Raw genomic sequence first — 427,500 nt, 5'->3', positions numbered from 1 at the left:
GGATTTTAACACTTTCACTGCTGGATTCCCCCCATCCTAATATACCTCCGCCTGACTGCCCATATGTCACTCCTCTACCCCATCTTCTCTTCTCTTCTCTTCTCTTCTCTTCTCTTCTCTTCTCTTCTCTTCTCTTCTATGTGATTGAGTTTTCTGTTTTTATTTGCATGTGTGCCTGCACGGCAAGTATTGGATTTGTGTTTGTGAAGTCTTCCTGTCACTTATATCATGTGTATTTTTATTCTTGTGTTCTTTTATATATTGTTTTCATATTTTATAATTGATTTTTGAATATATGAATGCATGCATAGGTTAGCTGGTTTGGCTTTTGGTCTCAGTTGTTGGCTTTGACTGACCCCTGTACTGTGGATATTCAAAGCTTCACACCTACACAAATGAAAGGAGACTGACGCACGCACACACATACGCATGCAAACACACAAATATATACAATACAATATATACATTCAAAACAGCTTTTTCTTCACTGTTCATTCTGTTCTGTTCTGTTCTGTTCTGTGCTGTTAGAAACATCAGATCAGTGTTACAAGTTACCCTCTTGTGTATACACACACACTAAATGGCTGATGATGGAAGGCATCCCAAGAAATAAGCAGTGGTGTGTGTGTGTCTGTGTGTGTGTGTGTGTGTGTGTGTGTGTGTGTGTATGTGTGTGTATGTGTGTGTGTGTGTACATTTCTGCATGTGTACCCACCCATTAAAGTGAGTGTAATAATAAAATAATTGCATGTCTTCCCACTATAAGTGTGTGTGTTTAATCAGAAGACAAAGTTTCCACTTCCTCCAGGGAGCCAATTAAAGCTCAGTAAAGAACCTGGCAGAGAGACACAGAGCGAGAGAGAGACGGGGAGAGAGAGGATGAGTGTAAAGAACAGAAAGAAAAGCAAGAGCAGAAGGAAGTGGTAGAAGGGCAGAAAGCAGTTGAGAGGAAGCAAACAAGATGGATGGATGGAGTCTATGATACAGAGAGCGAGAGAACGAAGCAGGGAGGTAGAGATGGGAACAATGGGAAGGGAGATGAATAGAACGTGTCAGAAATAGTAGATGATTGGAAGGTAGAAAGAGACAAATGGATAGTGTGGCTGTATGTGTGTGTGTGTGTGTTCATGACAGTTTTAGGAATGTGCTGCAACAGTGTAGAACTTCTATATAGGTCATTGTAGGTGGAGCAGGGTGCTAACTCTGCCAATTTGTGTTGTCAAAATACCAGATTGTTACTGTTACTAAGTTTAGTAATGTCTTTGTGAGTACTTACTTAGGTACATTATGATTTAGTTTAGTAAGCAAACTATAATATGTATGTTTCTCATTTGTGCCTGACTTCATTGGAACTAGGTTGTTTATAACATGACATTATTAATCTGAACGCTGCATTAATTGATTTGTTTGCCACTAGGGGGCAGCAAGCAGATAGACATGAAGCGCTGACATATTAACATGATTAATACGGATGGCTATGTGTCTGGTCATTATACACTCTAATTTTCAACTCTGGTTTGGTCTCCACTGAATCTGGCTCTCTTTAGCTGCTAAGTTTACCAGCTAGTTGTTAACTTTGTCTGCTGTGCTGGGCATATGTAGTTGTTTTATTCGACTGGACTCTTTTTTGAAAACAAATGAAAAACCTTTGTATTTGTTGTAAATATGAAAAATATTTATCAGCAGACCTAAGTCTCGGTGAGAAGGATGAATGCAAACAAAACCTTTGACACATTTTAAAATTCACAGGGTAACTTTAAGCGAGGTGTTTCATTTCAGAGCAGCTAAACCTGTTTTTCTATCATCACTCTCCCTAGGTGGCACTGACATAGTGTCGTGTTTCATGGGTCAGAACCCAACAGTTCCAGTGTATCGGGGCGAGATCCAAACAAGAAACCTCGGCATGGCTGTGGAGGCCTGGAGCCCTGACGGTAAGAGTGTGTGTGTGTTCAGAGTGGCTGAACTGCTTTGGGATCACATACTGTAGTGGTTGTAAGGGAGCTGTTTGTTTGAATCCAAGGAGGGAATGGATAAATATTAAACCCAAGCATGTTTAAAAACCGCTGGATTGCCCTTGAGCAAACTTCCCATCTGCTTCTGGAGCAGCTTAGTAGCTAACAGAACAAGACTGTGGTTATACTTGGTTGCTCCCATATGTGGATGTGGATGTGTTGACTTTAGCCATCACTTAAAAATTGTGACAGTAATTAGTGAACTTTCCCTGGGTAAATAAAGGTCAAAACTGAAGGAACAATAGGAGTCTTAAACAGCCTGTTTTTCTTATTGATTTTAGTCCCTTGTTCTCCAGCTCCCAATCCCTACTGCAGGCAGTACTGCTGTGTCTCCACCACCTCAAAGGACAGGGGATTGAGGGATAATTTGAAGGCAGTTTTGTAGGCAGAGTTTGGGATTATTTTAGTCTTTCTCTAAGCCTATAACACTGTCCTGTGGGAGGAGGTGAGGTCTGTGTGAAACCACACACTAAAGTGTATCAGTTTCTCTGAGGGAGTGAGATATATTTCCAGGTGATTTATTTTTTTAACTGAGAATTATTTATCTGTGTGTGTCTGTGTCTGTGTCTGTGTGTGTGTGTGTGTCATAGCAAAGTACATCTAAAAGCCTCTAACTTTATGTTTTGTTACTGTGAAATCTCTTTGTGTGTTTGTGTGTGTGTGTGGACAGGTAAGCCTGTTTGGGGAGAGAGTGGGGAGCTTGTCTGCTTGAAGCCAATCCCCTGCCAGCCTACACACTTCTGGAACGACGAGAACGGGAGCAAATATCACAAAGCATACTTTTCCTCATATCCTGGTAAGTACACAAACGTGGTATATGAATACAAATCTACATACTGTATACATAAACTGTACACAGAGAACCCAGGAAAATATCAACACTTGATATATGGTATGATGTGATATAATGCAGTACTATATAATAGCTCCAATAAATATGGCTGCATGTAACTTTGTAGCATCTTTTAGATTATTATTATTATTATTATTATTATTATTATTATTGTATTTGAATCATATGTTTTTGCTGTTGATTTTATTTTTTTGGCATTATTATCTATTAATACAAATTTCACTGAACTAAAACCTTGTATTAAATTCAGTAATGTTCCTTCTCTCTAGGGGTGTGGGCCCATGGTGACTACTGTAAAATCAACCCAAAGACGGGAGGCCTCGTCATGCTGGGCAGAAGGTCAGCCATTATCCGTTCTACTCGGGGCAGTGCAACTGAATGTTGAAAGAAGAATGGTTTATTTAAAGTTTATTTTAAAAAAAAAATTCAAGCCATGGTTTGATTCATAACTAGCCGACAAGTATGCTACAGCTGATAGACGACACTGCCAAAAACGTTCCAGGTAAAACTTGCACTTGAAAATTTCTGTTCCATGTATGCACGTATGTGTGTATATGTACTAAACGCAGTCAGTTTCAGAACTTTATACTCCTAGTAAGCGGACAGGTTTAAATATAAACTATGCATATTTCTTCTGTTTTTGAGGAGATTTACATTTAAAATGGTCTTCTTCTCTGAGATTTGGTGCAGCAAAACATCTTATTGTTCAGAAGGATCTTATGGTTGCTTTATGTCAAAAAACAATCTTTCAGATTCAATATATAAATGGATCGTATGGAAATATATTTATAGGGAAACAAATAAAAATAATTAAAGAAAAAATCACTAGCGTACAGAAACTGAGTTTGTTTCTGTAAGCTGGTGGAATATTTCCCTTCATTGCAATGTGTTGTATGATGTGAGCCATACAGCTTCCCAGTGACAGACACCAGAGTTTTAAATCTTGAACATGTGTTTGTTCTGCAGTGACGGGACACTGAACCCCAATGGAGTCAGATTTGGCAGCTCAGAGATCTACAACATTGGTGAGTCTTGAACATTACAGGGGGAGCAGGCTGGGCATAAGAAAGGAAAGACTAAAGTTATTTTGTGAGCTTTAATTGAGTCATGGTCCTCTTTATGTTGGTGGGGAAAAAAGATATTTTCCATCCTTTCATTCATTTTTAAGTGTCGATTGTCATTATGTGTTCAACAAAAAGTGTCACAAAAGCACAGTTTCTTCTTCTTATTGACAGCAGGAATGCAGCGTTCCTGTGCTTAGTTTTGAAGTTTTAAGTGGTGAATTTCCTCAAACTCTTCCAAAGCTCCATCTTTTCCACTTCTGTTCTTCTGATCTTTGCTCCCTTACTCTCTATACCACTCACTTCCTTGTGTCTTGATGCCTCTCATCTGCTCTCATTTTTTGTTTTATCTCCTTGTCCTCTACTCTGCCCCCTCCTTTCCTGTCCTCTCTACAGTGGAGGCGTTCGAAGAAGTGTCAGACAGTCTTTGCGTTCCTCAGTACAACTCCGACGGAGAAGAAAGAGTTATTTTATTCTTAAAGATGGCACCTGGTAAACCCTTTTGCCCGGACTTGGTGGCGAAGATTAGAGGAGCCATTAGAAAAGCCCTGTCTGCCCGACACGTCCCTGCTCTGCTACTGGAGACCAGAGACATTCCTGTAAGAACACTATAAATATCAGTCAGATATAAATAGAATATATGGATTATCCTTTCACAATGATTACAACTGTAAAAGTAAGTCCTAGCTTTAATGACAACCCTTTTCTTCATCCCTCTGCAGTACACAATCAGCGGTAAGAAGGTGGAAGTGGCTGTGAAACAGGTCATTGCTGGCCGGGAGGTGATGCAAAGAGGAGCTTTCTCCAACCCTGATTCACTAGACCTCTACAAGAACATTCCTGAACTCCAAAACTATTAGACGAGGCTTCATGGAGCTAGAGAGATGATCTCCAAAAGTGAACCAAGAATTCAGCCTAGTTTAAATTAACTTAATTCAAATTTGCAGATACAGGGGGACATGCAAAGTGCATTGCACGGGTAGTTTACAAAGCCACCTTGAGCTGTTCAGGGCATACAAGAGGAAAAAGTACATACATCAAAAAAATACGAAAAGGGTACAAATAATCTGTGTACGTATATAAAGTCCACTGTATCTGATGAAAGACTTTAAAAACATTAGGTGTACTTCTCCATACCTTGTTAAGTGATCAAGCAGCTGCTCTTAGTGTACCATCTTGAGTATCTCTTTGGATGTAACATGATGTGCACAGCAGCGCTTGTGAATACCACCAACAACAGAGAAGTGAAATTCAGCATTAAGCACTTTGGCTTCACTGTCTGATTGCTATCAGCCAGTTGAAGAATCATATCTCTCTGTGTCACCTGCTTTAACCCCCCGTCGTTGGTTCTGAGTGAGTCCCAGACTGGAAAAATCATGGAAGTGTGCAGATAAACACACACACACACACACACACACACACACCTGGGATTAACACCTCAGCTCATATCACCATATCATTATGTGGTGTGTATTGCTTTATTAAATGTGTGTATATATATATATGAATATATATTTTTTGGACTGTGAAATTATGTAAACATTATAATTATGCATTTAAAGATAGTGACTCGAACCTGTTAACCAAAGTGAGTCTGAGATTTAGACGGTTATTAGATGTCAGGAGTTATAGTTTGAATAAATGCACCAGAAACGCTCAAATCCTAACTTTCATTTGACTTTGTATCCCTTAGTTCTATTTCATTCCACCTAAGACATCAAGGCATTAACTGATGAAGCTTAAGTGTGATCTAAAAGCGAGAAAATGTTAATTTCACCACAAAAGCCTGTATTTTATAGTCAACAATTAATGCATCATGTTTGTCATAACTCTAAGAAAATGTGTTCTCTTCAAATACAGTAGAGCCTGTTTTAAATTTGTCGTGGGAAAGCAGAATGATTCATTCAAAATGTCAAAATTCTGTGTGGCAAAGCCAAAAAGGCTGGGTAAATCTATTAAAGATGAACAGCAGTGGTTTTGGTGATAAATAGCACTACTGAGCGAATTGTTGAGAAATCGCAGATAAAATAAATGAAAAATTAAGATAAATGAAGTGTTTCATACTGACACGGAGGTAGCACTTTTCTTATTACCTTTTGTGGTTTTTAAGGATTCTTCTTTGGTTTTTGATTCTGTCTTTTTAAGTTGTTTCAGGATTATTTTAAACATGTTTAACATTATGGGCATAAATAAATAAACTAAAAACTGTGCAGTTCATCTTTAATGTTACTGCTTAGATTGAAAACATTTCCTTTTTATAAAGCTACTCTGTGGAGTTTTTGATCACTAGGAGTGCTAAGGAGCAATGTATTGATGCGTTGGTCTCCATTTTGTTTGTATCTGGTGTGCATGCACGAGAATGTGGGTGATGGGATACATATTCCTGCCAATGACGTCATGCTCTTCCACTGACTGATAGGTGGCAGCGGAATGTGCCAAGAAAAGTAGCAATGTACTAGCAAAATGCAGGGAAGAGGACTGCAAGCTAGAAACATGAACAAAATATTTATTTTCAAATATTTTGAGATTTTTTAGGCCTCAAGGGCACACAATACTATTTAACATTTGTTTTAGAAGAAAACTCCACAGGGTATCTTTTTCTCCAAGATGTGCAGGTTCTCTCTAATGGAGACAGGGATCATAATTAGATAACTGTATACTTTGCACTTTAGTACTGTATATACAAATTTGTTCATGGTGAACTCTGGTGAAACATGGCTTATATACTGTTCCGTTGTGTCGCATGCATGCAGGTTATGCAGTTTTCTTTCTGCACCAAATGTTTCTTATAATAGACCAAGAGTAACAATGCAATGTCACAATGCAAGCTGATTGTATTTGGTTCTTCCATGTCAACCTTTAGTGAATTTACAATGTAAGTTTTACTTATTTCGGTGTTGCAAGAAATTTTACTGAATCAGATGTGACAAGTGTCTTTTGTCTTTCTCTTTCTTCACAACCACATGACAACTAGGGTCACTATGTAGGTCTAGTGTATGTTAGAAGTCGACAAAGCCATAAGTCTTCTCATTGGCAGTCATTGAGCAATGTTCTGTCAAAGTTTTTGAGAGTATTAGATACCACTTAAGTCCTACTACTACTACCTACTAAAAGAGATCTTGACTCTTGTAAGCACGGGTGCATTTCCTGTCAGCAGCCCAATAAACTAAAGCCAGTCTGAAAGCAAAAGCTCAAACATACAATTTTTTATTCCAAATCTTAAGCCTTTAATACCCACTGCAGATTTACAGCATCCACATAAGATAAGATTCTTAGGATAAACTGTGAGACCTTTTATCCCATGCTTGCTGGACACAGCACATGTGTGACACACAGGAGCTTTTTAGTCAACATAATGTTTTTTTAAAAGATTTACTGAAATATTTATTTCTGGTTTCTGACACAAAACCACCAGCAACTCAAAGGTAGTTGCCAAAAGTCTATACATTTATAATGTGTGTATGTATATGTATATACACACACAGGAACATTATGACTGATATTTGTCTGTGGTGTATGGCATCACATTTGGGTTTCATTGGTGCTACAGTTAGCAGCTTGTGATGTCTTGATCGCCTAAGCGATGTGAACATTCGCAGTCGGGTGTAAAATAAACAACTATCATACTGGTGGAATAACAGCAAAGATTTGTGTATGAGTAATTTTCTGTCTATGTGTGTATATTTTAGTGAGTATGTGAAGAAGCCAGTCATTTTGACTGACGTCAACTTTAGAAATAAACTTGGCAGTTTTAAAACTCCCTGTAACCTTTATTAGTGTGAACGCTCAGACCTGCCAGTCAGCCAAACTTCAAAACGTAACAGAGAGAAACATATAAAAATAGAAAAAGTGAGAATTGGTGAGAGTCCAGTTTGTCAGTGTAGAAAGTCTCACCAATCTGGTGTTCTATCATTGTATTTATTCTTACCTTCAGTCATTAAAACATGAGAAAATGTTTTGTTGTTTCTGTCCGTCTATAGAAGATATGAGTTTGAAGAGAGAGAAGTGAGGGCTGAGCATGTAGGAATGTTGATAAATGAAAAGCTGAAGTGTTTACCAAATTCACAAATAATACCCATCTGATGAGCATGAATGGTAAGTGCCATGCAGTTCCCCAGAGAGGCTGTCTGTAGTTGTATGATTCAGCCCAGTAGTCTCATAACAGAGGACATCACAAACCAGAAAATGACTATGTTAACAGCTTGATTGTACACTCTGTGCTTACAGAGGTTGGTGGTTAATTTACTTTCTGTGCAATTAATTTAAAATGTAAATTGAAACTGCACAAACTAATGATATATGTTTATTTTGAGTTACCTGTGGTGCTTACATAAGACAATTTCCTGCCATACCGAGGAAAATGACATCTGCCCACAGTTCAATGTGTTGTGTAAGTAACAAGTTAGTCTTAAAGGTGACTTACAAACAGTGCAAGTATGTCAGTTGTTAGTTTGAACAGAATACAGACACATTAGAAAACCCTTGGACATAGTGTCTGTTTCTCTGTTTTGTCATCAATATGTTTCTGATGGGGGAGGAACTGAGTGTAGCTGAAGTGGCTTGCAGAAAGCAACCAGGATGTGTTATCCTGCCAAACAAGGCTAACATTCCCAAGGCCCATTTCCAAGGCTGTAATTAATGATTTTCATTATCGAGTTATCTCTCAAATGTTGTATTAATCAATCAATTAATCATTTACCCTTTACAAAGGCTAGAACACAGTGTGAAATGCAGATTGTGATTCTCCAGAGCACAACACCTTGTTGTCTTCAAATCGCCTGTTTTGTCGACCTATGGAAAAATGTTCAGTTTGACAAAACAGTTTCAAAAAATCGCTGAATCCTTTAGTCAGTTCTCATGGCCTTTTATAAGCAGATGGAGTAGTGCAATTCTCATGGTGATATTTTTATTTGTTATCACATGACCTTCCTATGGAATTTTGGTTGCATGTAAACAGGTGGTTGCACATGGGGTGAGATCACTGTTTGATGTAAATTACCATCTGCTGGAAATCCTTAGAATTAGAAAGTGAATGTTGGCATTTTGCTCGATAAACGAGGGATTATGTCCTGGACTATTTCTTGCCTGGCAAGACCCTAAGAAGTTATTAGCCAAAAAATGGTGGGGTGTTGATTTTGTTACCTTGGACAGAGCTAGGTTAGCAGTTTCCCCCTGTTTTTTTTTTTAATCTATATGCTAAGCTAAGATAACTAGACTACATATTTAATGTGTGGCATTTAAATTGTTATCTAATAGTTTTTCAAGGCGACTCTCTAGAGGCCATTAGACGAACTGCATATGTAGACACCTCTACATTTGTTTCAACATTTACCTGTGGTTGATGCTTGCTTCCTTATAAACACAACATGTATTAGAATGAATACATGGATGTTTAGGTAGACAAACATTTCATAGATTCCCCAATGGTTACATAATGAAAATCCCAGAAAGCATCTTTTGAATCATTTTACTAGAGGGTAGAGCATATGGAAATTACCAAGCCTCACTTCAAGTTCCAAAGGATTCTTTCATTTATTCCCCTATCTCGGAAGTTGGAAACTTTCCTACTTTCCAGATCTGTGGAATGTGCTATTGTTCCCTCCTACTGTATCTTACATGTCCCCAATTATCCCCAGGTGATGGTGTATTCGCTGAAACCTCCCTCCACTCATCTTCCCTATAGGAGACTTGTTAAATCTAAATTGGTTCCCAAAGAGACTTCCTCCAGAAAGGCTGATCACAACGTTAATAAAGAGCTTCCATATGCTTCACTTCTTCTGTGTGGATGTCTTGCTGACAGAAGTGTAGCACAAACGTGTTTAATCTTGATGTGAAAATGAAGCATGTCACCCACACACTCATACAACTCGGAAATGGTAAGAAGTCTCCTTTTTAGTCCGGTCAAAGGATCACCTCAGGGACTTGAGGAGAACTGAAGAGACACACTTTTACTGTAATTCAGTAGATATCAACCGTGCAGGGGTCAGCTGTCTTTTTGTTGTTGTTGGATTCAGGGTATCCCATAGCACTGGGCCAGTTTTCCTTCAATCCATTATTGGTGCCAAATCATGAAGTGTCTGTCCATGTAAGATGGCAACAAAAAAATTACACTGGTTGCATATTTTGCCACCTCTCGCCTTATTACGTGCAGCAACAGCAATGGCAGGCGTTGTCCTCATCCTGTAAGAACACAGTGTTGACAGTGCCCTGCTTCCCCCGCCTGAGCCGGTGGATGGTGGTCCAGAACCTCCTCGAAGCTGTTCGAAAGTCGCTCTCCATGGCCTCACCCAACTCCTCCCACGCCCGAGTTTTTGCCTCCGCAACCGCTTGGCATGTCGATACCCATCAGCTGCTTCAGGACTCCCACAGGCCAAAAAGGTTCTGTAGGCCTCCTTCTTTAGCTTGACGGCATCCCTCACCGGCGGTGTCCACCAGCGGGTTCGGGGGCCGCTGCCACGACAGGCACCGAGCACCTTACGGCCACAGCTCCGGTTGGCCGCCTCGACAATGGAGAAACAGAACAAGGTCCACTCGGACTCGATGTCCCCCACCTCCCCCGGGACATGAGCAAAGCTCTCCCGGAGGTGGGAGTTGAAACTCTTTCTGACAGGAGATTCAGCCCGACGTTCCCAGCAAACCCGCACAGAACGTTTGGGCCTGCCAGTTCTGACCGCCTGCCAGGTCTGACCGCCATCCTCCAACTCACCACCAGGTGGTGATCAGTTGACAGCTCCGCCCCTCTCTTCACCCGAGTGTCCAAAACATGTGGCCGCAAGTCCGACGACACGGCCACAAAGTCGATCATTGAACTGTGGCCGAGGGCGTCCTGGTGCCAAGTGCACATATGGACACCCTTATGCTTGAACATGGTGTTCGTTATGGACAATCCATGACGAGCACAGAAGTCCAATAACAGAACACCGCTCGGGTTCAGATCAGGGGGGCCATTCCTCCCAATCACGCCCCTCCAGGTCTCACTGTCGCCGCCCATGTGAGCGTTGAAGTCCCCCAGGAGGACAAGGGAGTCCCCAGAGGGGGCCGCTCTCCAGCACCCCCTCTAAAGACTCCAAAAAGGGTGGGTACTCTGAACTGCCATTTGGTACATGAGCACAGACGACAGTCAGGACCCGTCCCCCCACCCGAAGGCGAAGGGAGGCTACCCTCTCGTCCACCGGGGTGAACCCCAACGTATAGGCGCCGAGCCGGGGGGAAACAAGCAGTCCCACCCTCGCTCTGCGCCTGAGCGTCCAGCCCCTCTCAAGGAAACTGGTTCCAGAACCCACGCTGTGTGTCGAGGCGAGCCCGACTATATCTACCTCGTGCACCAGCTCAGGCTCCTTCCCCGCCAGAGAGGTGACGTTCCACGTCCCCAGAGCCAGCTTCTGCAACCGCCCATCTCTCTCCGCACCTGTCCCCCCCTGAGACCCCTCCCATGGGTGGTGGGCCCATGGGAAGGGGGGCCCATGTCGCCTTTTCGGGCTGTGCCTGGCCGGGCCCCATGGGTAAGGACCCAACCACCAGGCGCTCGCCAACGAGCCCCACCCCCTAGGCCTGGCTCCTGGGGGGGACCTGCGTCCAGGCAAGGGAAACTTGGTTCTGTCAGTTGTCATTTCATCAGGGGATATTGAGCTGCACTTTATCTGGACCCTCACCTAGGACCTGTTTGCCTTGGGTGACCCTACCAGGGGCATAAAGCCCCCGACAACATAGCTCCTAGGATCATTGGAACACGCAAACCCCTCCATGGTGGTAAGGTGGCAGCTCCAGGAGGGGTATATGAGATGTATACTGTATATAACTGCTCAGTAGATATTTGGCGATCAGAATAAAGTGGCATTAACAACCAACCTGCTCTTTGTTTCCTTTTCAATTTGATCCTCACAGGAACACAGTGGCTTTTATTTCATATTCACTGTCAACAATTTGTTTGAGATAACTCCCTCTTCCCCCCACTCCTGTATCTCTAATAGTAATTCTTTCATATCCCCCCTAAAGCAAATGAATTTCAATTTGTTTTATGTGGTCATTCAATTGAATTTGACACGAAAAGCAGCTAAATGGAAAAGAATCTCTACCGAGACTCATGTCTGTGTAGAGTGGCCCAAATTGAGTAGAGCAGATGTGCAAATTGTTCCCGTATTTTTTTAATTCCTCTATCGCTGCAGAGGGAAACAATGTTTTTGTGTCCTCTCAAATGGCAATTGTGAGTTTATAAAACATTAAAGCTCTGCTGTGTAAATGAGTTATTATCTGGGAAACTTTATGCAGAGTCATTTGTTTAAAAAATTAGTGCTTAACTGGAGAAATCGACTTGAGAGCTGCCCAATGCAACTGCAGTCTTCTGAATTGGACAACTGAGCTGGTGCACGTTTTTAAACATACGACACAGGCTTGCTTCTCCAACCTAAAACGTTTCTCTGCGTCATTGTCCTGTTTACTTACAATGTTGAAATATATATAGAGAAATCATACATAATATTTATATTTGCCTTTTGTATCCTTACATGATTATTCTCTGCTGATTTGGGGAACTGTTCATTTGGTTTGTGTCTTATTGTTATTTATTCTCTGTGTATTGTGCTAAATTATGTTGGATTTCTGGTGGTTTATGTTTCGATTTAGTACTTTTTTACCTTTCTTGTAAGCTGAATGTAAGTGGAGGTCTGTATAAGTCTAAGGCCTCTCGAGTGGCATATTTCTTTTGTTGATATTTCTGTTAATCTGGTTGTGTGCTGTTGTATATGTGTCTAAGCCTCTATAAAAGTATTGAAAAGATGGAGGTTTTTGGAGCGTGAATGCAAAATGAAATACCTGATTTTCAAAGTAGCTCAATTGCACATTTGTAGTACTGCAAACATGGGTTTCATGAGTTATCATTTCTTTGTTTCTAGAGTCTGTTATAAAAATTAGGATTGTACCGGGCTGCAGATGTTTTAACTCTTAGAGGGAGTGTGTGTGTGTTTTGTCTTTTGCGTATCTCGTGTACTTCCCTTATCTAGCATGTGTTTGTTGAAGTTGCCAGGGAAAGGTAATTAAAAAATGTTCAAGGACAAGAAAGACAGACTAAGGGAAGTGTCATTTTGGACAAGAAACATAATGTTCATTACTAAGGGGAAAACCAAAAAAGGAAATTGTTAGTGGGAAGATGTCCGAGACAGCCCATTTTGAGAAAGAATTGTATAAGAAACACCTGACAGAGCTCCTCGGGGGAGCCTTTTCTCTGTAACACTCTTGTGTGTTGGACTGTTAAATGCTCCTTCTTGTACAACAATATTAAATTCAACTTAAACTTTGATTCTCTGAGTCCAGTCCTCCTTATTCAAAGGTTCTTCTTAAAAAATTCTCGTAACAGAGTCTATGTGGAGTTTTGTCTCTGACCCCAAACTGTTCAAAAGTCTGATAGACAATATTTATTGTGTATCAGAGAACTCCCAGATGTGACTACGTATAACAGAGTATGTGGTGAAAGAAGTAAGTGAAAACGTTCTACATCAAGCTACAATGAAGAAGTCTGCTTCCACATAGCATGTGGTTTAACCCTCTTTACATGTCACAGTTGCTTCAACCATGTGTTCAGAATATCAATGTGAGATATACATAAATGTAAAGAGTAGCATAAAAAGATTTAAAAAGACAAGAAGGGAAAATGCAGATGAAAAGCTTAGCAGACAATAAATGCCAAATTTTGATGGAGTGATACCTGTGGAGTGATATGCTGTGTCTGGCCGTCATGATGGATCAGTGTGACAGTGTGGAACATTCCCGAGACATACAATGAATCAATATCTTTAAATGTTGTACGTGACAGCAGAGGGGATGGGAAACAGTTGGTGACAATCCAGTATTCACCTGATATACATTTTGATGGTCTGCGGCATTTGAAGCTACTTCTATTTTGTAAGTTCATGTCACATTGTTATTTTTGTCAAAAACAAAAAAAGAAATTCAAATTAATTTTTGTAGTGATGCACAACTGAATTAGTAGACCATCAAGCATCACTAACACAACTAATTAGGCTGAAGCATGACATAGTGTGAATGACTAAGAATAGAGTTTGGAAATATGTTTCAGATTGTTTTTGTGCCAGTTTACTTTAGGTTTAAGCTTATGTAATTTTACTGCTCAACACATAAAAGATTACAGAAATCTTAAGAACTGATAAGCTTAAAGGTAATTGATTTTTGTTTCTCTGATGCAGAGATGCATGGTCACACATAAGGTTAGATCACAGTTGAAACAGCAGAGAGAGAATACTAATCTGTGGTTGTGTTAAGCAGCTCAGCATGCTGCTACTGTATGTGAAAACCTTAAATATATATGTGTGATGTGTTAAGACATAATTGAATTTAATGTATAAATTCCAGCACATCTAAACATGTACAAGCACATCAGTTCTTGGAAGACATTTTCCCTTTATGCCCTGCAGTTATCCTCCTTTCTGCCTTTCATCACTACCTAACCCTAATTTATCCACATCAGCCTCATTCATCTGACTGAAACTGAAAAGTTATGAAAATAAAAAATGAAGATAAGTCAAACAGTGTCCTTTTGACAATTATAGAAATTTCAGCAGCTTTTAGTGCAACTGAAGTTTTTTCTCACTGTCACCTGAGAAGTGCCTGACAGAGAAAAAGTATTTAATTAAATTAAAAAAAAGAAAAAGAACACTCTCTGAGAAATAAGACTCCCTGGTGTTTCATTACAGTTTTCATGAGTTTCAGCTCTTTTAAGATGCGATGAGAAGAGGAAGACTGCATCACCTTTATTATTATAGTTGCCTGTGGAACGATGTTATGATTCTTTGAGTCTTTGCAATTTTTATCTGTCACTTTTAGTACCACCCACATCCATGCACAGTGTTGTGTTTTGTGCAAATGATCAACGCTGAATGCTCTAATATAAAGTCACATTTCAACTTCCTAACTAAAATAACCTTCAGTCATTTGTTAGTATAATATTCTATTGATTTACCCTCATGTACTGATGATTTAAATGTCCAGCGCAGATTGCAACCAACTGAATATCACTCATCTCACCCTCCCCTAACAATTTTGGAATAACACTAATATGAACTACGTATGAAAATCATCTTCCATTTGTGCCATATTCTGCCATGATCGCCCTAAATCTTACAGTTCTGCACTTTTAGATGTAACTTTTGCAGGTAAAGAAGCAAGCACATGGAAACAACACTTTCTGATGTACCTAAATTCTCCTCCATGTCTCTGTCTGCTTTCATCAAACTGCCACGGTGAGAGAGCAGGAGACATGGAAGGAAAAAGAAAATCAGAGGAAACAGCTAAAATTGAGGGTGAGAAAGAGAGAAAAGAAACTTGATGATCAGTTGTAGATAGGTGAGACAAGATGGCGCGGGTGGGAAACAACAAGGCAAACCAAACAGTTGGAGAAAGTAAAGGCAGAGAAATGAGAGAGGAAGAGATGAATCATATCTGAAGTCACAAATAAGCCAGACGGGCTGAGCGCCATGAACATTTTGATTTTTCTCCAATTCCACCCGTCAATCTTGTTGCCTTTTTTTGCGGGATTGTTCAGCTGTAGGTGGCTCCCTGCTTTGTAGAGACAACAGATGTACACTCACTTGCTGTCACTGCTTGATTTGTGTTATATGAGTGTACTGTGTGTGTGTGTGTGTGTAGTGAGTTTTCTCTCCAGCTCCTGAAGACATCATTGACTTTCTGAGAGCGTCAGTTTAACTCCTTGAAAAATCCTGGCTCTTATAAGTGACAGCAGAATCGGAGTGTGAGTATAAAGTGAAAGACCGATGTGTCGAAAGAAGGTATTCATACTTTTTTTGTCTCACGTTTGGATTAGTTCTCTGAAAAATACTTAATGAGTGGGATGCATTTTAGCAGTTTTACTAGGCAAAGAATAACACCTTCAGTGCTGAGTTTGTACAGTACAATAATGCAGTAGATACAGGACAAATGCATGCTTGGTACAGTATGTTCAATGCTTTTTGAATAGTTACTCAAAACACAGTTAATATTGGCCCAGGGTTTGGTTCTAACCTCCAGTCCTTTGCTGCATGTCATTCCCCTTTCTCCCTAACTCCCTGTCATTTTTCAGCTGTCACTTTTAAATAAAGATCCAAAGAAATCTTAAAAAATATTGTTCAATATCATGCAACAAACCAAAAACCAAGATGCAAAAATTCTGCAGATTCCATTTGGGCTCATGAAAACATCTTGAACATGTGGTAGAGATTACATCAAATCAAAATATCTGCAGAACGTGTCAAGGCTTACATTCTTGAAAATGTTAAGACCATATGCAGCATACATATACAGGAAATGGATGGACATACTGTCTACTATACATTCACTGCTGTGTGGGACAGATCTATAAATATATAAATCATTCTTCATCCGATACTTTTGACAGAGACTTTTTTAATGTTTGAGCTGCCGTCAACTAGTTTGATTGGCAGTTATTTCCACTGATCCGTGTGCTAAAGTTAATTTGGCAAAACTGTTTTATGTGGAATACAGTACAATCAATATATACAATATATTGTTGATGTGACCAACTGTGTCCGTATCCACCTCACCAGCTGTCTAGAGTACATTTTACACCTGGAATTGTACCACAGGAGTATGGCGCCCTTCGAGTTTTGCTGAAAACAGATCAGTGGCTTCTGAGATTTCACATTTGATTGACAGACAGATACAGCTGGATCCATCCAAGGGAGACAGACGGAAACAGACAGACAGATGGATGGATGGATGGATGAATGACATGGGAGAAGACACAAACAGGAGTGGTAAGGAAAGAGAGAAGGCAGTGCTGAAGAATACACTTTGAAAGTATAGCTTTCTAAGCTGCCAGCTAGCAATGGAAGAAGTTAAACTACAGGAAAAGCTACAATTCCCCTGGAGAGAAATATAGTGAACAAAAGTTACCCAAAGTAGTTCACAGTTAATTTTTAAAAATAATCACAGAAAATGTTGTATAAATCATAGTTTTTAGAGACCGGAGGTCAAGATGAGCTGCTTTTTTTCCCACTTTGGACTTTTCCTGATGGAAAACACCAGCTGTTTTTTAAATTAATTTTTCATTTCATTTTGTTTTAACAGAAAAATCTCACTGAGATTAAACATTTCTCATTGTGGATTTCAACAACCCATGAGCTACCTAAAATCACAAAAACAACCAAGCCAGACCAACCCAAATCCAAAATAATAACTTAATGGATCAGTGAGTAGGATTTAGTGGCATGTTATTGCATCAATTAGAGTTGCTAAATTCAACCAATCCTCTCCTTCCTTTGTGTGAAAGAGAAACTACGGCGGCCATGAAGCACATGAAAATGTGAAAGGCTCTCTCTAGAGCCAGTGTTTAGTTTGTTTATTCTGGGCTACTGTAGCATTATGGTGGTTCAACATGGCGTACTCTGTGGAAAAGGACCTGTGCTCTCTGTAGATATGAAAAGCTTATTCTACGGGAATTTTTGAGATGATTACACATTAATGAAAACATAGTTATGCATATTATATTCCATATTCAATGGCCCCTGAATCTAGGACAATGGACATTTTAAGTGATCAAGATTTAAGATTCTAAAATACACCAAAATATTGGCAGCTAAATGATAAAGCACCCAAAAATACACCAAAATATTGGCAGCTAAATGATAAAGCACCCAGTTTCTTCAGAAATTATTCAAATTTTCTTGAATTTCTATTAATGTCTGTGGGGTGTTGATTAGCTCAATTGGTAGAGCATCCGCCCCATGTACGAAGGCTCAGCTTGAAGAGGTCAAAAAATAAATAAAAAAAGAGTGACGTTCATGGAGAGAATCAGGATTCCCACGGTTTAGTCCATTAGTCAACATCTGCATTGATCTGTGTCCTTGATTGTGCGATCACATTCACAACCAGAAAAAAAAAACACACAGAAAAGAATTCATAGCGCACAGATCCCTATTTGAGATATTGCTTTCCATTTCTGTTTATCAGGGTCAGTGGATTACACAGGGATAAAGTGTACTGTATGTCCTTTACACACGTGGGTACACACACTTTCACATGCATACACATACACACAGGAAAACACCTTTATCAGGGTAGCTGGATTACACAGGGATAAGACTTGACTCTTGATATTGACCCACTGACTAAACACAAACACACACACACACCTACACACGCACACACACAAAAACCCAGGCCAGGTTATTCTTTCAGCATGGACACACATGTGAGTTATAATTGATTAGATTCTGGTCTAGTCTTATCTACTCTGTCCTTTTCTGTCGTTGACTGTGTCTGGTTTGTTCTGACCTGGTCAAGTTTAAAGTCATAGCAAAGTATTTATAAAAGTTGTTTAACTGAAATGATCTAAAGGCTTAATAATACTTAAGACAATAAATCCTCATGTTCACTTGCTTGTCTGATGAAGTATGCTGCTTTGGTTTGAGCAATAAAACAGTGACGTCTTGAGCCAAATTAGTGTCACACAACTATTATGCCCCTATATCATCTAATAAACACACCATTCCTTAATTTTGCCATTCCATACTTCTTCAGCAAGTAAAATTGGTACATTATGCAGAGCAAAATTACTGTTGTAACGTCAAGCCATGCGCATGTGTTGGCATATATTGTCTTTTTTCTGTCTGTTAGTGTAGTGTATGTGGATTTGCATCACATAAAAGTTCTATTCACATTTGGTCACATACTGAGCTGAACAGAATGTGCATATTCGCATGAAATTGAAGGGGAGGGAGCAGCAGCAATGAGAAACATGATTTTTCACAGGCTTACTTCTGCTTGAAACAGCATGCAAAATGCAGATATGGCAAAAAACATATTACCCATTGAGGCATGAAATTCATATTAGCATGCATTTTGTGTTTTTATATGGAAATGTATGAGAATATACTTTTAACTTGTTCTCTGTCTTTTTCCATTTGGTTTTTCATTATTATTTGACTTATTTTATCATACATATATTTCAGATGACTTTTGTCAGAAATACACACTGACTTTGTGCACACAGACACAGACATACTGTATGTACACGGTTTGCCATGTATTATTGTTATTATTCTTTTTCTGTCTTCACATACTTCTACTACTACTTAATTTCACTTGCAGAAACACATACAGACATCACAGACAGACAAACTTTATACTAATGTAGCAACTGAGCACATTTAGTGCAGCATTGAGGAGCTTGTAAATTAGGTTGAGAAATTATTGTTGGAAGTCTAAATGTGGCCCTGATATTAATCTGCTTTATATAACACGTCTAGTCTCACTGTGGGAAGATCCTCACCTCAGCACTCCGAGTGGGATTGTGGATCGATTGCATCTCCATCTAAGATATTAAAGAGGGCTAAAGAATTACCACCCGGGAGTGTTTCCCTGTCTTAGTCAGTCTCAGGAACCTGGAAATCTTTATGGACCTCTAATATCTTGGCTGATACTAATAAGTGCAGCTGACAGAAACTTATTAAAGGCTCAGCAAATAGTCATCTAACGACAGCTCTGGTGTCAATTCAGTGCCTGTTTTTGTGAGATGGCACCATTGTCACTTGTAAATTCTATACTCTATTACAAGGTTTTAGTCTGAGGACAGGTATAAAGAAATATGTAATAATAAAATATAATATAAAATGTAATACTAATACATTTTGTTGCATGCTCTAGGGAAACAGGTTCCACCATGCATTATGGCAACCGGTACACCAATATTTTATTAATCACAAGGAATTTATCTGAGTATTTTATTTTAGCTTCAGCTACCATGTAGAAAGCAATACAACTAATCATGTCAGATGAATGTGAAATGTGTAGTTGGTGAACTCTAGGGAACCAGTGGTGGAGGGCGTATTCAAATTATTTATGTAAAGTAAAGGTAGCAATACCACAGTGTGGAAATACTCTGTTACAAGTAGAAGTCATTCGTTATGCATTCAAAATGTTCATAGAAAAGTATCAGCATCAAAATATACTTATATACTATACGATCACCAAAAGTCAAAGTAATAATGATACAGCGTGACCCATTTCAGAATAATATATATTATATTATTGGATTATAAGTAGAGTGTAAATCACTTTAATGTCGCAGTTGATAAAAGTGGAGCTGAATTTAATTACTTTATATACTGCTGGGTAGCTTGTGAATTTCCCCCCAGGGATCAATAATGTTTTTAGCTTAACCTATAATAAAAAATAGATCATAATTTGTTCATTACATTTTGTATCTGCAAAGTAACTAGTAACTAAAATAATAAAATAAAGTTAGCGGAGTGACTGAAGTACAATATTTGCCTGTGAAATGTATTATAGGTAAGTATGTATCTAAGTACCTCAGAGTTGTTCTTTAAATTTGAGTTAAAGTGTCTAAGTGGTGCCTCAAAAAAACTATTAAATCAAATGAATCTCTCTCACTTGAGATTTTGCACAGTCCAATATTTCCAGACTGGATTTAGGTATATGTTCAAACTTCAGCATTTATGTCGATCATGATATTAACTGTATGCTGATGCTGATTCAAAACTTCTATTATTAAAATAATATATTTAGAAGAGTCCGACTGAGTGCTGACTCTTTCCCTGTCTCCACCTCCCTCACTCACACAGTCTACCTCACATGTTTCCCCCTCTTTTCCTCGATGACCTGCTGTGAATTTATCCTTACCCTCCTCTCTCAAGGATTATATTGAAGGCCATCCACTCCGTTCGGCCATCCGAATACTGGGCAAAGGAACATCTTTAATTGGCCCAGAAATAGCCAAGAAGACTAGGCTGGATCTAGAGGGGCAAGGAAAGGAGGAGGGGCACTGGGGAAGCATGAAGGGAAGGTTTAAGGTTTTTCCAGGATTTTAATGTTTTAACACTGATGTTTCCATGCCTGAAGGAGAGAATGGACTCTGTCTGTCTCGCTTGCCCCTCTGTTGTCATGAATTATATGTATCAATAGTATTAGAGATGTAGATGTGCATTACTAATGTACTAGTATATTATTAAACAAGGGCACCAAATTCATTTGCATATTTCTTTAGGTGAGTCCAGGCTTTGTTTTGCATTTTAATTTCTTCAGCATTAAATCTCTAAATGATAAGTAGTTAAAAAACAAAGGTGTTTCTTTGACTTTGAATGTTCATAAGGGAGAATTAGGTCATTTTCAGTTATTAGGCTTTAATTTAAATGTATTTTGTTTTCACAATAGATACTAACCTGTAGATACACAGAATCATGGTCCATGTGCCTGCTTGGTACCATTAAGCATGCAAAGTTAAATTAAATATGTGGTTGGGTCCATTGGGCATGGTTTCCACTCTGTTTCAATTTAACAGCACATGATGCTTAGGCTAACTTTAACTAACGGCTCATTAAAGCAAGTAAATATAATACCAGGTGAAAAAACACCGGAGTCCAAATGTGTGGTGACAGAAAACACACCTTGAGATGAGAGTACTTTGACAACATCAATATGCATACTCATTGTATATCTGTATACGACAAAAATACCAAAGAAAACAAGAAACAATTTATTCAGCTTATGTAGAATGAAGATAGAAATATGTTGCTACTGAGTATTTAACCCCAATAATAAAAACCATGATGGATATGGTTTATATAAAAAATGACGCCTCGTCTCTTCAGAGGTTGCAATGTTTTTTCTCCACCCAACCCACTGTTGGAGAGTCTGTTCCATCTGTGGTCAATCAGTAACAATCAAAACTATCAAACAGAGAGGTCATTTTGAATTGAATGGCTTTGGTGAACTTTAAAAGTAGAAAAAAGACAACCATGTGACTGCAACATCTTGACTTATGGCTCAGTACTACATACATCTGACAACTAATGTCAGTTTATTTCAGTAAACCTCTGTAGGGGACAGACTAAATGAAGAGTGACTGGTTGGGTGAAAAATCAACTGGCTGTTTCATTCATTGACAATCTTGGACTCAATGACTGAGTGAATAACAGACTGGCCGATTAACTAGCTGGATGATAAAATGATCACACATTATCCTGCTGTCAATTTAGCCAATCACGTCTCATCACCTCATTAATCAACAATTTGTTATCTGCTCCAAACAAGCTCAGAAACTACGCACATCTAATTAGACACACAAATGATACCTGAGGCTTCTTAATAAAGACTGATGAACACTTCATCTCATAATGCACGCTTGCATGCATACAGTCTGTCTGTCTGTCTGTCTGTCTGTCTGTCTGTCTGTCTATGTTTCTTTAAACTGAAAATTTTAAAAAAAAACATGGTGTATTTGGCAAAGGGATTCTTTTGTTTACCCATGACTTACTGTGTGTTAGAGATCCATCTAGTTCATAATAAAGGTTCAAAACATGTAATTGTTCCCTAATATGTGGAAACTGACTTGCAGCAAAGCACACAACACAGTTCATAATTACAAAAAAAAAGGCACACAAAGCAGGAATGTTCACAACAGCTTGAATGAAAAATGAAAGGAGCCAAGAGCTGTGTGTGTGTGTGTGTGTGTGTGTGTGTGTGTTCCGAACCTAACCTTTTGTGTTTCTGTTTACTATTTTCCTTCCTAACTCAGAAACACAAGTGCCCCCTGTGTCCCCGAGGTACTTCATTGGGAAAGAGTGCACAGACGCACTAACACACCCCAACACACTAGACAAAATGTCCTGTCCCAGGAGTATATGTTTCCTGTTGAGTGGGATTACACAAGGCAGTAACCATATCCCTCTCTCTCTCTCTCTCTCTCTCTGTCTCTCTCTCTCTCTCTCTCTGTCTATCCCTCACACACACAGACACACACACGCACACACACACAATGATTATTCATAGCAAGCTGGTGCACTCCTGGTCTTGGTTCAAGTCTATATGAGTGTGTGTGTGTGCATGTGACATAAAATATAAACAGGTAAGTCCCTTTTTTCCCCTACTGTAACCTCTCCACCCCTTTATTTTTCTTTCATTCTCTCTGTTTTTAAACCATCCACATACATATGTCTGTACATTTAAACATATAAACTTGGAGACACATGCACACACACAATTAGGACAGAGAATGAGTTCCCTCATGTGTGTTTTTATCACACAAACACAACAAAAAAATAAACTGAACTCTGTTCTGCTCTAGTTCGCTCTCTCTTTCTGTCACAAACACACACACACACACACACACACACACAAACACACGCTGAATGCAGTAATAGGAGACAGGGAATGAGAGTGAAAGTTTAGTGAACTTATTTGTCTTTTTATATGATTTATATGATGATTTCTGAGGATGTGTGTATGTGTGTGTGTGTGTGTATGTGTGCGTCTTTCCATGTGTGTGACATGAGACAGTCCAGTTGGCTTCAGGTGGCAGCTTGCCTGCCACAGCTGTGGTGGTTTAACGGCTCTTACTGAAGGATTACTGGCTCAGTCTGAGCCAAGCTAGCGGACTTGTCAGCGGCGAGCATGTCGCGACGTCAGACAGATGACAGAACGGTCTGTCTTACTCCAGTACACATTCACTAAAAAACAAAAACAAATAATAACGACGAATAAGTTCCACTGTGCATTGGCAGAAAACTTTTACCATAACCAACTTCTTTAAAGGAGAAATTTAGGGAAAAAGAACTGGAACCATTAAAATAAATATGTTGCTTTATTGTTATACATAACAACAAATACTATTTATTACATCGGAAAAATTCCGTTTCAGTTTTTGTTGGCTGTTTTTGCTGATTGCATTGCATAAATGTGTGTGCTGTAATTTGACCTAAGATGTTTGCCATAGTGCTTTCTGGTGTGGTTACATTTGATTTTCTCATTTGAATTCAACATGTTTGATGGTTTCTTGCCTTTTCATTTTATTGTTGCTGCTGTTTTCCTAGATCTCAGCAATGGCCACATGAATTGTAATAAAGCAGAATTTTATTGTAGAGCCAGGTACTCTCTGTACTAGGAGTATCTCAGTAGACCAAAATACAATACAGCCATAATGTACAATATGATTTGTGTTGAGGAGCTTAATTCAGAATTTTCTCAGCTGGAAATGTTCCTGAATACTAGATTTACCCAAAAGCAGTACATCACAGAAATGTTTTTGAGGTTATTAAGTTAAGTACAAATACATACAAAAGTCAAAGAACAATACTTGTGATTTTATGTTTTAACCTAAATTTCAATTATCTACATTCCAGGTGAAAAAAGAGAAGAAAAAAAAATGAAACGTAACCGAACATCTGGTGCCTGGCACCTTGTTTCTATGGCTGCCTGACGAGGTGTGACCAGGCGCCACGGTAACAACAGACACCGACACCTCGTTAGGTCCTCGTTAAGCTTGTTAACTCCCCCCTCGTTATGTTTTCTGCTAATGAGGCTGCTTGGAGGTGACTGAGCCGTGGAGGGATGTGGGAATGTGTCGTATGGCTTGCAAACGCAACAAGCTTGGCCTTGATGGGATAGGAGGAGGAATAAGAAAAGGAGAACCAAGGAGGGAGAGAGAAAAAGTGAGAGGAAAGATAAGTGGCTGAAAAAGAGAGGAGACAGAAAATGCTATTTGCATGTTTTTGGGCCCCAAACAACAGAGCTCTGTCTTTTTGAAGCGATGTTACCAAAAAAAAAGAATCAAATGAATCAATTAACCTCTAACTTCTTCTTTTGACCATACGCAGTCAGATTCCTCCTCTTCAAATCCTCAGCATAGCTCCAATAGGTTTAATTAATGATAACTAAAAAGACCTGTGGCGTTGAACCAGGGGTGGACAGCTTATTAACAGCTTAAAGAAAAACAGGAAGGACCCAGTTTTTATTTGAAAGGAAACACCAACAGCAAAGTAGGAGCTGTCAATCATTTTCACAGCCTTTTCAGACAGATATGGTTCTTCATCTTCATGGGATGACTCACAATCTGGTGGAATATCCATGCTGTCTGACATAAGCTGCAAGGGAGTAAGTGTGATCTTATTTTTTCTGCCATAAATGTTATAGTGATGTTTGATGTGGCATGTTTAAAGGAAATCGAGTTCGTATAGCCATGGCCAAGTGGCCAAAGGATAATATAACACTGATACAGGCAATCAGTGGTAGGCTTTGGAATGGGTTACAGTTTTTAGCTGTGACCAGCTCTGTGGGTAGCTTTGCACCCTGCCCTTTGACCATAATGTTACATGGAAGTCAAGTGTGTGTGTGTGTAAAGGTGTATGTTTGTGTTCATGGCAATTGGCTAAAATTGGTTGTGGCAATGGGAGTAGTCTATTGCAAAAGGTGCATAACTTCTAAACAGATTCACATGTGGTTGTGTAGTACAAGTGTGATTCCCAATAACACATGTATGCATCCATGTATTTTAGGGTTAGGGTTAGGGTTAACCCTATATCAACGCCTACTGTTGACATTATTAAAGTCATTTGTTACATCAGTGTTCTCCTTGCTATAGGTCAAAATGTCTGAATGAAAGGTGGAAAGGGGCTGGATAATATGGTTAAGTGAGAGGAGACTAAAAACTTTCTACAATGGGCTCTCACCATATATACACCAAGCGATATGTCTTATCTATGCACAGACCACTTTACCAAAGTCTAATAGATTCATTAAATCATAGAGAAGAAACATTAAGGGACAAAATCAAGGTCAACGAAATAACATTTCCATACCTTAGTGACTACAAAGACACGACAGTATATCAGTGATTTAACCCAGCAGCACATCTAAATGGGACAAACTGAACAGATGCCCTCTTCTAGGACCGTCCACTGACTATACATGCCTCAGCAAGTGTTTTGTCTGTCTTTGTATTTACTATAAGAAGACGAGGCTTGAAGCTGGTCTCATTTGGACGTTTATTCACTACTAGTGCATCAGCCATCAAATCCGCATGCCGTACCTGTTAGCATGTCCTACAACTACCTGTGGTGTCTACTGAGCATGCTCAATACTCCCTAGGCATGCTGGGTAATGGAGTCCTGTCACATTACTCATTACAACACAGCAAGGACGACTGTTTGAAGGGAGGGGTATCATCTCCTTGTGCCTCTATATTTCGTTCTGTTTCTGAAAGCCCTGACGGCTCCTTTTCTGGAGCAGCAAACAGAGCTGAGACCAGCTCAGCAGATATTTGAGCGAATGAATGCCAATGCATGTTTAATATATTCATATGTCAATGAACATTTTGAAAATATTGTTTTCCTTGAATAATTGCTGCACAATGTATTTGCTGCTAACAAGATTCAGCAGGGTGAGCACGGATTTATAAGGCGATGCTGAATTGACTGACTCGTCTTGTCAGTCTTGGAAAGCAGTTCTCAGATGTATCAGACATTTCTATTATTAGACACTGCAGTTAGCATATATTTTAAGAGAAGTGTTAAACTCTTGTGACACGTCTAAGGAGATGATACTTTCAAGGAGATGACATTGCTTAAATAGTGTGCACATATTGAACAAATCTGGTATAAAGTTGAGATGTTCAGAGCAGCAACATGCATCTTGATTATTGATTCATCTTGAGCAAATTCTCACAATTAAAGAAAGAAGTAGAATATCTGTCATTTCACTGCATAAATGACGATAGATTAACAAAAGTAGCTACTTATTAATTTGCTGATGACCAAATAAATGAGTAATGAATTAGTCACCTCAGCATGAGGTTTAAGTGACTGGACTTTTCCTGGGACATGGTATTTTATTTTTAGGATGTCTCAAAGTGTGTGTTCAATCTATGTAGTATGCTGTGAATGGTACATTTGGTTCTGAAGTCTCTGTGTTGGAGGTGCGACATCCTTTGGAGGTTGGCAATGAATGTGTCATATTCTGATTGGACAGTTGACAAGACTTCAGTGTTAAATAAAAAAAGCTGATGCTTCCAGTAAGTCACTTGGTGCCGCCAAGTTGTCTTTTCCCAGTATGCAGATGAAATGGATCGTAACCTCTACAGTATCAGGGGTTAAGAGGAGATGAGTAGGAGATGTGAACGTGGATGATTTAATGCCATTCAAAACTTCACTTGAAAACGATGTGTTTTGCTGGAAAAATTAAAGAGGTCTGTGTGATCTGGTTGCCCTCCAGAATTTGTGCCAAGTATGGCTATTCATTTGTATTGTGCATTTTTGATAAGCTTGTGCATACATGGAGAGTTGCCTCTTTGCAGGCCCCGTTGTGTGAATAATTGTGTGTTTCTGTGTCTGTTTGCTCATGCCTCTTTGTGGCAATGGCAAACTGTTTTCTTTGGTGTTTGGTGTGTGTGTGTGTGTGTGTGTGTCTCTTTTTGTGTGTGCGCGCGCCTATGTGTGGGTGAAGCTGAACAAATAAAGCTAGTTTCCTCTTTGATTGTGTTCACAGTGTCAAGCACTCAGTCTGTAATTAGCACACAGACAGCCATCTGTCCAAACAACCAGCTCAAAACAACTCCTGTCCTGCTCACTTTCACTGCTATCACAGCATCCATCCATTGCTAACTCTCTTATTTGCTCACTCTTCTCTCCATCTGCCTGTCTGCCTCTCTCTCTATCCATATACCTCCATTTCTCTCTGTCTCCTTGTCCATCTACCTTTTTCATTGTTTGCACACTTTCTAACTCCATCTGTCTTTCTTCTTCTTCTCCTTTCCTATTATCCGTCTTTCTGTCTTTCATTTTGTGTAATGAAGTGGAAAGTAAGTGTGTGGATGTTGGGTTGGTGAATAGGTGTGTATTGCGTACACACATGGCGACATAACCATGATCTTTCCCTGTTTTATTTATGTCATGGTGCGTTTAGCACATAAATAATGATTTGCTGTTACTGGGATAATTAACATTAAGCCTTTTGATTATACTACTACAAGGCCACAATGTACTGTATTCTGAGTACTAATTAAGCAATATTGCATGAGAGGGTGTGCTTTAACGTTATTATTGGCGCGACAGTGATGAGGTCAACCGAAGTACTTGCGCCGAGGTCCGTTAGCGGTAATGAAGCAAAAATTCTTCATGTTCTCGGCTTGTGTGGACACAGAGTAACAGAGCCAGGTGTGGTCACAAGTTAACCTGGTTAACCGTTTCATGTTTAAGGGTTATCAGTCAATGTCCATCACACTACTGTGCAGCACACCAACTTTCTTTCCCTTCCTCCACCCTCCCTCTCTTACTTCTTCTTGGTGTCTGCCCTCTGATGGGGTCATATACTGTAAGATTAGACGCTTGGCAACTACTCATTAGGACAAATTACCACCATGTGACATGCGCCTAGCTTGACTATACCGTAGTGATTAGAGCAGGGCCATGTATGGGCAAATGTTTTTTACCCTAACATTTCCATAAACAGGATTTTCCCTTGACTAAGCATTACTGTAGTTGTAATGCACAGAGGTTGTAGAAAGAAACAATTTTAAAAATGTTTCAGTGGACATTAAAAAAGGTGTCCAACTGTGACTCAGATGGAAATAATAATCCAGTAGAAGACTTGGACTAGTATTTGATGTTGAAATGATCATTTTTAAACAGAACTTAAAGGGAATGTAAGTCAAACTAGCAATGAACTAATTGGCGCTGGAATTGAATACAAGTAGAAAGCAGTTTTCCTGCAATCTTCCATGCCACCGTTCTATAATTACTTTAAATTAAAGCTTTCTAAGTCTTTTTCATTTTTTGGGGGGGTTCCAGATTCTCAGTTATATGGTATGTTATCATTCTATGATTGCTGCATTTAGTACATCTCTTGTCAGTGAGTTAATGTACAACATTGCAGAGGAACGTATTACTTAAATATGCAAAATGTGACATGAATTACTGCAAATGGGACAAAAAAAAAATCTGTTAGAATAACACTGTTGCTGCAGATACTAATCACAGCCTTTAGTTCCTGTCACACAAAGGAACACAAACACACGCTGACACACACACAGACACACAGGGGAAATGATCCAGTATGACAATATCCTTAATTCAGAGTGTTAGGGCCAAATTGTCTTAGCTCAGTATGTGTGTGTGTTAGTGTGTGTTTTTGTGCTCCTGTGGGGGACAATCACAGTGAAATGAGAGTAATTAAGTTGCCAGTCGCAGAGGGTTTCTGTTGAGAATTAACATTTACCGGCAGTGTGTGTGTGTGTGTGTTTGTGTGTGTGTAAAATTGATATTAGCATCTTCCTGATGAGTCACCTCCCATCCTCTCTCAGGTGGCAAACAGCGAGGCCCCCTGGGTAATCTGCCCAGTAAATTGGATGTTTGTTTGAATTGCTATCCAGCTCAGGACACTGCATTTGTGTGTGTGTGTGGAAGCTATCTAGCTGAATGTGTACATCTGTGATATGTTGTAATGTGTGATATGTCTCTCTATTCTCTGTTTGCCCCTCAATCCCTTTTACAAATGTGTGATTTGATTAGATTTTTTTTTTTTAACTGTGTGCGTAAAAAAGTATTATTAAGCATTACTCAGAAGAAGATATCATCATTACAATTATTTTTATTGTACCACCTTCCTTTTATTTATCCTTTATCAAGCAGAACAGGATCACAGTGCAGTTTTATGCTGTTATTGATGATTTAACTCCAGTGTCCTTGCACATCTAGAGTTCAAGATAAGGTTTCACTCTGAAATTTTAATCTAGAAACAACTTCAGAGAATCAGTTTGAACTCATTCAGACACAACATCCAGCAAACAACCAAGCAATCACATGACTCACTACCTCTAAACTCCATAAGCTCATTAACAGGGATTAAAAACTGATGTTATAAATACAGTGCAATGAAGCCTCATTCTGCAAGTGCGTGGCTTATTACAGCCACGATTCCCAGTTGAAGAATCACCAGTAGACAACTCTGACGTCTTGGTCCAGTCACATGTACAAGGAGTGCACGCTGATGCCTCAATGATGAATTATCATGAATGAATTATCAAGTGTACTATCTATTTAAAATGACATGTGTCCAAAGCTGATTCTTCCATTCTTTTGAGAGACACCAACTTGTGAAACAAAAACTGACTGAAGCTGTCCTGGACAATAGTTGAGTTGGATTTTGAACAAATATTGGATATTTGTTGAAGTCACTACTTGTTGAATCAGATAACGTCAGACTTTAAGCAGTGATGGTGATTTTTTTTTTCTTTTTTTGGCGTCAAGTTGGACAAGTTTTGTATATTTGCAGATGAGGAAGCCAACTTTTAAATGACTGTTTCTGCAGTGGAGAGTGGTGTTAGGGGTTTCTATTATTCCAACAATAAACAAGATTCAAGAAGGACACACACTGGGAATATCTCTTTATATCCCTCTCATTGTTAGTTTGAGTAGTGTCTGTGTACTCTGTGAGTGCATATTATGTTAGAAACCGAAACATGGTGGGAGATAGTGTGTGAAGAATGTTTGAGTAATCATCAGGAACCTTATCTACGATGTGCACTGAAACATTTCTCCAACAATGGAACTTTCTTCAGTGTCAGACAGACAGACAAACGCAGATATCAACATTTGCTGACAGCGGGGCCCATGAGCATTTTACAATTCTTTAAGCATAGAAATATCTGTGAAATGACATAATGAATCTGGAGGGATTGTTTATTGAAATTGTGAAAAGCACACCCATGTTCAAATCACCACTGATCTTTTTTACATATATATATTTTTCCTTTGAGAGAGACCTTTTCTCAACACTTTATAGGAGTGTACACACTACCCATGAGTGACATGTTAGTTATTTTTCTAACAATTTATTCAGGTTGGATTTGCATCAGGCACCTACAGAACTAATACCACACTGTGAAAATACTACTGCTACCCTACTACAAGTAAAAGCCCTGCATTCAAAACCGCATCTAAGTACAATTATACAAGTATTATCAGCTAAATTCACTTAAGGCCTCTGGAAATGCGATCATGTCGCATTGTCTTTAGTAAAAATACCTGCGGGCTACAGGTGTCACGTGCATGCTGTTCAACCAATCATGTGAGGATTGACAAGGATCATACCACCTGGCAGGGAGGGGCGAGGGGTAGCAGCGCTCAGACGGTGACAGGAGACAAGAGGAGGGAGACGCGCTGAAGGAGAGACAGGAGTGCGGTGCAAAGACGAGTGACAAAAAGAAGTAGTATTTGGATGCATTTTGACAGTTCAACAACATGAAGGCACAATGCAGAACCTGTAAAGTCAAGCTCTCATATCGAGCAGGGTCCTACACGGACACTGTGCAGAGAACTGTGCATCCAGCAGTTCAGCTGGAAGAAAAAAGACAGGCCAGCATGCCTGCTTCTGCCAGGGCCACTACTCCACCTGTTGCTGCTGCTGCTGCTACACCCATGCATCAGGTACACATCAACAACACAGAGCTCTATAAGCCAATGTATGTCAAAGGCAACAACCTCAGCGAGACAGAATTGATGAAGAATTGGCTAAAATGATTGCAAGTGATTTCTAACCCTTCTTGTTTCTGGTTCTTCAAGCAAGTTAGTGCAATCATTGGGTGGTTTCAGGGAGTTACAAGGGATTTTACAACTTTAAACTGTAATGCAATTGGTTACAGTAATTTATTGAAATTGAAGTGAAGTGTTAAAATACAAATCACAAGTCAAAACAGTGCTAAATTTGCCTGAATTATAAAAGGTATAAGTGGTAAATGAAGAGCCGTTTGGGGGCCGAAAGAGCCGGATCTTCTTGGTGAGCTGAGCCAAATGATGGACAGGGGAGCAGCAAAACTTTGGCTACCTTTTAATAAAAAATATTTTCACTGTTTCACGTTGCAGACAGCTCTTGGAGACCCAGGCCATTATCTATACTATTTTAAAAAGCCACCAGACCAGACTACTTGTACAAAAACAGTAATTTTACCAAGTTCAACATGAATCGAGGATTTATATCGACCAAACCAGAGTTGGTGATTGTTGGAACAGCGGAAGACTACGCAGGACATTTTTGGTGAGTTTTATTTTGTTTCTGTCGCGTTTAAATTAAGTGTGTTTTCAGGCAATTAAGCTAATCTTGGGTAAAAGAGATAAATCTGAAAGATGTACGCTGTGTGTGTGTGTGTATATATATATATATCATTGTAGTTCTTATGATATTGAAATTTCATATTGAATATCTCTATGGTTCTGCATAGGTGTACTGAAAGGCTGACACATTTGCAAACACACATTGTTAAAGTCCCCATGAAGTAAAATTTGATATGTTATCACATACATCTGGCACTATGTGTCACATCGGTATCTGACTCAACAATGACAAAAAGTACACTTTCTCGCTTATGGTGCATCCAGAGTAGAAGGATTCCTGTTTTATTCAGTCTATGGGTGTATCCCAAGTCTTACTCTGATATTTCCTCAATTCTTGGTCCTTGCTTGAACTGGAAGTCATTCTGGTCTGCCATCTTGCCAGCCATCATGAGGAGGGATCTTTGGGGAACCATGAATGAGGATGCATGAAAGCAGCCTTCACAGAAGTCTTTTACCAGCTAACATGCTTTTTATTGGATATCAATTATTGATTGGAGGCTGCAGCTGTTCAAACCCATCTGATATATCACACCATCACTGACGTTTTAACCAGGGTTCTGCCGCTAGTTTCAGAGGCTGTGTTCGGGCCTTGGGTCTAGCCATACTCATGGGAGGGTAGATGCTTACACTCGGTCATATCACTACCTGCAATGCATAGGTTGGGGCTACTGCAAATGACAGTGTCAAGTCTCTCACTATCTGCCTACTTTTACATAAATTTACGTGGAAGCTAATAGTAAAAACAAAAAAACTCCTCACCCAAGGTGCTGATAGTCGCCTCTGTGTGTTGGTGCACGTTGTTTCATTTTGTTTTGTTTTGTTTTGTGTTTTAACTGTTTTTTGCGATGGTACCCGGAGCTCTTTCACCAGAGAAGAGCTCATGAACATCCGGGAAACAACACCAGAGAACTAATTCTGGTCAAAGGTGTGCTCACCTTTGCTCACACAGTGAAATGCCGCATGAGAGGCAAAGGGGCCGGAGCCAGCGTGGATTACGCACACCGTTACCAGGAATATTTCTCTCCAACATGCGTTTACTGCCCAATAACCTGGAGGAATTACAACTGCCGTGAAAACAGAGACTTTTCTTCATCTGCTGCTGCATTTGCGCTTCATGGAGACGTGGCTGTGTGGATTGATACTGGACTCTGCGTTGCAGCTGGCAGGCTTCCATCTCTTCAGAGCAGACAGAACTTTTGTGGAAAGTTCCGTGTTTCCGCAAAACTAAAGGTGGAGGAATCTACTTTCACATCAGCAGTGGTTGGTGCAATGACGTGACAGTGATCCAGCAGCACTGTTCTCCTTATCTGGAGTCATTCATCATAAACTGTAAGCCTTTTTATTCACCCCGTGAGTTTGTTTTATTCATTCTGGTTGGCGTTACATCTAGCCGCATGCCAACATGCAGGACATACAGCGCATGCTCGCTGACCAGACACTGTGTGTGGAGCGGACCAACCCGGACTCTTTAGTTATTGTCCTTGGTGACTTTAACAAAGGAAATCTCACCCACAAGCTCCCTAAGTACAGACAGTTTATTAAATGCCCGACCAGAGAGGAGATGCTTAGGGATGCTTATCACGCCGTGCCCCATGCTACACTGGGCCACTCTGATCATGTCTTGGTCCACCTGATTCCTGCGTACAGGCAAAAACTATTCTCTTGCAAACCTGTAGTGAGTACCTTAAGGAAGTGGACCACCTCCCCTATCTCCTGGGCACCTGCAAAAATGCCCACCTTAAAGGTCCCTCCCTCCACCTCCTCACCCACCTCAGTGAGGGACCCCAAGTGGGAGCTTGAGATCGCCTGAGGTTGTGGCTGATCCCTCCCACCCCAGTCACAAACTCATTGAGACACTCCCCTCTGGCGGGAGGCTGCTGTCCATCAGGACCAAAACCTCACGCCACAAGAACAGTTTCTTCCCATCCGCTACTAGCCTTATCAACAAGGCCCAGAGCCCCCCTTGACGCCGACTCGCTCCCTCTCCCCGTCCAGACCTAAATGCTACATTAAAGTAGCATCTTCAGACCTTCTGCGTTACATTAATGCACACTCTTTATTTATTTGGGACCACGTCACCCTGTCGTTTATAGCATTCTGTAGCATGTGTTTTTGCATACTTGTTAAATGAGCACCTTGTGTGGTTTTCTGCCAATCAGTTCGAAAAATAACTTGAGCTTTATACTCCAGCATGTGCTCTCTCCTCTGGATGATGAGTTGACCTATCACTCTTACAAGCCAGTGTTCATCTCTTTAAAAATTCTTATCTGCCCCGGCCCCATAGCTGTGGAATGAACTCCCCACTGAAGTCAGGACAGCAGTATTACTGCCCATCTTCTGCCAGAGGTCGAAAACCTATCTTTGTGCTATTGCACTCGACATCCTGTTAGTTGTTTTTGTGTTTTGGAGGGACACACTTTATTTGGATGACATATAGCTTTTGCTCCTACGGAGTTTGAATGCTTGTAATAAAATGTTTGGACAAAAGTGTTTGGACTGTAAATGTAAAGCAAAGTTCTGCTGCTCTACTCCATTGTTCACCAAGATGCTGAGATAAACGAGGCATTTTGCCATTAGCAAAACATTGACTAGATAGAAATATTGAATCTTCTATTTATATTTTTGCTTTGATTATTTTGGTGGTGGGGTTGGTGATAAGGTTGTCACAATATCAGAATTTTCAACTTCAATACAATACTAGTATTACAAAACATTACAAAATAGCTTTGACAGCTCTGTGTGGAAGCTATCCTTTTGTTTATATATATACATATATACATTTCTAAAATTCTGAAAAAGTTGGGAAAGAAAAAATATTTTCATAATGCACATTATTTGTACCATGCTGCCTGACTTTGTCTCTACCCGTCTCAGATTTGACAACATCCCTGGCATATAGTACACTGTGTGTCTCTGTGTGTGTGTATGTGCGAGCTTGAATGATTGTTTTGGCGACTTTTGTGCTCTCGGCTGAATAGATTCCAGACCTTGGTTCACAGACCTTGGTCAGAACAGAGATAACTTGGACTCAGTTTTGGCCACTTACGCACAGAAAATAAATCCATCCCTCACTCTGGCTCTGTTCTTCCATTTCCCTCCTCCCTCCACCTCCTTGCTGTCCCACCTCTCGATCTTTCTCCTCCCTTACCAGCCTCCCTTTCACTGTTTCTTAATCGTCTACACCCTCTCCTACCCCCCCTCTCTCACAGTAATTGATAGTGCCCAGTGCTGTTATTTCATCCAAAGGGCCCTGTAAACAAAATAATCTCTGACAGAACCAATATGGAAATCTCAGGCAGTGGAGCTACGAGTTATGGCTTGCATCATGGTGTGTGTCTGGTAGTGTATGCGTGAAACGAGTGCTTTTGCGCATGTATGTTCATGAGTGTGAGTCTGTGTGTGTGTGTGTGTGTGTGTTTGCTTGCCATTGAGACTGAGAGGTTGTTCTCAGTTCTGCGTAATAAACTCCAGTGCAGCTAGTCATTAAGTGGAGTGCGGGTGTGTGAGTTGGTGAGTTTGTGTGTGTGATAGGGAGGGGTCAAGGCCAAATTGACATCAAATGGTCTAAATTAGCCCCACTTGTCTCCATTGATTTACGGTGGGCGAGTAAATTGCATCTGTACAGGGAGAGGAGAAGTGGGGAGGGGCTCGAGGTTTCTCTGTAATTGATCTCAGGCTGCTGTTGGTGTGCTCACAGTGACGGAAGCTGTACAGGAAAGACCATGCTGTCATCATGGCTGCAACACTTAAGTCTAACCTTTTGCTCAAATGACTGCTTGGACAGAGGAAGGGTCAGGGGACCTTGGAAGCCGTTCAACTTATTATTAGTCTTTTAAAACTGATTTCAGAGGTTGAGAGACATTTGAGAAGAAGTTGGACAAGATAAAGAGAGGTGACTAACATAGAAACCACGGTCTGTGAACCATTTGTACAGCATTGCCTCATATTTCTAGATAAAAGAAACTTTAACTGGCTACTTTTGGTTGTCAGTTTGTCTGCACAGGTAAAATGAATTAGAAATCATCTTCACATCTTCCTCCCTCCCTGCAAATTATTTCAACGTACTGCAATTTGCTCAGTAGCCATGTAGACTATTATTGCATTGGACATTCATGTGTATATATCTAGCCTTATGTGACACATATTTTGTCACTATAACGTCATGCAGTCAGCTTCGAGTTCTTGGTCTACATATAACAATGGTGAATCCATTAAAACTTTTACATTTTCTTAAACATTAACTCACTACAAATGAAGTCCATTGTAGAAAATGAACTCCTATCATGACCTACCCATAAAAGAGGCTAGTTAGGGGAATATTGCTGGCTGAGAGAATGATGAGAGGAGAAGGCAGGTGAAGGGGAAATTAGATAAAAGGAAGAGGGTAAAGCAGGCCAGAGAAGAATAGAATAGTGAACGTATCTGGGTGTGTTCATGTGTGTTTCTGTGGCAGCCTGAACTGACAATGACACTTAACATGATCTATATGTGTCACAGTAAGTGCTCGTGGTTATGGATGGTGCAGGCAAGGTGTGTGTGTGCTTTGTTGTGTTATCCCTCCAGCTTTGTGTATTTATCTGTGATATCTTCAGAAGTGGTCAGTTTCTAAAGTATTGGTGTGTGTGTGTGTGTGTGTGTGTGTGTGTGTGTGTGTGTGTGAGCGAATGCAGCTTTGTGTCTGTCCCCAATTTCAAACTAAACAATGGCAGTGCGTAAGGCAACACAGAGTTATTGATTCCTTTACACATGCTGGTGCGTGCATGCACGTACACACACACCAACAGCTTCTCTGATTTACCGTGCCTGACAGTGGTCTTGGTCCTGTGTGTTAATACGACAACAGAAACCAGAGTGAGACAAAAAGGCATCCTTTGCCACTGACTGACTCAATGCACTATGACGAGACATGTTACGGCAACACACACATACACAAAGATGCACATGTACAGTTTGGTTTTTATGAAGCACAAGGCTTTGTTAAAAAAAACACAAAAAAAACAGGCACCCTTCTTCACACATCGGTTGGACACAAGCTGTAATGTATAGTCAACACACATGAGCTTACACACACACATGTTTTCACTCTAAGCCTGAGCAGTTCTCTTAACCAGTCTTAATTGGATTGTAATGTATTCAGTTTGCTCCTCTGAGCTAAGAGATGACTATAGTTTTCCGACTGGAGAGAGAGATACACAGAGAGGTTGAATTAAATAGGGAGTTTTCTTCAGTGGCGGTCATCTTCCTCTAGCCTCTGAATGGAGTGTATCTTCTGAACAAGTTGTCGACAGAATTTCTATAAGAGCCATTTGACCTGAGTGAGAGGAGCGCTACCCGTATCACTCTCCTCTCTTTCATCCTCATATTCAAGTGCTGAGATAGAGAGAAGATGAGAGCTGTATCTACTGCAGCAAACAAACCACTTTCCCTCATGCGCTTAGTACACAGGTCCCACTTTGACCCAAGATCACTATCTAAGGATCACAATATGAGTATCTTCTCTTAGTCTCAACACTTCTCTCTGTCCTTTGAGTGCTTAGAAATGAATGTACTGTGTACTGCTAAATATGACATATGTCATAAAGCTTCACATTTACTTTTCTAGTTTACTTTTCTGTTACATTTCAGTTTCATGATATTTGTTTAGACTTGCACAAAATAGCACACAAATTATTTCACAACTATATTTGATCTTTAATTAATACACTGCTGTCAAAGTTTGGGCTCAGCTGACAAACTTGTTAAGTGGTGGATACTTTTATCCTGATTCTGCGCCAAGTTAGCCAATTAATTCCATCTGCAGTATGTTCCAGTTTAGTACATACATATCTAACACATAAAGATGAACATTTACTCAACAAGTGAAGTTAATATTTAACGTTTGTAAGCATAGATTGTTCACCATTTGATCTTTATGGAAGATGAGATAAACAGCTACTTTAACAATTAAGCCTGCTGTATATTAAATGCAAACAAATGTAAACTGTGATGTCTCTAAGAAATGTCTACAACCCAATCAGCATATAACATATTACGGTATTTAAACTAAATGGACAAACTGTGACATAGCGACAACAGCATATTTTAGACTGTGCTACAGTTTTCTGTGTCTTGTTGGAAAACACATCTGCCGTTATTGATGTAACTACAATGCCAACCCAGTTGTTTTAAGTGTTGGACTCTAAACGTGTAGATTAGTACTTTTCAGTTTTTAGCTTCCATAAAAATGTGTGTGCTTAACATGTTTTAAAAAAACTGCTGAACTGTAAATCTGCATTGGTAAGCGTTTTCCGCACTGTGGAACTGTCCACTTGGCAGCACATATAGTAATCTGCAATGTCAGGCATCTTAAAGATCCAGTGCAGTGATTTTCAGCTGAAAAAAGCTTCATGTGTAATTCTAATTTATTTTTAGTGAGTTTGAAGGGCACGGTCCTGTCCACATGCTGACGAACCACCTGGTATTAGCGCTGTTTGCACTCTGAGTAAATGATTTTGTCTTGTAGGAGAGAGCACTATTCCTTTCTTGACAATCAAATTGACTGTGAAAGGCACTGCCTCTCTTCAAAAAACAAGAAGCACTCTGCACACACAACAAAAGTTAAGTGCGAAAATGAGTGCCAATTAGCCTTTGACTGAGTTCCATGAGATTCTGTTTGCATCAAAAAATGTGTTATTGATTGACAAAATTATTCGGTGAGAATTAAAGATATTTTCAGTAATTACCAGAGGATAGATTGAGACAGCTTGTACATGAACTTGCTCAAGTGACCTCTCTTCAAATAGATCCCCTGTAGCCTTTCAACATGACTTATCACATGAAGAAACCACATTTCTTCCACTGGATACCCAATATTTTTTCTCTGAGTATATATTTTATGCTGGAACCTTAACAACACCCACAATATCTGACAATGTCAGCAATTGAGGCTGTCATTATTTCTGCTATGCTTATTAAAGGCCTAAAAAAAATGATCCATGAATACTGTTAACTGGTGAGATCATTCAAATCTGTAATTCCAAGATAATATTAGATCTGAAATGGAGTTTGAGAGAACTTCATGTGGCAATGCCCTTTGTTAAACAATACAGTGAAATTAAAAATGTGATACTCAATAGGCTGGACCTTTGTCAGTAGACTTAAATTTGATTGTGTCCCTTGGTAGGAGTTTTGCCAGCCAGAACATCTGGACATTTTTAGTAACCTATAATTATGTTTAGAAAGGTTTGTGAGCCTTGGTATAAAAAAAAATGGTTCTCAATCTTTCTAGCCCAGGGCACTCACAAAGAAATGCCCATGTTGAAACATTTTGGCAATTATTCAACTTCATGTCATCCTGGCCTCTGACTTTCCAAATGAAAAGAGGGACTATGAATCCCTGCATGATGAGATATGTCATATAATTATTTTTGTTAGTAACAAAAGGGATAATTTTTTGAGGAATTCTAAGATGATTTTGGAAAGAATGTTCCTCTATTTTAAGAGCATTGAAAAGAAACATATATATAGCAGTGCATGTTGACAGAGATGTGTCATTCGGCAGGCAAAGAGTGATGGAGTAACTTCAATCTGAAGTATCTTCTTTTAAAAAGAAGAGTTTTCAGCCTGTGACAGAAGATGTGGAGTGACTTGCAGTGCAAAGGTCATCTCACCACTGGGGAGAGAAGCAGACGGGTGCAGTGATGACCACTATGACCTCAGGGTGGCCACAGCTCAGCAGCAGACTGACAGTGATGGGGGAAAAAGGGCTTCTTACACTTGTGATGGGTTTCTGCTCATGGTTGCAGTGTGCATCTGAAGAGAGCTCAGCATGTTTCAAGGTGAGGAGTTTTGTCTCCCCAGTGTTTTGTTCTTCCTTCTGTCGCTCATACTCAGATCTGCCTGACCTCTCATTTCATATTTGCAATCATCTTTTTGGTCATGTGGATTTTGAAGTTCGATTTAATTTTCTGAATTATTGTCTCAGCACATCCTGAGGAAGGCACGGTGTGCAGTTAATTCATAAAGTTATAAATAAAAAAGACAATACTCTTAATATCTGAGTTCAACAAATATTTTCTCACACTAATGGTGTGACTGTTGCAGCTCCACATCAGAAAATATGACTCTCCAATCCACAGCTTTTCTTCTCACATTCTGTCAAAAAGCTTTTAAACAGACCTTTAAAATGAGAGCAACACTTTTGAATAGTTTCCCTTGGGAATAGACACAACGTGCAGTAAAAGTCCAGCAACTATGCGGTAAAAAGTGGGACTTCTATAATTAAGGAATTGAGCTGCATAGAGCTCATCCTGACTGAAGTGCAAAAGTAGAACAGGTCAGTGTCTTTGGTCAGTCTGGCAGTGAATAAGCACAGCAACCAGGCCATATGACACTGAGAACCAGTTTTAGAAAGCATATTCTTCTTCATTTATCACATAACATCTATTACAGACTGTGTTTGAAGAGTTACTGACAATGCAATCTTTGTGATGAATGCCTTCCTTTTTGTGATATAATGAATATTTGCTGCCTCCAGGCTTCCTCTAATAGTGACAAGTGAAATAACCTTAAAGGGGGAGAACAAAAATAATAGTTTGCTATCAAATTGTCTTGAGTAAAAGGGCTGGGTCCTGGCATCTTTTCTTTTAGGGGGTCATAAGCTCGAAGAATAAATGACTAGATGAGCCAGCAGACTTTTTTTTTACTTATACTTTGGAAGATGTAGTCTTTTTATCCCTGGATATATGGGGAATTATCTGCTATTCTTTTTATTCTGTGTCAAATTTCTTCCAACCAGCCAGTGGGGCCTCATTGGTATACAGACTATACAGACACTGTATTTGTACAAATATTACTTTTTACCGCGTGCTTGCTGAACTAATGCCTTGCTTCGGTTGTACCCCCAAGAGGAATAGTTCAGTTAAAAACAGATCTTTCAAGCTTAAGTCACAGGGAATGCTGCGAGTGGCTGAGGGAGAAGTCATTGAGGGAAAATTAGAATAATATTTTAAAATGCACTGATTTGGTTCTGCTCCATAACACGGAGGGATGGCGGTCGCCTAGAAGTTATAGGAGCATTGAAGCAGTCATCTTGTGACTTGGGAGGCCAGAAAAAATGTGTTTGGAGAAAGTGAGTGAGCAACGGAACAGGACAAGTGGAAAAAGAGTGTGCAGGCCCGAGTCGACTTCCCCTTGATGGGATCACAGCGAAGAGAACAGCGAGAAGTGACAGAAGAATAATGAAGCGTACATCACAGATAAAAGCAGCAAGGCGAGGGCAACGACAATCACATATACTGCTAACTCAGGACAGATGAAGGATGAAGGGGGTCTTCTTCTGTGAACGCCACCACTTAGTGCCTCTTGTTGAAGTGACACTAGGGGGGGCTGTCGCTCCTTCTTTGCCTCTTACACAGGCCGTGAAGTCAGATAGACAGACAGACAGACAGGCAGACAGACAGGGAGGCTCACGTACCTCCATCTCCGGAAATCCTCCATCCCTCCACCGACGGACTGATTTGCAATTCAATAAGTCACAATGTCATCTCTTTAGCTTTTACACATTTAGCTGACAAAGGGAACCAGCACACTGCCTTATGAAATATCGTCTCAGACCCAAAGAAGACCTTAATGTTCTCTCTCTTCTGGCTTGTTCAAACCCCCTCCTCTCCTCTCCTCTCCTCTACACACACACACACACACACACACACACACACACACACACACACACACACACACACACTCCCGTCCCATCAATAGAAAGTGAATGAGTTTTATTACAAGGTGCTCGGTGTATCACATTTTGTTGTACAAGCCGTCACCCCGCTGCTGGGAGCGGATGCGGTGTGCGCGTGCGTTTTCACGCGAGTGCTCGTGGCGAAGTTGGCGTCTATCGATTACAGAGAGAACAGGTGTAGCGTGTGTCTTTGAATGAATTATGCAGAGAGAGGCTTTGAAAGCATAAACAACACGTGGACGCGCGCGCACACACTCACACGCGCACACACTCGCGCAGTCACGCAGAGTGGAGCCTCATCTGATGGGATATCTTTAAACTGTCATATCCAAACTTCTGTTTTAGTTTTGCAGGAGAGTCACTTAAACCTGTTTCCTACACACTGATCTCTGAGCTGTTTTGTATTTACTTTTTCATGCCTTTACTCTTGTGTATTTTAGATTTTCCCTCTTTTTCTTTTATTTTGAAAAATCACGTCCCTCTGGTCGTGGTATGTGGATGTCTTTGTTCTCCAAAAAAAATGAAAAATGAAAATAGTAAAGAATAAAGCACGTTAAGACATCTTAAATGATAAAAAAGAAATGAAAATACTAAATCCCAACTAAATTCCTGCACCCTTCATTGGCTGCTTAACTGTCATTCAACTCCCCAAATCCCGCCCTCACACCCCCCCGCACCCTCAGCTGGCCCTCGTCCTCCTCCTCCCTCTCCTCTGCCGGCTGGTGGAAGCGTCAGACCTCCTCCTCTTCTGTCCTCTCCTCCCTCCATCCCGCGGACGAGTGTATACAGCCTCTCAAGTTGAGCCCAGACGCACACACACACACATAACACACACACAGCAAGAGGAGGATAGTCGGAGGATAGACACGGGGACGACGGAGCTGCTGCAGGGCGAGCGGAATTTAATTTGGATTTGATTTAATTATATGAGCCTTAAGTGACAGAGTTATCTTTTGGTTTGGTTGTTTGAAACCCGCAAACGAAGTCGTGGACTTTTTAATTCGTTGCGGGAGGTCCACTCTGCTGGTCTGTTTGAACTTTTGAAAAAGAGAAAAGTATGAGAAAGGAAGAGACGTTGAGGTTTCCTCAGCTTTAGCTGTCCCGTTTGGATAAATAAAGCGGAGGAGCGCACCGGTGGAAGAAGCTCATCACGGGGGGGAAACGGGTTCAGTGCTCGGTTCTGGTTTGAAGCAGACACACCGCAGACTTTTTTGGTTTTGGGGGGTAGGATTAAAAAAAAGAAGTCAGCCTGCATCGGAGGTGCCCATCGGAGGTTTTTCTCTTTTTTTTTTATTACTGACTCCAGAAGGATTTATAGTTTACTCCACACCTCATCTGTGCGGTGTTTTAGGTCAAGCACAGCGGGATTATTAAGAACCGAGATTACCAATGACACCGATGCGGTGGTGATCTGTCTCGGCGAAAAAAGGAAAGAGATAAAAAAATAAAAGATCCCTTTTTGTCCGTATTGTGAACAGTTCCGGAGGTTTTTTTTTTTTTAACCTACAGGAGAGATGGAGACTGTGTGGAGAAAGGGTGGCGCGCCGGTGGGTTGTTGCCTCTGGAAGACAGCGCTTCTTCTTTTCCTGTGGAAAGGTAAGAGATGCATATGTAGGCTAAAACTTGTTGCCAGTTTGAAAGATTGTTTTATTGAAAGAGTAGAAAAATGTGACACACCATCAAAGCAAGCATTGCAGGTGGAGCTTTCCAAATAATCACAATATCATCTCTGATGAGTTCCAGCCAAGAAATGCGCTTGTCTTATTGTTTTGGGCTGGAAATCGGAGATGTCACACCCACTCAGGTTTTCATTTTCTTTCTTTCATTTTCTGTTTTACCGTCCTATCGTAGAATGCTGTAACTTTTTGTAGTCACAAAGACACCCTGGATTTGTAACCACTGCGTATGTGTTATGTTTTGTCTTTTATGGTGCGCCTTGGAGAGGGGTGATCTTAGAAACTAGTCTGCAAAGAGGATGATAAAGGGGAATCCAACTCTAAACTCAATGTGCACACCCCTCCATCCTCGCAGTATTCATCACCAAAGTATCAAACTGGCGCAAGTTGCACGAAGTCATGAAATTACAAGAGACTTGTGTTTGCCATATGTCGCTCACAGAATGTCTGCCAACATTTTAACACCGCTCTGGAAATCTTAATGAAGCAATTTTCTTTTTTTTCTTTTTTTTTGCCAAATGACGATCGATTAGCCCATATTCACCTTGACACCTCCTGTATCCATGCGTGTGTGTGGAATAATAAGTAATTGACTAAGCCGAAGCGTCAGATGACAGATGCGTACTAACCGGTGCCATCTGAGACACCCGAACCCTGGCTAGTCGGCGGCTGACCGGCCCGTGTGTTTGTCAGACAGTCTCGGAGAGGACTGACCTGACCAGTAGCGTTTTTCTACAAGCATGGAATTAAAACTTGCTTTTTGAATTTGGAAAGGAAATACGAGAATGGCTCGTTGCCCACGACATCTTCTGCGCTCCTGGAATCCGGTTTAGAAATGAGTGGCCCTTGTCAGAGGTGATCTGAAGGGGTTTCCTATGATTCGCTTTTTAAACCCAGCTGTCCCTGCTAGAAAACCGATGTATGGTAGCCACACTTCTCTCCAGTTGCCAAGCAATTGAAGTGAAATTATGCTAAAACTTAACAAAAGCTCACATTATAGAAAAAAACAGAAAGAAAGAGGAGAGGTCAGGATCTCCTCTACTTGTGCGCGCATGAAAAGCACTGGCTTCAACACAGAAGTGTTTAAAGGGCTTTTGATGGTCTTACTTGTGCTGCGTGACTTATAATAACCACAGAATACAGCGTAACCGGTCATATAAGATCAGATACATCAGAACATCATTTTATTCAAAGCCTGTTACAGTGTGCGCAGATGGCGGTCCACTGTCTTGAACTCTTAAGGGGCGAGATATTCTGAATTCAGGTCGGGTAACACCACCCACCCACTTACTCCCGGGAATAAAGACGAAGAAGCATAAGATAAAGAAGGCTGACTGCTATTTTGGGTTTGGAGCCATGTGAGTGCGCGATTGTCCGCCTCCGTTTTCCGCACAAATGACAGTCCTCAGCATTAGTATCACATTCCCGTGAGAGTATTTTGTGTATGTGGTGTGCGCGCTTGTACGCGTGTGTATGTTTTAATCAGCTCCGATCACTCACAGCTCACTGAACAGATAACAGTCGCTTCGTTGTGCGCTCCGGAGCGCAATGGTCGCCGTTGCCGTGGCCGTGGCAGCGCACGGCACACAGACAGGAGACCGGAGAGGAAACTGGCGAGCAGAGGCAACGCGCCGGAAAACAGCTGTGCTCGACAAAACGGCTGAGTAACCAAAAGATGAATTCAACCAAACATTCTCTTCTCTTGAAATACAGACCAATGATCTTCATGCCCCAGGACTGTACCTTTTTGTTAAAGAGCATGTTGCTCTTTGACTACTGTGTAGTAGCTCCCTTGGTAGTTAGGATGGCCAGTAGTGTCTCTTTCAGGAGAACCCTTGACACAATCAACAAAGACGAAAACACATAGGAAAAGGTCTATTTCGACTTGGCTCTGGTTTAACAGTTTTTATGTGGGTAGCCTGGCTCTAATGCTGTAATGACCACCTAAGGCTGTTTAAAAAAGCAAAACACCAACTCTCTCTCTGTATTATTGTGTGTGTATCATTGCTTTTGTGTTTTAATTTACGGTAGGTGTGTTTCAGATGAGTCACAAAGGCCTTGAGTCACCCGTGTGTGAAAGTGTTGTGTGTTTGTGTGCATGTTGCTCTATGTAACCATACTGAAGCTGTCATCTGTAATACTTCAGATTTTTTCCACCCCCATGTCTGACTGCAGCCGCAGAAACACACCACCGTTCAAAAACACATTTTGCTCAGTTTCAGTGTGGATCGTTTCTGGCAATTTTTTGATTAGAGGGGCTGTGACATGTAGTGCCTCTAACCAAAGTTATTTATTGGCATTTTATCTCCCCACTTAACCCTATTTGTGTCATTGTCTCGTTATAACCTGAGTGGCATTTCCATTTTCATGTCACTCCATTTCATTGTAATTACATCACTCCGTTATTTCATCATCCAGGTCGCCTCCAGGTTGTCATTGCCGTTTTTTTTTTTCAGAAGCTGAGCATCAGAGAGACCCTTGTTCAGAGGCAAACAGTTAGTTTGGTCTTGAATGTTCAGAGGCTGAATAGTCTCCGCGGGGGTCATGACTCTGTTCTGTGTTCCCAGCAGGAGATGTGTTGAGGGCGGGTGGACGGGGGAATTCCTGCCACACGATCATGCAAATCAGAAATGAAGTCAATACATGAATGATTTTTCTATTTATCATCATAGTTTGTAAAATTTAGCTGCAGGCGTTGTTGACGTTTGAAGGTTAAATTGTCTTAAAGTGACAGGTGGCATCTTTACTGTCTATTGCTGTTATACTGTATCATCAACCAGTGATGTTAAATGTATTGACAGACAGTTCAGATAATATTTTCTTAGCGCAGATACATGAGTATCGGCTTGCATGTCTGAAAAAAGAAAAAGAGATTGCAGTGCATAAATGCCAACAACATAGATTTACACAGCTTGTCCACTAGAGAGCACAGACAATTGCTGCACTGACAGTAACACTTAAGTCAAACAAACTCTTAAATATAAATATGTATGGGACCCTTTGGCTCTTATAGCATATCCAAGGAAAATGCTTTTTTCTGATTGGCTGGCTGGTGTCATTTAAAATCTGTCTGAGTAAACAGTCTCATTCATTGGCTTTCTAAATCAGAGCATAAGTGTTTACATCATTTAAAACACATTACCTCAGTGTTCAGTAGCTCACTCCAGTACCTTCACTTTTGTTGAGGTCGCCTTTTTAAATGCTCTGTGAGTGTGTGGAATAAGCTATGTGGCAGATTGTACACTACAAGTCAAACGCTGGAGGAAATCCTGCACTATTCAAAGTGTGTGTGTGTGTGTGCGTGTGCGTGCGCCTGTGTGTTTGAGAGCTACGCTTTGCACTACGCTGTTAACCTGTAGCAGAATGTCAGCAGTATGCACCATTACTCAAGCAATACAGAGCATTAATAATTACCGACGTAAAATCACTGACACACACACTCTGATTGTTTCTCACTCTGCCCTTGTCCTTTCTATACTATACCCTGTCTCTCTTCCCCTGTGTGTGTGTGTGTGTGTGTGTGTGTGTGTGTGTGTGTTTGTGTCTTTCTTTGGGTCTCATTGTTTGTTTCATTCACTGGTTTGCTGACTCACTGACACACACATATGCGCATGCGGGTGCACGCGCACACACACGCACACACACACACACACACACACACACACACACACACACACACACACACACACACAGAGGAAGCTCTGAAGAATAAGTAACAGAGGATTTTAAATTGGACAAGAGACATTTCAGAGATGGTAAATGTGAACTTTTAACATTTACTCATGAGTGCATGGGGGCTGGAAGTGTGTGAGACTGCTAAACACCATGATGATAGAAAATCATACCCTTTCATTTTGAGCCTTTTTCTTTCTGCCACTGTGACACATGACCTTTTTGTCATGGTGACAGTGAGAGGACAGAACAGAGAGCAGAGAGTGAGGGTCTGGGAAGAGTAACAAGTTGCTGCTAAATTCAAATACACAAACTGTACAATACCCATTATATGTGCAATCTCAAGGTTTATTGAATTTCTGAGTTGTCAGCAGAGCCACTACTATCCACATGTGTTTCACTTTTCATCAGCTGTAAGTATCTCTTTCATTTCAGTGGGCCAATCATTTCCAACACCATGCTAAAAAAATAGATAGATTTTGTGCCAGCTGGCATTTGTGTGCATATTTCATGCTGTCTTTTTCCCCATTGTGAAATTTAAAAAACACAGTTAGTCTATAGTATATATAGTGTATAGTATTACTAATATACAGTTGGAACACAGGTTTGGTCTGGTAAATTGTGGTTTTCATGTCCTTTCAATTTTATTTTTATATTCTTTAATGAATCCCTTTAGGATACACCTTTAGGGGAAAAAAATATATATATACACACACAGACTCAAGAACCTGGATGATAAGGGAAGTAATTGGCTCTTATCGTCATAAAGAGACCAACTTTTCATCACACAGAAGAAGTGGAAGTGACAGAGATGGAGAGATCGAAGAGAGATACTTTCCTCTTTCCTTGAGAGTGTATTCATCCCCTGACCCTTCCTTCTATATCAGTAAAACTCATCAGGAAGGACACTCTGTTTGCTGTAGGGTTTGGGTGTATTTACACTGACACACACACACACACACACACACACACACACACACACACAGACAAACACACACACACACACACACACACACATTTTCTCTCTTTGGTGTATATTTGACAGATGCAACAGAAGATTGTTATTAGGGATTATTATTATTAGGGAATCACAATGTGAAATCATAGACTCACAATATTGGTGACAAAGTAAAATGCCTAGAATACAGCTGATATTATATTATATTCATAACGATGAATCATAACTGCAGTAGTAACTCAGAACATGTTTTTCTTTAATGCTATTTAGCTATATGTTATAAATGGAGTGCTATTGCAGCTTTTCCCCAATTATGCTGCCATGATTTAAATCCTTGTTATTTTATTTCATGGACACATTTTTATCCATTTCAGTGTGTCATTAGTTTCAAGACACCCCCCACACACGTTTCTCTCTTTGTTGGTATATTTAACTTGGCAACTTTCTCAAGATTGAGTATAATTAGACTTTAGGCAAAGCCTTTCCAAAGACTCTTTTGAAATAATAATAAATCAAGAATCATTTCAGACTGCCAGGTAGAGGACGTTTTTATAGTGAGGTCAGTTTGGCCATCTTTTCATAAAAGGAGTAATTAAGAGTTAGAGCTTTAGGATTAAAGGTTCAGCGTGCTTAAATAAACCACGTCCCTGGATCTTAAACTATGGTACCACTGGTGGTACGCATCATCCCTCTAGTGGTACATGGAGGAATCTCTGAAGTGAACTGAAATGAAATACATTATTTAAAAAACATATTAGATATATCAAAGCGCTTTTTGACTGTTTTTAATGTGAAGCGAGTCCTTTAAGGTTAGGATTTTGGATTAGGGTAAGGGTTGAGATCAAGCATGCGGTGATGGTAGCTGAGATAAGGTAAAGTAGGTTTAAGGTTTGAGGCAGAGAGTTGGAGTGTGTATGAATGTTTTTAGTATAAACAGAAGCTTGTCATACTTCCCCTCTAGTTTTTACTTACTTTTGTGGATATATTGCATTGAATATACAGTATATATATATTTTAAGTTTTAGGCATCATCTTTATGTTTATCTGTGGACTTTTTATCCTCATTAGTGTATTATGCTCTGCTGTTTACATTTCTGCTATTAATAGAATCTACAGGCATTTACTGAAAGTCAACTTACTAGTCTGAACACTTCTGAATAGTCCAACTTCCTCTGCACAAGCCTCTGTGTGTGTGTGTGTGTGTGTGTGTGTCTGAGCCTGCATTTCTCTGTATACTCTCTTTGACCACGAGACGGCTAAATTTCAAAGGCCTGTCGAGAGGTTTAAGGGTCTTGCTAATGAGCAAGTCATTTTCCTTCAGATTAGCATGAATAGCTGGACTAATTTTGGGTGTGCGGGTCTGTTTGTGTGTGTGTGTGTGTGTATGACTGCTACTCTAGGTCTAGAAGTCATCTCTGGGGGTTTAAGGTTGAGCTAATCAGCAACACATTTCCCCCTACATTAGCTTCACTTGGCTGATTAGCCAGTGTGCTTGTGGGTGGCAGAGAGAGAGAGAGACTGAGTGAGAAGAGACTAACAACGGATTATCATTAGCTTTCATTTTCTTATTGAATTTTGATTGAATGTAATTTATTGCCATGAAGTGTGCGTGTCTGTTCCTGAATGCGTAAGAGTGTAAAGGATAAAATGCAACATCATCCTATTGCCTGCGAGTAGTTGGACAGGTCACCTTTTTATTATGATGTGATGTGTAATGTTAATGACATGTTCAGAATACAAATACTGCATGCGCCCTCACAAAATGTTTGCGTGATTTGTCTGTGACCTGTTGGCTTTTCATATTTTAACTGTGACGATAAACATCTTTTTCTACGAATCCCTGCTTCATTTATCAAAACGAGTCAAACCCTGCAAATGTTGAAAGTCTAAAATCAAGTAGCAGTACAACTTTGTCTACAAATACTACTACGGTAATAAAAAGTACTACTTAAGATGGAAACCGTTTGATCAGTGAATAAGAAGATTTTATTTGTTGGTTCTTGACAGTTTTCAATACTTGGTGCCAAGGCCAGATTATGATCACTGTCAAAAAAGTTTGTGTGGTTGCTTTTTAACCTGTAGCTGTGATGCAGGTATATTTGCCCTCCTCAGTGCAATCAGTTAATCTACCATTCTTTTCAAGCATCTCTATATTTTTCAGATTTCCTCTTCGCCGCTGTATTCCTCTCCTCCATCTCTGACTGATTTGCTGTTTTTCTTCATATGTCATAATATTTAGCTGGTGATCTGCTGTCTTGCTGAGTTTTTTGATGGCTAATAGTTTATTTATGTTCTTTCAACACAACACTATTTTTCTCTGACAAACATCTGTGGAGCAATAACAGGGGTTTAATGGGCCAGTGCTTAGCTGACACCCAAAAGGAAGAGACAAATTCCCCTGTCCTCTTTCCTCTTCTTCTTTGCATCCTGTTTCTTCTCTGATATTTTTGCTCATTTAATCATTCTCACAGGTCATCAGTCATTCTTATATTTAATCTTTTCTGTTTCTTTCTGTCCTTTTCCTCCTCCCACTCCCATTCTTTCTCCTTTGTCACATACTTCTTTTTCACACTCTCTCTTAAAAAGCATTTGCTATGCCCATTTCTTTTCTCTACCTCTTACCTTTCTCACTCCATCACCTTATCTCCTGCCATTGTGGCTCAGACTTCGTCTCTCCCTCTTTCTCTTCTTTTATCTAAAATGCAATATGTCTCCTCTTGTCATCTCTTCCCTCGTTCTAAACACTTCTCTTTCCCCCATCTTTCTCACATTTTGTCTCCTCTTTTTCTCACTGTCTCTCATCGATATATCCCCACTTGTCATCCTCTTTTTCTCTCCCCCCCACCACCACCACACACTTTCAATGTCTCCCTCTCTGAGCAGCTCTTAACCAGTCCTTTGAGAGTGTGTGAGCTGCTCGGCCTAAATGATTTTCTATTACCGCTGCCTGTTAACAGTGCTCCATTTGATCAAGCTAATGAAATTGAAAACTTTCATCTCAGCCAAATTGATTTCAAACCTGAAACTCCACGCGGCCAAAAAAGAAAAAAAAAGAGAAAAAATCCGGCCCGTTGTGTTAGTGGAGCGTTACATTCACTTTAGACACGCACAGAAATCAATTAGCATCTATGTCGTTTTACTCTTGTCCGTGGGAGATTGAAGGAGCAAAATGCCTTGTCTTGGACTGTGTGTTCTTGTGTGTGAGAACATCTAACCGAGTAAAAGTGTATGTGCATATTGACTGAGACTGAGTATGTTACCATCCAGACATTTGATCCAGAAGCCTTTGGATCAGTGGTATAAAACTATCACAGCCAAGCATAGATGTAAAGTAGAGGCAATACAATTGTGGCCAATTTGGGCTTGATGACTTATAATGGTTGGCTAAAAGTTGGACCAAGACCATTACAGTCTGGGTTAGGTGTTGGTGTCGGAGAATTCCTCTTTTCCCTCTGATCAGTTCCCATTTTAACATCTGGAATCAGAAACACTGATATCACTGATCACTGATATAGAGGAAATAATATTTAAACAAGTGGAAAACCAACTGGCCAGTAATTGATTTAATACATGCTCCTTTCTAATTTTCAATCTTGAAATTCTAGCTTAAGTTGGATTGTAAAGCAAATGAGAATCTGCAACAAGGGTGTGTTAAAGGACTTAACTGCACAAAACAAAAGCAAAGGACAACACATACTACATGAAGGGTCAGGTGAGGCATCTTTATTACGTTTGCTAGGCATGTCTGTAAATAGTCACAGCAAGCAAATCGAAAATACATGTTTTATTTATTCAGTTTCCTTGTTACATTCCTTATATGAATGATTTATTTTTTTTTTCTTTGTGTCTCATTGTTTGTGGCCTGGTTTGTTATCTGTCTTGTCAGTTTTGAGTTTTTGATAAAGGGATATAACAAGTAACCGTCATATTGTTCAGGAGTTCAGTTTCTTGATTGAAATGCACGAGAAGAAAAATAAACAAAAGTATTGAGATGGCCGATCATTTAGAATAAACCTCCATCCCGGTTGATGTGAGGCTCATTCATAACTGAGGTAAACAACAAAAGAAATCACTCGGAGGCAAAAAACACAAACAAAGTAAGACAGGTTTGTGCTGCTTTGCACTGGTCCTCACATTGATGATTGTGCCCTTGCAAAATAGTGTTGAGTGGTAAATTGTTTTAGTGAAACAGAGCAACAAAACATGTATGAATTGTGATTTCGATTAAGCATAATGACTGTATTTAATGTAGATTTAACATAATTTAAGGGCTTTAAATGTAGATTTTTTATTTTTCAAGCTTCCCACATCATGGCAAAATAAGCTGAGAAGGATAAAAAAAAAAAAAGACGTGCAGAGGAGGCCTCAAAGTAAACGCAAGATAAAAAAAGACAACATGTCATTGTTAATAGTGGAACAATTTGTATGCTTTAGTATGTATGTGTTTATGCATGTCACTCATAGACTGAGTAATAAATAGTGGGCAGAGCCTCTGGGTCTGAAAAGTGAAACCCACATTCTTCCTAATGTCCCTAGTTTTAAGTCTTCTTTGATACAGCATGATGTTTTGTAGATTTTGGTCCGACTTAAAGTCAGATTGACAGTGAAACAGGGTTTGCTTTAAGGCGGGGCTACCTTGTAAATGACAAGTCATTCTAAGTAAGTGTGCTCACAAAGCTCAGATCAAACTGTAAAACAAGGCAATGCTGATTAAAGATTGTGGTTCTGCATTACCTATTTGCCACCTCTACTGTTTTTAGGAACATTTTTGAACTGTTTACCTGTAATACAAGACAGTTTCTGACCATGCAGGCTGCCATTTTTTTCCTGTGAAAAACCAAGTACAGCCAATGAGCGAAGCCCAACTCACATTAAATCAGGTTCTGGTGGTCTTAATGTCAACTCCTTCAAACTTCAAAGTGGTAATAGACAAACCAATAAAAACCCAATACATAATGTATGTCTATATATAGGTGTATATAAAAGTGTTTTTATTTCATATTCTGACATGTGCTTATGCCGTTTGAATGTTTGGCCCAAGACTGCACGTGATGGCAATAGCTACAGTCTGAGTGAGAACTAGTAGGAGAGAGTGGAAACAGTTAAGAGGAGAGAGAAGCAGAGGGAAACATTAAAAGGCCAGACCAGGCTACGATCTGGGCACTGTGAAAAAATGAGAGAGAGAGAGAGAGAGAGAGAGAGAGAGAGATGAGACTTTGGGCAGTCAAGGGAAGAAGGGAAGATTGGAAAAAGATGAGAGAGCAAAACTGAGAAGGAGAAAAAAGGTAGCGAAGGAAGGAGGGAGAGGCAAAGAGAAAATTACAGACAAAGAGACAGAAAAGACAGAACAAGATGATTAGATTCTGAAAACAGAGGAATGGGAGGGACGGGTACTGCTGGAGAGTGAGGGTTAGGGACAGCGAGAGATTTAGCATTTCATTCTGTGTTTTTCTTAGCCTGTAGGCCATAGTGAAGATTTCCACTATTTACAAAGCTCCCAGTGCCTTCAGGACTCCATCTACATAATGTTTAACATGCTCAACTCGGCTGTGCTCTGCCCGTCAAAGGAAGACTGTCCCTGAGGCCTGCCAGGAGGCCAGTGAAGGGGAGGCCCAGATGCTTTAATGGCAGCAAAACACAGTAATTGCTTGATTGCTTGGGACTTGATCAAGCAAACTGCTTGTAATCGGATGTCTAAATTAAACTGTGATCTAAGTTGTGCTTGTTGAAACTGTAATGATGTGATTGTATCAAGTCTGGCATAAGTGCACGGTGACTTTGTATGTTGCCTGCAGTGTTAAGTTGACTGACTCGCTCAGGGTCTACCGACTCTTACGCAGTGACTGTGAGACCCACGCAGCCGTCCTGGCACACGTCCATTAACCTACAGATTCATATTTCTCACTTTACTCCTCTGAAGAGCTCACTGCTGCACGGTGCTGCTTGTCTGCCTCTCTGCTGTCAACATCCTCCATTTCTGTCATAGTTTTTTTGCCCATTTGGGACTCGATTTGGAAAGTTTTTCCCAACATGTGAGAACATTTTTGACACAGAGAATCTCCTGTTGTGGGCTACATGTGTGAAATAACGACTCCGGTCTGGATTTTGTCTGACTGATTTGTGAAAACAGCTTCATTCAGTGGCTTTTCTGGCAGCGTCTCTCCCTCCCTTCTGGCACTATGAACTGCCACTCAGGTGTAACAATGGGTTACTATGAATATGGGGACTCTTTCCTCACGATTCTCTATAAAAACCTAATTCTAATCAAGAGGTTTTTATACCTCAATGCTGAAGTTTTCAGTAAATATTCAGTAGCCTCATATGATATAAGATTTTACACTCTCATACTTTGAAGTTGAGCAGTGGATTTTTCCCAGGTGTGAATTATCTGCAAGTACATTATTTCTGATTATTAGAGCTAATTGGAGGCTTTTATCACTGCACAAGAAATACCTTAACTCCTGTCACTTCTCTTTACAATTTCATGGTTCACGAACTCGAAGATGCACATTAGGAAAAAGAAACGTAGCTGCTCTTAGAGGCTGAGAGACAATTTAAGAAGCATCCTGAAATACATTAGATTTCCTGTACAAAAACACGCATCTGCCTTTTAGAGGAGCTGAACTTGACCTTTTTCTTGCTATTTCTTACTGAAGGTTTAAAAGCACTTTTGCATTACCTCTGATCGATAGAACAGACTCCATGCTCTTGGAGATGCAAAACATGCCTGTGATGTGGCTGAAAGAAGCAGCACTTAAATAACTGACTGGGAACACTGACATCTCAGTGAGATTTGGCATCACTCTGTGCTTAAAAAAAAATGAACAACTGAAGCTGCATCTGTTGTAGATCAGAGTGGCAGCCTTGTGATTACAGACAGTGACTCACTGAAAGAGACTATACTCAGTGATTACCACACAATCTCAGAGACCGGCTTGTTCAGCCTTTGTGGCGGAAACTTGAACCGGTAATTTGACCTTTTCCTATTTGTTGTGAGTAATGGTCTTATTATTTCAGCTTCCGCAATGCCTTACATGAATATCAGAATACTAACGATGTGAATGTGTACATAATCCAAATACGGTCCTCATAAATGTATTCAGGTCCAATAAATTGATTACTCTCATTCATTTTCATGTTAAACAAACATTGAGTTCCCAGACTAAGGTGGAGATTTGAGCAACTCCTTTCAGACTGTAGGTGTTGATGCTTGGGTACTCAAACTCATTGAATTTAAACTTGTGTATGTACAAAGTGTATTTGACATTTCACTCGTTTGCATCTTTCTTTTCCCTCCAAGTGTTTCTGCCTTTTTTCCATGGTTGTCCCCGTTCTCGGCGTAGTCCTCCATCTGTTAAGTGTGATATCTCAGACACCAATGTGCAGTTTTTACCTCAACTTTGGGGATTAATGTTTTTTTTTAAATAATTAAACAGATTGGCTTATGGGTAATGCCACATTGCTTTTATGTACAACCAACTGTCACATGTGACAGTTGGTTGGATGACAACTTTGAAGAGAAAACTTCAATATTCAAACCCTTTCCAGTATATTACATTTATAGACGCTCTTTCTGCTTCAAATCAATCATGATCTTTTCCTTACCTTAACAAGTTGCTTTGAGTACTTAAACATATCTATAAAAAAGAAAGAAATTCTTACTGTCACAAACATTTTAAGGATACAAGATGTATTCAGTATCAGCATTTTGAGACGTGCTTGAATTTCATTTCTTCATTATGGTAACAACAAATTAAATCTGGGAGGCATTATGTTTCCTTCTTAACTTATTTGTTGATGCATATTAGTTGTATACAGATGTAATTTTGATGATACGGCTTTGCAGTGTTAAGCATAACAAGATGAAGTAATTGCAACTGGCTATAAGTCAGACAGCATAGTGCAACTCATGTTATAAATGGATTTGGTTTTATCTATTTTGAATTGTTTCATAATCTAAAAGTAACAGCCCAAAACAAAAACAACTGTCACACTCCCACACTCTGCTGTTTTGTTTGCGCTCTAATATAAGAATAGAATATTGGAAGACCTGAGCAGGCATGATTTCCTCGAGCAACTCTTCATTTTACATCCCTGTGCCTTCCTTTTAAACGCACACTACGACCTCATGAAACACACACCTGAGTTGTCTGCAGGCTGTGTGCAAAATAAATAAATACAAAGTTTCTAATTATATTGTGTGTAACATAACAAATGGGTGGCCTACATGCAATGATACTGCTGAGAGTGTGCCTCAAGCCATGTGTGAACAGCCTCAGTTTCATTAAAGGTCAGGTAAAGTAATTATAACGGATTAATTTAATGTTGTCGTGTTTCCTGTTTTAGAGCCAAACCAAATGGTTGAGTAAATACAGAGAGTAATAACTTCTGCATAATACCATATCATTTTCTAAATATAGTAGTCTTATTGACAGACTTTGATATAGAGATTACCAATAAAAATGATTCTTGACCTCTTCTTTTAGAAACACAGTGAATATCTGTAAGATTGATTGCTTTTAGTTGATCAGAAACAGTACAGCTGTTTTTCCCTCAATACAACAGAGTCATCTTCAGCTACCAAGGCCTTGACTTTCTGTTTTTCCCAGAACAAACTTGTAGTGTGTAAAGGAAATGTCTTCAATACATTGACCAGCTCTATTATCCTTACAGAGCAAGTGTGTGTGTGTGTGTACTATGTTTGCTTGCCAAATCAGTGTGTGCCTCTGTATTCATGTGTATCTACTTTAAACCAACATCGCTGTGTACTTAGTGCCTTGTCTTTTCAGGACTTTCAAGCTCCACTATTTGTTAAGGAGGGAGGCAGCGATTAGCTGCCTGTTAACAAACCTCTTAACGAACCCCACTAATGAACCCTGAGGGCAGCTCTGGGACGGCCTCGGCATGCCACCATAATTAGACTGGCAAATAAGAGCTCGTTATGCAAACGAGTTAGAGTTAATCTGCATATCTTTACCTGAGACACTCGCGTTACACTGACAAATGTTTACCCAAAGGCAGCGAGGAGGAAAAGAGGAGGGTGAGGCGAGAGGATGGAGAGAGAAAGGGTGGATGAGGGGATGAAAATTCAACAGCCAATTTACTTATCGCTTGAATAATTTGCGCAGATTCCCAAAATAGCAGTTGTGCTCATATTTTACTTCATGGTTGATTTTTTTTTTTTTTTTTTTAACCCTTGTGGAAATGTTGATTGGTTATTGCCAGTTTCATGATTGAAATGATTTTCTTTTTTAGGTTTAGCTTTTGTTCTCTACACTCAGGGTTAGTAAATGCTATATTGGTATCCAATATAGCATGGACTAGTTCTCTTGTGGTTTGTATAGTATACAGTGGTCCCTCGTTTATCGCGGGGGAGATGTTCTAAAAATAACCCGCAATAAACAAAATCCGCAAAGTAAGTTTTACAATTATTATACATGTTTTAAGGCCGTAAAACCCCTGACCACACACTTTTATACAGCTTTTTACACGCATTTTGTACAGTACTCCCTTAAACAGGACGCAGAACACATGTGCGGTTCTCCCTTAGCCAATTTAGGACGCAGAACACAATGCGCATTCATACTGTACAGTACGCTGTAAAAAAAAAAGCATGCAAAATTACACAAAAAAAATCCGCAAAACAGCGAGTCCGCGAAAAGTGAACCGCGATATAGCGAGGGACGACTGTAGTATAATACTAAAGCAAACTGTGCAACCGTGCTAGCAGCTCTGTGAGGCAGGCACAATGTTATGTATTGTGTTCACAATCTTAGTGTAGTGTGTTAACATGGTAACATTTGTTAACAAGACACTTTTGGCCTAATGGTTAAGGTGGTTCAAGGTTAATTTAGAGTTGCGCATTGAAATGCAATGGTGGAGTGCAGAGGATGAGCCTGAGGTAAGAAGCTGCTCTGTAGTCTGGTTCTATGGCAGCGGCTACTTCTGTATTACTTGCCAGGCGGCAGCAGGGTGAACAGGCTGTGGCTGGGGTGTGTATTGTGTTTTAATTTCCTTTGGGCTCTGTGCAGGCACCTCACCTCAACGATATCACTGATGCTCGATAGATGGGCACCAATAATATTCTGGGCGGTTTTTAATCACCTGCTGCAGGGCCCTCCTGTCCATGCACAAACCATGCCAACCCTAATTTTTTCCAGTCAGGATGCTTTCTATTGCAAACATTTTGCAGGGCCTCCTGTTTAAATGTAAAGAAGCCACTGCAAGTTTGTTGATTTTCTTCCTGATGTGCATTCTTATCATTGCTTGTAATCTATCCAATGATGCTTGTGTCAGCTGCTAACTTCACAACAAATTTGGAGATTCAGTCATGGATATACAAACTGAGCAGTGGAAAAGAAAGAAGAAGAAGAACTGTTGTGGACAAAAAAAGCATAGTGAAAAACCTAGTTGTTAAAATATCAGATGAAAAACATGAAGTTTCTTACTGCCAAATATATTTTACCCCACTAATGGTTAAGGTCTAACACTAGAAAAGTTGTCCCAGTACATTTGGGATTGTATTTGTCATCCTCTTGGAATCTGAACATGTACAGCAGGAGCTGCTTGACACTCGAGCTATCCTGCAGCACTGTCTTTTATGAGGCTGCACTGAAATATTCACTTTTTCTATAGAATTGAACATGTTATGTCCAAACTCCACCTTGTGCTGGCATGACCTATGGTGTGCTGTGAAGCATGAGAGACTTGTTGTGATTGGTTCTTGGCTGAAGTGTGAATCGTCCTGGCAACGGTCTCTGGGGTTGATGGGTTTGACCTCTGTGTGGCAGCGGGGGTTCCTGATGGATCACTTGCTACAGCCAACACGCACCCAGTGGTCTGCTGCAGATATAGATACTGTATATACTGTTCCATGAGTGGTGTGTTCTGCGTGTGTGCAGGAAACTCTCAGACATCTGTGTGAGCCCAGTGTGTGCTGTGTGTCATCTGATACTAGAAGTAAGTAGAAGAAAGAAACACTTTTAAGGACCAGTGTAGGATAGCAGGTATGTGTGAATGTACAGTAGGTGTGTTTGGGATAGTGAGTTGCTGAGTGTGTGTATATGTGTGTGTGTTTGGCTCATTAGTGCAGTGGTTCAGAGACGATTATTTATCGTCATGCTGAGTTGTGGCACAGTCAGCAGCCATCTTTATTCCACACACACACACACACACACACACCAAGCTACAGGAATTGTAGAAGTTATTACATGTCCCCCTGTGCTTTGTACATGCACACACCGAGGCATGCGGACACACACACACCTGTATACCTTATCTTAAACCCCTTATGCCGTAACACAAACATACTCCCGCGAACACACCTCCTCATTGCACACGCTTTCTCTTTGCAGCACACCCATACACTCCCTGGCTCTCTCCCTCCTCTACCCCTGACTTTGTCCCTGTGACCTTGGGCAAGTGTTGCCAGTGGCTGCTGCTGAGATTTCTGTGTAGGGGGTTGGAGGGCGGATGGAGAAAGGCTTGGCCAGGGATCACACGACTTCCATCCCTCTATCCATCCGTTCGTCCGGCTGATGAATGAGAGAAAAGTTTTCTCCCCTCTGTTGACAGATGGCTGTGGAGTTTTGGGGGGACTCATGAGGAGTTCATTTATAATGAAGCTCCATTTCCATCAACAACATCATTTATTTTCAAATTGTGCGTAGCTGCACTTTTGAAAAAAAAATGACTATGACTGATCAGAGACAAAGCAATTGTCGGACTTCCAATTTTTTACTGCACTCCTGCTGCGTTTAAGCCCTGTCCGTAACAATAATTGAAAAACTCTCTCACTTTTTAAGTTGTTTGATGTGACAAGGAATAGCCTGGTGACTGGATGGTCATCATTATCATCTACAAAACTAAGAAACAGAGAATACTGGGGAAAAAACTGAAACATGAAAAGGTGAGCTGTTCCTGCCTACATGTAAATCCACTAATCATAAAGACTGCATGCATAAAGAATGCATAAATATTCTGCAGTAGTTTGCATCATCAGTTAGTTAATCAGCTGAACCACAGGAGGTAATGGAACACCTTATAATGATGCCTTAGTCAGGCCTTTGTGTTTGTATGTATAGTCATTTACATACTGTCAAATCTGTGTTGGATTTTAAACAGACTGTAAATACCACAGTATATATTTACATAGCCACTGTTTTTCTTTTAGTCACTGGATTAATTCATTTAAATGCTTTGGTGTTATCCCGGGAGACCAGTTTGAGTAATTTAGATTTTTAAGACTTTGATGCTTAAACACTACACAGTGGTTTATATAACCAAGGATTTTTTAAATTATCACAGCAGCAATCATTTATTCTCAAGTTGTTACAAGTTACAGAGTTATCTTACACGTATTTGATTAGCCAGGTACACATGAGAGTAAGGTTATCATAATCAAAAACAAAAACAAACAAAAAATACTCTTTTGATACACAGCAAATGGAAAGAGATGTGTTAGGCACACACAATAGGGGATTCTTTTTTCTTTTTTTAACAACCTGCTACAGAAAAAAAGGCACTAAACACATATTGAGGACCAGCTGCAGTGTTTCCCACAGAATGACAGTGGGGTGACTATTATGTTTTAATGTAATACATTACCCTATTTCTTGTAAATTATTTCTCATGTCACTATTTTAATTCTACTTAATGCTTCACCTCATTTTAGCATTTACTCACAAACTACTTAAATCTGCTCACCTTGCTTTTCCTTCTTATCCCCACGCGCACACCTCCACCTTAGTACACACGCACCTGCTTGCCCCGCCTCTCTCTGTTTCTCTCTGTTTCAACATAATACTGGATTATATCTCTCTATCTCCAGCACAGCAGCAGTTGTCTGCACGGGAAGACGAGGGCAAGGCAAAGATTGTCCACTAGTTAATTGATCGCGGATAGTGTCACTATGATTGCAGGTCTGTTTTTTAATAGGTTTGGTACTTTAGATCAGATTGCGGTGGGATCGAAAAAGCATCAATGCATCGAGACCTTTGTCAATCCCACATGAGAGGCCACATTTTTTCATGCAGTGCTCTTGTTAGTCACCTTAAGTGCTCCACAACCATCAAGCACCAAATTTTCTGTGTTATGAGAATATTTTGGCATAAAAAGAATTCAAAGTCATTTTTGTGAAAGCTTCAGCTGAGAAAGATATTGCAAAATAATTGGTGCTGTGAAGCGGTAAATCAGATTTTATTGCAGTTTAGAAGCCACCAACCTCACAATATTTTGTTATTTTTGTGCCAGATTGAATATGTTCAACGATTTATTGATGTACATATGTAATGCTACACATGCATCAGCTGAACAGATATGCTGTCTATGTGTCTGGCAGTGGCAGTCCACAGTCACAGCCAACACAGCTGCCGGCTGCCATTTTGAGGAACAGCTGACATTTGCCTTCTCTCTCAATCAGATACATTACTGGGCATGGGCCTCTGACATTTCTGACTGTGTGTGTGTGTGTGTGTGGGTGTATGCTTGTGTGTTTGTGTGTGTATGCTTGTGTGTATGTGTGTGTGATGAGTTACTTGGGCATGCCCCCCTGACATTTTATCGGATGCTAATGGTATTCATTGCCATAGCAGCTGGAGGGGAGGCGGGCATCGCTGTCTGTGTTTAAATGGCGCCTGTCGCTCACCTGTATGTGTGTGTGTGTATGTTGTTCAGTAACACAAGGTCTCTGTAACACAGACAACGTTGTGTAGAGTCACGGTGTTGGATGTGTGTGTGAGAGTGTGTGGACGTTTTGTTTGTTGACAGGGGATCGCGTGTGTGTGTGCGCTTTGCTGGTGTTTGTATCTTTAGGTGTGTAACTGAGTGTGCATATGTGTGCATCGGTGTGTATGTGTGGGCAGTCTGTGGTCTTCTGTCCTCGTGCACGTGTGTGTGTGTGTGTGTCTGGAGGGCAGGGAGATAAAGGGGCCTGCTTTTTTCTGATAAGGACTCCCACCTCCACCTCTCTATCACTCTACTGTTCTACCTCTCTCCTGCATCCTTCGACCATTTATTCTCTATCTCCACCTGTAGTGACACCACTGTCTCTCTTTCTTTCTCTCCTTGTGTAACTCTCTCTACTAGTGGACTTGACATTTTTCTGATAAGCTTGCTTAAACAATAAAGCAAATGTATAGCAGTCATTGTTTGTCAAACAAATCGGCTGTTTCTGGTTTAATAATCATTTGGTCAGCTGAGCTGTAAGACAGCTTATTTCAAAGATTATGCATAGGTTTTATGAAACGGCTATTTAAGTGGTAACCATCTTAAAAAGTACCTGCCACGCTGAAGTGCTTCACCATCTGGATTTGCTCCGCTGTTAAAAGACAGAAAATGGCTCTCATTACAATATTGTCACACTTTGCTGATCTCCATAAGGAAGATGCTTCTCTTTTTTCCCCCCTCCTGTAGTAACAGCTGATGAGGATTCAGTTAGAGATCTCAGCCAGGCAGGTGGGCTTGAACCAAGGCCCTCCACTTTACAGAAAGGTCCTTCCGCTCGCCTTTCCATCCGGCTAATAACTATAAATCTGACGTACATATAGATAGACCAGCGAGGGATTAGCGTGTAAGTGGTGCTCAGCAGGAAACCAGACAGAGCCTGTGGCGCTATGCTCTGATCTCACTCTTTGTACAACCTCCCCGCTCGTTCTCGCTGCTTTCCTTAGGTTTCAAGTAAAGAAAAACAAACAGTGGCTGAAGCCTGTGCGAAAAACAAGTTGTTAGCCATGATTAAATCAAAACTATCAAATTTCTTACACTTTTCTCGTTCACCCTCTCTAACTTCAGTTCACTGCCTCCTTTTTATACTTCTTCCCCTCTCTCCTCTGTTGGACATCTGTTCATTCTGCACTCATCGCTGGAGGAGAAGAGGATCCCTCCATATGTACCTTCCCTCTTCTCCCCTCTGTCTCTTGCCCTACATACAGTATTCTTTATTTTCTTCTCTCTCAGCTTGCTCACTGTTTGAACTTTTATTCCTCCTCACTTATATACCATCCCTCACCTCGACCTTGGCTTTTTTCTCTTCCAATTTCTGCCCATTTCTCTTTTGATTCCATCATCTTATCGATCGGGTTTACACCTGTTTTCTCCTCCTCTGTCCCTCTTTACAGCTTCTCTTTTTTCCTCTTCTCTCTCCTCATTGCTTCATTCCTTTCTTTTTCTACCGTTTATATCTCTCTACCCCTTCCTCCGTATCTCCATCTCTCTCCCAGCTGGCTGTTTAAGAGCTGTTTGCCATCTGATGTTCCTATGAGAGGTAATTAAAGCCTGAATCACAGACTGTGTGTGTGTGTGTGTACGTGTGTATGTGTGTATGTGCATGTCTGTTTCTGTTTGTGGGTATAAATGTATTAATTTCATAACAGTTTTCTCTAGGTTAGCAAGAAAACTTTTGGGACCGCCATCACAGACCTATTTCACCATGGAGTTTTCAGGTGTCATATTACAGCTGAACTAATTTTTTCCTATCAAATTAAGATCTAGTCTACTTATTTTAGCACACTGTGTAGCTGTATAGTTAGACATTATTAAGGTTGGCAGCAGACAAATTGTTTCCATAAGATGCTGTTGATATGAAGCTTTCATTCAGGCTGTATCAGCTCTCACACTGAGAATAATAAATCATGTTTAGATGTAGCTACGTGAACCTCCATGTGAAGTCATTTACCATGGTCATAAATGTAGCCAGCTCTACATGTGCATTTGATATGATTACATTTCTTTTTTTGTTATTTCACTTTGCTAACAACTAACCATCAAGCAAGTGTAACAACCCAAGTCAAAGTTACTAGTTAATTAACTAGTCCGATAGCAAGAAGCCAAGCTCTGTGTTTGTCTTTCAGCCCTTTATTTCACAAAGCGCTTGTCAATGAGTCGGGTGGTTTGATGTGTCATTTGGCCAGGTCATCAATCTTTCTCCTGAGATGCCATGGTTGCTTTATTTGTGTTTTTTCTTCTCTTAGTTTCCCCTGTTTGTTTTATTAGTCTAATTTGGCCAAACAGGACAGTTCTCTTACTTCTTTTTTACCATGAACCTATAATAAAATGTTTTTGTGCAGTTAAATGTTGGAATTATATGTTCATGTCATCCAGTAACATCCAGTCCAAAGAAACTTGTTCCTCTCATGGTCCAAAGCACCTGTACTGCTCAAACTCTCCCCGACTGCTCCGAGCACCCAGGCCCAGGCAATACAGCTAACTGAGTAGAGGTAACACATTTTGTATTAGGTCACTGTCCATCAAGGATATAAAGCAGAGAGAGTTGAGGTGAAGCAGCTGGAGGACATCAGAGGGAAAACCAGAAAACATTTTAAAATATGATTCAGTTCCACCAGAATCTGTGAAATAGTTGATGTTGCGTGACTTAGTAAAGTGTTACTTCGTAAGGTTCTTCTCCTAACCCAAGTTGTGCAAGAACAGGCGTACAGGCGAGTGGGAATGACAGATGTCAATCAGTGTGTACCATCAAAATGACATGATGCTGTGAGTTTAAGGTAGAAATATTAGATAATGTTGTTTCAAGCCAAGACTGCCTCTTGTAGCATTACATTTATACCTGGACTACGAACAACTGTTTCAATATCTCTAAATAATAGAGCTGACTCCAAACCATAAACACCCCAAAATACTATCAGTGTAACAGCAATACAGCAAAATGGCTCCAATAACTCAGCTGTACTTATGAAAATTGGCTTCAGGCTTCACATAAGGAACAAACATCAGAGACTTCAATGGCTTCCTATCAGCTATTCTTCTCTGTGGGGCTGTTTCCATTCATCTCTGCCTCTCCTTGTCTTTATATCTCTGTTGCACTCTCTTGTCTCCCACTTGTTTTCTTGTTTTCTCACTAGCTTGTCTTTCTGTCATTAGTTCCATTTCAGCCACACCCACGCAGCTCCTCTCCTCATCCATCACTTCTCAGCACTGGTTTTCGTGTGTGTGTGTGAGAGACAGGGAGTCAGAAGAAGATAGAGTGAGACAATGTGTGTCTGTGTTTTTGTTGTTTTGGTGTTTCATCTGTCTTATGGGCGTTTTATGTTTACTTTGAGATGAGAGTCAGTGAGGGAGGAAGAAAAACCGAGAAGTGTGGGTTTCCCCCCAGAAGGCTGCCTGATAGACTCAAAATGTAAAATTTATTTCACTTCTTCATTATTCACTACAAGTTGATTCAAGTTAAACACAAGTTAACAAGCTAATAAATGAGAGTTTGGCACCCTGCCCTAGCTCTCATTTCTATATTTATTCATGTAATGGATGAGTGAACATTTTCAGCAACACTGCACTTACAATTAATATGTTCACACCTGGGAACTTCCCAGTACAACCACAGTCTTTTACTGTTTACCGCACAGCAGCTCCAGTGGAGCAACTGGGGGTTAATTGCTCTGCTGAAGAATTCATCACTGGTAATTGTAGAGGGAGGTAAAGGGTGTGCTACTTGATGAGTTTTTTTTTTTAACATTCAGGTATTTTTTATTTTTTTTAATATAAATTAGAAACTAACTTAAAACCTAAATTGGATGGTTAAAGGTTTTTAGGATTTTTTTTTTTACAATTTCACCCTCACACTATAGAAATACAACTACAATTTGATGTGTGTTCTCTTTCAGACACAGACTTATCAAATCAGGGATTATAGTTTGATCCATTTACTATTTAAGTTGACCTTTTACCTAAACTGATCTATTTTTTGTAGTTGGTACTTAAACTAAAGCACTATATCAATTTCCCATGTTGATGTTGAAGTGTGGCAAATTAAATGTTTCAGACATCAAAAATAAGATCACTTAGTATGCTGGAGTAATGATTGGAGTATTTTATTTTTTATTTTTATTTTGCAGTAGTAGTATTGTAGGAGGTAGTTCAGCAGGTTTCCTGGTAATTTTGTCCATATTAGGCGTTTGTGCACCTCACAATTTAGAAGGGTGTGCAATAACATTTGAATTTTGGAATAATGGTAGACATTTTCAGACAGTCTGTCCGGAAACACATGTTGTCACATTGGAGTTGTTAATTCCAAAAGTGCCAGAAATAGTTATGTCAAATCGTTGCTGCTTTCTCATCTCTGCACAGCATGGCCAAACACAGTGTAAAGAGGGTGTGAATGTTGGATCAGTGTTTTTGTAACGTTGCAGAAATGGCTGGACACAGATTCCCCCCTAATCTGGCACTGGAAAGGTGTCAGATGGAGGGGGTTTCCAAAGCTATTTGAGCATCCAACTAGCATTTCTAATGAAGTATCTATCCGTTCATCCATCTTCCGTAACTGCTTATCCTTATCATCGTGTTGGGCTGGAGCAGATCCCAGCTCACATTGGGCTAGAGGCAGGGTACACCCTGGACAAGTCACCAGGTCATCACAGGACTGACACATAGAGACAAACAACCATTCACAATCTGAACACTGGCTCTTAACCTTATCCATACCTCAACATATTTTGCTATAATCAGGGGTTTTAACCTAACTTTAACCACAGCATAGTTGCAATTAATGTAACTGAGCCATCAGCTGACATACCTGGTTATTCATTACCTCTACCTGTTCGTGACGGTGGTTGAAACAACAAACCTTTATAATATAACTACTCATGTGTTTTAAATATTAAGAGCTCCGCTAATATTGAGAGTCTGTCCAATGAAAATGGACAGACTCTCAGAATGTTTTTTCATTTACTTTGACTATGAGCCAAGAATGCTATTTCAAAGAAAGATGGGAAATATCACTACTGTCGTGTTATTGTGCAGTGTCTGGAAAAAAAGTGTCCATTGTGGTGTAGAGCAGAGCAGAGTCCAAGATTTGTTTTGCCAAGACAATAATGTGCTACTCAGCCACAACTATAATACAGAACCTAGTGCCCAGTGTTTTCTTCTCTATACAAGAAACCTAAACTACACAAACTAAAACAACTATGCAGATACCAGAGACCCAGGATGTGTAGGGAAAGTACCTGCAATAAAGGGGGCACACAGGCGAGAGGGTTACACTTGTATTGCAACATTTTGATTGGGCTTGAGTATGCATGATGAGAATGATGCTGCTAGAGGCTTTTCCTCATTGCAGAGAGTAAAATTCTAGGTTGAAACACACAATCCTCGTGAGATTTTGGTATATAAGTGTTAAAGTTTTTAAAAATGCACAAACTAGTGGCAACTGTCAGCTGCAATTTGTCAAGCCCCAGTTGGAAACAGTTTACGATTGGCATGCATGGAGGGAGGAAAAGAAGAGACTAAGGCAGGGAGGGAAACAGACAAGCAGGAAAGAAAAAAAGGGAAGGGCTGGAAAGAATATTTGGATGTGAAAAGAAAGTGCAGGTTTGAATAAAGAAGTGTCACAGACAGAGGAAAGCAGGAGATGAGAGAGGAGGAGAGGCGAACAGCAAAGATTGCAGTTTATCGATTGAAGGTTATTTGTTGGCGATGTTTGAGGATTAAAATGCCTTTGTATCTACAAGAGGAGAGGGAGATAAAACTGCCAACATCATGAGCTGACACTGGGAGAGAGAAGACAGTGAGAAACAGAGATACAGAAACATATGAGATATGAGCGGAAAGAGTGTAGGTACAAAGTGGAGAAAAATAGAAGTATCGTAAAATAGAGGAGGGGAGGAAAAGGGGAGCAGATGATAAGTCAGTCTCAACTGTGACTTAAACAAATGCGGAATAAACAGATTGAAAAAAAAACAAGGCAAAGGTGAACAAACTTAAAGTGACAGTAAAAGAGTAAACTCTTTCTAAAATGATGAGAGGCAGACTTGACTGAAGTGATGTTAATTAACAAGGTGGTGTTGAGACTGAGCCACAGGAACAGATGGTAACAATAACAGAGGAAAATTAACTACAGTTTCCTGTTGGCCATCAGACTGCACCAGCAGGGATCCTGCCCATCAGTGTGAACAGCGGTGAGAACCATGGACAGCTCCTGCATCCCTGGCGGTCCCAGGTTCAGCACCTTGGACAGCGGTCGTGACACACTTTACTGCAGAGTGTTATAAATGATTCACCTGAGCCGTGCAGGGAAGTTTCTAATGGAAACTTTAGGCTCATGACATGAAATCAAATACAACTTTTCATATTAAACATAGTATTTTAGATTAGCAATGTTTAATTTACGACGTCCAGTAGCCCCAGGTGGGGCTCCTTTACAGCCTGTTTCAAATGAATTATGTATTTACTGTTTTTTCAGGAACACTGATTAATTGTGGAGTTCCTTTTTTTAGTACATTGTGGTCTGGAAGTGTCTGTAAAACAAGTGATCAAGCGATCATAACCCCGATTCCAAAAAAATTGGAACACTGAAAGATGTAACTAAAAACAGAATGCTATGATTTGCAGCCCTGATTTGCAAATCCTTCTGCCTATGTTAAATTGAATGCTGTACAGACAAAAGACGAAATCAAACTGGTAAGCTTAAATTTTTTTGCTAAAATATACTCTCATTTTGAATTTGATGCCTACAACATGTTTAAAGAAGGGGATAGAGGGAACAAAAGACGTGGAAAGTAACCTGTAGTAAGTAACCAAGCAAGGGCGGAGCGAAGTTTGCCACTTTGACCAAGAACTGCATGGGACAGACATTTAGAGATTTCACCACATATAGTCCATAATACCCTCAAAAGATTCAGATAATCTGGAGAATTCTTTTCTCAACTCCTCAGGCAGCATTGCATTAAAAACCGACATTGTATAAAATACTACATGGGCTCTGGATCACTTCAGGAAACTGTTGTCAGCAAACACAGTTTAGTATTTTTTTATTTATTTTTTAACAATTTACACTTTACTTAAATCGAAGCTGTATGATTGTAGACATATTGCAGTGAAAACAAAATAGGTCATGGTTGGGGGTGGTTTTGTTCACTGGTTGCATAATATACAGAATCCTTCAGATTGCTTGATGGTGTGGAGCCCTGCAACGTTTAATCCTGGGTACATTTCTGTTATACACTTATTAATTGTGACATTTGCAGCTACAACAGCATGAATCAACAGGCTTTTAGCTCTAAGATTTCTAGCTGTGTTTCTGTTTTTATGATTCAGCAACACTTTGACTTAAGAGGTACGCCTACATGCTTTACCTTGCCTTGTTTTCTTACTGAACTGAGATCAAAAGCTTGCTTTTCACTGGTAAAATTGCAATGAACTCTTCTCTAAACTGTGTTATTTTATTTGTCATTCCATATGCAAAGTGGGCTGTTGCATATGAGCAAAAATTGTAGCCTTTAGTCACACCATCATAGTATCATTGTATTTCACTCAAAGTGTTTAGACTATGAAGCTGAAAACTATGAATGAGTGTCAGTTTTGATGCTTTTGTAGAAATTCTGTAATTTTGCCTAATGTATCCGGAACTGCAGGAGGAAGTGATTCAGATCGGGGAAATGAAGAGAGGAGAGCGAGCTAAAGGGAAGAAGGAATGCGAGGAACAGAAGGAAGGGAGAATCAGATTAAATGAGAGAGAAAGAAATCTAGAGACAAACTGAAGAATCTTGCGAATGATATTAGCCAGGGTGAAAACGAGGACAAGTACTTTTTCTTTCTACCCTTCTGTCGTTTACTTGGCAGAGCAGCTTCTCTGATTGTTCCAGTTTGGCAGTATCACTTTGTACTCAACCTCTCTTTTTCACTCTCTCCAAGTTAATGTGGAAAAATAAAGGAGCACTTAGTGGCTGAAATTTATGACCAGACAAGAAAACACCACATTTTTTAAGGTTGAATTCTGTTTCTGTGCATAGGAAGACACTGATGCCACGAGGAATGGTATTACATAATACGTTTTGTGTGTTTGTAGAATTTCGCTTTAGTTTAAGATGTTATTTCTTCAGCTGACACAGATTATATTTCCCGAGGATCGGCTCGAAGGCATACTATAGCGCCGTAATTCAGTTTAACGCACATGAAATAAGAAAGTTTAATTAAACCCACTTTTAATCTGGACTTTTACTGTGAAATGGTTCAGGATGAGCTTGACATTTAAAAACAAAAAAGCAGAATAATTCAAGAGAGACATGAACCAGAACACACCACAATGACCGTGACACTCTTGCCCTGGTTACTTCCCGGTCTATCATGTCCCATCAATTTACTGATTCATGTCACACCATTCACACTGCATTGCATTGATAAAACTCATGGAGGTAACACAAGGTGAATTGTTACACTCTGCAGTTGTAGAGTAGGGTGGCTGCAGAATAGGAGGCTATTTTTTTATTGTTATCACTGCAGGCGCACCACCTGTTTTTTTTCTTCTTTTTTTTTGCTGGATGTTATACATTTTTTTTGTAGATGTATACAGTAACTACAGTATGGTGTGTGTGTGTGTGTGTGTGTGTGTGTGTGTGTGTGTACTTTTGACCTCTCTAGTGATTAACATGTTGTGCCTGTACTCTCAGAGGGGTGGTGAGATTTTGTGTGTCTGTGTGTGCGTAGTGGAGTAGCATCGCAGGGCATGCTGCTGAGGGAACAGCTGTCAAGGGAGGGGTGCCGGTAATGATGGCCATGCATCACTGTGCGTGTTTGTGTGTGTGTGTGTGTGTGTGATGGTTTGGAAACGATGTCTACTCATACGTCAGTCTCCCATGTCTGTCTGTAAGCTGCTGGGTGCCTCCAGATATGTGTGTACTGTGTGTGTGTGTGTGTGTGTGTGTGTGCGTGTGTGTGTGTGTGTGTGTGTGCTAGCCTTGGGTCTGACAGTCTGTCAGAAAAGCTTTCTAATTGTGGTTAAAAGATGGCAGGCCAGAGTCAGCCTAATTTATCATTCACCTAGTACACACAGAGACACTGACACACACACACAGCAAAGTGGGTTATACGATTTGGAAGGTTTTGTAGATGTTATCAGACACCACACTGGTGTCTGGGGGTGACTGACTTATACAAAAACACGGTATATGTATGTAAATGAATATATATGAATACAATTTGAGCAGGTGTCTATTTTTTCTACATAGAAAAGAAAAACAATGAGGGGATGAAGAGCAGGCCTGGATAAAGACAGCTAAAGGAAAGGATGTAGTAAAGAGAAAAGATGAAGATGAAGAAAAGATGAGTGAAAAAAGCAAGGAAGGATACGTAGGAGAGATATGAAAGGCGCAAAATAAGAAAGAGATGGACAGAAAGGGTGGGTGGGTCAGTTGTGATAAAAGATGAGCGTGCAATGAGAAGCATAGACTGAAGAAAACAAAATAATGAAAATGGGGTAGAGGAAAGGAAGCAGAAGGAGAGAGAGAGTGCATTAATCTGAGCTGGCAGCTTGGCATCCCACAGAATAAAAAGACCCTTTCTAAACCTTTCTTGCACTCCTTTGTTCCCCCAATCCGTCTCCCGTTTCACTGATTTGTTCTTTTATTTGCCCTCTGCTCTGATTTGGTTTATACATTCATGTCTGTTTATTTCGGACCAGTTCGTGTGTATTTGAATTTTCATTATGTTTTATGCATGGGTGTCTTCTCTTCTCTGTGTATAGCGACACAATTGCATTTCAGCATCGTAATCTCGCACGCAAACACCCTCACGCCTGAAAAGATGCATAAGCTCACAGTTACAGAGATATCCAGTTTGTGTCTGTGGGTCATCACTTCACCATGGGTCAAGATTAAAGGATTTTCTGACAGGAGACTTGCTCATCCCCTGGCAGGGAGGAGGAGAGAGACAGAGAGGTTTATGAAAGAGTTACTTTAAAGTTCAGACAGTGGAGAGCTCCACAGTCCTGTCTGGATGCCTGCTTGGAGCAGCAAAGTAATGATGCTATCTGTCTGTCTTTATCCCTGTTAACAAGTTACAAGTTGCCACAGAGATAGGTATATGTCCTTAGGTAATGTCACTGCACAATGGAGCCTGCGGGCTGTGTAATACATCGTGGTGGTTCTGTGTTTTCAACACGTTCTTCTTTCGAAGTGAAACTAGCACTAATGCATCTGCAATGTGTGCTTACACTTTCAAAATAAAGCTCGCTGAGGTCACAGTTTGATCAGGTTTAGAGAAGCTTAGATTAAATTACATACCTGATGTAAGTTAAGTGTTTTTACGTTAAGTCAGTGCTGACTTTTCGTTTCATACGGGACTCAACAGTTAGTTTGTTTGACCCATCCATCCAACTCAGCCTCCCCAATATGTGGTCTGCACCTTCATACACGTGTACTTTTCTCAACAAGTCGAAACATGACACCGACACGGTATCCTCTAGTGGACCAGCAGCTGTATTGCCTTTTCCTTTTTTAGGTTGCATCATTGAAGGATAATGAAAAATACATCAAAGTGTAAATTAGATTTTCTTTAAAGGTTCAGTTTGTAGAAATTCCAAAACTGATATTTTAATATCAAGCAGACAATTTGTCCAGGTTTAAGATATTTATATTTTCTTATGCCTCCTTACTCAATACAACCTCAATATAATGGAGGTGAATAGACAAATTACACTTAAAGATAGACTAGTAGCATCTTTTCTGTATAATTAACATACTTAAGTATCAACAGTTTTTTATTGCCACTTAATAGTGAAGTGTATGAATTATAAAGTAGAACCAGGGCATTGTTTAAGAAACACATTGCTGTTTAGCTTTTTTATTGCATGTTGTAAGATCTAACAAAGAAATAGTAATGATGTAATACACCACTTAATGAGATTGATTCAGAGAACAGCATTCCCCATTTGCCTCAATTAAATAGGTGTCAAATGGACAGAAAACCTAAATGTCTCTGAAGCAGCTTTAAGATGATGTAGCTAACAAGACAGAAAATTTTAGAGAATATTCTCGTCCCGCATCATAATCTGATTCTTACAGCTGTTGAGGGATTTACCTGGCAACCCCTTCTCTTCATCTGCCTGTCACCGTGTTGTGGATTAAGAGTAAACGATTAAATATGTGCACATATAAACGGTAAAAGATGTGCACTGAGAAAGTGGGAACCTGCCCAGGGGAAATGGTGCAAGAGAGGGAATATGACAACAGAAGGCGAACAAGGAGGAGGAGAAGAGAAGTAAAGTGAACTGAGACAGAAGAGGAAATGTGGGCATGTCAGTTATAGAGGGAATGCCCCGAGGTTGAAAAAAGAGTGGGTAGACAGGGAATGAGGTATGAATGTTTGTGTTGGGCACATGGGCTGAAAATGTCTGTCAGAATGTTTTTTCCGTGTGTGGGTATATATGTGTGTGTGTGTGTGTGTGTACGTGTGTTAGAGGTTTGCAGTGCTGGGCACCTCTACGGTCTCTGGTTGTATATGTGAGTCTCCACATGTGTGTATTCGTCTGTGCTTGTGTGTGCAGTTTTGCTGCTAGTCCAGGAGCTGCTGGACACGCCGGTGGACTGTTGTACTTTGCCACCGGAGGAGGTTAACTAATCCCCTGAGAGAGAGAGAGAGAGTGTGTGTGTGTGTGTGTGTGTGTGTGTGTGTGTGTGTGTGTGTGTGTGTGTGTGTGTGTAAGACAGGCAGCACTGTGGGGCATCACCTTGGCAGAGGTATTAAATCTTTTTCATCCTCTCCACAGGCTGTAGGGAAGAACCAGGAGACAGATTTACTCACAAAGACACACACACACACACACACACACACACATACACACACTGCGTTGTAGAATATACGCTCCCATGCTGAAATAGACAGGAACATTTTGTATACTATGAGACACACGCGCACGCACACACACACTTTTTCACTTGCTCAATCACATTATTACAGTCAGTCACACACAGATGATGTCTAACCGTCCACTGGTTTCTAACTTAACATGCTGCCCTAGCTGCCACTATGTCAGTGAATCATCCCCTCTGACTCACACAGCCACTCAGTAGAATCCAACCTGGCATATGCTACATATGCAGCATAAGCTGAGACATCGCTATCTGGTAGAAAAATGTCTCAGTCAAAATTTTATTTGGTTCTCCTTCAGATTTTATCTAGCTGCCCCCTGGTTATTTGTGCTCATCAGTGTTGTAATAAACTGATCCACAGATGTAGCCGTTGTAGAAATCCCACATTTTACTGAATGCTGGCTGGAGTTTTACAACGGCAATAATTATGTTGTTGTTTTCATCCTTTATTCAGTTGTGAAACATAACAAGGGCTTGTCTGGTAGAGACAGCGGTTTTAAAAAATTGTATTTAGCTGTTGTTTTTCTATATTACTCAAATGTATACCAGTGGTGTGCTCTGGCCCACAAATAATAACGGGGATGTTTGTTTCACAATGCCCAAATATGAGTTGTCACTCAACATGAGTGAACGTTGCATAGGTTTGACGAGGATCACATGAATTCTCCAATAAACAGCTGACAAATACAGTGCTTACTGTGCATTACGCATCAATCATGTCTTTCAGATTTAGACAAAAGAAGGCTGCATTTTTTTGGCCACATTTGAGGGAACATTGCCAGGTCGAATCAGCCTATTGTGATGTATCCAGTTTGGAGCACATAGATTTTCACTCCATAATTTCACCATTTTCAAGTCATTGAAAATCAGATGTGACACACAATGCTCTACCAAAAGGTTCCAGTCAAGTGCATAGGCTGGCCTTGACAATATAAAATCTAACATCAAAACAAAATGAATGCAGTGTCATTCAACTTCTGTCTTGATTTTATTTTCAGCAGCAGGAGCAGTAAAACTGTCTTGAGTCTTGACGTTGATGAAGCAGTCCTATGTCGTTCAGTTTTGGAAATTGCAGAGCCCTGGTCTCAGCTTTTGCATGTGTGATAAGGGCTCCTTTTGAGCTGTGTTAAATCTGTCTTATCTCTCTACCTCTCCTCTTCTTCACTTCTCCAGTGGCTCTTTTGGGGACTCATCTATCTGCAGCTCTCCTCATCTCCTCTGAGCTCTCTTCCTGTTCTCTTCTTGTCCCTTCTGTCCTGGTTATATAAGGATGCAATCAGCTTGTGCCTTGTGACAAAAACGCTTAAGAACCACTGAGCTACACTAGCTACCTGAGCTAAAGAGCCCTCTTCTTTACCAATCTGAGTTTGTAGATGAGGCAGTGTTATGTCCTGACTCATCTGCTGCCACAGCAACAGGAGATAACTCTTTTTCCACCTCCTCTTGTCTTGTCGGCACCTTCTTCTTCTTCTTCTTTCTTTTTCTTTGTGAAGAAGCTTCTTATATCCATAACCTTCAAGTCTTACCTTAAAGAATTAGCTAGAAAACCATCAGATGCCAACAATGACAATCCCCACACAAAGTGTGGATAAAGTAGAACTGCTGCTGCTGCTGCTTAAATGACACACAGAGGACCCAAAATGTACTTTTTAATGTTTTTAAGGATATATTATTTTCAGGGGCTTTAATGCATGATCGGAATGACAGATGAATAGCATTGAGAGATGAATAAAGTTTCTTTTTTTTTTCTTCCCTTGACTTATAAAACATTCAGTAGTTTAAGGACGCCACTATTAACACACCCTGTCTTAGATTTATTTACGTATGAATTGAAATAACTTTCACTCTGGGAGGTTTTCATTATTTTACCAATGAAAACACATGCACATGCTACAAACTCATCCATTTATTGCTTATGCATCATTTATTGTACCACTTTAGCGTACACTATGGCAGCCGGTACAGTAACTAATATGATATCACAAGGAAGAAAATTGTTGCACCTGTGAAAGTAGATCTCAAATCATTTTAAATGCAAGTGGAGTCTGGCGGTTTTGTGTAAGTGAAATAAACTTGAAATATGTTACACCTTTCACTTTCACCAAAAAAAAAAAAGCCTTGGGATTAAATTCATATTGGCTTTGCTTTATTTCTACAAGAAATATTAATGATGAGGGAGTGTGTGAAGCACACTGGTTTGAGTCTATTTGAACCAAACACGGCCTTGAAGGGGAAGATGAGTCCGGTGCTTAAAGCCAATTGAGCCTTGATGGTCAACAAAGTTAGACATGAAGGACGTGAATGTGTATAATCAGATGTTTGTAACCTGTGTTACTGGAAAAAACAAGGCTAACATGCTCCTCCAAATCCTGTTGCCTTGATGTTGTATCACTTCTTGGATTACTGCTGAAGATCTGTGTGTGAGTGACTGTAAGATTACATGACACCGCAAAGAAGCTTAGTGTCATTCACAGATATCAAGATTATTCCCAGATATTCAAAGTCATGTTATCTCTCGCTACTGGCAGATCATTTTGCAAGCACATTTTGCTATCAGACAACTTCAAAACAAGTTTATGTATTCTCCTCGTTTGAGTTTTTATCATTTATCATAACATGTTTACTGCAAGTACACTAAATCAGGTTTCTCCTCTGTCAGCCTGGTTGTCAATAAGGCAAAAACTGATCTCTGCTCAGCTGTTATCAGCTATTGTAGGAAAAAGCATTGAAACAGTGTTTTAGATACAAATTGATATGTCCTAAAACGCTTTCCAGGTGTAGAAGGACATTTAAAAACATCCTAAAATGCTTTAACACTGTGAAAACAAAAACAAAAGAGGCTGTGTGATTAAAAAAAGAACTGTTTCACTAAAGATCAGTCCGGGTTATCAAGGTTTGAACTGCTCTGATTCTGATCATATATCCAGATAAGACCAACGTGACTTCGATTGAGCATGGATTACCAAAACTCTCAACTTGCCTGAATTCTTCTCAGAGTTTCACCATGCACATGAAATTATGTTTGAAGAGGAAGACATTAAAACTGTCAACTGTGCTAATAAATGCTGGATTAAGGCTTCGGATTTAAAAGTTTACTGAGGATTCGTGACGTCTTTGGAAAATGTTCTGTAAAACTGAGATAAAAGTGCTCATTGTTGAACAATAACACATGTATTTAATTATGTTAATTTCTAAAGATTGTTTATTTATTTGCATCCTCACTAGTTACCACCAGAGTAACGGTATTTAATAAAACATTTTACTGAATGCGAATACGTTTGAACGTGCTCACGCGCACACACAAGCACAGCCTCATGAGCCAAAACACTGATGATGCTGCTGTGTTTGTGTGTTTGTGTGAAGCTTGACAGTTTGTTGGTATTATTTACACAGCGACTCAGTTCCAGTACTGCTCCACGGTCCCTTAGGACTGCATGTCCTTACCTGCAGACACACACACACACACACACACACACACAAAGCCCCATCAGGTGAAATCAAACTGAGATGTCCATCTTAAAGGAATACTTGTATATTTTGGCTAATATACTTTCTTGCTGAGAAATAGTCATTGATACCACTCTCATGTCTGCATGCTAAATTAAACTGTTAGGCTTGAGGCAGGAGACAGTTACCTTAGCTTATGAAGACAGGCAACAGGAGGAACCAGGTAGCATGACAAGGGTACAGAGGGTAACAAAATCCATCTACCAGCACACCTAATTGTTTGTGCATTTATTCTGTACAAAAACTGAATTATAAAAACGACCAGTTGTGGTTCTGTGGGGATGTTGCTGGACTGTTTCTTGGCCCGGCACAGTGACATCTCACAGCGATGACAAGACTTCCAAAAGTCTTTGCCCTTAACTGATCTAGCACATAAACCACAACTTAGTTTTACATTTAGATTTTTGTACAGATTCATCATCTTTGGCCCAAACCAGACTAGCTGCTTCACTCTGTTTCCAGTCTTTATTCTAAACTAACCAGCTGCTGTATGTAGTTTAATATTTAGCGTACATATATAAGAGTTGTTGATCTTCTACTCAGCAAGAAAGCAAATGCGTCTATTTACATCTCTGACTCAGTAACATGTAAATGTATTTTCTTTGGCACATTTCTACTTCTAAATGTTGAGATGGATACCAACATCCATAATGGTCATGTTGAGGAGACACATTTACAGTAAAAATTACATGATACGCTACCTGGCTGTGAGGTAATTGCTTATTTAGCTGGCAATCGCTTGTGGAAAGCACAGAGACTCTCTTGTTCTCTCCGACATTGTTCGGCCTCCTCCTGTGTCTGTGCTTTGCATCTTGATCTAATTTTCTCTCCCTATTTTGCTGAAATGTCCCTCCTCTTTCTCTCTTCCTCTCTCCTTATCGTAATACCATTTTCTCTCAGTCCAAGTTTCGGCATGCTAACAAGTGGGGAAGGTGGGGAAGGATTAAAAGGTGATTAAGACAACATTGGAGGTAGTTTCTACCTGCTGGGCCTCCTGCTGTGTTATCAAAGCTGGCCTTCTTGTCTCCTCCTTTCTTCTCTGTTGCTTTTTTTTCTCCTTTTTCTTCTCATCTCCTTTGTTGCCTTCTGTCATCCTCTCCTCTTTTCTCATTTCCTTTCATCTCCCCTTCCCTTCAGTCCCTCTTTTCATTTCATCTCATTTCCTCTTCTCTTGTTGCCTCCTACCCTCTGCCTTTCTCCCATCTCTCTTTCTCTCCTCTCCTCTCCTTTATTCTCCCCCTCTTCCGTGATTTCAGCAGCTACAAAAAAAAGTGAGGAGGCACTGCCTGTGTGTGTCTCAGCATGTTGGGCTACTGCTGATACTCCTACTCCTTGTGTTTCTTTCGTTCGTGTGACTGCAGAAATAATGTGTAGATTGACACAAGGTAATGGATACTCAGCTGGGGTCGTTGAACAGCAGTAGAACCCATTGTGCGGAAAAAACAGATGGGACTGTTTGATTTGAAACCACTAATCATTGTTGTCTTAGACAGTGCCAAACCCTTGACACTGCCATGGCACCCGTCCAAAAACAACGTTGTTGAGAAGTGCTCCATTGAAACTATCAACTGAATGAATTGTACACACTTTGAATGGGGTTTATTATTTTTTTTTTAGCTTTTTTTCCATCATAAATGTGGTAGTGTTCTGCCGTTCTGCAATTTTGCTGTGATTGTAGCAGAATTTTTAGAGGGGTAACAAAGCACAGTGTCGAAGAGAGGGGGAAGCCAGCCAAAAAACTGAGAGCCAATAGGAGAATAATCTCAGGAAGGCATCATGGAGTCATCATTCTTACTTTTACTCTAAATGCCACAGTTTGGTGCGTTAATCCTAAACAAAAGGCCAGAAATGTTTCAAATATCATCAAGTATGTGATCAAGATCAACGGGATTTAGTTGGCCATCGTCATTGATACATTTTTAGGGTTTTGCTCTATTAGTTGGACAAAACAAGTCCTTTGTCATCTTGACTACTAGGTTATTCTGCATCTTATCTATTCATTTTGATCTGTTTTCTGATATTTTATAGGCTGTGTTTAGAAGTTACTTGGTAATGAAGCTAATCAATTGTTGAAGCCGTGCTTGTTAAAACATGAGAGTGAAATAAAACGGCGAGCAAAGAAAGCTGCAGAGAACACTGACTGACAAAGTCAACGAGATGTTGGGGAGAGATTGCGGGTGAAAAGGGAACGAGGTCTTGAGAGAGACAGATATGTGAATGCAAACACTGAACAACTTATCTCCAAAAGAGAGATAGAGACTGAAAGACAGACAGTGGGAGAGAGACAGAATCAGATAGGTGAAGAAAAAAAAAAGAAAGAGGCGAGACGGACCCAGATGAGAGCAGCGAGAGCGACATAAAACAGTTTAAAAAAAAAATACAAAAGTATAAGAGCCTGTGTGATAAGTGTAGACAGAGAGCTAATCAGTGAGGCATGTTTTTAATGTGTCCTGTGTTTACAGTGTATGTGGGTGTCCTTATGTCTGTGTGTGCACATGTATATTTTTAGCTGTGATGATGTAGCTCAGTACATCTGGTACCCCCAGCCCTAGGGAAGCCAGAGCAGACACACACACACACACACACACACACACACACACACACACTGTCTAACTTTATTTTTTCGCTCACTCCTAATCTCACACTGTCATAAACACACACACATGCATACACCCACAAATGTGTACTCTACATATATACTACACACTTAGATGGATAAAATCACACAGGCGCAAACAATACGATCACTTGTGCAAGGCATGCATGATCACTCGTGTATGTACACACACACACACACACCCACAGCGGGTTGACAGAGACAAAGCCCTCTAACATCTCTTTCTTTCGACCCTTTTGTTTTCTTTCTTTCTTTCTTGCTCTGTCTGTCTCTCCCTCTTCATGAAAGTCTCAAAAGAATCCCTTAAAAACTTTTAGAGGTTGGCTTCAAGGTCAGTTTCACTGTTAAGTGAGTCATGCATAGTGGTACTCTAATTTATGCCCACCGATTTTTTTTTTTATAGCTGCCTGTACCGCAAAGGATAAACACTCTGTGTTATAAACAGTGACATTTAAGACTACACTTGCATACTTAGCTCACCCGCCAAATGTCTCAGTACTATTTGCACATTGTCACTTTTACCTCTGCTGCTTGACTTCAGTGGCTGACCCACAGCTGTGTGAGACAACTACATGATTATGCATTTTGAGTTAAGTATTAAAGTTACTGAATGATGCACATCAGAGGGGATTTAGAAGTGTGTATACCCCATGCCGACTGAAAAATATGTAGGTATGCTTTATCTCTAATCAGATTATCCACACTAACTAATTTTGTGTTAATTCAACATTGGTAATTTTCACCATTAAATCACCTATACATTCAGAATACAAATAAACCAACAAATAAAGATACAAGTAGAACTGAAAATCTTGTTGCTTTTTTCAAAAACATGCTGGAGTTGTCTGGCGCTGGTTGTTTCACAGTTTTTCACTGTAGGGATAATGTAACCGATTGTTGGCAAGTGGCTGTCATCAAAGCTGAATATGATAGGCTGCAACAAAAGGCTCCAAATATATCCCTGTTAAATGCAATGTCTTCTTGAGGAAGAAAAATCATTCAGAATCACCACTGTTATTAGATAGTAGCTATTGAAACACAAATTTAATCTGACAAACATTTAAAGGATAAGTTTAGTATTTCAGTAAAAGCAGATTGTTTGTGGCGCCAACATCAACCGTTCTTTGCTTTAAGGAACGGCTTCAGCATGCAACTATGGTGTATGCAGCTTGGATAAAGCTAGTCACTCTCTTCTCAGGATGTTTTATGAAATGTTGACATAAAGCACCAGAGAAAAGTGAACAAGTCCACCAGGTACAAATGGATGTCATCTGTATTCATCATGACATGGAACAGAAAAAGCTAAGGTTTTCCCAGAAACTGGTGTATTGATTCCTAAATGGACCTGCCAAGCAGAAAGTCTTTGTGATACAAAAATCTCGTCCTCGTCTTCCATGGTAGTCTTTCTTTCTCTGTTTGTCTGTTTGTTTCTTTTCTTTTTTTCCCTGGGCAATTCACATAAAGAATGTGTACAGTACTGCCTTCACTCCTACAGTACATTGCCAACATATCGAAAAGAAAGGATCATAAACACCTCATTGTTCTACAGGATACTAACATACTGTGTAGGAGCTGAACTCTCTGGCAATGATAAACCAGCACTCTCCATCTACTTTACAGCATATCTAAGCAGAAAAGAAACATTGTGTACACCATGTCTCCTTCCCTTTCTCTCTTCCACTATCCTTCTGTCCCTGGTTGTCCCTCCTTACCCTCAGCTTTTCTCAGTTTTGTCTGTTCGCAGCATTCCAATCCCAAAGGGGGTCGAGTCGAGAGAGAGAGAGGGTTGCTGGTGGTTTGGGAGGCAGGGGGTGTAAAAAGCAAACTGTCCCTGAGTGGTCTGCACAGATACACACATACGCGTTTGCTGATCACACTCTTTCCCCATTGTGCTATGGAGTCGCTTGGTGTTTGAATGGTGCACTGTTATGACCTTCACACCACAGCTCTCTATCTAAAAGTTACAATGGCACCTCAAGCTAGTGAACTTTTGTAACCCAGCAGCTCAGAACAGAGTAAAGTAGAGATGTGCTACCGAGAAAGACGTTTATGTCTGCAACAGTGAAGAATAACAATCATATTATAACATATCAAACAACAGATGAACAATACGAAATCTATTGTAAATACGTTAGGTACTATATAACACTGCGTTCAATTGCTGCTGACAATGAGATGATAGATTTGGTCCAAGCCTTATGTGGTGATGTGACAAATTTACGGATGATTCATTTGAAACTTTATAAAACGTATTTACCTGAACTGTAGCTTCACCACTTCTGTATTTATCTGTTCTCCCTCCATCCATCCATCCTACTAGTTTTGGCTTATTCACTACGCAACCAGGAGATTCAACAACAACAACGGTCTGTGGGGCTTCAGTGATCCACTTTCAGTGAAGTGCATTTTGTTGCTCAGCCAACAAACCACCTACAGACTGTGGTTTGGCAATGCAAGCTCATTAAACTCTCTCAGTTCTGTGGCACAGAATTAACTCTCTGGGACTGGTAGCTCTGCTTCTCCTAACCAATGCAGGATGGCTGTAAAAATCCATCCATCCATCCATCCATCCATCCATCCATCCATCCATCCATCCATACCTATTTCATACAACCATCTTTGTATTCATAGATACATTTCTGGGTTCACTTTATTATTTATATATTTATAGGTCCTTTGGAGCACGTGTATGCAATTCCAGACACCAGTGTGTGTTCATCTGTATTTAGCTGGTTTGCATTTCTGAGTGCCTGAATGGCTGAAAGCGCTCTTTAGACTGAGCCTTGTTAAGAAGCAAGTTGTAGATCAGTAGAAGTTACACAGACATGAGTCGTCACTACATTGGTGCACATTTTATTCAAATGTATACATTTCTATCGTCAACCTATAGTTTGGTTTAGCAGACCTTATTTACCCCAGCCTACCATTTTCACACCTCATCTTGAGCTCTGTAAAAAGTGTAACCACATTTGTTTAAGCAAATCTTGATTACTATATTGTGTTGGCAGAAATCCCGTGTGGGCATTAATAAAACAGATTTGGATTAAAAGAAGAAAAAAAAAACACAACTGGAAAGCACAATAAAAGGATGTAAACGGAATCGATGGCTAAATGTGTCACTATTGTGCTCAAAGACAGCTATGCTTTCTTTAGTATTGATCCAAGAAAATCTTTTTCCACCCACATTTTCCCACCTGGAAGTCACACTCTGACCTCCACTTTTCACACTCTGGAATAAATGCTGTTCAATAAAGTGCAACCGGCTTTAAGCATCTCAAATCGCCTGAAGTACAATATGTATTTAAATATGCATGATGAGTGCATGTATGTGTGTATGCTCAAACATGCAAATGCTCTTAATATATAATACAATTTCATCAATCCATCACAAAGTGGGCGCACGTGAGTGCAAACTTCAAGTTTTTCTTTGCCCGGGTCTCTATTGGCTTCACGTCTGTGTGTTCGTGTTTGTCTGTTTGGATGGATGTCTCAGCTGGCAGAGCAGAGCAGCATCACAGATGAGTCAGACAGGGCTGAGCTCGTTGTGACAGAAAGATAGAGGGGGTGGAAAGTTAGCTGAACCGGATGCAGCCCAGTCATCAGCGATTTTCCTATTTGGGTGTGTTTTTGAAAGGTAATAATGAGGTCTCATATTAGCCAAAAAACATAGTCCTGAGAGATATTTAAGATACTATTCATTACAATTCTTCAGGTGCTACCAAATTTGTAGTCATTTCCATTACACACTTTCCCAGCAGCCATAGAAATCCTCATTTTGACTGTGTGCTTACTCAACTGCTCTGCATTTGGCCTAATCCCTCAGAGACTTTGCATGGAAAAGTAATTTTGCTTCTTCTTAGTTGTCAGAAGTTAGAAAAATATTCAGGTAACTAGTTCAGTGATATGAGGATTTCTTTTTAAAATACACCAACTTGCTCCTGCATTTAAAAACAGTCTTGTCTGCTGCACTAATGGAGGGCCGACGCAGCATACCTGACCTCTAGAGCGATGAGCACAAAGATTAAAAGAACATGCATAAAGAACATTGTAATTAAAATTGTGAGTATTTGCTTACAGAGGACAAAACTTTGCAGAGATCCTATATTTAGCAGTCTTCCATGTAAGTAATGATTATTATGCAACCGAAAACTGTAACCAAAAAAGCACTTCAAAGAAAAATGCTTGAGAGTGAAGGACACAAAAAGCTTTGTCTTGTTCCCTGAGCTCACAGGGGACTTCATACATTAACCTCCCAAAACACACACATACTGGATCTAATTTTTGCAAATATACATGTGAATTCTGCCTCCGAGCTCCACCTTCATTTTCCCAGCCTCAGCCATACATTACATCAGCTCTGCGTGGAGTGTTTCTTTGCAGGAAGTTGAAATAATGTATAGGAAACCCTATGAATTCATATGTTTGTTTTTTTATTAATAAACTGGATTGGAATGCTGTGTGTGTGTGAGTGTGTGTGTTTGCAGAGTTGGAGATATGCTATAATTGGATGAAGTGTTTGATTCATGGTGGCTGGATGTTTCAGAGGAAGTCCCTTTCATCTTTTTATCACTCATCTAGCGCATCTCTCTCCTCTTTTATTTTCTCTGTCATTCTTTTGTCTTCTCTCACTTTGTTTCTCCCTTCACCCCCCCCCCTCCCCTATCATCCCCTTCACTCTCTCCCCATCTGCTTCTTCTCTCTCGCTCTGTCCTTTGTGCTTTTTGTGGTTTCTCTCTCTTTCTTTTCTTGTTATTCCTTCGATTCTTTCCTCTCCTCATTCCACCACCTCCATCTCTCTCTGTTTGCAGCTTGCCTATCTGCATGTCTGTGTTTTGGCTGTGTGGGCGCAATCCTGTCAAAACCTGCTGTGTGTGTGTGTGTGTGTGTGTGTGTGTATGTATGTGTGTGTGTGTGTGCGTGTGTGTGTGTGTGTGTGTGTGTGTGTGTGTCTCAACAAATGTGCCAGTGTGCTTTGCGAGTGCATTTGTGTGTTTGTTGGTTGTGTTTGTCTGGGTTATGGTATGTGTGTGTTTTTGGTGATATTTGTGTTTTTTCTCTCTAAGTATGTCAGTTGCTTTTCGTGTGTTTTCATTTCTATCTGCATGTCTGTACCATGTAAGTGTATGTTCTTGTTTGCACATTTTCCAGTGTCTATGTTTTTCATGTGTGTTTTTCCATTGTGCGTGTGTGTGATTCTTCCCTTTTCAGTACCTTTGGTCTATCAGGCTTGAAAAACATTCATTTTTCTAAAATAACCTGCATTTTCCTTCCTCTGGATGAGAGGGAGAAAAAAGGAGTAGAAAAAAAGTCGGCTTGTTTGATCGATTGCTAACCCAAAGCTCAGCTTTGATTTTACCACGCCTAATCAATGCATCCTTACATGCGCGTGCACACTCACACATACGCACGCATACACAAAGAAAACAGCTTTGAGATTTTCTTAGCTGCGGGTTCAGATTTTCAAACAGAGACGAGTCAAGAGTGTGGCGCCAAGTGCCTCTCACTCAGCTCCCTACTGTTTCCTCCTCCTCTCGGTGGTGGAAAACTTTCTAAGAAGCACTTTTCACTTGGCAATGGAGTGCTTTGCCCTTGTGAAAAGGCTTTGTAAGAAGTTATTTTATTATTGATATTTATGCATGATTTTTCAGCAGGGTGTCTCTTGTATTTTAAATGGTGCTCCCTCAACTTTTATGGCCTCTAAAAATGAATGGATGACTACTTAAACTGCCTTATTGTTTGGGCAGAATGGGCACAGCAGTCTTACATCACATAATTTATGTTTAAGATATTTCACTATACCAGCTTGTTTTTATCCTTTAAATCTAAATTGATCAGTCATTCTGCAAGGTAGTGGTTGCAACAAGTAGTGATTTAATGGGGAATAGTAGAAGTTTATGTAGACAATATTTGACTTGATGTGTGCATGTCGCAGTTTGCTTAGAATTAAGCAGACTGGGGTGACAACCAGCCTTTTCTCAAAAAAAAAAAAGTGATTTGTGTGTGAGTGTGTTTTCACATATTGAATAATTGGGTCAGAGTTGTTTCCATAAACCCTGACTCCTCTTGCAGTGAGGTGGCACAACATAGCTGACACACTTGACCCTGACAGCCCTCTCTAAGCATATTCTAACCAAACCCAGCCATTTGCCACTGTCTGCCATGACATCTCTCTAAATCTATGACAGCCATGTTCTGCTCTCAGCTGCCATCTTTAATAAGGGCTGTAGTCGTTCATACGTATCTGCCTGTCAGTAGCACTCAGGGTAGGTGGATACATGCAGTCAGCACAGCATATATAACCACTAACACTTAGGTAACTGTTTGAAGTTAAGATGTTTTTGCTCCGGTCCTTATTGTCCCTATATGTCAAGATAAATGAGTAGACCTTTACCATGGCAACTGAGTTTATGCAGTCTTGTAATCACACAAGTGGGATGAGACCTGTGCACTCCTTAGTAGACAATATGATGTTATAGGTAGAGATTCAGCTGTTGGAAGAAATGCTTTTATTTACTGCACTTTAGCCTCACCACACAGCTTCAGGAGGAATTGAATTTTTTTCTTTTTTAACCAGAACCGGAACATAGCTGGAACATTTGAGGAAACATGTGGACACACAGATTTGCTGTTTCAATAAGACATTATAACTCTACACTCAGTGAAGTGTTAGTATGTACTAATATGCCCCTTACTTACAGTCTGTCTATTGCTTTCTTTATGACCTCCGGCTGCAGTTGCGGACAACTGCAGTCAATACTAGGAAATAGCACCGCAGAGTACCTAAAATTTTGTATTTGTGAACTTTTTCTGGAAACATTTCTCAGACATATTAATTAATTCTACCTAGGGGCAGAGTGGATTAAAGTAAAAAATATTTTTTGTTGTTGAAAAGTACAGTGTTCTCCCATGATGCTTTGCTTGCTTAATAAGGTGTAAGGGTCTTTTTGTAGCATCTATTTTTGAGAAAAACCAAGGGGACAGCAAGATATATATTTATTTTTTTCCCCTTTTCTTTGCTATGTGCCAACTTAGTTCAAACTCTTTAAAATCCACACTGATGAAAAAGAAGAGTATGTGATTCATACTCTGAGTGACCAGAAAAACAAACAATAAAACATTGTTGTTTTGAATGCTATGTCAGAATATAAGAAACTCCATGAACCTTATTTGTTACAGTCATGCTTCATTTAAATGAATGTTTTAACCCAGTATATTGCGTAATGCTACAGCTTCACACAGTTGCGAAGAAAAGTTGAAGGCAGAGCAGAAGCTGACACAGGAGAGAAGCTCTGGTGGGATGTGATTCTAGTCCAGTGGGGATACCAACGCATGGGACTTTAGTTACTATCTTTAGACACAGAAGTCCCATTTTTAACAGTGTGCTGGTTGAACAGCTGCTACACCCTGGTCACATCCCGAGGAACGGTTGTTTGGAAAGCTCCGGTTGTACAGAAGCTACGTACGAGAACCAGTCTGATAACAAGACACACTGTTTAGTGCTACCTTATTTAGTTCTGCTCTGTAAAGCCCAAATTGTTTAGAGTGTAGTGTAGATTAGTACAACTTGTACAGAGGTTAGCACCGTGCATTTAGTGGAGCAATGCATGAAGTATGTCCTGAAATTATAATTACTTAGCTCTCCTCTCCTCTCCTGGCTGAACAAGTGGCTGAGCTCTCACATCAAAGCAGGCAGTGAGAGGATGCATTTCGCAAACAACAAGCCTCGTGACCTTCTCTCCACCTCTCACTGTGCCTTTCTCTGTCACTCTCCACCATTAAAGCTCTCATCCCTCCTTTTCCTCTCTTGCTCTCATCTGGCTCTCATGTCCTCTACCCATCTCGCTCTCTTCCTTGTTTTCTGTTCTTTGATATTGTCCCTTAACCTCTTGTCCTTTCCTAATCCTCCTTGTCCTTGTCTGAAGCTGTCATCTTTCTTTCACTCAACTCTGTCTGTCTGTCTGTCTGTCTGTCTGTCTGTCTGTCTGTCCTTATCACTTCTTCTGTCTGGCTCTCTTATTCCTAAGATTTTGCCACTGAGAGAAACTCATTCTTAAGAACATTTGAGGACTCACAATACCCACAAGTCATATTCAGACAACCCAGTCTTTTATCTCTTTGTACAATTATGATCTGACGTGTTTAACAGAAAGGGGAAAGTTGCGGCCATGTCCGATTTTTAGATAAAAGCCAGGAGTGAATATAGAGAGAAAAAGAGAGGCAGGATCAGGTAAAATGTGATGAGAGGAGACAAAAAATTCTGATGGAACAGAAAGCCTTGTTTGCTCTTTTTCTGTAAATGTCTGAGATAATTGTGTTCAGACCTATTAGCATACCAGAGTCTGACTTTGCAACACCAGGGTTTAAAGACAGAGGAAGGAGGAGACGATATGTAGAAGGTGGCAATTGCAAGAGATAAGAAAAAGAAAGTGACAAAGATGCAATGGTAAACTGGGAGGCGGGAAATGGTGGGAAGAAAAGAGAATATTAATTTTGAGATCAGGAAAAAAAGAAATATAGAGGTGTGAGACAGGTGTCTGATATGAGACATTTGAAAGGAGACAGAACGAGGAAGAATAGGAAGCATGGAAGAGGTGACACAAAGAAATGGGAATGGATGCAATTAAGAATGAGAGTGGGTTTGTTAAATCAAAGCCCTGCTTCAGTTGGACCGAGAAGTGCTGAGCTGGTGGTTTGCGCTCAGAGATGGATAGTGAGGAAGACGAAGTGGAAGAGAGAGAATGAAAAGTGTGAAAAGGGGAAGGATGAGAGTCAGTCACTGCAAGTGGAAACAGTGAGAGTGGATATGGAAAGAAAGTTAAGGAGAGAAGCAGCTGAAATTGAGGCTGGAGTAGACGGATGGGATGCTGAGAGGAGCAAAAGTGAAAAGAGAAAGTCAAGAAAAAGTAAGGAGAAAGGGACAGAAAAAGAAACCCCCTCGCCCCCACACTTTTTGGATGTTGGAATATCTGAACTTTTCGAAACCCACAATCTTGCAAACTATGATTAGCCAAGTACTTATGTCACTTTTAGTGTGTACAACAGTGTGAGTGCACCAAGAAAGTCTTTGAAAAGAGACTGTCCTAAAGTGTGTGCCATTATCCCCATCTGAATGATCCCTCTCACCTTGTCCCACTCTATAATTGCGGTCTTTTTGCCCCACATTCGAGTTAGGCCATTTGGAAAGGCTAGTAAGACTTGCCTCGTGCAAACTAGTTATTATCAAAAACAACATAAGCTTTATTATAAAAGTAGCTTTACTAAAAGGTTTAAAGAATGATCAACATTGAAGGAGAATGTTTGGGCAGGTCTCAGTTTTGGACAGAAATGTAAATTGGTTTTAGTTTTATTTGTTGTTAGTTTAGTTTTAGACAACAACAACAACTCAAGACAATGTGTTTGCTGCTCTGTTGCTGTCTGTGCCAGAAGCTGGATTTGCTTACCTGTATTTACTGTGTGGGTTTAGCTTGACTTTTAGGTCATGCTTTAATTTAGGCCATGAAAGCATGACCTGAAATGAACAATAACAGTCATATTTCTTTAGGGAGATTTACGTAGGTGTTTCACCTTCGCCGTTAATCCTGGAACTAAGTCACACATAGGACAAAGACTGAACAAGAGGATACTGGTTTACTGATCAGTGAACCAGAATTGGACGATAATGAGTCATTCTACAGATGCATGCAGGTTAGTAAATAAAACTTTGCATAAAACAAATTAATTTAATTTGTCCATTCTTCAGGTTTTTTTTAAAAACGTAATTAGTTTTTATTTGTTGACTATCAATATAATACATTTCACAGTTCTCCTTGTTTTCAAAAGGTATTTTTTAAAAATGTTGTTTCAGTCTGATTTCCATTGTGAACATTTATATGTTTTGTTATAGTTTTCAGGTGAAAGAGTTAACATGACAGACCCAAACCCAACCCAGTCAGTGACTATGAAAAAGGAAGTAACTGTACAATTGTACAATGTTAAACGGCACAATATTTTAGATGCAACATTGACATGAAACCCTTAAAAGTAACATAAGATGAAAAGCCTGCAATGACGTGTTAAAGGAAGAGTAAATAAATGATGTGTTGATGTAATTCATGGAAGTAGCTTAAATGACAGATTGGAAGCAGCAGTGAAGTACCATGATTTACAAAGACAACGGACATATTACTGTTCTAAATTGATTATGTAATCCTTTTATACACTGCGGTTATTATTCTTACATGAAAGTAGTTCATAGAAACACAGCACTGATTCACACCTTCTTTTGCCATCTGGTTGAAAATTTGCTTAAATCTCTACAGGTTTGGCAATGAAACGAAACCCAGCAGAGGTGAGAGACAGAAAGAGAATTAAAGTCAGTAACAGAGAGGTGACGTGGGAGGTAATTCTGTCCAAATCTACTCTTGCCGAAAAAGAGAGTTCCATCAACAAAAAAAAGAGGGAATAGAATACTGATTATACCCGTCTGAGAAAGAAAGAAAGACACTGTGACAAGCAGTCTGTCTGGGAAATACAAGAACCTGACACAAGAATGTGTTGAGAGAGGCCACTTACATTGATCTGTGAAGAAAAAACGAGAGACGGACAGGTTGGGTGTAAAGACCATGTAATGTGTGGAAGGCATGGACAAGGTGATCATTCAAGCATTGCTCTAGACATTATTGGATAACTGGATTTCTTAACAAGTAATAAGGCAGCTGAACCTAGAGAGAAATGGAGCAGAGAGGCCAACAGAGAGATTTTCACACTTTGCTTTGGGCAGGTCATTATAAAGGTCCATGATGTAGTGAAGATAGGGGGTATTTTCTCTCTTAAGCCTCAGTGAATGCAAAATATAGTTGGCAAGCAGAAAACATACCAAATATAATGTTGGTAAAACTGTTAAGGATAAATATATTATAGCACATTACACATTTTGCAGTCTTCTCATTTGTTTTTTAACATTTGTGCTTGAAGATTGGGGTGTTTATATCTTAGAAGAAGAGCCCTTTTCTTGTCAGATTATATCACAACCATGAACATGTTTGCTTCCTTCACTTTTGGTTGAGCAAGAGATCTACAGGGTTTATGGGAAACTGCTTTGTGTAGACGTGGAAGTAACACAAATTAGCAATTTCTTTGCTAAATCCTCAGCTCAACAGCACTTCAGTGGTCAAGATGAATCACTGTTGTGGCATTTACGACTGCTTTTGGCTCATGAGACAGCATTGAAAAGACAGCGTTTTTGGCTGGAGCATATTGTATAATTTAGTCGTGTTTGCCTCTAATTAAATCTTTGACCAAACCAGCTGAAGTGGTATTGACTTTGGTGTACATTACATCTGACTGGTGGAGTTGGCTGCAAGCTGATGCTGCATTACTTCTGACTGTAAGCTAGAGGCAAGTGTTACGTGTAATTGGTATAGACGACTACAGGCTCTTGATTCATTTTGTTTCCAATTATCGTACCCCAGATGTTACAGCAGGGTCAGTATACAGTAGGTCGGCAACATAGTGATAGTGAACGGCAGTGATAAAGACTGTTTTCAGGTTATGCTCAAAACAGTCTACAATAAGCCAGGTGTGTTTGATTCCAAATGAGTCAGTGGTGATTAGTGTCTGGTCAAATATCTGAAACCTCTCCTCTCCTTCTTGTTACAGCGGTAAGATGTAAGACCGGCTGTTGATCTTACAGTATATAGGACAGTGTCCATTTTGTCACGGTGTGTTAATCAGCTTATTTTCTGCTATCCAAAAGGGAGACTACAGGCCTTTTCACACCAGATATCACTTTTCCTCTCATTGGGACTTTTCTCTTTCAAATTCAGGTTCTCTTATCTCATCTCTCTTGCCATATGAAACAGTATGGATGGACAATAGATGAGTAATAATAATAGGAACAGAGAGGAATAAGAAGTAAAGAGAACAAGTGGTAAAGAAAAAAATGGGATGAAAAGGTAACGAGAGGGTAAGCCTCCAGTGTGTGTGTGTGTGTGTGTGTGTGTGTGTGTAATTATGAGTATGAAGATAGACTTATTTGTTTATAGGAGTGCATGCAACTGTGTGTGTGTGTGTGTGTGTGTGTGTGTGTGTGTGTAAATGTGTAAAGAGTGCAGGCACAGAGAGATGAGAAGCCTTTAAAAGCCATATTACGGAGTGCATTGAAAGCCAAGTGGCAGCTTCTATACTCCATAACCACACGCACACACAAACACAAGACACTACCCCGACACACTCATACACATTAAGCATTAAGTCAGCTTTAATCATACGACATCATTTTGGGTGTGTGCTTATGCAAGGCTGCTTAATGTTGATAATGACATACCCCCCCCACACACAGTAATAGATCTGTCATTCAGCACAGTTAAAGGAAAACACACACATGTACGTACACTTTGAAGAATCTTCTTTTGTCTGCCTCTCCCACCACACACACACACATTGAAAAGCCACATCAATGTGCTATTATCAAGTCATCACATTTCTGAATTGAGGAGTGTGTTTGCCAGGCTGTCACATTTCTTTTAATTGGCATAGACACACACACACACACACACACACACACACACACACACACACACACACACACACACACACATTCACAGTCTCACATGTACGTTCTCATTTTGAATTGTGAAAATGTAATACTTGTATTAAGGATTAGGTCACAAGCTGTCACATTTCTTCCCCAGTTATAATTAAGGGTTATGTAATACAATACTGCTAGGCTCACACATTCGGAGACATAGACACACACACACACACTTTGACACACAAGCATGCACCCGCCTCACACATATAGACACATACACTTGAAAGGAGACGTGCATGTAGAAGTACACTCATGTTGAATAGAGAGAGCGGATGTAAGGCACGCTGCCTCCGGGCAAAAGAAGCTTGTGAATTATTGAGATGACGCCCTGAAACAAGTGGTCACACACACCCTTGCACACAAACACTAGCAAAACACACACACACACACACTCTCACACACACATTGTAATAGTATTGATGTGTGTTCTGGCCTTTTAACACCAGTAAAATAAACCTTCAGGTAGCAGAGAAAGGAGAGAGCCGTTGAAGCTGGAATTACACATGCATATACTGTCCATATGACACCAGGCCTAGAAGTTGGACATTGGCAAGCATGATCCATTAGCAAGAGTAGCTTTCTGCGTAATGGCAGCACTTACCATAGCCTTGTTACACTGGAACCACATGCTAAAGGATAACATAAGGATTTTTTTTCATGTTTAATTAGCATGGAGCCACAAAACCCATCATAACAAAAAGTTATTTCATGACACTTTCCATACAGAGCAGAGAAAAACCTCCCTTTAACAGACAGACACCTCGAGCAGAACCTAGCACATTGGTGGGCGTCCATCAACCGCGACCAGTTGAGTTAAAGAGAGAGAGGGAGGTGGATAGATATATAGAGAGAATGAGAGATTATATCTGTGTGTAATAATACAACAATATAAAGAAGTGTGTCTTTTTTTAAACATCATAAACAGCTGAAAATCTTTAAAATGGCATCTAATCTGAGGCAACTCGATTTAATAAAACAGTAAAATTCAGTCAGCTTTGATTCACTCTTCTACACATCATACCACATCTATTAGATAAAAGTACTGTAAGATTTAAAAGTAGTTTTTAAATTGTTCATGCTTGTTCACATAGGACACGTAAGTAGTTTTTAAATTGTTCATGCTTGTTCACATAGGACACGTGCAATTTATGCTGAGAGCTCAAACTGCTGACACTGGTGGTGGATTTCCTTCTAATTTCCTTTCGTTTTCTTTGGCTTTTATATATGTAAAAAAAAAAAACAGAATTGTGAATCATCATTGCGTTTGAAATGATAACTCACCTTTAGTTCATTTTTGTACATTTTTATGGTTGGTATCGTTTTTTTTGATGATCAGAGTAATGATTGTAACCACGCTGCAAAGATGTAACATTCAACATTTCCCTGAAATCAGCTAACATATAACGTTTGATGCGAGGTATAGATAACCCCCATCCCTTTCCCTACCCTTTTTTCATCACCCTGAGGACTATGAAAAAGGATGAGAAGAGATGGATAGAAAGATGGACGTGAAGATAAATAGATAACTTGGCTTTCAGCCATCTGGTGAAGGAGTCAGAAATGGCGGGGGGAATAGTCTCGGGTTGGGATAGATGGATGAATAAATGGGATTTCAGTCTAGTTCCAAGCCATGGGAATATGAAGGAAAGAAAGAAAAAAAAGATGGGACAGACATTGAAATAAAAAGAGACATGGGTAGATGATAGATAGATGGTAATGGGGTTTTTGCATAGTTCAAAACCATGGCAGAGAGAGAGAGAGACGAAGAGAGAGATGGAAATGGATAGATAGATGATAATGGGATTTCTGTCTGCTTGTAAGCTTTGGGACTAAGCTTCATGTTTGTTGTGTACTGACTGACTGAAAGCTGCTTATAGTGCATACAGTGCACTAAGCTGAATGTTACATTAGTTATTTACAGTAAGCCTGCACATTACTGTGCCCCTGCACACTAATAAGGTGTCTTTTTTGAAGGAATGTGAATGACTCCCTTATATCTGATGAAACACTGATTAGCTTTGAACAGTTTTCATCTTTCTACTGCTGTTGCTAATATGAAACATATCTGCATTAAACATATCTTTAAACTTAGCATATCTAGGGTGTAAATACATAGTTAAACAAAAATATTGCAGGTAATTTAATGGTACAGCCTCTACCTTTTATTCCTTTGCAACTTTGCAACTTAAAGGCTGGCTTATATGAGTCACTAGTAAGAAGCAAGTGAAAGATTAAATACATTGTCTATTGCTATAGCAACTATCCATTTCTCCTGCCGTCAGTTATATATTGTCACTTCAGCTCTGATCATGGAGCAGGTTACAGCAGATCTTGGGGGCTGGTAGACATTTGTTTATCAAAACTCTGGACACAAACTTGCCAGACCCTCTTTCTGAAATGAAAAATAAGACAAGACTAAATTTACTCACAAAACTTCCAATTTCCCCGGTAAATACACAACAGAAATACACACAACTTTCATTTATGAAACTAATAAGTCTAGATATGTATCACAGTCGGAAAAATTTAGGCAACACAAATCTATTACAGTCTCATTCTTTTCTCTGTGCTGTCCTGTTATTTAAGGTGAAAGTAGGAATAAAACCTTTTTTTTATTGTCAGTCACCTTCTAGCTGCTCCACATTCAAACTTTCCCTCCCCATATGTTTAGGGTCAGACAGTAGAGCTTATAATATACAGCAGGAAATTAAGGATCTTAAATAATTATAATGTGGAGAAAGTGCGATACGTCATTTGTTCATAAATCTTGTCAAATAGCTAATCGTTGAATGTCTGTGTCCTCTATTCCTGAGGGTCCATAGATCTTGGAAGAGTGTGTATGTGCATGCATGTGTGTGTCCTGCCAGCCCTCATCTGTGAGGTCATTGGCAAGGCAAAAGTGTGTTTTACACACACACATAAACACACACACACACACAAACACATAGAAAGACAGAAGCGAGGTTTGTGCATGTATGCTTGTGTGTGGATGCGATCTGTCGAGGTTAGAAGTTAGAGGACAGCCAATAACAACACTCCAGGAGGCCAGAGCAACCACTGATCCAGCGATGGTGAGACAGGGGAGTTGAGACAATTTACAAACCTTTGTTGTATGATGACGGAGCACATTTTTGCAGCTTTCATGAGGCTTCTAAGACAAAGATGAAACAGTACTCTTAACACCATGGTAAAAACACAAATAGTTTCACAGCTGTAGCCACTAAAGGCCTTCCTTTACACATTCATTAACATTTTATGAGTTATTTCAGCATAAGCACAGCTTTAAAAGGCAAATGCGAGCTCACCAGTCGCTTCACTTTCACGCGCGCTTACAGTACACATGGTATAGTTCTTTAGTTCTTAAATCAGTTTTTCAGTTCATGTGAAGGACAGTAAAAAAGAACGAGACAAATGTCCATGTCTCCGTCTTCCTCTCTCTCTACAAAAGAGAAATAAATTGCCTTTGAATCATTTAGCAGAAACAATGGCTAACCTTCCTTTTCTCTCCCTCTTCGTACAGATCCTCAGTGTTAATAATTTAGAACTATGTGTGTGTAAAGGGCGATATCTGCGGCTCAGTGTGTGTGTATCATTCTTTTGAAGAGCTCTCTTACTGTCAGCGATGTAGTTATAAAGCAGATTTCAAGTTAATAATATGTTATGTTGCAGTGTGTCTGTATGGTTAGTGGGAATAAATTGATAGATATTCTGCGATTACTAGCAACAACGTTCTTACTTTCCTGAGAGGATTTGTTTTGATAAATTAAAAATTAAAATTTTCCCATATAAGCCATTAGATAAACTGATTTTATAGTCTTTCTACTGCTCCCAAAAAATTTATGAGAATAGTTTTTATCTTCTCACCTAGCTCTTAACAAGAATGCTAATAGAGAACTCCATAATGAACTGAAATAATAATATAATCAAATATTAGATATATTTCAGAAGTGAATATAATACAATTGTACGATTTTGGTCTAATATGTAGATTAAATATTGTTGCTGAAACATTTGGGTCATGGCGTGACATCGTCAGGCTTTGCATGAGCTAAAACTGGTACAAATAACTCTAAGTAAAGTCTGTGTCAAGTGTACAAGTGCAGAAGCTAAAAGGTTTGCACTCAGAAGCTGAGTAGGTCGGTGGCCTAATTATTTTAAACAAGGGGAAAGATATCCGAGGTGTGTTGAGTTCTATCACTTCATACACACACATAGGCTTTTATTAGCGGCTGGCATTCTCCAATTACCTTAATTACTGATCGCTAGTTTCCTGTATCTGAGTCCACGAGTCTCTAAGCCAATCAGAAATTGTGTTGTTTCTTCATAATATCTGATACCTTGACAACACAAACACTGTGTGTATGTGTGTGTGTTTGTGTGGTCGGATCTTTGTGTCAGTGAATGCGCACTGTGTGTCTACCTGTATTTGTGACTTTGTACGTAGGTGTGATTGTGCGTGTTGTTGTGACAGTATCTGCCTGTGAATTTGTCTTGGTTTGCACCTGCGTGCAAGGATGTGTTCCTCTGCATGCGTTCGTATCCTTTTGTGCCATGTGTGTCCCTTTGTGTGTGCATGAACGTGCGTGAAAGGAAAGGTAGGATTACCAGCTTGTTGTTGCGAGATAGGGTAGGATTACCAGCAGAAACAGGGGAAGGAGAGAGCGAAGGCAGGAGGTGTGACAGGAGCTGAAACAAAGAGATGGATGATGTGACAGTGAGGAGGAGGAAGTAAAAGGAAGTAAAAAAAAAGAGAGGTAGGGAGGCAGTTTGAAATGAAAGAACCAAGAGGAGCTGTTGAGGAAAAGGGAGAAAGAGACAGGTTGAGAGAGGCACAGGTACGTTGGTGGTATGTGGTTATTGCAGGTATCCTCTCAGGAGATGCTTTAGCTGTGCTAATGCAGGAAAGATGCCGGATGAGAGCATGAAAAGAGACTAAAGTAGAGATAACCACTTCCAAAAAAGACTGACAGTTACACAAAGGAAAAGGAGGAGTTCCTTTTGTTTTCTTAGGCTGATATGATCTGGAGGTAGTGTGTAATTTCTAGCGTGGCTCTTATTTAATGAGCTCTATGTAACAAACACGGATCGCTAGCATTGGATTAGATTATCAGTGATTACACAGGCTCTATAATGCACATTCAAAGTCACATTTGGGCCAACTTTAATCAGTAAGAGTGTCCAACAAAAATGGAGTGTAGCATTACTACCTCCTTCTTCCTCATGAAACAAAACAGGGAAAGAGGGAGTGCATGGTTCAGAGACTCTGTGCTTGTACACCAACCCTGGGCACCCACAAAACAGTGGGTGCACATTAAACAAGTGAACCATGGTGTGCTAAAAAAGACAGGAGTCACAATGTTCTTTCAAGTGTAGTTGAAAGTGGTTTGTTGATTTAAAGAACAGTTTATAAAAGGTCTGAACAATCACTATTATCCTGAACAAATCTGAGGTATAGCCAAATAAAAATAATAACCAGAAGTTAAATAATGAATCATACACAATAGACAATATCCACCAGATAATAGCCCAACCCGAAATATATATTATCATAGTGGATGGCAGCCAATGTTGCATCAAAAGACATGTTAGAAATCTTTTTTTACTGTCCACGACAGTGTTCCCAACATTGACCAACAGGAACACAAAAAGCAGCTGTAAACAAGGTGACGTGTGAGAGAAATTATGTTGCTGGTACTGCGAGAAGGAACTGTGAATCAGGGGAAAGGTATCTGTTCAGTTGCTTTCTGAACGCAAGACAGCTAGCATCCTACATACCTCCATTGTTTGTTTACATAATTGTTCCCAAAAGTTGGTCCCTAACACTTCTTCCCCGGTGACAACATGCATATTGTGAAAGACAGCAAGCTACAATTGGTCGAGAACCAACAAATCTGTCATGTCTCTTCCAAGACAGGACAAGTAATCATAACAGACAAAATATCGTGTGGCCATATTAAGACCTATCACCTTTGAAAATCATACTCTCTGGAGTTTTGTAACTCAGAAATATGTCTTGGAGTAACAGAAGAGACAGAAGGGAAAAATCTATACCCTGGGTGTGTTGACAGTTGTCTGTGAGTTCTGCAAAAGGTTAATCTTGTTGTAAAGATATATTAAATAGATAGAAGCTCTGCTCTAAAGAAAAAATATGGGTAACACAATCATATATGACATATCGACCAGTCTGCTTGTCTTTTTTTTTTTTTTTTTTTTTTTGGATGGATTTTTAATGGGTACATTGTTCTTCTCTTCTCTTGCAGCACAGTTAGGTTATACATATTGGAGGTAGACTTTGAGTGGAATGATGTTACTTGTAATGTTATTAGCATGGCATATATAAAGAGCGCTGATGTGGACCTGGCAAATACTGTAGCAATAATAATCTTTTTGCAGTCTGGTTAAGAATGGTTTTTGTAATTTTTCTCAGTCCAGCATGTTGCAAAAAATGCAAAGAAATGCCTCAAAGCGATCAAAAGATCAAAGAGATCAACACATTTTAAGCATCTAATGTGATTTAGGCAATCCAAAACCTACCTGTGGATTTAGATCAATAACATGCTGCAGGGTGACTGGTCAGATTGTACTTTACGGTTTAAAAGAAAATCAAGAAGACAATAAAAGAGAGAAACCCAATGACAAGCAGCAAAACTTGACATGTTGATATTCAGCATCACCCTATTTTACATTAATTCATCATTTTATGGAAAGACAGCGTCAGGCAGGGTTGGAGTGCTCCCTGTTATTAGCTGGAGGTTACAGCAGTTGGGGGGTATTTGCATTGCCCAAGGCCCCGTTGATGGTCAAAGTTTGTTAGAGTGCAGCCAATGTTTTTTTTTTTTTTTTTTTTAGGGTTTTACAATTTAGACATGTTGCCCTTCCCCCATCTCAACTCCCCAGTCATGAAATTTGCAGTTTTCAGTCATGCTCACTCTTCCCAAGTATAAATATTGTTGGAAAGAATAACAGAGCATTATTAAAATAAGGTGGGAAAAAGCCTTTGGGTTATTAATGTTTGTTTATGTTTGGCTGCGAACTGGCAACTGTCGAAGTGAAATGAATGCAGAGTGAAGCAATAAAGGTGGAGACGGCTGGTTTCCTGAGCTTTATGCTAATCAGCCATCACTTATACATTCATCCCACTGCAACTGTCTGCTCAATGTCACCCCCCAATACACACACGTGCACACAAAAACACATACACAGTCAAGCAGACATACAAACAGCATAAGCACGTAATGTAAATGTGCACACTGTCTACTCTACCTTCATCTCAATCTGTCTCTATTGATGTTTGTTTATTTATGATGATAAAATGTTTTGGAATTTTAATCTATTGAATTTTATCAGTCAGTCTCCAGACCATGATTTGTCTTTTCCTCGATTTTCAGAAAGGCTGAAAAGCATTAGCTTCAGGAGTAAAAACATCTGCGTGCACAACTGTGGTGTGATCTCAAGTTTGTGTCACTTCTTCTTCAGTCATCACAGCAGTGCAACATCTGGCAGTCAGAGTGGCCATGACACACACACACATTCACAGAGTTACACTTAATATCAAACAGGTGTTACTTCTACGTGACATCATCACACCTGCAGGTGAGACAGAGAGGAGACAAGTGAGAGTGATCTTTGGCACACACCAGCAAAAGGTTAGCTCTTAGAATGAGCAACGTGTGATTGAAATGTGTGCATGTGCACGTGCACACACCAGTCACGCGTTTTCACATTGATCTGTGATTGTGCGTCTTTCTAAGTGCGAGTTAACCTTTCTTAAGATGAAGAGTTATAAGATAGATGTGTATGGCATGCTGTCAGCTAGTTCTCATATTTAAAGTACATTAGGGGGTTATATCAGTTACTTGTAATATGAAGATTTCCATGAAACAGTTCAAACATTTCAATCAGAAATGATTGGTGAAGGCGTAACACATCACTTATATGTCAGTAGTTTATAGAAATAGCACTATTATAATGTACTCAACAACTTTGTACAATTATTGTCACTGAAACTTTTAATAGTCTGTGTTGTTGGTGCATTAAGAAGCAGAGTAAGGGTGCTTGATGACACAGTAGTGTGATGTGGGAGTAGCTGCAAAGTGAAAAGAGAATAATAAAGAAAGATGAAGTGCTAAGGTGTGTGGCATGTAAGGTATAATGTACAACGAGTCAAATAAACCCTGACGCGGTGATCCAGGAAGGTCTTGAGTCACCCTGATGAGGTTTGCATGCAACAATGACCTGCTCACTTGTATTTTTACTAACTAAATGATTTGATACAACTTATTGATTAAAAAATGTGTCCTCCAAAGTCTATAGCAAAGGTCAGAAATCATAGACAGAAATCATAGACTGCAGAATGCTTCAATTGACTTGAATCAGGTATTCAACAAGGCTGTGTACTAAGTCTGATTAATTCATGTTTCTCCTTCTCACACTTTAGGTTTCATCTTCAAACATTTGGACCAATACTCTGTTATTGACATCCATTATCCATAATCACTCTATAACTTAAGAGTCACAATACATTTGTAAAAACATCAAAGCTGCATTAAAGAATTCATGTTATTTTCGCTTAAAGGGTTATTGCACTTTCTTAGAACATTCTCATTCATCATAGTGTTTGAACAAAACTACTTAATGATCAGAACAGTGTTGAGGTCAAATGTGGCTCAGACACTGTCTCACTGGTGTAACCTTACAACAGTGAATCAACCCTGTTTGTGTTTGTGAGCTTGTTTGGTTGTTTTGTTAGTGTATGGGACTATACACATTAATGTGAATGTGTCTGTGTGTGTGCTGACTACAGTAAAGTGCAAGTGGCACCCCATCCTTCACACTGGACCCCATCTACCCCCCCAGCACACACACACGCTCACACCTCTGTGTAAGCACCAACTGTCCCTATAATGAAGTTTAATGACTGTAATGCTGGGGCCAACACAGAGTGAGAAGGAGGAGGTGTTGGAAAAAGGTACAACAACATTACCTGCCTGAGACTCAGGAATGGTTGTGTATATAGGAAATAATAATGTTTACAAACTACAGGATCTGATGTAACTACTGCTCTCCGCCTACACTTATGTACCAGTGGATGTCAGCATAAGGAAGTTACAAATTGAAGTAGAAGTAGATGAGATCAGCTGAAGGAACAGCTACAAAAAGTTACCTACAGCACTTTATGTAACAAAACTAACTGATTTTTTTTTTACCATGGTAAGTCCATGCAGTCAAAATGTTTTTCTAACTCATGTACATCTAAATTATCTTGTGCTCTCACCAGTTGGGTTTATGATTAGTTTGTTACACCTCTTCCGATAATTTCTAACTTTGCCATCAATCTCAGCAGTGGGCTAAAAAGTCCCCCCTGGCTTGACGCTGCACAGTCAGCAGCAGCAGAAACCAAAGTGCACCAACAACCAATATGTTATCGCTATTAATGTGTATGTGCAGAGTGGACAGGAGAGGAGGAGCAGGAACATTTGCAACTGGCAGTCATGCTAATTAAATGAGCATCAATTAGCAAGTTAATCACTTGGGTTGTAATGTGAATCCTGAGTGTAATATATAGGGTTGATTGTACTCAAAGCTTTATGTTCAGTTCAGTAATAATAAACACATTTATATTAGGAGCAAATGTGGGTTATTGCTTGCTTTGCAAAATTGAAAATGTAGGTGAGAGAAAAACCACAGCAATAAATAATAAGGAAAGGAGAACCAGCCACAAAAGTGCAGATACATGCAGTGATTAAAACTAGCCTCAACATAGACCAACTGACTTTGTTAATACATTACTTTAGATGATCAAGGATGAGTCTAAAATGCCACCAGTGTGGCAGCAACCAGCTCCAGCTGAGTAGATGAAAAACATGGAAAATAGTGAAATTGGCTCCAGGCTCTGCTTTAGAGAAGGAATGGCAAAGACTGCATCTATTTCTTATGTATCAGCCGATGACAAGCAACAAGGGTCAAGATTTGTATTCCAGTCATGGTTTCCTGAATATATGCATAGGTATGACTTTATAAGTGTGTGTGTGTGTGTGTGTGTGTGTGTGTGTGTGTACGCATAGGTCAATCCCTCAAAATGATTGAGATGTGACGACAGGTAGAAGCGATGATGATGGATGAATTAGCTGACTGTTAACTAATTTCTGTCAAACTGAACAACCTCAGAAATTAGAGGAGATAAGAGTAGATTAAAATAGAACATATCACGATGCAAAATATGCTTCAGTAAAAGACCCATTTGAGAGAATTCCCTCTTGTTACAGGGAGGTTGAAGAAAAAAAAATGCTTTCAGAGTTTGGCAAAGCTCTGATTTGATCAGTATGTGTCGGTGTGTCATTGCCTGAAAGATAGGGACAATGACAGAGTGTCCTGACTTTGTACGAAGCACTGCTGTTTTAATCATTAATGATTATGATAATTATTTAACCCATTTTCTGCCACATTTAATCATTTGTTCATGTTATTTTGATATATTCAGTGGATGGTGTGTAGACTGTACACTTCATCATTTGAGGAGGTGAAAACTGGTGTCATGGACAAAAAGCAAAAGCAGATGGAGAGAAGAGGGTAAAAAGAGTCTTCTGCCACTTCTTTCTCCTGTCCCAGTTGCAAAAGGAGAAGGCTTATGTGGGGTACAACCTTTTATGAAGAGGCTAGGTTGAACAGTGAGTCCCACTGGAAGCAGTGCGGGTGTGTACTGTTAAAAGCAGTCTATTATCTATGCAGAACACCTTTTTCCCCTTTGTTTAATTTTTGTTTTTCATGCTTACCATCACACAGGAAAGTTATTTCCCTCAAAAAGCATCATTCACTACCTAATGCTGCCATCTTCTTTGACTCTTTTCTCTGTCTACTTCTCTTCATCTGTATTAATTCAATTGACATCTGTCACTGGTCAAACAAGGAACTTGCGTTTTTGTCTACACCAGTGGTTCTTAACCTTGTTGGAGGTACCGAACCCCACCAGTTTCATATGCTCATTCACCGAACCCTTCTTTAGTAAAAAATAAAATATGATTTTTTTTACTGGTGCACAAAATGAACCGTGCATTAACATCACCTTGTTCAAATAACAAAACCAACACAGTGCATGAACTCACAACAACTTACCTCAGTGTGACTTCTGCTGTTGCCTTTGAGAGACCAGTTCAGATATGCGTGGCTTCTCCTTGGCAAGTGCCAGTCTCATGTCATTTTCACAGCAAAGTCTGTTCCTTTTCTTAGTTTTTATGTCCAGCATCCTCGAAAACGATTGCTCACAAAGATATGTTGTAACAAATGGTATAAAAAATTCCAGGGCGGAGGCTCCACCGAACCCCTGAGACCGACTCACCGAACCCCTAGGGTTCGATCGAACCCAGGTTAAGAACCACTGGTCTACACACTGCTGTGGCTAGTCAAACCCGTGTTTTTAACCAGCCATGACTTACGACTTCATCTCCACACACACTCATACATACACACACTACCTTCAAATGATGTTTGGCCGCCTGCCAAAGTCACTAGTTGAGTAGGCAGACTTATTTACAGCCGCATCTCACCGGCATCTGGTGGGTGTTCGCTCCCAACCTCGATGGCTGATTAACATCGCAAATATGCTGCAGTACCCACCAAAACTTGTATAATAATTTAAAGCGTGTCATATTTGCTTGTTTCACGTAATATTTTATCTAATTAGAGGCTTATGAGCTTCTTTGTATTCATTATATCAAAACCTCTCATGCTGAGAGAGAAATTACTTTTTCAGCCTGGGTTTAGTTGGATCACACAAGACAGCACAAGAAATGGAAAAACAAAGCCACGTTATAATCGCTTAACAAATAAAAACACCATGTGAACATGAATCAGTTCTTGAGACCAGAAACAGAGTTGAGAGCTTGTTGATATAGAGGAATGCCAAAATAGTTGCTCATTAGTGAAACAGTTATCATGGCATAAGATATTTATATTATATTATTATTATATTATGTACAAATGAGAAATATAAATGCAGTGTCTTCTGCTTGTTCTTCGCTGATGCATTATATCAGCCGATATATATCAGGCCCATTTTTGTAAGTCACATTTTATATACCATATAGTTTTAGAGTGAGTGGGATACATTTTTTGACAATACAGACAGCATCTGGTTTCAGTTAATATCAGTCCAGTATTAAAACCAACTTGCAGACTTATAACTTGTTTGAGATAGAAAATCTATCACATTTGGAAGATAAAAATACATTGTTCATTGATAAAAATGCTAAAAACTCTTCAAGGTGAAAAATTAGACTGAGCTGAACTGCACCATTTTCTTCCTGGGAAATGCTACAAAATATTACTGTAGGTACATTATCATTATCATTCATGTAGAACGACTTTCAAACGTCAGATTGGCTTAAAGGCTGAAAAAAAGACAAGAGTTTGTTGTACAGTAAAGAGGTTAAAACATGCCATTCATGAGTACGGCCCCTTACATCCTCCTCTCTGTCTTGTAAAGCTCACTATGTGACCGACCCACTCTAATAGTTCTCCTCCCACTACAATTGTTCTGTCTCTTATTTAAATGTTTGACCTTAGAATTTAAATCTGATGTTCATTTTTATGGTTTCTGCTTTATGGGAAATGAAAAGAAAAAGAGTGGAGACGGTGGGAGAGAGCGGGTGGTTGATGAGGGAGAGGGTTGAGGGATTAATTGAAAGTCGACTGGTGGTGTGGAGGACACAGCATGCCCCAATTTGACTGCACTCGTAAAAATAAGCTGTCTTTAATTCACAATTGGATCACGACACTGCTTCCTTTTCTAATGGTTTTAATTTTGTTTTGACACAAGTGATCTGTGGCAAGAGATGGAGAAAGACTGTTATCTCTGCTTATGTTGTGCCACTGTGTCTCTAGTACATGCTACATGGCTGTACATGTTCAAAAATGGCACTTAAACTGTTACTGCTTTTTCAGTGTTGTGAGAGCGTCAGTCACTTAATTTTACTAGAATGAGATTGTAACATAAGAACAAACTATAACTGAAAAGTTAGACTGAAGTCAAGAAGTGAAGAAATGTCCTTATTTAAGTGCTATAGTATTTTATATGGTGCGCTCAATAATATTGGTTACATAGGAAGGTGTGCCTTTCTGCTGTCTTTTCGATTTATGATTATATAAGTGACCTTTCTCAGACTGAGTAATCATTAATACAAACCTCCCAAAGCTGACACTCATAGCTTGTTACTTTCACACTTACACACATTCACATAAACACACGTGTACACTGTCAATCACTTAGCTAATTATAATTGTAATCTGTCATGTGCACATGCACACACAGCTGCAAACACACACGCAAACAAAAAATCCCAAGGAGACATAAAACAGAAATTTGGGCAAAGGGAGAATGGAATAAATAAACATAAAAGTGAGAAAATTGAACATTTGAACAATGGACCTTGACTTGAAAATGTCTTCAGAATAGAAGACAGAAAGGGAGAGACAGAGGATCGGCGTGAGACAGGCTGATATGAAATGTTAGTTCACACCTCTGCATAAAGAACTCTTGACTGACACAGCTGTGACCTTAGGGAAGTCGATGATGAAGATGTGCATGTGTCTGTGTGTGACCTCACAAACATGAAAAGGTGAAGACAGTGTAACTGAGGATATTTATTAGTCATCACCACCTTAAATGATCATTTAAGGGTTAAGGTTAATGCCGGTTGAAGGTTGAATGTAATGGCGCTCAAGGGCAGGGAATGGTGTGAATGGAACGTCTAGAACTACGGATATACATGTGTTTGTTTGTGTGCTGTATATGGGCTTAATATGACCTGACATTCACAGACACCCTCCCATTGTACACACTTACTTAATGTCAAAGTTGAACAAGGACACAATTAGCACAAATGATTTTCATCTAAAAGTCAATCAAAAGCAATGAGAGGTTTGTATTTGTGTGAGTGTGTCTAGTGTGGAAGGATTCATATGTTTCTGGTATGCTTGCATTGGGTACGAGTGGGTGCATTTGGAGGTGCGGCGATAAAAATACCTGTGCTTGTCAGACTTAATTAAGTTTGTGCTCATGTGGCTTCTGTAGCGATCGATGCCAATAAGACAGAGAAAGACTGATAAACGGGGAGCGAAAGACTGATGACAGCAGAGGGGAGTGAGACGGAGAGGGACGAGTGCAGATAGTGAGCGGAAGACAGATAAAGAGTCTCCGATAAACAGTGCTAAAAGATGCCAGCAAAACGGAGAATAAATGAGATAAAGAAGTGACGCAGATACACAGAATAGAAAAGAGAGACGGAGAGAAAGAGAGAGAGAGAGAGGTGTCTGTCAACTCTGTGATAATCCTTCTCTCATTAGTACATCAATCAGATTGCTCGCACCATATTCCAGTAATTAACACTTGAACATTAATCAGATTGGCCTAACCAGATTAGAGTTGTAAACAGATTAGAGATGGATTACAAGGGCATACTGTACAATGGAAGGAAGATGTCACTTTTTGCAGACTGTACTCTATTGAGCTGCAGTTTCTGGTCTAATGAGACTAGTGAAAGTACATTTACTCTTTATCTTTAATCATTTTGATTTAGGTCTACACTTTTTTTACATTGTATTACTTGCAACAGCAAATAGTCAAAAACAAAGTGATGTAGATATTCTTTATTGCATATTCCATATATATAATAACTTGGGTAATATAATTTATGTAATAAATAAAGATATCTAGATCTTAATTATAAATTGTGTCCATTCTTACTTGATTTAAGTTGACAGTTTTGGAACAAAATAACGAAGGTTACGATATTGTAACCCTAGTTATATTAGCTCAGGCAGAGCCCTCTACTGGACTCTATGGGTATAACTCTCCTCCAATCTCGTACACATGATGGCCCACTGAAAGTGAGCATGCACGTAGCTGACCCGAGGGGCGTGGCTACTTTTCCCGCCCTTTTCAGCGGGTATATAAGCAGGTGCATCACCAACTACCCTCAGTCCACCAAACTTAAGCGTAAGGTGAAAGAGCGGCAGGGTTTTATGTAGAGGGCCCCGCCTGTGCTAATATAACTACAATACAATATCGTAACCTTCGTAATATCGTAATATCTCACACAGGCTTCGCCCTCTACTGGACTCTATGGGTACAGTAGGCGAAGCCCGATCTATGTACTCCCTGCCGCGGGAGAGGCTCCACAGTGACCAATCCAGCTACTGGTTAGGTACCAAGACCCAGTCACCACTTTATTGATCTTAGCCACCCTGCACACCTGGTTAGACTGGGTGAGACTGTGGTCTAACCTCTCATGAGTCTCCATCCTTAGACCTCCTGCACACCTCATCGACCGAGTCCTAGCAGAACACGGCCCAGTGCAGGTGCATGATGGCCCATGGGAGTCAAGCATAAAACACCTGACACAATCCTCCTCTCACAGGTCCTGTGTCCCTACAGTGAGCAGGAAGGAACCCGACACATCCAAGAGATAGAACCTTATAAACAGGCAGGGTGTAGACCATGATGTCCTCAACACTCGCACCACTGAACATGGCCGTAGACGCTGCCACACCTCGTGTGGAGTGCGCCCGGACCACAGTGGGGGGCTCCCGGCCTGCTTGACTGTAGGCTGAGAAGATACACTCACACAGCCACCTCGCCAATTGCTTCTTGGACAGGGCTCTGCCAGCCGTCCCGTCACCATAACACCGTGCGGTCAACATAGCAATGCATGCACAGGGCTGCTGACTGTCCCTCCCGCTTCTCCTCGTCACTAGCATTGGGGGACAAGGCGAGTAGAGTTTGGCTGGAGAAGTCGGCTCACTGCTGGCGACAGACACGGGGGATGTCTCTGCAGCACGGGCAGGCCGTGCGGTGCTCTAGCCCGGCGATGCTGTGCTCCATTCCGAGGCACTTGAAGCAGAGTAGATGCAGATTGTCGGAGCAATAATACCGCTGGGACAGGCCGGACAGTTGTTCTTGTAGCGGCGACTCCATCCTAGGAGATGTTGTATCAGTGGGCACTCGCCAAAGCTGAAAGTAAGAATGAGGGCAAATGGCGATGTACGCAAAAGTAGGCATGCCCCTTGGGTCGGCTATGTACATGCTAATTTTCAGTGGGACATCGTGTGTACGTGATTAGAGGAGAGTTATACCCATAGAGCCCAGTAGAGGGCGAAGCCTGTGTGAGATATAACAGCAGATTGTTGTTGGAACATAAAAAGAATTTTGTCATTGTAAAGTTAGTGTAGCTACAAACATGTTAACACAACAATTACCGTAAATGTCTCTCAACCTTTAAAAAAAGCCTCATAATAACAGCCTTAAGGAATGGTGGCATTTAGTTTGAGTGGAAATCAATCAGCTGCATCCAGATAGTCGATGATAAATGTTCCCCGGTGTAACAGGATGCATTTCTGTTAAGGGTAGCGTGTAGCTTTCATTAGGATTATTAAGTTTTTCAGGAAATCACATTGTGTGTATCATCAAGGCACAACAACAACAAAGCTCAATGAATATGTGTTAAACAGTTCAAGAGTTCCTGAATGTTTTGAAACTGTCCCTGCTTACATTGAATTACAGTCTTCTTCTTTGAGTGACACTTTGACATACATTTTTTACTGTTTTTTTTTTTTTTTTCAAATTTTTCATAATTTCCACCTTGCATCTCAATACTTACTCATTCGCTTTTTCAAAACTCTTCATGCAGTCTTCACAAAACTCACTTGACTAACCACTTGTCATTGCTTTGACACAAAAGCTGACATCTTTGAAAATTATGAATCGCTTTCTCTGCCACAGTGAACCGCCACCAATTCTGTGTATTTAAACTCCATTTTGGATATGTTTACATACTATCAAAGAGTAAAAAGAATATTTTCCAGTTGTAAATCTGCTCTATACAAGCACAGTGTGTATTGTGAATAGTTTTGTATTGCATTTGTGGAATTTATTTAATTTAGCCAAAAAACTATACTGTGGATAGCACAATGCACAGGATAAAGAAATGCCCTTCTTTTTGTCGGGTCTTCTTTTATGCTAGATAAATAAATTAATAAATAAAAGATACTTCAAAGACAGTAGTTATAAATATTCTAATGCTACCGGTTGTTGTTTTAGTCCGTTGTGTGTAATGCAACTGCTAGCTCTTGTGAATCATTCTGAAGAGTTCAGAAAATGCTCAGTAAAGAGAAATATGTGTGTAAAAATATTATTAATATAGTTATTATGGATAATCACTCAGAATACTAATCAAAGATTGCTTTACTGCACCAATAGTGGTCAAAACCACAGGGTACCTTTGACATTGGTTATCCACTGTAATGGACTTCTCTGAATATTGTGTGTTTCTGTTCTTTTTTCTTCTTTAACTATAAGTCTGTTTGTGCTTCAGTTATAGACCATTATGTCCATTTTGTGTGTTTGATAAAGATCAAACACACACAATGGAGTTCATATATATAATGTTTTCCTCTGTTTTCACTTTGACTTGCACTCACCCACTCTCTCCTTTGCCGCTTCATCTTTCCTCAGCTTATCCACATTTATCTCCATTAACTCTTGTCTTGTCTTGGTCTTTTATGTGCTCTTCTAACTCATCCTCCTTTACCCTCCTCCTCTTCCTCCACCTCCTTCACCTCACCTACCCTACTCACTTCTTGTCTGTCCTCTTCCTGTCAAGCTTGTCCTTCACTTTTCCCTTTCCCCATTCTTCAGTTCCCTGCTTCTTCTCTCTCTGACTTTCCTTTTCACCTCCCTTCTTTGATGGACCTATTCTCCTCTAAAGAAACTCATCTTATCCCTAGTTTCCTCCATCGTTTTTTCCTCCTCCTCTCCTCTCCTTAGCTACTTAGTTCCTATTGGTCCATTAAGTCGGTTGAGGCTGCAAGTGCTTTAGCCCCTTTATAAGCAGCTTTTACAAGTCGACTGCCTGGCTGTGGACCACTGAAGGATAGAATTGAATGGCACCAAGGCCCAATGGATTTATCCCTTCCTCATATTCATAGCCAGGAGATCCTGGCACACACAGGGGCTTTTCTTCACAACTGTGTTTGAATTGAAAGAACTTCTACTCTGTTTGTTTATCACTCTTTTTGGCTGACATGTTTGGGGTGAAACACAGCAGGTGATAATGCTGGCTCAATTTCCGAATATTTCTGATATTATTCTACCAAAATGAACAGTTTACATATTTATTTTTTTACCAGCTACATCAAATATAGGTCCAATTTCAAGATTATTTCAACAATAAATCATTGCCCAATCATTTTTTCAGTTTTTTTAGTTTTTATTCTGTTTTGCAATGTCTGATATAGGAAAACATATATTTATACATAGTACATAGTAAAATTACCCAATACATACCCTATTGTTTAACCCCCAATTTTTTTTAATTTTTTTTTTTTTACCAGAAAACATGGTTGATTCCAAAAGCATTTTCACTGTCTAAGTATTTTAAAATAAACAAGCTCAATACCCCCTACCTACCAATAAGTCAACTATGTTTAAAAGTAATATTCATCATGCCACTTTTGTTTATTTATCATTTTATGCATCCATGATCCATCAAGAGGCAGGTGATCAGCTGGTCTGGTCCCAGGTCTGCTGGGGCTTTGTTATCCTGCTGTGCCTCCACATGACTCTATTCAAAGCAATCTTACTTTGGTGTATTAAACTAGTCTGATAAAGAGAGACAAGAAGAAGAAAAGTAGAGACCAAATTACACATGGAAAATAAAGAAACTACTTTTATTTATCTGGACATGACAGATATAACGTTTTTTGGTCTATTGGTCTTCCTCAGGTAAAAGTGAATAAGTAAGCACACTTGTATTTACCAGGCAGTTCAGGATGAAGTAGCATCGCAGCATTATCTCTTCATTAGCCCAAATGATACCTGACATATCCTGTATGAGACATTTTCAGAAAGACAAGACACTGATTTGGTTACTTCTCTAATCTCATTGTCTTCATGTGTTTGGAGAAATGTGGATGTAGGGGGCTCAGACCTGATCTGTCGGTGCCTGTAATGGGAACTGGGACTGGGATGCTGTAAAATGTTGAAACTTAATATTTACTTTTTAACAGACACAGCCTATTATGCACATGATTTACTGTTTTATTTATCAAATGTTAATGTGCCCAAAAATGTAAAATACTCAAGAATATTTCTGACATTTGCTTCATTTATAATACATCTATTGTTTTAGGCAATTGTGGTTTGTTCAGGGGTGTAACCTGGGATCCGTGTGCATGTGTGTGTGTGTGTGTGAACAAGTATGAGATTAGCATTTCCTGCACGCTGCGCCTGCATTTCCGTCCGTGCTGCTCGACTTCCTTTCTGAGAGGTCTTTCCTTTCTTCCCTCTGTCTCTGTCTCTCTTGGTGACCATTTGAAATTGTTCTTCACACTTCCTTGCATGTGCTGCTACAAACACACACACACACACCCTGAGAGACCAAGTGCAATGACCTCTACAGCCGCCCAGCCCCACATGCACACACACATTCTGACGTGAATCACAGTCATATAATTCACATCTCCAACACCACTCTCCCTGCCCTCCAAGCCAACATCTTATCCTTTCTTCATTCGTCTTTTGTTCAGTCCATCGCACTTCCTTTTTCTCAACTCCTCAAGGAGAGACTGGAAATGCAATGAATGGACAAAGTGATAAGAAAATAGAAGAGAGTTGAGTCTGGATGATGGAAATGGGAAAATATTGAAAGAGGGACAAACTATAATAGCAATAGAAGGTGGAATGGTAAACAGTATTATTCATTCATTGACTTACAACACAGTAAAGGTGGTCATCTGTCATCTCCAAAAAAAAAAAAAAATATTATTATTTTGTTACTGTTAATTAATGTTAATTAAATAAATAAATCTTAGTTGACCTACGACAGTGATAGTTTTTGACAATTTCTACAAAAATAAGAATTGATTGTGATGTTTGTGTTCCACTTTCTCCTATCGTCTGTCTTTTTCCAAAAGTGTAAGAGCGTTCGCGACACATAACTGATGAAGACAGATGATTTATATGAAACTACTAGCTATTGCACGTCTTCTTGTCTTCCCGTTAAATCACACCTATGGAGAAGTGTAAGGACAAAGACAGGGGCAAACTGAACAGGAGGGACAGAGAGGTCAAAGACAAACAGAGGGAATGAAAGCTAATATATGGAGTTATAGAGGGAGAAATTGAGAAAAAGAGGCAGACAGATAGAAAGAGATGGGTCATATTGGGTCCATGCATGTGGGATGAGGGGTAGGGGTTAGCGGCAAAGGAGAAAGATGGTAGTCGGACCATATCAGGGGAAATGTGACTCCACTGACCCAGCGACAGGGACATCAATCAACAAGTGGTGTGTGTATGTGTGTGTGGGAGTATTGGGGATTATTCTACCAGGGGTAGACAAAATTCTGTGAACACTCCATGGACAAGGACAAACTCAAAAATAACTTAAATCACAATTACAAGAACAGATACAAAGGTTGGTCTTGTTCGGATAAATTCCAATTAGCAGCCATCATTAGTCAGCGAATTAAGGGGTCTGGCAGTCAGCACTTTGATATGTGTGTGTTTTAAAGCAGCTTGAAACAACAAAGACACCTTGAAAGAGGATAAATCTTCTAAACTGTTGGGGGAAAATGGTCCATAAAGGTTACAAAACAGACATGCACAGTTTTTTGGCCACATTATAATGTCTCAGAACACCTGAACACCTCTCTGAGACAGTGTCAATAAACATATCCATGGCAGATTTTCTTGTACAGTAGCAAGTTTCTTGCAGGGCTATTGCACTGGGTTTCATAATATTGTAAGGTGGTGTGCCTACTCTCTCCAGCCCCTGTACCACTAATTGGCATCCATCTCTCTATCTGTAAATTGTTATGTGTTACACCAGAAATACAGTAAGCTGCTAGGGCGACTGGCTCAGTTGTCTACCCAAAATTGTTTACCCAAAATGTCTTGAATCATACCACAGATCATGGTTGACAGTGTGTAGGCCCATTTGGAGTCACTGTAATGAAATCAGGCAGTATACATCTGAATTACATATACATACATAGTAGATTTTACAAATATACAGAATATTTGTTACTTTGTAACTATCGACCTTAATGGCAGTCAATCAAAACAGGAGATCAGAAAATACCTATAGTCAACAAAGCACATTTCGTCGATAAATACTACAGTATTAAAGTCCCCCAATTTGTTTTCAAAATAAATATACATAAAGCAGGAATTTTGTCTGTTTACAGCATAAAGATTTGTATCGATTTCTCCTAATGCACTGCAATCAAACAACCAGATCAGGGCCAAATCGGTCTCTCTGCAAATCTTCAGTTCCTAGATTACTCCCAACTCTCACCAAACCTGTGCCTGCTGCTACATTTATTTTTTGCTGTTGTTCATGGATGGTCCACAATGGTGTACAGTGATTTCTCTTGCCAGATTAACTTCTGGACTGCAAAAAAATAGATCAGCCAGTGAAATTAGATCATGCGCCAGCTGCAAGAACCATGTCGTACCATGCAAACCTGTCTGAGCAGCCCGATTGGTTATCATGGGCACCAAAAGAAAACAGTTTTGCCTTTGTGCATACTTGGCATGACTACAGATTCAGATGAAACATTTGGATATAATTCAAATTGTAGGCCTAATCAGTATCAAGTTATGATTTTAAAAGTAATGAAAAACATTACACATTGTAATGCATACTCAAGTAATCAATGCAGCAGGTTACTTGTGCAACCCAAAAACTAAGGAACTGAAACAGAAAACTTAAGGACATACATCTTACTATTCTAAGAAACAATAGCACTTTCTCATTAGAGCCTTTGGTCTTGGGCCATGTATTTCAAACACAATATCCCCATTTTTGTAAAGTAGTCTTTTAGTTATAACTCTGTAGTTTCCAAGCTCAATCCCATCACTTTCACCAAGTGTGTTTTTTTTCCAGCCTTAAAGTTCCTTCAGAGCCACAGAGGACTTTATACAACTGTTTTAACAGGCTGAGCAGTAATAATAAAGTGACCTTTATGTGGAGAATCATTGGAGTTCCCCTTTAACATTTTTAAAAATTTAACACTAACACCAGTAAAGAGAGGTTGTGCAGGGTAAGAGACAGAGACAGACAGAGAAGGGCAAGACAAGAAAACGAGAGACAGAGAGACCACCAAAATAAACTCTATGCTTATGATGAATGCTCTGCTCAGAAATAGAAACCTCATCCCTCTCTCATCCTCTTCATCCTCTTTCACCCTATTATCTCTCCTTCCCACCACGCTGTCCTTCCTTTCTTCCACATCTCACACATCTCCGTCTATATATCTCCCTGTATCTGTCTGTATCTCTCGCTCTCCCCTCTCATTTCTTTCCGTCTCTCTCTCAGATAGCATGCCATCTGTGTGATCAATGGAGTTCATTCTTTTCAGGAAAATCTCCCATGATGGATTTTTCTTCGCTGTACTGTGCCTGTGCCGTATTATATACTTTTTAAGGGGTTTGGTGGCAATTTGTTTCTGTGGATAAAAAAACTGATGTTTTGATGCTTTTCATCAAGCACTTGTACATTTTGGACACTTTGTTGTACTGTCACGGTTGACAGATGTAGAAAAGCAGTTGCAGAAATATTTTACTTGCATGCTTGGTGGAATTTTGCTCAATAGTCAGACCAAAGAATTTACAGGGAATAGTTGTTCAAGTCAAGCACAAAAAAGCCAGAAGCAGGAAAAATAGGACTGGCAAAGAGAACCAAACAGATGGATGGGAGCAGAGAGTAGAGAGAAAAGTATTTTGTTGACGCTTGTCATACATTACGGAAAATTGGGAGCAACAGTACATCAAGAATAACATTCTGGAGAATTTTGGCACACTCTGTTTTGGCATTGCATGGCAACCCTGGACCATGCCAATGCAGCACCTGCTGGAAATGAAAGTGATAGTATGCATGCAGAAAAGTTGAACTTTGGATTGTGTGTGTGTCAACATGTTCATATTCCAGTTCACGGTTCTGTTTGTGTTGTTGCAACAAGTCTGGTCGTTCATTGAATTTATCTTACTGAACACAGACACATGAACAGACTTACAGACTGTTCAAACCAGGATGATATGAAAGATAGCCCTCATCATGTGTGTATGTGTTTCTGTGCCTGTCTCTTATTAAATGAGACGATATTTAACCAACACAATATCAAGCAGCACTGATACCATTATCAAATCATGGTATCTCTTCTTCTTCTCTCTCGGAACCCATCTCGCTTTTCTTCTCTCTGTCTTTCTTCATTTCTATTTCTTCCTGTCCTACACGCTCCACTGTGTTTTGATTATTGCCTGTGCGCGCGTGTGTGTGTGTGTGTGCACACACTTGGAAATAGAGCAGGGGTGGGCACTTTTTTGGGGAAGAAGGATCACAGATGGGCCTTGTCAAATCTCTGTACATCTGGCTTTATTCCTGTCCAATTTTCCACAGACACACATGCACACACACACGCACGCACACACACACACACACACACACACACACACACACACACACACACACACACACACACACACACACACACATACGTGAGGATATATATAAAGTATGCGTTGTCCCCTTCTTGATCATATACAAAAGTATGCTTACATGTCGTACAAACACATACACTTATTTGCATGCACATACACACACACACACAAACATAAAACATTTGTATATACACACACACACACACACACACACACAGACGCACAGTGCAGCAGGACACAGCGGGTATGGACTCCTGTTGTGGCTGATGGTTGCCAAAATAATGATGCCAGGGAATCTGGACTATGCCAGGTTTAATGGTAGCCAATGGCATACCAGCGTTTGGATGCCAGATTTCAAACGGCCAGCCCTGACTTGTGGTTTAGCGTCGCCTATTGAGTTGAGATTGGTCTGCCTCTCGTGTCTGATAATTATATTTCTAATAACAGAAGATAGCAGTGATGTCATCCAGTAGAAGGAAAGTGCAGTCGATTTTCAAATTAGTAAAATAATAAGTGACCAAGGGTAACAGCAAATTGATGTAAGAAAACTATTTTATTGATCTTATTAAAAACAATGAGAATGGATGAATAAAGAAGCAAAATATTGCCTGAGATAAATGTCCTATTTGCTGCTTGTGTGTGTCAGCTGTTCAAGATTGGGACATATGCTGCATGAGACTCCTGTGGACACACACACACACACACACACACACACATGCACACATGCGCACACATGCAGGCCTCTGCACCTCAAGGACACCCATAATAATAAGGAAAGAAGCTAATGTGCTGATGTGTTTTGACCACCTGACCCATGCGTCAGTCAGCAGTGGATGATTACAAACTAAAATTGAAAATTGACTCTGACTACATTTCAACCAACCTCTTTTGCATGTGACTCTCAACCTCTCAATTTTATGCTCCAAAACCTAGCCAATTCCGTGACCTCCCATGCTACGGGCATAAATGTGCATAATGTCGACCTCCAGTGCTCCATAAATCATTTTTATATCATCCTTAGTGGAGTTTTTTATTTTACTAAAGTGTTAATTAAAGCAAAGCAGCTTGGCTTCTATTAATATGAAAGAAATGTGTTTTCCTGACATCTTCTCATGACCCAAAAAAGTTTGCCTCACCACCATCTGAGGACCAATACTACTCAGGATAAAAATAGATTTTAACATAGCAAGTGTAATTTTTCTTTTCTTTTTCTTAAACTTTGACTCCAAAGCTTCATTGACACTGTACAGTACACAGTGTTAGTGCTGGAGGAAATATTCATCTATTCCAAAAGTTTGCTTGGATTCTTTAAGGACAAAGATTCGACTGGAGACAAGTTGATGTCATTCATAGTGATGTGCATGCAGTCATCCCGTGTAGCATTAAACATGCCAGCATCTCCAATCTGTCAGACTGCACTATGTGTGCACTTTTTTCCGTCTTCTCCGCTTGTTTTTCCCTTTTCGTCTCTCCTTTTAGTTTCTCCTCTTCTTTTCTGTATTCTATTGTCTCTCTGTTTCTCTCTGTTTCTCTCTCTCTCTCTCTCTCTCTCTCTCCTCTGCCTGTCTTTCTTACTCTAAACGTATCCTTGCATGCCCACGCACCATAACCAAACCAGCCTGCTTATTCATGTTGCACTGAGGTATCACTTTATTTCTCTGCTATTATTTTTTTTTTGTGAAGTTGCCTCGGTTTGACTTGCCCCAGACAGCGCTACACTGTCCCACCCTCATTATATTTTCACACTCTGCTACCCTAGGACACAAGGACATACACAACACACACACACACACACACACACACATTTCTACACTAAACTGTGTCTGTGTGTGTGTGTGTTTTGTTTGTGCCAGCACTGGGTCCTTGGTGTGTGAAAATGGAAATCCGTCTGTCTTATTGTTGTATAGAAAAATGCACCATTTTATACGTTTTCTCTATGGGGTTTTTACAGCAGTAGCCATTTACGTCCCGTAAATGTTTTTCTACACTATATTTATTTCTTTTGTTGGTGGGCACCATGCCAATACAAAGTTCAACACACTGCACTACACATGTCAAACCCCCATAAATGTTTGAAAAAAATAAAAAGGTGGCTAGCCTGTTATCCACTTTTCATAACTCACAGACTGTAGAAACGGATCCTTCATTAGCTGTATGGCTGTCTGTATCTGTATGCTATTCTCAGAAGTTTAGTTTTTGGCCAAACACATCAAACTTAACTTCTTCTTCTGCTTAGCAATGGAATGGATTCAATCAAAGTACCAATAAATAAATAAGTAAACAAGCATCCTAACTTACTCGTAGCAGCCAAACAACCCCTCAACTGTTATATATCGCTAAATCAATCAATTGCACAGAAGGAGGTGACATCACAGTTTTTCACCTGAGCCCCACCCACTTCAAACCACTGAGAAAAGCACAGAGATCTGTATGAAAATCTGAAAATACTGCGTTTATGTAGGAACCTTTCACTTATACTAAGAGGCTTTAAGTGGAAACTTATGGCAATTTTTATAGTAACTGAACCCCAACCCCTGGATGTAAAAGTTCTTCCTGATCATTAGTAAACTTCAGTATAATTAATTGCGCCTAGTGTTAACATTCAGTTAAGGGTACAAGAAGTTGCTCTGTGCCTTGCACAATATACTGCTGACAAGCCAAACAGCAGATGAATAACAAATACTGAGTGATGGGGGATAATCAAAACTCCCTTCCATCGCAGCACAGTCACTGAAACTCACCTCTCGTCCTCTTTGGAAATTAAATACTGCACCAAAACCTCTGTAATCCCAGACTGCAATTTTCCCATCTTTGTGAAACGCCTAGCAAATACAACAGGAAGTGAATAAAAACTGAATATAAATATATGGAAATAAACTGCTAAAGAGCAATATGTCATTTTTGATATATGCCGGTGTAATGCTTTTCGAATGGGGATCAAAAAATGTTCTGCATTAATGTAGAGCCCTGTGTGGTGCTGAGTATATCACTCTTGTCTACAAATCTGAGAGCTAATGTGTTTATGCTCATTTCTCCTTAAGGAACACCATGTACTCTGGTGTATGTTGTGTCAGCGTATTGTGATGCATCTGTGAGTTCATGTGGATAATCTGATAGATGTGTGCACCCAATAAAAATGCATTTCACAGGTCAATGAGTCTTTGATTTACACACTGTTTGTTGACTTGAGGATTAGTTTTGGATTTCAGTTACAAATGACACTATGCGCATTACAAGTTTAGGCACTGCATCTGTTATACATATAAAATGGATGTCTGATGATTATATTGCATATTTTCTTCTCTTTTTCTCTATTCTTCTCTGTCATCTACCTGCTGCTTTTTTCTACACTGCTTTCCTCCTTTCCGGCTTTCCGGCTTTCCTCTCTTCCTAGTGTCTGACAGCCAAGCAGGAACAGCAGGAGTTGGACCAGGAGGAGGGCCGGACTCCTCCCAGCCCCGTTTCTCCTCCTCCCTCCCCACCTACCTCCCTGTCCAATGCCAGCTAAGTGGTGCTGACTCCGCGTTCTTCTTGCGGGAAGCCAATCAGGAGGTTATGCGAAACGGCAGCCTATCATTGCGGACCGAGCCCTTCTTCCTCCACCAACTGGAACCAGGCGTTGCTGCCCCACAATCCCTGCCGAGCGTCAATTGCAGCTATGGAAACCTGAGCATTGAGCAGCCAATCCCAGTGGATCTGCTTCAGAGTCCACCACCGCATCTGTTGCTAACCACCAACCAGGTGACTCTGAACTGGAAAGTCAAAGGTCAAGTGGTGGTGCCAAAAGTGGGTTCAACACGTCCCTGGATACAGGTATTGGAAGTTTATTGTTGGATTTTTAATTCATAAATCTTCTAATGCAGCTTATACACACAAGGTTTTAGGCTTCACATATACATAATATGCAAATCCCATACAAAAAGAATAATCCATCCATCTATCAGTTCATACATTTGTCTATTTGTTCATGTATTATTCAGTATATGATCGTTATTAAACTACTTAAACCTTGTTAGCCACTGTCAGAAAAGCTATTAACTAATCCAAACTATTAAAAAGACTCTACAGAGCTGAGAGGTTTCAGAGTCAGTTGATAATGCTCTTTGCGTTTATCACTATGAGCAACAGCTTTCACATTATGCACAGTAATTTGATGCTTTGTTATTGATTAGTGCAGCTGTAAAGAATATATTAATCCGTTTAAATACAGAAATCTGTCTGTACAAATTAAATTTGTTTTAGAGCATTATTTCTTTGCTATCCTCCACCATTTTTGTCATTTAGCAAGGTGTTTAAACATGATTAATCATTTCTGCTGACTTTTGTGGCACTGGCATTGTAAAAAAGGAATGTGTAGTTAAATTTAGTTTTATTATCTTGATGACTAGCTGTCCATCCACTAATTTATCTATTATGATATTATATCTGTTTTGTCGTCAGGTACTTTTTTATCTAGTAGGGCGGCGTTGGGACGAGCCTGATCCACCTCCGCCAGGCCTCCTCCCATGTGTCAGAGCCTTGGCCATCCGGGACACCAGTGAAACAGCACCCTCGGCAGGCTGCCGCCTCATGGGCCCATCTGGCATCTGTGTTGTCCGTCTGGAGATTCCCCCAGCTTGGTTTACACCACCACAAGTGAGAAAAAGACCTCCTGAAGTGACTCTGCCATCAGTGGATGTGTATTACTCAATTATACCAGTGGAAGGGGCTGGTCAAGAGTGTCCCCCCATTGTTAATGAGCCATGGAGAGCTCAGAGTGCAAATGTCGGGCCTCTTGGAGGCTTGGGTATGGGCCTTGGAGGACAGTGGAGCCCTCTCCTAGATGGGGGTCTTCAGGACATGCTAAAAGCTGGGTCTGTGGTAATGACTATGGGCCCAGTTTCTCCCAAAGGAGAAAGATTGAGACTGGATGAAAATGTGGAGGTTCTGGTGCCACCCAGCCCGGTTCGTCTCGGCAAGACAGTAGCGTTTGGTATCTACATGAAGACAGACTCAAACACGGAACAGTTTACATTGAGGTAGGAATGCAAATGCTTTCATAAAACATTTTTTGTCTCATTTCACTTTCACTTTTTCTTCGGTTTCTTTCTGATTCCTTTTTTTTATCATCTCCACTTATTCCTTTCCTCTTCATCTGCTCCCTCTCATCTCTCAACACCGCCGCATCCCGAGGTTGATGGCTGTCACCTTTGTGTACTCAGCCTCTTTCAGGAGCCAGCAATGCAAATAACAACCTCATGAATATTCATGACTGATCCAAGGAGAAAACACAGAAAATATGAAGCAGGAGAGGCAAAGGGTGACTGAGAGGGACTGAAGGTTGGGTAGACAGGGAAATGAAAGAAGAGGCATAAAATTAGAGGTACCGGTTTCTCAAACTGAAGGGGGGTGCCTAAAATGGCTCTCAGGTGTGCTTTAAGAGGTCACCTACATGCTTCCCCACAAAAGAAGCAATGTGTTTTTTTAATGCACTTGCATCGCAGGAAACAAATTTCTTTCATCGTTCACTGGCTAGAAAGTAAGTTTACAACCGCTGATCTAGACTAAGCATGCCTTTCTGCATCCCATCTCTGCCTCATCATTTCACCGACTTTAGGGATTTCAGGCTGACAAATGATGAATGTGCAAATTTATCATTCTATCCAAAGAACATCCCAGCACACAACACATTGCTGGATAGAGCATTACTATAACAATATGCTCCTATGAGGGTAAAAAGTTGCTCAAAGTTGCTCTCAATAGTTTTACTTATTGAGAACAACTTTTGGATACGTTTTTTTAGTATTTCAGTCATTCCCGTTCATTCAAACCTGGAACCCACTGAACACAACTGACACACGTCAAATGACCTTTTCAAAGAAGGCTTGCATCAAAATGTAGGATCAAAATGGTTTGAGATTACTCAGTAGCTACAACATGAGGAGGGTGCTAACATTATTTTGTAGTTACAGAGTAAGAATATCCTAAAGTATTTTATGTTTTTGTATTGCTGGTAGTTGTCTGTCATAATCATGGCTAATCGATCAAAGCTTGTTAATTGATCATTTTTTTCTTAGTTTTTTTCTCAGCAGGCCTGAGCTCTCATACTGTATTATATACATAACTCTATAATGCATTTGTAAATTTGTAGGAATATTTTTGCTAGCAAAAATAAAAAATCAAGGTTGATGGTGAGTTACATGCCATAAACCCTTTATTGATTTAGCTGGTCTCTGTTAATTCAGATGTGTTGTATGAAAAAATATTCTCATGATTTTTTGTCGTTTGTCTGTTTGTTTGTTTTAATACTACATTCAGTTTTAACACAAGACTGAGGGCTAAACAGCCACACAGTTGTATTCACTTATTTTGGCTGATTATACCTCTACTTGATTTGAAAGTAGGTAGAACTTGGACTTTATATACTAATGTGATGTAAGTTGTCCCATTGTGGTCAGACCATATTTTACCTGACATGGAGTGGCATTGGTTGGGTTGTAAGCATAAACTGTGAGAGCTAACATGGCCAGCATGGTCAACACCAGCAGTCCAAAAAATTGGACATTATACAGCTTTTTATCAAACACACCTACTGTTAGTAACATCTGTCACTGTCCTTGTACTGCCACCTGGATGAGCGGTCAAAATCACCCCCTCTCGTAAACCTGCTGGACATTAGAAAACCTGATGATTTCAAAGATGCTGTGTACTTTTACTACTTTTACTGCACATTTGCATTGCACTGTAAAGTAAATCCATAGCATCAGCATAAGTTTTGGACCACTACATGGCAGCAAAACACTCACACTTATGCAACTGATGAGTGATTTGATTTTGTGTTGTATTGCACTCAGGATATTTGAAACGCCAGTAGGACTACAAAGCAAAGCTAATGCATGAATACACAGTAAACGCTTTTATGGAAGATGATCCTTGGCAATGGGAGTTTAAATACAATCACGAAACTGATCCAAGGCACTATTCACAGCTTTATTTTTCTAATTTCATTTTAAGAAACTGTTTTCATTTGTTAAAAGGTGCTGGAAACAGACACAACGAAAAGGAGCGCACTTGTGTATTGCTTTTACACACAATCACTCAAAAAGGTCATCTGAGGACACTGGAGAAAAAGAACAAGTGGCTAGACTGCACTACACCTTGTCCCACTAACTGGCAAAATTCACACATAGACACACACACACACGCACACACACACACACACAGACAGGGAGGGAAATAAATGCTTCACCGTCATCATGTGCACACTATTTCTCTCTGCCATACACACACAGACACATACTTCTTCACCGTTCATGCACGCACACATACACCGTACACCATTGCTTACTGTGTGTGTGTGTGTGTGTGTGTGTGTGTGTGTTTGACTGTGTGTGTGAAACACAAATACACACACATAAAATGATGAGGTGGCCTCTTTGGTTACCCCTACAGACACTTGTCTCTGTCTTTGTTGTACAACACCCCTGCTGTGTGAGTGTGTCTGTGTGTGCATGTGTATGTGTGTGGTACTGCTACAGAATCATAGAGGAGGAAAAAGAAACCTTATACCTTTATTTTAATGTATCATATGTTCTTCTCCCCCTGGCTTCTATTATATTCTACTCTGACATCATATTCTATCTATCTCTAAGCACATTATCCTGCTGATTTTTTCTATTTAGAGAGTTGTGTGTGTGTGTGTGTGTGTGTGCGTGTGCCCCTCCCACTTGCAACTCTTGCCCTGTGCCCTAGCATACAGTCCCATGGATAATCTCCCATGTTAGAAGCACAGTCAGACATGTAATAAGGCTTAAGTGGGTCTCATTCCTGTGTGTGTGAGTATGTGTGACATATAATAAGCCTTAAGTGTGCTCCATCACACTGAGGTGATGTGATTATGATAAACTGCTGAGGAGATGGAGGGACACGGAGAGAGGACGGACGGAAGACAGGCAAAGACGGTAAGGAAAGGAGAGAGAGGGAATGGAAAAAAAAAAGATAAAGGAGAAAATGGGGAGGCTGTAGCCAGAGAATGGGTAAAAGAATCTCCTCTTCTCTCTATAGCTCTTCCAAGATGCAAGGATGAGATGTAATGATGGACGACTTGAGGCACATTTGCCAAATTGGATTGGGCATCCTTGCTGTATCACCTGTCACTTGCCTTGTAGTCTCATATAACCAGATGATGTGGACAACTAGCTGAAATCGTGGTTGCACTGATTAGGTTAATCCACCAAGTCTTCTTCTCCTAATTCAGTTACAGTTTGTATTTGAGTCACGTCATCGACATTGTATTAATTTTATCCCACTATTTTTTTAACACAGTTGATGATGATACCTCAAAATGTGTAGGAAAACTTTAGTGACTGGTAAAAACCACAAGGAGAAAATATAAAATGGAAATTTCAATGCTAAAGTGAATACCAGATGCACAGTATTTGCAGTCTGCTGCTCAAAGACCTGTTATAGATCTACTGCCAGTGTCATAGACTGTGACTGAATGAAAATGATACAGATAGACAATTAAACATGTTTATGGTTGAAAGAACACAACCGACAGGGGAGACATGTGCTAGATGAGTCTGTAATTGGGTTTTGACACTCGCACTCAAGCTTAGATATTAATAAGAACCCCAAGATAATGGGTTTAACTTAAATGGACTCCCCTGCTCTTTGTGGGATTGTGAATTGGAGAGGCCTTTTAGTTGATAAAGAAATACTCAAAAAATGGTGTTATATACTCATCATGTTATTATTAAAGATTTTAATTAGAAAAGGGTTATTTGTCAAAAAGAGCTTATTTGTCCAGCTGGTTATATCATGCTTTTAGGGCAGCATCATATTAGCAGTTTTTCGTGTTATGCAACAATGAACAATGTATATTATTGTGTCAGATTTTCTACTAAAAGACATAAGGGACACATTCCTCACTGCGGCCTCATTACGTCTCTCTTCCAAGATGCATTTCACTGACTGCAACATCCTTTAAGATGACAGAAACAGGGGAATTTCAGATCAGATGGTTGGTTGTTTTTGGCCAAGCAGACCTGCACTGTGGTGTGTGTTTTTTTTTTACAGTAAACTACATTTTTTTTCCCTTTCTGTTCAGGAAAAGTAGCTGTTACCCCTTGTTCTGCTACTGCTTATTCAACTTCCTCCATCAATTTTATAGACATAGGTAAGGATAAGGATAGACTCACAACCAAATGTCTACAAAAATGCTTTTATGGACTTGCTTTGGGCTGATTCACCACTGGATTTTAGTGAAAAGTGTTCTTTCATTCTTTAGAAATTATGCCAAGCTCTAACATCTCTAATGATAGGCCTGCCCCATAAATGTTTATGATTAATCTGTTGATGGAGCTCCTGGTTCGAACTTTGTGTTGTGAGTCAAAGCACAAGAGATTTTTCTGCTCTATCATTGTACACAGAACAACACGGGGTGACACCATACAAACTTTTACGAGCCTAGTCTTTCTTCCAAATTACCTGCCAAACTAAATATGAATAGATAAAAGGCTGACCACATTCCAGCAAAACTGACTGCTGTCAGTAAAGAATTAATTTAATGTCCTGCCTGGCCCACACTGCCAAAACAGATCTATGTTTAATTCAGGCCCTGCTTGCTTTTTTTTTTTTTTACCATTGTAAGTTTTTCTACCGTCCATATTATGGCAATTACCACAAGGTCTCATCCACCTCATGCATTATTTCCGAATCAGTAAACCCAAGACACAAATAAATTGGCGTATCTTAGCACACCGTAGAACAGAAGGCGGAGCTTGATGATGAATTCATGCTCTGTGCAGCTCTAGTTCAGTGAGCATTCAACCAGACGTGTTTAATACGGTGCTGCCATAGACATTTGATGCTTTGAATCTATGTTCAGTTGAGCATTTCAGCATTGTTCAGCAGTGGGAGTGTTGACAGACTGAGGGTCAAAGTGATTAGTATCTCCATCATTAAAAAGCTGTTGTCTTGAACCGTGCGTTATCGCTGTTTGGTTAGTTAATTAGCAGAATGATTACTGATGAGGCGATAGATGCTATGTTTGTGTGTGTGTATATGTATATATGTAAGTGTGTGAGATAGAGAACAATTATCAAAAAGCACATAGCTTTTTCTGTCTGCTTGTGTTCTCTCACATTTTCTCTGTTCTCTCTTGCTCTGTCTTTTTTATGGGACTAGCATTATAGTCGTCATTTGTTTTTGTTTTGGTCTTGGTCTCGTCACTTTGTATGCAGCCTGTATTTATTGTCTTATTCTTTCTTTCTGTGTGCGTTCGCCTGTGTGTGTGAGTAGGGATTAGTGGACTTTTCCTAGGATCAGAGGGGAGATGTACTTCTAAGGACTAGCTAGTCCTCTCTGGTGGTTACACCTTGCACACACACACTCTTTACCCTTTGTGTCGACACATACAAACACATAATATAGCCAGGATGCCTTTATTCCACAAAACTCCACCATTGATTTCACCTCAAATGCCCTTTTTCCAACAAGGAGGCAGAATCAATTGTTGTGTTTAGGACTCTTTGTGTGTGAGTGTGTGTGGTCTTAGGTAAACACATTTCTATCCTATCATATTTAGGGCCCGAGTACGGCATGCTGGGGCGAGGCCCTATTGGATTTCGAACACTGAATGACGTTTAAAAGTAAATCGCATTTTGGACGGCTCATATCCCCTCGAAAACTCACGAAAATTACTAATTTCGGGGGTGTCGCACATACATACACAGATGTACGCATATGGCTCGATGTGTGTGTTTTGGGAGGGGCCCCTCGCCACGGTTTTCATCCACGTGTACGAAATTTGGAGGGAGTATGTAACAAACCGAGACACACATAAAAGTCTCTTGGTGACCCGGGCTACAGTGAAGCAATTTTTTGTCAAATTTGGACTTTCATGTTTTTGGGGTCATTTCCAGGGGTCGCATTTGAATGAACTTCTCCTAGGGATTTTATCCGATGCATTTGAAACTTGGCGTGTGTGTTCTTCAGGCCTCGACAATGAAATGTTATCAAAATCACAACTTTTCACCAGAGGGCATGGCCGTGACGGCGCGTCAAAGTCAACGTTGCCAATTTTTTCGAAAAAAAAATGAGACTCCATTTACTTTTGGGCTGATTTTCGGGCAAAAGTGTCGGGCTGTCATACATTTCCTCAGAGCTGTCTGAAACTTCACGTGGTTGTTAAGACCAATATTATGCACAATTTGGCTGGCCTTGAACTTTTCTTTGAGGCAGCGCCGCCACAGTTTCGAACACAGAGTTATCAAACCTCAGCCCAATTGTAGAACATGGCAAGACCTACAAAAAAGTCTCTTGCAGCAATAGGCTACGATGAACACGAAACAAGATATTTAAGAATGAAAATCACCATTATTAGGGCCCGAGCACAGCACGCTGGGGCGAGGCCCTATTGGATTTCGAATGCTGAACGACGTTTAAAAGTAAATCGCATTTTCGACGGCCCATATCCCCTCGAAAACTCACGAAAATTTGCCTTACCCCCCCAATGTCAGGTGGTATTTAAGAATGAAAATCACCATTTTTGCGGTTTCGGCCTGGTTGACAAGGGGTCATGTTTGAACTCCTCCTCCTAGGGATTTCATCCAAATGCCTTCAAACTTGGTATGTGTGTTCATATAGACTTCCACAGTAAAAGTTATCAAAATGATGAATTTTGGGGAAACTGTGTGGGCGTGGCCATCCATAAAAAAATTCAAAGAAGAAATCGGCAGGAAGCACCTTCTCAGAGCTGTCTGAAACTTCTTGCGGTTATCAAGACTGATATTATAAAGACCGATGTTATGCACATTTTGACATGCGCACATATATTTTTGGTGGAAATTTGTTCTAAATACATATCAAATTGAAGCTCTTGCTGAGCTCTTTCTACTGCTAAAAGGGAACATGAATTCTTAACCATTAAGATTTAATCATAAAAAACCATCAAAAAGACCTAACCCTGAATACACTGGACTATTTGGGGCTGTGCACTTACAGTAAAAGATAGAAAAATACTTGTTCATTCACATGTTTTATAAGTTTTAATATTGAAGGCTGAATTCAGTGAACAAATTTACGATCAGTATGGTCTTCTTTTGGTTTGGCTCTCCTGCAAAGTTGGTCAAATGTCACTTATGCCCCTCTGGTTCTTACGCCTGTCTTCTGATAATGTGAGTCCCGTTTTTTGTGTATACTGGTATGGTCTCTTCTCTTATGTGTGTTTGTGTGTCAGTGTCCTTTGTGTTTCTGTGCTGCTCTTTGTGTTAAAACCTTCCAACTGACCAATGCATTTATGCAATCTTGAAAAGGCACACAAGATAAAATGAGAATTAGATGCATTTCTTACAGCTGCAATGAAGCCAATAAATAAAGTAGGCTTCCCTCTATCAAATTCTATTCATGAAGTGACTGATAGTGTTGGGTTGTTGAGTTGTTTTAGTTTTATAGTATTGCTACTCTTTGTCTTACAATATGTGCTTCTTTTATCTGCAAATCAAATATTTGTCTTGTTTGTTTGTGTTGTCTTATATTATAAACATTGACTTGTTGAAGAAAAAGCATTTTCTATATGCATTTTTTGATTTCTTCCTTCCAAGAGTGCATTAAGGAGATTCCCCCAGTAATCTTGGTCAGTGAAGTAATGAACACGTACTGTAACCCTCCCAAAATCAACCATATGTCAGTAGTGTTTCATGTTACACTTTGGCATCCACTGTTTACTTCATCTGCTAGATCTTGAGCTAACTGATAAATGATATTAAAATCACACATGACACAAGTCTGAAAGTTTTAGATTGCTGAAACTTCTAAGCACCTACATTTGCCCTTTAGAAAAGAAATCTGGAGTAAGAAGAATTACTGCACAGTGGATGATGAATGAGATAGTTAACCTGATTACCACAAAACAAACCTAACAACTACTGAGTAAATTATGTTTTGAAAATGTATCTATTTTAAAAACAAATTAATCTTCATGTAATTCCAGTTTGAAAACTTCAGTGCATGTATAAAGTACTACAGAAACAATCTGGGAAAACATGGATGATTTGTAGTGTCTGTGTTTTCATGACATGTGAGTGCAAAAGGCCCATTTCTGCAAAAACGAGTAAAATTCATTTTAGATTTTCTTCTTCAATATCATATCCTCTAAAGGAAATCTTTTACGTCCATTGGATCAGAGATAATTATGTTGTCAATTCTCTCCTCGCCAATAAATAGCCAATAAATTGGACTCAACACAGCACTTGGACTCTCACATATATATATACTGTATAGCCTCATGTGCTCTACGCACCTCCATTATTCTCATAAAATTGCTACTTACCTGTAGCTTTAACATTCTTGAGTAAGAATATGGTTATATTATTCAAACTAAAGTAAGAAAAATGCAGTACAATGGGCGTTGGCAGGACAACTGTCTAAAACTTATATTCTTGTCAAGTTCACATCATGTAATAATCTTTTCTTCTACATAAACAAATAGGCAACAAGAGACTAAATGCTCAGTAAGCAAGAAAAAAAAGCACTAAATAAGCAGGTAAGAAAAATCAGTATGTAATAAGAGTAAACAAAAAACAAAAAAAATGCTGCAAAGGGTTGCCCCAATATATATATATATACTATATTAACTTCAGTGTTGGGAGAGGATTGAATGCTCCCACTGAGAATCAACACCTTACTTTTTAGCTTTCGGCCAATTCAGCTCATTGTGCCATTAAAGCAGGGGCGGCTGTGACTCGGAGGTGGAGCAGATCGTCCACCACCACCATCAGAAGATTGGCGGTTCAATCCCCGGTTCAATCCCCTCCAGTCTGCATGTCAAAGTGTCCTTGGGCAAGATACTGAACCCCAAATTGCTCCCGAAGGCTGCGCCATCGGTGTGTGAATGTGTATGAATGGTTAGCTCCTAAAACTGATGAGCAGTTGGCATCTTCCATGGCAGCTAATGCCATCAGTGTATGAATGTGTGTGAATGGGTGCCATCAGTGTATGAATGTGTGTGAATGGGTGAATGAGATATGTACTATAAAGAAGAATAGAACGGCGCTATAAAAGTACAGTCCATTTATCATTAAAACCAAAATGGTACCAGTTTGTATAAAACTACTTATTAATATAATGCTTCCCTTGTCAAAAATTAACCATGCTTTCTTAATTTCTGTCACATTGGCAATGTTAGTCCACTATGGTGATGGTGTCAGGGAAGATGGGCGGAACTAAAAAGAGCCTTCAGATGAATGGGTTCTCATCTGCCCTCCTGGATATAGGGCCAGGCCTTATGGGGGAGGAGATGATCATCATGCATGTAACTTCATATTTCCAGTGGGTGGTTGTGCAGATAAATGGTCAAACTTAATACAAAATGTGGGTCGGTTTAAACAGATCAACTTGACTTAACTTCACAACTGAAAGCATCATACCTCTGCCTGCTTTACCAAACTCTCTCTATACCAGCACAATATGCAGTGTTTGATTTATTTTAATTCATCCTATCAATGTTTGCAGATGTTTACTGCACTCGTGTGCAGCCTAAAATTGATTATAGCACTCTCTGTAGTCTGTGAAAATGCAGGTTTTGATAAAAAAACAAACAAACAAAAACACTGTGATGCGGCCATTGCTTAAACTGTACTATCAAACTATCATATTTGATAGGACAGCATCACACACAGAAACACATATTTATGCTCCTGACGAAAGGTAAAAGATAAAACTGGAAACAAATTTTACACAGGCACATATTGAAGCAATCATTCATATGTTTGAAAAGCCTGTAGATTTATAGACCCATTAATTTGTGAATGTTACAGCATGTCTCCTAATATAAGCTGACACACACACACATTATGTAGGGGATGTGTAAAATTGCTTTCCCTCATTATTTGATGGCTGAATACCTAATGCCAGGAGCCAGTCTGTAAAATATATGCTGAGTCTTTGAGGTCAGACTAGAGCCTACAATCAGTGGCACAGTGGTTTAGCGAATGTTACTTCTTGCTGGAAGTGCTGAGGAAGCGGCAGCCCATATTTCATGATACTACTGTATTACTATTGAACTAAGCTAAATCTGACAATGATGATTACATGTAAAACTATACATTAGATAGCAAGTAGCTACTGTGTCATTTGTGGTAATTGTTACTGTATCATACTGTCAATGTGTTTCACTTGGAAAAGGAAGTAGGCTGGAGGATGTATAGTTTACAATTTTCTGAAACTATTTAGGGTGGTAGGTGAAATAAAACAAACTCACATTTAATGAGCCAAATAAGACAAGGGAATGTTGTTGATGAACAATACACTCCCCTGATACCTTTTACTAATTTAGCAGGCCAGAGAAGCTAAATTTGGCCCTAATGTTGTACACAATAATATACAGTAACAATATTCTGATTTTTATATATATATATATAGATATAAATAGATATATATATATATATACACACTTTTATTTTATTTCCTACTGTGCACTAGAGGCATTTTGCTGGACAACTCAGACACACTGCACTCATTCAACTTGTTTGAACTTTGGGCACATACAAACCTTCCCCTAGGACACAAGCCTTTGGAAACAATGGTTTTCAGAGTTCAGTGGTGCTTAAAGCAGTGTCACTTGTGTCAAGGTAGATTAACTGAAGCTCTGTAATGATACTGGATGGTTGAACCTGTAGTTCTGAGTAAGGTGATTGCTTAGATTGTTTTTAAAAGCATTTGTCAAAGGCTGGAATTGAGCTTAACTTTTACTCAAGAGGAGCTCCCAAATATTACAGTTTCAAGGACAGTAGGTATCACAGACATTAATATAACTTTTAAATATGCCTTTTCTGCCTCGTCCACTCATCTACTGAAAACTCTATTGCCATTATCACCTTCTGGTTTTCCCTCGAGAAGACTGTCAGAACTAGACTGTCAATCACGAACAAAATATGGTAAACAGGTTAACACGTCTAAACACACACACCTACTTTCATTCTTTATACCCACACAGTCGCTCTGTCTCTGTTTATTCCCCTAATCCAGTCTGTGCTATCATTCTTTCTACAGCATTCTTCCTCTTACTTTCTTTCCTCCCCACTCTTCAATTTCCCTGTCAAAACTCCCTTTCTCTCTTCTCCCATCTCCTGTTTTTTTCTCTCACTCTCTTTCCATCTCAAATCCGTCATGAATATTCATAATGGTGTTATTTGCATTGCTGGCTCCTGAAGGAGGCTGAGTACACAAAGGTGACAGCCATCAACCTCGAGATAGTGCCTGTGTTTGTGTGTTTTGGGTTCCAGCATGTGTGTGAGGGCAAGAGAAATAGACGGAGGTAGACGTGGAGAGGGAAATGAGGAAAAAGAAAGAGAGAAGGAAGAAAAGGGATTATGTGTATTTTGGTGCCGTCACTCGAATCACAGAATGATTGACATTATCACTAAAATTCTAATTAATATGTCTGTCAGTATGAGTGTGTGTATTTGAACTAAATTTCAAACATTTTAGCTTTTTGAACTCAGTTATTGTAAAAGACAGTGATCCACCACAGCTGTGTATGCGCACATATGTTCATTTTGCCGTCTCTTCACATGAACTTCCCCATCCTTCCCTGTTTCTCTTCTGTCTCTTTTCTTCTTTGCTTTGCTCGCCTGTATCGCCCTTTGAGTTTGGGTTTGCCAACGCTAGTTTGGGGATGCTTGATATGTAAATGCCTGGTCGGTTATTGTGTTGTGTTTATTGTTTATTTGACTCCTTGTTGGAGGATAGAGGAGCTCCATTTAGAAACAGCGCTCCTCTACACAGCTCCTGCACTCCTCTATGCTGGAAATGCAGCAGTTGTTTGGAGAAGCACGTTTTAAACCAAGTGCCGTATGTGTGTGTTCTTCTGTGTGTTTGAGCATTTACCTCTAAGTTACCCCAGGAGTTCTAAAAATGAGTTTGGGGATACGTTTGTTTTTATCCTAACAAGATAGGGGAAACCAGTTGATATTTTTACTAACACAAAGAAATCCCCTCCAGCAGCTTTTTTCACCCTGGGAAAATTTTTATTTTCTTGGCCTGGGACCTGAGCTCATGAAAACATATTGTCTGTTTTTATTATTCTGGGACCCCCTTGGAATAAGCTACAGATGTTCCTATTGTAAAAGTCCACATTTTTACTACACAATGGCTGAACTGCAGCTACACTTTAGCACAGTTTCTGGAAGGAGTTTGTGTGGTAGTTGTGTGTAGCTGGTAGTTTTTAACAATACATTAATTTGGTTATCAATTATAGATAGTTTAAATCTAGATGAAATCATTTTTTGTGTCTGCCACAACATAAATCCCATATGCTCTATAAATCATGTGTGCTGTTTTCTGAAATGTTCTTTCTCTCAATTCTCTCAAAAGAAACTAGAAAAATAACAAAGCCTATTAAGCACAGGGTCAGTGATTTGTAGGTTAAAATAAGATTGGAGGTTATATATAACCTAAAAATTAATTAATTACTTACTCTCTCTGTCAGTGATCTTACAAATTATTAAATGTGACTATACAATAAGTTGGGAAACCATCAAAGGAAATAAATGATGTGGGTTATATTTTCTTAAAGCACAGCCATTCTGCTGTCACATTTTAATTAAATTACTTAATTGTTTTGTTGGACCTTAATATGCTATTTACTAAGCTTTAGGTTTAGTCTAAGTATGCACGAGTCAGACCCATTTCGTAATCCCTGACTATGATCTTCTCTTGTACCTTTAACACTCTATATGAAGAATGCCTTAGACCAGATCTGTGGCTCCACTTTGATCACACAATTGAATTCTTTAGGCTAAATCCTGTGGCCTTTCATTGTTGCAGAAAGCTCTTTATAGACTTTCTGCCATAAGTAGCTGGTTTATCTGCGCAACACATCATACATATTTTTCTTTTCATCCCAGTTGCTCACAGTGATTCACTTTCTGCTTTAGTTTACACAGACTTGGAATATACAATAGTACATACAACAGCCCCCCAAGCAAGGAACAATACTGCTTACTGTGTGGATGTGTGTGGGTGTGTCTTTGCTGGCTTTGATAACGAGAGAACAGTATTATAAAGTTTCTGTGTATAAAACACTGAGCAGAATGGCTGTATGTGAGTCATTGATTAGATGACACATGTAAACACACATGCACACAAACTGGCAACACACGGTGTATATGCAGGTATGTAGGCAGCAAATTGTTTCCTTTCTTTTTAAACATCTAAACCCAGAAAGGCCAAGAGCGTGTGCCAATGTTCTATCTTTAAAAGTTTGTTTCGCACAACTCCAGAATTAAAAAAAGTTCTCCTCTCCCCTTTCAGTTGCAATCCAGCTATTTAATGGCTGTCGCATTTACCCACTGAGCCAGTGAATACTGTCAAAACTATAAAAGAGATTTTCTTCACATGTATGACTGCTCACCTACCATGGCAGGCTGTGTTGTTGCAGGAAGTCCAACACGGTAGACTAAAATTCTGTAGCCTGTACTGGCTTCCTTTATGTGTCATGCTTGTATTGGCATATGCTAGAAAGGATGAGTGCTTAAAGTGCCACTAATCTTTACTCAGGATTCAAATCAAACCTGTCCAATGGTGTGTGTGGCTTTGACTCTCAGCTGTGTAATCTCTGAAGATATCTGAAAACTGGGCTGTTATTTTTCATTCAAGACATGTTACATCCCCGTAGATTAGATACAGTTTTGTGAACCTTGAAACACAATTCATAAATCTTTCAAGTTCTTCAAGGAGCCCAGTATGGTCTTACAATAGCAGTAATCATTGGTTCTTTTCTTTTCTTTTCTTTTCTTTTCTTTTCTTTTCTTTTCTTTTTTTTCTTTTTTTTACTTTTCTTTTCTTTTCTTTTCTTTTCTTTTCTTTTCTTTTCTTTGGACTTCTCCATGCTACATGACCTTTTTTAGGTCACGGGGCACTGTTGCTCTGAACCTTTTAATCTACTAGTTGCTTGTCGTTGTGATCTTAGAAACTCAAGCTGTTGCGCTCATTCTCAAGTCACTCTGGCTAAGAGCATCACCTAAATGCATAAAACTTTAATGATTAAGTTACTTATTAATTAAGCAATCAAAGAAACACTGATATCCTTTTATATTTCAGAGTGTGTAAGTGGTTGTTGATGTTTCAATCAGGGAAACGCCAGCACTGTGTCTTATTGGATACTTAGCTGCAAAGTATCCAACACAGCTTAATTTGTCCTGGATGCTGATTGGAAAGTGATGCCTCTCTTCCAGTTGAGTTCCAGTTTGGCTCCAGTTTGATCCAGCTTCTGGTGACTTGTGTCATTGTTATACTATAACCATTTCAGGTCTGACATCTTTAGTAACCTATGGTATATCCAAAGCTAAATCAACTGCGGGCTAATTCAAATACAAGAAAAGACATTCACTTATCTCTCCTGCTGTCTGCCCTTTCACTCTCCCAATCTACTTCATTTTATTAGTGCTCTCTGTCACGGTATTTAATGTCGATTATTCTAATGTCTGCTCCTGTTTGTATCCCTATTCATTATTATCAAGTTTATCGCAAGGCAGTTTGGACATGTAGGGCAGTTAATTGTTGAACTTGAGCTTAAATCTCATTTAGAACAGATGCTTGCCATTGCTGGGGTATGTTATGAATACATGGTTGGCTACATGATTGACCATCGCGCTTCATGTTTGCTCGTTTATCAGTGCTAATTTGCCTGGCTAATCTCCCCATTAAGCTCAGTGAGAACATTAGCCTAGCAAATTAGCACTGATGAATGGGCTATTATTCATAGCAGAATCTCCACTTCTACTTGCCTGTTTCGCTTTTTTCTTTCCTGTTTCCCTTCTTCCGTCCCTCTGTGTTTTCATCTTTTCCTATCAATCTTTCCCTTCTTTTATGGTAATTACGGCACTGTTTCCTGGCTCTGTTGTTTTCAAATATGAGGAATGGTTGAGACAGTTTTATTTTACAATACTCTGTATAGCAATGCGGAAGTTGTTCCAAAACGGTGCAGGACCAATTTGTGAAGGAGTTCCTCCCAATGCTACCAGTTTGGGCCACATGTAGGACTTAAATATAACATTGTAACTGGATGTTGTACACCTTTGTCGGATGAGCAGCTTGTTGGAAAAACAAAGGAATCACTGATGCCTCTAGTCTATTTTCTACCGTCTTTTCTTCTCCTCTGTAAACCCCCTTCTATTCTAATCTTAGCAGGACTTAACAAAAAAATGTTCCAGCTTACACACGTTCAAACACGCACACACACCATCTATCTCACACACTGAGTCTTTCAAAATAGCGTGTGGTTGTGGTTTGATCCCCTTCTTTTTTGTCGCTTCTGAAGGTAGTCTCACTTCTGATTTATATTCCAATCCCTATAGAGAAAAGCCACACACACAAACACACACACACACACAGGCACACTGTGCCTCAATTTGTGTATATGCATCCGTCTCTGAACAACATGCAAATGGCACACAGCCAGTACATGCACAAACAAAAGAAAGTAGATATCCATGTGTAAATGTTGGGCTCTGCGAGAGCATGCGCAGCGCTCTTAATCCCTTAAAGAAAGAGAGAAAGGAGAAAATTGTAAACTTAAAAAAAAGGGGTAAAAGAGTGGGTGCAGATAAAAATGGAGGGGTGGGAACAGGTAACAGAAAAGGGAAGATAGGAAGTGAAAGCAGCATCCATCACCTTCTTTCCTCCACTGACTGCTTATCTTCCCTTCTCCCTTTCTCTTATTATCACTGTCTCTCCCTCATTTTTCATAATTGTTGATTGTCTCTCTTTCTTTCTCTTTCTTGCCCCCTCCATTTCTCCTAATTAGTATTTATTATGTGTGCTGTACAGTCCGCTAATTAATTTAAGTAGGCATCTTGTGATTAGTTGCCGAACATCCTCGTGGAAGGACTCATCTTTATCTGCCCGTGGAACACGATCCACAATGATACCCTACACGCACACACGCATACGCATACGCACACGTACACACACACACACACACACACACACACACACACACACACACACACACACACACATATCTTGGGAAGCGTACAAAAGACACTGTTTTCCTGAGTGGCCCACACATACCACTTCCTTTGTAGATCTGAAAGGACAGACTGCTTGACTGTTAATTGGTTTGACTACCTGTGGTCTATTTTTATATGTAACAGCTTCCCCAGTTGTTTCAACATTTCAAGAGGTGGCACATTTAATGACATTTAAAAGGTCAGGTCACCCACTCTGGATGTTTTACTCCTCCTACTACTTCCATCAATTGATTGGTACACGGTCAAGAATGTTTTTGAACCTTAACTTCTAAACCAACAAACTGTGGAATTGCCATTTGCTGATGAGGCTCATGTGATATTGTTTTGTAAGGTTCACAGCTTTTATGTCATCTTACTACTTAATACTTTCTAAAATATTACTTTTACTGTTTGTCCATATTTTTCATTTTTTTCAAGGGCTCTCCCCATTTGTGTACCGTTTTTCTTGAAGTGTGATAAATTGGGTTTCACCACATGAATAATAGCATCACCCTTTATATAAAGTTCTAATGAATTTGCAATGTATCTGCGGTTGACAGAATATAAATAATGGATACAAGACAAATGTATGAGAAAGGTATTTGACATTGGGTGCACCTTACTGTGTGGTATTGGATGCAGCAGTACATATTATGTCTAGCTTCCCTTTATAATGTACATTTCAGAACAAACAGTAAAATGTGGAGCCAAAAAATATCCAAATTAGAAAAGAAAGCAGTAGGTAGTAAAAAAGCCTGCTTGATGCCAATGAATTTGCTGCTTGGCTGATGCAAAGTCACTATGCTTGATCTGTGCCAGCATGAAGTAAAGGCCCGGTATAATGCAAGTTAATTGCTTAAGGTCAGAGAACACACCAAACAGAGAGCTGAAGTAGTGTCCGTGAAATCACTGCGTAGAAGAGAAAGCAGGACTCTTTGTGTTATAGACATCAGGATCACATTGTTCTGAGTGCGGTCTCAGTTATGATGTTTTGGAATTGCCTCCCTGCTATATCCTTCATCCTTCAGCTTCTAGTCCAGAGGGGAAGACATAAGCAGCCAAAATTATCATCTTGGGTAGTGCTGAAGCTTCTCCTTGAAAAAGCTCATTACCATCCTTGTTGGGTGCATATGTTGGTTGCTGACAATGGATGTGCAGATGACATCTATTGTTGCCTTCAGCACTTCTCTTCCTGCATTCATACTAAATGTAAAAGGGTTGAAGATAATGATTAGACGTAACTCTTTGTAGCTTTTGCTGAACTACAATGGCCATTAGTTGGAATTACAGGATAATGATAAATGCTGAAAGATCATTCAGAAGTAGCACAAGTAAAAGGCTTTATGTCAGTTATAGAGCAATATCTAAATAAAACTAAACTAAACTAAACTAAACTAAACTAAACTAAACTAAACTAAACATAAACTAATATTGGTCAACATGAGCTAGTGGCTCATAATGACACCATTAACTACCCTGTGATGAAGTGCACACATACTGACTAGCAGAGTTCCACTTTAATTTTTATCCTCTCTGCGGATGGCCTGAAGCCACAGGGCTCTTCTTTTACTTTCCTTCGCTCTTTGGGAACATAAAGAAAATTGTAAAATGGGGAATTTTTATTGATTGATGTGTTAAAAAAGGCAGCTTTTAGGCATGGTGCCACTAGGCACTTTTACATCGTTTGTTTTAAAGGGGGCATGGTCACTGTGAAGACAGGAGAGCGATGTCTGCCTGCTCTCATGTATCCCAGAACTTAGGCTGTAGCAGAAAAACCCATGACTGTACTAAAATGAGCAATAGTGTATTTTATTGCTCACGATTTCATCTTTTTATTTGAAATGGTTAGATATTTAGGTATATAGGTTATTTGTTCTTTCAAAAGTCACAAAGTCACACTCAAATGCCACATGCACACCCGTACACAAATCTATCTGTGAAATACTGACTAAAAGAATAATAAAACAGTTTTTGTTATTGTTGTAAAACCAAGACCAGAAAGTACTGTGCAGTGTACAACTGTGTTTGTGTGTGTGTGTGTGTGTGGTATTAGACAGAGATTAAGATATAAAGGAAGAGAAAGATAGAGAAACAGAATGAGGGACCGAGAGAAAGTAATGAGTACTCCAGTGGAGAGTGATAAGAGAGACACGGGGAGAGTCGGTCGGCATAATGAGTCCTCCAGCATGGAGGTGGCATGTGGGAGGATGATGGAAGCAGAGGGGTGGGGTGGGGTACAGAACAGGACTATTCCAGAGGAGGATAGAGAAAGCAACAGAGGTGGATTGGATCACAGAGAATGGTCTGTCTAATGGGTTTTTTAGGGGACAGCTAGTAAGATAGAAGACATGGAGGGAGTACAAGATGATACAAACTTCAATCCTTTTAAGGACACTGTATTAAAAAAAAACACTGCTGGACACTGGACTAATGAAATGTCTGAGCGGCATGGTTTTAACACAATAATATGCAAGCTACTCTTTTCAAGAAATAAAAAAAAAATCTTCTGGTAGACAATTATTGTACCGAAGATTTTGGACATCACTTGGTTGTTACGTTGTTTATATCGTATCTTCTGTTCTTTTCTGATTTTTATTTTTATTTTATTTTTTTTTTTGGGGGGGGGGTTGTTTTGTTTGTGTTAAGCTGCAATACAGTGGTCCCTTGTTTATCGCGGGGGATAAAATAACCCACAATAGACGAAGTAATCAGCTTTATTTTTTACAATTATTATACATGTTTTAAGGCCATAAAATCCCTAACCACACACTTTTATAAGAAAATAACTACCAAGCTTCTTCTGTTTAGAACAAAATAAACTACTGTCAACATACAACGCTTCACATGGGCACAGCAACAATGGACATAATCAATCATCATGTGTTCATTAGAGAACGTTAATGTCAAAATGAGCATTACTACGTTAGATTTTGCTGATTATTACTTCATATATTTGTTCCACTAGCCATATTAATTATACTAATTAATATTTCCCCCTGTAGGTTTGATTGCATTACCTCCCCTTGGATTGCCAGCAATCTATCACCACCCATAGCTGTTTTGATTGTTTTCTTGCTTACTAGTTTTCACAAGTTCTCAATAGCAGCAGGAGTCTAAGAGGTGTTACAGCTGACTGGGTCCTGTGCATTAAGCCTGGTAGTTTATTGGTTAATGTGACACAGTATATACTAAAGATCACACCAATTAATATGTTTTATGTGTTTGTTTTCCTTCTAAAAAGAAATATGTGAATAAGCTACCATTACAAATCCTAATTCCTTTTTAGATGCAGATGTACCTACTGTTGCTAGTTGGGAATCATTGCATGAAACTACACTCCGAGTCAATCAAACCAAGACAAAATGACAATAAATGTGCTGAAAACAACCAACAGACTGCACCAAATTTCACCAGTATTGTCTCACTGTCTCAGTATTATAATGACATCTTTTCTGAATTTAAGACACTAATTGTGCCATTCTTTAATTGTGTGCTCTGTTAATACTTAATGTATCAACAATAAATTGTCTGACTTCTACACTTCTGCTTTCCACTTTGCACTGACGTTGCAGTTAAAGCAACCTCTGGGGGTTTGATTCAGTTTTTGAGTGTAAACAGGACTGACTTCCAGGACACCTGTCACTATTGCATACGTGTGACTGATGTCTGATTGACAGCAAACATACATACACACAAACTTACTTCTGCACACAGTCAGACACACTCTTTTTCACATGCCATGTCAGTGTTACAGATAAATGAGGCTAAGCTGCCAGGATCCCAGTGCCGCTTTAAGAATTAAACCATGGGGTATGATGCCATAACCTGCTGTGTGTGTGTGTGTGTGTCTCTGTTAGTGTGCGTGTTTGTTCCCAGAAGCTGTCATAGTATGATCAGTAGTGGGTGGCATGAGAGGAGACCCGTCGCCAGAATATCTATGGGCTCCAATGGAGAGGGAAAAAAAACAAAAAAGAATACACTGTATACATATGTATGCACGCACACACTTTTGCCAGATACATTTGACATGCCAAATTACCCAAGCCTCCTATTCTCTCCTCCTCCACTCGTTGAAAAAGAAAGTTGAGGGAATTTAGAAGAAAATTTAGATAGGGAGGGACTGGCATGCAGAATGGTCAGAGCAGCAGGTACAAGAGGATACACACAAACACACACATCCCACAAATGCACACATAGCACGAGCCAGACAGTCAGACAGCTATCCAGTCATCAGCTTCTGAGCCAACCTGTCAGTCATCCTAACAAACAGTCTACCCATCTATCTCTCTACTCGACCAAACAGTTATCTAACAAACCATCCATTCAGCCAGTAACATGCAGGAGAGATGAAGGGCAGCCATATTGGTACACGTCCCTGAGACACAGAAGGCATACAGGATTATAGAGATTTTGCAACACGGACATGGAAGGGATTAGAGTGAGAGATACCTATAGAGTGTGGAGCTACATAAGCGCTTCCGGCAGATAGTCTAATGGGAGAGATAGAGGTGGGTGCTACAGAGGAAGCAAGAAGAGAGGGAGTTTGATAGAAACATGGGGGAAGGAAGTGTGAGGAGGATGAGAGGAAAGAGTAGGCGGGGGTAAAGGAAAGTGGAGAGGGGATGAGATGAGTAAGACCTCACAGTTGAGCTTTTATAATGAGCTATTATGTGGGTTTTATTTCATATATATACTGTCAAGATAAAATATGCTGAATATATTTCATGAAATATTATAACTTGGGTCTCCAGTGACCTCCACACCTGCACAACTTTGTGAGAATCAATGGAAATAATCAACTGTAGAATTAGAGGTGAAAAGTACAGAGGTATTGTGTTTCTGATCCAATGTTACAACTCTTAAATTGGACAATAATGCTGGATTTCCTTTATTATAGGTCACTTTTTAAAGTATTTTTGAACAAACAATAACTGTTTGTTTTTTGTTTTAAATGTAGCAAAAACAAGCACTGACTAAGACTCAAGTCAAACAAATGCTCTGTACTGCAAATATGATCACCTCTGCAATCGTGCTACTGTCTTGGGCACAAGAAATTCTCAGCAACCTGGCTGGCTAGTGAAGGATGAGTTATCAGGTGTCTTTTAAGCCTGCTTGGAACACTTGCTTGTTTTGATAATTTCATACCACATGCTACACACAGAGGAATAGAGGAGATGATCTCTTGTAAAACATGTTGCTGTGACCATACTGCCTTTTCTTCATATTACTGGCCTCAACTACCTTTGTTGCTGGGCTACCATTGAATGATAAAGATGATGACTCAGATCAGAGCAGATCATGCCATCTTTGTTTTCAAAAAGCGGAATTATGCTAGTTTGTGTGCACTAATCACTTCACCACGCAACCTCTCATGACTCTGCATGTAATGGAAAAATAAAAGTAAAATGCATCTGAATTTTGTTCCCCCTCTCGGACTAGGAAGTGATCTCTTTATAACAATGAAGATGGATAACAGTGACCCATGACTCTTTGAATATACATAGTTGCATATTTGTAAACATAGATGTGAATAATATTTGTTTATCATTTCAGTTCTGATGTAGGTATCTATCATTAACACCCGTGTGTGTGTCATATTTTACTTTAAGGTACTTCTTTATAGAATAAAATGAAGAAATGTGATAAGTGCCTGTTGCGTTTCTCTAGAAACTGCTTTGCAATGACTAATAATAATCATAAAAAGATTTTTTAACTTCAACCCAAAATTAGAGAGAGGGAGCCACTGAGTGGTAAAATACAATCTACAGTATTTTTCTGAATCTAAGGAAGTTCTAGCTCCATGGGAGCTGCTCCATAGATGACCCTGAGCATTAGCTTTATCTCTGATCGCTCTGCTTTCATTTTCTTTGTTTTTTTTCCCTTGCTCTGCTCTTTTTCTGCTGCTCCTTCGTGCTTCTCTCACTTCTCTTCCCTCCTCTCCTTACCAGAAATCTCTGCTTTTGACAGGGGACAGTGGAGGAGAAGAGGAGGATAAAAACAGGCTCTATCCATCATGGCAAAACGAAGGGGTGGAGATGGGGAGTTAGTGAGTTTGCACTGCTGATTGAAGACCACTGACTGAAGCAGGGAACAGAGATAGGGTGTGGCAGTTTGACATGTGAACAATCAGTTAACGCTCTCTAGGGACCTTTAAAGGTTCAGTATTGGCTTTTTGGAAATTATTTGTATATTTCTAGTGAGCTATGGGGCACCATCACATATTTTACAGTTTCTACTGTAAAAAATACTTCTAAAGTTTAAGCAGGTTACTATTGAATTGCCTGACTTGATTAGGTGTGATGCCAGAGGTTTTGACGTGTCCTTCAGCACTGAACCTTGATACTGACCCCTGATTGTGCACAGTGGTTGGGCCAGCTGCTTATACCAGCATGGTGCAAGGGTGTGTGTGATTAAGAGGCAAATTGTAAAGTGCTTTGGGTAAAAGTGCTAAATAAATACAGTCCATTCACCATTCCATATGTCATAATCCTGAAAGTGCATAGTTTGTGCAGTCGGTGCAATCATAATCATTTTTTTCTCCATTCAGTTTGGTTTTACATTATTCCTGTGCTTTCATTTCAATGCAAAAATGTCTAACCTTTTACATCAACTGATCTTGAAAGTTTTTTTCTAAACACTCGACACTACTCATAGTGAATATTAGGGTTGGATAGTGTGGTGAGTGATTCTGGCATTATTTTTTGTCTTGAATAAAGTGTTTGTGAGTGACAAACAGGCAGGGAAACACAGAAAGCCAAGTAATGTGGTTTGTTTTTTCACACAGTTTGATCTTGATGCACTTTGGCATTGGACTGGAGCAAATAGGCCTACAAAATGTAGCAAAACTGACTTGCCAGAATGACCTTTAGCCTAGTAGTAAACCTGAGCCTTAGTCTTAGTCCAGCCCTTTTAAAAAAATAAAGTAGTCCCTTCACATGTTCAAATGTCTCTCTCTGAAAATCAAAAAGTAAAGCTTGAAAACATGGAAGTGCAAGGATGGACACACAACCATGTTTCTTTGCTTCAAATGCATGTTTCTTCAACTTTCTTCACGCAAAGAATTGCTGAGTACATACTTCAGCAGCACTCTTTTTCACACTTATTTACTTCCAAACTTTACCACCTGGGAGCTGCTCAGTACAACATTAGTCCTCTGCTGTTTTGCAGCTGGCAGACCTGGTGCCTCAGCATCACTGTTAAGGAGAAGAGACTTGTTTCACTTAGTTTCACTCACTTTCCACTGGCCGGATTTTCCTGCTCAGGAGTCATCAAGAGCATATATGACCCTCCGGCCAGCAGCTCACTTCTCTCACCATTAGGCTTCTGCCACCTCTATTTGTCATTTTGATGTTAACTCCATATTGCAGTGTAGATGAGTCAGCTATGGCAAATAAATTCAGAGAGCCCATTGAATAAGCTCCTAAAAGTCTACACTGGATGTTTTTGTTGAATGAGTTCCAAAGAGCTGACTCTTGAAGTGGAAACAAGCTTTCTGTCTGTGGCGCGTTGAATTAGTAGACTTAGTCAGGCCAGGAGGGAGGAGAGGAGGGAGGCGGAGCTGTTATCACACTAAAGCACCTGGACCAAAGACAGACAGGACCGGACAGAGACGTCTGTCAAACACACAGAGACACACACACACTAAGCAAAAGCAGCGCACACAAAGACGTGTGAACTGTATTTGTTTATCCATTTCTCTTCAGCTCTTAAAGGTCATTGTGGCTGTCCTGTCATTTCCTTTTCTCTCTTAATTCATATCTCTGTCACTCCTCCCCTCCCTGTTCTCTTCTGCCTTCTCTTCCCTATAATTTCTTCCCTTTTTTGTCATAAGGCATGTTACTGCTCTCAATTTGGTGCCGTGTCTCCTTTCTGTGACTCTTGACATCTTTCTCTTCTATGTCTGTGTAATTCATATAGCGTGAGTTTTGTTAATGCACTATATAGTTTGAGTGAGTGTCGGGTTTCAAGATTCTTAAAGGTGTTGCAAGGTATATCACACATTAGACTTTCAGTTGAGGGTATTGTTCGTTTAAGTGTTTCTCAAAATTAAAGCCACGTTTCTGGTTTTCTTCTGCTAAAACTAGCTATGTTAGAGAAAACGTGAATGCTCACAAATTCTCCTTAGGAAACATGATGATGGAGTCAAAGAAGAACTGGGGTTAAACACAAGACTAAACAACACTAAAGACCAGTCTACGTAGAAAGTTTTTGATGCTTTTTTTTATGTAGGGCATCACCCTGAGACCCTCACCCACACTCTTAATGCCCACAGACAGCTCAGTTCAAATCACACAAATCTTCTGCTGTAGGTATTTTCTCAGCCTGTATTTGTTAGTAATGAATCAAGCCTCTGAAATGATACATTAAATTAAACATATACAAAAAAATAAAATAAACATAAACATATACAAGTGTTTAACGCAGTTGAAGTGAGTTACTTCATTTCTCCATGCATCTCATCGCCATTCCTCATGGTGAATTTTAATTGTCTATACTTCACAGTTCATGCTATTCTTCTCTCACCCCTCTTCTTATGTCTGTTCTTTTTTCTGTATTTCAAAAGCCTGAATTACATACATCCAAACTCACACATATGCAGCAAAAAGAAACTGTAGTATGAAAGAATCCATTATGAGCACCACAATTGCTGCCTCATGCCAGGCAGTGATGTGTGTGTGTGTGTGTGCGTACAAGTGTGATTCTACATCTTACAAGTGTTATTGAAGCAGAGAAGAAAGGATAGGATTGTCGCTCTTTTAAAGTGCACCTCTGCTGAGACTTTTAATTGCGATGACAATAATGGAACCCTGAGGTGCTGCATCTCTCCCTCAGCGGGTGACTGTTTTAACCTTTTAGCTCTGCTTAAGATTAGCACTACAACGTGAGCATGTTGAAATATGCATCCTCAAGCTTCTCTGATGCTTTGTTCACTCGCTGGTGAAGGTTCAAATAGCCAAAATCTTGAATGGTTGATCTCAGAGAAAGCTTAAATATTCTCACTTACACTGCTCAGGGGCCACTCTAACCTGTAAGATTGTCTGTTTCACCTCTTGCCCCCTACTTAATCATTGGCAGTAGTCTAAAGGTTGATGATTACTGCATTCTTGTTGAGCTGCTGATGCACTACCAAACTTCTTTTCTGTAGATTTTTGTTATTTGTTTAATTATAATTATTAAATGTTTGATTGAGATCGTGGACTGTTTGCAAAAAGGAGACCTCTAATATCTGATTAAAATACAAAATGACACATTCTTCTTATTCACGGTATCCATGTTGCTTATTGTTGGTCTCCTAGGGTGGCTATAATGCTTGCTGGTGGTGCTCTTAAATGTATGAACAATGGAAGCATTCAAAATATGTCCTGCTTCCAACTTCATAACCACAACTTTACTTCTGAACCAATTTTTAAAATTCAACATAAAGCAGAAATGTCTCTTCTATTAGCTGCCATATATATTCATTCAGTGCACATACGTTGACCATTGTGTCTGCAGTATGTATCTCTCCCTCTCTACAGTCAATTCTCAGTTTTAGTTTTTAAGTTTCCTGAAATTTTGTTCCCCAACCAGATTCAGCACAGTAAAAACATCCTGACAGCTCACAGACCAACTGAGCAACCCATACAACTTCACATATACCCTAAGCTCCTATATCCACTTCACCTGTTCATGTTGATCTGTGTGTGAACGTGTGAACTGTCAGTCTGACAGCACATTTCTCTATGGACAGGAACAAGCTGAAATGACATTAGTATTGTTGCTCCAGAAACACACCTCAGACTCCAGTGGCTGCCCTCCTATCACTGAGTCTCTGTTCCCAGTTGTGGTTGTTTGCTGGTTTTGTCGACATATTTATTTGTTTGTTCTGTCTGCCAACTGGTACCTTGGTTACCATTGTTAGAGCCCACCGAGACGTGTCTTTTATTTGCTGAACTCAGGAAATGTGTGTTTGTGTGTGCGCCTCTGAATGTCGGTGTACATGTCCGCTTAAAGGTGTGCAGTTGAGCTAGTCAGAGTAGAGTGTGTGTGTGTGTGTGTGTGTGTGTATGTGTGTGATTTGTTGACTTCAGTTGGATGCTTTCAGTTGATAAATGCCAATCAAATTACACACACACACATAAACTCTCCCACGGTGATTAGCCTTTCGGTGCCATCCGCTCACTTAGGGATGAGGTACTTCTGGACCTCTTCCACTCATAATAAATGAGCGGCTGAAGGCTTGGACTCTGTCTTTTCATCCAAATGAGCTGCATGGAGCTTTATTCCTCAGTTGAGTAAGCAGTTCTCAGCCACATGTGGTCTAAATTGTCCTAATATTCTCTCTGCTGATAGCACTGTTTCCACCAAAATCGGTCTCTTGTTCATTAGCAATGTTCTTTCAATGCTCCCTAATATTACTCTTGATTACAGTGGCAGAACTCTAACTGGTAGTTTAAGGTTTCAGTGACAGATTGTTGTGTCAACAAGTTTGCATTACAAAGGAAAAAGCAATAACTTTTCGTTGAAGATTACTTATCAAGCAGTCTGTTAGCAGGAAATAATGTGATATTGAGTTTCACAATAACTAATCATTTTATTACAATTTATATAAAGAAACTGAACCTGACTGGTGTGACAGCTTTCCAATTTACTGTCAGCGTAGCAGCAGACTGCAACCCCAGTGCTCTATGGGTATTGTTGCTCACCTGCCACCACCATCTCATCTTTGTGGGTAAAGTCAGGGTCCATAACGAGAACAAAATCGAGAAATTGAGACTTTGTAATCAGAAAGACAATTTTTATGTGGAGCAGCACTTTGTAGAATAAGAAAGTAGTACTTTCAGAATACAATGGGAAAAAGTAATTACCAATCTGATTAACAAGCGGATGATTGTGAATTGATATATTTTAATGGTGTCAGGACCAACTAACCTTATTCTAAGTCAAAAAGGTGCACAGTGTTCTTACTAGTAACTATAAATGGAAATAATTCAACTTCAGTTATTTTTTAATCTTCAGCAGTAGCTGCCTTTCTTTGCCTTCTGGTACAAAATACTGTGAAACAAAAAAAGTAAAACAATTATTTAACAATACAGTGTCATATGAACTGAGAGGAATTTCCTTAAATTCTTTTCCAAATTAATCTAATAGTGAATAGTACTAATAGTAAGTAATAGTAAAAGTCCTTTAGCATTTCAGTCTCTGCCTCCTGAAAGTGATCTGTGGTGGAGTAGCTGGTTGCTACACTGCTAATCTGGGACCTCAGCCCAGAGGACAAGCTCAAAGCTACTACAGCAGCCAACAACCCACCACTATTGTCTGTGTCTTTGTTTACAGAGAAATATGTCGTCCTAATCCCATGTGTGGTGGGAAGAAGAGTGGGCGGTTTGATTCTGTGTGTGAGGGTTTTTATTTGAAAGGGATCAAGTATCCAAACATCAAATTGTACAGATTACATTGCAGTGTCTGTTTAAAAATGTGTACAGGGGTAGTAGTTGTAAAAGTCCCATGCTTTGCTGCATGCAATTGAGACTACAAAGACAGCAACAGTAACAAGTTGGTGTTAGTTTGGTATTTCAATAAATGTTTGTATGCCAGTTGTGAAACGTTCAAGAAAGAATTGACTGATAAAATGAGATGACTCAGACTTTCATTAAGGTACATCAAGTTTAATCGTTTATGAAATACAAACAACAATACTCATGCAGCCTGTTCACAGCTTTATGTCAATAAACCTGCTGATTTTCCATTTTCATGGTAGCACCCGCAGGCTACATCTAATCTTGAAGTCAATCAGCGAGGCTTGAAAGTTGTGCATTCAAACTCTATTTACAGTGATTCTGTTATAACCATGAATTTACTTGTATTTAAAGGATCTTATTGGTGCAGTTTGTATTTATTGCTGTGTATGGACATTGTCAACAACATTAACAAAGTTCACTTTATGTTCTTCAGTATTGTAGATCTTTGCCTCCATCCATTAATCATTCATTCATCATTTAGCACCATGTACTGGATATACTGGCTATATAACACACCTAGACAATGATTCTGATTCATCTAACCTGCATGAACTTGTATTGTGGAAAGAAACCAGAGCACTCGGAGGAAATCCATGCATATGTGGGGAAAATATGCCAACTCCACACAGAAAGGCTGTAGGCAACCCTGAAATCTCAATCTACCTCAAAACCATCGACTGTATTCACTCTTTAATGAACATTTTTTATCATGACTGTTCAGTGAAGAGCTTCTAATGCCGATAGTACCTGCTTTCACCAGACAAAAATATCCAGTTATAAAGAGAAGTCCAAGATACACTGGTGTGATCATTTCATTAGTTTGTTATTGTTCCATCACCTTCACTTTCAGCAGTAGCCACATTTTCCTTTACAAATCATAAATCCAAATTCAGATGTGTAATGTTGGAGAACAAAAAACTGTAACATATGAATTAGCAATTTCCTTTGATTTGTGTCACATTTAATCTAGTGGTAAAATAAGCTAAATAAACAAAAAAAGAAAGTAGTTGTTTGGGACACAAGTGTGATGTAACAATGATTGGTGAAAATATGTGACTTTCGCTGTACTTTGTCAGTCCTCAACCCGACTGGCACTTCATTAATTATGACCCAAGTAGTCAAATTGTCACAGAATGGATAGAGAAGAAATATTTCAGCAGCACCACTGTATTTCTAATGTAGTCATAACTGTAGTCATGGTCAGTGGTGAGCTTACTGCTCCCCAGCTGAGAATAACAGTTACCTTAGGAAAATTGTCTGGATTAAACTGCATTGACTTCCACCTTTCCCAGTACAGGACATCATCCTCTTAATAATCATACTCCAAATCCACTGTGTCCTGGACCAGGAATCACATGGTGCGTACAGTATGGATTATTTTTTAAGCTTAAAGTTTGTTAAACTGACTTGAAATCAAAAATAATGGTAGCTGATAATACATTTGAATTACAAGTCACAAAAACACAATATCAGAAAATTATTTAGAGAAAGTCTGGGGTTTCAACAGCTGGCTAAATGATCATGTTGTCATTTTTACTGACGATCATCCAGATCAAACTCCATTATAGTGTTTTAAGATCTTTATACTATGTAGGACAGATGTGGGGTGGATGTATACGTAGGGACATCTTTAATGGCTACCCCTGCAGGGTTGATGATGCCAAGGCCTGCTCTGAACAGCACGGCAAAACAAAGACTATGTCTTGAACAGGAGGCATCTGATGGCACTTTTCTCACTCATGCATAATTTACACACAAGTGAGGTTAACATATGTGTATATGGGCACCCACACATTGAGTAAATGTTGAGTAATGTTTATGCTGAATCAGACACAAACAGAAGCAGACACACATCTCTGTTTTCCAGTAGCTTTCATCATTATTACACAATAGTCATTTTGCAGTAAACTTATAACGTATAACTGGGGAGCCAGCTGTTCAGGGACAGAGTGTCTGTGGAGAAAGACATCCAGAGAGACAAAGTGTGTGTGTGTATGTGAGTGTGTTTGCTTATGTTGTTTGGCACTTAGGGGGTGACCTCTCACTACCTATTAGAACAGGTAATTTTGTTTGAGGTTTGTGTTAGTGTCATGGACAGTAGGCCCAGAGTACGTAGTCAGTTAGGTTTCACTGTCATCTCGACATCGGGCCTTCATGTTTCTGTTATGACTGTTCACACACATTTTCACACAAAATATGGCTTTATCGTGTGGAAACATTTCATAACATTCAATCAGGTAAAACATTAGGCAACTGTTTGGCATGATCTCATCACCACGGTGATTGGGAAAACTAGGATTTATATAGTTGTTGATCTAGCCATAGTTACCAGTATGATCAGAAAATGCATGCAGGGAGCCCTCAAAATGTCTTGCTGTTTTTCATTTAGTAGAAATACAGCATTTGTTTACAGTCACACAGTCTCTTTATTGGTCCAGACAGGTCTGATGTTTTCAGGGTTTTGCAGCAAGAGAAGAATAAGAAATAATAATAGGAAATGAAAGACAGGATACAAAGGCAACCATTTAAAGGAGACCACAGTAAATAAAAGCCCCCCCAAAATTAATCACTGGAGAGATATTGAAAGTTTAAAAAAAAAGAGAAAAAACATCCTGGTTGCATCATATAACAGGTGTTCTCACAGAGAGACACATTTGACCTCTGACCAACATAACAGGCCTGTTTTACATTCTTCTTTCAAATGTTTAACAACTGTTTTTTATAAATTTCCATGCTTACAGCTTCCCATCTGTCTCACCGTGTCTTAGATGCAGTCCCACCTGTTCATTCTAAACTTTCAAAACCCTTGCCATCCAATCTGTCCATCACTCCAACTTCAAAAAATACATACATTCAAGACTCAGTGAAGCTCCTAACTGAACTGAAAAAAAATATTAATGTACACTTTTTTCAAAAAGTTTGATGTAACCTTAAAGTAAACTTCATTCATATAAGTATAAGTATGACTTTTGTCTTCATGCATTAGGGATTATACATCAAAGAAATATTTTAATTGGATTTTGAAATATCAAGGCCAGGGCTATTATCATAGCAATGGTATTGCAGTACTCTGATGAGCCAAGATTTATGCATGATCACAGGTGGCAAACTTCTTGTTACAGCACCAACTTTGTGACTTGTTAAGCCCTTGTAACTGAAATCACTTTCTCAACTTTCAATGCGTTGACAGTTTGTCACTTGTAAAAAAAAAAGTAACCCTGCCTTTTCTCAGCCATACTATCACAACAACAGATTGTTTTGCCTCTGCCTCTTAAAAAGCAGGAAAAGCAGAAAACAAGATTTTAATGATCTGACAGTTCACTCATTTAAATGCCATTCATGTCCAATGGCAGCAGCTTCTCCAGAATGTGTCGAGGAATATGCAGGTGATGTGTTGAATTTTGTTGAACATCTGTTGGGGCCTCGGAAGAACTGCTTCCATTTTACTTATTGTTGCCAAACCTTTTTCTTTAAGTCATGAATCATCAATGTAAGGATTTATACTACAGCCAGTACAGTCTTTTTTTTTCTTCTAATAATCAGTTTTCCACATTGAATCATACTTTTGAACTTTCAATTAGATAGCTTCCTTTGGCCTGAACATGTTTTAAAATTCATCTTAACATACAGATATTTACAAACCACTGCTAGAACTTCTACTTTGCTTTGTCTTCTAACCCGGTCAGAGCCATTTACAAAGGTTTGATCAGATCAAAAGGTACAAGACACTGACAATGAGCTACTTTAGTGTAAATGTACCGCTTTATTTACTTGTAAGAATTGTTGGACATGAAGATTACAGTGAACTCTTAGACTATCCTATCAACATGTCTTCCTCCAAAACATCTGTTCCAGGAGGAACTTTAGAAAAAACAATATGTCTTCTTTTACTTTTCTCTCTTGGACACATCTGCTGTTGTACATGCAGCAACATTTTCTGACACATAGCATATGGCTCCGGGTCTGCTCTTTTGTTTTGAGAAGAATGCCTTTTAGGTTTTGAATTCCCATTTTACATTTACATTTTAGGCATTTAGCTGACACACATCAAGAGCGGCATGGCAGTGAGTGCAACTGTAAAATAAGCTTAAATTCCTTGAACATTACAAGAAAACAATAGTATTGAGCACAGAGCTTAGAGCTATGGATCACTGTAAACCTAGAGTAATAGCATTAGACAAGAAAGAAGAAGCTCACAGGAGAGAATAAAGGAATTTTTACATGTATTCATTGAAACCATAGGAACTAGGGTTTTTGTTTTTGTAAGCGCATTGACGTTCATACTGGAGATCTCTGCTTTGAATCTTTGAAGCTGATAGCTGAAGACAAGTGAGATTAACCTCCGGAAAGGATTGCATTCATGGGAGAGTGCTGTTTTGCTTCAGAAAAACAGAAATTCAATTTTATGTGTTGTATTCTAATAACAATCTATCATTACCACTCTTTTGGCATATTGGAAGACTGGGCTTTTATAAGAAAAGGTTTCTTAAACACTGTCAAACAGCAGATGATTGAACAGGTGGAACATGGGAGAAGGGGAGAGAGAAGCAGAGATGCTCACAATTCATTTTTTTTAATGTGCATCCTTTAGTTTGGTAGCACAGACATTGCATTTAGCGATTCTTTTGTTTGGGCCTTGTGGTAAAGTTATTATAGACAATGGTTACAACAGTTGACACAGCAGCTACAGATGTGCTTGCCATGGTGTTGTTGCTACAGCTTACAATCATCTGTGGCTGACACATCTCGTCAAGGTGATGTGTTTTGTTTTCTGTTTTATTGTGAAACGATATGATTTCTGTTTTATTGTGAAACTTACAGTACCCTTCCTCTCATTTCAGACCGCCTCACTTCCTGACCCTGTGTTTTTTCCCTCCAGTTTTGATTGTCTGCCCTGCCCTCATTAGATTCACCTGTATCTTGTTACCACTCCCCTCTCCTGTGTATTTAGTCTGTGTTTCTCCTTCTCTCTGTGCCAGTTCGTTTTGTACCTCAGTGCCTTACGTCCCAGCCTTGTGATTTTCTAGTTATCAGATTTTCAGATTTTGCCTGTTTACTGACCTCTGCCTTTGCCTAGCCCTTTTTGGATTTGTTTGCCTTATCTGATTGATTACAACAGTACTTTTCAAATTGGTTTGCTTAAGTCCTATCATTGTTGACAGCAAATGATTTCCTGCTGAGTCTACTGGAGGTTCTGAGAGCCAGATTTAATCCGGAGATGCCCTTTTCATAACACCAGTGACATACATGATCTGAGACAATCCAGCTTTCCTCTTACATCAAAGTCAGGATAATACCAGGAGCATCATCGCACATACATTCTTTGTAGCTCTGCATTAACAGCCATCATATTTTAATGTATGTATGCATAATGGAATTGGTTTAAATCTGCTGTACTTTTTACTGATAACTGATGAAGTGAAAAGAACATCAGAATAATGTATGCAGGAGAAGCACATAAACTTTGAGTGCTTGAGATCTACTTTTATCTCCTAAGATATTGTTCATCAATTTGATACTCGTTAGAATAACACATCCAAATCACTTTTAAGCCTTTTTAGACTCACTAAGCTCTTTGTGTTGTGTTCTTTCTGAAGAGATCTGTCAGTTTTTAGCCATTTAAATCCCAAAGGCTCTCAACACAGAGACCTTTCAAGCAATAAAAGCTTATGCTATAATGGGAGGTTCTACGTTAGTTTATTTACCACCCAGAAGGTACTTTCTAGAGGTTACGATGGTGTAGAGACAAGGAGTTTCACAGGATATAATGAATTTAAAGAAGCTAAAAAGAACCTGGATAAGGGCCCCTCTTCCCTTCCCTCTCTCCTCTGTCTCTGGAGAGTGTAAATCAGTCCTCCTATCATCTGATGCTGTTCAAGGAAACCCAGTGTCTAGAGTTACAACTAACACTGCAGTGATTTACTCATGCAGTGTCATATGTGACTCACAGGCCTGCATGACCTTGTGTTACTGATTGTGCTTCTGTGTAAGAGAGAGACCGCATGTGGGTGTGTATTTGTGATCATGATTAAGTGTACGTGTGTGTAAACCAGAAGCAGATACATTTTTCAGTCTTCATCTCCTGACAATTTTACAATCTCCTGTGATAAATTGTACAAATATTTAGCTTTTTTTCACGCATTGCAGGATGAAAGGTTTAAACCAGGTGAGGATGTGGAACGATTAGTTAAAGGGATAGGCTGAGGTGCAAAAGAAATTAATTGAATTTAAGTCATTCATCTTTTCAGGAGAACAATCTGTTATCCTTTTCTTGCACACATTGCTGGCTTTCCTGGGTCACTAGTTCTGTGTGCAAAGGCTAAGCTATAAATATGCATTGCTTCATTCACATTCCTATCATTCCTTCTCTCCATTTAACTGTTCTCTTTCATTTGTCAGTAGTAATCTTTTTTTTATTTTTTATTTTTTGGTAAAAATGTGGGTTAACCAGGTATCTGGTAAATCGTATGGGGTGAATAACAAGCCTTTTTCCTTAATCTGAGGAGACCTGTTCCATAATTTTTGTTATATGCATGTTATGCAGCTAAAGATGAAATCTAAATTCTCAGAATATCTCTTGGAGAAAGAGGTAAAGTCTTTGTAAGTGAGGTAAACGAACCCTCTGGGGCTTATATTAAATAGACATCGCCACAATGATAGAAGCACATTTCGCATTTAAAATGGCAATGGTGATTTAAAAGAGCAAATGGGAACACATTCACTGTGTGGCTTTTTGGCATAATGCCCTCTTGCTTTTTCCCTCTACTGATTCTTTTACTCTTTATTTTTTCACTTGGAAAACTAGTATTGAAGTGCCCATAAACAAGGCACTGCTCTGGAAAAAAAGGAAAAGAAAATCAATTATAATGCTCTGTGAGCTACTCAATGGCCAACAGGAGCAGACTGTAGCTGTGAACGTATGTGATGTATGAGTGTCACCAAGGGAACAAGGTACGAGTAGATGGCTGGTTAATGTTTTTGGTGTTTTATCTGTATTGCATTGAAATTGTTGAAATTCTAGTAATTCAAGTGTATTTCATAGATTATTATGTAAGAAAAAAAATAAGATAATGAAGGAAATAACATATACCTGTAAATATACAATGTATGATAATTAGTCACTCAAAGACAGAGCAACATCGTTGACATGAACAAAGATGGATACAGATAGAGGGAGATAAATAAGGCAAAGTGACAGAGATACAGAGATAAAGTTAAGGGAGACGTTATACTTGTCGTCCCGCATTACTTAAAAACTAAGAAAGACAGAGAAAGAAAGAAACACAGACACTTCTCAGGCTCTGTTGCTGTACACAGATCTGACAGAAGCAGCTTAGGGACGCAGCCTTGTCCATCATCCTACTTGTTGACAGACAACACACACACGAAAGTCCTGACAGATGCACCACGGGACAACAGTGTCGCTTTGTTTCCTTACATGTGTGACTCTGTGTATGTGTGCGTGTTGTGGTTATGCATGTAACACATGCAAAATCAAGTATTTAATCTCTGTAATGGATCTCTTTTTATATTCTTTGACCATGTTCATACTTTAGGCAAGAGCAGGGAGGAAAGTTACTTCTTTTGTTACCATTTATGCAGGCTGCCTGGGGGAATAATTCACAATATCATCGAGGTGTTTGACATATTTTGGCCGTGTAAAGTTATAATACTTATTGAAATACCTGTAAGTAGTTACCTATTTACACATCCAGCAGGCACAGAGCAACATTACTCACTCTCCTTCTAGCACTGTTTTGATATCCACCAACTCTTGAGGGAAATGTCTGCCACTGCTAAATGCTTCCACTGTGTTGACCAGCTTGTTGCCAACTGTTTCTGTCTGCTGTTTGGTGCTGTGGACCCCAGAAATCAGCTGTGAGACTTAAGTTGTAAGGTTGCAAAAACAAACCAGTGAGCTGAAAGATATTAAAATGCAGCACAGAACTGAAGAGTCAAGTGACAATTCTCTTGAGGTTCATGGCAACAACAACTCCTTTCACATTAAGCATTGTAATTTTATGACCCTTCGCACCATGGCAAGAGATCTCTTGTCAGGAAAATGCAGGGTTCATTAAGTGTGTGATTAAACTTCAAATGCTGATCTCCGATGAGGACAGTCTTGTTACAGTGAAGCTGCAAGAAAGAAGCATGAGTGACATTGTAAGGAAAAAACCTAATGCTATTGTCTCATTCACGCTGATCTGTACTGTCCTTGAAATGGTCGGATTTAAATACCACGCAATTGCACAAAACTGACCGTTTCTGACATACAGTACACGATTGCTGCAATGTTTGGTTGTCAGTCTTCACACAATATGCCCGATGTAATCATGGGCAGTCGGTCTCAAAATGTTCAGAGACGGCCTCTGAGTTGTGTAATAGTGGTTGTATTGAATTTGGGCTAATGTGGGTTGCAGTTTTGAGCCTGTCACAGTTTTAGTTCTGGTTTGGTAGTCCTGTAGGAATGTCTCTCTAAATGTGTTTTGAATTTTAAGACTGTGGTCAAGAAAATCTTATTTGATATTACATGAACAAGAACAACACACTTTTGATGGAGGAGTGCTGGAGAAGTTTTAATTTATTTATTTTTTCGAGTATATTTTATTTAGGATTTGTCTTTGCCACAACCTTGTCATCTAAAAATCTCTGGGATGAATGTTTCTCAGCCAGTGTTCAGGCATACATGTCTGCTCCCTCATTGTCCATTTTTGTCATTGTGTAATTCACAATACATCAACTGTTTTTTCCCCCATCTTCTAACTCATTGCTTTGCATTACCACAGTCTGAGTGCAGTAAATTTCCTTTGAAGTGAGTTATCTTCAATTCTGATTTGGCTGAGAGGGGCAGTGTGAAAGGGAGTGAGAGAGGGGGTAGGAAGTAAGGTAGGAAGATAGAGTAGACCAAAAGAGAGAGGGATGGAGAGAAATGAGCAGAGGAAGCTGAACAACAGCAGGGAGTTTTCTGGAGAATTAATTTTATGTAACATTCAGCTGTTGAATAATAAAAAAGGGTTTTTTTTGGTACCGCTGTTATTTTATGTTGTGCTGCTGCACACACACACACACACACACACACATATATACACACACATGGTATTTTACTTGGGAACATGAGCTCACCCCACACTCAAACTATGTGTACCCTGCCTCATTTGCAAAAAAAAAAAACTTTTTTTTTTGCAACTTCACACTTCCTCTGCCTAACCATAGCACAAAAACAACACACAACAACGGTCAACCAGGGAGCATTTTTTCCTTTTTATATATACACCAAGAAAACGAAGACCAATGAAACAGAAAAAAAGAAGTGTTTTCAAGTTTTCACAAGAGACTCGTTCCCTTGTACAGAAAAACACCTTAAAGCATCTTGCTTAGATTACAACACATGCACTCACACACATTTAGGTGCATATATACATACACACTCTAAAATATATGTACAGAGAACATGGCAAGGGACTGCCATGACATATTTATGGGCTGTTTTTGGCAAGACATGAAGCAAGACAAACACAAGAAAGTATTAATGAGGAGGGAGACAAAGAAAATTGGCAGATTTTTTTGTTCCCTTCTGTGTAAAGGAAAAAGTTTATTAGAGAGTCCAGGAGCTGTTTGCCAGAGACTAGTGTATGCGTGCTAACAAGGAAAGCAGTAAACAAGCTTGTGTGCATGTGTGTGCAAGCCTGTAAAGTGTGTTAATAAACTAAGGGAGGGTCTCGTCAAGGTGATAAATAGAACAAAACACACCGGAACGGATTAGAGAAAGAGGGAGAGCGAGGGAGAAGGAGAGAAAGAAAATAAAGAGAATAACCATAGGGTGTCTTGAGATTGAAGGATGGAGGAGGGGCTGAGGGAGGGATGAAATAAGCTATATAGGGAAGAAGAAAGAAAGAATGGAAGGAAGTCACAGAGGGATAGATGCAAAGAAGAAATGTTTTATAAGGAGGTGAGGAAAAGAGATGAAAGAGGAGACCTAGTAGGGAAAGTAAGGAAGATAGTGTGATGAGGGAAGGAGGAAACAAGGAGGACATCTGGAGGGGAAAGACAGGGAAGATGGAAGCGGTATGTAGAAAACTGAAGCAGAAATGGAAGTAGGGAGAGTTGAAGCCAAGATACGTGGAGGAGGAATTCATCCAGATTTAAGGAAAACCTGGATGAAAAAAGAAAAGCAAGTTAAGAAAAAGACAAGATTGACACGACTAGAAGAGAGACTACTCGATGAAGAGGGGATGAGGAAGGTAGAGATGAATGTTGCAAATCTAACTTTAGAACGAATATAGGAAAACTGGAGAAGGGAGAGGAAGATGGGTGGGAAAACTTGAGGGACAGATAGAAGATTTAATGTATAATTTTGCAAATTCCTGAGGGGAGAAAGTTAAAAAGAATAAATATTTGAAAAGGGAAAAGGAGTGAAGGATGCTGATGAGAGGAAGAACAAACACACATCGCTATTGCTAAAAAATTGTCCAGTCATTGTTGCCTTTTTCATTAGCAAAACCACAATATTTGATATTACCTCCAGCTTAGTATACTTCCTATACATCCTCCATGCTGCACTTTCTGATAAAAATATTAACTTTGTTAAGAGATCCTGCTGCTCCTTTGTCTTCTCCCATCAAGATATACCATGGGAGGTGACACCATGCTGTGTGAATCAATTTTAAAAGACATTAAAGAGGGTATGGCGCGTATCACGGATTAAAGAAAATCAGTGGGAGAATTGGGGCAGGGGAAATTCCAAGCAAAGCAAATTCAATTTTAAGCAAATTCCCCCTAACTGTCACTGTGACAACTTTGCTTTCTTTCCTCTTTTGTTTATGATGTGCTTATGTGGCCTTTAGATTAACCTCGCTTCCTCTTCTCTCTCTCTCTCTCTTGCGCTCTTCGTTTCTGTCTTTATTTCATCCTCCTCTGCAGGGTGTGGTTCCAGTCAGGCATCAACTTCCTGGCGGTGAAACCCAGCAACCTCGTCGCGTGGGAGATCAAACAGGAAATGGCGCCGGGAAGCAGTTCGTTGGCGGTGATGTGTCAGAGAAAGGCCTACTCCACTGCGGAGAGGTAGGACTGAACCTCACAAATATACTCTTTTTTTTTTTTTCTTCCTGTCAGCAGTTCAGTAGCTTATTCCTTTTGTAGCGTGAGGTGTGTTTGGGGGTGCATAAAGTGTTTGAAGGGCTCTGTGATTATTCTGTGCAGAGGTTATGAATCCCTACATTAATATCTTTCAGTTTGGCAATGAGAGTAAAATCTGTTTTGTACAGTTTTGAACAGTTTCTGCAACAAATAGTTTACAAGTAGTAAGTAAGTAGGTGGCCCTTTAACTGTAGATTGATACTGATTATAATTTTAATGTACGCTTTCTATGAGCTATCCTAAAAACGACTGGACACAATTACAAGACTATGTAATTGCAGTGTCACACAAAGTCTTGTTGTCTATTAAATGATTGCCAATTGATTTGACCTTTGAACTCCAACCTCTAACACATAGATTTAAAGATGTGTGTGTGTGGATTGGTTTATTTATTGCACATATCTAGTGTCAAATTCATGAATTGAGGTTGTGGGGTCACAAGGGTTCATTTCATCCTGCAGACACACCATGAGTATGTAGGACACATATACACGGTGGGCTGACAAGCTGCAGTGAAAAGCGGTGACCATGTGTCGTGCTAAATTTGCCATTTACTTGGTAATTGCTCTGTCCTCGTATGGTTGGTTACGTTACTGTGTGTGTGTTGGAGTGTTTGTGAATGTGTGTTAGTTTAGTTTGTGTTGAGAGGGGAAAACCAGAAACAGGAGAGTAAATACACCCCATCTTTTATCTCATTGCTAATGTGATGGGTGATCAGTACTCGACCGCCAGTATATGGTTGTTACTTAGCAGAGATACAAAACGATAAAACAGAATAAATATAATCATTGATGGACATGAAACAATAAAACAATGTGGTGAGGAAAATGTTTTGTCTTTGTGTCAAGATAATACACAGAGACAGAAGTTAACTGGGTGAACAGAGAAAAAGTGACTCAGAAACTGAAAAAAGTAACAGTGCATGACTAACAGGTAAGGAAAACAAATTAAATGAATTAAAATAGCCCTGATGCTTGTTTGACTCATATACTGTTACAGCTCAAACAGAGCAAGGACCATAGTCAGGAGGGTTGAATAGTTATTGAAAAAAATATCTGGCTCACCTTCAAGGCGGAAACAAATCATTCAGCTTTTTTCTCCTAGTTTTTATTTTTATTTTTTATATATATATAACAGATGTTAAGTAAACTAAACCATGCTACATGAATCGATCAAAGAATGGAGTAAAGGTGTAACGGAGATCATTTTGCTGGGGCCACAAATCTACTGGTACTGTATGGATGTTGTGTGCGTGCACATCTGTTTATATAGTGACTCAAATGAACTCCAAACAACACAGAAACACATGCACTGATACACATCGCTCAGAGTGAACATACTAAACGCAAGATTGAGCATTCGCCAGCATGTTACCAAGTCTAGAGTATATATAGTATATATCTGTTTGTGTCAGTGTCAGACAAAGTCAGCTGGAAACCGTGTTAGCCATGGATAAATGGGAAGCTATTTAACCAGTAAACATGGAGGCGATCTGTTCATCCCCCCCTCTTTTCTTCCTCCTCCACGTCTCTGTGGGTTTTTTTCACTCCCCCCTTTTTCACCTTATCTGCCTATCATTCATCTCTTTGTCCAACTTTGTGTTAAAGTGACTGATGTGTCCCTCACCACCCTCCTTTATCCCTCTATCTCATCTCTCTCTCCGTCTCTCTCTGCTGGCTGAGAGCTGATGAATGATGTTCCATTGCATGAAACTATTATTGCATGACCCCAGCTCAATTAGCGCCACTTAGCTAGCCGTTAGCCACGTCTCAGCTTGACTGATGGACAGCGTCAGCAGCGAACGGATAACCCGAGTGTGGCACAGAGAGAAATGAAACTGATGACACAGCAGCACAACAGCTTCAAGCTTTCTCATTAGGAGCATAAGACTGTTAGAAGCTTTTATCAGATGTTTTTTTTTTGTTTTGTTTTTTAAGCTTATGTCTTGCAGTATGCGTAGTACAGGATGTTTTTATTTTTTTGGAAATCAAAGTGGCATAGAGGGTCGTAGTCCTGTCTCATTTTGTTACAGTGCATTGCTTGTCAAGCTTTTATTCTCCAATAGCACATACAGTCTATGGTATACGGAAATTCATTTAGATTTTTGACTCAGCGGGTCCTTGATTTCAGACAGAAGTAGAAAAAAAATTCATCTCATCTTCAATCTCATTTTCTAACCGCTGATTTTACCAGCCGTTGCTCCAATTAGCTGTAGCTAGTTAGCTAATTAAGCTAATGTTAGTTGAAACATTGTCTTTTACTAACTTTTTAATTACTCTGGCTAATTTATTGCATTGAAATACAAGAACTTGATGGCTAAATACACAGTTGTGCTGAAAGACTGAGGCTAAAGGCCAACTCACACAGGGCGCGGTCCAGGCGCGTCCCAGAAGCGGCTCTCGTAAATTTCAACAGAGCACTGCGCACCAGACAGGAAACCGGGCCTTGAATCAACATAATAAACTTCCACCCCCTTACAAAATAAAACACAATACGCAGTTCATGTAGATTTTTACAACTTCACATCAACGTTACGTCATGACCGGTGGCACCAGGTGATCAAAGATCGATCAAAGGGTCTCAACGAGAGACTAATTATGAAGTGGAACAACACACAATAATTTATGACACAACAGATGCTTTTTATAATCTCCTCCACGTCGGAGAAGCAAGGTCAGCTGGTTGTTGTTGTTGTTTTCTTTATACACTGTTTATCGCGGGGTCTCGGGTATGTCCAGGATTCTCGCGTGATCTTGCGTGAATACGGCCGGCTCGCTCCGCTGCCGTTCCGCGGCTGATCGCGTCCGGTGTGAGTTGACGCTGGGCAAAGGACCGTTCCGCTGCCGTTCCGCCTCCTGTGTGAGTCCCGTGTAAGCTACACCCCAGAAAAATGTTGGTGTCCTCATCAGCTAATGTGGAAGCCTTCTGAATAAGTAATAAAAAGCATTTGCCGTGTACTGTAGAGCTAAGTTAGTCATAGTACTAACTAAGAAAAAAGGTAGGATCACATTCTGTTTTTTTTTTCTAACTTAACATTAGTTGGCTGCTTCGCTTACATATTTTGTATTTTAAACATTTTTCCCTTTTAATGGACTTTCGTTGAGGACTAACTAATGCTGGCTGGAGCTGAGGGGAGTATAAACTTCCCAAAATCCAACAAAGAGCAGGACAGAGCTGCTAACATCACAATGGGTGAATACTAAACATTTGATAAGCTAGCTGTCAACTGGGCTTTCATTAACGTAACCTAAACCCCACAACTCATTTAGTTAATGCTGCTTAATGGCATGCTCCGTGGCCTTGCAGTCGAGCTTGGTTACTAGGTAGTAACACTTTCAGGTTACGTTAGAGCAGATAACACAATGTTTAATTTAGTCCTTACACTTTTGCTGGTGGGTATTTTGTTTGGGAACGGATAAGACAAGGCTCCCTCTCGAGTAAGAGTGATACTCTTTGCAAAGCCTCATACAAAATGCTTTTGTTGAAATTCCAAAAGCTTGACGGGCCTACCTCGCATAGTTATGCTGGGCATACTCTATGATTTCAACGATTTTAGCCTGTTTTTGACTTGATTTTCGAGACGCACTGCCCGATTTCCCGTTTCGTCGGGCGTCTTTTTCCAAACATTGTACAGGGGGTAACAAGGGCCGATTATCTGTTCCAGAACCACCGTCGGACGGTCGTATGAATTTCTGACATGTCAGAAAATTTGGTCAGCCGACAAATTCTTTCGCACAGTGGAAGCAGAGCCCCGAGCCGACCGGAGCATTTCTCCCTCAGTGCGCCTGCACAAAGTGATAGTCACCATAGCGAAAATATGGAAGCGTACCCTGATTAAAAGTGTTGTTAGTGACTTGTAATGGTCAAAACGTAGATAATGGGATGGGTTATCAAGTTAAAAGTAGGCTCCAATTCCTGCTGCAAAATGGACAACCCGTACTGTCCACGTTTGCTGAGCCATCTCTAGGGCGCCTCTTCTTTTTAAAACTTTCAGTGCACAGTACCGCAGCAATCAATAGGGCAGCCTTCTTCTTTTTGTCCAGCATGTTGCTAATAACCGGCGTTGGAGCTTTCAAATAAATCTTCATTGATCGCTGTCAATAGACAGGACAGCAGGGGCAGACGGGCCGTTTTCACCCGCACAGTGTGAGCTCTACATTGTAGACGATTACTTGGACAGTGTGTGATGGTATCAACGACAAGATTTTCAAAAATTGTACAGTGTATGCCCGGCTTTAGTTGTGATTGGACAGTTTGGAGAGGGGGGTTCAACAAACGGTCATCTGGTGGGTACTGGTGGTAAAATCTTTGGAATATTTCTTGAATGGATTACTCCTGTGGTGTATTCAGCATAGCTGATAAAATACTAAAGGTGTTTGATGAATTTTGGGATGAGCCAGCCATTGTAGCCTCAAGGCAGAGAAGTTATTTTCCAGGCCCGTTGTCATCCATCAGGATGGTGTTGTTTGAGGTGCTGAAATAGAGGTGACTGTAAACGACTGCTTATTTCCATGAGCTTCGGCACATATCCATCTGTGGTATAGTTTTTTTTCTTGTCCTGAGGGTAAAACTCATCAAAGCGACATCAGGGTAAACATAGAAAGTGATTCTTTAGAAACCAGATTATGATATAGCTCTCACAAAGACACACACAGAGAATCACAGATGCAAACACACGCTCTTTCACATTCACATCCACTCATGTGTACTATGCGGTCTTCAAAGTGGTACTGTAAACAAAGCTCAGATTATGATGCGGCATTGATGTACACACAATGCATGCGTGTACACAAATTCACAGGCCTACATAACATGACACACACACACACACACGCACACACACACACACACACACACACACACACACAGGAGAAGCAGGGCTGTTTCAGTGCAGTACCTCTGTGTTGCCTCCCTAATGAAACAGCAGTAAAGACTGCAGGTGGGAGTGAAGCTGACATTTTTTTTTACCACAGGGAAGACACACACACACACACACACACACACAAACACACACGCACAGTATAGACAGTTGCCAGCATACAAGAGGAAAGATCACAGGCTTTTATCAGCGACTGTGTGGGCGGGATGGCTAATTAAAAGAGCTGATCTGTATTAATCTCTAATGAGATATTACTGGTGGAGACATGAAACAGTGAGTGTGCTTTTTATGAATGAGAGGGTGGGAATGATTACTAGCTCTGACAATTAATCTTATGAATTGATTCCTGTTACCTATTATTATTCTAGGATATAATATTATCTGACATTATATGGTGTTCAATGTATGCATATAATAGAGGAAGCACATTGAGTAGAACCTGTAATTAGAACCAGAGCGTAGGCTTTGCTTTTTGTGAAAGTTGTACTTTCGTGTGTTTATGGCGTGGCTGTATGTAGGCTGTATGTATGATGTTTTGTATATCCATGTATGTAGGTTGATAATTATCTGAGGGCAAAAAAAGAAAGACATTTTTGAGCATGATGACTGTAATTACTGTTCCACCATCACGTGTCACAGAAGAGCTCAATTATTTTCTTTCTTTTTTTTTATGGCGCTCACACGATCAAAGCTCCTACAGCTCTCATTTGTTTCTTTATTGATTCTGATTATTCAGTTATTCATTATTTGTGCATTTCTCACAATTTGATCATTCTGATACCATTCAGCTGTAATGACACAGCACCATCCCACTGTGTTATTGACACTCTACTTAGTTCTGCCTCCCTGCCCTTCTGCCGCTGTGTACCAGTGCCCTAAAAAATAAAATATAATGAGAGATATTTGGCTGTGCATGTGTGTGTCTCCTCACCCTTAGAAGCTGCCATTGAGGTGCTCTGGAATAAGGTTTGTCTTTTGTTTGAATTCATTTTGATTAGTAACTCAAGTTTATTATGCATGTATCGGTCCCTGTTCTGTTTTAATATCATATTATTATACGGTGTTATCCTGTTATGTGTTTCATTCCTGGCAAATCCATTGGATTATTTATGCCATTTTTCATTAAGAAATTGTGTGACTCTAGTAGCCTTGACCTTGTTGAGTTTTTTTCCCCCCCCTGTTGTTACTGATAGTGTCATTTTCACAACCCCATGGGAGTTTTGTCTCACTAAAAATTTGTTTCTCTTTTCTTCCAACTGTTTACAGTCTTTTTAATACATTGCATGTTTAATGAATTAAACTGAACAAGAAGTGGAACAGGCACAAGATGACCCAAGTTTTGCCTGGTGGGTTATATGAGGGAAATGTGCCATAGTTTATGACTGTGGCTGATGATGCCAGAATGGGTGCAGTGCTCTATTTCATGATCATGATTAGATCTATAGATTAACACTGCTAATGGGCCTCGTTCAATACCAGAACTAGGGTAATGCACTGTCCACACTCCATAGAGGGACCTGCTATTTATCTGCTTGTGTGCGTGTGTGTGTGTGTGTGTGTATGTGTGTGCTAAATAGCATTGAAGTTTTTTATCATCCTCAGTCCTTGCAGTGGCAGCCACAGGGGAAAAGTTCCATATAATGATTTTACAGTATTTCCTGCAGTAGCTGAACCATCTTTGAATATATTATACTGCATTGTACTGTAGAATTAAATTAATTAGTTAAAAAAAATACTTTAGCAAGCGATTGCCAGACTATTTTGTGCAACTTGTAACATTAAAAGAAAATGAAACTGGATATTTTTAGTCTTCCTTTTGGGGATGGGACGAAATTATAGCAGTCATTTTCCAGGAAAGCGGTGAAACTGTAGCATTTTAGAGGAGATAATCATTTTCTTAGAATTCAACAGTGAACACCAAGTACTGAAGCAATGAAGCTTTAACCTAAAAGATGTGTGATTATTTGCACTAAAAGCTTATATATTTTTTTAGCAACACCACAGCTAAGAGTTCCATCTTGTAAAGTTAGAAAGTTTTCATTACTTTGTTCCAGCATATATCACATTAGTCATTTAATGACCTGAACTTTCAAATTTAAACACACCCCAATTTGTCTTCTGTTTTGATTTAACAATCATGACATATTTACATACCAGGACAGCAAGACTCAATTTATAAATGCTAGTTTTTCTAATCAAAGGACAGCTTTGATACATTTCCTCTTTTCACATTGTCTGTGTTTAAAAGAAAGCTAACAAAAAGTTAAAAATAATAATAATAAAATAATTTGAGCTTAATGGAACATTCAAAGCGCAGACATCCTCAGATGAGAAACAGTGATTATTATTAGCTAGTTGTTAGTTTGTTGTTTTGCATCTTATTCAGAATTTGATATGAACTCATTTTTAAGGTGACGGTTGTTGAACACTGTGTTGATGCATGTCTTATTATTAGGATTTCTTTCCATGCAGCAAAACAAAATGAAAAAAAAAAGTTGTATGACTTGAGTTATTAGATTCTGTTTTTTACTAGAGCTAAAATGAGAGCAAAACTAACAACCAACTTCAAGTGGACTGCTTTATTTCTACACACTGACAAGTCAGTGAACAAGTGTGTCTAAATTTACATCACTGCCCTGTTTTATAACTTTCTTTTAACAAATTTGATTTAAAATCTAAAATGAGGTCAAAAAACATTTTCTCTACTTCCTACAGCATCATTGAAAAAACGCAAAACTCAAAAAAATACAGTAAAAGCTCAGAAAATGTGTGCATGTTGCAATCTTAAAAAAAGTTACTTTGTAAACACACTTCCAGAGTCCCCAGTGTTTGTTTATGATAAATACTGTAGACATTTCTTAAAAGGCAGTAGTGGCGTATCAAATCCTCTACAAAATCTCCTGCTCAAATCATATGCAATTAATGAAGCTCTCCATACACACACACATGCAGAACATTTCCATATTGAGGAAAATATGAATGGTTACACACTTATGAAAATGCAAATTCATGCAAACACAGCCACTGAACGCACATGCACACTGCATACACGCACATACAAACTGACACATGTATGCAGACACTGCTGTACTACTGTATGCCTGATTGCGTAGGAAAGGTAATGCACAACATGACTTATTCATTAACCCAAGTCATACATTTCATAAATGTTATATAAACGTCTCATTAGTTATTCAGACACAAACATCAACGTGTGTGTGTGCTCATGTGTGTTTAGATGTTGGTAGCTCTACCTTTATGTTATATTGATTAAAATAAACGTGTTTACACTAACATATGATGTACAGTTTTCATTTGCACAAATGAGGTACCACACACTCATATCAGCTTTAATTAAATGCATTACAATCGTCTAACATAGGAAGAAGAGGTGTGAATCTCCACTGGCCTTATGATTCAATTATGATTTACCTTTCAACGATTCAAATGCATCTCAATATATCCCATCTTAAATTGACTTTCAAAAACGCTAGTACCTGTATGACATGTGGTTTCTCTGTAGAGTGCATGTATGGTTGTTTAGTGAAATGGGACTTGTGACTGTGATTGGAGCTTATATTTTTTCTCCAGTGTCTTTCACAGGTGGCAAATCCAATAGAGAGAGCCTTCATTTTAAAAGCATCCACAGATTCTCTTCCCTCTTTCAGACTGGGACAGCAAAGTTGACAGCACTTCCTCAATTCTTGACTGATTAGCTGGACTCACTTCATGGTTGCAGATGTTAGCACATGGTCAAAACTGCTAACATGGTCCTTCAAGCTATTGTATTACCAAGGTATTTTGTTTTTGTCAGGGAGATTTTACACACAACATGTGAAAAGTGCCCAGATATCTACTTCATCACTCACTGCTGATCTTTGTCTCCCTCCCCCAACATATAAACATTTACAACTTTATTATCCAGCTGAGGCCGGAAAATCAGTGATCACCATGGGATGAAATTATATATAGGCTGCAAACTTTGTATTTTGTTTGTATTAGTTTGTAACCTGCAAAAAAAATTAGGATTTTTTTTTTATGTATTTATTTCTTTTTTTATGTTTGAACTGGTTGAAATCCACACAAGTAGGGCACAGGGTTAAGTGTTTGATTTGAGTCGTTTGTAAAGACAGACTAACTTAACAGAGAGCTTTTGTGTGAGCGCTGGCTGCCTCCCTGGGATACACGTACACACACAGCATAGACATGGGGCCAAGATGTCTGCACTCTCTGTTGGCACATACAAGGATTAAAAACACAACAACAGGGAGGAAGGATAGAAAGAGAGAGGGTTGTCTGCCAAAAAGAGGGAGGGAGGGCAGAGAGGAAGAAAAATGAGAGAGAAAGAGGCCATGAGAGCACAACAGTGTTGCTGTTGGTGTTTGTCTCTGGAGAGAGAAAAAAAAAAGGAAAATTCCCTTCAGAAATATACATCCATATCCCATTTTAATTCATCGTAGTGTGTGTGCGTGTGTGACCAAGTTATATATTTATGTGTTACATGTTTATGGTATAAACATGCATAACCAATGTGTTTTTCTGTCTGACACATTTCTCTCTAACCAGGGCCAAATGATTTGCTCTTCTTTATTCCAAAGAAATCCTTATTGTTACTTTGACCAGGTAGTTTTCGTTTTATTTTCCCAGGTCAATATCTGTCTCTGATATCTCTGCCGCTATCCTAATACAATAGCGGGGAATCTAATTTTGTTTTTTGTGTTGCTCAGACCAATCAAGCATTTAACAAAAACAATGTTTTGGTTACTCTGGATAATCCACAGGCGGATAGCCGCAAAATAGATAACAGATATCCAGGCCAAGACTTCCTTTGCAGTCTGATTAGCAACTTCATGCGCGAAAATGACGAAAAAAACACATTTCTGTTAATCTCTATAAACAGATATCTGCATATGAATGAAGACAGTGTTAGAGAGCTAGCCTCTTTTGCTCTCCAAATGGACTGTTGCCACCAAATCCCACTCAAACGTGACTGGTCAATACTATTCACACAAACGGAAACCAGAACACGTTTGGTGCCAAACTATTTGTCCTTTGCCTGCAGATTCCGCATTCAGTCCAAAGATGAATATATTATGCAAATATTTGTTGTTTGTAGAGAATAATGTGTAAATAACTGACGTCGCTCTCAGTCATCAGTGAGGTGAACTCCTCTTTTGTTCAGAATCAATGCTGATTAGGTTAAAATATTTAAAAATTTTAATGAGTAATTTGTACATATGCTGAGCACCTCTACAAATAGTTCCAATGAAACCTGATGACTGAAATGGCAAACAGAGGGCCATGGATTGTTCACAGTAATGTACAGTACTGTTTTTGAGTTTTAAACTTCATCAAAGTTTGGTTAACTCTTATCCTAAACTGAATATCAGCCTTCCAAGAAGTCCACCTTCCTGATGTTGTATCGTCTTAGCTTTAAAAAAATCTTTAAGCAGTGAAAACTATATTGGTTTGCAGTGCAATGCATATTTTTACTTTGCCATTCCCTCGCTCTGCTTTTCCACACCCCCACTTACATTATGTTATAGAAGGGTTTTATGTACTGTATTTCAACACCTCAACCTCTGAGTATAGATGTGTCCCTGAAAAATAAAAACACAGGGGTAATAGTGCTAGCACACGCCAGACACACACACACACGCACACACACACTCACAAAACGTCTGGGGTTCTTTTTACAGAAGAGCAGAAGAAATGACCATCTCATTGATAATAGTCTGTGTTTATCACTCTTTCCTGCCCTTTCTCTCCTCCCCTGATTGCACCTATTTCACGCCAGAGGAGTGTCTAAAGGTACATACACATGTTTTGCTTGCTTTATACCGTATCGAACCATCACAGATGGTTTTCTTCCTCTTTTGTTTCTATTTTTACGCTCTTTTCCCCCCAATTGTCCCCTCTTTCCCTTCTCTTGCTAGATTGCTTGTAGATTGACTGTTCCGTTTTATATAGTCTTATTTTCTATTTCAATTTCACTCAAGCATGTTTGGCTTGCGAAAGGTCGACATCGCCACACCATCTTTGTGCTTTTTGTCCTCTCACATCTTGACACTGAAGAGTAGTTTGTACCCAACCCAAACATTTTCTTCTCCCCCCGTGTGTGCTTTTTTCCCCCCCTGTTATTGTTTTTATAGTTGGAGCTGTGTTTGTGGGTGAGTGCTGTAGAGATGTCCAGATTTTAAAGCTGATAAACATCAACCTGGCTTTGACAAGAGAGGTGAAGGAAGGAGGAATTGAGGGAGGACAATGAAGACACGAAGAAGGAGGCTTAGAGAAGAGAAAGTGAACAGCACAAAGGGGGAGAAAACATTAGAGGAGGAAAAGTAGAAATGGAAGGAGAGTGCAGTACTAGAGAAAGCTCAGTTCCAAAAATGTTCAGCGACACATGCATCCCCCAGATTCTTTGGTCCAAACCACAGTGGATAGAATATAACTTTTTGGCAGCTTTGTTCACACTGTAGGCAAACCAGCTATGTGTGAGTGAATAAACCTTAAAATAAACCTGTCATCCTGCAAGACAAGACTTCTGGGAGCAGGGGTCATCAGAATGAATTTGATTTAAGTCCTTGTAACTTTAGCTGGAATACATCAGCTTGTCTCCAAGGTGCGCCATAATTTACCTCCTCTGGAGTTCATACCGCCATCCAATTAAGTAAGTTTACCCATCTGACAGTCCCCCCAAAACACTATTTACTGTGTTTCTTAGGCTACGGCTTCAATTCCGAAAACACACAGTGAAAAGTGGCGCCTCTACAAAGGTTACTCCTGTAATTCTTCAGGTTATGAGACATTTTATACAAGCGGAGGAAAGCGGTAGCTGTCAATTACATAAAAAAGGACTTCAAGGCAGTTGGGATGAAGTGAGATTCGGTGGGATAAAGGCAGCATTTGTGTGTGTTCGTTAGGTGTTTTGTGGTGAGCACTTGCATGCTCCACCACTCTATCATAGTCCTGAGCGATGACCTGGGCTGGCTAATTAGGCCTTGCAGATATGGATGGGGTTTATGTGTACAGCCTCGCCTAGCATCATTCTGTCACTCAGTGAAATAACCCTAGGCACCTGAGCACACTCAATCACCAGGCCGGACTCATATGCATATACATAATGCAAACGTGGATGCCTGCTGACGCAAACACACGTATGCACTGGGTTCACACTCACGCTGAATTTATTGAATGTGCTGCGTGGGATCACAAGGTTCATAAAGTATATACATGACATAGGTCACATTTCATGCATGCACTCATATCTACAGTAAACACACAAACACACACTGTACTTTTCTGAATCTTTTTGTAGGCCATGCTTTAAATAACCTTCCAATCCCATTGGCTTATTCCCCTTGCTCTAATACCCATTCCTCCCCCGCTTCCACTCCACTTCCTCACCCTCCCTTCTGTCTCCCCCTTCCTTCGTCTCCTCACCCTCCATGCCCCTGATAAACCCCTCTGGGAGCCTGTGTAGCGGGATGTGTGGCTAATTAAGGCGACCTACGCGGACCCTGCGTGTTCGAGTCCCTCTCCTTAGAGATGTACAGTGTCATAGAGCGAGCAGCAGTGCCGATGCCGAACACTAACTCTCTGTTTCTTGCGTGCGTGAGTGTGTGTATGTGTTTGTGCGTGTGTCACCGAAGAGGTGTCAAACGTTGGAGATATCCCAGTCCCTTTTCGCTCCTCTTTTTTCTCTTTTGTTTCTCTCTGTTTGCTCTCTTATTCCCATGCCTTTTCCTCCATGCGTCCCACATGTCCTCCCTCTTCTTTCACACCAAACAACTTGTCCTCCTTTCGCTCTCTCTCTCCCAACCCTCTTCTCTTTCTTTCTGTCTGTCCTTTCCCTCCCTTTTCCAATCAGCTCCATTCTTTCATTCTGTCCTCCTGCTTTCGCCTTCCCACCCTCCATGGGCAATGGGAACCCCAGGGTCCCATCACTGCTGTTTAATTAATTCTTTTCATTGTGTAAATCAAAAACTGAGCTTGTGTCCTTGAATTGAGAGCTCTCGAGCATGCACAAGCGGACGAATGGCAAACAAACTGAGGGGACCAAGTGCCTCTGTCTCCCAGGAGGAGGCTAAAAGGATCTGCCATAAGAAGAAAAAGAAAAAGAGATACAAAAAAAAGTTGCTTTACTTTGTTAGAATGTGGGACAGAAAATTGTCTTTAAACGGACTGGGAGGGAGCCGAGGAGTGAAGAAAGGAGGGAGAGTTTTATAGGAGGTGCAGTATTCTTGGCTTTTAGGGGAATAGTGAATCTGGTGTTTTGAATGTCCAACTTTGTGAGGGGCAGAAATAGGGCTGGAACGTACAGAGAATATTTTGGTCGTATACACTACATCTAATACAAATCAGTTGGAAGACAAGAAACTCAATGCAAAATCCTGGATTATGTCTTTTCTTTTTTTTACCATCGATGTCAACGTTTAAATTTGCACTTTCTGAGACTGAAGAAAAATAGCAGCAGTCAATTTAGCAAATCATAAAGACTGAAATACAGTAATAATTTATGTGGAGGGAACAGCATGGTGGGCACCCAAAACGTTTTGCCACCCCATTTGTAACTTTGTTTGGCTAGTATTGAGTTAAAAGACTTTCACAAGCTTTTCTTTCATGGTTTTGGTGTATGCCTGTATTTTAACCGTGAGCAGGGGGATAAAGGAGAGAGAGAAAGAGGAAACAAGCAACTGTATGCTTTGACTGGCTGTGTTTCCACAGATAGCAAGGGGAGAAACGGACAAGAAAGACACAGGGTGGGCAAGGCTCGATCGGAGGAAAGAGGGTAGCTGGGAGATGAGACAATGTTCTTTGCTTTGAGGCTCCTGTGAAACTGTGTCTCCAACATCCAGCCAACAGTGGGGTAATGATGGAGAAAGACAAGGCGACACAGGGAACAAATAACACATGTCAGGAGTCATTGTGGTTTGCTTTAAGGTTGGTAAATTCCTTTAAGAGCTGGGAAAAGAGAGGGGATGAGATGAGGGAGGAATCTATTTATCTCTTGCTATTGTTTAATGTTTCTAGAAGACGACTTGCCAATAAAATGCCATCATAACTTTATGTGCATCCCCTTGGTTTTCTGTTGACAAAGAATCCATGGTTCTTGTGGCGATCTCTTTCATTCAAGGAACTCAGTTCTTCTGTTACTTATTCAAGAAACTTGCTATGCACAATAACTCATCACTACCCGTGTGCCAGTTTATTCCTCTTGCAAAAAAGTTATCCAAGGAGCCATTTACACCGTGGTTTAGTTACTTCCAGCAGGGCGACCAATATTTACACCCATTGCACCATCTAAAAATACCAATGGGGACAGCTGGAGTCCAGTCTTGGCTACACACCTTCATTTTGATATATTCTGCTTCCGGCTACTACACAGTGCGCATCGCCAGGCAGCTGACTTTGTCTGAGTTACATAAAGGTTTGATTTCAGTGAGCGCAGGCTTGATTCGCTAAAATTAAAATGTCACAAAATTAAAAACTCATGCAGTCAAGCATTCATGCATCCAGTTATTCTGTCACCTGTCTTAAGACATGATCTTCTGACATTCATCATGTCCTCAGCTGTATTTTGAGTGTGTGCTATTTCCATATAATCTAAATGCTATTTAGGATTCTGTATGAATGGAGCCAGCATATTGTTCTGGCAGAAGTGTGCTCTGACTGAACAAGAGCTTGTCAGTGAATTCAGGCAACTAAAATGAAATATTTTACCTCTACTCTCTCTCAGTGTTCCTCCTGTTGGAAAGCGTACCAGTTGTGCAGTCCACAGATTAGGCACAGCATGGCGAAAAAGTTTATTTGGCTTTCTGCAAATCCCTCCACCTTGGAAAACAGCATTTATTTTTCTTATTTGATGTAAGAATCAGAATACTATCTTGAGTTCAAATAAGACAAAATAGCATTTTATTTAACTAGACTTGGTATGAGTATTAATTCCCATCAAATTCTATCATCAACCAATCTTTCTACATTACATTTATATATGTTATATACTACACATTTGCAACAGAAAATAGGTTTCATTGAAAACATAACACTGACCAGATTACAATGTTTATCAGCATGGGTGACATGTTTTTAAAGAACATATCTGGCAAGTCCTAAAATGTTGTTACAGAACACGTGTACACATCTTCACTAACAATATTAAAGAAAGGTGCAAGTTATAAGTGTCATAGACTCCTGTATTGAAAACCATCCATGTACCATCAACACCTTCCAGTGAATTTCCTGCAGTACAAAAACGGATCACTCCCTTCTGTCAAAGAAATGTTATAATCCAGACAACCTTTACTCTTTCCTTAAAATGTCTTTGTTTTGTGGTTATTGTTAACAGAGGCAAATATATCTATAGTTGGGCAGTTGCATTTAGGTTTAGTTTTAGCATTAGGATGCTTCCTAAAAGAGTTAATTACCAAGAACTATCTAAACAACAGCCTGCATAATATTTTTACATACATAAGAAAAGTACTTTCTTTCTTCTATAGTCTAGGACACATATTTGGCAATAAAAAATGAGATATTACTGTGTCTTATGAAAATAAACACATCTATATGTCCTCCACTGGTGTTTGAACACAATTATGGAAACCATTTAGTATTCCTCAAAGGCAATAACTTTTAAAACGATTTATTTCTTTAAACTTCTTTTCTTGACCTCTTGAAGTTTTGTATTAAGGTCAAGTACAAGCAGATAGAAAATCAATAAGGACATCAGTTTTTGGAAAACTCTGATTTTTTTCTTCACTTGCTCCCGCCCAGATTTTTTACCATTTTGAGATTCAAGCCAGTGACCCTCTCCGCTCTGAAGCGTGGAGCTTTCACCTCCGGTCTCCTGCTGCTCTGTCTTTATCCACACACAAAGCTGACACATCATCCCGCCCACAGAGGGAAACATCAGATGTTTGACAATGAAAAAAATAAAAACTAATAATACTTTCCCACATAGGTTTGTTTGTGCTTCCTGGTGTGACAGTGAAAAACTCCCTTCCCTTCTTGCTGTCAGTAATTGGTTCCTCCTGTCAATAAAATGTTTACATGTGTTTCATAGCTGACAGCAGCACCTGTCCTCACATCTGATGCTTCCCTTCCTTTCTACCCCCCCTGATCTTCACACCACTCTCTCAGCCTTTCTCTTACTCCTCTACCCTTTTCTGTTTTTTTTTTCCTGCTCTGTGCCTTTGTTTCCACCTTTTTTTTTCTTTCTTTCTGTTTATATGTAGCTCTGCCTCTCTCTCATTATCTATTTCCATCTCCGTTTCAGTTTCTTAACAAGCTGCTTCCTGTCTGTCTGGCACAGCTGTTGATTACCTAATTAACGTGCCTTTTACACACACACACACACACACGTCATCACACACATACACACGCACCCTCTCACTTCCTTGCACGCACAAAAACAAAAAGAGAGAGAGAGATAGTGCAAGTTTTTGTTTACGATCAATCATTAAGGCTGTTTGCCTGACTCAAAGTTTTTATTTAGTAAAAAAAGGAAGCCTGATTGGTGTGCTTGGCTGTGTATGTGTGTGTGTCTTAGCATGTCCTACTGTATCTGGGCTTCTTGCCATTGAGGTGGCATTTGACATATGTAAAAAGAAAAGGCCACAGCATCTGAAGTGGGATCGCACTATGAATTGGTTTGTGCAGACAAATAAAAGACAATGTCTCGCAGTTTAGCTCTTAGTTCTTAATGTATGTACCTCTAAATGCACATAGCTGCATGATAATGTTGATGGGAGAAGTTTTTCAACATCTTCCACAGTGTTTCCTTTCATCATTTTGTGTCAGCAGGAAATAAGACGCATTCTGTAGTCTACAAGCAGCCTCTGGGTCTATTGCTTGATTTGTTTTGCACAGAGATTATGTGTTATGGTTTAATTTATTTGCATGAACAAATGGCAAAACCTGAAAAAGGGAGGATGTACAATCTGTGCAGGTGAGACATAAAACCCCAAATTGGTGTTGCAAAAATATCCCCAGCCCCTGGAGGAAAAACAGATAAGAACTAAGCATAGAACATCAAACCAGACACAAGGGAGAATGGACAATCAACAGAATCTATAAATAGCATGCAAGGACAATAAAGTATAACCTTAAAGCAGCCATAGTACTATGATGATAGGATGTGTGTGTGTGTGTGTGTTTGTTAATTCTAGCATACATTCAAAGAGAAAGAAAGGACAAGAATGTGTGTTGCACTACTTTCCTGGTGTGTATGTGAAAAAATATATTGTATATGGTGTGGCATCTAACTGACAGATTTACCCATGTTTACTAATATTGGTTTGGACTGGAACAAGTCCCAGCCAATGACGCAAGTTAGTTGACTACAAGTAAAATCCATTTCCATCCCTCTGTCTCACCATCTTCCCCCTTTTCCTCCCCCTTTCTTCTGTTTTTCGATCTCTTTCCCCCATGTAATTAAATTCAGAGGTGTTTTTTTGGCATGAGATGGAGTACAGAAGTGCTTATTGCCAAAAAAAACAGCAAATAACAGATGAAATAGGTCACCTATTAAATGAAATGACAGCTCTGTCCCATTTCACCCTTCCACACCCTCCCTTTCTACCACTATTGACTTTTCAACCTCTTTCTCTTGCTCCTCGCCACCTCGATTTAGCATCGGTGGAAACCTCTTTTTCTCAGTCCATCTCTCTCTCCTCTCTCTCTGTGATTAACGGCTCTGATTATGTGTGCCAGGATACCCATTAGCTTGGACACATGCAAAGGCCTCTGCCCTCTTTTCCATTACACACACACACACACACAGTTCGAGTTTTCCCCATAACCCACAAACATACTCACAGACCCACATTTACACATGCTTCCACACACTTTCTTTTTTACTCACAGAGGCGCTAATGCTCTTGAGACTAATTATCAGTCAGGTGTGTCATCTTATATTTATTTGGGCCATTGAAGTGCTCACAAGCATTTCTATTGCCTCCTTTGTTTTTTCTCTATTTTGCCATCTGTCTGTCTTTCCATTCTCTCTACTCTTTTTGCCTCTGTCACACCAGTTTTCTCTATTTTTCTCTCTCTCGTCTTCTTCCTCCTCCACCCGATATTGCTGAGGCAAGAGTTTTACAGGTTGTGTTCAGTGTCAGATCCAATGAAAAACTGCCAGAGACAAGGGGGTGAAAAAGGAGCGCTATGCTGCATTAAAATAAGACAGAAACAAAGGTGTGGTTTTGTGTCAGGCAAGTTTTACTCGAGGAAAATGGTCTCAGCAGTCTTGCAGTGGTCTCAGTGATTTAGTAGCAATCCAAAAGGGTGCATAGACTATGACCTCCAGTTGGTGTCACTCACAACACAACTAACCACCGAAAAAGTCTGACATAAACAAAACTCAAAGTGAATTCAAAGTAAAGCACACCACAAGGCTTTTCCCAACCTAATGCTGCACTACATTGTTCTCAGAACATGGAAATAAACAAACTTCGACACAGAGCAGTGCAATGGAACGGTCATTCAATTCGAAAACTCGGGAGTTGTCTATCTTAAGTTTGCCTACATAAACTCACCTGATGTCAGAGCAATATGGCTACACACAAAGTGAGCAGAACTGTTTTAATCTAATCTTTACTATATATGAGCATCAGTTTGCTGAAGGTGTCCCTGTTTTCCTGAGCAGATGCACTAGGACACATTTAGACTGGAAGTCAGGAATATCCATGTGGAACTATCGACCTGTAATGGATTGCAGGCTCTGATCCCAATCACATGATGATGGACAGTTTTGACAGTATGAAATGTATTGCTGTTGCTAGGCAACCACATAGCAGCCTGTCAATCTTTTGGGTGCTAATATTAGTGATTACGGTCCCTGATATCCAGCGACCTCCTATCTTAACAGTTAAATATCACAAGGATCTTTCTGGGCACCGCATATGGCCTGGCATGAAATTTGGAGCTGTCATCCAAAGTAATGTATTATCACGGTAACCAAACATCTCATAGAAAACCCTACAAGATATTGCAAGCTTATTATGATGGCTTTTAGATATATAGAAGCTGCTACAGGGAGGGAGACTTCCTTTAATTCTGTAGTGTGTTGGCATTATAAAGTTTATTGAAGACGTTGATGTCCTTAAAACTTTAACCTTCTGTTTGCTTTGATGGACATGACGAGAAGATAGTGCCCAAATGCATCATTGGTAATAGTTCACTAATATAATAAAAACATAATACTAGCGCCAAATCATCTTACATGCAGCCTTCATTTTATATCCTGATCCTGATAAATAACCTTGAAACATGTAACATTTTAATCAAGTTGATTTCTTAATATCCACCTACTTAGACCTAAGTTGTTCTTCCATTTCCATCCACATGCATTAGCTTTGCCTGCATATTAGCATTCATATGTGCATGTAAGGCCAGCCAGATGTGAAGCCATCTTAACATAGAGGTCAGTCAAAGTTAACCCCCGAGCCATCTTTACGCTTGACCTTTTCTGTCCCTTAACACATGTGGATACATGCACTCCATAACACATACAATTGTACTCTGGACTTAGATACCAAGAGAAATGTACATGCATGTATCAACCGAACAGATGTGTTGGCAGACATCACAATGTTTCCTAACATGCATGCACGCTTGATGGATAAGCATGCTCCATGAGCAGAGAGAACTGTCACTGTTCACCTCTCTACCCCTTCATTGCCACTACTACATTATATATACTCTAATATTGGCCCATTTTTTAAACTGTATATATAACTTCTGCCACATCTATATCTGTTAACTGATGGGAAATCACCATATTCGACAAGATGCTATCAGAATTTTGATGCATCATCGTCTGCATCTTGAAATTGAAATTCCCAGACCTTTTTCCCATTAGTTGATGCTTAGAATTGAAATGACTTAAGTTGTGGGAACGCTCTAATTTGGTGACTGATTGTAAGAATAGAAGTTACGATATTTCCCTTTAAAAACTAAGCAGATTCATTGTTTTTTGTATTTCAGTGTCATGTTAGGAACAGGTTGCATCAAGTTACATTTCATGGTTGATTCTGATTCTGACTCTTCCATTCAGGGATTGTGTAAGTTAAGGTAATTTCCCATGAGTGACCCATATGTGTGCCTGTGTGTGTTTGTTTGTCCTGAACTAGCTGGTAAAGGGCCAAAGTGTAGCCAGAACTTTGCCCCCTAAGGCTAAACATTTCTTCCGCTCTGATTACCACATTAACATGTATCAACAAATGGCCAGGGACATTAGCATGGAAGCTAACAGAAAGGGCATTGACCGGGGCATTTGATGACATTTTTGTGAGTTCATTGTTAATCGATGCTATGCTAAATAGAGGTAAGTGGCTGATAATGTGCTTTTAGACAGAGCAGGGTGGGAGGCTGTGGGATATTGGTGTGTCAAACAGGAAATGAGAGAAATCAACACAGGGTTTCAGTTAGACTATGACTTATGGGAAAGGTGTCCCTTTAGCTAATTCACTTACATTTTTAAAATACAATACAGCTATGTCTTATGCTCACGCTCCAGCACACACTCCTAAAGACTTTAAATGGCTTTTCTAACAATTATTAGCTTATCTAACACTTTCAAATTATTTTCACTATGACACATTTTTTTCATAGTTACAGTGTTTTGATTCTAATTTGCTCGTATAGTTTTTTTCTGTTTCTGTTTTAAGTTGCCATGCCTTTGCCAGAAACACTGCTAAAGTTTCTTTGAAAAAAGAAAGAAAAAAAACAAGATTGGAGAGTGAGGAGAGACAGAAACAATGGTGTTGCTGCTCTTTTAATGCTGACACAGTTTAAGGCCTTCGTGATGAAAAGGGGATTTATGTTGATACTTTTAATCCGTCATGCTGATGTGTTGGACTGCTATGCCCTCGAGCAAGGCACACGTACCGGATTAATCGCATGTGATCCGCGCAGACAGTCTGACTCCCCGTCTCTCTCTCTGTTTCCCTTTTTTTCCTTTACATACAGTAAGTGTGTGTGCTGGGAGAAAGACATAGTAATAGGCAACACACTCACATGCACAGACTTATGCACAAGCACGCACTTGTTCCACCTTTGTACTTTGATTTAAAGGTTCATGGAAGATTTATCCTCCTACATTCTCACACACAGACCCACACTTGTTCAACCTTTGAAACCTGCACTTATAAGTTCATGGGAGATTAATTCTCAGGCTTTTTTTCTGTTACACACCAGTGCTTCTTTTCAAAATGTTCTCTTTTTCTCTGTTATCTCTTTCTGTCTCTGACCACAAAAGTACCCACATAGATAATTGTGTGTACTGTACATCTAGTAAATGTGCACACAAGCATTCACACAATATGGGACAAATAATACGAACAAGTTTCATTTATTTGTATTTTAACCAAGAGTATTTTTATATCAACTAACAAATCCATTAATGATAGATCAACGAAACAAACGATTTGAAGCCCCATTGATTCAAAAAGTTTTATTTGTTGTTAGAAGATGAAGACACAAATCTTTTGTTGCTATTCCACCATTTTCATCAAACATTTTGCAAGTGGTCCTGGATTTCTCTTGCTTGAGTTTTTAAACCTGTCAACACAGTTTGTGTTCATCGTGTGTGTTTAAGTTGCAAAATACACAACAAAAACTCTTTCTTTACTTCAGGTCACCATGTCAGTGTATTTCTTCATCTTGAAAAATTCTTCAAAATGCCTGAACTTTGTCAACATTGTTTGTGTATTGGACCAATCAGCAGCATACAGCTTCTGAGGGAGTTTTATGCAGTAATCTTCTACACCACTTCAAACCCCACTGGTAGCGTTTCAGAAACTTTTTTAGCCTGTCAGACTTTGTTTACTTGCTCAGATTTGGTCCTTGTTCTTGGTTTATGCGCTCTCCCAAATATGCTTCAATATTTGTACGTCGTTAATTTGTTTCACTTTTGGATTATTATTTTTTTTACAACCGGCAGTTTGCACAAGCTGTTTTCGACTGGATTCTCTATGCTGTTTCTGTGTCTGGCTTCCGGCCAGCTTGAGCTGCTCTGTGTAGATTAACTCGAGCTGCTTGCGGTGTCCGTCAAAAATAACAGCCGCGTATGCTCCGTGGAGCTGAGCGTCAGCCTGATTCTGGGGTGTTTCTAAACTGGACCGCGGCAGGCACGGTGGGTTTTTTGAAAAGAATGGCCGCACATAACTTCACCGGCCGCAGTGCATCCGCTCCCAGGGAAATTTGTGGGTAAGGCCCTTGTTTCTCCTGTTGAAATATAGTTCCTGAATTCTTAAAAAGGTTCCTGCAGTGGAAAGAGACCCACAAAGACATATGAGATAAAAACCATAACACATAAATAAAGATTGCATATTATGTATGTATGTCTATCCCTCTCTTCCTGTCTTGTTCGCATTCTATATCTATCACCCTCTGTCTGACTCCCACCCTCTCTCTCCCTCTCAACCTCTTATTGTCACTGTGTCTTGCTCCCTTACTACAACCAAGTCCCTGTTTCTCTCCTTCACCGTCTCTTCTTGGCTCTCTCTCATCTCTCTCTCTCTCTCTCTCTCCTCCCATTTTTCTTACACACACACACACAGATACAGATTTGCAAAGAGCTCTCTGTTCCTTCTCCTAATTTTCTCCTCTTCTCTCCTGCTCCCGCTGCCTCTGCACAAGCTCGCCTCACTCTCACTTCTCTCTCACTGTCTTTCTGCCTGCCCTCATTTTTCATCAGTAACTAATAGTGCTGGACTCACCACTTAGGCTCAGCAGAAGTGTGTGTATTTGTGTGTGCGTGTCACATTTGTTTCTTGATTTCTTTCATCATGAATAATGCTCTTCCGGTTGCTAGACTTCATGCTGGCCAGTCAGTTAAAATGCCATTCTTAAGTACTTTACACAGACTATAAGGGTTTCAGACTGCAACCATAGGGAAAACCCAGGAAGGCTCAATGTGGACTCTCTTTGGAGTTAGGTGTCTTAAAGGAGCACTCCTCAGATTTTACACATGAAAGAACAGCGATGCGTTCATTATTGAAGTGTCTTTGATCAGGTATGCAATAACTTAACTTACTAAATACAGTGAATGAACTACATAGCGAGTGATGTCAAATCTTTGATCTGAACTGAACAAAGTGATGAAATGAGTTGGAGTACTGTTCTCCGCCTCTAGTAAGAAATACTTAAACTACAAAAAGAAGGTTTATTAATGGTATATAATCAGTGCTTACTCAAATTACTCAAATAAACTCAAAAAAGATTTGATTGATGGATAAATTGGTTAATCAGGAAGGTAAAGATGCTGCACCTCTGACTTTATGGTTGCAGGTTCTAATCTTTGATCAGCTGATCAACAGAGACATCCGGGGCAGATACATTTTAGGTAAAATGTCGTCATCCTCCTTTAAAAATCTGTGCTCAACTCTTTGCTGTCCAGACTATGGATGATAAGAAAGTTGTGGGAAAGTTAAGGAAACAAATGTTTTGTCACTCAACAATCTCTGAATAAACAAAGTTTTAAAAAGAAAAGACTGCTGCTGCTGTTCACTCCTACTAATTCTTCAGAAGTCAGGAGGAAGTGAGGTATTGATGGACAACAAATCTGCTTCCAACATGCACTTTCTCTTGGTCTGTGTGTGTGTGTGTGTGTGTGGCATTGATCTAAGGAAGCAGCTCCTATAAATTCAATCAGTCCAATCCATTCTCCGGCTGTTGACTTTTAGCTGCCCCGGCTCCCACCTTGAGAAGCATGGATACTTTTATGGAGATAGGCCATTCATTTTCCTCTCTCTCTGCATTCTTCACCATCACTCATTTTCACTTGCACATTGGCTTTTCATTTTCCGTCTGCCTCTGTATGACTGTGATTTGTTATTTCTCTTTCTGTTTTCTGCACCATTATTGAAGCTCACAACCATGTAGTAGCATGCTATTCCAAAATTCCACAATCGCCCTCACTTCTTCTTCAAAACTCAAAGACAGCAAGAGACTTCAATAGCAGTTATTGTACTGTATTTAAAAAATGACAAGCTTTAAAGAGTGACTCTATTGTGAGGAAGTGTACAGAACACAAATTTGTATAAAACCTGACTGCATTATTAAAAAGACAGCCAGAGGACTAAAACCATATGCTAGGGAAGGACATTGCATATTCCAAATTACAAGGAAAACACACAAAATGCTTAGGAAACAACAGTGTCATCTACAGTATCAGAACAGTATAACAAGTATTATAGTGCATCAAACACTGAGAGTTCAATGAAAATGTTTAGTCAAGCACACAGCCTCATTCATATGTAGCATGCATTTGTGGGTTGAGTGCATTGTGAATGTAATTTTCCAAAAGCATTGTGTGGAAAATTCATCCGGATGCTGAGAGATGGGTTATGTAGATGACAAACTATCTCAGAGAAGTGACAAGAAGAGATATACTTATTTAAACAGCCTAATAAACACTTGTGTGTGTGGTGGAAAAGATCATTAAAATGAGCAAAGAAAATAATGCATGGATAAATGAGATATGAGCTATGAAGGTGATGCATGGTGCAAAGTGAAAGCAGATGCAGGATAGATGCCAGCTAACAAAAGAGAGAGTAAGTAAGCTTATGAGACACCTTTTATATCCTGAAGGGTAAGCTGAATCTGCTGACGAGCCTCCCCAACGGCCTTCTGAATTTAACCAGGACGGGGCACCAGAAACTGTAGGAGGGATATCACAATAGCATGCAGGTTTTAAATTTATGGTGTATGAGAGAGAGAGATAATTAAATTTAGATTATTTCTGGACAGTTTGAGACAATTGCCGGTGTGTTTACTGCCCGTCTACGTCTGTTTCTCACTGCTTTCAGACAAACAGCATCTTAAGGAGCATGTTCAGGTTCTTGTAGAACCAAGGTGAGAGCTGCTCCTCCCTTGTGGCACACCTTAAGTCAATGTGTCAGAGGGCTGGAGGATGAATATGTCAAAAACATGAATGTTCGGGGGGCTGAGGGATTTACAGTGGGAGAAGATGATTTGGCTGTTTGTATTTAACTGCCATTTGTGCCACTCTGCTTGTAAGCATTAAGGAGTTTTGGTATTCACAGCTGCTGTCTTTGCCATCTGTTTTGTGTGTAAGAAGTGCTAAAATTGCAGGTCTGACTTCCTCTGTGAGATGTCTCATCAAAGAAAATCTAAAGTTTGTACCTCCTTTCTGTCACTCTCCTCTCTCTCTATCTCTGAATGTCTCCTCCTTAAAGTGACCTGTCGGTCTGCCACTCTAATCGACAGTAAGTGTTCTGATGCCAGAGGTGTCAACACACACAAAGTGTCCAAGCATTTACCTGCCAATTGACTCCAAGTACACTGTGTGGGAGTGTGCACGCTTATGTATTTGTGTGCGTGTGTGTGTACAGAGACCTTTCTGAAAGCCAAGCTCTGCCCTACGCAGGACAAATGACGTTGGCAGGACATGCCATTTCAGATACATTAATGCAAACACACAAACATGCACAAGCGACGGGCCGTTCTGTGTTTTCATCAGCCTTTATCTTGAATTGTTTGAGCATTATGTTACCTCCCTCTTTTGTTCTCCCACTTTCCTCTCCGCCCCCTCATCCTCTCTGACCCTGATAGTTTGATTGACAGGGTCACTGGTGTGAGCAGGAGAATTGAACCTGCAGGCTTGTTTCACACTGCGGTCAGACCACTTACCATCTGACATTAGGGGCTTGCGGCGTGGTGGAAGCCTGGCATGCGTCCTCCTTAACAGTCATGAAAAAAAAAACACACAAACATGCTCATGAACAGCAACATGCATTGCATGCTTGAACATTGTGCAGAGATATGTATGTATAGTATAAACCCTAAACCGCCTAGTGACTATGGAAACTGTCTTTATTTCTTTCTTTCTTTTTTTTGTATCGTGACAAACTGAAAAGGATCTCAGTGTCCTTCATGGGAAGTGGAGATGCAATTGTACTTCTTTCTCTATCTATCTTCTTGGCTCCTACCACTGTCACTGACTCCTATTCAACCTTTCTCTCCCTCCATCACTATCTTTTCCCCTCTCCTGCCTTGCTGCACACGTGTGTGCACACACACCAACACCCCACCTCCCTCTGAGCTGTCAGGGAGAGGAATCGGAGAGGCAAAGAGCTAGGCCTTCTGGGAGTTGGTGTTTTATTTTTTTATTTTTTTTAAAGGCCTGAGTGGGCCCTTGGTCTGCATAGCTGACAGGCTGGATTTGATACCTGGCCTGATTCAGTCACTCTGTCAGCTCCACCCAACCCAGCCCAGCCCAGTTCGTCAGCCACACATCAAATGCCCCTGTGTATATTGTAAGTGGCTAAATATACGCAAGGCACAATCCCAAAAGGAATGGCTCCTTGGACGGAGGAAAGGTTTTGTGTATGTGTGAAAGGGAGGCCATCACACATTGTTAATTGGAAAATATATTACATGCACTGTACATACGTCTCACCATATGTGAGAGGTTTATCAGTATAACTTAAAGGACCATTAACACTGAAGGTGTTCTGCAACAGTCCTCATTTCTGTCTGAAAAAAACGTAAAGCTGATCATTCATGTTAACCATCTTCATGTTTCCCATACTTCCATCTTATCCCCAAAGTTCCTTATGCTCAGGAGGATTTTAAATTCAATTTGTTGAAATAAATAAAAAAGGAATTAATTCCCTCATTTAAAAGTGACGGTGAAAATTTCACACAACTTGTTGATTATGTAGAGAACACACAATTAAAAGTAGCTCTTGTACTAATAGAATCATGGTGTCTGCCTGTTGAGATTGGTTGATATCAATTTCAAGAAAATTGCCGGTTGTAAAAGTTATTTCTTTCTTTCATGATTAACATATTTTTCAAATCGGCATTTTTCACAGCAGACATTCTGACTTGTTGTAGCAGGAAAGGCACAGGTGTTACTAATAACATTAAAGATTGTTCCTTTTCAAGAGCCCCAGTAAGTCATAATAACGGTGTGACAGTGAGACAGCATGAATACAAAGACCTGATATTGAAGTAGCTAAATGGAATTCAGCCATCATTCATTTTATTTCTCACACCTGTGCTTCCCCTGCTGTGCTGATAAAAGCTTTCCCCTTACCTGCAACCAGAATGTTGGCTTAAACTTGAAAGGCCTATACACACCTGCACAGGTATTTCCAAATGCCCTAGCTGATTACACTGGTTATTGTTCCCCATTTATTTCCATGTGGAACCGGGTTAGATGGATTGCTTATGGAGCGACTGACCTGGCATACACAATTAGAAGCTGTACAATACTTGGAATTCATCCAGCAATGAACAATATATAAAGCAAAACAATGTATATACAGGCTAAAACCATATATGGTTTAGTAAGTTGTTGTACTACACTGAGCTTAAGTATTTCAGCTAACCTTTTCACACTGGTCCATTTTGTTGTTTGTAGTGTTTATCTGTAGTAGTCTAGTAAGGTTCACACAAGAGAGGGAATAAGAGGGAAAATATTTTAGTACAATATGTTAAGTACAAACAACACAGTTAAAAAACACTAAGTTCTACAAGATAAGAGACATTAAGATATCTGCATTTTATTTTCCATATTTAACCCTTGTTTTTGGAGATACCATGTGTTGGCATCTAAACCCAGTTTCAGGAGCATTCAGGAGCTCTTATGGGGCTCTAGTTTCCCTTGAGCATCTCTTAATTCGCTGCTTTAGACTCTCATTTTACCCTTCCTCTCGACTCCCTATCCTTGCATCTCCTTAGCATATTTTAATAGTAGAGTCTGATAGGAGAGGGTTGGCCGTTTATCTCTGCTCCTCTCTTGCCCTCTCCTCTTCTCTCCAGTCTCCTCTCCTCTCCCTTCTCCTCTAACCAGTGTTTTTCACTCTATTTGTTGTGATAAATGACTGTTAGATGTGATTTCCCCAGGATCATATCTCTCTCAGGGCCACACACCATAATTAGACGGCATGATTAATAATTCATTCATCCTCTTTTTTCTTTCCTCTCTCTTTTGGAGTCTCTGTCAGATTGTGTATATGTGAATGTGAGTGTGTGTGTGTGTGCGGGCAGAAATCCATCATACAGTATAAAGCCAGCGATTGAGTCATTTTCTATTCTGAAGCCAACTCAATAAAAAGTTATCACAATAACAATTAAAATTAGTTCACCGTATAGAGAAAAAAGAGTTTAAACACTAGTAGAAACATTTAAAGCAATAATACCTTGAAAGTAATGAAAACACACACACACACACAGTGTGTCTGTTCAGCATCCCACTCACAGGTAATTTATTTAACCTTCCACAGAAAGAGAAAGACTACAGAATACACACATACACACATCATCCTTCCATATTTTTATATTTTGTCACCTCTCTCCCTCTCTCAGCCAAAGTTAGATTTTGTGAAGATCTTACTACTTTAATTTTCATTTTTAGTTAAAGTTGAAGGCTGGAGACATTTAGTAATAACTAAATTAAAAAAACATACTGCAGTTTTCTTGAGGCTCACATGCTGAAATCATAAGTAAACAGACTTACAGACTCTCGTTACTGTGTATTTATCTTTCTTATATATGAGGATAAATACATATGTTGTTTGTTATATGTTTTTTATGTGAGGGGATTTAATGTCTTCAGCAAAAGTTTACTTTCAGGTTCCATGAATGTGGCCTTGAGTTTGAATTTGTCTATTTAGATCATTCATAATAAACCAGGTGTGACGATATATCAATATAACATATAACTGTCACTTTGACGTATCATGTAAGTACAAATGGATATTGTTTTAAAGTGAACGAATGAAGCAGTAAAAGGTGTTAATATAATTCAGTGTTAAAAGTGGTCGAAATGGAAAAGAATTACTGATTTTGTGTTGTGCAGCTCAGGGCTCTTCTGTTGTCGGGTCTTGTAATAAAACAACACCACACTTATTGGCATAAATCTGTAATTTCTTTCTCTGCCTACCTTTTTATTTTCTGTCCATCCTTCTGCAGCTGAGAATATTGTGGTGTGTGGTCACCATTGAGTTTTATTATTCAAGCAGTTATAATTACTTACCCGTATGTTTTGTTGTGATATGTTTCATTATAGAACATCAAAAGTCAGAGTCTTCACCGTTCTTTTCATTTTTCAAAATTTCAAACAGTACGTGTCTATTTGGTAATCACAACGCCAACATACTTCTTTCTTCCTCCTCCCTTTATTGTTTGTCTTTTATTATTCTGTTTGTTGTGTTCACTGCTCTAAAGGTTTCTTCCCTCTCCCATTCTTCTTTCTTTCTTCTTTTGTTTGTACTTGAACCATTTATTATCTTTCTTTTTCGTTTACTTTTTCCAAACTTTAGCCAGACTAAATGATCTCTTTACATCTGCCCCCTACATACAAAATAAATTAGATTCTTTATTTCCACTTACAGATTGGTATAGATTTTCTTTTCCAGAGTGCAGGGAATATAATAAGTAAATATAACTGGTCATTAAACAGTGGGAAGGCCACTGGAGGGAAGTTTGTAGCTATGCCCATGTTTCATTTGGTACCATTACAGACAAAATAAAAAAAACAAAAAGCAAACAAACAGACTTTATGCGGGCTATTTTGCATATGCCACGGTTAATGTTCTCTGTGGGAGTTGAGTCCTATGCAAGCAAAGAACCACAAGACGCAGATTACTTAAAACCCTCTTGGCTCTTCTACCTCATTGTAAATCACAGTGTGGAGTGGATTACTGCATTTTATAAAACACGGCACTGTGCTAAAATGTCTAAATTTTAATTTCGTTTCCGCAGTAAGTAGCAGGTACATGGTGTGTAATTTCGTCAACTCAGCAGCAGGAATCCTCCAGTAAGAGTTTAAGTTTTAAGCGACAGTAATTAAATGTTACCGTAATGATGGTAATTGTTGTGTTCTTGTTTAAAATCTCTCCCATCGCGCACACATCGAACAGAATGGCAAAACCTGGACTCTGCTTTAACGTGTTTTATTTTCTTTTGTTTTTTTTCTTTTTAGCTGAGCATGACCTGTGACCTTGGGTGAATGAAAAGGTAGAAACATATCAAATCAAAACATAATACACTCAAACAGACATACCATGATGATAGTCTGGAGGTGCAATGGTCTGAATCCTTTCTCATCTTGCAACAAATAGCCATGCATTTTATTTTTTTCCCCCCTTTTTTTTCAAGAGAGACAGCCATTGCTCAAATAAATTAAAGAATGAAATCTAATTTTTATCCCGGCAGGGCCAAGTAGCCCATATCTCAAAGGGCGTGTCTTCGCTTCCTCGGACAAATATCATAAAAGCACAGAAATATCAGAGAAGAAGAGATGGATGTGATATCTACTGCTGCATTCAATCAATATCTGATTACAGACACTGAGGAAAGGTTAGTGTGTGTCTGTATGTGTGTGTGTGTGTGTGTGTGAGAGGGAGCAAGGAGGGTTATCGGGTTGGGGATGACGGCATCAAATGTTACATCTGTGACTGCACTTTGATTTCAGAATTTGTGTGTTTGTTGTTGGTAGCTGTCACTCTGCTTTTGCACCAGATTTTTCACATAGCCCCCCCCGGATCAATACTGTGTGTCTGGGTGTGTTTATGTTTATGTGTGAGAGAGAAAGAGATTGGCAAAGGGGGATTTAAGCACAACAGGAACCAATAAGGTGTAAATCAGAACTGACATGGTGTACAGCCAGGTGATTTGAGTCTGCTAAGGTTTTGAGTTTTTCTTTTTTTGGATTTAGTCCCAGAGGAAGAAAAGCTAGACTTTGAGTCTAACATCTAACATTTCAGTGAAAAGTTTGCTTTGTAACCAAAACAAAATCCATTTGGTTGAGATTGTATAGTCTATTTTCACCTATTTTCTTCTTTGCAGTAACAATCTGAGCTTAATATGTTTAATAACACAAACCAAGAAATCTTCCAGACTTTTCTCTGATTTTAAAAAAGGTTTTCTTGCTTTTTTAAGCAGTTACAGTATATCAGTCTTTTGATTGAATGTAATGATGGAAGAGTACTGGGATTAGTGAGAAGAAAATATGATTATCTGGAGATGGAAAACAGCTTTAACACATCTAAATGGTACCTGGACAGAAAAGTGGTCCTGTAATTATCCAATGTTTTGTTGAATGTATCATGTACCTTTCCCTTTTTTGATTTTTCTTTCGCCTGCAGAGGGTGACACATTTCAGGTTAATACTTTAACTCACCAGTTTAAATTACATCATTAGTGCTGAGTTCAGTGAGGACTTTTTTTCCCATAATATATAATATATATATAATATATATATATATATATATATATATTAGATATATAGATATATATATAGAGAGCATTTTAAAGAAATGGAGCTACAAGCTAAAGTCACTTGCTTTTAGGAAAGGGGGCTATATGAGGTAACTGAGTGGGAGGAGATGTGTTGGACTTAATGAGATCTTTGGAGATACAGTATGTGAAAATGAACGCCGTGAATTCACTTTTTAACAGCACATCATCTGTATCTCATTAAGATGATAATTCACATCTTGTTATTTTGCAGCAATTAGACAAACCGTAAAAAACACTCCTAATGGAGACTAATACTGAGAACCTTGACGATATGTAAAATCTCTCTGCTTGTCTTTATTCTGTTCACTTGTTCGTCTCTAATATTCTGTCTCTATCCTGTTTCTTTCTTTCTGTGTATTTTGGTATCTCACTTGCTGTCTCACTCTCTCCCTCGCTCCATCTTATCTCGTACTCTCGGTCTTATCGTCTTCCCATTTGTCTCCTGATATCTTGCTTTTATTCTCCTCTCACCTCCTCTCTCAGATTCACAAACTCTCTTGATTCCTTTTTTTTTTCTTTCACTCAGAAGCTTTCATGTATTTGAAAGTTTAAAATAAGAGAATGGGTTATTTGCACATCTTGCTGCATAAAATTAAAAGGTGAGTAAAGTGGCAAGTGATTTTATTTAGCATGGAAAAAGCGGTGCAACCAGCCATCATAAACAAACTATACTTTCAGTAAAGTAGTAAATTGAGTTTCCTTTCCTTAATCACATACCCAGTGATGTTTTTTTATTAAATGAAACACGTAAACCAAATACAGGCCAGTAAAATAAGTTTATGTGGCTCTAACTATTACTGCATCTTTGTTTATTGAAAATAATAAATTAAATGTCTCTTTTTTGCCAACTTATGTAACCATAATAATTTATTGTCTTATCCAGTTCATCAGAATGTTTATAGAAAAGTCATACAGAGACTAAGTATGTATTGTCATGGATCAAATCTGTGTCATGGTTTCTGTTGTTGAATAATAAAGATGTGTGAATTGTTCAGTTGTTACGTTTGAGGCCCCTAAATTTGGATCCTCCATTGACAATTTTATTTTGTGGTCAACATTTCATCCGTTTTTTGAGTAAGTCACATTTGAGCTCAAGACACGAGTCAGTAAGTCTTGAAGCTCTTCAGGCTTGGTTAAATGTTCCCATCTCCCATCTTCTTTTACGCTTTCTATTGCGTGCCACCCCAAAAAACAGAGCATTAAGTCTATAAAAATATGCTGAAAAACTGAACAAAGACAAAACACTTTGGAGACCATTTCACTATGCATACACACACACACACACACACAGGTGCAGATACACACTCATGTCCCTTTGCTGAGTCTCTCTTAAAAGCATTTGCATGTTGCACACTGTTGTAGCCACGTGGGGGGTCTGTTTTTGTCCTCGTGTGTTTGTGCAATGGAAAGAAGGAATGTGTGCCATGGCTGTTAAAAATTAGGAACAGGAGTGTGTGTGCATGTCTGTCTGTGTATGTTAGACAGGGAGAGAGGGGACTATTTGCTTGTCAATGAAGGATGAGGACGGTGTAGGTCCATGGATGTGAGTGTTTATAAGTGCTCGATAGGGGTCTGAGCATGTCCGAGAAATGTGCAATCAGACAACCGCTATGCCAGGGAATAGCCCATTACTTACCACCCCAACAGAGCTGTGTCTGTATGTGTAAGAGAGCAAGAGGAGGAGAGTGTGCATGTGTAACCGCTGCAGGCAGCTAAGTGGTCATAGGGTAGCGAAATAAATGTTAGACCAGTGTCTAGGCTCGTGGGGATGGGTTGAGGATGAGTAAAGGACAAAAATCAGTCACTGGAGAAGGGTGAGTTCAACCTAAGCTATTATTACTACATTTCAATAACCAAAATATATTATCTGGACTCAAATGCTATGCACATATAGCTGCTTCTATGCTAGAATTGTGTTGTTTTTTTTGTTAAACTTGTTATTGAAATATATTAAAATATTGATTAACTCAAGACCACAATCTTATCCTTGACTTGTTCTTCAGGAATAAACATCCCCATAAAATGATTTGGTTGTTGCTGGGAAAACAAATGAATGTTTTGTTCAATATGCTTTGGCAGGGAATATTTGCAGTTATGTAGTTATGTGTGTTTCCTTAATTTTTTATTTTAAAAACTCCGTAAGCAGTAAGCTACAAAACCTTTTGACTATTGCAAATTAGTCTACTATAAGGCAAAAAAAGTTAGTTATAATGTTGAACAAGCTTAAATTTCTTGAGCAAATGTACTTGATTATGGTGAAATCAGGGAATTCACAGAGAAAGGAGGGGTTGTAACAAGCGCACTATGTCAGTGTCTCTCTTTAGCTGCTCAGTACTATTGATCTGTCATCCTCTTAACTCTCACCTTGAGGGTGTGCGTGTGTGTGTCACCTGCATAGCAGAGGACAGGGGTGTGGCGTATGCAAATGTGTTTACGCGTACCACGCTTCAAACTAGAGCTTGGTGCAAACATACTTAGCCTGTATGTGCGTGCAGAACATAATGTAGCCTACGTTGGTTTAGGTGTGTGTGTGTGTGTTGTGTGTGTGTGAGAGAGAGTCTATGCATGTCTCCTTAATTTCTGCAAACTCATCTCCCCAGAGTCCCCTCTGTCCTCACAGTGACAACCTGACTGTATTCTTGACAGCTCTCTCACACACATACAAACACACACAAACACACTCTCTGTCTTACAGTACACAGATAGATTCATTTGAGTTGTGTGTGCTTTGCAGTCAGTGATGGTAAAGAAGGAAAAAAGCAAGAAGAAAAAAAAAGACATTTTCCTGTAATAAAAAATAGTTTGTTTAGTAATTTACATTCATGTCAGTTTGGCTCTAACACTGCCAAATAAAGCTGAAGGGAAGCCTGGAACGATGCTGTGCTATTATCTTTAAAATGAAATTAAGTTAAAGTTTTTATTAGTTGCTCTGTCGCACTGAGCCTCTCTCTCTCTCTCTCTCTCTCTCTCTCCCCCCTCTGTGTGTGTGTGTGTGTGTGAGAATTAATAGCTCCAGCCCTTTTTTATGCAAGCTGTAACTGCCTGTATGTTATCACATTGTGTGTTTTTGTCTCAGCGTAGCAAGAGTGTGTATGTTTCTGTGTGTGAGAATGAATTGAATAGTTTGTATTGTTAGTGTGTCGCCGATGCTCACACCTGGAATTGAAAAGTCAGTGGGATTGGACAGTGTGCATCTATGTGAAAATGCATTTCCAAACATGAAAGGCCCTATCTAAAGCCAGTGTTTAGTTTGACCATTTTTGGTCTGCTAATCATCAGACAGACTTTGTGGAAAAAGACTTGCAGCATAAATCACTAAACACTAATGAAAACAGTTTTTATTATATTATATTTCATATCTGCTATACTAATACTAAATATAGCCCCTTAAATCTTGTCTAGCAGCTTCTTGCTTTATCTCTCTTATCTTCTCTCTTCCTCGCATCCTTAGTTTCCTCTTTGGTCTCTTCCCCTCTGTCATTATGTCCATAGAGGCTGCAGAGCCTGGTTAGATTGCCTGCTTTCCCGGCTCATGTTCTGGCACAACACTAGGGGCTCAGGCCTTGGCACTGAAAACATCCTCTTCACGGTGGTCCAAAATGTCTGTGGTACAAACACTAACACTCCCCCGGTGCTCTGAGCTCACAGTTTGGTCACAAACGGTCACAGTCAGCTAACATTATCTAACAGCAAGCGAGAGTTGATATGATGTCTAGCCAGAGGACATGAGAGAAAAAAAAAAAACAGAAAACATTATGTCCATAAATTATCATTCATTTTCACCAAAATAAGTGAAACAGTTGGTCTGTGTGTGAGCACTGTGACGTGTTACAAACGTCTCATTGTGGATCATACCTGTAGTGCTAAGTGTGAATGACAGACACCAAGTGATGCTCAAAATTATTTAATATCTGTCATTTTCAGGAAGAAAAGTTAAAAAATGTTGCTTTAAATTTAGTATCATTAAATCTGTCATCACCGCAGTTTTGTGATTTGTTCACATTTCACAGGGATATTATGACTCCAAAGAACTTTTGTGCCACAAATTACTCATTACTCATCGTTGCCTCATGTGTCTGCCTCAACCTTTAAACTTGATGGATAAGATCCAACATGGTTGGTTTTTTAATAATTTAAACTAATTGCTGGTTTATCTGTTCATACATGGTTTGGTATGGTATACAACGGTATTTAATCAGCATGACTGAAAACATAGTCCAGCAGTACTATTCCCTGTTCCTTTAGCTGAGGTTAATTGAAAACACATAACAGTTCTTTCATACGCTGCATCACCATTAAGTATTTAGTATTAGTCTTAGTCTTATAATCGAGTAATTAGCTTGTCCTACTATAGAAAGTTTAAAATAGCATCCACTTTCCTTCCATCTCTCGCTCTCTCACATTATCACCTTTCTTTCCCTTGTTCCTTGCCATCATAGGGTTTGGTAACTGATGGCAACCAAGATCTGACAGCCGGTCAGTGGAGGCTAAGCCAGGTTAAAAAGACTCAGCGGGTGTGTGTGTGTGTGTGTGTGTGTGTGTGTGTGTGTGTGTGTGTGTGTGTTCAATGAATGGATGGTTGTAACCAACTGTGCATTGAGGTGCTGAAATTAAGTGTGAATGGCTGATGGACTGCCAGGTTGGGGTGCAATACACACATAAAAACATGCGCTCTTCCACGGGCACACACTTACACACAGTTCGGGGTTGTTTTAAGCCAAACTGACAGGAGTTGTCTGCGATGGTGCGTTGCATCTCTGTGTCCAGCTGTCACACAAGCTTTCTCTTTCTCTCTCTCTGTCTCTCACACACACACGCGCAGTGAAGGTAAAGGTGGGTGATGGCTGTGACAGTGTTGTCGGCCTGTGGTTCCGCCTGACGTCGTCTTGCCTTTACTTCTGTCTTTCTCTGTCTCCCTGTTCCAGCTAACACATCTGACAGGTGTGTGTCTGTGTGTATGAGAGAAAGAAAGTGTGTTTTGTTACCAATGTTTCAATATGGTACTTTTATTATCTCTTTGTCTCTGTGCCACATTGTTATTTACACATTATTAATGGTTAATTCTCTTATTTTACTGTCTATCCATCCTTCTTTTACCTCTGTTTTGTAGTTGTCTCATATCAAATGTGTCTCTACCAAACCCCCTGTGTCTCTTTTTGTGTAGCACACACACCTGCTGTCAGCCACTGGCTGTGCGGGTGCTGAGGGGAACTGCTGTAAGTGACAACTTCCTCTGAGCAAAAAGAGGGGGAAAAAAAATCCATTGCTTTTTTTTTTCCTTGTCCTCTTCGCTTTTCCATCCTTTCTTTCCTGCCTTGTATTGTCCCAGGGGATGTTTCCTCTCTTCTTGCCAGTGGTGCATGTCTGTTAGTGTGTATGTGTGTGTGTGCGTGTGCGTGTGTGTTTATTCTCTATTGTCCTTTGAATTCCCCCTAGGACCACCACTTTCCTACAGTACACTTTGATAAGACAACCTGTCCTTTCTGCACTTGCTACACGGTGTGACTGACTCTGTTTGTGTGTATGTGTGTATGGATTGTGTGTTGTTTTTTTTTTTGCAACTTTGAGGGTGACTTAAATGGAGAGATTTTCCTTTAACTACCTGCTTCTCTTCAGGAGGACAAACTAGTGAGGGGTCAGCAATTGGGTTTGAACTACAGGGAGCCACAAGGATACAAACTCTCCTGACGACAATAAAAGTTTTTGGGAAGAAGCTGAAGTTTTTAATAAAAATAATAGTCAGTCAGAGGGTCATTGACCCATATTTATTTCAAATTTAATTTATACTCAATGATGAATATTGCAACACTTAAAATCAAACTCCAAACAGGAACACATGAGCCAAATCAACATGAGCCAAAATCTCTCTCTCTCGAGAAAGTAAATCTAATCAGTTTCAGTTTCAGATCAGATGCTTTGGTAATAATATGGTGTGTGTGTGTGGTATATATTTGCTGTGGCAATAAGCCCAGTTAACTGTGAGACTTGATTTCATCAGTCAAGCAATGGTGTGAGCATGTGTGTATGTGTGTGTGTGAGAAACACTTCAAATACGATGTGTGTGTCTCTTATTAAAGCTGTGACAGAGAGATGAACGGGTCCTTGACTGTGTATCCGCTTCTATGACAAGGCCATTGAAGGTGTCTCAGGGAGTGTGTGTGTGTGTGTGAGTGTGGTAGTCATTTGTTACATGGGCAAAAAGACGACAAGACTTGGCACATTGACCCAGGGGGCAGCCCAAGGACACACACACACACACACACACACACACACACACACACACAGTGAGACATTCCTGGAGAGACTGTAAAACTAAAAGATAGCAAACCTTCTGATTTAGTGTGTCTCTTATTTGTGATATTCAGTGTCATTTTTAAGATAATTTTTTTTGGCCTATGGCCTTTTTGGCTATTTTTTATTTGACAGAGACAGCTTGAAGAGTGACAGGAAATGTGGGGAGAGAGAGCTGGGGAATGACATGCGGGAAGGAGCCACAGGTTGGATTTGAACCCTGGGCCGCCGCGGCAAGGACTGAGCCTTTGTACATGGGGCGGCTGCTCTACCAACTGAGCTGAACGTCACCCCGGCATGTCATTTTTAAAAAAAAATTTCTTAGTTAGTGCCTTCTTAAATAAAATAAATTTAAAAAAAATACTATGTCGGTTTAACACGACTAAGTGTCTTCAGCCATGTCAGTGGCTGTGAGGCTGTACTGCCACACTGATGTTTTAAGTAATTTAATTTCATTGAATTTCATTAATTTCATGCTAGTTTCAAGTTAAAATGCTCACAATGGCAGTGCTAACATGCTGATGTTCTATCTAGTTTTGAGGATCAGCATGTTAACATTTGGTAATCGGCATTAACACAGAATAATAAATTAAACTGACCTGATGATGGTGCTTGATTGAAAGTCAGGGATATCATGAACAACACTGGAATGTATCCTGTGGGCAACAAATCAAATCCTAATCCATTCAGCAGTTGTTGACACATTTCAGTCAAAACCATACATGTTAGCAAATGTACAAACCTCCATGGCAGACCATCCAATGTTAGTTGAGATATTTCAGTCTGCATAAAACTGGCGGACTGACCAACACTGTTTTTCATGGAGCCATAAAATCTTGAAATGCTTGATGTTGAATAAATGGATAAATGGAAAGAGACAGTAAAACAGAAAGGTGACTAAGAATGAGAAAGAAACTGAATCAGTGAGGCTGCAAAAAACTGTTCAACTTTTTTGACCCAGCCTGGAAACTAAATCATTTAATTGATTGCTAAATAGATAAACAGAGAAAAAAATAGCCAATCATCTCTCCTAATCAGCTCTGAGACTCCAGAGGGACCAAACCAGTTACACACAGTGTAAGAAGTGACTCCAGCCTGCATGTCTCACCAGACACTCTCTGCTGCCAGAAGTGTATCTTTTTATCTGGGTTTATAGGGTAAGTCAGGCCAGTCTCCATAGGCAAAGAAACTTTCACTATCAAAAAGATGTCTGACTATTTCATTGTCTGTCTGTCTGTCTGTCTGTCTGTCTGTCTGTCTGTCTGTGCATCAAGATATCCATATCAGTTATCAAGCAACACAAGTGAGCAAAGAGTAGAACTTTAGATATTTGAAGGGTTCAAAGCAACACAAGTTGGGACAGGGTCATGTTTGCCACTCTGTTGCATCACCTCTTCTTTTAACAACAGTGAAATGTTTTACCATTCTTGCTTAATGTAGATTTTCAGCTGCTCAGCATTTCAGGGTAAGTTTCAAACATTTTTAATAGGTGACAAGTCGGGACTGCAGGCAGGCCAGTGTGCTTTTGTGCAGAATGGTTTGGGGCTTGGCATTGTATTGCTGAAATAAGCAAGGCCACTCCTGAAAAAGATGTCTTCTTGTCAGCATATGTTGTTCTAAAAGCCCATCGTTCCATGCAGTGATGCACCCCCATAATAATGAGACATCCTGGACTTTCATTCTAATTGGTTCCCTACAATTTGACATCTATAGTGACCTGTTTAGAAAACAATAACTGGAGAGGTGAAGTAGAACTAAGAATTAATTAATCCAATTCCTGAATTCATTCATTCATTTATTCTACAAGTACAGCTCGATTGAGGAAGAGACCCATCCTGTTTGTCAATGATAGCAGCAAAATTGCACATTGAGTACCTTTTCTAGGCTGTTACTCCAAGGGACTAACCAGAACTCCAATTTAGGCCTTGACATGTAGGTCAACGTATAGATTGAACTGCCTTTAGTTGGTTACAGTAGTTAGGTAAGCATGTATGTAAGCATGAAGTATAGTTTGTAGAGAATTTAATACATTCAGTCACATGGAAACATGGTAAAGGTTTGGAAAGATAATGATTGCAGTTAGTAAAAAGGCAAGATTTCATTTCAGGCCTGTAACGGTTATGAGGGGAACAGTATATCCTGCATTGGCACTGAGCTTTGGCATTGGATGGAAATAGTGAGTTGTGGAACATGTAATTCTCAGGACACTGGGCTGAGACATACAGGCAGGTGGTGGCGTTTACACATTTTTATTTTCTGTTTCTCGTCCACCTCCCGCCCAGAGCTGGAACAGCCAATCTGCTTTCTTAAAGGTACAGTGTGTCAAGATTTAGGGGGTACCTTTTGCAGAATATAGCAGAAATGGAATATAATATTCGTAACTATGGTTTCATTTGTGTATAATTACGTGAATCTTGTGGTCCACACCACGCATTGTTGAGATTTAGTAAGTGTGTCCAAAAGTTCATCTGAAAACCTCTGCACCCTCTGTTCTTTTTATGGTAATTCAATCCTAGTCGGATCTTCTCTGGTTAGGAGGATAGTTGTCAGACCAGAACAGAAGACACACGTTGACCCACTCAGACCCTCGTTGTAAACCTATATCACTGTGTCAGTAACGGGTAATGCTGAAGGTCAGCACTGCCTGGAGGAAAACACATGGTCAGAAAGTATTAACTTCTGCAGTGGTTGGTTGGTGTGTCAACGAACAATATTCCGGTGTGTGTGTGTGCGTGTACACGTATGCACTAGAGGACAGTGTAATATTGTTTTGGAGCCTTGTGGTTGGGACGGAGCTAACACCTGAATGAACCTGTCACTGCAGACACATTGCTTTTTCAGCTCCAGTGATTACACTGCACCCAAACACACTCAACATTTTCTGGGTGGTTCTTTGTACACTTGTGTGTGTGTGTGTGTGTGTGTGTGAGAGAGAGAGAGAGAGTGTGTGAGTGAGAGAGAAAGCGAGAGGAGTGTGTTGCTCATGCATTGCTTGTGTGTATGTGTCTGTGAGTGAGAGAGACAGGAACAGAGAGCGAGAGTGACAGAGCATTGTGTCTCTGTGTGTATGTGTCTAAACCTCTGCTGTGTTTTAGAATTCTCCCTGGGAAATATAAAATAGGGCTACTGCTACTGTGTCCTTCGAGGTTTAACAACAAGTGGTAAAATGGATACACACATAAGGCACAGTGGGCCACACCAAGAGTAAAATAAAATACACAGACAAAGTTTTCTCTTTCTTCTTTTTCTCTCTTTGTACTCACAGAAACTACTGTACTACTGTAACTACTGTACCAGGTCTGAATGTATGTTAATCCGAGTGAGCGTTATCTTCTGAAAAACAGTATCAAAACTTTATTTTGACAACATCAAATAATGCCAAATTCATGTCCTATAATTAAGTAAAAATTAGTTACATTAATGTCAACATCCACATCACAATTTTGATTTGAAGCTCGGACTTGGCATCCAATAATAAAGAAGTGCCTGATGTGTCAGCCAAAAGTCATTTATGGTAATTAAACCTAAATTTACTGAATATAGTGTTATGCTGCCAATCCACAGTATTTATTAAGTTAACATGACTAACTTTACAGTCCTCCTGTCTTGCATGACCACCCCACCACACAATATTCTTTGCCATCCATCCCATGTGATGTAAACACAGCTTGTACAGTATAATTACCGGACTTAGCACCTGCAGTATGATGTCTGTAAAATCCTACTCCTCAAAATACAAAACTTTGTTGGACCTATTGCCCCCCCCCCCACTCTTTTACTGTGACTTTGGCAATAAGAAATCGCAGCTTGCCACTCTTTAGCCATTAATGGATGAAATGAAGTCAAGACTTGCTAAAGAGGAGCCAGACATGGGCTTGTCCATGGAACTTTATGACCTTGTATGATTGTCCCAAATGAAATCTGCACATCAACCAAACTTATATTACTTTTTGAGTCATGCCTCCTCTGGAAACAGAGAAGGGGGTGGCCCAGAGCCTTAAGAAAAAAAAAGAACGTGACACAAAACAATGCCTGATGCCCCCGTCATGCAAATATAACTCCTCATTTTTTACAGTCATAAAGCTACATGTCCTGTGTTGTGTTGTCCTGTATTAGCTTGGCTTGGCAAGTCAGTCACCCATTTTAGTTTCTTTCTAGCTTGTTACACGAGCTGCTGTGTCTTTCATCTTCATTCAGATTGAAAAAGCAGATGTGCCCGATAAAAGTCTTTTCCCTTCTTTTCGGGTTACAGCCTCAAAATGTCTGTGTCTGTACCTGCAGGAACACGAAAAGCAAAGCAACCTTTGGGTTTAAAGAAGGGAATGACTATAATATAATGTCAGCTTGGGTTTAGTAAGAAACAGAGCAAGGCAGACAGATGGGCAGAGACAGATGAAAGAAAAGCAAGCATGATGGAGGGATCTGGAAGAGGTCAAGGGGAGCTGACACCCATCAGTTTTCTTTCCTTAATATATGTGTGTAACACATCACTCACCCCATCTCCCTAGACACACACACAGCAGAGATCACAGATCCTCAGCAATTGGCTTTGTCATGACCTTTAACCTACATCTGTGTGTGTGTGTGTGTGTGTGCATTCATGCCTGTAACACAGAGCTATAAAATATTGCTTCGAAAATCAATTTACAGCTGCTTGCCTCCTTTCTTTCTAATTAATGTTTCACTAGCTGCTGGACATACGGGGTGTGTGGGTGTTAGAGTGTCAGTGACAAAGAAATACAGACATACCGGTGTAGAGATTTTTTTTTTTCAGTTGCTAAACTGTATCTAAATTATTTTCAGAGCACCTTTCTTGTTGCTGTGTAACAGTCGACTGTGGTGTTTGTTGAGTGTTTATCTCGAAAATTCCACCCAGGAGACCTCTTGTGTTACACTTGCTGTGAACTGTAAGTGAGTATATTTCACTGCTATCTTGACCGAGGAATATGTGCTGTCACATTTCAGATAGTGTTTTTTATTTAAGAACTGCTGCATTTTTTTCTTTTCTTTTTCCCTGTGTGCAACAGCCTAAAGCACCTCAAACATTTTGCTGCAATGTGTGGACATTTTATTTTTTGACTCTAATCATTAATTCATTCATTCACTCATTCTGTATCTGACCACAGTCCTCTCTACTGGGGCTTGACTTCCACATTCAGCCTCGAGTCAGCTCAGGTCTTGAAGAAGGAGGTGCAAAGAATTTCTGTAGGGATAAATGATACAACTGAATGTGATTCACAGTGTCAGCTGATAGAATTGGACGCAATGGCAGTCTACAAAGTTGTGAGGGCATGATGTGCAGAAATCCAAGTTGTCAAAATGACAGACAAATTTCTGTATAGCAATCAGAAAAGAGAGATAGAAGATTTTCCCTAAAAGTTGCAGTAGTTTTCCAAGTAGGAAGTTTGAACTGAATTTGAAAGCTTATCTGGATGTTTCACTAACAGACTTATGATCATGGCTGATCTTTATAAAAAAAAAAAAATGAAAATGATGTTACCTTCTGATGAAGCTGTTTCCCCATTTTCAGTCACTATGTTAATGTTACACTATTCACACAGTGATGATATTAGTGATGTAGAAAAAAATGTTAAGTTTTATTATTTCACCAGCCGGACGGGGAAAACTTCAGTACCTGGCACACACACGTTGACCGAGAGCATCCATTAACCACACATGACTTTTCTTCTATCTGGCTTGCTGCTCATGCCACAGACAGCTTACAACACCACCTCTGAGCATATATACTGTGTATTTATATATAAGAAAACTTTATTACAGGCACCAGACTAAGCTAAGATAACTGTCCGCTTTTATTATTGAAAAGTAGACATGAGTCTGAATCCAAAGCATCTCAAGCAATACTACTGGTTTGTGGAGACGCACAAACATAAAATTTTGACACACTAACCAACAGAGACACATAAAGACACTTCCAGAGGCCTTTGGAGAAGGCATAAGTGGTTGCTAGCCATTAAGCTGTAAAATGTGTCATTATTTTTGTATTGAATGGTTTGACTCCCTGTTTCTCTCCCACACACTTACACAAACTCACACACATTCACACACATATGTACACGTGGATAGTGTGTCAGTTCACCTTCTTTGCAGTCCTCAAGGCAGAAGCACTCATTGTTATCACTTCCCTCACCATCCTCTTCATCATCCAGCTCATTGTCATCATAATAACATTTTCAGAAGTAGCAGTAGATGCTTAGTGTGGATGTAATGAACAACTTACTTTTTTTTGTTTTGTTCCGGAGATTGTGATGAAAGCACAAAGATACTTAGAGGTTGTTTTGAAATGGCTTACAGAGAAGTTGCAGGCCACATACTCTGTCTATTGCTTTTCTCTTTGTCTATTAATGTGTCATGCTCTTTTACTACATTTTTATGTAGAAAGGATTTTATATTTATGTTTTTCATTGTTACTCAAATACACTGGACTTGTATCACATTTATTTTTGTTACTGACAGTGTCTGTGATAGATTATTGTTCTGTCATCAGTAAGTGGACATTGCTGGGACCTAAAAGTGGTATTCTTTGATCATCTCGGGCATTACTTCTGTATTTTGTGCACTGCATGTCCCGTACATAATTTGTCCTAAATGTGGCAGGCACTGTGCCATCGCCCTCCTCAGATTTTCCTCAGTTTGATTTTCATACTGGGCATCAGTCAGAGTGGTTATCAGTACTCTACACTAGCTACTTCAAGCATATATCATTGCTGCTGCACATTGCTTTTTGTATGTCAGAGGGTGTTTTTGCAGGAACGAGCTACAGAAATGTGGGTTTCAAAACAAAGAATGTAGATTTCCATACCCTGAGTGGTAAAACATATTTTTCCTTTTCTTTCCTGTCACTATAGATTGGAAAGCCCATCATATGAGGTGATGCAGCTGGACTTTGAGGTGGATAACGTAATCAACCTGGTGCCGACCCAGACTCTGCACTGGAATGTCGAGTACCGTGCTGGCATGCAGACAACTTCCCGGCAAACAGAAAAAGTCTCGCACCTCTACATCAGCAACACCGACATACAGGGAATCGTACCACTGGCTGAGGTAAGGGATGATTTGATAGATGAGCACAGAAATCTGTGAGCACACATACTGGCATAGCTGGCAGAACACGAAATAGACTTCCAAATTTTCCCTCCTCCTCCTAACCTTCTTGCTGACAACCCTAGCCCATCCCTTTCCTCCGGCTTGATCAAACCTGTAAAGGTCAGCTTGTTTACCCCCTCCTGTTGCTACAAGCCTCCTGGTCACAGACACGCAGCAGGTTTCACTCTCACAGGTTTCAAAATGACAAGCAGACTCACAAACATGGGCACACAGCGCTCATATAGACATGCATGCAAATTCACATACTGAGACCCTCAGTGTGTGTCCAAAAGCATACACAGAGACTCACATTAGCAATTGCAATTATCCAGGAAAATCACAGACACACCTACGTTTTATGCACAAACGCTTCCCCCTGTGTATGTGTCATGCTGGCAGGTGTTATTCCCGGTGAGACTCGAACACATTTGCCTCTTTAGGCCTTAAAAAGCTGCCTCCCCCTCATCCTTCTCAGTAGTTCAGTTCACAACTAAAGGAATAAAAACTAAAATTTTGTTACTTTTTGCATACTCGGGCAGATGGGAGGAAATAATGATGTGATAGCATCAAATTACTAATAACGACTCCTGCTAGAAAGTGATAGCTAGCATATGCTTTGCAAGGCATCCTCTTGTTATATTATACTCATAGCTTTATTCCATTTATAACAATTAAGACCAATGTGCAAATCTAAATGGAAAGGAAAGATTATGACAGAAAGTAAGATAAATAATCGAAACATGTGTTGTATCATTTTTTCAATATGAGATGTTTTGGTTATTTTTATTTTTTCATTTCATCAGCAAATCCACAAGCTATTTCAGTTGTATACATATAAAACTGAACACATCTTGAAAAGGTTATTTGCTATGACATACAAGTAAAATGAAATTAAACTTAAATTGTACGTCCATGCATTTGTACTTTGCTACATGCATTGTTCCCTTAAGGGGAAAAAAAAATAAGTTAAATTGTAAGCTAGCTGGAAAATAGAGCAAACCTTATATAAGAATTATGACTTTGAATTGCACTTACTTTTTATGAGACAGGGTCAGGTAAAGGGAAATGTTGTTCAAAAATCTGTAGCATTTCTAATCAGATAAAATACCACCATTACTTCATACATTCACAGATCAAAACAGACACATCCCAAAGCAGACACTGCTACTCTGGCCAAAGCAACCGAGACCCTCAGGCAAAAAAAAAAAAAAAGTGAGGAGAAGGATGCTTTTCAAAATACTCCCAGTTCCATTACCACTGAGGTAAAGCTAATCTGGCCTGATAGCCCTCCTTCAAACAGCAAAGCCCTAGTGAGAAAACCCAATTTTGTTCAGGGCTTTTGCAAACCCTGTCTTTTTCACACACTGGAAAAAGCCAGCTTGAAGCCATAATTTCAAATAGAAGTGCTGTTGGGATTTTGCTAGCTTTTTTTTTTTTTCTAAGAGGGCACAGTGTATGGAATTTAGGAATGAGTAATGCTACATTTCCTTCCCCAGTATTCTTTAGGACAGAAGTTTTTAAATGTGTTTTTCAGCTCATGGATATTAGTTGAATGTTCAAGCTATGTACGTATATACCGATGAGATCACTGATTTACGCACAACCCTTGAACTTTTGCTGTAATCATTTAAAATCTGTCTTTGTGTGCTTGTGTATCTTACATACACAATACATCAGAAGGCGTCTTCTTCTTCTTCTTCTTCTTCTTCTTCTTCTTCTTCTTCTTCTTCTTCTTCTTCTTCTTCTTCTTCTTCTTCTTCTTCTTCTTCTTCTTCTTCTTCTTCTTCTTCTTCTTCTTCTTCTTCTTCTTCTTCTTCTTCTTCTTATTATTATTATTATTATTATTATTATTATTATTATTGTACTTCCTTTATATTATCAGTATTATTGCAACTTAGATGATAGAGAAGGCAGCCTTGCTGTACATTATATAACATGTTGTTTTCGTTTGTTTTTTGCTCCATCTAAAAAGAAAATCAATCATCTTGTGTGGATTTGTTATAGAGATGGGCAGGAAGGAAAAGCCAACATGAGGTCTGGTTGGGCCACCACAGATGTCATTAACATCTTCAGTGTTCTTTAGTGTAGATTCTGCAAGTCTACTGGAGGGATGAACACAATTTTCCCCAAATAATATTCTCTTATTTGTATTTTGATGATGATGGTGGTGGAGAGTGCTGGTGATTCAGAAGGCCATGGCATGATTCACTGTTTTCATACTCATCAAACAGTTTGAACTCCTGCTTCCTGGTATGGAAGCAACTGCCTTTGACGTGTTGTCTTCACTTATTTATTAAGGATTATCATTTCATTTGTCAGCCGAGTTTATAAATAATATAAATATATCAAAGTGGCAGCTGTACTGCAGTGCAATCAGAACCCGATTATAAGCGTTATCATAATTATCATAACTACTGAATAAGTTGTCATCTGCATCAGTGATTCCTCAATCAGGATCCATAGACAGTCAGGGTCTTTGGAGCTTTCAGAATGTTTAGAACACACAAATATTGGATGTTATCATCAAAGAGTCTGTGTAATTTGTTCCCTGTGGTTAGGCATAGGCTAGTAAAAGTCTAACCTTAACTTTGGTTGATTTTCGGGGTGTGTTTTTCTTAAATATTGAGAAAGTGAAAACCATGTTTCATGTTATTATTGACATTTTCAAGAACAGTCTTCCCCTCACCATAACCAGGGGCTTTGAGTTGCCGAAACAAAATGTTAACGTTAATTATACTTACGTCGATATTGTATGGAAAATAAATGTTTCTGATACATTCTTTAAAAGCTTATTCTTATGAGAAAAAAAAAACATGTCTAGGAGATAGTTGCTTATGTTATTCTCTCTCTCCCAAGATTCAAAACAGATTTTTTTAAAAAATTATATCTCTAGTTTCACTGCATGCATTCTGTTTCACACACAAACAAATACACATATCTTTATGAACAGAACTACACACCTAGTTTCGCTTTCTCTTTTGCCCCTTTCCTTTGGGTAAAAGCATCAAAATGGCTGCTATTACAAGTCATTTGGTCTTCCTGATTTGTTTACCAGAACTGTTGACCAGGTCTTGATTGTTGGTTGGTTGGTTAAGGCATCTGTCACTGAAAGAGGTCTCTGTGACTGGTCACAGAGATGAAAGCTTCAGTATGCCCTGGTCTTTTAGAGGAGGGATGAAATTATTAGCTAGAATCTTCAAAGGGAGATGTAAAAGCTTCTACAAAGTCTTGCACCCTCTTACCTAAACAATTCCACATCTGAGGATTGGAACAAAACTGCAGTAAAACCATGTTACAAAATGTGAAATCTTTACAGCTGTTACATATTTAAACAGCCTAAAAATGAAGCATCATACATAATTGCATCAGGAGTACTCAGCACTGGCTTTTAAACATTATTTCTCTGTCTGATCTGTTTGGGTGATTCAACTCCACCTCAGCCATCATCTGCCATCTCCCAAATCAAAAGTCAGCTTATCAGCAGCACTGATGTGGTAATGCAGCGGGTTCTTAACAATGAAAACCAGAACACTGTCTGTCATTACCAAACCCTCTCTGACATTTTCCTCCTAATTCCGCATATCCATTAAGGTTCTGGTCTCTTGGCTGAGCGGGAAAGAAAGAGGCCCTCTTCAGGAAACGAGGGATTATTAGGAGTAATTTGTCTCCTGCGGGGGCTGAAAAATTGGTTTCATCTTTTAGAGAGGAGAGAAGAGGTGAGAAGAGGAGAGAGAGAGAGGGAGGGGGAGACAAAAAAAGAGCCAAAGAGAGATAGGAGCAGAAGTAGACTGACAGAAAGAGACAGATAGAAGTACGCTTTGGAAGAGGGGAACTCAGATTAAAGTTATTCATTTGTTGTCTGCGGTATGCATATTATTTTTGCTTCCTCTCATTTTAAGTCCGTGCCATTATTTAGCTGTTAGTCCATTCAGTGACACCTTTTCTGGTACACAATGTCTGCAAATAATCAAACACAAATCAGAAAACACAGAACTCACAGAAACATTACCGTTGTAATTGGCTACAATTTTTCACCCACAACCAGCAAAACAAAAATAAAAGGTATTGCTTTGTAGGAGATTTCCTGTGCTGTGTCATTCCTGTCACTTCCTCCTCAAATAAACCATCTATCACCTAATTCACAGAGCCTTAGCTGAATTGCAGCAAAGTGGGGATATTGGATTTATTGCCTAAGGAGAAGTGCAAACTGATCAGAGTAGTGAAAATGTGATTACCCACTCTCAAAAGTGGACTTGTAGTCATCCCTTGAATGGAAACCCACAGCTGCTGCAGCCAGTCACTGAACACAACTGAGCCTGGACCTGCTTTTCAAACATGTTGACTCAGTGAGAAATGTTCCTTTTGTTTAACCTCTCAGATTTGATTCTGAAATATAATTTCCTGGTGTAAAGCTTGATTTATTTTTAAGATGTGGCTAAAAGTGGCTGAAGTACACAACATAGATTACTTTTCCTGAGGCAGTAAATCCACCACTATTTGCCTTACACCATAATGTTAGTTCTTGATGCAGTTGTTTTGTCCCATCCTAATGATTATCCTCTTGGACAGTGTATACATTTTAATTTCAGATTGTATTCCCATTGGCTGGGGTGATCACACAGCCTGTCTAAAAAAGCCACAGATTGTCATCATTTCAATAAATGGGATGCAACAAAAAACTAATTGTTGATGGCCTTTGTATTTACATTTACACAGTAGTAGTAGCAGTAGTAGTCGTTGTACTAAAGAAATCAATTTGTATATTTCTAAGTTTTGCAGTGACATATACAGATATTTTTCTTTAAACACAGGTTATGTGACCAAGCATATATCAAAGGTAATGTAAACAATGTGAACAGTATGTACTGTACATTGAAGGCACATGGGTATTGATAGGTCATTGAATCCATGCTGCATCCTCACATAAGGGAAAATTCAGCAATTTACAGAAGCCAAAGTGTCAGCACCAAGGACAGCGTCACAGTGTAGCATCAAAATCCTACATGCACACAGAGTTTAGTGTATATGCATATAGTGTATATGAAAGTTTCTATCCTCTGGGTAGTTCAGTGCATAAAACTACCTGGTTCACAGGAGGCCTATATATGTGATGTAACTAATGAGAAAACATGAGAGAAAATAATGGACACAAATGGACAGAGAACAAAACAACGTGTTATTTGAGCCATCGTGAAAAGGAACAGAATGAAAGGGGAGGTCGGAAATGGACCTGCTATACTTTTCTTGCTCTTAGAGATATTTCAGCTGCAGATAATTTGGATCAGTAATAATGTTGTTTTACGTTCCCTACAAGCGCCATTACACACCTCTGCCTGGAATTAGGTTGTTTCAACCCCTCAGAGTGAGGCTGAGAGAGAAACAGACACTGGAAAATATTTTCTCCTCTCATGATTTGAATGCATTAAAATGCATGTTTAACATGTAAGCACCGATGCTTCTGGTAGACTGTTGTGTCCGTAACCCAAATAATTTTTTGATTGAAGTTTTGATTGACAAAGAAGAACGGATGTAACAAAATGGTTTCTTGACATGCCCCATCTATTTGTTATTTTGTATTTAGTTTTTATTGAAACAGTACCTGTGCCCTTAAACAATAATGATTTTATGTCTTATCCTGGTTGCATACATTTGTATGCATGTATAGAAAAGGTGAAGACTAAATGAAAAAGGAGAAGGTCCATTATTTCTTTTCCTTGTCATCTTCTTGTCTGTCCTGTCTTGGAATTAAATTTCAATAGCTCTCCTTGTTTCTTCCGTCTGTTTCTTTCACCAGCTTCGTTCACCTCTTTTCCCTTTCCCCTTCACTTAGGTTTTTCTGTGTAATTAATTATTAAATGCAACACTTGTTTATCTTTGTTACTTTAAAATGCCTGTAAGTTTCATTTTTCGGTGTACCTTGTGTGTAACCTCTTAGCAGCGCAGTTATGCTTAGTGGCTCCTTTGCCTCTTCTGATTGGTTGTCTCTAAAATGAAGTCAGTAAGTAGTGAGAGAAAACGGAATAGTCAATAATTTGTTGATGAAAGCAGACACACACAGAGAGAGTTTTCAAACTCGGTTATAGATTTACCATTTTCACGGTCTGTGTGTTTATTAGAAACAGCCTTTCTCCCTTTCTCCCCCTACCAGTTGTTTTATCGCTATGTCTCAAGCTATTGTTTTCTCAATTCCTGTGTGTGTGTGTGTGTGTGTGTGTGTGTGTCGGCAGTGCTCTAAATACCTGTGCTTGCTAATTTACACTGACGTTAAGCAAGCCACTGTGGAATCAATCTTACAAACACACTCTCCAGGCTTTCTCTGTTTGTGTGAACTCAAAGACTGCTTGGCAAAGTTGCCTGCACTTTTGTTTTGAAGAAAAACTTAACTTCCAGATTTTATTAACATTTTATTTTCAAGGGCACGATCAAATAATGATTATAAAAAAATACTATTCTCAGTTCATAGTTCCATAGTTTTCAAAGTAACGATTCAAATCACACAAGCTCAGAAAAAAACTTTCTTAGATATTTGAACTAATTTGACCCTGTTATTCTTGGCTGTTCACCTCAAATGCTGCTGTTTTATTCTCGGCTGTGTCTCTCCAGTTTCTAAAGAACTTAGCAAGTCTTCATCCTAGCTTTTTTTCACCCATGCACTCCTTACTTCTCTACGGTTACTCTATTTGCTTGTTACAAGCCTTCAACCACCCAATTAATCAACACATATGACATATTCTATGTATGTTAGTGTATATGTATTTGGGTCACTGAGAATGTCCTTGGCTCCAGGTTCATTTCCATACCAAGCGGCTCTGGCTTGGTCCAATCAGTCAACAAGAATAAGAGATAAAATAAGGTGGAGCAGGGTGAATAGAGAGATATAGATGTTTAAACCTAGAAAAAAAAAACAAGTTTGGAGGTAAGTTAGAAAATGATCAAGCCTATAGGGCTAGAGGAGGGCACTACTTTCACTTTCTAAATAATGTTAAAAAGAGGCAGTAGATGCATGAAAAGTCAATGAAACAAGCAAGAGAAAGGTACATTTGCCATTGGTGGTGTGCATTGAGAGAAAGACACATTTGCTCCTCTCTAAATGTTCGAGTTGCACAAGACATTCATCTAATATAATGCAGATGCAATCAGCTTCAAGCAAACCCCTGTCGCTTATTCTATATTTAACATTGCAAAATAAATCTTCATTGCTTTGTCGACATGCCGGTAATGTCTGAAAAAATGTCCAACTTCTGATTTGCAATGCAAAGGAAACACTTTTGATGCTGGTACACAGTTTCTGAACAAATTATACTGACTTTTAATATCACCAATCCTAACTACTTTTCTTAATAACGAATGATGTAATATGTTTTTTTTCACTCTCAGGATACTATCTCACCAAATACAGCTTAAATGAGGCATGAATAATCAAGCACCACCATGGGTGATGTATGCTAGTTTTTAATGCAACCAAACATTGATTTCACTTTTAGAGAGAAATTAGAAACTAAAAAGAGGAATTGCAGTTTGAAATGAAAACCCACATAAAACCCACTGAAATCTAAGAAGGGACAAGGGAACTCCTGCTAGAGAGTGAGGAGAGATGAACTAAGACAAATGGAGGGAGACAAAAAGCTCTCTTATTTTCTGACGAAGATCCGCTGACTTGACTTGCTATTTTTATGAACCAAATCTGAAACTGAGAACAGCATCCTTCATGCTTAGTCACATTTAATCCCACCCGGGAGCTACTTAGTTCAACCACAACGTCCTCATGGGTCACTAAAGCAGCTGTCCTGGAGCAGAGAGTGCTGTTAAGTGTCAAGTATACATCAGCAGCAGTCCAACAGAGAGGAGAATCTTGCCATCAGAGTAGTTAAAACTGGCAATCCCTAAATATTTTAAGGTTTAGGTCAACCGTCACATGTGGATTCAGATAATATCATTCGATGCAAATACACTAAACTTTCCTTCGCATGAAATTAGCCTTAAGTACAAGTACAAGAAGTCAGCGGGAAACCCAACAGACACACTAATGAGGTGACACAAAGAGAGAATGAGGAGAGAGAAAAGAATTGACTAGTTCGAAATGGGCAAGATGAGGGGGGTGGGAAAAGAGGGTAGGAAGACAAAGAAAGAGGGAAGAATTTAAATTGATGGACATAGGCAGGGAAGAGAATAGACAGAAAAAGGAGGGAGGGGTTTGACTAATTGATAAAAGTGAAAAGGGGAGACGGGGAGAAAGAAGGACGGAGGCATAAAGACAGGGCAAAGAAAGAGGAAGCACGAGGGGGAGGAAATTAGACAAGCTAAAATGGTAGAAGTGGGGACAGAGGGGGAGGAGAGGGTGAGAGCGCTATAGAGGGAGAAAGATGGAGAGAAAGAGGAGGGCCCAGTGGAGGTGCAGAGCACCATGTAATAGTCCCTTGGAAGTCTGGGGTAGCACAGAGAAAGAGAGAAAGGGTGAGAGACATAGGGCAAGAAAAATGGAGAGAGAGGAGACGAGAGCAGGGCAGTTCTAATGCAATTAGGGGTCTGGAAATTGAAAGTACAATTCTCCCTGGGATCTTTGCAAGAGTGGTGTGTGTGTGTGTGTGTGTGTGTGTGTGTGTGTGTGTGTGTGTGTGTGTGTGTGTGTGTAGTCGGATGGGCTGTTAGCTTTCATATCTTCCAAATGTCTTCATCCCTCCTCCCTCCTGTACTATCTCTTCGTCTCTCTCTCTCCCTCTCTCAATTTAACTTCTCAAAATTATTCTCCTTTTACAGTCCGCTCCCTCCATTTAATTTCTCATTCTTTCCCTCCCTCCCCCGCTCTGCTCCCTTCCCTCCCTGACTCCATCCATCCATCCTTTCCTGTCCCTCTGCCCATTTCCTCCCCATCTCTCTCCATCTCTCTCTCTCTCTCTCTGCATTTTTGTGTTTCATAAATTTGTGAAGAGGAAAGCTAAATGTCAGCTGCTTTTTACATTTACATTTTGTATTTTTAACATTTAGCTGATACTCTTATCCATTTCGACTCATCATAAGAGCCACAGTAGTACAAATTCAATTTTTCGGATGACCAAAAACCGAAGAAGCCGAGTTATATATGCAGGGATTAGAGTAACAGAGTAATAATACAAAATGATAAAAGACAATACTCTTTAGTTTATTAATTTTAAAGCATTCAGAAATACAGTCTGTATTCAATTTAAGAGTTTAATTAGTGCATACCTAAAGAAACAAATATAATTAGTTAAATGTAATATGACACTTAGCTTTTAAAATCAATTAAATCATTTTATTTAAAAAGTATACAATATTTCATTATCATATAGTCACATATTTGTATTCACTGCTTGACATTTACATAGGTATATGGTAAATTAGTGCATTTATGTTCGAGAAAACACAATCAAGCATCTGAAATTACTATGTGCCTAATCATAAAACTGTCTCACAAACACACAAATATAAATAAGGACTCATATTTATTAAAATGCATATCCGTGACAGTACGGTAGGTGTTCACTTTTTCCACCTATACTTTCCCTGATAATTGGTGTTTCAGGAAAGGCATAAAACAACACAAGTCTCTCTGGCTAATTACTTGCTCTAATTAGCTGTGCACATAATTACCACAGGCAAATCTAAACGCTGTCCCTAAGAAGACTTATCCTTTTGGCCCCATTAGCACCTGCACGGGTATACAGTAGGTATTGTGAGGAAGCGTTTGCCCATAGATTCAACCTTTGCTTCCCATGCTGCGCAATGGGACAGGTGAGAAGTAGGTTAGGCGTGAGCTAATTGCCCCAGCAACAAGGTGATTGACTCCCAGCTACCTCCACAGGCTCGTTAGCAGCCACAATTAGTGTTGTGACAGGCAGGCAAGTGGGACAGTGAGACTTTGGCCACAGAGGTGAAGAGGTTTAGTCTCTCAGGAGAGTCAGTGAAAATCTCTCCAATATGACTAACAGACATAATATTTTAACATCGTATACTTTTAGCAGATGTTCATACATCAGTTGAATATGGGTCGAAGATGGGTCGGCCTAGAATTTGTTAAGGAGATGGTCTTTCTGTTACTTGATAACTGCTATAAAGAGATAATCACAGACAGAAATAGACAGAAAGACGTATAGAAAGAATAGAATAGAATAGAATAAAATAGAAATGATATGCATGGCACAAAGAGGCAACAACAACAAAAAACAACAAAGAAATGGTAACAAAAGCCGATTTGAGTTGCAATAAAAGTTTCTACTTTGTAACTCGGAAAGACAGATACCTCAGTGCTCAACATAAAACGTGATAAAATGAACAGAGATGCATTTTCTGTTGTCCATATATATTTGTATTTGTATCCATTCACATCCATCCACAGTTGCACAGCAATATAACAGTGCATGTTTATTCATTTTGCCCTCATCTTCTGCCTCCTGAACATGGGTGGCCAACAGCCTTCTTCATATCTCACTACAGGTCTATTTCACATTGTATTCACTAGGTTACAATCAAATCTAAAAAAAATCGGTTTAAATCTGCCCGGTGATTATATCCTGCACACATATTCTTTTTCACCATGTGTGACATTATGGAAGCTAAAGTCATTTCGCTGTCACTTTGAGGCACAGAGATGGATAGCAGTGGTTGTTTTCAGCGGTCATTACATGATCATTCATAGAGTGGGTGTGAGGAAGGTTACCCGAGCATAGATGCTCTTTTTGAATTGCATCATGCCTAATATTAACACAGCTACATACATTTATGTTTAGGGGGTAACTGACACCTACAATCAAAGTCTCACAGTGTTGTCAAGTTGTCAAATGGACATGTTCCATCGTGCAGTGTGTGGTTGAATTTGTCACACCAGAATCAATAGTACCCTTAAAAAAAAATAAAAAAATCCATCCATCCACAGTTGCACTTTTATTTTATTTTATCAGTCCTATTTTTTACATGTGTTACACTGTGCCTATTCCATGCAGCTATGCTCAATACATATTCAAATCATAGAAAATAATCAAGCGACTTGATATTTTCAAAGCAGCCAACAAACTGCCAGAAGACAGATTATTCTGACAGTCACAGCTTTTTAAGCACAAATCATACTTCCATACATTTTTCTAATGGTGTATAATAATAATATAATAATGTGTTTTCCCATGATCAATAGTTCCACCTAGCAAGTGGTAATGTGGTTAAATAAGTAGAATTAAATTTTCAAAGTCATCTTTTTCTTGACTACACAAATATACATTTCATATATTCACTAGGGTTGTGTGGGTGGCTTGACTCAAATATGTTTAATTAAAAATGACCGTTGTTTACACTAAAACTCCAGTGCCTGGTTGTATAAAAGTTTAAAGTGGCTATATACTTTCTTGCTGTCACAATAATATTTTCATATTTCATCTACAGTTCATTTCACAGTGAGATTTGTCACACTGTTAGTGTCACTTTCTTCCTGCCACATCTCCTGCTTGTATTTGTTTTGGCAGGGTTTACTTTGGATTATGTGCTTGCACTCATCGTCTTTTCATGTGTATGCAGGTACTCACAGAACTTTATTTCATCTTTGAATTCATGTGTAACCTCACTTCATGCACACATTTTAAAGATTTGTCAAGACACATTCATGGATTTTTTGCACATGACAAAAAGTACTAAAAAAATGTGAGGTTATTTCTGTGAGGTTATTTCTTGATTTAATTTCATAAGTTCAACGCACTTTTTTGATCCCATACATAATATCCTAATAATATTTACCAGCTTTTACATCTTACAATGCATACTTGGCAGCTCTAATGTGTGAATGTGTGATGAAAGCACACGAGTTCAATGAATAAATTTCCCAACGAAATCTTATAATAAATAATATATATATATAATATAAATAAATAATAATGCCACTGCACTAATAATCATTTGATTCTATAAGGAGAAAACATGCTCTATAAAAGTCCAATGAAATAGTGGAAATTTGGCTGGTGCTCAGTTAGTAATGATTAGTCTGAAGTCTTATAGATCACAAGGAACATTTCAGCGTTTGGCCAAAGCCTGAAGTAATTACTTTGTCTGACAAATAGATTTGATTCAGTCACACACACAGTCACACACAGTCACACACACACACACACACATGCACGCACACATATACACTCACAAAAGAAGGCATGGGCACACACTCAAACATGCGCACACCCACACACAACTGTATTTCAGCCAAATAAATGAGCCGGCACTCCTCAGGCCTAATAGTCTGGCTGTAATTAACATTGTCATAGTGATAATAGCCATTTATCCCTGACATATCACAAATGCACGCACACACACACACACACGCACACACACACACACACACACGCGCGCGCGCACGCACACACATGCACACACACACATACACACACACACCCACACACACACACTCCAGCTCAAAACCTCTATCTTGTCTAGGCAGCTCGCCCAACTGTCAACCTCATCTGTCTCCCTCCCTCCCTCCTCTCCTCCTTTGTCTCAGTATCTTTAGACCTGAGGATTTCCTGTTTACACATTTCCCTTTTCCATGGTCATCCCTCCTCTTTCTCCCATCTCCTCTTCAATATCTAAACAAACGATATCAGTATCTTTACTCACTCATTTCTCTTCCTTTCTCTCCCTTCCTTTTCAATACTTAAACCACCTTATTTTTTCACCTGTCTGTCTCTCCCTTTCTTCAACCTTTCCCTCTCTTAGTCGGTGTGTTTTTATCTCACATTTATTTCCTTTTAAACATTCTTTGTTCACTGCAGCTGAATACAGTCACCAGGTACCTGGATGTTTCTTGTTTTAAATCAGAGAATGACTATAGACGCCACTTCTGGTGGAAGTGTTAGCCTAAAATACTTGCAAACTAAAGCAAGTTTTCTTTTGTAAATTTGTTCCAACAACAACAAAGAGTAGCACTGTTTGACTTGACTGACAAGTTGTAGACCCAGAAGGAAACTCAACAGGCTGCTCAGGTAGATTTTAAGACTCCTTACTGGTAGATCCTAAAGGCTACAGTTTGCAACAAGCAGAGCAGATAAGCAAACAGGACCAGCAAACAGCAGGGCATCCACAGCAGTTACTCAACGGCATTCAACAGGGATTGACAGCAACAGGCAGCAGGTGAACAGGAAATGTGTACAGGCACAAAAAGGCTGGCGTTCTGGTAGAGAGTTTTACCTTTAAACTAAGAAAAAGCAGTAACTGAGTAATAGTGTTGTCATGACAGATAGGTAGTATGATAAGTGATTTACTTTTAGATCAAGGGGATTCAATTACCACTGAGCTACACCAGCTAAGAGGCAACAGCATCGCACTTGTTATTGGTTGCTTCGGTCGTAAATCAATAGGAAAAGGATGAAAGGATGCATGCCTTACATGAACCCCACTGATCTGCAGGCTGTCACTCAACGTGCATTCAGACAGGATCAATCGCTGCGGTGAAACGTAGTAGGGTTGTGTGGTGGTCGGTTGCTGGGGGCGTGTCTATTTGTGTTGAGCGTAACCACTGTGAAACAAACGGGAAATAACTTTTTATCTCTCTGATTAAGCGGCTTTATTGAGACTGTCTCTTTAACAAAGCTCGCTCTCTCTGTTTCTTAAATCACTAGACACAAATCAAACTTCTTTGTGTCTCTATTTTGGAGCGTAAATTGCAGTCAGAATCAGATTTAGAAGGTGGTTCATGAAATAAACAACGCCAGAACACAACAGGTAGAGTATCAGAGTTTAGTCCATGAGTCCACCTGGATAGTCTCAGTTTCAGAGACATTTCAGGCTGACTGTGGAGGGTTTACCCAATCCGAGCATCTGATTGGCAGCTTGGAGTGTGCCGTTTTCCCAAAAGTTAGACTCAACTTCTCTGCTGCACACTGGAATGGTTTTTCACCCTTGTGACGTGGACCGCCAGAGTCGAAATGGACGACTGCTGTTTGTAGTCTCGGAGGAAAAATATATCTTTCCAAATTTGGCCTCAGCTAAGCTATTCCTGACTCCTTTACACATTTTTATTAATTTCAGATGCATACTCATAAAGGGTGACTGTATTGTGTTTGAAGAAGTCAGTCAGGAAACACAAAGGGCCACAGTTTTCATTGTTTAATATCAATACTAAAAATAAGGCATCTTTCGTTCATCACAGTTACTGTGGCAACAGTTTGTGTCTGGCGTTTCGGTTGACTGACATTTAATCTTACCAACTGGTATCAGTTACTGAGTGGTGTATGAGCTGTGCTGCATCAGAAACATGATACACTTTTTTTTCTTCTTCTTCTAGACATATAAACACACTCTAGGGGGGATACACACACACACAGGCTTTGTCTGTGTTCATAGACGCAAAGAATTGATGTGATATTGATGATACAACAGTTTGCACATTAGAAAGCAAGTCTCTAATTATTTTAGTAAACAGTATCGACTTTTGCGGCGCTGGGCAGTCGCTCTGCTGAATCATAATATCTGTTGAAGTCGAAGTTAATTTACTTCAACAAGACTAAATGCAAAAAGCAAGCTATATCCAGGATTTTTCCAGACTCTGTCCAAGAAAAGGAGGGAGGGATACAGAACCATAATCTTCATTTGTGAATTATAGTCATTTCATTCACTTCACTGAGGACAGGGGTCAGCCAATCAGTGCTGTTGTTATTGGTTTTGCTTGCAGTACTTACACGTGGGCCACTATGTTTTGTTTAGTTGTAGTCTGTGGTGGAAAATGAAGGCGAGAAGAAAGTGCATCTGATACAGCAAAAAGAGCTTGTTTTCCACAAGCCATCCATGCATATATGCGTTCGTAAACATGTTAGTAGAATTTCTGTGCCTCTGGCTTTATATTGGCAGCATCAAAATATGTTCAGTTGCTAATTACCTCTATTAGTATGAAGCCTGTTAATAATTGAAACAGTAATGTGAATCAGTAGATAACATTACCATGATGAAAACACATGTAACACGCGGAACACTACGTGTTCTCTGAACATCGCTCTGTACATACCAGGATGCATGTAATATCATGGTTATTACTGAAGTGCATGGCTAATGTGTAGGCTATGTCATCTTGTTAAACCAGTGAGCTGCTAATTGGCTGATTATCTTAACTAGGTTAAGTAATGTCATGAGTTATGCTTACAGCATATGTTAGTGCTAAGACTGATCTTGTGTTCTAACATTTTTGTTTGTAGAACGACACACACCCACACCCACACACACACCTATTGCTGTGATTAATAAATATCACTCAAGATAATATCCCAACATCTCTGCACTCTTGCCAGCAGTGGTTACATACTCCCAGTCATAGTCACAGTCCAAGCTATCAGTCCTTCTTTACAATCTAAATGCCAGATTCACATCACAGGCTATATTTAATTTAATGGTTGGACATTTGAATTTATGAGAATATAACTAGGCTGGACATAAATTACATTTTAAACAACTTTTAAATTCAGCAGTGGCCAAAGTACTACATTTCTCTTTTCTGTACTTTACCAACCAATAGTTGTTGTTTTTTTTGTTTTTTGCTTTACCTTAACCTTACCCAATGAGTTGCTATTATTACTAATAACAAATTGTTGCCTAATTATATTTCCATATATTTTAATTTTTCCTGTAACAATAAATTGAATTATTGTTTGAAATTAATCTGATTTTGAATGACGTAACATTCTTCTGTCAGATGAGAGAGGGGATTTATTGACTTTCCATCAATGTATTCATTTAAAACAACCACATGGGAACTATCAGCGTCCAAGTTTATGTAGCACGTTTGTGTATCTATATGTGAGTACTTTGACTTCTTACAGTCAGCATGCACAGTACATTAAGGCAGTTAAACCTTGAATTGTGTCCAGAGGCACACGACACATACTGGCACACGCAAATATGTGCATGCACACACACACACACACACACACACACACACACACACACACACACAATAAGTGCAATACACTTGATGTGTTTAATGGGTCTGTAGTAAATCGCAGCTAAGTGCCTTCAACCAATTTTCCTTTTGCAGCTGAGCCCTGACACACACCCACACACGTTGGCGAGCGCACACACAGAAAACACTTTGTGCAAAAACAGGTTTGACAGAGGTCACAACAGAGTGAGACAGGCAGAAAATACTGAATAAAATAAAAGATAAAACATTTCAATTAATATCAAGGGCCAGACAGTTATCTGCATCGATATGTGTTCTCCTAAAGAGGTCAAAAATATTTGTTTCTACTCTAAAAACATCTTGTTAGTCTGATATATGCTTACCTATGCTACACTTTTAGTGTGGTAGTCATTGCAGATCTAAATGTTGACTTGCATCTTTAATTTCTTTCATTTTACTAAATACTCCTATTGTCTACACTGGTTATTTGGTTATATCTTTGGATATGCATTTTGCATATGTTGCTAGACTAAAATCACAACCTTATGAAGTATATTAACCAACTTTATGTCAATGCAGCAAGATAATTCAGCTCGAAACAACCTCTGTTAATGTGTTAACGCAGCCATAAAAATGGAATTGGAGCATTAACACGCTGAACATCTGATTTGCCCACACGCACACCTTCACTGGCTTTATTAATCTAATATATAACGCAATAAAGAGCGTACAAACATGCATGACCTGTAATTTCTTTATAGAGCCTTCTGTTTTGGCCTCTCACTGCAGATGTAGATGCGTGTTATGTTATCGTTCTGCCTCTCTCTCTCACACACCACAAGCTTTTTGTTATATTCTGTTATTGTTTTACTGTTTTATGATTTTGTTTAGGTTTGCCTGAAATCAGACATGTAGACGCAGAACAAAAGTTTCAGGTAGAAGGTACAAAACAAGTTGAGAAGGAGGAGGAGCGACAAGAAGCATGGGAAAGATAACATTGTCAAAGCAGAATGGTGAGCTACATATAAAAAAGAAAGCATCCAGAGTAATGCTACTCTGTTCACATTCTTCTGAATTCTTTTAACCCTCTTCAGGGGTGTCAAACTTAATTTACCACATTTAGTCCGATTTGATCTCAGTTCAGGCCAACAGAGAGCAGCACTCATTCTCTACATCATTCTGCCCCACTCTCTCATATAATGTACATGCAGTCAGATGAACACACTATTTAGTATTTCACTTCTTTGCCCCTGGTCAAACATTCAATAAACCATCCAATTATACAGCTCTCTCTCAAACTGTTACTTAACCTGTAGCCCATTCATATGTAATAACTCCACTTGTGTCAAGACATAAGGGAAGCTTCCTCTGGTTAGCTTCCTCTCCCTCACACTCGGACTCTTTTCTTTTATCTTTCATCAGGTCTTTTTTCGTTTTTGTCTTTCTCTTTGTTATTCGTCCCTCTCTCACTTTTCGGGTTGTAGGAAACGAGAGAAAGAGAAGAGCAACATTCCGCAGTTAACACAGGAAATGAATTGTGTTGTGAATTCAGTGTTTTTCCTGGACAAATGCAGTGTTCCCTTTTGCATGTGTACCTGAGTACAGAGAGAAATCAAATAGTGAGTACATAAATGACACAAGGGCATGGTCTAAATTGCCTGTTTGTTACTGGACGGTATCTGTTAGCATCCTGATAGAAAGCCACTTACTCCATTAGCAATTTTCCCAATTAGCTAATTGGTCTAGACGTTGATAGATTAAGTGTCTTTAATGTATTTTGTTGGTCATTTGGTGGCTTTGTTTCAGCAGAGTGCGTCAGTATGTGCCCATGCGTGTGTGTGTGTGTGTGTGTGTGTGTGTGTGTGTGTGTGTGTCAGCATGCCATTGATAGGTGTGGAATATAGCCAAAGGGACAGGAGCTGATTAATTGATTGCTTTTAATTGAATACTTCCAGCAAGTCATTTTGTTTTTACCTCCCTGTTAAAATAACTCTAAAATAATTGTTTTAATTCATTATATTGAGTTGCAGAAGAAGCCAGAGATTTTATGCCCAAGGCCACAATGTTTGCGCTATCAGATTGTGGTGAAAAGGTCACAAGAAGAGCAAAGGGAGAGTCAAAGTCGTATATGTTCCAAGCAATTTCCCCCAAATGAGAAACTTGACAATTTAAGGAATGAACAGAAAAGTAGATAGGGTAGACGTGTGTGTGTGTGTGTATGTGTGTGTGTGTGTGTGCTAATGTCTCTGTGCATTTACTGGAAACACAGTCATAGATTAGATGGCAGTACTTCCATTTTGACTGGAAGAGCTTCCTGTGTTTGTGTGTGTGTGTGTGTGTGTGAGTGTGAGTGATAAACAAACAGGAGGAGGGAGAAACAGAAAGGGAACTGCTTACATACTCTTATTGTAAGTCACAGTTGGAATTGAATTTGTACAGAAGAGCAAAAAAGGCCCAGTTTTTTCACTGTGTCAACTCTTTTGCAGTAGTGTGTGTACATGTGTGCGTGACAGTGTGTCTGTGCGTGAGTGCGTGCGTACATACGTGTACGTATGTGATGGGTGGTCTCGCTCTAGTTGCTTCACTTTAAATTGCACGCACCTTGCAGGGTGCGTGCACAGACATGCACACGTGCACGAATAAGCTTCATTGAAAAGAGAAAACCGTTTCCTAGACTTTTATTTGTCCCTTGCAACATGCGCACACAAATATGTTTGTCAGTGCATACAGGTTGCACATGTGCGCACGCAGACACACACTTTTATTCTTTCTGTTGCTCCCTCTTTCTTCCCACATCACTCTGACTCACTCATACACACACACACACGCACACATACACAGGTGTATGCAGGAACCTACATGAACTCACACAAAAACACATTCATTCATACGTAAGAATACTTGGCACACAAGACCCACCATACACACGCACACAACACACACACACACCTCCTCTGAGCTTATCTCAGTGCAGTATGGAGCAGCTTTTGAAGGCAGTAGGGAGCCAGTTGTTGACGAGCCACTTAATAATTCCCTTGGACAGGCATGAAATTCTTTCCTCTCTGTCTCTCTTTCTGTCTCCCTTGCTCTCGCTCTAATATTCCTCTTCCTGTTGTGTTTTTATCTACTTTCTTTATTTTTCTAATTTTGTTCTGCTTCGTCTCTTTTTACTATACTCCCTTCTTTATGTCTCTGCCTCTTCTCTGTTTCTCTCTATTTTTTTTCTTTTTTTTTGCTGTCTGTGATCCATTCACTAATGAACTCAAGTCCTTAACAAAGCGCTTGTGATGATAGGCTGCTTGTCTTCCCAGGCAGGTTCTCTGAATTCCATGCATTTTACTCTACTGCTGATATAATTACCAAGCAGTAAATAAAAAGTTGTGTTTTGGTTTAACTTCTCTCTTTTTTGTGGGCTTCTCTATCTTACGGACCCAGGTTAGCTGATGTGTGGTGACCCATGCAAATAGATGTATACAAATGTATTCATAACATGCGTCAGTGTATCCCTTTAAATCTATTAACTGAAAATAAGGCTCAGTAAGTTGGTATTGCTGTTTCCGTCTATTCTGTGCTCAATACACAAGACAATGGGAGTTTCAGCAGTACAATAAAAACACACCAGTATGTGAGATTTGCTTAACCTGAACATTTGTCAATGGTGAAAATGTGCAGAAGATGTTTATCCTAATTTCAAACATTCTGGTTTTATAAGAGATGTTTGCTTACATTTAGTGGTTAGTCTTATCGGTTTTAAGTGTCCACTTCATCATCTTAAACTCTCTATTAGAGAATGAGATTATTTATGATCGATTATTTATTTGTTTATCTTTTGTGCACACGTTTTTCATGTTTTTACTAGATTCAGTGTTTAAATCCATTTCAGCCACTGTACTGTCCCCTACCACACTGTACAACATGCATCATCCTGTAGACCTTCTATCCACATCAAGAAAAGCTTTATTAGAAAAATCAGATATGAGGGTTTTTACACAATATGGCAGTAAAACATGGGGGTTTTCTTTAATTTTCTTTATTTCTTTTTAAAATCATTTTTGGCGGGCTAAAATCGCCTCAGCATTAAACCATAAATTTCTACCAGGTGAGCTCCAATTCAATTTCTTACCAAAAAAATGTGTTTGTTGTTGTCATTTCTTATGGCCTGTGGTGCAGATAGTAAAGATGTAAACATGATGTTATCTGTACGCTGGCTTCCAAGAGAATCCTCTGCCGCAGGATACACAGACACATGCATTTTAACATACTCACATGGGCTACTTACCAACACAAATACACAGGCGTACAGAAACACATGACCTCTTGTCCTCTTTCTCTTCTTTCTCTTTGATTTTTATCCCTCCATCTGGTCTCCACCCCTCAAGGTGGTAAAAAAAAATCTTCATTAATTAGATTTTTTTTTCTGTGCACGTCTACTTTTTTTTTTTTGCCCTTCATCTTCCCGTTCCTGCGCTCCTTCTTTCATCTTTTCCATGGTTTTAATCCTGTTTGTCGTCACTCCTTCACTTCACCTGTTTCTCACCTTCAGTCTGCATAACTGTCTTCTGTCATGTTCTATATCTAAAGTATGATTCCAGCAAGACTGAGTGTAAGGAGAGAGAGCAAGAATTACAGATGAAGAAAGTTTATTTATGTGTGTGAGACAGACAAAGAGATAGACAGAGAACGAGAATGAGAGAGAGGGATCTCATTAAGTAAAGGTCACATAGTGGTGTATGTCAGAGAAGGATAGGGCATTAGGCGACTTGTCACTGGTCACATGCGCTTAAACTCTTAAGTGTGTGTGTCAAGTGTGAGAATGTGTGTATCAGCATTATGTTAGGCGTATTTGTGTTATTTGTGACTATTCGTGTAACTGTGTATCTTTGCCATGCTATGCTATTCAGAATCTTGCAGTTGCATATTCTTGTGTTTTTGTGTATGTTTGCCTTAGTTCCTACTGTTTGTGATAATTATGTCTATGTACAATGTACACAAACCCCTAGTTGCTCCAGATGAGAAATACAGCACTTTGCACTGCAATTCTATCACCATTATTGTGTGTGCGCATGTGTAGGTGTCTGTAAGGCATTGTGTAATGTTTTGTCCTATTTCCTGATTGAAGACTGTGGATTTAAAATCATGTTAATAGGAACACTATTAACACTTTTCAAACTTAGTCTCAAGACTAAAGGAGTGAGGTGAACAATGGCCAAAATGTCCTAACTTCCCAGTTACATGCTCAGTTTGAAGATGTAAAATGTGTCCTTACAAAGACAGTCGTACAAGAACACACTTTCTTGTACAACCATGGTGCACAACATTTTGAAATGAAATCCTTTCAAACCAAACTGTCAATGCATGTGTACATATGTATGTATATGTACAATGCAGTCCATTTATTCTATTTTTTCCTTTATCTTCTTCGTCGGCATCCTGTATGCTCAGCTGAATTCCAGGAGAGTCAAACAGCAGACACACTTCCTATCCAGAAACAGTGGGCCAAGTGAAATAACCTGTAATCAGGCTTGTATGTGTGTTGACAGTAATAAATGCCCCCTTGGAAACTCAATGCCAAATAATCAAGATTGACGCTGGCACACAGCACTCTGAGGTGTGTGCGTGTGTGTGTGTGTGGTTTGTTTGTGCTATTTTTGTTGGAAGGATCTAATCAAATGTAATCATGCTGCTGATTACATTAATCGTGAGGTTTATAATCACTTTCTTTTTTCTCTCTGTTTCTTCCTTTCTTTTAAATTCTTCCCTGGTCTCTGTTACTTGGTTTATTACTCTCTCTGTTTCTGCATTGTTCACCATCTTAAGTCACTATCATGCACTTTGGGTAGAGATATACTAAAAGTAGCAGCACATGGGGGATAAATTTCATGTTTATGGCAAGTGAACTGCATGTTGTCTAAATACAAACACCAAAAACTGGAGTATCAAATATTAAAGCAACACTGCATAGAAATTCATACTTTTGTGATTTAGTACCCAGTCTCAAAGTACAATACAACCTGTCATAAAATAAATGAATAAATGACTCACTTACCTAACAGCAAGAAGTTCAGCTCTCCAACCTTTTTTTTTTTTTTTTTTAATTTCACAAATTTCTTGCCATCGTCTTCTTAGCTTTGTCTGCCAATATCTTTTTTGGTCATGGTTGTCCAAAAAACCTGTGGTACAAACACTAATACTCCCCCAGTACTCTGAGCTTGGAGTCTGGGCAGCCAGGTTAACAAACTGAGCTAATATTAGCTAACAGCAGCTTTTTAAAAAAAAATGTTCATAAAAAACATTATCCAGTTTCAACAAAATAAGTAAAATAATTGTTGTTGTGTGTAACTTTGCGCCATAAAATGTTACATACGTACTTACAAGGTCATACCTGTTCAGCTGTACGCGGTGTGAAGTGGAAAGGATCTGATTACAAGTCAATGAAAATGAAAATTCAAAGTGATTTAAAAATGTGGTAGTAATGTTGCTCTAAGTCTTAATAGGAACACTGTGGGGGGAAAACATACAATGAAAATGGGGAAACACAATTTTATTTTATTTATTAAAATAAACCTAAAATGAAACATTAATTGTTACATGTGAAGAACATGTCTCAATGGAAAAGCTGTATGTACATTCTTTGCTTCTTTCATTTCTGCATAGAGCAAACTATTTAAATAATTACATTCATTCATTCAATGGACTGCAGTGCTTACCTACCTTGGACAAAGTGCTTTACAATTTGCCTCTCATTCAGCCAGTCAAAGAGACAGAGCTGCCATACAAGGCCTTGGACTGCCATTTGCCATTACCACGTTTGAAAACAGTTATATAATTTAATAATTTACTAGAGTTGGTGCAGACAGAAAGAAACACCTTTAGGAATGTGTGTTTTTCTTAAAGAACACTCTCTTTCTTTCTCTCTGTAGGACACAGAGGTGGTGAACACAGCCATTCTTACAGGACGGCGTGTTGCAGTGCCCATCAAACTGGTTACCGTGGAGACCGATGGGCAGGTGAGGGAGGTTGACGACTCAGTCACCTGCACTTCCACAGATGTGGACATCGTAAAGGTATGTGAGATTACTTAAAAAGTAATTATAAATGAATTACGTACGTTTCTTTACAGTTGTATGATATAAAACTGGACAATTCAAGCAAATCAATAAAATCCAAGATCTGAAGGCACCTTATTCAGAACTTTACATGTGTGCTTTTTATTTTTCAAATTCAGATAGCTGCAGACACAGTACCAAAGCCTGCGTTGCATTTTAGGTAAAGACAGTGGAGTTGGTAAACCAGTTGATATTTTGTTTCATGATTGAAAAATGGGCTCAGGCAATTTACAAAGTGTCTTAAGTCATGTTCTGCCATATATGGGAAATATGGATGAAGAAACAGATTCTCAAGAGCTTGAGAAGTAGAAACGATGTTTAAGGAGAGAGGAAATCGCAGTAATGTAGGGACGTATGGGGGGTGTTTTACACAGCAAGGAATCCATCTTGAATCATCAGTGTAATCTAAATTCTTGCATAATTTCTGTCGCTCTCTAATTCACTTTGTGCAACAGAGCGTAATGAGACATTTAGTTAATCTTAGTGTGCAAGCTTTTTTTTTATTATCTCACTTTGCGTTTTACTCAATGTGGAAATGGCTCAGACTTGCTCACATGTTGGGAACATCTTTATTTGCTTGTATTTACATTTGGGTCAGTGTTTTAGTAAAATTAAGCAGAATTAAGTTCACCACAATGCTGGATAAACAGTTAAACTGTTTATCCAGCATTCTGGTGAACTGTAGAGTCTACAGTGTTACTGGTAGTAAAACTCAAGGCACTGTTAACTCCCTATACAACTTACAGAGAGTAGCAGGTCTCTGTCCCATATGTAAATTTCAGGAGCATGCACAGTCAAAATGTAACTATCCAATGCTACTGAAACTTCTGAAATACAGGATGCTGATAAAAAAAAATCCTTTTCACATTTGATATATATTTTTTAAAGTAACTAAGGTGCTATATGCATGAAAACTCAAGTGCAGGGTCAGCTAGAACAGTCACCACGGAACTGGCAGGAATCCAATGTCTCTCTGAAGGACTTATTGTAAGCAGGACGAGTGATCATTGACACTTGAAGCCTGGTGGAAGGACAGTTTCAAGTGCTAAGCCACTCTGCCAGCAAAGCTAGCAAACAAAATTACTGTACTTATTAATAAAACAGAAATAGCTTTTAAAAAACATACCTTTACAGAAACAAGCCAATGCCAGAGAATGAAGATTGATTCCTCTTGTGTTACATTCCCTAAGCCCCTCAGGGCTTAAAATGAAATGCACCCTTGCTGTGACAGTTTCAATATGAAGCCAATTTCCTGGTACAAGCCAACAGGAGTGGTGCTGTTTAAGTACGATCAATAACAACACAGTGAAAATGGAAGGAACTCATTCAGATAGATGTAATGTCTGCACTGTGCATGTGTGTGCGTGCATGTATGGAAGAGAAAGAAAAGTGTATGAAACTGTGAACTGCATTTTTTGTGCGTTTCCATGGGTTGGTGTTTCTGAATCCTTGTAAGCATACATGTGAATGAAACAAGGAAAGAAGACTGAGGAAACAAGATCTTTAAAGACAGACATACAAATACACTGTATGTTTAATTGATGACTATAAGGAGACAGCATTGCATCTAGGTAATAAACATGAGAACATTTTATTGTTTAGAGAATTTTCATTCTCCAATGGACTGCGAGCGTGTTAGTAACAAGTCAGACTTATAATACTTAGAGGATCTCCAGTCATTTGTATTACTTTAATCAGACTTTCCCCTTTTACATTTTATAAAATGAAGCCATACATCTTTGTGGTGCGTTTTCAGTCAAACTGAAATATGTTCATGCATCTTTGCCTCAGTTTTTACCACCTTGATCAAACCCTTGCCTTAGCATAATTTTTTTTTTTTTTTGTGCAGTCACACTGCCTTTTAAATCCACTTCACATTCAGCCTGAATGCACTTTTAAGTACAACTATCAGTGGATGGATTATACCAGAACTTTTATGCAATCCAGATAATCCAGATGCAGGAGTAGACACATAGATTACAAGAATTCATAGGAAACTACCGTCATACCCTGCTTAAGTGAACCTGAACCACCAGTTTTAGGTTGAAGAAAAGATCAACTGAATTACTTGAACAAATTTTACACAGTATGCAGTATTATTGATATATATATATATGCGCTTTGAGGAAGGCACTAACAGACATGATTAGTAAAATACTACCAAGGCCTTTCTCCATTAAGGAAAAAAAAAAGACAACAAGCTTTGAACAACTGCATCCATCAAATGAAGACAAATTTCCTTGTCTCTGCTCTGCTGCTGATATTTTAATTTTAATATACAAAACGTGTCAAATGGGGAAAGCAAAATCAATCAGCTGGATACATTTTGAAAGAGCACATTGATACTGAGGCAGGCGCTGGTACAACCAGTAGTGGAAGTAGTATTCAAGTCAGTAGAAATACCGCATTGTGAAAATGTACTTGAGACACTAAACTCATTCAGTGTATACAGTATGGATAAGTTTAGCGACCTGAAGCCCTTTTTTGTGCTGATTGTGTTTGTTTGTGTGGCAGATAGAATGTGTATGTGATCATTGAGTGTTTGCAAACTGCTGTTATGAGTTGACATTTGATCTGACAGATATTTCCTCGCATGCATTTTCTTAAAAACACACACGGGAGGGGCTTTAACACAGACAGCTGTTTGACAATGGCACCCATGGGGTTCAGCTCCAGGTAGCCGTAGCTGTCAGTGACTCACTTTGACAGCTGTAAAGTATAGAGAGCCTCTGGAGCAACCACACATCAATCTGCAATGGCTGCAATGAATTACATCAATCCGTAGCCTTTTCATTAATGATAACAATTCAAACTACTTTGTCATGTTATAATTTTCTCGCCTTTCTCACCTGGGACTCACCAAGTGCCCTCTTGAAGGAGACATAGGTTCCGGTTATTCCATGATTCATTGACTCCAACTTCCTTTTTTGTTGCAAGTTTTTTGAACAACTGCTCTGGTGGTTTTATTCTCAAACTCATAAGAATTAGGAATAAACTCTTGAGGGAAAAATAAGGTTTCTGTTTTAGCTGTTACAAGTTACAAGCAGTAGTCTGAGGAAGATTAGAGGTCTCATTTGGTTTCACATCACATTCCATTAACCAACCTTTTGTTTAATTACTCATGGTGGATAAATGTTTGCAAGGGGAATTGCACAGTGCTTTTCCCATCCCAATCCCAATGAACGTATGGATGAAATAACTGGCTGAACCTGTCACTGGCTATAGTGTACTGCTGTAGATTTCACCGATGCAGCTCATGTTGTTCGGTTTAGCCCATTTATCCCTGACAACAACATGAGCAGCAGCGATGTACTACATAGATAATAACTTCCCGCTCTTCTTCAGCCCTCCCGCTCTGCTTCTTCCTGTTCTCTGTCAGTGTAACTATCTTGTTAAGGTCGTCAGAGATGCTGTCATCTGTGATGTGCGTGTAAGTGCCGCTATTGTTGACACAGCAGTATGTGTAGGTCAGCGGGGTCTGAGCTAGTAGGGGACAGATAGGACACACGTACACACGCACAGACACACAGACACGTACACACAAATTAGTACCATTAACTTGACCTCATGCAAGCATTTCTCTGACAAAGCAAGGGGGGTGAGAGGAGGAAAGATTGGATGCAAGACTGGTGAGAAGATGAATGGATCAATGAAGAGAAAAAATGAGCTGAAGTGAGAAGACTGGAAAGTAAAAAGGACACAAGAATTTAGTTGCATAGTGGGGGATAAGAGAGGAGAAAAAGGTGAAAGAGAGAGGAATGGTAGAACAGAAAGAGAATTTAAGAGGAGGGATGCTGATGACTTAAAAGGCATATATATTGTCACAAGACTATATCCCATTAGCTTAACACCTATATCCCTGAATAGAAACAATTGACCATTCCCTAAACCAGGGTTAGTCCGTTAGCTAAGCCAGTTTAGGGCATTGTTAACAGCTCAGCCCTGTTCAATTTGGGGGAAATTTACACTCAAGGAAGGAGCCAGTGTTATCCAACACAGCGTCACATTAGTGCAAGCCTTTTTTCTCCTCTAACGTTAAAAGTTAAAACTTTAGCTACTGTTTTAAACTATGAACAAAAATGTAAGCTGAGCAGCCAAACAGAATTATGTTCGAAATAGCTGTGGAACATCTGCAGGATTTATTATTGCCCCTGTTTCTAGGTATGACTCATTCTTTTTTAAAGGTGTGATTAGTTGATCAAAACATAAATAAACAAATCTGAACTATTAGTAATAATCACCAGAGGATGGACAGTTAAATAAACAGGTCTAATCATATAAATTAGTCTATATTTAGACATGGTGTAATTATGAATGCTATTTTATGTAATGAGCATCTCTGTTGAATGAATTTTATACTTTGAATGTAGCCTACTAAATAAAAACACAGTAGCCTATTCATATTCTGATAGCTGTTATATATATTTGCTTACGTTTATTTACCATGCTACAATTTTAATACCTAATCTCTTTGATGTTACCAGTGGCTCAGCTTTCATCCATTTCTGTAATTGCTGGCCAGCCTATATGTGAAAGCGTTGTAAGTGTTTGTGTGATCACTTTGCTGATGCAAGCCTAGAGGCCTGAGTCATCACTGCTGCACTGTTGCATTTTTCCAGTTGCCAAATATCTTTCTGTTGTGATGACTTTTATTTCTGCCGTTATGGCGTTATTGGCATTATTGTGTTAGGTGGGAGATGTGAATGCATCTCTAATGAGATCGACCACAGACATTATCCCTGCACAATCTAATCTGTAGCATTTCATTAATTCACTGCCATTCAGCATTTGAAGAATATTTTGCCTACCTCTTAGTATTTCCACCATTTCTTCCTCTGCTTAAGAAACTTTTAAGCCTCTTGAAAGTCCTCCTCCCTATTTCTGACAGTTTGTCACCTGAAGAGCTCTTGTAAAAGCTAAGATGCTTTGCAAATAAGTTTTATCTTTAACATTTATCCTCAGAATTTCACCCCTTTGTACTAGGAAGTTTTATGTATATGGCTCTTGATCTGACATTTTCCTTATCATAATACAAACTAGCTTTACACTGCAGTACACGAACAATAATGTTTCTATGATGATGGTGAGGATGCTGACCTTTGGCCCAGAATGTGCAGCTTTAGCCTCATACTTATACACAATATCATGTATGTATGCAGTTTCATTTCAGCTGACAAGAAACGAGAAAATTATTATTATTTTCTACCCATGAGAGAAGAGAAAGCTAGACAATCTAAAAAAAAAACAGAAGCTAAGTGAATAATAACACAACACATGGACCAAACTAAACTTTAGATCATGTGGAGCTTTGACTACAAATGTGATTGGCGGGCACAGCGTGATATCTGGCTTGTGGTTTTTGGATCTGCTTCAACTTGTCTGCATGTTGCTGAGTTTTTTAGTTGACACCATTGCAGCCCCGTTTACACTGGTTATTTTATGCATTGTATGTAGTCTACGCAGAGAGTGTAAAAAGATTTGGACCTAACAGACAAACACATTTATGGCAAAGAATTCTCCTCCGTACTGGATAAATGTACACTTTCTATCATAATTGTTCACACACACACACACACACACAGATCATCTCACAGACACACCCAGGAGATTCGGGCGGTAATTGGTTCATGTGGAGATTCCTTTAGTGATGTTGTCAGTAATTTAATTTGACAAAGAGGAAGACAAAAAGGCTCAGACGTGATGGAGGACAGTGTATACGAGTGTGTATGTGTGTGAATGAATGTTTGAATGTTTGAGGGAGTTTTAGGTCGTGCGTTTCTGCATGTGTTAGGACGCAAAGCAGATTAGGAATTGATCTGTGTGCTATTTAATGAACCGGTCGCAGAGTTTGGCACGCGCCTACGTAATCCCTCATACATACACACACACACACATAGATACACGTACACATACACACACACACACACACACACCGAGTCACATTTTCTGTCCTTGGAAAGGTGCAATGTGTTTATACTTCCAGTGTATCTTTGTCAGGACATTAAAGGATACCCTAGACTAACTAGATCAAATTACAGTGTAATTGTAATTGATCCGCTGTTGAACACACATTAACTGTTGTAGTTCTCAAACTTGTGCCTATTTACCTGAAACTCTTTCTTCTTTCTTCCATTCTGTGGGTTAGAATTTGGTATTTTGTTGCTTCACTTTTGTAAATAAATGAAGGGGTTACAGTTTTTGTGTGGAGGTTGAGCTGTGGTGGACGTGCTTCATCATAGTTTAAGGTAAGTGGACATCAATCAATTGGCAGCTGATTTCTGAAGGTCATAAAGCTATTCCTGTCGATGGAGGTGTTCGAGCACATCACATTTAGAAACAGAGGACATTTTTTTTTAAGGAGGTGAGCTTACATGCTGTCACTGCACTTGAATATAAACGAGGGGGGTGACATGAGGTGTGGAGGAGGTGAAGGAGGGTGACAGGTAAAAGGAGAGAAGCCTGCATCCTGATGTCCATCAGGAGGCAGAACGGCTGAATAAATCAATTGATAGATGAGTTTGTGTCTGATTTGTTGTCTGATTTTTTTTTTCTTCATTCTATGTGAACTTAGTATTTAACATACTATAGGGACTTAGGGTCACATTGTGTTGAACTTGTGTCTTCACACTATGCATGTGCACTTCCAAAAAAATGTTGAAGACTTTAAAGGTTTTACAAAAAACTCTTAAACTGTCGAAAGAGTATTGGATAAAAACACCAAAGCAATCGTTAGTGACTACAAATTAGAAAAAGATCCAGAGAGTTACTGTAAAAATGAATGAAAATCTGTATTATCTACAGTTTTTCTCATGCCAGGAAGAATCACCAGTAAAACTGAGTAATCATTGAAAGTACAGCATATATATATATAAATATATAATATTCATTCAAGCATACACAAAATTGTTTTAGCAAATAAGCAAGTCAGAGGCTTGAATCAGAGATCAGTTGCCAAATTCATCAAAATTCAACCAAGCATCCAAAGATAAATTAATTTTAGCTGCAGATTGTGAAATTATTTTTCTCAACAGCATAATACTTAGCTTCCAGTAACGGGATCTTAAGCTCTGTGATTGGATTTGGATTTAGAGTTTTTCCATTGCCAACTATTTTCTTACCAAAATACAATTTGAGTGGTTATTTTCTTAACTTTTATGCACACACGCTTGTAAAGTCAACTATCTAACAAAGAAGAACTTATTTTCAATCACTGTTGTTAATCTCTTTTACTGATTCCCAACAGAAATGTTAGTGTACAGTATAAAAGCTGGTAGTACTGTCAGACTGTGTGCTGGCATTAGGAAAGAAAAGCGACTTGTACTGTATGAGCTGAGATAGCAAATAAATGATCCTTTAATATGACATGCTGCACAAAGTGTAGAGATAGGCAAAAGAAAACCTTTTAAGAAAACATTTCAGGCCATCATCAGTGCTGATAAGGCTCCTATTTCCCCGTTTGCTGGCTATTTTGAACTATATGCATTTAAAGCAATCATTAGTGTCTTAGTCAGCACAGGTGCCATATCACATTTCTTAGAGAATAAAGAAAAGAAAAATGATAAGCAGGTTTTTGTGACACAAAATCCCTCTACTCTCCCTGGGGTTAACAACTACCATTACTTGTCATTTAAATTGGGTTCATTTCCTGTTACTGCCAAATGTTGACTGTATATGACGACTATTCAAAACATCAGGACGAGCCTTAAAGCCACTTGAAGCCTCAGGAAAAAGAAAAAATATGAAAAGTCATTTAATCTTACTAAATTATATATTTGCTTGTTGTTCTAATAAATGTCAGTGTTCCTCTATGCTTTTCTATAGCTGTGTAACAGAAGTTAATACTGACTATAAATTTGAAGCTGAGCATGTGTTGGATGGTATATAATTTCCTGTCCCTTATGCTGTGAATGTGAATGTGAAGTCTATATATGAATGTATCCCATTCTGTACTCACTCTTTGTCACTGTGGGCATTGTTGATGTGTATGTGCATCGAAGTCACAAGGACAATTTCCTGTACACTTATTGCTCTTGGTAAATGAATTCTTCTACAGAGTTAAAGGTTTGAACCTGCTGCCCACATAATAAAACAATGAATCATATCTCGAGTGTTTAAATGCCCATACAAGTAGGTACGGCAAAAATGAAATGTTCCTTTTCACAAAGGTGATCTGTTCACCGTATTCGAATGATATGAATAGAGGATCATTACAGTCAGCTGGGGTTCTTTATTTCATTTTTCATTTTCATGATGGAACTCGGTAGTTCTGTGTGGTGCAAAGCAACACTGAGCAAAAGAAAACAATGTGCAATCATGGCATTGTGACTTGAGTGAATTTTGAAAATGTCAACTATGTGGCGTATGCAAGCATTTTTGTTCCCCCATCAATCAACTAATCAAGTGAATCAAGATAGTCTTTATTAACAAATGCACCTTTTTGGCAGTCTACTGCAACCAAACAACCACTGATTACGGCAAGACACAGATGCAGCACAACTGTTGAATTTAAACAATACAGTTAAAATAATAATTGTATGTGTTGTCATAATAACACCTTCATTTCAATTAATTTATTATAAATAACTTAAAATAACATGAAGTATTAATCACACAGATTATTCAGTTCTAAGATTCCTTGACTCCATGTATCACTGTACACACAACCATACAAAGCAGCTTCGTAAACATGGTGAAAGCAGAGAACAGTAGCCAGTGAATGGAAATTTTACTTTAAGAACCATCAAGACAGAGGACTGCTGATAGGAGGACTGTTTGCGGTTGTGAGATCAACCTCAGCATGCCATAATCTGAAAAATTTAACTGACTTGACTTAATGAATAGACTGATGAGTGGAAAATAAATTATGTGTGTTTAAGTAGAGAAAGGGAGACAGAAAAAGGGAGGGTAGAAGAGGAGAGCAACTGGGAGAGGACATGCCTTGGGTCATTTGAGAGCCTAAAAAGGAAATGAAAGGTAAAGTGGATTAAAGGCAAAAGTCACACGCGTGCGCACACACACACACACACACACACACACACACACACACTAAACTCACACATTTTCCATTTAGCAGTAACAGGCTTAGGATATAGGCAGTGATTTGAAGTGCAGAACATCAGACCAGACCATTAGCAACACCCAGGACATATATCTGTGGGAGCTGTGACCTTGAAGAGGGCTAAAATGATTTTTAGACCTCCAGTGATTCAGTTCTTACGTCGCAGAAAAAGAGTTTGTTGTTAAATCAGCAAAGCCCCGAACGCTCCCCCAGTGCCTCCCCATAAAATGTTCAACAGATTGCTTAGTGACAAAACACCCCAGGAAGTGAAAAACTGCTTCACTCGAGGCTTTATAAAAAGTGAAATGCTTCATTGTCAAGACACTACACAGAAAGAGTGCATACATCTGCTGCCACACATCTCTCTTGAATCAGAAATATTTCATAATTAGAATTCCATCAAATTACTTTTTAGAAACTCAGTTGTATATTTATAGATATTGTTGAATTAGATACATTGTGGCTGCATATTACTTTCACCTTCACCAAGATCCAACTGCCAGCCCACGTTTCAGTTTGAGGTCAGTCATTTCACTACACAAATATTTCCAAAAATTATGATGAGCCAAAAGAAAGGGCATCATTCAGTAAGCAGTATGCTATTTTGTTATATAGGAAATTCGATTTTAAAAAAGAGTTTGCAGTGGGATACCAACTATATAAAACATTTTCACATGGTATGATCATAGATGGGGCTGACTGCATGTTATGGTCTGTTACACAGAATCATCTGGGAAGTCGTCATTGGAAACTATTTGGAAAAGGGCAAGTGCTTTCAAAAAAATATTTGACAGGTGATTGGATGAACCATCTATCTGTCTATCACTGTCTATCACAGGCAAACATTAGGAAGGTTCTTTGCTCTTCTATCAATGAAGAAATACTCTCAATTCTTGGATCAATCCAATTATAATTCATGCTATCAGTGTCTACACTAACCTCTTCACTTTTAACAATGATCCACTCCCACATTATATATTGCATAAAAGGCTGGGGTTGGAACAAGACAGTACAAGAGAGAGATAGAGTTAAAGAAGCTCTCTTGTGTAGAGACAAGTAAAGTGAGTGAGACATGAATGAAAGCAAGAGTAAGTCAAGTAAGGTGTGAGTGTAAAATATTAAGGGGGAGGGGGAGAAATAAGGGTGTGTGTGTGCAGCAGAGCATGAATTATGGCTAAGGGTGTTATGCTGTGCCCCGTGTCACACTCTTCCTCTCACCTCCATAAAATGCACTGGCCTCAATCAATAACTAATTAGCAGCTAATTACCATGCTAAAATACACAGCTGCAAATGTATAAACACACAAACATCCGTGTATTGATAACTTAAGTAGGGTGGTGCCATGTGTAACACCTCCAAACTCTGTTTCTCAACACAAACACACACTCTGGCAAAAAGACAGGGCAATCATTGGATGCAAAAAAATTAAGAACCTCAACCCTCTCCTCTCTTTAGCATGTTAAACAGACATGCTGATTTCTACTTACTTTAATGACACCTCATGTTTAAGATCCTTTAGATGTCAGCTGTCAGCACTTTCTATATTTGAGTATTTGTTTTTTTCCTTGCTGTTTTTTTCCGTGTACATGAGAGGAAACCAAGTTTCAATTTTAACAAATAATAATAAAAAAAGCAAACACTGGATTTACAAAATAAAAGCCATGCATTAAATAAAAGCCATTCTGTACACATAGGCCTCAGGATGTACTGAAAACAGCTATAATGCATGGGGCATGGACACTGTGCAGTTCACAGCAGCCACAGTATGCCTGCAGAAGAGTGCATTCGTTATTAGCTGCTATGTTGACCAGCGAAGCTGCACCCACGTGACTCTCTTTTTTTTGTTGCTGGTGAAAACAACAACAAAACAACTTTAACCACTTGAACAGAAACTTTTACGTTTATTTGACCACAAATTATTTAAAAAGTTCAGTGAATTTAATTCAACGAGTTTCACTCTGGTCAGCAGGGGGAGCTGCAGCTGTCACAGCGACGCCCTCTTCCCGCATTAACGCTTCACACTGGCTGGCACCCATCTGTCTTTCTCTCTCTCATCCTGACATTTTGGCATCTGTTGCCATGCATCCATTTTGCATTCCCTCGGGGAGCCATTTTGTTTCCTGGCGGTGCATTAGCGCCCCAGTCACTGGCACACATGGACAGTTCAGACACCACAGACAAAACTGCTGCTAGCTGTCACAGCTGTGTGTTTTTCTGTGTGTGTGTGTGTGTGTGTGTGTGTGTGTGTGTGGGTGGGTCTGCCCTGCCCTGCGCTTGACCTGTCATTTGTCGTAGGATTACCCTCAATGTGCTGCAGTACAGATTATGAAATGTACATTTTACAATTTTACAATCTCTGTTCGAGATAAACCAAGTAACATCTGAACTTGACTTTTAGCTCTGATTAGGTATTAGTTAGGCATTATTAACTTACACCTATCCCACAGAACTACACAGAACTATAAACCAGTGACCAGTTGCTTATTTGATAAAAATAGCCAAATACCAAAATAACACCAAATAGCATCCCACATGGTCCTGATGTGAAAATAAACACCAAAAAGTCCAGAAATGTTTCAACCTCTAAACGTCACAAAAACAAAAGAACAACAACTCTACAACCTGAGAAAATGTTCAACCCAACCAAACCCATAGCACATGAAAACAGAAATCTGAATGTTCTGTCACACTCTGGTCAGGTTGCAGATCTCTGCTATAAATGGCAGCTTTGGAAAAAGAGCCACATACTCTGTTTTCTGTGACAGTCTGGATTTGACCACATAGTAAGTTAAATTAACCCTAACATTGGCATATTGGTGGCTATGGCTAGTACAGAGCCTGTGGAATACGATTTCTTATTCAAAGCCTTTCTTAAAGACTGGAAGCTATGTATTTCCACATGTATGTAATGTTAGAACTGTGGTTGTTAATTGTGAAACTGTGAAAAAACCCAAGGGTTTAGCTGCTTTCAGAGCTGTGCTGTCAGCACGAGTGGCACTTAACATTTCCTGCAGAATCACTGGAAACTGGAAAATAACGAGAAAAAACCCCACTTGGAATTAATTTAGAAAATGACTGTCTAGTATATATTTTTAAAAAAGGGACTGTTAATTAGCCCCAGTTTATATGGTTACTTATTACTCTGTGTGTGTGTGTGTGTGTGTGTGTGTGTGTGTGTGTGTGTGTGTGTGTGTCTGTGTGTGTGTGTGTGTCTGTGTGTGTGTGCTTGTTTGTACTGCTGAATCTGCTGTCCCACCAAATAAGTGAAACACCTGCACCTGTCTCCCACAGGGCTATATGTTTGTGCTTGTCCATGCGTTTATGCATATATACACACAGAGACATATACACATAAAGTGACAAAGGAGATGTACAAGTTCATTTAAACAAGTTGAAAGAAAGATAGAGTAAGTTCAGTAAAACATCAGTCCATTGATACATTGCTAAACACTTGTGCAGTTCAGTTTGAGGTTACAGGAAAAAGCAGAGAGGCGCAGATGTCCTTTTACCCCCGCCATGTCCTCCTGCTGCTCCTGGGGGATCCTGAGGCCGTCTCATGCTAGATGTATAATCTCTCCAGTGTGTTGTGGGTCTGCCCCGGGGTCTCCTCCCAGTTGGACGTGCCTAGAATAGCTCCCCAGGGAGGCATCCTGATCAGATGCCTAACAGTTTGATGCTGTTTCTGGCTCCTAAATTGCCTCGCTCTCCAGCCATTTTTCTCTCTGCCCTTCTTACTCATGTATACCAAGTCCCCCTTTGCACTCAGCCTATTTAAAAGTTGAGAAGTGAAAACACAGAGGAGGAAAGAAACAGAAAGAGCGAGAGACATGGAGAGATTGTCTGAATCAACTGCAGTATTGCTGCATTTCCCACTGCACCGTTCTCTTGTTAACAGCCAGCCTTCGGCTTCCACTGCAGGGCTATTAACATTAGAAAGGCCAGGCTGTTGAACCACTCTCACAGAGGTCGAGCGTCTGGCCTACCCAGCATTACACCACTGGTGTTTACATCTTCTTAAGCCTCACTCACTAAATGTTATGAAACTATGTAGCGTAAAATTGAAAGGGCAAAAAAATGGGCACAGTACAAGCAGGTAATCACCAATATGATTAGCCCCATGTTGAACAAATAACAAGCTGAACACACTCAGTCCACTGAGTCGGTCCCTGGATGATTTAAATGCCTCAAGTACACAACTGTGTGACATTTGTGTCACACATAATCTGATTATCTTTAAAGCAATTGCCCATTATGTCATTTTGAAATAAAAGTACTGTGAAATGAAGGTTCAAGGCAGGTTTTATTTTTGTATAAATGGCCGTTTGGTAGCCAACAGAAGTTTGGGACTCACTACCATTATCTTGTGAACTGACACAGTTCTGTGCCTTGAACATCTATAGCTCTTCCTACAGTAATGACTGTGTAATGTCAGCATTTCCACTGCACAATACAATAAAAGCAGATGTTTATATCTACAGTGTATATCTACTCTGAATGTCACAGAATGTTTCCTTTCAGCCAAACAGGAGCCACCACAGTCAGCATCAAGGCAGGTTTTATATTCAATACCAACTAGAAACTATTGTACTGCATGGATAACGTACTCATGTAATTTACTGTAGATGTGGCATAATTCAAAGCATGCTGAACTGAACAACTGGCTCTCTTCAATACATTTTTAATGATTTATTAATATATTTTTGGTATGAGGGAATGGCCTGGTTACGACTTAAAGTATAACAACCTCAGCTAAACATTATTATTATCTTCTACCAACGTTCCAACAGTTTTATAGCAGCTATTTGTAAAATCCCGCAAGTCCGTCCCATTATCAAACACCGTGGAGTTATCTTTTACAGTATATTAACTTACCTAATTTAATTTTTCTGTATAGGTTCCAAGCGAGAAAATTTGTTAGCACTAATGCAGGACAGAAGAATAAAGAATGCATGAATTGTACCGCAGTGACTGTTGTAGTGTTCATTTAAATATGATTTAAATAACGTGTCAGAAATAAGTAAAAAAGTCCAACTCAAACAGCAAATACAGACACTTAAGAAAGCACCCATTTCTTGCACCCACACACACCCACAGACACACACACACCTAGGCCACAATAGGGCCATACAAACAGACATATTGGGGCCAGTGTTGACTTATATCCCTATGCTAATAAGCATACTAATTCACACAGGCCCGGGAACTTTCTAGAAAAAAAAAAAATAGAAATCATCACTACCCTCCAACACACACATACACAGACACACACTCACACAAACTGCAACAAACCCACATCGAGAAAACCCTCATGCTTTTTCCTAAAGCCCTGTAGACCTCCATGACAAAGACAGGAGAGTCAAAGAGAAAAAGTTGTCTTTGAAGTTAAGAGAGATTTTATAAACTACTTCTCTTTGTCTTATTGAAGAGAGAGGGAAGAGAGGAGAGAGTTGGACGGCCTGTGCAAAAATTATGGAGTTTACTGTATTAGATAATATGGCAACCCATGTTGGTTATTCTATCTGATAGGGTGAATATGCATCATCTGACCAGGTTGTGAAATTTGACCCGGTGGAGACTGCCATTTAGTTTGGGAATTTTACTAATATTGCAAAACAAATGCCATCTATACATTTTTTGATTGCTGTTGTTGTTTTTCTTTCTACTGACTGGCAGATACTGTTACAGCAACATGAAATTTATATTCCCCAAATGCAGAATATCATCAAGAGGAGGGATGCAGAAAAAACAACAGAGCTATTTGCTATATCAGCGGTTAAATACCACAAACAAAAATATGTTCTTTTTTTATTTTTATGGTTTAACTGTAAGTGTATCCTATACTTCCCATTATTGTCTTCTTTAAACCATTCTTTGTTTCTGTGTCATTCTCTCTATCTAGGTCGTTTTCCATCTCTCTCTCACTTCCTCTCTCCTCCATCCCTATAGGAATGTTTCTAGCCAATAGTCCGATAAATTACAAACAAATTTCCAGTGAGATGTGTTGCTATTAGGCTGTATAGTATGCTTTCACAAATCGATTAGCACTAAACAAGTTATTGTTCTATAGGCTCAGTTTATGATAAAACAATTACACAATCACAATAAAGCTCCCAAACTCAGGATCAACGATAACCTGGCGGTGCTAAACAGTTACTGTACAGTTCACATAACATATAGATTGCCAACTTTTAAAGCATTATGCTAAAAAACTGAACCATTTCTTACCAACAACAGCATCAGTTGTTTCAACAAGTGCCTTAAAACAACGTTTGTTCATGTTCATGTAGTAAAGTAGCCATAGTAATTATGATGGGTGGAAAGAATATCGACAAAATGTCGAACCATTGAGCTTGCTATTTGTTTGACCCATAACCTTAGCTAACTATTTATTATAACCATGACAACAGGGGTCCCCTGATGTAACAAAGTGAAATTCTAACCCAAACCTCCATGTTGTCATAAAGCCATGCTTTAACCACGGTGTTAGCACATCATAAAACACACATACAGTCACATCAACAGCGCAGATAAATCATGCTGTCCTGTCTATAGATTCAGAAAATGTTTCACTCTGTCGCTGTCATTTAATTTGGAGGATTTGTTGGTCATTACAGATCTTGAAACTCACAGCATTTCCCACTCTTTTCCACATGATTTACAAGTCTGCTCTGTCAGAGTATAGTCCTAGCTGTAACCTTCCTGGTGCTTGAATTACAACCAATATTCCCACCCTGTGTAAATACATATGCTCCTTATTTATTTAACAAATGTGTTTGCAGTGTAATTTCATGCTGAATTTGCATACCAACACCAAGACTTTCAATTTAAAGCTAGCATAACTTCTAAGACTTTCCCAAATTTGGCCAATTCCCTCCAGCTTTTCTAATCCAAAACATAAAAACCCCACCTAATAAATTAAAATGGAAAGCAGTTGTGTCTTGTACATTAGCTCATATCTCTTTCATGTGTTCCTCTTCCTGTTTTTCTTTTCTTCTCTCTTCCTGTATCTTTCATGTCACCTTCTGGCTGTTTTCTCTTTTTAACTTCTCATAATCCATTCTTTTTACCCCATTACTGTATTTATTTCTCTCTCTCCTTCTCTCTCTCTCTCTTTCTCTCTCTCTCTTTTGATTAGACAGTTTTATTGTGGAGAAAAGCAGAGTGCAAATGTCCATTAGAGAACATTTTACTCCCCCCTTTTCCAAATTCAAAATGACAGGCCCAGTGATGTGCTGCTAACGTGTGTGTTTGTGTCTCTCTGTGTGTGTCTGTGTAGGTGTGTGTGCGTGTGTGTGTGCGTGCGTGTGTGTGTGTACACCTTCCAACCACTCTCCATGAGCTGTCTATTATCCAAGCCAAATCAGAATAATATATGGGGCTAAAGGCTGCTAATGTGCGTGCGTGTGTGTGTGTGTGTGTAGGTGCGTGTGTGTGTGTGTGTTTGCAGAAAAGAAAAAAGAACCCTAAATGACAGCCATATGAAACTATGTGCAGAGGCGATTGGCCTAGTGTGGGTTTTCTTAAATGACGGACAGGTGGGAAGTCTAATCCCATCAGAGAGTTGGTTAGTCTATCCCTCAGGGCCCGCCCCTGTCTACTGAGTGGGCCCTGATTGGATGATATGATTCTTAAAGTCAGATGGATTGGATTGCCCGAGGCAGAGAACAAGTGAAATGGGCAAAGGGAGAGGGAGGGAGACTGTGAAACACACAGAGAAAAAGATTGCTAGATGAAATCTGAGAGTGAGAAAGATGGATGGATTGCATTGCAGGGAGAAAATATACATCTGAGAGAGACTAATAGGGAAAATGTGAGACAGTAAGAGATAGACGAAAGACAGAGGGAAGTAACTGTAAATTCAGACAGATCACTTAGCTTGAAGGGAGACGAATATGGATTTAAATAAATGACTCAGCTTGGGGATATCACTGGTAAATGGGAGTGAGTGGGTGGTTGAGTTTTGGGACTTCTGAGTAGGTTTTTGAGGAAGAGAAAGGAAGTCGGGTGAAAGAGGGGTGTAATACGCTAAAACCTCTTTCCATAGTCTGTGTGTTACTGCTCTGCTGTTTTGTGTTTCATTCTCTGGGTAGGTTTTTAGGTTGTGAAAGAGCACACAGTTATTGTTCAAGTCTTTAATAAGAAGCAGCAAGGGTGCATCATGCTGCAGTTTATTAAAAACTTTTAACTGCGGCACCACTTTGAGCTCTGACATGGCAGAAACAACCCCTCATCCACTAAGAGCTAAAGCTTTGAGTAGTTCCAAAAAATGAAACCGCCACTGTAAAATCCCTCCCCATATCAAGTTGTTGGAGTGGGATGGTTCTTGGACATTGGACCATCCTGTTCAATCTTCTCTTTGCTGTGGACCCAACTCAACTATACATGGAACACCAGGTACAGAGAGGATACCCACCTGATGCACATGTACCTGTTCTGTATCTGTTTCCAGAGAAATTTCTAATTTTAAGACCACTTTTAAGACTTAACATTTATGGCAGAACATCTGAGTGGTCCATAGCATGGACTACAAGCCAGTGCAGCTAGCCAATGTAAGTTATCCCAAGACATTTCAATGTAAATATAAAGAGGGCATTTAGGTGAGTAGAAGGGATTCAAGGACATTTTAAAGATGCAGAACATTAGGTAGGGAATTGACGATGGTGTTGCCGGTCACAGGGCTCAGTAGTTTCGTAATGGCACAGCCTGATACCCACTGCAGGGCGTAATGATAGGATCGATAACTTCATATATGACAACAACATACACTAACAGGCACATAGAAGCACAGCGTAGGTTATACGCACATATACAGGCTTAAAATTCTGAGTTGAAAAAAAAACCAACAACGTTAATTCAAGAAATAAAGTCACAAGAGTGGTCTGAAATATATTGTGAAGTAATGACAAATGCCTGGTGGCAAAAGTGGTCCAAACAAATTAGTACAATGTGACACGAGCCACTCAACCAACAGGGTCGTTGCTGTTAAGGTCTGACATTGAAAGAACAAGCAGAGTTTCCTTTAGGGGACAGCACCAAAACAGCAGCAGGTGGTCTGACAGGCGCACAGTAAGAAGTGGGATTGTTACAAGGGCTACACGTTCATGTACATCATATCGAGGCATGACCATCAATTAACCTCAACACAAAGGCCAAGAATAAAACATGTCATTTTCTTTCAAACAAGCCTGAGGTCTGTGTGTCAGAGGTTCCTGCGTGCATAATATCATATTTTAACTGCAGGCAGATCATTATAAGTCAAAGTATGTACTATTTCAGAGAATTAAAATGCAGACTGCTACGCTGATGAAGGCACCTGAGCATCTGTTGTACTATTTGTACATTTTTTTATAGCTTATAGGGCGTGTGTATACAATGACAAGAAAGAGTTATGACTTTTTGACACTTTAGAAAAAGCTGCAGAAAAACATTCACTGACTCATTTTAAGTTTTCAAAAACTAAAAACCAAAAATACCGTTGTTTTTCCCTATGTGACATTTCTGCACACTTTGTATGTGTATGTTTGACTGTGTGTCCATCTTTGCTTTTAAAGTTATAAAAATGTGAACTGCATTCAGCCACTACTTTTTACCAAAACATACTTTAAACAGTGAAGCCTTTTGTCTGTTTGTGCCTGAGTTGCTGCTGAGGAGTTAGGAAAGTTTCCAGCAATTGTCTGTGGAAGGTTTGTACAGTTGTTGTGGTGTTGTTTGCGGTATCTGATGAAGGTAAAGACAGTTTTTATGGCCCCTGTGTTTTCAACAAGTCCTAACTGCTGAGATCCACACTTTTACTTCCTCTCTGCTACTTTTTCTCGATGCTTTTCCTTTGCTCTTCTTTTACCTCTCTGTGTCTCTTCAATTTTTTTCTCGCTTTGCTTTCTCTGTTGTTCCCACTCCTGTTTGTCCTGCTCGCTCTCTGTGTCTTTCTCAGAAACAGAGAGATTAAATCCATTCTTCAGTGTCCTCAAACCTCCAACTCAGCTGTTTACTTGCAAAAACACCAATACACTTGTGTGTGTGCGTGTTTGTGTTTCTGTCGGGTTTTGCATCTGTGTCTGTATCTGTGTGTGTGAGCCCTCTGATACAGATACATATTTTTTCCTTCTTACCAATTATTAACAACATATAATAGTAATAGCAGGCCTAGTATGAAGTTCATTTAGACTAATAATATCTAACTTTACTCCTTTCATTTTAAGTTAATGAACAGTAGGCAATGATATTACATATTGTTGAGATTTTAAAGCTAAAATAATGTTTATTATTTTAGGAGATTTATAAGGCTTGTTTTAACCACAACGATATAAAGCTTTTTGTAGTGAAAGCCTTCACATAATGTTTGTTTCCTGCTGTCTCCAAACTGAATGTGACTGGTTTCTCATATTTAAAAGTGCTTTCAGGCTCCATGGGGACAAAATGCCATGTGCCCAAAGTAAAAGTGTTTGCTGCAGTCTGCTCTGGAACCATTAAAATTTAATTTTATACCTTCTGTGACAGAAACAGAACACACGGTTGATGTATGAAGCCATCTATCCTGAAAAGTTGTTTCACTGACATCAAGGTGGTTTTCTTTGTACATTTGTGCCAAAATAGTAGAAAGGCAGAGACTGCTGCGGATTGATGTTTACTTTAAAGGAAAAAAGATGACATTTTAGTTTAATGAATAGTTAATGCCAATAGTTTGGCAGGAGTTGTTTAGACTAGCTTAGTAAAAATGCTAATTATCACAGTTACAATTCAGGTTCTGTACAGATTAAACAAAAAAGATATAAATAATGATAGCTTGATCAATAAAACGCTTTAGAGGTGCTAATAAGTCGATTCTGTTACCTGTGAGAGTCAAGCTGTTTCAACCTGTGTCCAGTCTTTGTACCAAGATAAATTAATTGGTTGGTGGCTGAAGCATTATATTTAACAGACATAAATTAAATTGCTATCATCTAATTTACCATCAGGTAGTGAATAGGTGGATGTCAAACTATTCCTTTACCATAAAGACCGAATCTTTTTGTGGATTTTTTTGTATGTATAAAAAATGAGTGAAACAACATGATAATTGATTAGCTTTAATGCTGCTGGCAGACATATTTTCGAACCTTTGAACCAGCTTTTCTGTCATCACATCTAATTTTGATATTAAATTCCAGTACTATAGGTTGAGTATTTTCATAGTGTGTTATAGCTACTTTTGCATAAGTAAAAGATAAATGAATATTACTTGCCCACAGCTGCGTGTGTGTGTGTATGTCTATGTCAACCAGTATTCATGCATTAATTCTTTCTGTGTCTGTTGCCATCTCCACATCATGTGTTTGGCAGCTCTCGTGAATCTATTTTGGCACTTGGCTGAGCGATTTTGTGCCATGTGGACACACACACACACACACACACACACACACACACACACGCACACAAACACACACACAAATAATAAAGCAAAGAGAATCTATGAGAGGTTAAAGGAGAATTTGAACTGAACAAAAAACAGGATGGGTAATAGAATGAGAATTAAATATGAGACAGGCAATAAAACAAAACAAAAAGTTGCAAGAAAAGCAAGAACATTTCTAAAAAAAATATACAACCAACTTTCAGCCTCAGCACAATTTAAAGAGGTGAGTGGCAAAAGCAACATATAACCTTTTTACTCTTTAGCAAGGCGCTCATACAGCTGCAGCAGCTGTAAGGTATGTATAGTTTATGTTACTACAATAATGTTTTGACCACTTGGGGCAGCAGAAAAAAAGCTGTGATCATGGCACTGACCACCTTTACACACTGAACAGATATGGAGCAACAGTCATTTATTCATTTGCATGTTTCTGTTCACCTGATGAATAAAAGTTCCATTATTGTTTTTGGTCTCCTGAGTGAAATGTTGCTTAATAATGTGCTAAAAAGGTAGTGCACAGTATGGTGTGGTTTTAGAGTTTTTTCACTGATTTCAGCAGCCTACTGTAGCCAAAGCTGATGCTGCAGTTGTGATCTGTAAAACCAAAACAGTGAGCTGAAAGATACTAAAATGCTCTGTATAGCTGAGATGAACTGCAGGATCGGGTGATAAATACCTGTGGGTTGCGACAGCTTTCACGTTATAGCCACCTATTTCACATTATATCCACTGTTAATATAAAAACCTAGCTGTCATTGATAGTATTATTTAGTAATTCATTTGTAATTTGAAAAACACATACACACCATGCATATATGGCAGAAATTAGCATGTAATCAGCTTTCTTGGATATATTTTTTTTTTTACTTAAACCTCCTGTGTCACTGAACTATAAAGTTTCTCCAAATGTTGACAAAATGAACGAAAACTTGATTTTTTAGTGTTCCTTTGAGTAATTCAGTCATAGCAGGAGTCATAAAGCAGGAGTCATTCAGCAAACCTGTGGTCGAAATGAACTTGGGCAATGGCTACAGTGATAGTTCAAGCAGAACCATTGTGCATTCCCTTGACTTCTGCTGTCTTATACCTTCACTGGAAACTAAATCTTGCAACAGTAACCAAGTGCCGTTTTCACACTGATTTACACCTGGAATATAAGAATGATTTGGAGAAATAGTTTCAGGCAGCAACAGTCTAACATCCCTTTGATGTTAACAAGCGGTAAATCAGGTTTCAGAGAGAGAAGAAGATGAAGAGGGAGTCTGCAGCATGGGAGAGGGAGGGCGAGGCAGAGACAAAGGAAAACGAGAAGGTCAAGACAGGGAAATAGTGGATGTTGGGGAAGATTACATAAAGTTAAAGGAAGAGAAGAGAAAGAAGAAATTGAAAAGAGGAAGCAGAAAGGAGAAGGGTTGGGCACCTTTCCTTTTATGTTAGGGTAGCAGAAGTGGAGAGAAGAAAGTAAAATTGAAAGAAATTAAAAAGGTGAGAGGAGATAGAGAGGAAACGCTTTAGCTCTGCTGTACGAAATGTTAACCCTTTTAGAGATCAAAGAGTTTCATAAGGGAGCTTGAAAACATGTCACACTGCACAAAATGTGTGCACGTCCTGTATGTGCTTGTTTGTGTTTATCAGGGGAAGGGGAAATTCTGTCGTCAGCCTGATCTGGTCTGACCACAAATTAAATCAACCAAAACCAGATGCAAAAACTAAATATATCAACATTTTTGCTCAATGTCTATAAAAAATTAACCCTTACTAAACACGTGTTTTGTCGTATTGCGTACGTGGTTTTCAGCCTCTAGGTGGCAGAAAGAAAGGCCAGGCTTATTAAGTTATCAAGCGTAAGTGTAACATCACCCACTGGTTTGTGAACAACCATTATGAAGCTTTTCTTTTTCTTTTCTAATTTTTCTAGATTTTTTTTTTTTTTTTTTTAAGCAGAAGAACACTACACTAACTATAAAACATATTTTACGTTAAGTCTTGGTCTGGAAACAGCTGTCTTAATGGAATGTGAAACCAGAAAGTTTTGCAAAAGTGGAATGAGGTGGAAAAACATTGAAAGGTGAGACAGACAGGCAGTGGGAGTCAGACAAACTACATCAGACAGAAAGACAGAGAAAGTTAGACGAAAGCAGAGCATGTTAAATGTGAGTGAAATAGGATGCAATGGGGAGAAAGAATGAGGTGCAGGATAAGTGTAGCGTGGAGAGATGAAAGAGGGTGTGAGAAATAAAAAAAAGGAATAAAACTGAGCAAGAGATGAAGGAGGATAAGTGTAGGATAAAGAACGAAGGGGAGGAGAAGTTATGCCAGGAATGGATGGATGGCTGTAGGGGAAAAAAAATCAAAAGTAATGAGAGGGCAGGATACGAGAGAAACAGCATGACAGGCAATATATAATAAATGCAGTTTTACAACAATCGATATGATTTAATATTTACCCTTGTTATACATTTTATTTTTGTACAGTTGGATGCTTTTTGCCGGCATTTTGCAATATATTAACTTTTTTCTTTCAAAGCATTTAGAAATGAATACATTATAAAATAGATCTGACATTAAAATGAAATGGTGTTTACACAAATTGCAGCAATTGTAGATGACCTATTTTTGTTCCATCCAGGTCTTTGACTTAAGTTCATCCATACAATACTGTATATATACAGTATAGCTCCCACTGCAACATGGGAGATCATAACGATATGCTTACATTGGGTTGTTAGTGTCCTTCTCGCATGAATCCATTGTTGCTAAAACATGTGGGATGACTTTCCAAAAAATGTCATCTCAGTCAGTCACACAGTCAAACAAGCAGGGAGGGTGAAAATGAAAGTGACTGAAATCTTTGGCTTTTCCATTGTTCTGCCTGTCAGATTGTCTGTAAAGGTTATGTTCACTTTCTGAAATACAACCATGATAATGCAGTGTCTACATTTGTTTGTTGCCGTGTCAGTTTCATTCGAATCATACTGTCCAAAAAGTAGATATTTGCATTTCCATCATTAAAGAAACAGAAAACATGTAATGGTGCTTTTAAGGAAACATTTTCCACATTTTCCACAGACTTGACTGTCTATGAAAACTAAAGGTAAACACATGGTGATTTTATACTTCAGTCCATGGTGTTTTTGGTAAAAATAAATCTGTATTTCCGGTTTGTTTTAACATAGCATGATTGGATGGGAAGTTATGATATGACATTTGAGAAAAGTATTATTATTTGTTCCTTGATGTGTCCTAATATGAATCTTTAGCTGGGTCAAGTCTAGAGAAATCATTATTTACTCTATAGGGTAGCAGTGACAGTGTTATATATGAGATGTATTAGACCATAACAGCAACAGAAGATCCTTTACCTAAAACAGCTACAATTGCCAAGAGCGCGGTAGTGTTTCCATCACCTCGTCTCATTTCATTTGAAGGGTTATCTGAGTGAATCAGACCTGGTGGCATTACTATACAGAAATAGCTGATGTTCTCACTGATAGTCTTCTTTGTGTCTCCTTGGAGTACATTTAAGTCAAAGTACTTGCAACAATGTAAAAATGCTGCCATACAAACCATATGTTCAAAATCCTACTTAAGGATTACACATTAACAATACAGTACATTTTTTTAAAGCTTTAAAATGTCATGTGATTGATATTTGTTATTCCATATATGAGAGTATCAATGAGACCAGGGTTCTGGTCACTGGTGACTTAGTCTCTAACTTATATCAGTGCTGTGAAAGCAAGACTATATTTTTCATAGTGTTTCTTTTTGCCCTCCAGCCCTCCTCATTTTTTACAACAGCTCTCCTCCATCCATTGGCACACAATTTAAAATGCAGTGTAAAGGTTTCCATTATTCCCGTGGGTGTTCTTATGTCTTCAAGGTAATTACAGTAGTGTCTCAAAATTAATATGATTAACTGGTTTTAGAATGTTCCATGTTGCACTTTTAATCAAATGCGTCAGATTGGTGGAGGTGACAAGAGCTCTCTGGGTATTCACAAACCCAAAATGCCACAATGTAGCAGTTAAAAGCTACAGAAGCATATTATTAACCTTTCTTTATAGGGCACATTGTAAAACAAAAAGTATTCCAAAGTGCTTAACAAGATGAATAAAAATGTAAGTAATCAGTTACAAAATATCTGACTTGCTGCAAGAGCATGAATGTTCTGATGAACACTCGCTCCAGGCTGTGCTTAAGGAATGCAACAGCGGCTGCATCTGTTTCTGTGAAAATCACTGAGTCAAGTCTGTTTGAGGTCAGACGTGTCAGGCTCAGCATGAACACTGTCCCAAACTCAACCAAACTAATTCCCTCCTCTTTTGCTCTTTTCAGGTTACCCCAAGCTGTGACCAGGTTTTGGTGAATGGTAAAGAAATGCGTGGCCGGCAGTCTTTGGCAGTCAACTTCACCTACCTGCACCTTTCTGCTCAGCTGCTGCTCAATGTCTGGGTGCCCAAGCTACCTCTGCAGATAGACGTGTCAGATACTGAGCTCAGCCAGGTTAAAGGCTGGAGGGTACCAATCATCACTAACAAAAGGTAAATTACCTGATAGACTTTAAGAGAACAATTGGGTGATACCCCACTGGGTGTGAGCATAAATATCAGTTTGCATTTTATATTAAACTAACTGATTGATTTTAAAAATCAGTAAGCGATCATCTTCTGGTATCATCTACAGCTCCCAGTGGTTAGTCCTCCTGAAATGACCAGCTATTTTTGGCTGCAGTCCACAGTAGAGCCAATCCAGTACTAGATTATGAGTTGTTTTGGATGGCAGTTGTTTTCTGTTTGTATTCATCAGCAGACATATACTGTACTCCAATACTAATATATCTGCAATAAGCTAATATTAGTCCACATATCATCCTAGCTAATTTATTAGTCTTGCACATGATGTTTGCAAGAGAACAGCTCGTGCTTTGGTCCATGCACTTGTTATTCATTAAAGCATTCAATGCATATTGTTTCTTCAGCAAAAGTACTGAGTTTCAGTACGTGATCCAATATGCAAACACAAGCCGCAAGACCAGAATTATTTGAACTGTTTATAAAACAAAGGTGGGTGTGCTGTATTTTAGATAGTAGGGTCGCTGTTCTGAGACAGGAAAAGCAGCGTTAGCAACTGGTTGATCACACATAGCAGTTTTTTCGGTGATAGAATCAGTTACCACTTGAGAGACTGAAGGATCTGGCAGATTCTGGGTGGTTGAGTTGATTCTTTTGTACTGGTCAGGGGATAAGCTGACTAGTAGGAGGTGTCCAGAAGCACACACACATGGACATATACAAACAGTGCAAGAGACAAAGCCTCAATCCTAACAACAGAATACAAGGAGACTGTAAAAGTTTGATCTAATTTGATTTATGATGTTTCTTTGTGACTGAGAGAAAATAGAGAATAAACCAAGGAAATTGTGTGAATGTGAATGTGTGTCTTGGATTTTGTGAGCGTGATTCTTTTTGTTTGTGCGTGTGTATGCATGTGTTTGTGCTCGTGTGTGCATGTGTGATATAGTGCTTATTGAATGGAGCAGTTGAGAGCACATATTGTTCCAGCCAGTCTATGATTTCCTATGAGGTCAAGGCCTCGCTGGCTGTACTGATGACAACTATTATGGCTTTAGCGTCATTCCCACTGAATGAAGCATTCAGTCACTTAAACACACACACCCATACACACACAAGTTCACTCAAAAGGGAGAGAGCGCAAATGGGTGTGTGAGTGTCAGTTTTTTGTTGTTGTTGTTGTTGTTGTTTTAGTTTGTTTTTTAATGTGTTTGTGTATATGTATGCTTCTCGTGTGTAGGGAGGGAAGGAGGGCGAAGGCCTAACAATACACACATATGTAGATATCAAAAGAAGGAATGTAGAATAGAAATAGAATAGAAAATAGAAATCTACTGTTTCTAAACTACACATCTCTATTTACTTTGCCATTTAGTTTTAGCTCCTGCTGAGATGATTTTTATTTATTCACTTTTTTGTTTAATACGTTGTTTGTTTAACTTAAAGGATGTCTTAATATTATAAGCTAAGATTGTTTTTCATGAGCCACTGCACTTACTGAAAAAAAAAATAAAAAAACAATTGCAGCATTTATGATTGTCTATCACTTAGTATTTAGATTTAAAACTGGATCCAGATTTTCTATTAATAATAATAATAAAAAAAATGAAACATTTAGAACATGGAGCCTCCTTTGCAGATGCATGTTGTCTGCTTTCTATGTTTTTCTTTATTTGTGCTTCTATTTTCTTTTTTTTCTATTTCTACATTCTGTCACTTCTACTCCTCTTTCTCATAGTCTCACACTCGACTGTTATGTTTAATGAGATCTTTCAACAAAATGAAATCTAAACTTTTGTGTATTTCCTATGAGAATGGAGCTATGACAGTATGCACATTGACTTGGCCAGAAACTTAAATATAGAGAAGGGGATGGGTAAGCAAGCAGTTGCTACATTTGGATACACAGAATCCAGTGTTCTTCTTTAACTCAAATTCAGAGACTTAGTTTTAGAAGATAAAATATAAGCTTACTAACTTGCAACACACTCAGATATGTCTTCATACTCCTAATGGTTGTGTTTCATTTCTCTTTGCATGCATGCCTGCATGCTTCTCTGACTTTGTGTTTGACTGGACTTGTATGCGGCCATGCGTGAGTGTGTGTGCATGGTTATCTGTGTGTGTTCCCCACCTTGCCGCCTTTCCATTTTGCTCTGCTGGGCCTATTTTTCAATTTCACCAATTTCTGCTCAGATAGCCACCAACCTGTTCCCACCCAGAGACACAAACAGATACACATGCACCTCTTTTCTCCTCTAACCACTATCTCACAGAGTGAAACACAGCTACTATTAGGCACACACTCTCACACAAACACTTGCAACTGGGGCACTGGTAAATGGAAAGAGAATTCTTGTAATATTACCTTGGTTTCACACTCCGGGACAGTTATAGGACACAGATGTAGTTTTGTGTGTGTGTGTGTGCGTGCATGTGTGTGTGTGTGTTTGTGTGTGTGTGTGTGTGTGTGTGTGTGTTTATGTTCCTGTGTGAATGCCTGCCTGCATGTGGTATTGTGTAGATATTACACAGAGGGAGGCAAAGAAGAAAAAAAGTGTGTTTCTTAGGGTGTCTGGGTATAAGAGAGAAATAGAGGTGCTCCACAAGGGAGTGAGGGAGAAAGGTTTTCTGTTACTGATAGTGTATTCAGAGCATTCTCAGATTCATTTTACTTATTATTCAGCCTCCTAGGCAGTGAAATCACACCAAGTATATATACTGATTTGATATATTTCAAATTTTATATGTGAATATTTTTAAATTGTTTAGTTTTTAACACAAATCGTGCTTTATTAGGAGCATTGCACAGTGGCAACAAATGGGAAAAAAATGACAAAAGAGATGACAAAGTGCAAATTAAATCAGTGCAGATATTTGTTGCATAATTGTACCGCTTCATTTTTAGTATTTGAACAAGATAACGTAATAAAAGGTTATTTAAAAACTATGTTATGAGGCTGGTTGAGTGGCACTGCAACTGTCTTTTGAAATATAGGTGCTGTTGACAGAAATAAAGTCATGAAACGCCAATCCCACATCATTTGAAGTTTATTTGTGTTTGTAATAAAAAGAACAATAAATATAGCAAATAACAAATACACAATAACAATATACCAACAACATAATATCAGAAGTATAAGTAAAGGTTAAACTAAAAACTAGAATTTAATATGTTTCCCCATTTCACTCAGGCAGGTTTTATGTTGTCTATATACTGATAGCATTCAGCATGGAGTATACAATACAATAATACATAGAGTGGTGTGTCATCTGCATAGAACATACAACCCAGTAAAGATACATTTTTGAATGTCAAATGACAAAAGCTGTTTCATTGCTGTGCTGGAATCAGAAAGCACTCGCTGTAGCAAAGATATCTTTTCAAATACACAATATGTTTTAGTCGACGAACCTCTTCTAGAAAGTTTGCTTTCGAGTCTAGTTTCTCCAGCTATAGGTAAAAATAAAATCTTGTAGAAATTAATTTTGTGTCCAGCCTAACTGCTTATCTCTCTTAAGACAACACATTAAGCACATATTGGAACTTATGAGCTTCCTTTTAATCATTGCTTTAAACGTAAAGTATAGTTTGAATTTGGGAAAACAGCTACATCAGTATGGGACCTTACAGATGTAGCTGAAATGGAACTCCATTCACAAGGGAAGACAAGACAAATTACAATGGTTTAAGTGTACTGTTTAATAAAAACTCACCTGCAGACAGTATTACCAAAGAATGGAGCACAAGGCCAGGCAATTCAGGAAATCCACACTACAACTTAAGTGTTTTAAAAATTTTGTTACAGCTGGATTAAAAACTGAAGTGTCTTTGATTTGACTGAGAATGTAACCTGGAGCAGAGATTATACAGTAGATTACCTGGAGCGAAGTGTATAAGAGTATAAAAATGGCATTTAATTACCTGATAATCTCACCCTCTCTTCTCTCTGTCTCATTTATCTCCTTTCCTTCAAGACCCACGAGAGACAGTGAAGATGATGATGATGATGAGAGGAAAGGCAAGGGCTGCACCCTACAGGTATTATTTGATTGGTTTGCATATCACACTGTTAGAGAGAGTTATTTAATCTCTTTTTTTTTTCAATTTCACTATCCCTAAAAACTAGCTTTACTACTACATACAGTAGTGAGGATGAATTGCAATTAGCTTCAGTTGCTTGAGGACACTGTGCAGTTAATGCGAGGTAAAGCATTAGTCTAATGTAAACTTCTATCTCTATCTTGACCTTTCAGTACCAGTATGCCTTGGTGCGAGTCCTCACACATTTTGTCGCAGAACCCTCTGACCCAGGAGGAGAAATGGTCTACATGTTAGGAGCAGACTGGCAAGCTGATATCACTCATTTGGTGTTGGATCAGCTAAAGGTAGTAATGCACAAATATTCATGTATACTCACATGTAACCAAATCTTCCTTCCTTTCTCATTCACTTTCAGAGAGATCAGCACCACTAGGGCAATCTAGCCTGGTTAGCTGATGCCTGTCAGTTTTTATGTTATCTTCTATTAGGACTGATGTATGACTGAGGTGTTGAATAACAACACAAGCTATTTTATGTGGTACAAATTCAGGATAAATGCATGAAAGTCTAAAAGATCAATAATTAACAAATTAATTCATTTCTATATTAGTAGCTGACAGCTGTGTCTATGCTCCACAGGTAGAAGATTCTCGCATTGCCAGACTGGTAGACGGACGAATCTTGATCGGACGGGACCTGGGGATCACCACTATACAGGTATGTACCCAGTGGTGTAGTGGTGCCTGGAGAAGAAGTTATGCTCTTAATTTATGCTCACAATATTTTTTTTTTTTTTTGGCCCATCCAGCAGAGGATAAGCATCATGTTACATAGAAGACTACACTTATATACATTTAGTCCACCTAAAAATAGGTCAGTAATATTTGGACATTGTTATGTAACTTCTGCTGCTATCCCTGATTTCTTTACACATTTTCAAATCTAAAATACTTTTTAAACTGTGGCCTGGATGATTATTTGGCCATCAAGTCAACATTTTAAATTCAATATTTTCTTTATCAATTGCCAATGTCTATCCTTACTTTCCATCTCGACTAATAGTCTAGATAATCATTGTGTTGTTTTAAAATTAAGCCTCTGCCCTCACAGAGGACACTTTTTTAATTTTGTGCATGTGCATATTAACACATTTTCACGTGTGACATGGAGCAAACTCATTTAGTTTAACAGTGTAGCCAGTTGACGTTTATCAAATGTAATAAATAATTTTGAGTTACAGAACACAGCCCTGGAAGTGGCTGGCAAGCAAGACACAAAGAGACCAAGAGCTAGATGAGCTAGGTTAGCAAGAAAGACAGAGTTGAGTGAGGCAATTAGACTAGACAATGCAGACTGAAGATACATGCGTCATATGTGCGAGTCTATCTCCCCTACACCACTGTACAGTATGTATCCTCTGTACTATTGTCATCACTATAAAAGTGAGCCAGTCTGTTCTCTTTGACATTATTTTAAACTTTTAATGACGCAAAACCTGAAAAACAACTAGTCTCTTAACTGAAGGACACTTGGACAACAATTCGAGAGAAAGGCGGATGATTATGTGAAGCACGGCGTAATTTAGCAACTCCAATTGCAGCCATAAGCACTCCAGTGATGTAAACATTATCCTCTCTTTCTTCCTCTCTTCCAGTTATAAGCCTTGCCTGCTTGTTACACAATTAACCACAATTAACTGTCGGATTTGGCCCTGACATCTCAGTGTGATGTTCAGCAATTACACACAGACACGCACTTACATTGGCACACAGTGAACACACTCGCACACATGTTGAATTCCAATAAGCCAGTCCATTGTGACTAAATGTGACAGTGGAGGACAGTCCTGTGGCTTACTGTCGTACTTACATTACTGGTATGCGGTTTTATAGCAGAGCAGCCCACCAAATATATTACAGTCAAAGTCAATACTATTTTTGTTGTACTGTATCCTACTGCGTTGCATCGCCACCTTCCTGCAACAATATATCAACTATATATTTGAAGTCCTTATGATAGCTCTGAAGAAAATGTTGTGTGTTTGTGTGTGTGTGTGTGTGTGTGTGTGTGTTAGAAGTGGTTTGGCATTGGGATTTGTTCAAACAGCTGAGTGTGTGTTTGCATCCGTTCCACTGGGGACCGCTGCATTCATGCACGCATACACAGAAACACACACATACAGTGTCACACACTGTCTACATGCATACAGACAGCTGTGCTCTGTTTGGGAGCCAGGAGAGAGAATTTACCCAGCATTCCCATCGAGATGCCAGAGTCGACAGCCGTCATTTGATAGTTTGACATTTCAATTTTACCCCCCAGCTCCGTCTCCCTGAGTCTCGATCTTCCTCTTCTCCCCGTCTTCTCTCTCTCCTTTCTCGCCCCAAGTCTCTCCCTCCTATTCTCTGTCTGTCTTCAAGAGCAACCCCAGAGCCGTCAATCATTGCATTTTGGTAGCTCGCTGAGGGTGGGATTGAGTTTGATGCCCCGACACGTTCACTGAGAGATTTTCTTTGTACACCAATCAGATCTGCCTGTCCTCCTGTCGCCAGGCGGAGCAGTACACTATAACACAGGGCTCCTAATCTCTGTCACTGTCTGCTGCTCCGTCTCTGCATCTGTACCTCAATCTCTTTCGTGCGCTTTCTTACTGCCCCCTCTCACTTTCTGTCCTCCTCTATTTGTCATTGTCCCTCTCTCGCTGACACCTGCTCCATTTATTTAACTCTTGCTCACTCACAGTCTCTCACTTACACTCTTTCTCTCTTCCCTTTTTATTTCTCTTTAAACTCTTCAGTTTTGGCCTTGTGCTTTGTTAATGCTAAGTTGCCTTAGTTGAATGCTGAGACATTAGAGAGCACAGCTGGGAGGCAAACGTGAAAACTGTGTGTGTGTGTCTGTGTGTGTGTCTGTGTGTATACTGAATCTGTTTCCAATACCTACTGTAGTGTGTGTGTCAGATATATGACACAGATTCTTTTAAAATTAAACTTAATGGGCGTCCTGGTAGCACATGTGCTCTATATATAGATGCTGAGTCCTTACCACAATGGTGTGGTTCAAACCTGTGGCCCTTTGCTGCATGGTATCTCCCCCTGCCTCCCTGTCTATCTTTCAGCTGTCCTATCAAATAAAGGACTGAATGTGCAAAAAATTTTAACTTAAATGCCACTTCATGTTTGATCTTCCGCTGCAGGTTCTATCCCCGCTGTCTGACTCTATCCTGGCAGAGAAGACGGTAACTGTGTTGGATGACAAGGTAAAATATAAAATTGCAAAAACTGGAAATTTGGGATGTATGTTCCTTTTATTTGCATGTATTATTGCTGCATGCTAAATCTCATGTTGCAGATCACTGGTTTTACAAGTGGACAGTACTTAGATGACGAGCATAAAAAAGCATAAAAGTGCCTCACAGAGAGAAAGTATACCACCCAAATGACTTGTGTGTATTGTATACTGAAAGAAAAAGGCCATGGTATGTTCATCCATAATTCTTCCGAGTCCATCCATTATGGTCATTTAAAACTTACTTTTATACTCTAGCATGTTCAATGTCTTAAAAATGTCAGTTATAAATATTGCAAGCCATTCTATCCCTTCATTTTATTTTGCCACTCTACTGCAATACTGCTTCAACTTCAACTAATTTCCCCACTGAGTTTCTGAAAATGTCATTATACTTCCAAAGGTCTTGAATCTATCACCACCTTAAAAGTGATTTAGTTATTTAACATCATACAAGAGAATCATCATCAGTACCAAACCTCTTCTCTCAAACAAGATTCCCCTTCTTGTCCTTTGTAGCCACTAAAACGGGAGCAAACAAGTAAATGCAAAACTTTCTTGTTGCTTCCGAGGGACCAACAGTATCTCTTGTTTGTCTAGGTCACCATCACAGACCTGGGAGTCCAGCTGGTTGCATCTCTGTCCCTCAGTATGTCGGCGAGTTCTGGAAATTATCAAGCTATACAGCTAACGACTGCAGCTACAGACCTGCTACACACACCTAAACAGGTAGGACACACTTTAGGTACAAACACATCTATTAAAATATCTCTGGAACATATCATATCCTCCAAGGGTTGCATTTATCAAATTTTCAAAATGTATCTTGCACATGCACACATATGATAAACAGACATAGACACCTCGCCTTTAGGTGTGTATCACACATACACAGACACACTGATGGACAGCACTTTAAGCTGTTCCCATCTCTACAGTAATACCCCAAAGGTTGTAATCACAGAAGTTAAACAGTAATTCTGTGCTGCGAACATTATACAACTGCTATCTCGCTCCATAATCAGTTTCTAATTAGGAGTGCATAACTTCCAGGCTATAGTACTACTTAGCTACAGTTACAATCACCTAAAGGTCTACAGTAAGATAATATTATTAGTACATAACCACACAAGTACATAACCACACAATATCCAAAGAAAAGAAGCACCTAAAGAACAAACACCCTCACCTATTGTACACCAACATGTATGCTACTTGACTACCATGTTACAAGCTATTCTTGACTCTCTGATCACATGGGTAATTTTATCATACTATCTCAAGCTATTACCCCTCACACCCTCTCCAGCTTCCCTTCTCTCTCCTTCTCTATTAATGTATTTATTTTTTAATCAACAGTACCCCAAATTACAATTTCTATCCAAGGGCTAATTGGTTGAGAAGCTCATTAGAATGAAAATACAGATTTGATCTTGCCTTTTATTCAAACAATAATTTCTTTTTTTAGCTGTCTGTTTTTATCTACGTCGTTCACAATGACCTGTGGTAAGATGGAGAGGGAAAGTAAGGAGGCGAAGAAATTAGGGTGAAAAAAAGAAGATGAAGAAAAACAGCAACAACAACAAAAGTGAAAATAGAGGAAGGGAAAGCGATAAAGTGCTGTTCCTCATGTTGGAACTTAATTACTTTTGTAGGGAGGTTTTTGCTGTGTTACCTGCATAATTCTTTCTGTGTTCTGATTAAAGAAAGCAAAGGGTTTTATCAAGGGAAATTAGTGAGGCAGGATCACTTAAAGACGAGCTGAGAAAATACATTATCTGCTGAACTCTGTTTTTATTAATGGAAAAGCTGCTGCTCGAAAGAAGGCTGTTGACAAAAAACATTTTTATTCTAAGCATTTGTCCTCATTGTAGTGGATACAGAGACTAGAGAAAATGACAAGAAAGAAAAATGTGGCTATGCACAAAAAGAAGTGGTTAGGTTTCAGTTATCAGTGTTCACATGTTCACCTCCTAAGACTTATCAGGGATCTCTCCTTTCGGGTAATTAATGGAAACATCCTATAGGCTATTTTAGGTTCTTCTGTATGTAGTGTCACAGACTCAAACCTTTTTGGCCACTTGTGGGCACCGGACCTAGCTGCAAACAAAGTGATAAAGTTGTGGAAAAAGTGTTGAATGTAAGCGATCCTCCTTTTTGCCCTGTTTTGGTCTCCACCAACTACAGAGAGAAATACTTGACTCTTTAGCTGCCAAATGCTTCCCTATGTCCAGCAGCTTGTTGCTAACTGTGTGTGTTGGTCTGTTACTGCATCTGGATACAACACTGAGGAGAGTGCTGGGACTGAATCAAAACAATAAGCGTAAAGATTCTAAAAAGCTTCATATAGCTGCAGAGTTTAGGTCCTTTCAGATGGGGAGTGATTCTCCACTCTGATTCACAGGCTCTCACTGTGCTTCTTATGTAAACAGACCAAAAGTCAAATGCTGATGATACATTCAGTCTTGGATGTATTGGTCTCTTCGTGCTCTGCCATGTGAATATCCTCCTGTTAACGTGCAGAGATATAGTTCAGGAAACTATTACACCAGCAGGAAGGCACTATTGGATAGTAGTTACTGCACGTTGCTTAGAAAAAAGTCAATTAAACTCCAGCAGCACGCTGGAGATGTTCCTGAGATGATCATGATCACGACAGCTTCATGGAATCACATCCTCGTGCCCACTCGCCTCTCATTGAAAATTAATTATGAGGCCTATCATTTACTCCCCATCTGAAAAGTTTGGTGATAATTTTTTGGGGGATTGTTGCAAAAGCAACATGAATGTCCCACGTGAGCATTTAAGAAGCTGTTACTAAGAATGCTATGTTACAGAAATCTATCAGTGAACAACATTGAGAAAATACAAAGACTCGAATTGAAAGCAGGAAGGGTTAGATAAAATAGCATTTGATCTTGTAGCCATACTCTGTTTCTCTTTGTTTTTCAGGAAGCTGTGATTAGTGCGTGGATCCAGTACAGTGACGGTTCAGTGACTCCTCTTGATGTCTATGATCCCAAAGACTTCCTCCTCTCAGCTGTGTCATTGGATGAGAATGTCATCTCCATAACCAATCAGGTTCTAGCTTTTGGAAGTACTCTTTGTATGACCTATAGTAAGGTTTAATGATCTGTAAAACATGGACGTTTTACAGAACTTACAGAAAGACTTTATGGTGTCCATTGTATAACATGACTAAATTTGACTGCTGCATCTGTTTACCTTCATGTTGTCTCTGTCCTCTATTAGGAGCAACACTGGCCTATCGTAGTAGCAGAGGGAGATGGTCAAGGATCACTGGTTCGTGTAGAGATGGTTATCTCTGAGACTTGCCAGAAATCCAAAAGAAAGAGTGTGCTGGCATCTGGAATAGGCAATGTGATAGTTAAGTTTGGGGCAAAAAGTGAAGAAAGAGGTGTTATGGGAAGAGGTGGACAGGACGATGGAGGAGGGATGGACAACAGCACCAGCGAGCATCGAACAAAGGATGGAGAGTGGAAATCCAACAGTGCAGCAGTGGATCGAGAGGAAGGAGCCATGAGGAAGGTGGGAGTGAACAATGGTTGGAGCAGCTGATTTCTTCTCTTGTCCAAACTGGACATCATTACTGGATCATTTGAGTGTATTCTTACTGAAACTAGTGCAAAGAAATCGACACAAACACACCTACCAGGCAGGAATGTTAGGCAATGTTTAGTCTCTTGTAACAGTGCAGGTCAAAGAATTAAGTGTTTTACTTCGCATTTATAGTAATTGTAAAAAAACTGTTTTTTTCTTCACTATACCTTCAGTGTTAACATAAGAACCATCAAAGGGTTATTTTTAACCCCCTGGGATTTTGTGCAGTTAACTCTGCAAATTAAAAACTCCCACATGACTTTTATTAATCATCTAGAGAATTATAGAGCATGTAGGCTAAAAAGAGAGAAAAAAATACAATTTATACCTACAACCACTGAGGGGTCATATTTACCCCTCATTCTGCTCCAAAATCACAACATGCAACGGACATTGTTTGAGCATCTTTTAATATTTCCCTTTACTGTCTTATTTTCCATTAATCAGGTTAGCACAACGACCAAGAGCACCGTAACCCATCGTGCTTCAGGTGGAAAAGCTGCCAGTGGAGGCAGCAGCAGCAGCCGGGGTGGAGGTCCCAGCCAAGCAGGCGACTATAGTAGCTACCCAGCACAAGTGGAGGTACCAGGCACTGGCGATAGTGAGCTGACGCAGACCACTAGAGGACTGTCGGATTTGGAGATTGGGATGTATGCCCTCTTGGGTGTATTCTGTCTGGCCATACTGGTCTTCCTCATCAACTGTGTCAGCTTTGCTTTCAGGTAAAATATTGTTGAGTCTAGTGTTTTTATTATTCAAAGGAAACTTGGCAATAAAATTATGTTGTTAGGGTAAAAATTAAGGCCTTCATCTATTAACATGTTGCAACACAGTTGAAACCTCTCTTCACCTCTCGCCACCATACGAACCTGAAGACATTAAGCAACTGGTGTTAATGAACAATGATCAATTGGCTGAATTTGGTTTGATCTAATCAAATTTTGTCCAATCTTTCAAATTATCTCTCTGCTTTCAGTTTGTATGTTTCTACTGTTTAAATAAAGGAATTCCCATTGTCAATAATAAAAATTAATTAATTCATTCATTAATTGCACTTTTTCAAAATTGTGCTTCAGTAGTGGACTAATTATCATTCTTCATCCACAGATACCGTCACAAGCAGGTCCCTGTGCTGGAGGCAGGAGGTAACATGAACCACGCCCATGACTGGGTGTGGCTTGGCAACGAAGCCGACCTTTTAGCCGACCACTCTGACCAGTGCCACGGTGGGCTGCCTGATGAGTGCACCACCATCATAGACCGTAATGAAGGAGGATATGAAGAGAACAAATACCTGCTGAACGGTGCTGGTAACACCTTGGTGATGGGCGTGGGCACAGGCATGGGCACCATTAGTGGGAGTGGTGGCACAGGTGGACACCGAGGTGTCACCCACGGACAAACCTTGCCTAGATCTGTTCCAGAACCGCATCAGTGCCTTTCAGCAATCACTACAGGTGGCAAAAATGCCACTGGCCAAGCAGAGCATCTGAATAATTCACCCCGAGCCACGACTGCAGCTGCAGTTGCAGCCGCCAAACGCAAACGCGTCCAGTTCACATCTTTTGCCACTGTTCTGCCCAATGATAATTCAGGTAGTGGTGGCCCATATACCAACTCTTCAGTCTTGGTGACCAATGGGAGTGAGGATGACATCAAGTGGGTGTGCCAGGATATGGACCTGGGTCAGTCTGAAATCAGAACCTACATGGAGAGGCTACAAGACAATCTGTGACTGAGGGGAAAGAGACTGAGAAAGGAGGGGCAGAGGATGAGGGCAGGAGGGGGAGGAAGGACAATGAGTACAATTCACCTGTAATGCCTTTGCGATGGATGAAGGGAGGGAGAATGGAAGGAACATAAGAACAGTAAAGGGCACACAAAATGTGGCAACGAGTTTAAAGGATTATTGAACAGACAGTGTAGGGGATGCTTACATTTAACTCCCCTTAGCCCCTTAGGCTGTGGAAAGCATACTGTCATCACTAGCTCACAATGAAATCAATGGTAGCAAACGATGAATAACACTTTGAATTTGTTTTATATTATTTATTATAAAAATATTAGTGTAAAAATCAATTATAAAGTCACTATTGGTTATGAATGTTTATTTTCAGAATACCAGTAAACCATTGTGCTATACAGTAAATTCAGGGTACGTTATTGGACAAACATCATTAAGCCACTGTACATTTAAACAATGGTGGCAAAACGTATTTTTTACTCACATGCCATCTTGCCAGCAGTGGATGTGGCTGTTGATTAAATATTGATATCTAGTTTTTATTTACAAACCTGCCAAGTCTGTTGAATTGTTATATAAGTCACTGATTTCTGAAGAATAGGTGCGCATCAGAGGTACAATATGTTTGTTTTTGTTCTATCATGTGACCCATTTGCATTGCTCATAAGTAAAATGTAACATGTACAAAAAATATATATATATATATTCCAAGTACTCAATTATAAATTCAGGCACCAGTGGGAGTTGCCAATCAGCACTGGATACAGGTGATCTTGGTCTTTCCTCAAACAACATAATGTGTCAAGAGGTGGAAAATGATACACAGAAAGACTGTTTCTCCCTTGGATCCAAGACAGAGGCATTTAAACTTGCACAATTACAAACAGGAAAGGACATTGGCCATATTTGAGGCTTACTTCCTGTTTCCTGAAACCTTCCAGCCAATGACGGCTTTCCCCCAGTATTCAGAACCAATCCTGTCATTCCCTGGCTCTTCTTCTTGTCTGTGATTGGACAGCAGTAGTAACTTTGTGAACTTCAGTACACAGTGAAATACTGTGAAATACTGTCTGTAAACTAAAGGGGGACCGACTGAGGTGTCTCATTGAAAAAGGAGGCTGCTTGGGCTTTGCAAAGCCTGACTGAACACTTTGAGGATTATTTAAAACTGAAACCATGTAGGCAACAAGACAGACCAGAATACCTACAGTGTTACACATGGAGCTAACAGGACAAACTGAGTGACATTACAATACAAGTGAAAATGGAGTGACACTCACACGAATAGATATGGGTTCATGAAACATGTTTGTTCTTGCTGAACATAATTATGTATTTTTTCTCCTTTTGTTTGTCCTTTTTGATAAATAGAAAGTTTTTATTATGGTTTTCCTTGTTGCGTTTGTCCTAATTTGGGAAGATATTAATTGTAGCTTTTTAGGTATATTTTTTAGGTATATATGATTCTTTTTTCTCCTAGAGATCTATTTATTTAAATTAACATTTGAGAGGGTGAGGATGGGAAGAAAGGCCAAGGGCAATGATTGAAAACCATATACCTGCTGGTGAATGATAGCACATAAGAGAACAAGTGAAAGGAAGGGGACAGAACTGGCAGAGATTGCCTCACCTTCGTTAAGCTCAGGTGACGAGTCATGAAGAACCGACAATAAAAAAGGAGAACTGTAAGATTGTTAAGATTGCAATATTTATTTATAAATGTGTTACTGTTTCAGAGTACACTGTATGTTGTAGATAAATAAACATGCTTCAAAGTGCTTGTGAATAAGATTGCAGATCACTAGCCAACAACATGGTGATATTTTGTACATTTTACAGTGCAAACATGATACACAATACTATCTACCAACACAATGTGAAAGTGATCTTATTGGTTCTTTTTCTAAAAATGTTCCTGTTTTTGTTTAAAGTATTAAATGAGTTCTTGTCTTTGTACAGGGTAGGAATCAGTTTACCTCCATAATGAGATATAAAAATGGAGATCCATAGTGCATCACACTCAAAATTGCTTGAGGTTGGTGAGTCCAAGTTATCCATTTCAGAAAGAAAACCAAACCAAATCAAATGTTAGGATGTTGGGCTGAAAACAAAGGCAGAATCTGCATTACTACAGATATAAACATTTCTGTTTTCAGCCATTTGTTTAACAAAATTCATAAAATAAATGCACATCAATGAATGGCCAAATCATCAGGATGGATTGAGAGGACAGAGAACTTGGATAGGTACAGAAAAGAGACCTGAGCTGACTCCAAATAGGGGAATTAAATGGGCTACACAGCCTCCACCAAAGCAATAGATATTTTGACTGATGATGATAACAATATTGTATGCTGTGGACTCATACACATCACTGTATCTCACCTACTCTAACGTAGCTATAAGACTGCTGTGACTGAAAGGAACAGTTGAACAGGTTTGATAGTTGGTTACGGTAGAAGTGTAGCAATGCTCTCAGAAGACAAACCTTTTGACTCTTAACATGTTAGAACTGTGAGATTGGTTATACTTTACAGCCTGTGACACCCATTCTACCTGTTATATAATTTTAAAACTGTATGGATGTCAACTGAAAAAACAAACAAAAAAAAAAACGCTATTTTTGAACAGTTATTTTTGGGGCATTTTAGCTTTTATTTGATACAACTTCTGTATGTAGCCTTTGTGGAAATACTGCAATTCACTGATTGCTGAGTAAACTACTGCTGAACTTTGGCACTCTCCGAGAAGAAAAAAAAAGCATAAAGTAAGGTTTGGTTTCTTTGTCATTTTAGCAGCTGTCAAAAGTTTCACAGAATGGCCATGATAGTAGTTGGTTGCAATTAGATGGTGCTGGATGGAGTCTTCTGTTGCTAATTTGGTTCTACCAATAACCAACAGACGTCTATGGGTGCAGAAACAAAAGCACAGTTTTAATTTATTTTTTATTTTCCACATTCCTCTTAGAGGCTTTTTTGCTTGCAAATAGATACCTAATAAGTTCTGGCAATCCATCTCCAAGAGAATTATGTTCATATTTAACCAACTGGCAACACTAATTATTATTCACTGCAGGTATTAGTTTGATGTTCGTATAGCAGTGAGGAAACTGACTGGGCATATACTGTGTTTAGTTCATACTAACAACACTGACTTCAATATTTAGTGTCATGATGCACATGGCCATTGCATTGCCTGCAAAACAGTTTTATATGAACATATTCTGACACGAAAGGTTTGGAGACAGATCTGGGTGCCTTTGAGCTGGTGGGTTCAGTTGCTCTATGTCTTCTCACTCAGTCTCATTGTACACACTTTGTGACTTTGTGTCTATAGAGGATCTGCATGGTGCTGCCTATTTTTTTCTGAGAGAAAAACAAGGAGGCCTCATTTTCAGAGAATGGTTTTACATTATTAGCCACTATAGACGTCCCCTGTCACACTCTGTCTTGCAATGACACTCAAGTGAAGTGAACATACTACCTTAGAACCACATTAGTTCTGCATATGGAAACATGCACCTCTCAACCAGCTTGTTTTCAGACCATTGCAAGTAACTTCTAATCATGGAAATATGTAAAGAAATCCCTAACAATTCCTCTTGGATGAAAACAGAGCACAGCAGTAGTTCAGCCAGCAAGCAAGCAGTAAAAAATGGGACGACTACAGTGGCTAGATATGACTGTGCTAAAAAAATAATAATAATAATAATCTAACAATTATAAAAAAAATCATATTCTGGTAAGTTTGGTCATTATGTGTCATAACAGTGAGAGGTGCCCATGGACGGCAGGAGAATGTGCTACACGTAGAAGAGGTGGCAGTGGACAAAAGCCCTGAATGATTTTTCTTTGTTTTGTTTTTCTTTTTGCTATTGTCATTGTTTAAACATGGTTCATGGAGGCCAATAAAGACCCATAACCAAAAACTGACAGCTTGCTTCTACTGTCTCATAATGCTCTTTGATGTGCAATCAATTTGAGTCATAATAACAATCAACTTCAGCTTCCTGCCATAATCATTTGATTTTGACTGATAGAACAATAATAACAGTGGCTCTGGAAATGTAGGTACAGTGTGAGAAATAGTGCGTGTGTGTGTGTGCATGTGTGTTTCTCAATCTTACTAGTGAAAGCAGAACTTTTTGTGTTGAAATGTCAAGTTAAAACAAACAGGCTCCATGGAGATGAGTTGTAAAAAGTAGGAAATTAAACATTAAAGAAAACAAAATATACTGTTGTTTTTGGAAAGGAAATTCTTACAAAACAAAATATACTGTTGTTTTTGGAAAGGAAATTCTTACAATCTGTTAAAAAGGGGAAAAAACACATAATAAATTGACTTTGACCCGAATAAAAGCTTTGCAATCCTGTATTTTTCTGAAGAGATACTTGTTTTATCCAATAGCAATTTTAGTAATGGAAAGTATCTCTGCAATATGCCATGCGATGTGTTTCTAAAAAAAACACTGGGCATTTCTTCTAGATCTTCTTCTAGATTAGACAAAAACTTCTGGTGATATTTTAGTAAAAACACTTAAGATTACCAGTGACTGACCTGTTAATTAAGAATAGGCAACTGTGTCACAGAGGGCTACAAGACTACAGGATCTGATTTCACTGATTAGCAATCCTTGAATTAAAGAGAAACTGAGTAAATTCCCTGGTGGTATCTTTGGGCTTATTTGAGCCAGGCCTGAGAAGAACAATGTCTGCTAGTGATGAATTGTGTCCAACTTAAACTGATGTCAAGGCATCAAGAGAGCTAGGTAATGCAATTACTCTCCCCCTGCATCAGTTACATGCAGGATTTGCTCAAGAGTTTAGAAATGTTTGGCTTAAAGTTTAGCAACAGCTACAATATTCTCCCTTTCGTGGCTCACGAAACAGACATTGGTTGGAGAGTCACATTTTACAAATGAAGTGATTACCTCTGGGGACCACTGATCCCCTGAGATCCCTTACTAATTTTGTCTGGGCTCTAATCGCCAGGCTTCTGTGAGCTGCTGCTTGGAGGCCCAGCGGGAGTTTTGATGATGGAGAAGCATTTACATCAAAAGTTAATTAAGATAATGCTTTATAGCCCACCGGATTACCACGAATAAGTATGAAATTAGATATCCATGATAAAGTTTAAATTTGATCTGAAGTGCCTCTACCACCCTGTGGCATTCTGCCCACCATCTCATGAAGTGTGTTTGTGTGTGTGTTGAAAAGCTGTCTTGTGAAAAAAAAGAACGGAGCATTGTGGAGGGTATGTTTTTCACAAATCGTGATGCCTAAAGCTTGCTCAGTAGCCACTCAATAGAACTTCTGCGATACAGTCACGATACAGTTGTGATACAGTCAGTCAAATGTAGTTAGTCTTAAGGAATGTGGCACTTAAAACCCAAACGCGGATGAATTTTGTCCATAGTTTGTCAGCAGGACTTTATCATATCAAATGAACCCAAGTAATGGATTTTTACAACAAATGTTTTAATCTAGTCCTATGTGATTTAAAGTGATTCACATCTGAATGTAGAAACATTGTCTTTGACCTGGATCATTGCCACAGATCGCTGAAAAGTTTCTGCACACTTGAGACATTGCACCATGGTGGTATGTCTAAAGAATATTCTGGATCTTATGAGTTGAGTCCCTGTAATTTTTGTATAAAGATAAAATTTGTAAATTTCTGTGTCCCTTTGTTTTTTAACAGCTGCAAATCTCAGTTAGTGTGTGTGGTCCAAGTAGCAACCCCTGTGGCTGTGAAGTGAAGCCAATCCGAAGAGCCAAAAAACTGCAGCTCCTCGAACAGCCAACTAAAAATGTCCAATTTTTACATCAGAAAGTGTTTTGGAGCTAATTTTCCCGATCATGACAACTGTATTGAGTCAGATTTTTCATATAACTTACCCATTCAAATTATATTTAGGCTTAAAGTTATACATAATTAACAGCAAGGCCGATTTGATTGACAGGTTGGTGCCGTTACATCCACGTGTTCCCATTTTTAGATTAGCCAAAAGGTGGGCGGAGCCACCACACTATGAGCTTCATGTAAAGCTCTTCAGAAACCTGTGGCAGACATAATGGATACAATGTCCATATGTGTTACTGTCTATGGTGCAGTCAAAGATAGACTAGCATTCTCACAATTGACCCTGTCTCTGCCTGATCTATACCTCCTACCCGATCGGTATTGCGCATACTGCATGCAACTCTGAACAGAGAAGGTAACGAGATATTCATTAGCTACTTCAATTATCAGCTTGATGTATTTTGATGAAATATTTTCTTTTCTAACGTGAAAATTCCTCACTTCTCAGTATTAGATAAAGTAGCAAGTTAACTGATATCTGACATATACATACTTATGCTCTTCCGGTAGATGTGATAAACATAAGTCACCATATGTATCAGATCAAACTGCCTTCTTTCATCAATAACACTGTCAATAATAACATACTAACACACAAATACATAAATATATATATAATATATATATATATATATAATAATATATATATAATATATATATACATATATAAGGCTGTCAATCGATAAAAAAAAATTAACTAATTAATCGCAAAAAATTCTGTAATCGCGATTAATCTATCAATAAATGTTCAATAAATTAAATGCATTTTCGTAGACGAAGCTTATAATGAATATTTATTTATGTAAAATGATCAAATTAATGTAGAATAAACACAGAGAAAGTAAATTTAAATTCATTCAATTTATTGGCTTACGGTGCACATATGCACAGTGCAAACAGAAAAAAGCCAGAATGAGGAAATATACTGACAGTGGCACACTCCTGTAGTGTAGACTGGTGAGGTCCCGTGAAGGTAATTTCAGCAGGGTGTTTTGCTTTGAGGTGATATGTTAAAGTGTGTTACTTCTGTGGAATTTAAATTCGGCTTTGCAAACTGCAAATTACCTTGTTTTTGTCCAACGAGCCGTCGGGCAACTTTTTAAAATGAAATGTTATTGCTTTAAGTTAATGCCTCTTATACATCCATTCACACACACACTAATATATCTGGGAAACAAAGCTCTACTTTGCCACATCCAAAATGGCGACCGCCACCGGAAGTAAACAAAACCGCGTTAATTGCGTAATTTTTTTTTAACGCATTAATTCTTCAAAATTAATCGACAAAATTAACGCGTTAATTTTGACAGCACTAATATATATATATAAATATAAAATTCTGGAGCTAATGATGGAAGTCGCTAAAGAGTGAGACCTCTCCTTTAGCTTTCCTTCCCGTCTCTGTTGAGGGTTGCACATGCGCAGTACAGAGCAGGCAGGAGGTACAGGTAGGCCAGTCAAATCTACTGATGCAGGTGAAGTTAATTAGAAAATCAGTCAGTGTCAAAGTTTTAATGGACATACAGAAAGTGAACAACATTTAGCTGAGTTAAAGGAAAAAAACCCAAAATGAAATGCAAGTGTTGCTTGTTTTCCAGTGCTGCTAACGGTATTACATACATATTATATTACAGTGCGTTTTTAAAACGTGTCATGGCATGGAGAGAGGATGACTTCTTTCCACAAGCAATCACAACAAGCGCAGGAGGACTCACTGTGACATGAATATGAACGACTTCATCTGCACTGACAGAGAGGATGATGTACTTCTAAACGTGAGTCAGACAGATGTCGCCCTGTCTCTTTGGTGGCTATTTATTTATTTTTTTCCTGATGGTTAAATGCCTTTCTTTGGTTGTGTGTGTGCGTTTAACTCTTACAACTTAAACTTATGAAGGTTAATAATATACAATGGACCTTGTGTTATTGCTGCTGCATGGACAACGCAGGACAGAACAGAGGCTTAAAAAATGTGAAATTGACCAAGTTCTGCATTTATTACTTGTTCAGCCAGTTGTTTGTTGTCTGTAGCGTGTGTTTAGTGAATAAGCCTGTGCAGAAGGTGTTTTCTTCATCCTTGTTGTTAGTTAGGACCTCGGCCATTTGTTGTGTGCCAAGCATAAAGATAAGAAATGTAAAAGTTGTATCATACACGATAAGTGTAAGTATTTAGCTTTGGAGTACTGTATATGCTTATGGATGCATAAGAAAGTTGTGTGTATGATGTACAGCAGTGGTAATGTAACTTACTGTATTGCTGTACATATACTGGTGTAGTATTTCCGAGGTTCATTTCCTCCTACTTCATACTTCTACTCCTACATTTCAGAGGCAACTATGGGAGTTTTTACTTCACTACGTTTATTTGATTTGCTTTACTTGAACTTAAATTCTAGTTACTTTGCATATTCAGAATAATATTACAGAAAAGCATTCTTTGCATAGGCATAATTATTAATTCTTGTCTAAACTGGAGACATCATGTGGTTTCACCTTGACCTTCACAAATTCTGTTTTAGGTTTTTACAGTCTTAACAGAGCGGCATCAGTGCACGGGTCAAGTGCATTATTAAAGGTGATGTTTTCAGTGCAGAAGTTTCTGTTGTTGTCAGCATCTGCTTAGGATGAACTTGGGTTACTGTAATCAGTCGAGCTGTGTCTGTTATGTTCTACCAGACTTCTGATGACTTTGAAATGATTCCACAGCTCCCATATCTTTCTGTTCCTGACACCTTCACTCTTCTTAAAAATGAGAAAAACTTTCATGCTTGAGTGCTGAATTTTGTTGTGCTGCTAAATTAATTTAAATCAAATTTCGTGATCGAGGTTTCTCTGCATCACCTTTCTTGTTTTTTTTTTTTTCTTATTTGACCTTTTCAGTCCACAGTAAGCAAAACATTAAAACAAATTTTAATACAGTGCAATCTAAAACACAGCTGTTATGAAATACAGCCTTCTTTACACCTTACTGACACGTGTAAACAAAAACTGAACTGAATTTATTACAGAGTTGTTGTATTGAATTTTACAGTAGGAGTAAATTTTAAAGCCATTCCTGTTTTGCTGGTAGTTGGGTGCATATTTTAAGCTCCATATTGTGCAAATAGAGCTGCTTTAGTGGCTTTTATCTGACAGATGGGCAATATCTTATTGCATGAAGGGCTTTTAAATTTGTTTAGCTAGAAAACAAAACAGTTTTGTTATTCACTGGTGGAGCCCTCTCTGTTCAATGCATATATACCAGCATTTTGTTGATTCTGTCAAATGTGCCAATTTATTATTTTTTGTTTCATATTATTATATAAAAATCTAATCCAGTTTAAACTGTTTTAACTGTTTTTAATATTTCCTGTGGCATCTGGTAACTGTTTGATAGTACAGTAGTTTAAACCCGTAAGTATTTAAAACATATTCAATTAATAATAATTTTATTCCTTTACCTGTTTCCAGTTACTTCTTTCCAAGACTCAGTTTTAGAAACATGAGACTGCTTGTGTGACCCGCAGAGCCATGGGGATACTGCACCGAAATGTATTTTACACCCCAGTGAGAATGCAGCTATTGAGAGAAGCCAGACTCATGAGGGAGAACAAGAGCAGAAGTCCAAATCTAGACTCTTATTACTCTTTATGAGTAATAAGAGTCACAAAGAGCCCCTTAGGCCATTTCTTCAAATATCACCCCATTTTCCTCCATCACATACCACTCAGATGTTGTTAAAATACATCTGAGTGTGAGTGTGAGTGTGTGTCTGTAGTGATGTTGTGTGTGTTTGTGAAAGATAGAGTGAGGTCACAATGGCCATAGTGTGTCCAAGGGTGACCACCAAGGGATACAGAGAGCCAGTGGGGGCCCTGAATGTGCTGAAATAACATTTTAATTAATTGAAGTAGTCCTATTTTTAACTGATCTAGGCACCGTCCAAAAACATAAACCTAAAAGTTTGGTTTGCTTTCTAAGACTGCACAGTCTTAACATTTTTATCCCTCAATATAGGCTTATATCTATCTGAGAGAGAGAGAGAGAGCGAGAGAGAGAGAAGGAGTTACAGAATTAATTAGACTATAAGGAAGACCTTCAAATACTTGTGAACGTTACCATTTAAAGGACCAGTGTGTAGGATGTATTGGCATTGGATGGTATAAGTGCAACTGTAGCTGGAAAAAAAAAAAAACTAGAATTATTTTTAGTAAAATAAAATTGTTACCTTAGAATGAACCTTTCATACCTGCAGATGTAGTAGGTCCTCTTTTATGTAGTCTGCAATGGTTCTGCAGTAACCCAGAGCGGACAAACTAAACACTCACTCCAGATAGAGCCTTTCAGGTGTGTTCATTTCTCTACCAGCATATTTTCTTGCAATCAGCAACTATACCAACTGATGCCCCTAAGTTGAAAAAAAATACTTGTTTACAGTCATGTATTTCGTTGTCTTTTGTGTATCAGTGTGTGCGAGCTCGCGTATGTTTTGATGAGACTATCTGTTATTGCTGAGTTATTTTAGCACAGTAATGACAGTCTTATCTTCACCCTGACAAAATACACAGACAGTGTTTTTGTCCATCAAGGTAAATGCACCTTCTGCACTTTCCTTTATGCTTGCAGGGCACACAAACAGAGACACACACACAGACATACATACATGCACACACACACGAATTGACTAAAGCCACCAGGACTGAAATATGCACTGTTTATTACCCTAGAAAGACACCCATCATCAGCACACTTCAGATCCAGCTTCATATAACCCTGTGAGATGAAACATGCAGTTACTATTAGCCCGCTCCTACTACAAAACCTAAGTAATAGTAATCTGCATGCAAGTGTGACAAGTGTGTGTGCAACAAAAACACATCTGTATGCATATGTTTACTTTCATATTACAATGAGAAAGTGAAGGTTTCCTTTGAGATCATACTGTAGTCTTGTTAAACGAATGCTGTTTCTCCCATTGGAAGAAAGTTAGCTGTGCAGAACACAGGATTTTTTTTTTTTTTTTGCCATGCTTTGCATGTCCCAGACAAATTTCTCTGAGCCAAAACCCCCGGAGTTGTCCAAGATGCTACGCCAGTCTTTGCACACCTCAAAGAAGAGTCTAGCAAGGCGGGAAAGCAGTATATTCAGAACACACAAGGAAAACCACACACAGATATCATATGTCTTTGAATTAGTTGTTGGTCAATTGTTATGTTGCAACTTAAGTTTTTTTTTGTTTTTAACGTTTTCCGGAAACTTTAAACTGTTGTGGCTGCTGCTTTTTCTTCTTTTTTCTGCATTTTCTTGGCAGTTCACCAAGCTTAGGGTGTGGTTACCACCATTATTAAATAATTTATTTCATTTATTTTATATATTTACACATTTATTGGCATGTGTAAAAAGGACTCAAGCTAATGCTGTTTTCATTTTGTCCTCCACCACCCTCACTGGATTAACTTCCATATCTCCATCTCTCCTATTCTCTCTGTCTGTCACTATCAATTTCACCTTATGTGAACCTGACCTTTCACCGTTATGTACTGTGGTATGTCACCCTTACATCAGTTGACCCCCTTTGCTCTTGCACTCAATGCACAGGTAAACACAAACCCAACTACAGTCTCTCTCTTTCTCTTTTACATACAGTATTGCACTCTAATTTAGAGCTGCTTTCCATTAACATGTGTTTTGTCCGTCCCTGCAGGCTCTGCTCTGCTACACTGGTTGATTTACAGCTCTTATCAAATACATATTGCCAAGCGAGTGAGACGTGCAACCTTTCATTTGCACGCCGCCGCCCTGCAAATTCGACACGCTACATTAACAAGAAAAATGACTGCTGCTATGCATGCCAAGAACGTGTGTGTAAGAAAGAGTGACACAGAAAGATGACTAAAAAGTGCTATAGAAGGAAATACCGTACAGTAAGTGTGCGAGTTTAAGTTTTAGCATCTGTGTGGTGTGGGTGAGAGAGCAAGGAAGAGTACCTACATTAAAAAGGTGTGTAATTTATGGCTCTGTGTGTGTGTGTGTGTGTCTGTGTCTGTGTCTGTAGTGATGTAGTGTGTGTTTGTGAAAGATAGAGTGAGGTCACAATGGCTATAGAGTGTCCTGGGTGACCACCAAGGGATACAGAGTGCCAGTGGGGCCCTGAATGTGCTGAAATAACATTTCAATTAATTGAAGTAGTCCTATTTTTAACTGATCTAGGCACCGTCCAAAAGCACGAACCTAAAAAAAAAAACAGAATAATCTTGTTCAGTTTGGTTTGCTTTCTAACTAGACTTCACAGTCTAACATTTTTATTCCCTCAATATTTAATTACAGAAGCAATTTGTCGATGTTAAAATAGCCGCTTTCTCAGCTTTTCATTTTCAGCATCATTCAATAGATTGTGAATAGTTTCCGTAAGGGGTGAAATAATTTTCTCAACTCATTAATTTTGCTTGATTTTCCTCTGTGACCTACGCTTCTACATCCTGTAAGTACAATCTGCAACGACTAAAGCAACATTTCAGTGAAGCAGCTCAGTGTTGTTTAGGAGTCATTAGTGGATCAGAAGTGAAACTTTTCCTTTGCAAGCCTTGCTGCGCTGCAAAAATGAAAGCACTGACCGTAAATGACACGAGACACTGAGGTACTTGTGAGTCTGCCTGCCTATCTATCCTGTTTAAATTGATGAATGGCCAGTCAGGGAATTTATTGCAATGCAGAAGCTTTGTGTACAAGCTTTCACACACACAATTTGCAGTATTACTACTGTTGCGAGGTCTTAAAGTGTCCATATACATTTCTCTTTGTTTAAACGTTACCCTCACAAACATTTAACTTAAACTAACTAGACCTCCACAGCCATACAGGCTACTTTTATGGTATTTTTTTTCTTTTTTTACACTTGGATAGGAACTAAAATGACTATTGTTCACATTTAATTTCACATTTCAAAGATAACTCTCCAAAAAAAAAAAAGGTCCTAAGAAGAAGTTATTATTAGTGCATGTTTGTCTGATTAATATTAGGTTTGGGATAACCTCAGGGTAAGGGTATGGGGTAGCCATGTAGTAGTAAAGGTTAGGATAAGTCTACAGGAAAGAGAGAAACAATTGGGAGAGTATATGATCACTATTTATTAATTGACTTATAAAAGTTAGACACAAACACACAGATCTGCAATAATGTGCTGTAAATGTGTGTGAGATGGACATTGACTTAGTGTATAACAATGGCTTACTCTTAAATACCCACACACTCAGACACACAAGCATGCTGACTGGTTTAATTCATGGCCCATTAATCGCTGTGTGACCTTCCTGAGGTGTTTGGTGATCCACAGCTCTTAGTGAGCTTGCAGAGTAATAGATGATATCCTACTACTACTATTACACACACACCTGCACACACGCACACACTCATAAGAGCCTCTTAGCATGTTCACAGATTGGGATTTTAATAGATGGTGGCAATATTCACATGTTTACACATATATTTCCACATATATGAATACATACAGCAGATCGAGATAGATACACATAGCTCGCATTTAGACAACTAAATTGCATTCGGTGTCAGTGGTGTAACAGCTAATGGCTTCATTACTTCTGGCACAGACACACACACCCACACACACATGACATTCTGTATACATTGTGAGAAGTACATGGCATCAGGCTTGCAAATGTTATGTATACATACAAAATGCCAAAATCCAAGTAGACACTGTTTCTCTACAGTTAAATCCACTGGCTCCCCAAATACGCGCACACACAAGATCAGGAAGACGAGTCAGAGTACAAGATGAGCTGCACAACCTTATATTTATATACCACACACACATACACCAACCATACAATCAAGGTGTCTTAATGTTATATGTCTCAAACCAGCAGACTAGTGAAGTGAGCCACAACCTCAGTCCTGCAACTGTTAAACTAATGCGCGCTCTCTCTCTTTTTCTCTCTCTCTCACACACACACACAGTTCAACTTCAGGTACTTGCCTGTTCAGCCCACCCTGCTGCACCATCTGTCCCACCTTTCCTATTAAGAGTCCAGCAGTCTCAAATCTCTGCCTTGATTTATGACTGTGTGTCTGTGTGCATGCGTGTATGTTTACATAAGACTATACTAATGAGCTATGTGTATACTGTATATGTGCCTGAGCAAATTGATATGTCTGTATGTGTGTGCGTATGCGTGCAAGTGCATGGGTGTGTGTAGGTGTGTGATGTATGATATGTTCAGTCAGACTCAGAGCCCTAAATGGCTCCTCATCCATTCACGTCTTCTCAATTTAATGACAACTGGAGATTCAGAGAGCCATCAAATGAGGCACAGAAAAAAAAAAAGCAAAAAGGAAAAAAGACAGATGCAGAACTATTGAAAAAGAGAAATGGAAAGAATTACAAAGAGAGTGAGAACGACAGATGCTGACTTAAAGCCTCATTAGCATTCTGCACATATCTTGAACTTATCACCAGAACCTTTTATATGAATTAAAAAAGTCTCAATGCTGCTGCCACACATACAGTAGTGACACGTCTGTCAGAAACATACTTGACATCAACCGTTGTTTTTTATGAATACATTTCATTCACTTGCATCCTTGTTTTTTTATGTCATGTACAAAACTTCTTTCCAAGCATGTGTTTCAATGCACAATGCCAGCTGTTTGTTTGCGTATATTTCAAAATAGCTTGTTCTCCAGAGCATACCTTATTGAGGTCAGGGTCATTTGTTTTCACACCTGCTAGTCACACAACTAACAGTTCGATAGAGGAAACAAAGAAAAAGAACAAAGAAGAGTTTTATATGAAGGAGTTCATGGTCAAATAGTTTAAACTTGTAAAGAGTACCTTAAGTAAATCAAACCTATTAAAGAACCAAGAGTTCTGCCATGTGCCAGGACAAATATATCTGAGTTTGGCAATGCTCTCTGTGCTGCCGGTTTGTTAAGGAACCAGAATTTAAGGACTCGGGCTGGGCAGCATGATGCTGTGTGGCTGGAATGTAGTCCACATGTTTAATTTCCACAAAGTTTTTTTTTTTTCTTCCTTGGCAGCTCGTAGGACTTTAACATCCAACTGTCGTAATGCTCGAATGTGGTAGGCTTATTGGTTGCTTGGTTATGTTACAAAATACTCCTTAGAGAAATAGCATGAATAACATTTTGAAACATTTCTTGTTTCCTGGTGTGTTCAGTTTTGATTGACAGTGTGTGGCTGTTGTAGAGTTATATGATGGACAAATCTGATGTTTTGTAAAATCATTTGATATATGAGGTGGTACTGTTATGTGCTTGTACTGGTATGTAGAGTAAATACAAGGGGCTCAGGGGGAAGGCAGTCTATAAGGTACTCTATTTGTGGGAATCAGGTGATCTCATGCTTTTGTCTCACAGGTTGATCGCCTCTTCTTAGGAAAGAAAAAAGAAAAAAGTTTTTCTATTACATCACCTGAAGCAAATTTGTCTAAAATATTGTTCTGTTTTAAATTTTTTTTGTTTTTTTATAAAATACATGAAAGAACAAAGAAAACATGTTCATCCAGTGCTCATTCAACAAATATGCTCTATATGCTCAGATAGGAGACAGTTTAAGCTGTCAAAAGCCAAAACAGATGTCAAAATACATCGCCTGCGACACTCAACAATATATCTAAAAACATGAAGAAAAAAACATAGAAAATAAAGAAGAATAAGAGACAAGGGAGAAAGTGAATTGTAAGTGGAGACAAGGATCACCTCAGCTAGTTGTTCACACAACCATATTGCCGTGACTACACGCAAGTGATCAGAGTTGGTGATTATTGTACTGACTATTTTATGTTTGGTAGGTGCCAGAAGTTAGTATAGTGTGAGATGATACTCTGACATCTATAAACAATAACAAAAACATTTTTGAAATGTTACATTTAAAGTTTAGAAGCAATACAATTTGATACGATGATGATGAAGTGCCCCTTAAATAAAAGTACACTTAAGGGTTAAAAAAAAATGTGAAAAAGAAGCTTCAGAAAGTCAGTGTGTGTGTGTGTATATGTATATGTATATGTATATGTATATGTATATATATATATATATATTATATACTATCTTATATATATATATTTATTCTCTTATCTATATATATAAAAAATACCTGACCTGTGTGTGGGGGGGAAAAAAAAAAGTGGAGTTCGCCCACATGCCGATTTCTGAGTCTGAATCAATGTGTGGAATGGTGTTTGTGGATGCATTTTACATCACATGCTTAATATTAGCTCCCTGTGAAGCGTCTGAGAGGCATAGAGAGAAAGAAGATCAGTGCTGCCTGAATTGTCACTATTCAGAGATAAAGAGTGACTGATACTCTCAATTTCTTGTCTGAAGTCTTTATCTTTTTTGCTCTGTTGCTGTCAAAGAGCCATGTAACATTTTGACACAGAAATTCCCCTCTCCTCTCCTGGGGGGGAAAAAAAGAGTAAAAAAAAAGAGTCAAATTTCCATTTTTTTCTGACTTTGATGTACATTGTTGAAGGGTTTATGACTAGAAAGCACCCTTTGTTTTTTAAAGTGTCATAATAATGTCTTAAAATGAGCATTGTGATGTGTAAATGGGTATTTTTTTGTAGATACATTGTTGTATTGCAACTTTGTCTGAGGGAACTTAGATAGGTGTTTAACTGGAGCAGAAGAACAATAACAAAAATCCAGTATATGGACTCTTACACCCTGTTTGCTAAATGCAAAATAATAAGAGGAAGCTGGTGTGTTTATGAATTATCTAGCTGACCTATCACACACTGTCTTGTTAGGCCATCATGCCACTCATCACTCCTGCCTTTCCCCTTTTGTTTCTTACCATCCATCTTCTTGACCCTCCTTGTCTCTTTTCTCCTTAACTCCCCCCCCAGCCTTGGTGATGCATGGCTACATTGATACACACCTTCGGCTGCATTCAGACAGGATCAGGCGCTGTGGTGAATCTCTGCAGGGTTGTGCAGCGGGGTGGGATGGGCTGCTGGGGGTGTGCTATTTGTGTTTAATGTAACTGCTGTTAAACATTTAAGAACTAACTTTTTATTTAGCTAGTTAACCACCTTTATCGAAGCCGACGCTCATCTGACACAAATTAAATTAAACTTCTTTATGTCACCATTTAGCAGCAAATTGGAAGCCAGACACATATCTAGAAGCTGGGTACATGAAATAAAGAAAGCTGGTAGAGTATCATACATTATTCCATGAATCCACCTCCACCACCTTCAGTTTCAGGGACATTTCAGGCTGACTGTGTAGGGGTTTGTCCAATCTGAGTGTCTGATAGGTGGGCGAAGTGTGATGTTGGACTGTGTTTCTCCAAAAGTTGGATCCGGCTCAACTTCTCTCCCGCAGGTCACTGTGTTTTGTGGGGCATACCACTGCGAACCCCTTACTGTTGAGTGTTTGCATACATGTGTCTTTGCTTGATTTCCCCATTGTGTGCATGTTGGCACTGTCAGCCACTATTCCACATTTGAATATACAATCAAATAGTAGACAGAAAAAAGATCAGGGTCCACTTATTCACTGTTTACTTATGAATAGAAGTACCACCAACTGCTTTCTGTTTGGCGTGGACCAACGCACTGCATGATTGGCAGGAATCACACAATGTCACTTCATTGAAGTTGTAACAAGCAAATAATAACTGCTCTGTGGTAATGATGGCAGAGAGTTCACAAACTAGTTTGGCCACAGAGCAAATGATTTACAACCGAGCAATCTCTAAAATGCCTCGTTTGGCAAAAATCCAATTGTGCCAAGTCATAACATTAGTTACATCAGCTACTGGAGGCTGGATAACTAACATTACTGCAGATTAAGGTTTTTGTGTTGAGCCAACCTTACACTTTGAGCCAACACTACATGTGTTACACTGGCAGAGGAATAGTTAAACATTTGACACAATGTGCAAGAGAAAGCAGGGGAGTGAGAGAACCCTTAACTGCTAAGCTATGTACTGAAGCTAGCAGAACTGAATCGCATGTAAACATCTGTAGGATTAGTGAGAAAGTCGCTGAAAGAAGAAAGTGATGAGTACCTGAGCAGTACTAGTGTGCGTTTAAATGTATAGCAGATAATTAGTGGCTGTGAAGAATATAACAAAATGAAATGGGTTGACCTAAAGTAACACAGATGCACTGGCAACTGAAAATGAGACAATTCTCTTAGCAAAGCACGTAGGTGTCAATTTTAATTACGTCTTGTTGTATTGATTGTCCTCTCATAGACGTGCAAAAATAGATATTGAAATAGTTAGACCAGGGGTGTCCAAACTTTTTTCAATGAGGGCCACATACATAAACATATAGGAGGGGGTGGGCCACTTACTAGAAATTAGGTATATAGCCTTAACTTTAGTGTATTAAAGTTAGAAAAATCAATTAAAAGTAGTGAAATATGTTATATTGTTGAATATAATTGAAGACAACACTGCATTCATCACAGCTTTCCATAAATGGATCTTTATTGATTTATGCATAAAGAGCTTTTGTAGCTTATTCTCAGAACAGCAGCCTCAGATTTCTTCTTAGACATAAGATTTACAGTACAGAGAAAAACAATAAAGGGGAAAATGGGACGGGTACATTTCAAGCTTGTTATTTACGTTTTTAGGCTTAGGACGGTTATTAACATTAACAGACTGAGCAGGACTTAATAACAGAAGTGTACTTGATCAAGGAGCAAATCTGCATCAGATGACTTTGCGTGTGCAGTGTGTGCACTGAGCACAGCGGTGTGTACTGTAAAAACAGGCTAGTGACAGAATTGATGTGCATTATTGATATTTGTCGCATGTGTACCTGCACATAAATGCTTATTAACACACGGGTACTGTGGAATATATCTTTTACTCACCTAAATTGTGAACGGCATTGCACTCAGTTCATAACTGCCACAGTTTTAGTGCAGATCAAACAGACACACTTCCCCTTGAATTCTTTGAAGAAATATTCACTCTCCCAACGTGTCTGCACTCACTTTCTACCTTTCGCTTCTTTGGTTCTGCCATGTTTAGTATCTTGGGGTAAATTTCTTCTTTGTCTACTTTTGTCGTTTTTGGTGGAGCAACTGCCTTGATCAACAGTAGTACTCGAATAGTAGCCCCCTGGTGTTAAAATTAAAAAGTGCAATACACTCAGGCAAAAGTTGAAGTGTGGGCTATATTCTATTCTATTTAAAAAATTTATTGCGGGCCGCAATTGGCCCACGGGCCGTAGTTTGGATGCCCCTGAGTTAGACAGTGTGTTAAAAGAAATCATCAAACATTATTGTGGCAAATTTTGACAGCGCTGGTGCATATCTGTGTATGCTTCATTGTCTGAATGTTGGTGCATGCAAATTTCCCCATGAGAGTTGGTGACATTTTACATAGTGTACGTGCTGCGGCTGTATGTGTTTGTGGATTTGTGCTGCAGGTGCATCCATGCGTGTTTGTACCTGTATATCTCTGGTGGTCCTACAAATAGCTGATACAAATTACATCTCAGCATCAGCCATCTATCTGTGCGTGTGTGTGTGTGCTTGTGTGCGTGCGCCATCCCTACATGACCATTCACAGTGAAAATTACTTTTTCTTCTCCATGCTTGACGTTTCTCTACACTCGTTTTTTTCCCCCCTCTCATCCTCCCTTCAGGTCTGCTCCGTGCCTCGATACTGTAAGACTTATTTACATTCACAGCCAGGCTGAATCCCATGGGAGCCCCACAGTCGTCCAGCGTGTTGCCTTGACAGAGACAAGCGATGCTTTGTGTGCTGGCCTATCCTGCCTCTCTCAAGTTTTGGCTCAGTTTTTCTTCTTCTCTTATTGGGTCACAGTTTCTGTCTCTCCATCTCTCTCTTTGCTGTGTAAGACATTACATCAGCCCTATACTTGTTAATATCTTGTTTGTTTCTTTGTTTGTCCGATGACTTTAGGAAGATATTTGCTGTGTGGCCTCTCTCACAAAGACATCACTTCTGGAAAAAATAATGTAGTAACTCAACCCAGTTGTGTGGGCCTACATTTGGACTGTCTGGTGGAGAGGTATTGTCCAGTTTGATGGAAATGATCTCTCCACTAGCCAATCAACCATTTGGATCACCACTGTGTCTGGTTTTTACTGATGGCCTTGGACCCTTCTGTACTAATGAACTCAATGTTGTGCATTCTCTGTAAACCCAGTGAGGGATCAGAATTGTTTTTGCCAGCAACTCCAAAATCATATTGGATGTTGTTAAGCTCCACATGACCTGTTCCTGTCTTTTTCCGCTTCATTCTTTCTACCTTTCTTGCTCTTTTCTGTCTCAGTTACTCTCTTTTTGCTGATCCATTCATTTCACTCTGTTTGTCATTCTTTATTTTAATCTTACTCTCTTGTTATTTATTTTGTTCTGTTTAAAATATTTCTTTAAAAATGCATTAGATCTGCATTCTGCTTTTGTCTCTTCCAGGCTTCATGCAGACAGTATCACTTTTCAAACAACAATATTACCAGCAAGCATTTAATTCTAAACAAAACAGGAGTAAACGGCTTCAAGGATCGATTTTATTTCCCCCCTTAACAGCATGTGTGTTTTTTATTAGTTTGTTTTGTCCCTCTACTTTAAAGGTTTTCTTTATGACCAAGAGTTTGCTTTAGGTTTAAGATGATTACTCATATCTGTCTCTGTCTCTCTGAATGAGAAATTACAACAGGTTTATGGTGTTTGTTTTCTGGTGGGTTTAATCCAATTGTATAAAGTGATATAAATGCCAGTGCTTCTCACTTTCTCAGACTCCCCTAAAATATGGCATACCATATCTGCAAGCAAAACACGTCACCATAGCATAAATTATGTTTCCTAGTTGTTGTAACATTTTCTAGAAACACACAGATTTGGTTTGCTCAATGCCACCACTCTCCAAATCACATTTCTACTGAGTGCGGTTTAACATTGGACAGCCTCAGGCTTTTATGGAGTGTGAATGTTTAATTTTCAACATTAAGGTGCACTTTTAATGTATTTTTAATTATTTAATTCTCAACCAAAAACTGCTTTTATGTTTCAGGAAAAAAAGGATATTGATTGTGTTGGCTTCTGTGTCTGTGTAATAATCAACCCTATTGGTAAAAGTGGCAAATGTACATGTTAACTACACATACTGCTGACTAATTTCCATCAGGATACAGTCAGAATACAGCTAAATAGTATTTAGATGCCCTGCAACCTCTTATATCTCTTATCTCTATACTTTTATTTTCATATTTAGGCCTGCCATATATCTAGGCTGTTTCTGTGTCTGTCCATCTGCCTCTCCTCTCTTCTTCCAAAACTGCAAGACCCAGAAACACTCAATGACAGTAAAATTATGGCCCAGTAATTGCAGTGGTGCTGGGGTTGGTCTTGGGATACCATCCGTCTCCAGGCAGCCAAACTACTTTTCAGGAAGCAACCACTGGAACTGATTTACCTCCGAATTTATTTGAGGCGCTGCTCTCTGCTTCCTACTTCTCTTCATTTTGTGCACATTCTTTCTTTCATTTCATTTTTTTTTTCAGGATCATATTTTTCAATCATGATTTAATGTTGCTCTCTTTTTCTGTTTACCCTCAATCACTCTGATCTCTCACCATTTTAAATTTGATTTTCCAACTTAAGTTTTGCTATTGAATAAGCGATAAAGTTGTTTTACAGCTCTATTATAGCTGCCGAGACTGACCTGCTCTTTTCTTTAACTAATTAAGTTGTAGTTAGGCCACATCAATTCACGGTATAAAATCATTCTGACATGAAAAGTGTTAGGTGAGGTTAAAGAATCTCCTCGCTGTGTTTATTTGGAGAATAAAGCAAAACTCTGGGAATTTCCAAAAAAAAGTTTATAAATGAAAGAAAAGCAGTTTGTGTGAAATATTCCTCTTAGGGTATGTACATGCAGTGGATAAACGAAGTGGACGTGTGCAGGCTTTAATACAGAACAGTTTGATGGTGTTTTTTTATGTGTGTGTGTGTCTGCGTGGTTAAATTTGAGGCTCCTCCTTTTGGAGAGGCTGCAGGGATGTTGGGTTCCATTTTAGGAGGCAGCCATGCTTATAAATCGCTTGATGTTGTTTTGCAGCAGAAGAGGGGAAACGCGCGCAAGACACGAAAAGTGTTTGAAAATGAAGAAAAAATGAATGACAAAAGGTGGAAGTGGGCTGATTTGGAGAAAAAAAAAGTGTCTCTCTTGTTGCCTTTTCCATCTCTCTCACTCTCTTTCTCCACCTGAATGATTGTGGCTTGCCGGTGTTTTCGATGCACAGAAGCACATCTCTTTCTTTCCTTGTCGGGTTCCTTCTCAGAATGCTTTCTTAAATCACCAGATCAAAGCAGGGACATCTAAAAGTTTTTTGTGGCACAGATGAGTGAACAAAGAAATAATTTCTGGACCCAACACCTTCCGTCCCCCAACAAATGAAAAGATTGTCTCTGTTTTGGGTTCCCTGTCAAAGAAATGGAAATTCTTTTATTTCACAGGTTAAGAATACTGACATTATCAAATGGGTGAGAGAGAGGGAAAACATTGTTCCTTTAATGAAGGCATCCTTTGCTGGCAGTGCTTTGGTCTGATGTATTCATAGGATTATAAAAGTCCCAGATTATAGGAAATATGTTGTCTTGCTGTGTTGAGTTGAGGGATCATTGCTGACATTGGATTGTCAGTTAAGATGTCTTACAGCAGATACATACTGTCCATCATTATCTGCATTCTCTCCATGCTGGTGGTGATTTTGTATTGCCAGTCCAGCTCCACTCATCACTTTAGGTCCCGATCCTGTTTCAGTCGGGACTTAAGTTAAACTTTTATTTTCCGGCAGAGCTATCACTGAAGAGCGAGGAAAACTAAACAGTGGAAAGAAGACTCATTAAGTAAGTGATGATAACAAGAAATCATTAAGGGGTAAGGGTAAGATCACAAGCCTACAGCTGCAAAGTCTCTCTACACGAGTCAAACAGTCGAAGACGGCATTTTGTAAAGCAGCTTCTTTGTAAAGGATGTAGACTTGACTGGCCTACAGTATGTTTTACCATAATTAAATTAATACTCCATACTGTACAATATTGGCATGCCTCTATTTCAGAGCAAGCTCTAGTTAGCAATCTCTAGTCAGATTTATTTTTACAACCGAATCAAACATCAACCAAGGTCTGTCTTAACCTGATGTAATTTATAGTCAGTGGGACCCTTGAAAACTTCCTGTAAAATCCAAATCAGTTGATGGTTTTTAAAATATTTGATTCTAGGAGCCAAAGTTAAGTGAACACAGTTGCAATGGTTGTTACCATTTTTCCTGTTAAGTGAACACAGTTGCAATGGTTGTTACCATTTTTCCTGTGAAGTGAAAAATTGGGTACAAAAAGTCAAAGTTTTGAATGCAGACGTTTATGAAAACGTGGCTAACATGACCCAGGCATCTTGTGAGAAGAGAAGTGCATGCCATAGGCCTGTGGCACGCAGTTCTTTTTTCTCCATTCGGTACAAGCAACCAATATTACACAGGCCTGTAGGTTTGTTCATTCATGCTTTTCATCAACAGCTATATCTAAGTAAGTGCTTTCTTCATCCCATGAACTAGATAAACTAGAACATACTGTGTGATTTACATTTACACATTTGTGCTCCTGTTTCATATGTAATTTGTAATTTGTACCATATCAGAATAAGATTTTTGGGTGTAGATGACATTTTAATATCACATGTAAATGGGACCTGAGCGACTAGTTGGGAAAAGCTCCTTTGGAGCTGTTCATAAAACCTGTCTTAACAATGTGCCTGGGATATAGTGAATGCTATTTCATTCCTGTGGGCTGTGTTCCTATCTAATTGTGTATTCTGCACCACATTTGTCTAGGTCTATGGAATAATTCTGTGACCTCTGCTCACCTGCCTAGGTGTAGGAAAGTGTCTACTGCAAGAATATCATCTGTCTGCTATTTTCTGATATGCGTTGAAGTTATATAAACAATAGTTTTAGGTTTATGTAAAATCGTGAAAAGACCAATACAACAATGGTCATGACTCAGATGTGAGACCATGAAACTTGGACTAGATTGAGAAAATTAGCAATTAGCATCGTATATAAATATTTACTCAAGTTCATGCATGGTTTATTTCATATAGTATAGTATAACTAACACTGTTATGGAAATCTAAGTGTAATAAGTGTTGGACTTACGCTCAAATGTTATATTTCCATAAACATATCATAATGTGGTCACAGAATTGTAATTATTTGTTCAATAAAATATGAATGTTATGTTCAGTGCTGAACAGTCATAACTTAAACCTTTAACAAAAGCAAAACTATCCAAACAACTTTACAAAACCTCTGCACTCAAACACAAATTCTGTAAAAATATCCAGCTACATTATTATTTTTAAATCTTAATTTTTCAGCTTTTAGAAAAGTTCCATGAAATCAAGTCTTGTACTTCCTACTTTTACACTACCTTAACTTAAATTAAAAATAAGATGATATCTATTGATCACACACAAAAAAGTTTTATAACAATATCTTCGCCAACATGAGTTTATGTAACTAACTGGAGGTAATTACTACAGTTTCAAAGGATCAATGTTCAGGATTAAGATGTATCTAGGGTTTGTTGCAGATTGCTACCCCTCCCCTGACTTGCGTTCCCTTTATAAGAATTAATTAAATGGTCATAAAATGTGCAAAAAAACATGAAAGCCCTTATTTGAGGACAATGTTTGGTTTGTCCATTTTAGGCTAATGTAGAAACGTGGCAGTTCAGCGTGGCAAATTCTGTGGAAGAGTACCTGCAGTGTCTGTGAATATAAATGTTTTTTTTTAAATTGCTTCTGAGGATAAGGCTATGTTAAATTATTTTCTTTTTAGCAAGATGATAAGTGGTTTTACAGTGTTTGGCAGTACTCTGGAAAACTTGGAACGGCCAATATTCCTGTTCTTTCATTTTTTTTCTTTTCAGTCTTTTTGTGTTGATAAATGGGTACTTGAATTGCACCTGTTTCTAGCAAATCAAATCTGTTGAGTTTCAAACGAATAATGATCTGTCAGTGATATATCAACCAGATCCGCCTTCCAGTGGGCCATTCTTTGCAGAGAAAAGCCACTCGATTGCCTGCCTCCTTCTGTTTGGAATGATTTCGTTTTTTGACTTCACAGAGGACTGGGAGATAGATTTTTCATTTACAAATGTATAAAAACCACAACTACTACTACCACCACCATCACTAACAGAATAAAAAAAACAACACTTTTTTCTAGAGCTGGCATTTTTAATCTTATCCATTAAAAATGTCCCTGGGGAAATAGAAAATAGTTGGATTACAGTTTGACAAAGTTGATGCAGTGTTGAAAGGAAGACAAGCTTAGCAGTCTAACAACACATTTCTGGGGGGCTGGGGAATTTTGGAAATATTCCAAATCGGAAAATTTCCATGGTAATTATAGAAGTTAATGAGAATTTATGGGAATTATCAACAAATTATAAGATTGTGTGAAGTTTCTCTTTTAATAGAATTTTAGTTGCATTGTTTTTTTGTTTTTTTGTCAAAACCGGATTTAAAAAAAAAAAAGATAGAATTTAAAAAAGCGAAAATATAAATGCTCCGTGACAGTGGCCTTATTTAGATATAAAAAAATAAATAAATTGACTTGAAAAATGAGATGTGCTGAAAAGCACAACCTTACCGAGTGTTCTCGGCCTCGCAATCCAACATGACTCTTCCTCATGTCAGTGTAATTTAACAAAGAAAATTTGTATTTGTATTGTAGTAGACAGGGTTCATTTTAGGATGAAGTAACCCAAGAGCAGGTGGCCAAAAAGAAAAGTTTTCTGTCCTGATGTTGCTGTGGCAGATGGCCATCGCCTTCCCTTCACCACTCTTTCTTTTTTCCCCCTCTGTGCTGCCTTTGTCTTTCCTTTCTATCTTTCTCTTTATCTTCTCTTCTTCTTCTTTCTCTTTTACCCCCAAACTCCCTCTTCTCTCTGTTCTCTGCACAGGTGAGTAATGTCATGTCAGAACAATGGCCTATTGTGTTTTATTGAGTAGCCCATGTCCTGCTCTCCATTTCTCTTTACTCCCCTCCCCTTATTCAGTATTCTTCCATCTCCTTCTCTCACTCTCTTTTCCTTTTATCCTCTCCCCCTCTTGGAGCTGGATGGATGGATAGTTGAATACAAGGAATAATGAAAATGTAGTGGAAGGAAAGTAGAGGAGAATAAAACAGGAGGGAAGGATACATGGGTTTTTATTTACCAGTCGATGGGAAAGAGGATTAAGGAAATAAGGAGTGAGTTGCTGTACAAAGAAAAAAGTGAAGAAGGAGAGAGAGTATGGATAGTGAGAAAAGAAAAAGAAACACAAGTGTATGCAGGATAACAGTCTGGGTATTCAAGGAGAAGGAGAGCAGGACAAAGGGACAGAAAGTGAAAAGGTGGATGGAAAGAGCACAGGATCAAGGAATAAGGATGAATGGAGGGAAGGGTGGTGTTCTGAATAATGGCTGGCCAGTGTTAAAGCCTTAATCAATGCTTGATTAATATTAATTGGTTTAGCCCTGGCAGAGGGGCGGGACTAACCTAACACTTCCTTCTTAGATTGATTGGGGAGAGGGCACCAAGGGCGTGCTAACATTGCTACACACACACACACACACACACACACACACACACACACATTTTTTTTCACTCACGCATCCTTTGTGCTGACATTGTGTATGAACTTTCAAGACCTCAGCTTGTGAAACATTCTGCATTTTAACCTTACACACACACAAGCTTGACACTGCCTGTCAGTGTTAAAGAAAAGCTCTAATTTCACCTTTCTAGTTGCTTAGTCTCATACACATGAGACAGTACTTGAATAGATTTTATCTCTTTTATCTAAAAAATATCTAAAAACTAAAAATAGTAACTGAGAGTTTCTCCAAAACTCAAAAGAGTCAAACTCAGTCCTGGCGGTATTCCATGAGGGATGTTTTGTTTGGTTCCCCTTTACAAACTGTTTTACAGTGCAACAAAAGGCAAGAATTCATAGACGTATACAAATGTGTAAAAAAAATCATCATGCACAAATGTTACACTAAAAAATATTATTATTCAACACAGGTTATGCTGTACAAAGGTAGTTGCTTGAGAAGTGCTATGCTCATTTAATGCTCCACAGTCGAAGAAATTGCTGTACCACATGTAAATGACACTATGCTGACCAAATTTTTTGCTGTCATAAAAGTAAAGTACACTTTGGTTCCTGCCAATGACTATGTTTTCAAAGATGGATCCGAATTTGTGATTTTCAAATACTCAATGCATTTTTCTCAAATGGAATCTCAGTCTATAGAGTATTTGGGAGTGATAGTCGTTTTCTTCATGCCTGCAGCAGTTTTTTTTTTCTCTTTCTGCCTTTTTTTTCTGTTCTTCTCCTCTCCTTACTCCTACTTTCACTCAATTTTTTTTCTAACTCACATTCTCTTCCACTCTACTGTATTAAAGGCTAGTTGTGACCTTGAAAAGTGACTGACAAGAATGTGCATGCATGGACGCACACACTCAGGCGACCTTGGTTTGCGGTGACAGACGATGAAGATTTAGGCTTTTTCCTCCTTGAGGCTGTATTTAATTTAATTTAATAGAGCCCCTTTATTAGGCGGACTGCACCTTTTTACAGCTTATAGTCCTAATGCTGATAGAGAGAGCCAGACAGACTGACAGAACAAACAGATAGTGAGATAAGGAGGGCAGACAGACACACCAATATACTGTAATTTGTGAGAATACAGGGGAATGTGCAGAGGGCTCAAGTGACAGACAGACAGGCAGGGCAATGGAGTGGAAAAGCAGGCAGTCACAAGGTCAGATTAGAGCTTTTAGCCCTTAGTCCTTTATGGTTTAATGGGAGCAAAATTGTATTAGTGCTGCCAGGTTTAGGGGTAAAATTCTCTTTGTAAGAAAGTCTTGGAGAGAGTTTTGATTTTGGCATTGGGAAGAGGTCTTCAGGCAAGAGGAAATAAATCATGTCTGCCGAACAACAAAGACTGCTTAGTTGAAGTGATCGTATTTTAAGCTGTACTCGGCAAGAGACTCATGTAAAAATATATCACCTTTTCAGCCTAAATCACAAAGTGAAGCAGCAACAGGAGACCATCCGTTTTCCTTAACTTGACACATTATAGGATTTTCCTAAATGGTCAAATACATTTCTGTTGTTGGGTTTGGTGGAAAATCTTCTCTGCACACACAAGAAGTGACTATATCTTAAATCTGACTTCTGGTAACCTTCAGAGAACAAGAGTGTGTGTAGCGTTATGACCGCTGTCCAGAGTGCTGATTCTGGACAACCGTCGCACAGCGATATTCTTGATGGTGGGCTGGTTTTCAACTCTTTGAGACGACTGATCTGCCCAATTATTTGTCTTATATGTTAGCCTGTTTTTATATTTTTTGTTCTTCAGTTCTGCCTTTTTAAGCTTTTAGAGAATTTCCTTAAGTCTGTGACCAGGTTGAGTGGATTATTTCTGCCCTTTCTGGCTGCAGAAAGATTTTTTTGGTATATGTCTTTTTACTTTGGTTAAGTACATATAAAATTTGGATGACAGAAGTTACACTCTGGGTTTTCTTAGATCATACTCAGCATCACAGTACAGATTCATGTTTCCTGATGTCTAAAATCAAAGCTTTGTAGTTGAATGAACCTGGATTTTTCTCATGAGGTGAGACCGCCTCGGGACTTCCAGTCAAGTCTTTGTGTCGAATCTGTTTCTGTCTGTTTGTAGTGTTTGACTCTGTGTGTCCCTGTCTCATACCATATGTCAGCTTAAAATGGATTGGTTTAGCACCTATTGTAATCTCGTGTGGGTATTTTTCTGCATGTCTTTGTTTTTTATAGTCACTCCAAGTCATTCTCTCTGTTTCCTTATCTGTTTGCTACCTGTCCTTTCCTACCTCTTGCCCTCTTTCACTCCTTTGGCATCTCCTTTCAGTGTTATCTCATTCCATTTTATCCTCTCTATTCAGTCCCTCCTTTTTTACCCTCGCTCCACCTTTTCCTTTTTAGTATCTCTTTATAAAGCTCTTCCTTTCTTTCCCTTATCACCACCTCTTCTCTCGTATTTGATTTATTTTTCATTTTCACAGCTCAATTTCTCCCCTCTTTTCCTTTCATCTCAATCATCTCCATCTCCCCCTCTCATTGTTCATTACATGGCCTTTAAATTTCAGTCTCTGCATTTGTTTCCTCACATTATTGTCCTTGTTATGGATGTCACAGCTATTATAAATGTAACCCTATCCTAATACATTAGACAAGGCAACAGGTTTGACATATCACAGAAGAGTAAAGTAGGGCTGCAACGATTCCTCGAGTACCTCGAGTAACTCGATTACAAAAAATGGTTGAGGAATTTCCTCTGCCTCAGTAAATTGAATTTAAAGCTCTAAAGATTATTTTTAGTGTGACACAACATGCTCACGTTACAGGCTATGCGTCTCCTGCAAAGCAGAAGAAGACGGAAGCGGGCTTTTGGTAACGTGTGTGGACAGTGTTGATGTACAGAATGGCAGACGCCATTGTCAAAAATAAATGAAAATCCAAAATGTGGGTATACTAGTGGACCTAATGATAATATCAGTTCATCTGCACATTAAAGTACTTAGTTCAACTGTGTGACACCACATAGGAAAACAAAGACTAACAAGGATAAGATAGTTGCTCTTACCACACCATTGGCAGCATATCTGCATATCCCTACAAATAAATGTTTTTTTATCTGTGACATCTGTGCATTGTTATGACCTACTGAAACTGTCCTAAATAGTAGTCAGTCAGATGAGGTTGTACACTTGACGTTGCTCCACTCATGAGTGCCTCCACTGCCTCACTTAGGTGGCAAGGTAACTAGTGAGTCTGCAGTTTTGTTGGCGTAAGACAACTGCTTTGCACAAATTTAAGAAACAGTCCTGTCAAATATTTGGCATTTTTACTTTAAAAGCAACTAGAATGATTTTTACATTATCAAAATGGAGATGAATTTTCACTGACTAATATATTGTATTATATTGTGCTGTATTACAGTAACTGCAGCAGACATAGTAGAAAGAGTATGTGTGTGCATGTAATGTGTGGATTGCTGTATGTGTTTGGGTTTTCTTGGCTGCAGGAAGTAAGGAGGAGGAACATGTCTGGTCCAATCAAGGCTGGTATTTCTCAGTGCACAGCCATTTTTTAAGCTAACTAATAGCAGCCTCTTGGCCCTATAAATCACTGGAATAGAGATAAAAATGAAACCCATCTCCAAGATAGAGAGGAGAACACCATGGTAGGACATCATTTTAATACAGTTGTATGTATCTGTGCAGTTGAAAAAATGGAGGGGAAAGAAAATACGGGCGGATTTCTCCTTGTATTCATTTATATACAGTACGTGTGTCTTCGAGTGTTAAGATGCATGGCTGAGCATGCTGTGAGTATCTCTCTTTAAGGCTTATCTGTCTTTCCTCCAGAAACACATGATCAGACCAAATGCTTCTTTCATTTCAGCAACACATGTTGGCTTTTTGGGTTTATTCTCCTACAGAATAATATCCTCACCAGAAATTATTTTTTCTCAGTGTGGCAGATCTTCTACAGAAACAACAAATAGGAAATGTGACAAAATCTGACCAATGGAGCTACATGGATGCTTTCACCAATTTCACCTGATTTGTATTCTGCTCAAACCTTGGATTGTGACACCAGATGGGCTCTCTTTAGTTGCACAGCCCTAAAATAAATCCTCAGTTTACCAGTAGTTACTTTGTAGTTAGCAGCTGGTGACTCTGGAAATTTTTGATTGTAAAATTGCTTCACATGTAAAATTGTGTGAGTTTGCAGGTTATGTCAGGCTTCAGATAGAATAAATACACAAGGATTAAATGAAGCAGTGCATTATAGTGGCTAGTTACTGTAGATCTGCACATGATTGGTGGTGATACAGTCTGAATTTGTACAGTGCAGGTTGGTTTACAGTGTACAGACAGCAGCTGAAGACAGCAAGCCAACAACAAACAAAGATGGAATTTCTAACACTGGGCACACACTGTGCACTCTTCCCAGTGCACTGCATAGCAAACAATGCCTGGTAAAGCTAAAATGCAGTCTAAAATGAGTTGTGCAGCTCAAATCGGGTCAGCTTTAAATCATACAGCATATGCCAAACTTAGATGTGATAGTGTAGTTTCAATCAAAACCTCAGTTACTTTGGCTTGATTCTTCCTTAGCTTTGTTCAAATGATTTAGTGCAAACTGTGGTCTCATAGTTTGGTTTGTGTGCATTAACTACCCAAAGAAGCAACTTCAGTCAACGTTCAGTCAAAATAATCTAGAGAGTAAGCAGAAGTAGCTACTTGGCAATTTCAGTGTTTTTCTTTGTTATGACAGAGGTCAGACTGATACCTACCAGTCTAATTCCACCCATCATTTTAGTTTTTTTTTAGATTTTGCAATGAAAAAAATGTTATGCTCATATTACACAAAATCAATTTAGAATAGTAAGTAGTGTAACAATCTCAAATGTGGTTGACATGATGGCCCTTCCACATTCCTCAACTTTACTTTACTTTCAACAAACTTTATTTTTCAGAGTGCAAGATTGTATTCACTTTAAGTTTGTCAACAGTTTAATGCTTTGAGTGAGATAAGACACTTTGATATGTGAAGTGAGATGGTTTGTCCCTCAAGCTTTCAATCCGCAACATGAATAATAATCTCTGATTTTGAGATTAAATTCAAATCCCCAGGTATTCAACAAAGAAGCTTAAACTGTGCGATGAGAAAAATTCATTCATTCAGCAGAATAAATATTTCTTTAATGATGTTCTCTATTATGTAATTTTTTTATCTTGTAATGATGGGTTGATCTCTAGTGGCATACAATAGGGTTGGTAATGGAAAATAAATACAAGTTTTTTCCAAAAAAAATCATAATATGGTTGGTTGTGATTAAAATAGGCTTTTTAATTAAAACCATGGGGATTGTGTGTGTGTGTGGTTAAAGATGCTTTCATTGCTTACTAGGGATAGTCAAAGCATTAGCAATAAATGTTTATTAACTGGATACCTCTGGAGCTTGTGTAGGTATAATATAGCACAGCCCAAGGAGTCATCAACAGACACACACACACACAAACACACACACATACTGTTAACAATAATATAAAAGCACTACAAGATCATTCACTAATAAGACCTACACCTAACCTAAAACCTTAGTCCTACCATCGCCAGAAAACCACTCCCTTCTTAGTGCAGAGGATTGTCTTCATCTCTTTGTCCCCATAGAACTCTCCAAAAGCTGTTACACATAACAAGTGATCTAAGATTTCATATCGCTGATGCCTGTTGTTATTCCATGGCGGCTGTCAAAGGAATTGACTTTAAGACTGCCAACTGTACCAGACTCCTCACAACAGCAACTTGCAGTGACAATCATCAGAATCTCAAATTTAAAAAAAAGATTGTGTCATACTGTATGTGTCAAATTATGAACCCCAAAGATATTTGACCATTTTGACATGAGAAACAGGAGGTGAAAGAAGAACAGAATGAAACAGGGAGACTTGAATTGTAATCAGCTATACAAAACTGTAAACCAAACCAAATGCCCTGCTGCTGTAACATGCTCTTACAAATAAATGTCAAATAAATAAACTTTGATAATACACAATTAAGTTGCATAGTTCAAGAAAATATTTCATAATATTTAAAAATATGTGATAGCAAATAAATATTTTATACTACAGTAGTATAGCAGTTGAATTGAGGGTGGGTAATTAACCATGTTAACCATTTTACATGTGGGTTATACAATTTCTGTTTGATTAAATTTCTCTTTTTACACCCCGACTCCAACTTCTCATCATCTTGTCTTATCTATCATGCACAAACGTGCAAAAGTTTTTAAAATATTTTTTCAAGTGTAAGAGCCAGTTATCTGAAGTTCCCCAGACAGATTATCAGTATCAGACATCGCTCTATTTGAAGCCCCTTTCGAAGGACCAGCCACTGATCTTTACTAACAATAACTGTCAAATGGCACACAGGAACAGAAGACCCAGCAAACATTCAACAAATATATACCAAGTAAACAATACAGATTACTTGGTTATTATTCATAATTTAATGCAATGATCTGCAATAAATTGCAAATGTGGTTCAAACAGTAAATGTTAAACTAAACAACAATATATTATGTGCAAGGGATGGACTTGAACATAGACCTGATGATGACCTGATCAAGGTCATATAGTGATTGATAAATAGATAATAATTTGATGTGTGGATGAAGTGCACCTTCAAGCCCAAGCGCAGTAACATGGAGTATATAGGGGTACACATTCAAATCACGGTTCAGGATGTTTCCAGTATATTGAGTGGAAAGAAACAAATCATAAAATTGATCCTTTTCTCTAAATTTCTTTTTAATTAAACAGCCATGCTTGAATTTGTTAGAGAAGAGAGGGCTAAAGGAAGAATGTGTAATAAACCAATTGGACAAAGGCTACCCGGGCAGGGTAATGTGTCTTTGGCAGTATTTAATCAATGGTACCAAAATACACAAAATATACCTCAGAAACAAAGACTGACAACATTTTAATAAGCTTTTGTTTCTGTAATTATGTTCATAATGCAGTTTATCAAGGATTAGTTGTGAGAAGTTGTATTGGCGTCACTGAGAATTGCACCTAGATTGTTTGAAACTGAACTCACTAATATCCCAGATGCAGGCGGACACATGCGTCATGCAAATTACATCTGTAATTCTGTAAAATGAAGAGTTTGGTTTCATCTTTTTACAGAAAATGCTACCTACTGTGGTAAAATTACTGCTGCAGCAAAAGTAAAGTACATTAAAAGTTTTGAGTCATCAAGGCTTTCCACACACAGCATGAATAAAGGGACAAAATTCAGTGTTTTTGATATAGAAAGTTATTCCACGGGGAGCTGAACTTTTTCCAAACTAGAAGTTTGGGTTTTTATCTGAAACCTAATGTGATGTTAGTTGACTTTTCTGCACTTCTTATAAACTGTAAAAAGGAAATCTGTAGTGCAACATTTGCCTTGTCTCTCCACTGTGGACTTTCATACAACTCTGTCGTTTCCATTTCCTCGGCTTATTGCCTCTGTTTCATTTTTATCTCTTTGGGGTTTTCATAAAGAAAGTGGAAGTTTTTTCTCAGAGCAAGAAAATGACAATATTTTCAGAAGAAAAGTATTCCTCTCAACGTGTACACTGCAGCGATCATTACACAATGCTCACTTTATTGGTTTTCATCACTTGCTGAACTGAACTTTGGCCTAATCACCAGATTTTATTTCATCAATTATCTGTTGTTGTTTTTTTAAATACAACATATATTTTCACTCCAATATAAGTGACAATTAGATGTAATAGCTGTGACTATTTGGATGTAATCTTAAAAAAAGGAGCAATATGTAAGAAATTGAGTTCAAAACATAAAAAAAAAAAAAAAAAATTATCCACAGAATATCAAGTAATAAGTTTTTTGAAAGACATCTCCATATTGTGTTGCAGAGATATCTAGTGACGTTAACATGCCAACCAGCTAGCCTGACTTGACCTCTTGATGAGTAAAGCAATGAAGGTTGATGTTGAACTTGCAACATTTCTTCTAGACTGGTATGTCATCAGGTGTTAATGCTAACTTTGTAATAGTTCATGAAGGTAGATCATTTCAATGTATCGATATTGACAATATTAATATGTTTGCTAATTTAGCCATTTGTGAAAAGGAGACCTACAGTATGGGAGGGACTATGCTCCCCCAATTTGGTGGGAGTATGAAGTTATATTTTTAATTTGTCTCTTCACGTGTTTTATGCTTTGGGTTTTAGTATTTCAAAACAAAAAAAGTGAAGAAACAAGGATTTGATTAGAGATCTGTTCCAATAGCAAACCTTCAGGTCAGCCATCATCTCTATGGGAACATTTCTTTTCTTCGTTGCAGTGATGGATAAACCTTTTATCTTTGATACGTAATTCATAAGAAGAGAGATGCCATACCAAGAGAAGAAATTCAAATGAAAATGACAGGCTAAAGCTGTCTTGATAGAGGAAATTGGGGTTAATGAGAGTGCAGATTATATCCTTCTACTCTGAATGGCACTAGTAAATGGTCTATTTACCCCAGAGAGCTTGGTCATACTGGCATGTGCACACACACACACACAGACATACTGCAGGGTCAGTAGATAATGAAGCCTTGGGCCAAAAATGCCTCTGAAAAAATGTATAACATGGCTAAGATATTAAATGAGTTAGTTTAAAAAAAATAAATAAAATGTGACTGACAATTAGGAGTACCCTCATGTGCAAGAGTGCTTAGCCCCTGTTGACATTTTTGTTGTGCAGTCACATAAGTGTGAATGTAGCAACTGTCTCCCATGAACTCCTGTAGTAAATTAGTGACACTATGACAGAGGACACTTCATGGTGTGTTCAGAAAACCACTGTAAACACAGTTGAGTCACAGAGCTGTAGATGCTGTCTTCAAGGAAGAAAACATCTGAGAATACTTAATGCACTAAAATGGCTGTATAGATTAATGTGGTGACATGAAAAGAGCTACTAGCCGTCACAGATCTATGTTCGGTCATATCCGGAGGAGCTACAGCTGTAGCTCTGGTTAAAATGTTTCTCATATTTAGCAATGGTATGATGTAGAAATAATCGATTTTATCCTTGTAAAACCTAATGATCTAATGGCTCAAATCTTACCACACCAACTGGAAAGTGGATATTGTTTAGAAAAAAAAAAAACAATATGAGGTATTACTGCATAATTTTAAACCCTGTTAGTCTGGATGGCAGCATGTAATTAGAATTTATCTCTGCCTTAACTGTTTGCCACATTTCCCCCTCCCTAAACTCAGTTTGAAGTGTTAAGGGGTGTTAAATCTTGCCTGAAATGAGGGCCAAGACTGTCAGAGGTGCGTTCTTTGACTGGCAGGTGCCATTGAACAGTTTGGGCTGTTATTAACATTCGCCTGTTATGCAGACCCTGTGACAGGCTACCATCGCAGTTGACTGAAGGAAGCACACACGCACACACACACACACAAACACACACACACACACACACACATTTAAACACAGGCACACGTGTGACTGTCACCTAGAATGAGCATACATAATGAAAGGCTTCACTTCAGACTAGAGAACCCTCAGATCATTAGAATGAAGCGACACACACATGCAACATACACTGAGAAATGTAGCTGCACAAATAAATCTAAGTTGTCATGCATGTATAGGCAACAATATCAGTACACACACACATAATTAGGGACACAAGTAAGTATGTGTGCTCACTCTCATACAGGATGTGGAATTAGAGACATGCCTTTTGAAAAATTGCTGGGGAATATTATACATGCGTATTGATGTGAAAATAAGTCACGATTTAAATTAGATTCCAAGCAGGCCTTTGAAATGGCAACCCAAAAGGAAGCTATTGATTTTCCAATCTGTATGCATGGCTTCTCTATAGGCGATGAGTTTATAATGCAGACGCACCATACATATTTATACATTTATCTAAGAATATGGAAAGGCAAGCCAGACACCTACTGCTTTTTCTCTCTATAGCTCGTCATTTTGACATTGTACTGGTTTATTGAATTATTTTATGCTTGTACCGGATTAAAACTAAAGTGCCCAAGAAGGGGGGTTCTATTGCATTGTTGGGCTGACTATCAAAATTATCAAAGATGATCATAAATATTAACGTTAACATTGGAGTTTCTCAGGGCACCACACTTAAAGAACAGCTGTAACTCACCCTTGTCCTCTTGACAACACAGAGACACATGGAAATGGGATCCAATCGGCTTTTTAATCTCTTATTTCCTCTTAGCTTATTCCTGTACTGTACAATGAAAAAGTTGCAAAATGATGGATTTAATGGAATGATCTACATTAGTTTCCAATTTTGAAAACAGGTATCTATGAACTCAACATAGATTACCATACATAATTGTATCATAATTGTACAAAACTGATTAAGGACTAAGATGAAAGTAAAAAGGAGAGGCAATGTAAGTAAAAGCTGGTTTTAAGTACTAACTTTATGATTCTGAAATAATTGGAATGCTTGTCGTCATGATTGCTACTTCCAACATTTTGTTTTCCATCTGACCGTGGCTTTCAGCTCGCGAAAAGAGATTCCAGCCATTTGTCAATTAGCATTTTCAAATGTCATCAGTAATGTCAGTTTGTCTCAATTATGTGTTTTTGAAGGTTTAACTCAAAAATGTGAAATATGTGGGCTCAACCTTCTTTTTTTTTCACTCATCAAATGTAAGTATTATTCTCTTTTCCATACAGTTAGTAAGAGTGCAAAATTTTGAGTTCTGTTTGACACTACAGGAGGTATTAAGTGCTTGTTCCGCTGCTGATGCACGTGCATAATTGGTTGTAGCGTGTAAAGAGTGCACCTGCTAGGTTGAGACACATTGTTGTTTACCTTTTATAATGTATGATGGGTGTTGGTTTTCTCCTTCTTCTATGCGTAGACTCCTGCAACTTGTGCAAACTGTGATTTTTTTCTACTATCATGTAATATGTTTAACAACCAGAGTAGAAGTCTGCACATTTTTGCTTTTTTGCTTATTTATTTCTGTTAACCCTTTCAGCTTGGCTCTCTAGTAAGCAAGCATCTTTTCTAGACCTTTGGAATTAGGATTAGATTGACCAGAGAATTGACATTACATTTGACAAAATATAGACGTAAGAATTTAGTAGGGATTTGAAGGGTTTTACAACTGAAAGGATAAGAGGTTTGTCTTTCTTTCTTTGCATGTGTGTGTCTGCACAAGGAAGAAAGTGTGTGTTTGTATGTAGAAGACATACATGTGTACAGGATGTGTTCCTTTTCCATCCACTGACGTGAAGAAAAGACTTATTAAACACAGAATGAACCTAATTATTCAAGAATACTTCTTGAGTGTGAATCAACACAACATCTATTGTAGTGGGAGAAATCACACACTTTATAGCAGGCTATTATCACACATTGCCACTCTTCTGTCTCCTAACTACGATTAAAAGACATTCATTCTTGTTTTGTGTTTTGTGTTTACTTTGTAAAAAACTGTAAAAAGGCAGGCGTTAGTCTTACCTCTGCACAGAAGGTGTGGGAATGTGATTTGATTATTTATGGGTCAGTCTCATAGAGCCACTGGTGAAGTTGTTGGAATTTGTGGGCAAGATTGAGTTTTCATATAACACAGGAATATAACTTTTCAGGTGTTCAGGCAAGATTCTGCAGAGAGGCAGAGGGGGAAAAAGAGAAATATATTAAAGACAAGGTCCAGAAAGAGAGGCAGAAGAGAGTCAAGTAAATTAGGAAAGAAACAGAGAAGCGACACTGCCAATATGTAGGCCCTATCTTTTATTTGTAGTTTATTTTTCTTTTTTCTTATTTACCTTGAACAGAGGGAACCAACGTTACAACTCTCATGTATGTATGCCATCAAAAAAACAAAAAACAACATAAAACAAACAAAAAAGAAAACACTACAATTGACACTACAGTTTTGGTATGTTGTAATAATGTCAATTTTTGTAACTGCTTAACACTGCAGATTGATAGAAAACAGGGATTCAATATTCTTTTTTTTTAATATTATTGATATTTTTTTAACAGGAAATGTGGAAGTAAATAAATATTACATGGAAAATAAAACTTTAGCATAAGACAATAAATGGCATTAACCACAAGAAAAAAGGAGGTGAAATAAATAAATGAAAAGGTAATAACAAAAACAATCATCTCAAGCAAAACACAAGTGGTACAAAAGAAAGAAAACAAACAAAAGTATCTTCTTCCTACCAGAGATCTGATGTGAGAGGGTAGAACATACCTAGGACATATCTCAAATTAAATGCAGTGCCACAAGCCAATCAAATATCTCTCCCCACCTCACATGTACATATTAAGGTAACAAGAGTTCCCCTCAGTAGCCAGTATTTCACCATCATCACATCTGTGTCACAAAATCCAAAATTGCACCAAACTCATTCAAAAGCTCCATCGCCCTTCACCATATATACTGTCTTTTCCATTGTTACAGTAGGCAAGATGACATTTTCCTAACCCACTGGCTGTTCAGGCACTTCCAGACGAGAGCTATCAAGCGTTTTGCTTGCAATAAGTGTGTGCACATCGTTCTTTAGAGGAGAAGGGGATGGATATAACCCCAGGATACATACTGTGGGATGGAGAGTCACATTTACTGACACTATTTGGGATATAATTTCACTGTCCCATAGGCATTGCCCCTTAAGAGTGATTGAACTAGCATATATGTGAATTTGTACTATTAAACATATTTAACTTAGTTACTTATATCCGCATCAGCAAATTGTATAGTTTTAGATCATTCACAGTCTGTATCTAAGCTTTAATGCTGATATTACTCCATTAATCTAATAATACTGTACGTCTTCCTGAGTATCTTCCTTTTAAGTACTCAGTTTGTACACAGAAGATTCGGGGGAGCCAGAAACTAGCATATTGTAAAGGGTGAGTGTTACTCTGCCAGGCATTCAGTTGTGAGTTTGACAGTGTCTTATGTAAGTAGGAGACAGAAGCCATATTTCAGCATGATTGTTCAGAACATACCGAGCTTCTCATTATGCAGTTTAAAGGTAGATTGTACTGCAGAAACCACCACCACCATGGTCACTGTTGGGGGGCTTGTGTTTGCACTATCCAGACCAACTGGAGAACTTTTAGCAGCCTAGGTATGATCGAGTGGCAACCTCCATTGCTGCATCTGTAATATCAGTACTGCAAAGCATTTTTTCTTCGAAAGATAATGCAATGTTAAAGGCTTTTCTGGTAGTTAGGCAGTTGAAGTGAAATTGTGTACCTTTTTCTAGATGTCGTGGTTCTGTGTAACCAACCACCTGACATGATGTCTTGTCAAGAGTTGGACAAGAAGAAATTAGCATGGCTCTGTCCAAAAGTATAAAACATTTGGATTCGGAGAAAGAAAAGAGTGGATGAGAAAAGGGAGAACAGAGGGTGATTCCTGCAGTTTTATTGACCACATTGGCAGGTTTGTTGGTTTTTGTTGGTTTACAGTGATAGGAAGTGATCTGGGGAGAGGTGTGACTGGAAACATCACAGTTAAAGTCCAGTTTAATTCACACAATGAATGGAATTCATCTGTGGAGTCCCTATGGTCCTAACAGTAAGATATTCAAATGTCTAGCCTTAGTCATTGTTGGAATCTATTGTAACTGCCTTGAATCGAGGCAGACCACATCCTTGTTTCCTGAGGCAAGTATCTTTTCTATTTTTGCAGTAGATATGTAGTAAGCAATATAAAATGTTTGCTGGAACATACAGCCATTTTTTCTAGACAGGGCATGGAAATCAGTAGCAATTCTCAATTCAAAACTGACTATTATGTGAGTCATTATCTATATCTATAGATTGTGTATGTAAACATGCTCAGTGACTGGGAGAGATGGAAAGAGAAATGAAGAGTGACAGGACATAATTGATGCATTTCTTCTGTATTCCGGGAAAAGGTCACAGACACTCTGCTGCAGTCATACACTGGCAACCTACTGAGTCATATGTAATATTCACACTAAGTCCAAGAAATAATAATAAGGATGGCAACGATGACAAAATCCCAAACTGAATGTGTGTGGAGGGACCTGTGGTGTGCATGTGTTGGTGTGAGCAGGTGGTTTAATTAAAACGTTTTTGACATCATACTGCTTTTCAGACTTGTTTGATTAATGGTGGAAGCTTGCTTGACAAACAGTACACCTGAGCCTGGAAGTTATTACTGAGGTTCAACAATAAGACTGAGCTTTGAGTTCAACCCATTCTTCCACTCCATCTTGTTCATCCAGTCAGTATTTTTTTCCCATTCATAAGCTCCCTGATTTCCCTTTTCTCCATGTCCCTGCCAATGGGACTGGCTCAGGTGCTGCCCTACACAGCACTCTGTTAGAATGTGCTGCACTCAAGCATCATATGATCAGCTATATTATAACTGAATGTGTCAGCTCTGGCTGAACTGATTTTTGCCCAGCCCTATAAATGTCACAGTCTATCCCTGACTGACTGAGTTAGATATTCAATGCTGAAGTTACACCACTGGTTGGTTGAGTTTCTCCATTGGCCATTACTCTTTGAGGGCTGTGCATATTCTTTGGACTTACGGAGTTGCTCTTCATAACTAAAGTTATATTTTATAACGCTTTGCCCTTCATTACTAGTGGAATAAAAGCAAAGCAAGACATGGTCCATGCCCCACTGGGTTCGTCCTGTACACGCATACACGAAAAGACACCCATTTTACAGTACAAGTGATCAGTAATCAGCCTATACGTCGCCAGTGCTTCACAGTGCAAAAGCCCAACTCAGTATATTATATGCGCACAGATGGCACAGAGACAGTGTAATACCACGAGGGAATGAAACTGTAAACTAAGATAAAACCTACTGCTGTGAGAAACAGACAATGATTACACATTGGTAACATTCAGCATAGAGCAGAGTCAGAGAGAAAACAACTCTCCGAGTGCCAAGAGGCTGAACGGAGAGCACAGTTAAAGCACCCCAAATATCAGTCTGACAAAATAAACAGTGAGTCACAGAAAAAAACAAGAGGCACCCACAGATAGGAACAAATGAAAGAAGGAGGAGTTATTAGATAATTACAATAGTTAGGATAGTTAGGACTCTGGTTCAGTCATATATTACTTTACTAGTAAACTTTACCAAAGAAGGAAACCTGAGACACACATATAATAAGTCCTGTCACACAAAGACAAAGCCACTGACAGTGAAGTAGACACTGACTTTGTTGATTCAGATACTGTACGTGTGCAGAAAAGGGCATGACTGAAACTGTGCTGATTTGCTGTTGTTGCCTTTTTGTCAGAGTCTTTAGCAGGCTAACCTTTTAGAAAGCAGTGTTATTGATATTGGCACTCAATAGCACAACGACGACATCTGTTTCCATTCAGACACATGCTAGTTAACGTTGTTGGGAATCAATGTACGAGTGACAAGAAGTATTAGAGTACATGTTATTATGATAAAATTGTTGCGTACTCCTGTTTTGGTAGTTTACAGTGAACATGTAAATGTCTCTGTCTGTCATATTTAATAATCTTCATTTGTCTTGAAGTCAGACCTGTGTGACTGTTAGACATCAATCATATGTTTGGGCTGAAGAACAGCATTTCACTGGTTTTCTTTTATTCAGCCTGACTTTTATATACCAAGAGAGAGAATAACATAGAATTCATAAGTTGCATCAACGTCTGACATAATTACAATTATAGGTGATCTTGAATGAACTCGTACCTACAGGAGTGAATGAATTACCCCACTGGTTAGACTTTAGTGTCTAGGTGATAATTAGTTTTTCTTCCGCTTGCTAGCTATTGAAGCAGCTTGTTGTTTTGAAACAACTGACCTTTCTTTTAATGAGCAGAGAGAGAGAGAGAGAGAGAGAAAGAGAGAGACACATCTCTGTCTCTCTGCACACACAGTAGCTTACTCCCCTTGCCTCTTTATCTGTCTGCCTGTTCGTTCTGTTGAGTTTTATGATGTCGCAACAACTAAAATGCAACTCATGTTGGATTATTTTCACCTGCAATTGTGTTTTCACAACAGCAGGTGAGCCATGTTTGCTTGAGGCTTGTTGTTAATGACATAGCATATTGAAACAATTGAAACTAATGAATGACATCGGCACTAGGTGTGCTTACTGTTTTACCCGGTTTGTGCTTTTAAAATATCCAACCGCGTGTTCTAACGTTGTGCCGGATAACAGCAGACCAGTGCGATTGTTAGTAGATGGATGGGTAGGGTGAGAGGAACAAAAAGAGAGGTGGAGTAAGAAAAACAATGATTCCAGAGGAAGAATCAGACATTTGGATAAAAATTTGGTTAACAGAACAAAAGTGAGGAAGGAGAGAATACAAAGGAAAGAGGACAAGCAATAGCTCTTAAAGTGAGAAAAAAGTGCAGGAGGCAAAGTTAGTCTCCAGTATTCAGATGTGAGGACGAGGAGAGGGGATGAGCGAGTAGCAGAAAAGTGCTGAGAAGAAATGAGAAAACATGAAAAATCAGCAATAAAAGAGAAGCAGGAGGGAGCTGAAGAATGTCGTGTGAATGGAAAAACAGCAGAATCGAATACAAATGGCAGACGAGAACAGTTTTGCAAGCATAAGTGTACAACAGAGAAGCAGAAGGAGCAGACTAGTGCAGTATTAGTGAATTTGTTCTCTGTGGTCTGAAAAGGGCACGAAGCTACATGTTTCATTTTGGCGGCATCAAGATTGCACTTTTTAAGCACAGCATTTTGTATAGTAAGGTCAGAAGTGCAAATACACTCTTGAACTTTTTAAATGATCTCTTTTAATTTCCCCCTAAATAGTGTTATGTTTTATTTTGAGTTAGTTGTACATCTGTTTATGTAAGAGAGTTTGTGTGTATTAGATTTTTTGGGCATGATGCACGATGTCTTGAATAATATATGAATACGGGAAGCATAAATATGCATGTTTGTGTGTGCGTTTTGGATCAGCGTCACTGTGTGTATTAGTTTCAGAGTGGTTACAAACTTACAGTATTGCAGCTTTTGTGGATGTTTGTGGAGTTTATGTGTCTGTTCATATGTGGGTTAATGGGGATAACAGCTCTCCACACTGATGGAATATTGATGGGACATAAACATGATGTCCCCAGACTACAGTGCCCTGGAGGGCCATAAAACATGAGAAGGCTCTCACATTACAACTCACCAACAACAGCAGCTGTCATTTACCCCATGCTACGCTGCTGCAGCTGACACACACAGCCTTACAAGAAACATTGAATGAATGTTAGACTATATTAATACTCTAAATTCTTTTCAGGAAAGTGATATAATTACAATAAACAAAACAAAAGCAGTGGATTACCATTCATTTTAACGTAACTTTTTCTTTCGCAAGGCTACGTTAAGAAGTCTTTATACATTTATTTTACGGCTCCTTTTGCTCAGCATGGTTAGGTCAGTGTTCCAGGTTTGGCCGGCCTGGTTCAGTACAAGCCTAAACCGGGTTGATTTTATGCAAACCGACTGAACTAGCATTTGTCATTACAAGCTGTGGCAAATTAAAGAGACATGAAGCAGCTCTCAGTGGTGTCAGTCCTTCTCAGTGGGTAGTCGCACCGCTGGTAAGTTAATAAATGAGTCCATCTTTTTCCCCTTTTAATATAACTCATAAACACACAGTAAACCTATTTGAAAGCCGTTTGAAAATTTTCGGCCAAAGCCTATTACTCAGCCTGCAGCTCAGTATACATACTTTTATGGAAAACAAAGATTACCTTGATAAGAAGGTTCAGTGCAGGAAGGTAATATATGTTTAAATCTCTAGTGGTGTGTCCATTACAAAGTAATCTTGTGTGTGCATGAAGTCAAATGTACACTTCCCATAAAAAGTGCAGAACCGCTTGTTGTTGTGTGTATGCGAATAAAATAAAACAGTATAACTATTTTGAGCCACTGTGCCTGTGCTTTACAGGCACTTCAGGGGTTAACTCTTAGTGTGTATTTAGGTTTGTGGGCATACTTGTATTTGTCAATACTGCATGTCTCATTATGTACTGTATATAATTACAGCATGCTAATATAGACAACCTGCAATCTCAAGCAATCTGACGTAATTGGTAGGTAGCATATGCAAAAACATGCATATTAATCATCTCCCAAACCTGTGTAGGAGTGTATACTCCAAGAAATGATAAAGAACGAGAACAAAACATACAATACATCTTCATATCTGCCAGTTCTCACTTTGGTCTCTTATGATCTTTCAACTCAAAGTCTTCATGAGGTGGAAATCTTGTTAGATTGCTAAATGAATACATGAGAACAGTGGAGGTGTTAACGTTTACACATAGACAATATCAGTGGTGTAGGAAAACATTAGGTTTATCACTTTGATAGGTAACTTGTGAGCAACTTATTGATGCATCAGCATTTTGCGCACACACGCTGACCGAGAGCATCTGTTAATCACAACACACTCTTCTTCTATTTGGCTTGCTACTCAGTGTCACAGACAGCTTACACTACCACCTATGGGTGGAGTACAATAATAATGTTCCATAACAATTGTAGCAGTATATTATTGGAATAAAATGTCAAAATAAGGTAACTGGGTATATAAATATAAAATTAAATCTCATTACAGCAGCCACAGAAACAGCGTAAGCGATGTTCTTGTTTTTACGATCCCTTTGTGTATCTGCACATTCTCGCAGTCGATGACTCCTTGGGGAACCATTTGAAACCCACCTTTACATTTCAACAATACAGGCAGTCCATTACCATTTCCATTTTAGATTTTAGTCATTTTGCTGACACTCCTTATCAGGAGTGATTTATGATCACATGCTACAGTCGCTGTATACGAAATTGAACTGAATCCACTCGTTCCATTTTTTTGTTTCTGGCATCATGGCAGTTTAATCTTAAGACCAGTTGGTGCCACATGCACCAATGTCCAGGTCTCTTAAGTTTGCTTAGCAAAACTACAACTCGATTTAGTAACATTGACAATAACTCTTTATAAGGCAAATATTACAATTTACAACCAAATTTGTCTCTGCATTGTCTAGATATCTGTATTATTTTAGCTCCTTCATAATAGTAGTCAAAATGTTTACAACTCTAAAAGCTGAACTGTTCTCTGCTTTTATGCCTGGCACAGAGTCAGCACTTTCTTATCCACCCTGTGCTTATTCACCACAATAAAAGAACTGCTTTTTTAGAAAAGTGGTATTTCATGAAACTTCCTAAAGACTGGGTACTGCCCTTTTTAACTGGTGTTTATAGTTTTATGTAGCATGCTGTATGCATACTTCCAATCAGTGCCGTCCATTTTCCAAAGCATGCCATACTACATGACCTGTTCATTCACTCAGTTTTTGTTTTTTTTTGTAGTTGTTGCCTGAAGAAGCTCTCAGGATTTTGGTACTCAACTCTACTGTACACCACATTTAACACATTCATTCAATAAAATGCTTTTACATTTTAGAAGAGTTTAGGACCTGCACCCACTTATGGAAGTTGTGAGATATAAACCGAGAGATGGGCTTTCTAGGAAGCTATCAAAGAGTGAATTCCTCTACTCTTTAAATGCAGCGTTTTAACACCAGCAATTCATTACAGTGTGATTGTGGTGTACGTATAGGTGTGTGCAGATCTTTCCTGCTTGTCAACTGTTTGATCACCTGCAAAACAACGTTGTCTTTGGTCGGTTTCTGGTGTCATACACAAATTGCATTGCTTTAATATATCAAACTACACACACACACACACACACACACACACACATACACACACCTGTACACACACATACACACCAATTATGTTTTATTTATGTCCAACTTTTGCTGGAAAGCTACCAAAATGAAAAGAATTGTTTTCTTTTGCAAATTCAAATAACATTAAGTCAACTGATTTTGAGCTAGAATTGGCTTGTTTCACCTTTCTTTCATCCTTTGTTCCCCATTTCTTTTTTCTACCCCCTTCCCTCCCCAACTTACTTCTTGCTTGTCAAGTTAGTTCCCTTGGTGTTTGGAAACAATATTAATTCTCCACTTGAAGTCCTTCAGGACGCCGTTCTGTTTTCCTGTTAATTTGTTGTTCTCTGCATTCCCCTACTGCGTCATCTCTCTCTCCACTCTCTGCTTTTTTTTTCTTTGTCTCTGTGTTTTTTTCTTTCTTTTCTTTTTCTCACCTATTCTCACTCTCCATCTCTCCATCACTGCCATTCCCCATACTCTCATGAGGTTCTGTCTCCACTGACTTCTCACCACTATCCTTCGTCTCTGCTCCTTTCTCCTCTCAAGTCGATCAACACCCTTTTCTTTACCCATCTTCTGATTTTAAAATCGTCTTTCTTGATTTTTTTTTTTCTCTTTCTTCTTTGCACTTGTTATCAAACTGTGCCTCCCTGACCTCATATTCTTGACAAGCAGGACACAATTATTTAATAAAGTATTGTACTTTGCTACATTATAAGTTCCTGTTTGCATAACCCGTAGAGCTGTTGACAAATCAATCACACCCATTATGTTGTGACCCACAGATGCAGACTTGGTCTGGCTAAAATTATAATGCTGAATTGTTTAGTGGTGACTTGTACATTTACATTTACATTTACTGGTACAATACCAAAACTCATTGATGTCTCCAGCTGTAAATCTTAATATTTATTTTTTTCTGTGCTTGATTTGAAACAGCAATGTGTCCTAGTTCATAGATTCTTGTATGAAGAGTCTAAGCAAGTAGTGAGAGGAAAAAAGAGAGATGCAAAACTAGGAAGGCACTTTTAAATTTTAAAAAAGGTTGGATAAGAGAATGTGATACAGAGGGTGGTACACAGTGAAAAAGAGAAGAGGTTACTGCAGGGCAGAACAGTGACTGTGCAATGTCTCCATTAGTGTACTGTAAAAAGTAGTTTTTTACAACTTTATGCCTTGATAAATAAGCGGGAATGAACTGAAATGATTTCTCTTCACTTAGAGCACTTGACACCTGGCTGTCAAACACATCTATACACGTGCTGTGATTTATATTTTTTCTTCACTATCTTCACTAAAATCAAAGCTTTTAGTATAGTGATGCAGATTCAGATTTTCTCTCCTTTTCTAACATTCCATCTACTTAGCCCCTCTCTTAAATGTTTCCCTTCTCCCTTTCAAAAACAAGCACACACACATTTTATCACTCTCAGCGTTAATCCACAAGATTAATGTTTTTGTTTTTCATGACATTTGGTGCTAAGCTCTCTTTGTGGTGTTTGTGCAGTTATGTCACTTTCAGAACAAAAACATGCAGACACACACACGCACACCCAAGAAAAAAAATCCCTCTGCCTTCCATCCCACCTCGATATCAGTGTGTGTATTAGGTAAATGTCCTGAGGGTGTCTAGAGTCTGTGATCTTCTCTGCTTGGCAAGATAATTCACTCCATGTCTCCTTTATGATAGACTCTCTTTCCTCTTCCACAAAAACTGTTTGATATCTTTGAACTCTTAGATGTTTTTGTTTCTCTCTGTATCAAATTCTCAGTGATCCAGGAAGTCTGCCATGTTAACCATTGTGTTTCTACAGTAGCTCAGAATGGACAAAATAAACAGATGGGGCTTAACATTGGCTGTGTGTTTCGTGACCACTGTTTCTCCTTCAAGCTAGGAAGAGGCCGAGGTGGGACAAGGTCATTGCAATCAGCAATTACTCCGTTAGAGGCCACTAAATCCTACACACTGTACTCCTTTAAACTTACTGAAGATACCATTATCCTCAGTGTCCATAATGATTAGATATCCATAAATTCATCATTGAACGAATATGTAATAGGTTTTCTTCAGTATCAGAGTAATCCAGTGGAAGTCATCTGTCTATGCATTAAATACAGGAGCCACTAATAGCTCATTCAATTCAATTTGCCAAATTTAAACACACATATGCATAAAAAAAAACAGAGCTTCAGTTGTAGATTCCAACATAACTGAGTCTATGACAACATTATACTTCCTATTTAAATCTACCAAAGCTGTATGGGAGCTGAGTCCCAAAGCTTTTAGGCCCAAGGTGTCAGACTTTGAAACCCCCTTGCTCCACAGCCTAGACCAACTGCAAAAACATCTGCAGGAATCCTGGCCTGTGTACGAGACTGCAGCAGCTGGTAGACTGGGAAAAACAACTGAAAAAAACGTCTTCCTATGCTGTTTTAAGACCATTATTGTCTTTTCTGCAGGAGGTAGTCTGCCAGTAGGGATGGCAGTCCGATCTCTGTTCACAGCCTTAAGCTTTTTGGGTACTGAGGGAAAGAGGAGGGCCACAGCCATCCACAGAACCACTGAAGCGGCAGAGTAAGCCTGAAGATGGCTGTGGTTCAAGAGAGGAGCACCAAGGGGCACTGAACAGTTGGCCATGCAGACACAAGCTGGGGTCTGATCAGCCTCAGCTGGGTCGCCTGGAGGAGGGTGTATGATGTTGAATGAGTTTTGCTAATATACAGGGCAAATCTTAGTCACATTTGATAAGCATTGTGTCATTTCACCCTTTTTTTGTTCATAATCTTTCAGTTATCTCTGTCTCTGAGAGGTGAGTAAATAAATCTTTACACACACAGCACATACTACAATTAAAAAAGAAAAATAGCAGTAACTGCTGAAATAAAAAGGGCCATATTAAGGCAGTTTTGTGGGACTTTTTACTGCCTTTGTCACTCTGCCTGCTTCATCCTTCCCCTGCATCTCCGTTGGGTACCTCTAGTTGAAAGATATAATAAAAGTCTTTCTCTTTTATTTCTTGTCTCCAGGATTATCTGATTTCAAGGTGAGTGCAGGGTGATATCAAGACCAACGTTTGTATTGCTGAACTTTCTGTCCTCCCTGTGTGCTTGGCTAAAAATAGGTGCAACTACAATATAATCCAATAGACAAGAGAGGCATGGAGATGCAACCACACTCACACACACTTCTGACACTGTGAACTTATTTAAATAACCATAAAGCTTCACTATAAAGGGTAAGGCAGAAAAAGAGAGACAATCACAAAAATTGTCAGCAGCTGGACTGTACATTTTGATATTTATTTTTTCTTATATTTGATTGAAAGTTTGCATGTCAATTTCAAAGACACATAAGACAGAGACAGCAATTTGTCCCAGTTCATTGGCTGCCAAAAAATATCTATATTTTATTCCTGAGTTTGATTTTCTGGATTTCCTTTTGCTGTTGTTTTCAAAAGTCCAAAACATTTTCACCAACCACTTGGCTGGTGAGAAGCTGTCAGTACTTTAAAGACATACCCTCTTGTCTTAAAAAATAATAAATCATGAATTGGTAGGTCACTGTATGTAAGTCTCTGCACGTGTTTATGTTTGCTTTGCCGTTTATGTAACTAGACTCTCATTTACTCAGACAAGTTTCATCGTCACACTTATTTCTTCCACTCACTCCTGATTCTATACCTTAATCCTGTCACCTTTGTTTTGTTGGTTGCTGGTTCTCTCCTGCTCTCTAACCATTTAGAGACGAAAGCATTCATCCCTGCCTCAATTGTTATTCACCACAGAGTGTGAGTGTGAGTGTGAGTGTGAGTGTGAGTGTGTGTGTGCGTGTGCGTGTGCGTGTGCGTGTGCGTGTGCGTGTGCGTGTGTGTGTGTGTGTGTGCGCGTGCGTGCGTGCGTGCGTGCGTGCGTGCGTGTCACACTGATGTCTATGCATGATTTCAGCATGTGTGCGCAACACTTTTCCCAGTGTGTTTGTGCGTATTATGCCTGCAGTGATGTGTGACTAATTTAAAAGCTGGTAGTACATCTCCCCTTTGACTGAAAGGCCAGAAAGCAGGGCAGAAAACAGGAACGCATGCAGTCACATGCACACACAAATTAGGGGGCGTATTAGACATTCACTACGTAGAATCACACAAGGTTTCAAGACACACACATATGCATTCTCACTATACAACAGTGTACACACACCATACAGACATAACATAGGTCCAAAACAGGGAGGCGGAGTGAGGAAAGGCAAACACATTAATGCTAACAGTTGTTGTCATCGACAGGACATTCATGGTAATATGGGGAGCAGTTTGTCAAATTATTTTACAGACAAGGAGACACTTGGACTCCCGAACACAAGCCCAAGCAGTGTCAGGCAATTGGTAAACATTTTAATGCTGCATTTGTCAGGGTAATAATGAGTTCCTAGCTGGGAGAGGAAGAGAAAAGTCCTTGGACTGTGTCACAATGTTTAACATAGCACTGACTGTGCATTTCAGTGGGTGTCTTCAGCTGGCTTAACAAATCACTGCTGAGGTGTATTATTTATTTTTTTAAGTGTAGTTCTCATATTCAGTTTGCTAGAATTCAAAGATATATAAAACATTTTTAAAACCTTATCTCCATGCTGGCAGATATAACGATCATGTTTGTTTACTTGGTGTTACTTGTCTAATGATCAATTATTTTTAATCACTAAATTATTACATTACCTTGCTAGATATAAGTTGTTACAGTTTATATAAGTGTGAGGCTGTGGTATACAGTGATTATAGGGGCATTGTGGGAAGTGGGCATAGTTTGTTGTACTGCACAGTGGGTCTTACTTGTTTTCCCCATTTCCCACCCCCAAGCAGATATATTCATCCTGTCACTCAACTTGGATAGTCACTTTGTTACAAGTTTACACTGCATGATCACAGAAGCCATTCTTAATAGTGAATCCATCATGGCCATTATGGATCATATACTCAATATTTCTCTTCAGAGTCTCTTTTTGGGAAACAGATCATCATAAACCATTTAAAATCTTTACATTGATATTTACATATTTTAAGATATGTTCAGCATGCACACCTCAGAACTGTAGCATCAATAGTTAATCGCATTACATCTCACAACAATCCAGCAGTTAATGTTAGAGCTTCCTTGAATAAAGCACTTATAACCTACAGAGGAACTGCAGCCTGTGGACATCAGTAGGAGAGATTGTGGCACTGTAATGACTGTGAAGCAGATGTGTGCATACATATTTTTAAAAATCAAACTCGAAATCTTACCTGAGAGAAAATAACTGTTCGGTTGACACAGGAATGCAGATGTGGTATTTATTTATTAGTTTTTTTAATAATATGCTAAGGCTATTTTCATCAAATCTACCCTTATTATTAGTGTATTAGAGAAAGCACATGTCGTAATAAGCGATGCACAATGAAAACAGGTGGTGGCGCTATAGATTTGTTCATGTTCCAGTTTGAAGTTAATATTTGCCATGCCTGGGTATTTATCTTAAATACACACTATTCAATGAGTTTTAGCAAAGTTCAAGTTTAACAAAACTTGAGTTTCAAATCATGTTGATTACTTTTCCTGACCATTAGTGTTTGGGTAGCATAGTACTGGAAATGTAATGACTGTAAACCCATTGCAACCTATGATGTCCATTAGAGTGGTCTAGAGAACATTGATGTTTTTGTGCAGATGTGTGTGATGTCAAATAAGTCGAACTCAGTCAACTCACACTGACGCAGATGTAAAGAGAAACATCACAGCTATTTAGCATAATAATGATGAAATATGTACACACTGGTTGTCAACCTCATACTGTCAGAATGTGGTGAGCTCAGAAATTTCCAACTGTCAATCATGAATAGAAGACCAATCAATTTCTCATATGACTTTGCCTTGGGCAGGCTGCACCAAAGCTTCATAACTGTGGATAGTGGAAACGCTATACAAGGTATTTATAATTATATTTTAGGTCAATGTCATATTGAAAAACAGATGACCCACTAAGCACAACTAAGATCGTCCTGATACCAGAATTTTAAATTTGATATTACTACTACAACAACGGCAAAAAGAAAAGTTGTGTTTTTTTGTTTTTTCATTTTTATTAAATTAATAACCTGCACACAGTGTGCCAGTACAGGAAAAGTCACTGAACACATATTCAGTTGGAGTCGGTGCAGAGAGATCAGCTAATGACCAGACCAGTTGATGTGGGTAACTCTTATCTACATTGATCAATACAGTTAATCTGAAGATAGATGAGTAAACTCTCAGCCTCATTTACAAGCAAATGATTTGAGTTAAGTCTGGTTAACCCCTCACTATGCCCCTGTTGGTACAGTATCTGTTATCTGTTGGTAAAATGGGTATGTATTTATGTGAAAGGGATACAGATAATTACATACTTAAAGATTCCCCATTGATTTGTTCTGAAATTGCTTGCAGTTAATACATGATGTCATACTGGTTACAACTTTAGCCCATTATATTCGCTATTCCCTTAGCTTTCTTTCCTCAGTAGTAATCTGACAGAGCATCACTTTGATGATGAACACTGTGTGTATGCATGTGCACGCAGTCGAGACTGTGTGTGCTTATATGTGAGTGTTTCTTCATGTTTTTGTGTCTGCGTGCAAGGAAGTCGGGAGAATAGCCCCTGTGGAATAGCAATCAGCAGAACAAAACGATTGTTGAAAAAAGAAAAGGAAAGATGAATAGCTGTTGAAATAACACAGAGAGAGGGAGAGGGGGCATGTTGACGGCTCTAATTAAAATCCCGCCCATTAGCTCAGTGTAAATTGGATGATTTATTCTCCCAGGGGACTGACTGACAATCAAATGATGCTGCTGGTATTAAAATGGATGTGAAAATGGGTATTATCATTCCTGTGATGTGAGGATAGCTAAATGAAAATTGTTGTAGTTTTGATACCACTAATTCTCACAACTCATCAGCCAATCAGAATCACTTAATCTCCAAACACAACAAGCACTCACGCAAAAACAAGACACATTCAGTAGAACTGCTACACAGATTTGACATGAATATGTATATTTATGAATATGACAGTCATAGGTGGCATAATTTGATGTACTGTATATGTGGAATAGTAGGCCCTCATAATTCAGTTTATACTAGAAAACATGAAGCTTTCACTATAGTAGTAGGAGTTGTTAGACTCTACTGTGCCAACTCACTCACAAGTATTGACTCAAACATTTACACAGTGCTAGCTGCCTAGCTACCTTCATGGGTGCAGCAGATTATGATGATCATTGATTGATTGATTGATTGATTGATTGATTGATTGATTGAGTCATACATAAACTAAAGGACAGAACAACAAGGAATACGTAGGATAGCTTCATAGGGTGAAATAATAATAACATTATATATTATACATTATTTTCAACAATTACAATCTTTAATTAAGATGACTGAGAATAAGGATTAAATAGAGGTCATTAACTCACCAATTTGCATTATTGCCAGCATTAAATTTGCATTAGGGTTAGTTGGGTGTAGCAATCTCCTACTTCTTCAACACATCTCTGATTGTGTGTGTGTGTGTGTGCATGCTTGTACTCCACTTAACAAGACATGTGCTTTTGAATGGGCTTACAAATTCAGGTAGCCTGCTTACTTGCATATGTGAAGGAGGGTGTGTATGCTTATATCTACATGTAATGTTTGTGTGTGTGTGTGAACCTCTAAGATTGGCTGACTTATTTAGATTCCAGAAGTCCTTCAATAGAGGACTTCAAATTGATTTAGCTGAATTGCCTTTCAAAGCTACTTCAATTTCACCCCTATGCAAATTTACACTCCTTTCCCCATGTCTCTCTCTCACCCTCACTCACGCTGTCCCTCCATCTATCTGTCTTACTCACCTACCCGCTCACGCCACCTAACTTTCCTCTTTACCATTCTGCCTTCTACACTCCTCCTTTTCCCTTTGCCCTCCATCCTCTCCATCCCTGTCCCAGATTATCCTTAATATTCAGCCTCTCTTCATTTTCCTTCTTTTTCTCATTCATGTTCCTCTCCTTACGTCTCCCTGCATGTTCACTCCCAGTAATAGTGTGCAGAACATAAGAGGCCATGTCTTAGCAGAGCAGTCTCACAGCCAGTTAGTCCACCACTTGTCAGCCGTGTGTGTGTGTGTGTGTGTGTGTGTGTGTGTGTGCCTTTGAGTGTGTTAGGGTGTGACAGCAAAGCAGTGAATCATTTACTTAACTCTCCTGGTCTGCACCGCAGTCTGACTCTGTTTTTTTGTGTGTGTGAGCGTGTGTGTGTGCGCGTGTGTGTCAGGTGGACTAAGAGACCTTGACAACATCAACACAATTGCAAGTCCATAAAATGGCGGCAACATTTTAGCTTATGTACCTGGAAATGACTTCTGGCATAAACCGCTTGTCAGCTTACACACACACTCACACACACACACACACACACACACTGGCTCTGAGGTAACCCAGATATACACACTGAGACTGTCCTTGATACTAACACACACACAAATACATGGACCTGTCATGTTGACAGTTAGGTTAAATAACTTCTCTGTTTCAGTACACACATGCAAACATACTATATTGCCTGTAAAGCACACACACTTGCGCTGTGCGCACGCACACAAAACACACACGGCGTGTCTCTCTGGAGACCATATAAATCTGAACGCACACACGCACACAGGTTCTCTGGTGCTGCCTTGCTGCATCTTTTACTGAGGAATCGTTAAATTTTTTTTGATGGATTCAGCAGTAGGGGGTCGGACTGAGATAGTGTCTATTGATTTTATATTTGGCAGACTGCGCTCTGGCCACTTAGTCCTGCAATATACCTTACTCTCCCTCTCCCTTTTTCTCTCCATCTCTCTCTCACTCACACCATCAGTCTCTGTTTCTCTCCCCCGTGTGCTCATCTTACTCCCTTTTACTCGCTGTCCTTCTCTCATAGACTCACACTTTCCCTTTTTCCCCCCCCAATTGGTGTCTGTCCTCTTTTTATATCTGAAATGCTCCTTTATACTCCTTCTCCACTACAGTCTCAGTTTGCTGTCTTCATCCAATCTTCCCAAATTTACATTTTTTTGTCTTTGCCTTTTCCCATGTCACTTTATCCATCTTACGTTCCCTCCTCTAATCCCTTTCACTCCATTTCCCTTTAATCTTTTCTCTCCCCTTTTTTGCTTCTTCACCTGTTTTACACATCATCCATCCAGCCCCCCTCCCTCTTGTCTGCCATTTTCTGCTGCCTCATCTTTTTATTACTTTTCTCCCTCTACCCTTCCTTCCCTCTTCGTTCCCCTCTCCATTCCTTCACTCTTTCTCTCTCTCCCTATATCCTTTTGTCCTTCTCTGACACTGCTTTGCTCCACACGCAACCACCTCTCTTTGTATTTAATTTGACTTTTTCTGAACCACATGCCTTATATTTCCCTCCAATTTCCAGCCACAGATATTTATTTTTCTCCTTTATCATGTCCCTCCTTTCGCTTTCTTTCTAACTTTTCTCTGTCCTGTCTTCTTTCATCTATTTTTTTTATCTTGTTTTGTTTTGTTTTTGTCATTTTCCACCCTCTATATTCAACACTTATGATAATTTTACTGTCCATGAGACTTTGTTCAAATCCTCCTCAGTCCTCCTACAACTTTTGTGTTCCGTTTCTTTCTGTTTTTTCTTTCCAACTATCTTTGGTTTCAACATTTTTTTTTTTTTATGTAAACCTGCCATCATGTTGGTCATTACATAGTATTGTCAAATTGTTCAGGAGAGCTTGGTATACAGTTAGGTCCATATATGTTTGGACACTAAGACACATTTAGCTATTTTGGTTGTTTACCAAAGTATATTAAAGTCTTAGTTAAATAATGAATATGGGTTTTTCTCAGCTTTTATTTGAGGTTATTCACATTCAAATTGGACAAAACATGTAGGAATTACAGCTCTTTAATATGTAGCTCCTTCTTTTTCAAGAGACCAAAAGTAATTGGACAGTTGAATCAAATGCTGTTTTAAGGACAGATGTGGGTTATTCTTTATTCTCTTCTAACTTTCTTTATTCTTTTCTTTGTCGATTAAGCAGGTAAAAGGTCTGAGGTTGATTCCAGGTGTGACATTTGCATTTGGAAGCTGTTGCTGTGAACCCATGACATGCGGTCAAAGGAGCTCTCAGTGCAAGTGAAACAGGCCATCCTTAGGCTGCAAAACAAAAAAAGAGCAAATCCATCAGAGAGAAGGCAGGAACATTGGGAGCGGCTGAATAAATAGTTGGTGAGGTCTGCAACACAAAAAGGCCTGGAAGTGCATGGAAGACACAGTGGTGGATGATCACAGGATCCTTTCCACATCCAGTCAACTAGTCAAGTCTACCCTAAATAGAAGACTAGACAAGAGCAAGCACAGACAAACCATTAATAAGCCTCATGAATAGAAAGGATTAGACTTTGCCAAAAAAAAACATTTTTAAAAAGCCAGCTGACTGTAATTATGGCAAAAAATTATTTGTCTGTTTATTTGAAAAGTAGTTTGTCAGTCACCAAGACACAAAAAGTGAATTAGAAATACAACAAAGTTAGGTCACAGGAAATATGGATTCTTCTACTCCGTATTTGGAGCCACTATGAACCGTTAAGAAAAAGTGTATCTTAAAAGACTTAGCCAACCTTCCTTCTGTAAATTTTCTGTCCACTTATGCAGGTCATGGTGGCAACAGGCTATGCAGATGAGCCCATACATCTTTTTTCCCTTACCATGTCCTCCGGCATTCTGCAAGATCTCCAGGCCAGGTGTAATCCCTATAGCTAGAGTTTTGGATCATCTGTCTCAGGAATACTTCTGCAGGGAAGCATTCAGCCTATCTTCAAGGGGACTCACCACTTGCAATACTGGTGGACATAAGGGTCTGGTGTATTGCCAGTTAAGCAGAAGGCAAAGGCAACAGCCTTGTCATGCTGACCCCCTGTCATTTAGCTGTGGTAGGCTGGGATGTTTAAATCCTGCCAGATTGCCCAGATACCCACGCCACATTTTTTTTTCCTAAGTACTTTCTCTCCGTCACTATGGCTTTCTCTTCTGTGTATGTGTGTGTGTTACATGCTAATATTTGCTTTGTGCATGTCTTTACTGCAGTCAGTGTGGTACGACACCTGTTTGAACTAATTAACTAAGTTGACTGAGGTGATTCGATCTATATTCTAATACCAGTATTACTAATCCTGAAGAGTAATGGACCGTCACTCTGAGCCTCCAGCCTTTTTAGCTGTTTCGTTTAATGAAGCGATAATTCTGGTATTCTAATGAAGGAACAACTAATACACGTCAACAAATGACTTTGGGTGTTGTTTTCAGAAGTATTACAGTAAGTGTACACTTTGTAGACACAAGCCTGTTTGTATTTAATGATCAAATATTTAACTGTTATTTTACCGAAAAGCATCATTAACGTCATGTTTCCTTGGATTTTTTTTTTTTTCCATATGGTGGACACAAGTCGTAAAGAAATAACTCTTTGTTGCTTTTCCGAGTATTAGCTGGATGAAATGTGAGTGCAACAATGCTCGGGTACCCCTTTAATACAGTATTCCACCAAGCAAACCCATGGAGAGCAAGCTTATTTTACTCAATTGCATGCCTGTAAAAAATATTTTAAAAAGCCCTGTTCTAACCTTTACCAATCTGACACTTTGTACAACTTTATTGAACAAAAAGGAAAATGGGCCTTAGATATAAAGCCATTTTCTACATTATTTTCTAAATATACCTCTGGCTTCTCCTCCTGTTTGACCCTCTCCTGCTGCTTTGTCCCCCCTCACACCTCCCATCTCCTCCTCTTCCATGCTCTCTCAATCTTTTAAGCATGAACGGAGGCATCTTGTTTCAGTCTGTTGGTTGTTTCTTATCAGGCCTCACACCAAATAACAAAACATGTAGTCTGACAGAGCAATCAGGCAGCAGCAACAAAACGCAGGGAGAGTTTTTAGCTTTCTGTTTGTCTGCCTGAAACAAATGAAGCCGGCAGGGGCACTGACTTACATCGGGGGACAGCTTGTTGCAGATAATGCTCTCATTTGGAGGGAAATTGACCCTGGGTGGTGAATCTGCAGCAAGATAAGTTTGTCTAGCTAGAATGCATGTAGGATTTTATTGGAACAAGAATGATTGCAATTAACTTTTAATATACAGTGTGGCTGCTAATGCAAAGTAGTTAAGTACACATTATTTGGAAATATTTTTAAGAATGTGCTTTTTGTTGCTTATTAAATTTGCAATAAACAGCCGAGAGTTGCAATATCACAGTGATAATCATTATTTCCACTGTAATACACCGTTTGTGTTCATATCAGCCTAAGAGTATTTCTTGCACATATCAAGAACAGGAGTAGTATTTTTCTCCCATATCAATAAAGTCGAGTTATGTATTTAATCATCAAGTAGTTGCTATCCTATTTATCAGCTCTCATGTGGTTGTTAATTATTACTGATTACATTTACTTGCATACCAATAGAGAAGCTACTGAAAGCATTCACCTTTAGGTGATTTTTCAATTACATTTGCATAGTTCCAAGTCACACAGTCTATGTGTGTGTGTGTACATATGCATTGAAATATGCTTGCAAGTGACATGATGATATTTAACTAGTCTGCATGTGTGTGTTGTTTAAATGTGTTCACATGTAGATAAGTCAGCTAGCCACTATGTCATGTTTAACTAGCAGACAGGATGTATTCGTAGATATTTGGTTAAGCAGACGGAGCGTGTCTGTAGGGTCCTCTAGGGCCTAGACCTGTGTGATCCCATTACACCAGTGCCACCAGGACATTCCAGATTGTAAAACCTGCAGGGTACAGGTACAACCTCATACATCAAAAATGTGCTGTAGAAATGCCGGTAGGTCCTAATTTACACTGTAGTCATAGTAGATTTTCATTCAGGAGAATATTCTTGGTTATTATTATTATTATTATTTTTATTATTGAAGATATGGGGAGATATAAGACTATGAACACAATGAAAAACAGGACAGTCAATTTGTATTCAGACAAAGTGGAACCAGACCAGACTGACACAAAATACTAAACACTCCTGTCCCTTTAGCTTGCTTACACAGAGAGAGGGAAAATGTCACTTGGAAGCACTACACCAGAGACTGTTTAAAAGTATTGATATTTATGCATCATTAACACTATGATTTATTTATTTGTATTTATTTATATATTCCCAATGTGTGAGGGCTATAAAGGTAATTAATAGGTTTATAATTTATTCATTCTTTTTTTTTTTTTTTTTTTTTTTTGCCATTCATATGAGCTCTCTTGACTACTGAGCAACACGACTAAAAAGGTGCACCAAGGCAGCTTAGGTTATTTTACTTACTACACCAGATTTTCATACCTAGTGCAGAGGAATCACACAGGCAACCTTCTAGTTAACAGGCAGCCTCTTTAAGCTCTGGAGTGCCAAACAGATTAAGCTCAAGATGAATTAATTTGCGTTTACCATCTGTCTACAGGGTGATTTTAGAATTTTCTGGCAGAAAGGAAATAAGTGTTTATTTTAAATAAAAAGTCAACATCTTAGGTCTTCTGATGGAAACATGTAGTGTGATGATGAAGGAGACGATGACAGAGAGAGAAAATGAAACGAAAGGAAAAGAGAAAAAGATGAAATGCAATGGAAGAAAAGAGCTATGGTGATTGAGATACATTTCCATTTAGATGGGAGGGCAGCGTATTTTTCTGAGGAAAGGGACGGCGTTTTGATGTGAATCACTCTGCAAAGTCATCACGGTAAAATAGAGCTTGTATTTTGCGTCTGTGTAAGTTTGAATCCAAACTTTCAAGGAGTACATCTTAAAAACTTTCCCAAACCCTTAGACTAAACCTTGCGGGCAGACATCAAAAAGAAGCTGTAATGTAATCTTGTTCTGAGAGAGAAAGATGTGAAATTAAAGCGATTATTTCATCTTTGTGTCTTTGTGTGTGTGTGTGTGTGCACATGTGATTGTATTGAGCTGCCTTTAGGCTAGTTAACTAGGATTGTGGTCATTATCTTTATCCATGTTCTCGGACAAAAAATGAAACCAAATAGAGATTTCTGTTTTGTAAGAAGTTCAAAGTTTTAGTTTATGGAGACTTGCTAATATTTGCAAAGGGCAAACAAAAAAAAAGTCAAAATAATCTTAACAAAAGTAATTTCAATTTTTTTAAATGTAATATGTTAAAAACAGGACTTACATGCTGTACAACCATGTGTGTACAAATGTGCCGGTATGTGTTTGTGCCTCCAACATGCAGACTCCTTTCCTCCATCAGCAGTCTAGGGGACCTTGGGGTGACCAATCAATGTCCTGTATCATCCATCACCATGGAGACACAGAAGTTGAGCATGGATCATAACATTTCACCTTTGTTGTGAGTCACCTAATTCACAGGCTTTAAATGTTTATAGTGTTTTGTGCTTTCTTTTTGAGTAACATCAAAAGCTAAACTAGTATATAGAATTATACTGTGTTGTATATCAGCAGTTAGGAAAAGTATGTGTAATTATGCACGTAAGCAGAATGGATGATCAGTGTGGAAATTGTTATACCACAGATTTTTGCCAAACTAAACATCTCTATTTTTAACTAATGCATAAATAATTGTCCACTGACGAGACATTGGCAATAGAAATATAATTTGGTCCAAGTGTGTTTTTTTTTTGTTGTTGTTTTTTCACACCGTTAACAGTTTCTGTTTAACAACCCATAATTTTCCATCATATTGCAATTTGTTTTTGTCTAATTATACCATAATTACAGAAGTGATGAGGCAGTCATTTACAGAGTTGCTATGGAGTGAGTATAATTAAGGAGTGTGATATGCATCTGTCAAGTTTCAAGGTGGTTCTGTCATTACCTGCCCACTGTCTTTGAACCTTTTAAAACTTCAAATCTGTTCTGTTGAATCTTTCACCCTACGTACAGAGATAAAACTTGTCTTTGATAGCAGCTGACTATTTCCATGTCTTCTTATTGTACCTGCATTTATAGTTGGGTGGCTTTGAATGCATAATTTCAAATTCTCTCCATTATTGTGTAAAATATAGGATTCCTTTCTTTTCCCTATTTCTTTCCTCGACTATAGATGTAAAAAGGTGATACCTTAGAATCCGTAGAGAGATTAATGCATTGAATGATAACAATCTCCATACAGAAAAAGGCTCTTTTGTCGCTGTTAATCACCATGTGTGTGTGTCTGTGTGTGTGTGTGGCCCTCCAAATAATGATGACACCACAATTTCGTCTTTATATGTGTTGGAGAGTAGAAGGAGGTTGGGGAGTAGGAGGAAGGAATTGAAAACAACAAAGAAAGGGGAATAAGTAGTTGTAAAAAAATGCAGAAAAGGGTAAAGAAAGGATGAAGTCCACAGCTTCTTTACACTTACTATGACAGATTTTTTTTTTTTTTTACTATAATAGTGATTCTCTTTTAAGGTCAGTTTATGAAAGATTAACAGATTTTTCCTTCAGAGCTGTTCAGACATTCACTATGCCATATAAATATAAATCAACATAGAGTGATGATATTCTGTAAAATAAATTCCAAATACATTTATTTTTAGGGGTGGGGTCATTAAGACAGTTCAGTGTTCAGTAATGAGTCAACTCTGTGAGTTTAATTCAGTATTCATTTTTAATTTCCGTTAGGGATTTATAAGGGTTTACAACTATGATATAGTAAAAGGCAGTTGTGAGTAGAGTAATGGAAATGTATATAAGTAAAAGTGCAATTACCCAAAAAAAAGACTGAAAAAAAAGATTGTCAAATATAAACTTATTCTCCCCATCTGTGACACAAAAACATGGGAAAATGGGTTGAAAAATACAGGAGTCACAAACTGTTACAGACAAACATGGAGACCTTCAGACTAAAGCCATATTCAGACAGGGTTAGGTGATGAATGGAAGTCAGATTGATTTTGGCATGGCCACACAATGTCCTCTGTGTATTGTGGCATTGAAGAGATCTTCCATGTCCTGACATCTTTGATTCCTGTAGATCCCTCCTTGGCTTTGAAGCCAGCTAACAATCAGTGCGAGCGTAAGAAGTTGGCAGGCATCGAGGAGGAAGGAGTGGTGGAGGAAAAAGGGGTGGAAGCAGACGAGGAGAGGACACTGCAGGAGGAGGCTGTGATAAAAAATGAGGATACAGCAGAGCACAAAGGGGAAGAGATGGAAAAGGGTGTCGCTGCAGGAGAGAAGTGGAGGCCCGAGCAGGAGGTGGTGCAGAACTTTTTTAACACACACAGAGTGGAAAATCTCAATCTATTAAGGCAATTTAAAAATTTGCAAAAAGCCACCATGGGGGGTTTGAACTTCCCTGTCTGCCTCTTTTTTTTAATTTTTGCAACACTATAAAAGCCTTACAGGAAAGGCAGTCTGAGAAATGTGCACCTTTATCCCCATATTTGAGCTATTTGTACGTTGGTTTATTTCAGACAAGATGTGCGCATCACCTTTTTTTGGAGGAAAAATTACAGAAATAGTGATCCAATAGTGAACCATTTGGTTAACCTGCCAAGGTCTCAAGTTGAGAAAGTGGAAAAAATCAGACATGACTGTCTCTATAAACATGTTAGCATCACACAGTATTGTTACATGTAGTAGATGATAGGTTTCTTTAAATATGGGTTCAATTTAAGTTTATAAAACTGCATCTTACATCTATTTTAGAATATATTGTTAAATGTGTGGGTGTGATTAATCCGACTTTCCCACAGACTGCGACTATGTCACAGCATCTGTCCATTGAATCTTGGTAAGTGTCAGAAGCTTTAAACACAAAGGACCCTGAATGTTCAACAGGGCCACCCTTTCTAAAAATAAAAGCACTCAATGAGGTGCTTCAAGTCATTTTGGATAAAAGTGTCCGCTAAATACCATTTAGTATATTGTATTACTCCCATTACTGCAATATGGACCTCACTCTCTCACTGCCCATTGACTTCATCCATTCCCAGTGGGCCATCTATCTGTCCATTGACTGCCATTTAGTGTCAACAGGGCCATAACTCGTTAGCTGAATGACATTTAGACATTCAGCAGCTCGTTTCAAAGGCCAGGGGTGAGATGGCTGTTGAGGGGACACTTCTCTCTCCCTCTTTCCACTCCCCATCAGTTTATCCACCTTGGTCTTATGCATACTCACTGTTCTCAGACACTGTATCTGTTGCCTCACTTACCCTCTGTCCCCTCTCCTTTTACTTTGCAACACTATCTTTCTCTCTGAGGAACTATATTATTGCGCAGGCATTTAATGTATAGTTGTAGAGAAAATATTTAATAATGTCCTTTTGCTGTTATCAGCTTTGTGATTTGGCCACTAGATTTGCCAAAATCTTCAACTGATTTTGTGATTTTTTTATTTATTTGGTTCAAAAAATAAGATGGTGACTCAGCGCCTCTTCAACTTGACCAGCAGTGTGACTGAAACTGCACTGTTCTATTTATTACTCTGCAAACTGTGCTTCCTTAATGTAACGTTTTGTATGCTACAGTGGCCCTGAGAGCTCAATGCACTGCATCTTAAGTAAACAAATGGAGAAAACACAAGCAAAGGAAAACATCTTCATCAACTTGACAACATATGTGCAGCATTTAGAAAACACAATGGAAATACAGACAACACAACACATTACAGAAACACTTCAAATACAGAAAATGACAACCAAAGTGTTTCCAGAAGATAATAGTGCTGAACATCTCAAGTGAGTGTCTAATGCACCTCGCAGAACCTGTGGAGCCAAAAGGGGAATTCTTTTTGTGGTTGCCTATAGCCTACATAAAAACATTTTGGTCTTCTGTCATGGTGAATATCTTTTCTCTCACTCTCGAGTAAAAAAAAAAAGAAAAAAAGATGAAGCTTGCTGTATTCCTTTGCTGTTATACAATTCCAGGCCAACGCTGGTTCATGTGTCAGTAAAAAAGGTGGTCGTGAGGGTGACAATTGGATGGACCCCTTTAATACCCAGATCTCTATTTTGTGGTGAGTTGTTCCTCGAGATATATATATATATATATATACAATGTCTCAAAATAGATAGCAACATGAAATGGGGGATACTGATTTCTATGCACTGTGGTAATATCCCTTCTCTGTGGTAATATCGCTTCTAGTAGATAGATTTAAACTTGAAAACCTTTAAATGTACCTGAGAAGAGACATTTGTAAAAAGTGGCAAAGAGAGGAGAGAAGGAGGCTGCTTTCCTGGTGGAAGTAATCTGTAGAGTCCGTTGGGAAGGCTTGACCGGGTCTCAGAGACATTTAGCTCGAAATTCGACGGTTTTTATCTCAAAAACAGTTGTACAGGTTTATTTTTCTAGTGGGGGTCTAGAGGCATTTATTTATGCTGAACTTAACCATTGTAAAACAATTAAAAACTTATGGCGTAGTTCTCTCTCTCTCTCTTCATGTGTTTCCTGCTCTGTCTTTGTCTCTTTCTCTCAAACAAATGGGCACAAACCAAATTAAACTTCTTGTTATTATTTTGCAGCACAGACTGAAGTCAGACTCAGACATAGAAGCTGCTTCATGAAATAAACCATGTCGTGCTTGTTTTGACCTTATGGATGTTCAGTGTCTAACCTGCATTAGCTGCAGTCTAGGCAGGGGAGTGTGGGAAGAGATGACTCTCCACTGTTTTGAATTTGAGCTGCGGTGTCCAATCTCACATATTGTACCTTTTTAATGTATTCACTTCAGAGCAATTATTGACTTTACAATTACTGTATTTACTTGATAGGTTGACTGCACATACAAACAATTTGAATGGTTCTTACATGCAAACAATGCATGACGCAGGACAGATTATTAAATTTTTTTAGGCTATACACACAGCCCCAGGCCTACAGTACCATCTAACAAGAACTGTTTCATCAGCAACACAAATGTGTGAAACCATACTGGAGGGGGCTGTAAGCCTGGATAAGTTGAGTTTACTTTTAAAAAAATTGAGTGACTTTAACTTAAAAAACTTGAGTTGCTGAGTTGTTTAATTTAAGTTCAGTACACTAAATACCAAGTTGATTTAACTTAATATCATTTGTGAATTCAACTGTCAATTTATTCAACTTAAATTTTAAAGCTGAATGCACTAATCTCCAAGTTGATGTAACTTAAAAATTGCTTTACATGTTTACTTCACAGTATCTTTAAACCAGAAACTTTAAATTAAGGAAATAAAAAGTAAACCACAAAAGTATATTATTTTCATGTTTTATTTTAACTTAGAGCAAGAGATTATTGTCACTTAATATTTCTAAACAACCGTATTTAGTTGAAAAATGAAAACATAAAATTAGTGGCAATACTTATGCCTTCTGTAGTGGACATTGGTTGTTTGGCTATAATTTTTACTCATTTTAGCTACCCTACTAATCCCTGTTGTGCTCTAGAGGACATCCCGGCCTTTCCAATGATATCTCAAGGGTTAAGATTGGATGAGGGGAACTTTTTTTTGTATGCAAATGGCAGGAAGAGAGAAATAGTAAGTCAAATATTCTTCAGATATTGTTTTTTACCTAGAATAATTATATATTTTACTTGTTTATGAACATACTACATTCAAATTTCTGCCCCAAAACACATTTCCTTGTGGGCTAATAAACATGTATGTATTTTCTACATGCAATAATTAATGTAAAAAAATAAATAAATAAAAAATCAGCAAACAACACTGAACAGTACCTTAACTTTAAACTGCATCTGGCAGACGAGCTGCTGAACTAGAACCCAATGACAGTGGCGAGAGAGTAGACGACAGGGAAGAGAGTGAAGAAGAGTACGAGCCGCACGCAAAAAAAAGGATTCTACAACCGGAAGCATTTGTAAGAAAATATGGAGCCAGGCATATGCCAGAGATGGTAGACTGCAAACATGCAGAGAGGTGTCAAGGTACAATGACAACAAAGTGCAAAGCAGGCCTAGTGACAATAGAATAAACAGTTCAACACATGATAAAGGACAATGTTTCAACAGAAAATGTACTTAATATTCTTAGTTTCACTTTTTTTTTTTACTTTTTGTTCTGTTGTCCACTACAATGGACATGCTGTAAAATCTCAAAAGTATTTTTTTTATGACTTTCTAAATCACAAATGAAGTTAAATTGTAAGACACCTTTTTCCTTGGTTCTCAGGAGGGTATTTAAGTACAACCAGTTTATGTTAACTGAGGTGTGACAAAGACAGATTTGCACACTAGATATCTTCACGGGTCCACCTAAACCCTTGAACCCAACGCAGGACAAGCATGGGCCCGTGTTTTTTTCAGTCCAGTTAGGGTTAGGTCACAGATCTGTTTAACATTTAACATAACAGAACTATGCAACCAAGTGGCCTGCTCAGGATGTGAAGGGTCAGAGAGCAGAGGTCAGATTTATCTCAAAGAACACAGATGAGAGCAAATGCTAACATTATATGGGTTGTTTATGGGTAGTACATTACCAGGTGAGGCCTGACTTCACCTGTGTGAAGCACCCTCCAGTATGGTGTCACACATTTGTGTTGCTGACAAAACAGTTCTTGTTAGATGGTGCTGTAGGCCTGCGGCAGTGTACGTAGCCTAACTTTGTACATAATCTGTGTTTTGTGCCATGCAGCTTTTGCATATAAGTGCCATTCAAATTGTTTGTTAGCACAGTCACCCTATTAAGTAAATACATTGTTTTAAGTCAATATGTCCTGGATTAACCCTTATGTGTTTGTATTTTCCTTATTAAGCCAAAGTCTGCAAATATAGTGAACCATTTATTTATACACGTATTACAGCCTAACGTCTGAAATCAGGAGAGTTGTGACTGTTATTTAATTCTGAATTACTTTGTGTACACTTTGTGTTTGAAAACTAGTAATTTCAGTGACATAATGAATAAATAATACTGATTATAACACTGTAAAATGTAAATGTGGTGTGGTTGTTGTGTAAACCGATACAGTGTACCTGCAAAAGCATTAATAGCATTCTTCAAACAACTGGTTAATTAAATTTTGTTGGACCATCTACAGTCTCCCTATGAAGTAAGTACATTTTTAAAAAAAACTTTTCACTTCAGTATTTCTGAAAGGGGGAGAGTTGTGACTGTGACATAGAACTGATTTTGTAACTTCGTGTTTGACACACACACACACTCACAGGTGGGTGTGACAGTCACCTGTATGAAGGCCCTCCCACTATCTCTGTAGCTCTATAAAATTGTCAACCTTGTCAGAGATTTCAACCAGGAGCATCTTTTCTCCCTCTCTCTCTGTGTGAAGAATTGAAGATGAAGCTTGCTGTGTTGGTTTCCCTGCTGGTTATTGTACCATTCCAGGTCGTAACTGGTTCATGTGTAGGCAAAACCGTGGACGTATGGGTGGTCAACGGCCAGTCTCTTACAGGGGATGGACCCTTGAATGACCCAGAACCCTATGTTAAGGTGAGTTGTTTATAAATATATACAAACATGAAATGGGATTGGTTTCTATGGACTGTGGTACTTTCCCTTCTCGTATGACTAGTAAATACATTACTGTTACATTTTCATGACAATATGAGACATTGTTTCAGCAAGAAACCCACATTGACAGCATGATAGGTCTTGCATCAGAGCAAACCAACAGATGCTGAAGCTCCTGCCATTCAATTAATTCACTGATGTTTATATTCCACACAGTAGTCCTAGGCTTAGGCTTAGTGATATTCCCTTTTATGTAACTTCTTTCCCCAACATTGACAACATGACTTTATCATACCTTCCAAATATGTGATTTAAAGTTCTCTAAATTGTTTGCAAGTTCTTATTTATTTTCCATGTTAGTATTTCAAATAAAGTAAATAAATTGTTCCTCAATATCATCTAACACAGGTGAGCATCGGTAGTCAGATCAGGACGACCAGTGTGATTCATTCAAGTTCCAACCCATCTTGGTGGGAGGAGTTTCGGTTTTTCAATGCCTCCGGCAACATGTTGAAAATTGAAATCTGGGAAGCTGATTCTGGACTTCGTGGTGATGATGACCACCTGGGAACCTGCACGGAGCAACTGATCTCAGGAGGTGCACAATATCACGCTATACAATGCAGGGCCTCAGACTCTGGTTATGTCAAAGTCATTTACAAGTGTTTCTAAATAAAACTTGCAGTGGCTCAGTCCTCAGCTCAGTCCATCCTGTAAGACATTTGGACTGTAATTGAGAAAAGTGAAAGAATAAAATCAAATGAAAGCAATTGTGTTTGTTAAAGTATTTTATCACTGTCACACCTGATAGTCATCTGTGTGAAGTCCCCTCCCACTATCTCTGTAGCTCTGTTTAAAACTGTCAACCTTGTTGGACATTTCAACTAGAAGCACATTTTCCCTTACTGGTTATTATACCATTTCAGGCCATAGCTGGTTCATGTGTTGGTAAAACTGTGGGCACGTGGGTGGCCAGGATCCCTATGTTGTTTACTCAAAATGTAAACAAACTTGAAATGGGGATAATGGTTTCTATACACTAACCCTAACCCTAACCCACTGTATGACTAGTAAATACATTAGCACCATTTTCATGTCAATATGAGATATTGGTTTAGCAAGAAGTCAACACTGACAATATGATGGATATGGCATAACAACAATCCAACAGATGCAGCACCCTCTGCCATTCAATTAATTAATTGATGCTTCAGTTTAATTTTGATTTAAATTTAAATATCACTTTTAATCAAAAGATGGAATAAAATAGAAATAAAAGGTTTTAGAAATCTACCTCTAACAAAAGTTACATTTACTGATATTCCCTTTTAGAGGGGTGGTTAATTATGATTTCAGGAGGTCTGGATAGAGAAAATTTCCTTATGTGCAGGTCCGTAGCATCATCATGTTTAAGTTGCATTATAGTTTAGTTATACATTACAATTATTTCATATATATATATATATATATATATTGAAGCAGCATTGTCATTGTATCAACATCTGCACAGTGTGAAGTCAATGACTCAAGTTATTGGTTGGCTGCGATCTTCCAGATTAAAAGACGGTTTTCGGTGTCAGCCTTCCGCTGTTTAGCACACGCCATGGCACGTTGACTCATAATCTGATCGCTTTTCTCTCTTGTCTCCTGACTCCTTTGTATTTTTCTCTCCATCACTGTCACTGCCGCTCTATTCAGTGATAGCCCACACTACCCCACCTGTGACTGGCTGACATTCTTGCCCTCACCTTAACCAATCTCAGTCCTCATGCCTAAACCCAACCAACTCAAACCCACAAAGGCAACGAGTACTGGCCAATCAGAGACGAGTACTGGCCAATCAGAGATGAGTACTGGCCAATCAGAGACAGGTAGGATGTCCCTTTCGCTGAGTAGCGGTAGGACACTATCAGAAAAGGGTTGCTGGTCAAAATGTAATCTCTGCCAAAACTGAATAAAACTCAGTGATATAGTGTTTCCAACTCTATGTCCAGACAGGACAGAGAATGGGTCTGTGAGGTGGCGTAAACCCTAAGCGACGAAGCCCTAATGATATGCTTTCCCTTGGTCCAGCATACTCAACCAGGCATAGCCACCAAGGGTGTCTGTCGGGTTTTATATCCTGGGCAACGGGTGTTGATCAGGGACAGTCTTCTTATTCAGGAGGGGATAGTTGATGCACAGGTGCAGACTGTCATTTTTCTTCCTGACAAGACAACAGGAGCAGCACACCTTGACCTAACTATCCAGCCTTTCAACAGTTCCTGTATTTACTCTTTCACCTCTTTCAACAGTGCCTTTGGGACTGATGAGTAGGTTCTCTATACAGGGATTTTGTCCTCAAGGGTGATCTGTAGGCTTGGTATCTAACTGATATCATTGCTGTCACATGCAAAAGCTCTGACCTCTTCACTAAGCACATTGTTGACTTTTGCCCTTTGTTCATCATCAAGGTGACTGAGGTGGAGGAGACGGATTGGTGTTAGTGGAGCGAGATGGAATTGTTAACAGTTACCATGAACTTGTGTGGGGTCTCAGGCAAGTCTGCTGTGATCACTTATTCAACACAGTGGATGCTGCCAAGGGCTGTCTTTCTCAGTAGAGTGACTGCATGCTTTATGTTGTTTCCCACAGGTACAACCTTTTTTTAATGACAATCATTCCTGGACTAACCCTTGTGTTATTCATACTTTCCCTATTCACCCAGGATGTCTGATGGACCATTTATATATACTTTTATACCATCCTGAAGTCTGAAGGCAGGAGACACAAAGTAGCTGACTTACTATCTTTCCTGTATAATATTTAGACTGTAAATAAGAAAGTACTATCTTTCCTGTATAATATTTAGACTGTAAATAAGAAAGTGAATGAATACAATCAAATGAAAACAATAATTTACGTTTATTAGAGTATTTACAAGAGGCCACTTAAATGCAAGACGATCAATGGATAGTTCACATTAAATATGATATTTCCAGAACCAAATAGACCACAGGCATGATAATTGAGTACTTTTTTATTATTATTATGAGATATAATATATGACTCATCTATCCATCTATCCATCCATCCATCCATCCATCCATGTGAGAAAGAATTGTGCCATAATTGCTGTATTGAAAACTGTACTTAAGGTACAATATGTAAGATCTGACTGGAATTCAAAACACTGGAGAGCAGTCTCGCCCCCCTCCCCAGACTGTAGCTCACACAGGTTGCCAGACTAAAGACACTGAACCTCCATGAGGACAAAAAGGCACAGAAAGGTTTATTTCGTGAAGCAGCTTCTATGTCAGAGCCTGACTTCAGTCTGTGCTGCAAAATAATGACAACAAGAAGTTTAATTTAGTTTGTGTCCGTTTGTTTGAGAAAGAGGGAGAGAGACACACACACACAGGGAGAGAGAGAAATACAACGTTACTGTTGTCCCATCCACCACACACTCTCTTCTGTGGACTTTGGTCACATTGTTTATTTAAAATCATAATCCCTTCAGCCGCTAGAGGGCTTGCACTTAAACCTAAACATGTGTGTTTTCACTTGCTGAAATGATTGATGCAGTCTTGCTTGAGAGGACAGTCTCACATTGCCAGTACGTTCATGTAACAAAATGCATGCCTGACAGGGACTTACTCCTTCCCTTTTCTTTTATCCTTATTATTTTTCTCTACCAGTTGTATATCTTGCCTTACCCTGCATTTAACCTGCTTCATCTCTTTCTCTCTCTGTGAGCTCCACGCTAATCATGCACTAGACAGTTCCACAGGCCCCAATTCCACTTCAAAGGGCAAGCATTTCCTCCTTGTCTGTAAGAGGACCTGTCAGCCCTGCCTGCCTACCTACCGCAAAGAGAGCAAAATAGACAGAAGGAGAGAGTGAGAGGGGATGGAAGACAGAAGGAAAGGATGCCAAAAAAGCAGTAGGGGAAAAAAAGCATAAGAGCTGAGAGCAGGGTCCTCGAGGAGAAGCAAAGAGGACCTGTCGGTGTTGTGGGTAGCACTTCACCAGATGAATCACATCAGCACAGAGGTGCGTTTTTGTCAAGTGTGTGTTAAAAGTATGAGTGCTGTTGTGCATGTTAGGAAGAGCACATGTCAGCGCTTTGCCAATCTTAGAGTTGGTGGAGAAATTAAAAAAAAAAAAAAAAAGGTATTCAGGACCATTTTCAGGCTTGAGAGAGAGGAAAAAAAGCTTTACCTTGCGTTTTCTATTTCTACTTTTTTCTTCTGCTTTTCCTACCTCTCTTTCTTTCTGACTTCTTCTTCTTCCCTCCCTCCCTCCTCCTCCTCCTCCTCCTCCTCCTCGCTCGCTTTCCCACCCCGCAGCAGGGAACAAGCGAGAGGAGAGAGCAAATGGCGCAATGTCCTGTTCCTCCCTGTCTCGTTTTTGGAGCGTGAATTAAAGATGCATTCCGTGCCACCATTGTTAGGGTAATAAGAAAAAGTTATCTTCAAAGGGTTCGGGTGGCGAGAGAAGAGACAGCCAGGGGGATGGGAGACGAAGCCTGTGTGTGTGTGTGTGTGTGTGTGTGTGTGTAGGGACGTGGGGTTTGGGTAGAGCAGAGATTTTTTTTTTTTCTTGAGTCCTTCTAATGCGTGAAATTACACCTGCCACCTTCCTGTCTGTGTACTAAGTATGTGTGCGTATGTGTGAGTATGAAGTATGTGTGAGTGTGTGCACATAATTACACACTTTCATATTTGTGTATATGTGCTCGTCTACAGTACATACAAGGACCACTGAACAATTCTCCAGTTAAACACACACTAACCACGACTCATTCTCCGTCCTGTGCGCTGTCTCGAGCTATATTTCTGCTAACACAGTGTACAACATGATATTATTATTAAAGGTTCCAATTCCTATTAACAGTCAGTCCTAGATAACAAGTTAATTAACTCTCTGCCCTCCTTCTCCCCTGGCTATCAGCGCACAGGTAGCCTTTCATGTTGCTACCGAGAGATAGAGGGAGGTACGGCAGTGAGGGGGAGAGGTGAGGACGATGGAGGAAAGACGGAAGCGTGAGGTGGAACGATAGAGAAAAGGAGCAAGGGAAGGAGGGAGAAAGTAATGGGAGAAGAAAAGGATGAGGAAAGAGAGGAAGATGCAGGGTGAGGGCAAGAAGTAAATGAGGGGATGGAGGTGAGGATGGAAACATGAGCTAAATTGGATTTGGATGAGAAACCGCTGAGGGGGTTGTTAAGTGGCAGGCACAGTGGATAAAATGAAAAAAAAGTGGTGTGTTTTTTTTTTCCTTTTTTAAATTTCATCATCTTTTTTTTTTTCATGTTTGGCATTTCAACACCTGCTCAGAGCGCAGCAGGAGATGAAACAAATGGAGAAGGAGGAATGGGTGGGGAGGAGATAGGGGGTGTGAGCTAAGGAGGTGAGCATTTGGAATGAAAGTGTGGCTGGGTTTTGATCTCTAATGTACTTTAAGCAGCTTGACATCCAGATCATTGTCTTTTACAGTAGGAACTAAGGGCTCTGCTGGAGAGCTGGGCACCACATGAGTCTGGCTAATACCAGACATTTCTAATTATTTAAATGTTACAACTGTTGTTATTAATCCAGAGTGCATCTAGATATACCCTATAGGCAATACTCCATTTGCTTTTGCAGTCAGAAGTGTGCATAGTCGTAAAGTGACACATGCATAGTTTCATTCATGTGTTTGTGCTGTGCTTAAAGCCACACATGATTGGTTCTTCTTGGTCAAAACAACTATAGCTTTGGCACTGACAAAGAGATTGAATGTTTTCACATGGAAAAACAGTGAAATTACACTATATTCTTCCATGTGTTGTTCTAGAGGGTTATAACATTGTGAATCAGCATTTGTCAAAGGAGGACAGAGGACTGAAGTAGTAGATTTCTTTGTGGCTTTACTCAAACATTTCAGGCAGTACAGACATAGCACCAACACGCCACCAGGGGGCCTCTGTAAATACCTCTCCTGACAGGTAACTTCTGGCCAGGTAACACACCTTGATCCGGTAGAGCTCCCTCTAGGGTAATACCAAATGTTAACAAGCTCAGAATACTACAGATATTTTCTTGTCATACTTGTATTCAAGTAGCATCTATCAATCTTGATTGTACTTTAGAGACTTAAAGTCATCCTTGCAGAACAATCCATGTTTTTCCATGTTTCACTCCAGTATTTTCAAAATGGGCCAATAAACACTGAACCTGTATTTTACCACCAAAGTTGGATCTAATTCTCGATGGAAAAAAAATCTAGAACATGCATGGTACACTATTAGTTTGTTTCTGACATGCCAGCTGCTAGATTTATTACAGATTGGCAATGCTCATAAGGTACTGTACAACTAATTATCTTAAATCTAATATGAATGCACATAGATCCCTGGGTTTGGTTGTTATACATATTAATGTCATAATTGTCACAATTCCCCTCTTTTTCCTAAATTCTATTGTCATATGTTTCTCCTTTGTTGTATTTACACCAATTTCTTATCATCCTTGAGTGTTCATCTGCTATAGTACTATAAATGTTACTGTTTGTTAAACAAAGTGTTTTCCCTTCCCTTTAGGGGACAGTTAGTCACTGTTTGCTATTACATTGTACACACCTATTTAAGGTTACGATACACAACTTTTACCTTGAGGCAGAACTGTTGCTTCTCTAAGCCTCCTGTTTGTCATCTCCTGTTTTTTTTTGTTGTTTTTTTTTTTGGGGGGGGGGGGGTTCCAAACACTAGTCACTCATCTTGTTGAAGTGTCTATTTGACAGCAGCATGCAGTCCTGAGCCTGAGGCCAAAGTAACTATCACATGCAATGACATAACAGGTCTGAAAAAGCACATGTCTAGTCTTGTGATATCCATCTTCCTGCTCTTGGCTATTGTACTCACAATCTCACATCTCTATGACTGATAGCCGAATCATTTTTACTTCTTCCTGAAATAAATAAACAAATACATTTACTGTTGTTACTGTAACACAAGTCATTTTTGTGTACTTACTAAAAATAAGTAATTTTAGTTTTACCTAAGTATTATCAATCTCAAGTATTGTATAGCTTCTCAAGACCAAGAAAGACTTGCAGAGTCTGTTCTTTCTTCTGCTGTTCAGTGAATGATGCCCCCAAACAATGGCCTTGAAGCTGACAAGGCTCATTTACCATTAACGTCGGTTCTAGGATGACCATGGTATTGTGGCCATGTGGTTATCATTACAACCCTACTGCAGAGCCGGTGTCATGCCAGTACTTGTGCAGTTATACACACATCTGATATGAATCATTGTTGATTCATGAGAGTTTGTATTTGATCTCATCGGGATGCTTGTTTTGCTGTCATTGTATGTGTGTATAATGTGGGATAGTATTGGTATGTGTGTGTCAATGATTTGGTCTGGCTGGTTATGAGTGAGTGTATCCCTCAGGCCTGTTTTCCAGATCAAGGCCTTCATGGTCTCAGCTCGGTGAAGAGGTCATGACAGCCAATTAGCTCACACTAAATTGATCCAACTACCCATTTGTGTGTGCACGTGTGTGTTTCCCAATCAATGCTCATGTTTTATCGGATAAACCATTACTCATTTCATTGAGTGATTGGTACATGCAAAAAGACTCAAAAACAGGGAAACTCTATCAGATTAATGCACGTGCATAAACACTTTTAATTTATACTCAAAACCATAATTGGCAATTTTAGATTCTAATTGTTGTCTTTACATATATTTATAAAGGTTAAAATGTAAATTTAGTGAAAGCTATGAAATCCTGATTGCAATTTCTCTAGACAAAGCATGCAGAGATTCACTGACATTGTGTTTTCTAACCTTTCAGCTACCATAAAAATAGGCAAGTCTATACAGTTTATCTCCTTCTAGTGGCAAAAAGTTTGTTTCTAATTATACCACTAATGTGTTTTTCACCTCAGGCTTCTGTTATTTATCTCATTAGGTCACAGTGAGAGTCTTTAACGGTCTCAAAGCTTATACATGCATATACATATACATGCTATTGGGGTAACATAAGAGCAGGAAAAGCACAATTGATACCTAATGAGTTAATTATGGCAGTGTTTCTGTTATCCCTGTTCCAGCAGTAATACCGTTCTCACGTGGTTGCTTTTTGAACAATAAGTCATGACATCAGAGTATTACTCTGCTTTATTTTACCTTGCTACGGGATGACTGAGGGAAAGAGGATGGATTTTTTTTTCTATGCAATTGAAATGCAAAAGTCTTAAAACATTTTTTGAGTGTACTTTCAATTTCAAAATTTCTCCTCAAGTGCAAAACTTCCCCAATGTATCTGTTTGTATGGAGAATACTAGGCAAGACCCACGTGCACTGATGCTAATGTGTATAACCATATAACCTGCAATTTATTTTTCTGCTCTTGTGGATAACGTGGTTGCATCTTTCTTTTTGCCATTGTTGTGGACGAACAAGAGGCCTGTGTTATCTCAGCTCCTTACTGTGGTTAGCTTCATTTTAGGTATGTAGCATGTACATATGGGAAAGGTCAAGCATTATAACAGGGAAGAAAGTTTTCTGAGGGAAAGAGTCTGATTTGACCTAGGGCAACATCCAAGGGTTTTTTTTTTCTTCTTTTTTTCAGTAAGCGCAGGCCCATGTGTTAATCTGCCAAGCTCAAGCTTGAATCCCAGATTAGAGGAGTTTCTGTTGATATGGTAAATATACTTGTGGACCTCAAGATGCAGCTGTGCATCTTGGGTTTAATCCAGAAGGGCAGGAAGGGAAGCTTTGACGGAACATAAATTTCAGTGGAGCAGAGAAAAGTTGCGATAGTGGCCTGAGCCAACACAAACTAATGTAAATATACTGTAAAGTTGACAAAAGTAGTGCAATTTTGGTGGAATAATTAGCTTGGTGGTCAAATTAAAACTATTTCAAATTAGATTTATGGAGCTACAGTTCCTACAGTATAATACGTTGGGGGTGTAAGCAGGAAGTATGCCATTATAGTTATAGAGCCTTAAACTCAGGCTACAACTTGAGAACTGTTTGTGTTTGTTTTTTAGCTTAAATTTGACTGTCACTAGATTACTCAAATACTACAGGAAATTGATAATATGATGAGATGATACTTTTCAGGCATGTTCTGAAGAGCATCATTTGACTTGGATAACACCCTATAGAATGAGCCTATTATATGCAGCAATCAGGCAAAGTATTTTAAAATACTTTATTTCCATGAGCTGTGTGTTACTGCAATGTTGAATGTGTTGGTAAGCACACCAAAACACAATAACTTCATTTAGCTCACCCATGCCCCCTGTGGAAGCAGTTTATAATCCCTAATTAATTAGATAAGATGAGATTAAATAGACTTTTTTTTGTCAGATCCTATTCACTTCAGTGATGCTGTTTTAATGCAGTCAATGTGATATTTAGTTTTTAAAAAAGTCATCCTCCACATGTGCCAGTGTGAGTCATACAGTGTTTACCTCAAGGCCAAAAATTTTTTGCTTTCTTGTGATTTGAATTTCCTTTAGAAAAGCATGATTTATGGTTAATCCATAACTACTTTTAGCACAGAGAGGTGCTCTGATTAAGTGACTCAGAGGTCAGTTTATCATATTGTTAAAACAGGTAGAGGAGTGAATGAAAAATCAGCCCCCCCTTCCTTCATCATGTATTAGAACCCTTGATGAAGGCACTAAACCAGATGCCCAGCAGCAACCCTCAAAAAGTGCACTGATAGTGGGACTTGTAAAGCTAGACCCCTATATTGGGCTCACAGTGTAGTTGTTTTCCTCTACAGGATTATTCTACTTGAACTTTTACAAGAATATAACTCACAAAGACTCACATTTGACTTGGTAGAATGCATTTTAACAAAGACTTTTTGTTTTACACCTGCTCTATTTTATACCTGAAAGAAATAAGGTACATTGATGGGTGAAGTTATTTTAGTCCAAACATTTCCCCAGAAGGTTGTTCAAGCTTATATCCAGGATATCCATTAAGTTAGAGCAGACATCTGGCTAATGGCATGAGACCATGGCGCACTTTATTTTTGTTTACTGCTAGTTTTTGGGTGATTTTTGGGGAGTGGTTTCTCACTCTGCAGTAGTGCTCATCCCTGCACTTATCTTTAAATTACTGTATACTACCTTTATGTGTCTCTGCAGAATTAAAATTATGAGATGTTGTGGACAATACAAGATGATGGGAGGGTGGCATTTATTTATCCATTTATATTTATTTTTAAGTATTTTAAGTATTAATATTTGTGTGGTTTGATTTTTATCTCATAGGTGAGATTTCTTTTTTTTACTAAGGTGCTAAAGTAACATTTAATTAAATGGATTTTTAAATGTAATTTTTGAAACTTTTTCTCTACCTGCTGACTTTTTTCTCTCTACACGTCCATCCACTCTCACTACCTCCATCCATATTTCAGTTTCTACTTTTCACTCTTTTTTTCACCTCTCTTTCCCTCACATACAAATACACACACACACACACACACACACACACACTCACTGTTTGATCAAACTCCACCACCAAGTTGATGATGCTTTCAGCTAAAGGTGCTGCAGTAAATAAAAATAAAATGAAACAAGGGATGAATAAAATATGAGCATGATAATGAATAAATAAAAGGTTTGACTGTATTAATAAGAATGAGTCAGACGTATCAGATGAATAGAAACCAACACACGCCACCATCGCCTCCGCATACGGCACTGATGAAAGACTAAGGTGTGTGGTTTAGCAGACAGCCCTTCTGCCTTTACCTCTCTTCTTGCTCTCTCGTTTTCTCTTTCTTTCATTTTTTATTAATTCTTGCCATAGCTTTATTGGCATCTCATCTAACATTACACGATCATTAATTTATAAATCTGGTTATTTGGTTTGAAAACATGCATCACACAATATCAAAGAATTACCAGTATCTATAAAAAGCTAAGCACTGATGTCTCCTGTCCCTCTCTGTCTCGTTCATTAACAATGCATCCATCTCCCTCGTCCCTTTCTCTTCACACGTCTCTATCTGTCCTTTGATTCATTCCATCTTTCTAGAAGTTCACCTGTTTCTTTCTCACTCTGTCTCACACACACACTTTCTGACCTTTGTCTCATGATTACATTGTACATCATCACTATGTAAGTGTACTGAAGTGGGGTGTGTTAAAGTGTGTAGTTTATAGCTCATGTGAGCTCAACATCAACACAGCTGAAGAAGAAGTATCACTTTCTCGGGCATCATTTATAAAAGTGTTTAATGAATGCTTTCATCACAGGTTGTGTCACTTTTGTTTGCTTATTCTCGTTCAGTAGGACACTACATTGAAGAAAAACCTTAATGGACTGTTGTATCGTTGGCTTTAGGAATGACATGGGGATTTTTCTCAGTCTGACAACCTGAGGTGTGTGTGTGTGCGTGTGTGTGCGTGTGTGTGTGTGTGTGTGTGTGTGTGTTTGTATGTGTGTGTGTGAAAAAGTGAATAAAAACATACAGTTACAGTTTGTCCATGTGACAGATCGCTGTGTCAGATCGCATCACTTCAATTAAAGGAGTCACATTCTCCCAGATAAACTTCCATCAGCAGCCAAGTCACACGTTATACGTAGGTCAAAACATATTTGAACTCAAATGTGAAATTAAAGGGAATGTTTCTCTTTTCAAGCTGACTTTGAGTTCACAGAGCCATCTAAATGCAAAGCCTCTCCTCATACACCACCATGGGCATTCCAAAACATGTTGATCACCGTGGCAACACGACAGAGCTGTGGTGATTGGCCACGGTCGTTATCATTCCTGTCAGGACAGGTGTGAGCGCTCTCAGTTAAACTAGCTCTTGATTGGTTCAAACTGCCGGGAGGCCAACAAATCCCTAATCAGAGTGTTAGCATATGAAAAAGAGAGGTGAGATACACGGAGCAGGAGGGAAGGAGAAAGGGAGAAAGAGGGTGTGAGAAGGAGAGAGTGATAAAATTTGAAATGAGAACGATGTAAAGATGTTTTCAGTTTTAATGATTAGGAAAGAGCTCCCACAATAGCATTCACGCAATGAATCAAATCATGACTTCACATGTACACACACATTTTACATTTACATTTTGCATAACAAACATGCAGACCTATGTGGATACACACACATACACAAATCCAAGTACTGCTTCACCACACAGATGGGCCTGTGTGTGTGTGTGTGTGTGTGTGTGTGTGTGTGTGTGTGTGTGTGTGTGTATGTTGAGCAGATGGTGATTTTAAGAGCCTATGGCACCTCTCCATCCAGGCGAACACACACACAAACACATGCACATGTTGATATAGTACAAATAGGACAATCTCTGAGACCTGTTGCTTTCCCTGTTTAATGTAAAAGATAAGAAGACAGGCAAAAATAAACGAGCAATGATCAAGTGATCAACACATAATATAGTTTCAAATAACCTTAAACGCAATCTGCAATATTACCAAGAGTCAGCTAAGAAATAGAAATAGAAATATTTAGTATATCTCTTCCAAACAACAATGCATACATTTTAAGTTTAAGGGTCCAATGTGTAAAATTTAGTTGCATCCTGTATTGAATATTGCAACCAACATCAACCATCTGCTTCTCGATCACCTTCCAAGTGTGTAAGGAGAATTTACAGTGGCAGTGAAACTCAGGAAACATATGAAAGGCCTATAGAGCCAGTGTTTGGTTGTAGAAATATGATGGTGGCAACATGGTGGACCCATTCTCTCTGTAGATATGAAAACTAGTTCCAATGAGCTCGATCTTAAACATTAAGAACAGTAAAATGTAACGTACGGTGCACTTTAATAGTGTCATGAGATAACTTTTGCTATGATTTGGCGCTTTGTAAATAAAACTGAATTAAAAATAATGCAGCAGTAATATTAATCCAACAAGACGTCCAATGTCCAACAGAAATTAAGTAAGCCTTTGAAAGGCTACTTTTATTATTATTTTCACATTGTGGTATTGCTACTTTCAGGTCTATAAACTGTATACAACTTATGTATAAATACAGTGCAGATAAGTTTATATCACACCAGCACCACAAATACACACACACACGCACGCACGCACACACAAACACACACACACACACACACACATGCATGAAGTAGCAATCTAAGATATATTCATACACACAACAAAAAGATGAACCCATCAGACAAAGGCTGCTTCTTTCAGGGTATACACTGTAAATGAAATATAGTTCCAGTCATCAGATATCTTTTCACATGGATGTCACCAGTTAATGCCTTTCTCTCTATTTTTTCTCCTTTTCTTTTTTCCCCCTTTCTCTCTCCGTGTCTCTATCTCTGGCATTCAGGCTGGCAGCGCTGACACCTAGAGTAATATCAAGAAAAACTATTTTCACTTTGATGTGCGTGTTTCAGTGTGTGTATGCGTATGCCACCTGTTGTGTGTAGAGCTTTTCTGCGTGGGTGCATGAAAGGTATGAGTTGTATTTATGCATATGCTTGTGCATTAGGCACATGGCACACGTGAGTATACGCCGCCTGTGCTGTGTGTCAGGTCTTGCACGTGAGGCTGTTATGCGAGTATATCAATATGCAATAGTGTAGTCCATGCACATATACTGTTGTATATTTGTTCACATGTATTTATATGTGTGAACCCTCATGGGAACGTGTTATCTGTATCCTGCAGACCTGGAAAACATTATTTCTGGAGCAAGAGGTACAAGAAGAATGTACATACAGTAAACCATGTGTCATCACCACCAAGTCAGGTCCTGCGAACCTGACGGCCAGACTGACCCCAAACCTCCTCCCTTAAAGAGAATGCCCAACCTCACAGACATCTAAACTTAAGGTAGAGAGAAAGAGAGATGAGGGATGTGAAAGAGAGAAGAAAAGGATGAATGGAAATTCAAAATAAGGGAATGGTGGTAGAAAGATGGGCTGAAACAAAGAGCAGAAATATAGAGCAGTGAAAGAGATGGGAAACATTCTCATCTGATTGCAAATAGATGTACATGGATACAACACACAAAATATGGTGTGTGTTGTTGCTCAGTACAGAGCCTGAATAAATGGCAGACAGATGACACGCTGAAGTGTACTTGACAGTCTGTGTGTGTGTGTGTGTGTGTGTGTGTGTGTGTGTGCGCATGCATGGGAGAATACACGTGTGTGTGTGCGCATGCATGGGAGAATACACTCCTGATGTCAAAAGGAGACCTGTAAGCTAAAACTGTCGACACATGTACTGCTGTATGTGTGCGCGTGGGTGACAAACAGTATGTGTCAGCTGTGTGTTAGTGTGTGTCACAGTGTGTGTGAGCATCAACATCCATCCATCACACTTACCATCTGGGCCTCTGCGTGTCAGGGTCTTTTTCTTTCACAAAAGCACACACACAGTTTTGGAAATATTGTACTGGCTTTCATCTATTCCCTGAATGCATGTCCAAATATCTAAATGTCGAACTTAATTTTGGGCGAACCAAACACAGAGATCCAACAGTCTAAAGGTTGCGGTGCACTGAGGTTAATTTGTGTGTCGTTGTGAAACAGGTGGCACTAAAGGCACCTAACATGCTAGCAAGTTATAAAGCTAGTTACAATGCCGTAGCTCGCAAACACTGAAGGCAGAAATAGGCAATCCAGGTAGCTCTGCATAGTATGACAGTTTGATCTGAGTGCCAAAAGCCTTATTAAATAAGTGGTTTTGATTGGCCTCAACATATCCAGCATGGGTGAAATTCAGTTTGAATGGAAGGGTGGCCAGATGCATCTGCCAAAGCAAATGACACATCACAAGCTTGGCAAATTGGTCTGGTTCCCAGGCTAAGATTTGTTGCAATAGCTCACATTTGTTGCAAGAAATCTTTGAAATTGGTATATCCAGGACATTGTCAGCAAGCTAGAGACTTAGTTCATGCTTAGAGGGTTAGACATTATGAATCCCTGTGGTTGTTGCACAAACACAGCTGATATTTTCAGGAGTGCACATACAGTATACACACCTCAGTAATTTATGAAACATGGCTGACTATAACAAACATGTCTGGACTATTTATTGCAGATGATTTTTTTTTTCTGTCTTCATGACCCTTGCAGAATTATAAGGGACACCAGTAACTCTGAAGCTGAGAGAAAGTCAGAGACTGAGAAAGAAAAGGAGAGAGATGGATGAATGGATAACTCTTTAGTAGCTGTGTCACAGCCAATCAAACCTGTAATTGATGGGATCAATTTAACTGTGCTAATCAAGCTCTTTTAATCTGGAGATGATTCTCCTAATTAATCTCAGCTGTTCCAAACTAAGACATTAAGTGTGGTCTGACTGTAAATGAAGTTTAATTTCCAAATAGCCAGTAGACATTTTTGCAAAAGGGAAATTCTATCTGATGAGGATAGGACAAGCAGCTCATTTCTTTTATGCTGAAATATGATTTGACATTTAGAAAAACGTTCAGCATACATACAGCATGTTATTTTTTTAAGAGTAAACTTAAGAGGTTGTGGGGGTGGGCGGTGGGTGTTAAGGTATTTTTATGTGAAGCACTTTGTGTTACATGTTTTGTATGAAAGTGCTATACAAATAAAGTCTAATTGGTTGATTGATTGATTAAGTAAAAAGGAAATTCCATTAAATCAATCAATGCACAAACATAGTCACTATCAGTGCAACAATTTCAGGATTCAGCATTGTTCTTTCAACCTTGACATGTTTTATTTCTAACCTGGTGTTGCAGTTTAACTTTTTCTGTAAGAGAATATGTTTTAAAATATCTACAGTTAGAACAAGTTAGCAATTTCTAAAATGTCAAAAGGTCATGGGTGTGGTTTTTAAACTTTTGACCTTTTTTTTTTTTTCTAATTTCCGGTGAGGTAGATCATTTGTAGACATGACTCTTTAGGTTGACACCAACAATACTGTTTGAAAATACTAAAATTATTACAAATGACCCCATCAGATAAGCATATGAGTTTAATAATTTGTGGCAGTGTAATCATAGATATGTTAATAATTTAAACCAAGTTGGCAAGTGGATGAAAAAAGTCTATTTTAATTGGAAGTACCTTGTGTCATACATATTCCCATATTCTTTCTCCAGGCTGTCTGGTTGTCTCTGTCCACTTAGCCACATGTTTCTGTCTCTCTGTCTCTAGTGTCTCTAGTGGTATGTACTGTATGTGTATGAGTATGAGTGTTTACCACCTGTTCTGCAATCTAATTATTTGTTTAAACGATCAAACTGACTAGGACTTGCACAATATGTATATCGTTTAATAATATGTTGGTTATATCTGATGCAGTGGTAGAATCTGTCAAAGAATGGTTTGATATTTTGGGAAATTAAACAACTGATACCACTCGCTTTTCTGTATGTCTAGTATGGAGCTGAAGCCAGGGGACAGTTACCTTATAAAGACTGCAGGGAAACAGCTAGACCAGTGGTTCTTAACCTGGGTTCGATCGAACCCTAGGGGTTCGGTGAGTCGGTCTCAGGGGTTCGGTGGAGCCTCCGCCCTGGAATTTTTTATACCATTTGTTACAACATATCTTTGTGAGCAATCGTTTTCGAGGATGCTGGACATAAAAACTAAGAAAAGGAACAGACTTTGCTGAGAAAATGACATGAGACTGGCACTTGCCAAGGTGAAGCCACGCATATCTGAACTGGTCTCTCAAAGGCAACAGCAGAAGTCACACTGAGGTAAGTTGTTGTGAGTTCATGCACTGTGTTGGTTTTGTTATTTGAACAAGGTGATGTTAATGCACGGTTCATTTTGTGCACCAGTAAAAAAATCATATTTTATTTTTTACTAAAGAAGTGTTCGGTGAATGAGCATATGAAACTGGTGGGGTTCGGTACCTCCAACAAGGTTAAGAACCACTGAGCTAGACTGAATTTAAGTCTGTCACAACTCTAAACTCCATTGACGCATCTTAATCAGAACGCAGACATGGAAGTAAATTTTGTGGGTTTAGAATTATGTAACTGTTTCTTGATGTCTTCAGTGCCCCAAGCCTGTAAATAATTACAGCATATAAATTGCTGCAGAACCGCAACTTATTATTACATTTCAAATACAACTTGGCCAACTAGCTGTTTCACACGACTTCTAGTCTTTATGCTCAGCTAAGCTAATCATCTCCTCACCGGAGCTCAATACAAGAGCGCTACTGATTTCCTTTGATATTTAAGATTTCATGAAATATCAAACTATTCTTTACTATTCTTGTACACTATGTGAATGTACATGTATTTACATGTATACAGTGTGTTTTGGTGTAAAAAATTATATATTTACACTAATATTATGCAGGTGTGGCCCCAGTATGTGTATGTTAATGTTTGTGCATGGACTTTTACGCTCATGCAAGTGTGTGTGTGTGTGTGTGTGTGTGTGTGTGTGTGAGTGACACTCACCAGGCAGCTGTAGAAAGTTCACGCTGAGTCTCTAGCTTGCTCTGCCACAGTGAAGGTGTTTCATTATCATTGGTTAACACACACAGCGGGAGAGATGGAGATTGAGAGAGGGAGAGACAGGAATGAATGAGATGACACAGCTAAAACATTTTCAAGGATAAAACCAGTGTTATTTCACTTTTATCGTCACCACTTCTCTTTCATCCTGGTGCTGTATGTCCAGAGTCAGCAAAGTTGGAGATAATCAAAGATGGTTTTGTTCCATTCAAACAAAGTCATTCTTGTCCTGTATGAAAAGAAACTCCACAGTGGATGAATGTGAAGCCTGTTCTATCATTATGGCCAATTGACCAATTGTTTTGACGTCAGTGTGAATATGTTATGTTTTATTCTGCTTATTGTCAATCACCTACAAGAATAAAGTCTTCTAGTGGAAATAATCTTTCATATTTTATTTTGATGACCGGTCATTTATTTCAAGCCACAGTATGTTTACCATTGTCAGGTTTGATTCTGAGTAAATATATAAAAACATGCGAACTTGAGCTAGTCGTGGGCAATACATTTAAATGACAATGGTATTCCTTTCCAACCTACACTGTTGTAGCACATTAAATGTTATACCAGTATTCAAAGCAGCTTATGGACTCCCCAAGGCACATTATCAATCCTTTGAAAACCAACAAAACACGTTTTTAAAAAGGATGGTTGGATTCTGGTATATACTGTACTGCAAACCTCATTTGCAGAGCATTGAAACCACCTAATGGTTTAGTGGGACGTTGCACGTGCTGTTGGCCAAATAACAGTCAATTAGGATAGATCTTTGGATTTTACATCTCAGGCAATAAACTGATCTTGATTTAGAGAGAAGCATTGAGAAAGAACTAAGAGAAAAAAGAGCTGATAACAAATATAGAAGAGGTGTTTTTTTTTTGTTTTTTGCAGTAGCTCTTATTTGTTTGCGATATTTGTAAAAAGTGAGAAACATCTACCAGCCCCTAGTGTTTAGGCCTTGGACTTGTGACGTGCTAAATATGTGCCTTTCCTGCATACCTGTCCTATTGTTTTCACGACAACTTCAGGTCTTAATGCAAATGCCCCCCAGTCTCTACCCTTTTACATATTCTTTGATCACGGTTGTTTTTCTGTATAAAAGTGCTCCACTTCATTTGCTCTGGGTCAACTCATTGGCTCAGATACCCTCTGTGACCGTTCACAAATGTGCCGGCATGCTTCCTAATAAACACACCACAACAACACACATCTAAACTGGACTCGATGATTTCTTTCGACAAGGTTCATTTTCTTTCTTGCCACAAGTTAGCTGTAAAGATCGATACCACTCTCATGTCTATGGTAATTGTGGTCGTACCATAGCATAAAGACTGGATGCAGCCTGTTACCATGTTTTATATTTCATTTGTTTAATCCAAAACCGAGACATGTAATGTCAATTTTCTGGGAATTTTGCACCATAACTATTTGCTGTGAACTGATTTTCTCTTCAACACAGTAAGCACTATTACACTGTTTTGTCAAAAAACTGTTTCACTGCACAATCTCTATCTCTCTCTAAGTCTGTGTGAACTATGTGTTTAGTAGTGAGCTTCACAGGTTTTGGTAGGCATATTTATGAAGGTTAGATAGAGCTAGGCTCTGTTTCTCCCTGCTTCCAGTCCTTGGCCTATGCAAGCTGAGTGCCTTCTTACTCCAGCTCTGTACTTGTACAGATATTATATTGATATCCTTATCTATATCTCATGCAGAACATAAATACGCCATACAGTAAGTGATCTGTGATAAGTGATCTGTTGTCTTAGCCTCTGAATGTTGAAGTAGTTTACTTCTGACTATAGATTATCCCGTATTTTTCTGAAAAACAAAAACAAAACAACAACAAAAAAACAGGTCTCAAGACTCATTTATATTTGCTCGATCTCTGGAACTGTATGAATGAATTTACTGTCTTGTATATGATATTCCTGGATTAATAGTTTCCTTATATTCATCTTTTGTGCATTTTACTCTTTGGTTTGATGTTTCAGGCTTAAGGTTTCAGTTGTAAAGCACTTTGTGACTTTTAGGGGGAGAAAGTGCTGACTCCTATACAGTCTGGGAAATAAATTTCATCCTGAAATACCTTGCCACAAGTAGTGATTACCAGCTTGTCACATTAGCGGCCATCATTATAACATAATCTGTAAGGATTATAGTGTCCTTTCTCAAGGCCAAGGTAAAATCAGGTCTAGAAATTAACACCATCTACCAGCCAAATTCAGGTAAAATATGCATGTGGCTGGTAGATTTCACTTACCAGCCCAAAAGAATTTGAGCCATTTGGCTGGTGGACAAAACATTTCATTTTCCACTCAGCTTTGCATATACACATATATATTGATTCTGAAACTGAAGCAGAGGCATAATACCTTAATGGATGGTCACTGGATTTGCTGGCATGAAGTATATGCAAATGAACCCACCACCCATGAATGTAAGATTTATTAGCATCCTGTCAAAGTCCAGACTTAAGAATAATTTATTTTTAATTGACCAAAGTCAGTGTAAAAGTATTGCTTTATACAACATCTGTACATGATTATGGTATGCATGAGGAAAGATTGTGGTTACAGCTCATACAAAAATAAACAATGATTATTGGGGAGGGGGTGACAGGATGAGATCTTGTTCTTCTGCATGAAAGTCTGATGCTTTGCACAGATATCCACCACCCTTAACACTTATTGACTGACTTTATTCCTGACTTTCTGCCTCTCTTCATAGAGAACACATTATTTCCTGCATTGATACTAATGCATAATTAGTGGACAGAGCCATTGTCTTGATTGTATGAAGTCTCATGGAGAAATGACCCTACCTCCCTCACTGATTTATTACCTAGTAAACAGTTACCCCCTCATGAGTTTATGGACTCGGGCACTACTTTTCATTCAGCATAATGTTCATTGGCAAATTGTAAAATTATTACATTTGCAGGACTATAGATGATAAAGGGTTTAAGGGCGTCGTTCATTCATAATCGGTTTTATTATATCAGATTTTCAGACAGCACTAATGTTTGAAGCTGTACCATAGATTACTTCTGTTAGATAAAGAAACTTTTCTACACTGTGCGAGGCTAACCCCATGCTCTATGGTTGTTATCTATTCATCTATGCCGTACAAGGAAGTGCTTATGAGATGACATGTTAACTTGTCTGTAAAGCTGAAAGAATAGTTTATACAGGTGAAAATTGCAGGTTTTAAAAAAACATCCACTGCTGAGCTTAACAGAAGAATCTCTGAAAATAGTGTCTGACTCAGCTCATCTTCTTCACACTGTCTCAGATTTTACCCTCAGCCACAGGCTGAATTCCTATAATTATACATTTCTGCCTACATGTATGAGTACTTTAAACGCTGTTTAGTAAAGTCATTGTTTAGGGAATTGGCAGATTTTTTGGAATATTGTAAGGGAGAGTACAGAGAGAATGGATATGTTGCATACTAATAAAGCTTAAATATGTTAAACCAGGAGTAGGCAGCTCTTTTTGGCATCAGTGCACAGAAATGCCATAATAACCTTTCAGCATATTGTTATTCAAGTGGTCTGAGAGAAAACTAGACTTGTGCACCTTCCATCGGCTCTGTTTTGCAAAATGGCTTTACAAAATCTAGATTATGACATTTTGGCCAATCAAACATCAGAGGGCATTCCTAAATGCGGTTCTTTAAACTGATATTTCCTACTGCAGCTTTAAGGGGTCAAGTAAAATATATCTTACTTTAATATCATCCTATGTTGTCTGTAGTATTGTCCATGGCTCACAGAATTATATAATTTTGTATTACACAATCCCAGATCACATTTTCAGACCTTGCAAAATATACCAAAGTCTGTTGTCAGCTAGTAAAATAAAAAAATATATTTCTGTATGTTCAAGGTTACAAACTGCCCTTCATATGAAAATGGCCTTACGGCATACAACACAATTCATAATGGCAGGAAATTGCATTAATTAAAACCATAAAAGGGCAGCAGATTGAATGTTCTGGACAGTGGAGAGTCCATAAGTTATGTTGTCTCTTTGTGTGTGTGTGTGTGTGTGTGTGTGTGTGTGTGTGTGTCTGTGTGTGTGTGTGTGTGTGTCTGTGTGTGTGTGCACGTGCACGCACCCATCTGCTGTGTGGCAGTATCCATGGACACCCGAAGAGTAGTACAGAGGAACCACTGTACAGTATAGTGTCTTGTTGGTCTGCACACAGCAATACCTAATCTTGTACCTTTGTGTGTATGTGTGTGTGTGTATTTCTAAATCTTGGCATCCACCTCTGACTGGAAGTTAGCATGCCTTTGTGGCTTTGGGTGAGCAACTGTGTGTGTGTGTGTGTGTGTGTGTGTGTGTGTGTGTGTGTGTGTGTGTGTGTGTGTGTGTGTGTGCACACGTGTGTGCAAATACACCATATGTGTCTGTTTGCACATGTACGCACACCATGCAACATCACTGCCAATTTCATTAAATTTGCATTACTCAGTCCAATTAGAAAATGTGCCCTCTCTCCTGTAGAGAGATGAAAAGATGAAAGAAAGAAAAGAGGATAAAGGATGTAGCTATAAGGACAACTGGAACACGAAGGTTAGACAAGAAGGTTTGTAACCAGAAGGCTGATGATTTGACACATTTTCATCAACAACTCTGTGAACTGAAAAGATAATATATATGTGAATACAAGCATTGTCATTTTGCTGACGACGTTAACTGTGATTCCTAACTGCATTAGTTAGGAAGATCATATGTAGCAGATATGACTGTACAGCACATCTAAAAGGGAATGCAAAGTGTGCATTTTACATACTGAAACAGTGTGGAGGTGAGGGTGGTATAACAAGTCTGATCATGATGCAGGAGAACAGATTAACATTTGCCTTTTTAATAACTTTAAGTACAATCTTTCCTTAATCCATAATTTTAACCAAGATGCCAAAAGGCTTGTCTTCAGGAGGTGTTTCAACTCAAAACAAGGATGACTTAGGCTCTGTGTTTGAATCAAGCAGCAACCTCCATGGCTAGAAAATGAAACTAATATGGAAGTGCTAAAAACTGTAATTCCTCGAGCCGCTTGAGACAGACTCCAGAAGTGAGCCAGTCTCCATTATCACCTGTATTGAAATGTAGAACTTCACAGCAGAAAAACATGTTTAGAGCATTACATAAGACTGTGCTCATTGCAAAACAGCTTCTTTTTATTTTTTGGTAAACAACGATAAGCAGACAAAAAAATGTCAAATACAGGGCTCTGCTGTAAATGCCCAACCTCTTGGATCCACTTTTCTTGTCTATGTAATTGTTTCACAAGAAATGTGCTTGTTGTGAATAAAAACATAAAATACAAATTGATTCTTCAAAATGTTTGAAAATGCATTCTTATGCAGGTCACTTGGTGGAAGAGGTAAAAGAGGCATGAAAAAAGCAACAAAACAGAAAAAAAAGAGTCAAGACAAGAGGGAAAAAAAAGTGAATAAGGAAGGGAGTCCAGAAAAAAAAAAGTATACAGTAGAGATCAAAAGAAAAAGAAACTCGAGCAAATCATAGAAAAATACAAGGGGGAAATGACAGAAAATCAAAGTAAGAAATATGAAGAAGATGGGTGAGGAAAAAGAGGGAGAACAGAAGAAAAGAAGGGAGGGAGGGAAACAGGAGGCTCCAGATGGAAGGTTTGCGTTGCCGGGGCGGGTTGCCGAGGAAGTCATTAAGCAGCCATTTCATCTGCGTCTGCTTGGCTAGCAAGGAATCTAATTGCATCTGAGGAGTGGAGAGGAGAAATGCCAAAGTACATTTAGATCAAAGATAGAAGACACCAGAGAGCCTGTAGTCACCAGACCCTCCACTCCTCATCTCATCCTCTCACACACTGGCTCACTTTCTTGCTTTCTTCCCTTCTATCCTCTCTCTTTCTCCCCCCCTTTTCCTCCCACTCCCTCTCCAATCTTTCTCACTTTATCCCTCATTTTCAATTTTTTCTTCACATTTTTCATGCTTTCTTCCTTCTCCACTTTATTTTCACTACTTCTCGAGTATGTGGTGTGGGTGATCTTTTTTTCTTTTTTTCTGGCTCATATTCCCCCTAATGGCTCTAAAACCTGTCACACATCACAGTCATTAGGAATACAAGTGATTCTTTATTTCACACACTCGGAGAGAGCTAAGAAACCGTAACACTCCCCCTCACACGCTCTCCTCTCATCCATCTCTTCACTTTCTCTTTTTATCTCACGTCCCTTCATTTCTGCCCCTCCTAGCCTCTTTTTTCCCCAATTTCTGGCATACACTGTCTTTATTTGGGAGCTGCTGATTACGTGCCACAGGAGGAAAAAAGGCTCACTGTGTTTTGTGTTTGTGCGGTAGTTTACTGCTTAGATAATTTGTGTGTGTGTGTGTGTGTGTGTGTGTGTGGTGGGGGATGTGAGATATGGTTTGTTTGGCTGTTCCTGCTCTTTTTTTCCTCTTTCTTACAAGGTGTTTCTCTCAAAATGTTGATTAGTTAAGAGGTTTCTGAGCAGGAAAGACAATTAGAGGCAGCTTGTTGTTAATTTAACAAGGCTCAAAGAGAGGCACTGTTAGTACGCACACTGTTACTGTGTGTACATTTTTGTGTGTTTGTGTATATGAACGAGAACTTTCAGTAATTGCTTTGTGCAGGATTGGCCTTCCACTTTCACCCTAAAAAGTGAAATTGCTTCTTGCTTTTAACCACTAGAGAGGGGGGGTGGATGGGGATGTTAGAAGAGGGCCGAGGGAAGAGGATGGTGTTGTTGTGTCCAAAATGATTTCAGCCTCTCCTTAGGAACCATTAGAACCATTTATTCATTGAAGTGGCAGAGCCAGAGTGCAGGAGTATTTTAGCAAGAAGGGGAACTTCTGCTGTGGCATCTGGCTCAGCACAAACAAAGCTCTGTAGAGGAGTTAAGTTCTGAACACAAGTACCACTTTGTAATAATAAACTACTGCTGCAGCCACAGTGCATTACATTAAAGGAACACAATCAACAAATCATATTCAGTGTCTTCACTCAGCCATCCATTGTCAAGGTTCATCAGCTGAGAAAACCTGGTCACAGCTGCACTTTACATCCAAAAAATAAAAAAAATAAAAAGGGTTTGCTTCCTTATTCACCTGCCACTGTCAGTGTAATTCATAATGAACCTTCTATACCGGACAAAGACAAAAACAAATGAGAAAAAATGATTTTCATGTTTTATTTTAATTATTAACATTATTCACTTGCACTGCAGTAATAACTGAAATGGAGCCACGTTCATTGATGTTGTTACTTCCACCACTTGTTAGTTAAACTTCTGTGATAAAGGTTTGTGTCCAGTTCAGTTAGGAATGAAAATGAAACAAAAAGACTGATGCTAGCAAGGCTATACATTCAGCTGAGTGTGTGAAGAGTAAAATAAAGAAGAAGAAGATGAAGATATACTTTATTTATCCCTCAATGGGGAAATTCTTTTCTTTTATTTTGACATGCATTTTAACCCAGACACACACATGCAGTACAAGTTATAAGGGCTCATAGACATGCAAATGTGGAGAGAGATGGTGGAGTGATGGGCAGCCCCCCTGTGAAGCGCCCAGCGAGCGGTTGTGGGGGATCGGTGCCTTGCTCAAGGGCACCTCAGCAGTGCCCAGGAGGTGAACTGGCACCTCTCCAGCTACCAGTCCACCTTCCATATTTTTGGTCCATGTGGGACTTGAACCGGCCACCCTCCGGTTCCCAAGCCAAGTCCCTATGGACTGAGCTACTGAATAGATTTTTGAGAAAGAAGAACATTAAAGGAGCTGTATGTGGGGTGTCCATTAGCTTGGTTAATAGCTGGTTGGAAGAGGTTATGATGAATTCTCTTCTTACTGCCTGCTGAGTCTGACTGTGACTTACCTGGAGTGGATAATCGGGAACTAATGTGTCAAAAGAAAGAACAAAGGAGTGTGTAACTGCGTGGAAAATGAAAAGAGAAATACAGTCTTGGAATCTATGCGTGTGTGTGTGAAAGCCTGAAAATGGCTAACAAACTAGAGAGAGAGGTGTTATCTTCCTCTGTAAAATCATCAGCTGCAGGGAGACGAAGATCAGCCTAACATTATTGCAGCACTCAACAACTACTCGTTAAGAAACTCAGCACAACACACTGTGATTGCAGGCGTTATGCAGGTGGAGAGAAGCAGAGGAGAAGAATGCAAACAGGGTTAGAAAGTGTGCAGGTGTGGATAAGAGAGATGGCTGGAGAGGCAAAACCAAAAAGTGTGTACAAGTGCAAGACGAAAAATGACAGAACAGGAGTGGAGGACGGAGAGGAGGTGAACATATGTGATAACCAAACTCTTCCACCTGTGAAATAATAAAAGATATGCTGGCTTATCATTTTCCCTCTCCTTTTCCCTCCTCTTCATCTCTTTTGTTCCATTCTTGCTACGGAGTGTTGCCGGGAGGCAGAGGAGCAGTGCTTTAATGTGGCTCCTATCAGTTAGTGCTATGATGTCTTTGTCCTTTTTACTTTCTATTCTATCTCCTTGTCCCACTTTGTCATAACCGACTTCTGAAAAAAGTTCATCCAACTTATTGAGAAAGTTAAGGGGAAAATCAAGGACTAAAACTCAAAAATCAAGTATGAAAAAAACCCTATGAAAGTATGAAAAACAATTTCTGGCAGGTAGTTCTCAAGATAAAGAATGCTAGTGGAGTATTTTAAACATTTAATGGCTGTTACTGTGAAAAAAAGTTTTATTTTTGGTTCAAAAGCCCTAATTCAGCACACATAAAACTGTGTATCTTACAAACATCTCCAATGTTTCCAGTGTGCTTCCATCCACCTGTTTATGCGCATTTTCAGTCTCTGAATTTCTCCACTTTTGTTGAGGTGGCAAAGTTGGTGTAACCAAGCAAGCCATTATACGAGGCTAATATGTCGCTAATGCAACAATCTAAGTAACTGTTAATTCACTGTTGGACACATTTTATTTCTTTTAACTTATACTAGTTAGGTAAGTTAAAACAGGGTAATATGTCATATATCATTTTTCTTGGCATGGGAACAGCATAACTATGTTGGTAGCTATTGTATATATTTTTTTATTTATATTTAGATCCTGTGTCCTTGTTACTGTGCTAACTAATGGTTAAAATACTTTGATCTTGGTTCATGGTGTGTAATACAGGTTCAGTCTTAGGCTTAATTTGTCCTTGCTTCTCTCAGTCAGAAAGTGCTGAAAGCAAATATGTAACAAAAGACCAGCAGAGTCACCATAGTGAGATATTCCGCAAGATTCGAATGGTTGTTGACTGCAGCCATGAGGAACAAACAGGATACATGACTGCCATGGAAAATAGCTGCCATGCAAGGACTAAATACCATCTGTTAACAAAACTGTACTGGAGAACAGAGGACCAAGTAAATTGCATTGACATTTCTCTTGGAAATGTTATGTTCTTGCTCCACAGCTAATGCATAAAGCAAAACCAAGTCACCATTTTTTGATTCCTGGTTTTTCTATAGGATCTTTGTTATCTGTATAATTGTATTTAATTAAAATGTAGTCAGTTTATGTTACATGACCTTTTTATCTTAAAAAAATCTTGCATACCGATACTATACACTGGACATCATCTTTAAAGATTTGTTTTCACGTACTCAATGCAGACAGTTTCCCTTTATCACTGTTTCATTGATTTGATTCCCACTATGTGTTGCTAAAAAATGCAAGTTATCTTCTTTTCTCAGCTTTAAAATGTCCAAGGAATAGCTTCTAAACAAACATTAAGTTATACTTTATAATACAGGAAAATTGTATTATATAGCTCCACTTAACTAACACCTAGTCTTTTTGAGGAAACTGGTGGTATATGGCTTTCTGACTGAAGCATTACTTGCTGGTGTAATGCTTCTTTTAATGCTTATATGACAACTCTTTCTTTTAAAGAGTACAACTTCCACAGTGTAGCAGTTCTTTTTCTCCCCTCTCTTGACAGTAGAGCTACCTTTTCTGTGACACACACTGTATATTTTAATACTAATCCCCACATACCATCAAAGAGAGAAGGAGGTGTGATTGTTACAGTAATCCCCAAGGATCCTTAATGGGCAAAAGTGAATGAGAGCGGAGGATTAGGGTCTGTGACGGCCAATATATTCCGTAATTAGCCAGTTAACAGCCTCAGCGATGGCAGGATTACCCGGTTCTTAGCTGAAAACTTGACAGAGGCTACACATGACTGACAGATTGCACAGTGCCGGTGAAGAGGGAACCAGTAGAATGCTAGTGGGAAAAGAAAAAAGAAATGGAGGGCAATGAAGTGAGAAATTGAAAAAAAGAATGAACATTTTTCTATAGTTAAACTTGTCATTTAGTAAGGACGTTTGAGATTCCAGCAACTTAGTTGATGTGTGTCTGAGTTCTGACAGAGTCTTTTGAGGCTCCAATTACATCTATTGCAATTACAAACATAAAAAAAAAAAGACAAAATTATATATTTAATTTCTGTTCTGGTGTTGTCTACTTCACTGCAGTTTTAACCACTAAACATTGCTACAAGGAAAGTGTTTTTAATAAAAGATGACAAGAAAATAAAATCAGTAATTGCAATGCATCCCATGATGTATAGAACTGGTCTGCAGGAAGTTTTAGGAAGACATTTCCTAAATGTATGTTCACCTAGCAAGGATCTCTAGTGGTCATGTGAATTATAACTTGTCTATGAGGAAGCAAAAAGAAAAGTATTGTGAAGTTATCATATCACTACACTATAAAGCCGTATGAATGATTCCACTTATCAAACCAACATTAACTATGTAATTATTCACTGTTGGTGGTGTCTGGCGAAAGAGTGCGTCTTCTGATTACAAACGTTTAACCTTCTTGGTTGCAGTAACTGAAAATATAGTTGTAATTTTTGATCACCTTATATTTTAAATAATGTTATAAAGTTATACACGCTTAAAAGTTTTATTAAAGTAACTGAACAAACTTTTTGTACTTTCTGTTTTATTTGATAAAGAAAGCAATAGCATGGTCTGGTTCCGAGCCATCATAATAATATCAGAATTCTATCTCATGATTATTATGGCCAAAAGAATAGACAATAACGATATATATAATGATATGTACAGAAAATTTGTCAAACAAGTCAAGTCAGGGCCGGTTGGTAGTGTAGTGGGTTAAGCGGTTGCCCCGTGTGTGGAGGCTACGGTCCTCGCTGCAGCTGGTCCCGGTTCGAATGCCGCAGCGAACGGCCATTTACTGCGTGTCACTCCCCCTCTCTCTGCTTCCTGTCTATCTTCAGCTGTCTTATCATTAAAAAAACATGATCATTATCATTAAAACATGTCAAGTCAACTTACCCAAAATTGCAGGTCTGTTTCAGAGTTTACAATCAGTACAACATACTAAACCCCCTGTTCTTAAAGCCTCAGTTTGATGAGACTGATCATTGCTTTTTTTTTTATTGTTTATTTGAGCAGCATACGTATTGTACAGGAGAACATATTGTCACAGCAGCAGCAAAATTGGCTAGGCTTCACTTGACTGCCTGGCTGTTTGCAGCTATGCCAATTCATACTTCAGACAAAAACATGAACAAAAAACGTATCTTTTGTAATCCATGCTTTTGTTTTTGTTTTTCGAAATGATTATTGAGGACTGTATTTCTTCTTTGATTTATCAGCTGTTGGTATGGATAATTTTTTCTTAAATAACATATTTCAATCTGCTTCTGTCTTGAAGTTGAATGGCTGTCCAGTGCAGTGTTTGCCTGGACATGGCATTTCAAATGCTACATAGTCACTGGAAGTTCCTGTGTATCGCTCATTTCTTTTTTTTTATTTAGATATTCATTTACATATAGAAAAACTTGAAGATCCCAGAAAGCTGTGTAAGATACGAGTTGCAAAGGCAAATTTCACACTTCATCCACCTAGAGGTAGCTACTAAAATGAAGTGGACACTACTGTGTAATAATGAAAAAGATATCAGTAACACTTCATCCTAAAGGATTCGTTAGAGACAGAGAGGAAAAAGATGGAAGATGTCAATCATGGAACATTAAGATTTTAACTGAGTCATGAAGGATTGTGAAAGTTGTTTGATTTAGTTTGGAAACTTTGCCACATACGACAGAATTTGGCATATTTTCTGGGGAACCTCTGGAGCCCTCTCAGAGAGCTCTTGGGATGCCTTGGACCTCTGTTTGGGAACTAGTACACTGCTCTTACCAGCATCTGCTGTTTTCTAATCAGTGCTCCTCCAAAGAGTGCTCTTTTGAACAGGCACTTATCCTCTGTGGACCAATTAGAAGTCTCCCCTGTCTGTTGTTTCCTGGTTCCTTTAAAGTTCTGACCAATGACAGATGGCCAAACGTAGAAACAACAGCGCAGTACACTGGTTGAAAAAACAAAAATAACAACATGGGCATGCAATGATTTACAGAAACCAAGAGGATTAAAGTTTAGAATAAGAGGAAGCTAAAGAAATGAATCTGAAATCACTCTCAAGAAAAACTTGAACAGAGTCAAGCAGCCAAAGAATTTCAAAATTTTAAAAAGAGACCACAAATTACCTTTTTATATTATTATAAAGTTACAATAAAGTTTGCTTCATACATGTCTTTATGCATCATGCCAAACAGCATCATGTTTCTCTGATGTGACGTATGCTATCTATGAGACATACTTCAACAGTGATTCTCATGCTGTGTGAATATATCATTTTATTCAACTACCTCTTGCACAAACACAAAATGGTGGAATGCTGTTTCAGAAATCTTTACATATTCAGACCCACAATGTACAAGACATGCTTCAAACCTCAGGGTCTGTCTAATTTCAAGGCATGATCATATAAGATACATGATATCTATACACATTTTATTTTACATATATAAAACCAACACATCTCTACAGTAGCCTGTAGCAGATACACTAAACAAAGGCCTATAGGCTCTTTTGCTTTTTATGTCAGTTTTGCAGACACTTAGGAATAATACATGAATGATAAATGTTTTGTACAAAAGAGAGATGTAACCTGACATTTGTTGAAAACATCACAGTCTGGCTTTAACAGTTACGCTCCTGTTAAGTCTCAGTGTGTTTTCTCTGCTCCTGAGGTGAGGTTGTATCATGTTTCTGACTCATCAAACAGTAGCTACCGCTGTGCCTGAGAGGAACTGCAATCATGTAATCTGTTGGTTAACAAATATTTCACTTGAGTCTATTCCACTCTCAGCCAGGTGTGCCTCTTTCTCTCTGTATGCAACAGAGGGACTGCTCTCCAGAAGTCACCTTGAATAAAAGTAGAAACAGAACTGAGATGGAGAGAGACAGAACGAGAGTAAGATAGAAAGGAGATGGGAGGTGAGAGAAGGAAATCAGAGCAAGTGGAAACATTGAGAGGATAAAATACAAAATGTGCGAAGGGGGAAATTACGAGGCAGTAAAGATGCAAAGAAGAAAGATACAGATGGGAATAGTGTAGATAGAAAGACAGAAGATGTGGAAAAACTAATAGGGGAACAAGGGGACAAATGGACAGAAGGGCAAAATAAGTACAAGCAATTCATTTCATCATGGAAGGTTTTTTGCAGCTTAGATCAGTGTCACTCATGACAACGCTATGTCATGAAAACAGAGCTGAAGCAGAAGAAAAACTAATTGAGTATATCAAGACACACATTGCTGTCACATAAAAAAAAAATAGCTCTGGTCATTTCCCTCTTGATCAGAAAGTGATTTCAAGACGTGACAGAATTCAAACACCTCATATCTTGCCTAAAGTTTGTGATTTCCCTAAAATGATTTTCAATAACAAAAATGTTTTGATACTACAAACAAAACAGACTTTATATGAAATACAGTTGCAAGTAACATTCAGTCTAATTCACATATGATTTACACACTGAAGAAAGAATATACTGTTACGGCCGCCGCTGGCTGCCGTTTAGTTTATTGTGTGCAGGCAAAACCGACTGTGTAATCCCCTGTCGAGGATTGGTCCCCGGTGTTGGAGCTAAAACCGCCTTCCTGAGCGCTGTCCCCTGTCGGCTGGTTGATGTGGCTGTGGTTCGCCCAATCGGAGTCTACCATCTATCCCAGATCCAATTTAACAATTTAATTTAAATTTTGGGATCCGTTAGTTCATGGCAGCTTTGTGTTTTGTGTTATTTAGAAGCTCGCCTCATATTTTGTGATTTGGGAAGGTTGGTGTAGGAATTTCTGAGATTGGGTAGGGTTTAGGTTTGATTTAGGTACTGATTACTCATGAAGAAATTTTTTGTTAGATTCATTAGATTTAGGGGTGCTGTTTTCAATGTTTTTTGGTTATTGTTGTTGCAAATGGCAACAAATGACTGCCTATGCCAGGGGCCGGCCCTGCCAGTGTCTGGGGAGGGAGGGGTCAGCCACAGTGCAGGTCCTGAAGAGATGGAAGTGTTGGTAGTGGTACCTCGCTAGCTTACGAGACCCTCAAGTCTACGATGTTGAGCAGAAATATATATCACTTTTCATCCCCTGAAAGTCAGAGTCATAGATTACCAATGATGCAATGTCAAAGAAACATATTACATTGGTTAAATGCAACACAACTTCTCGAACTGGCCAAAGTTGCAACCAATCACCCACTCTATGCAAGTGTGTGAAACTTGTTATATTGCTATCTTCCCTTCTGTCTCTCTTTGTCTTTCTATGATCATATTGCCATTGTTACCCTGCTTCGTTCTCCATTTTTTATCCTTCGTCATTGTGTGTTGATAGGCAACACATATGCATACTCACAAATATATCTATGGACATATACACTGTGCATGCGTGATATTTTCCATACTTCAACACAAATAGACAGTACAGTTGGCAACAGTAGATAAGAGCAAACACAAAAATAGGGCCAGGATTGTGGCTATACATACTTTCCAATCGTATCTGTCTTGCAAATAATATGTCATTCTATGTAATACTCTTGTATTTAGTGTTTCCTGTTGAAATGTTTTCTGATGACAGACAGAGGCAAAAGAAGTTAGACAGGAAAAATAGATGAGAGAGAGAGCAGCCTTGACATGAAGGATATCAACAACCTATTAAATGATATCCTGTTACAGTGGTGGTCATTACTAAAGTCCACATTCATGCATTTACACTGCTTCTACTCCTCACTTACTGCAAATAACTGCATAGATGTCACTCAGTAACTGCAAATTGCTACAATGCAATGTAATCGGGCAAGTAATTACCTTTTCCTTGAACTTTCTGACAGCTGAAAAGAGAGCAAATCTAGATTTTTCAAGCAGCAGCAGTGAATCAAGCATTTGGTGCAAAGGAATGATTACATGCCAGTCTGTATATTTTAATGCATATGGCACTATGAACTGCTGTATGTACTGCTGTGTAGATTTGCATTCCTACCAGTCATATAACAATTTTCATTACATTAAGTGGAACTGGAATTTGAATTCTCCTTACTCTTTGTGCAAGAATTCTATAATAAACTATATAATAATTGTTTCCATTTTGGACATCTTTGAGAATACAATGACTAACGCTTTGGTCTTTGAATGGGTCTTTCATGGCATTCACAAGTGGACAAATGTCATACTGTATGGCCTACCCACATTGATTGATTTAAAGGTCTTTTTTTAGCAAACCCACATATACCAATCATCATCAGCTGTAAGACATCTGTCTCTTTACAATGACATTCAGCATCATGCTCTTAAGTTTGTATTTTGCTTGGAAAATGAACCCTAATCAACTTAGCTTTGTAGCTTTACCCCAGACTCACAGTAGACACATTACTATAGGGTCTAATTATTAATGTTTTTTCAACACCTGCTCAATCATCAGCAGTTCCCACCCACACACACAGTTGTGTTCATCCTGCACTGAAAAAAGCAGGAAGGTTTAGCTGACATTTGTAGTCTTTCTTTCCAAAAGAGGTGTTCAGTACACAAATCTTGAACAACACATCTTCAGAGTGAAATCTTTATACTAAATCATCATTGTTAGAGAGCTTTTAGTGGAGCTTGACGTACAGATGACTGAGAGCGCCGTAGTCAGCCACTTAACCTCAACCTATTAAAAGACTGTGAAAACTACATGATGGGATTACTGTTGGAAACAAGACAATGCTGTGCTTTTACACTTTTGAGCAAGCTGCTGTACTACAATGAACATAACAGCTTGAACCATCAATGAACTGAACATACTAGCTACTGAAGACCAACAGAATCAATGCTGAATGTTGCAGCATATGAAGTTTCTGAGGGTCCTTTGATGGACTACAAATATTAAACTGAACTGAATGAAATGATTCGTAAGCATTTTTAATTCAAACCTCTTTTTCTCTTATGGGTCCAGGTGTGGTTGTGACAAATGACAGATGGAAGGTAGGACAGAACAAATGGTGACAATGTAGATAGAGAAATTCATTAACATCATGCTAAGATAATAAGTAACTGTGACTGTACCTACTATATAGGACTAGTAACAGTTAATTTATACTTATTGCAGGACAACAAAATAGATGTAGGACATGCATGTGGGCTGGATGTGTACTACAGCAGCTGCCTTAAGCTAATTACTCTTTGTGGATATTTCTGGAGAGCATCAGGAGGACATATAACTGTGCTGATATCAGAGCACGTTATAAAGTTATAAATTATATCGCACAGCTTTTATGCATAAAGTAAAATGGCTCATTATCACAGGGCCAGAGTTGAGCTAAGCAGTCCCCTGGGAGGCATAGACTGGCTATAGGAGCTGCAGCTGTCTTTTCTGTGTGTGTGTGTGTGTGTGTGCACATGTGTATACATGTGTATGTCCTGCAGTCCATTTGTTGCTGTGCTACATCTTCCTCACCAGGTTCCCATTCCATTAAACACCTCATCCTGTCAAAAATAGTGATCAATAATACTGTGTAAAACAAGAGGGAGTACAGGTGTGCGTGTGAATATTTCTGTGCAGCATGTGTGTTTGTGTGGGCAGGTGGCCAGGTGTGAATGGTGTGTGTGGTCAAGTATTTGTGTGCCTGTGTCTATGTTTACGCCTTTGGGGCTGCATAACTGTGTCTTAATGATATTATGGTGGATGTCTGTAGCAATGCAATTAATTTGGTTATTAATTTCTGCAATAAATTACCTTGATCCTGCCTAAAGTTTTGCCGCAAGGAAATCCATCATCCACTAAAGCACTGCCCTAGTGGATCCAGTGTGTAGAAGCAAATACACAGAATACCATGTGGGGTGTATCATGTATTAATATTAACATTTTACAAAAAATATTTCTTTCAGGAGATATAAAATCCCACCTAAAGGACTCAACTCTACAGATTATTATAAACACCTCTTACTGTCAAATCTAATCAAAATACAACATCATGCTAACATGTCGTAAAGTTGAATCAGCCTGTCAGTGTAGTTTTTTTGCAAGGTTTTGTCTTTACCAATGATGTTATTTTACCCTAAAGTGGTGGGTAGTATCGCATTATATGTAACGCACAAGAGTAAAATCAGTGTGTACATGTAAGCAGAGTTTCGGAAGCAGGACCACACTTCAACCCAATGAGGTGGTCTCCCCTATACCTAGCTGTGATGCATGTAATCCATCCTCCTTGCTAGGAAATGGTGGTAAAACACATCAAGGCTTTGTTACTTTTTTTTTCTCCTCAGCTAATCCATTTATTTCAGTTGAAGTCCACTTGCGGTCACCTTTGCAGTATTGCTGCATCAAATCAACTGTGAACTGTAATAATGACTTCTTGTTCGCTGCCCAGGCTAACGTTAGCATTACAAATTTGAAATCATCTCCTTCATATTTATTTGAAATGTCATATTTCTCATGAACTATCCAGTGACTGTATTTCAAGTGGAGTGCAGAGGTCTGTGTGATAGTTATAATTGCTCAATTACTCTAACAAACATTATTGCTTTAATTTGATTTTATTCACTTGTTTTCTCATTTACTGTCCAAATGTCTTCCAGGAAAAATACTGAGCCACTGCAAGTTAAATTTAGTAACACATGTAGATAAGTTTGACTTTGGCCCTGCATTGTACACTGTGAAATACTCCTAGGACCAGTGACTCTGTGCAGGTTTCCTGGTGGTCAAAAGTATCAGTAAAAAGTCTCCAATCAGCTTCCCAGATTTCTATTTTCATTATATCGCTGCTAACATTGTTAAACAGTACTCGAGCCAAGATGGGTTGGCATTTGTAAAAATGACGTTTTTGGTCTCACCACTGATGTTCACCTGTGTTAGATCATATTGGGAAATATCCGTTGTTTCATTTCAAGTACTGACATGTAAAATAGATATTCATTTAAAATCATGTCAGGGAACTTTGATAGATGATACAGTTTGATACAACCATTGATGTGGAATTAGTAGATGTACATAATAGGGAATATCACTAAGGGTAACTTTGGTTAGAGGTACATGGATAGATTTCTAAAGTACAAATCTATATGGGTGCAGGTAAATTTTATGAAGGGCGTCTTGGGGTTCAGTATCTTGCCCAAGGACACTTGACATGACATGTAGACTGGAGGAGCCAGGGATCTAACCACCTATCATCTGAGTAGTGGACGACTTGCTCGACCTCCTTAGCCACAGCCATCCTTTAATTTCCATCATCAGTCTGATCACGGGTTTTGTTATTTTAAGATAAAAAAGGACAGATCTGTGACCTGACCTCAACCGAAATGACCATCTAAAACATAGACTTTTGCTGGTCTTGGGTCATATATCATATTTGTCATATTTCTTGTGAACTATCCACTTACTGTATTTCAAGTGGAGTGCAGGTCTGAGTGATAGTCTCACAAACAAATGATTGCTTTGATTGGATTTTATTCATTCACTTTCTCATTTACAGTCCAAATGTCTTACAGGAGGACCATGCAGTTTCCGAAAAGCTTACAGTACAGAGGAGAAATGGCCTTCTTAATACAGTTTTCAATACATAAATTATGGTGCAAACCTTTTTTATCTGTTTAACAATTTTTCACAAAATGTCACAACATTCGTTATTTTATACAGTTAAGCCTGCAAAGAGAAAGTGTATTTTCTTAAACCCTTGATGTGCTCTTTCATTTCCAAGAGTAGCTTACGTTTAGTAACATTTGTACATGACCCTGACAAAACCTTGGTCTTTGGCCCTGCATAGTACACTGCGAAGTTGTGAACCTCCTGAGACAAGTTGCTCCATGCATGTTCCCAGGTGGTCATCATCGCCACGAAGTCCAGAATCAGCCTCCCAGATTTCTATTCTCATCATGTCGCTGCGAGGATTGTAAAACATAAACTTCTGCCACCAGGATGGGTTGGCATTTGAATGAATGACAAAGGTCTGTTTGGTCTGACCACCGACGTTCACCTGTGTTAGATAATATTGGGAAATGTCAGTTGTTTAATTTAAAATAATAACATTTAAAATAGATATTCATTTAAAATCATGTTAGGGACATGCCAACTTTGATAGATGATACATATATATGACATTTCGGTATCAGTTCATTTATTGAATGGCAAAAGCTGTACAGTAGCACCTGTTGGATTATTCTTATGCAAGATCCATCATATTGTCAATGTGGATTTCTTGCAAAACCAATATCTCAAATTGACATGAAAATGCTGCCAATGTGACTAATGTTTTCACTAGTCATACTGGCAGGAAAAGTATCACAATGCATAGAAATCAAGTTTCCCCACTTTGGGGTTTGTTTATATTTTGAGAAAAAATGTTGAAACAACTCACCTTAACATAGGGATCTGGTTCGCTTAAGGGTCCATCCCCTGTAAGAGACTGGCCATTGGCTACCCACACTTCCACAGTTTTACCGACACATGATGCAGTTACGACCTGGAATGGTACAATAACCAGCAGGGAAACCAACACAGCGAGCTTCATCTTCAATTCTTCAAACAGAGAGTGAGAGAAAAGATGCTCCTGGTTGAAATGTCTGACAAGGTTGACAATTTTATAGAGCTACAGAGATAGTGGGAGGGCCTTCATGCAGGTGACTGCCACACCCACCTGTGCGTGTGTGTGTGTGCGTGTGTGTGTCCAGATGTCTGAATATTTTCATACAGAGCCAGAAAAACTTAATTAGGTCTTTCATGAATGGATAGTACAACCTAAATTAATGAATCAGTGGTCTAAGGGATGTTATTAACACTTATGCAGGTAAACTGTATCAGTTAACACAATAACCACACCTTATTACATTCTACAGTATTATCATTAGTATTATTTATTCATTATGTCACTGAATCTACTACTAATAACAGATTTCTTAAATAGTTAAATAGTCACAACTCTCCTGCCTTTGGACCATTATACAACATATATTATATGTTTATGGTCACCAGACATTGGGTGAATAAGGAAAATACTTGAAAACTTGACTTAAAAAAAATAATAAATGTATTTACTTTGTAGGGAGTCTGTGCTAACAAAAAATTTAAATAGCCGTTACATGTAAATAAACAGATTATGTACATATTTAGGCTACACACACAGTCCCAGGCCTATAGCACCATCTAACAAGAACCAGCAACAGCAACCAAATGTGTTTATTGTTTATTGTTTTATTTGGATCCCCATTAGCTGCAGCAGAACTGCAGCTGTTCTTCCTGGGGTCCAACATATAATATAGTACAAGACAAAATTTTAAAGAAAAAAACAAAAACAGACAGACAAACAAACAAACAAACAAACACAAAATATGTATAGAAAAGAAAAAGTAAAAGAGAGGTAACATTTATTTACAATACTTCAAACTCTTAAGCAATTCATGCATTCCATATCATTTCATTATAATTTCACTCAAAATCACTATATCCAACATCTATTTATTTTAAGGTATTATATATATTTTAACCATCCAGGCCTACATTATTCATGATTAGGATAATTCCATAACTTCTTTATGTATCTATTTGAAAGATGTTTAAAGTATCTTGTGCTAATAGTTTGTCCAAGGTATTTAGGGAGTAGGTTCCAAGCATACGTAGCTCTGTACATTACTGTTATTTTACTGTAGTTCGTCTTTATTTTTGGCAGTGAACTTTCCACTGGCTGTATGTCTTGTTGTATAACTATGATTGTTTGAATTATAATGTAGTTTTTTGTATAGAACGTGTGGGTTTTTTGTTATAAATCCATTTCTTACAAATACCAGTAATATATAAAACAATCTATCACCAACCATCAACCAACTGAGATTTCTATGGATTTTAAATACATTAGTTCTGAGATCACAACCCAGGACAATGCGGATTGCTCTATTTTGCACTTTTTGAAGTTTATTAATTATATCTGCTGTGGTGTTTGACCAGACCACTGAGCAGTAGTCAAGACTTCATGCTTCAGCATTCTGAACTTGTATGACCTGAGGTGTCTGTTCAGAGCCCAAAAGTCGAGTATTGGGCGGAGCCCCGCCCTCCCTTTCTTCAGTACAAGAAAATACCTTGAGTAGAAACTGCATTGGCTCTGCTCTGGATGCACAAGCCGTACTGCTCCTTTCATCAGCAGCGATGATATCTCCTCTTGGAGTATCTGTGCTGACTTCCCCCGAGCATGGGAAAAACAATTCCTGTGAATCTGGGAGGGGCAATGGCAAATTGGAACCTGTATCCCATGTCTATTGTCCTGACCACCCGATGTGGCGCCCTCCTGTGGTGGCACAGTGTGGGAGGCCCTCACTGGTGAAGTTCTTATGTGTCCCACCACCCTGGAAAGTGGCTTTTCCAGTGCTTACGCAGGTTTGATTTTCACATTGTTTTTCTAGAGTGTGTTTTTCTCTTTTTTTGTATTTATTAGTGTCCTTAGCAACCCTCCTGCATACTTCATGCAGGTCCATGCCTTCGGTTAGCGAGGATGAGGCCCCACCCTCACCTGCAGCCATCGGTGCAGGCTGTACCTGTGCTGGGGTAAAGGAAGAGACATCAACATCCTCCCCTTCAGAAAGGAGGATGTCCGGCAAGGCATCTGAATTTTCAGACGCCTCGTCATTCTCCAAGAGTGCTCCGAAATTACCAGCTGACTGGCAATCATCAAATTCTTCGGGCAAGGGAGTGTCACCCCAGCTCGAGCCTGGTGTGGCCGAGATGTCCTCCTCCATTGGTGCTTGGTGTTACACCAATGGAGGAGGTGAAGCTAACAGTTGAGCTACAGTTCGCTGTATGGGGACAGCAACAGTAGCGTCGTATTATCTCTACCTAAAACCCCAGATTTCTATGGTGAGAAATCGTGATTCCGTACACGAATCAGAAAAATTAGTGCCCGGAGATCAAGTTGTTAGCTCAATCTGTGGACAGTTAAGCTAATTGTTCCGTTAGTAGTCGTGGCGAGAAAGAGTATGCTTTCTGAGTGAAGCGAGAAGAGGTGTTTGAATGAGCCGGTGGTGCTGCATCATCCCCTTTTGTAGGGACAGGAAGTCCCTCCTCACGATGCAGTCATCACAACTGCCCAACCAACTGGGCTGGTGTAATGTCATTAGGCTTCTGAGGACTACGCAGAGGAGCATACCCCATAGTGAAATACCGAGCAAATGTTTGAAAGAGAACCCACTCAAACAGACTAAAAAAGTAACTTTTATGCTAAGGTATTCACTGCCCTAAATAACCACGTGAAATAAGTCATGGACTGGTGCTCTGTATATATGTGTATGTATGTGCTTTTTTTTAGTTTTTCCATTCTCCATTTTTTTTAAAGCTGCTTTTAAAGTTCTAATTTAGGCCACTTATGCATTTCAATTACATAGAAAATTTCTATTTCACATTAAGTTTGTTAGTTAATTTATATTAAAACCATGTAATTCAAATAAGTCCTGCATTTTGGCCAAAATCTTTTTTTGAGTGTACTTGTACTTCCTGCACTTAAATTTCGTTATTCTATTCTAATCATGAGTTTTGTTATGTTGAGATAAAATAAGACAGATCTGTGACCTGACCTCAACCGAATTGACCATCTAAAACATGGACTTTTGCTTGTCTTGGGTCATACTGTATATCATATTTGTCATATTTTTAATGAACTATTCACTCACTGTATGTCAAGTGGAGTTCAGGGCTGTGTGATAGTTATAGTCTCACAAACAAATTATAGGTTTGATTGGATTTTATTCATTCATGTTGTCATTTACAGTCCAAATGTCTTACAGGAAAGAAAGTGGACCATGCAATTTAACAATTTGTCACAAAATGTCACAACATTAGTTATTTTGTATAGTTAAGCCTGCAAAGAGAAAATTTATTTTTTTCAACTCTAGATGTGCTCGTTCATTTCCAAGAGTAGCTTACGTTTAGTAACATTTGTACATGACTCTGACAAAACCTTGGTCTTTGGCCCTGCATAGTACACTGCGAAGTTGTGAACCTCCTGAGACAAGTTGCTCCATGCATGTTCCCAGGTGGTCATCATCGCCACGAAGTCCAGAATCAGCCTCCCAGATTTCTATTCTCATCATGTCGCTGCCAGCATTGTAAAACAGAAACTTCTGCCACCAGGATGGGTTGGCATTTGAATGAATGACAAAGGTCTGTTTGGTCTGACCACCGACGTTCACCTGTGTTAGATAATATTGGGAAATGTCAGTTGTTTAATTTAAAATAATAACATTTAAAATAGATATTCATTTAAAATCATGTTAGGGACATGCCAACTTTGATAGATGATACATATATATGACATTTTGGTATCAGTTCATTTATTGAATGGCAAAAGCTGTACAGTAGCACCTGTTGGATTATTCTTATGCAAGATCCATCATATTGTCAATGTGAATTTCTTGCAAAACCAATATCTCAAATTGACATGAAAATGCTGCCAATGTGACTAATGTTTTCACTAGTCATACTGGCAGGAAAAGTATCACAATGCATAGAAATCAAGTTTCCCCACTTTGGGGTTTGTTTATATTTTGAGAAAAAATGTTGAAACAACTCACCTTAACATAGGGATCTGGTTCGCTTAAGGGTCCATCCCCTGTAAGAGACTGGCCATTGGCTACCCACACTTCCACAGTTTTACCGACACATGATGCAGTTACGACCTGGAATGGTACAATAACCAGCAGGGAAACCAACACAGCGAGCTTCATCTTCAATTCTTCAAACAGAGAGTGAGAGAAAAGATGCTCCTGGTTGAAATGTCTGACAAGGTTGACAATTTTATAGAGCTACAGAGATAGTGGGAGGGCCTTCATGCAGGTGACTGCCACACCCACCTGTGCGTGTGTGTGTGTGCGTGTGTTTGTGCATTTGTGTGTGTGTCCAGATGTCTGAATATTTTCATACAGAGCCAGAAAAACTTAATTAGGTCTTTCATGAATGGATAGTACAACCTAAATTAATGAATCAGTGATCTAAGGGATGTTATTAACACTTATGCAGGTAAACTGTATCAGTTAACACAATAACCACACCTTATTACATTCTACAGTATTATTATTAGTATTATTTATTCATTATGTCACTGAATCTACTACTAATAACAGATTTCTCCTGCCTTTGGACCATTATACAACATATATTATATGTTTATGGTCACCAGACATTGGGTGAATAAGGAAAATACTTGAAAAAAAAAAGTATTTATTTGGTAGGGAGTCTGTGCTAACAAAAAATTTAAATAGCCGTTACATGTAAATAAACAGATTATGTACATATTTAGGCTACACACAGTCCCAGGCCTATAGCACCATCTAACAAGAACCAGCAACAGCAACCAAATGTGTTTATTGTTTATTGTTTTATTTGGATCTCCATTAGCTGCAGCAGAACTGCAGCTGTTCTTCCTGGGAGGCCCTCACTGGTGAAGTTCTTATGTGGCCCGCCACCCTGGAAAGTGGCTTTTCCAGTGCTTACGCAGGTTTGATTTTCACATTGTTTTTCTAGAGTGTGTTTTTCTCTTTTTTTGTATTTATTAGTGTCCTTAGCAACCCTCCTGCATACTTCATGCAGGTCCATGCCTTCGGTTAGCGAGGATGAGGCCCCACCCTCACCTGCAGCCATCGGTGCAGGCTGTACCTGTGCTGGGGTAAAGGAAGAGACATCAACATCCTCCCCTTCAGAAAGGAGGATGTCCGGCAAGGCATCTGAATTTTCAGACGCCTCGTCATTCTCCAAGAGTGCTCCGAAATTACCAGCTGACTGGCAATCATCAAATTCTTCGGGCAAGGGAGTGTCACCCCAGCTCGAGCCTGGTGTGGCCGAGATGTCCTCCTCCATTGGTGCTTGGTGTTACACCAATGGAGGAGGTGAAGCTAACAGTTGAGCTACAGTTCGCTGTATGGGGACAACAACAGTAGCGTCGTATTATCTCTACCTAAAACCCCAGATTTCTATGGTGAGAAATCGTGATTCCGTACACGAATCAGAAAAATTAGTGCCCGGAGATCAAGTTGTTAGCTCAATCTGTGGACAGTTAAGCTAATTGTTCCGTTAGTAGTCGTGGCGAGAAAGAGTATGCTTTCTGAGTGAAGCGAGAAGAGGTGTTTGAATGAGCCGGTGGTGCTGCATCATCCCCTTTTGTAGGGACAGGAAGTCCCTCCTCACAATGCAGTCATCACGACTGCCCAACCAACTGGGCTGGTGTAATGTCATTAGGCTTCTGAGGACTACGCAGAGGAACATACCCCGAAGTGAAATACCGAGCAAATGTTTGAAAGAGAACCCACTCAAACAGACTAAAAAAGTAACTTTCATGCTAAGGTATTCACTGCCCTAAATAACCACGTGAAATAAGTCATGGACTGGTGCTCTGTATATATGTGTATGTATGTGCTGTTTTTTTAGTTTTTCCATTCTCCATTTTTTTTAAAGCTGCTTTTAAAGTTCTAATTTAGGCCACTTATGCATTTCAATAACATAGAAAATTTCAATTTCGCATTAAGTTTGTTAGTTAATTTATATTAAAACCATGTAATTCAAATAAGTCCTGCATTTTGGCCCAAATCTTTTTTTGAGTGTACTTGTACTTCCTGCACTTAAATTTCGTTATTCTATTCTAATCATGAGTTTTGTTATGTTGAGATAAAATAAGACAGATCTGTGACCTGACCTCAACCGAATTGACCATCTAAAACATGGACTTTTGCTTGTCTTGGGTCATACTGTATATCATATTTGTCATATTTCTCGTGAACTATCCACTCACTGTATTTCAAGTGGAGTTCAGGGCTGTGTGATAGTTATAGTCTCACAAACAAATTATAGGTTTGATTGGATTTTATTCATTAATGTTGTCATTTACAGTCCAAATGTCTTACAGAAAGAAAGTGGACCATGCAATTTAACAATTTGTCACAAAATGTCACAACATTAGTTATTTTGTACAGTTAAGCCTGCCAAGAGAAAGTGTATTTTCTTAAACTCTTGATGTGCTCTTTTATTTCCAAGAGTAGCTTACATCTAGTAACATTTGTACAAGACTCTGACAAAACCTTGGTCTTTGGCCCTGCATAGTACACTGCGAAGTTGTGAACCTCCATGCACAAGTTGCTCCATGCATGTTCCCAGGTGGTCATCATCGCCACGAAGTCCAGAATCAGCCTCCCAGATTTCTATTCTCATCATGTCGCTGCCAGCATTGTAAAACAGAAACTTCTGCCACCAGGATGGGTTGGCATTTGAATGAATGACAGTGGTCTTTCTTCTGTCACTACCGATGTTCACCTGTGTTAGATGATATTGGGAAATATCAGTTGTTTCATTTAAAATAATAACATTTGAAATATATATTCATTTAAAATCATGTCAGGGAACTTTGATCACAATGCATAGAAATCAAGTTTCCCCACTTTGGGGTTTGTTTATATTTTGAGAAAAAATGTTAAAACAACTCACCTTAACATAGGGATCTGGTTCGCTTAAGGGTCCATCCCCTGTAAGAGACTGGCCATTGGCTACCCACACTTCCACGGTTCTACCGACACATGATGCAGTTACGACCTGGAATGGTACAATAACCAGCAGGGAAACCAACACAGCAAGCTTCATCTTCAATTCTTCAAACAGAGAGTGAGAGAAAAGATGCTCCTGGTTGAAATGTCTGACAAGGTTGACAGTTTTATAGAGCTACAGAGATAGTGGGAGGGCCTTCATGCAGGTGACTGTCACACCCACCTGTGTGTGTGTGTGTGTGTGTGTGTGTGTGTGCGTGTGTGTGCCAAGATGTCTGAATATTTTCATACAGAGCCAGAAAAACTTAATTAGGTCTTTCATGAATGGATAGTACAACCTAAATTAATGAATCAGTTGTCTAACGGATGTTATTAACACTTATGCAGGTAAACTGTATCAGTTAACACAATAACCACACCTTATTACATTCTACAGTATTATCATTAGTATTATTTATTCATTATGTCACTGAAACTACTACTAATAACGGATTTCTGAAATTGTTAAATAGTCACAACTCTCCTGCCTTTGGACCATTATACAACATATATTATATGTTTATGGTCACCAGACATTGGGTGATTAAGGAAAATACTTGAAAACTTGACTTAAAAAACTAATAAATGTATTTACTTTGTAGGAAGACTGTGCTAACAAACAATTTAAATAGCCCCTACATGTAAATAAACAGATTATGTACATATTTAGGCTACACACACAGTCCCAGGCCTACAGCACCATCTAACTGTTTCATTAGCAACACAAACATGACAACATACTGGAGGGGGCTTCACACAGGTGACTGTCAGGTTCCAAGGAACTGTGTGTATTAGACATCCTCACAGGATCAAAAATGTGTGCTCAAACCCAAAAAGACCTGGACATGTAATACCCATAAACAAACCAAATCTGATCTCTCCTCTCTGACATTTCAGATCTGAGTAGTTCTGGTTAGCAAGTTTTGGTTATGTTCAGGATAAGACATAATATAGTTAAGATAAGACAGATCTGGGACCTGACCTCAACTGAATTAATCGTCTAAAACGTGGACTTTTGCTTGTCTCGGGTCAGATCTTAGGGTACAGGTGGACCCGTGAAGAGCCTCTAGTGTATATATCTGTGTTATACCTCATTCAGCAGCAACCTGTAGTAATTGATTGACATCTGCAGGAATTGAGTAGGTTTGGTTGCATGTATCAGGACACAGTAAACAACCATACATTATATCCTACAGTATCATTATTATTAGGGCCCAAGCACTGACAGTGGTGTGAGAACTTATTGGAACTGAAGGAATTTTTCTGCGTTATTATTATTTTACTTATTTTCTGTCTTCTGGGACAAATTACGTTCACGAAAAGTCACAGATTTTTGCCGGCGCGTCATGCCTGCATGTCGCAAAATGGCTCTATAGCGCCCCCTACAAATTTTCAAAAAGGGCAAGTAAATGGGGTGACTTTGGCGTAGGACGCCAAAATTCGGTACACACGTGTGTCATACCCCGACGCACAAAAATGCTTATGGACGCCATTTTGGGTGGAAGTTGCATTTTTTTGCATTTCCACACCTCGCATATGATAGAACCCATCCTACTGATTAAATGCTAACGGTTTCAAACTTGCCCAGGTCACTCTTAAGCAATGGGGGATTAAAAGTTATCGAACACCTTTTCATCATCGCACGGTCATGAAACTTGGCACACACGTCCACCCTGATGACCTTGTAAATATGTGAAGGATATCATAAATGGCTCTATAGTGCCCCCTACAAATTTTCAACTCCCCCCCCACCCCGCCATTGGGGATACTTTTGCGTAGGTGGACGAAATTTGCAACACCTCTCCGTCATGCCCAGACGCACAAAAAAGCCTCTGGATGCCATAGTGCCATATGCACAGGAAGTCAGACATTTTGGGTGGAAGATGGAATATTGCCCCATTATGACGGGTGTGCGATGCACGTGGGACTGCGTCCAGCGCCTACCCCGACATGCGCACATGCGAGGGCCCGTACATCGCTGCTTGCAGCTTTAATTTAATTATTGAATTTGTTGCTCCTTATAACATTTGATCAGTATGGCCCGCTGCTCATAGGACCTTTGTATTTTTTGAAGAGACTGACATTGAAGCGTACAACACTTTTGTCATCTGGATGGTCTTGGGATTTTCCGTCTCCCAGTCGCTGCAGTTCATGTCAGCTGGAGTCTTCATCTGGAATGCATGTTTACTTCCAGTCTTCCCTCTCAACTCACTGTAACACAGCGAGCCACCATCAACTTTTATGTTCTCCAGCTCCCACTGGTCTATGTAAACAAATCATAGATGATATACAGATGTTACCTCCCGACGGTTTCTTCTGAAAGACACTAGGGCACCTCTGCCTGAAAGGAAGAACACCCACCCATTATAGAGAACTTACTCAAACAGTTTGCTGCTTTCTCTTTTCAGGGACATACTATTCCCAATTACCACCTGCCGATGATCCTGTCTCTCGCTTGCCATCAGTTGCTTCTTTTGCCCCATCACTCAAGTTGTGCAATTCACATGTTATACTGTACCTGCACAACATTTGCATGTACACTGATGCTGCTCCTTTCATCGACTTTTAGGGGTTCTAAATAGCTTGCAGCAGAATGGACCCCAGAGCCCACAAACAAAGCCATTATTTTTTCTAGGTCGGATTGTGGGAGCATGGGTTTAACTCTGGATATGGTTCGTAGATGACAAAAGCAAGCCTGGACATGTGGTTGAAAGGTGAGGTGAGAATCAAACAGAATACCTACGATTCTGGCAGATGACTTGATATTAGTGTGGACCATAGGTCTACAGGGAGGGAGGAATGTGATGGGGTGAACAGTAAAACCTCAGTTTTAGAGTTGTTCAGTAATAGAAAGTTTTGAGCCATTCAACATTTAATGTCGTCCAAGCAGTCATAGACAGCAGCTAGGCTTTCCAGGTCATCAGGTCGGGAGGTATAGCTGTGTGTTGTCCATGTAGCAGTGAAAGAATATATTGTGACAACGAAAGACCTGACCTAGGGGGAGCATATAACTGGAAACTAAAATCGGACCTAAAATTGAACCTTGTGGTACACCACAGGCAGCCACAGCTTTAGATGATGTGTGACTGCCCATGGCGACCACATAAGTTCTATCTAAAAAGTAGGAATAAAACCAGCTTAGAGCAGTGCCCTTGATGCCGACCCAGGTCCTAACACACTCAATTAAATTTCCATTGTCTATAGTGTCTAAAGCTGCACTCAGATCTAAAAGTATTACTATTTTACTCTCGCCCATATCAACTGCTAAAAGAATATCGTTATTGTGAGGAGTACAGTTTCTGTACTATGTTGAGCTCTAAAACCTGACTGGAAGTCTTCAAAGAGGTTGTTGTGACACATAAAAACTAAAAAACACATTTCACTGCACTCAGAGGCGGTCCTGGCTACATTTACGCCCTGGGCGAACTTGTAAACTGTGATGTGGCTTTGTTCAGTTCAGAACAAATGTCACAACAGGATGCCTGCCATTTGCAGTCATAGGTAATAAATGTATCCTACTGTATGTTGAAGTAGAAGAAAGATGCAGTGACAGTAATACTGGAGCTAAATTGGTTACAGTCTATTGTTTGTGTGAACTGCAGTTTAGATGTAGAGTAAAACAAAGAGTAAATGATATCAGCTAGGTATCATTACTGCTCCAGTGACTGTAGCTCATTTTGCCTATGTGCAGCTTTTGACATAAACTCTATATCACAGTGTAGATGAGTCAACACCAGAAAAAAGACTTAACTTAAACTCACTGTCCCAGTTCTTGTGTTATTGACCCTCTCTGTAAGGCCTTTGTGAAAATGGATAGCCAGTTTTTACCCAAAGCCTTTGGATTCTGCTCTGTAATGATGACATAGCTCTTCCCTAATGGAGCTTCAGCCTTGACTTACTGTATGGTGCCTGATTTACTAATCAATTCATTGATCAGTGGGTTGATTGATGCCTATACAGCCCTCCGGCTTTCTATTCTAAGCTCTCTGAAAGCTGTACAATCCTCACTCATGCTCTGTTCATCGTTCCCTGTTTCTCTCTCTCTCTCTCTCATTCTTCCCTGTCCAAAACTCTGGTGTCAGGCTTTTTTTCTTTTTTCCTTGAAAGGAATGGAGCAGCCTATCTCGTTGTATCCCTGACACAATAAAATATTACACTACAGGGATCGAAAGCTCTCGCTCCTTCAAGCACCAACACGTAAATCTTTCTGCCTCGCTGCTGGCAGCAGCCTAAACATACACGGCCATCGCTCTGTGTGTAAAATGCCATCGCTCTTTTTTTTTCTTAAACGGGAGGATGCGTCCTTACTAAACAGGCTCCAAATGGAATTGAACCTTGAACCCTTCAAAGGCTGAATGGAGGGGAGATTGTCCAAGGGAGACTTGTAAATCAGATTGGTGATGGCTCATCTCAAACCCCCAGCCATCACCCCCATCCACATCTCAGCATCCACTTCTCCTGCCTCGACTTGAATAGGGGTGTAAATCGCTGTGGCTTTGAGAATGGGAATAGAGTCAGAAGGTACTTTAATAGATATGGCTGTAAAATAAAAATAATAAAAGTACATAGATGGATATGGGAGGTACAGGTCTGGACCAGAAAAAGAAAGTCTGAAGACAGGAGCCTAAAAGGAGCAACATGAGAACAGGAGGAGCTAAGAAAGTAAAGTAAAAAGAGAGTACCGAAATATAAAATTGGGAATGATAAATATAACAAGTAGGAAGGGGAAATCAGGGGGAGTAAAAAAAGTGGGCAGAAGATAAATTAGTCAGAAGGAAACCTGTACATTTGCGTCTGTAAACCATAAATCCTAAAGTTACTCCCGAGGCTCTGTCAACATGCAAACTCCAGTTGACTGACAGCTTAATGATTGGCACTTAGAAGGGAGGAGGAGAGGGTGGGTCGGTGGGACATAGACGGATGGATTGATGGGGAGAAAGAGGAGTTAATGAGAGAGGGAGCAGAATGGAGATGCTTAAGGGTAGAGATGCATCAGGATGGGTGATGAATGAATTCATGGATACATGGGTGCACATAGATCTGTGGATGGTTGAATAGGGTGAATGAGTCAACAGAGAAAAGAGTCAAAGTTGCTTCATTTAGTCATTTTAAACCACTAGGAAACTCTAATACCTTCATATAATTACACTTAACAAGTAAGATAAGGTGATTGACAGCCTGCATGATTAATATATTCCTCCTTTCTTCCTGTTGGATGTGGCTACCTTTCGCTTTTTTCTCTCGTTGGTTTTTGAGGAACTCTGTGAGGTTTATCTCTCTTTGATTGAGTGAAATGCATTCTTTTAAAATCAGTTTCAATAACTGAGCTCATTTTCTGTACCTTGAATGCAAAACTATTTCAGTGCTGCCCAAGTGCATACAAGTGCATTTTATGTGTTGTCTCTGGCTGTTACAGCTATGTCTTTTTCTTTTTTCACCAAATGTCTTCAAATTAGCAATAGAATGGGATAGAGAGCTATAGAGCACGTCATGTTAATTAGTAACTTAATAAACTACTACTAGGTGGTCAAGACTCTGGGGTCAAAAGACATGAAGAAAGCAGCCACTGAAAGAAAGTTTTCTAATGTTGCTGATGATATTATCTAGCAATAATGGAGGGAGATGCAGAACACAGAAGAAGAGGCAGCGCGGCATTATCAAAGGCAAACAAATGCACAAAGGGAGAGATAAAGACGATAGCATGCAAACTGGGGAAAGAGAGAGAGATAAGGAGTTAGGTAGAAGTTAGGCAGTGTCTGTCAGAAAGTTTGCAGTTTGTTTGTTGCTTTGTTGTTAACAGGGTAAACATGGACCATAAATACTAAAGTTAATAGACTTATTTAGGCGGAGTCCGACCCACTGTAAGAATAATAGTAACAGGAACAACGTTTGAGAATCAAAGGATGAGCACTAATTGAAAGTTTTAAGCTTAAAGGCCTCAGAAAAACAGGAAAAGAGTCAGACGTTATTCCTTGGGAAAAGGGCATGGTAGTAAAAGACCCAAAATGATTGACTGAGGTGCGTAAATGATGGAAGGCCAAGCTATTATGTGGTTGTGAGGCCATATACTGGACTCAGCAGCAGCTACTGTTAGTGAGCTGTTTTTCATAGTTAAGAAGCTTTACAGTACATCATCTATACATTTTTATGTTAGATAAGATACATGTTTCCATTATGTTCCTTTTTGATTTAATCAAGCTGTTGAAAATAAATAATTAACTATGTATGCAAGACGACTGATTTCCTTGTAGAGTAGTACAGCATGGATACATGTTCTTTTTTTAAGGGTAATATCAATAATGCTGCTCTCTATCAAACTAATGTTCAATGTAAGTGTCTATACCTTATGTACACAAGGGAATTTAATTTCTTTAAATCAGTCAATTTTCCAAATGTTCCCATGTACAGTTTCCATGACAGCAAACTTGAATTTAGTCATTTATTCAGATATCAAAAATGTCAGTCACTCCCTCCATCTATTTGATGACTGTGCTTTTTCTGAATGACAAGAACATAATTTCCTGTGACAACCAACTGTTAGAAAGAGAAAGAAATTGCTCACAAGAAATAGGCGCAGAGAATGGGCAAGACAGACACGCTCTAGATGTGGACAAAGGACAACATAAAGAGGAGTGACAATAGAGAAGGAAATTAACAGAAAATACAAAATAATAATAATAAAATACATGCTGATTGCACATCATTAGATATTATGTGTTTCCCTCTTTGATTAAAAACCATAATACATGTCAAAACCTGATATAATTAATAAAAGATGATGACAAATCTGAGGCTGTTTTGTTGCCTCACATTTTAACATGCAGGTCAACAAGATGGTGAAGGAGTCCCCTAAAATGTGGTTAGATATCTGATGCATGTGCTTCAGACACAGAAATCATTCTTTACAGGCCAGTGTCTGTCCACAACTACCTGCTACAGAAGCAACAAGCCATTTCATTGTCTGCACCCAGCAGACTTTTTTTGTACATATGGATATGGACCAATGACAGATCACCTGTAGGTTTCCGAAGCGCCTTTTTTGAAATATGTGGAGGTGGCTGCCATCATGTTGGATTTACTGCTTCTTCCACCTCGTGGCTGATCTAAATATCGGCAAAGACGTGAATCATCGGCTGAATGACACCTGGATGCTCTAATAAGCCATCTGTACGGCACCTGCCTGTCAATCAAGCAGTCATACTGGTAATTATGCCAAACTTTAAGCCTTAATATGATCTGAATGGGTGAGTTAACTCACAAAAATTTACCCCCCTCGCAGTTGTCATGGATGGGAAAATTTGCTATAGAGACCAAAACGGTTGACTGAACCAGTCTGTAAACGTGTTTAATTCTGCTATGAAGTTGGGCATTTTAATACCACCACTTCACCCCCAACTTCCACCAGACGGTCACCGCAGTAACCACAGTTCTAATCAATGTATCAAACCCCACGGCTACGCCGCCGTCCTGTTAAGAAGCGTCCCAGAAACAGGCCTCCGCTTGACTCCTCGTAAAATACATGGCTGTTCTATTTCTATATTGTGAACTACTTACAGTCTCATAATTAATGTTAGGGAATTTTTAATATGATGAAAATGCAAAGTTTTATTCCTGCATCAAAATTTCAAATGCACAAAAAGTAGACCTCATACGATAGCTCTCAAATTTGAATTTATTTACCCTATTTGTAGACTAAGACAGGTGGGCTTATGTTTCACTGGTAGAATTTATATGCATATGGACATATGGGCTCAAATGACTCGTAAGATCCGGATCTGTTTAGTGACTGACTCAGAAAGATTTGAATCCCTAAAAGGATCAGCGTTTCACATCTCTAGACACAGACGTGCCCGGTGGATTTTTGAGGTTATAGAGATTGACTCACTCCTGCAGCCGCTGCAGCAGCTGCTTGAGGAATTACAGTTTTTAGCACTTCTGGTGAGGTAAAAAAAAAAACATTCAAAACATCAATTTCCTGAAAGTAATGTGAATGGGGCTTTAGAGCTTTGGCTCATACTGGTTAGTGTTTTTGATCAGAAAACACAGTCTTATATATTATTGTAGATCAGGCATTTTGTGTTCATCAGATCTGTTAAATGAAATTGTCTACATATAGAACAGACTACTGAGTACACACCATTTGATGTCATTTTAAAGAACTGTAACTTGTTTATCGAGGAGAAAATCTATATCTTTCAGAAAGGAGCTACTGCTGGCTTGACTGATTAAGGTGTTGTTTTTTTCTATATTATTGTAGTCATTTAATTGTATTATAACTTCTAGAAGTTAGACTTTTAATATTTGCAACCTTACCTCGTACACGACACCGGTAAACGCAAAACCACACACAAACACATGCACGGTAAAAAAAGTACAAAAGTACTCTCTGCCATATACGCACATATATGCACACACCATGCATACATGTACATACTCACAGAAGTCTCTCTTTGTCCATCTCTGTCGACACAAATACAACAATGCGCGCGCACACACACAAACAAAAAAAGTTCTCCCTCCTTGTCTTTTTTAATACACACATGCATTCACACACATTGTTTGGACTGAAAAACACACACACACACACACACAAGTTGGATGGAATGAGGAAGCTTGATATCGCAGACGGACCACCAGGGAAAACTCAACTAAATCAATTTATATAATGAATGGCCCAACAGACTGTTACCTCCTCTCTCTCTCTCTCTCTCTCTTTGTGTGTGTCTGTGTCTGTATACATGGCCTGAGACCAGCACACTTTCATAAATATTGAACAGTTATCTTAATGCTTTCATTATAGCCCTGACTCACAGTGGCCGAGCTTTGTCCTTTTGACTCTTTGTTAGAGGAAACTGGCCCTCTCTCAATCTCATCTGCTTATATTAGAGCTTGGTAGCCAGCTATACCTACTGCCCTGAATTAATGATAGGGGAGGAGAGGAGTGGGGGTTGGCTCTGTTTGTGTGTGTGTGTGTGTGTGTGTGTGTGTGTGTGTGTGCGTGTGGAGAGAAGGGTGAGTGAGCTGGGAATGGGCAAAGAAAGTAAGAGGGGGAGCGTGGAAGTGATAGAGACGGAGAGGGGTGTTGTGGTTGACTGGATGAGACATGCACACCAAAAACTATCTATGAATGTATGTAAATATGATGGATGTGTTTGGGTCTAATTTCTCCAGCTGCCTCAGCTAACCCCATGTGAGGCGTATCGTGATGAAAACTGTGAAAACCTCTCTGTGGTATCCGTCTTGCCATCACAGGGCCGGCTCCTGCTGCTCTGTTATTGCAGCAACTTTAAAGAGGAAGTCAGGAAAGTTCCACTTTTTTTAACTGCATGCTGGCTGAACCTGGCTGCTCCAGCCCTAGAAGGAATAACTGTAAAAATCCAAATCTCTGTGCCGCTGCAGGAAGCTACATGGAATGGTTTGATAAATACTTAAGTTAAGTAATAACCTGCAACATTTAATGATTAAAAGTCTGATTGCCATTCTGCCTGCATAACAGCATGAAAGTAATTCACCTTAAAGCAGCATGAACATGCTGTATATCTGTAGCACTATACCCATTGCACTAATTAAAATCCATATTATGATCTGACTACTGCTGCTTCTGTGTATGTCTGAACTGAAACCAACTATGTGTCTAAAGTTATTATGTGGTTATATAGTGCAGAAGTAGCCTGCAAGATGGAAAAATGCAAAAAATTGATAGTGTGTATATACAGTATATATTGTAAACAATGCATTGCATTTGCTGACAATTGCTAATTTACACTTTACTGAGCTGAGCTGATCCAATAAAATGTAGACTAGATGCATAAAGCCACAGAATGACATGAGTGAGCACAAAGAAAACAAAAGTTTAGTTCCCCCACTTAGTACTATCTTTACCCTAAAATATCAAACTTCAAAACTGAAAACACTACCAATATTACATGTATCTCGAACAACTTTACTTCGTTACTCCTTTAAGATTGTGGCCTTCATCAGGATCAGTACGCAATATTTTTAAAATGGTATCTTATTTGAAGAGTCACTGATGAAAGCCACAAGTCTGACACTAAAGTTATTCTTCAGCATTCCTAGAGTTTGGGTGAGTTTGGTAATTTAGTTATCACAATGATGATTTACCGTATTTTCCAGACTATAAGCTGCTACTTTTTTTCCCACGCTTTGAACCATGCAGCTTATACAAAGATGTGGCTTTTCTTTTTTTCTTTTTTTATTAAATCCATTCAGCATTGTTCCATTATCATTCAGCATCGATGTGGCTTTTCTATTGATTTTTCTTCAGCCGCCATGGGGCGCTCTAACAGGAAGTGCAAAAAATGAGACAGACAGGGGAAGTCAGTGCAAAGAAGAACACGCTATTTTTTAAGCTTGGCATTAATGAATCCACGGTGAGCACCTTTACTGCTGTGTTACAGGCACTGTTCGGGAACAATCAGTTCAGGTATATAAATAAACATTTACGGTACAAAATCTTTCTGTGTATCTGGTAAATATCTCATTTCTCAACCTGGATATCGGTGCGGCTTATATATGTAATTTTTTTTTTTTGTGTGGCTTATATTCAGGTGCACTCTATAGTCTGGAAAATACGGTAACTACTTAATTGACTTCAGCTGTGCTTGCTTTATCACACTATGACTACAATCACAATTGGTTTCGATTTCCTCTTCGAATTGTCAATTTCACCTAACTCTGTCATTGATTTGACTATACTGAGTTTTACTGACATGCCTCTCAGTGAAGCAGCAACAATGTTATGAGATATGTAAAATATACTAGCAATAACTATCCCAGGTGGGTGAGATACGTTGTGGTGTCAAGATAATGTTAGTTGCAACAAATGCGGTGATGCAGAAGTGCTCTCTATACGCATCAGTGTATAGATGCTGTGTGCGTTCTAATGTGCAACAGAGAGATCAGTGAATCAAGACCCTTCATCTAGTTTTGATTTTCTCGTTTGTAGCTGTGCATCCTGATACAAAAACTGTGTGGTGACCCATCAAAAGTTAGTCTGCTGTAAAAAAAAAAAATCTCTATGAATGCAGGATAGATGCAGAATTATGCATAAAGTACTTCTGGATCCTCTACTCTAAAAAAAAAAATCCCTTCTTCCTTTATTAATTCTCATCATACCCACAAGCCAACAATTTGCACTTCTACAACACTGCCTTGCTTGCCTACAAATGATGGCATTTGCAAAATATTTTGCGCGTATCTGAATCAATTTCAGAAGATGTGAGTCAAGCATGATAACATATTTGCTTCTGTCTGCGTCATGTGTCACTGCTAGCCAGCTGTCCTCAAGGCAACTATATTACTTTTTTACCCATCTACACGTTTGTGTGTGTCAGATTGGATAAGAGTGTCATCTAAGTACCAACATTTGAGTGTGTTTATGTGCATAGTGAAAAAGAGGGCAGAGTTGTTGCATGGCATGTAAGAGTCAAACCTCAGAGGCTGCATTTCTTAGTCTGTCTAACGTACACAGACTCACACCCTCACATGCTCAATCACACACACTGCAATCAGTCAAACAGTGTCAACTCTAACATTGCTTTCCACTCTGTGAGTTCAGCTGCGTCTGTCTAATATTCCCCCAATAAGCTGAACATGCTACCAGAGTAGGATTGTTTGTGACAGAGAGAGAGAGAGCCGGAGAAAGGGAGAGCTAGAGAAATGGCTGCAGATACAAGAATAGAAAAACAGGCTTTAGTAGAAAAAACAAAACAAAGAAAACAGTGTTTTCTGCAGTTCTGTAAAAGTAGCAATCAGACTGCATTGATTTCCCAGCATCCCCTTGTGGTTTAGCTCAAGCCAAATTAATGGCAGATTACAACCCTTTAGCTCTTTCGCACAACCTTCTTTTTGCTTTTTCCATTTCCTTCACGTTCTCTTTTTTTTCCCTTTTTGCTTTCTCTTTCTATCTTCGTCCTGCTTCCTTTCTTCTTCCATTAACTTTGACAGCACCCCTGTTCTGCCATAATCAAGTAGAATAATATTATAAAATTCAGGTATGTTATAATAAATACTTACAGTTTAGTATAGGTTAAATGTGATTTGACTTTGATCTCTGCAGCATCACTTCAGTAGGTGGTGGGATGTAGTGGCTGTCCATGTTTCCGTATAAACATCCTTTTGAGTGCGTAAATATTTTTTTACGTATTTCGTGGCAAAGCGGAGAGTGATTTTTCAATGAAGCCTTTCTACGTGTGGGATTGGGTTATGAATCTACATGACAGGGCTGAGACAGAGCAAGGCCACTGCACACGCACACACACAAACAATGACACACAGGTTCTCCTTCTTTCCCTCCCTTCCTAGGTCTTACACACACACAGCATGTTGAAACCAGTAGCGATTCTGCTGACAGTGCAATTTCCAACAAGAACAACAGCAACAATAACAATAACTATACCTCTGGCTTTTCTGCAGCAGTAGTCGAAGCACTAAGTGTGGTGTGTATGTCCGTGCGTGTGTCTTCTAAGGGACAGAAGAAAAATGGGCAAACAGAGACAATGGCAGGGAATACAATTTACATTGTGCTATCCAGCATGTGTCCCTAGAGGGGTTCAACTGCAGGAACCAAGACATTTCCTGTGTGTGTAGGCATGTGAGTAGATGTGTGTGTATAGACGTAGGATCACATTGTGATGACTGTGTGTACCCAAAAGAGGCATGCATATGTACAAAAAAAAGATTATGTTTATGCACATGGGGATATAAGCATGGCACTGCAAACAAGTTCTGCCCATTGCAAGAAACTTCTGTGTCTCTGTGTGTGTGTCACATTAGTGAAATGTTTGCACATCCTGCTTTTTTGACTCTGTCTGCATCACACAGATGTCACAAGTCCTTTATCATCACGACTTTGCATCATGGTACTGGCTGTACTGTATTGTGTAGCATTCAAAAGAATAATTGCTTTTCTTACTATAGGTAGCACAGTGGATATACTAGAAGAAAGTGGTTGCTGCAGAGATTACAAGTGCCCGTATTCAGTTACAGTCTGGTTTCCATCAGTTGCATGCAGCAGAAACACCTCTTCTCAGATGCTAAAAGGACACTTTGCTGCACAGTGATGCTCTGATTTATTGCCTTTTAACCCTGTGGACCACAGTATTGTGTCTGAATTAGGGAGTGGGTGAGTATCACTGGGTCAACTCTGAAGATAAAAACTGCTAATTATCTTATCAAGGGAAAACATACACAAGACAGAACAAGACCCAGGACAGAGACTTGGCGTACACCACAATACAGAGTTTCAAATGAACACATAGCAATAGCAATTGAAAAACTCTTACTATGGAGGTGGGTATGGTGTTCATTTTAGGACATCCTCAGCTCCCTCCTCTGGCCAACGCTGGCTATAAGTCTATGAGTACGCCCATAAAGGGTTCATACGAAAAGACAAATGATTTTTCATTCTAAATTATTAAATAAATGATTTAGTATTTATTTTGGTCTGTTTATTTAGCCTAAACAGCAACAATATTGTAGCTATTCAAAGCAATCCATGTGAATTTGCTAGAAGACTAGGAACCAGCTATGATTTTTTGTGTTAGGTTAACTGATGAGATGTGTGGTTTCAGTTTCGTTTCTTGGTTCATGAGGATGAGGCTGTTTAGGATGAGGCCGTTTAAGATGATGCCGTTAAGGATGACGCCGTTTAGGATGACACCGTTCTGTGTGAGGATGACAAAAGTTTTTCTGAGACTGAGTGACTTTTAGGCGACTCTGATGCCTTTTCGTTTGAGTCTGACACCTGAGTCTGAGATCTGAGGATGTCCTAAAATGAACACTGTACCCACCTCCATAGTAGGAGTTTTTCAATTGCTATTGCTATGTGTTCATTTCAAACTCTGTATTGTGGTGTACACCAAGTCTCTGTCCTGGGTCTTGTTCTGTCTTGAGTGTTTTCCCTTGATAAGATAATTAGCAGTTTTATGTTGCATCACTACTATGCAGACGTTACAATTATGCTACATCCTCAAGGATGACGCTTTTGTATAAGTGCATGACTTTATTTCACATTATATCAGAAAAGACAGTTGTGAATATACATTGGCTTGTTTTGCATCTATGTGACTGTCTTGTGCTTTTGGGCAACATAATTCTAAATTGGGACCAAATGAACTTAGTAATAATCAGGGATGGCTTGATCCGATACTCAGGATCGGTATCGGTCCGATATTAGTCAAAATTTCAGGATCGGACTTTAAAAAAACAACTATAGCCCGTCCGATCCGTTTCCCAATCTCAAGCCATCTGTCTTTTTAAATTTAGCCCATGCCTCCATGGCGAACTTCTGTGCCGCACTTGCGTTGTTTTTTAAAGGCTGCTATTGCGTGTTTCTAGTTCTTATATCCATTAGAAAAGGCCGGCTCTGAATGGAACCACCACCACCCAAAAAATGTTGGCAGGCGAAGCAGAAAGTCATGTTCATCTCAACTGAATAATCAAGCCAGCTGTATGTGCCAAACCAGACAGCACTGAAAGATCTCTGCTGGTCACCTTGAAGGGTAAATTTTCCTGATGGGGCGCCATGGTCTAACCCCGGGTCGTTGGCTAAAGTCAGTGGTAGCATTAGCATCATAACCAAAGTCCATGCCCGCAATGGTTGGCTGTGTCTGGCTATGGCAGCCTCTTTCCTCGTCCTTTCTCTCACCTGTCTCTCATGTAAGCTAGTATTATTTAGCTGCTCTTAAATGTAACAAAACATAACATTATAAAACATGACACCATTTCCAAAATCATGAATGAACAAAGTTCAAGTGTAATGCTTTGTTGGCCCCAAACCTCCTCCCTATGTGGACTGCTGTATAATATCGTGACATGACTTTATCTTTGCTACCATCCTAAGTTTCCCACCACAGGCTCAAAACTAAAATTGATATTGTGTCCTCCACACTTAAAGCTGTCTGCTTTAGATTTAGCATCTGTGGACATGTTATTTTTTTCTTTTCATAGATCTGTTTCTATTGCTGTAGCTTTTATCATGAAGCACTTTTTGACACATGCTTTTGAAAAATGCTAGAAATATAAACGTACTTACTTATCACTTGCATTTAGTTTGAGTGTTATAATAAAATTAACTGTAAACAGTCAAGGTGTGACAGAGAACAGCATATTGCAGGTGATCATGCTGTTGGCTTCACTTATGTGATCTGTTATGGGCAACACTTCTGTGGTTGCTGATATGCAGATATAAAAGTGCTGATTGGCGAGTTGTCAGCACTGTCATCTCCAGCATTTCATCTCTCCCCATTTCAAGTTGATGGACTACACTGTCTCTTCCATATTAATACTGACTGAGCACTTGCTCATTCAATCTTGGTCACTCTGGACTCCTAGAATGGGAATAAAATGTAAAATGTCTTTAGAACAGTTTTGAAATGTGCGTCAGACTCATTGTGAATGAAAAGTCAGATTCATTCGTCATTTAGGAGAACTGGCATCATGTCTCCTCTGACAGGCTTTCAAGTGCAACTCTTAGGTGCTGTGTGTGAGTGTGTGTGTAGGTGTGCATGTGAGTGTGAAACAGTGAGAGAGAGAGTGAATGAGGGTGTCGCTTATACGACAGCTGCCGAATCTGAAACACACGTAAATGTAAAGTGCACACATGCTGTCTCATCAAAGCATTCACACAGTATACGTATGTGTGATTGGATCTACAAAACACTGCGGTTATATGGAACCCCATATGTCAATCTCTTTATTTCTCTCTTACACACACACACACACACACACACACACAGTGAATTACTCTGAATGAAGCTCATATTATTGTTGTCATTAAATTCAAACTCATCAGCACCCAAATACTCAAGAAGAAAACATGAAGTATTAAGAACAGGACATTGTAATTACTACGGAGATCAGGTACAAAGCCATAACCAGAAAAATTGAGCTGGGCTCAAGTTTTTGACCCTCTGGTATTCACTGTGTTCTTTTACCTTGGAGCTATTGTTGTGAATATTGAGGACGAGAGGGTCAAATTGAACGACAATTGAATGCAGTGAGTGACAAGGAAAAGCTGAGAGTGAGTGAATAAAGAAAGTCTATAAATGATCAGAATACAAAGAGCTGCTATATATTTATATGAGAGGCTTTTATTATTAGCTGTCAATCAAAGTTGTAATTGAGTGAAGAAGTGATAGGTCCTAGTTGTTATTTAATTATTGTCACACTTATATTGCGTTATAAAAAAAAAAGAACAAAAAAATATGTTGTTGTCCTTTTGCGTGCAAAAATCACATCTCAAATAATTACATGTGTTTAATACATTGTGTTAAAAGGTCATGTGTGGAAAAATTATGGGATCTATTGGCAGACTATGGCAGAAATGGAATATAATGTTCACAAGTATGATTTAATTAGTGTCTAATCACCTGATAATAGGAATGTATTTTCGTTACCTTACCTTTTATATCTAGAGAGAGAGAGAGAGAGAGCAGTAAAATAAAAGGAGCTAATGGGAAACATATTCAGAGGAGGATGTGGGGACAAAAAAAGGAAATGAGGTGATATGCTGGGAAATGATTGACATCTGTGATTAGCATCTTAATAAACCTCACAACTATGTATGTGGTATGTTTGTTAAATGCTAAATGAATGAGTCAAGGGTGTATGGATGATCAAATTAGCCCCTGTTCATTGTTTTTTGATTACTGCTGATGAATGAGGCAGAATTTAAATATATTAAAAACATATTTAAATATATTCCGAAGTGTTATCCCTGATGAGAATTTAAGATTACATAATGTCAGATTACTGATTACACTGCAGTAACATTAAATGTGTATGTCTGATTAGTGATTAACTAATATCAAGCCATGATTACCTGACTGATATGAATTTTGTCGGACAAGTTTTTGTGAGTTTTGTTTGTGAGCCTTGAAAGTGAAGCAATGTTTAATTAGTATGACCCCTTGTGTGGTGTGTGTAGTCCAACCAAAGAGTGATGTTTCATATCAAATTGATTCGTTTTAATAGTTTTTAGATATACACAGAGACAAAACTTCCCAGTAATTCACCACAAAAAGCCAAGATTATACAAAAGTAAAAAAATAAATAAATAAATAAATAAATAAATAAATAAGGGTATTTTCTGCTTCTCCTAATTATCTCACGACCCCTTAAATTTATCTTGTGACCCTTTCGATGTCCCTACAGCCTGGTTAGGAATCGATGTTTTAAATAATACAAAATCTTAATTAAAACAAACCCAGCTGGTTGAAGTCATCTCACACTCCTATAAGTAGCTACACGTGGACTTTTTCAACTCCCAATAATAATACTCAGTCTGCTTACAGAGGTCAATATCAGGGCCAGTGCCAATCCAATGCATCCAAGTGCAAGTTGGGTGATAAACCTTGAGGCTACATCCATATGCTCTGTTTCTAACACAGAAACTGCTGATATTACCATATTTCTCATCACCCTTTTGAAGGAGACAAGAACAACAGTAATCCTATTGGGTGTTGTGACTGCTTGCTAAATTGACAGATGACTAGTAAACACACCAACGACACTCACATAAACAGTAGTTTTGTTTTTCTTCTTCAAACTCAGTTCTTCTCTGTGCAATCATTCCAGACCTCTCATCAAAATAATTACAGCCATTACTTTATTTTTCTCTGGATACCATTGACGTCATTCTTCCCCTCAGTCTGCTTCTACATCAGCATATTTCCTTCCTTCCTGTGTTTTTTCTCTGACTTTTATCTCTCGTTCTATTTTCATGCTTCTGTCTCTCATACATTTACATCCCCTGTTCCTTCTTTTTATTGATTCTGGTTTCTTACTTTCTTCTTGTTATTTCTCATCTCTTCAGGCCTCTGAGCACGTTTTCTTTTCCCAGAAACCTACAACAATAAAAGAAACAGAAAAAAACACCTTGGCTGTAAGTTTTTTTTTTCTTTCTTTCTCTCTTTCTTTCCCTCACAGTCGTCCGTCTTCCTGAACAATATTACAAAAGCAATTCCACACCAGTCAATAGGTTCCAGGATTGGCTCTCATCTGCTGTGTCCCATAGGGGCTGCCATATCATCAATACAGATTTATACTGTAGCTTGGTAGCTAATATACACAAATGCCAATATGCTGGCTCTCTCTAGCTGGTAAAAATACATGGAGCAATCTGGACCAATTTTATGAACAGTACTAAAAGATTGGCAGTGGAAAGCAAACAAGCCAGTGAGACAGAAGATGGGGAAAAGAGAAAGAGCGGGATAAATTAACCAAGTAGAGTTGCAGGCAGGCAGAAACAGAAGACAGATAGTCACAATCAGCTGTTTTAGAGGAACCGTCTATCTGGTCATCAACATTACAAGGGGCATGGCTAACATACTTCAAGTTGCAATGGCATCTTTGTTGTAGTGGCAGCAGGACTTTTTCAAGTCAAACTTTTTAAAACGTCATCATTCTCTAAACATTTCGTGACACATCTATATTATGCTTTTTGTCCCAGTCTAAATATCAAAATGTAGACAGTGTCATATCCAGAAACCGTGGTCTTGGGGAATCTAGGATCCCACCAATCAGCATCATATAGTATTAGATAATAATAATTTAAAAAAAGAAATCCTGACCAAAGTTCTGCTGCAAAGTAAGTGTAAATGTATAGAAGGCTAATATAAATAAACTAATCCAAATTTAGGTAAATAAGTTAGCAGTGAAGTACAATGCCAAATGTATTATAAATCTAAACAAATACAAATATAAACTGGTGTTTTTGTATGTATCAATACATACCTGGAAAAAATGAACATGTCTTTAAAAACTTGTGAATGAAGTTATGTCTACAGGCTTTTATTCCACTTTAAGGTTTTGTTTGAATCATCACTGAATTATGAGCAACATCTTCACAGCATGCTCAGGTTTCAAATTGCTTTACCTTTTCAGCGTTTAAGCCCAAACCGTGTTTTTCTTCGACTACGCATCTGACATAGAGAGATTAACCTCCCCGTGACCTTCATGTCATGGTCTGTTTTTATGTGTTACTTCCTATCTTCAAAATGTCATTTTCCTCTCTGGTAACAGAGGAAGCATTATTTTCATTTTGATGATAACACTGGAATACAGACCCCACAACTGTCCATTAGAAAGAGAAAGAGCACTGAGGATGTATCCAGCTGTGATGATAGCCTTGAATTGCGATTTACCTTTTACTAAGACACACACAGACAAACACACACACACACACGTGACAGGAACTTATTGACTTTCCAGACTGGGACCAGATGCTAGTAACGTGCTGGTGTGTGTGTGTGTTTATCATAGAGAGATTGTGTGTTGTGGGGGGCAGCTTAATGAGGCTTTGTAAACCAGGGGAGCCAGGAAGGGATAAGGTGTGTAGGTGTGTGTGTGTCTGTCTTTCTGTGAATGTGTGTGTGTGTGTAGGTGGTAGGGAGGACTCCCTTTGCAACAATATTACCTTGTCCAAATGGACCATTTTCAGAGATGTCTTTCTGACACACACACACACACACACACACACACATGCAGCCTTGCTCCTTAGATGCAGAGCTAACAACAGCAGGATCACAGTAGGAAAACATAACTCGGATCTGAAGCAGGAAAGGAGAACAGATGGAGGAAAACATTACACATACGCATCGCACACATACACACTTACACAAAACAGCGGTCCAATGACAGACACATAAACACAGGCGCACACACTGACCCCCTTCTGACTCCCTCACTGTTCAAGAACTTGCAGCCTTGTCACCACTTTTAGCTGATAGCATCCTTCTTGTGTACAGCTGTGTGTGTGTGTATACACCTGCATACAGCTGTCATTGTGCGGGTTACAAAGGCACCTTCTCACTGACGAGATACTTCCCATAGCCTCGCCATATGTGAGCTAATTTCAGCTCGGTGTCTCATAGCATGCGACGGTGTGTGTAATGTGTCATGTTGAATCACATGCAGATGTAGCTGTTATAGCTCCCTGTTTTTGCTATACTCTGAGGAAGCGTTTAGAAAAATCGACTTTGTTGCCTTTTGTTTAGCTGTGTATTATGTGCTGATACAGTTCATGTGCAGAGTCTGAGACTTTTCACTGAAAGATGTCTAAATTGTACTTTTTAATATATAAATCTAGTTGGACTGAATTCAAGAGTGCCTCTGGCGAAACAGCTGAAACGCCCTAAAGGGACAGAAAATATAAAATGCATTGTCTTCATTTCTTTTGTGGTTGTCGTACTGCTTTCAGTTAATAACTTTGGAGTCAGCACTAAAAGATACGGAGCCATACTTTGGCCCTAGTCTCTTGAACACTCAAATCTGTCCAAGAATATTAAATTCAACAAGTAAGGTATTTTGGTCATTAAGAGGATATTAACTACATGTGTTAAATACATTTGGCTGCAGTAGAGCTTAGTCAAAATACACTTTGCATGAGATGTTAGATGAACCAAATAAAAACACAAAGACATGACAGCAAGGTTTGTACAGTGTTTTTTTAAGCAGTATTAAATACAGTTTTAGGCACTTGGGTTCTGGGTGCTGTGGAACAAGCTTTAAACATGCTGAAATACAATGACCTATCATCATGTTGTGCAGTTGTTATGGAGTATATTAGCTTGAAGTTGTGTTTTAGGCCACCTGCCAAATGTTTCTGCTATTCACGTTCCTTTTAATTATGGTTTGGTTTCCACCAACTCGAAATGTTACATTATGTTCATTGGCTAATTGTGGATTTTGTCTGTCTGTTGTTTGGTATTCACAGGGTTTATCAGAAAACAGCTGCCATTTATGGCTGAAAACGGGAATGATGAGAAAAAAAGTAAAGATGCACCATTAAACCGAAGCAATGGGCCAACCTGAATGACTCTTTCTACTTCTGACCCATTGTTAATATTTGGAATATAGATTGCTGCAGCTTTAAGGTCTCTCCTTCGTGAAGACTTCAAGATCTCCCAGTGGCTGCCCAATGACTGAACTTACTGTTTTGGCATCCAGATAGTTAGAAAAGACTGGTTTTATCCTTCTTGGGGCACCTTGATTTTTTGTTTTTAGCTTCTCATTTCTTTCCTCTCATTTGTCTTCCATTCTGCCTCACTTTTCCATCCCTTCTTTGCCATCTCTCTCCGTCTCAGTCTCGCCACCATATTCATCTGTGTTTGCCAAAAAGGAATAGCTGAGCCTTAATGACAATGCGCATGTCTATGATAATGTGCACACAAGATAATTCAATGCTTCCAGTATGTGATGCAAGTGTGTGAGAATCAGAGAGAAAGTGTGTGTGTGTGTGTGTGTGTGTGTGTGTGTGTGTGTGTGTCATCCAGGCTGACCGATCACAAGGGTCCATGCAATGCTGATACCAAATCTAGCTTCACACACTTTCTCATAATTCCCTACTCTCTGTCTCTCCAAATACACCGCCACCTTTATCATCAGCGAAAATAAATAGCCTCACACTCCCCAGAAACACACTTACACACCACAAATCATTCTTGTGAGGACCGATCAGTGACTAACATTAATTCTGTAATGCTTTAACCACAAAGTACATTAATTACTTTACCCCAGCTTTAACCTAACCATAGCTGTAACCTGTAGGCTTCATATTAATCATGTGTGTTAAAGTGAAGACCAATAAAATCACACTTTAGAAAACTTCCCTGCCTCTAAAATCTGTCCTCACAAAGATAGAAGTAGGAAAAAGTGCATGCACACAGGCCTGGTGGGAATCATTTCTGTGTGTAATTTTTCCCCATTCACTGCCGGTGGAGAGGGCTGTTTGATTGGTTGCTGCAATGATAGATGCCTGGCCAGTTTTCTGATTACTACAATCTTCGATCTCCAGGGCCCAACATAATCAGAATAAATGTCCTCTACTATAGAGAGAATAAAGGTGTGTGTGTGTGTGTGTGTGTGTGTGAGAGAGAGAGAGAGAGAGAGAGAGAGAGAGAGAGAGAGAGAAACTGAGACAGACAGGTGGAGGAGAAAATAGGCATGAGTGTGTATTGTGACAGTGTGGTGCAAGTGTTTGTACAACAGTGAGTGACAGATGGTGTGTTAGGTGTATGTGTGCAGCATTGATGTAGCAGGACAAATTGATTTTAGTTTGTTTTGTGGTACTCTCCACCTCCCTTACTCTGTTTTTTTTCTTGACAGTCTGCTTTATGTCTTTTTAGCATTTTTTTTGTCTGATATTTAATGTTTTTTCTTTTCAAATCACAGCAGGTGATCGTGTTCATTCATGTGCTTATGAAGTACGTGAACTGCAAGATTGAGTGAAAAGTGTCAAGTCTGTGGTGAGCTGATAAAAGCATATTCAGTCATTTATCAATTAATACTATTCATCTTACAAATATGTCTTCACGGGAAAAGGGGAGGCAAAAAAATAGCTTGTCTATTTCTAAATCACTTGACAAATCTCAGGACAATGTGATTAAACAAGCAGTGGCTATGTTTTTCTTACAGTCTTACAATACAGGCTCTCTGTTTATTGTTGTTGTGCAGCTTCAGACTCATTTATCATGGGCCAGTCAATTTTGGTATCCTCTCAAAAACGATGCATGGTGATGTTCTGGAAATTGCTTGACTGTCAGCTATTTCTTCACGAGCATTGAAGGAGGCATCTAACCATGCCAGACAACATCTATCATTGGGAAAACTGATTTTCAAGCTGAAAACACACAACTTAAGACCCCTCATGTTCACCAAAAGCGGTTCTAAAACATTCTGAGAGGCATTCAAGAAGAAAAGAAAGGCGACCTTAGCCGTGTTCTGTTGTAACACTAAACATTAAAAACATTAGCATATGCATATCCCATTAATATATGCATGTCAAATTAGGCTGGGATAACCGAATAGCCAAATCTGTATCTTCAGTTACATAGTTCAGTTTAACTAAACTCATAAGTGCTGTTGTACAATCTTTGTCAGTACTAAAATCCACATTCTGGTGGGAGAGAATGCAGATGGGGAGCAATGATGTAATGGGCAACAGAACCAGAGCCAGGCAAGCAGGCAACCCTTATATTCATGTGTTATTTAATGCCCTCTCATTCTCTTGACAGAGATCTCTTTAAAGGAAGACTTATATAATTGTCAGGATACATACACACACAAACACTACTGACCCATCTTTTTTAGATTTCAATCAATTTCTTTCCACCATGAAGATCAATATGTATTAAATCAATATTCATTAGCCTTGAATTGACTGTGGTGTCAACCTACACATATTGAATTGGTCAAGATATTGGTGTGTCCCTCTTAACACCTCAGTATTTATGGTGTATATATGAATAAGAAACATCAGGAGTCCGTGGTTAAGATAAGAAAGGTGGCAGGTTTAAAAGTCTATTTTTTTTACGTTTATTAAAAAATGCAACAGTTTTGATTTAAATGTGCTTTATATAAAAAGGAATGCATAATGATCCAAGGGTATAGACCAGGGGTGGGCAAACTTTTTGACTTGTGGGCCACATTGGGTTCTAAAATTTGACAGAGGGGCCGGGCCAGGACCTCATAGCCTTTTAAAACTTTTGACACAAAACAGCAAAGATAAGACATACTGCATCATTTTGTGGGTTTTGTTGCTACTCTTTGGGGGCTAGCTCGCTGAGTTTTCATCGTACAATGATTAGACACATATCGTGTAAGATATATTTTTATTTTTTGGGTGTGGATAAGTTCGGCGGGCCGTATTGAAAAGCCTAACGGGCTGTATAGTTTGCCCATGTCTGGTATAGACATTAATGAAATACTTTATTTCATCAGGAAGATCATTCATCCACATCCACAACTTTGAAGCCCTAACAGTAAAGAAGGGGTTTAAAGGTAGGGACAAATATTCAGAGTCCAGGCTCAGACATAAAACCAATCAATGAATTCTTAATTTAAAATCAAACATTGTTGGTGTTGAGGCTGAAGCTGGCATGACATGTGCTTCTCGCCAAGACCTTTGGGAGCAGCATAAGGGATATATTATTGATTTCTCTATTATAGATTTTAACAACACAGACAATTTTTCAATAAAGGAAAAACATTAAGAGATAGGTAAAGTCTCTTTTCCCTCGAATTTGATTTGAATTTAAAACTTCATATTTTAACATATTTTTTAACAACTCACAGAGCATTTAAAGGTTTTAACAACTGAACTGTCCATCTCTTTAAAACATTCATGGGTTAAAGAGAGTAGGCACTAACATGCCCAGCTTGGTTGTTTCAACATTTTGAGTAGAAGTAGCAGCACAAGGCTGACATTGTTAGTCAGCAAAAAGATTTTACTAATATTGAGGCATAGTCACTGTAGCGAAATAAATAAAACCTGAAAATATGTTCCAGTTTGTGCTTTAAACATTAGCTATGGGACAAAGGTTCCTGGACTTTCTATACTTGCTGGAACTTCGCCTAGAGACCATGACACCATTCTTATCATGTAAACTTTATGGAGATGAAATGCTGTCTATGACAAATTTGTAATTATTTGTCTAAATTAAATGTAATACATCAGTGTATGTGTACGTGATATGTGTAATAATACAAGTTCTAAAACATACGTTGCTGTACTGGCATGTACACTAACACACACGCTTATCTCTTACTTGTTTCCCATCCATACTGCTTTCATTTTTCATGCAGTTATGAACACTCCCTCATACACATCAAATATGATAACAGCTGACTTCAGGCACACTGGGTTAATGAACATATCTAGCAGCAATAAGGAAACTTGGAAGTAAAATGGTCACGCCACAGTAGCCGGCAGTAAACGGATTCAGCTTCCATAATCACTGCTCCTTCTAGTGGATAGATAAAGTATTGCAACTGGTTCCCACATGCCATGCCTAGGGGATTTTGATGTGGCACTGCATTCACTGCATCATCAAGGGGGGATCACATATCAAGTGCAAAACAGGGATAAGTCTATAATTTTAGATGGCTGCTACTTTATGTGCCGCAGTGATGGCAGAGAGACACACAGCAGGAGAAGTCAAGGGAGGGGGGTGAGTGTATGTACAGTATAAAATAAACGTTTGTAATATTAGTGCATTGATCATCCCTGTTTGTGTCATGTGCACCATTCGGAGTGTGAAAGAGAGAAGAGGGTGTTCACGGGGACGTGTGTGAGCAGATGAAAGTGTGTAAGAGAGGGGACAAGTGTGTTTGCGGGTGTGTGTGTGTGTGTGTGACAGTGACTCTAATTGCTCTTCACCTCTACTTCAAAAGCTTTTAGCCTGGTCAGCACTCAGCCAATCAGAAGGTCCGCACAAAAGAGCCAGTCAGTGAACACAAGAGAGTCGAGGCAAGACTGTCTCTCAACTAACTGGATTACCTTCACACTTTCTCTGTCTACTGTGTCGAATAATGTGGTGCACGACTAAAATTAACTAAATGAAGCGGCAAGATAGTTACTCTCTATGATTTCTCCCCCATGTCTCCTGCCTGGAAGCCTGTACATGGTTTGGTTTCATTGTAGATTTTCTCTTTCCATTTTTATTTATTTATTTGGTATTCCTCTCACAGCTCCCTCTCCCTCTCCTCCTCCTTCTCCTTTCACAGCACTCATTTCATTTGCATTGATAAGTATGTTTCTCAATTTGGGAAATAAAGAATAAGTGTCTTAAACTGCCTCCCGCTATCTAGACACAGCTGTGAATAAGCCAGCTACAAAGCTGGAATAAATGCGTTTGCAATTACAGAGGAGAAAGGGAGAAAAAGAAGATAGAAAGCTTCAGCTGTCAGCAAGATATGTATGCGCCTCATCTCTTTCTCTCATTTGGAACAAATTCAAAGATGCCTCACTCTGTACCACTGTCAGAAAAAAAAATAAACAAAACCGCAACACACCTTATGATTTATTATACTTCGGGAAAAATAATAGATGAATATCAAAATAATATTTGTCCAATGACCTTTGAGTCAATCCATCTGTCTGTCTGTCACCTGTCACTGAAGAAATTCGAAAAGTGCAGCCAGTTAAAGCAACAGTACAGTTTCAACAACACACTTGAACACGCACTCGGCTTCTAGATATGGATACTGAATAGAAAGCCTCAGTTTCAAAGATTGCATGGTCCTTTTTTTCCCAGAGGACATTTTGACATGTCACAGAAGTAAAACCACCAGGTGTAAATAATTCAATTAATCATGGTTGAATTGAATTTAGCTGCTTCAATTTCCTGGTCCTGATATTGTGCATGCTCACTGTCACACTGACATGATTCATTTGAAGAGCTGAATATTTCGAGCGACGTTAGCGACATTCCAGTGGTAATATCACTCTCTCATTTGGCCCAGAATTTTGGTCCCAGACTATTGACTGGATGGCCATGAAATTTCGTAGACATTCACAGTCCTGAGAGGATGAATTCTCTGATTTTAGCACCACGAACAGGTTGGCAATTGTAATTCAAAGTTAAAGTCCTCTACCACTGTTGGATAGAACGCCTGCAAAACTAATAGACACATTATTTCTGCCTTTAGCTGATGATCTAGCAGCATCATTAGGACAAATTTTTTCATTTATTTGTTTATGACCACATATCTGCAAAACATGAAAACACGTTTTTCAGCCTCAGCTATACTTTGTGTTTAGCACTAATTTGCAAATCTTAGCATGATAATATGCTAAACTAACATGGTAAATTTCACTCAGGTTACCATTTGTCATTTCTGAAAAATGTCTTATGTCTTATGTAATATGAGCTGCTCTGCAGGTGACGTGCTGCAGATGAATGCAAAGAGCAAGTTAGAAGTATCCACTGCAGACTATACAGAGCAGCTTGTTTTCTCAGACTGTGAAACTCCTTAATTCATTCTGTGCACTCAACCATAAATAATAGTTTTTGTTGTGGTTGTTGTTGTTGTTGTGCCTTGCATTTAGCTGTACAAACCTGTTAAATGATAAATAAATTAGACTTGAACCTTAGTCACAGATGGACAGCAATGCCTGTGTTGTAATTAAATCCCTGATACCTAACTACAAATCATTTTACCAGTGGTACCTGCACCATGACGGTGAACATGGTAAACATACCTGCAGATGCTAAAACCTAAGTATTAGAAACTAGCAAGCACAACCTGAGAATACCTCTTTGAATACATTACTTTCAGTGGATGAAGTCAGTAGTCCTAAAGTAGAACCTAAACTTAGAGCTGGTTTCACTCAAATGTTTGAATACTTTATTCCTCCAAACTTTTAAATCGTTTCTGTGATTGACATTTTGCAACTGGAACTTAAAATAAAACCCAAATTATTTTTGTGTTACTAAGCAACAACCACACCAACCCACAAACTGTATGCACTCGCACACACTTTTTACAATGAAAGATTTTCTGTTCAGATGATCATTTTAAATCTTGCAGATGAAAACCATTTCAGTATCTCATAATCAGTTTCTAAATTCCTCCACAGCTGTGGGCTTTTACTCGATAACTATGAAGTGTACCTTTTTCCACTTTTCCAATTTATCCTTTGATAAAGTTGCCTTTCTAAAAGCTCATTTCCCCCCTCGATCTGACTGTTTCCTCTACAGGACTGGATTACCCATCTAACATCTCCACTCCTCTCTCCATCCACCTCTCTTTTTCTCCCTGGATCTTTACCTTGGTTCTCTCTTTCTCCACTCTCTCTCTTATTTTTCTCTTTCTGCATCATTTTTGGTTTCTCTGTCTCTCTTTTTTTGCCACCTCCAACTCTCTACTCATTAAGAAAGAGAGGAGGAAAAGAAGTGTACGAAGGAAAAAAGCAGTTGGTAGATCGGTGGGAAAGTTCAATTAAACTGCAGGCTGCAGGCTTTTGTGTGTGTGCGTGTGCGTGTGCGTGTGTGTGTGTGTGTGCGTGTGCGTCTGAGTGTGTGTGCGTGTGTGTGTGTGTGTGTGTGTGTGTGTGTGTGTGTGTGTATGCAATCTTGTGTGTTTATACGTGTGCATGCTTCAGTGGGACATGAGACATAGTGAGTGTGTGTGTGTGTGTGTGTGTGTGTGTACGTGTACGTGTACATGTGCACGTATTGAAATGGGTATATGAGCATGCTTTGCATCTTTGCTGGTGTGTACTTCAGTCTCAGCTCTCCAGGATTAGTTTTTCCTCCTTAATCAAGTGAGAGAGAAGCCCACAGGTAATTACAGCTTCTCTCCAAAAACAACAACTGGGCTTCTGCTTTCCTGTTGGACTCCATCACAGACAAATAAAGCCACAGTTAACTACAATTCTAAAGGACAAACAAAGTCACCAAGTTATTTTTATCATCCTGCAGCATGATAAAATGAATGAATGAAAATGAACTGGGCAGAAATTAGTGTTTCACATGCAGGAGGTTGTGATCTTTCTCATCAGTTTAATATATCAAACCTGCTGGTGATTAAACATGCACCTCTCTAGTGAGTAATACTTTAAAAGGCTTGTATATTTTCAAAAGTAAATTAGACAAAGAACTGGTTGAGTCCTCTCTCTGACTCCCACTCAATATTTAAAAGGCACTAAATCCTAATTTCTTAATCAACTTTGTACAATTAGTGGGCTCCTATATGAATTTAGAAGTTAGAACGGGTAATGAGAGAAATTTCTGCTTGTGCTGTTTTCTCTTAGCTTTTCTCTCAATTTAAAAGTTTATAGGGCTCAACTGGAAATAGGTAATGTCATGCACTCGAGTGCAGTAAGAGCTATGGGACAATATTTGAATCAACATGTTAATTAACAGCACAGCAGTGACAAACCAATGAAGCAGATTAGCTGAGATTTTGTCTGTTAACTTTGGTTTGAGGATTTATGTAGTCATGAATATTTAATGATATAAATACAGTAAATTTTGACCAAATGTCCCCATTGTTTCCTTTAGTGGAAGGGAGGCTAACACCCAGGCAAAGGGGTAGAGTCTATAAACATATAATAACATAGATTCCAGTCACCTGCATGTCTTGTCATGTCGGCAAGGTCCATTATGTATTCTTACATTGCACATATCTGGTAAAATTGAGTTATGTAAAGTTTTCTTTGTTACATTGATGTGCTTCTGTTTCTTTTAGTTTTTCAACAAAGATACTGTTAGAGGTGCCAGCCAGTGTTTTTCACTGATTTATTAGATATTAGTTTGATTTGTGTGTAGTGGTTTTAGTAATAATTTGCCTGCCTATATGTAATGATACCCTCTATTTTTTTATTGAATCTGGTTCTGATTCAGTGAACTGCGTGGCTGCACCTTCAGCTGCATATTTTGTTATGGAGGAGCAAGATTGACCATGATGTGTCTGTGAGACAGAAGCCAGACACACACAATGGATTATCCTTAATTTCAGAGCATCTGTGGCCACCTGGGTGTACTTGCAAAAATATTTTTATGTAAAACTTGAGTTTATATTTAATAAGAACCCTATCCTTGGATCATCAAGCAGCCTGTGTTTATCTGTCTTGTATCCCTCCAAAGACTTTCATAAGCTTATCTGTTGTCAGTAATTAGCAGCTAATATATGATGAAAGAAGAGCAGCTAATACCTCATTTTCCCAGTGCACTGGCTTTAACATGCAACAATCAATGGGGAGGGAGGGGTTGGACATGCATAGGCTGGTGTTTTCTCAAAGACAGTTCTTTTCAGACATGGTAATTATTGTAGACCTGCCATTAGTCCTGCATTTAGCCCCTCTGATTATGATCCCAAAACCGCCATATCACTAAATGTATATCCTCTTTCCGAGAAAGTGGAATCAGAGTATCCATTTTGTTGAATCCAATACTTGTTTCAAATGACCATTCAATGCAGCATTTCTAATTTGGTAATTTCTTTTGAATCATGTTTTTATCCAGGGAACGTTGACTAGTCTGTTTTTTCTCAACAGTACTAGACAAAAACAGGAAATCTTTAACTCACTTATTAGATTCACACCTGAGGTCGTCTTGTAATGTGTATGGCTGTGGTAACACAAACCCTAACAGTAATTGGCCTCAAGTTTTTGGTAAACATGAAAACGCTACTCATTCACCCTTGCAGGCAGATTTCTCCAGCTGTACACAAGTTTATCTTGTCCATGAAAGATGATTTATGTATATTCATCAGCTACAAAACGGCTCACCAGGAGGCACAGAGAGGATTCACTGAAGTATCCTTCAGCAGGACATATGCCTGCTTTCATGGTGTCTTGAACTTAAGTCTTCCAAGTGAAGGTCAGCCCCCTTAATCATTCCCTCCACTGTAAATCCCGATCATGGAAGGATTAGAATTGGAAACCCCCATGAGATATGTAACTAGACCAATGACAGGTGAGAAAGGGTCAAGCAGTGAACTATGTGAAAGGACAAGGTTAACTTTGTACTTATGTTTGAAGTATGGAAAAGGTTATACTGCATACTACAGTGGCCAGGACAACTCAACGCATTGCAATTTAAAATGTCCAGTGTGTAACATTTAGGGAGCATAATTTGCAAAATGTGGCAGAAATTAATTATAATATTCATACCTATGTTTTTATTATTGTATAATAGCCTGAAAATGAGAATATGTTTTTGTTGTCCAGAATGGACAAATCAAATATTGGCTCTAGATACGACCTGAGTCAAGGAGTTTCAGTTGGTTGCAATCTGCAACATCAATTTGACAAAACATAAGCAAACCCAGCTTGAACACACTTGTTGACATGGGTTTGACTCGTGAAGTTATTGAAGTCAGGTCCATGTATCATCTGGTAATTGTTCCTGGAATGCACTGAGGAGACAACAATGCTTTTTGACAAGCTTACATCATACAGCAGGATCTTGCGGTCACTGCGGTCAAAGCGGTTTCATTAGTAATACCTGTAAAATAATGACTTGGTGAGAGAATACAGTGACCAACTCTGGATGTGTTTTCAAAATGTAAGTTCTGTTTGACCCAGAGTGCAACATCAATGATGATGAGTGTCGCTCATCCTTCATCAGTGAAGATGAGGAATGTGATACTATTTGATGTTTAACTGTTTAAACATCAGAGCTGAGGTTAACTAGCCAATCTATTTGATTATATTCTGGCAATTAATAAGCCCATTTGGACATTTTGTCTCATTTCTTTGTTCGTTTTCTCAGTTTGTTCCGTATGCAGATAAGTATAAAACTTTTATGTAGATAAATATAAAACAATATAAAACTATATACTGTATACAACTCTGTATTGACGCTAGGTCAATTTCTCACAAAGGAGAAAGCTGTAACATTAAAATGATATTTTAGAAATAAACTAAACTTTTGAAAGTTTTTCATTCCCATGAGGCAGAGCTTCGACACAGTAATCAGCTTCAGCTGAGGGGAGACGATAATTATTAGCAGGCTAGATGAGGCAGATACTTGTGTGTGTGTGTTTTTTTGTGTAGAACCGAGCTTCTGGCTCGCTCCCATTGACAGAAAATGAATGAGCTCTTTCAAGTTGGTTACAGTTTTTATTGATATCAACTAATGAGGTGAAATATAACAAGCAGACGCAGCAAAAGTTTGTGCAAATTGGGAAGTCAGTTTTTAGCAAAAAAATGTGCTACTGATTCGTCTAACCATTATTTGTCAGAACAATTTGAGAAACAGCATTGCAGTCTCTTCTGTACACTGCAATTCATACATAAACAACCTTTCCAGACATTTAGACTTATTTCAGTTTCGGTTGGATTCAGTTTGGATTTGACTGGATGAGTTATTTTAAGAACAAAGACATTTATGAGTTACTGTTTTCATCCTGCTGCACAGTCGTCAGAGTTATTCTTTTCTTTACATGCACACTGGCACATAAAAACCATGTTAGCATTCCAGTCGATGGCTAAGAATTTAGATTTCTCCAGCAGAAATTTGGGTCAGGTTATTGACAAAACCAATTAATTAATAAAGAATTGCCTCTTCACAAAGCACTTTAACATAGCCACAGAATGAAAAGAAACATGTCCCTACCTATATTGTTCAGTTCAGCAGCAGTAGGGCATATGCTCTCATTTAAACCTCTACACTAATCAACACATCGCTTTCTACATTGAGCATGTAGTGTGTGTGTGTGCGTGTACGTGTGTGTGTGTGTGTGTGTGTGTGTGGTGTGGTGTGCTATGCTTGCTCATAACCTTGTTAGCTCCTATAGTCAAACCACTGGACCACTTTGATTTATGAGTAGTGTGGTGTAAAATAATGGCATGGTTCTAAAATTAGGGTTAGGGTTAGGAAGTGCTGCACGCTGTATCTTTGTCTTTCTTTCTTACTTACTGTGAAAAGGGAGCAGGCCGCTGCCCTTAGACATCAAGACTTTTTACAGTAAAGACACAATTACATTTTTATTTTCATAATTTTTCCTCAGCACCTACTGTAAGTTGCATGCTTTTGCTCTTTTTTCTTTCTCAACTAATGGCTTAACTTTTTGTTATTTAGGTTAAGTTCAAATCAGTATTTTCCAAAATATCAAAAACTCTCAAACAACCACAGTTGTCTCTGGACTAACAGCCCATTACTGCCAAGTTGTTCCACTCAGCCTGCTTGTAGTCCACGCTGAAGAAGGCAGGGTTCAGCACAGACTGTGACCTTGCAGGAGAACAGCGCTGGAAAACTGCAGGATTGGAAGCAGAGATCAGTACAAGGTCATGCCTTTTGACTCAGCAGACTGTGAATGGCGTTCATGCCATGCTCCCGAGCACAGTCGATGTACAAGCTGCTGCAGCAGGCCAGTCTATCTATTGAGATTCTAAATAGCCCTCAGTTTGGAGCGTTCAGACAAAGTGAAGAAGAAAGCACCACATCCACATGTCAGTGAAGGTTAACCACCAGGCTGCTCTGAGGGGGATCAAGCCACCTGGGTATTCAGGGAGTTTGGAGCCACACATCTCTCTGAGGAGGCTGCATAAAGCTTCCAAATGATGCAGCATGTTGCTGATGTACATTTGAGGGTGAGTCAGGAGGTCATCAGTATCACATTGAACAGCTATGAGACACACCTTGACCCCATCACAGGGAAGGATTGTTTGCTCTGCAGGGAGGCCGAAAGGGTACAACATTTGCCCTTAAACTCTGGGCATTGGAAGGGCTTGCAGGAGGCATTTGTGACCATTACTTTCTCCTGTCTGTTGTAGAGTTAACAAAGTACACACAGGTGGAGAGTTATGAAGTTGGTCACATGGAAAACTTAGGAAAACAAGGAGCATATGGTCAGTAGGATTTTATCATTATTTTATTTTATCCTAATTTTGACTTGTTACATGTGTAAATTTAAATCAAAGTGAAGGTCTTTTTGTGGCAAAGTATATATTTAGTTATATTGAAAATATTGAAAATAAAAACCCATAAAAAAACATTTATATATAAATAATATACATTTAAATACAAGATTTATCGTATAACTCTATTGTATTGTATGACTAGAAAGGGACTTAAACTATGAAAACCTAGCATTAGGGGTAGAAAAAGGCTTGTATTTAGAAGACCGAAAACTTCTTTTGGCTGTATTTTGTGAAAAAAATATTGTTTCTCTATTAACCCTCTTACTTTCAAACTATATCTTGGTGTAAAGAAGGGAAAACCATGATTCCTTAAAGTCCATGTAAAGTAAGAATAAATATGTGTTCTGAATTTGTCAGACCAAAGAAGAAAGTGTTATTAACCACACAGGCAATACATTGAATGATTAAAAGAGTTCAGAAAATGACATGACTAACTTTGAAACACTGAGTGAGATGAATTAATGTCTATCTCTCTGCTAGGGGTGCAGGGGTATGCTCAGGGTGGCCTCAGTGTGTCATCAAGCCATGCTTTAGGACCGCCCAAAACATCCTGGACTGAAAAACTCCAGCAACTATTTTCCAACATATTTAATGTTTTTTAAAATAAATCTCAGAACTGCTTTTACACAGACTTTTACAAAATTTCACCAAAGTTCAGCAGCAGTTATCTAGAAAAAAAACTCCTTGAAAGCTTGAAAGCTTGATAGAGTCTGACTCGCAGCTAAAATCACTTTCTAATGGTGTCATTATTTTAGAAACTTCATCTTCGATTAAGCTGTCTCACTTGGATTGACATGCTCAAATTGAAATTATCGTAAGTTGATAGAAATGTATAATAAGCTCCACCTCAGCGGTGTGACCTCAGCAATGACTCCCACAGACATAAGAACAGTTAAAACTAGTTCTCACTCGCTCACTCTCTCAAAGACAATATTTCACATTATTTCGCTTTCAATATAACCCCATGTTACTCCAACCAAAGCACTGTCTGGCATCTGTGTCTGTTAATAGGGTCATTAATATTCATATCTTCACAGAGATGAGATGAGAAACACACTGGAGAGGGCACGTTCGCACAAAAAGAAAGTACACACACTCCACAAAGAGAAATCAGTTGGCTGCTCAAATATAATTACTTGACTGCTGGCTGCCATTAAAGACGATGCCTCGATAGATTGTTTTTGTCTTCCTCTCCGTGTTTCTATCTTTTCTCAGTATTTCTCTTGATTTTTTTTTCCCAGTCACTGAATGTTTTCTCCTTCTCTCTTGTTTCTCCACCATCTGTCTTATCTGAAACATCGCTTGGCAGCTGCAAATATGCTGATTTGATTCAGTTTACAAGTGTTTTATTGATATAATTTTTCATATCAACTCACTCTTGAACCTGAACTGAATTATAAAGTACGGTTGTGTCTCTGCCATAAAACATTAGTGTTCAAACTAAGAAACCTTGATAAAGGCCATGAGAGACAAAACATGCCATTTATTTTCACTTAAGCTGCTTCCAAGTAAATAAATTCTATTTGTTGGTATAACACAACTTTGACAGTTTTATACTGCCAAAGTCTATAACTTTGGCAACCTCTGGAGTCCTTCAGGGGTTGTGTTTTACATGAGATATCAAAGAAGCAACTGCCAATTATAGCTAACTGAAATTCTTGACCTTACAAAAGGTAGATGACAAAACAATTTCACCACAAGGTCAAGGTGCTGTTCTTGAGCTTCAGATTGTAACCACCACTCCTCCCTCCAGCAAAACAATTTGTTGACTGACAAAAAATACTTTTGCCATAACAATATGTTGAGTCATCCAGCTACAGGCCGCTGTATTGGACAATGAACAAAGTGTAAATACACATTCCTGGTATATGAGGGGCCGTTCAAGACGTTATTCATTCTGGCCCTCTCACACACATATATTCTTCCTCTCACATATATATATATATATATTCTCAACAGACAAAAATATATGTGTGTGAATGAATAATGTCTTGAACGGCCCCTCATGCTGGTAGGTGCGTTGTAACATGAACAATGTATTGTGGTTGTGATCACTTTAAAGAGTTGTTAACTCCTGCCTCATATACAGTAATGAAGCACTGTGCAGTGTTTCTGGTGTTTATCAAAATTATGGATCTGTTATTGAATTTGGTCTTCTTGAATAGTATTACCAGTACCATTTTAGTTAGTTTTGAAATCCAGATTGAACTTGTATCCAACAAATCCTCAAAATTAAAATAAAGTGCAACAGCACAAGACAAGAAATACTTAAATAACCAAAACACCAAAATGAAACAACAGTCTTATTTTGCAAAATTTAAGTAATTAAAATAAACGTTTTGTTGTTAATGACAAATCATAATTGTTTATCTTCTTGAGTCCCTCTAAATTAATAAAGTTAAATTAAATTAAATTAAATTAAATTAATGTTTTTTCAGTGTAATTTTAGAAGCATAATTTCTTGTCATAATTAGTATAATTAATATCTCGTGGTTAGAGCCTTGTTTTCATTAGTTTCACAAGAATTCTACACAAAACAGAAATGAAGGTAAACATTTTAAGGTAACGCCACCCACTCGGGTGAACTGAAGAAGCTTCACTAACTCCAATCTGTGTCATTTTTCATCTGTTAAAATATTAATTATTAGTAATTCAGGCATGACACGAGCACCACACTTTAAACCTTTATAGTGACTGGATTATGATATTGGATGGTTAATTGATTCATTGATGTGTGTTTAACATACTATTCAGTATTTAGATATTTAGCTATTCAGTATATTCGGGTAAAGTGGATAGATTAAATTTTGCAGGATAACAGGTGGCCCTTTTGCTTTGGCAGACTGAAGGATAAATGGCACCCCCATGCACTTAATTATGAGACGACACAGTCCTCATTTTGGTTGCCCTCATCGCTTTGATCCTTGGATAGAATCTGCAAAACTGTTCACTGTGTTCATGTGTGTTCATTTGTTTGTATATGCATACAAATGTAAGACTATATTCTCACGTTTGTGCATTCATGCATGGACATGTAGGTGTGTGTGAGCGTTTGTGTGTTTGCATAGGGATCTCACACTGATTTCCTCTTGTCTAAACATGGCGACTATTTACCCTAGAAGATTGGACACCACTGTCAGTCCTGGTCATCATGACACACTGAAAGAGAGAGAGAGAGAGAGAGAGAGAGAGAGAGAGAGAGAGAGTGTGTGTGTGTGTGTGTGTGTGTGTGTGGACTGCAAATTGGTGAGTGACAGTATTTTACACTGTGGTATTCCTACCTTTACTTAAGACAAGTGTGTGTGTGTTCGTGTCAGGGGGGTTGGTGAACATAGTGAGATAAACTGAGATCAAGAAATAATTGATTGAAAAGAATAATTGATGGAATTAATTAATATTGTAGGAGACATTTTTATCCTTGTCTTTGGTCATAAAAAAGTTGTGTGTAAGCAGACAGCTGGCCAGTGTTTTTGAAATTATGACTGGTTGAATTGTTTTTGTGTTGGCCTCAAAAACCTTTTCCCAAGTGGATTTGCAGTGTTTGTAATTAAATGCTTCAAGTATTCCATTACAGGCTGACACGATCCACCAAAACAATAAGGGATTTCTTTCTGTACACTACTATTTCACTTAGTGTTTTCTAGTTTTAATGGTTGTTCAAATACCTGGAGGTTTGAATCAAAAAGTCAGAGTGGTTCAAATATTTGACATTTTCAGACAGATATCTGCCCACAGCTGACTCGGACAGAAATAATCTCTCTTTCTAACACAGTCCAATGTTTTGTTTTTGTTTTTTTTTTTTAGATCTGTTGCAGCACAATATTAACACCATTAGTCATTTTAGATTTTTGAATGATGAATAAACAATAGAGCAATCTATAGAGTATTTTCCAGCTGGAAGGGCTCTTCAAACCTCTATGCCAAATCTGACCTGTCAGAGCCAAGTTGTCTCGATTTTTTGGGTGACGCTGTGCAGCTTAAGAAGGTTATCTTGTTCACTTAAAAGACATTAAAAAAGAAAATATTGTCAAGGTAGCCTGGACAGTAAGAGGACACTGTCTAGAGAGACTTTATTAAGAAAATGAACCAGAAACAATTAAAGTGAAAGAGACACCCGCCCCATTCCCCAGTGTAAATTCTATACTTCCTTCACCCAACTTAACGTGATGTCTAATGTCAGAATGAATGAAAACAGCAAAGTGAATGTGTGTTGCTTTGATCTATGTTTAAAAATATGAAATGGACTATAGACGTGAAATTTTAAAGGTACACTTTAGAAGTACGCAGCATTAAAAAAACAAACTGTTAAAACCAAAACAATGAGCTGGAAGATGATAAAACTCTCTCCAGAGCCAGGGGAAATTATATATTTGGAATATAATTTCAGATCAATTGTTAATATGTTGATTAGCAGAGCTTTAAGCTTCAATAGATAATCAAATCAGAGCCTGGTAAATTTTATTTGACTTGCAGGTCCTCGTGGAAATTCAGTACACTTAAATACATTACAGGGGAACTGTACCTGTACACAGAACAAACTCCATAGGGTTCAAAGTCACTAGTCTCTAGAAACATGTTTTGTCTTAAGGAGGAAAGGTTGAGCATTTATTTCACTGGCTTAACTCTGGGGATCCATGATAGTCTGGATGTCAAGACCTCCAAATTGGCTTTTAGGACAAAGAGTGGGGGAGAGTGATGGAGACAGAGATCATTGTAGTGTTTCCTGTGGGTGGTGAAAGTAAGAAATGTGTGTAGACATAGATGGAAGGGAAAAAAGAGTTTTAAAAGCTTTCTTAAAGAGAGGGAATAAGATACAAAGAAAGAAAAAGTGAGAGAGAAATAGAGTTGAAGTATTTCCTCAGGGGTGAGAACTGTCTTTTAGATGACTGTTTGAAGATTGTGAATCCATTCTCTATGGATATTTATCATTTCCCTGTGGATGTGCATTCTCAACCAGCAGCCATTCATCAAGGTAGACAGACAGGGAGAATGGCAGGGTGTGGCTGCCGGGCAGAAAGATAGAGAAACAGGGAGAAGAGAAGCGTACTATTTGGACAGTGTATAAGTAATTGTTAACACAGGACATCTGCAATATAATGGATAATTTGCATGAGATAAGAGCTTTCTGTAATTACTGTCACAAATTACAGAGATGGGAGCTTGGACTGCTCCAATTCCATCACACCAAAAAAAAAAAAAAAATGTAAGAAACATCATGCATTGCATGAATTCAATGAATAAGAATGATGTGACTGAGCAATAATGATACGGCATGGCTGCAAAAGAAAATTCACATCACTTGACAGCTTGAGGTGGCTGTATGATTGCAGAGGAGGAGGGTTAAACAAGACGGTCTGCACCCATGTGGTTCTGATACTTTACACAGGCACAGTGTTGCTTTGAGACAAATATTAAAGGTAGCATGCTAACATGCTCACAATGACAATAATAACATGTCTTTCTCTTCTTTCTCATGTATGTCAGATTACCAATGGGACCAATAAATTCCTGATTGTCTGAGTGCTATGAATGTCTGTACATAATCCATCGAGTAAAGGTGGAAATATTTCCACGGATAAACAAAAACTTTGGATTGCTAGTGTAACCGGGGGAGCAGTCAGGTGATCACCCAAGTGTGAAGGATTCATCATCTGGAGACTGAATGTTTGTATAAAGTTTCATCTCAATCCATAATGAGACCATCATCATTGGTGATTGATTGGTTGAAACCAGAGCCATCATTAAATACTATGCATGTTCAATATGATACATATTCATAATATTTGCATTTAATTACTCTGAACAGAGACTGATATAAGACAGAAAATACATATAGAGTAGTATATAAAGAAAGCAGAATAAAAAGACAAATGAAAAGAAAAACGGTTACATGAGGACACTGAAGATGACTATCGGTATCAGGTTTTTCATAAAAGAACAGACTCGGTTGGGATTGATGGTCAGCAAGTATTATCTGGCAGTATAGAGATGGGTTTAGAGATTTAATCTTACTCAACTTAATTGAATAGCCAGCACAATCATATTGAACATGCTTTAAATGTATTATCTGCTACGTACAGCCTCCTGCACAATATGTAGAGCTGGCATACCAAGGTATCTCAGGAGTCGCTGTGCCATGGGAGTGAGTGAGGAAAAAGCAGGTCCTAATATCAGAAACATTTTAGGAGTGAGGAAGATACTTTCAATGTGTTTACAGCTGAGGAACCAGCAAATCTGTGGTTTTTGTGTGTGATGCAATACATTTTTTTAAATCTGATAGGATTCTGCTACTCAGAGTTTCTCAGCAGCCTTTGGCAGAAGAAGAAGAAGAAAACAAGAATGGACTAGTTGATAGAAAAGGGCAGAAGGGACAGAGTGTAATGCTCCCTGAAAATATTCTGGATTTGTTGTCTTTTTGTTACTTTTCAGCTGGCAAAGACAATTTTAAACCTTTGGATGTTTGCAGCCTCTCTAAATGTTTAATCTTTCAAAATAAGACATCCACCATGTGAGTAATTAATACAGACATGGACAAATTTGTGTGTGTTTTCTGTCTTTTTGCATATCTCGTCCACTCCCCTTGTCTGGCATGTGTTTACTGAGGCTGGAAGGGAGAGGTAATTAAAAAAATTGTTCAAGGACAAGAGAAACAGGTTGAGGGAAGTGTCATTTTGGACAAGAAACATAATGTTCATAACTAAGCGGAAAACCAAAAAAGAAAATTGTAAGTGGGGAGATGTCCGAGACAGCCCATTTTAAGAAAATTGTATAAGAACCAACTGACAGAGCTCCTCAGGAGAGCCTTTTCTCTGTAACCCCTTTATAGATTAATAAATTCAACTTAAACTTTGATACTTTGAATCCAGTCTTCCTTATTCAAGAGTTTTTTTTTTCCTTTAAAAACTGTAACATTGTGTTAGTGCTTGTTAACAGAGCTGATCTGTGTGGCGTTTATTGTAATGTAACATTGTCAATTAATCACACTAACAAAATATAAAATGATTTTTGCACTTCCTGATCTATTGCTCCAACAGGTCTTCGTACCACACTTCATTATTTTTAACTGTACCAGAGGCAATGGGCCCACACCAGTGGAGTGTGTTTATAATGCAGGATCATTTTAGGTTTGAATGGCAGATGAGACAACACTTTTCCCAAGGCTTGTTGCCATCTTAGAGTGGCACTTGATTATGCACTTAGTGCTGATATGTATCTCTAGCTATTTTAAGGTAGGGGTATGATAAAGCCCTGTGTCCAAAGATGGATATATACCCCTATATGGACACCACCACTTCATGGCATGTTTGTTTGACTTTGGAAATTATTGCCACCATTTGTTGGGAAGGGTTGGTTATAACCGAATCAATCAGCGTATCGTCTCCTCCTCACGTTTCTTACATTCTCCATCTCTTTCCATCATTTTGTCTCTTCTGTCCCTCAATCTCCCTCTCTCCATCTGTTGCGTTCTCCCTGCCCCCCACCTCCATCTGTCTCAGAGGAGGTTCCACTAACAGGGTACTTGACAGGAGAGAAGAGTGCAGGGAGAGTGGCCTTTTTCTAGCAAGTCAGCTAGTCATCCAAGGCTAATTAAATATCACTTCTGAGTGCTCAAGTCCCTCTCTCTCCTGTCTCTTGCTGTCTCTCTCGCTCTCATTCTTAAAGTGGGTGCTTTTCCTGAACTGAATTAGCACTCTTTCCTCCTTCTCTCTTACCATGCTTTCTTTCTCTCACTCTCTCTATCCCTTGTTTCTAGTCATCGCCTTGGGCTCCTTACACTCAAATTAACCTTTCGCAATAAAAATCACACAGGGGAGCAGTAGCCAGACAGGTGCATAGGCATGTGTATGTGTGTGTGTGTGTGCGAAATTTCGAGATATAGGGAGAGAAGGAGGTGTGTGTGTGTGTGTCTACAGGGTCAACCTAAGCCCCTGTCCATGTAATTGTGAATTAGAGTCTTAAATGAGCTCCACTTCCCAGAGCTGTTCAAGACCCAGGGTGGAGGGGAGGTGGAAACAAAGGAAAAACAGGAGATGGGAAGTAGGAGTAGAGAGGAATTGGGGAAAAGACAAAAGAAGAGACACAAATGGTGGGAAACTGCAAGGTAAAGGAAAGGAGGGAAACACATTTATACATATGAGAGATAAGTATGTTTGAGTCCTTGAAGTCAGTTCATGATGTTGTCGTCAACTCACTTTTTTGGGGGGGGGTCTTGCAAAAGTTGCTCTCATTAACAACATTTGACATTGCTCCCATGTAAACTTGCTTCACATGTTGCATACGTCGTTGTCATGTCTGTTAAAAATAAATTAACACAGGCGCAACGTTCTGATCCATGCAGGGTTTGCTGCCACCTTCTGCTAACGAATACATGTGCCAGTGTTAATGGGTTGGAAGCTGGCGAGGGATTATATTCTTGTTACTGCACTACTAATTTACTGTATGCTGATCGGTCAAATACCTGCACTAGGAAGAGTTGAATCTTGGAGGTAAATAATGTGAGTTCTGTGATGACCTGGGCCAATAGTACACCCACCAGTGACAAGGAAACACAAGGAATATATACATGGACTTTCCAAACTAAGAGAAAATTGAGGGGAAAGTAAACTAATCTATTGCCTGTGCACCACTAAGAGAGACCAGTGCATTGGAGTTGCATAGTGTTCACCAGTAACTTTTATAGTTAAGGTATGTTCCAACTTGTACTGCTAAAATCTCTATTCCTGTCCCACCTTAGATCCATTGAAGGAATCAAGGCCACGGCCCACTCAGCAGCCCCAGACAATTAATAAAATCCTGTACATTCAAATTTCAACAGTCAGAAGAAACTTTCAAAATGAGGTGACTCTGTGGTAGCACTGGTAGGGAGAGCGAAGCAAGCTTGCCTCCAGGGCTGAAAATTAAGCTTTCCCACTTAAAAATGTTACATACTACTGACAGGCTGTGTCCAACAGGCTGAACACCACACTGTCAGCCTGTTGGACACAGCAGTCAAGAGTGGGCGGCTAGAAATTAGACCATCCAATTTCAAAGTGTTGGAGATGAGGAGAGGCAAGGGGAGCAGAAGGAATGTACAAGAGGACAGAAGGGGCAAGAGCGTCGAGTGGAGTGAATTTCTAAAATGTGGACTTCTTGACTCTTTGGCTTCTTGGCTCCCTGTTGCGTCTCAAATAGAATATGACTCGCATGAAGGGAAAATAATTTAACTGAGAAGTTTTTTGAAGAAAGATTACATTCCAGCAATACTCTTATCACCCTATGCCTTTAAAGCGCTAGCCAATTTGGCTAGAAACACATTTCCCAAGCTAGATTTCTTTGAGCTTCTATCGCCTGCAAGCTATGAGCACACCTGTTTCCATTACAGTTTACATATTGCCAAACAGTAAAACTGGACTAGAATGGAGTATAGCCTCAAGAAGTGTCAACATATTCAGAAAAAAATAATTAATTAGTTAATAAGTTTAATTTCAAATTATATTGACGGGCCAGTCAGTCAACTTGTGTGTTGAGTACAATGAAGACATGTCTGCTGCAATCACGAAAGTTTCGAGCATTCTAGGTACAATGTAAAATAATCTTAACCATGAACCAGAGAACAAATCACTCATATGTAAATAAAAACTCACTCAGATTTATTGAACAATTATTGTGTGTGTGTGTGTGTGTGTGTGCTTCTGTTTCTTCTTCTGAGTTAGGTGAAGCAATTATTGACGGACATGATTGAAAGATTCAGGGAGGAAAACATGGAAGGAAACACAGAGAATGACGATGGTTAAGTTAGTTTACTAGTCTATAATTTGTGTGCAAAACAAAATAACCACCCAATGCTTTCAAATCTGCTACTGAATCTCAATCCAAATATAAAGCACCATACAAAAAATATAAATTTGCATATGCCTGTCTGCCTTTAATTGGCTGCCTGTATCTACAGATGCAGCAACTTAAAAGTTCCCGTGTTTCCGTGACGGGGCCGTGTACATGATGTCTCTCTTTTGCTTTAATTGAGTAGCACCCTGTTTCTTTCTGTCCTCTTGTGTCTCTCTTCATCAAGTGAGAAATTCTAATGTACAGATATGAGTGTTGGTTTGGTGTGTGTATGAGAGAGAGAGAGAGACAGAGAGACAGAGAGAAAGTCATGTTGGGCACACAGATGGGAGAGCAGAGGATGATTAGAGTAGTATTACATTGTCACTGGGTTGGCACAGACTGCTTTAATTACCAAATGCAGCAAATGCACACAGACATTTCTTGTTACACACATATTTACACAAACAGACACGCTGAAACACAAATTCATGCACAATGCATTGAAACACATCCATGCAAAAACACATATACACACAGCATGAATGCATATCGTATACAGATAACACAAGAATTAATACCCAAAATTAAGTTAAACCTCAAAACCAAGTGTTTTTCAATTATCCAGTCCATCACAGCCAGGATCGGCATACTGTACTACACTATAGTATAGTCGAATTATCCTTTCTTTATTCAAGAGCGTAGATTTTCAGTTTCAGCATGATTTCTCCTTCTCCTGCTCAGATTTATTCTCCTCGTGCTCACATTTTGTGCTCGCACTCAAAAATCACATGCTTGCGCTCACATTTCTTCTTCTTGGACACAAACATTTCGCTCGCACTCAAACTCTCAAACTCTTTGAATCGTAATGCAATCTCAACATTTGTCATGCAGTCCGATCCATCATACAGCTACAATATGTTGCTGAAATACAGCATTGACACTCACAGTATAAACAGCTTGATTGAAATAAATGCCTGCTGTTTATATTGTGTGTGTCATTTTTTTGTTGTCTCACTCAGAACACTTTATATTACATTACTGAGGTCATAAAACTGTATTAAAATTTAAAATTTTATTTGCTCTGCAGACACTTTGATATTTGACATACAACATGATGGAGGGGAAGTTGACATTTTACATTGTTACTGAAGCAAAGAACAGAGGAAAAGCCAGACCAAGTGGATTATAATACCATTTCTTGATGGCTTCTCATATTTGAACATTGGTCAAATGATTAAAAAAAAAAGCTTTTGTAGAAAAATGCGTTCATATTTCACAAAGTTGTCATTTTTCTACAAAAACATTATTTTGTATAGGTCTACTGTACATAAACTCTTGTACTATATAGCCACTAATGTCAAATCTTACCTTTACTCTTAGGACAAATTGTTGCTTTATTTACAGTTAATAATTAAAAACAATCTGACTTAATTTGAAAACTTAAAAACAACTGCCCTCGATAACAAGACCCAATAACGTTAGGCTGCCACATGTCTAGACACTATGTTTAACACATACACTAGCAGAGGGAAAAATATTTTTAATTTCATTTATTTTTAATATTTTGTTTCTTTCTCTGTTTAAACTCCATCTGCAGATGTTGGGGATGAATAGAGGAGGAAAGAAGATGCTGGGAAGGGAAAAAAGCGAGAGGAGGAAGAGGAGTTGGGGGGGGTCAAGAGCTCAATCTATCCCTTAGATGAAAAGCAAACGGCAATAGGTGCGGCACAAACATGCGTGTCATCCCCGGGAATTGGACAGCGGTTGGTGGCTCATCAGGGTCCTTCTTTTCTTTTCTCTGTGCAAATGGGAGAGAGATGGAGAAAGAGAATGAGCAAGAGAGAGAGAGAGAGACAGACATTTATATTTCATTTGACCAGACACCGCGATGCGAGTTAAAATGATGTTGCAGCTCTCCAGAGCAGGGAGAGATGGTAAGGGAAGAACAAAAGAGCAAAAAGTAGAGGTGGAGATGCAAAAAAATAAAGAAAATTATGAAATATGAGCGAAGAAGGAAGAGAGGAGCACGAGAGGTTAATCTAGAACAAATATCTATAGTGACAGAACAAGAGGGCTGAATGTGACCAGTTGTTATCAGGAGTGGATAAGAGGGGATTTACACAGTGAGTTCAGAGGGAAGGAGTGCAATTGGAAAACAGAGAGGGACAGAAACAGAGAGAGATAGGAAAGATGAGGGCATGGTGAAAGATGAGGGGACAGAGATAGAACAGAGAGAAAGCTACAGTACAAGTATGACTGGATAAAGAAGGATGTTGAAATAATATAAGAAGTACATGGAGGTGATCAAAAGACAGGGACATAGACATAACTCCAAAAATGGAGGAAGATACAAGAGAAGGGTATAGTGAAGTCTGTCACACACTAAGAATTAAAGCCGAGCACAGAGCAGATGAAGACGGACTGAGATGGTAAAGTTTCTTGATCCTCTAGTGCCACTCGAAGGTATTAAAGGCTGAGTTGAAAGTCGATAAGAAAGCTGCGGCCAAGGGAGTCAGGTTTTTTTTTTTTTTACAGGAGGCGGTGAAGACCACAAACCGCTGCATCCTCCATCCTCTTGTCATCAAGTGTGTGGGTTTGCTATTTTATTATCGGACTCATGATCCAGAGGGGAAAAGAAAATACAGATCTAACAACAGATTACAGATCACATCATAGGGAGTCATCATGGTGAGCTTTGTGCAATAACTGATTGATTGTTTTTTTTTGCTTGGCTTCTTGGAGGGCATCAGAATGAGCTGTAAACACAGCACTGACATCCTAACACTGTACAGGCGTGAGAGCAAACAATTACCTTTTTAAACATCCAGCAGACTCAACATAAGCAATCATTTGGATCTGTGCTCTGTTCCCTCTATTTTGGTCTCAACTAACTCCTGAGGGAACTATAGAGCTCTTTAGCTGCTAAATGCTCCACTTCACTCCCGTTACTATGCCTACACATCACTTACTATGCCTACACGCCTATCAATAATTTTCCACATGTATGCGTGCGTGACAAAAGCTTCGCACAGGGATAGTGTTACAGCAATGTGGCAGGATCAAAGGAAAGATTATTAGAATTATTCGAAATTATTTAATTCAGTCCAACAAAAACTAAAACTGACACTAAGTTGCCACTCAAAGGTTAAAAAAGTTATTTTCTATTGCTGAGCAGTGCAGGTTTTTAAAGTACCTCTCTACTAGTCAGCATTTTAAAGTTTATTGATCTTTCTGGTCACCTCAACTCTGTGATTAGTTGCCTGTGACCAGGGTTCCTACACATTTTTCATTTGTGACTCCTGTTCCCCCTCAGTTCAATCATCCTTCCTGTTTTTGGGAACAGAACCACAAACAAGGAACAGTCTAGCAGTTCTGCAGTTATCCCACTGCCTGCATAGCCTATCTGCTGAATATCTCTTTGCCTATTTCCCCTTTGTCTAGTTATTTGCTTCACTTTCCCCTAACTAGCCATCTGGTTGTAGCCACCTCTGGCTTGAACTCCACCTTCTTCACTGCTGGCTAGCTTTGTACCTGTGTCCTTACTCCCTGCATCCTGTTACCTTTTGCCCTACAACCCCAGTGTCTCAGATTCCCAAGCAACACATTTTCTGTTGCTCAGCCTGCCTTTCAGCCTTTAGCCAGCGAGTTGCTGAGACACTGCGAGTAGGAGCAAGTATCACCCTTGGGTTATTGGCTTCCTGTTAAATCACAGTTCCTACCAAGTGGCAACTCGCATGGCTGTGAAATAAAGCCAACGCCAAGTGCCAAAAACTGCAATCCCTCGAACAGCCACTTGAGGCTATCTATAAAACAAGTAAATCTCCACAAGCCCCCATATTAAAATTCCCAACTACAAAGCAGAAATAAACATGTATGAAAAACGACTTTGGTTAGCAAATTTTCCTGTTCATGACAACTATACTAGAGGTAATTTCTTTTTTAGATAACTCACCCATTCGAATTTAGTAAGTGGCTGCTTTAATGTACAGGTGTGTGTCATTGTGGCTTCATTCTGCTCAACTCATTTCACTCACACTCAAGGGCTTTTCCCATATTTACATTACTTGGAAATCAGCAGATGCAGGACAGCCAAGATGTCAACAGCCGTACAATTTATGTACATACAAATATCTCTAGGTACAATTACTGTGGGCACAATGCCTCCGAAATCCTCACTAAGTCAAATCTCTGCTATCCAGGACATAAGAGTCCACTCCAGAAATTTTTGGCTCGACACAGCTGTTGGTTGCACCTGACAAACATTCTCGCAGGCCAAACTGCATATCATACATTCAAGCAACATCATTACACTAAGGTGTGTCTGAGTGAATGAGCCAAATGTCTCTCGTGATGTATTGAGCTTTCAAAATGTCGCTTCTCAATAGAAATACTTCCTCAGTGTCTAAGGAAACCTAGTGGTAAAAACACTAATCCTCTTACATTGTTTACATCTCCTGTCCCCACCGTTCCAGTTTTCTACTTCTTGAATGCTGCTTGAGAGCCTGTTTTCTTGTTTGGAGGAATACTTGTCTTGTTACTGCCAGTAATTATCTAAATATAGATAGTGACATCATGGTCCAGTGCTTGCACAGCAGATATTGATGGTAAATGACTCAAACATTAACGTTGATAATCAACGGTTATGCAAGGGAGGATGTGTCATAGAAAAATCCTTTAAATTCTCCTTCAATTTCTCAGCTTTAACAGATGAGGATGCAGACTGGTTACAGAAAATGATGTTTTTAATCTGTTACTGTGCTTTCACTCTCTCTCTCTGCTATTATGGCGTCACTACAACTATTTCAACAACACACAAACCATCATCAAACCATGTTAAAAAGACACACACACATACAGTACATACCCAGGGGAGCTGTACAAGTAACAAGCATCTCAAGGAGACAAAAGCTTATTGCAGTACATATTATCCACATGTGATTATTAAGTGCAATACATCAAGAATAGCAGTAATCAAGAACAAAACAAAGGTAAAAAAAAAACAAAAAACTATTCATTACATGAATACAAAAAGCAGTCAAACTGAGGATACTACATTCTTAACTACACTGGCAAAAACATTGCACCAGTTCTCTGAGGGTTGCAAGAGTGTTTGCAGGTGGATTTGTTGTTTTTGTTTGTTTTTTCAACAACAAAACATCCTCTATGAGGGATTATCACATTAATTTCACTGTGAAATTAGTTGTAAGAGAATGGACAGACACCCAGACAGACAGACAGATGAGCAGATGCACATTACAGCTAGGCAGAGAGACAGATGCGGACAGAGAGGGATGATGAGAGAAGAGTGGGACAGATGGAAAGATGTAGATAGATGGAGACAGCAAGTCGGGAGGATATTGGAGCATTTGGCCTTGAGCCTGAATCAACACAGCAAGCTGACAGCTATATCTGTAGGGTTTATTAACATGGAGAGGCACAAATCCATTCAGGCACACACAAACACACACGTGTCCATACACATACACACACATTAGAAACTAATACATTTCCAGGAAAATGTAAGCATTGGTTTGCATGCCATATAAATGAGCTGTGAACTGTGTGGGTGTTTGTGTGCGTGCAGGCATGAACTGGCACTCATGTAAATGTGTGTGATCAGGTATCCAGGTGCATCATTTATTATTTTTCCTCGGGCAGATGTTTTGAAAGACAACTTCCAAAACACCAAACACACACATACACACACACACACACATACACAGTGTATCCATGGTCATGATACTGTTGCTATCAGCAGTAAGGGGGCTGTCCTTGGTACTCATCTCTGTCTATATCTGCTATAATGGTTACTATCACCAGGACATCCAGACAATCATACCATATCTAATTATTGATTTCAGACATATTTTTAGGTTGAATACGTTATATCCTGTGCATGTTTCTCTGTTGCTTAGTCTTGAGCACATCCCATGTCTGACTTCAGCAGTATGAATGAAAGAGCACTGTGAAATTATTGTTACCATCTCTTTGTTCTAGAGCGATTTATGCAAAGTTGAGTTCAGTCAGCCTTGTAAGCAGTTCTGTTTACTGTTTTGCGATAAAAGCCCATAAAACTTTGAATGCATTTACAGTTCTGCCTTTATCCGCCTCATCCGCTACTTACAAACATGAATGCTGAATGTTTACTTGGTTTAAGTTTATTATATTGTGGTAACTGAAAGCTCTTTTATTGGTATAAAAAGTCAGCCACTCTACTGACATGGCTCTGAAAATTGGTTTGCCATTCAATTTGGACAGACAAATCCCGCTTTGGTGATCCTTTGATTTTTCTGTAATGTCTAAACAACTGCCAGATGTATTGCAATGAAATTTAACCTTCATGTCCCGCTCATGATGATTCATAATAACATTGGTGATCCCTTAATTTTTTATCACCATCAGGTCAAATAAAATGTCAATGTTTGGATTAGCATTTAGCTCACAGTTTCACTATGCCTATGTTTGTACAGCCTCCCAGAGCCACTGGCATGATTTTGTAGACTTGTTACTTCACACTTTATATAATAAAATATCATACTCGTTGTTGTTGTTGTTGTTGTTGTTGTTGTTGTCGTTGAACTTTTTTTCCTGGTGTAACTCTCTAAACTCTCAACAAAATGATCTGGTGAAATGTATATGAAATATATTATTATCATATATTTCTGGAAATTTATGAAATTATTATTTGAAGATATTATTTGAAATATCTTTTTCTGAGAATTTAGGGAGGGATTTGTGTGTCTGCATGTGAGAGCGAGAGACGTGGCAGCTGGCTGACACAGTGGGCATTAGGATCGGTATTCTGTCAGAGTTGGCACAGGGAAGTGATATCACCTGTCACAATGTTTAATTAACACCTTGGAGCGCGCACGCATGTGTGTGTGTGTGTGTGTGTGTGTGGGTGGGTGTGTGGGTCATCTCCAAGCCTATGTGTGCTTATTCACATGTGTGTATATGGATTCATTTATACACTGTGGTATGTACATGTAATTTGCCTTTTGGTTGCATACATTTTAGCACCTACATGTGTGTGTTATGATTGTGTGGCGTTTAATTAGCATCACAGTGTGTGTGTGTGTGTGTGTGTGTGTGTGTGTGTGTGTGTGTGTGTGTGCGTGTGTGTGTGTGTGTGTGTCAATGACAGCTGAGGTCACTCCTGGGGGTTTTAATCTGGACTCTCATCAGGAAGTGAGATGGCTTCAGCTGGTCTGATTGGAGTTTCCACTGGCAACCCAGAGGTTCACCAGCTGTACTGATGATATGCTTCCTGTAAGTATGGACTCCTCTCTCTCTCTCTCTCTCTCTCTCTCTCTCTCTCTCTCTCTCACACACGCACGCACACACGCACACACGCACGCACGCACGCACGCACGCACGCACGCACGCACGCACGCACACACACACACACACACACACACACACACACTCCAAGGCATGTTCATAGACATGAACGCAGACTCATGCTCACACACGTGTCATTTCTCTCATTACCCAGCAGTGAATTGAACCATACAGACAGCCTTTGTCATGACTTGGGGTGGTGATTCAATTATCTGCTATTCTTTCTTCACCTTCTCATGAAACTAAATACTTTTCACATCACTGTTATGAGCAGAGTACTGAAACTTGACTCATTTGGGTTAAGTTTAAGCAATTATAGCAATTGTTATGCATATTTTTGGGCAGCTACAGGGAGTTTCTCAGTTATTCAATATGTATGTATATATAAAAATGCTGTATTCGCATTGTCATTAGCATTGCTTCGAAAAATCTGAGCCTCAAACAGAGCATTTCGTTATGTTCCTTTCTGCTGTTTTCTTGAAGGTCCTTCTCTTTAAGTCAGTAAAGTTGATCTGTATGTGCATCTATCTGTAA

The 427,500-nt window shown here is 39.1% G+C and overlaps 6 protein-coding genes and 2 long non-coding RNA genes across 9 annotated transcripts in view; 5 read left to right on the top strand and 3 right to left on the bottom strand.

The window, feature by feature from the left end:
• Positions 1-6,848, top strand: part of aacs (acetoacetyl-CoA synthetase) — a 34,180-nt gene extending 27,332 nt beyond the window's left edge. Inside the window, exons 13-18 of the mRNA XM_019263742.2 lie at positions 1,818-1,931; positions 2,683-2,808; positions 3,135-3,204; positions 3,832-3,890; positions 4,323-4,525; positions 4,649-6,848. Of these exons, the coding sequence (XP_019119287.1) occupies positions 1,818-1,931; positions 2,683-2,808; positions 3,135-3,204; positions 3,832-3,890; positions 4,323-4,525; positions 4,649-4,786 (710 nt within the window). The 3' untranslated portion in view covers positions 4,787-6,848. The remainder of the gene's footprint in view (positions 1-1,817; positions 1,932-2,682; positions 2,809-3,134; positions 3,205-3,831; positions 3,891-4,322; positions 4,526-4,648) is intronic.
• Positions 6,849-42,328: 35,480 nt separating this feature from the next.
• On the top strand, positions 42,329-266,332 carry si:dkey-215k6.1 (transmembrane protein 132C). The gene is made up of 16 exons (XM_019263743.2): positions 42,329-43,163; positions 119,046-119,464; positions 120,092-120,669; positions 159,066-159,206; positions 203,598-203,793; positions 226,633-226,776; positions 251,608-251,813; positions 255,822-255,885; positions 256,101-256,232; positions 256,528-256,605; positions 259,085-259,147; positions 259,777-259,905; positions 262,129-262,257; positions 262,429-262,725; positions 263,245-263,519; positions 263,905-266,332. The coding sequence occupies exons 1-16, from the start codon at positions 43,082-43,084 to the stop codon at positions 264,530-264,532; spliced, it is 3,561 nt and encodes a 1,186-aa protein (XP_019119288.2). The 5' UTR covers positions 42,329-43,081; the 3' UTR covers positions 264,533-266,332.
• A 5,457-nt stretch (positions 266,333-271,789) lies between these two features.
• On the top strand, positions 271,790-327,242 carry LOC113745713 (uncharacterized). Of its 2 annotated transcripts, none has more exons than XR_003462337.1 (3): positions 271,790-271,851; positions 272,038-272,178; positions 325,097-325,529. It is a non-coding gene; the product is annotated as an uncharacterized LOC113745713 (long non-coding RNA). The 2 variants fall into 2 exon arrangements; XR_003462336.1 differs by lacking the exon at positions 271,790-271,851 and adding an exon at positions 326,843-327,242 and having other exon boundaries at positions 271,921-272,178; positions 325,097-325,213.
• A 4,834-nt stretch (positions 327,243-332,076) lies between these two features.
• LOC104919008 (multiple C2 and transmembrane domain-containing protein 1-like) lies at positions 332,077-333,039 on the top strand. The gene is made up of 2 exons (XM_019270553.2): positions 332,077-332,258; positions 332,688-333,039. Exons 1-2 carry the CDS (start codon positions 332,106-332,108, stop codon positions 332,949-332,951), a joined length of 417 nt encoding a protein of 138 aa, XP_019126098.2. The 5' UTR covers positions 332,077-332,105; the 3' UTR covers positions 332,952-333,039.
• Positions 333,040-368,780: 35,741 nt separating this feature from the next.
• LOC104918980 (multiple C2 and transmembrane domain-containing protein 1-like) lies at positions 368,781-369,654 on the bottom strand. Its single transcript, XM_010730874.3, has 2 exons — positions 369,458-369,654; positions 368,781-369,076 (listed from the first exon to the last, which is right to left on the bottom strand). Exons 1-2 carry the CDS (start codon positions 369,608-369,610, stop codon positions 368,813-368,815), a joined length of 417 nt encoding a protein of 138 aa, XP_010729176.3. The 5' UTR covers positions 369,611-369,654; the 3' UTR covers positions 368,781-368,812.
• A 3,162-nt stretch (positions 369,655-372,816) lies between these two features.
• LOC104918981 (multiple C2 and transmembrane domain-containing protein 1-like) lies at positions 372,817-373,849 on the bottom strand. The gene is made up of 2 exons (XM_010730875.3): positions 373,653-373,849; positions 372,817-373,271 (listed from the first exon to the last, which is right to left on the bottom strand). The coding sequence occupies exons 1-2, from the start codon at positions 373,803-373,805 to the stop codon at positions 373,008-373,010; spliced, it is 417 nt and encodes a 138-aa protein (XP_010729177.3). The 5' UTR covers positions 373,806-373,849; the 3' UTR covers positions 372,817-373,007.
• A 2,066-nt stretch (positions 373,850-375,915) lies between these two features.
• Positions 375,916-376,751, bottom strand: LOC113745712 (protein unc-13 homolog B-like). Its single transcript, XM_027278517.1, has 2 exons — positions 376,552-376,751; positions 375,916-376,380 (listed from the first exon to the last, which is right to left on the bottom strand). Exons 1-2 carry the CDS (start codon positions 376,702-376,704, stop codon positions 376,117-376,119), a joined length of 417 nt encoding a protein of 138 aa, XP_027134318.1. The 5' UTR covers positions 376,705-376,751; the 3' UTR covers positions 375,916-376,116.
• A 50,024-nt stretch (positions 376,752-426,775) lies between these two features.
• Positions 426,776-427,500, top strand: part of LOC113745714 (uncharacterized) — a 21,329-nt gene continuing 20,604 nt past the window's right edge. Inside the window, exon 1 of the long non-coding RNA XR_003462338.1 lies at positions 426,776-426,894. This is a non-coding gene — a long non-coding RNA (uncharacterized LOC113745714). The remainder of the gene's footprint in view (positions 426,895-427,500) is intronic.

The sequence above is a fragment of the Larimichthys crocea genome, chromosome III (assembly GCF_000972845.2).
Source record: "Larimichthys crocea isolate SSNF chromosome III, L_crocea_2.0, whole genome shotgun sequence".
NCBI classification, from domain to species: Eukaryota; Metazoa; Chordata; class Actinopteri; family Sciaenidae; genus Larimichthys; species Larimichthys crocea.
Note: the sequence above shows the minus strand (reverse complement) of the source record. Positions and strands in the feature narration are given on the sequence as shown.

Coding starts and splice junctions, on each gene's coding strand:
- LOC104919008 (XM_019270553.2), top strand. CDS start 332,106: ATGAAGCTTGCTGTGTTGGTTTCCCTGCTGGTTATTGTACCATTCCAG. Junction 332,259..332,687: donor ACCCAGAACCCTATGTTAAG/GTGAGTTGTTTA, acceptor CATCTAACACAG/GTGAGCATCGGTAGTCAGAT.
- LOC113745712 (XM_027278517.1), bottom strand. CDS start 376,704: ATGAAGCTTGCTGTGTTGGTTTCCCTGCTGGTTATTGTACCATTCCAG. Junction 376,381..376,551: donor AACCAGATCCCTATGTTAAG/GTGAGTTGTTTT, acceptor CATCTAACACAG/GTGAACATCGGTAGTGACAG.
- LOC104918981 (XM_010730875.3), bottom strand. CDS start 373,805: ATGAAGCTCGCTGTGTTGGTTTCCCTGCTGGTTATTGTACCATTCCAG. Junction 373,272..373,652: donor AACCAGATCCCTATGTTAAG/GTGAGTTGTTTC, acceptor TATCTAACACAG/GTGAACGTCGGTGGTCAGAC.
- si:dkey-215k6.1 (XM_019263743.2), top strand. CDS start 43,082: ATGGAGACTGTGTGGAGAAAGGGTGGCGCGCCGGTGGGTTGTTGCCTC. Junction 251,814..255,821: donor CCAATCATCACTAACAAAAG/GTAAATTACCTG, acceptor CTTTCCTTCAAG/ACCCACGAGAGACAGTGAAG. Junction 259,906..262,128: donor TGCTACACACACCTAAACAG/GTAGGACACACT, acceptor TTTGTTTTTCAG/GAAGCTGTGATTAGTGCGTG.
- LOC104918980 (XM_010730874.3), bottom strand. CDS start 369,610: ATGAAGCTCGCTGTGTTGGTTTCCCTGCTGGTTATTGTACCATTCCAG. Junction 369,077..369,457: donor AACCAGATCCCTATGTTAAG/GTGAGTTGTTTC, acceptor TATCTAACACAG/GTGAACGTCGGTGGTCAGAC.